Source organism: Lepidochelys olivacea (genome assembly GCF_965140295.1).
Source record: "Lepidochelys olivacea isolate rLepOli2 genome assembly, chromosome: 4".
NCBI lineage: Eukaryota > Metazoa > Chordata > Testudines > Cheloniidae > Lepidochelys > Lepidochelys olivacea.
In genome coordinates this window covers 69768747-70345462 of record NC_140414.1, presented here as the reverse complement: position 1 = coordinate 70345462, position 576716 = coordinate 69768747, and the positions used below count along the sequence as shown (strand labels likewise).

The window sequence follows — 576716 nt, the reverse complement described above, 5'->3', positions numbered from 1 at the left end:
CCATCAACCCAACAGAGTTTAAGAATCCTTATGTGACATGGTCAGGTAACAATGAATAAAGACATCAACAGATTTTACTATTATTTTGCTATCCATATCAATCTGTGTTTGTTTACTTTTTGGCTGCAAACTACAAGGAAATCCATTTTTATCCAGTTAGTGTCAGATAAAGCGTAAACTTTCAGTAGACCTGAAGAAGGAAGAAAAGATGGTCAGATGCTAAGGCAATGACTTGGGCCTCAGAAGATTTAGGTTCAGTTCCTGGCTTCCTCTGTGACTTTGTATATGGTCAGTTCCCTCATCAGAAAAATAAGAGTAATGTTACAGCCATGCCTCATGGAGGTTGTCAAGGCTAACTCCCTACTCTGGCACTTTGAGCCACCAGCCAATAAAACAACATATGCACAAACCTCTTAGGACACCAAAAATCCAATCCTGTTCTTAAAAAAATGTAAATTTTATTAAAAACACAAAGAAAGAAAATACATCTGGAACTTAGACTTTTGCTAGATTTTAAAAGAGCAATTCCAAAAATTAAGCACCCAAAATAGCTTTCTTGGGGATTCAGCTTAAAGGTTGCAAGCAAACAAAAGCATCTGGGGTTAACACAGACGAGTCTATTTAGCCATAAGAAATAAACAGAAATAAACCTAATTGCGTCTTTCCAAACAATCCTGATCTACTTACACATTTGAGTTCCAAATAAGTAGTTCTAGATATGATCTGATGATTTATGATCATACCTGGCTTAAAGCTTCTCATAGCATAATTGCTCCCTGTTTCCCCTCTTTCCCAGAAAGAACACAACAGAACAAAGGGAAAGGTTTTTTCCCCCATTTTAAAAAATTCTAGCCTTCCTATTGGCTCTTTTGGCCAGTGCCCACTCCCTTTCCTTCACCTCGGGGACTTTTTTTTACCCTTTACAGGTAATGCAAGCAGAGAACAGCCACCAAGAGGGACTTTATAGCTGGCTGGCTGGGTGTCCAAAAAAGGGAGCTATCCCTTCCCCCTTCATTTATCACAGAGGTGTTGGTAGATTAATGTTTGTGAGGTAGTCAGATATGGGTGCCACATAAGTGCCTAAATGGACAGAACCTTTTCACAGTGTATCCTAACAATACTATCAAATTCCCTGTTGTCACAAGTGATTATGTGGAAAAGTGAAATATTGAATCAGGGAAACCTCAAATAAGATATCCGGAAACTAATTCCAAATAACATGTTTTAATACACTGTAACTATTGGAAGAGAACCAAAACCAGATTACCTTTGATTTTTAATATTAGTCAATACTGTTTGTCTGAGGGAAATAAAGACATCGTATTTTCACAGGTGAGTTATTACTTTGCTCTTGTAATCTGGCAGCTTTAATTACTCAGAGCTGCTGTTGGTGAGAAAGAGCTTGGACACATACTTAAATAAGACTTACCTTTCATTTCTTTCTGCTTTCAAACTAAGGACATAATGAACTTAGAATTTAAGAGAAATTAGAAATACCCCCACTCAATCTGGGGAAAAAGTTAAGAATTTGTACACAATACATAGAAGATACTTCCCTTCTGTTAAATACTGTGAAAGTGCATCTAAGAGGATGGTAACTATTTCTGGGAGCAGGGAAAGTAAAGCAAGAAAGAGAGAAAATAAACAAGTAAAACTATTAATCAAATTCCAGTGCAATCTGAAGAACTAACTAACTTTCTACAGAGGTGACAATTTGGGACTCAGTCCAACTCTTCTATGCCTGACCCATATATGGAGAAAAGATCTGATGGTGCATTTTGATCAAAGATGAAGTAGTTACTGAGAAATGGATCCACTTCTATGCACCCAATACATCCTGGTAGCTTGGACTCACTAGCTGGAAGTACCTTCTTAATTTCTTTCTATCACCTGAATGCGTGGAGATCAAAAAATATGTATCAATAAAACCACCAACAAACAAGCCATAAAGAAGAAATCTGATATCAAGAATATACACTATAACTTAATGTATAAAATATGAAGAATAAAAAAAGGTCAGTAATCCATGATCACGCAGAAGTAAACACGGAGAACACACCAAATTAACTGTCTCTTTTGAATAATCGTGCCCTGCCTTTCCACTCTCTCTAGGGAAGGGAGTAAGGATGTCTTGCTTCGAAATGGCCCATCTAATGTCCCTCCACAAATGAAGCCGCCATGCTCAGGAGGGCACAAGATCTGCTAATGTGTTGCTTTCTCCCATACTCTAGAAGTGGGCCAAAAAGTGGATTTGGAGTGGTGAAAAATATGGAAAGAGCCATAGCTCTACCTCCACCCTCATCTCCCTCCAAGTGGTCATCCCCGGAATTGGCAAAAAACAGATAATTTCGCCCCAGCTGTTCAGAGAGACGTATGATAAAGGGAAAAAGTGAGTTCCACTCCAAGTGCAAGTAAGGATTTCTAGGAAGCATTGCACCACCTGAAGTGCAAACTGCCTCCTTGTGCTTCCCCTGTACATCTTACTTTGGCTTTGGCATGAGCCAGTCCATGATAACGAGGAGGTGGCAGACTGACATGGTTTAAAAAAGGGGAGGCCAAAACCTCAAATATTGTCACTTTACCAGAGCTATACGTAATATCTCTCTCTCGCTCACTCTCTCTCTCTCACACACACACAAATTAAAATAATATTTTTAAGCACTCAAAAGTTATGCCAGTTTTAAGGTTTGTCCTTTAAGCCGGATGGGATCATTATGATCACCTTGACTGTTATATTTCATATTTTCTTCTAGCAAGTTTTTGGATAACTAACAGTGAGCAAACTTTTTTGTATCAATAACGCAAAGTTGACACAATTAACTTTCCAGTTCTAGGGTTTAAAGTGTTTTACAATTATTAATTATTATAAAATCCTTCATAATGTTACGTATGCTGAAGAATCAAGTCCTAGGCATCTCAAATTGATCTTTCAAAATGAATCTCTTTGTGTCTCTGCTCCCTGGCTACAAAATGGAGATAATACAACCCCCTCACCTCACAAGGATGGTATAAAGATTAATTAATTAATCTGTGATGCTCTCAGGCACTATAGTGAGGAGTACGGTAGAATAGCCCATGCAGAAATTACTAATTCTGTCTTCAGAGAAGTGTTTGAATGGTGTGCCTAGGGTCACACACTGAACATGAAGGGGAAAACCAGCTATTGAATAGCCCCAGGTGAAGTGAGCACCGTTCATCATATACAACAAATGTATCAGGGGTCCTGTGAACAAAGTAGAATATAAGCATGTAGTTTAAAACTATCATAACCCATACCTACAAGGGGGAAACCTTAATTCTGGCAGTTTTGTAATATCTGAAGGTTTGGCTTTGCAACCTTAATGTTCTTTTAACATAGGTTGTTGGTTTTTTTCTGTGTAATATACATGTATGGCAAGACTACCCCTGTATTGGCTATTTTGACGGACAAAGACTTGCCACAACCATTGCTTTCTATATTTCCAGCTGCATGAGACTGGACACAGGAGAATCCAATCATCCCAAAAGAAAACAGTAAAAAAATTCCTATCAGAATTGTTGTATATTGAACAAGACCATGATCGCGATCTTAACTTATTGAGACTAGAGGAAAAATTTTGCATGTGGCAAGGTCAGAGAAAAGTCACCCATGTCCTGGAAATAAAAATACTCCCTGTTGCTGATTTATGCAAATTGCTCAGAGGACAAACAAATTTATAGTGTTCAAGAACGGAAGAATGCCACTGAAAGCCCTCAGCCTCCCGAACTGTTAACTACCCATATGTCTGTACATGTTGGGACTTATTATATTAGTTAATCATTTACTGGAACAAAATAAAGCTAAGAAAATATATAGTCCTGCATCTGAAAATGAAGACTCCTTTTGCAGATTTGTGAGCTAATGAATAAATGTTCAACTATATATAAAGTGACACCAAAAATTTCAACTTTGGCTGCCTAAGTTTAGCATCTAGATAAATTTTCAAGTAGCCACACAGATGTGACCTGATTTTTTAGAGGTGGTTAACAAAGATGACTCTCACAAGGTTATTTACAATAATTTTCTTGCATTACATGTATTGAGATTCATAGATTTTAAGGCCAGAAGGGACCACTATGATTATCTAAGCTCTTATACTTTGTATTGTCTTCAAGACAGTTTTCGAGTAATCACCATTAAGCAAAGTTCTTTTTGTAACAGAATTATGAGGTTGACCCAATCAGCTTTCTAATCCTGAGATTTAAAGTGTTTAAAATTATTATTTATTATTATTAATTATTTCTATTCTGGTAGAACCTAAGTGCCCCTAGTTGGGGCCCTATTCTGCTAGCCATTTTACACATGCAGAACAGAGGACAGTACGGCTCCTCAATGCATGCACTCTAAAAGACAAGACAGAAAATCACAGAAAAAAATATTGCAATTCCCCAGAAATATACATCTTGTAATTGACAGCACACTTATTGATTGCTGAGACAAATTATGTCACCAAAATACAATGGGATTTAATTTCATGATTGTGTATTATACTCATATCTCTAAAAGATCCTAATGCTGTTCGTGTTTTACCCAGAGTTTATAAAGATACTTTCAGGACTACACATTAGTTGAATCAGGGTGCCAAATGATATCCTGGCCCCATTGAAATTAATGGGAAGTTTGATATCATCTTCAATAAGGCTAAGATTTCATCCCGTTTTAAGTATATTTTGACACTCACGTGCAGGGAGCACATAACTGTGCCTTTTGTTTTCTGTTTGTCATTAATTTTTTATGAATATTTGCAGCTCCTATGTTCTACTCTGTATCACATCTGCTAAAATGCTTACATCCTGCAAAATGTCAGTTAGCAAAACATTACAAAAATAAAGTGGAGCAGGAGGAACTAAAGTATTTTCTCCTCATTCCCACTGCTCTTTCTTCTTGCTGATATTGATAGGTGTAAATTGGATCATATGCTGTATGTGGCAGCAGTTCTTCTACACAATGCATCTACTCCATGGACATGTAGGCCAGGTGAGCAATTACTTCTTATTTCCAGGGAATCAAATTATTTTCTACCCATTCTGCTGTCTCTAATTTTCATTGCAGTTGGAAACCTTCCATTCCCACAAAACTACTACTCCTTTGACTCCCACACAAACATGGTTTGAAGCGCCAGAACTCACAAACTAAGAGATCTGATACTTCACTTTTCTAACTTTCATTTCTCTTTCTTAATTTACTTCTTAATATTTTTCACTTGCATGCATGGATGTCAAAAATAAGGATCAATAAAACCTGCAACAAACAAGCTATAAAGAAGCAATCTGCCCTATTTACTGGCCCAGTCTTACAGTAATTCAGAATACGAACTCAATGTTAAAAATGTTAAATTGTCTGTAACAGAACAAATTGAATTACTAATGGTCTCATTTATTCTGTCTAGAAAATTGAAAACGATACATGTAGGCATGTGAATATATATATATATATATATATATATATATATATATATATATATATATATATATATAGTTTCTACTTTAGAGAAGGTTTTCCGGGTTTCTTTTCTTTAATATGTTCTTTAGAATATTATGTACAATTCTGGCCACCCCCTCTCAAAAAAGCTGTATTAGAACTGGAAAAAGTACAAAGAAGGACAACAAAAATGATTAGGGGTGAGGAACAGCTTTCATTTGAGGTGAGATTAAAAAGACTGGGACTGTTCATTTTCGAAAAGAAACAACTGAGGGGAGATATTGTAGAGGTCTATAAAATCAGGAATGATGTGAAAAAACTAAGTAAAGAAGTATTATTTACCCTTTACATAACAAACGAATCAGGGGGGTCACCCAGTGAAATTAATAGGAAGCAGGTTTAAAACAAACAAAAGGAAGTAGTTCTTACAATGCAGAGTCAACCTATGCAACTTATTGCCAAGAGATGTTGTGAAGGTCAAAAGTATAACTGGGTTCAAAAAAGAATTAGGTGAGTTCATAGAGGCTAGGTCCATCAGTGGCTATTAGCCAAGATGGGCAGGAATGCCAACCCCATGCTCTGGATGTCCCCTAAACCTCTTCCTGGTAAAAGCTAGGACAGGATGACAGGGGATGGATCACTCGATAAATTACCCCGTTCTATTAATTCCTTCTGAAGCATCTGGCACTGGCCACTGTTAGAAGACAGGACACTGGGCTTAGCTGAACTATTGGTCTGACCCCATATGGCCATTCTTATGTTTTTTAAGGATTAATGTTTTTTAATTAAAAATTGGAAAAGAAAAAGTTCTGTGTTTCATTCTTTCTCTCTTATTTTTTATATGTTGACTACTTAGGCTCTCATCCTGCAGAGATTTCTGCATGTGTTTAACTTTAGGCACTGTGTGTATTTCCACTGAAGTCAACTGGATTGGTCGCAGAGGACAGAGTTAAACATATGCATAAATCTTTGCAGGATTGGGACCTTAGATTATAGACTCTTGTAGGCAAGGACCTATCTTCTTATATATTTGTTAAAAAATTAGAACACTTGAGTATTCTGTAAATAATAGTAAGAAATAGAAAGTCTTTCTATTGGATCTATATAGGAAACTCCCATAGTGTGTGTCAGTAAAGGTCTTTATTGGCTAATCTGTATTCAGGATGTCTACCATTAATCTGTTTTGTTAAGAACAGTTTTGTTAACACTTTTGTCTCACTCATGAGTTACCTCCTCCTTCACACATCAACATCAGAGGTGCCAGTTATTGCAATAGTTAACAGTTAGTCTTCTGTTTGCCTGAACTAAACATAGCCAGGGAGAAGTATTACTGCCCTGCCCTGGGACCTATTAGGAAATAGACTTCGGTGTAGGATTTAGGTACTTTGTTATTGACTTCCTCTATTTCCTAATTTAAAAAAAACCTAAAGAGATGGAGAACTCATAGGATTAATGCAAGGGCACCCTGATACAGTGTACAACAAACCAAGCTGCTAATACCAGACGCGCAACAGGCTGACAGCCAGCCAGTAATGTACTACAACAGAGTTCTAACCAGGGACTGTGCTACCAAATCCTTCCTTCTCAGCAGGTGCAGCTACCCACCAGAGAGAAAAGGGAACTAGACATCGCATAGAGGAATATATATATTCTCTGTCATTTGATGTATTAGTCATGGTGTCCTCCAGTCATTACGCAGTCCTTACTCCAGTCCTTTTTGTAGCTTCTGGTCTTCAAAAGAGTTCCACATAGAGTCCACCATGGAGGTGACAAAGGCATGGATGACTGTAGATCCATTTCACAGTTCTCTCCAGAGAATCCAAGTCCTCTGTACACAAAAAAATAAAGTGCAATTCCACCAAGTAGCTGATGGTTCTGTGTCCTGCCGCTGTGCTCTACACATTCTGGGATTTTTCTCATGGTGCATTATTAGGTACGTACCAGAAGCCACTGGAATTCTGGGACTTGGAGTAATAATAGCAAATTCCCATGCCACCTCTCCTCGTGCTGCATGAGTCATCTGTCTTTTGCAAGCCCACACCATTTTCAAACTGTTCTCCGCTAGCATGGAGGGAACATTGCTGCACACTACAGTTTTCATTAATACACAGATGCTGCCTCATATATATTTCCAGTCACACATCTGGATTGCTTTGGCAGCCAGCTGCCATGCTGCTGATTTTTGGTAGAGCAGGGGGAGTAGGAAAATGAGCAACTACTGATGCACCTTTTCTAGAGCACCTTTTCATGACACTGAACACTGTTTATGGGCTCTGGCAACCAGCAGGGACTGGCAAGAAAGGACAGTGATGTGGCTGGTCCTGGGATGAACAGGTAAGGTGGCAGAATTTCAGGATGACAAAGGATGTTTTCCTAGAGATCTGTGTGGAGCTCATCCTAGAGCTGCACCAGCATTACATCACATAAGAGTGCTCCTCAGCACAAAGAACTGTGTGGCCATTGCTGTCTGGAAGTTTACCACCCTCAATTGCTACCAGTGCGTAGCTAACAAATTTGGCATTGGTAGATCACCTATCAGGGTTGTTGTTATGGAGGATGTGCACTGCTACAAAAAAGATGCTGATGGCATGGGTCAGAAAGCTTGGCAATGCACAGGCAGTTACTGATGGATTTGCACAGTTGGGGTCCCTGAATGGTACGGGGACCATTGATGGGACCCAGGTGATTATTCTTTTCTGAGCTACACACACACACAAACACACCAGACATCAGAATTCATAAACAGAAAGAGGTACTTCTCCATGGTGCCCCATGGCCTGGCTGATCACATTGACAGGTTCACCAATATTGTAAATATGGTAATAACTAAGAAAACAGGTCACAGATACAGAGCAATCTAGATTGCTTGGTAAACGGGGAACAAGCAAACAATATACATTTCAATATGGTTAAATGTAAACGTATACGCATACATCTATGAACAAAGAATGTAGGCCATACTTACATGATGGGGAACTCTATCATGGGAAGCAGTGACTCTGAAAAAAGACTTGTGAGTCATGGTGGATAATCAGCTGAACATGTGCTTCCAGCTTGACACTGTGGCCAAAAGCTTGCATAAATAGGGAGTCCTTGCACTCCTTGGATGCATAAATAGGGAGATCTCTAGTAGGAATAAAGAAATTCCTTTACCTCTGAATTTGGCACTAATGTGACAGCTGCTGTAATACTGTGTCCAGTTATGGTTTGCACAATTTAAGAAAGATGTCGATAAATTGGAGAGGGTTCAGAGAAGAGTCACAAGAATCATTAAAGGATTTTAAAAAACATGACATTATGATAGACTTAAGGAGCTCAGTTGATTTAGCTTAACAAACAGAAGGTTAAGGAGTGACTTGATTATAGTGTACAAATACCTGTGTGGGGAACAAATATTTAATAATGGGCTTTTCAATCTAGCAAAGAAAGGTGTAAAGCAATATAATGGCTGGAAGATGAAACTAGACAAATTCAGACTGGAAAGAAGATGTAAATGTTTAACAGGGAGAGTAATTAACCATTGGAACAACTTACCACATGACATGGTGGATTCTCCTTCATTGACTATTGTTAAATCAAGATTGGATGTTTTTTTCTAAAATATCTGCTCTATAAATTATTTTGGGGAAATTCTATGGCCTGTATTATACAGGTGGTCAGACTGGATGATCACAATTCTCCCTTCTGGACTAGGAATCTATAAATCTGTTAATGTTGGTAGTCTGGAAAGGTCGATAATGCTAGTATCTTTCAAAATACTTGCCTGTTTTCTTGATCCCAGGAGCAGTATGGACATGAATGGTATCAAGGTTCCTTCCCCACTCTGAACTCTAGGGTACAGATGTGGGGACCTGCACGAAAACCTCCTACGCTTACTTTTACCAGCTTAGGCTAAAACTTCCCCAAGGTACAAACTATTTTACCCTTTGCCCTTGGACTTCCACTACCACCACCAAACATTTATCTGGGTTTATTTTTATTAGGAAAGCGTTGTTTGGAAACATCTTTCCCCCCAAAATCCTCTCAACCCTTGCACCCCACTTCCTGGGGAAGGTTTGGTAAAAATCCTCACCAATTTGCATAGGTGACCACAGACCCAAACCCTTGGATCTTAAGAACAATGAAAAAACATTCAGTTTCTGAAAAGAAGGATTTTAATAGAAGTAAAAAGAATCACCTCTGTAAAATCAGGATGGTAAATACCTTACAGGATAAGTAGATTCAAAACATAGAGAATCCCTCTAGGCAAAACCTTAAGTTACAAAAAGGCAAACAGACAGGAATATCCATTCTATTCAGCACAACTTAATTTCTCAGCCATTTAAAGAAATCATAATCAAACCCATATCTAGCTAGATTACTTACTAAATTCTAAGACTCCATTCCTGTTCTGTCCCCGGTAAAAGCATAACACAGACAGCCCCTTTGTTTTTCCCTCCCCCCAGCTTTTGAAAGTATCTTGTCTCCTCATTGGTCATTTTGGTCAGGTGCCAGCAAGGTTATCCTAGCTTCTTAACCCTTTACAGGTGAGAGGATTTTTCCTCTGGCCAGGAGGGATTTTAAAGGGGTTTACCCTTCCCTTTATATTTATGACAAATGGTATTTGCAATGTTGTTGCTGTGTTGTTCCTAGAATCTAAGAGAAACAAGGTAAGTGAAGTAATATATTTTATTGGACCAACTTTTGTTGGTGGGAGGGACAAGCTTTCGAGCTTCACAGAGCTCTTCCTCAGGTCTGGGGAAGGTGGTTTGATTCCCCCTGTCATTTTGGAAGGCCCACGAAGCAGCAGCTACAAGGCTTGAAGTTTGAAGAATTGTGTCATGTGTCCACAGACCATTTTAATTTGAAAAAAATGACAGTTAGTGCAAATAAACCCCTGGCTAGAGAAGCCCTTAGTTGTATATGCAGACAAGAGAGCCTGTGCAAAAAATGATTTGAATGTGTCCAGACAGATACATTTTTATTATGATTATTATTTTTTCAAGAGTTGACATTGCCCCGAATTTTTTTTTTTTTGGCATTCTCAAAGTACTTTCTCAAGTAATGAAATTTAAATGGCTTCTTGACATTTTTGAGGATAATTTTATTTTATTTTTTTGGTGAAAAGTAGCAAAACCTTTCTTTTTGTAAGCAGCATCAAGAATTTTCATTCACCATAAAACATATCAAACTAACGGATAGCATTTCCAGTAAAGAAACTTAATTTAAACAAATCAGGTTGAACTGCATACCTTTCTGCAGAGAAACTTTTGTAGACATTCAGCTTATTTATTGCCCGCAAGGACAACCATAGTAGGCACTGTTTGGGGATATTTTTTTTTCATTTATTCCTTTGAAAGGAAGCAAACTTCTAATGCTAGATCTGAGAAGTTCTGCTTTTCTGTATCTGCATTCAAAATAATTCTCATTTGATTTTCAGCCGGCCTACTGGTACCAGTCAATTATTTTTAATCAGTACAACTCTCTTTATACATCTATGTAATATGTCATCTCTGGTGCATGCTGTATTTGGGAACATGAATATATATAGGACTGTCCATGTATTTATTAAATTTATTTATTGCCAAAATTCTTCAGTAAGTAATACATTGTGGTGGCATGAATTCTTTCTGTCTTGCATGTACAGAGCACAAATAAAGATGGAGTGAGGAAATGCTAGTACCTTTCTGTTTCTATAAATTTGGTTTATTTTTCTGACTCTTCCTTACTGCATGAAGCACCAATAAAACACAGTATTAAAAATCTACTCCTATTCTGAGATTCTGCACTACATCTCCCTATAGTAATAGAAATTCAAACAACAACAAAACTCATCCAAGTTAACTCATTTAGTCCCTGACAGTAGCAATTTTATGTATTAAAGCTGAAGATTTTATTGAGCTCAAAGCCATCAGACAGATCTCCACCTTACATTATAAAACTGAAACATCTCAATTTTTCATTGACTGAATTTTTTTCTCTAATCAAATACAAACATAATTAATACCCTTCAGCCATTGAGTAATCTCATCCCCAAACTAATGATCTCTTGGCCATCACACCTGTATTCTAGTTTTTCAAAAGCCTCCAACTAACATCACAGGATTAGAAACAACATTTAATTCTATTATTTAAATTAAGCTCAGATTTAGATTGTATAAGCTTCAACGCAGAGACCTGGGTATTCATTTGTCTTTTAAAGTCTCATGAGCTGTCATAATTGCAAATACATAATAATGTATTAAGTATTATATTTGATTAATTTTGGATGGCCTCCAACATCATATACAGCAAATACTGACCTGGGCATCTAAAAGAGGGTCCACATTGAATCTGTACTTATGTGCCTGACTAATACTTTTATCTATGCTTGACCCATTACTTGTCACAATGCCTTACAGAGCTACTTTAAATAAAGCACATACATTACCTCTGTCCAAGTCATGATTTCATTAATTTTGGCTCCATTTATGCTGTACTTTTTGCAGCTCTAGAGTAACTTATATAACCTTGATATGAATTTTACTGAGACAATGAGAGAGAGGAAACGTCACAATGTCATGTAAACTGAAAAATAGAATTGTTCCTTCTAGCTTTCTGCAGCATGTAATAAATGTCCTATATGAATCAAAATAAGTTACTACTCAACATTACAAATTTAGTTGACTGCTACCCAAAAGACATTTGGAATTAATGGGCTCAATTCTGAAGTTATGAGAGAGGGTATGCAAGGACTTACAAGAGGCAAAGAAGGGTAGCAGTACAATGATAAAATCCTTTGCACCAGCTACTTAACAGGTAGTAATTCTGCAATAGTGTATAGAGCATCTAAATGCAGCTGACCACAGATAGCCAAATTATGGGGCTCTATTCCCTGTCTACAGGATATCAGTAACTCCCATTGAAGCTGATGGAAGTTACATTCATCCCCGATTTAAGAAACTCTCACATCCACAGAGAAAGAAGACGCTTTCTCCTAGTCTTCCTCTGCCATGACAGTATGGCTCCTGAAGATGTCATTCTGCTATTGGTTGGGTCAGCCAGTGGCTACTTAGTGGCAGCCGTGGAAAGGACCTACAGATATTTGGTACAATGAGGTCAGACTTTGGCTAGTGAATGTGAGTTTGAGGGAGCAAAAGTTAAAATGGGTGAGACAAAGCCACAGGGGTGCCTGTTCTATTCAGAATTGAGCCCACAATGATATGTTGTGGCTGGGTATACTAAGAAAAAGTAGCCCTTTCTAAGATAAGTCAGCCTCTAAACTAGTCTGAAATGGGTGCAGCAGTGCTCTGAACAAGTTACTATTTCAGGATTGTTGTGAGTTTGTTTTATGTGCTACAGGGTGCTGACATACCTGTGTTCTGCCTTCTATATTTCCCTATTTGTTTTCATCTTGGAATCCCCACTTTGTTTTTCTTGGAGACAAAGTAACTAACTTCCTGCCTTTTGGGGATACTGGTTTCCTTCCACTCAGTGATCAATATTTCCTGTGGATGGTTCATATACGTTAGGACAATTGAGATCACATATGATTTTATGGTTGACTGGAGTCTCTACATGGCAGCTTACGTGGTATATGCTTCCATTAGTAGCCTAAAGCCTATGCGAGTGTTTGAGTATTTGGATGCCCAGCTCAGCCACATAAGCTGACATGTGAGTGACATACATACGGAGGTCCTTTGTGTGTTTCTTTCATTCCCCACACTGGTGGCTAATGATCAACAGTTCAGATACAAAAGCATGTATCTCTTGCTACAGCAGCAAAAAGCATGCCCCTGGCACCTTTCATTTCAGTGATGTGTCAGTCACTGATCTGTATGCCATGCAGGTCACTGCACACCTTCCCTACATTCCCCGCTTGTAATAAGTACCAAATTCTGGTACTGCTTTACTTTCATCTGACTGAACTGACTTTGCGCTGAAGTAGCACTACTGGCTTCAATGTTTTGATATGAATTTTGAAATCACTCAATCTCCTTTCATTACATCCTCTCTGAAATCTCTTGAAAGAACACCACAATAGCCATAACATTCTTTGACTTCAGAGCGCTGTTCTGACTCCACAAACAGGAAGTAGATCCTTTTTTGTCATCTATATAAGTAAATATAACTGATTATGGTAAAACAAGGAAAGGGGGGGGCAGATTAGCTTCTCCCCAGAAAAATTGAGTGAGACGGAGCCGCCTGGGGAGAAAAATTCTGCAAGATGAAACTGGTGGAGACAGTCCTTTACAAATAATTTCCTCGAAAGGGTGTATGTGAAGGGACATCATGTGGGAGAAGAAGAGGAAAGGACTTCCAGAGCCACATCCTCTTCTGCTTCCTCTCTCACTTCATAGCACACTCCTTCTGGAACAGTGCTGCCATTGGATGGGGTCCCTAGTAGAAATCCAGAAGGTTTGCAAGAGATGGTGCCAAAAGCATGCAGAGCCAAAAGCATGCAGAGCACATTCTGTGCAAAGCCACAGCAGAGGGGACTTCCACAAGAATCAAGGGAACGGAGGCTGTGTACACCACTCAGTCACAGAGAGCCTCATATAAGGGCCCTCTCCTCACATGGATCCCGGGGGAGTGACCAGGGGCATTGAATTAGTTCTGTTATTGGCATGTGATTTAAGCAGAAAAGATCAGCCTGGTTTTAAGGAGGTCTTGATTATATCTGCCTTTCCAGGTTAGAGTGGCCAGCCTCTCCCACAGTTTGTGCAGTAACTTGTAAGAGATAGTCATTAATAAGACTTTAATTAGCAATGCTTAGCATACAGCTTACCATAAAAGCTGTCTCAACCTCTCCCAGCGACCTTTAACGGAAATTAATAGATCTTCTTCTCCAGAGACTTGGGGACTGTGGCCAAATTCACTCTGGTTAGTGCAGGAAGATGTCAATTACATGTACCAGCCTGGGCCTCTGGACCCAAGGGAGGGGGGAGAAATTCACCCCTTGAAAATCCGATGGTAGTCAGTAATGGCACTTGTGTAGGAAGCAGCTACAGGAGTAGGAGCGCTGCCAGTTTCGGCTGCTGATGGGGATCCAGTGGAGCAGGGTATCACAAGCTGCCCTTGTCGTGTCACCTATTTAGCAAAGCTTCCTATTTTTCAGGGTTCTCTGGTCTCCTGCAAGTCTTCTGACAGAACTGCCAGGGCTCAAATACAACATCCAAAGTCATAGACTTTCCGCCTGCCTGGGTCTTTGCCAAGGTCTACGCCATCTTCAGCCATTGCAACTTCTGATCTGATTCCAGTCCATGTACTGGTGCATGACAAGGTGACAGGGTAATCTTGCAGCTATCTTCCTTGAACAATAAATATGCCACACATACCTATTGTTAAAGAATGAGTTTTTAACTTATGTTAAATATGGTGCAAGAAATAACAATGAATAAATACTATCTTTATCTAAGGTAATTCAATGAGCTAGATATAGATACATCTTAATGATAATTAAAGGTTTGATCACACTCTAATAAACTCTCACTGAATCCAGTGGGAGCAGGATCAAACCTTATCTTTTCGCTGATTGAAAAGCAGGCTGGTGTAGAGGAGAACAAATCTAAACCACCAATTAAAATAAGGTTCAAGTCCCCTTAGTAACAACTTCAGAGGAAGGACTACCAACATAGGAGAAATTACTATTGGCAAAATAAAGGGGCATGACAATGTGAAGTGTAAGCATTTAAGCAGAGGAATGGTACAGCACTTGAAATCATTTATCTGTGCAGGACTACATGTTGTAATGAGACATGAATTATTTATTTTTCTAACTCCAGCAGGTAACCAGGTTTTCTCTGCCAGGTTATGATTCAGAACTCGGATGCTATTGTTTGCATTGAAAGCAATACTAGCAGCTGGAAAGTGTTATATTTTCTCGTGTTCCAAGAACACAGCTACAGAAAGTTTTATGGGAGTCTAATGAATGTCACAATTGTTTCTGCTTGTGTTTTCCTTGTTGCTGAAAGCTACATGGGAAGACAAGTGCTTTTTCCTCCATTGGATGGTGAAGAGGAGGAAATTTTTGACTCATCTGGGTCTCTCAGTTGGGCATTCATGCGTATTTTCTGAAAAAAATATAATAGCATAGGTTTAAAATCTCTTTATATTGTACAAGCACTAAGGTACTGGAGTGATATAATACAGCCCAAATCTTTACTGAGCACCTTTTGGATCAAAGGCATTTTGAATTATTTTTCATCGAGTCAGATATTTTCTTTTATCTCTTGTTAAGCGTGTATGGGAAGACAGATCTACCAGTATGGCTCCTGACCCATTGCTGCTCCACTGCATCATTTTCTCTTGTAAAGGAAATTTAAGAGGCCAAAAACATGCCAAAACCAAGAACAGCCCGGTCATCTCCATGGATGTAACCTAGCTCGAAGGCATTGCTGTAAGTTACTCCATCACCTATATGCATACACAGCTCATAATACAGAAAAGCCATAGTGGTGCAGTTACTGCAATGTCTGGCACCAGCAACTTACAATGCTATAACAATGGTAAACCCTAACAGAGTTCAAGAGAAACGTGCGGCATAGAAGAACTGACTAGTACCTCTGGACATGCATTCCTAATTCATGCAGTGCAGGGCTCCCTTTCCACAGCTCTCATTCCATAGCTATTTGGCTTTTATAGTATGGGAAAATATTGCATAGCTGTCTCTCTCTTTTATGCAGTCATCCCCTGACACTTCTATAAAACATTGGCCCTTTCAGCTCCCTTCTGCTCAGAGCGTATGGGAGTATATGGAGCATGGTGAAAATCCTTAAGAGCTATTTTTCCAGTTAAAATGTGTAGTTAAAAATAAAAAACTTTCAGAAACACTGACAATATTTTTACTCTTGGGGGAATAAATGATCAAACACATGTCAATAGTTTTGATCTATGCAGTTCAGGTAAAATGACACATTTTGGAAGTACTATACTTTTTAGAAAAGTGTCTAAATCTGGGCTTAGTTCCATCAGTGCTTCCTATTTTGTCTTTCAATTTGTCACACAAATCTGATGGCACAATAGGTTCTATCAAGTACCCATCCCTCAAAGTCTTTGAAAAATTATCTGTTGTCTGCAGCATTTGCAAGGGTGTTGACTTTGTTTGCTCTGTAACTTTTATCTTCATACATACTGTATATGTGATTGCAATATGACCTCATGCTGGCATCTAATCCTGGGAGATCAACAGTCATCTAATTCTAATGCGGATCTGCAGAATGTTTCATCTTTCAGCATGTACTGATATACAACTTTCCCCTCTGTATCTCTCTAACTTTTTCACTTCTGTGGATTACAGTTTTGAGTCTATTTGGTACTGCTTGGAATTCCTTAATTATAGGCTGCCAGACGGCAAACCTCAAGGATTTTATTTTGCACAAAATCACAGTAATATAAAAAATATCCTTGACTTAAAGAGTTCCTTTAAGCAGATGTAGAGTTGTAATGGTTCATCACAGATCATGCAGGTTAGCATAGTACTGCAGGATGTAAGAGAAGCCCCAAAAGACAAAAAACATGGCGCCAAATTATTAAGTTAATATTTTATTGTCATAATAGGTCAAATTATCATCTAAGGCCATGTTTACACTACAAAGTTACGTCGACTTAATGTAAGTCGACATTGGAGCCTCCGATTTAAGCAAGTCGATCTTGCGTGTCCACACTAAGCTTACTGTGTCGGCAGAGTGCATCCTCATTAGCAGGGCTTGCATCGACGCACAGAGCACTGTACTGTGAGTAGTGCATATAGCCGAGTGGAATTTTGGGTTTGGCTTGCAATGCCTTATGGGACCTTGACGTTGACCTCCCATGCTGCACTTACCTCCCTCCCTGAAATCAACAGCAAACAAACCAAGCCTTTTTTCATAATCCTGGGTTACCAGCATGGACACCATAGCACGATAAGCATGGACCCCGCTCAGCTGTACACTGTTGTGAGCATTACAAACACCTTGCACCTTATCCTGCAGTATTTACACAGCCGATACAGGAGCCACCACATGAAACAATGTGATGCCACACAAGCAGCCCTGCTGGAAGACATAGAGAGGAGCAATTCGCAGTTGCTGACAACAGTCACGCATCACCTTGACATGGTTGAGCACATTTCTGGGCCTGGGAAACAAGCACGGACTTGTGGGACCACATTATTATGCAGCTATGGAATGATGAGCAGTGGCTGCAGAACTTTCAAATGCGTAAGGCCACTTTCCAGGAACTGTGTGAAGAGCTTTCCCCAAGCCTACATGGAGCCTTACTAAAATGAGAACTTCTCTGACAGTGGAGAAGCAAGTGGAAGCTTGCAATGCAGACTGCTATAGGTCAGTGGGGCATCAATCTGGAGTGGGTAAATCTACCGTGGGATCTGTTGTGATCCAAGTTTGCAGGGCCATCAACAGACTTCTGCTAAGAAAGGGAGTGACTCTGGACAACATGCAGGACATAGTGGATTTTTTTGCCATGATGGGGTTCACTAATTGCATTGGGGCGATAGACGGAATGCATATCCCTATCTTGGCACCAGATTCCCTTGCCAAAGAGTACATAAACTGAAAGGGGTACTTCTCAATGGTGTTGCAAGCGTTGGTGGATCACAGAGGCCGTTTCACTGACATCAGCGTGGAATGTTTGGGAAAGGTGCATGACGCGTGCATCTTTAGGAACACAGGTCTGTTCAGAAAGCTGCAAGAAGAGACTTTCTTTCCAGACTGCAAAATAACCGTCAGTAATAATGAAATGCCAATCACGATCCTGGGAGACCTAGCCTACCCCTTGCTCCCATGGCTCATGAAGCCGTACACAGGCAGCTGGGACAGCAGTAAGGACCAGTTCAGCGATAGGCTGAGCAACTGCAGAATGGTGGTGGAATGTGCCTTTGGACGTTAAAAGGTTGCTGGCATTGTTTGCTTACTAGGTTAGACCTCAGTGAAAGCAATATCCCCATTGTTATTGCTGCCTGCTGTGTGCTCCCTAATGTCTGTGAAACAAAGGGAGAAAAGTTTTCTCTGGGGTGGGGGGATTACGCAGTTTGCCTGGCAGCCAGTTTTGAGCAGCCAGACACCAGGGCAAGAAGAAGAGCACAGTGAAGGGCTGTACGTCTCCGTGAGGCTTTGAAAACCAGTTTCAGCAATGAGCTAGAGTAACATGACTCTTATCTGTGCTGTTCCTTACCAAGCTGTTCCCTCCATTGTATGTTCTCCCCTGTAAACTCCACCGCCACCAACCACCCTATGCTGAAAGAATAAAGAACCTTTTTTCCTCAATCTGTTAAATTTTATTATGCACACAAACACACAGAGATAGCAAAGAAAAGTAAGATAACCTGGGGCAAAAGGGCTGATAACACTGTGGGGGGAGAAACAAGGAAAGCTTGCTTACAGATGCACTGCAATAACAATCAAAGGTGTGGGAATGGGTGCCTTCTGGTCCTTGTATCCTCCCCTGGTGTTGAGTGCAAGGAACACTGAATTTACCCCCGCTTCCCACCACCTCATAGGATATTTGGGGGTGGAGGATGTAGACCTGGGCGATGATAGCAGTAGGTTCAGCATAGGCTGCAGAGGGATTCTAGCATTCAGCTGCCTCTCTTTAATCTCAACCAGATGCCTCAACATATCTGATTGCTCCTTCATAATCGACAGCATCTCTTCCTGCATTCTCTCGTGTCCTCCCTGTCCACGTCCAGGTTCTCAGACAGTGTAGTCCTCCATGCTCTGAGCTCTGTCTTGTCACTCTCAGAGGCACATTAGCTCACTGAACATGTCCTCCCAAGTCTTCTTTTTCCACCTTCTAATCTGAGAAAGTCTCTATCCCAGTGTGGAGGATACACCGACGGACAAGGTTTCAGCTGCAAGGAATGCAAAGCACAAGGATGGATTGACAGTGCATACATTGTTTCTGGTGAAAGGTTGTTTTTTTTAATAAAAAAACACCCCTCAATACACTTCACTGCAAGCCACAATGTAATCACAACCGCTGGCTATTGTAAGAGTCGGTTTGCTGCTCCAACCATGGTAAATAAGGCCACGAGGCATGGGTGAGAGGTTGTCTACTGCTATTTTTATGAAGACATCCCTGGGGTCACAGGTTGGAACTTGAGAAAAGCCCCCTTTCCCCTAGCAACCTGGATGGTCCTTGAGGAGAGGCACTGGTGTAAAGCCCCCTAAATAGTTTCTTTTTTTACAAAAGTGACACTGGGTGGGAGCAGGGGAAGGGAGACAAACAAGAAGCCATCCCCTCCTTTTTTTCCCAGTGCTGCTTGCAATACATGGGGATCCCTTCCAACCACAGTATGTTTGGGAGGGCGTGGTTGTGTGACCCAGATTTCACCAAACAGAGGGAGGATTACTTGTTGAATTGTTTGAGGTTTTTGGGCCAGTATTGAAAACTTCCCCCATTTCCCCTAGGTGACCCTATGCAATACCACTCTCCTGAGGGTATCAGAGGTGGCAAGGAAGCAGATGCTGCAAGCGTCTGGGTACCTATGCTGCAATGCTGTGTGCCACAATGATGCCGCCGTAGTGGCGCAGGACAGTGTCCTACCATGGTGGATGAAATAAGGCAGCCCTTCCCAGAAACCTTCTTCAAAGGATTGCTGAGTAGCTCCATGAATAGAGCCCTGCCTGGATACAAATGTAAATCCATGGATGCAGATATAAATGGGTATCCGCGGAACTGCAGGGCTCTCTCAGGAACCACAGCAGTGAAAGGAGCAGAACATGGGGCCGCCGTTCCCAGGAGCCAGCGCCCTACGCGGGTAGCTCCTCCGGCGTGACTGTACTGCTCCCATCCCCGCACCCCCCATGCAGCCATCTGCATCCTCTGTTTGGGGTCTGTATAGCCACACTAGAGGACAGGGCTGGGGACAGAGCTGGGGCTGTAGAGCTGCACTGGAGGAGCAGCCAGCATGGGATGCTGGCTCGGTGGCCCCAAGTTCTGTTCCTTTCCCCGCTGCAGTTCCCAGGAGAGCCCTGTGGTTCAGCGGATACCGATCTCTAGCCACGGATATAAATTTGTATATATGAAAGCTCTATACATGAAAGCTTCCTAGAGATCTCACTGGAGGATTCCTGGGCCATCCCAGTGCACATAAACAGTCTTTTTCAGAGAGGACCTCTGCATAGCTGGAGTGGCCACCGATACCCACTACACCAACCTTTTTGTTCAAATTAAACATAAAAAATAATAGCATGTAACCCCTGCAGTTTGATTGGAAATGTATACTTGCCAGGGGTGCCTTCTCCGGCATCTTGCTCCACCGCCAACTGGTCCTGTCAAGAGATGGGCTCCCGGGTTAAAAAACAGTTCTTCGCTGTCAGGGAGAATGGATCCTTGTCTTGCCTGCCTCACATTCTCCTCTTCCTCATCAACAATGTCCTCTTCGTTGTTGCTCAAAGTCGCCCGGGACTCTTGGGAGTTATCCATGGAGGTTTTGGGGTAGTGGTGGCATCACCGCCAAGAATCGCATGCAGCTCGTCATAAAGGCAGCATGTCTGTGGTGCCAATGACTGGTCACCTCCCTTGTCTTCTGGTACACTTGCCAAAACTCCTTTATTTTCATGCAGCACTGCTGCATGTCCCGGGTGTAGGCCTTCTCCCCCATGTCCCGCGCAATCTTGGCCTAGATATGAGCATTTCTTCTGCTGAATTGGAGTTCTGCCTGCACAGACTTTTCTCCCTACACAGCAGTAAGATCCACCTGTGTACTCCATGCTGGAGTGCATTTGCAGTCTTGAGTCTCCATGTGCTGGCGAGCTCGCCATGATGATCAAACAGGAAATGAAAATTCAAAAGTCTCCGGGGCTTTAACAGGGGAGTGACTTTATTCCTGTGCACCTGGCTGACATGCAGTGCAGTTGAAAGTGCTCTCCAGAGCAGTCACAGTGGAGCACTGTGGGACACCCCCTGGACCCAATTCATTCAACTTCCACAATGCAGTGTCTAAACTATCCCCATGTCAACCCATGGATGTCGAATCAAGCACTATGCCTCTTGCAGAGGTGGAGTACAGAAGTCGACTTTACAGGCCACTTAGGACGGAAGGGACTCAGTAGTGTAGACACATACATTAGATCAACTTAACGCTGTTTATATCGACCTAAGTTTGTAGTGTAGACCAGGCCTAAGTTGTATCAAAACACTCAGTAGAGACTGCCTCAGGTTACGTAGGAAGAAAATTGGTCTTAATTATTCCAAAGCTGGCCTTTTAGTTGACTGATCATGTTTAAATGAAAAGGAGTACTTGTGGCACCTTAGAGACTAACCAATTTATTTGAGCATAAGCTTTCGTGAGCTACAGCTCACTTCATCGGATGCATACTGTGGAAAGTATAGAAGATCTTTTTATATACACACAAAGCATGAAAAAATACCTCCTCCCACCCCACTCTCCTGCTGGTAATAGCTTATCTAAAATGATCACATTGTCTCACTCGCCGTCTCACAGCGCGTCTTCTCCACTTGTTGCTCTGACAATGTCAGTCTGCCCCTCGAAACCTCAGTTAACACTTCTCTTAAATGATGTTCCTTTTACAGGGCTGGTGGACACTGGAGCTGACGTTACGGTGATTCGTGATCTGGAGTGGCTGGTTAGTTGGCCTACGGTTCCTTCTAGAGAATTGTGGGGGATCGGGGGTAGTAAACCCGGGCGCCAAAGTTTGTCTTGGGTCACGGTCTCTAAACCGGGAGGCCGTGCCCTTGCTACTATCCGCCCTTTTGTGCTCCCTGTCCACCTCAATATTTGGGGCCGTGATTTACTTACAAAGTTAGACACCACCCTCGATATTAACATCTGATGGCCCAAAACCCTCCCTCACCCACCGTGCCCTCCGCATTACCCTTGGTATGGCAATCCTTAGAGCCCGTATGGATTGACCAGTGGCCCCTCCCTCTAAAAAAGCTAAAAGCACTTCATTCACTTGTGCAGCAGCATTTGCAAGCACAGCGACTGGAGAGCTCCACTAGTCCCTGGAACACCCCGGTGTTTGTTATTAAGAAAAAATCGGGTGCTTGGCGGCTGTTACATGATTTAAGGGAAATAAATAAACGCATCCAACCTATGGGCCCCTTGCAATTTGGCTTACCAAATCCAAATTTAATTCCTCAAACCGATCAACTTTGTGTGTTAGATTTAAAAGATTGTTTTTTTACCATCCCCCTTTGCCCTCAGAATTAGCTGCTGTTATTTTGGCCTTTCAACCTTTTGCTCATTGTCCCTTTGATTTAATTGTGGATACCCATTATGTTTATTAGGTAATTGATCATTTACCCCTTGCCCTCATTACCCCTCAGGTTGATGCAGACCTCCTTCGCCTGTTTTTGTTTTTGCAGCACCTTTTTGCCACTTGTCATTTCCCTTACTTTGTTGCTTATATTCGCAGTCATACCCCTCTGCCTGGGCCACTCACTGAGGGCACTGCACGCGCCGATCGCGCGTTGCGTGGTCAGGTAAATTCCCTTTTTTCTGACCCCATTGAAAGCATCAGTCTGCCTCTGTTTTGGCCCGGCAGTTTCACATTCCTGCTGATCATGCACGTTTCATTGTTCGTTCCTGCTCCCACTGTGCTGCTGCTGCTCCTACTTTTTCTTATGCCGTTAACCCCCGAGGTACCGCAGCAAATCAGCTGTGGCAGATGGATGTTACTCATGTGCCACAATTCCGCCCCTATTTGTTTTTACATGTTTCCGTTGATACTTATTCAGGCTTTCTTTTGGGCTTCCCCACAACATGGGGAAGCCACTAACAAAGTTATTCACCATTTGCTGGCCTGCTTTTTTGTTATGGGTTGCCCCTGCCAAATTAAAACAGATAATGCCCCAGCCTACTGCTCTGCAGCCCTCTCCACCTTTTGTGCCCGCTGGGACGTCCATCTTAAACACGGAATCCCTTATAATTCCACGGGCCAAGCCATTGTTGAATGTGCCAATCGCACACTCAAAACCTTGCTAAATAAACAATTAAAACAAGGGGAGCTGCGTCTCCGAACCTTAGGAGACATTCAACAACAAATGCATATCCTCTTGTTTACTTTAAATAATTTAACACTGAATGCAGATCAGCAGACCCCTGCGGATCGGCATTTTCACAAATCTGAGGTACTGGAAAGACCGCGTGTCTTTTACCGTCAGCTGCCCGATCCACAGTGGCTGGGCCCAGTACCTCTAATCACTTGGGGTCGGGGATATGCTGCTGTGTCTCTCCCTGCAGGACCGTTGTGGGTTCCAGCTCGGTGTGTGCGACCGGCACTTAAACAACATGGCATGGCACCAGGGGCTGTCGAATCCCATACCAGAGTTTCAGCTGACCTTGGAGGAGACCGCGTTGCCCCCCGGGTCGACAACAGTGGGACGGAGACGGAGGAGGCGTAGCGTCCCAAGCCAGCCCGTGACATGGGGAGCAGTAAAAGCATTGGTCGCCGCGGCCCAACGAAGACTGGCAGCAAACCAACAGCCAGAGACTTCTGAGACTTTGTTTGTGGCAATTCTCGCCCAAATCACTGCTAATTCTGTGATGATTGTGTGCCTTTTGTGCCTGCTATTTCCTGTAGGGGTTGGCTCGGAAGCGCTTCCCCTGTTACAAGCCCGAATGACATATAACATATGGGAAAGATTGGCTTTAATAGCAAATGTTACTAATTCTGTAGCAGCCGGAGATTTGTTAGGTACATGCCCTATTCCAGGATGTCATCACCCTGAGGAGATGGAGAATAAGACACTGTTCTCTGCTTATGCGAATCTTTCCTCCCAGTACTCTAGCATGGCTAATTGAGGCCCAGCCAACTATACTCTGCCTCGCACGGCTATATTCCTCCACACACCGTACCCGGCCGGGGCTCACAATGTCACCTGTGCGCGTGTAGTTAACTGCACTAGTACAAAGGTGCCCTTGGGCTGTCGAAAAATTTCTCAACCCCTTTAAAATTGTTCCCATGCTGTTAATGTTTCATATAATTATGGCCATATCATCCTACCATCAGGATGGGTTTTTACTTGCGGTTCACGCACCTTTAATTATATTCCTGCAAATTTAAGTGATGGCACCCTTTGCTGTCTTAGTAGAATGACACTTATATTGCCTTTTGCTGGTCACAATTGTAGTAAAAGAAGTGTACCCCTTTTAGATGATTATATTGCAGATGTTGAGCTTTTGGTTATTCTGTGTTTGTAATCATTGGGCTTATTTTTTTGCTGCTGCTGTGTACAATGTATTCCTTCCTTGTTAAGACTTTGTAAAATTTTGCCCTGGAAAGCTCCCCAGGTTATGTCCTTGTCTGTCTGGGAGTTAAATAGCATGACAAAACAAATTGACGGCTACCATGAGATGGCCAAATATCAATAAATAAAAAACGGGGAGATGAAGGGTTCATGTTTAGCTATTCCACCTGGAAGCAGGCAGGGCACACCCTGACTGTTTTGTAGAAGCAATGCACACATTGCTCTATCCAAGGACAAGGGCTAGATATGAACCCTGAGAACTTGATTGTTTGGACAGCAACTGTGGGAGGCTTTCTTAGCCTGGGCTCAAGGCCTGAGAACCAGGATTGTAGTAGATAAAGGATGGTAACTAAGTATATGAATCAACGTCATACATTCCTTTGGGTAGCAGTGTGTAATGCTTAGGGGGAGAAATATAATAAAAGGAGAAGGTGGAAGGCGGGGGGGCAGAACAGCCCATCTCCGCTGACCAGCCTGCTTGCTTGGATAAAGCTGTGTTCTGTCTCATCACTGAACCGCCACACTAGAAAGCTAGAATTTTTCTGCATTTGCAATAGATTACTACAACTACACTCTTAAACTTTCTATCCTCTCTTTTTGTGTAAAGGTGTTAATGACATCCCCAAAATCTATGGCCTTTTGTTTATCCATGCTGCAAATTCACTCTGGATTGTAGCAATGTAAACTTCCCTACACTGCTCTGCCAAAGTACCTCAAAACCGCTCAGGAGAGTCCAATTTTCCATGAGCAGGGAATGAATTCTTCTCACCTATTCAGTATTTGAGTTCCCTGCTAGCACTGTACACAAAACTGTAATGTTTTAGACTGACCATCTTATCATATTTCACCCACTTTAACAACGACTAAGACTGGAGGTGACACCACGAGAATGGAATTGCTGAACTTTAACTGCAGCTCCTTTCAAAGAGGTTGCTTCACTTCAATCATCAGTGATGTAATACCTACATGCCTATTGCATGTAGTTAGAAAGTTTTTCAAGCTGTTTGGGATCCTTCAGGACTAAGGATACTGTATAAATATTAATAAGGGCTGCCATTGTGCCCAGACCTTGCATTGGTATCAGGTGAGTGGGATGTAGCCATTATTTTAAATTGAATGAATTGCCAAATTACAGTGAGTCAGGCTCTTGTTTAAAGGATGGAGATTTGGAGGCTCTAGGATCACACAAAGAACGAGGACAGTAACCCCAAACACAATTACAAGTAAAAAAGCTTGTTTGTATTATAAGCTAAAAGTTTACACTCTCGTACCCAATTATACATCCTGAGATAATACATGCACTGGCCAAGGCCATATCCATACGCAAATACCCAAAGATTTCATAGAGTCGGATGGATCTCTCAACAGGTGGCCATCAAGAGAGGGGTGGTTCCTGCTGGAGTGGTCCCAATGAGGTCTTTCATGGGCATTCCTCCCTTGGGATCTTCCCACTTTTACCCAACCATGGAACCTCTTTTATATTGTTGCTCTGCCCACACCTAACACCTTATGCATATGCATGAAGATTTCTACCCTCTTTTCCTTATCTGTACTTCCATATCCCATGAACATTGAGGTTCCCCATTTTTATAGGTTGGTTTCTTACTTCCCCTTATTCTCATTAGCAGCTATGCACAACATGTGTCCATGGTAACCTGTGCTCAAAGCAGGACATTGCATGACGTTACAATCAGGTGTTTTGTGGTTTTGGACAGTACTTTGAGGTCTATTACAGTCTATTTTTTCATAACATCACCTGTTGGCACATCTTTTACAGTAATCTGCTAACCTTACTGGTACGGGGTTATTCCTAGGTCACCCACTCATGTCAAGCGTTCTAAAGCCTACAGCCTAGCATGGCTAAAATAAAACTTACAGGCCTCAGCCTGTAGTCCTTACATTACAGCCAGGCTTTACGTATATACCGAATACACACTCATCACTCCTAAATACCTGTCAGGTTTATACATCTATAATCCTACAACTTAAATCTATTTAGCATACATATGCTATTTCATATATAATCAATGAGCTGACCATAACACTAAATAACACAACAATAAATGGATGATAGGGCCAAATACAATAAAGCACTTAGTAAGTTATTATCTTTGGAGCCATTATATGCTCTTTGGTTTCTATTTTAAAAGTATAAGGATGTAAATGCAGAATTATACTACCAAAATTACTTTTTCTCTGGAGACTCATTCAGCAATAATTCATTTAAATGGGAAATGCTACCACATCAAACCTTTTTAAAATAAATGTTATGTTTAACTTCTCTATTAATTGAGATGCCACTGCCCAGATTTCCCCATGTTTTTAAGGAGTGAAGACGTGCACATACTTGCTAAATCTTGAGTTAAGAAAACAGCTTTGGATCTCCAAGAAGTCTCTAAAATTGCCAGTTCTCACTATACAGCTAAGCCAAGCCATTAAACATTGACTGCTGTTGTGGCTACTTGAGAGTGAAAGTTGAATGAATTCATAATAAAAGTAATTTTATGTGGAGAAAATGGAAATTATTAAGTGAAGAGTAATGAACACTTTGCCATCTGAAGATGGATGATAAGGAACAGTAGTCAATACCCCATTAGCAAGTCCATTATAACCTTGGAATAGAAACATACTTTATTTTAGAAACCTAAAACAATTGTAAGCAAATGTTAACAGCTGAATAAATGTATGTGCTAATCTATGGTTACAGAAGTTAAATAAATTAGTCATACCACCATTTCTATTGGGGAAAAAAAAAGTTAGTGACTCATTATCAGAACCACTATCAAACCTGTCATTCCAACTCTACAAACTGTTATGGTTAATGTTGCATCAGCATTTCCATTACAAAGTCCTGGTTTAAGGGGTTTCAAATTCAGTCATAAGGCTGAAACTTTGCACTGGAACCTGCAGATCTACAGCACATTTTTAATAGCAGTTTTTGAAAAATGTTAAATAGCTCTTGTAAAAAATTATAGTAGTGCAAAAATAATAGTAATTAATGAATAATGTCTTCTAGGTCAGGCATTTCCTGGCAATTGAGAGCACTCAGGGCCTTAACCTGATCACTCATTAACTTCCAGGAAATGCCCAACCCATACATCATTCTATTGCTATTGCAGAGTGTGAAATTATAAGAATATAAAGAGATTGTGAAAAACTGCCCTTTTTTGTATAGAAAATTTAAATGTTTTCAATGCAATTGCCATGGATATGGTGTTCTATACAGAATGCTGATATGTATCTTGCAGTTAAAGTTCAATGCATTAACCAACAAGAAAGCTGGACTACATTCTTGTCGGTCCACTAGATTTACAGTGCCTGATTCAGATCTCACATACACCACCCTAATTCCACTGATTTAGACTGAGTTACTTCCAATTTCTAATGGTGTAATTGATCTGAAGCATGCCCATGGTAATCTTTATCATCATCTAGGCTCAAAGTCCCCTGGGCATATTAACAAAATGTAAATAAAACACTTCACAGAAATAGAACAAAATATTTTAGTTTATCCCAAGAACAGGACCAGAGAAAATGTAATGATCAACAGCACCATCCTGCCATCCATCACCATCCCCAGTTATTATACAATAATTTGCAGTAAGCGTTATATCCACCCCATCCACACACAGTTTATGTATTCTGACAGGAGGAATATGAAGCTACTGAGGAGATAAAATCTACTTCCTAGCCTGAAGTAAAGACGGTGCAGGATTGCTGTGTGGCCCTTCTTCCTGCTACTCTTGCCTTTGGGCTGGATTAGCAGCTGTAGTGCCTCTGTACCAGTTGCATTTAGGATCACTGCGTTCACATTAATGTGGATCCCATAGCCCTTTTCCCTGGCCTATGCCAATCACAGCCTTCTGTACTACTCTATATGGGCCCAGTGCAGAGACACTTTCTACAGTATGCTAAGAGTAACGACTCACCCTTCCACAGCCTTTTTGCTTGTAGTCCCCCTACATGGCCCTTGTCTGGGACGTAAATGGTGCAGAGGGGGTTATGCTAATTTGGAGGCAAATTCTATGCTCATTCCACAAGGGGAAAACAATACACCCCCAATGGGCTGATCAAGAAAGACCCCTATGATAGGATCCTCATGAAGAGGTCTTCTTTGGAGCTTCCTCCTGAGGGTTTTACCGTGTGACGGGGGAGCTGGCCAGTCGTTTCATAAGCCAAAATAGATAGCCAAATTCTGCATCCTCCCAAATACCCACAAAAGTGAGCTGGGAAGTGGATAACCTATGCAGAGCGACTTCATGAGTGCCCTTGCCTTGTTCAGGAAGGTACATACTAAGTGCGGCAGAGCATACACTCACATGTAATGCGTGCACACAAGAGGATGGAGTTAAAACTATGCATTCAGCTTTAACTTTGGCTTTTCCTAATTTAGCTTAACTGTGCAAACTGTAATATGCTTAACAAAGTGTTTCGGTGAAATACTGAGTGTCATATGGAAGCACCAGCTCCAGTTCAGTTCAGGTTAAGCAGCACTTTCTATTTAAAGGGCAATTTATCTAAGTGTTCTAAAATTCTCCTGCTTGCTGAGATTGTCTTGAAATTTGCTGTGCTCCATGAGGCTGCTGGATAGTTTTAGTGGTCCAAATCTGGAGTCATTTCATGAAGATACAGGCCCCTGGGGGGGAAAAGAGACAGCATTTTACAAAATCTCTAGGTCTTTATATCTTGATCTAATCATTCCCCACATGCTCTCAGTCTTTCAACATTTTTCTTAGGTAGTGCATAGCACTCTCTGCCCCTTTGGAGAAGCAACATTGGCTTGTGAGTATTTGGCATGTGCTTTTCTAGAGAACTTCCTTATCTAACATTGCCAATGAGATGGGTATGCTCATGTGCAGCAAGACAAGGATTTGAAGGCAGCCCTTTGTCCAATTACTTAGATTACTCTCCTCTTGAAGCTGTTCCACTGTGTATAAATAATTAAATAGTCACTGGATTAAGGACTTGATGTCCAACATCCTAGGTGAGTGCCTTAATTACCAGGCTAGAGATTCATCCTCTCTCATGTTCATCTGTTTGAGTTTTGCTAAAACAACATTCTGGAAGGGCATGAGATGATCATTAACAAAGATTTTTTTTCAGTGAATATTTATACAGAAAGAGAACTAGAGCTATAACTCTGAGCTGCAAAAAAGGTAGCTTACATATTATTTCCTCTTCTTTCCTATAGCAAATTTCCAGACTTTATTTTTTCAAATAGTTAAAAATAGTCTTAACTAGTCCTGAATTTTGTGTGTCAGCTTTTCTCCAGGAGTAAGTAAGTTCTGATAGTCAAATTATCAATCAGTAAAAAGAGAGAGGACCCTAATGGAAATTTTTACAGATGCTTATGTGAATAGCAAAATGAATGGTGCTGAAGTGTATCACTTAGATATACTGTATAAACTTTTTTGAAATTTATGGCTAGCATTGTCAGAGGGAAATGGGTGAATGAATGGAGTAACATTTTATCACAGCCACAGAGAAGCAATAATTAACGCTTCCTAATGTAAATAAAAATGAGAGATTATTTCCTGACTTGGAAATATATTAAGAACATTATTTATTATAGAACTTTTTGCAAAAACTTATTTACATTCACTCTAGGAAAAAGGTCAAGGTTAACTACCACACCCCCAAATTAAGCTTGACTCACCTTTGTAATGTAGACAAATTCTTGATGGTTCAAATGCTGTAGACAGAAGTGGCAGCAATCTAGGATCTTTTATTTGTTTAAAATGGCAAGAAGGGTTGGGAGCCGCAGGAGGCAAAAATGAAGAAATGCCAGCTCCCCAGGCAATTCTCACAAAGCCTCAAAAAAAAAAACATAAAAGATCTGCATTAGCGATCAGACAAATTTCCTGGCCATGAAAGATGAGGTCAGTGTATTAAATGTTCTCATTTGTATTTGTCTCATCTGAATGGCTTGTGGGTGTACTACAGAGATTACAGCATAGGTTTAAGTGATTCTGCTTTATTTCCACATTTAAGAATTATCTACCATTCTTAGAAATGGTCTAGGTTTTGAGAGCGAGAATTGATGTTACTATCATTAGTTAGGTATCTTCCCGACTATCTAGAGATCATCCTGTTCAGTCAGAGTTGTGATTAGATTCTACTTGCTACTCAACAACAGAAGCAAGAATATATCAAGTGACAGACCAAAGGGTAGTCTGCCCTGCACCATATTAGAATTTCCCAACATACTCAGAGCCATTGATGCACTGATCTGCATATACTTTGTAAAAGATCTTGCAGCATCAGTAAAATTGGCCACAAAAAGGAGATTTTTTTTCAGTTTAGTGAAAGAATCCATTTTTTGCACTAATTTTTACATGTTAGGTTGCTGTAGTTTAAGAACAGTTTTCACCAGTTTAGCCACACACACAGTTATTTGCAATTTTTAAAAAATCCCTCCTGCTACCAAGGTGACATGAAGAAGAGTGAGGTTATTAGATAGAGCTTCTTCTTAACTACTCCAACTGGTCTACTACAGCTGGTGCAGCTGCCCTGGAAATACCAGTGTTAGAAATTCTGACATAGACAAAGAGCCAGCATTTTTACTATCATGTCTTTTAACGCTGCTCATAACCAGTCCATATGCCATGATGATAAAAATGCCAGCAGCCACCATTGCCCTTTCTGCACTAGAGGTTCCACCAGGGGAGCTACATGAGTGGGAAATTTCAAGAAAAAAAATGAGTGTGTTAAATGAGTAAGTGATTAGATGAGTAAAAACCTCAATGCAATCCAAGGCTAAGCACCTGTCAGTTACTGGAATATTTTAGTAATTCATAACTGCTTGCCAAGCTGAGGTCTCTCATGCCTTGAAACTTTCTTGCTTTAAATCTGCTCAAAGTTTCTTAAGGTATTAAAATATTTAGTAGAATATTTTATTGGGAAAAAAAATCATTCAATCTTCAACTATGGAAGCTAATTTTGATTCTATCAAATACAATAATAATTTCATTGTTTGCTTTTCTTATTTTGCTTTTATTCAGTTTACAGCTTCTGACATCACTGTGGAGATAATTAATGTCTAAACAGTCATCTTGAGTATACATTTGTCAAACTCCATAATCAGGAAAACAGCTCTTACATAACAGAAACAATAAGCACAAAAAACAAGAGTAAACCCAGAGCCTTTTCTCCACCCAATTCACACAGGAAGAAAACCAAAATAAATAGATCTGTCATAACACAAAGATGTAACCATATTCTATAGCGTATAATATGAGAATTTGCATTCCTTAGCATTCTGAGTCATGCAGGCAATGATACAAATAAGCATGTCTTCTCACAGGGAGAAGTTAGTTAGTAAAGGACAAGATCCTCAACAGGTAAAAATTGGCACAGCTTCATAGGAGATAAGCAGATTTGGATCAAATGAGGATCTGGCACAAAGCCTTTTGTGGATGAAAGGAAGGAATACAGTGCTATACATACATACTAGTGATTATATATATATTTGATAGATATCTTTACCCACACTATATCAAATGAATCAATTTAGGTGCATGTTCTACTGGAGAATTAAACAGTATACATGAGAAAAAACTGCTGTCTTTCTGTGTTTCAGATTGTATACAACTCTGCTTTTCAGCACTAGGAAATCTTCAGGGGGCGGGTCAAGATCAATGCCATTACCTAGAAGGCATTACTGAAATAGATTTTAAAACCTTTGATGTAATTGCTTGCTGAGTTTGCCATTCGAGCAGCTCCAGTCTTTTTGACTCATTGAGGGCCATTCGTTGCTCAAGTTTTACTAAGTCTGCCAAGTTATCCATAGTATCTGAAGATAGACAGATGCTCTCTGTTTCATTTAACTAATATAGCGCATTCAGAATCAAACAAACATTAAAACATAATGCTAGCAGGAAGGTGAGAGGGAAGCAACACAGTTAATCTATTTGCGTTAGTGCTTGGCCTTATTTTCACTGGAGTCATCAATGTGAACTCACACTAGAGAGCCTAGAGACAGTTTAGTTTGGCTCTCTTGAGGAGAAAACATTCCCCAGTTCCTCCATTCCCCAAGCCAAAGTCTACTTCAAGAGACTCTCTGATGAGAAAAAGACAAGTTCCTCTCCCTTCTTTGGAAGAGGACAATACGCTATCTTTCCAAGCATCTGCTGTCTTTTTATGGCTTCCCCTGTTTAGGCAGCACAGATCTTAGCTCTATCTCCCAACCACCTAATAAGCCACAGCTGCCATCTCTTCTCTACAAGTAAGACAGCAGAGGTGGTCTCTAAGAACTGCTTTCTGCAGGATGAAAGGCTTTTTTTTCCTTCCTGCCTCATGGGGACATACTCCTTGTAGTACCAATACAAATTAAAAATCACCGCTCCATAGGGAATAATGACAGTTGCCATACTAGCAGCATCCACAGGAACCATTAATATAACAAACCAAGTTCTCAACAATGGATGGAATGTCCATAAAAAATTCCATTGAAAAACTGAAGAGATCAAGACATGGGTCAAGTAATCTGAAAGAAGATGAAGAAGGTAGAGAAAACTTAGAACAGGAGTAAAATAAATGAATGGATTTGAAGCATCAAGGCTTGTATTGCATACCCAGAGAGCATATGAAGACATTATGCAACAATATTTCATTTGATGTAATAATAAAAAAGTAAGACATGTTTTCCTTTTAAAGAGAGCCTTTCAACCAAGGACCAAAAAATATTCTAATAATGTTCATTAGGAGCCCAATCTATCTCTCTTGTGCGGGGGTTGCATCAGCTCCTGCTTGAGGTTCACAGCTATGCAATACTTAGAGAACTTGCCTTGGAAAAGAAAAATCAGGCAGCCAGGAAAGTGAAAGAGAAATAAAAGAGCAATTATAGGCACAAAAAGCTATTTATGAGTACTAATTATGGTGAAGAATGGCCTATCATAGATTCTCAAGCTTCAGTACCAAGATGGCAATTCACCTTGAAACTTTTTAGATTCCAGACTCCATAAGTTACAGATCATGGGCTAAATTCTATAACTTACACTGCTGTGAATCCAGAATATGTAGTGACTTGAACGTGATTTAACCGAGAGCAGAATTTAGCCCGAAGTCTTTAACTGTATCTTGTACATATCCAAGTACACCATCAGCACATAAATAAAATGAATCAATGTTTAATTACATGTATGAAGCATATGGGTAATTTGTTATACTGTGGAACTTGTTATTGACTTTGTGGTTTTAATTACTGTAAAAGCACCCAAGGCAACTTGGATGGGCTATTAATATTGTTCACAGTAGTATGGAGCACCTAGATGACCCAATCAAGATGAGGGACCTGTTTTGCTTGGCACAGTAAAAATTAAATTAAAAATAAAATGTTAAAATAAAAATAAATGTATTCTATTTCAGATATTAGCTGAAGAAATCTTGGAGCCACTGGCAATAATATTTACAAACTCATGGATGACAGGAGGGGTCCCAGAAGACTGGAGAAGGGCTAATGTAGTGCCCATCTTTAAAATGTGGGGAAAGGAGGAGCCTGACTTCAATACCCAGGAAGCTACTAGAGCAATGTATAAAGCATTCAATTTGCAAATACCTGGAGGATGAACGGCTAGTCACGAGTGCCAGCATGGCTTTACCAAGAACAAATCACGCCAAACCAGCTTGATTTCCTTCTTTGACAGGGTAACTGATTTGGTAGATAGGGGGAATGCGGTGGACATAATATACCTGGACTTCAGCAAGACATACTGATAAATAAGCTAGAGAAATGTAGGCTCAACAGAACTACCATTAAGTGAATACATAATTGGTTAAACAACCACAAACAAAGACTATTAATAGAATGATGGAGGTCTCACGTGGGGTTCCCCTAGGATCTTCTCTGGCTCCAGTGTTGTTTAACATCTTTATTAGTGACCTAAATGTAGGTATAGAGAGCATACTGATCAAGTTTGCAGTTGATGTAAGGCAAGGGGTGGGAGGTGCCAATACTTTGGAGGGTAGAGCTAAAATTCAGAGGTATCTTGATAAACTGGAGAACTGGGCTATAGACAACAAAATGAAACTCAACAAACGTAAGGTGCTGCACTTACGGAAGGAAAAAACAAATGCACAAACACAGAATGGGGGAAAACTGGCTTGATAACAGCATTGCTGAGAAGGATCTGGGAGTTGTGGTGGATCACAAGTCAGCAGTGTGTTACGGTTGCAAAAAAAAGCAAATGCAATTTTAGGTTGCATTAACAGAGGCACAGCATGCAAGTCACAGGAAGTGACAGTACCTCTCTACTCAGTGCTGGTTAGGCCTCAGCTGAAGTACTGTGTCCAGTTTTGCTCACCAATGTATAGAAAGGATGTAGAGAAACTGGAAAGGATCCAGAGGCGAATGACAAAGCTGATCAAAGAGATGAAACACAAGCCATATGAGCAAAGGCTGAAGGAACTGGGTATGTTTAGTTTGGAAAAGAGGAGATTAAAGGGGGATGCGATAGCTGTCTTCAAATACTTGAAAGGCTGCCATAAAAAAGATGGAGAAAAGGTGTTCTCTTTTGCCACAGAGGGCAGGACAAGAGGCAATGGATTCAAACTACAGCATAGCAGATTTAGTTTAAATCTCAGGAAAAATTTCCTAACTGTAAGAACAGTAGGACAATAGAACAGACTGCCCAGGGAGGTTATGGAATCTTCTTCAAATGGAGGCTGGATAACCATCTGTCTTGAATGGTTTAGACACAACAAATTCTGCGTGGGGTTAGACTAGAAGATTCTTATGGTCCCTTCTAACCCTATGATCTCTGCTTCAGCTCAAAACTAGATAATTCTGAAAAAAAAATGAGTAAATTCCATATGCCATTAGATAAAATTTATGGATTGACCTAATCAGGTACTACAGATGCAATTAAGGTCTGATCGTATGACCACTGAAATCAATGACAACATTCACATTAATTTGAATGGTTGTAGAACTGAGGGATAGAAATTTGGCCTTTTCAAATTTAAGGAAGTAAGGAGGCAAAAAAAAAGGCAAATTAAAGAAAAAATATGCTATTTAACATACTACTAGCTTTTTATTATGGGCCAAATTCTCCCCATCAATGTACACATGCAACTCTTAGCGTCTATTTTTGAAGTACTTATTTATATTTCAAATGATACGGGGGCTAAAGGAAGTCCTGTATTATGGAGTTAACTAGTCTAAGAATGATCAACTCCTTTAAACTTGGCATTCAAAGCATTAAGAGAAAGTTTGCCATTACTGATGGAAGTGAATAAACTGCCTTTGTGTAATCCAAATCCATGTAGGAATCCCAAATCTCAAAAATGTATATAAACAAAAATATCTGTACCCCAGATGTGTTAGCTGAGCTAAGAGCCATCTTTTGGTCATCTGCATAATTTACATTCATTTAAATTTAAAACATTTGAAAACTAAATGACATTTAATTAATAAGACAGGAGTGAAAAAATCCCATTAAGAGCCCAAAATCGACAAAGACAGGTTTCAGAGTAGCAGCCGTGTTAGTTTGTATCCGCAAAAAGAAAACGAGTACTTGTGGCACCTTAGAGACTAACCCATTTATTTGAGCATAAGCTTTCATGAGCTACGGCTCACTTCATCGGATGCAATGAAGTGAGCTGTAGCTCACGAAAGCCTATGCTCAGATAAATTGGTTAGTCTCTAAGGTGCCACAAGTACTCCTTCTTTTTTTTTTTTTTTTTTTTGCAAAATCTATAAAGTGCTGAGTTCCTCTGGAAGACACTGAATTGAGAACCTCAATTCTCACTGAACTCCGTGACAATTGAAAGTGCTCAGCACCTGTATGATAAGCCCTAAATTTTGTATTGTAAGGACAACTATTGCACACTGTTTCTGTCAATTGCTAGCTTCCTCTACTGGTCCTAGTTTCTATCCACCTTCATGTGCCTGCTCTCAAAGACAGGAGAGAGCCCCAGATAGTCACAGTAATTTCACAGCTAATTAAAGCTGCAAACAGATTTTCACCTCAAAAGAACAACTTTGGCTTATATGCAAAATTTAGTATTCTCAATTTAACATCAGAGTTTTCTTAAAGGATGACATGATAAATGCTGTTCAGTTTTTCAAAAATCCCTTCATTATTTTATGTTAAAAGTCTGAAACCAATCCCAAACTAATTTAGCTAATAGTGAAAGCACAGGGGAACTATGATGCAATTTTTAATATAATTCTGGTTATAAATTTCCCTGTTGTTTTAACATTAATAAATAGTTTGTTAATAAATACTATCCAATCATTTCCCCCTTTTTCGACTAGTTTACAAAGGTTTCCATTTTATTTCCCAATACTGAGCAAAGGTGTTGACTTGCACAGCTCAAAAAAGTAATAATTCTATTTATTTACTTATTTCTATTGCTAAAGATATTAAGACAGGATATCTTAGTCTAATTCTGTTTTCACACCAGTTTTGCCTCATGCGGCTGTGGCCTGCAACAGAGTTACTCCTGATTTACTGCTGAAAGAGACAAATCAGGCCCAATTTCCTTGGGAACATGTCTGCTCCTACTCTTTATTCTTCATGGATGACATAGCCTATGCTGTGATGTTACAGTTGCATCCCTAGCAGCTAATTTCCCTCACAATCAGTCTGGTTTTATATAATATTTTCTGTATTTTTCTCTCATCCTTTATTACTAAGAATTACTTTTAAACAGATTGTTCTTCTCAGTTTTCCAGAAAGAAAATTAGTTCTAACAAAAAGAAAACAAAAAATTTAGCAACACACAGTAAACAACAATGATCCTAGGACATCATTAACAACAGTCAAAATATTAAATAGCAATGTTTCTGTTCATTAGTAACAAATGGTCGTGTTAACTGACCTGACTTTTAAATAACATTGGCAGAAAGGTGGTGATAAAAAATTCAAAAATGATATGACTTACAAGACTAGCCTACATAAAATCTAATACTTAATAAAGTCATTGAACTCCAAAGACTGAATAATTCAACGAGGTCAAGAGTGGACTTGTGATCAACAGGGATATGTATCCAAGAGGAGAAATATTTTCTCCAGTGGATTCTTATTTATCTCTGTCAATGACCATCAGAAAAGGACTCCTTGCTTCTGTGAAATGACTAAAGACTCAGGGTGAAAGTTTGCCATTGACTTCAATGGACTTAATACTTAAATCTCGCGCCTCCCTTCATTTTAAACTATCAGGATTTTTATTACTGCTTTTTTTTTTATTATTTTTAACCTTTGTTTTCTTTGATCTCAAGCCAGAGCACCAAATTGTTCTCACTAGCACCAGGCATAAATCCATTGAATTCAAGTGCTTTTTCTGGATTTACACCAAAGTAACAGAGCAGAACTTGGTCCCTGGCATTCTATGGGAACATAAAGGTTTGAAGTTATTTCCAAGCACAGATTAACTTGATGGTATTGTACCTTTCAGATGTGCTTCAGTGTAAATCGTGCTTTCATGAATTTCAAACCGTTACACATCCAGAAATTCTGAACTCTTTCTGGTAAATGCCAATTGACAAGACACTCCTGACTTCATTGTGGTTTCCCTGTCCTGGAAACTTAACAAGTCCGTTCTGCAAACTGTCTCTTATACTGAGATTTCTGTTCCTTTCCCTTACCCTCTTTTGTTCTTCCTTCTTCTTTCACAGGAGACGTACCTTCCACATGTTCACTTTAAACATGGCTCTGCTTTTACCATTGTGTTCCCCACAACAATTTATTGTCATTCTAGAAACGTGGCCAAGTATGGATTTTCCTTTTCTTTCATAAGTTTCTCTTTTTCAGATCTCAGATCAGTTTAAACTACTCAGAAGATACTTTGTTTTTGTTATGAAAGAGAGTCTCAAGACCACAACTGAAAACTCAAATTCAGCAGGACATATGAATGGTCAATCAGTTAAAAAAAAAAACTAACTCAAGGACAAATACTGTGGGTTTAGTGCTAGATTGTGGCTTTGCCAGAAGCTCTGTATCAGGCAGCAGGTAGATGCACCACCCCAGGAGCACTGCAGGGAGGGAACTGCACATTGAAGATGCTCAGTTTCCTAAATGCTTCCCTCCTTGCTCTGTGGGGAAAGGTTTATATCAGCAGGAAATTAGGACACCTCCCATGTTAGCTCAGTTTTACTAGTCAGTAGGTTGTAGAGTGGCAGGCTCCAGCCACACCCCACCTACTCCTCTCTCACCTAGTCAAGATTTGGTTAGCACATATAGGAGCATGGGGGGCAAGGGATAATCTAGCCTTATCAATTAATGTTTATGAAGCTTTTGACAATCCTGAATTCAGGATGTAGCATTATATTTAATATACCAACAACAATAATCTACTAATGTTATTATCTATTAAGGTTGTCTAACATTATAACATAGGTCCTGGTTTTGTCACCTTAACTCATGTTAAGTTGTTACTTGTTAACTCCACAAGTAGCCCTACTGACATCAAAAGGACTATTCATAAAGTAAAGCTCTACTCACTGGGAGGCCATGTCTACACTAGAGACAGCTGTAAGATCTCCTGTGTAGCTAGCTGCTCTATGTTGTCAGGAGAGATCTTTGACTTCGGCATAATTAAACCACCCACAATGAGCAGTGGGGATAACGAACCAGAGGGGAGAAGTCCGAGTGTCTAGCAGTTAAGAATTTTGGATCAAGGGATTTGGGGAGACTCGGGACTGGAAGGGCTCTTGGTGTCACACTCCAAAAAGTAACTAGGCTAGTGGAAGCTACGATGAGATGTTAGGCTGTGGACAGGCTACTGGCATCAGGGCTCTGAGCCACAGCACCACAGTGTTAAGGCACCCAAAGTTACAAGGCACTCCTTACTGGTCATATTCCCCCAAAAAGAAATCCCACCTCCAACTGCCTGAGCTCCCCCCTCCCATGCTCAGACAAGAATTGGATTTGTAGCATGTTTTGCAGATCAGCAGATTTGGACTATTTGTACCAGAATGCTGGGAAGGAAGAGGGAGGCACACAGTGCTCTATCACCTAGTTGCTAAATAATAGGAACATGACATGAGTTGTTAAAGATTTGGTTCAAGATGAAAAACTGTTGTAGGGAAAATGAACAAGCTCTACCCTATGAAGGTTTTCAGTTGGCCTACATTATCATCATCATCATCAAATGCACATATTCTATGAAAGATTGTTGCGCCAGCCAGAGTGACTATGCTTAATGACATTGCATCAAGCATCTTAGAGTGAAGTTCCCAGATGTGGCTCAATCCTGCAGATACATAAATCTCCGTGGTGGCACTGTGGATGACACCAGCTAGGGTCAAGGCACCCTTTTGTGCGTTGTGATGGAGACTTTGAGAGCACAGTGTGCGTTACCTAGGGAGGTGGTAGAATCTCCTTCCTTAGAGGTTTTTAAGGTCAGGCTTGACAAAGCCCGGGCTGGGATGATTTAACTGGGAATTGGTCCTGCTTCGAGCAGGGGGTTGGACTAGATGACCTTCTGGGGTCCCTTCCAACCCTGATATTCTATGATTCTATGTGTGCTGGGATGTTTTTTTCCTTCATGCAACATGGCCAAAGAGAACATAACAATGCTGTTGAATGTAATGAGTGCTTGGAGGAAGGCCAGATCTCTGTGAGATTATGACATTTTGCACAAAGTCAAAGCATCTTATTCTCAGGATTTGGCATTGACAGCACATAGAGGGTCCAGACTTCAGACCTATAAAACAATACAGGTATTACAGAGATTTGATAGATCCTGAACTTTGTTTCTACACAGAGATGTTTTTGCATCCATAAGCAAGACATGGGCTTCATGCAGGAGGCAGCAAGATCCATTCATCAGAGGACATTGGGTTTGCTGTGACCATTTGAACTCTGCTTTGAGCCTAGGTATATAAATTCATCAACACTCTCCATGGTGTTCAACTCCATCTGCAACAGAGATTCTGGTGGCCCATGTCTGAAATTTTGGACCTTGGTCTTCTGCCATGGGACATTCAACCCCATTGTGTGGGCAGCATCATGGAAACCTTGAAGGATCAGGCTGAAATTCTCTGGATTCCCCACAAGCAAGGCAGTGTTGTCAGAATAGTTGTGGGTGGTAAACACTTCTTGACCAACCCCGATTGTGATGTCTGGAATGGCAAGTCCTAATATCCAGCTGATAACTCAACAAAACTGTGGCCTACCCTGGGATTATACGGTTGAAACTCAAGTGGAAAAAAACAGCTGAGAAATTATTTTGGTTGCATATACTTATTTTATCAAGAGGTAACATCTGAACCAAAAAAAAAAACTCCTTGAAATTGGCACCCCACATAAGGCAGCATAAAAGGAAGTGAAGCTGTAGACTGACTCATGCACTAAAGTGTGTCTCATAGGAGGGCTCCTGGAATACTGAGCAGCACTATTTGAGCTCAGCTGTTGTAAAAGTGTCTAGAACTAAAGTCTGTACAAGATCAGCCTGTCAAAAAAGAAAAAAAAAGTCCGATAAAAAGTTTTACTGCAACAAGAACAGCTTACCAACCATGACAAAAACCAAATCAAAATGTCAAACTGACCCAAAGAGTAACAGCATGTCAAAACTTGGGTGTGTCAGAAGCTCAGCACTACTCTATGAGTTTACAGTAGTGCTGATAGATCATATATGTATGCTTCACAGAACTTCCCTCCCTGTGTTTATAACATGACAATATGTAGTGTACATGGTCCTATAGCTTCAGTCCTGGGTTCTATGTAGAGCCAGCTGGGAATTTTTTGACAGAAAATTTCAGCTTCTACATAACTTTTGTCAGAAGTATTTCTTAGGTCTAGGATGAAATGTCTGGCAAGAGAGAGCCCATACCAGAATAATCTGGTGGTTAGGGCACCTGAGATGTGGGAGATCCAGTTTCAAGTCCTTGCTCTGCTGATGAGGAATAAAAACAAATTTCAAAAAAATTATTTTTTGCACAAAACAGAATTCTTGTTTTCCACCTCTCAGTGTGGGTTTTTCCAAGGATAAATAACAAAAGCATGCATATTTTTACTTTAGATCCTCTAATAGAATGAAATAAAAATCTATCACAGATTATTAGAGAGACAAGGTGGGTGAGGTAATACCTTTTTTGGACCATCTTCTGTTGGTGAGAGAGACAAATGCTCTTCTTCCAAAGTCCCATGATGTGGCAATGCAGGCACCCTGTCTTGGTTCCCCTCTTGGTTCTCAAATCAGTTCACACATCCACAGGAGATTTAGTATTAGTATAATTAGTAAATTAGTATTAGTAATTAGTAAAAATTAGTATAATGTTTCCCCACTTGCAGGTAAGTTAGTTAGCCCTTAGAGAGCAATCAGAGTTCCTTTGGCCCTTTCAGACTCAAACCTTGAAGAAGAGCTCTGTGTAAGCTCAAAAGCTTGTCTCCTCACCAACAGAAATTGGTCCAATAAACTATATTACCTCATCCACCTTGTCTCTCTAATATCCTGGGACCTACATGACTACAGCAACATTACATATCACAATTTGTGTCCTATTTGGAAAATAGCCACTGGGTACTGGACACAAAGATTTACTGCACAGATTCTGGGCTAGATCCTCAGTTTATGTAAATCAGCATAGTTCTATTGACCTCTGATTGACATCAAAAGAGCTATTTTACTCCAGCTGAGGATCTGGCCCTCTGTTCATTGACTGAAGGCGGGGTTCTGAGCAAGGGAGCAAAAAAAAAAAACCAACTGTTAATCAAAAATCAGTAGAACAAGAGAGGCATTATAACAAGTAAATAAATAATTTCCCTTAAGCTTCATGTTGAATAGGTGGGGTATTTTCCTCATTTCAGAATCAGTCTGTATTAAATCAGATAATTTGTAGGATGTCCCTGATGTACAGTACAGTAACAGAAGATCAGATATCAATGAAAAGGTATTTGGTTGACGCAGATTCTCAACTTCTTCCAATAAGCATCATCCTAAGGCCAGATCTACACTACAGACGTATACATCACTCAGTGGTGTGAAAAACCCACACCCAGAGCAACATACATTATACCAACCTAGCTCCCCCACCCCACGTGTAGAGCGCTATGTCTCTCATTAACATAGCTGCTGCCTCTCAGGGAGGTGCATTAATTACGCTGACCAAAGAAGTTCTCCCATCAGCATAGCAGCATCTTCACTAAAGGACTACAGGGGCACAGCTGCATTTGTGCAGCTGCATCGCAGTAGCACTGTACTTAAAGACAAGCCCTTATTCATAATTAAAGTAGATTTAATGTGATTTAGTGTCCACACAGGGGTTTAATGGCAGTTTAGCTAATCCACTTTAAAGGTTAATTCAGATTAGTTTTCCTGAGTGTTCCCATGTAGACAAGCCCTAAGTGTATGTCTACACTAAAAAGTTACAGCAGCACAGCTGCAGCTGTGCCACCCTCGAGTAGATACTTACAATACCGATGGAAGGGGTTCTTCCATTGTTGTACTAAATCCACCTCTCTGAGAGGCAGTAGCTAGGTTGATGGAAAACATCTTCCATCGACCTAGCAGCATCTACCCGGGAGCTTAGGTTGGCTTAATTACATTGCATAGAGCATGACAATTTTCACAGCCCTGAGAGATGTAGTTAAGTCAAGCAAACTTTGTAGAGAAGACCAGCCCTAAGTAACAAGCAGTGAGTACATTCTGTCAAACTGGAAACTGATATAATCTCTACGACTTCTGGTTGACTCCTCAACCATACTAACATTGCATTAGTCTTGTTTGGATTGAGCCTCAGACAGCTATCCCTGACCCAAGTCCCAACATCATTAGAACATTGAATAAACTGTTGAACTTCACTAGCTGTTTCAGTAGCAATAGATCTGGATGTCATCCGTACAGCTGGGTGATTTTTTTTTTTGCAGAAAAATGCAGTTTTGGTTGATCCAAAACTATTTGTGTCCAACTCGCCAAATACTTTTCACATTACTAAACCACTCTGATTTTTCAGTTTTGTCAAAACAAACCATTCATGTCAACATTATGGCTCACCTTATACCGTTGAGTCTAGTAATTAGGCTTTCATCTGGGATATGAAAGTCAGATTCAATTCCCCCTCTTTGTTTGATGTGGAGAAGGGATTTGAATTTGGGTGTCCCCTGTGGCAGGAGGGTGCCTAGCCACTGGGCTATGAATATTCGGGTGAGGGTCTTTCTCAATCTCTCCAGTTGAAGCTGTTCCACTCTGTGGAAATAAATAAACAGTCATTGGAACAGGACCTGAACTTGGGTCTCCCACATGCTAGGCAAGGGTCCAGACCACCAGGCTATACAGCATCATTCTCCCAGTCTTTCCCTGGACCAAGGACTATTCATTCCCATTCATTTTGGCAATCCATAGCCATTCACAATAGCTAGTTCAAATCCCTTCTCCACATCAGGGAGAAGGGAGACTGAAATGAGGTCTCCCACATCGTAGGTAAGTGCCCTAACCATTGGGCTAAAAGTCATAAGGAGGGTGACATCACTACCACCACCACCACCTCCTCCTTCCTCTTTCCTATAGTTAAAATGCCTGAAATCCAAAGAAAATATTTTGAGTAGAGTCAAACTAAACACTTTACTCAACACAACTTTAAATGTTTTCTGACTTTTTGATTTGCTGAAAATTTTGAAAAACCAATTGTTTTCAATTCAACCCAGAAAACCCTCTCTTTTTTTTTAAATTGCCAACAAACCCAAAAAAGCCATGGTTTGCCTATCTCTAGTCATCAGTATGCTGAAGGCACTGTAATCCATACATCCTGACTTAGCAGCTTCAGAATGCAATGAGCACAAGGGAGAATAGTTGTACCCTACAAGAGAGAGGCCCCCCTCTGCTATCTGGGATTTCTCCAACATAAAGCAGTAGAGCCACTCAAGAACTACTACCTGCAGACATGTCACCAAAACCTCATGCAACCTCAAAACCCTTGCAGTTTATGTACACACACAAAGAAATACCCTTTGAGACTACAAAGAAGTGTAACAGTGAGGCAGGACTCCCTTTAGGACAAAATCTTCTACCTGGCATCCAGGCTAAGTAAAATGGCGAAGTACTGGGGAACTCAATAGTTAAAGGGGGTAGAGGAATCCTCCATTCATACAGGCCCCAGAGCAGGAGCAGGTCTACTCCAGTTTAGTAATTAGAATACCATCTGGTCTGCAGTCTTAGTAATGTCCCCAATGGGAGGGAAGTGTCGGAAAGGGATGAAGGCCCTATATTAGAAGCCAACTATACACAGAGAATTGAAGGGTCTTAGATATTGTTTGAGGCCAAGTTAAGAACTGTAGCATTGCTGTAGGAAAGGGATACGTTTCTCCAGGTATCACTAAGATGGTTCTGGCTTCCTGAATCTCAGGGCCAGCCTCAGCCCGGACATGAATTAGAGCAGTTTCCAGGCAGCTCTAACTTTTGTCACTGATGCAGGGCTGTTAATGGGCTCCATGCCAGTGAAGGATTGCCACAGCTAAATAGCCCCTCTCCCATTCACCTCCTTCTGTCTGCAGCATGCTTCCTATATCAGGAAAGTAAGTGACAGAAATGCAGTGCCTGGATGTTAATTTGATACCGTATACTAGGGAAATTCTCTGTTGGGGGTGGGCATTTGCAACTAGATTATGCTACCTGTTCCAGCCATTCCTTGGGCTCTGCTTGGAAACCAACACTTGAAGCTGATGATTTTACTAATTCATGATTTGTATCTCATCTACACTTTCTGGAGATGTTGATTGACAAGGCTGTAGCTCTGTCAGTTTCTTGAGGCCTCAGATATCTGTGACCCAGAACATACACATGCCTGAATGTGGAGGGGGAAAGACACTGGTTGCATTAGTTGATATCTCCTCCTGGCAATGGATAAGGATAAAGTAACCATGCTGATTCTACAAGAACTCTCAACAGCTGTTGATACCATGGACCACAAGTCTTTGCTGAGGTGTCCATTAAACATAGAAGAAGTGGCTCTTGAGTGGCTCTGTTCTGATCTTACTGAGAGAACCCTAAGAATAGTGGTGAACAATTGCCCATCTGCTCAAGACTCTCTCTCGTCTGAGGTACTAATGGGGTCTCTTTTGTCACCACTCTTTACTGTGTATGTGAGGCTGTTAGGAAGGCTGTAATGTGTTAAATATGCTAATGAAACCTAGCTCTGCATCACCATTATGTCTGACTCAATTTTTAGAATGAGAATAATAATAATAATAATATTCTCTTGTAACCATCCTTCATCTGTTTTGTTGGTTTTAAATTATAAACACTTTTGAGCACGGACATTCTATTATTAGGTGTATGTACAGCACTTAGTACAACAGGGTCCTGAGCTTGGTTGGGGCCTATAAATATTACTGTAAAACAAATCATAAATAATAATGATAATGAATTCACAACCTCCACATCATGTAGACCCACTGTGATTCCCCTTTCTCCTGCCACAGCTTACCCCTTCTGCCCACCCCCAACAACCTGAAAACAGAACTGAGCTGGCCTTTATGTCCCAGTGAAATTTTGTCCAGTCGAATCTGAGTGCACCTAATCATAATCTCTCCAAGTGACAACTGGCCTTAAAGATGTAATGTGCTTCAGATTTCAATACTGACAATTCAAAACAATCAAGTTTTGCTGTGGTTCCTTTTGTTTAGTTTTTAAACAGTCAAGGAAGTTGCAATGTGCAGCACAATCAAGAGAAAATATAAATTCAGCAACAATCCTATCATGCTATCAACAAGACCTTTCCTGCACACTCCAAATTAAAACAACCTTGAGATTTAAATATGTTCTCTTGTGCTGGTTATCATCAGCTTCCTTTGACATTCGATGAAAAGAACCATAGTGCAATTATTACCCCAGGATCAGAAACAGGCAAAATGAAACAAAGCTGTTTTAAAGAAAGAATAAGTGTTAGTATCACAATAGCCAACCAAGCTCAGCTTTCCATCTGTTAACCATTGCTGTACAATTAAACAAAACCTGCTGAGTTCATCAAAGAGAGAAGTACTTCACTGCTACATCGACCTCGGGATCACTGTGAATCTAATCACAACAGGGAAACGAAAGAATGATTTAATGAATTAGTAGGAAAAGAGACAGCTGTTTGCTCATTTTTTCTCTCTCTAGTGGCATGTAAATCTGAATAAAATACAATAGAATCTTGGTGTTAGTCTAAGAATTGGAAGTAGTGTGTGTACACACAGCCCACAGAGTCAGATTTAATTGTTAATGGTGTAGATAATTACATACAAAATAAGCAGCAGAAAATATGACTACATTATCAAGTATATGTCACGATTGGCATGCTACTCTAGATATAGAATAATCTAATTTACTGTAACTATAAAATTGGATTATATTCATGAGAGTTCCCCTGTCGGGCTGTATAGTATGACGTTTACTATTTTTTCCTTGTTAGTTCCAAAATATAGCTCTCTCCTTTATACAGAGAGTCTGGTTTATTCATCTTTTGAAAAAACATTGGTGGGGGGAATATCTATTTCTGGAAAGTTTCAGAAAAAGTTTTAACCTCTGACAAATCGCTGTTAACATTGCATGAGGTTTCATAGTCCCATCTAGTGGTCAGAAAATAACACCACTGCATGGAAAAGACATATACAGTACATCAGCAATAGTCCCAAAAGAATGGCAGATTTATTATCTATTTAAACACAACGGTCATATCATTTTTTCCAATGCTAGCTCAAGGCCCACTAGGATCTTGGCAAACATCAACCTAAATATTCTATGTTAAGCATCAGTCATATGCTGGGGATGCCTGTTCCCAATAGTAACTCTATAGACACTGATGCATTCCTTCTCAACACTGGACTCAGCTACGGAACACTATTATTGATTTTATTTTGTAGCTGACTTTGCATCTTGAGAATATTTTCTTGTAGTAAATACCATTCTGTAATGGTATTCTGTAAAGTGCCAGGTGAAAGTAGCAGCATAAACAGAACTTTACAGATATTGTGGGACATATTAAGATTGATATAGTCTTAAAACCAAACAAGATAATTCTATTTTCCTCTCCTAAAGCAACATCTGTCTCTGACTCCACCGCATAGAGTTCTGAGACAGGTTGATTCCTGCTGTTAGAATGAGTATGTCCTTTTATTGCCAAGATAAATAGTACTTAAAATTATTTAAGATATTCAATGTTTCGACATTCAAAATTTGCTAAAAAATAACCAGGAAAATGTTAACACATTATTAATGTGGAAAAATAATTCTCAGAAACTCCATTTCAATAAGCTAATGTTACATATTACTTCCTAACAGCATGTACACACAGTGATTGGCTGCCATGCCATAGCATGGCTTCGCCAAGGGAAACAAGAACATTCATTTTAATCATTTTAGGCTAGATTTTTACTTTCCGCAGAGCACTAAAGCCGGGGATGGTGCATAAACTGCATCACCTCAGAAGTAAGACTACTAGGTGGCTGTGATTCAGCAACACACTTCTGAGTCACAGTTACTCAGTTACCTATACTAGCAGCAAATTACAATATGCCCTGCACCAGCTCAACTGCATTGGCCAGTAAATAGAGAGTAAAACTTAGGCTGCACCAGTTCCCTGCCTATTCATGGTCCTTTTCTGCTCGCCTCTTCTGAGGACAGAATGCTCACTCACTCCTGCATGACCAAACCTGAGGTCCTCGTAATCCACTTCTGCTTACTCACTTTGTGTGGGTGTATGGTCCAAGTCACAATCTAACCAGTTGTTAAAAGTCTAATTCAATTATTTTTGTAATGTAACTGTTTCCTTCACGCCTTTCAGCAAAAGGTGTGTTTTGAACCATGATAATGCAGCATGAATGATGTTCAGTTCTTTTGAAAATTATATTTATTTCATATTACACTATGGATTTGCTCAGTGAGTAAAAGATCAGGGAAACGTGGAATGTATAACATATACTGCAAAATAAAAAAGAGTGGTATATTCTACCTCAGAGACCTCTACCACCTTCCTAAGTGCCAGCTCATCTTGATCTCACACTCAAGGCATCTGGCTTGAAGGTTCTGCCCAGGAGACAAGCCTGTTCTCTATTTCAGTCAAAATTGAATGCAAATATTTCATGCACTGACAACATGCAGAGGCTCTTTAACATAAGAACGGGCAAATGGAGTCAGACCAATGGTCCAATATCCTGTCTTCTGACAGTGGCCAGTGCCCGATGCTTCAGAGAGAATGACCAGAACAAGGCAACCATCAAGTCATCCATCCCATATTGTCCAGTCCCAGTTTCTGGGAGTCAGAGGTTTAGGGACACCCAGAACATGTGTTGCATCCCTGACCATCTTGGCTAAAAGCCACTGATGGACCTATCCTCCATGAACTTATCTAATTCTTTCTTCAACCCAGTTATGTTTCTGGCCTTCACAACATCCCCTATGCAATGCCTCTGTATCCGGTTACAGTAAGTCCTAAATGGAATAAAAGACCCACAGTACAGTCGCAACCGGCACAAGTCAGCCGACTTGGGCTTGCAGGGCTCAGGCTGTGGGGCTAAAAATTGCTGTGTAGACATTTGGGCTCGGGCTGGAGCCTTGAGTCTGGGACCCTCCCCATTCATTGCGTCCCAGAGCTGAGACCAAACATCTACAAAGCAATTTTACAACTCCACAGCCTGAGCCCCACAAGCCCAAGTCAGCTGACCCAGGCCAGCCAAGGGTGTTTAACTGCTGCATAGACATACCCTTACATACTGGAATACTTAGGTTTTGGAAATACATTACTCATTAGGAAATAACTTAAAATGCTGTCTCTCATTTAGATATTCAGCATCAAAACTTAATTGAAAAATTAAAGTTGTAGAAGATATGAATAAAAGCTGCAGAATGCACATTAAGCTTTAATACACTCTAGGTTCATCAAAGACTTAGAACTGACATGCATATCTGAAATTACATTTAGGTCAGGGAGATTACTGTATTATTATATTGGCTAGTCAAATTGTATCGAGTCAGAGAGAGACTAGTGTCTGAAGTTACATTACACAAGAAGCAAAAATTTATTCTACAACCCTCTCATTTATTTAGCTTCCTCTGACATATCAAGCAAACTTGATTGAAATTTTTATTCAGCTGTATTCAGAATACAAATGTAATTTTTTAAAAAGAACGATAATCTGCCTAGGAAAAATACTCTGGTGCATTGCGCAGAATAAAGAAACCCAGAATGTCTGCTGGTAAAAAGATACTGGTAAAAAGATACTGATATTGAAACCTATATTAGTTGCAGACAAATGCTGGAATGTATATTACAGAACATTAAAAGCTGACATACATGTCAAGAGTTGAGTCAAGGACTCTTTATCTGTATTGAACCCAACTAGTGATCATAGTTTCACTATAAGATGGACATATTAACGAGATGTATTTAGCTGATTAAGGCTTTTGGGGTTACATGTTGGAGTAGGATGTATTTTTCACCTTCTTGTGAATAAATCATGTCTGTAAAGTAGCAGTATGGCTTCTTTGGAAGTGTGGTTTAACATCTCTGATGCTGGATGCATTATATTTAAAGGCCACTGCTTTACCTTCCCTGTGCCTTGACAATTAATATAGTGATTGAATAGACAATTAATATAGTGATTCAATCAGTAGGTGTACTCCTGGATTCTTCTCTTCTTTTTTCCGGAAAGATATGTTATCAGTGACACATGCACCAACAATAGTAGATTGGTCTATTGCTATTGTTGATAGAACCAGCACCTTGGCTCTGCAAAGCCCATGACCACAGATTTTCCCAAACACACACTCCTTGTGGTCTTAACTGAACGGCTCATGCAAGAGCACTCGATAGCTGTGTTTACACTATGGAATTCTACCAAAAATATTTCCAGCAGCACTAACACTGGATGAATATTAACCAATCTTAGCACTGGTAAGACCCATTGTGTACACATCGCACTGATGGCTTCCAGCATTTTTACCAGCTTGTTAGTTATACCTACTGGAAAACAGGCTTGATTGACATGGTGGTAAACATAGCTCTGTCCACAGGAGCCTTGGGTACATTCCTTTTGCACCCCAGATTGAAAACTGGTTGGAATTTTTCTATAAAATTCCTTGGAGTAGTCAAGAACAGTTTTGCAGAAACAGTTCTCATTGAGAAAAATACTGTCATGAGTTCTATGTGACCAAGAAAGTTATGATTCCAGTAATCCTTGCTGGGAGTGAAAGTGAGTGAATACACACATGGGATAATTATTCTTCTTCTGCTTTTATTTACAGTTTGTACAAGGAATATAATCTTGAACAGGAATATCAAATAAAAACTGTAAAGCATGGTTTACAGCCCTCTGAGTTTTAGAGCGCAGCTGTGTCTCATTATCAAGTCAGATTTTTTTTCTGTACTATTTTAGCACAACATTGTTTTTATCCCATCCACTGGAAAATCCTGTATGTTATCACCATATGTGAATCAAAGTTAGTTACAGGTGTCAATGAAAACCACCCTGTAAGCTGATAATATCGTCTTGCCTTCAGTCTGCCAACATCATGCAGCTCAAAAAAAGTACTCATTCTAAGCCTCAGTTAACATGGCTAGGTTTTTCAGAACCAAGCCATCTAACCTTGCTGGAAAAAATCTAATTGTCACTGATGCCGACAACAGTGTCAGCAGCCAGAACCCCATTTATGTTCGGATTCCTAAGTTTGCTATCTGCTCAACCAGTGTCATTAACAATGGGAACGTGTTCAAAAGCTTTTCTGGTATAGACAGGGATTGTGTTTTATCACCCATATGCTCAGTAAATAGTAGCAATTCCTTAGGATTTGAAGGAAATTCTACCCTTGAGACAAAATGTGATGAAAGCGTTCCATCAGATGAATCAACAGCATTGATTGCCCAAATCCCTCACTTCAGCACTCTCTACTGGGCTGGAATGGTCTGTAGTGGATGTTAACCCTTTCAAATGGATTTTTTCTGACCACTTCCAATGGAAGTTTTTTATAAAACTGTCTGTTTCATCCTATATCTCAGCCACAGTGTTAATTTATGACCCATGAACCTCCACGGTTAACCTGACTATTTCAGTTTTGGTCCTCTTTAACCTGGAGGTGGGCTGATTTAGCTGAATCAACGCTAACCCCTCAAAGGTAAACATATCCCCTGTGTGTCTATTATACTAATCCTCCCTACTATATTTCTTTGATTCTCCTCTTCTCTACCTCCCCGTACATCTCCCATGCCGTTTTCTGTGTTTTCTACCACCAGTGTCATTCTCTCTCCCTACTTATTTGTCCCAGGCCCTTCCTATTCTTAATCCACTAAATCTTCCCTATTTTTCCAATTCACTTACTAGTTTGTGTCTCCCTTCCCTGCTGCCATTTTCCACCCAAACTTCAACTGCTCTGGTAGCTCTGTGGTAAAGAGGGAAAAAAACCTTACAAGATTCTTGCTCTCTAAAAAAAATGTTGACATCCTCACATAGCTAACAGAGAGGTGGATGAAATGATAGAGGGGAAAAAAAGGCACCTGCATCATACTGTTTCATGTACATGCAGCCCAGTTCTAATTAAGGTATAATTTACCTGATAACCAAAAACAGCTCCTTTGGAGTAATTGTGGTTCCTTGAGTAACTACATCTTCAATTTGCATACTAATCTTGAGAATTCATAGTAATTACCCAATAGACTTTAATGGCTCCTTCCCAGCTGTTACGTTCTATCATACACTGTAAATCTGTCTTTTGGCAGTTTTTAAATATGAATTTTTGACCTAAAAGACAATGAGGATTCTTGAGCAGTTGTTTATAAGCTACTATGTAAATCATTCTAAGTGCACATGTTTTTGAACTCAGTGTAATAGCTCCATCAAAATCACTGTGGTCTGTAGTGCTAATCAGTCTATTGGGTTTAACACACACATTCTGTGCACTACAAATTGTTATTTATGATCTCAGAAATCAAAATAAAGTAGCCTTTATAAATAAAATTATTTTTGGAGCTAAACCCTCATATGCTTTGTTCTTTTGGAACTAGTTTTTTATTGTTCTTTTTTACCAAGTTGTAAACCATGGATAACTGGGATTGATACTGTAACTATCAAGCAAAGAGAGACAGACTTGTGATTAAGGCCTTGTATGAGGACTCTAGCATTGCGGGATCCATTCTTGGTTCTGCTATAAACATCTTGTGTGACCTTGGACAAGTCACTTGGGGAAATGAGATGCAGAGGGACTATCTGTAAAATGGGAATACTAATACTTCCTTTCTTGTGCCATGCCTGTCTTATTTATTTAGATTGTAAGCTCTTGAGGCAAGGACAATCTCTTACTACATATATACACAAGGGGAATCTGATCTTGTCTAGGGGCTCTTAGTACTACTATAATACAAATAAAGAATAATAATATAAATGCTGACGCATCTATCCTGTTGTTCAATTTGTCCATTTAAATTGCTAAACTTTTTCTAAAGTGGCAGTTTATATAGGAAAAGTTAAGCCCATATGCTATATAAAAATAACTGATAAAACAATAAAACCATCAGTTCTCTAAGGCTCTAATCCTTTTATTTAATTCAATTGTAATTGAAACTGTTAACATAACTAGGATTAAATGAATACCAGGATTAAATAAATAAAAAATTATTCATTTATTGATGTTCTTTGAAATCACACACACACACACCAGCAAGCTCCCCCATCCTGAGTATAAATTTGGCAGTTGTGTAATGAGCAGCAAATGTCTCCAGAAATCATTAAGGTTCTGAAGAGTTCACATTCTAGCAATCTAATTCTGATCTCACACCAGTGTAAATCAGAAGTAACTCCACTGAAGTAAATGGAATTAGCACCAGTATAAAAGGTCAGAATTGGGCCACTGGGTTCCAATCCTTGCTTTGGTAGCTCACGCACAATGACCTGAGCTCTGGGATCTGTCAAACCCTGCTATTTGTAGGTGGAAAAATTGAAATAGATGCACATACCTAAGTATGGTAGTAAATACCTTGAGACAGAATGTCCCTGGCCCTAGTATGGGTTTCAGAGTGCAAGGAGACTCCCCTTTTGAGTATCCTGCAGAATGGCTAGGCAAATCACTGTTACAGTGCTCAGGGAAGGGGAGGGACTTCTGTGCATTGCCAGGGGCTCATCATCATCATAAAGGGGTGGACATAAGGCTGGGCCATGCCACCCTCTTACTGCACCAGCCTGGAGAGTGAGCCTTTCAGACTCACTCTCTAAATGATTGATGAAGGCAGCAAAGTTCATGGTGTATCAGTGAGTTGGGAAGGGATTGTCTCTAAGGCACATTCCTTCCCTGAGTTCCCACGGAAACAGTGCAATTCCAATGCAGGACTGTAGTAAAGGTCACAATCTAGACCTTTGTTTGCAGCCATTTTCCCACTATATCATATGACTATATAGATGAAGTGTTCTATCTCTAGCCTGGCCTTTTGTACATGTGAAACATCTGAGACTGGACTCAGTTATCTAACCAAAATGATTGACGCATATCCTGTATAAGCAAGGGTCATTGCAGTGTTGCCAGGTCTCATGATTTCATTGCAAATTTCATGAGGTTTGATATTTATCTCAAGGCCCTAGCTCCTGGAGTTATCTAATTACCTGAAGATCTGAGCTTTTATTTAAAAACAAAATAAGTTTCTAGATCTCATGGTTGTGCAGAAAAGCTTGAAAATGGGATCCAAGTAAATCCTAAGGACTCAAACAGAAGACAAATAAGAACACCACCACGTTTATAATTTATTTTAAATATCAGGGTTTTTAAGCCAATCTCATGATTTCTGAGCTGTTGGGGTTGGCAAAGCTGTCGTTGTTTTGCGTTGTCCTGTACACAGCATACTCCCCAGTGCCAGTGCTGGAGCCAGCCTTCTTCTCCCTCACAGCGTGGTGGAGCAATGTACTCTAGCTGCCCATCCTGCCGCAGTGTTCCTTCACAACATTTTTCAAATTTTCTTTTTAATACTTTTGCCCATCTGCCACTCATCCATGGCTTTCACCATCTCTCTCTTCTGCATCACAGCAGCTGTCCTCTTCCTCCCCACTCCCTGCCACTCGATGGCTCCATTTCACTATCCTTGTTGCCCTCACCCCTCTTCAGCACCACCTGCTTCTCTCGGCACTCCATTCTGAGCTCCCCACTTTGCACCCCACTGAAACTGCTCTCACCAAAGTCTTTAATCATAGAGTCAAAGAACTGTAGGTCTGGAATTGCTTACTGCCAGTCTTCTTGCAGCTTTCTTTGAAGCATCTGGTAGTAATCACTGCTGAAGACAAAATACTGGGTTAAGTGGAACATTTGTCTTATCCAGTATTGCAATTCCTATGTTTCTTTCTCCAACCCAGGTATAGTCCTGCTTCCCCCCACAGTTACAAGTTTTCAGCCTTTCTTAAATAGATTATGGAGGACCTCTCTCTTGCCTAAGCTTTTTCACCTGGTATTTTTCTTTAAAGTTATTTGCAGCCTAGTTTAGCAGCATTCTTGACCACTGCTGTTTACTTCACCTCACAACCTCACTCACACATTCCACTTCCCTCTTCTGACTTTCTTTTTCCATCTGATAGAGTCCAGCGTTATTTCTGGATTGCTTTCTATGAACCTCTTTGCAAGACTTTCTTTTTTCTGAACAAGAATAGTTGATACATACAAATAGAAGAATATTTTAGCCAATATAACAATACATAAATGATAAGGATTCTTACAGGAGTCTTCTTTTGCCTTCAAAGGAGTTTTCTGCTCAGAATACTCTCATTCTTGTATGAACAGTCTCTCTTTACCCCCTAACAAGTCCAGGGACAAATTAATTTTAGCTAACAGTTAAAGCCACATTAATCCTTATTTCACCAGCTTTAAGCATACGATTCCACAAAGGAAAAAAAGTATAATCAAGTTCAAGAGACTCCTAGAGTTATTTCTCAATAGGGTGACATGACACTCACCTCTCATTAGTGCCTCCTGTTATCTGGGTGTGGTGCTGCAATCTTCATTTTCACTCCTGGCACTCCCTCTAGGTTGTCAGTCTCTTTAGGTGGGTCTTCAGTGGCTCAGATCTCCTGCCAAGTCGCACAGTCAGTATGAACAAACACCTTCCGAGGTAACAAAAGTTCAAACACACAGTCTGCCCTTAATAGGATCTTCAGCAACCATCCCGATCTCTGGGCCCTTTAAATCTAGCCCCTTTCTCAAGCCTCCAGTAAAGAGTCAAACTGCAACTGTTGGTCTGTGTGACGGGGTTCGACTCACCACCACTGGCACCTCCTGCTGGTCACTCTGGGAATTAGCTCTCGACACGTGGTGTCAGGCGCATCATTTGCTTTGCTGTCCTGGGACCTGCGTTGCTCCCTGTTTGGCGGCGTCCTCTTCAGGACAGTCCTCGTCTGCTTCAGAACACAGCCTTCCACTTCAGTCTCACCCCCTTCCAGGGAGTGTTGTTAACAGCAGTCCTTCTGTCTGCACCTGCCTCGGTGGCCAATCACAACCCTGTAGTCTAGCCCCTCATCTCAGGTGCTAGTTGTGGTCTGTCTCGGCCCCTCTCCTCAATGGCCAGGTGCAGTGCAAAGGGAGAAAGGGGGGGGACCCTGGCCCACCCGCTACTCTGGGCCCTGACCCAGGGATCCTCTAGCTGCAACCTCTCTCTGCCCTTCTTCCTTCCCCTCTTGCCTGCTCAGTTTCCCTGGGCCACTTCCCCTTTCGCCCTTTCACCTTCCTGGCCCTTTGCAGCAGGGCCGTAGCCTGGCAGATAATGGGCTGGAGCCCCTATCTGCTCCCCCAAGCCTGCCCAGCACTGCTCTGTCCAAGGAGCTGCTCCTTTCACCAGGAGCCAGTCCTTCTCCCTAGCTGGGCAGCCTTTATATAGGACCTAGTCCGGTCCTGATTGGCTGCCCTTTCTCCTGCCCTGATTGGCTCTCCCCAGGCCTTCACTGATTGGCTGCTGGTCCGCGCAGCCTCTCTGGCCTGATTCAGCCCTTCTTCTCAGCGGGTGGGGCTCTGCCCCACCACAGTCTACCCTCACCACGGTCTTCAACCCTGCCCTTTAAGTCCTGCCCTTCACTTGGACTTCCCAACAGAGCAAGTTGATCATAAAATAAAATTGACAAGGTGTTGTGGGTGATGAAAGATGATCAAAAATGGAAAACAATAGAATTGGGAGCCTGTTTAGAGGAACCTGAAATTGGATATGAATGTAACAGGCTGTATGTTTGGAAATAACTGAAGGAAAATGCCATTATGCTATTAACCCATTTGTCAGTAATAACTCTGTGCTTGTGTATCCAGGAAACCACTGTGTATGTCTTAGAAGTTGCTGTCCTATGGTTCTTGTTAATTTTGTACATAAAGTAAATCATAATCCTTTTGAGAAAAAATGTTTCTGTCATACTGTAGCAATCGGGGCTGTGATTTTGAATTTCATGTACCCGAATTTAAACATAGTCAGTGAAATGTGTCCTATACTTTGTATTCTATTGTAAAACCGGTACCCCTTGGAATGAATTTAACTGCTTTACAAACATTGGTTGTACACCCTGATCTACAGAACCAGCTGCAAAACAGGAAGGGCGCAGAGTCATGGTTACTGTGCCTCATAATGCCAATGAAATTAAACAGGTATTTGCAAGGAATAGCCAGGACCTGTCATACCACTGGTGGGAATTGTTATTGGGATGGTCCCCCACTGGCACAGGCATCCTGAATTTGGCCATACAACCCATCATAGGTGCCAAGTAGTAGTGGTTTTTGTTACAATGTGTATGGTAACACCCATTGTTTCATGTTCTCTGTGTATATAAAATCCCCATACTGTATTTTCCACTGCATGCATCCAATGAAGTGAGCTGTAACTCACGAAAGCTTATGCTCAAATAAATTTGTTAGTCTCTAAGGTGCCACAAGTACTCCTTTTTTCTTTTTTTTTTTTTGCGGATACAGACTAACACGGCTGCTACTCTGAAACCAGCTAATAGTCTGTGTACCTTCAAGGAACTTGGTCTAATGGTTCCTTTTACAGAAAACACAAATACTTTTGTGTAAATCTACTTTTCAAGCCAAGAGTCTGAATGGTTGAGCAATTTACTGTATGTTGCCCTTCTACAGTTCAGTGCTGGGGAAATTAATTTAATCTTGTCCAGTCTTGAAGCAAGTGTTTGACTAAATGCAATTAGTTTCTTGATACATGAACAAAGCCAGGACAAGATTTAATTACATTTGTAGAAACCTGATCTAATGCATAAGGCTGATTTTCTTCCAGTATCTAACGGACCTTGCCAGAATCATTATAGGTAAATCACCCAATATACTAGAGTAATTACTCTTACATTTCTTTTCAAAGATAAAAAAAAGTTTTCTAGAGTGTTTTCAAATTTAGCTGCTGGATAACTATGAAAATTTGTGTGGAATACTTTTTGTGAAAAAGTTTCGATATAATATGACTATCAGCATAGCATTTACCAGACTGATCAGATCAATAGTTCTAGTTAATCTTATCTCTGACAGTGGACAGTACTAGATGCTTCAAATTAAGATGAAAAAGATACTATAACAGATAATTATGAAATATCCTGTTTATACAGAATATTTCTACCCCCATCATTTAGGATTTTATTTATTAAACTGAAACAAGAGGGATTATATCCTTTCTAATTATCTATCTAATGTAACTGTAGATGTCTTCTTTATTCATATAAATGTCTAATCCTTTTTGAACCCCACTGAGCTCATGGCTTCAATTATATTCTGTGGCAGTAAGTTCCACAGGTTAATTATGTGTTGTGGGGAAAAAAATCTATCTCTGAGTTTTACATTTATTGCCTTTCAATTTATTTGAATTCATTCTTTTAATATGAGAAAGGGCAAAGAGGAGTCCCAAATTGATCTTCTCTGTATCATTATTATATATAACTATCATGTCCCCTTTTATTTGTTTCTTGTCTAAACAGTCCAAATCATTCCTTGTTAGTTTAGTCTCTCTCCATGCTTCTAACCATTTTTATTCCACTTCTATGCCTGTCATAGTTTATGCTTCTTTAAATTAAGGGTTAGTCTTACACTAGAAGCGCTACATCTGGTGAAGATGCTCTATGCCAACGGGAGAACTCTCTCCTATCGGCATAATTCTCCATCTCTGTGAGAGGCAGAAGCTTTGTCAACGGGAGAGCATTTCCTGCCGACATAGTGCTGGTGTGGACAGTCTTAGGTTGCTGTAACTTGCATCACTCAGGGGAGTGGCTTTTTCACACCCCTGAATGATGTAAGTGATATCAATTTAAGCAGTAGTGTAGACCTGCCCCTAGTTTCACTAGTTTTGGATTTCCATTTACTGAAGGATAACATTTTGACTCAAATAACCTTTTGAACTTTGTCATATATAATTATATTTATTTTATCATTAGAATTTCTGAACCCCTCTCTGCCCTGTTTCACAGTCTCACTTAAGCAGAACGCAAAACAAATCGCATACAAGTAAAACTATCTAATCCACAATAATTTAGTAATTTGAAAATTAGCTACATAGTAATATTATATAAATCCAGTTCAAAGATGGTACTGACAACATGGAAGAGGATAGAATGGCAAAATGTAGTCAAGTACCCGGGACTAAGGATTTCAAGATTAGAACTAGAAAGGGAGTATGTAAATAGTGAGAGATTCCTCTAATGTAGATTGCAATGTTGATGCTTTAATAACTATAATCTAAATACAATGGGTCAAAATAAACCCTTTAACTCCATTGACTTCAAGTGGAGGGTGGGGTGCATTTTTCCACCAGCCCTACTCTAGATTGTCTGTCATAGAGTTTTTCCTATTATCCCTCAACGAAGGACATAAGGCATAAAGAAAACAACCTTATTCTTTACAGCAAGAATTCGTATCCTAGGAAAATAAACATGCTCTCTCTCTGACTATTTTTGGCCTGATCTTCTCCCACTGAAATCAATTGGAGCATGAGCAGGACCCTTGTGCCATTTATATAACAGTAATTGGTCATAACATACCATAGTAGGTAACAGGAATACTATGTTTTCATTATTGCACAGTTTGGCTTTCTCTCAGAGACAGCCTGCCTATAATGTCATATTGATTATGTACCCAGCCAATTAATCTATTGAGCTTCCCCTTCCTAAGAGTATCTTGATAAACAGCAATTCTCTGTATATATTAAAATTTTAAAAAAATCAAGCATCATCCATCCTTCCCAAATGATTTAGTCTCTCAAAATATTGAGTCTTTCCCATTCTGTGCCAGAAAAGCAGCGGACAAAAATTCCAAAGTCAGTCTGCATTCTTTCTTTCCCTTAAATTATTTTAGTGCAGCTTTGTATTCTAGACAGAGTTTTGTTCTCCAACCATTCATGAGCAATGAAGGCCAAGATGTCACTCTTTCAAAAGATTTATGAGTTGAATGAACAGAAGCTGACTGAATGGAGGAAATGGATAGGCCATTCTGGCAGATATGTCTTGGAAGAAAATCAAAGCAAAAAATAAAATAAAGCAATATTTTGGAAATTAAGAACCAATATTTTGAGACACTAAATTGTTTGGGAAGCAGAGATGACACTTGATTTTTAGAAAGAGAGGGGCTTACACAGAAAATTGATTGGCTAGGTGAGGTGTTGCATGTACAAGCTCATCTTTGCCACACTCACCTGTCATTTGCATTTTGTCAGATTTCTCAAAATCAATAATATTATTGCACTTTGCACTTAATGTAACACTTACTTAAGACTCTTAAACAGATTTAATAAAGATGGTCATGTATAATTACCTGACATTTATATAGGAGAAAAATAAGGATAAAGTCTGTGATTAGAGCACAGTGGACAGATTCTCAGCTGGTGTGAATTCTCATAGCACCATATTATTTTTCAATTAAAAAGAGTTTTGAACAAAAAAAATTGATTAGCTTTATTTAGAATAAATCTGAGGACATACCACAAAGGCAGCCTTTTATCACTGAGAATTCAATTCCTGCTGGCTGTGTCTGAATACTAAAATCTGGAAAGCATTGGTGCATCTATGGAGCTATGAGAATTTCCACCAGCTAAGCATCTGCCCCGGTGTCTAGGTCCCCTGCTCTAACTACAAGGCAGAAAAAGAACCCGATGTAGATAAATGAGTAGATGCACTGAGACAATACTGGGAGGCAGATCATCAACTGGTGTAAATTCCCATAGCTCCATGAAAACGCCAATATTTTTTTGTGCTCAGACACAGCAAAAAAAAAAATGAATTTCATTCTTTGATGAAATTATAACTTTGATTGATAAAGGTAACTACACAGATATAATATACTTAGACTTTTGTAAAGCATTTGACTTAGTAGTACACAACATTCTGATTTAAAAAATTGGCACTAAACAATATCAATAAAACACATGCCAAATGAATTAAGAGCTGGCTTACTGACAGATCTCAAAGTCGTTTCAATAGGGAATCCTCATCAATGACAGGTGATTCCAGTGGGGTTCTGCAGGGATCAGTGTTAGGCTCAACATTATCCAACATTTTCATAAGTGACCTGGAAGAAAATATAAAACTACTGCTGATAAAATTTGCAAATGTCACAAGGACTGGCAGACTGATAAACAGTGAGGAGGACAGGACAGTCAAACAGAGCAATCTGGATCACTTGGTAACCTGGTCCCACTGAAACAAAACATGTTTTAATAAAACCAAATGCCAAGTTATACATCTAGGAACAAGGAACTCAGACCATCCCTACAAAATTGTATCCTGGAAAGCAGTGACTCTGAAAAGGATTTAGAGGTCAGGGCAGACAAGCAACTCAACATGAGCTCCTAGTGTGATTCTGGGGTGAAAAAAGCTATTGCAATCCTTGGGTCCATAAACAGGGGAGGAATGAGCAGGACTAAGGAGGTGATTTTACCTACATATCCAGCACTGGTGACATGAATAGTAGAATGCTGTCACAGTTCAGGGCCAAGTTCCACCTTGGATTTCTCATCCAATATCCCATGGGTACCCTCTCCAAGTGACAGGCCTCTACCTGGACTTCACCGTCATTTAGACTGGATCACCAGGCTACAAAATTCCCTGTTTCACCAATCATTCTATCATAATTACAGGGAAGCTGTACCCTAGGCCCCTTTGCAGTTCCTAATGGGACCACCCCTCGGGTGGAACCCTGCAGTTCTATCAGTCTTTGACTGGATGCCAGGGTGGCAGCCCCAATTTTCAATTAACATGGCAGGCCCAACTGAATTTGGCATCTACGAGAAACTTCTCGCCAGAAGCCTGTGATCTGCAGCTGATTAAAGTGACTCAAAACAGCTCCTTCCAAACATATTCTCTATTCACCCAAGAGCATTTAACAAGCAGAGGAAAGGCTTAAAGCCACAAAAGATCTGCACACCTGGGTCTTAGCTACAGCTTATATTTCTCTCAAAGTTTGGGCAAGCCTAGCTACCACAGACCCATTCCATCAGGCCCCATCTCTGCTTGACCACCAGGAGGTATTGTTTCATATTCTCTGTGTGTATATAAAGTCTGCTGCAGTTTCCACGGTATGCATCCGATGAAGTGAGCTGTAGCTCACGAAAGCTCATGCTCAAATAAATTGGTTAGTCTCTAAGGTGCCACAAGTACCCCTTTTCTTCCATGAACAGCGTCTGACAACTGAACACCCTTTCCTCTCTTTTAAAAAATAAAAGTTTTTAAACCTGTGAGTGCCCTTTTGATCTCAGGCCCCCAATCTTTGCAAACCAGGTGTGCAACTTTGCCTGGAAGTAACATCTTCCCTCGTAGTGGCCAGTTATTGTTCCCTCAAATGCCATGAAACTGTTTTTGCACAGATGTTTTTGACCATTCTTTTGTTTCCTGCTTGCTTTTCTTAACATCCCCTTTAGGTAGTAAGACAGAACAATATCAATATGGTAAACTGAGGCACAGATAATAGTCATAAAAAATAATTCAGATTGTGACACTACACCTCATATTCATCAGAGTAATATTATTATGATATGATTATGGCATAATTATGATGCATTTTGTACAAGATGGGTCATGTGAGGTGTCATTGGAAAAGTTAGGATAATCATATTCAGCAAATCATATTTGTATGCATGTATCATTATTGTATCTGAAGTTATAAATATTGACTATGGATCTGTATTTCAAATGGGCTTATTCTGGAAAACACCCACAACTAGCTTTCAGGTATAACAAGGAAGAAGCCAGACAGTGGCTAATGGCTCATCAACAAAGACAATGGGCTGTTTAATAGCTTAGCCTTCCTGTAAACGTTTCAGCCAGCCTGTAAGTAATGGCTGCTATGAGTCTGCAAGGGCATGTGACCAGACCACATGACTCTGAACTCCAGTTTGGGTACCTGTATTTTTCCACAAACTGGTCTGGGAACTAAGTTAGAAACAAAGCATTCCCGCCATATGGAAAAGCTATATAAGGCAGGGAGTGACCTCATCTGTTGTTCTTCACTCCCCCACAACTCAACACCTGAGAGAAGCTCTGAAATAAATGGACTTGGAACGGGAGTAGGGAACCAGGCTGCAAAGCAAATGCAGCTTGTGCCTTGAGAATTCGCAAGCCTGCTTGTATCACCAGTCAGGGTGAGAATTGCTAATTCATATTTAATCTTTTCTAATATTTTAGACTTAGTTTTCAGTTTTGTTTATTTACCAGGTAATCTGCTTTGATCTGTTTGTATCACTTATAATCACTTAAAAGCTATCTTTCTGTAGTTAATAAACTTGTTTTTGCTTTATCTAAACCAGTGTACCTTTGAGTGAAGTATCTGGGGGAAAAAAATCTCAGCTTGGTTAACATAAGTGTGTTGTGCATATCCTTCCCACATCGATGGGAGGGCAAACTTTATGAGCTTCCATTGTACAGGTCCTTGTGCGGTACAAGACATTACAATTTTGGGTATATACTCCAGTAAGGGTGCAGCGTGGAGGAACAAGGAAATTGGCAGTTGTCTCCTGCCTGTCTTTGAGTAAAGCACTCAGGTAGCTCAGCCTGACTGTGTGGCGCCACTTGCTGTCATGTTGGGTGACCACAGGGCCTTTTCTTTTTAAGGACTCCCAATTTTTAATCAAAAAAATAAAAACTGAAATAACTAAAAATGTTTGAATTTTCAAAACTTTTTTGGGTTTTTTTTTTTGTTTTTTACTTATTGGATTTCTCCCCTCTCTTGCTTTTTTCCCCATTTCCCGTCCCCCTTTGCATAAAAATGGAAAACGTTTTTTAAAAGTAGGGGATGGAGAGGGAGAAAAACAAAAACTAAAATTAAAGTTTTTTGTGGTTTTCAAAAACTAAAAAAAGTTGGGGGTTTGGTTTTTATATCTGAAACAAATTCAGTTTTCAATTACTTTGGTCAGAAAATCATAAAATTTTGAAATTCAATATTTTCACAAAACATATTTTCCATATTTTAGTCAACTCTTCTCTGACATTACCTCCTTGCATTTAAACACAAATTATTTCTTCAGAGATTATTAAGAAATACCTAGATATAATCAAATCCAAGTCCATCTCCAAAGATCCAGTGGTTACAACAAGGGTCCTAATACCATATTACAACCCACCACCTACACAAACAGGTTAGGTGTGGGCCATGACACTTTATTCTATCCTCTACAAGATCTCGCATATTTCTGAGCATTTAAAAATTATAAATAATCTACATTTAAGAAGAAAAGGAGTACTAGTGGCACCTTAGAGACTAATCAATTTATTTGAGCATAAGCTTTCGTGAACTACAACGAAAGCTTATGCTCAAATAAATTGATTAGTCTCTAAGGTGCCACTAGTACTCCTTTTCTTTTTGCGAATACAGACTAACACAGCTGCTACTCTGAAACCTACATTTAAGAGTGTGTATTAGGGCTGGTCTCAAATTTTTTAACAGTGTTTCAACAGAAACTGTTGATTCATAGCAAATTGAAACTTTTCTCATAAACATATTAATATTGATTAAACTTTTCTTGGGAGAGGTTTCTCAGGTCCCGGATGGCATTTCTAGTCAATACCAAAGATATCTCAGATCCCAGGTAAATGATCTACATGTGAGGCTATTGGCGGGCTGGGGGGTGGGACTGACGAGGGCTGGATGGCTCTCTCATTTTTCACAGAAATTTTCAAAAAGTCTTGATTTCATCCCAATAGGAAAAAGGAAAAAAAATGAAATCTCAAAATGTTTCACACCTTGGAAAACTATGTCTTGCACATCTCGGTGCTTTACTTCATTAGTATTTATTATTGGATTGTTACAATAATTGATTGCTGCATTTTCTCCCTTTTCCTTAATGCTACCTGTGTTTCTCTTAAGCTAGTGAAAAAAATATGCAAGCTGGTGCACTCATCCTTTTCTTCTGGAGGAAAAAAAGGAGGGGATCAGTTAATTTTTATTAAAAAAATAAAGGTTTTAGCATGGTAAGACACTAAAAGAATGGTGCTTTGTTCTAATAAAGCTCTATTATGAAACTCTTATAACTGTTTTCAGTATAAATACTATGCTTCAATCTTCAAAAAAAATTAACTAAGCTTCTAAAAATCATGATGACTAGGTCTTTAACTGCCCTTTCCTACTAAAGATGTAAGGCCTGATTCTGAACTCACTTACACAAGTGTAAATCAAGAGTAACTTCACTGGTCAACCTAGAATAAATCATTATCTGCCCTACATTGTCTCAGTACTCCTTTTAACACAGAGAAATAAAACACTTAAATTAACTCATATTGACATTCAAATTAATTGATATTTGGAAGAGATTACATACCCTTGGAACTGATTTTAGATTTTATTCCCTCAGGCACTCTTCATACTCCAGACTTGCTTTTTCTTTAAACTGATATTTCTCAGACTGAAAATGAAAGTAATTGTGATAAATGCTACATAGCAGTACTATATTTGACTATGGTGATATCTCAGATGTAACTTATCCCATGCTCCAATTAGTTTTCATTGAAATTGATAATTAAATTGTACTGAGTTTGAGGAGTTATTTAGCATCCAGTTCTTCAACACTGACCCATATTAAATAGCAGTTACTCATGTGGGTGGCCTCATTCAAGTCCATGGAAATACTTGTGTGAGAAAGTGTTAATCATTATATGAGTAAAGAATGAAGAATCATTTAATGCATATATGCTCTAAATGTTACACATGTCATCTTGACAATATAGGAAATAATTAAATAGTTCTCAGATGAAACCAGATTTTCAGCTCTGGGAGGACAAAACAACAGAAAAGCACTAAAAATGACCTAACTAGGCCCTGGTCTACACTAGGACTTTAGGTCGAATTTAGCAGCGTTAAATCAATGTAAACCTGCACCCGTCCACATGATGAAGCCCTTTTTTTCGACTTAAAGGGCTCTTAAAATCGATTTCCTTACTCCACCGCTGACAAGGGGATCAGCGCTTAAATCGGCCTTGCCGGGTCGAATTTGGGGTACTGTGGACAAAATTAGACGGTATTGGCCTCCAGGAGCTATCCTAGAGTGCTCCATTGTGACCGCTCTGGACAGCACTCTCAACTCAGATGCACTGGCCAGGTAGACAGGAAAAGAACAGTGAACTTTTGAATCTCATTTCCTGTTTGGCCAGCATGGCAAGCTGCAGGTGACCATGCAGAGCTCATCAGCAGAGGTGACCAGGCAGAGCTCATCAGCAGAGGGAACGGGGGCCCGACGATATGTACCCAGAACCACCCGCGACAATGTTTTAGCCCCATCAGGCATTGGGATCTCAACCCAGAATTCCAATGGGCAGCAGAGACTGCGGGAACTGTGGGATAGCTACCCACAGTGCAACGCTCCGGAAGTTGATGCTTGCCTCGGTACTGTGGAAGCACTCTGCCGAGTTAATGCACTTAGAGCATTTTCTGTGGGGACACACACACTCGAATATATAAAACCGATTTCTAAAAAACCAACTTCTATAAATTCGACCTAATTTCGTAGTGTAGCCATGCCCTAGGATATAGTATAGACTTCTATTGAACAACAATAAACTCTGACCCTTCCATACAACTAGCTTAACTAAGTTATTTTTCTCTTGTTGAAATTTAACACATTCAACATAATTAAATGTATTAGTTTACAAGAAAATCAAGAAGAGCTCTGTGTAAGCTCAGAAGCTTTTCTCTCCCACCAACAGAAGTTGGTCCAATAAAAGATATTATCTCACCCACCTTGTCTCCCTAATATCCTGGGGCCAGCACAGCTACAGTATACATAATATAATCAATATGATTTTAGCTTTTATCTTACAAAATTAAGGAGCATGATAGAATTAATTACTGAACTTAAATAGAGAAATAAGCTGCAAATTCATCCTTCATATTTTAGGACTGCTTTCTTAGAATTTTATTCACAGTTATATTCTGTGAATTCCACACCTGCTCAATTAACTTTTGAGGACTATTTACAGACAATTTAGGTTCGGATTTTCCACTGAATTTCTATAAGATTTATGTGCCTAATTCCCTTAGAATTTGGAAAATCCCAGCTGGAATTACATATCATGGGCCAACCTGAGTAACACAACTGACTTCAACTGGAATTTCACCAGAATTTAAATTGTCCCTATAACTTGACCCAAGTAGAATCAGCTCATACTACCATCACTCAGATCCTAAGCAGCTGCCTCCAAATAAAAGTACCCAGACAAATGGGGCCAGGAACAATACCATAACACATCATCTCTTACACTACTAATTAGCTGGACCAGATGTCTCTCTCAATCATTAATTGTCTCCATCCCAGTAGGATATAGCTACAGGTATAGCTCTCAAAACTCTGCATACCAGCAGAGATGCTTGGATCTTATTATCCAATATACTTTTTAAAGCACAGCTTTTTATTTTCAGATATGACAAAGTTTGGCTTTGGTGCCTAAAATACAGAGAACAAAGGGCCTTCTGACCCTGGACCATAGAAGTCAATGGGAGTTTTGCTTGGCTGTAGGATCAGAAGCTGAAAAACAATATCCACTAGACCATAAACAAGGTACATTCATTGACAGTTTGTCTTTTTATATTAGAGATATGACAAGTTTGTTCTCTTGCTTTTTGCAATGGTTATTGAACCTATAGCAGTGCGTATAACACAGTAACTGAGAATAAAGAGTGATGGGATTATTGACGGCACCAAAGAATTGCTGTATATATACCAATGAAATATTATTTCTCTTATCTCCCAGCTCCTGTATTCCCTCCATTAATTAATTCTCCAGACAGATTTGGATAATTCTATGGTTATAAAATTAATTACAGCAAATCTGAAGCTATGCTATTAGCATTCCCCAAACAACTAAAAGACAAAATTTCTGTTTTTCATTTTGATGAAACCTTTTGGGATACAAATACTTGGAAAATTCTAACATATCATATCTCTTCACACAAAACTTTCCCTGGATCCTTGTAAAAAGTTTAAGCACTGACACAGATGTTCTTCACAATGGTAGGCCATATTAACACAATTGACAAAGCCCTGGCTGGGATGATTTAATTGGGGATCGGTCCTGCTTTGAGCCGGGGGTTGGACTAGATGACCTCCTGAGGTCCCTTCCAACCCTGATATTCTATGATTCTAATTAAAATTAGCTAACCCTCCCCAGACTACATAACCTATTTTTATGCTATCCATAATTATTTCCGTTTTTTAAATGCTACATTATTTATTTTCTGTGTGTTTGGAAAGCAAATTCGGGAATATGCTTTAAATACTCTTGATTTGAGATTCCTTAACTTTTAGTTGCATTATCAAGCTACCCAGCCTCATGCCTTAGTTTATGAGATGACAAATCCCAAATCCATTGACTCAGGGTATTACAGGGGGGCCATCTACGTGCATTTAGTCCACAAATGTGTCCCCCAAAAGAACTCCCTTTAAAGTCAATGGAAAGACTTCTGTTTTCTTCATGATGTAGCCTCACAGCTTCAGAAATTATTCTATAAAGTGCAGACACAATTAAGTTAAAAAGTACTCTGAGGATTTGGAGATCTGTCCAGTTCATAGCTGGTATTAAAGATAAAATAATCTCATTTACCCCTCTGTAGGATATCAGTTTTACAGTACAGCGGATAAAAATTTGGTCCACAAGTTAAAAATGAATGATTCATTATTCTTTTCTCAGTTTATCTAATTCGTACATAAGAACAGCCATACTGGGTCAGACCAAAGGTCCATCTAGCCCAATATCCTGTCTTCCAACAGTGGCCAATGCCAGGCGCCGCAGAAGGAATGAACAGAACAGGTAATAATCAAGTGATCCATTCCCTGTTGCCCATTCCCACCTTCTGGCAAACAGATGCTAGGAGACCATGCCTGCCCATCCTGGCTAATGGCCATTGATCGGACCTATCCTCCATGAACTTATCTAATTCTTTTTTGAACTCTGGTATAGTCTTGGCCTTCACAACCTCCTCTGGCAAGGAGTTCCACAGGTTGACTGTGCGTTGTGTGAAAAAATACTTCCTTTTGTTTGTTTTAAACCTGCTGCCTATTAATTTCATTTCGTGATCCCTAGTTCTTGTGTTATGAGGAGTAAATAACACTTCCTTATGTACTTTCTCCATACCTGTCATGATTTTATAGACCTCTATCATATCCCCCCTTAGTCATCTCTTTTCCAAGCTGAAAAGTCCCATTCTTATTAATTTCTCCTCAGATGATAGCTGTTCCATACCCCTAATAATTTTTGTTGCCCTTTCTGAACCTTTTCCAATTCCAAATGATCTTTTTTGAGGTGGGGCGACCACATCTGCATGTGTTTTCAAGATGTGGTCATACTATGGATTTATATAGAGGCAATATGATATTTTCTATCTTATCAATCACTTTCTTAATGATTCCCAACATTCTGTTCACTGTTTTGACTGCTATTGCACAGTGAGTGGATGTTTTCAGAGAACTATCCAAAAGACTCCAACATCTCTTTCTTGAGTGGTAACAACTAATTTAGATCCCATAATTTTATATGTATAGTTGGGATTATGTTTTCCAATGTGTATTACTTTGCATTTATCAACATTGAATTTCATCTGCCATTTTGTTGCCCAGTCACCCAGTTTTGTGAGATCCTTTTGTGCTCTTTGCAGTCTGCCTGGGACTTAATATCTTGAGTAGTTTTGTATAATCTTCAACTGTTGCCATCTCACTGTTTACCCCTTTTTCCAGATCATTTATGAATATATTGAAAAGGACTGGTCCCAGTGCAGACTCCTAGGGTACACCACTATTTATCTCTCTCTATTCTGAAAACTCCCCATTTATTCCTTTGTTTCCTGTCTTTTAACCAATTACCTGTCCATGAGAGGACCTTCCCTCTTATCCCAGGACTGCTTACTTTGCTTAAAAGCCTTTGGTGTGGGAGCTTGTTAAAGGTTTCTGAAAATCTAAGTACACTATAGCTACTGGATCCCCCTTGTCCACATCCTTGTTGACCCCCTCAAAGAATTGTAGTAGATTGATGAGGCATGATTTCTCTTTACAAAAATCATGTTGACTCTTCCCCAACAAATTACGTTCATCTATGTGTCTGACAATTTTGTTCTTTATTATAGTTTCAATCAGTTTGCCCAGTATTGACGTCAGGCTTACTGGCCTTTAATTGCCAGGATCACCTCTGGAGCCCTTTTTAAAAATTGGCATCACGTTAGCTACCCTCCAGTCATTTGGTACAAAAGCTGATTTAAATGATACTTTACAAACTTCAATTTCACATTTGAGTTCATTCAGAACTCCTGGGTAAATACCATCTGGTCCTGGTGACTTATTACTGTTTAATTTATCAATTTGTTCCAAAACCTCCTCTAATGACACCTGAATCTGGGACAGTTCCTCAGATTTATCACCTAAAAAGAATGGCTCAGGTTTGGGAATCTCCCTCACATCTTCTTTCATTACATTTGAATTTTTCAAGAGGAAATGTTTCATTCCTGAAATAGCACTTTACATATCTACACATAAAGAACTATGTTATATAGAAGAGGAAAACTAATCTGAATGCTAGTAAAGGAAATTCTTCCCAATCAAAATATCCTTGCTTGATTGAAATGTGTTTAAAAATGTATCTGGAAAAAAGTACAAAGCATTACTGAGTATATTACCAAGCAACCACTCTTTATGGCAAATGAGAAAATAATATTGGCTATCCAATTAATGATGCTATGTAACAAAAATCTTACTGATATACAAAAATGTGCATTTCTTGTAATCTCATAAGAGATCCAATACAAAATCCAATTTCAACTGCACCTAACAGCAGATAAAACTGAAAAATTCACACCAAATGGATGGGGTATTTTTGGGAGAATTGTGAACACCGAGGTGCTTTTCTGAAGTCTTGAATTTGAGCAACTCTAACTCTTTCCTGAGAGGAGATAAAGTTATGCATCAGAGGTATTACTGAGTTTACAATAACTATATAATACAAGAGACATGCATCCTTGAATCCTCACTAGTATAATCTACAGTAATTTCCTTAAATGATTGTACAATGAATCTAACTCCCATGGTTAAATGAACAATGGTGCTGTAAAAATGGACCAATAAAGGCTCAAAATATAGCTAAAGAATATAATGTCTATACTGGAAATGGAAAAAATTACTGCTTTGTGAATGATTAAATGAAAAAGTTGAATGATATTTGGAAATCGGCTAGGAAGGAACATAGTATATGGTAAGGAACATAGCATAAGAATTAAGAAACATAACAGGTCAATAAAATGAGCTTCCCAAGGGTTATCCTGGAGATGTAGGTGAAATCCTGACCCCACTGAAGCCAATGGCAAAACTCAGAGACTTCAATGAAACCAGGCTTTCACTGATAAAGGATATCCATACCAGGGATTGCTATCTTTGGACCATAAAGAACAAAATATTGATGCTATAGTGTAGTGGTTAGGACACTCACCTACCATGTGAGAGACCAAATTCAACTATAATGACTATTTAAGTGTTTATACAAAGGGAAACAGCTTCAACAGGAGCGATTAAGAGAGACCAACCCTCATAGCCCATGGTTAGATCACTCACGTGGGAGATCTGGGTTCAAGTCCCTGCTTCGGATCAGGCTGACTGGAGATTTGAACCTCAGCCTCCTATATCCTCTGTGAATATAAGGGGAGATACCAGAACCAACCATTCCAACTGTGTTGTGCATGTGGCCCAATCCAGAAGACATGCTCTAAAATGGCCTCTGAGCATGTGTACACTTTGGGCCCTGCAGGCAAGATAAGCAAGAAAACACCTAGTGGTGAATCATCCTGAAGCTTGCTCAGGTGCCGAGCTGCTTGCTGGTGTCAGAATGAGGCAGCTTTGTGCATGCCCACCAGCAGAAATTTAGGCACCCAAGGAACTTTAGCAGTGGAAATTTAGTCGCCTAGGGAATTTAAGGCAGCAGCTAAGCAGGGGTTTGGAGGATCTAATTTTGGACTTTGACACCTAAAGTGGAAAATAAACACCTGAGTCCCCCTTGTGAATCCCACACAAAGAGAGGCGACAGTGGCTGTCTAAGCACCTTCAGGCCTGGTGGACACACATAATTGTACCAATGTAAGCTATTTCGGTTAGATTTGGGGAGGGGATTACCAAAATAGTTATACCTGTACAAAGCTTCACAGTGTCACCAGTTTTCTTGAGGTATCTCTCTGCCCTTTATCACTAATCAACAAATTGCACTGTTTGGAGGAAGTCTTTTCCATCTCATTAACAAATTCTTTTTAAAGCAGAAAATATTTTCTTTTCTAAGCCTGAGCGCCTAATTTTTAACATCATGCTCGTGAGATTTCTTTGGAAAAATTCTAAAGCTTCTCTCATTTACTTTCGAAATTGGAAAAAAAGAAAATCTAAACTTGACGACCATACTTAAGAATTTTCCTAAATAAACCAAACTACGTTTTGGTAGTTGAGAGGAGATGAGGATGGCCTTTTCCAAACAAGTGAAAAGGAACATTTTTTGCCCCAAATCTCCTTGTAAAAAGCACTCTGTAGGATCTTTTATCACTTAAATCTGCTGCATGCCTTGATCTGCAATGAGTCATTAGAAGTCAAACCTAATTCTTACATTCTAAGTGTGAAAAAGTTCAAGAACCCCTAATACAAACAAAAAATTAGAGGCAGCTGAAACATCTATTGAAAGAAACGGGGAAGGTGTGAGAAAACAAAATCAGGTTGTCAAAAGTGTCCCAAGATCATTTATGAGTTAAGACGGCAGTGCTGGGAGAGTGGAAAAACAGTACTGAGAAGCACTCGCATCCAATCACATAGTTCAGATACTGAAGCAAAGATACAAAGCAGGCCGGCTTGTATTGGGACAGTTATATTTAGTGCAAGAAAAAGTGGGAGATCTATCACAGGACCATACCACACCACACGGTAATGCTGGTGCTTTCCACTAGAAGTAATAATTAATTATAATAGTGATATAAAATACTATTCTCAGTTACCATAAAGACAGGCATTGTAGTCCAGCAGACAGGGCATTAGATGGAGACTCAGGGTACCTGGGTTCTTTTCCTGCTCTACTACTGACCTTCTATGTGACCTGGGGTGACTCACTTCATCTCTCCAAGCTTCCAGTTCCTCTGCCACTTTATCAGTTTTGTCTATTTAAATGGTTAGTCCTTCAGAGCAGGGACTGTCTTGTTCAATATGAGCAAACACTGCCCAGCACAATGGGGCTCTGCTCTCATTTGGGGCTTCTGTGTGATACTTTAATAAAAGTTAATAGTAATAGCCTAACATTGGACCAAATCCTCAACCCTTCTTCCTAAACTAAACCAAAACTATTTAAATGATTCAAAGTCTCCACTTGTCCATCTTGGATTTACTGTTACATTCTTAGTTGATTTGTTAGACTTTTCTGGGCTTGTACTATTCAAATCTTGAGAGTTCCTGAGCTTCCCCAGCTCGGAGGCATGCAATGAATGGTGGGGCTTCCACGAGCCCAGGAAGCCAGAGATCATGCAAGATGGTATTAAAGCAAATGATTCAGACCTGACAGCCATGCAGCCCTGCTGCTGAAAGCCTGGCTTTCATCTTGACCCCATTGGAAATAATGATGCTGGGGTCAGGGACAGAACATTGCAGGAGGAAAAGACAATGAGAAGAAGACAACGACTGGACTGGACTAAGAGGAAAATGATGATGTCAGAACTGATAAAGAATGGCTTTCAAGGAAGAGAGACAGATTTGTTTGACAGAGAAGAAGAAAGCAAGCAGCATATGTCACAAAGGAGAGGAAAGGAGAAAGAATTCAAAAAGTTCAGCTAAGAAGGAATAATCCTCAGGTCAGCATCCAAGTAGCTTCTTTGACCTGCTGAACAATTTGAGGTGTGAAGCCTCCACTACTCAGATCAGCAGCAATACTGTGAAGGCTTTCTCTGCACCCACAGCCCTGGCTGGCTAAGCACAGGCAAAGAGGAAATGCTACCCTCTCCACTTCCCAGAGCCCTGAGAGTGGGCAGAAAATCTCAACCCTATTTTCTGCTGCCAGCTCTCTACCGTTACGAGGAGAGGGTATGTGCTGCTGCAGAGATACAGCCAGCCCAAACAGAGCCTGAGTTCAGGGCTGGGACCTACCTAAGGAGCAGCCCAAGCTTGTGTGGTGCCTCTGACCCTGCATTGAAGAATTGGCAGTACCCAAAGGAAAGGAATTGCCTTAGTTAGGGGGGAAAGGAGCCATGGCTGAAGGGTCAGATGAGACTGTAACTGATGGTGGAAGAGTTCCTTTTAGGCATCATTTAGGCATTAATGTCATATCACCACTGACGTTTTGCTGTTTTCCCCCAATGACATTGGGGTTTGCCTGTACTAATAAAGGAATTGCGATAAATCTGAGTGATTCTTGGGTCAATTCCTGACTCCCCAAAGGTTGTAAGATTTTCAAACAACCTACCAAGGCAGGAGCTCCCACTACAGACTTCTACTCTCCAATACAGCAGACGGACATTACATCTGTATGCTAAAGCTGGCCTATAGCATTTTGAAATGTATGCTTGACAATATCAGGGATGGTTTTACAATGTCAAAGGTCCCACCTGTGTCTCAGAGATTCCCCCCATCCTGTTTTGTCTCTGGCCCTACCACCAAGAAACCATTCCTCATTCAAGACAAGAAAGAGGCTGTATGTTTTGTTAAATGGTAGAATCATCTTGATATACATGTATTACTGATTAGCTTCACATTTTGAAGTCTTGCTCCTGCATAGTTTTATTTATTTATTTATTTCCTGGCCCCTGTCCCATGACACAGGTCAAGTTACAAAAGTTTAATAATACCCCTGTCCCATGGCAGAGGTCAGAATCCATTGATTTAAGTGGCTGCTGTTACAGACAAGACAAGACAAGAAAAGGCTGCCTCAGACCGAAAGAGAAGCAGAGAAGACGAATTGGTGCTATTTCAGATTTTGGTGCTGGGGGGCAACTTTAACCGTAATTCCAGGGGCTACTTTGGCATTTGAAAACTCTAGGGGTTTTGGTTTTTTTCAGATAACAACTTAGAAATTAGCTGAGAGGAGTACTGTATCTAATTCCTATATAAAGAAAGAAAATTAAATAAATATTAGTCCCACTCAGCTCTAATACTAACATGCTCTGACATCTTGTGTCAAGTCACTTAAGGGACACTGGTTAAGTTTAAAATTGTAATGTATATTCCTACTTTGTTACTAACTCTTGAATACAACAATTAAAACAATTGTAGAAAAATCTTAGATTATTTTCTATCCTTTTTTTTAAGCTCACCAAGCCAGGAATAGCTCATTTAACTTTTGGAAACATCCTACTAGGGCAAGGCCCCATGAGTTTATACTGCACCTGCCTGGGGCTCTATGGGTTTTACCCCACTACATATAATAGACTAGAAACTGACTTTAAACAGGAAGGAAAGTGACACTTAGGTCACTTTCAGAGTATTGCCAACCCCAAATGTTCAAAAATCATGAATCAGGCTCACAAAAAATCATGGGGCTGGCTTTAAAATCATGAGATTATGTAAAAATAATATATTTTATGTTCTTTTTATTTGCCGTCTGCTTTTTGAGCCTTCAGGGTGCACTGGGGTCACATTTTGAAGCTTTCTCCACAGCCACGAGGGCTAGAAACTTCATTTTTCTTTAAGAAAGAAGGTTGAAATCATCACATATCCACTTGACTCCAGGAGCTGGGGCTTTAAAGAAAACAATTATCATGAGACTCATGACAAAATATAAGAGCTGGCAACACTGCTTTCACTTCCGTTTAACAGCTAGTTACTTTACAGAGGTAAACACAAAAGTCTTAAACACAACACTACAGTGATTCAGATGTAGTTCTCAAGGGAGAATATTTAAAACCAAACACCAAGAAAATTCAAAATTTTAAAGTTGAAAACAAAATTGACACTTTGTGGCATATCAGGGCCACTGCAGGCAGGAAAGGAAAACAAACAGGCACAAGAGCTCTGGGGATCTCTTCCTCTTAAAAAAAAATTGGAGGGTCAAATATTCTAGTCCTTAATCCAGTAAAACTTCTATTACCATCACCACCTCCACTCATAGATATTAACATGTTCCATAACTATATATTTCATACTTACTAATCTGAGCCAGGCTATGCATTTTATATTCATTGTCTCAGGACTACATCTTCTGGTATATTCTGAACAGTGCTGAGCACACAGATGGTGCCCAGTGAATACTACAAATCATGACAATAATCGTCGACTTTACAGATGCAATTTCTGTTCTCTGTTCTGAAATTGGCCTGAATACAGCTGAAACCCTAAGAATTGAGGTATAAACACATCTGATATTCATATGACACTTTCTCTTTCCTTCCTTTTCTCAAACTCAGAATTAAAAAAATGACAAAACAAAATGGTTTTCAGTTAAAACGTAAAATTTCACAGCAGCCATTGCTTTGCATCCCAGCCTGGGGCAGAACCTGACACCCCTTGGGAGTTAAGTGATCTCCTCTCATCTGACTCTCATTCTTTCTTTCTTTCTTCTGCTCTTGCATCAGCAGTCTTTGTCACCCAATTGCGTCACAACTCACTACCTTGTAGCGTGATTATTGTGCAGCAGAGGGATTTGAGTTCCTGCAAAAATGGCACACACTCACTTCTGGGGAGTAGGACATTCAGGTAACTATGATTAAATACTATTTGTATTAACCCTTTCAGTATTGGGATCCAGCCCATTGTCTTCAATGGAAGTTTTACTTGAATAAGGACTTCATAACTTGGCCTATTGAAATTAACCATGAGAATCAACCAACTGTATGTAGATATTTCAATTATACTAATTCCCAATATATTTTAGACCACGGTTCATTTTTTTCTGGTTATTGGTTGATTTCTTATCCAAAAACCTGCTGACCCTGCATTGTGAATATTTGGTATGGAGTACAAATAGGGTGAACTTTTACATATTTATAACACAAACTCGGAATACAGATTCATAATTCAATATGTTGCATGATATAAAAATAAGTAACAAGCTTAGACTGAGTGCCTTCAAGAGGGCTATGCCATGAAAAGTTATAGAATGTGGTTACTAACCTAATTAATTTATTTCCATATAGTAGTCAGATGATCTAGGATACTGTAGCCAAATTATCTAAGGTATTTGCTTCTAGTAATTGAATCTGCATTTTGTTTTTCCATTTCTCTTTCAGTTTCTTTTGTTTATTTTCTTCTTCTATCATCTGTTTGCATTTCCCTTCAGGCATTACCAGTTTTCCTTCATCTGTCTCTCTAGTTCAAAGTTTTATAAGCATATAGCAAGTTGTTAGTCATCAACTGTAATTAGAAATAGCAGCAGACAGCCAAATTCACTCACATTTAATGAGGCACAGAACACTCCTGTTAGGGAAAGGACTGGATTTTACAGCATGACCTACTTTCTCCTTCACCATTATTCAGGTGCACTTCTCTTTACCATTTACACAGATTATTTCCAGCTAAATAATCACTCTCCTTCAGTTCTTAAAAAGATACTTAATAGCTTCTTATCATGAAAGAACGTTTTAAGCTAGACGATAAATCTTCTTGCAATCTACATTAATAGTTTCTAATGCATCTTTTGAGGGGTTATTTAAAAGATGTTCTGATGAAATAAAGAAATCTACTCATTTGATTTAACAATTAGAATAGTCAGATGTGCTTTCGGCAAAAAATGTTTTGGGGAAAAGCTTTTAATGCCCGTAATTTTTATTCATCCTCAAGAAAAACTAAACCTCACTCTTGCAAATCCTGGTGAGCTAGATGATTGAAAAATCTATATCTAACTCACTCCAAATCCCCCAAAGGTGCCAATATGGCCTGCCAAAATTCCCTCACCCAAAATATTGGTAACCTAAAGCCTTGCAAAAAATATATAAGTGTGTTGCAATACTGCCACTCAGTGGTGAAGGTGGATGAAAGAAATGACAAGAAGATAGAGGACAGGTATCTGGGTCCTTTTGATATTCATACTCACATTTGGGAGGCTGATATTCAAATATATCCAAGTACGTGTTTTTAAATTCCATAACGTCCAATGTATCTAATAAAGAAAGAGGATGGTAATGCAGTGAGAGAGTTTAAATAGAGCTTATTACAGGATATATGAAGTGACCATTTCTCTACATCAAATATGAGCCTATTTTTATAATATTAAGGCCACTTAATAGAGTTGCTGGGCAACATCTGACAAAAAGTTAGAAAGCAGTAAGAAAATGGGGGAAAGTAGGTTTTTCCACACTTCCTTTGTTTTCAAATTTTCCTGAGAGAAAATCATCATTTGCTGACTGGACAACTTTGAATCAGGATTTTTCCTATGAAAATTCCCATGGGAAAAATTCCAATTTTCCAGCCTGCCATAATCAAAGAAAAATCATAAAATCAATCTGAAAACCTGCATAGATAACAGAACACAGATTTAATTTGAACACAAAAAGAAATCACTTCGACCAAATTCTGCACCAGCTGCAGTTTCCAGATGATTTATGATGATTTAATGTACAGTACATTGCATAGTCTAGTCTTGAGTTGACAAAGGCACAGATGATAGCTGCAAGGTCTAAGAGAAAGTGGTAGCAGCCTCCTAGCTATCCCCAGATGGGAAAAAAAGCTGACTTGGTTGTAACTGGTACCTACTCCTCTAACAGCATGTAAGAGTCTCACCAGTTGCAAACCTGAACAAAAGGCAGACGCATACACCCTCAGTCAAGGGGGAAGAAATTGCTTCCACCATCTCTTCTGACTACTTCTCTTAGCCAACCACCACCACCTCATTTTTACATGGACTTTAACTCATCCGTGCCCCAATTTCTCCCAGCTACTGAGTAATGCAATCAGTGACTACAGGCGGGTCAGTAGAGATAGAGATTTAAATCTGAATGCTGTAACCCATGTCTCATCACACAAACATGAGCTCAGCCACAATGAAACGTAACAGATTCCTCATTTTCAAAGGAAAAATGTGTGGCCGATTCCATCCTCTCCTAATTAATTTGGGCAAAGTAAAGAATAAACCAAATCATATTTATATGTTATTTGTGTGTGTGTTTACATCCACACATAAAATCAGGAAAATACTCTCTTTTAACTACAATGCTTCTATAAGGCTGTATTAGGAAGACATTTACTGAAGGACTAAAATTTGAAATCCCACATGCACAAATGGAAGGAATACACATAATTTCTATGTGGACCTTTTGATAGATGACCTTTTCCCCTGAGGCTTCTGTCACACAGGCACTGTCATGTACATTGTAAGCCTTAGGGCCTTAATTCCTCTCTTGTACTATATACCTACCCATCCTCTGAGCCATTAAATAGCTCCAGGGCTATGCCTCCAGGGTACTTATCTTATTGCTAACTTTTCTTCCTCTTCAATATTCTAAAAGCCAGATGGTGAGGGTAACATTCACTTTCTTGGATTTAATCTTCTTGGATAGGAATAACCTTCAGTCTGGATGATTTTTAACAGTAAATAATGAATTTATTCAGCGCTACAGACAAATTGGACTGACTTCTAGACAGAGTCAACAACTATTTCAAAACCTGCCCATAGTTACAAAGCATTTGCAATTCAGCCTGGCAGCAATGAACAGCTATAAAATGCCGAACTGTCATTTAAAATGCAGGTACACCTCTGATGCTCCTGACAATGCAAATGAAGGCATTTTTACCTCTAATATTATTACTAATATTTCTTTTAGGGCCCTCCCGGTCTTAAGACCCATATCCACTCAAGACAAAGGATCATGTCAATTCCCAATGTGACTGCAAATTTAGCTCCACTGTCTGGACAGCCACCAGACCAACAGGATACACTAGATGGAGAATCCAAATAATGAGCTAAGTAAAACATCTTGGGTTTATCTCAAATGATGTATTGTTTACCAGAAGAGAGAGCTTCACAGGAGACTAATTTAGATTTTGGAAAGATGACAATCCAAACATCAAATGGAAAGCTACAGACAAAGCCAAATGTTGCATTGCAACAGACCTGCAGAACTGCAATTGTCATAATTGAAAAAGTCACTCACATTGCAAACGGAAACATGGCACAGCATGGAACCTGGCTAAGAGTCGTTACCTGAGCCAGGAGCTTGTTGCAGCACCTACAATGGAGAATGAATGTTACTAGGCAGCTGATCTATTAAGCAATATACTTAAAGGTCAGGATTCTAGTAAGCTTGTATAAATGAGCTTGTATAACTTCCCATTTTGCTGTATATGTTTTGGCCAGGGAGCTGCTTTTCTCTTGTTGTTTAGTAAGTCTACTTCTGTATCAAGCCAACCTGACCTCCAAATAGATCAGTCTGCTATGACTTTCAGGGTACTCAGACAATATATTTGCTTTCAAGTAAATAAAACAAACAACTGAACACAAAGAAAACAACTGAACAACAAAATGTGTGAAGTTTTGAGCACACACGTGGCCACCCAACTCACAGGTGCAGTTGCAAAAGTTTCACACAATGTTAGTGTCATGGGGTGCTCATTTACTGCAGGTGGCAACTCCTCCCGGCTGTTCTGGAGATTAGCTCTTTTCCAGGTCTAACCCTTCCCCTTGCAAATTCTCCACCTGTTGTTCTCCACCTGTTGTCCTCCATTTCAGTCTGCTGCCCCTCTCTCACTTCAGGAGCTGTAACTTCTTCTTCCCAACTCGACCTCTGACCAGGTCACTATGTGGTGTCCCCTTCTGGGATATAGAGTGTCACTTGACTTGCTATGCCATTCGGTCAGTGGCTGATGGAGGATCCCAGGCCTGCCGACATCTCTGGATTCCAGCCCAGGGACCCTACAACATGCAGCCAAGGCCTGTTCAGTCCCCAGCCTTGCTTCCTATTAGCCTCTCACAGGCTCTCTACTCCACCCTTCTCTCTTCAGGGTACAGATTTCCCTCAGGGCCAGGCTCTCACTCTTTCCCTGAGTTCCCCTCATTCCTCTCTAATGCACAGAAGGTGGCTGCAGACTTCCTCACAGCCCATTTCTGTTACCAACTTCCTGGCTTTATACTAGCCTAACCCACACCTGCTTTAGCTGAGCTTCATCTTCCAATCAGGGCTGCTTCTCTAGCCTAAGCTGCTCATGCATGGCCCATTACACTACTTGGCCCTGTCTGAGCTTCCTTACTCTCTCAGGGCTGCTGTGGGGTGAAGACCCCACCACAATTAGGTACCATGATTTCACACAACTCATACCTAGCATCTTTGTAAATCTACCCAATACTACTTACTTAAAAAATGCAAAAGAATATCTGGGCAAAATTCTGATCTCATTTGCTCTGTGGTTTCACTGCATTCACTGGCTGGCATGCAGAGAAGTCAAGCAGGGAGACTCCTGTACAATGCATTAAGGGGGATTGTAGCATTGTGGTCCACGAACGCAGACCAGTCACAAAAATATCTTTCAGTCACAAAACAGTTTTATCTTAGGTGGTGTCTAACTATTTCCATGACCAGATCAATATTTTACTTAACAGGATGGCATGGATATGCCCAAGGAATCAGGATACATGACCTGGATTTTATAGATTGACCCTAACCTGAAAAGGTTTGAATTGAAGGAGAGAAATTTGCAGGCAGTGAATATAAAATGACTGCTAGATTGTGTGTTGAATTCTGTATATTCCATCTTTGCCATTTAAGATTAATCCTCTCAAAAATGGAGGAGTGGAGAATTGGATTACAAGCACCTAGACTCGCTATAGCCAGAAGTTGAGAATAAGGCTGGATCAGTGCCTCCTTTCAAGACAGATAAATTGGGTACCACAGAGTATATTGTGCAGCTGAGATTTTGTCTGCTGAACATAAACTTTTATGATCCTAGAGCATTTTTCTTAAGAGAAAGAGTTTGCCCCAACGTTCGCTCAATACACTATAGTGCCCTTTGTTGTGCACGTGTCACTCTACACTCCAGAAAAGGCTGAATTTTACTGGGACCCAAATATTTATAGTTTGCAAAGTGGGTGAAAGGCAATTCTAAATATAAATAATATATCATGATATACACTGTAGTATGTTTTCAAATTTTCCTTTACAGAGCAAACAAAATTGAAATATGAATAATATTGACTTTAATTGTTTTTACAACCTTATATGGGAGTTTATAATCCCATCAAGATTTTTCTCCCACCTCTTTGATTTAGTGTAAATAACGTTCTAACGGCACAGCTAAGCTTTAGAAGAAGAATGAGATAAGAAAGTTCTAAAAAATATTCTTTCCCTTTCCCCGAGAGATTTATCAGAATTACAATCACAACTACTTGCTGGAAGCATTTAAAAAAACCCATCACATGTGTATTACAAGACACAGGCTTGCCATTTTCTTGAGATATTATAGATTATATAGAATCATATTCAGGACTCCTGGAATATATGACTTCTAGAATAGTTTACAAAACAATCAGTTTCCGATATTATCAAACTTTATGCCAAGTTAGAATTTTCCCTTACATAGCATGATACCTATTATGAAAGTTCCAGGAAAAACAGATCTTATCTTCACATCCTACAATCTTCATGTAGCTTGCCAGAAGACACTGCAGCAGAGCATGATGATTTTGGTCTTGAATCCCAGCCCTAAAAGGAGACAGACACACAATATCAATTAAACCTGACTGAATAGGCTTTATCAGAATTTATCTGTTTTAAAAAGTAAGCATAATTGTCAAATGTAGGCCAGCAAAATCACGATGAAATCTGTATAATGCCCACAAATAATACAGTGTATTATTCTCTCTCATACACATACCTGTATTCCTTAGATTTATAGTGTTTTTCATTTCTATAAATTATGCAACCCATCCTCACATGTAAAATACATTTCATACCCCAACATATGTAGTTTTTAAAACAAACCGATAGGAAAACCACTCTATTTCACCTAGAAAAGTGAACCAAGCTATTGTTTACATATTCTTTTGATTGCATATTATCACTGTGCCTATGTTCCCTCTATTCACTAAGTCCATGAACACTCATAGATAGCATGGTGACCATATTTTTCTTGCCTCTAGTCACAAAAAATGTTGTCTAAGAATACTGTAAAGAATTCCGTGTTTCCAGTTTTCTGTGGAAACTATTTCTCCTATTAGCAGAAATGAAGCAGATACAATTGGAAATCTAGGAGATATTTGTCTGAGTAAGAATGACATTTGAAAGGTATATAATGTAGCACTTAACATACATTAGTGGCAAGATTAAGTCTACATAATGTAATTATCAAATCTAAAAGAATATATTCAGTAGCTGCCATTTTTCCCCCAATGAGAATAATGGCTCAAGATACCCTCAATTTCTGTTCATTCAAAGAAGAATTTTCAGAAGTGTCTAAATAACTTAGGATCATAGAATCATAGAATATCAGGGTTGGAAGGAACCTCAGGAGGTCATCTAGTCCAACCCCCTAGTCAAAGCAGGACCAATCACCAACTAAATCATCTCAGCCAGGGCTTTGTCAAGCCTGACCTTAAAAACCTCAAAGGAAGGAGATTCCACCACCTCCCTAGGTAACCCATTCCAGTGCTCCACCACCCTCCTAGTGAAAAAGTTTTTCCTAACATCCAACCTAAACCTCCCCCACTGCAATTTAAGACCATTAGAGATCCTGAGTCCCATTTTCAAAATTGATTTATGTATTGGAGATAGGCTTCTAATATGTTTAGGCACATTTTGAAAATCCTATTAGGTGCTAGGTTTTTACAGATATGAAGGCACCTAACTCCCACTGATTTGAATGTGAGTTAGACACCTAAATACATTAAAAATCTATCCCTTACGAGCCTAATCTCATTGAAAGTAAATGGGACTTAAGCTCCAACTCACTTTTGAAAGTGGGACTTAGGTGCTTTTGAAAATTTTACCCTAGATTTCATGACAAAACTTCCTCACGTCACAACAGCAGAATTTAGTGAGCATGTAATTCACTCCTCTAAATGTAACTGATTTTACCTGGGCAATTCATGAGAACAGTAGACAAGTCAATGATTACTTAGAAGCAAGTTACATCACCATAATAAAACAATAAATTACAGTTAGAAACAATAACACTTCATCCAGGTGTTTCATTCCAAAATATCAGTCATTCTTTTTGATCTCATTATAATACCGAGCCAAATTTATCGCTGATGCTATGCCATTATAGTCGTAGTGTTATAGTATATTAGAGATGAATTTGGCTCATTGGGTCTGATATTAAGAAGCGGCTTCTGTCTTTACAGGTGCAATTATGGGCAAGTGTGAGTCATAGCACTTGCATATCTAACTAATTTGCCGACACAATCAGGCAGATGTATACTGCTCTTAGTTAGGCCTGCAGAAATTATTAATATTGTGTATTATTTGTATTGCAACAACACCCGAAGGCCTCAATCTGGATCAGCCCCAATGGTGCTAGGCACAAAAAGACCTGGTTTCTGTCCAAAGAGCTTACAAACTATAAAGAATAAGCTGAGATGACTCTTTTGAAAAGCAAAACCCCCTGTGTATTCGGGCTGTGGTGGCAAATATGATCAGAGTTGGGCGTGGGTGGGTGTCCTGGACCTCTGCCTAGTAGGTTAAAAACTAGGAGCTAGTGTTGGTAGTTATACTGAGTATTTGTTCCCAGTTGTTTCTTTCTGGAAGGCTACAATTTTGGTCTTGAGTGGGGTGCAGTATAAATACTAGGTGACCCTGCAGATTACTAGTACATAACAAAATAATAAACAAATAATTCTAACACAGACTACCCTAGCCTCAAGATACTTGTCCAGGAATACCACAATTAGAATGATGATGGTTTAGCCATTATCTGTATAATCAGTTTGGATAATTTGCTCCTCTATTAAGATGACACTGTCTGGTCAGTTTTATCCCTAAATTTATGTTTTTCTAAAACAAGATAGAAGTGTTTTCATGGGGTTTTTTTTATTCCAATGAAAATAGTCTTTTATTGAATGTAAACATTCTCCTGCATTGTTCGCACTCCAGGCACTGCAGCCTTGGACTAGTTTGAGACTCAGAAAGTGACACAGACTAGAAGATTATTAGAAGCAAAGTGAAATTGGCTGGAGAGTTATTCATTGTCCACGATAAATGTAGTGTAAAAAATGGGGGGGAAAAATAAACAGCACTGGTGGAGATGAGCAAATTTAATGTTTCAGTTTGACTACTCTGAGGAGTGATTAAGAACACAGGTAAGGAAATGGACATTGCAAAATATAACAGTGTCATAAAGTTGTACATATGCTTTCCTAAAATTCTTTCACAGTCCCTCCCAACCAACAGGAAAAGACAGAGAAAATGCTAGTTGAGACTGCTAGCAGATCAACAAATATAAAAAGTAGTTCAAAGTCATGCTATGTGACCATCTTCTCATGAAGTATTTGCTTCAATCAGCAACAGTAAAGTTCAAGATTGTTGTTTTTCAACAAAATGTCATAGATTTCACATGATTGCCTCATAATTTCAATGGTTGGTGCTGCAGTTGGGCAAATATAGAAAGTGGGATACAGGAGGAAAGAGAGAATGGCCTGGTTCTGGAAGCAAAAGAGGCTTAACAGTAATTACCCACGGTATTTTTATAGTTAGCAATTAGAGATTTAACACCTTTATTTGGAATAATACTTTGGGCAGAATGTGTGACTGAACAGAATGTGGGAAGACAAACAGTTACGGGTCTAGGAACTAGGACTCAGGAGACCTAGGTTAAATTCCCAGCTCTGGAACAGAATTCCCATGTGACCTTGAGCTAATCACTTAGGTCTGGTCCAAAGCCTATTGAGGTCAATGGGAAGATTCCAATTGACTTTAATGGGCATTGGATCAGGCCCTTGCTTTGGAAATGGTGGGATAATACTTCCTTATCTCAAAGGGTGCTATAGCGATAAAATGCTTGTGAGGTTGCTCAGATACTGTAGCACAGTGATAAGGGGCCATACAATTACCTAGTTAGACAGATAGATAAGGTATACAAGAGAGCGGTGCCAGCTGGGATAAATCCAGCATAGATTCTACTGGCTAATCTAGAAAGAGACTCTTCTTAAAACTCATTTGATAAACTGCTTCCTGCAATTTCTGAAGGCCACTGATTACATCTCAGTTCTATTAATGCATTGGACACTCATGGTGACTCAATAATTTGTGCTAAGATGCACTCTGTCCAGCTACCAGCTACAGAAGAAAAGTCTGGTAATTGACCAACAGACTCTACTGCACAGCCACCTGTTTGTGGACATAATAAACTGGGGTTCATCATCTGCACCCAACTTCTCAAAAAGGAGAAAATGTAAGTAAGCAAGATAATAACCTCCGCTGTACAGATGTTATAAATTTACCACAACTAGGAAAACAGAAAGATTACAGAGTGACTTGTTAACATGATGAATTTGTGGAACTATAATTTGGGCAGTAATTGACTCACTGAAGCAGATACATAGTATGCCAGAGTATGACTTCAGAATGAGACACACTCACCTGCAGTATTCATCCAGAAAGTCTCTTTTGGAAACTGCTAAATGCAGACAGACCCCTGAGCCTGCTCAGAACCCCACTGGGATCAATGGGGCTCGACATGGAGAGAGGATTCTACCTGTCTGGAGCAACTTGCGGAAGTGGAATCTTAGTTTGCAACTCAAAAGGTATTTAAAGGCTCCTCTTCTCTTCCAGTCATTTACAATAATAAAAGAATTTTAAACATTCCACTAATCAACAAAAATACCTACAAAGAAAACTTTATTTACCATACATCTCTAATTAACATGTATCACTTCAAGCAAGGCTGAACAAAATTTTTACTTAAAAAAAATCAGAATTCAAATACACACAGACATATGCTATTCCTGTCTGGGGAGGTCCGTTAAATGCCAAAAGTGTGACTAAAAGCTGAGCACATATTATTTAGCATTTAATATTTATACCCTGTAAGCTGACATATATTATATCTAACTGATGTACTTCATAACCACCACAGAAAGAGAATTAATAAAATATTTACTAAACAACCATGGTACATCAGTTATAACTAGTTTTTTTAAAAACCGCTTACAGAAATAGCATGAATTGGAACTAGGTTCCTCTTATTTAAGCATGTTTTGATGTGAATGAATAAAGCATCAGCAGATAAAATACCTACTAAAGTTCTGGGATACACATTGAAGCTTGACAGAATATTACCATATGAATGAATTAGAAAAAAATACTGTACATTTAAAAGATTTTTGTTATCTTTGTCTAGTAATGTCTGATACTACATGAGTTGAGTTCAGAATAGTACATGAGTTCCTTTGAGATCTACTTCATAAAAATAAAATTAAAAAAAAATAAAATGTTTTGAAAGCTTTGGTGTAGCTTCTGGCAGATAGACTGTAAACTCAACAAAGTTCATCACAAGCCACCTGCTGTTTGCTGAATAGTGGCTAATAATAAAGTAAGTATATGAAAGACAGTGTCTCTAGTGCTTTTCTACTTGAAAATCCCCTGGTGAATCATAAAAAGTGTGTTTTTATAGGCACAAATCCTTCTTTACAGTATATATACACACCATGCAGAGCATTCTACTTACTACAAAAGAGCCGGACTCTCATATCCTCCTCACTCACAGTGAATAACACCTTATTTCTCAAGTAATAAACGGCAAAGAGTCCTGTGGCACTCTAACTAACAGATATATTGGAGCATAAGCGTTTGTGGGTGAATACCCACTTCTTCAGATGCATGTAGTGGAAATTTCCAGAGGCAGGTCTAAATATGCAAGCAAGAATCAGGCTAGGGATAACGAGGTTAGTTCAATCAGGGAGGATAAGGCCCTCTTCTAGCAGTTGAGGTGTGAACACCAAGGGAGGAGAAATTGCTTTTGTAGTTGGCTAGCCATTCACAGTCTTTGTTTAATCCTGAGCGGATGGTGTCAAATTTGCAAATGAACTGAAGCTCAGCAGTTTCTCTTTGAAGTCTGGTCCTGAAGTTTTTTTGCTGCAGGATGGCTACCTTTAAATCTGCTATTGTGCGTCCAAGGAGATTGAAGTATTCTCCTACAGGTTTTTGTATATTGCCATTCCTAATATCTGATTTGTGTCCATTTATCCTTTTACGTAGGGACTGTCCAGTTTGGCCGATGTACATAGCAGAGAGGCATTGCTGGCAAATGATGGCGTATATTACATTGGTGGACGTGCAGGTGAATGAACCAGTGATGGCATGGCTGATCTGGTTAGTCCTGTGATGGTGTCACTGGTGTAGATATGTGGCAGAATTGGCATGGAGGTTTGTTTCATGGATTGGTTCCTGAGTTAGAGTTACTATGGTGTGGTGTGTCGTTGCTGGTGAGAATATGCTTCAGGTTGGCAGGTTGTCTGTGGGCGAAGACTGGCCTGCCTCCCAAGGCCTGTGAAAGTGAGGGATCCTTGTCCAGGGTAGGTTGTAAATCACTGATGATGCATTGAAAAGGTTTTAGCTGAGGACCTTATGTGATGGCCAGTGGAGTTCTGTTGGTTTCTTTCTTGGGCTTGTCTTGCAGCAGGAGGCTTCTGGGTACACGTCTGGCTCTGTTGATCTGTCTCCTTATTTCCTCGTGTGGGTATCGCAGTTTGAGAATGCTTGGTGAAGATCTTGTAGGTGTTGGTCTCTGTCTGAGGGGTTGGAGCAAATGCGGTTGTACCTCAGCGCTTGGCTGTAGACAATTGCAAAGTTTTAGTTCAGGCTTGTTTCAGGCTTGATTGGTTTAAATCAGCAGTAATCCCATCAAGTCTCTGGAGTTCAAACATCCCAGCTTGGATGGGTAGTTCAGTCCTTTGTTCAGAGCTTCAGTTTCAAGCACAGTTCCTCCGGAGGTCAGAAGCAGGATTGGAGACAAAATTGAGGGGTTTCCAGTGCCTTTTATCTCCTCTGCCATGTGGAAGGACCCCTTTGTTCTTACCATGGAAAATCACAGCAGCAAGATGGAGTTTGGAGTCACATGGGCAAGTCACATGTCCATGCATGACTCAGTTTGCAGGTGGCAGCCATTGCTCACATGTTACCTTGAAGGTTCCCAGGAAGTCTCCTCATATGTGGATTGGAGTCTCCCAAGGCCCCATTGTCAGTTAAGTGTTTCTTGATTGGTCACCTACTCAGAATAGTCCTTTCTCAAGAAGCTGGCCAAATGCTTCGCTGATGCTACTTAGAATCAAACACATTGAGATACAAGTACATAGCCAATATTCATAACTTCAAATACAAAAACGATACACACATACAGACAGCATAATCATAACCAGCAAATTATAACCTTTTCAGAGACACCTCACTTGACTACCTTTGTACAAGATTTGGTGCAACTACAGGACCTTGGTTGCAACAATGATCTATACGGTCAAGTTCATGTCAATAACGTCACGGGGGGGTCAAGCACCATGGGGTTCTGTAGCAAGGCAATGACTCACCAGAGCGGTGCCTCCTGCTGGTCGTCTCGGGAATTAGCTCTTTTCCAGCATACAGCGTAGAATCATAGAATCATAGAATATCAGGGTTGGAAGGGACCTCAGGAGGTCATCTAGTCCAACCCCCTGCTCAAAGCAGGACCAATCCCCAATTAAATCATCCCAGCCAGGGCTTTGTCAAGCCTGACCTTAAAAACTTCTAAGGAAGGAGATTCTACCACCTCCCTAGGTAATGCATTCCAGTGTTTCACCACCCTCCTAGTGAAGAAGTTTTTTCCTAATATCCAACCTAAACCTCCCCCACTGCAACTTGAACAACGTGCCCTCTGCTGGCCAACATCTCACTTGCCACTGGCCCTCGTGTACCTTCTGGATCCCAGTGCCCTTTACCTTGGGCAGAACTGCACCAGGCTCTGGGTCTCCCCTCCCAGGGGAACCCCCAACCCTCTAAGCCAGAGGTGGGCAAACTATGGCCCGCAGGACCCTCCTGCCCAGCCCCTGAGCTACTGGCTCGGGAGGCTCGCCCCCGGCCCCTTCCCTGCTGTTCCCCCTCCCTCGCAGCCTCAGCTCACTGTGCCGCCAGCACCATGCTCTGGGCGGTGGGGCTGTGAGGTCCTAGGGCAGCGCAGCTGCAGAGCCTGGCCTGACCCGGTGCTCTGTGCTACGTAGCAGCACGGCTGTAGCGCTGCAAGCCACTGGTGCTCCAAGCAGTGTGATAAGGGGGCGGGGGGGTTGGATAGAGGGCAGGGGAGTTCGAGGAGGTGGTCAGGGGCAGGGGTTTGGATAGGGGTTGGGGCGGTCAGAGGGCAGAAAACAGGGGGGTTGAAGGGGGGCAGGAGTCCCGGGAGGGCAGTCAGGAAGGAGGGGGGGGGTTGGATGGGGTGGCAGGGGGCAGTCGGGGCAGGGGTTCCGGGGCAGTCAGGGGACAGGGAGAAGGGATGGTTGGATGGGGCAGGGGTCCCAGGGGGGCAGTCAGGGGTTGAGAAGCTGCGGGGGTCGGATAGGGGTTGGGCCAAGCCTGGCTGTTTGGGGAGGTACAGCCTCCCCAAACAGGCCCTCCATACAATTTTGGGAACCCGATCTGGCCCTCTGGCCAAAAAGTTAGCCCGCCCCTGCTCTAAACCCACCTTGCCTCAGTGGCTACTGCCAGTCATCATCTAGCCCCCACTCCTTGGGGCAGACTGTAGTCTGTAATGGCCACCCATCACTGGCAAGGGGCTAGGACCTGTTGCCTTTGCCTATCCTCGGGCTGCCCCTCTGCAGCCCCAGTACCTTTTGTCGGCCTTCAACAGGACCTGCAGCCTGGGGGTTTACTAGGCTGGAGCTCCCCAGCTCCCTTTGCCCTTCCCCAGCACTGCTCCACTTCAGGTACCTTCAGGTACTCCAGGGCTAGAGTGAGACTCCTCCAGCTTCTGACCCACAGCCCTCTTACCAGGGCCAGCTGGGCCCTAACTGAGCTGGCCACAGCTTTGGCTGCTTCCCCAAACAGCCTAGCTTGGTTGCTTTTAATCCATGTTATCCAGGAGTGGGGCAGTCGCCCCACTACAGGTCCTCAGGATCACTGGCGAGGGGTAAGCTTGGCAGCTCCTCTGAGTAACTGGTGAGGGGCAGGCTTGACAGCTCCTCCGGGCTCTGGTCAGCGTCAGGCGTTGGTCGGGTGGGCCAGTCTTCGGGTCCGCCTCCGGTTGCTGGGGTCTTGGGAGCTAGGCTGGAGGCATCTGGCCTCTCCAGCCGCTGTGCACTGAGTGAGGTCTGGGCCCAGGCTTTTCTACTTCCTGTCCTGCTCCTGACCCTCTGGGGGGCGGGCTCAGAGCTCTCTGTCCCGCCCACTCCAGTGTCCAGAGGGACTCGTCCTTCTCGCCCAGAGGGGGGCGACATGGGACCACACCACCTCGTTACACCCACACACTAGTATGTCAAATATAGGTCTACCTATTAACACATGCATACCTTTAAGAGATATGCACAGCCAAGACATACTCACATCACATACTCTTGTATCCCCTTGCCCTCTCCTTCCTCCATTTGATATCTTCCTTGTTTTGTTTATTTTTAGGACTAGAACGTTGCTTATATGTTACAGTTCTGGGAAGGTGGCAGTTCAGAGCCACACACTTCTTGGAGGAGTACTGAAGAGGCTGTGGGGTTAGGCAGGTGCTGCTCCATGAGTATATGGGGTGCATACTCTGCACAAGTTGTAAGAATGGCATAGAGTGCTCTTCATAGTTCACCATCCCATCTCAGGTAAGTTTTTCTCTGTGGACTTGGGGCCAGCTGGGGTTTCCTCTTATGGGGAAAAAAAAACCACCTAGAAAGCTGGGTATTGAAGCAGCTAAAGCCAGTGGCAAGACTCTGGGAGAAGCATAGCTCAGCAAATGGATTCAGAATACTGGCTTGCTCATGCATGTCTTACACTTCAGAATGAATCATTTTATATTACACATTTAAGAAGAGAATTTCATGCACCCTCCATGCCATACAATCGTGATCATGCTTAATGGACTGAATTACATTGTAATCCTGCACACCACTGAAATTCAAATGTTTAAATCACGTGCAAAATTTGGTAGGTGCTTTCAGCCATGAGCTTCTGAAATATCATTGACATTTTTTCTGCTTCTCTGACCCTCACAATAAAGGAAACTTGTGTAGGTTTTGGGCTCAATGAAGCCTTCATGTCTTGTTTGTTTTTAAAATGGCTGCGTTGCTATAAGAATTCTTGCTGTCAGAATAAGTTTAAATATAAGATATAATAAAAATAATTATTTCAGTATTGTATGGTGGCAAATAATTAAGCCCGTAGTCACTTGGTTGGTGGCATAGGAGCCACCAAACTGGGGGACCAGCTTGATTATATTCTAAACACAACAAACGCAAACATAAGACCTTTGAAGATGAACACTTGCATATTGGTGGATTTCCTGGCTTTATCTATCTGTAAAATCAATAATTACTTAGATTAGACTTACTGGGCCAGAACCTGACCTGCAGCCAAGGAGCAATCAGCACAGATCAAGAGAAGAATTGCAAAAGTTGACTTGAAAGGCCACCTTTACATTCCCCTGATCTCAGAGTCACTCTACACTGGCCAGGCTCTGGTGTACAGAGGCTAAAGGCTGCTCTAATGTACACAGTTGCCATCAGCTCAAAGAGGCCATTTCAGCAACTAGAAATAAGTTGGGCATAAAGGAGTTCCCTGGCTTTTTCCCCAGCCATGCCCCCTATACCACTAACCAGGAGGGGGTGGCATAGAAGCTACTGAAGTGGCTTTTTTGCCACCTCTACAGTAGGAAAAGTCTCCAATGACCAACTCAGTTAGCTCCACGGCAGCTTTGCTCTGCCGGCTTTAGACTTGCAAAGCTGTCCCAAGGCATACAAAAATCAGGCCCATTTATTTTGCCTTATAAAACTCCATATAAGAGATGAGCCAAACAGGAGTCCACATCATTTTACTGAGGACTTGCCACTGCTCAACATTTTATAGGTGACATCTGGCCAAGTTACATCTCACTGCATGACTCTGATAGCATAACATTTAATTTCCATTGTTATATGTAACTAGGGTTAACATTTATAGCTTCTGTCTCCTGAAACCACATGTAGTAATGAGGATCTAATATCCCTTATATAAACACAATGACAAAATGTCACCAATGAGACATCGCTGGCAAAACTTTGTAGTACACGTTAGAGTACACTTGTTTGACAAGATGCAACCTATGCAACCATAGCACATCAATGAATTGTTGTGTGAATTAGAGTAACTTCCAATTTATCAGATACATAGGACCATATTTTCAAACATGCTCAAGTTAGATATTTGCACACATTCGTTGGCCATGCAGAAATATTCAAGTAATCTTAATTTTGAAAATCTGGCTCTTTAAGATCTTTAAAAATCCTCTCAAATTTTCGTTGAAATTTGCTGACACACAGTGATAGCAGTCCTGCCAAACATCACAGAAGTGTGACTTTCTGCATTTGTGTACTACAAATTACAATTGGTCCAAGTACAGAAAACAAAGACTTTGTGCATTTGGTTATTCATACAGTCAAACAATGAAAATATGCTTCTTGGGATGATGAAGTGGTTTCTTAAGCAGATTTTTGGGGGGAAGACGATTAGGTATCTTACTCTGGGAGAAGCTATAAATGAGAAAAGAAAAACGCTTCCAAAAATTTGTGCAATTCAACATTTTGACAAATATCTTAAAAATGACAAACTGGTTCAATGCATGTAAATCATTAGGCTTGTCTACACAAATAAGAGAATCTGTATGCCAAGATAAGAGCGTTATCAAAGTAGTCTATTAGTTAACATAACTCCAAGAGAGTCTGGGATAGATATTCGCAAAAGTCATGGATGTAATACTACAGTAAGTGCCTAATATGTGATATGCACAAATATACATATAGTTGTGTTGAGACCAAAAAAAAGAAGATACATTTTTAAAAGCCCCATTTTGTGATGCTTGACATTATCCAGTACATATTTGCATGACAGGAATGACTGTTTTATAACAGAGTATTTCTCAAGATAGTAGTTCCCATATAAAAGTTATTTGTATGTCTCTAATTCAGATTGCTCCTGTATGGAGAAAGCAAGGGAACATCTGAAGACTCTTAGAAAGCAGCATGCCCCAATCAGCATAACAGCTGGAAATGAAGAGGTTGACAAAGCGAGGAAAGAATCACAATATTAGATTTCCTTCAGCAAGAAATTTCTTTAGGATTAAGCAACTGAAAGTACAAGTCTCAGCAGTAAGTAGAGTTTTAGGAATAGATCAATAGCAGCAGTTTATCAGCTCAGCCAAAGTCAGTGGGAGCACTTGAAAAATCAATGCCAGCTTGAGAGATATTACCAGATATTGTAGTATCCCCCTTCTAAGTATAGGGAATCTCTCTGAAACCTGAATCTCTCTAAAACTGGGATTTTAAGTGTACTCATTGTACTATAAAACTTTCCTGAGTTCACTAACATCAACTATCAGTTGATCAGCAAATATACAGATTAGAACTTAACTGGGCTTTTTATACTCATATCACATTCATGCAGCTCTTTATCAGTATCCCTCTTCTGTAGCACCCATGGTACCAGGTGCTAGTATCCACATGCTCCTCTAACTCACTCTGAGGCCCACCTTAGGTCCCAAGGGTTCTTTGTGTTCTTTGTGTTGATGGTAGATCTCAGCCCTTAGCTTGCTGGCCTTCTAGAGCTGCACCAGGTTTTAAATGTACAGTGCCCCCCATACATGAGTATATAGCATCTATATCCTCTAGAACATTAACAGCTTCTATACTTAAAAGGAAGCAAGGACAAACCAGTCACAAGAAAGAACAAACACTTTACTAGGGGAAAAGAATAAGCTTAATTTGTAAGTACAGGTGAGAGTGGGAACCAGGTAAAGGAAAAGGCAGCAGAATCAAGGGAAATAGCTGTATAAATGAATAAATTAACACCACAACAATAATCAGATGCTCTTTACCTCAGATAATCACACCACTCTGACAGCTAATTATAAATAGAACACCACAAATAAAAGCAAAACAGATGCCCCTCCTCAGTCACCCTGTAGGTCTCAGGTGGCCAGTATGTGTATACTGCTCTTTGTGATGGAGCTGTACCAGGCTTATACAGAAGAAAAGTATGTTTACAATAAAAAGTCAAATAAACGTTGGTTGTCAATGTCTGGCTATCAGTTGCACGCAGTCGCAATGCTCATGCCACTTTCAGCTCTCTGCTTTCACACTGACCAAGTCTTATTCACCTCAAAGCCCTTTCCCAGCTACCAAATATACATAGCACTTACTGTTGAGGTGTTGTTGCACAGCAAGGCAGGAGATTATTTTCTGGAATAGAACTGGTCCTTGGATAGCTTCTCATGCAATGGAAGCCTAATGAGTGTGTCAAGGCTGATTCCCCACTCTGGCACTTCGAGTGCAGAAGGTGGGGGCCCGCAAGGATTTTAAAAATTAATACTTGCCAGCTATTCCAGGCTTGTATTAAACTCCCAAGGTTTCAGCTTTTCTCTAACCTTGGCTTAGTAAACGCTGCCACCATCCAAATGCAAAAAAACACCTTGAACCCAGGAAGGAGCACTTGGGAATTCTTCCCCATGGGGTACCCTCAAGCCCTTTCACCCCCCCTCTGGGGAAGAGCTGAGAAAGAAGCAAAGGAAATTAGCTGTTGCCACCAGTTAATTAAACAACATATGCACAAACCTCTTAGGACACCAAAAATCCAATCCTGTACTTAAAAAAGGTAAATTTGATTAAAAATAAAAAGGAAGAAAATACATCTGGAATTTAGGCTTTTGCTAGATTTTAAAAGAGCAATTTCAAAAATTAAGCACCCAAACTAGCTTTCTTGGGGGTTCAGCTTAAAGGTTACAAGCAAACAAAAACATCTGGGATTAGCACAGAGGAGATCCACAAGCCAAAATAAAGAAATAAACCTGATCGCATCTATCTAAACATTCCCTGTCCCAATGATTCCTTCTAGGTATGGAAGATAATTTTTCATACCTGGTTCAAACCTTACACAGCATTCCTGCTTATAGCTTTACTGCTCCGTGTCCCTGCAGCCCAGAGGAGAACAACAGACAAAGGGAAAGTTTCTTTCCCAATTTTAAAAAGTTCCCATTGGCTCTTTTGGTCAGGTGTCTACTTCTTTTTCTTTACCTGGGGGACTTTTAACCCTTTACAGGTAAAGCAAGCAGCGAACAGCTACCAAGAGGGATTTTACAGCTAGCTGACTGGTTAGGTGTCCATAAAAGGGAGCTTTTTATCACAGATTGAGTTTGGCAATCATCCCTGTCCTGGATCATAGAGTCTGAGACTCCTTCTCTCCTTTCCCCTTTGTTTAGACCTGGACAGGCTAGCTCACCTCTCTCCTTACAGAGGACTTATAATTGTTCAGCTGCAAGATAAAACTAAATGCTTGCTGGGAAGCAAAATGGTGCATGTCTCTTTCATCTCCGCTGCAGAGTTATTGCATCTCCTGCTGTTGCTGGAAGCTGACTGCCTTACTTTCCCTCAGACAATGCACTTGGTGCTGAATGCAGATTTTGGGGAGGACCTATAAGCAGGCTATTCTGGGCATGGGTTTGGTTGTCCAGGCACGTCAGTCAGGTGCCTTGTTCAATCATATGTCTTCTTCTCTGCCTCAACCACCACTGGTTGTTCCATTTGTGAGGAACTGAATCTTTAAGAGGCTTATGTTGGGTAATGCAGAGACTCATGTTATGTAACTCAGAGGCAGCTGGAACAGAGATGCTAAATGAAGCAGATCTCTATCAAGCATCTTGCCTCTGAGGGATTACTGAACCCTATACTAGTCTCAAGCACACGTACAGGCAGCTTTTCCATTTAATTTTTCTAGCTGCTGCCTCTATGCTGCTCCATCTGTGGGAATAGCTGGGAGTGGTTTTCTTGAGGCCCCTAAAATGTCAAGGATTTAGAATTATTATTACTGTATTACAATAGCATCTACAAACCCCAACTGAAATTGGTGGCCTGACTCTACTAAAATAGCCTTCTTGTGGCAATTACTTTTTCAAAAAGATTATCTTTACTGAGAACACAGTTGACAGAAGATTAGTACTGCGCCTTTCAGGATATTAAGTTTCAGTTCACAACATAATTTTGGTGTTTATACTATTTTACAAAGTAGTAACTAGAAGGATATCTAGCCATTTTGCAAATCCTTTCTTCTGATGGTGCAGGTAAAGATGGGTGAAATATTTGGCTTGAACATTTTTACTAATAAATTTATAGAGCTGAGCAAAGAATTCAAAAGGAATAATTTGACAAATTTAGGTTCCTTTTCTGCTTCCAGAATATCAGATCACAGATCACCAGTTCTTCACATTTATTCAACAGTCTTTTTCTACAAGTATTTTTTTGCAGGATTGGTCCTGAACATTTTACTGTGAATAGTCCATATTCAAAATTCAATGGTCAGATAAGTGACATGGCATTGTTTCTCTTTGTCTGACTGCATTAATGTACTCCAATATAAGGAGGTCAGCTTAAAGAAAATATCACAGCATGGAGTTCTTCTATTATGAGGATTTGAAGACTGCTGTAAGAGAGTTAAACTGATCCAAGTATGCCTATGGCAACTTATGTTCAAGCTCAATTGAATTTAAATATGCAAGCCTTATCTGGACCTCTGTTGCCCAATTCCACAGCCAATGGGGCTATTAGTGTGCCAGAGCCCTCCATTCATGAAAAAATCACACCACTAAACCACACTGCATTGTCTTTTTCTTATATAACTTATGTCCCACATTATGAGGTTGGTGAATCCAAGTACACCTATATGAATGCTCTTAGTTGTATGGGGTCCTTTCCTACTGCATTATTATTATTATTTCATTATTATATTTGTACTGCAATAGCAGCTAGAAGGAGAAAGCCGGGACCGTGACACTACTGTGCTAGGCCCTGTAGACAAGTATAAGAAAATAAAGACAGTGCCTGCCCCAAAGAATATGCGGCCTCAACTTTGCCAAGACTTATGCACACATGTGCTTAATTTCGAGCAGATGAGTATTATCAGTGACTACAAAATAAAGTATTTTAAGTAAATATTCTTAAATTTTTCATTTTTTTTTTGTATATATGACATTTGGAATGATGTAAGGAAATTACTTGACATAGCTTTCTGGGCTTCCTGCCCCCCAAACCTAACTACCCTAACATGGTGTCTAAAGTAGCAAGTTCTTTCCCATTCACTGACTGATGTTATTTGGGGGAATAAATGGAAAGGCTACAACTTGAATCAGGCTGCATTCTGAAAATCCTCTTTGAGGATCGCAGCACCTAGATACGACAGGAGCTCTGTGAGAATCTGAGACAATGATAGTAATGATAGGGAGCAGGCAGTTCACTTCCCCTTTTCCCCCCAAGAGGACTAGCAAGAAGGGATTGTTTCCATCCATGCCATCACAGACTACTATTTCTATAATTGTGATGATTAGCAGATAGGGCAGTGATACTATAAGGTGTGTGGCTGGCAAGAGGTGTTGAAGGCTAGATAGTGATGAGCTGGCAACCTCACAGAAGCAGGGTTCAGGAAATTGGGGTGAAATCCTGACTGCTCTGAAGTCCATGGAGGTTTTACGATGGACTTCAGTGGAGCCAGGATTCCACCCTTGGTGAAAAGAGAGGATTGAAGAGGCCTCTGTGACATTAGAATCTCCGGTAACCTTTATGGAATTGTGTGTAGAGTTGCTTAGTTTCACTAGTCTTTCAGTTTTCCAGATGTGGAATACCAGATGGTATTTGTGTTTCTACCATGTACAGAGAAAATGTAGATGTTAAAGAGAGCTATTTTTCCTTCTTTTTAAAGGAGCAAATCCAAAATGAACATGTGATAAATAAAACTGTCATGCAGACTCCACAGTCTGGAGTATCGTTTGCTAAAGGATGCCTATAAATCTAGTTTCAGAGACCTAAATGAATTATGTGATAATGAAGATACACAAGCCTTCACCATGAGATGAGTTAAACATCTAAAGATGATAAGAATTTCTAAAATGTACAATTAGAAATTAAGGCTATCTGTACATCTTCATGCTTTCTACTGTAGACGACACAAGGTGTCAAAACCACAACACTGTGATTGTGATAGCATCAGCAGAAGTAATCACTAAATCATAAACCATTTAGGGCAGGGTATGTCTTCTTTATTACTTGTACAGTGCTTTCCTTCTTTATTGGGATTCATAGGAACTACCATAATAGAAATACAAAATAATGAGTAATTAACCCATAAGTGATTAGCTATCTGTCCAATTCTACAAACAATAGCATCTTCTTCAACCAAAAGGGGTTCAGTTAAGGCTGGATTAATTTGGTGATACTTATAATTAGGCTACAAATCTTGCTAATTGTTTCATTTGATTTCTCCACCACAGTTATTTAAGTTTTTAGCAAAATTTCGAGAGCTTTATTTTTTTATTTTTTGTAGTGAAGGATGCAAAGTCCCCAAAAGCACCTTCTGTCCAAGCTTTTGAAGAAAAGGAGGTGCTCCTGCTGTCTTCTTTCCCCCAACTTCCTGAAAGGATCACATGGTCTAACTGAATTAACATAGACTGGGAGATGAAGCAAAGTCCTGAGTTCTGCTCTCACCTCTGCCAACTTCTAATAATAGTTGGCATTGATCTATATCAAAATTCACTTGGTTTTTGACATATTCATATTTAGTTATGAAAAGTTGCTTTGAAAAAGTGCAGCTTTTTGTGCACATAATTTTTATCACAATAAGGGAAATTAAAAAAATATTAATTGCCTCAATCGCTTTAAAAATAGAGGGTTTTAGAGAATAAATATGAATAATTAGACTTTAAATAAACTTCCAGAGAATCTCATGTCTTCATAATGTTCCTCTGATTTTTACTTGAATTCTTTTCCTCTTATATGAGTATTTTGCCAGGTAGCCTTTTCTTTTTTCTTTTCCTTTTAAAGGAATGAATCAACTAGAATAATGTATCTCTGCATAGAAACAAGAAATAATAATGCTGCTGGGTTACTCTTTTTTTTTTCCAGTCTATGTTTTACTGTAGAGTTTGTGTTTATGATTTACTGCAAACTGCTCCCCTCCAAATTGGTATTAAGTTGTAACTTGTGTTAAAATTAATTTTGTATTTTTGAAACAATAACAGCTTCTGGTGTAGATATTTCTTTAGTTTTATAGAATTTTAATGAGACAGTTCTACTCAGGGTATGTCTACACTATGAAATTAGGTCGATGTTATAGAAGTTGATTTTTAAAAATCGATTGTATACAGTTGATTGCATATGTCCACACTAAGCACATTAAGCGGTGGAGTGCATCCTCACTACCATGGCTAGCATCGACTTATGGAGCGGTGCACTGTGGGTAGCTATCTGAGAGTTCCCACAGTCTCCGCCGCCCATTGGAATTCTGGGTTAAGCTCCCAAAGTCTGATGGGGCGAAAACATTGTTGTGGATGGTTTTAGGTACATGTCGTCAGTCACCCCTCCCTCCGTGAAAGCAACGACGGACAATTGTTTCGCGCAGATGCCATACTTCTTTCAGCAGACGGTGCAGTAGGACTGGTAACCGTCATCATCCACCACTTCCGCTGCAACTCTACTCTGCTGCTATTGTCTCAATAGTGAATTTCTCCATGTTGTCTGTCATGGGCTCCCGGCTACATGTGTTCCTCCTCAGGAAACATGCGCAGTGCTAACTGTCATCATCCACTGCTTCTGCTGTGACTCTGCTCTCCTGGTCTCATGAATCCACCTCGCAGGTCCTCTCGTCGTTCTCGATAAATATCTATTCTCGTGGCATCCGTCGTCAGCCACCGCTTCCGCTGCAACTCTGCTCTCCTGCAGATGCCATACCATGGCAAGCATGGAGCCCGCTCAGCTCACCGCGGCAGTTATGAGCATTGTAAACACCTCGCACATTATCCTGCAGTATGTGCAGAACTAGAACCTCCAAAAGCAGGCGAGGAGGTGACGGCAGCATGGTGACGAGAGTGATGAAGACACGGACACAGACTTCTCTCAAAGCCCGGGTGTAGGGGCAAGGTTGGGGAAGATTGGTGAGGAGCTATGTGGTGGACTGAGTATGTGACTGGATGTAAGCAGAGGATACAGGCAGTTTCAATTAACTTTGTCCGACAGACCCTGCCAAAAGATATTGTAGCATAGCTCAGCATATTTTTGCCTGTAAACAAGTTAGTTTATGTAATAAGCATAAATCATACATATAAGAATGTAACCAGCTGTTGACCCCATGTAACCCCGAGATAAGCACGGAGAATATAGCGCCGCAGAGGACTCCCTGCCAGTGGAGTCCTGCCTGGTCAGCTGTCCAGAACGGCCAGAGTCCCCTGCAGCCCCTCCGTGTGTCCTAGGGACTCGCCGCACAGATTGGAGCGTAAGTTCTTCCTTCCTTCCTTCAATAAAGCGTAGTTTACTATTCTTAGGCCTGAGTGTCCTCCTTTTGCTGGTATCTCCCCCTCCCACCTTTGCGGGCACAATTGGCATCATGAACAGGATACCAGCGGAGGGATGCCTCTCTGGGGAAGGAAGGATAAGGGGGAGGGAGAGAGCCGCATCCCCGGGTGGCCCTCCACAGGACGGTGGGCACCGGTGGCTCTCAAGCTGGTGGGGTTGGTTGCCCCCGCTGCATGGCCGGAGCTCGAGCAGGAGCCGGGGGTTACCCCAGTTAGGCTGGAGGAACTGATATCCAAGCTCCGGCTGGACAAAGTAGGACCCACGGAGTGAAAAGCAGCAGGGGACCTGGGATGGGTCTTCCTGACCGCTCTCTGCGCAGTGGACAAAACACTGCTGGTTCAGTGCTGGAGGATAGGAAGATTAGAGGCTGATTTACAGCAAGCAAACGAGACCCGTTCACTAATCCAAGAAGTCATCACTAGTACTGACGAATGGGCCAAGCAGTTAGAGCACTGATGCTCGGTTGTGGCAGCTTGCATTGCGAACTGCTGGCAACAAAAGGAAGGACGGCAAGACGTGCGTCCCCTTGCTGTACGTGCAAAAATGTGCAAAAGCGACATTTGGGGGACAAGCAAGGATGAGTCTCCCCGGGAGGGGGACAGCGGGAAGGTGGGGCTGTACCCACAACTGTGGCCCATTGTCGAGACATGATACGAGGGACTGCACTGGGAGAATGATCAAATGGTAGGAAGGGATTTTATCCGGAAATATAAATCCTCTGAGATACAGGATTTCATGCAGCGTTTCAAGCAGCATCCCAAGGAAACTCTGCTGGCCTGGCTGCTACGGTTGTGGGACGATGGAGCAGATGCAATTAACCTTACCCCCGCTGAGCTAGGCAGGATGGGCTCATTCACCACAGACCCCTCCTTCGTAGGAGACTCAAGATAGGGGCCAACTCGGAGGCGAATTATCCATATCCCTCCCTCATGGCATGGTTGACCGTGGCTGTCAAAACCATCTGCAGCTCGCCCGCAGACATGGATGACAGGTTGGAACAGTGGGCCTCCATCCCAGAGGGGTTAGCCAGCTCTGGCAGTTGGGCATGCTCACCGGCATATTTGCCAAGCATTTTGAAGGACCTGATGTCGTAGAGCTGACCCGTACCATCCGCACCCAGCTTCTGCAGAACACCCCTCCCACCCCCGATGAAGGCGATGATCCTGCCAACGGCTGGGGAGGCCGTAGGGTTGGTGGGAGATGCGGCACAGCTCATGATGCAATTAACGGAAATTGACGGTATGAAGAAAACCACAAAGCCGCGGCTGGTGAATGTGAAGCAAAAGGAGAGAGTTAGCTGCAATACTACGTTCAAAGACCTACTGAAAGAAGGGATTCCCCTGGCAGAGATGGATGGGAAAACCAATGCTGAGTTGTTAAAACACTGGTTACAGCTTAAGCCGGAACAGCGTACCAAGGAGAAGGTGGGGGCTCCAACGAAAGGGGGGCCCCAAAACAAGGTAGATGGCACCCCCCAGCGGCCCCAACCATCTACCCCGCTGGCAGACTATATTGAATGGAAGCTGTGTTATACCAATAAAATAAAAACCAGCAGGATCTTATTAAAGGGGAAAAGGCAAAATACCACATTTATTGTGAATACAGAAAGAATCATAGTAAGCAGTTAGTTATAGCTATAACATTCCATTCGATTTCATATTTATTCACACATTCATTCATACACACACACACAGGTTCTGCAAGGTTATCATCAGTTACCAGCCTTCGAGTTGCTCATGTCAAGCCACTGGCCAGGTGGCCTGGACATGAGGAGGAAGCAGGGCCTTGTCAGATGCTCATCTGATGCTCCTGGAAGTTGGTTTGCAGAATCAGATGCCCGAAGTTCTCACTTTCTAGAGTCCATTTTTATAGGAATTTCTTCCTATGCCAGTCTATGTGAATTGCTTCATCATGCTGTTGCTGAATCAATAGCAGATGACACATTCCTGAAGGCTCCGTGCTGCCAGATGCTATCTTGTTCTTTGGTTCTCCCATTCTTGAAGCTGCTGGGTGGATTCCAGTCTGCCCTCCGGGGGTCCTCTGGTTATTTCCACTTGATGCCTTCTTCGGCCGATGGACACTGGATTCTTAGGCCGGCACCTCCCTGATCATTCATTTATTATCCACACCAAGCATCCATCCACATACATCCTCTAGCTCTATTTTAATCACAATTGTTAAAGCGAGATAAATACAACAAAAGGGCTGGGAGTCTCTGGGTGCTGTTTCTGTTGTTACAGAGTACTGCTTTGAGTCTCTCTCTGTGAGTAGTTGGTGTTACAAAGAATTGCTTTGAGAACAGACTGTGTCTTAGAATGTACTAACACAATTAGCAGCTTAACTGCTAAAAGGGGAAGATGCCCCAATTTATGTGCCCTCCAAGTGTCTTTCTTCCAGGCAACCATAACCGCCACACTGCTGTCTGGGTGGGTCTATGGAGTGTCCTGGTTGCGCCACCCGAAGGCTGACACCTGCGACGGCCCTACAGCAAGTTCTCTACGGAATAATCCTCGAACTGATTTTAGCTGCAATAGGTGCCCAAGCCACATGGCACCACAACTCGGCCATCCAGTGGATGCAATCGGTGGCACTATCAGGTAAAAATCAGACTGTTGGTACTGCGCACATGCCCCCCATTTGGCAAGCGCTGGCATTCCATGGGCCGCAGTGCTCAGCGGCCTTCAGCGACGGACACCACTCGTCCCATCGGAAAACTTCCCCTTTCCTCATGCACAGTGATAGCAGAATACCTGCCAGACACAAGGCAATTTAACGTTACTACTGGCCCACTGGAAATGCGCAGTGAGTGGATGGCCGGAGAGGCGAGAGTCTCGAGTGACAATTGCTCCGGTTCCTCCTAAACCAATTTGACTTATACCAATGGCACCACACTCTGCCATCGGTGGTGGTGTTGGGGCGAGTGGGGATTACATACCCGTGGTTTTCTGTATTCCTGCAATGCCAGTGTCCCCATATGAAGAACGCCCCTCAGCACAATTAGGCGCGAGCAAACCCCGCGTGCACATTACTAGCTCCAATAGTTGGTGTTGCAATGCCTCAGATAGCACATGGCTCCCCACAGCAGGAGTGCTGGGGCTTTGGGCCGTTGGGTATATAAAACCCTACCCAACCAATGGTGTGGACGGTGCACACTGGGACGGGCTCCTCCCCATATGTATGGAAAGCAAACCATGCATACTCATGCAGTGCATAATTACATATTGGTGGCACGTCCACGACGGAGCCCAAACCCCATTGTGCAGAGACCCACGGGCTTCCATCAGTTTGTCCGCGCTTTCCTCCCCTGTCTGGGGATGGCTCAACTGGAGCGGGCTATTGTAAATATTTCAGCCACATTAGAGGTTATAGAGAATAATACCCGTAGATGCAATCCAAGCCCTGCAATTAGAAGTAGCTTCTTTGTCGCAAGATGTATTACTGAATCGTATGGCGTTGGACTAGTTATTAGCCGCTCAAGGCGGCATTTGTTTGGCCTTGATTAATGAAAGTTGTTGTTTTTATTCAAATCAGGATAAGCACATCGAGACTGATGTTCATAATATGATGGACGACTTGAAGGTGTTACATGACGTGGGCTCTGAGACTTCTGTATGGGATGACCCTTGGCGGTGGCTAACCTCCTGGCTTCCAGATCTCGGTGCCTGGGGGAGACGCATTGGGCTCCTGCTATTGATTGGACTACTGGGCTTTGTATGTGTGTTTGTCATTCTTCAATGCTGCGTGAATTGCTCCTACACCCTCGTGGCCCGACAAGCAACCCCCAAACCAGTGCACACCTTGTGGGCACAACGGGACCCAGCAATTTGGACATCCTGGTGGCAATGGGGCAGGCTCATGCCCATGCCATGGAATGCCAATTCTGGGCCCGGGAAACAAGCACAGACTGGTGGGACCACATAGTGTTGCAGGTCTGGGATGATTCCCAGTAGCTATGAAACTTTAGCATGCGTAAGGGCACTTTCATGGAACTTTGTGACTTGCTTTCCCCTTCCCTGAAGCACAATACCAAGAAGAGAGCAGCCCTTACAGTTCACAAGTGAGTGGCAATAGGCCCTCTGGAGGTTTGAAACACCAGACAGCTACCGGTCAGTCAGGAATCAATTTGGAGTGGGTAAATCTACTGTGGGGGCTGCTATGATCCAAGTAGCCAATGCAGTCACTGAGCTGCTGCTATCAAGGGTAGTGACTCTGGGAAATGTGCAGGTCATACTGGATGGCTTTACTGCAATGGGATTCCCTAACTGTGGTGGGACGATAGACGGAACCCATATCCCTATCTTGGGACCGGATCACCTTGGCAGCCAGTATGTAAACTGCAAGGGGTACTTTTCAACGGTGCTGCAAGCACTGGTGGATCACAAGGGACGTTTCACCAACATCAACATGGGATGGCCGGGAAAGGTACATGACGCTCACATCTTCAGGAACTCTGTTGGGGATGTTGAAATGCCTATACTTATCCTGGGGGACGCAGCCTACCCCTTAATGCCATGGCTCATGAAGCCATACACAGCCACCCTGGACAGTAGTCAGGAGCTGTTCAACTACAGGCTGAGCAAGTGCAGAATGGTGGTAGAATGTGCATTTGGACGTTTAAAAGCACGCTGGAGCAGTTTACTGACTTGGTTAGCCCTCAGCAATATTCCCATTGTTATTGCTGCTTGCTGTGTGCTCCACAATATCTGTGAGAGTAAGGGGGAGACATTTATGGAGGGGTGGGAGGTTGAGACAAATCGCCTGGCCGCTGATTATTCGCAGCCGGACACCAGGGAGATTAGAAGAGCACAGCAGGGAGCGCTGCGCATCAGAGAAGCTTTGAAAACCAGTTTCATGACTGGCCAGGCTATGGTGTGACAGTTCTGTTGGTTTCTCCTTGATGAAAACCCGCCCCCTTGGTTCACTCTACTTCCCTGTAAGCCAACCGCCCTCCCACCTTCAATCACCACTTGCAGAGGCAATAAAGTCATTGTTGTTTCAAAATCATGCATTCTTTATTAATTCATCACACAAATAGGGGAAAAAGAAAAGGAGTACGTGTGGCACCTTAGAGACTAACCAATTTATTTGAGCATAAGCTTTCGTGAGCTACAGCTCACTTCATCGGATGCATACTGTGGAAACTGCAGAAGACATTATATATACAGAGACCATGAAACAATGTCTCTGTGTATATAATGTCTTCTGCAGTTTCCACAGTATGCATCCAATGAAGTGAGCTGTAGCTCACGAAAGCTTATGCTCAAATAAATTGTTTAGTCTCTAAGGTGCCACAAGTACTCCTTTTCTTTTTGCGAATACAGACTAACACGGCTGTTACTCTGAAACAAATAGGGGAATAATTGCCAAGGTAGCCCGGGAGGGGTGGTGGATGAGAGGAGGAGGGAAGGACAAGGCCACACTGCACTTCAAAAGTTATTGAATGCCAGCCTTCTGTTGCTTGGGCAGTCCTCTGGGGTGGAGAGGTTGGGTGCCTGGAGCACGCTCCCCCACCCTCACCCCCACATTCCTGGGCATCTGGGTGAGCAGGTTATCCAACTTGGGGAGGAGGACAGGCAGTTACACAGGGGCTGCATCAGCAGTCTGTGCTCCTGCTGTTCCACCAGATGCCAGAGCATATCAGTTTGATCCCCCAGTAGCCTCAGCATTGCATCCTGCCTCCTCTCATCATGCTACCACCACCTCTCCTCTTCTCCCGCAACCTCTCATCTTGCTCATCCCTCCTGTCCTTGCGTTCATTTTCTGCTTTCCTGGACTCTACCATTGTTTGCCTCCACACATTCTGCTGAGCTCTTTCACTGTGGGAGGACTGCATGAGCTCAGAGAACATGCACTCGTGATGAAATTTTTTTCGCCTTCTTATCTGCACTAGCCTCTGGAATGGAGATGATAGGGGGAGCGTTGAAACATTTGCAGCTGCAGGAGGAAAAAAAGAGAGAGTAGTATTTAAAGAGACATTTTAGAGAACAAAGGGTAGACTGTTTCACAGTGAACCAAGCTGTTAACATTAAATAGTACATGTGCTTTCAGTACAAGGTCGCATTTTGACTCTTATATCGAGGGTCTGCTGGTTTGGTGTGAGAGATCACACACGCAGGACCAGGCAACAGAATTCAGCTTTCAGGCAGCCATGGTAAGCCGCAGTCTTTCGGCTTCTTCAACCTTCATAACATATGGGAATGGTTTCAAACAGCAGTGCCCTCCTTTCCCATACCAAGCACCCACTGGGTTGGCCATTTAAAAGGAGGGGCTGCGGTTTTCGGGTTAACGTGCAGGAGAAACCCAACTAACCCTCCCCCACCCCATTCTCTGGGATGATCGCTTCACCCCTCCGCCCACCGTGTGACTAGTATCAGGGAAGATCTCTGCCAGCCAAATGCGAACAGCTCAGCGTGAACAGGCCTGCTCCCCCCCACCACGTGGCTAAAAGTGGAAATGATTTCTTTTCGGCCAAAGGCAAACAGCCCAGCAGGAACGGCCACCTCTGACTGTCCCCTTAATAATGTCCCTGGAGGATTTCCGGTCCATCCCCAGACACGCTAACAGACTTTTCCAGTAGCTGTACTGGCCGTGAATGCATCCCAAGTCTTCAGGGCAAATTAATCATTAAATACGCTTTCTTTTAAACCATGTATTATATTTACAAAGGTATACTCACCAGAGGTGCCTTCTCCAGCTTTATGGTCTGGGAGCCCACCTTGGGAGGGTTGGGAGGGTATTGGCTCCAGGGTGATAAACAGTTCCTGGCTGTCAGGGAGAACAGTTTCTCCACTTGCCTGTTGTGTGCTATCCTCCTCCTCCTCCTCCTCATCGTTCTTGTCCCCAAAATCCTCATCCCTGTTGCGTGAGACTTCCCCCCTTGCACGTGTCCATGGACAGGGGTGGGGTAGTGGTAGGGGCACCCCCTAGAATTGCATGCAGCTCATCATAGAAGCAGCAAGTCTGGGGCTCTGACCTGGAGCAGCCATTTGCCTCTTTGGTTTTTTGGTAGGCTTGCCTGAGCTCCTTAATTTTCATGCAGCACTGCTGTGCGTCCCTGTTTTTGCCTCTGTCCTTCATGCCCTTGGAGATTTTTTCAAATATTTTGGCATTTCGTCTTTTGGAACAGAGTTCTGATAACACGGATACAACGATCAGGTCCAGTACCTCCCGTTCGGTCCATGCTGGAGCTCTTTTGCGATTCTGGGACTCCATGGTCACCTCTACTGATGAGCTCGCCATGCTGGCCAAACAGGAAATGAAATTCAAAAGTTCCCATGCTTTTCCTATGTACCTGACTAGTGCATCTGAGTTGAAAGTGCTGTCCAAAGCGGTCACAATGGATCACTCTGGGATAGCTCCCGGAGGACAATACCATCGAATTGCATCCACAGTACCCCAAATTCGACCCGGCGTTGTTGATTTCAGCACTAATCCCCTTGTCGGGGAGGAGTACTGAAATCAATTTTAAGAGCCCTTTAAGTTGACAAAAATGGCTTTGCCGTGTGGACAGGTGCAGGGTTAAATCGATCTAACGCTAATTTCGACCTAAACTCGTAGTGTAGACCAGGGCTCAGAGTGCACTTTATTTTTTCACTAATAGACTGTTTTCTAGGATTCCAAAATAAACACACACAAACATTTTCCGTTTTAACTACCATCATTGTTCATAGAATCACAGAATATCAGGGTTGGAAGGGACCTCAGGAGGTCATCTAGTCCAACCCCCTGCTCAAAGCAGGACCAATCCCCAACTAAATCATCCCAGCCAGGGCTTTGTCAAGCCTGACCTTAAAAATACCTAAGGAAGGAGATTCCACCACCTCCCTAGATAATGCATTCCAGTGTTTCACCACCCTCTTAGTGAAAAAGTTTTTCCTAATATCCAACCTAAACCTCCCCCACTGCAACTTGAGACCATTACTCCTTGTTCTGTCATCAGCTATCACTGAGAACAGTCTAGATCCATCCTCTTTGGAACCCCCTTTCAGATAGTTGAAAGCAGCTATCAAATCCCCCCTCATTCTTCTCTTCCGCATACTAAACAATCCCAGTTCCCTCAACCTCTCCTCATAACTCATGTGTTCCAGTACCCTAATCATTTTTGTTGCCCTCCGCTGGACTCTTTCCAATTTTTCCACATCCTTCTTGTAGTGTAGGGCCCAAAACTGGACACAGTACTCCAGATGAGGCCTCACCAATGTCAAATAGAGGGGAATGATCACGTCCCTCGATATGCTGGCAATGCCCCTACTTATACATCCCAAAATGCCATTGGCCTTCTTGGCAACAAGGACACACTGTTGACTCATATCCAGCTTCTCGTCCACTGTAACTCCTAGGTCCTTTTCTGCAGAACTGCTGCCTAGCCATTCAGTCCCTAGTCTGTAGCAGTGCATGGGATTCTTCCGTCCTAAGTGCAGGACTCTGAACTTGCCCTTGTTGAACCTCATCAGATTTCTTTTGGCCCAATCCTCTAATTTGTCTAGGGCCCTCTGTATCCTATGCCTACCCTCCAGCGTATCTACCTCTCCTCCCAGTTTAGTGTCATCTGCAAACTTGCTGAGGGTGCAATCCACACCATCCTCCAGTCATTTATGAAGATATTGAACAAAATCAGCCCGAGGACTGACCCTTGGGGCACTCCACTTGAAACCGGCTGACAACTAGACATGGAGCCATTGATCACTACCCGATGAGCCAGACAATCTAGCCAACTTTCTATCCACCTTATAGTCCATTCATCCAGCCCATACTTCTTTAATTTGCTGGCAAGAATACTGTGGGAGACAGTGTCAAAAGCTTTGCTAAAGTCAAGGAACAACATATCCACCACTTTCCCCTCATCCACAGAGCCAGTTATGTTGTCATAGAAGGCAATTAGATTAGTCAGGCATGACTTGCCCTTGGTGAATCCATGCTGACTGTTCCTGATCACTTTCCTCTCCTCTAAGTGCTTCATTGTTCCTTGGTGCTTTTATTTTGGTCCAAGAAAGGGTGCTCCCTACCCCTTTTTTCTCTGCTATATTGATTATCTTCAGTATTTCTTTTCTAACGTAGTGTCATGGCCTCTGTTTTACAATGGTGTATTTCAAAAGAAGACTGACCTCTTATGACCATCAGGAGCATAGATATAGCTGGATTGTATGAGAAGAGCCGATTTCTATTAAAATGAATACAAAGAAAGTCAATTCAAAGGCAGGAAAAAATATTAGTTATTTAAACACTCAGTCTTTCCACTCCCCAATGCAGAGCTCTCACAAGTGGGTTTAAGCCCCCAGAAGGGAATCAGTTAGGGCAGAGGTAGCCTCCTGATTCAATGGGAGCACTATTCAGTCATCAGGGGAAGCACTGACCACCTGCATCAGTATCCTTCGCCCTGGCACTGCAACCCCAATTCTGGCCCAGTGCAGAGGGGAAGCACTACAGAGCGAACCTGCCCCACATTCACCCCATAGCAGCAGCTCCTATCCCACATGGCTGGGCCTAGCTCCCCACTCCAGAAGTTGTCACCTGGTGCACAAGGTCACAGCACCACTCAGGCTTGGCCATCATGACAGAGGGACGGTCAGGCCAAATTTTAGTGAGGGTCACTGTGCCACTCAGGTTTGGCACCCCTGGTTTCATGATTTCTGTTGCTGAAATTGAACCTATGAACCCAAACTAAAGCCATCACTGCAGTTAGGTGACTCTTAAATTGTTCCTTGTTTGGGATGACCACTTTTATTCCGCAAAACCTCCTGCCTCTTCCCTGTCACTGTCCAATGGGTCTACTAGTGTCTCCTCTCCTATTAACCTTCCAAAATAATCTTGCCAATTCATTCCTTGAGCCCCACCACCACCACGGTCCCGCCCATCCCCAACCTTGCAAGCAACATGGAAGTCTCTCTGCTTGGTCCCAACTACTTAAATCCATATCTCACATGCCTTGGGACATGGGGTGCCCTCTTGTATATACAGGCGCAGAATGGATGGAATCTGAGTTCCCTGGCAGCAAAAGCTATCAGAAACACTCAGGTTACCAAAGGAACTGTGCACTTGCGGGTTTCATTGATTTCAATGCTCAGGATCTCTGAAAAATCAGACCACTTCTTTTTGGTGTGAATATGGATTTAGGTGCCAGATCTTAGGTACCAAAAACAAGTCTAAAAATGTTGACCTCTATTTTAATTACTTTAAAAATAAGAAAAAAAGGAGAAGGGGGAGCTTATTTAGAAATGTGTTAAACGGTAAATGCATTATTTACTACAGTGTATTTCTTTGTATAACCATTTCAGACCTCATGTATGGCTGAAGTAGGTCCAGAGAATCACTAGCTAAATGGCTGCATGGCTTCTCCTTGCATGGTTTACTGTTGTTTTAAATTTACCATGCTGTACTACAGGAACTGGCCTCTGACTGAACTGGCATGTCACATCATTCTATTGATTATAACGTTCCATGGGGGGGGGGAGGCAGGAAATGTTCTTTATTCATTGGCAAATGTTTAATTTAAAGATAATGCTCTTTGTCACTGAGGTTGTGTTGTATCTTGTGATTTTGCGGTAACTATTCATTTTTGTACTGAATAAAAGTGTGTTATACATCTGTGCAACTTGGTGGCACATAAATTAAGACCGCCTCCAGGAACTAGCATGCCAGAGTTCAGAGTTTTCCCACTTAGTTTTAAATTGACACTTTCATTCTTGATGAAGAAAGTGCCTGTCTCAGAAAAAATAGATTTGTCCCAACTAGGTAGAAAAGGTCATTCAGTTCACTGCACAAAACACAGGTGCTTATGGCTACAGCAACCAAGGACTAAGTCAGTGAGGCTGAGAAAAGAAAATATCAGAATTACCTTTTAAAAAATGATGGCAGTAATACCAGCCCCCTCCCCCACAAAAAAAAATAGGGAAGGGGGGAGTTTAGAGGTGAAACCAGAGATGAAACTTACCTGCCTTCTAAAGAGAACAATTCTACTCCTAGTAATGAGAACACATTTTGACAGCTGAGGTGTAGATTGTTGTTTGTAGAATAATTGAAACTACCTACAGAAAACCCCTTATCAGTGCCATCCTCTGGTCAATGCAGCCATATTCCTTGTGGTACATTTTCTAGTGCCTAGTCCAGTCCAGAATAAAATCTCAAGAGATGGAGCTTTCATGACTTCCTTTGAGAAACTATGTTTGAGGTGTAGTTTTAGCCATATTGCTCCCAGGAAATTAGAGAGACAAGATGGGTGAGTTAATACCTTTTATTGAACTTCTGTTGATGAAAGAGACAAGCTTTCGAACTACGCAGAGCACTTCTTATTCCACAGTTTAAAGTATCAATTGTCAGCTTTTCCCCCAAGGTTCAGATTAACTTTTCCCTTTCTCAATTTCATTCTATTATTCCAACTTTTATTAGTTTTCAAAAAGGGACAGAATTTCATTCGAGGTCCAATTTTGCAAAACTTTACAATTTTCCTTTTGCCTTTTTCTCTTATGCATATGTCACCTGACTGCATTTTCAGTAAGTATTTATTTCAAATATATCCAAACTATCTGGGCCTGATTCTGATGTGCTGTACCGGTGCAATTCCATTGATGTCAGTGGACTTACACGATCTATACAAGTGTGAATGAAAGGAGAGAAAGGCTTATGTCTAACTGATATAATAATACATGTAAATACATCTCAATTTCTTTTTTTATTTCACAAATGCTTATGAACATAGGAATTGCCAAATTATCAGAATTTCTAAAATCCAAACTACAGCTCGTCTCTAAATTTTACCCTTTTGCACGACCTGAAATAATTCTTTTTTTCTTCGTGGGTTGCAACTTGTGTATAAGTATTAGCAGCATTGGGACCTTGCAGGTTTATCCCTTCAACCTCTGAAAGGCACTATCATGTACTTTCCCGCCTTCAGTCATGTCCTATCCAAGATACTCATGTTTAGCCCTACTGATATTTCTTCATATTTCCTCCTAACCCTATGATTCTGATTCTACTACATATGCATATCAGCAACTCCTATTAACTTCAGAGGCAGTTGCTTTCATATAGAGATTGCATAACTGACCCCTTTCAGCTTTATTAACAGTACTTTTCAAAATAATGCCTGAATAAACATGAATGTTTTGGTTTACCTTTCTCCTGATTTACCATATTAGTTGTATTGGATGGCCCCCAACTCTCTCTTTTTTTTTTTTAAACAGTACAAACCATTTTGGTCTGTTGAACAAATTATTTCTGCAGAATAGCTCTGAATACCTCTGACAGAAATAGTAACAGTATTATTCACTCTTATTAGCCATTGTGTGATAGGGACCATACAGCCTCACATATATCAGAGAAATGTTTCAACAGACCAATTTTGCTTCTTTATATCTCCGAGTTTTAGATTCTGACATAATTGGTCAGTGTTGGTGCATTAGTAATAGGCCACAGAAAGGTGAATACCCCTCAAGAGATTTATAGGAAGACAAGTGATGAATTAAAGCCAGTTTTGATAGAGCTGCCAATTCATGCACTGTGCTCTCAGGGAGCATTCTGGTTTTAGCAGGTTTGTTGCAGAGTCAGATCACCGCTTCAGTGGTTCTATTAAATTAGGCAAAGGTTAGAGGAGATAATGCCAGATCAAAGCAATATTCGCTGCTCTGATTCACAATAAGATGCCAAAACTGGGAAGATTTTACTGTCAAAATTCCAGGTGATGCTGGAGCCAAGACCTTTCCCTTCAGTATGCCTAGGGTGACAAAGAATGATGAAGAATCTGATGAAAATGTCCCACTCTCAGGAATTCATCACAAGAGGAAAAATAGGTGCAAGAGACTGAAGGATGGAGAGAGAGAATCATAGAATCATAGAATATCAGGGTTGGAAGGGACCCCAGAAGGTCATCTAGTCCAACCCCCTGCTCAAAGCAGGACCAATTCCCAGTTAAATCCTCCCAGCCAGGGCTTTGTCAAGCCTGACCTTAAAAACCTCTAAGGAAGGAGATTCTACCACCTCCCTAGGTAACGCATTCCAGTGTTTCACCACCCTCTTAGTGAAAAAGTTTTTCCTAATATCCAATCTAAACCTCCCCCACTGCAACTTGAGACCATTACTCCTCATTCTGTCATCTCCTACCATTGAGAACAGTCTAGAGCCATCCTCTTTGGAACCCCCTTTCAGGTAGTTGAAAACAGCTATCAAATCCCTCCTCATTCTTCTCTTCTGCAGGCTAAACAATCCCAGCTCCCTCAGCCTCTCCTCATAACTCATGTGTTCCAGTCCCCTAATCATTTTTGTTGCCCTTCGCTGGACTCTCTCCAATTTATCCACATCCTTCTTGAAGTGTGGGGCCCAAAACTGGACACAGTACTCCAGATGAGGCCTCACCAATGTCAAATAGAGGGGAACGATCACGTCCCTCGATCTGCTCGCTATGCCCCTACTTATACATCCCAAAATGCCATTGGCCTTCTTGGCAACAAGGGCACACTGCTGACTCATATCCAGCTTATCGTCCACTGTCACCCCTAGGTCCTTTTCCGCAGAACTGCTGCCTAGCCATTCGGTCCCTAGTCTGTAGCTGTGCATTGGGTTCTTCCGTCCTAAGTGCAGGACCCTGCACTTATCCTTATTGAACCTCATCAGATTTCTTTTGGCCCAATCCTCCAATTTGTCTAGGTCCTTCTGTATCCTATCCCTCCCCTCCAGCGTATCTACCACTCCTCCCAGTTTAGTATCATCCGCAAATTTGCTGAGAGTGCAATCCACACCATCCTCCAGATCATTTATGAAGATATTGAACAAAACCGGCCCCAGGACCGACCCTTGGGGCACTCCACTTGATACCGGCTGCCAACTAGACATGGAGCCATTGATCACTACCCATTGAGCCCGACAATCTAGCCAGCTTTCTACCCACCTTGTAGTGCATTCATCCAGCCCATACTTCCTTAACTTGCTGACAAGAATACTGTGGGAGACCGTGTCAAAAGCTTTGCTAAAGTCAAGAAACAATACATCCACTGCTTTCCCTTCATCCACAGAACCAGTAATCTCATCATAAAAGGCGATTAGATTAGTCAGGCATGACCTTCCCTTGGTGAATCCATGCTGGCTGTTCCTGATCACTTTCCTCTCATGCAAGTGCTTCAGGATTGATTCTTTGAGGACCTGCTCCATGATTTTTCCAGGGACTGAGGTGAGGCTGACTGGCCTGTAGTTCCCAGGATCCTCCTTCTTCCCTTTTTTAAAGATTGGCACTACATTAGCCTTTTTCCAGTCATCCGGGACTTCCCCGGTTCGCCACGAGTTTTCAAAGATAATGGCCAGTGGCTCTGCAATCACAGCCGCCAATTCCTTCAGCACTCTCGGATGCAACTCGTCCGGCCCCATGGACTTGTGCACGTCCAGCTTTTCTAAATAGTCCCTAACCACCTCTATCTCCACAGAGGGCTGGCCATCTCTTCCCCATTTTGTGATGCCCAGCGCAGCAGTCTGGGAGCTGACCTTGTTAGTGAAAACAGAGGCAAAAAAAGCATTGAGTACATTAGCTTTTTCCACATCCTCTGTCACTAGGTTGCCTCCCTCATTCAGTAAGGGGCCCACACATTCCTTGGCTTTCTTCTTGTTGCCAACATACCTGAAGAAACCCTTCTTGTTACTCTTGACATCTCTGGCTAGAGAGCAGGAAGTATAGAAAAGCATAGAGAGAATATAAAATCATAGTATAAAAGGGAGGATTTAACTTATGTCCCCCATCTCCCTACCTGTCAAAATATTCCCATTCACTCTGATACCTCTTCATAACCATACACTATAACGTGCCCTTTTTCTTCCATTCATGGCACAAGCATCCTGGTTTTTCAATCTAGTATCCTATGCGCAAGGCTGGTGAGAAAGGGTGCAGGGAACCTAACTTTGTCTCCTTGCTGCTTTGTGTCTGTGCAGGGGCTGGCCACAAACCTACTAGTCTGAACAAGGACTACATGAACTGCCAGACTCCCACATGGGACAGATTAAAAAGGAAGAGTAGGACCTTTCGAAGCACAGGAAGTAGCACAGACATCCTGCACCCCAGAAACAGGTGGCAGAGGTCCCATTCCAGCATATACTCACCTAGATTTGACCAGAATGCCTTTGGAGATTCATGCTGCTGCATGACCCATCGACAGTTTCTACCAATCTATTTTGTGGCTTTCTGATGGCAGTCATCACCACAGTGTCTGAGCACAGTGCAGGCTGTGGCGGAAAAGCTATATTAAAGCGCTTCATGTCAATTGTTACCTTAATGTATCGGGGAAAACCAGCTACAGTTTTAAGGTTTGCAAGTGGTATTTATGCAACTGGTGGAGGGACAGTAATGTTCCATGCAGCCCAGTATGTTTTGACATTTGGAGAAGCAATGTGAACAATAAGATACAGCACCAATAAGAGGAGGAGGAAGGCACAATCCAAAGCACTGAGGAGTCAGGTAAGGAAAGTCCGATTAATACCTGGACTAATGATCCGTCAGGGGAGGTGTCATTGGGAGAAAGCATACAGGAGGGATGGGAAAGAAGCATTTAGGCATTCCAGACATCTTTGAGAGGACTAAAACTGTCAGCATATACATAGACATAGATTAGACACTCTATTTATTTTTCTAATTGTATCCATTAGGAGTTTGGATTTACATATTCTAAACAATACATTTGCTTCTGACTGTCAATTTCTCGCATGAATGCAATTTAACATGACAGGAAATAAATATCTGGAATACTCCCGGACTTTTGGGGGTACTCTGATCTGAATGCACATGTAAAACTCCCATTAACACTAGCAAACATAAGGAGAAACAGTGAGAAAGGAATAGAGCCCTTTATATTTTACATTTACTGTTTCTGGCACCCCACATTGTCACTTAGAATTTGAGGGGGGGAAATTAAGCTAAACCACAGTTTAAACAAAAAAACAAAAACCCAAACAACAGGATCTATGGACTCATGTCTATGCAAAAACTATCTGTGATCCATGGCATCAATACTTGATCCAATCAGCCATTTTATTATGCTGAATGCGTATATAGGTCAGGTATAGGAATGTTTGCCTTGTATTTTTTTGAGAGGTAAAACTCTAACTGAATTTTACACTTAATCATCCCCAAATCCCAGGCTATATCTGCTGATCTCCGCTTTGATTTAAAATAAAATTCATTTTCTGGTTTGCTGTATGACATTTATTTCAGACTTCATTTAGAGACTTATGACAGGGATATAGGTTTTCTTGCTGACCACTGCAGCAATTTTGGTCCCTGTGGCGATTTCCACAGTGCTGCAAGTGGGAAGAAATACTCCTATAAAATGATATGACATGCCTACTTCAGAAGCCAAAACATTTTTAAGACAGATGTCTGAGTTCAGAATCAGGAATGAGAGAAACCCAGGAGGTTCTGACCCTTACAATAGTCTGAGGAACCAACACCATGCTTCAATTCAGTGGTACTTAATTTTGGAACAGAGAGTATTTGGTGACACAACAAAGAATTGATCACCACCACTAAGGAATCAGGCAGAGCAGCTGGGTAATTCATCAAGTTTACAGCTTCACTTGTAGAGACTAAATTTGACATCTGACTTCAACCACAAGTAAAAATTATTTCCTCTGGTGAAAATTGGTACACACACCATTGCATTGCACTAGAACTGCATCAAGTATTCAAGGTGTGGGCATATCATGGATTTATATCATGGTATTCTATTTTCTCTCTTATTATTTATCCCTTTCCTTAGGGTTCCTAACCTTCTGTTAGCTTTTTTGACTGCCACTGCAGCACCTTGAGTAAATGTTTTCAGAGAACTATCCATGCTGACTCCAAGCTCACTTTCTTGAGTGGTAACAACTAATTTAGACCCCATCATTTTGTATGTGTAGTTGGGATTTTGTTTTCTAATGTACATTACTTTGCATTTATCAACATTGAATTTCATCTGCCATTTTCTTGCCCCATCACCCAGTTTAGTGAGTTTCCTTTGTAACTCTTTGCAGTCTGCTTTGGACTTAACTTAACTTGAGGAATTTTGTATCATCTGCAATTATACAGTTGTTTCATGTTCTATATCTCACATGAAAATGAAATGGAGCCTTAATCACTTATTCATTAACGAATATAGAACTCTCATATTTTAACGGGTCAGTGGAAAAATTTACCTTCTTTAGCAGTTTTGCTTTGGAAAGCACTTCCCAAGTAATTAACTTCAAACAACTTATTTTATTCTAATAGTGTGGTTCTGACTACCTAATGCTGTTTCCACACTCAATTTCCAGAATATTTCACATAGAAGTGAGCTGAACAGCAGTGCAAGACATGCTCACCTGCTGAACTGTTTGGCACTTCTTTAATCACAAAGCAAAATCACAGTGCCAGAAACTTTTATTTATTTCATGTTTCACATTATGTGAAAGAATCCTAATTCACTCTCTCACCCATACAAAAATAATAATAATGTAATAGAAAGTAGCCTTTACATAATGTTGTACATCTTCAAATACTTTACAAAACATTAATCTGCAACATTCTGTTAAGGTAGGAAAGTATGTATTACGATGCACTTTTTAGATGTATCTATTTTAGATGGTAACTTATATGGCCTCCATTACCTCAACACTTCACAATCTTTAATGCACTTACCCTTACTAAACCTCTGTGAGGTAGGGAAGTACTATTATCCTCATTGTACAGGTAGAGAACTAAAACACAGAAACTAAATGACTTGCTGTCTTGGGGTTCTCTACTCACCACTGGGATGCTCCCTCATGGCTGCATCAGGGGACACAAGTGCTCCTCTGGTCTGTTGCCACCTTACACCATTCGCTCATCCCATAGTCTTCCTGTCTCTCTGCAACATGGGGTGCTCTCTCGCTTCATGACTCAGTCACTATATAGTTCCCTTCCAGGGTTACCAAAATCCCTCTGGACCAGCTGTCTGGTTGGCATCTCCTACAATCCTGTGCCACTTCCCAGTGGCTGGTAAGAGAACCCCTGCCTACCCACTACTTTGGGTTCAGCAACCAAAATCTGCACAATCTCTAACCTCACTGCTCCTTCCCCAAGCTGCTTCCTATTCTGCCTCCCATGGGCTTTCTCCTCCACCATTCTGGGTAAAGCCTTCCCTCAGAGGCAGGATCCCAGGGCTTCTCTCTTTCCCTCAGTTTCCTCCTCCTCCTTTTGTAAGCTCGAAGAGTGACTAGTGGCTTCCACACTGCACCCCTTTCCTACTGCAGACTTCCTGGCTTTATACCTTAGCCAGCTTCTCCCCCAGCTGGGCTTTAGCTGCCATTAGTCATTTTCAGTCAAGCCAGACTCTTGACCAGGTGCAGTTTATTAGGCTAATTGGCCCTATCCACATCCCCTTAACCCCTTCAGGGCTAGCATGAGGTGAACACTCAATCACACTTTCCCAAGGACACACAAAAATAAATTCAATGGCAAAAAAAGTTAACTCAGAGAGAAGGTTGGTGGTACATCATCCCCTTGCAAAACGCTGAGTTGAGCAAAACTCAAATGTTTCAAAAGCAGGAAATGGACAGTTAAGGTTGCCTGAGCAATCTTAACTCTACCTTCTTTCAGCAGGGCCCCAATATGTCCAGTTAATAAACATACCTTTACTCTGCCAACCCTACAGTTGCTGAAATGTCTTCTCTTCACCTCCTTTTATAGCCCATGCATTCTCACCCACCGTATCTGATCTAACACTATCAAAGGACAAAAAGGAACAAAAGATTGCTCATTCCACCTTGCCTCTGGTCTCTTGAAGCTGGCAATAGCCAATGGGAATTATCCACATAGACATCAGGTACAGTCATTCTGTTAATTGTACCTACCCGAAATGGTGGAGGCGGTAGTTGGGCATGCTTCGTAAAGGTGTATTTGTGATATGAGAACATGTGTGGACTACTTGGAAGTGTGTGACAGACCTGTGATTATGATAGGAGGAGATCTGGGATAGGCACCCTCTGATTTGTGAGAGCAAAGGGAAGAGCTGCATGTGCACTTCAGGATCCAGTATGCATCATACCAATGCAGGATTATATAGGTGTGTTTGTAGTGGGGTCCTACTCGGGTTAGTTCTTGACCATATGCTATGTAACATTTTTATTAATGACCTGGAAGAAAACATAAAATCATTACTGATAATATTTGCAGATAACACAAAAATTGAGGGAATGGTATATAATGAAGAGAACAGGTCACTGACACAGAACTATCTGAATCACTTGGTAAATCTCTGTGGAAGCAAACAATATGTATTTTAATGTGGCTGAATGTAAATGTATATTTGATTGAAAAAGATTCGGAGGTCATGGTGGATAATCAGCTGACTATGAGCTACCAGTGTGACACTAAGGCCAAAAAAGGCTAATGTGATCCTTGGATGCATAAACAGCGGACTCTCAAGTAGGAATAGAGAAGTTATTTTGCTTCTATATTTGGCACTGATGCATCCACAAAGCACAGGAAATTCTAAGTTTAAGTCTCCCTGGAAGTACTCCATGTCTACTCTTTTTTTCCCCACAAATACTTAGATTATATTCCCCAAAAAATATTATTGCCACCCATGAATTACTAATTGTAGAAACCTCTAGCCTCAGTCCAAAATTTCTTTTTCTTAGGTGGAGACTTGTGATTAATTTATTCTTAATTCCCTTAATTGAAAGAGTCATTCACAGTCGTCAATCTCAATGAAGTCTCGGATTCATCCAGTCATTAATACCTCTCAATTTAACAATCTAAGGCAGCAGAAGAAAATGTTTTAGTTGGGAGGTGCAGTTTTAACTTGGGAAACCCCCTGTGATATGACTAACTGCTCCATGAGGCAGCAGAAGAAAATGCTTTAGTTGGGAGGTGCAGTTTTAACTTGGGAAACCCTCTGTGATATGACTAACTGCTCCATGAGGCACAGCAAATTTCAAAGCAATCCAATTAACCATTTGGATTTTGGAACACTTATAAGAGTGTAGCTTTAAAGCATATAGAATGGCAGAAATGGAAACCCTCTAGCCAATTTTCTGTATTGGCACATGTGCATTATAAAAAAAATTACATGTTCTTAAATACCATCATCAGTTTGGGTTCCCCAAAGTTTTAGTGGATGCCATGCACTACCTTTGGTAAAACTCAGCAGATTGAGACAATTTTGACTCACATCACATCAGTAGTTTGATCTCTAGCTCTGCACAAAAAACTCGGGTAGAATTTTTTTGAAAATGGTTATTTTTTTTCAGCGCTTATATTTCCACAACCCCAAGCTCAAATGACCTGAAATTTGGATTCCTAACCCTACCCAGCACCTGGCTGAGGCACACCAAATTTCAAAGTAATTGGACTAAGCAAGTCAATTTTAGGGGACTTAAAATACTTAGACTTTAAACAGAAGCCATGACACGACCTTAACTAGGGTGGCGCTGTTGCCCCACTACAATAATGGTCAAATCATATTAAAAATCTCTTCACACATGAGATGCTTTGTGAAGACTTACAGTTCTTAATTTTTTTTTAATATGGAAAAATAGCAATAGTAATTAAAACCTTTATTCATCTCCCGGAGAAATAAATATCTTAATCCTGGAGTCATTTGCTGTTATTTTATAGTAGCTCAAAAAAATTTAAAATATACCATAGGCCATGTCATTGTACAGCAGGATATACAATGGAATATGTAAACTGCTCAGAAAGAGGAATACAAATATCTAGTAGTTTATCATGAAAATATCTGTTGTTAAGAACAAAATCAGGGCAAGCTGTTCAGTACAGAAAATAAGTAGTGTGAATCTCAAGGGAGGGGACAAAAGAGGACCAGATACTGGTCTCACTCCAGATTTACATCAATGTAAATAACTCCACTGACTTCAGTGAAATTACTCCAACTTGTACTAGTTTAACTGAGATCAGTGTCCAAACTTACATGATTTGACATTCAGTTTGTGCTGTATTCCAAGGCAGCATAATCAAAATTTGGTTTTGGCTTAGTCCAATTATATACGAAAAGACTTACAACACACCTATATGTTGCACAAACCTACATTAAATCCAAGGGGCAGACAAGTTGAAAAAATTGAAATGAAATGTGAAATGCTAAAATTATACCAGGAAAAATAAAATAATAAAAAGTGTTGTAATAAGTGATCAAAACCCAGACTGGCTCCTAGACGTTTGTATCATTCTACTGTATAGTTCTTTTTCCTGGTAGGAGCTGATCAGAGGAGAAGCAAAGGAAGACATTGGTAATTCTGACCCTTAGTTTGCAGCCCCTAGCAAAGTTTAACTGAGAGAAACAGAATTGAAGATGAATTTTAAAAAGCTCATCACCAAAAGCACTATATAAACAAATGCACACAGAAAACCCCACAGCAGCTGTGGTTCCTTTCTAATGCCTCAATTTCAGAAGTAGTGTCATTATTTCTGTCACATCCAGCACAATCTATTGAGCATTAATATCAAAGATGCTTGTGTCAAAAGCTTTGTTCTTTTTCCTTTAAGAAAAAACAAAACTGTTCATCTAAAGACTTTGACTCGGTAACTTGTTTCATATATAGCACACAGTATGTATATTCTAAAAAGTCTAACATAGAAAGAGCCTTAAAAAAAAAAAAAGACAGATCCTACTACCACTGGAACTTCAGTTCCAGATCAGAACTTCCCACTTGGCACTCAGACAGTAAGCAGGGGAGCACAAAATACTGTTTGGTTACATTCTGTACTATATGGCAAAATTTTATTCCACAAACAATGGCTAATTACATGCATTCATAGAAATAGTTCATTCCTTAACTCTTGGACATTATCAGCAAAGACAGGTAAAAAGACATACAGACAGAGATTTTCAGAACCCTGCCAACACAAGCCTAATGTACTTGCACACCATTCTTATTCAAAGATGGTCTCTTCATTGTTTTAGGCACTGTACAAACATAGTAAGTCCAAACCTCATTTGTGCTACTCAACACAGTAACTAAAAATAATGGCCACGCAACTCGCTTCCACCAGGCCATGACTACACATGTTTGTTTATATTAATGATCTTTTTCTGTGAGTATTCCAAACTGAAAGTTTAATGTTCTACTTCAGAGCATCCCACCAAAAATTGCCTGTTTCAAGATGGCTGCCATCTTTTTTTACTCAGAGGGGCTCAGGCCACAGGCTGCGCTTAGCTAAGATAGCCACTCCTTTTGTTTTCCGTTTCCTCTCTGCATCCTGGCATCATAGTGTGCCATCTCCTTTCCTGAGAGCAGTTTGACTACACTCCCATTGAGAGTAATATGAGATTGATATGGAATTCTGTAAGAAGGCAATTCATGATTTTCTTGTACTGAGAAGATTTTATGCTTCAGTTTCTACTGACAGATAATCTTTCAGTCAGGAAGAATGGCAAAAAATATCATTAATCAAATATTTATTTTCAAAAACTATTATTTGTACCAGATCTACTCAACTGAGAGGTGGAAACGGGGTGTATATGTGTGCAGGGGAATGTAGGAAGGAATACAAGAGGGAAGGGGAAACTAGAGTATATGCTCGGACTGCTTTGTATGTTCTGACGATGCAAAGAAAGAATAAATCCAGCTTGACTGGGCAATACATTCTGGCTGCTTTGGACCACTACAGAATGGCATAAAGCAGCCACAGCATTCCAGTTAATCAGGCAATAACAATATTAAAAATATTTAAGAGATATTTCTTATCTGCAGATAATTAGAAATATTACATGGTAGCATTCTGCTTGGATTTCTTGTTTAATATTTCTATAAGAAATTCTTAATTTAAAAAATAAAAAAACAAGAAAACTCCCTATGGGAGGTATGGGGGGGAGGGAAATCTAATGTGCTTTTAATAGTCAACGTAATCTAATCTGTGAATACAAATGCTAAAATGAATGAATCAAAATCATGTGGTTATTGCATGGTATCACTATATGCCAGAGCTAAGGTTGTTTGGGGTTCCCAAACTGTTCATTTCCATACCCTAACATGTTTGGATTTCTTTTGCATTTAATCTTAATTCTCAGTTCCCTCGGTTCATAATGCTCATTCATGAGACAATTTCAAAATATCTGTACTATATTTTACCCTAATATATTTACTCTCAACTTCAACTCCATCTTAGCACAGGTTTTCGTCTCAGAATTAATAAAGTGGGTTATTTATTTATTTAGCTCCAACAATGTCCTCAGTGCTGTACAATACACAACAACAAACACCACCCCTACCACAATGAGCTTTCATTCTGAAGGATAGACACACAGAAGACAGTACACACTGGTAAATCCCATACCATGAAAAACAGTATTTGGTTTGGTTGGTGGGCATATAACTCCAACAACAAATAATGAAGAATTGATCATAAAAATCCCAGATGCCTCCTTCCACACTTTCTTTGTCACTGGAAACCCCTTTCATTTCTGTAACAGTCTCTCACTACCCCCGCCTTAGTATTTCCAAGTAAACACACATAAGATGACTTCAATCTAGATACCTGCTTGCGATTTATAGGCCCTGAAATAGCACAGTTTGCACATACCACTGAATCTCTGGGGTGCTACTTGTCCTGTTGACTGATCCATACAGTTTGCATTAGTCAACATTTCTCCAGCTACATTACTGGCACCAATTAATACTAAAAGAGATGTGGGAGCTATTCTAGAATGCAGGGAAGCTCTAACAGCTGGGGCACAATCTGGGATTCACATATGAGGCCCTTGTCCATGCCAGGCTACTGGTTTCAAATGCTCCTTGCTGACATGCTAACTATCCATGCACCAATAGTAAAGGTGGAATTTCCTTCAGTGACAGTCAGAAACAAGCGAAGAAAAGAAAAAAGAAAAACATTTCATTTTAAAACACTTTCATCATATAAATGGTAGCTTCTAATTAAAGTATATCTTCTTTTAGGGAAAATATTAAATGCATTAAAACAATAGATCATGATCAGAAATAATTAGATAAAGGAAAGCTACACACTGGATTTCCCTTGAATATTTAGGCACCTCTCTCTCATCTCATTTAGATCCCACACATCTGGTCAGTTAATTGCCGTTAAATGAGAGAGCCCTGTCAAAGAGATCTCCCATTTAACTTACAAATCTTGAGCTGCATTCAAGTTACACACCGGAGAAGGAAGGAGAACCACCCAGCTAAGTGGGAAGGGATCCTGTTTAAAAAAAACCCCATAAACCAGTTAAATTTATTCTCCAGAGAGTTTAAGAAGTGAAATGTATTATCTAAAGTACTGAGCACAAGATGCAAACTGTGCCTCCTTTAAGTCTGCAAAACAAAAATAGTAAATGTACTGAGAATCAACTCAATACATATTTAAGAGCCTGAAGCTCAAAAGGAGAATCAATATCTTTATAAACATTTTTAGACATTATTCTCCATAGAGTGAAATGATGCAATGAGAACATCAAGTCATTCATCATCATACTCTTCTCCATAGAAGGCCTGACTCTGCCACCCTTACTCTCACAAGTAGGGGACTACCTGTCTCTGTGAGTAACCCCAATGAAATCAGTGGTGGCCTAACCTGGCTCTAAATGATCTGACCGTGGAATGCCAGAATTGTGTGGCACTCAAAAGTGTGAATAATCTTTCTCCTACAGACTAGTGTAAAAGAAAATGCTCTCATTCCCCATGCTGAATTTTTTGATTGAAAGCCATAAAATGTTGCCTTAGGCAAGCTCGAGTCAGTTTAAGTCTTTCACAGGAACCTTCAAATCCTCAAAATATAGCACTAGACTGAGGCATCTTACTACTGAATTTAAATATAAAGATTTTTTTAAAATCAGGTTGTTTATTTTAACAAGTCTATTGAGATGTGGGTTCAGAACTATTATATTGATCCAGGCTTTAGCAGTTCATAACAGTAATAAATTAATAGTTTTATTACAGAAGCAGACTTGTACCTTAACACACAAATGTGCTGGGGGTGGGGGGGTGCTGTGGAATGTAAATTAAGAACACTGGCTATCTCAAAAGTAGAAAAACGTACAATGCAGAAAACATGTCTCTTTCCCGGTTTCTTAATATTTGTAGAAGGAAGTCTTTTCTTTTCCTAATATAAGTTGAAAAAATAAATAGAACAGCTGACTAGTAGACTGGCACTTTTCTCTTATTAGATTTAATACTTACCAAAGAAATTATTACACAGCCACTCAAAAGATAAGACAGAAAACATATCACTTGGTCTCAACTTCCACATGAGGCTCCTCTTCAGAATATGCATTTGGTTTTAGTTTTTCTTCAGTGACCTTTTCAGGAGTCTCTCAGCAGACGTTACATCGCCGAACAGGAAAATTTAATCTTCATGAATTCACCTCGATAAAATTGAGATAATAGAATTTCTCCCTTTTGGTAAGTGTTTGAGATCTAGAGATTAAAAAATAAACATTATAAGGGCATGAACTTTCAAGATGCTGAGTGACTCCTGGAGATACTGAATATCTTCCGAGTAGCAGCCATGTTAGTTTGTATTCGCAAAAAGAAAAGGAGTACACCTGTGGCACCTTAGAGACTAACAAATTTATTGCACCTTAGAGACTAACACATTTATTTGAGCATAAGCTTTCGTGAGCTACAGCTCACTTCATCAGATGCATCCGATGAAGTGAGCTGTAGCTCACAAAAGCTTATGCTCAAATAAATGTGTTAGTCTCTAAGGTGCCACAAATACTCCTTTTCTTTTTGTGAATATCTTCTGTGAATCTGGGAGAAGTTGAATGTACTCAGTGCTTTCGGTAGCTGCTCGGCACTTTGCAAGATTGAGCCCCAATTGTTAATTATGTTTAACTTTTTATTTTATCATTATTAACATGAACTTTCCATAAAAGTAGTAACAAATCTTATTCAGAAATTTTAACTTTATAACACTCATTTGTGTTTGATCAATCTATTATTATCTATTGATTTTGTTCAAATTCCAAATGTTTTTTAATCTTATTCTACCATGAATCTCTAACAATGCAGTGTACTGTCCTACGATAGATACTATACTGAGACACAAGATTTTTCCAAATTTTAAAAATACATTGGCCATACTGAACAAAGCTATAACTATTGAACTATCTCACTCTGCCTCCCTCTCTGCCTTTTGGCATAAGGCAAAACCACAAAAAATGATGACAGGGATGGAATAGCAATAGAGCACACCATGCTATCATGATGATGATTTTTTTAAAAAGGATTAAAACTTCAAGGAAGGCTGAGAATTTGTAGTGCTGAGACTGCTTCCTATTCACTTGGAAAATCAGCAAGCTAACCTCATAGAAGTAGATGTGCACAACTTGTGTGTGTTTACTAGTCAGGAATTGCCTGAGTTCCAGTTCTTTCAAAAGGAATAATCCAAAAGCACATTATGGCCGATTTTCTACCATGCAGCAGAAAAGTAAAGGGGGAAAAAAAGCCAGTGAGATATGAGTTTGATACTTGTGGTACCAGGAAGTGAAAATGATAGCATAAAAGATAACAGCTTATACCAAAGAACTGGATTCGGGAAAAGCTAATCCATATTTTTTTTTACCCAAATGACAAGAAAACATTATAGTGAAAGACTCTGAAGAGGGAAAACATAGTCTGATTGAAAAATAAGTATTTCAGAATATTCCAATCAACAAAAAATTATAAAAATTTGTACATTAGTAAAGGGCATCTTTACCCATAGTCACTTTTATTTGCTCAAATTTCATAAGATGATACAAAAATACAGTGAGTCAGTAGTACAGCTTTTAGCAGAACTAAAAAAGATGGCTCAGTATTGCTACTTTAGACAATTTCTAGAGGATGCTGTGTGGGATAGGTGCATAGGGGTTAAATTAGATGAAACAGAAAGGAAGTTACCATACTAGGACAAGCAGACCTCACACGTAAAGGCTATGGACACAGCTGTCAGCTATGAGACTGCAGAGAAACATAGAATTGTCAGCCAGAGACTGCAGAGAATTGTTTATTTTGTTCAATAAACCATTTTATAAGCTCAGTAACACACTACAGGGTATGCATTCATCAGTCAACATACTCACAGCAACCCATTTAAAGGGACACTGCCAACTTGAAATAATGAATCTTTTTAAAAAAATTAGTTTAAATAAATAGTTTCAGGTGGTATTCCTTCCCCCTGTTATTTTTTCTGATTTTATAATCACATTTTTTAAAACAGTTTCTCTCTCCTGTTGCTGCATGAAAGATCCACTGACTATGAAACTATTTTGTGCCATCAATAGCACAAACTAGAAAAAAATCGGAATTTTTTCTTTCAGTTGCAAGAATCTTAGGTGTTATCTGTGGCAACAATAGGTAAAGAAAAAGAACAGAAAAAAGTGGTCTGGGTGTTTTTTTTTTGTTTGTAACTAGACAGCATCCCTTTAAGAAACTTTATTGGTAGGTGAGCATATATTGTCCAATGAGCACGTGCCCTGCTGTGCTATATAAAAATCATTAAAACATCAATAATACTATTCCTTTGGTGCCTTTATTAGTCTAACAAGTGCCTAGCAAAACTGAAGCATAAGTACAAACTGAAGCTAAATGTTTTGGTGTATGATATGCAAAATATTATTTGCTGATAATCTGATGGGGCCAACAATCTCAAATTCCAGCAGCTGCTAAAGGAAGTGGAATGAGAAGCCTAAACATGAGGCAGGGGAGAGGGGAGCAATGAACAAAGCCACATTAATGTTATGAATGTTGCACCTCCCACAGGACCCCCAGGCAGGACAAGCCCTAATTCTCCTGGTTATTTCAAAGGAACTCACTCTCTGCCTTTGGGAGAGGCCCTTTGAGACATACCCTTACCAACCCAGCTCTCCAAGAGCAGGAATCACAGAGCCCATCTCAAAGCCTGGCTCTGCTATAATTTGTAAGTTCCTCTTTTCTCCATTCGAAAAGCTTTCCCGAAGTCCCACCCCTGCACACCAAGATCAGGAGGTGTTATGACTCCCATACGTACTCAGTGTTGCCAGTTCTCATAGTGTTATTGGGAATCTCACAATATTTGATGTTTTTTTTAAAGCCCCAGCTTCTGGAATTTGTAATTACATGAGATTCTCAACTTTCATTTTTAAAATTATTTCTAGCCCTCCTTGTCACAAGAAAAGCTGGTAAATGTGAACCTTTGGGGCTTGACAACCAGAAGTCCCAGATACCTCTCACCTGGGTCTCCCCACTGGCATTCTTTCCAATGACCCCTGCACCATCCTTTATGAAGACCCAGCACCTCCCCAGCTGTGTTTGATCACCAGTTATGCCTAACACTCCTCCAGGTGCCAGTGGCCTAGTTCACTCAGGCTCCTGTTAACTCTTTCACTGCCTGTGTGGGGTACATCCCACATCACATCATCTTTGTGGAACCGAGATGGCAAGCGGCTTCACTGAGGCTGTGTGATCCCTGACTGCCTTGCAGGATGATCATGGCAGCCGGCACCTGGACGCTTAGTCCAAGCGATCCTCCACAAGACAGAAAGGTACACAGCAGCAGCACAGTCTACGCCATTGAACTTGTTGATTCCCACTCTGTTCGGGTAGGGGTCTTTGGATCCAGCTTCTGGAATCAGACGTCTCAGGTAATTATTATTTTTGTGCTTTAACCGGTTTGAGGACTGTCTTGTCTTTGTGTCTATCCGTCTTCCCCGTGGTGTGTGTGTGAATCTGGGAGCCATCTCTGTCTGGAGACTGGCTGACCAAGGGGTCCCCGTCCCCACGGTCTGAATAAGTGGAATCTGCACAGCTGCAGCCGCAGCACACCTTGGGTATAATCCCTGGTGTGAAAGCAAGGGCAGTTGAGGCAGTAGCCTGTGGGCTCCTTTCTGTGTGTTGCACCGGGTACCGCTCTGCTGAGCCCGAATTTCCTTCTTGTGTGAGTGCTGTGTGAAGTCCTCCTGGATGGGTAATCAGAAGTCTAAGGTAGAACAGTTCCCTAAGGGAACTCCAGCTTATTTTATGTATTTTAGGAGGGGTCCAGACTCTTGTAGGTTTCTTGAAAAATGGTCCAAATTAGCTCTAGAGAACCCCAAATTACAGTGGCCACTGTTAGGTTCTTGGGACAAGGATTGAGTGGACGCTTTAAAAAGCAAACTCGTCCTCCCAAAAACCAAATTGGAGAGAGGAGAAGTAGACTGCTTCATGCAGTGGTGGGAAGAGGCAAATCGTAGATGGACTGAGTCAAAACTCACCTCTCTTAAAAATTCTATCAAAAAACTAACAGTTCAGTTGGATGCAGCCTCTCCCACCACTAGTCTGAGCGCTCCCCTTTGCCCAGTCCTGTGCAATGATCCGGATCAAACCCGACCCCCACCATACTCCTGCGCAAATAAGAAATCAGAAAAGGAAAAATCTTCAGTGACTACAGATAATGAAAGTGAAGAAGATACCCTCATTGGCCTCACAGCTCTGCAAAATATTAAGAAGAAATCCAAAGCAGACTGCAAAGATTCTCTTGACATCTCTTCTTGGAAAAGAGAACCTGATGGGAGGTTAATGAGAGACTCTGATCAAACTGTTGTGGCACCCTTACGAGTCCTTAAGATGGGAGAAAGTGAGTCCATATGGGATTATAAGCCCTGGACTTGTACGGAACTTTTATCTATAGTTAAAAGTTTTCCCAAACCACAGGAAAACTCTGTCAAATTTGCTGAGGAGTTTCTGTTAATCTGTGAAACCTATGAACCCTCTGAGACAGATCTCCTCCAACTGTGTAAATTGTTAGCTCCTGCCAGTTATTATGAAAAATGGTTGGCTGCCACAGACTGGCCAGCTGAGGCACGCCACTCAATCATAAAAAGTACTGGCCCAGATTCGGCATACAGAGACCGGTGTATGGCTTTTTGGAAGCGCCTGCATCAAGCCATTCCCAAAGTGTGGTTTCCTAAAACAAACTGGACAGCAATATGTTGCTGTAAGCAAGGACAAGGAGAAAGCCCAGGCGACTATAGGTCCCGGCTAACTGATATTTTCCTACAACTTTCAGGAATACAAGAGCCCGATGTAAATGGGCAGGGGGCCTTGGCACATGCATTTGTTGATGGTCTTCTCCCTGCCACAGGCAGCATGTTAAAATGAATAAGTGTGGGATGGGAGACTGAAACCATGGACAAATTGCTGGCAGTAGCAGAGCATTGCCACCGCACTTTAAAAGGAAAGGAGGAACAGTCCTCCCAAAAGTTAATGGCTCTGCAGATACAGCATTATTCAGGACTAAGCAGACCACACCGGGGACAGGGACGGGGTTGCGGAAGGGGGTCGGGGGCTGGATTAACTGGGGTTTGTAACTACTGTAAACAGCCTGGACACTGGAAAAAAGAGTGTCCAAGACGACCTAATAATTGTATGGGAAATCAAGTGAACCCCCCACTGGTTCCTCCAGCTGATCCCCACCCCTATTTTTCACCCCAACAATGACGGGATGCTGGGGAACCTCACGAAGTTTTAGCTCCCTTATTACCTCTGTCCCCTACTGGAGAATGTGTCCTGACTGTAAATGATCTCTCTCTCCCTTTCCTTGTTGATACTGGAGCTTCTCTTTCTACAATCCGCACCACTGACTTGCCGGAGGTTCCCCGATCTGGAAAATCTGTGTCTGCTGTTGGCATTACAGGGATCCCTACCTCTTTTCCCCTCTCAAAACCTTTGTCTGTTCAGGTCGGTCCCCTCTCTGAGGAACATGCATTCATCCTCTCTGATTCCACCCCTGCAAACTATCTGGGACAGGACTTGCTATGCAAACTTGGCTGTTCTATTTACTGCTCCCCAGATGGTGTCTATCTGCAAATTCCTCAGTCTTCCTTATGTGATTCTGTAGCCTCCCTGCTGTCTGAAACGTCCCTTTCCACTCCAGTCCCTTGCTGTCCCTTAACTCCGTCCCTAGAGCACCTAATCTCTCAGGTTCCTTCCTCCCTATGGCCATCTCACCCATCTGAAGTGGGCCGATTAAATACTGACCCAGTTCGGATTACTGTAGACAATTCCAAACCTCTGCCTCGCCTGTCTCAGTATCCTTTGAATCCTGAGGCAGAGGCTGGGATTGCTCCAGTTATATCTGCATTAAAAGAACAAGGAATTATTGTCCCTTGGTCCAGCCCCTGTAACACCCCTATCCTCCCAGTTCAAAAGGCTGATGGCAAATTGTGGCGATTTGTTCAAGACCTTCGAGCTATTAACCGTATTGTCATACGTTCTTTTCCAGTGGTGCCTAACCCTGCTACAATACTAGCGTCTATTCCTCCAAATGCAACCCACTTTACTGTTGTAGATTTGTGCTCTGCTTTCTTCTCTGTCCCAGTTCACTCTGAATCCCAGTATCTCTTTGCCTTCTACTACAAGGGTCAGCAATATACATGGACTACCCTCCCCCAGGGGTATACAGAGAGTCCATCCTATTTTTCTCAAGCCCTAGCCAGGGATCTCGCTGATCTGGTTTTCCCATCAGGATCCACACTGATACAATATGTGGACGACTTACTCCTGTGCTCCCCCTCTCTGTCTGCCTCAGAAACTGATTCACTAACACTTCTCACAGCTTTAGCGAACAAGGGTCATAAGGCTTCTCGCACAAAATTGCAGCTCTGCCAAACCTCTGTCACATACCTAGGCTTCCTTCTCTCCCAGGGCTCCCGTACACTCTATCCAGCCCGGGTACAAGCCATCCTTAGCTTTCCCCAGCCTTGCTCTCCACGCCAGGTCAGAAAATTCTTAGGCATGACAGGGTTCTGTAGGCAATGGATTCCCCAATATGTTTCTCTGGCTAAACCACTCCAAGAACTCACTCGATCCTCTGTACCTAACCCCATGCCATGGCCACTTGAAGCAAATGCTGCTTTCATCTCCCTTAAGCAGAATTTAGCCTCTGCCCCTGCCTTAGGGTTACCTAACTATGACAAGCCTTTTACCCTTTTCTGTCACGAACAATCTGCTTGTGCCCTCAGGGTTCTTACTCAGGAGCACGGTGACAGAAATCACCCGGTGGCTTATTTTTCTGCAACCTTGGACCCTGTAGCCCCTTGCCTATGCGCTGTAGCTGCCTGGTCGAGATGTCTGAGTCCCTTGTCTTCCGCTCTCCTCTCACTCTCATTGTTCCCCATTCTGTGGAAACTCTCCTCTGCAACGCAACACTGCTCACCTCTCCTCTGCTCGCCTCACTAGGTATGAACTTTTGCTGCTTTCAGACTCACATATCACTATTAAGCGCTGCTCCCGGTTAAACCCTGCTACCCTCCTTCCTTTACCTAGTGATGGTGAACCCCATGACTGCCTTGCAACTGTCTCCGCTATCACTGTCCCGCGCCCCGACCTTTCAGATGTACCTCTCCCTAACTCTGACCTGGTATTATTCACTGATGGGTCCTGTTATAGAAATGACCAAGGCCACCTTCTTGCAGGGTACGCTGTGGTCTCTCTCTCTGAGACCATAGAAGCTGCGCCCTTACCCTCTGTGACCTCTGCCCAGGTGGCTGAACTGATTGCTCTAACCCGTGCCTGCTTTCTAGCCGAGGGGCTCTCTGCCACTATTTTTACTGATTCTCGGTATGCCTTTGGGGTTGTGCATGACTTTGGCACCCTCTGGCAGGCTCGAGGTTTTCTTACCTCTACTGGTACCCCTATCAAGAATGGCCCCTACATTGCCGCCCTCCTGTATGCAGTTTTACTACCGTCTGCCTTGGCAATTGTTAAGTGTACTGGCCACTCAGCGGCAGACACCGAGGCGGCAAAAGGTAATACACTTGCTGATGCTGCTGCAAAACATGCCACCACTATAAAACCTTCACCAGAAGCGTTTCTTGGTCCCCTCTCTGTCTCTGTAACGCCACCATCCCTGTCTCATCTCGCTCAGCTCCAGGATTCTGCCCCAGAAACAGAGAAAGACTCCTGGAGTGCTTTGGGTTGCTCTTTGCATTCTGATTCCCTTTGGCGATCACCCACCGGTACCTTTGTAACCCCCCCCCTCACTCTACTCGTCTCTAGCCGCCCTGCTACATGGTGTTTCGCATGTCGGCAAGGAGGGGATGGTCTCTGCTACGAGTAAGGTGGGGTGGTGGGCTCCCCATTTCAGCTCTTTTGCAACCCACCACTGTGCTGCTTGTGTTACTTGTCAAAGCCACAATGTAGGCAAATCTGTAAAAGTAACACAAGGGTTCCAGGGTTTACCTCAAGCACCTTTCCTATACTGGCAACTTGATTTTGTACAAATGCCAAAGTGTCAGAAATATGAATTCATTTTAGTTATGTCTGTTTTCGGGTTGGATTGAAGCCTTTCCCTGTCGCAAAGCTGATTCATTGTCAGTTGCAAAATGTCTATTAAACCACATTATCCCTACCAAGGGAATTCCTGCCACTTTGTCTAGTGACAGGGAACACATTTTACTGGAAAAATTGTTCAACATCTAAACCAGGTATTACATGTCACCCACCTGTTGCACTGCCCTTACCATCCACAGAGTGCAGGGGCAGTTGAAAGGCGAAATGGTGTGCTTAAAAATAAGCTGGCAAAAATCTGTAGTTCCACAGGGTTAAACTGGCCAGCTGCTTTACCACTGGCCCTTATGGAAATTCGGTCATCCCCATCCCAGAGACACAAATTGAGTCCATTTGAAATCATCATGGGACGCCCTATGCAAACAATGGCTACTATTACCCCAGCCCCAGACCTAAACCTAACTCACAGCACGCTCCTCCAGTACAGCAAAGGGTTAATGCAAGCTGTGAGCTTCTTCCACTCGCAGATGCGAGTAGCTTGGCCGATGGAACCCACCTCTGCTGCCTGTCACACTCTTGAGCCTGGTGATTGGGTCTACCTGCGGCACCACCTTTGGAAGCACGCCTTGGAACCCCGGTGGAAGCGTCCATACCAGGTACTGCTCACCACCCAGACAGCAGTGAAATTAGCCGGCATCGCTGCATGGATCCACGCCTCACAGTGTAAGCCAGCGCCACCTCAAGGGGACCAAGCACCTCTGGAAGACCACACAGAACCAGCTTCAACCCCAGAAGACAAAGAGGAACAGCCTGCAATACCTTACAATCTGCTCTCTCGTAAGGGTTGCCAGAAGCAGAGGGTAAGCAGACAGCAGGACCCAACAAACAAGAAGCAGTAGTGAGCCTAGCGCCTGCTGCCTGGTGGACGTAAAACCGTGACTGCGGTTCCCTCGAAAGGGGTTGTCGGAACCAGAAAGGGTCCTGCTTCCAACATGTGTCCTTTGAGAAGCTTAATCCTCAGCTACTGTGTCCTGAGGGTCTGGGGAATCCAGAGTGACAGTGACAATTCTTTCATCCAACAACAGGTGCAGATAGCCCAGATCCTGAATATTTCTAATTACTGGGTCTGCAGCCACATCCCAGCTCACTCACAAGCTAGTATCCCCACCATGGCAATCCCTTTGAATTCCTCAGAGCTTGCTGGAGAACCCTATCCATTTAAAAGGACATGGAAGAAAAATGACACTTGGGGACTGGGAAAAACATATGTTCCTAAACTTATAAGTGTGGTGAAAGGAAAGGGCCACTGGTGCTGGGTGTGTAATGGGACAGGGCTGAATCTAGGGAGGAGCAGCTGTCTCCAATACATCGTGTCCCATGGTGTATGGGACTATTCAAACAAGGTTGGAGAATGGCGAACCGGGTATGGAAAGATAAACTTCCTCTCAACCTGGGATCAAACCAAAGAGTCAATCTCTTGCTCCCCCTACAGCCTCCCTGAGAAAAACAGCACCATCTACAAATGTCATGTGAATGCTACCACTTCTCCCAGTGAAAATCATCCTGTGCCCTTTGGGGGATACTATTCCTCCTTCGTAAATTCTTACATGTCAAAGGGTTGCAGTCAACCCTTCCCAGCTTTAATGGGACATCATTGGGTTTGTGGGGAAAATGCTTACACTGTGTTACCAGCAAATTGGTCAGGTATCTGTTATCCTGCTCAGCTTTTCCCACAATTCCGGGTGCTTCAATCCCTCCCACGAAATCGCCTCCGTAATTTCAGGCGAAAAAGGAGGGACTTGCCAGATGCTAAATGGTATGTGGATAATATAAGCCCCCTAACTTGGGAAGAAGCTGTTGGCATTTCTTTAGTCCCAGTAGGAGGGGTAATCCACCGTGCAAAAAGGCTTTTAAGGTTACAAGCGGTGGTTGAGATCATGGCCAATGAAACAGGAGAGAGCTTAAAAGCTCTAGCCAAAGAAGCAGGAGCGGTCCGACAAGTGGCCCTCCAAAACCGTCGGGCGTTAGATATAATACTGGCAGCCAAAGGAGGGACCTGTGCTCTAATTGGAACAGAATGCTGTGTATACATACCTGATAATACTAATGAGGTAATAAATCGTGCTAGCCATCTGGAGCAAATTGCATACCTTCCCCACGAAGAACCAAGTTCCTTGTGGAAATGGATAAGTAACCTATTCAATTTCTCTAGTCTGGGAAACTGGTTGTTTCAAGGAATCCTGACTATCCTATTTGGAATTCTAATAATCTTTGTGTGTTTTCAATTGATTTCTTGTTGTATCCAAAACTGCACAAGACACACCATCCATCAGGTTACCCCTAACCAGAGTGCTAATCTAATGTTGTTAAATGTCACCAGTGAAAGTAATGAAAAAGAACGATTGATGTATGGAATCCAGTAAGTCATTGGTCATGGGCGTAGCCTTGACCAAAAGGGGGGATTGTGGAAGTATAACATTGTATAAGGGGACATGCTGGATACATTGTATATGAGAGGGCATGCCAAAACATGTTACAAAGTATCTGAGTGAGCACACGTAGGGACAGTTAGCTTTTGAATGGAGAAGCAATTTAAGATAGAGCCAGCACGTCTAAGAAGCAGTCATCAGAATGGAAGGTGTGAAGGGCAATTAGTTAAGTTAACTGGAAGCTGTTAAAGGAGATTGTTAAGGGCGGCAGGTAATTGAAGATACGTGACTGGTCTCAGGGATCTCGAAGGGTGGTGACTAAAATCTTTTTCTTCTTTTGTCTGTAACTTCTCTGTAACTTGTTCTCCAAAAAACTGTATAAATTAAAAGACACAAGCCCCACTCGGGGGGCTCAATTCTGAATGTATTAGCAGAGCAGCTTCGCTAATAAAACAGAGTGGTCTGATAAATTGTGAGTCTGAGTCAAACTTTGACATCCTGGAGCAGAAATTGCTGCTGGCTTTGCTGTTGTGTCTGCTGTTACTGTTGCTCTCCCAGACTTTTCAATTGCACATTTAGGTCCATTTCTATGTTTCAGGCTGTGGCACCTGCATGCATTCTGCACCACACACATGCTGGTGGGCTCCCTCACCAGCCCAAGAAAGAATCAGTGCCATGACAGAGTCTGCTTCAGGCCCTTTGCTCAGGGCAGTTTATTACTCAAAACACACAAAAACTCATGAAATTACACAAAACAAAGCAGTTCACCTAGCCCAAAAGCCCCTTGCACCTCTCTCAGCCCTGGTAAGATGATAGAACCTGGCCCACATACAAGAAAGCACAATAATAATACTAAAAATCAGACATAGCAAGTAATTACATTAACAGAATTAGATACACACATTCACAGAAATCCAGTTATCTATCAGAGATTCTTTCAATTAATGTAGGTTTCTTCTTGGCAATATCCAGCAGTGAAATTAGGACAGTATGCAGGGCACCACAGGATTTTCATTTTTATTCAGTTAGTCTACCATTGGCTATAGGCCAAATAAATTTCTTAGGTTACAGTAGAACATTTTATTTCTTTAGAGCAAATTAAAAGATATCTGGAGTATGCTAATACTCCAATATTTCAATTAAAACCATGTGTGGAACAGGACATTATGATTTTTGCTAAAATTCCTTTTAAATTTGAATGATGCTTTTAATAATCTCTGTTATTCTCTTGGTTTTAATCTTTCTTTTATGGGCCATCTTTTATTGTAGTCCACAAAACCCAGGTCATCCCAGGATAATATTGCTCACCTGGCTAGGTTGAAACTTCCCATATAATTCACTGGCTCTCATGAACTATCTGTACATTATCATCCAAGCTTTTCCACTGACTACATCCTGAACAGGATGCTTCATGAACCATCTCCGCTCTCACTCTAAATTCTGCAGACCAACTTTCCCTTCCATAGAAATCACATGACAGTCTGTGGCAACTATATCAATTGCTAAGATGGAAAACTTTTAGGAAATTATGTATATTTAAGTTGCCTATTAATGCAATTTAGCGGGTAGAAATAAGTAGGAAAGCCAGCACCAGGTGACCCGCCAGTACTCCACAGACTACCAGCGATGGAAATGAGGTTACTCTGGATTTAACCTGGAGTACAATTTTAACCCAGCATGTGCAACTTCAAACAAATACAGCGTTATAGTTTCCTCCAAGGGGTTGACTGCAAACCTAATGAAGTAATATTGGAAAAAATACCTCCAGTAAATAAATATAAAGATGGTCAAACAAAATTTTGATTCCACAGCCTCAAAACCAGTCATCCTTCAGAAATGCCAGATCTCCATATGCTAGTTCACCTTAGAGAATAACTATATGATCTTTTTGTTTCTAACCTCACCTAAAATATAAGTCACATTGCAGAAGAGGTCTGAGCATGTATTTCACAGACCTCTTTAAGGTCTTTGAAAATGAAATTATGGATTAAAACATGCATCTTTATGTTCATCTTGGTTTACTGACAAAACTGCAATTTAAAAGCATATCTTATTCTCTGCTTAATACAATAACTATAACAGGAAAAATATATTTGGTTAAATTTATCAAAACATGTTTAAAATAATAGAAAACTTGAGCTTATAGTTAACAAATATTTGGAGTAATGGAACAGTGACTAGTAATAACAGATACCTTTCCATTTACCAGGTTGTTTTCAAATCTGTCTTCCTAACATTACTTGTCATCACTCAATCAGAAAACCACAGTGCACCAATCTCTCACATTTAATGGCTAAAAGGATTCCTTATTGTTTTACACTGCATAATCATTTCATAAATGTCTTCTCGGTAGAAGTAAAGAGAGGGGAATTCATGTTCAGGAGTTATTTATGGGTTGCACCAAGTAACTGTAACCTCTAAATTCTTCATGTATCCCATTAGGATAAAAATGAAACTCTTGCTTGAACAAAGACATCTTCAGTCTCTGATTATGGTAGTCAAGTCCATGAGTTAATCATAGGTGATGTGATATAGTAACAGCAGTTACTGATTTACCTTATGCACCATCTGCTCTTTCCCTTCCCCAGAGTTTCTTTACTCATCTTTTCTCATTTTCCTCAGAAGCTTCCCAACTGTACCTTTCCTAAAACAGCCATCATCCCCCTGTTGCCAGAGGGAACAGAGACATTGGTTGCACCAATCAGTCTTATCTCTACTCAGCAGAAAATATTATTCAACGAAGGCCGGTGTGGAATTTTATGTGTGCTCTTCTATTGCTTGCTTTCTGATAAATTTCTTCTTTGCTGGGCTTTTGTCAGATATTCTGTATTTATAGGCCTTAGGGTCATCAATCCTAACCTAGTTCTTAAGGTAAATTTAGGAGCAAGCTTACTCCTGACATTTAGTTATACATACTACTAATGTTTATGCCAGCTCATTACTGTGTCCTATTTAGAAAATTGTTCACTATATCAACATTACAAAATGTAGACAGCTTGGAGTTCTCATAATTTAATTTCCTCTATGTGTTCTTTCCCTGAAGTGTTGTCATCAGTGGTATCATCTCCACTTGCATTCTGTAAAACAGTATAATTTATACCCTGGTGGAAAGTACTAAAATCTGCAGATAAACTATTGCCTGTCTTTTGATTTGTGAAAACAATACATCATTTTTAAGGTATATTATATCATCACTGTGTTATTTGCACAACGGCTGTATTATCATTATTCTATCCAGATCTATTTTACAAGCAAATCTTAATTAATCTGACTTAATTGCCAAAATACAGAAATATATTAATAAAAATGACCTGGGTACTATGACATAATTCATAGAAATCCAAATCTTTCCTGAAATCTAGATTTACAGTTACTTGTTTGAGTGGAGAATGAAAGGTGGGTGGAGCATTTTAACTATTTCTCACTCTGTTCACATTATACAGAGCCAGACGCCAACATCCTTACACTCAGCACCGTTTAACTCCTTGAGGAGTCCCATTGACTTGGCCCAGGCTATTTGTTGAGTAAAATACATTACTGAGAAAACGTATCAAAATCAAACTGGGAATTTCAAAGGAGCCTAAGGAAGTAGGGTGGACAGCTTCCATTGAAATTGGGCCCATAACTTGCACAGGCTCGTTTGAAAATCCCAGCTTCATTGAACAGTGGGAATGCTACAAATTTATGCAGATACCTTAAATTTCTATCCATACTGTACTGTCATTCCCCCTCTGCTCCCCCAGCCCTCTCTCCCTCTTCATTTTTTTAGTAAAAGTCATGGACTGGTCACAGCTCCCATGAATTTTTGTTTATTGCTCCTGTCTGTGATTTTTACTAAAAATAACCATGACAAAATCTTAACCTTAATTATAAGAGATAAAATAGAAACCATATGCAATGCAAGAAAAACTAAATGTGTCAAAACCTCGATTTAACATATTTTTTTGTCACGCATGAAATGTTATATGTTTCAGATTCAGGGAGTTAAGATAAAGTGGCTAATGGGAATTTCAAACATTATTCTGAGAGCATATCTGCACTGGTCAGAATCCTAGAGCTCTGCTACCACACGCCAGTGTCCAATGAAAAGTATAGTGTGGGGGAAATCTTTAACCTAGCTACTGATTTCTTTTGTTTGATTTTCAAGTCATTACGGGTATAAAACATTGCAACCTTTAAGCCAGTCTCCTAAACTCTTCAGCTGGTTGTTGTACATCCACATTTTTTTTGTACATCAACTGCCGCCATTATAACTATGAGAGAAAAGTATCTCATATTAACCTATCTTATTCCCTCATATTAAAATGTTAAAAATACACAGATTTTAAAATATAAACATAATGTAAATATTAAAGGGGAATATAAGGATTTTTTGTTTTTGCCAGGATCTCCTGTCAAATCATCAAAAGCCTTCAGCTGCATCACTTCTTGCCTGTGGTAAATTCAGTGAATCTATCAGGGTACCGCAGCAAGAATATTCCTTGATGGAAAACCAGATATGGCTATTCACTATTTTTTCCAAATTATCTGTAACATTGGAAAGGCCCATTGTAGGCATTCTCACTGCAGTGAAGCTATAGGATAGCCGAATGCACAGGACTTCAGTTAAGAAGTTAACAAAGAGTGAGAGTTTTGAGTGAAAATCTCTAAACAGTTCAAATGCAAATTAAAGTGCATCCTTCAGCTGAGACAATCTTCACAGAGCTTCTGCTTTCATAACCAATGGAAGACTCTTTTTTGCCTTAACTGGTAAAGCCATTTCCTTCCACAAGCCAGGAGGGACCCATTTGTGTTGCAGCTGTAATACAATGCAGGATGCATACACAGCAAAGATGGTCACCAGATGGAAGACTGCTAATTGGTTATGTCTGTACCAGTGTCTGGCCACCAGTTGTCAGACATAGCACAGATCCAAGATAGTACAAATAATTTTGGAATGTTAGCATAATTTGTTTAACATTTAGTAAGTATTATTTATTTCTCTCAGTACTGGTAAAGAAAGAGAGCGAAAGAGAATAAAATGATAGTTGACAAAAAATACTACAATGTTAATTCATTAGTAGTACAGTCAGTTTAATATGCAATACCCAGTGATGGACTGAAAAGATAATGTTTGGATCAAGATGTGATTTAGGTTAGACTTTACATTTTGGGTTTGAGGCTAAATTAGAAGCCTAATCCTAATGGTGCTAAAATCTTGCGAGTTCCACTCATAAGATTTCTACCATCTTGGTCTGAAGGCTTGCAAGAACAGTCATGCCTTTCAGTCACACCTTAACTGAACATTGAATGGGGGCTGTTTCAAATTTTAGATTGGAAAGAAAATCATAGAAGCAGGTTATGGTCAAAGGATTCTAATGCTAACATACCTACATTCACCCTGAAATGCAAAGGGATTTTCTTTTGATCTAGTCTTGAGCCATCTCTATCAGTAACAAAATTTGTGACAACTTGCTATTTGCATTTGGTATCCTTGGAAATGCTAGAGAGAAAAGACAAGCCAAGTCCAGGTAGTTACTTCAGTTCATGCACAAAAGAACATAGATTCATAGATTCATAGATATTTAGGCCAGAAGGGACCATTATGATCATCTAGTCTGACCTCCTGCACAATGCAGGCCACAGAATTTCACCCACCACTCCTAAAAAAGACCTCACACCTATATCTGTGCTATTGAAGTCCTCAAATTGTAGTTTGAAGACCTCAAGGAGCAGAGAATCCTCCAGCAAGTGACCCGTGCCCCATGCTACAGAGGAAGGCGAAAAACCTCCAGGGCCTTCCAATCTGCCCTGGAGGAAAATTCCTTCCCGACCCCAAATATGGCGATCAGCTAAACCCTGAGCATATGGGCAAGATTCATCAGCCAGATACTACAGAAAATTCTTTCCCGGGTAACTTGGATCTTACCCCATCTAAAAACCCATCACAGGCCATTGGGCCTATTTACCATGAATATTTAATTACCAAAACCATGTTATCCCATCATACCATCTCCTCCATAAACTTATCGAGTTTAATCTTAAAGCAAGATAGATCTTTTGCCCCCACTACTTCCCTCGGAAGGCTATTCCAAAACTTCACTCCTCTGATGGTTAGAAACCTTCGTCTAATTTCTAATCTAAATTTCCTAGTGGCCAGTTTATATCCATTTGTTCTTGTGTCCACATTGGTACTGAGTTTAAATAATTCCTCTCCCTCTCTGGTATTTATCCCTCTGATATATTTATAGAGAGCAATCATATCTCCCCTCAACCTTCTTTTAGTTAGGCTAAACAAGCCAAGCTCCCTGAGTCTCCTTTCATAAGACAAGTTTTCCATTCCTCAGATCATCCTAGTAGCCCTTCTCTGTACCTGTTCCAGTTTGAATTCATCCTTCTTAAACATGGGAGACCAGAACTGCACACAGTATTCCAGGTGAGGTCTCACCAGTGCCTTATATAACGGTACTAAAACCTCCTTATCCCTACTGGAAATACCTCTCCTGATGCATCCCAAGACGACATTAGCTTTTTTCACAGCCATATCACATTGGCAGCTCATAGTCATCCTATGATCAACCAATACTCCAAGGTCCTTTTCCTCCTCCGTTACTTCTAGTTGATGAGTCCCTAGCTTATAACTAAAATTCTTGTTATTAATCCCTAAATGCATGACCTTACACTTCTCACTATTAAATTTCATCCTATTCCTATTACTCCAGTTTACAAGGTCATCCAGATCCTCCTGTAGGGTATCCCTGTCCTTCTCTAAATTAGCAATACCTCCCAGCTTTGTATCATCTGCAAACTTTATTAGCACACTCCCACTTTTTGTGCCCAGGTCAGTAATAAAAAGATTAAATAAGATTGGTCCCAAAACTGATCCTTGAGGAACTCCACTGGTAACCTCCCTCCAACTTGACAGTTCACCTTTCAGTAGGACCCGTTGTAGTCTCCCCTTTAACCAATTCCCTATCCACCTATCAATTTTCCTATTGATGCCCATCTTATCCAATTTAACTAATAATTCCCCATGTGGCACAGTATCAAACGCCTTACTAAAATCTAAGTAAATTAGATCCACTGCGTTTCCTTTATCTAAAAAATTTGTTACTCTCTCAAAGAAGGAGATCAGGTTGGTTTGGCACGATCTACCTTTTGTAAAACCATGTTGTATTTTGTCCCATTTACCATTGACTTCAATGTCCTTAACTACCTTCTCCTTCAAAACTTTTTCCAAGACCTTGCATACTACAGATGTCAAACTAACAGGCCTATAATTACTTGGATCACTTTTTTCCCTTTCTTAAAAATAGGAACTATGTTAGCAACTCTCCAATCATACCCACAGTGGATGTGTTTCTCATGTAAAAGAGAAAAGAAAACAACAAAGCAGCTACCCCACAGATAAATATAAGAATAGCAAAAGAGTTTAAGCTGAATCAGTCACCCCTTACCAACTGTTGCTGATATCTCAGCTGAGAGGAGAAGAAAACAATGGCCTACTTATTATATACTGCGTCAATAAGAATGTCAGAATGCATAATCCTGTCATGTTTTAAAGTGATATCTATAGCTGGCTGGAGGATAATTCCATTTTGGAACAATTTTAAAGGTTTCAGCATTTGTTCTCATTCTGTGTTGAAATGAAAACTAAACCTCTGGATCTTTTCATAAAATAGAACTGTGTCAAAACATGCATGTCATGTTGAAAAGCCAGGTTTTCAGTTTGGCTGTCTCTCTCTGGTCAGATGTGAACAGAGAGCCCTGGACCTCAGAAACTTTCCCATCGAACACTTTGTTGAAAATCGACACGGTTCCGCAAAGGGTTTGGGGTTCAATAAAACAGCGTATTTCAACTAAAATGCATTTAGCTAAAAGTGTTCCTATCAATGAGGTCTTAATTTTTCACTAGGTACCACTTGTATGACAAGGAAAGAACAAAAAAATGAAAGAAACTAGTGACTTCCTAAATTAAAGCAGCATCCGACAGCACTTTTTTTGTGGGTCCAGTGACAAATTCCATCATAAACCTGTTTCTGAAAGGCATGTCATTTTCACTTACAGCTTAACATATCTCAACTTAAATGTGCTGGGTTCTTTTGTTTTTGTTTTTTAATTTCACATAAATCAGTTTGGCTTTATTTTAAAAATAGAAAAGCAAATCATAGTATTTGGTGGCATCAGATTCTTTTCATTTGCATTCCTCTAAATAAACCAATAACTTTGGCCAAAATTGTCCTCCTGAGATCCATGTACTAGATCAGGGGTGGACAAACTTTTTGGCCCGAGGGCCACATCAGGGTGCGAAACTGTATGGAGGACCAGGTAAGGAAGGCTGTGCCGCCCAGACAGCCTGTCCCCTGTCCCCTATCTGACCCCTCCCACTTCCCACCCCCTGATTGCCTCCCTTAGAACCCCCCACCCATCCAACTCCCCTGCTCCTTGTCCCCTGACCACCCCCTCCCAGGACCCCACCCCCATCCAACCCCCCAGTTCCCTGTCCCCTAACTGCCCCGACCCCTATCCACACCCCCGACCCCAACAGGCCCCCTGGGATCCAACCCCCATCCAATCCCCCCTGTACCCCGGCCCCTGCCCCCCCCGAACCTCTGCCCTATCCAACTGCCCCCTGCTCCCTGTCCCCTGACTGCCCCCCGGGACCCCCTGCCTCATATCCAACCCCCTGGCCCCCTTACCATGCCGCTCAGAGCAGCATGTCTGGAGCCTCGCCACCCAGACGGAGCCAGATGAGCTGCCCTGCATGAGCGCGCAGCCCCGCTGCTCAGAGCACTGCCTGTGTGGCAGCGTGGCTGCGGGGGAGGGAGGACAGCAGGGGAGGGGCTGGGGGCTAGCCTCCCCAGCCAGGAAGGATGGTCCCATGGGCCGGATGTGGCCCTTGGGCCGTAGTTTGCCCACCTCTGTACTAGATTCTCTAAGCATGGATCTTATTCACTCCACATGGCAGATCGCCCAGCCAGCTATGCACCACTTACGTGACTCCTCCTATAGACTCCCTGACGAGCACTCCTGTCTCCATATCCCTGCTGGGGAGATGGGGTGGGGTTGGATATGAGGGTTGAGGAGGGGGAAATCAAAATCTCCTCTCCAGCTCCTTGGAAAAATAATATAGCCTAGGGTTACATTGTTATCTGCAGAGCTCCCCTTCAGAAGTCCAGGAATAATGATAGTCAGGTGGAGTCCCTACTAGTGTGATTCAATAGGCCTGTGCTGCCAGGGAGCCAGCACAGATGGCCCTGGCCTTCTCTTGGGTCTTTAAAGTTTGGGCTGTGCCTCACAGCCTTTTCCTCAAAACGAAAAATGCCACCTTATCAGTGGGGCAATGTGGGGATATCTCTGTGGACTGATCCTGACAGAGATTTCCTTCCTCAGAACACTCTCTCCATGGCTAAACCTGCAGAATGGGGATACTCTGGCCCATAACTTTTGAGAGAGAAGTTTAGCCCTGACAGAAAAACAGTAGAGAATTTAATAGTGATGAGACCTAGAGTTATATAGAAAGATAATAGTGTTCTATGGAAATTTTTCTAAGAACCTATAGAATTGAATACAAAATTGTATCCCACATTATAGAATTCTATGGGATGGCTTTTAAAATCATATCTGTGACTTTTTAAGCACAGAGGATTTATAGCAGGACCTGATTGCAGCCTTAACCATCCAGATACCAATCTTCTCTCCCTAAATACCACCATGATTGTCTACAATCACCCTGTAAAAGTGGCAGAGTCCTGTGGCACCTTATAGACTAATAGACATATTGGAGCATAAGCTTTCGTGGGTGAATAGCCACTTTGTTGGATGCATGTAGTGGAAATTTCCAGAGGAAGGTATAAATATGCAAGCAAGAATCAGGCTAGGGATAACGAGGTTAGTTCAATCAGGGAGGATAAGGCCCGCTTCTAGCAGTTGAGGTGTGAACACCAAGGGAGGAGACACTGCTTTTGTAGTTGGCTAGCCATTCACAGTCTTTGTTTAATCCTGAGCGGATGGTGTCAAATTTGCACATGAACTGAAACTCAGCAGTTTCTCTTTGAAGTCTGGTCCTGAAGTTTTTTTGCTGCAGGATGGCTACCTTTAAATCTGCTATTGTGCGTCCAAGGAGATTGAAGTATTCTCCTACTGGTTTTTGTATATTGCCATTCCTAATATCTGATTTGTGTCCATTTATCCTTTTACGTAGGGACTGTCCAGTTTGGCCGATGTACGTAGCAGAGGGGCATTACTGGCATATATTACATTGGTGGACATGCAGGTGAATGAACCGGTGATGGTGTGGCTGATCTGGTTAGGTCCTGTGATGGTGTCACTGGTGTAGATATGTGGCAGAGTTGGCATCGAGGTTTGTTGAATGGATTGGTCCTGAGTTAGAGTTACTATGATGCCGTGTGTCGTTGCTGGTGAGAATATGCTTCGGTTGGCGGGTTGTCTGTGGGCGAGGACTGGCCTGCCTCCCAAGGCCTGTGAAAGTGAGGGATTGTTGTCCAGGATGGGTTGTAGATCACTGATGATGCGTTGGAGAGGTTTTAGCTGAGGACTTATGTGATGGCCAGCGGAGTTCTGTTGGTTTATTTCTTGGGCTTCTCTTGCAGTAGGACACTTCTGGGTACACGTTTGGCTCTGTTGATCTGTTTCCTTATTTCCTCATGCGGGTATCGTAGTTTTGAGAATGCTTGGTGAAGATCTTGTAGGTGTTGGTCTCTGTCTGAGGGGTTGGAGCAAATGCAGTTATACCTCAGCGCTTGGCTGTAGAAAATGGATCATGTGTTGTGTCCAAGATGGAAGCTGGAGGCATGAAGGTAGGCGTAGCAGTCGGTGGGTTTTCAGTATAGGGCGGTGTTAACGTGCCAGTCACTGATTTGCACCGTGGTATCTAGGAAGTAAACCTCCCATGTGGATTGGTCCAGGCTGAGGCTGATGGTGGAGTGGAAGCTGCTGAAATTGTGGTGGAATTCTTCCAGGGTTTCTTTCCCATGGGTCCAGATGATGAAGATATCATCAATGTAGCATAGGTAGAGAAGGGGCGTGAGTGGAAGAGAGGTGAGGAAGCGTTGTTCCAGGTCAGCCATAAAAATGTTGGCATATTGTGGGGCTGTGCGGGTGCCCATAGCGGTGCCACTGGTCTGGAAGTATATATTGTCACCAAATTTGAAATAATTGTGTGTGAGGATAAAGTCACAGAGCTCAGCAACCAGCTGTGCTGTGGCATCATCAGGGCTACTGTTCCTGACAGCTTGTATTCCATCTGTGTGTGGGATGTTTGTGTAGAGAGCCTCTACATCCATGGTGGCTAGGATGATGTTTTCTGTAAGATCACCAATGCATTGTAGTTTTCTCAGGAAATCAGTGGTGTCACACAGATAGCTGGGAGTGCTGGTGGCATAGGGTCTCAGAGTCCACATATCAGGACAGTCCTTCAGTGAGAGTGTCAATGCCCGAGATGATGGGGCATCCAGGGTTTCTGGATCTTGGGTAGTAGATAGAATAACCCCAGTCGGGACTCTAAGGGTATGTTGATTTGTTCCTGTGTTAGTGTAGGAGTGTCCTGAGTAGATGGTGCAGTTTCTTAGTGTATTCCTCAGTGGGATCTGAGAAAAGTGGCCTGTAGAATTTGGTATTGTAGAGTTGTCTGGCAGCCTCCTTTTGGTAGTCAGACCTGTTCATGATGACAACAGCACCTCCTTTATCAGCCTCTTTGATTATAATGATTACAATCACACAGTGCATGTTGCTGTCAGATAATTCTATAATGTATAGGGCTTAGTTTATATACTTGGCAATATTTTAAGGTGGCATTTTGGGTGTCTCTCAAAAACTATTAACTCAGCTTTACGGAAAAGTCAACCCTTAAAAAATTTGAATGAGACACCACTTAGAGGTGAATTGAAAAATCAACAGTATAATGACCACTTTAACTATGAAGAAAATAATATTTTTTAATAAAAAAGTTTTCCTGTGAAAATGACAGAGAATGTTTTCTCTGTCAAAGAGGGCTCAGACATAATATTTTACACACCAGTTTTGGTGACAAATATTTATATCGGTTGTATTTTTTTTCCACTGATGTCTTCAAGAGAATCATGATAGCTTTCTAATAATGGCAATTAAAATCATTTGACAATTTCTACCTTTGAAAACTGCTTCTTGTACGAGCCAACATCAAAATCTACCAATGTTTCAAATTTCGAAATATAATGGAATATCACGAGAGAGTGGGAGACAAAAGAAATATTAGACAATATGCATTTGTTCCCAATGTCTACTTTGAAAAGTATGGTTGTATGATTTGTATCGATGATAATCTCACTTTCATTAATGCAACAGCTCCAGTTCTGGTACATCAATTTATGAGACATATGCGTTCACATCCTTCAGGCTTAATAAATCTTTCATCACAATAGTGTTTTCTAAGAGATGTACTCAGAGTAATTTTAATCTTTAATGCAAATATATTGTACAGGAAACTTCCACTGACTACACCACTTTTCTGTCTGTCAGCTGAACAGTTATTACTCATACAAAACTTTAATACATGGTTAAGACACCTTGATTGATATACCCAGTCCTTGGTCCATTTGGTCCTACTGTGATCACAATGGGCTCATTCCTTATGAGGAGTTATTGGGGACATTTGTGGATTCCTGTTCACGTACACAGACAATTTAAAAGTTTCCCATACTTTAAAATCTCTTTTCTTTTTTTAAATACCAAATGGAAAACCGTATTTGAACTACCCTTTTTTTTTTTTTTTAAGTAGATCAAAGAGTTGGAGTGCTTTGCTACATTAGGATGAATTTAAGCACATGCTTAAACTTGTGTGCTTACGTGCTTTGCTATCAAGGCCTATATTCAAAATGCAGGGCCAACTTCTGCCCCCCGACAGCAACACCTATGCAACCCCACTGAAAGCAATTAGTTACGACTGTACAACCACATTAGAACAAGACCGTGTAACAGAAATAATTTGAGGACAGTGGTTATTGTAGCAGGGGAAGACCTAATTTGAACCCTCAGAATCTATTTTATTGATGTTAATGATGTTGATGTGTCTGAACATATAAAGTGCTACACAATGCCAAGTATTCTGAAAAAGTAGGCCCTGCGGTATCTCATTTGGGCACCAAAATGAGCTGACACTTTTTGCCTTAATCTCATGCCTCAGTTGCCATGTGTAAAATGGGAGAATACCATCACCCCACCTCCGCAGATTGTTGGAAGACCAACTCATTAATGTTTGTAAAACAGTAATATACTAGTATGGGAGCCCCATAGAAAAGCCCATAAGGAAATTAATAATGCTGAACTCAGTGCAAGGTCTGAATGATATGTAGTAAATACTGAATGGGGCCACACATTTAATGAGGAGGATAAAAAGGCATATTTAATAGTTACCCATTTAGGGAGCAACACCCATTGCATATACTAAATGAGGCAGGAGTCCTTTGGCAAAAAAATTGAATGTGATCATGCAGTTAAGATTATTATAATCCATACATACAAGGGGACTGAATTAAGGCTGTATGGACAACCTTAATTCTGGCATTTTCTGTGCTTAACTTTTATAAACTTAATATTCTTTGCAACCTCAATATTCTTGTAACAATTTTTGTGGTTTTTTGTATATTTATTACATAAAACAAAACAAAGCAAAACAAAAAAGCGATAGAAGAGCTAAATGACATCATTAACCTGGGAATTGGGCAACCACACTACCTCATTAAAGCTGCTGGATATGACAGCTGCCTTCCACTCTGGCTAAATGAGGGAACAATGAAATGCTCCTATGTTTAGGGATAGCTGAAACAATGAAACACCACCACCAAAGGACTAGACCACATGTAAGCTTGGGCAGTGGTTGGGCCATGCAGTCCAAAGGGTTTCCCAAGGGTCTCATAACACACACACAGAGGCAGGGGATTGATTTGATTGTAGGTTTATACGTTCAGAACAGATTTTCCCTTGACCTCAGCTGCAGTTGTGAGTTGCATGTCTGTGTAAGTGGGAGAAAAGCAGCAAAAATACCAGTGAAGGCAGCAAGGAAGCCAAGGCATCCAAAGAAACACCAGTGTGACCCTGACAAAAGCTAAGAGACAGCTTTTGGGTAAAGTGCTGGCTGAAAAAAGGCTTGGAACTGTGAGCAAAGAAACTGTCTCCTGCTACTCGAGTCCTACTATATTCAGGGGAACAGGCCTTTGTGTACATTCTTTGTACGTAAATAGGGTTGCAACAGAAATACCCAACTCCATCATCGATTTCTCCTCCTAATCAAAACAACCCACAAGACCCAAAAAATAGGCTTATTGCTTAGATCACAAGGAGTAATGCTAATACACAGACAACTTGACAATTTTACAGTGATGATGCATCGCAGCTGTAGCAATACCTAGCTATAAATGCATATTAATACTAGTTACAATTACAGCACACTTTCTGCTAGGAATCACCCAATATCTCCTTTTAACGATGTAGCTAAACGTATGCCATCTTGTGACAGGGTATACAAACCTCACACTAGTAAGGGATGGGGTTAGGCAGCTGCTCTACTCACAGGCAGCCCCACCTGCAAACCATGCATGGCTTGAAGGAGGAGCTCAAAAGAGGAGCAGGCCAGGTCAGTGAGGCAGCAGCCAGTGAAGATGAGCTGACCTACAGTCTGAGTGCCTGATGCCTTCCAGCAGTGTGGCCAAACCCAAAGGGAAGAGACTTGGGATTTGTAGGAGGTCTGAGACTTTACCTTTGATTTCCAGTTATTTGATGTCTTGTCTTTACCTACTGAGAAAGAGGGGACTGGTAGGAAGTGATCCAGGGAGGCAGCAATGTAGTACTTTGGTGGCACAGGATGTAACTTCTTACACTGGACCCAGGGGAAAGGGGGAGCCTGAGTTCCCCTCCCAATCCTTAAGTGGTACCCAAGGCAGAAGCAGACCGCTGATACACGGATTCTAGGAGAGAGAAGGCCCTGAAGAGTAAGACCCCCCCCCTTGACTCTGGAAAGTCCCACAATTAAACCAGAGGGTTACCCTTTGGACTCTTTTTAGAGGGGCAGACTTGAAACACGTGACCTGGCCAGAAGTCTGAGTTATGGAAGGGCTGAATCTCTGCAAGACCAGAGTGGCTGTCAACAGGAGCTCCCGGAGAGAAGAGGACCTGCCGAGCCCTTCCAAACCACTGGGTGGTGCCTGCAGTGAGTGAACCCCTTCACACGCCTCTGTATATAATATTTATTTTTAAAGGAGATTGAATTCAGCTGAAATTGCCTCTCCTCTACTCCCAAACTAGAACAAGACCATTTCAGGTTCAACCAAAGAAAAGCATTTGAATGCTTCAAGTCCCAATCCAACAAAATACTTCAGGACTACACGTGTCTAAAGCCAAGCATGTACTTAAATGCTTTGCTGGATCAAGACTCTAGAGTCTACTGCTTATAGAAGTTCCCATGATTCCTCTCCCTCACAATGGCCTTCCCTGATCCAACAGCCAGGATAACTGTATATTCTCAACTCATCCTTGCAGCTCTGACTATCCAGTGAAGTTATCTGATGTGGCAGTTTAACCAACATTTCTGGCATGCACGTGGAAAATGTGATATTTCATAGAGCAATATCTCCTACAGGACCCGATACACTGCAGGACAACAGAAAGATAACATGAATTCAATTTGATCATTCATATTGACCTAATTTCTAAGGCTCTTGAAAAATCACTCCAGCTAACCTTGACCTATAGCTTATGACACTACCCCGTCAAGCAAAAACTACCTGGGACATTTTACAGAGGTGAATGCTATTTAACTTGACCACAGTGCTAGCTCCAAAGACCCACTGTCTCAAACAGCTATCAAAACATGTAGCTCCCATACAGCATTTGAGTGAATGTAAACTAAAGCTGACATTAAAATGTGACTGGTACTCATTGAAGCATGCTTTTCACCATACCCCTGTAAAACTTATCTTCAAAATATGCCTGATCCTGCATTCCTTGCTCAGACAAATCTCCTGTTTGCTTCAATGGGAGTTTTTGTCCAAAAAAAGAAATGCAAGATCAGGCACCATAATAGCTTTGTAAAGAAAAATAAACTTCTCCAAGGCAGTTGTTTGGTGGAATTGAGGAAATAATGCCCATCCTGTTTAAACTGAGGTACAAATATAACTAGTCATTTGACAGTAACATATTATTGAGATAATCTGTCATTTTCTTTGTAGGATTTCCTCTGTGACAAGGCAGATCTGTCAAAGCTTCAACAGAACTTGGCTTGTTTGGCACAGAACCCAATCACAATCTGCAGTTTGTTGAATCCTTTCCGACTAGTTGCTGCAACGGGAGTAGACATACTGGAGGAGCTCTGACCGACCCAGGAAGCAAGGAGCTCTCAGAGTTGCAAAAGTTATTCTGAGGCTGTCAAATGCTCCATTAGAATCCCACAGCGAATTAAAGAAATGCTGCTTCAGGGGTTTCACAAAGCCTTCTGTGGAGCTCCTCTGAAGCCTCCAAAATACATGGCAAGAACTGGAAAACAGGGATATGATACCTTCAAAGCAATGATTCTCTGGGATCCACTGACAACTGCACTGGTCTCACAAACACATGCTTCTGGACAGATTCAGAGGACTGCTAGATCAGAATGGCAGGCTACTTTGTGAGGAATTTAAATTCTGGAAACTCTGGGCACCACTATATGTTGTAACTGGAGCTAAGCGAATAATTCACAAGGAATAGTTTATTCCAATTTATTGATTTAGCATCTTTGTGTCCATGGCATAACAGCAAGCAGATCACAATTCCATTAAATTCATTAAATTATTATTCAATAATTTTTTTTAAAATGTTGTATTTCTATTGTTTAATATATTCAAAATTCAAGTTATTTTTAGTTGTGATTGGTCAGATAAATCACAGGATGTTTTTCCTCTTCTCTGACTTAGATGAGCCCATAAGCATTTCCAGCTTGAATATTTGAGTGTCTGAATTTAAAATTCCAATTCCTCTAATACTCTCACATGCAGCCTTGAATTTTGCTTTCTGTGACCATTTCTGATCATTGAAATGTTGAACAAACAAACAAGCAAGGTACAAACCTGTTTGAAGCAAAATCATTTCATAATTCAAAACATATTTGTCCAGTTTTAACTATAACTGACGCCAAAAGCTCAAAACTCAAAAAGACATTGTTATTGTACACAAGTGAATAGAAAAGATTACATCTCTGTTGTAACATGCTATGGTCAAAGATTTCAGAGTGATGTATGTTTTGAGAGAGTAAGGTGTTGTTAAAAGTGAAAATTAGAGCTGGTGAAAGGTGCCAGATGGGCAACTATTTTTTCCCATAAAACAAATACAAGGAAAATGCAAGCTTCCCCACTAATGTGTCTAAATCTTGATCTAAAAATCACCTTAAGGGGCAAGATTGGAGTTCACATTCCACATCCATGCAGTGCCTCTGCTGAGACTACAAACCAAATTGCTATAATGGTTTGAAGATAGCTCCATTAAGAAGTGGAACAAAGAACCATCTCATTTAACCCAGGCTGCCAGCACATCATCAAAGATTTACAACCTACCCTGAAAAATGATCCCTCACTCTCACAGATCTTGGGAGACAGACCAGTCCTCGCTTACAGACAGCCCCCCAACCTGAAGCAAATACTCTCCAGCAACCACACACCACACAACAAAAACACTAACCCAAGAACCTATCCTTGGAACAAAGCCCGATGCCAACTCTGTCCACATATTTATTCAAGTGACACCATCATAGGACCTAATCACATTAGCCATGCCATCAGGGGCTCGTTCACCTGCACATCTACCAGTGTGATATATGCCATCATGTGCCAGCAATGCCCCTCTGCCATGTACATTGGCCAAACCAGACAGTCTCTACGCAAAAGAATAAATGGACACAAACCTGACATCAGCAATCATAACATTCAAAAACAGGTAGGTGAACACTTTAACCTCTCTGGCCACTCAGTAAAAGATTTCAGGGTGGCAATTTTGCAACAGAAAAGCTTCAAAAACAGACTCCAACGAGAAACTGCTGAGCTTGAATTAATATGCAATCTAGATACCATTAACTTGGGTTTGAATAGAGACTGGGAGTGGCTGGGTCATTACACATATTGAATCTATTTCCCTAAAGTTAAGAATCCTCACGCCTTCTTGTCAACTGTCTAAATGGGCCATCTTGATTATCACTACAAAAGTTTTTTTCTCCTGCTGATAATAGCTCATCTTAACTAATTAGCCTCTCACAGTTTGTATGGCAACTTCCAACTTATCTGTATGTACATATATTTCTTCTTACTATATGTTCCATTCTATGCATCCGAAGAAGTTGGCTGTAGCCCACGTAAGCTTATGCTCTAATAAATTTGTTAGTCTCTAAGGTGCCACAAGTACTCCTGTTCTTTTTGTGGATACAGACTAACACGGCTGCTACTCTGAAACCTATCAAATTATAATAATTTTGGTCACTATTGGTGCTAGATTTAAACATTTATAAGATTGCCAGATTTAAAAAATGTGGTTCCTTTAGATTAGAAGAAAGACTATTGAGCTGTATCTGTGATCACACAGAGAAGTTACTTTTGCTTTGAGCTACAGTATTTGGTGCATGACTTTGGATGTCACAGTGAATACCTCACTACCTCAAGCAAAGATCTTATTATCATGAGCTCTCTTCCTCCTCTACATTAAACCAAGCTATATCTGTGAATCTGGAAAGCAAAATGGCAGCTTCAAGTGAGCCAGCCTGCCCATCTGTGAAATTAAGTAACCTGCCACAGAGCCAAGATCCAAGTCTTTCCCTCACGCAAAAAACTGCAAGTATTTTCTGATTAATTATATCTATGGTGTGCAGGATCACCACTGGTTTAAGGTCCCCTTTTATAGAAGAACATTTCAGCTACCCAGTCACGGCAGGTGGGATTTTCTAAAAGTGCTAAAGTAATTTAAGAGCTCAGGTCCCTTTGCTCCAGAACTAATTTCTCTTTTAATGGGACTTGAGCTCCTAAATCACTTAGGAACTTTTGAAAATCCCACTCAATGGATTTAAACTTTGAATCTCCTGGCTTCTATTGGTTAAACCAAATGTTTTGTCATTATTTTAAAATAGTCTTTTGGGTGTGGACTTTTCCTCTTAGAGTCAAGTCTTGACATTATTCATAAGGGACTTGTGAATCATTTTGTCACATCACAAATCTACCACGAGATTTTACATGAATGACAACCCTTGTTGCCAGTCACAGATCGAGAAGCATGCTCTCTTCAGGTAACACTTGAGTCAGGTGATCCAGATTCTAATCTTAGCTCTAAAATGAACTTCCTGTTTGACCTTCAGCAAGTAATTTGGTGTCTCAGTACTTCAGTTTCCCCAACAATAAATGAGGCATGATACTACTCTGCCTCACAGAGGTGTTGTAAACCAAATTTCATTAATCTCTTTAAAGCTTTGACATTCTTGAATGGAAAGGTCTATATAAAATGCAAAGTGAAATTACTGTGTATTAGCATCTCTGCTCAGTGAGGCCCAAGACTGAAGTTGCAAGGAGTATTTTGGGGTAGAACTAAGATCTGTGGGGAAGATATGTGGAGTAGCTTACTTGGGTGCTACCTAGTGTCATGAATCCCTTGCTTCCATGAGCAAACCTTCTCACAAAATGCACTTTATAAAACAGTCTTAAATATTTCCTAAGGCCTAAATAAAGTGCAGATCCCAGACATTTAGGTAAAATAAATTAAGTAGCAAATTATAATCTATCAAGCAAATTTGAAAAGGAAATTTCACCTTATATTTGGATTATACAACAGATAGTAATTACTAATCGTAAAGAGTTGGTCTAAGGCCTTAAACCTGAAAAAACACATGTGCTTAATTTTAAGCATACAAGTGTACTATTGAAATCAATCACTTGATTGGGGCATAACTTTCTAAACATATTTAAAACAACAGAATTTGTCAAGGCACTAGAGATTTGATGAAAATGCATACTTAGTTCCTGAAGAATTTTGAATTTCTTACTTTTTTTTTCAACAGATATTAGTCAGACCATTTGTGTGCCTAGGAATCTATACATGTTTTGTGCCTGTCAGGAAGTAAGACTGCCTTTTCCACCCGATTCCAATCACACTTTTGTTTTGGCATGTGATGAGGAGTTGTTGTTATGGATGGGATTCTCATGTACATTGGATACAACACAGAAACTTTTTGTGAACAGGAGTAAAGGTGCTTTATAGCGCTGAACTAACAAATCACATGCAAAGAAAATAACCAGTGTAGTAGGCAGATCTGTCTGCTCAGCTATTTATACTTGGATGCTGGCAATAATTGCTGACCGTTACACTGAGATTTATTTCAGTGCTGGTTGATGGTCCAGCAGCAATGTACTCCTGATAATCCTAACACAGTAAAGTGAATGAAATTTTCTGTCTTGCTTCTGGGGAAGAGCAGAGAGATTTATTCTAAATCCAGACCCTTTGTTAATAGTTTTTTTTTTTTTAAAAGTTTGCACCAATTAGTTTTGGCTGCTTGAATGGGTTTTTTTTAATAATAATATACTAATCTCCACTAACTTTGTTATTGTTTTCTGAACTCTGAAAGTACAGCTGTCACAGAGATGACTTGAAAAGTTGAAATAGTTTTTGAGTTCTTGCTTTTTTCTCCAAAAACAACCCTATGAAAGAAACATTCAGTGTCAGTTCATTTCTTAGTCTTTAAATAATGAAGATCCTATATATTGGAAAGATACAAAGAGTAACTCCAAATGAAAATGTTGCGCGAGATATAGTTAGGAAACCGTTTTTCCCCCCACCACAGAAAACGTAGATGAAAGCATAGTTTTGTTTTCATTTCTATCAAAAAGTTTTAGGGTTTTGTGGGACAAAAAACTCAAACCACAAAATGTTCAATTTTAACCACATTTTTTCAGTTTTAGGTTGCTGAAAAACAGATGATGAGATATGTAGGCAGGAGGATGAGGTAGAAGGGGGTTGTTTGTTTTAATAAAAATCTGAAAAAAATAATTGAAAACTAACATTCCCAGGGAAATTTTTGTTTCAGCAAAAAAATATTTTTCAGTGGAAAATGGCTAACAGAAAATGCTCAATCCACTTTAGTCAACACAGCATCTAGTGGCACAGTATAAGGCAAATTTCTTTTTAGTTCACCTGGATACTACTTACAAAGTATGAGGTTTCTGGTTCTAATCCCAACTTCAGTAATATTATGTCTGCTCTGGAGCTGGAAGGTGTAAATTCCAGCTCGAGTAGATTTACCCATGGTACCTTTGATCAAGCTAGCACACTAAAAATAGAAGTGTTGCTGTCAGAGCCCAAGCAGCGGGACAGAGTAGTCACCCCAAGTGCATACCTAGAGTTTCAGACAGGATTGTACTCTGAGCTAGTCCCTCCTGCTGCCCACACCATTTCTAATTTTAGTGGATAGCTTGATCAGAGCTAGAGTGAGTAGACCTACCCAACCTCAAAATTATACCATTCAGCTCCAGTGCAGACATATTCTAAAATGCTCGTACAGCAACCGCAGGTTATGTCTGGCCAGTAGCTGAAAGAGAACGTAGAGCTCAAGAGAAAATGTTTTAAATTCCAGGGATGATTCTCTCAGTCCTGTTCCATCCCCTTCATCCCAAATAAAAGGGCTGAAGCAGTCTGAAGAGGCTCAAGAAGACCCTGTTGTAAAATTGGGAGAATATTCGCCTGTCGCAGGCATGGAGCAGGACAGCCCCCTCATAAGTCCTGGTGTAAGGGATGGACTGCGAGTGGGAGAGGCGTTCTGAAGTGGGGTTGTGAAGATTCTGGGAAGCACTTCTACCCACTGGCCAGTGGGGAGACAGTTGTAACTTAGATAACCTTGAGAAGTGTTTAGGGGCTGCTTCCGCCCCAGAGCAGCCCAGGATCAGAAAGTCACAAAGTTGGCTTAAACATAGCTTAGCCCCAACTCCCCTGGGCTGCAAGTTCTGGGAGTCTTAGAGGTGCAGCACTGGATTATACCTTTTATTTTTAAACAGAAATAACACTCCAATTACCTTTTCCAGACCTGAAGAAGAGCTCCATGGAGCTTGAAAGCTTGTCTCCCCAGCAGAAGTTGATCCAAGAGAAGATATTACCCACCCATCTTGCCTCATATCCTGGGACTAATACGGCTACAACAACACTGTAAACAACAAAGATAAAGCCACCTTTTTAAAAGCTTTCAAATCAAGCTGAAGATATCATGAGTCAGCAAGTTTAATCTAGTTACATCCAACTTCTGTTTTGTTTTATTATAAAGGGAAAGCATTTTGAATAGTGGAAATCAAATAAGGTAGCAGGAAGGACTCAGGTTTTGTAACTGATGAACAATCACACAGTGATCCTGTAATCCAAAGCTAGCAGCAATGTGAGGAGTGAAGGGGAAGATAGGGGGTAAGAATACCACCAGTGATGATTCATCCTGATTTATTCTTCTCTTTTGTCTGGTGCTTGGAGTGTACCTTGATGGATCTGGTAAGAAACCTATATATAGTAGAATAGAATGACTGCTCCAAAATGAATTATCTCAGGGGAGGGAAGATGTAGCACTCATAGTTTAAGGCATCTCTTAAGGATGGAGGTAATTTGCAATAAATTTGAAAATTGCATACGTACTATAATCGAGGATTTTTTTATTTTTCTTTAATAATTTCTATAACCATTTAGTCATAATTAAAATTGACATTTTCACACACTAACCTTAATTTTAGCTGCAAAAGAAAATAGTACCACTTCATACACCAACATGATTGCAAACTAAAGGAAGACAATAGAGTAATTTTAAATGCTATACAAACAACAGTGCCACCTCCTGGGCATTTGAATTATTTACAAATTCTATCACATCTACAAGTCAAAACCTGTCTTGTTTATTTCCACCAGTGCTTCAAGGAAGGGCTACAGAAAAACACAGACAGATATTGAGATAGCATCATTATGTGTTTCACTATTTCATGCTGTAGTATGCAGAGTTATTTTACAAAATACTCAGGATTAGATTTCCCCAATCCTTCCCACACACTCCCTGCCCGCCTACCTGAGCAGAAGGTACAGGTTTCTTGGAGGTTGCTTTTTCCCCTGCAGTGTCCTGGGAGTACAGAGGGGAAGCAACAATCTTGCCCTTAAATGGTAAATACTCAGATAAGTGTATTTATCTGTATTTTTAGCATCATAAATGTGCATTGCACTTAACAAACAAAAGTTCCTGCTCTGAAAATCTTGCAATTACAGGACCCAATCCCACAAACACTACTGCCCACAGAGTTTACTACTCTGAGAAATTCTATTGACTTAATTGGGACTACTCACTGTAATAAAGGACTGTGTCTGGTGGTAAGAATTTTCAGGATTGAGCCATACGTCATGACTTCATAAGGGATTGTAATAAACCCAACAAGGAGTCATAAGGCAAAGAAATGCCACAGTAACATGAACACGTGTGTGCTTCACTGGCTAAAGAAACCACATCTTTTTCTTATTACTGTCAAGCCAACAAGCACTGGAAACAGTTTGTTGCTATGGCTTTGTCCGATGGCACTTTTGGATGATGTGTGATGCCCACCATTGTTTGTTACGGTGCCTATGATTGGATAGTAAAGACAACCAGAGAAAATACATCTAAACTTAACTATTATCTCTTCATTGTCAGTTAAGTGATTTCCAAAAGACTAAATATTAATATTCATTAATCAGTGCCTTTTGTCAAAGTTTGCAGGACCCTTGCAATATTGTCACTATTCACCAAATACTGTATTTGATATACTGTATGTCAGAGAATCTTTCATATAGTTCTACCAACTTCCCTTTCATGCATATGAAATCACTCAAAATAGCTAAAATGTATCTGGTCTGAAATAGCACAGTCACTGCAGATCATAATTCAAGTGCACTAGGAACTTGTACAGCATTTCAGGAGCCTGCACACATTACTCTTGTGCCCTTCCTAATGTTTTAGACCCTAGGAATTCTGAATTAACCCACAGAGCTTTAAAGGGGAAAAATCAGTCTTTTGTAAAAGCATCTTTGCCAAATTATTTTAAGTTTTGAGGGTTAAGTACCTTACTTGGGAAGTTTTGTTAGCATCTCCTTTGAATTTGATTGAACATTGAAATTCATTAGTTATAAATGCTTGTTAAGGAAGGAATGATTTGAATACTTTGCTGGATTCCTAAATAACTGTAGCTATATAAGAAAAGACCTGGTTGTCATTGACAACAGCTCAATTAAAACCTCTGCTCCATGAAGGGTGGTGTCAAAAAAGCAAACAAGATGTTAGATTGTATCAAGCGTGGGATACAAAAGAAAGCTGAAAAATATAACAATGCCATTATGTAAATTGAATATGCCCTTCACATTGAATTTTTTCAGTTCTGGTCATCCCGCCTCAAAAAAGATATAGCAGAAATAGGAGGCAGCCAAAGATGGGGGACAAAAATTATTAGACATGTTGAAAAATTCTTCAATAGCTGTCCATTATGAGGCTCGCCTTTCCCTAAAGCATCTAGTACTGGTTATTACGGTCAGACACAGGACAGCAGTCTGGGTGGATTATTGGAGAAATACATCAAGACTTCGTAGAAGTTCCCATCATCTGAGAGATGGGGGAAAATTGAAATGTGCGCTGCCATTTGTCATGTGTATTCACAGTGACATATACGTCGCGTTGTGCAACTGTTTTCCCTATCTTTAACCTTTAATTTAGTAATGGAAAATTACCTCTTTGGGAACCCATGTGATGCAACTTTTGCTTCTCTTACTAGTACTTCTGCTGCTGTTCTTGCTGCTTATATTGATACATGAGAACATATAACTCACAAAGTCTCAATAAAAAGATACATTTTTAAAATGGTGCAATGGACTAATAAAAACACAATGTGAAATTCATTCTGTCTTTATTTAGTATATGTACTTTCACACACACCCCCCCACACGCACAAATGTTCAGTGTCCAACAGTAATTTGCTTAAACTATCAGAAAAATATGTGACAGATATACAAGATCTTCCTAAATGTATACTCTCTCATAATTGGGACTCTGTTTATAATTCAAATATTGCAGTATAGTTACCTTTTTCCAAAGATACTGAATAAATCTTTTTACACCACATAAATCCCCACTTTCCTGCCATCTTCTACATTCTCAACTTGTCCTTCTGTCATTTTGCCTTTACATGCCTGGCATCCCCATTTGGAAGAAATTCAGTAGGATTCATTTAATGAGAATCAATCACTGTCTATCTTTCTTTCCCAAGACATTTTAGCCTCTTCTGCTTCTCATGTTCCCGCTCCCTGGCTCACCATGTTGGCCCAAAAGACTCCCCTTCCACTGGAGTTCAACCAGAATGTGACTCCTTTACTACAAAAGAACTACATATGCATGATCTATATTTACTCTTTGTGGTACATTTTTAATACTATTCAAGTGAAATTTAAGGTTCTTAAATTATTCTGTTTTGCTGCATAATTCCCACTTTTCCATATATTTTACTTCAGCTATGTAGGATACCTTGGGATCTGTGTGAATAATTTAACATCTAAAATGCCACATAGTACATGAAGGCTTGGATATAAGGCATAAGTATTTCTGACATAGATGCTTTGATGGGACAATTCTTGAAAGAAGTGTTTTAACAAATGCTATCTACATTTACCAGATGGTCAATTAAATGTTATCTCGGTTCCTTGCCAGAATACTACATGATGCTCAATATCAATCATTATGAGAAAACAGGGCGTCTTTTGATTAAAGTGACTAAGATGACAAAGAAGAAAGCAATTTTTCCTAAAGAAATAGCCCTTGTACTTTATTTGATTAAGGTGAATCTTATCTTTGAATGAGAGATAAGCCAGCTACCGATCTGCAGACTATATCTACAGACTCTAAGCAGGGAAACATGCAGGGTGGTGACTCATAGTATCTTTAAAATTGCAGTTAGGCTGTCAAATTGTTACCTTTGGATAATAAAAATACTTCCTCTTCTTTAAGTAAAAGTCCAGTGACGAAGAAGAAAAAAATAAGAATATCTTGAGTTTTCTTTAAACTAAACTGAAACAAACGTGAAGTCAGAAGATTTTAGCAATACATTTAAAGCAACACAAGTCTTTTGATCCCCGTTTGAAATTAAATTCAAATTTTCATAGCCTAGGAGGAAATGTTCTGTAGATCCTAAAATTGCTTCTTCATAGTGACAATTGGTTACTGAAAAAATAAAAATCTGTTTATGTAGGACCTATACTATATTGTGCAAATTAAGAAATTAACTTTATTCCAGAGCTCTGCTGACATCACCAATGATTTTGGTGTTCACTAAGAAACTCAGGGTGGAAAACCAGTTCTTAATGGAAGAGGACAAAATCATTCACGAACTATATGTCCCCAATTGTCCTTTTCTTCTCTCTGGAAGACAGGAATGAAATCTAGCTGATTTTAGGATTACCTCTTCTGTTTGTGTCCTTATGGCTCCCATCACCATAGTATCTGATCACCTAAGACACTTTACTGACTTTATTCTCAACAATCCTTAGGGAGAATTATTTCCATTTTATAGATGGGGAACTAGTGCTTACAGAGGTGAAGTGACTTGCCTAAAACCAATAAATCCCTCGGAGTGCCAGGACAAGAACCACTAGTCCAGGTAAAACATTCACTTTCCAATCATGGGGTGGACAATTATTATTTTATTTTTCCCCCACTATCACTGATTCATGCAAATAATAAAATTTGCACCCAAAACTCATTTTCACATGAGGACAAATGGGTTCTACTAATGTTACTTCTGTTGTTTGCCAGCAAGTGACAGTGTGCAAAGTTGCATGCATACAAACAGAGATCAACCTAAAAATTTGTTGAAAACAGGACTGTAAAGGGATATTAGGGAGTCTGCTTAAATGAGCAGAAGCTCGAGGTGTTGTTCAGAACACTTCCATATTAATTTCTACAACCATTACAAGACATTCTCGAAGGCTCTCCCATTTTTGACTGCCTTCAGAAACTTAGAAAAAAAAGATAAAATGAGAAAGGTATTGCATTAAAGCAACATAAAATGTTACTAATGTCTAAGATAATACCTATTCTATACCCAACCTTCCAATTTTCTAAACTCAGTCTTCAGACAAAGCTAGTTGCTATCTCAGAATCACTAATATTTCTGTATAGAATTTTATTTGTTCATCTGAGTTTGTAAACCAGAATATTTCAATGACATTTTATTCTGAGCATGCACAGTACTGTGAGGGGACTTGATCCTACAAATCCCCTACTCAGTTGAGAAGTTCCAGTGAAATCACCACAACTACTTGCATGAATAAGAACTTTAGTATGAGTAAGGATTTGGAGAATTGGGCCCCAAGATAAAATTGCAGACCATTATCTTGGATAATTATTTCAAATCATTAAAGTACAAGTTTGACAGTTGATGCAAACAAAAACCAAGTGTTGAGTCAACAGTGTAACGCTGTTGCAAAAAAAGCAAACATCATTCTGGTATGTATTAGCAGGAGTGTTGTAAGCAAGACATGAGAATGAATTCTTCTGCTCTACTCCGTGCCGATTAGGCCTCAACTGGAGTATTGTGTCCAGTTCTGGGCACCACATTTCAGGAAAAATGTGGACAAATTGGAGGAAGTTCAGAGAAGAGCAACAAAAATGATTAAAGGTCTAGAAAATATGACCTAGGAGGGAAGATTGAAAAAAATGGGTTTGTTTAGTCTGTAGAAGAGAAAACAGAGGGGACATAGCAAGCTTCAAGTACATAAAAGGTTATTATTACAAGAAGGAGGGAGAAAAATTGTTCCTCTTAACCTCTGAGGATAGAATAAGAAGCAATGGGCTTAAACTGCAGCAAGGGAGGTTTAGGTTGGACATGAGGAAAAACTTCCTAACTGTCAGAATGGTTAAGCACTGGAATAAATTGCCTAGGGAGGTTGTGGAATCTCCATCATTGGGGCTTTTTAAGAGCAGGTTGGACAAACACCTGTCAGGAATGGTCTAGATCATACTTAGTCCTGCCTTGAGTGCAGGGGACTGGACTAGATGATCTCTCGAGGTCCCTTCCAGTTCTATGATTTTATGATTAATTGCCTTTATTGGCTCCTGAGAGATAAAGTGGGCATGGTATTACCTTTTATTGGAGCAACTTGTGTGGGTGAGAGAGACAAGCTGTTGAGCTACACAGACCTCTTCTTCAGGTTCTTATTCAGATCTTCTTTTTATTGTTTTCAGCACAGATAGAAAAATAATTCAAGATGCACATTGTTTGGAAACAATAACTGCATTTAATCTGCATTTTAAATAATAAAAAAATAATTCATTAGAAAGAAACAATATTTACTTGACCAAGTTTATTTAACACTTAAATTGCATCAGAAATACACACTGAAAATTGCAGAATTTATTAAGGTGAAGTATGCATTGTGTTTACATTAGGAAAGACAATTGTTGACTCTCTTCATGTTTCACTCTCTTCGACCCTTGATTCTCTTGCCCCTGTGTCCCATCGCAAAACCCACCCTGCCAACCCCCATCCCGGGGCTCACCCCCAACATTTGCTTCCTCTGCTCCTGTTCTCATGCTGCAGAGCATGTCTGGCAGAAATCCCATGACCAGGATGACTTCCTCTACTACAAATGCATTCTCTCCTCCTTCAGTTCTGCCATCTTCCTAGTTAAACTTCTCCAACTCAATTGAGCCTCACACCTGCAATACAACTAGTGATGCTGGAACTAGGGATGCTGGGGGTACTGCTGCACCCCCTGGCTTGAAATAGTAATAACGAACACCAAATACATGGTTTCTATCATCAGTACCCCCACTATAAAAAATGTTCCAGCATCCCTGATGCAACTGTCAAAAGCAATGAAAAGGCACACTCCCACACTCCTCAAACCCTCTCCTCCTGTCTCCACTACTCTCTGTACAGAATCTTGCTAATTTCTTCCAAGAGAAATTGACAAAATACTGTTACCTTCCACTTCCCCTCCACTCACCTTCCTTACCCCTTTCCCCTCCTATAACTCTTTTTTCCTTCCCCCCGTCACAAACAAGTTTCTCATCTGCTCTCCTTCACAAATCCTTCCACTTGCCTCAGTGACCCCATTCCATCTCCTCTGCTGATCTCCTTCACGTTCACTCTCATTCTCTCCATTCTTCTTAACCTCTCACTCTCCTCTGGCTCTCTCCCCTCACAATACAAGCATGCTTTAGTCTCTTCCATCTCAAAAAACAAAAATACACCCTTGACTCCACTTCCTCTCCAAGTGCAACCCCATCTTTCTTCTCCCTTTTATCTCTAAACTCATTGAAGGCACTGTTCATAATCTCTGTCTGGAGTTCCTCTCCTCCAGTTTCATCCTACACCCTCTCCAATCCAGCTTCCACCCCTTGAATTCTATGGAAATACTTGTCAAAGTCTCTAATGACCTCTTCTTAGCTCAGCCTCGGAACCAATACTCCTTCCTTTTCATCCTTAACCTGTGAGTGCCTTCAATAGCATCAACCATGCTCTTCTCCTTGAACACTTGTCCTCTCTTGGCTTCTGTAACTCTGTTCTCCCCTGGTTCTATCTTGTCCTTTGGAGGATTCTCCTGATCCTCCCTTTAACTTTCTGTGGGGTCTTCACAGGGATCTGTCCCTGTTTCCTTCTTGTCTCCCTCTACACCTTATATATGAGTAATCTCCTCCATAAACACAAATTCACCTACCATCTCTATGCTAACGAGTCTCAGACCTACCTCGCTACTCCACACCTGTCTCCTTTTTCTCAAACTAAAATCTCAATCTGTGTCTCTTTTTGTGGATGTTTAACTATCAGCTCAAGATCAGTATGAATAAAATAGAGCTCTATCTCATTCCTGCTACCTCGTTTGATTATTGTGGACAACAGCACCATCCTGCTTCTCATTCAGGCCACATAACCTGAGTGTCAGATTCACCTCAGACTTCTGTCTAGGTCCTCACATGCAGGGCTATGCGTAAATCTTACAAATTCTTTCTCCATGACATCTCTGAGATATGGCCTTTCCTACCCACCCTTACAGCTAAAAATCTTATCCAGGCTCTTATCTCATATCTCAGTTACTGCAACATCCTTTTCCCCAGCCTTAACAAGTGCAAACTTGTCCAATTCATATCCATTCAGACTGTTGCTGCAAAGATCATTTTCTAGCCTGATGCTTTGACCAAGTCACCTTTCTCTTCCCATCTCTTCTCCTGGTCCCCTTTTTCCGTTGCATCAAACAAGGCTACTTGTCTTCACTTTCAAAGCCCTTCACAAACTATCATCTCTCATTTACTATCAAGATGTTGCCCCCCACCACCGATGCCCAGGAGGACAGCCTCCATCACCCACTTGTTAAATTTTCAAACAAGCTTCTTTGTGTTTTTCCCCATTTTCCCTGCCCCTCACACCCTCTCTCCTCATAAAGATCACAAAGCTACCTCATTATCCTCCTTCAAAATTCCCCTTTTCCAAGTTGACTACAGAAAAACATGACAACAGTTAGGCCATTGGTGTATCAAGACCACTGCCTAACATGCTGACTAATACTGTCTGATGGAGTAGTACAAGGAAACAATCAATCACCTGCATTAATTTGGTCTTAGGTCAGCTCTTCGGGGCAGGGGCTGGTTTTTTTGTTCTGGGTGTGTACAGCATCTAGCATAAAAGGGTCTGGGGCCATGAATAGGATGCAAAGAGACTACAGGAATGTATTTTTTTCCTGTAAAATAATTATATCAGACACAATAACTCATTCCATTTTGATTATAGAATCATTGATAATGGACTGGAAAAGATAATTAATTAAATCCATCTCCTTGCATACAGAATTAATTTCCTTCATAGTATTACTCTTCGTAGTATCTTTCTGTGCAGATAGTGCCACTGACTATTGATGCTGGTCAATTAGAGTCAGTAAACTGGCTTTTCTTTATTTGTTCTACATTGAATTGTCCATTTCACTTTTTTCTCTATACCATTTAGATATATATTTAGATATATATACTTTGGATTGTTGGAGTATGAGGAAAGCCAACAAAAGAAAGATATAGACTGCAGAAATGACCGGGCTGAGGGGAATACTGAGGGTTTCAGGACTGCAGAAAATAAAAAAAATGAAGTGATAAGAAAACAGCTAGGACAAGAAATAACTCTGTTACACAGGATTCAAGAAATTTGACTGCAGTGGCTTGGACATATGTCAAGAATGAACACAGAAAGTATGCGATACATACCAGAATGCAAAGGAACCAGACATAGAAGAAGATTGAGAATGACCATTGGATAGACATCATGAAGAATGATGTAGAACAAAAAAGTTAAAAACTGAACCAAGTAGTGAAGGTACAAGACAGAAAGTAGAGTGAAGACTTCATTTGGCCGAATTGTTCCTGCTGAGCTGATAGATGGGAATTGAAGAATATACCTACTAATTAGCTAGTTGCTTGGTATATTTGTAAGGTACAGAAGTGTTCCTCATTACTCACCCATACTGACATGCTTTCAACTACTTCAAAATATTACTGGTAAGTGAGCCACAAAAGATTCAGAGGTTTGGGTCACTTAAATTTCAAAAGGCATAAGTGCTTATCCAAATATATAAAAATCTTTGGAAGTTTTACTTCCTAATTTATGCCACACCTTCCAGACTTTTTTCCCCTACAAAATAAATAGACCATACTCCTGTCTCTTAACCCTGTCCTTCCATTTTCCTTTTCTATGACTTTCCTTCCAACACATCTCTGACACCCTATCTCCCGTTCCCAAGCCTTAAACAGATCATGCCCCAGCCACAGTGCCTTCTTCCTGTTCCACCAACTCATTCACCTTCTCTCTGTAATCGCTTGAAGACAAAAGAGGTTCAGATTAATTTTAGCTGAGTCTCCTTTTGTGCAGATTTTGGGGAATTCTTTTCCCCAAAGGGTGTACCGAATGGAAATCTTTTAAATATGTAGCATTCACATTTTTAGTTAATCTAAATTATACTATATTTTATAGAACTATATAATTTACACTATATCACTTATATCTTACAACAAACATACCAATGATTAACAATCATTGAACATGTTATTTTTCTCCTTTGTGGAGAACAATAGAAAATCCAATGAAGAATTACATTTCCATCACTGCATATCTGATTTTTAAAATAAGTAAGAGGTTTTCAGGTTGTGAGCATAAATGAGAGCAGAATTAGGCCCTATATTTGAAATACCATTTAAAATTCAAGGGATGTGCTGCTTGATAATGACATATTGGTCATCTGTCTTCAGAAATGGTGATCAGAAAGAGCTATGTACAAGGCTGAAGAAAGCTCTATAATTCCTGCCTACTCTTCTCTAAGGCCCTGATTCAGCAACACACAAATACATGCTTGAATCCCGTTGAGGTCAATGAGACTTAAGCACATGTTTAAAGCTGAGCACATTTTAAGCATTTTGCTGAATCAAGCCCTACATTTTCCAGTCCAGAATGTGTAAACTGATTGGTGGTGGAATGCTTTGTGCTCCAATGTCAGTCTACTTGGGGTGTCAATGCTTAACTGATTACGTGCCAGCATGCCAAACTTGATATACTGGAAGGGAGTAATGCCAAGGGATCTAGCTTGTACCATTGCCCAGCAGCATCAGCAGGAGGATTAGGCTGAAGGCAGAATTTATGTTTGTGAAAAATGCATTCCAACATGAGAAACTCACTTGAAGAGGAAGACTCCATAGGAATGACTTATACTGACAACCTCTTCTGAATTTATATTCTGCACTTGTGGAATGTACAAAGGAATCCATAACTGATGTGTGTTTCATGTTGAAAATGACACTTTGACCTTGTGGGCATCTGTAAGATCAAAATATATGAAGTTTCTGTATGTGTTTTGCTCGTGCACCTTCACCATTCAGACTATCGATGAGTTTCATCAGAATCTTTGACTCATCCTGCGAGAGATTTTGCCTTAAATAACTCTGAAATACCTTACAGCACCTTAAATGAAGGTTTGCAGAAAAACCTCAGCAGGGATTTAAAATTGGCATAAAATTCACTTCCCCCAATTGAAACTGCAGGTGAATTATTATAATGACATTATCTGTAGGGTGACCAGATGTCCCGATTTTAAAGGGACAATCCCGATTTTGTGGGCTTTTTCTTATATAGGCACTTATTACCCGCCACCCCGGTCCCGATTTTTTACACTTGCTATCTGGCCACCCTAATTACCTGTAACTACCAGTATATTAAGGACATGCCTCACATTAACAACTGCTTTGACTGCACAGAACTTTTCGTCTTCCCGTATTCACCTAGCAGCATTAACATTGACATATTCTGTGTTAGGGACTTGCACACCAGTCAGGGCAGGAAGAAAAGAAAGAAATTGAACAACCTGCTCAAATCCCAGAGAATCAAAATTCAGAAAACCCTTCTCCCTATTCCTACTGGGCCACTCAGATGCTGCATGAACAGACTGTAATCATAACAAGAACAATTGCTATTGTCATGTTGCAGATCATGCATGACACTACAACATTTCTGATTATAAACTCTCTGTTGGTCCCTATTTAGCTGGGAAATCATTTCCTGTAAATCTCTTTCAGCTCTGCAGAACTGATCTGTAAAAGCAGAAACATCTCTCAATGACAGTTCTAGCTAAGCTATCGGCAGAGTATTCCCTAGAAGTCTGATCATAAACTCAGCTGATTTATGACTGCCTTTCTGAGTATCTTTGGCAGTATTCCAACAAATTAAGATTTCCTCATTCCCATCCTGATTTCATTTTTCCACGTAATCCATCAGGTAAAAAACCTGTAATCTAATTGAGATTTCCAACTGTAGTAAATATTTCACTGTAATAACATAGGTCACAATTCATTAGCTTCATATCATTAGTAATATAATTTAATATCTGTGCATTTCATTTTTCATTTTAAAAATTGATCACTATTCTTAACCTCTGAAACACGAAGTGTAGCTGTGACCTCCAAATACACAGAAAAAGACTAAAATTCCCAGTCATTTTATGTCTTAAGGCATTCTATATTTAGGGTATCAGAGTAGCAGCCATGTTAGTCTGTATTCGCAAAAAGAAAAGGAGTACTTGTGGCACCTTACAGACTAACAAATTTATTTGAGCATAAACTTTCGTGAGCTACAGCTCACTTCATCGGATGCATTCAGTGGAAAATACAGTGGGGAGATTTATATACATAGAGAACATGAAACAATGGGTGTTACCATACACACTGTAACCAGAGTGATCACTTAAGGTGAGCTATTACCAGCAGGAAAGCGGGGGGTAGGGGGGGTACTATCATTTTGTAGTGATAATCAAGGTGGGCCATTTCCAGCAGTTGACAAGAACGTCTGAGGAACAGTGGGTGGGGGGGGGAGGAGATGATAAACATAGGGTATATGTCTATATGGAGAAAATCTGATACCTCAGAGACATACATATGTTATTATGTAGTAGTCTGAATAAGCACTACTGTAATCAAGCTTGCAAGACCTTTTCCATTCTAATTCCTTCCATTTTGTTTTCATTTGCTTCATTTTCTAAAAAAAGAATTTATTGGTCTGAAATTTTCCATTCTTGTCCTCAAGACAAAACTTTGGAAAGTTTAAGAAAAGACATCTAGCTATCTATGGGGTGTGGAAAGAGTCAGCCTCCAAGCATACTCACTTTTCCCAGTGTAAAATATTCTACGCAGACTTATTTTGGTGAACTCCAGAGGATGAAATTTAAAATGTGAAAATCTGTCACATCAGTTAGAGAGGAACGAAATCTGCATAACTGTGATTAAAATTGGTTCTCTTTATTTTAATCTTTTGAGCATTTTGGAAACTGAGTAAGTTTGATAGAAAATGGTGTCAAGCTGAAAAAAGTAGACATCAGAAGATGTATATCCTATCATAGAGCACGGTTCATCAGAGGATCTCAAAGGGCTTTAACTAAAGAAGGCAAGTATAACTAGCCCTATTTTACAGAGGGGGAATTAGAAGCACGGCAAGGTTATTATAGGTGGCAGCCCACCTGCTGCCTTCTCACCTCAATCTGGCTACTGCCTTTCTAGCCCTCTCTGGCAATTCAGGTTACTCCATACCCTGAAAGATTAAATCCCTGCTGGATGTAACTGCATTGTGTAATAAATAAGATTTGTGTATACATTTGAAGCCAGTAGCAATCTCAAGGCCAATGGTCGGTAGAGCTGGTGTACTAGCAGCAAGCAATAATAATTGAGCAAATTATTCAGTGCCCTATTCTGCCTTCCTTAGTCTCAGCTCACATTCTTTGATTTCTATGAATGTGAAAGAGTAAGGTACTACACAACGTCAATAAGGGTGACAATCTGACTTTCAGTGCCATCTTTGGTAGAATAAATCAGCAAGCAACATTAGAGATCGGCTATAAGCCCGCACAAATACAACAAAAATATTCACTGAATAAATTATCTGATGAATAATGGTAATCAATTGAATAATGTATTTAACAACAGATGCTATTTAACCAACTAGAATGATTATTTGTGAAAAGGAAAGGGGGAGAAAAAGATTTTTTAAAAGGATGTATCTGATATAGATAAACCTTGACTCTATCCTTGCTGATATGTAGAGCACCCGAGAACATGGCATCATTTGAGATGTCACCAGGAGAACAGGACAAAAAAAAAATCTCTGCATTGTAATAACTGTTAAACAATAAATGGCATGGCACAGCACAGTCCGTGCCTGGTGCAACTTGAAGCTCCATTCATCTCAATTCTCCTCCTATGGCCTATGATGGAGACTGGGACTTGCCCATTCAGGCTAAGTCTCTTAACTGGCTGTAAGAAGATGGAGGGATAGTTGAGTCCCACATCCCCTTTTCCACATTGAGGACATTGTTTCCAGATGAAAACTGGCACTGGGATGGTTGTGGGGCACTGTTCACTCCATAACATAAACTACTGTTTATGTTAAATAAATTTCCAGCATCTGCATTTAGCTACTCTGCAGCATCCAATGAAGTGAGCTGTAGCTCATGAAAGCTTGTGCTCAAGTAAATTTGTTAGTCTCTAAGATGCCACAAGTCCTCCTTTTCTTTTTGCGGATACAGACTAACACGGCTGCTACTCTGAAATCTGCAGCATATGTGCATCATTCCTTCTATGTCCTGATCATTTTTCAGTATGTCCTTAACTTCCAAAACCTTACTCTTGTCCTCTCTAAACTAACTTTTCTTGTTCAGGCTAAAGAATCCTAGTCTCTGCACTCTCTCCTCATATGGCTTACATCTAATGATTGTTCAATCTTGTTTAGGCCTTTCCCATTTCCCTTTGATCATTCTATAGGTGAGACAATCCATTCAGTATTGGGCACAGAACTACCGAGCATGTGGCATTGTCTCATAGAATAACATTTTCCATAGTTCTATATTATTTTTACTATTTCCAAGAATTGTATTTCCTTTAATTGCTGTTTCACACTGTGCAGACCTCATTACTGAACTCCAGGATGGAATCCATGCTTACCTCTACATTTTTCCCCCCCTCACAGAATCCTTAAAGTCAAAATCCCTTCAGGCCAGAGGCAAGTTTCAATTATTTTTGCCAAGGTGCACTGGAGTGGGTGCAATTTAAAATATTTCTTTTTGCATCTTGGTGCAATGTTATCAGTTTGAGTGGGTATTCCCTCTGAATATAACAGGGTATTCACTAGAACCAGTAACATCTTACATACAAGTTAAAAGGTAAAAGAAAAGATTTAATTGTGCCCATTTTCCCAGGTTTAAATATGTTAACCTGCTATTCATTCCCTCATAGTTTTTTAATAACCAAAATAATTTTGAGTCATCAGCAAGATTCACCAATTTTCGCTTCCTCCTCCAAATCATTAGCAAATGTATTTTTATTGAAATCCTTACCTCTTAGTTACCCACATACAATCCTTATCCACAAAGGAAAGCACAGTCTTGCATGCACTTCCCTAGATACTGCTAGGTGTGTCTTTTACACTTTTCCTCTGATGGAATTAGAGCAGGCTGTGGCCAACAGGATATCAGAATATCAGAATGAAGCAGAAGAATGATTGATTGCTCATAGATGTTTGGATATCTGGAACCAGACTTCAACATAGGTGTGGCTGTTGTGTTCTTTACACTGCCAGGATTAGCAAAAGGCACTTGACCTTGTGTGTCAATGTCTGAATCCCCTAGGACAGGTTGTAGTTTGTTAAACTTCTCCAGTACAGCTCTCTTAATACCCAAGTTGATGTGGCCCTGTCAGAGTTAATATGCTTTTTTGTCAGAATGTCATTTACAAGTATGATCAAATTATTTTTTAGGGTTGAATCAATCCCAAAAGTAGATATATTTTCCTCTAGAGGGATTGGAAAATAAACTAATTTACACTTCAGTGCTCTGATAAGTTCTTTTAAAGAAACACTGCCTGTTTTAGTGTTCAGCTGAACAAGAGTGTGAAGAAGCTTCATGGTCTGGATAACAATTTTCTCAAACAAATTTGGATCCTAATTCCTTTTGAAATTGGATTAATCAACATGCCAATATTGACTCAGCTGGAGAGCCATTTGTTTTAATTCAGTTTTATTAAGCAAAAATGACACAATATCAATTTGTTCTCAAACTGCATTTCATATCTAAGCATTAAACAAACAAATAAAATGAGTCCAAATTGAATTCACTTTGATTTTTGAAATGCTGTCCACTAGTTTTGCTACGTTCTTATGAAAGTCATTCACACAAGTGGTAAACATGCTCACATTTCACATGCAGTCTTTAGCTGTGCTTTTCCAGGACATCTTGCTCAGACACACAACTAACAAAGTACTGTATCCATAGTGAGTGAAATCCTGGCCCCATTAATGTCAAGAGGAGTTTTGCCATTGACTTCAGTGAGATCAGGATTTCACCTAGTATGTTCAAGCTGATCATCAAGTTCTCAGCTGTGCCCAGAGTAATAGGTGCAGCTGACGAGAGGGCCTCGAGGCTGCTCTAAACTATACTGTTGTCATTATCTCCAAAGAACTTTTCCAAGATTGCCTCGTCCTAGAGACATGCTGACCATGCCTCCTTTCCCCCAAACACAGCTCCTTACATTGGAAGACTGTATCGCAAGAGCTACAACAATAACTGATTTCAGGGGCATTCTCTAATGGCTGACTTACTTCCTCAATGTTAGGGAAGCTTGCTGTGAAACTGGGCCCCAAAAATCTGTAACAGTCTTAATGTTTCCTGTTGGGAGGAAAAAATCTGCTATTTGGATCCCCCCGTCCTTCCTCCATGACATATTACAGCCCTGAAGGCTTCTGCAGCCTCAGAATTGCATAACCGTCTCCATAGCAGCTCCATAGCTTTCTGGGAGGATTCAGCAATGGTACCCAGGATTGTGGGTAAACAATTTAAGTGGGACAGAGGGACCTTGCAATGAGGTGAATTACACAACAGTTTAAGCCTAGAAGTGAAGAACAGCAGTTAGCCAATCAAACCTGCAGAAAGATTTTTTTAAATGGTTTGGTAAAAAAGAAATTAATACCTTCAAAGAAAAATCTTTAAAATGCTTGTTTTCTGCCCTTTTGTGGATGAACCATCAGAGGAAACAAGACCTAAACCAGTCAGACATCTCATGGGAAAGATATGAATTCTCAAGAAGTAATAAATTCACAAACAAATATCCTTAAGATTGCAGCTGTGTTTCAGAGGAGTCCTACTCACACCCAAAAACAATATTACACTTCCTTTACAAAAATGTACACCTCTGAAAAAAATCTCAAATGATAGAAAGTATGGAAATGAACATCTTTGGAACCAGCCAGTTCCAGGTAGACTTTCATCCAACTTAAACCATACCTACAACATATCTTTGCGTCTTTGTTTTGTTGTATGATCAAAATATGCTGTTGAATATGTGTTGTAAGTTTTATATGTTGCTTATGTGTAGTAAAGATTTTGTAAGGATTATAATCCCAAAGTAGGTTAATTTCTGTCAGTTATTTAAATTTTCTTCAAAAGTGATTTGTTGGTGGAGAAGAATATTGCTTCCGTTAAAATGATGGCAGAACTCCCATAGATTTCAGTGGGAGTGGGATTTGGCTCTTCCCTTATGCAGGCTGGCAGTGACCTTTGTAAAACTTCCCAAGAAAAACTGTAAAAATCCCAAAGACAAAAGTCTGCTTTTCTGTTCCTATTACATAAAATTTTACTGCATAATACATTGCAGGAAATATAGCTTAAAATCTAAAGGTTTCCTTTAATTCCCACCAGAATCCACTGAGCTAACATAGGTATCGTCTCAGTCTGTGCTCAGAGAAAAATCGAACACAGAGCTTTCTTAAACTGTTTTCAGTCTCACTTTTATAGCCATGATTCTTGTTGTTGCTCAGAGATAACATCCACACAGAGATAACAGATGTTTGCAGAATTGGACTGCTTATCAGAGGAGTACTCAAACTGAGCTCACATAATTTTGGAATGGATTTATTTACTTGCAGATCTTGTAAATATGAATCAGCTTGCAAACCTATTTTTGTTTGGATGAAGCTTGCATAGGTTATAAAGTATATCATGCATTTGGTTAAAGAGGTGAATCTTTGAACTACAATCTCCCCAGTAAATTTAAAATATTTTTGGATGGAAAGACACTGAGGACTATATTCAGCCAGAGTTTGAGTAGTAACTAACCTTGCAAGTTGTCCCATGAAAATCAGTGGGGCTACTCCTGGAGGAAGGTATTTACTCGAGTGGCAAAATCCGGCCCTTAAGGAATATACACATATATATGAATCTGGAAGTGAGCTCCTCCAGCTTTTTCATATAGTCTCATAATTAAAGATTAAACTCATATGTCTTACAATTGTATTTATGAGCAGAAGGTTTTTTGAAATCTGAATTGATTACGCTGATTATTGTGATTTTTGTTTTAGTGAATCTGGCATCAGTTTTATGCAGTGGCTCTGGCAAATTTCTCATCCCAGCTGTATCATGCTGTGCCAATGGAGATAAAATATATTTGAACAGATAGGAATTTTAGTCAAAATATGCACCATTCAGCTAGATCTGGCACTTGCTACATTCTGGGATGGCCCATGGAGTTGACCCTATCTTACTATAATTGTAAAGTTTAAAAAGTTAGCCCTGCATATAGTTTACAATTTATTGTAAAGTATATGTACCAGCTCTGTAGCAAAGTCAGAGTGGGCAAATTCAGTCCTGGAGTAAAGCAGGTGCAACTCAATTTATTGCTGTATCTAATTTCTATAACTGAAAACGATGTTCAGCTGTATCATACTCTGCAAAACTTCAATACCATTCAATGCTTGTTTTTGTTTAAGATGTCACAGACAAACTATTGGATGTGAATGAAATCTGATCTAGAGGAAGGAGGGATAGAAGCCAGTTTATACCCTTTTCATCTGTCAGTAATGTTTGCAGTTAAGGCAGTTTTGTCTTGTTAAAGTTAAATTAGTTTTATTCATCTGAGTGAATGCAAGTGCCTAGATACTGATCTATTTTGCCAGCCTGCAATATAAAAGGTAGCTATTCGAGTCCCAACATAAGTTTATCAGGAAGTGGCTCTGAATACATAATTTCAAGGTTGCATGCATCTTGCAAGCAGATTTGTAAATCAGCAACAAAAGTTAATTTCTATGGAAATCAGAAGACCCTGAAGTGGTCTTCTGCCCCATTCCCAAACAAACATCAACAGAATTTTGTAGCATTGGCTCAGTAGTCATCTTAGTGTTATAAAATGTTGCCTGTGGCCTTCTGTATAAATATGCAGGCAAAGAGTATATTGCATTTTGTATTCCTTTAATTACAAAATAAAGCAAAAAAAAACCTGATGTATTTAAAGTGCCTTTCACCAGTGAAAAGCTTTGTACAGTTTCCCCTGGCTGTAGCAAATGAAGTATATTTTCTTGTGTATCTGCCTCTGTTAGCACTTTTAAGTAGATAGAGAGAGAAACTATTTTTGATGTAAGAACTGGATGAAATGTCAGAGCTGTGATTTCCAGCCCCCTCTTACTTTAAGAGTTGGCACTGTGCTGAAGTGGTCAGAGGAACACAGCTCTGGTGAGTAGGGAATGGTTACAGCAGGGTTTGTTGCTCCTAGAAGACTCTTCAGTACCTTGTACAATGTCATTAATACTTATCTTCCTACTGTATTTTCCACTGCATGCATCCGATGAAGTGGGTTTTAGCCCATGAAAGCTTATGCTCAAATAAATTTGTTAGTCTCTAAGGTGCCACAAGTACTCCTTGTTCTTTTTATAAATACATCTGAATCCCTACTGGAAATACCTCACCTAGGATCCTCATCCTAGGATCACATTTGCCTTTTTTTCCACAACCAGATGGCACTTGGGGCTCATAGTATTCCTCTGATCAATCCAAACACTTAGGTCTCTCTCCTCCTCTGTTGCTTCCAACTGATGAGCCCCTAAGTTTGTAGCAGAATTTCTTATTAGATTTTTTGTGCATGATCTTGCACTCTGTACTATTGAACTTCATCCCTTTTCTATCACTTCAGGATTCAAGGTCATCATTCTAGAGCTTCCTATAGAATATACAGATCCTCTTGTGTGTTGATGATGCCTCTCAACTTCATATCATCAGCAAATTTCATTAGCACTCTCCTAAGATTGGTCCCAGAATAGATGCTCGAAGAGCTCCACTAGAAACCTCTCTCCAATCCAATAATTCTCCTTTCAGCACAACCCATTGCTTTTCCACTTTAGCCAGTTCCTTATCCACTTTACAATATGATCTCCTCGTATTCCCTAATTTAACTAATAATTTCCCATGAGGTACCATGTCGTATGCTTTATCAAAGTCCCAGTATATTACATCTATGGCACTTCCCTTATCTAAAAAAAACAGTTATTCTCAAAGAAGGAAATCAGGTTAGTCTAACATATCTACCCTTGGTAAACGTTGGCCTACCAGATTTCCCCATGTGGAAAATGGATGATTTCTTTGTTTCTTGGTAAGTGTATAGAAACTTTTATTATTTTTATATGTTTTCTTTGTAATGCTTTTGTACTAAGAATAAACATGCTTACTTTGGGAGAACTGGGTTGTTACTGGTAAAAACACTGTTACTGTCCTCAGAGAGAAAGCAAAGTACAGACTCTGGTTGTTAAGTGGACTAGCTTGCTGGTGATCTCATAGTATATGGCAGGAGGCTGTGCAGTCCTTAAACCCCAGTCAGAAGGAAGTGGGACAAGGGTCCCACCCCGAGACAGGTGATGACCAGAGACCTGCCTGGGCACTCCTGGAGTGTACCATGGGGAACACAGAGGCGGAGTGATGATGTGGCCCCGAATTGCCGCCGGCAATCAAAGAGTTGCATCCTCACCACCGAATTGCCACCGAGCGCGAAACACACTGTGACAGAGTGGCCGCCGAATTCCTGCCGCCACCAAGGGCAGATTGCCACCCCAGAGCCCGATGTCCTGCCACCCCTTTACATTTGCCGCCCCAGGCACCTGCTTGGTTCGCTGGTGCCTGGAACTGACCCTGTGTACAAGTCCATGTGGCCGGATGCAATGCATATGAGGGTGCTGAGGGAGTTGGCTGATGTGATTGCGGAGCCATTGATGGTTTTCTTTGAAAACAACTAGTGATGATCAGGGGAGGTCCCGGACAATTGGAAAAAAGGCAAACAGAGTGCCCATGTTTTAAAAAGGGAAGAAGGAGAATCCGGGGAACAACAGCCTCACCTCTGTCCCTGAAAAATCATGGAGTAGGTCCTCAAGGAAACCATTTTGAAGCACTTGGAAGAGAGGAAGGTGATCAGGAACAGTCAACATGGATTCACCAAGGGCAAGTCATGCCTGACCAACCTGACTGCCTTCTATGATGAGATAACTGGCTCCATGGATATGGGGAAAACTGTAGACATAATATACCCTGACTTCAGCAAAGCTTTTGATACAGTCTCCCACAGTATTCTTGCCAGAAAGTTAAAGAAGTAGGGATTGGTTGGATGGACTATAAGGTGGATAGAAAGCTGGCTAGATCGTCAGGCTCAATGGGTAGTGATCAATGGCTCGATGTCTAGTTGGCAGCCGGTATCAAGCAGAGTGCCACAGGGGTCAGTCCTGGGGCCGGTTTTCTTCAACATCTTCATTATGATCTGGACGATGGGATGAATTGCACCCTCAGCAAGTTTGCAGATGACACTAAGATGCGGGGAGAGGTAGATACACTGGAAGGTAGGGATATGGTCCAGAGTGACCTAGACAAATTGGAGGATTGGGCCAAAAGAAATCTGAGGAGGCTCAACAAGGACAAGTGCAGAGTCCTGCACTTAAGACAGAAGAATCCCATGCACCACTACAGGCTGGGGACAGACTGGCTAAGCGGCAGTTCTGCAGAAAAGGACCTGGGGATTACAGTGGATGAAAAGCTGGATATGAGTAAGCAGTGTGCCCTTGTTGCCAAGAAGATTAACAGCATATTGGGCTGTAGGAACATTGTAGGAGCCAGCAGATCGAGGGAAGTGATTAATCCCCTCTATCTAGCACTGGTGAGGCCACATCTGGAATAGTGTGTCCAGTTTTGGGCCCCCCACTACAAGAAGGATGTGGACAAATTGGAGACAGTCCAACAGAGGGCAACAAAAGTGATTAGGGGGCTGCGGCACGTGACTTATGAGGAGAGGTTGAGGAACTAGACTTAGTTAGTCTGCAGAAGAGAAGAGTGAGGGGGGATTTGATAGCAGCCTTCAACTACCTGAAGGTGGGTTCCAAAGAGGATGGAGCTTGGCTATTCTCAGTGGTGGCAGATGACAGAATAAGGAGCAATGGTCTCAAGTTGCAGTCAGGGAATTCTAGGTTGGATACTAGGAAAAACAACATCACTAGGAGGGTGGTGAAGCACTGGAATAGGTTACCTAGGGAGGTTGTGGAATCTCTATCCGTAGAGGTTTTTAAGGTCCAGCTTGACAAAGCCCTGGTTGGGATGATTTAGTTGGGGTTGGCCCTGCATTGAGCAGGGGGTTGGACTAGATGACCTCCTGAGGTTTCTTCCAACTCTAATCTACTATATTTCTATGATCTTTACTAAAGGCTCTGCCCACATTAACTAACCACAGCTAAGTTTATACACAAAAGTTACTGTCAGGGTACTGTCAGGGTTCTCTCACGGTTTCACTAAACAGTACAAACAGGAATTTTTTTTCCTACAAACCATGCTATGATCTACCTAGCTCTGAACTCCCTGCAGCATTCTATAACATAGTTGTACAATACAACACAGTCCACTAACCACAGTGTTTAGGGAGACTATACTAGAACCGTGTAGACCGCAGCTGTGTCATGATTTCAAACATTGTGTTGACAGGGCCTTAAAAAAAGATATTTTTTTTCAAATTTCCAAACCTCAAACATGGGAAATGCTTTGAGTTTAAGACCTTTTATTAATTTAAGCACTGTGAGATCAATTCATGGTTGAAAAGGAGAGAAACAGCAGCTAAGTGAATAGACTGTAAAGGACAAAGTTTCAAATTCAATGTAATGGTTTAAATAGTTCTCTGTAATTCAGCACCCAACTCCTGCATTAGGGAAATAAAACAAAACTCCATGCAAAATGCAAGACAATCTCCCTCTAATAGTACAAAATTTTCTCTACAACATGAATTTGAGCAACAATATTTGCTTTCTATGGAGATAAAGAGGGAGAAGTTAGACCAGTCTTGAAGGAGAATGTAAATCCAGTGTTAAAGTCTGAAAAGAAAAGCTCTGTCTGTGCTGGCTCATTAAAAATTGCTGTATTTTATCCTGATTTCACTGAACAGCAGAGGTGACTTGGGAAGCCTTTTTATTCAATATTGGGGATAATTAAGGAAAAGAAACATAGCCTGGGTGACTGCGGGCTGCTTATTACTGCGTGCTGAGCAGGAGGAGGGTGCATATTTTAAATTTTAAGAACAGATTATTTATTCGTTTAACTTTGAATTTCAAGGGCACAGATGGAACCATAACTAGATTAATGGACAAAATATTTTCTGTACACAGCCAGTTTCCATATTTTAACAGCTCCATGTCTGATGACAGCATTGTATGGGGTACAGTTTTTACTGAAAAACAAAATGATTTGGGTATAAAAGGATTTCACAGGTAATACTCCTTCAAAATGTTTCCCAATGTCTTCTGATTTATTAATTATACACAATTTTAAGGGGGTTCTGCTGCTCATATATCAGTGGCAGTGTTAATTTTTTTTAAAACAAATTAGCCTTCCCTGGGTAGGAGTGGAAGTTATTACTTACCCATACAATTGTATCATACATTTTCTTTGAATACACACGCGGCTTTGAAATTCACCTTTCTATGAACAGTTACGCCAGTAAAAGATAGTCACATGAATGAGCCTAGAAAGTAAACACAAAAAGAACACAAGCACAGCCAAATAACATTTTAAAATGGGAATGAACAGTCACCCAGCTCTGCTGCTTACCAAAAACCTTAACCCAAAATTAAGATTCTTATACAAAACTAGGCAAATTTTCTGAAGTTATTCACTGTTCTTAGAAATTGTACTGTGTCCTTAGTTAAAACTATTCATACTTCTCTTCCACCAGATTTAATGCCTTTACCAGAAATGGCATCTTAACTCTAATACTCAAATACATAAAATGTTTGTTTTATTTGAGATTTGAACTGTCCTTGTGATAAAATGTAAATTACTTGTTCACACCTTTCTACCCCCACCCAGCCAGAGAATGGCCACTTAAGCAGGTGATAGTCCATTAACATCTGGCTGTGGTGGCATATGTATATGTCTCTGCCACTGCTTTGGGCCTACTTTTCTAACTTGGAATACATGACAGCAATGTTATACAGTAAAATCCAACAACTTTACATACAAAGTCGGTACACACATTTTACCAGGGAAATAATGTTCAGCAGATTATGAATTTTCAAATGATACCTCACAAGACATACTTTGTTCAAAATTTGTCATAATTCTGTAAAAGTGATGAACATCATGGTATAAACTGTCACAGAGTTATTAATGATTTACACTGGTGTAAGTTAGAGGAGAATCAGGCCAAATATATTTCCGCAAAGATGGACTTTGAAGGAATCTGCTTGTCTACCTTAGGAGCTTGCGTAAGCAGGCAGATCATTCAAATAAACCCTGGTGTTTGATCTTGGAGACGTTTGAAGCCAGCATCAGAGGCATTCTATGTTTCTAGTGTTCTGTATGAGTCTGGTACATATCTCTCAAAGTAGCAACATGAGAATATTTTTTGATACCATAAAGAGTAATATGGGGCCCACATGACCAAGTTTAGCTCCATATCACAACTTTTCCAATGTACGGGGTTGTTAAAACAGATTTTGCTATGGACCTCATTCTAAGAACGAATTATAATGTGGTCTTTTAGCAATACGTTTTCCCATTACTGGTAGAGCAGTTTCCATATAACCTATTACTTTTATCTTTGACATCTCTAGTTTTCTTCCTGTGAGTGCCAGAGCTTGTTCAGATATAATATTTGCCTGAAGTCAAGTTGAAATGAGAACATTTCTCATTCAGTCGTAGACAGGCTTTTCAATAGTTATTCTATTTTCTATTATATTGGCATGGAGTTCTTCACATGCACTTCCTTTAGTTGCTTCTAGTGTACCTTACTTCACTGAATCTTTGACCTGCACAACTTTGAAGATATAGTTAAACTAATATTCTTGCAAAATTTATTGAAAGCAGGACCATTTTTAGGTCATTGGTGTCATACATCTATTCTGCCTGATGAATTTATGTGACTTGCATGACAGATTCTGCATAATATAACCTTTCATTTAGAAAACGTTTAAAGCTCACAGAAGCAAAAATAACATTTCAAATGTAAGCTGGATGTAAACCATTGCAGGGTTGTTGTTGTTTTGTTTTTTTTTTTTGGGGGGGGGGGGTGGATTTGAAAAGAAAGCCTGAAAAAACAGCTCAGTGATGTGATCTTTCCCACACCCTATTATTCTTATTGAATTATTAACTCTAAAACCTAATGATTACACATTTACATTTTGTCACTATTTCATTGCTGATCTTTTTAGCAGATGGAATGGAACAGGGCTGGAAACAAAGTCATTTGGGATGGGAACCAGGAGTTACTTCAGAGAAGGAAATGTAGAGGGAAGACCCAAATAAAAGGAACTGGTAAAGAAAGGAAGAGAAACAAAGGGCAAAAACGGTCCTGGTCCTAAAGGTGAACATATTTGTCATCTGAGTGTGGCTCATTGTGACAATAAGATTCTGATCAAACAACAACAATGGTCAATCAAGGCCATATCCTACCTTGACCTATGCACAAACATCCCACTGATATTCATGAGAAATCCATTCTAGACTGAAAACAACAACATGTGGACCTGAAAGGCCCATAGACCATAATTAACAATAGAATGTAGTCCTTTATACAGAATGAGTGACCACTCTAGCTTTAGGTCCATGCTACATTCCACAGCAGCCACATATCCTGGTTAATTTTTTATTCCTTTGCACTTACTTTTATTTTTGTGCTTTAACAACTTTCCACTCCTTATTAAGCATGAGAATGTTTACCTTTTCATCTGTCTCTGGTTCTTTCATTTGCATTTGAATAATTTATGCTGACAGGTAGGATTTATCTGGTATCAGATGGTATCCATCCCACCACCAACCTCAGCCTGGACCAGTCCACACAAGAGATCCACTTCCTGGACACTACAGTGCTAATAAACAATGGTCACATAAACACCACCCTATACCGGAAACCTACTGACCGCTATTCCTACCTGCATGCCTCCAGCTTTCACCCTGACCACACCACATGATCCATCGTCTACAGCCAAGCTCTGCGATACAACCTCATTTGCTCCAACCTCTCAGACAGAGACAAACACCTACAAGATCTCTGTCAAGCTTTCTTACAACTACAATACCCACCTGCAGAAGTAAAGAAACAGATTGATAGAGCCAGAAGAGTTCCCAGAAGTTACCTACTACAGGACAGGCCTAACAAATTAAATAACAGAACGCCACTAGCCGTCACCTTCAGCCCCCAACTAAAACCCCTCCAACGCATTATTAAGGATCTACAACCTATCCTAAAGGATGACCCAGCACTCTCACAAATCTTGGGAGACAGGCCAGTCCTTGCCTACAGACAGCCCCGCAACCTGAAGCAAATACTCACCAACAACCACATACCACACAACAGAACCACTAACCCAGGAACTTATCCTTGCAACAAAGCCCGTTGCCAACTGTGCCCACATATCTATTCAGGGGACACCATCACAGGGCCTAATAACATCAGCCACACTATCAGAGGCTCGTTCACCTGCACATCCACCAATGTGATATATGCCATCATGTGCCAGCAATGCCCCTCTGCCATGTACATTGGTCAAACTGGACAGTCTCTACGTAAAAGAATAAATGGACACAAATCAGACATCAAGAATTATAACATTCAAAAACCAGTCGAAGAACACTTCAATCTCTCTGGTCACGCGATTACAGACATGAAAGTTGCGATATTACAACAAAAAAACTTCAAATCCAGACTCCAGCGAGAAACTGCTGAATTGGAATTCATTTGCAAATTGGATACTATTAATTTAGGCTTAAATAGAGACTGGGAGTGGCTAAGTCATTATGCAAGGTAGCCTGTTTCCTCTTGTTTTTTCCTACCCCCCCCCCCCCAAGACGTTCTGGTTTAACTTGGATTTAAACTTGGAGAGTGGTCAGTTTGGATGAGCTATTACCAGCAGGAGAGTGAGTTTGTGTGTGTAGGGGGGTGGGGGGGATGTGAGAAAACCTGGATTTGTGCAGGAAATAGCCCAACTTGTTTATCATGCACATTGTGTAAAGAGTTGTCACTTTGGATGGGCTATCACCAGCAGGAGAGTGAATTTGTGTGGGGGGGTGGAGGGTGAGAAAACCTGGATTTGTGCTGGAAATGGCCCACCTGATGATCACTTTAGATAAGCTATTACCAGCAGGACAGTGGGGTGGGAAGAGGTATTGTTTCATATTCTCTGTGTATATATAAAGTCTGCTGCAGTTTCCACGATATGCATCTGAGGAAGTGAGCTGTAGCTCACGAAAGCTCATGCTCAAATAAATTGGTTAGTCTCTAAGGTGCCACAAGTACTCCTTTTCTTTTTGCGAATACAGACTAACTCTGAAACAGACAGAAATAGTTATTCTATTCTGCACAATTCTTTTCTTCAGCCATTTAAATAAATCATAATCTAACACATACCTAGCTAGATTACTTACTAAAAGTTCTAAGACTCCATTCCTGGTCTATCCCTGGCAGAAACAGCATATAGACAGAGACCCTTTGTTTCTCTCCCTCCTCCCAGCTTTTGAAAGTATCTTGTCTCCTCATTTGTCATTTTGGTCAGGTGCCAGCGAGGTTACCTTTAGCTTCTTAACCCTTTACAGGTGAGAGGAGCTTTCCCCTGGCCAGGAGGGATTTCAAAGGGGTTTACCCTTCCCTTTATATTTATGACACGCCCCCCAAATCTCAGCTAGGGAGAAACACTGGCTGGGATTTCTTCCTGGAGCTCTAGGAAAAACAGAGTTAATAAGACACATGCATCTCTAAATATACTACCAAGTACATAAAGACTAACAATATTTTCTACATCTCAAGGATGATTTTAACCAGTTGATTCTGGGAAACTTTCACGGGAGAGTGTATCAGCCACTTTGTTAGAAGCTCCTGAGATGTGTTGGATGTCGAAATCAAAATCTTGGAGAGCTAAACTGCACCCACGAAGATTTTTGTTAGTTTCTTTGATGGTGTGAAGCCACTTCAGTGCAGCATGGTCGGTTTGCAGGTGGAAACACCGTCCCCAAACATTTGGGCGGAGCTTTTCCAGAGCGTAGACAATGGCGTAACATTCTTTTTCAGTGACTGACCAGTTGCTTTCCCCCTCAGACAGTTTTTTGCTGAGAAACACTACAGGGTGGAATTCTTGATCAGGTCCTTTCTGCATTAAAACTGCTCCCACGCCACGCTCGGATGCATCTGTGGTTACTAGGAACGGTTTGTCAAAGTCTGGGGCCCTTAGTACAGGGTCAGACATGAGTGTCGTTTTAAGCTTGTTAAAGGCCTTCTGACACTTTTCGGTCCACTGAACAGCATTTGGCTGTTTCTGTTTGGTTAGGTCTGTCAGTGGGGCAGCGATTTGGCTGTATTGCGGTACAAATCATCTGTAATAACCGGCCAAGCCTAAGAAGGATTGAACCTGTTTCTTTGACTTTGGGACAGGCCACTTTTGGATAGCATCCACTTTGGCCTGTAGGGGGCTGATAGTTCCTTGACCCACCTGGTGTCCAAGGTAAGTCACTCTGTTTAGGCCTATTTGACACTTCTTAGCCTTAACAGTTAGTCCTGCCTCCCTTATGCACTCAAGGACTTTTTGTAGATGTTCCAGGTGGTCTGCCCAGGAATCCGAAAATATGGCCACATTGTCAAGGTAGGCGACTGCATATTCTCCCAATCCTGCTAGGAGACCATCTACAAGTCTTTGGAAGGTGGTGGGTGCATTTCGCAGCCCGAAAGGGAGTACATTAAATTCATACAGCCCGAGATGTGTGGTGAAGGCTGACCTTTCCTTGGCAGATTCATCTAGCGGTACCTGCCAGTACCCCTTGGTTAAGTCCAAAGTAGAGATGAACTGGGCCCGTCCCAGTTTCTCTAATAGTTCATCTGTGCGTGGCATTGGATAGTTGTCTGGGCGAGTTAGAGCATTTAGCTTACGGTAGTCCATGCAAAAACGTATTTTCCCATCTGGTTTGGGAACTAAAACCACTGGAAATGCCCATGCACTTCCAGAAGGGCGGACTACACCCATCTGTAACATATCCTGGATCTCCCGTTCTATAGCAGTTTTAGCTTGAGGAGACACCCGGTAAGGTTGGACTCTAATTGGGTGAGCATTACCTGTGTCAATGGAGTGGTATGCCCGTTCAGTCAGTCCTCTCCATGCAGTGACAGCAGATCAGGGAGCTGTGCACTAGCTACGCGCCAACGTTCTCAGCTCCCTGATCTGCTGTCACTGCATACGCCCAAGGGTCATGGAGAGGTTCACCTCTTCCACACAACCAGCACTTTTCCCTTCGTAGTAGACACCTTCAGGCCACTCAGCGTCGTCTCCTCCCTGGGCTGTAAACTGACAAACCTTTAATTCTCTGGAATAAAAGGGCTTTAGAGAATTAATATGGTACAACTTAGGCTTTCGGTTGGAGGTGGGGAATGCTATGAGATAATTAACAGCTCCCAGGCGCTCCTGGACCGTGAATGGCCCTTCCCACAATGCTTCCATTTTATGGGCCTGGAGCACCTTTAAGACCATGACCTGGTCTCCTACTTTGAAGGAATGCTCTCTGGCATGTTTATCATACCAGGCTTTTTGCTCTTTTTGAGCATCCTGTAAGTTTTCTCTAGCAAGGGCTAAAGAGGTTCGGAGGGTGTTTTGTAGGTTGGTAACAAAGTCCAGAATGTTAGTTCCTGGAGAAAGTGTAAATACCTCCCATTGCCGCTTCACCAACTGTAATGGCCCCTTAACCTCACGGCCATATACAAGTTCAAATGGGGAAAACCCTAAGCTGGGGTGTGGTACAGCTCTGTAGGCAAAGAGCAAGTGCTGCAACACTAGGTCCCAATCATTGGAGTGTTCATTTATGAATTTACGTATCATGGCCCCCAAAGTCCCATTAAACTTCTCCACCATGCCATTCGTTTGATGGTGGTAAGGAGTGGCAACCAAGTGATTTACCCCATGAGCTTCCCAAAGGTTTTCCATAGTTCCTGCCAGGAAATTAGTCCCTGCATCTGTGAGGATGTTGGAGGGCCAACCTACCCTGGCAAAAATGTCTGCTAGTGCCTGGCACACACTTTTAGCCCTGGTGTTGCTTAGAGCTACTGCTTCCGGCCATCGGTGGGCAAAATCCATGAAAGTCAGTATGTACTGCTTTCCTCTGGGTGTCTTTTTCGGAAAAGGACCCAGAATATCCACAGCTACTCGCTGAAATGGAACTTCAATGATGGGGAGTGGCTGGAGAGGGGTTTTGACCTGGTCTTGGGGTTTTCCCACTCTTTGGCACACCTCACAAGACTGGACATAGGTAGAAACATCCTTGCCCATTCCCTCCCAGTGGAATGACCCCCCGAAACGGTCTTAGGTCCTGTTCACCCCAGCATGGCCACTAGGGTGATCGTGGGCTAAGCTCAAGAGCTTGGCCCAGTATTTAGTTGGAACTACCAACTGTCTCTGAGGATGCCAGTCTTTCTGGTGTCCACCAGAAAGAGTTTCCTTGTATAAAAGTCCTCTTTCTTCAACAAACCTGGATCGATTAGAAGAGCTGAGAGGTGGTGGGTTGCTCCGTGCCACCGTCCAAGCTCTCTGGAGGCTTTCATCTGCTTCCTGTTCGGTCTGGAACTGTTTCCTTGATGCTGGAGACATCAGTTCCTCATTGGATTGTGGACTTAGTCTTGGTCCCTCTGGAAGCGATATGGGGATGGAGCTGTTTCTGTTGACTGTGAACCGCTTTCCGCTGGTGCACTATGTTGGGATTCAGGCTCCAGCTGAGCCTCTTGTGTAGGGTTATGGGCTGCTGCCGGTTCAGGTTCGGTGAGGCCCTCTGGTGTTGAGGTTGCAAGTACCGGATTCAGTGCTGGCAAATGGTCTGGTGCTGGTTGTTCCGCTGGTTCCAGTTCTGGGACTGGTTCTGTCTGGGTCTCTGGGACTGGATCCACTACTGCTGTTGCAGACATTGGCCTGGGGTCCGGGTCCATCACCTCTGACTGGGTCCTGATAGAAGTTTCCGGATCAGAGCTAGGCCTCACGGCTCGTTTAGCCTGGCTGCGGGTGACCATTCCCACCCTCTTGGCCTGCTTCACGTAATTGGCCAAGTCTTCCCCTAACAGCATGGGTATGGAATAATCATCATAGACTGCAAAAGTCCACATTCCTGACCAGTCCTTGTACTAGACAGGCAACTTGGCTGTAGGCAAATCGAAAGAGTTGGACTTGAAGGGTTGAATCGTTACTTGGATCTCTCGGTTGATTAAATTGGGGTCCACTAAGGAAGCATGGATAGCTGACACTTGTGCTCCAGTGTCCCTCCACGCGGTGACCTTCTTCCCGCCCACACTCACAGTTTCCCTCCGCTCCAAGGGTATCTGGGAGGTATCTGGGCCTGCGGACCTCTGGTGTGATTCCAGTGCAATGAACTGTAATCTTTTGGGGTTCTTGGGGCAGTTGGCCTTTATATGCCCAGCTCGTTGCATTTAAAACATCGTCCAGCTGACGGGTCACTGGGGCGAAGAGGGTTGCTGGAGAATAGGGTGGTGGGACGATAAGGGGTCTGGAGGGTTCTTTGGGAGGTAGGTGGGGCCTTGGGCGGCCCCCGGTAATAGGGTGTGGTCTGGGGTTGTCCCTTCTGGTCTCCGCTCCAATTGCGACCAGTTTTCTTCTTCTCTGCCACCTCCACCCATCTGGCTCCAATTTCTCCTGCCTCGATTACAGTTTTGGGCTTCCCATCTAGGATGTATCTTTCTATTTCCTCAGGAACACCCTCTAAGAATTGTTCCATTTGCATTAGGAAGGGCAAATTTACTGGAGACTCACCACTTGCTCCTGATATCCAGGCATCCCAATGTTTCACAATGTGGTAGGCATGTCGGGTAAATTACACGTCTGGTTTCCACCTTAGGGCTCTGAACCTCCGACGAGAATGCTCGGGTGTTATCCCCATTCTGACTCTCGCCTTGGATTTAAACAGTTCATACTTGTTCATGTGTTCTTTAGACATTTCAGCTGCCACCTCAGCTAAGGGTCCACTGAGCTGTGGCCTCAGCTCTACCATGTATTGGTCAGTAGAGATGCTGTACCCAAGGCAGGCCCTTTCGAAGTTTTCTAAGAAGGCCTCAGTATCATCACCTGCCTTGTAGGTGGGGAACTTTCTGGGATGGGAAGTGGTACTTGGAGAAGGATTGCTAGGGTTTGTTGGGATATTCCGCTGAGCCTTTATCTTCTCCATCTCCTCCACATGCTTCCTCTCTTTTTCCTTTTCCTCCAGTTCTTTGTCCCTTGCTTCCATAGCTCTCCTGTGAGCAGCCGCTTGGTGTTGTTCTGCCTCTTTCCCTGCCTCCCTTTCTTTCTCCTTTGCCTCCATTGCTCTTCTGTGAGCAGCTTCTAGAGCTTTTTCGGTTGCTTTCATTGTCTCCAGTTTGGCTAACTCCAATTTGTGTAGCACCTTGGTGCCTGACATCTTTACCTCTCTGTTTTTAACTAACTTTACACGCGAGGTTTAGAAATAAACAAACAAAACTTGGCTGTAAAATTTTGCTGTGCTGGAATAGAATACCTATTCTCTGATAGTGATTGTCAGCCTACAGAAAAAGACAATTCCCTTGTCTCTGCTCTGGGCCCAAATAAAAGCAAAAAACCTCCAACTACTTGGAAACCTGCTTACCAGCAGCCCAAAGGGGAAAAAAATTCCTTTTTAAACTTGTGCTCCTTGTAAAAAATCAAAATCCAAAAAAAAACCCCCTGCCTTTTTTGTCTCCAGGCAAATGGGTAGAACACCCCTCCCCTATTTACTTTTAGGGAAAAAAAAAAACTCTGGATTGGAAGACTGAATTTCCCTGCAGGAGTTAAGTACCCTGCCTCCTGGCAAAGAAAACCTGCAATTCACAAAGATAATCCCCTTTTGTCTCAGCTTAGCAACAAAGCAGAGAAAAAACAAGCTGCTTTCAGTTTCAGCTGCTTTCTGGACTTCCTTTCCAAAGGAAAAAAAATTTCCTTTTTAAAATCTGTATTTCTAGTTCAAAAAAATCTCAACTGGATCTCAAAATGATTTCAGGTTAATCCCACCGCTATGCCACCATGTCAAGGTTCCTCCCCCACTCTGAACTCTAGGGTACAGATGTGGGGACCTGCATGAAAAACCTCCTAAGCTTCTCTTTACCAGCTTAGGTCAAAACTTCCCAAGGTACAAAATATTCCACCCTTTGTCCTTGGATTGGCCGCTACCACCACCAAACAAATACTGGTTACTGGGGAAGAGCTGTTTGGACACGTCTTTCCCCCCAAAATCCTCCCAACCCTTGCACCCCACTTCCTGGGGAAGGTTTGGTAAAAAGCCTCACCAGTTTGCATAGGTGACCACAGACCCAAACCCTTGGATCTGAGAACAATGAAAAAGCATTCAGTTTTCTTACAAGAAGACTTTTAATAGAAGTAAAGAAATCACCTCTGTAAAATCAGGATGGTAGATACCTTACAGGGTAATTAGATTCAAAACATAGAGAACCCCTTTAGGCAAAACCTTAAGTTACAAAAAAGATACACAGACAGAAATAGTTATTCTATTCTGAACAATTCTTTTCTCAGCCATTTAAAGAAATCATAATCTAACACATACCTAGCTAGATTACTTACTAAAAGTTCTAAGACTCCATTCCTGGTCTATCCCCGGCAGAAACAGCATATAGACAGAGACCCTTTGTTTCTCTCCCTCCTCCCAGCTTTTGAAAGTATCTTGTCTCCTCATTGGTCATTTTGGTCAGGTGCCAGCGAGGTTATCTTTAGCTTCTTAACCCTTTACAGGTGAGAGGAGCTTTCCCCTGGCCAGGAGGGATTTTAAAGGGGTTTACCCTTTCCTTTATATTTATGACAGGGCTCCAGATGGAAAATTCTAATCTAGAATAATCCAAGTTTGAGGGTCTTCAAATCTGGGACTCTCGTTTGTGCAGTTGAAAAGATAGTAAGCCATTTGCTAAATTCTAATTCAGATTTGCATCTTGGATTTCAAACATCCCCAAATCCTGAGAGCATTTTGATCTGTGACCCCCTCTTGGTGGTTTCTCAGGCCCTTTATTCAGTTTTTCAGTCCTCCAGCTGAGTCACAGACACTGTCTGCATGTGAAACAGAACAAACCCCTTCTACTCATCTCTGGGATGGGGTGTGGCAGGACCCTGAGGCCTCCAGCAGGGAGCCTCTGGGCCTAGTCCACCCCATCACATTCCTTCTTACTCCAAGCTTCTGATACCCTGTGATGATTAGTTCTTTAATACTCAAATAGTGAATAAGAAAAAAACAACTTCTTTTAAGTCCAGCAAAAATATACTGTGTAATTATAAACTAGTAAGAAATTTTCTTCAAAACTCCATTAATAACTTTCAAAGAAGAAGTCCAAATTCTCACCCTCATGTGAAACACACTGTATCCTCTACAAACTCTTGTGCTTAGCATCATATTGCTGGAAATCCCAGAGATTTTTTCATTTTCTCTCTTATGTAAAACAGCTGTCTGTTCTTAGGCTCACCATTTTCCCACAAATGTCTTCTTTTCTTCCAGCTTCTCTGTCTTCAGACCATCTTCCTCTGTTCTAAGCTCTTCCCTTTCCTCCAGGTCTCTGCTCTTCTGCTACTTCGGCTTATTGTGCTATTTCTGAACTACTTATGATAAATTGCAGAATACCTGCTAATATTCCTCATACTACTGTTGCTTGCCTCTTATTTCACCACCTTCTTCAAAACCTTCAACCTAATGGCTACAACAGATGGGTTGACTAAGAGATCCAGGAGTAAAAGGGCAGCATTAAACCAAGTCCAGTGATCTATCCACTAAGCCACACTGCCTCCAAGTTGCATTTGTCATCACTAATATATTTATAGGTTAATTTATTTCAAGTTTGTTAATATGCAGCTTTTGCTAGCAGAAGGTGTACATCAAAATATTGACACTAAGTAAGTAACTATAGGCTCAGTAGAATATTTTCATTATGATCTGATGGTGGCAGTAGCCACTATACAAATATTTTTACTTACCTCTTGGTCATAGGATGATTGACTTTGGAACTGCCTGAAGATATTTTTATCCTGGCTGAACACACCATTGTTAATGGGAAAAAAATCTTGTTTTCCATCAGGGGAAGTCATCTGGATTATTCTAGCTCCTTTCCTCTTGCCCTCTATTTGTTTTGGGCTCAGACTCTTCAGACCGTCAACAATTGCTAAATGTATATAGTTGTTAAAAGTGTACAGAAGACATGCTGTATAAAGGCTGTTCAACTTACTGGTAGGAAGGCCAGGAGCCTTCACCAGTTCCTCACCAGTTCCTCTTGCTGCTCCGATTTCAGATTCCTCTGCCCAACTTCCCCAAGCAATAAGAGGTAGGGAAAGGGAAGCTGTGCTTCACCAAGCCAAAGGAAGGGTGGAGACTGGGAGCTACGCTCTACCGTAACTCCCTCTTACTTTAACTGTCACTTGATGTTACACTTACCTTCTTCTCCAATCTCTCTGTATTATGTCACCGCCATCTACTTACCACAGGTCTGCATTTAGTTTACGAACTCCTTGGGTTTTCAGTGTTGTGGTAGCCATGTTGGTCCCAGGATATCAGAGAGACAAAAATGGGGGAGGTAATATCTTTTACTGGACCAACTTCTGCTGGTAAAACAGAAGCTTTCATGCTATACAGAGCCAGATCCGAAGAAGAGCTCTGTGTAGCTCAAAAGCTAGTCTCTTTCACCAACAGAAAATGGTCTAATAAAAGATATTACCTCACCCACCTTGTCTCTCTAAACTTCTTGGGGACAGTACTGTCTAACTGTGTTGTGAGGCACCTGTTACACTCTGGATGTTTTAACATTAGTAATAATAAATGTATATACCATAGGAGACATGTAATTGCGTTTGCATGTTGCAGAAAATTAGTTGTGTGGATATCATCTGTTCTCACAAATGGCAAAGAATATTTGCTATACTTCCTGACTACTAAACTCAGATAAATTTATTCTTCAATCCTTTGTCAAGTTCATCCAAAGTCCAGATCGCTGAAGTCTGCACTTTTAGAGCATTCACTATTACTGTTGACATTCACTGCGATTAAGTGAACAGCCTTCCCTAAAAGATGGCATTTCAAAAATTATTTTCTAAACTAAATGGAACAGCACATGAAGAGCCAGATTCATCTCTTTTTAGAAAACTAATTTGAAGTCCTCGATACCTCACATTAATCTTAATGGGCACATTTGTGCTGCAGCCTCTCTCAGAAGTCCTAATCTGAAATGATGAGCTATATTAGAAATACAAGGAAAACTCTATTACAGATATAAATAATACTCTGAAAGTATCCATTTCTTCCAGTCTACACCAACTTCCCAATTTTTTCTTCTGGATATCTGGCATATTACACATAACCTATTTATAATGGGTCCCTTCAAATAAGTGTTGATATTGGAAATAACCACACAGTTTCACTCTCACACCTATACACACACACTCCACCAGTTTTACATGCAAGTTCATTAGTTATTCCTTTGTATTGTTGATGAGTCCAAAGATCACTTTTCAAAGTCCTTCATTATCATGTAGATAGGAGTATGACCTTTACATAAGCCTAGCTCAGGAGAGAAAAATATTTTAAGAAGCATAAAGACAGAATACTCTTTATGGAAAAGTGCTCAACAGAATAGAGTTTAACAGAAAATAACCTTTAAAAGACTTTTTTTAAATCCTATAAAATTTAGTAGAGAATGATAGACCTGCTATGGAGTTCAATTAAATGGTTTTAAAGAACCTATAGTGAGGATATCACACGCAGTTCAATTCTATAGGAATTGAGTAATTTCTAAAGGACCTCATTATATTTCTATAGAACTGTTAACAAGGTGGCTGGCTTCTTCAGTTGGCTCAAACCATTAATAGTTGTTGGGACGTTACAGGGAGATGCTGGCAGATTCCTGCTGATGCAGTGTGGCTCATTAACCCCACCATGGATGTAAGGAAGATAGGGCATGGCTGTTTGTGCAGAGGTAACAGGGTCTAGGACATAGAAATCTCTGTATGGAAACCCTAGAAAACAGCCTTTGCCGGGAGTGGGGAGGGAGGGAAGAAGAGAGAGAACTGAGGCCGGAGTTAACTTTTATTTCATTTCAGTTACCAAAGTCCAGGAAACAGTTAAGTTTGGAGTAAATATAGTGTGAATATTCTCTTCAGAACAAGGCGAGAAATCCACCTGCTTACAAGAACTCTGTTGGTGACAAAAGGGGACAAATATCAATACATTTGCAGTAGGTGAACATTACCCCAAATACTTAGGGCAGAGTCTCTCTGTTATACTTTAAAAGCAAAAGCTAGTAACTAATCTTTTTAACATAAGATCTAGAAAACCTGTTTCAAAGTATTCAGGATTTTTTTTTAATTGTACATCTAAATGCTTTGGACCAGATTGAGAGAAACCTTTGCTTAGCCATGAAGCAGCAGAATGGTGCAGAAGAGCCTCTCCCCACCTTGTGTGGTCATGAAATGACCCCTCACAAAAGCAGAAATGACCAATGCTTGTGCTTCCAGGAACAGAACACCAAAAAAAGAGAGGGGAGGGCTAAAGTCATAACCCCATCCCACCCACTCCATACCAACCCACAGTATGAAAAGACCGGTGGATGCTAAACTTCTTGAACTGTTTAACTCATTTTAAATCAAACTAATTAATAGATTTGCTTGTACATTTGCAGAAAATTAGTTCTATACTCAAAGAGTAAATGCTGTAAGTTTGAGGAGGATGCACTGTATTCTTCATACATAAGAAGGAGAATCCCTGTTTTAAAGTGCAAAACAGAACTCAGCCTTTGCTATGGAACTACAACCAACACTTCCATAATATACCCAAAATATATAGGTTGTAGGCAGTATCTTGTCTAGCCATATCTGCTTTGCATGACAAAGGATCCTCACATGTGACTATCATGCATTTTAATGAGGCATCCTTTGCAAATTCTGTAAGTCTAATAAGCATGAATGCTAAAAGCAGCCACATTGTCAAGGTGCAATAAATGAACTGTACTAAACACTGTTTACTGGAATTGCTGTACTTATTATTCAATGTAATAAATATCACTATCACAGGGAACTCTGACTTGCATTATCTTTATGTGGTTATAATTCCTCGTTTATGCTAAAAATGACTAAAGTGTGGCCAAAATGATTATATTTTTCACCTTGACGGTCTACTGCTAGATAACAATGAATGTTTCTATTTAACAAAACAGATGTCGAGCATCCCAGGCTGCATTGTCTGTAGTGATATTCAGAAAAGTGGAGGAAAACGAAGGGTCAGGTTAAATGTACATTTTTCCCCGCAACAGAGTTCCTCTCCCTGCCCCCCCCTTTTTTTTTAATGACCCCAAGGCTTTGGGTCAATCAATAGACATTTTGCTGTGAAGGAAACAAGACAAACATGGGTGCTCTGAAAGTTGCTTAGAGAATACTGAATACTTTTTGCTCTGATGCAACATAAGGCAATAACCTCAAAGGAGAGCCTCACAGTTGTACTTCCCAGCATAAGAGGAAGGAAATGGGTTAGTAGTGGTCATTCTTTTCATTCATAGATTCATAGATATTAAGGTCAGAAGGGACCATTATGATCATCTAGTCTGACCTCCTGCACAATGCAGGCCGCAGAATCTCACCCACCCACTCCTGCGATAAACCTTCTTCTTTAAGTTTCTCTCTAGTTCCTCTCCCCAATGAGCTAGTTCCTCTCCCCAGTGAATATTAGGGTTACTCATAGAGATTATGGGTTTTCTTCTCCCACATCATCATTTTTCCAAATAATGGCAAATACCAACAAATATTTAGTTTAATTCAAAGATGGGACCAAGTCACCATGTGAAGTTCAGAACCCAAAATTCCCCCTAATTCAGGATTGCTTAAAATCTGGCTTTTTGCTTTGGGCCTATTTATATTTTAAATGTCTAATTTAAAATATGTTTCAAATAGAAATGGTTTTCTTTCCTCTCCAAATAAACCAATCCTTACACTGCTGACTTGGTGACAAGTACTCAGAACTCTCACTAACATATTCACTGAGAGAATCCTACGTCAAACAATCCGTAATAACGCCCTCATTGACACATCTGCATTAACCTTTGGGATGCTATTACAGCATTGTGAAAACCCTTCTGTGTTAAATAGGAGCAGCAGTGCTCGGGTTAAACACATTGCTTCAACTTTTCCGCCTCAGAACATGATTTGTTTTATTTAGCAAGTTTCTCCACTTCCCACTGTTTAACAAGCACCCACCGCTACACAACTCTCATCTCCTTCTCCATTCCTGCTGTGTAAACTAAAGCAAAATACTGGGGAGTGGGGCAGGTTGGTCTAAAGTGTGAACGGTGTTTGTTAAGTTTTGTTAAAATTAAGATCAGCTGATACACAGAGTCAGACGTAACCAGGGGTAGGATTTTGAAGACGTGAATTTTACAAAAAGCCATAGTGGTAGTGGAGGGGGTTATTAAAAGTGAAATGGGTAACAACCTGGATAGTACCATACAAGTTGATGCACTAACCTACATCAGTGCAATATTATGACTGAGAATTTAAATCCACTTTAACATTTAAAAGTCAGGAAATACTAAAAGTTATGGTTCCCACAGCCATCATAACTCACGCTCCTTGCACACACCAATCATTTTGTATTACGTTCTGTTAAATTTATGTGCCATGTGGGTAAGTTACAGTGTTCTGGAAATAATTATTTTGAACTTCTTGACTAGGGCACATTAAGTCACATAACAGAGGGCCAGTAATGTGATACTTAACTACAAGCTTTACTGAGCAAGTCTGCACTGTGCGCGTCTACACAAAGTACTCTCTAAATTCAAAGTGTGGTCCTAACATGCACTGGGCTCAGTGAAAAACCTGAATGGCTTCTGTGGGCTTGTCTAACTAGGAAATGATATTGTGCTATTGTAACATGTTAACTAATATGACAGTAAATGTGTTAGCAGTCTGTTTAGACAAGAACTGTTGTGTTTCACATTGTGTCTCTAGCCTTGATTAACCCGGGGAGGGTGGGGAGAGGGGGAAGCAAAGCCTCCAATCTTCCCTCCTCAAACCCAGAGTACCACCTGGACTTGCACCAGTGGGGAAAAGAATATCCAGTAACTGGTAATACTGTACCATTCTTGACTTCCTCTATCTTCACCTGTGAATTGGTCTGTAGATGGCCTTCATTTATAACAACATCCTTGCCAAGTCATTGATTTCAACAGTTTCTTTACAAGTGCATTTGTTATCTCTCAAGTGCCAGCACTCATTAGTTTAGAAAAACTGCCCAGGGCAGACCAACCTTGCACAACGAGATTATGTTGTTTTTACAATGCTTTTATAAGCAAGCTGTGATATGGCTAGTACATGCAACAAAAGAATAATGTGCAGCTTCATGTGAAAGCAGTTACAGTAGTTCACTGCTACACCATGGAATACACCCTAATGCTGTGGTACTATATTCTATACAAAAAAATACGTTTAGATAATAAGAGATACACATTTTCTAGTTGCTCCTTTTTGCTAAACTATTATTTCAAGAAATGCCTTTTGGGAGAGGAAGAATTTCTTCATCCGTCAGTCATTCTGTTACAACATCTGGTGATGCCCTCACGGTTAATGTGCATTATAACTACCCACTGTTTACATGACTTGGCAGATAATTAGTGCAGTGTCATGGGAATATCTTCAGATTCCTATCCAGAATACTGACACAACCAAAAAGGAGATTTTCCTCAAAAAGTTTATCTATACTTGGATATGACATTGACAGTGTTGCCAAGACTCTCAATATTTGGTGGTTTTTTTAGTTTGATTCCAGCTGCTGGGGCTTTGTTACTTTAGAATCTCAGCTTTCTATAAAAAATATTTCTAGCCCCCTGTTGGTGTAGAGAAAAGCTTGAAAACATGCTAATACTTCAACAACAGAAGGGAAATAAAAAAGAACCCAACATTTATTTCTGTTTATATCTCATGATATTTAAGGCCCAAAGTATGATTTCTGAACTCTCAGGCTGGCAATACTTCATTGTGTTATACCCATGTTGATCAATATTTAACACATTAGCACTCCACGTGGAGAAGGACTTGTTTAAAATAATGTCAGCTGTTTCTAGCTCCTGAGAAAGAGAGGGAGGCCAGATGTGTTCCCCAGACTCCAAATTAAGGAACTAGAAGCTTCCACATCAACAGTTTTATTATAGGCCCATATAAACCCACTTCTGATAGAGCTGGGTGGAATTTTTTGACCAAAACGTCTTTGGCGAAAAATACAAATTCAATACCACCACCACATTTGGTCAGTATGTGTTAATTCCACCAAATTCTTTCCACTGAAAAAAATCTTTAAAAAAATACCAAAAAATCAAAACTGTTGGTGACATTTGCTAAACAAAATACTGAGAGCATGCTACAGAAATTAGTCCTCTTAATATGCAAGGTACAGTACTAAGACAGTAGTGATAGAGAATCAGACTGCATATGGAACACAAATGGCAGTAACACACAAAAATCTGAAGAAACGTTCAGCAAAGTGCACCAATTCTCAGAAAACAATATATATGATAATATAAAACTGAGGGAAATCAATTAAGTTATATCACATGGTCAGTGCACATCAGTCTAGGACAGACGTGGGCAAACTACGGCCCGCGGGACTGTCCTGCCTGGCCCTTGAGCTCCCAGACCAGGAGGCGAGCCCCCGGCCCCTCCCGCACAGCCTCAGCTCGACCATGCCATCGCGCTCTGGGCAGCAGGGCTGCGAGCTCCTGCCAGGCAGCGCGGCATGCTCTGGCCAGACCGTGTGGGCAGGGATGAAAGTAACTTAAAAGACTTACCAGTACTCCAGAGCCTGAGCAGGGGGGCACGGCCTCGACTGGAAGAGGTGGGGCCTTTAACTACCCGGGCCCTTTAAATCAAGATTTAAAGGCTCCAGGGCTCCGGCTGCAGCTGGGAGTCCCTGGGCCTTTAAATCACCCCTGGAGCTGGCAGCTGGGATCCCCAGAGCTCAGGGGCGATTTAAAGGGCCCCAGGCTCTGGCCATCGCTACCACAGCAGAGTTCCAGGCCCTTTAAATCACCCTCTGGAACCCTGCCACGGCTACCCCAGGGGCTCCAGCAGCGGGGCTCAGGTGGTGCTTTAAAGGGCCCAGGGCTCCAGCCACTGCTGGGAGCCTGGAGCCCTTTAAAGGGCCAGCCTGGGGAAGCCAGTCCGGTCTGGCACAGTGTACTGGCTCTTGAAGGTACACTGGACCGGATCGGCTTACTTTTACCTCCACGTGTGGGTGCCAGTCCTGCTGCTCTGAGCAGCATGGTAAGGGGGCGGGGAGTGGGGCATTGGATATGGGGCAGGAGGTCTCAGGGGGCAGTCAGGGGACAGGGAGGAGGGGGCAGTTGCATAGGGTGCAGGTTCTGGGGGAGAGGTCACGGGACACAATCAGGGGACAGGGAGCAGGGGGGGTTGGATGGGGGTGGGGTCCCGGGAGGGGCAGTAAGGATCAGGGGTCCTTGGAGGGGGCGGTAGGGGACAAGGAACAAGGAGGGTTGGATGGGTTGGGAGTTGTGAGGGGGGTAGTCAGGGGATGGGAAGTGGGAGGGGGCAGATAGGGGGCAGTGACCAGGCTGTTTGGGGAGGCGCAGCCTTCCCTACCTGGCCCTCCATACAATTTCAGAACCCCAGTGTGGCCCTCAGGCCAAAATGTTTGCCCACCCCGTCTAGGAGTTCAAAGTTGTATACATAAAGTTAAGCATCTCAATTCATATTTAAATACCTAGCATGACCTGATTTTCAGAGCAGGAGTGCTGGAACAATTTAATGGTGGGGGTGGTGAAAGCCATTGAACCAAACTGTAAACCCCGAATCTGATGGAAACCACTTCAAGTCAGGGGGTGCAGCAGCACCCCTAGTTCCAGCACCTATATTTCAGGTGCACCTATATTGCATCCACCGCATATACTTGAAGTCAGTGGAAGCTGAGTATTCAGCACCTCTGAAAATCAGATCACTCACTTATATTCAGACATCTGAATACAAGTGCTTAACTTTCAGCATCCAAGTTTAAAAAAAATTCAGCCATAATGCATGACACATTACTTCACGATGTCTCAGTGAGTGAGTGGCAGACTTTGGAACAGACCCCAAGAGTCAGCCTTCAAAGTCTCCTGCTGTAACCATTAGACAACACTTCTCAAGGGAGCTAATCAGTACTAAAGGAGCAGGATCAGAGTAGATCTGGAAAAAAAACAAAGCTAATGAGTGATTTATACAGTTTAATACAAACACATGTGATGTAATTAGCTGATTAAAAATGGCAAAATGGTGTTTTAATTGAGCTGGACATGAACAGGTAAAGGGACAAAGACATCAATTTAAGGATATTTTTAATCACAGCAAGAAAATGCACAGCAATATTCTGCTTACATAAGGATACAAAGGAAAAAAGGATGGATGATTCCAGAAAATCATTTCCATTGGAGAATGGGAAGGAAATGTTAGAGAGGCCTCTCAGAGACATTACAGAGAATCCTAATGATTTCAATGGGTTTTGTATCAGGCCCCGAATGCCCAAGAGCCAGCTTGAATGTACAGGAGAAAAGTTTTGATCAGAGAAGGGCAAGGTCTTGAGATATTAAAAGTGGTAAACAGCCTTAGTGAAGGGTTTCTTTTCTATTTTCATTACCCCTCTTTGAATGGGTTTAATATGACACACAATACAAGATGAAGGATGATCTTATGGTTAAGACTCCGGAGTAGGACTCAGGAGACAAAGACTCATTACCTGATCACCACAAGTTTTCTAGCTGACCTTGACCAAGTGACAGGGTGAAATCCTACTCTCATCGACTTCAGAAGGGATAGAATTTCATCTCTGTGTGCCTCAATTGCCATCCACAAAATGGGGATAATACTTGTCTGCTTTGTCTATTTAGATTGTAAACTCTCTTACTGTGTGCACGTACAGTGCCTAGTACAAAGAAGCCCTGATGAGGTTCATGCCCCAAAGTACAACACAAATCAGCAGGGTGCTAATGTGCTAGTATAGAATTTGTCACAGTTCAGAGCAGCTGCACCTATATTTCCCCACTGGTGGCCCACCAAGGGCACCCACTCTCAGGCTTCCAGCTCCTCAACCGTCACCTGTTGTGAGAGGTACATTTGCATAACTTCCCTTTACAGATTTCCTGAGAAACCCACCTAACGTTGTCCCAAAAGGTCACACTTGTCTGGCATGTTGTTTAAAATAGTCCTTTTGTGAGTTGGTAAGTCATCCCTGAACTAGAGCCTGATTAAGCCACACACTGTGAATAGTCATTCTTGTGCTAGGCTCTAGCCAATCCACAAGCTGAGAGCTGGTCTGGTGACCCTCAGGACAGGTATATAAGCCTCACAGGAGCGACAGCAGTGCAGTTTGCTCAGTGTCACTTCACTGCTGCCTGACAGTGGTGAGAGACTCCACAGGCATTAGCTTGCTCCAGTCCTGCTCCTACTCCAGCCTTGTTCCCAGTCCTGCTCCAGCCCTGCCCTTGCTCCTGTCTAGCTCCCAACCCCAACTCTTGATTCCTGACTCTGGCTCCAACCTGTGGCTCTGGTTCCTGGCTAGGCTGCCATAGCACTGATCATTAGAGCCAACTGCCACTGCTCCAACCCTTAGGCCCAACCCTCCACCTCTTGGTTTCTGACACCTTCAAAGCTCATATCCCTTCCCAGGATTTACACTGGCCATATCTCCCCCCCTGCCCTCCCAAGAAGTTACATACAATCCCACAATATACAAACTTTGAATTTTTAATACAATGGACTCTAAAGCTATTTAAACTTAATTCAATAAGATCTCTAAAAGATATTGCAGGAAATTGCCATCATCTGTCACAGGGTTGCCTAAATTAACATTCTCTGAGAGAACGGTGCTTCATCATATGTGTGCTGTGTACATTTGTGATTCTAAGAAAGATATATTAGGATTTGTTTAATGGCAAAAGGGATTGAGCACTAACTGGTCCCATACTGCAACATACTAAATGTCAAGGAAAAAGATTTGAAGGCAACAGTGGATCAGGAAAAAAAAAATCAAAGCCATGGCAGCTTTGAGAGGGCAAACAGAATACCTGGATGGATCAACAGAGGAATTACACAGATAATAATTGATGTGTGTAAATTGCTATGGTACAGACAGCAACAGAAGCTGCATCCACTAAGGTATTCAAAACAGAGTTAGACAAGCACTTGCAGGAAAAGATATTAGTATAAATACCAGCTAGCAATGTGGATGGACCTAAATGACACCCATGTCCTCCCACTTTGACAAAAATTCTTGCTATTACTGTGCAAAATATTGTACAAAGCAGCATCAAAAATATGTACTGTGGACTAGATCCAATATCATTAACTTTTAAGGTTAAACACCTTACCACTAATGTAATGTAAATTACATTAAACATTTAAAACAACCTTTCCAGGTTACTGCATTCATGAAGGTTAAACAACTGGAATTCAATATAAATTTTTAAACCCTGGAGAAGGGGGGTGGTTGGGAGACTTAAAAATGTCAGAGAGAGGAGCTGAAATCCTACAAACGTAAAAGTTTAGGACATTCAGACAGAATCTCAACTTCCACCAGTGTTCCTAAGCTCCTGCTTAATGAAGCAAAGAGATCCAGAATGTTATTGGTTAACGTGGTGTTGCAGCATTGGATTGCCACACCTTGTGGAATTGGGACATAATTACACAAGTGCTTTTTAAAGTAAGGGAAAGCCTTCAGACTTCACCAATAAACATTAGAGTAACATTGCAAGAATTTAGTTATGACAAATTCGCTTACTTCCATAGAATCACACAACCACCCACCCCTCCCCCACCACACCCCCACCCCTACCCACACATCATGCTCCTCTTTAAGAATGTAACTGAAATAAGGAAAACCCCTATGTAGGATTCAAATGTGTAAGCATCACCCTGTAGTGTGGGACAGAATATAAATTTGAAGCACAAATGACTTTCTGTGGGCCTGTCTCTAATTCTTAGTATATTACGTGAATGGTTGGTAAGAATTAATTTTGATTTACTTTGTATAGTTGAGGCAGAGAGATAGTCTCTGTGTTAATTGTAATACTTAATAAATTAAAAGATTATGATAATTATATTCAGTGAGGTAGAATGTTTTTCTTTTCAAAGCACAGGCAAGCATATTAAGATCCTAATGATTGTTTGAATGATACTTTGTGGTTATTATCCCCCTAAAAATGCTGCTAAAATGATTTCATTAATTTTTAATCTAAAAACACTTAATTCAGGATGTGAAAGGTTAGTTTTGAAATAAGGTCTGATACAAAGGGGATGGGAGGCACCCCGAGGAGCAGCAGATTGGCTCTGATCTTTCACAATCCAAGTGAGATGATGATGTTCTGCTATGGATGAAAGGGCTCATTATCTCAAAGATAATTGCCCAGATGCCACACCAGTGAGGTCACACTAAATAGGGTTGTGGTTTCCGAACCAGTGCTGGAGCTAATTAACACTTAACGCTATAGGCAGCCATTTTGTACAGACCTCCATGAAGATGAATAGGTTTTCCACCACGTCAGCTTTAACCATTTGCTCACCTTGCTTTTGCTGCTTAGTGAAAATATAGCTTGTACTTTAAAAAAAAGAAAATCCTTTAGTCCTATTGTTACAAAGTTAAAATCTTTGTCGTTCAATCATACTGCCCCACTATCCTCCATTTTAGTTCCAAAGTTGCCTACATTTCACACTGATTTGGTCTCTCTCCTCCCTTTTACTGCTGAAAACTATTTACATCAGAAATGAAGAATCATAAAACTAAGGTTCTAGAAAGTTGTTTACACTAAAGGAAGGAATACCACAGCATTTTAAGTAAAGCTGAGGAAAAAATGTTCAGATTAAACTTTCTTGCTAAAAAATGCAGATTCAGATTGACCAAAGAATTTCACAAATTTGTGTCAAGTGTGCTGAATTATTTTGGGGGGAACAATTGAAAAAATGGAAATGTTTCGCTTTGATGTGAAACGTTTCAACTTTTTATTCAAAATTATTTTCATTTTGAATTTTACCTCAATTTCATTTTTAAAAAAACACTCAAATGAAACATTTCATTCTACCAAAAACAAGGGTATGTTGCTTTTTTTACTTTTTTGGTTTGCTAAATAAATTGAAAAAATTTCGTTTCAGGTTGACCCAAAAGTGATGATTATTTTATTTTGTTTTTATTTTTTCTGTATGGCCAGCAAACTGACAAATCAGTTATTAGCACAGCTCTAATTTTAAGTTTCATGCCTGAATACATTTTCTTGCCTCTCTCATTTTGGATTGTGTCACACACAATGTCTCACATTTGGACCTTGGCAATTGAGAGATCAGAATTCAATAGTCTACCACCATCGTGGTTGTAGACAGTGGTCACTATTTTGCCACCATTAAAACCACAATGGTATCTTAGTCCCTAATGCAGACCCCCACTGACTTAACTGGGGGCTCCCTGTGGGTGTATGTATCTGTTCATGTGCAGATCATTGCAGGATGAGCATATGTAAGATATATATATATATATATATATATATAGATATAGATATAGATATAGATATAGATATATATATATATATCATCATCAACTTAATTGAAACACCATTTTGTGATAGGGTGACAAGATGTCCCGATTTTATAGGGACAGTCCCGACATTTGGGGCTGTGTCTTATATAGGCTCCTATTACTTACACACACACACACACTGAGTTTTCACACTTGCTGTCTGGTCACCCTATTTTGTGAATACTCAGCAAGGGGAAACCTCAGAAAATTTCAGTTTTCCACCTCCTCCTGTAAAAATAATTAGCACCTGACGCATACAAAGCTCTGCAAAAACACTGACCAATTAAGCTTCACCCTAAGGTAGGTAGGTGAATATAAAATATGGACAATATTTTAATTTGAGGAAGCAAGGCAGAGAGATGATGTAGTGTGCTCATGTTCACAGCATGTACACACCTGAGCAAACCTGCCACCTGAGGAGTGCACTCGTGAGCGCCTCAAAGGGGTCAAAAGTGCAGCTCTCCCTATAACCGACACTAGGGGTCTGCCAGGTTTGTTTGACCACTTATAGATGTCACCAGCCTTCACTGGATGGAAAAAGTCCAGGCGAAGGCAGTAAAAATGGGTAGTTATGACAGATCCAAAATAAAAATTTCAGGAATGATTGTAGGTACCAAGGGACCCCTCACTGAAGGCCTTCCATTGGGTAGAGTTTGCAATGCTGGCAAGGGAGTAAAGGCAACTATAACAGTGTTGGCAATAGAATTCTGCACATTAGTCCAGCCCTAGAGAGACTGCCAAGAATGAAATCATTTATCCCTGAAGAGAGAGTGTTCAGATGGGAGCCTTTTTGTGGTATATAACATTTGGAATGATATAGTGACCACTGTCAACCTTAACAATGGAATTCTAACTCGCGTGTCCTTCATACACATATACATAGAGCTAAATGTGTATTTGCCATTCCCATTTCTATCAGAGAATCCCAAGGTACTTTACAAATACTAATTAATTCTCACATCACTCCTGTGAGGCAGATAAAAGTGAATGTCATCCTCATTTAGAGATGGAGAAATTGAGGCATGGAGAACATAAGAAGCTTGCCCAAGGTTACAGAAGAAGTCCCAAAATCACAGACCCAGAAATCATCCAATCACAGTCCTTACCCACTGTCATAAATATAAAGGGAAGGGTAAACCCCTTTGAAATCCCTCCTGGCCAGGGGAAAGCTCCTCTCACCTGTAAAGGGTTAAGAAGCTAAAGGTAACCTCGTTGGCACCTGAACAAAATGACCAATGAGGAGACAAGATACTTTCAAAAGCTGGGAGGAGGGAGAGAAACAAAGGGTCTGTGGGTCAGTCTATAGTCTGTCTTTGTCGGGGATAGACCAGGAATGGAGTCTTAGAACTTTTAGTAAGTAATCTAGCTAGGTATGTGTTAGATTATGATTTCTTTAAATGGCTGAGAAAAGAATTGTGCTGAATAGAATAACTATTTCTGTCTGTGTATCTTTTTTGTAACTTAAGGTTTTGCCTAGAGGGGTTCTCTATGTTTTTTAATCTAATTACCCTGCAAGATATCTACCATCCTGATTTTACAGGGGGGATTTCTTTATTTCTATTTACTTCTATTTTTATTAAAAGTCTTCTTGTAAGAAAACTGAATCCTTTTTCATTGTTCTCAGATCCAAGGGTTTGGGTCTGTGGTCACCTATGCAAATTGGTGAGGCTTTTTATCCAACATTTCCCAGGAAAGGGGGGGTGCAAGTGTTGGGAGGATTGTTCATTGTTCTTAAGATCCAAGGGTCTGGGTCTGTAGTCACCTAGGCAAATTGGTGAGGCTTTTTACCAAACCTTGTCCAGGAAGTGGTGTGCAGGGTTTTGGGAAGTATTTTGGGGGGAAAGACGCGTCCAAACAGCTCTTCCCCAGTAACCAGTATTAGTTTGGTGGTGGTAGCGGCCAGTCCAAGGACAACGGGTGGAATATTTTGTATCTTGGGGAAGTTTTGACCTAAGCTGGTAAAGATAAGCTTAGGAGGTTTTTCATGCAGGTCCCCACATCTGTACCCTAGAGTTCAGAGTGGGGGAGGAACCTTGACACCCACTACATCAATTTTTATGTTAAAAACACATTCTGTATAGTTGGGTTTCAGTACTTCTTGGGATGGGTGACCTGAAGACATCACATATGGGGCCTGAGGTAGACCTAAGAGGGTAAATTCTTAACTTACCTAAGGGCTGCTGAATTGCCTCCAGATCCAAGTGGTATTTGCCAATTCAATTTGTCAACCTATCTCTAATGAGAAGTTCAGTTCATTGGCAGAGTGGATTGCTTGCTTCTTAAATGTTAGAGAGAGTTTTTAAAAGCCTACTTTTAACAATTATATTTGCATTTTTACTGTAATATTCAAAATGTTTTAAAGATTCACACAGCCTCCTTTTGAATAGAAATTAAGCCTGGGTTTTTAAAATGAGGGTATGTTATCGAAGCGAGGCAAGCGCCAAGCTTTCCATGTTTTAATGGTGTTATATCTGACATTACACCACTATAATCTAATATACTGTTATGGTGTGTCACAACAACACAAAAATCAGAGCAATCTGATTACAGATCAGCAGGGACACAAGCTCTGACAAGATCTGCTGTATACAAACAGGGGTAATGTATACTAGGAACTGAAAATGTCTGCAAGTCTATGCCGTTTGCTTGAAAATGGGAATGAAAGGCACAAATATATGTCTTTGTACAAGGTATTGAATAGAGCTCCACATATAAACACACACATACACACACACAGAGGAAATTGGTATATTAGAGGTTTATTATTAATGGATTGCTAGTGAGAGGTAGTAAGGCTGGACTCTCAGCAACAGGATGGATTTGAGACCAAATATTTGTAATGGAAACAATAGAATGATCGTATTTGTTACTCTATTTTTTACATGATTATGGAGATGAGCGCCACATTACTGCAATGTTTGGAAACAACAAACAAATCTTAGCAATAAATGCATGCAAAAATCATTGCATGCAAACTAGAGCATAGTTACCTTCAGAAACCATTAGGTGTTAATTTCAAGAATGTGTGTAAAAAGGGTTGTCTAGAGGTTAGAGAGGGCATTTGGGATCCAGGAGTCTTAAATTGTAATCCTGGTTCTGCAATGCCTAACTGTAACACCTTGGACAATTCATTTAAATCACTCTCTGCTCTCATTTACATATGCATAATATGGATTTAAAAATATTTTTACCACACAGGTCTGTTATGAGGCTTGATTAAGCCTCCCTTAGATTGTGAGCATGGACTATCCTTTTGGATAACACGTAGCAGATACATGGTGCTACCGTGAATAAATATTGATTTTTAAATGCTTTGCAATTGTTCAACAAAAGGTTCTATGTAGGTGATGTGCACCTTGACAAAATTTCTTACGAGATTGGTGGTGAATTTGTACACCACTGGCCTCATCTTGCCTTCTGTGGCCTATCTCCTGTTACTAACACAAAAACACCCCTTTCCCTCTCTGTACATCCACCAGGGGTGAAAGTAACTTAAGGGACTTAGTGGTACGCATGGCCAGGGTCCTGAGCAAGGGGGGCGGGGCCTCAGGCAGAAGGGGCGGAGCCTTTAATTCCCCAGGTCCTTTAAATTGCTGCCAGAGCCCCAGGGTAGCAGCAGTGATGTAAAGGGCCCAGTGCTCCAGCAGCGGCAGCCAGGAGCCCCAGGCCCTTTTAAATCGCCGCTGGAGCCCCATGGTAGTGATAGCTATAGCAGGAGACAGGAGTCCTGGGGCTCCAGCGGCGATTTAAAGGGCCAGGGGCTCTGACTGCTGCTGGGAGCCCAGGGCCCTTTTAAATTGCTGGCCTGGGGAAGCTGCTGGTACAGTACGGTACCAGCTTACTTTCACCTCTGTCACCCACCCACTTTGGTGTGATGTCACTACTTGTTTGCTACCTGTTTAACTGATATTCCTTGAAGCAGGAACCTTGTTTCCTCACATATACATATAAAGTGGCCACGCTCACTTATGATTGAGATATTATAACAACTTTTGCTTCACAGGGGACATTGAGAAGGAGGTGTAGGTTTAGCTGTTTTGTTTAGTTGATACATCCTGTTAACACACATGGGGGAGCCTTAGAGTTTTCCGATCAGTGTCTCTTTTTGAATATTTATACACTGAAATACATAAAAACAAATACAATTAATAATAGCAGTAATAGTGCACTAGCTGACTTTCTGAGATGCATGACTTTCAGAGATCAGGAGTTGGATCAATCCTACTGGCCAGACAGAATATCCTATTTTATATTATTTAAAATGTGAAGAATAAAACAAAATTAGATGAGCCTGATCCACACTTAGATGTAGCCTTTTTAAAAAGACATTTTTTGTGGTGGATTTTACCCTTCATGAAAGCGAGAGATGATGTACAACACTAACTTGGCACCAGGTACATTGTATGCAGGTGTTAGGTAAGTTTTCCACTCAGGTCTGCCTTGTGCCCCTCAGTCTGATGTGTCACCACCTGGTCCCTTGCTATTACACCACTGGGCCTATCTGCAATAGACACTGTCATGCATGCTGGAAAAATAGGATTGGAACCTCTTTCAGTGAGTTTTGGATCAATTTAATCAGGCTAACCTCCTGGGTCATTTCAACTCTCTTTCCAAACCTGTAATAATTACAGCTTTTGAATCAATCATTTCCAACCAGCTGCACTGGACTTGGCTCATAATTAATTCTAATTGAAATAATTGTAGTTTTTGAGTCAGTAACACTAGGATCAGATGAACTAAAGGACCCGCTACAAAAACCCAATCATTAGTACAAAACATTTGATGAATCTTTGTTTCCTCCTTGCTCAGAACAAATAAGAAGGGATCATATAAAGTTGCCCGTGGCAAAGAACATTTATTCACAGACCTACGTGCTCTGAACCATTTCATATTATGGATCTAACACCATAGTGAATGCTGCTTCTAAAACAGAAAATAGCATTTGGAAATTTAATCTACATCGAGTCAAGTAGCATTTATATTTCTTACAGGATCTATCATATCAAGAAAGCCAGACACTTAAGCCATAGCCTCAGGCACGCCAAAGGGAATGGCACACTAGAGGTTAATAAAATAATTCATAGCCACTGGAACTCTCCAGGCTTGTGCAAAGATTTAAGGAAATCCTCTGGCTTGCAGTGCCACTTTACCAGCCTCTCTCTTCATGGCAACCCCTAAGAAAACTAGTGAATCACAACACTTTAGCCTGAAAAAAGACCGTCTTTACAGCACTCCCCTGGAAAATAAATCACTGGGGAAAGGAGGCTGTGTATGTATCTTAACTAATTCTGCCTCCCCAAAAGAAGCTGATTCTTGCCAACTATTCCCAAAGGGCAGATTTAGGAGCAAGCCCCTTCCCATCTCCTTGTCCCTAAATCTCTCTCTCTCCTCCCTAAGCAGTCGCCATCATCACATACTCATCCACACAGACAAGAGGCCCTCAAGCTCCTGTTTTGTAGGATGGCCAAGCAGAAGCTGAACAAAAAGAGCTCTGTGCTGCATCCAGCTGGCCTTGCACCAGAGAACATGAGCTTTCCAGCTGCTGGAAGCAAGGGGTATTGGCCACAGCAACTCTAAACTGTCTCCACAAAATTCATTTTAATAGCAAAAACAACCTGCGCGTACTTTGTCTAGCCCTGAAAACAAGTCGATTTTTCACCCTGGCACTATTCACGCTAATAGGCTGCAATGATTTCAGTTCACACTAATGCAGTGTTATGTGATCTATTTATGATCAGTGTTTACCACAGCATTTGGTGTGCTGATGGAAGAAACAATTGCTTGGTTTAGTATCAGTGAGCGCTCTCTGCTGACCAGCAGTAGGTACTACAGTCTCTTCTCATTTTTGGCAACACAATGAAGTCAGATTTAATTTCAGTTATTTAAAAAATAAAAAAAGAATCCTGTAAAGGAAAATTATTTCAGTATCCATGTGAGCCTCTATATTTACATCTATTATGCTCTAAATATCATGTGAGCTTAAACCAGCTCACTTTCTAGAAAATCACTTATCATGGTCATGAAATTCAGGAATTTCTTGAGAATTTATCATTTCATTCAGATATCCTAAGGAGAGGGGGGAAAGGGTGGGAGATCAACCCTGACCTCTGTATCCCCTTGCAAAGAAGTAAAGTCAAAACCAAATACTTAAACCACAGCATTCTAAAGCAAAGGCAGCAGCACTGAATAGCACGGGCATAAATCCACAGCCTACAGCACCTCTTTGCTGAAGATACATTGCCACCTCTCAAAGGCATAATGTAATCTACAGCACAGACACTGACAGCAAAGGCTTTAAAACATCCTGACACTCTGAAGAATAACAGGTCATTACTTCTGTGCTATTCTGACTATAAAAGCTGTGGGTAAAGAGACATGAAAAAAGGTGAGGAGGAGGAGGAAAAGGAGAGGTGAACACAGACATCAAAAGAAATATGGGCAGCACTGCACATTTTTCTGAAGTTTAAATGTATTGTTTGTATCTGTCTCTCTCATAGTTTCAGAGTTGTTTCCAGTTGTTTCATGGAAAAGCCTTTCCCCTATTGGAAGCTGGCTGACTGCCAGTCCAAGTGGTGGTGGCGACCAGTGGCTGTTTGGTGGCCTATATCAGATGCTTTACCAGTACAACTGGTATCCTTCATGGCAGTCCCAGAAGAGATACGAAAGACATGAAAATTAGAGTAAATGTTCACACTTCTGGGTTCTGCAGCTTCCTGACAGGCCAGGGTGGTGCTGCCCTGTTCTGTGCATACCATCCGGATGTCATTAAAAGACTCAACATTACCCACCTGAAATATCTGCAATAACTACATTAATCCTGCAGTTCAGCACCCAGGAAGTTAACATATGCTTTGAGTATTGCCTGGGACCATCTCTGCCTGATCTGTGGCTGCTTTATGCTGCTGCCATGGCACACGTGGGCTGGGGCAGAACAGAATATCAGACTCACCTTAGTTATACTTTCTGTTTCTCATGTGCCAGAAACCTCATGATTATACACTGGTCTAGAAACCCATGGGCACTATTTTCTGGAAAAGCAAGGATAGGGAATAATACAATTTTCATTCTCCTACTTCAATTTCCATATTTTTTAGTTTTTTTAACGTCCTGCTTCTTAAGTCAAAAGATATGGAACAACAGGTAACAACATCTTATATTTTAAGTATCTTTCATCCTAAATGATTGGGGCATTGGGTGCTACTGGGGGGGAAAAAAAGCAACAGCATCCCAGTTATTTACAAACGTATTGTATATTGCTACGTACCTGGATCACTTCAGTGGCCACTCAAATGTAGCCAATTATGGGGTGAAATTTGGCAATTATTTAACTGCACATCCACATCACTTAACTGTTTGGAACTGGATATAGGAATATTTTATCTGAAAACTATAAGAGAGAGAGAGAGAGAGACCGGAACTGCCAGAATTGGAATTAGATAAGGACACCAGAGTTTACCATCCTCATTCTTACTAAAGGTGCTGAAGGATGGATCTTTAATTACCATATTTGGCCAAGAGTTTGTTTTCACATCTCATATAAGAGATGGCATCACTAGCAGCAGAGTGCCCTCTAAGACCAACCTGTGACATTTGTTCAATACTGACTCAGGACAGAATGTTATCCTCTGAATCAGGACCACCACCTCAGACAGATTTCAGTGTTAACTGGAGGGTGCTGAGGGAGTTGTTTGATGTGATTGCAGAGCCATTGGCTATTATCTTTGAAAACTCGTGGCAATCTGGGAAGGTCCCGGATGATTGGAAAAAGGCAAATATAGTGCCCATCTTTTAAAAAAGGGAAGAAGGGGAATCTGGAGAACTACAGACTGGTCAGCCTCACCTCAGTCCCTGGAAAAATCATGGAGCAGGTCCTCAAGGAAACCATTTTGAAGCACTTGGAGGAGAAGGTGGTGATCAGGAACAGTCAACATGGATTCACCAAAGGCAAGTCCTGCCTGACCAACCTGATTGCCTTCTATGATGAGATAACTGGCTCCGTGGATATGGGGAAAGCAGTGGATGTGATATATCTTGATTTTAGCAAAGCTTTTGAAATGGTTTCCCACAGTATTCTTGCCAGCAAGTTAAAGTATGGATTGGATGAATGGACTAGTAGGTGGATAGAAAGCTGGCTAGATCGTCAGGCTCAATGGGTAGTGATCAACTGCTTGATGTTTAGTTGACAGCCAGTGTCAAGCAGAGTGCCCCAGAGACTGGTCCTGGAGCTGGTTTTGTTCAACATCTTTATTAATTATCTGGATGATGGGATGGATTGCACCCTCAGCAAGTTTGCGGATGACACTAAGCTGGGGGGAGAGGTAAATACACTGGAAGGTAGGGATAGGGTCCAGAGTGTCCTAGACAAATTGGAGGATTGGGTCAAAAGAAATCTGAGGAGGTTCAACAAGGACAAGTGCAGAGTCCTGCATTTAGGATGGAAGAATCCCATGCACTGCTACAGGCTGGGGACCAACTGGCTAAGCAGCAGTTCTGCAGAAAAGGACCTGGGGATTACAGTGGATGAGAAGCTGGATATGAGTCAACAGCCTGCCCTTGTTGCCAAAAAGGCTAATGGCATATTTGGCTGCATTAGTAGGAGCACTACCAGCAAATCGAAGAAAGTGATTATTCCCCTCTATTCGGCACTGGTGAGGACACATCTAGAATATTGCATCCAGTTTTGGGCCCCCCACTACAAGAAGGATGTGGACAAATTGGAGAGAGTCCAGCGGAGGACAACAAAAATGATTAGGGGGCTGAGGCACATGACTTATGAGGAGAGGCTGAGGGAACTGAGCTTATTTAGTCTGCAGAAGAGAAGAGTGAGGGGGATTTGATAGCTGCTTTCAACTACCTGAAGGGGGGCTCCAAAGAGGATGGAGCTTGGCTGGTCTCAGTGGTGGCAGATGACAGAACAATAAGCAATGGTCTCAAGTTGCAGTGGGGGAGGTCTAGGTTGGATATTAGAAAAAAAACTATTTCACTAGGAGGTTGGTGAAGCACTGGAATGGGTTACCTAGGGAGGTGGTGGAATCTCCATCTGTCATAAATATAAAGAGAAGGATAAGCCCCTTTAAAATCCCTCCTGGCCAGAGGAAAAATCCTCTCACCTGTAAAGGGTTAAGAAGCTAAAGGTAACCTCGCTGGCACCTGACCAAAATGACCAATGAGGAGACAAGATACTTTCAAAAGCTGGGAGGAGGGAGAGAAACAAAGGGTCTCTGTCTGTCTGTGTGCTGCTTTTGCCGGAGATAGAACAGGAATGGAGTCTTAGAACTTTAGGAAGTAATCTAGCTAGGTATGTGTTAGATTATGATTTCTTTAAATGGCTGAGAAAAGAACTGTGCTGAATAGAATGACTATTCCTGTCTGTGTGTCCTTTTTGTAACTTAAGGTTTTGCCTAGAGGGATTCTCTATGTTCTGAATCTAATTACCCTGTAAGGTATCTACCATCCTGATTTTACAGAGGTGATTTCTTTACTTCTGTAACCCTTCTGCCCATCAGAGTTGGCAGCAACAAGGGCCGGGTTCAATATCTAGGGGTTCCAGTCCAATAACACAATGCAAACCGGCTCGAGCCCCCACCCAGTGACCTGGGACAAATATATACCACCCCCGCTGGGCGCCTCCAAGAGGCAATACTTCCCCTCTCGCAAGCACATAGTCTGAGTGTAGCAAAAGTCTTTTAATAACAGAGAGAAACAATGTGGCATTATGTTGGGGAAACACCACCAACAGGATTCATAACACAACCCATGAGCAAAAAAACCCACCCCAGGCAAATTGGGGCATGCCCTTTTCCCTTTGGTTCTTGAGTCCAGCAACCCCAAATCACCCAAAGTCCCAAAAGTCCAATGCCCCAAAAGTCTCTGTCCCTGGTCAGGGCAGCCCCAGAGTTCGAAAGTTTATCTGCGGAGCTTTACCTCCCAACCTGGGTGGAAATGGGACGGGGGTAAGAGGCACCTTACGTGATCTGAAGCTGACCGCCCCATAGCTCCATAGCGGCGCTACACTCCGCCAGCCGCCCCACAAACTCCTTCGCTCAGCTGCGCTCCGCTCCGCCAGCCACCCCACGAACTCCTTCGCTCAGCTGCGCTCCGCTCCGCCAGCCGCCCCACGAACTCCTTCGCTCAGCTGCGCTCCGCTACGCCAGCCGCCCCACGAACTCCTTCGCTCAGCTGCGCTCCGCTACGCCAGCCGCCCCACGAACTCCTTCACTCAGCTCCATGGCCCACAAGCAGCTCCTGCCATCCACACACTGCGCCACGTCGAATTGCTTCATCAGCCGTCCCGCAAACTGCTCCACAATATATCTTCAGGCTCCCCCACTACTTAACACAACACTCAGTGATTTCAGCTCTTAGGTGAATTCAGCTTATAATAGGGGAGCCCCAGTGCTGGTGCACTGTCAGCCCAAAGTGAGCTCAGCAGCCTATAACTAGACTTCTAATGAAATCAAAATTAGCTCTGATATTCCACAGTGGAGAGAGGAGGAAGTGCAATTAGCATGTAAGGCCCTCACCAAGGGGCCCATGCCACCAAGTATTAATACTTGTCCCCAGCCTCTCTCCATTCACACAGTTTTGGAACCCATGACCCTTGCCTAGCGAGTGCTACTTAGTTGATGGTGAATCCCTCCATCATAACAAAAGGCCACGTACAGTTCCAAGCACAGTTCCCATAATCAGGGTAATAACAATTTATTCTTCCTGCCCCAATAACAGAGACACTGGGGATCCCACAGCAGCCAAAGTGACCATTTGGGCAGCTATGGTCTCATTCTAGGCGTGGTGGGTGTGGCTATGCAAATGAGATCGGCCCCTGAAGTTCTTTTCCACAACTTGCCACACCTCACCACCAGATGTCAGGGTGGAGCTCATCCTGACACTGCTTACACTTCTATTAAAAGTCTTCTTGTAAGAAAACTGAATGCTTTTTCATTGTTCTCAGATCCAATGGTTTGGGTCTGTGGTCACCTATGCAAATTGGTGAGGATTTTTACCAAACCTTCCCCAGGAAGTGGGGTGCAAGGGTTGGGAGGATTTTGGGGGGAAAGACGTGTCCAAACTACATTTCCCAATAAACCCAGTTAGAGTTTGGTGGTGGCAGTGGAGATCCAGGGACAAAGGATAAAATTAATTTGTACCTTGGGGAAGTTTTAACCTAAGCTGGTGAAAGTAAGCTTAGGAGGTTAACATGCAGGTTCCCACATCTGTACCCTAGAGTTCAGAGTGGGGGAGGAACCTTGACATGGTGGCAGAGTAGTGAGATTAACCTAAAATCATTTTGAGATCAATTTGAGATTTTTTGAACTAGAAATACAGATTTTAAAAAGGAAATTTTTTTTTTCCTTTGGGGCTGCTGGAAAGGAGGTCCAACTGAAAGCAGCTAGTTTTTTCTCTGCTTTGGGGCCAGAGCAGAGACAAAGGGGGATTATCTTTGTGAATTGCAGGTTTTCTTTGCCTGGAGGCAGGGTACTTAACTCCTGCAGGGAAATTCACAGTCTTCCAAACCAGAGGGTTTTTTTCCCCCTAAAAGTAAACGGGGGCGGGGCGGGGGTGTTCTACCCATTTGCCTAGAAACAAAAGTGGCAAGAGTTTTTTTTAGGATTTTGATTTTTTTTTTGTTTTACAAGGAGCACAGGTTTGAAAAGGAATTTTTTTCCTTTGGGCTGCTGGTAAGCAGGTTTCCAAGTAGTTGGAGGTTTTTTGCTTTGATTTGGGGCCAGAACAGAGACAAAGTGAATTGTCTTTTTCTGTAGGCTGATAATCACTATCAGAGAATAGGTATCCTATTCCAGCACAGCAAAATTTTACAGCCAAGTTTTGTTTGTTTATTTCTAAACCTCGGGTGTAAAGTTAGTTAAAAACAGAGAGGTTAGGATGGCAAAATCCACGGCTCAACAAAAGCTGGAATTAGCCGGATTTCAGGCTGAGGAAAAACAAAAGGAACATGAAAGACAGATAGAACTCATGCAGCTGGAGAAGGAGGTACAGGAGGTTGCCCACAGGAGGGAAATGGAGGCAAGGAAGCATGCACTGGAGATAGAGAAGGAAAAAGAGAGGAAGCATGCACTGGAGATGGAGAAGGTAAAGGCTCAGCAGAATATACCAACAAACCCTAACAATCCTTCTCCAGGTACCACTCCCCATCCCAAAAAGTTCACCACCTACAAGGCAGGCGATGATACTGAGGCCTTCTTAGAAAACTTTGAAAGGGCCTGCCTTGGATACAGCATCTCTACCGACCAATACATGGTAGAGCTGAGGCCGCAGCTCAGTGGAACCTTAGCTGAGGTGGCGGCTGATATGCCTAAAGAACACATGAACAAGTATGAACTGTTTAAATCCAAGGCAAGAGTCAGAATGGGGATAACACCCGAGCATTCTTTTTGGAGGTTCAGAGCCCTAAGGTGGAAACCAGATGTGTCATTTACCCGACATGCCTACCACGTTGTGAAACATTGGGATGCCTGGATATCAGGAGCAAGTGTTGAATCTCCAGTAAATTTGCCCTTCCTAATGCAAATGGAACAATTCTTAGAGGGTGTTCCTGAGGAAATAGAAAGATACATCCTAGATGGGAAGCCCAAAACTGTAATTGAGGCAGGAGAGATTGGAGCCAGATGGGTGGAGGTGGCAGAGAAGAAGAAAACTGGTCACAGTTGGAGCGGAGACCAGAAGGGACAACCCCAGACCACACCCTATTACCGGGGGCCGCCCAAGGCCCCACCTACCTCCCAAAGAAACCTCCAGACACCTTATCATCCCACCACCCCGTTCTCCAGCAACCCACCTCGCCCCAGTGACCCGTCAGCTGGACGATGTTTTAAATGTAACGAGCTGGCCAACTGCCCCAAGAACCCCAACAGATTACAGTTCATTGCACCGGAATCACACCAGAGGTCTGCAGGCCCAGATACCTCCCAGATACCCTTGGAGCAGAGGGAAACTGTGAGTGTGGGCGGGAAGAAGGTCACTGCATGGAGGGACACCGGAGCACAAGTGTCAGCTATCCATGCTTCCTTAGTGGACCCCAATTTAATCAACCCAGAGATCCAAGTGACGATTCAACCCTTCAAGTCCAACTCTTTCAATTTGCCTACAGCCAAGTTGCCTGTCCAGTACCAGGGCTGGTCAGGAACGTGGACTTTTGCAGTCTATGATGATTATCCCATACCCATGCTGTTGAGGGAAGACTTGGCCAATCATGTGAAGCGGGCCAAGAGGGTGGGAATGGTCACCCGCAGCCAGGCTAAACAAGCCATGAGGCCTAGCTCTGTTCTGGAAACTTCTATCAGGACCCAGTCAGAGGTGATGGACCCAGACTCCAGGCCAATGTCTGCAACAGCAGTAGTGGATCCAGTCCCAGAGACCCAGATGGAACCAATCCCAGAACCGGAACCAGCCAAACAACCAACACCAGACCCACTGCCAGCACTGAATCCAGTACTTGCAACCTCAACACCAGAGGGCCCCACCGAACCTGAACCAGCAGCAGCCCATAACCCTACACAAGAGGCTCAGCCAGAGCTTGAACCACAACAGTGTGTCCCAGCGGAAAGCGGTTCACAGTCAACGGAAACAGCCCCATCCCCTACATCGCTTCCAGAGGGACCAAGCCTAGGTCCACAATCCAATGAGGAACTGATGTCTCCAGCATCAAGGGAACAGTTCCAGACCGAACAGGAAGCAGATGAAAGCCTCCAGAGAGCTTGGACGGCGGCACGGAGCAACCCACCGCCTCTCAGCTCTTCTAATCGATCCAGGTTTCTTGAAGAAAGAGGACTTTTATACAAGGAAACTCTTTCTGGTGGACACCAGGAAGACTGGCATCCTCAGAGACAGTTGGTAGTTCCAACTAAATACCGGGCCAAGCTCTTGAGCTTAGCCCACGATCACCCTAGTGGCCATGCTGGGGTGAACAGGACCTAAGACCGTTTGAGGGGGTCATTCCACTGGGCGGGAATGGGCAAGGATGTTTCTACCTATGTCCGGTCTTGTGAAGTATGCCAAAGAGTGGGAAAACCCCAAGACCAGGTCAAAGCCCCTCTCCAGCCATTCCCCATCATTGAAGTTCCATTTCAGCGAATAGCTGTGGATATTCTGGGTCCTTTTCCGAAAAAGACACCCAGAGGAAAGCAGTACATACTGACTTTCATGGATTTTGCCACCCAATGGCCGGAAGCAGTAGCTCTAAGCAACACCAGGGCTAAAAGTGTGTGCCAGGCACTAGCAGACATTTTTGCCAGGGTAGGTTGGCCCTCCTACATCCTCACAGATGCAGGGACCAATTTCCTGGCAGGAACTATGAAAAACTTTTGGGAAGCTCATGGGGTAAATCACTTGGTTGCCACTCCTCACCACCATCAAACAAATGGCACGGTGGAGAAGTTTAATGGAACTTTGGGGGCCATGATACGTAAATTCGTAAATGAGCACTCCAATGATTGGGACCTAGTGTTGCAGCAGTTGCTCTTTGCCTACAGAGCTGTACCACACCCCAGTTTAGGGTTTTCCCCATTTGAACTTGTATATGACCGTGAGGTTAAGGGGCCATTACAGTTGGTGAAGCGGCAATGGGAGGGATTTACACTTTCTCCAGGAACTAACATTCTGGACTTTGTAACCAACCTACAAAACACCCTCCGAACCTCTTTAGCCCTTGCTAAAGAAAACTTACAGGATGCTCAAAAAGAGCAAAAAGCCTGGTATGATAAACACGCCAGAGAGCGTTCCTTCAAAGTAGGGGACCAGGTCATGGTCTTAAAGGTGCTCCAGGCCCATAAAATGGAAGCATCGTGGGAAGGGCCATTCACGGTCCAGGAGCGCCTGGGAGCTGTTAATTATCTCATAGCATTTCCCATCTCCAACCGAAAGCCTAAGGTGTACCGGGCCTCTACCGGAAGAGGCGGACCTTTACATCCCCAAGCCCTTTAAATTAGGGGGCTGGGACTGCTGTAGCAGCAGCTGGAAGCCCCGGGCCCTTTAAATCGCCACCAGAGCCCCACTGCCGGAGCCCTGGGGTAACAGTTGCAGCCGGGAGCTCTGGCAGCGATTTAAAGGGCCAGGGACTCCCAGCTGCCGCTACCACAGCAGAGCCCCGGGCCCTTTAAATTGCCGCTGCGACCCCCGGGGCTCCAGCAGCTGGGTTCGGGCAGCCATTTAAAGGGTCCAGGGCTCCAGTTGCCACTACTGTCCCGTGTCCTTTAAATCCTCCCTGGAGCCTGCCGGAGCCCTGGAGTAGCAGCGGTGGGACTCTGACAGCTATTTAAAGGGCCTAGGGTGGTAAGGGCGGCCGAAGTCCCGGGCCCTTTAAATCATCCCCGGAGCCCTGCTGCCGGAGCCCTGGGGAGGCGGCGGCAGGGCTCCGGCAGCTATTTAAAGGTCCCGGGTCGGTAGCTGCGGCAGGAGCCCCGGGCCCTTTAAATCGCTGCCCGAGCCCCACCGCCACTTTCCCAGGGCTCTGACGGTAATTTAAAGGGCCCGGGGCTCCAGCCACTGCTGGGAGCCCCAGGCCCTTTAAATTGCTGCCTGAGGAAGCCAATCCGCCCCATATGGCGCACGGGCTCTTGCCGGTATGCCATCCTGGGGCGTACCAGCTTCCTTTCACCTCTGGTTTTACAGCTTCATTTCATTGTGCTCCACATTTTTCTGAGTTTAAAATATCTCAGTTAAGTAACTTGTTTTTTATAATTAGCCATAAGTATCTTTTTAAGGCAAAATGAATTGGAGACCATGAAATCTTACTCTGAAACCTGTCTTTTTTGTTAGTTACTGTTCTAATAAATCAATGTTTTAAAATATTTGACCATTTTTGACATTTGACTGGTCAGTTGACCAATTATTTTTGGACCAGTCAAATGTCCAACCCTATGAGATATTTCATGATTAAACTACTTTTAATTGGCGGCTTGTATCAATAATTTCTGTAATTTGAACTTTCTGTGGTAAGGGATCTATTATGTAGCTCACACAAGTTACAAAGTAAATTACACTAAAACTGTGTGTTTTGGTCACTGTTACTTCATTCATTCTTATTTCGTTCAGGGTACCAGCTTAAGTGCCTCTGCCTGCAGATCAGCCAGTCTGCAAGCCACCACTTTGTGGTGACTGTTACCTGTCAGCAAGAGGCAGAAAAGCAGCTGTTATTAGAAGAGCAACTGGCAACTAGAAGGGAAAATTAATAAAGCCTCACAGAAGCCAAAGCAAATATAAACTCTCTCTCATTACTGTCACATTACTAAACCACTTTTCATTATGTTTCAAATTCTGAAAGCAGGCAGGACAGCCAAAAGAAAGTCTTTTAAAGAGGCAATAAATGGGCAAGGACTGTCACCGAGTAATTGTTTTCAGACTTGAATCCTGGCTGCTGAGTTTGCACCATGCTTCATACTCCAGAGAACGTGCTACCCCTATATTAACAGTTACACTTTCTGACCTTAAAAAAGGTTGCTTCTTAAATATCACTGTTAATTGTATTATTATTGCTATTGATTTCTAGTACAGTAGCACGTAGGAATCCTAGAACAGGAGCGCAATCCAATTTTGCCCCAATCCTGGCTTATGGTCAGTACCCCTGTCAAGGTTCCTTCCCCACTCTAAACTCTAGGGTACAGATGTTGGGACCTGCACGAAAACCTCCTAAGCTTACTTTTACCAGCTTAAGTTAAAACTTCCCCAAGGTACAAATTAATTTTACCCTTTGCCCTTGGAATTTCCACTGCCACCACCAAACTTTAACTGGGTTTACTGGGAAACGTAGTTTGGACACGTCTTTCCCCCCAAAATCCTCCCAACCCTTGCACCCCACTTCCTGGGGAAGGTTTGGTAAAAATCCTCACCAATTTGCATAGGTGACCACAGACCCAAACCCTTGGATCTTAGAACAATGAAAAAGCATTCAGTTTTCTTACAAGAAGACTTTTAATAGAAGTAAAGGAAACACCTCTGTAAAATCAGGATGGTAGATACCTTACAGGGTAATTAGATTCAAAACATGGAGAATCCCTCTAGGCAAAACCTTAAGCTACAAAAAAAGACACACAGACAGGAATAGTTATTCTATTCAGCACAGTTCTTTTCTCAGCCATTTAAAGAAATCATAATCTAACACATACCTAGCTAGATTACTTACGAAAAGTTCTAAGACTCCATTCCTGGTCTATCCCCCGCAAAAGCAGCACACAGACAGACAGAGACCCTTTGTTTCTCTCCCTCCTCCCAGCTTTTGAAAGTATCTTGTCTCCTCATTGGTCATTTTGGTCAGGTGCCAGCGAAGTTACTTTTAGCTTCTTAACCCTTCACAGGTGAGAGGATTTTTCCTCTGGCCAGGAGGGATTTTAAAGGGGTTTACCCTTTCCTTTATGCCATATTTATGACAACCCCTCCTTCTTGTGGCTATGCCTCTCACCCACTGGACCAGCAGTCTGTTTTCTCCACACCATGCAGGGTGATGGGGCAGCTGGATCTGCCCTGACAGTGCACCCACAATAGGTTTGCCAACTGTCTAATCGCAAAAATCCAAACAGCCATGCCCCACCCCCTCCCCGCCCATTCCCTGAGGCAGTGTCCCTATCCTACCCCTTTCTCACTCCAGTCCCCCTCCCTCTGTCGCTCGCTCTCCCCCACCTCACTCACTTTCACTGGGCTGGGGCAGGGGATTGGGGTGCAGGAAGGGGTGTGGGATCTGGGAGAGAATTTGGGTGCCGGAGGGGCTCAGGGGTTGGACGAACGGAGGGGGTGAGGGGTGTGGGTGGGGGCTCAGGGCTGGGGGTGGGGGCTCCGGTCAGGCAGTACTTACCTCAGGCAGCTCCTGGAAGCAAGCAGCATGTCCCTGCGGCTCCTAGGCTCAGGGGCAGCCAGGCAGTTCTGAGTGCTGCCTCTGCCTGCAGGCACTGTCCCCACAGCTTCCACTGGCCAAGGTTCCTGACCAATGGGAGCTGTGGAGCCAGTGCTCGAGGCGGGTGTAGTGCGTGGAGCCTCCCTGATTGCCCTTGCACCTAGGGGCCACAGGGACATGCCGGTCGCTTCCGTGAGCTGCATAGAGCCAGAAAAGGGAGGGAGCCTGCCTTAGCCTTGCTGCACCACCAACCAAACTTTGGTCTATTAAAATCTCCCGGATTCCTTTTGGTACCAACCGGGAGATTGAGGCCAATTCCGGGAGCCTCCTAGACAATCTGGGAGGGTTGGCAACCCTAACCCACAACATTGCTCTGCATATTAGCCTGTTCTGCACCAGCAGAGTCAGTCTCTCTCTCGCTCTCACACACACACACACACGAAATCAGGAACTAAAGCTACCTGGACAGCTGCTCCACCTGTAACTTTCAACACATGGTTTAAGAGGTACACAGAGATATTGTATAGACCCTACACCCCAAGGTGAACATCACCATAAATTATTGAAATATTTGGGGTTTTGGAAATGAACAGTCTAGTTTGCTTTGATCACTATATTATACAACTTGCTTATACAGTGTTAAAGTACCAGATCAATCTTCCAAAACAGACTACACAGATTGTAAGAATCACTGGGCTTTTTTCAGCTCCCTTTGAAGTTCTCAATAAATATTAATGAGATTAAAATCCTTTTGAGGCAGGTACTGTGTCTTGATATGTTTGTACAGCGCCAAGCACAACAGTGTCCTGACTGGGATCTTCTGGGCTCTACCACAGATGTATTTTGAATAATGGAGATGTTTGAATGCCAACTTCCTGCTTACATACTGCTGAATGTGCACTAAAGATGGCCTTTTGGAGCCAGTCATGTTGCCCTTTGTTCACAAATCCCTGCTCCCTCAGACGACAGTGTCCCATAATGTTAACTGAAGGTACTTCCTTATTCCTGGTGATATTCTGCCTTACGGACTAAAACTGAGAGCAGTGCTACTTTGTATGGGTTTTTATGGTGGTCTATGCTCCTTTGCCTCCTTGAAACCCAGGATTTTGCTCTATATTTTATATGGGTGAAACTAACTATTATGGAACTAGAGGGCTGAAAGAAAAAATGAAGAATTGAAACTAAAAATGGAAAAACAAGCTTCAGAGTTACTAATCTGTACACTTTAACATCAGTAAAACATGGGGGAAATGAGATTGAAACAAATCCCCTCATCTAAAACAAAGCTTGATAATAATAAATGCATGGGTAGATTGACTTAGACAAAGCTTTTGCAGTTAAAGCATTGCGGATCACGAAAGAGTAAAAATATATCCTAATCAGATTTAAGTCCCTGGGGGGAAAAAAGAGTGCGAAAGAAAAAAGAAAAGGCTAAATAAACCACACCCGTTATGCATAATCCTATTTTAAACAGATTAAGAAAGTCATTTATTTACATTAACCATGTCCTCTTCCCTTCAAATTGTCACATAGATGGCACTGGTAATTCCTGTCTGTCAAAGGGAAGTAGAACTATTTGACTCCATGTCAGCATCATCTGCAGTGTTACTTTTACTTACTGTTTCATGAATTTTCTATTAATGTTCACCAAGAAACAAACGAAAAGATAAAACAATTTACAGGTCATACATTACCAAATACCACACATTTCACAGGATAGCCAATAAAATTATGCACACTTTAACTTACTTTAAAAGTGTATAGATGGATGGATGGAATCTCAAGTCCAGTGAGGTTTTTGTATTTAACAATTACCTTTTTCACTACAACCCACCATTTCAACACACACCCCAAATATATTTCACCATATACACACACACAAAACATACAATTACATTTTCATTAATTTTATGTAAAATGAAGCATTGAAGAAACAGATTTGGGTGATGTGTTGTATCTCCCTTTGTTTTAAATGTGTCTGCAGAGAGAAAGTAAAGAACATCCTCTGTTTGACCTCCTGATGAACTGCCAACTTCCACCAGTAGGCCTAGTAGGGACCTGCTTGTATGGTCACATTATCTACGGAAATGACTGTTAACAAATGGGTTTTCTTGTGCTGCAGTATGCACAAGGTAAAACTTTTTAGAACAGGTGTCCATAAAATATTCTCAAGCCAAAATTTTTCTTTTTAAATGGCAGATTCTATAATGTAGACAAGATCTATATATTCTGAGCCCCTCAAATTCTGGCTACTGTATGCACTGACTAGCTTGGTTCTTCAATGACTTGCAACCCTTCCTCATGCCATTTAGCGCTAGCAGCCTCTGATCTAAAATACATGGGCTTGTCTGCATAGAAACCTAGTGCATGGCAAGCTGGGGTGTGAATGTTGACTGCTAAGTGCGTGGAAAGCTATGTGGACCCTGCTATGATATACTATAAGTGCTGTCGGGCACTTAGACACACTGATCTTTCAAATTAGTGAACTGTAGATTTACACCTTGGTTTGCCATGCACTAAGGGTTTGTCTGTGCCGCAGCTGGGAAGTGCAATTGCCAGCGCAGGTATACTTACCCGCAAAACCTCACGCTGAGCTGGAGCGCTAAAAATACCGGTGTGGATGTTGCTGTGCTCGTGGAAGCTCAGTCTAGTAACCCAAGCTCAGGCCTCGGGGGTCAAGCGGGCTTGGACTCAGGCAGTAAACCAGTGTCACAACATCCACGTGGCTAATTATTAGTGGGCTACTTCAAACTGAGATAACACGACTGTCTACCCTTGCTGGGAATTCACCTCCCTGCTGCAGTGTAGACATACCCTACGTCTCCGTGTGGACAAGCCCATAAGGGAAGGGAGCACAAAGCAGAAAACTGCACTAGCAGATGATCAGGTGATATGTGATCAGTTTCACATAGCGTCAGGAAACAACCCAGCATGTGAGAGATGACAACAGATGTTGGATAGAGAAGGAATTGTGTAGAGATGAGAGAGAAGAGGAAGGGATAAAACAAAAACATAGGAATAGAGCACAATGAAAAAGAAGAGGAAGTGACTAGAAAGTCAAAGTCTGTGAAGAAGAAGGATCTGAACAGCTGTCTGATTCAGTTTTTGTCTAGAATTCTAGAAAAAATGATTTAGTTAACAGAACATAAAATCTAAATAATTAAGACTCAACCCAAGACAATGCAGTACAAAAAAGGCTTATTGAAGACTTAATAAAGCCATAATGCAAACACTTATGATTGGAGGAAATAAGGATAGTCCTAAAGAAAGAAATGTAGAATGTTTTAATCAGAATTTTTTTTTAAAGTATTTCTGTGTTCAGGGGTCGAATTTTTGGTGGCACATTAGAAAAAATCCATTAATTGTCCTGACACTGGTAAGTGATGAATCTGCTGTTAAGTGCGTTGTCAAGGGATTTTCATGTTGTTTAGAGGTAGAAGGGAAGTCAGTTTTTTTAGTTGAGTTTGAGAATAAATCTGCTTTTTTGTAAATACTCTGAAAATAAAGCCACAGCAAATGTTTAAAAGGACTTGTGTGTGCGTACAAATTGAAGATTTGGCCATGCAAACATCCCCAAGCTGCACGTGTGCATCAGATGCTGCAAGCATGAAATGGTACAGAAGTTTTACTGCAGACACTTGAAAATTTGAGCCACACACAGTTACATGAAAAACTTTCACCCAGCCAACTGTCCTTACAGAATTCGTCGTCAGTCCAAAACCTAAAGAGCCTAATACATTAAATTAAAGTCAGTAATTTAGTGTTAAATAATACTAATCCCAGCAAAAACTGGGGTGACACTAATTTGCTTAGTGTTGTATTTCATTTAGTCTTTTAGAAAGTTATTACCCCAATAAAATAGTTCAGTTATGTATTATTCTTGCTTTAAAACAAGAGTCTTTTGATATTTTTCAATAGTCACCATATACCGGTACATGAAGCTTTTGACTCTATATAATGAATCTGTTATGCTAAAAGGAGCAAGCTGGCTACCTCCCCAACAGCAATAAAGATGTGTACAGTGTGATGATAATATAACAGATTGTAAAACAGAAGAGCTGGATTCACTTGTACACAGGTCTTGTAATAGGCCCCCTTCTCTAATGCAGGAAATTTTCTCAATTTTTCTGAAAACGTTGCCTACAAACAGTTTTAGGTGCCTGATTATACACACAAAATTAGTCAAGATACAATTTGCCAATATTGCATACTTTCAGCAAGCAAGACTGCATGTGTGTATACACAGATAAAAAAATCGTATGCAGAAGAAGTTGGCAGGCAGGTATGCAAAACGCTATTCAGCATGCAAGGAAACAACTAATCCGCCGATATCACTCAGCTATGGGCTTAAATGTAATAACTTTCAGTTGTTCCACAGGGATAGCCTGTGTGTTTAAATCCCAAAGGTACTGAATGGCTTTATTTTCTAGAAGGTGTTGAAGAATTGTAGCCATTCTGCTGAACAGTGTTACACCTGAATTTATGATCTGTAAAGCTGCTGTTCTCAGTTTTCTGGACAGAATGCAATGCCACTCTTTAGCCACAGCTGTCAATATTTGTCAGAGGTTCACTGATGTATTTCTTAGTTTGTATTTACTGACGTTAATAATGTTCATCAGCTCACTGTTCATATGTGCCTTCCACGACTGAGAAACCTTAAACTTGTAAATTTGGTTTGCTTCCACAAGAAGTGACTAACAGAGTGGATACCAGCTTGGGAACAAAGCCACTGAGAGCACATTCCAATTTGTCAAACGTCTGCATGTCAGTCCTCCTCCACTCTGGCCTGACGACCGCCAGGAAGAGCCCTGCAGAGCACTTGTTGCTGGCAGAGCAATTTGAAAACCACCACCACCTATTGCCTCTATTAACAGCTCATAATTTTATCCTGCGTCTCGTCATGATACTTTGTGTTTTTCCCAAAGCCCCAGCTCCTGGAAATGTAGTTAGCAGAGAATCTCAGCTTTCTTTTTTAATGTAACCCTTCTGCCAGGTATTGTCAGCTGCAACAAGGGCCAGGTTCAAATGCCTAAGGTTCAAACACCTTTATAACAACCACCACCCGCCTTCCCTAAGGACCTTAACCAGCATATTTTCCTAACTCAGAACACCGTTTGTGTATAAAACAACAAAGTAAACTTTTTTAAGGGGAAAAGGAGCCCAGCATTAATTTGGTAAAACACAACAGCAATAAATCAACGATACATTTATAGGGATAGCAAGTAAAACACCATCCCTCACTGAAACTTTGGTCATAGTCCTTTGCCTCCATTTCCGATGTGAATATCCTATGGATAAACATCCCTTTGACACTTCACTCCCCATCTTTTCCCCTCTGATATGCCCACTCACTGCTTGTCATCAGTAATTAGTGAGGTCCCAGAGCCTGGGAATGCACTTGAACAGGTCCATCTCCATTTCTTAAAGGGAAGGGCCACTGTCTCTAGCCATGGGGTCATTTCTACCCAGTCATCTCTCACTGCGTCACTGCCACTAGCTACAGTGCTGTCTCTTCACCATCTTGGCAGCATGGCAAGAGCTGAGAACGATTAGGGGTTTTTGTTTTTTTAACACTAAAACTGCAGTACCTGTGAATAAGCACACGAGGTCTCCTATCACACACAAGTTGGCTGTTTACCTCCAGTAATATCCACACTCCCTTCAGGCTGTAATAAAAGTAACACTGCATTGAGAGATTAAGGATCTCTCAACTGTTCTCTCAAGATCTCGACTTGCGTAAGTAACATATCAAACCCTCCAGTCATGAGTTTGGCAGGAAAGAAGTACAAAGCTGCCAATACATTGTTGTTTTTTAAAAATATGCAAAGTATGACTCCCTCCAGGTCAGGGTGGAGGCATGTGAGCCGGGCGGAGTGGAAAAGTTTGCACTGCTACCTTGAGCTTTTTCCCTCCCTGCCACACCTTTCCCTCAGACTGGGTTTCTGCTCTGGAATTTACTCATGTATTGCCCATTTATGATGAATTACATGCTTAGTTTACTTTGGTTTAGGTGGCTACAGGTGCTCAGGCACAGACAGGTGGCCGGAAATTTAAGAAAATGGTCTTTATTCACAACCCTGCAGGTTGCATTGTTGCTCCCTCTCTCTCACTGCGATTCCAGTTCTCCCTGGGGAGAAATTTAAATTGCTGTTGAGATTCCACAAGAATGTTGTGAGCCCTGAGTTATGCCAGATTAAATCATTGTAACACATGGTTGCATCTAGCAGTATTAATGAAGAATTCCACTGTATTTTAAATATATCATATCCGTATATGTTCTACACCACGTATTGCATGTCCCACCACAGAGAAAAATCAACTTTGCCTCTCTGGTTCTGGGTCTTTTAAAGTAAGATGATCTTGTTTTTGTGGCATAATCCTGTGAACAAACATTACAAGGAGACGGTTCTGAAAATTGGTCGTCGTCATACCCTAGATGATGATATTCCACCCTATCCTGCTCTATGAGAAAAAAAAGCCTTTAAATTAACACAGTAAAATAGATACAACTTCTAAGAACAGAATTTTCTGAGTTTGTTAGAGATCACCAGCAATCATTTAAAAGTGACTTAGCAAATTATTATAAAATTAACCTTCACTGACAAGCGAATCAACAAAATCAGGAAATAGGGTTTCTCATAGATTTACTGACCTAGGGCATGATCCTGACTCTGGCCAGACTCCCACTGAAGTATCTGAGGCTTGGTCTGAGTACGTGGTTTGCCATAGACTTCTACTGGGACAAGAACAGGCCCTTAGACGATGCAGAGATGCATATAGAGAATTTCTATATTTCTATTCCTTTGGATCCCACAATATCCGCGTCCAACTTCCTGAATCTTGCTAGTGTGCAACTCTTTGCCCTTTTCTGAATCAACCACCACCAACACACACTACTATCCAGTCTTTTTTCTCCAGTTAGTCCATCTATCCAAAAAGTTATACACATAATTCTTTGAAATGGGTAAGAATCTGATCTTTTAATACCTTTGTCAATGAAGATTAAGATCGGAGGAGGACATGTTACACATTCAAATTGTACTGTACTTTCCTCAAGCTCAGTTTGTTCCATGAACTTATTTATCTCTAAACGAACTGTAGGTGGAGATATTTCATTACCTACTACCCGTCCGATCAAAGGGAGTCCTTTAATGAGATCAAAGATCACATGGCAGAACCTGCCTCTCCTAACTTGATTTATAATCAAAGCATAATTTCAGTGCTACATTTGTTAATGAATATAGACTTCTTTACAGTAAAAGCACAGAATTACAAAACTATTGCCCTTAGTAGTTACTGCTTCTGACACCGAGCACTTTTTAAAAAGGTGGCATGGGGAAGAAATATCCAAGTTTCTCTCTCAACATGGTGGTAGTCTTTCCAATTTTCTTGGTTTTGGTTGTTCTTTTACACTGGTTTGTAACAATGAGGTTAATTATTCTATCTTTTATTTGTGGTAATAAAGAAGTAATGGAAATGGGATCTCTAATTTCAGAGGTCTGATCTCAAATTACTAAAAGTTTCTAATGCATATGACTGAAGACCAAGAACAAAGAGGAATGAATTGCGGATACGAAATTTCATGTTCCTTCTGGAGGATAGTTTTGCTTCAAGATTATTACATTTTATGTTCATCACTGCATACGTTCACGTGTTGGTGGGAAGGACTGGCTTGCATGCACCTATATGGAATGTCAGATTTGTTGAAGTAATATATAACCATTTTGCATACTACCTTAACTACCATAATTTAGTTCAATGAGTTGAGGCAAACGTTTTTGTAGTGTAAGGTTGTGAGCTTTAACATCAGTGTCACAGATAGCATATAAGATTGGTTGATATTAGTATTATCTGTATGTATGCCATATCTTCAGATCATTACAGTAACATGGTGCCTCATCAGTTCATTATTATCTAAGGGATATTTTTCCTAAATAGAGACAGATAAAGAACACAGTTAACTAATGTCAATAATTTTAACTGAATCCATATCTGTGTAAGGTTTAGAACAAACCACATGGCATTAGAAAAAGAGCTACACAGGTAACAAGCAATTCTGTATTAAGCACATCCTTCTGAGAGATTTGTGAGGCATATTGATTGGGTGCATCTGGCCAACTCCATGTTTTTAAAATCCCAGCACATTTCATTTGTAAAGTCATTTTTCAGCGGAAAGCAAGTGACCTTCACCAAGCAAACAATATTTTTTAATACCCATTTGAGCATGCATCCATCCATAATAAGAAAATCTATGGGGAAAGGGCATGTTTTAACCTTGACTATGCAAAATACGTTTTCAGAAAGCAAAAAAAAATAAGTATGTTTTAATCATTTACTCATTGAGTAAAAGTTATTCATGCTTATTAATATTTTTAAAGACATGGTCCCTGTCTCAAACAGCTTGCAATACAAATTAAGCATTGTACATGATGGAACAGATAAAGGTAATCAATAGGAATGGAATGGAGTGAAAGTCACATGGTGCTGAAACGGAATACAAAGCTTGTACAGAATACAAATAGTTGTATAAGTTAAATATACAAAGATACTGAGAGATTCAGGTCTGACAGGAGAAGGGAGCGAAAAATAAAGCAAAATATAAACCCGTCAACCAAAGGGGGGAAAAAACAGCAGCAGCAATTTCTTTGACAATCCCAGATGACTAATAAGAAAACAACACTGATTACTTGCCTTAGTCAGCCTTTATACGTCCTCGTCTTAAGAACAGAGCAGACAGGGATTCATAACATACTAAAAATGGCACAGCCCAGGAGAGAGCCGGCACCCAATCAAACCACAAGGACAGGATACAATTGTCAAGCATGCTCACTCAGTGTGAAAGGGAGACATGATCACATGCAGCCGTGCACACACTTAAATATGGAATTGACGTAAGCAAGCACTCCAAGAAAGGAAAATTTGGCAAAAATATTTTGTTGAAATACATTTTTTTTTAAAAGTGTGACCCCTTTAGCAATCTGGCTGAAAAACAAATATTTTTCACAAGCGTTATTACGAAGACAGTCAATTTTTTCTCCCTGTTCTAGTGGGAGCTCAGTGTAAGCAAGAAATCCAAGAGTACTCCTAAACCATTGACTGACTTGATCAATTGTAGATAGTTATCAGAGAAAACTGCTCTGATGCTGCAAACTCCTTCCTATGCCAAAGTATGCCTTTTGTCTTATTCAAGTTTAGTCTCTTCAACCAACTGTTCTTCATCCATGAGTTTATCTCAAGTAGCTTGGTCACAGTGGTGTTATTGTATGCTGTGAAGGATAGATGATCCTAAACTTTGCTGCGGGCAGCCCAGGAAATGAAGGATATTTCAGGCTGAAAGGAGCAGAGACAGAGGCACTTCACAGGGTCCCTCTTGTAGCAAATCTCTGAACTGCAGGAATCAGAGTCCCTTTGTGGAGAAGACGGGTGAAAAGACAGACTTCCAGTTAGGAAAAGAGGCCACTTCAATGTGGGGGAGGAGTGCCTGCTGCTGTTCTGGGTAGAGGGAAGTCCCTGCCCTGCACAGCTCCTGATTAGCTAGATCCTAGTGGGAAAGGGGCAGGAGAAAGAGAGAGGGATGGCCTGACAGGATATGGGGAGGGGTGAGGGTACTCAATAGAGAGAGCTATCACCAGGGGGTCTTAAGATCAACAAACACTCAGAGTCAGGATCAGCAATAGAAAACAGTAGAAAAAATATACTGCCCCATCCCAGCTGACATGTGTTAGGGATGTGAGCAGAGAGCCTAGAGTCAAGGAACCCTGTGCCTGACCATGGCCAAAGAGGCATCTAGCTACCCAAGTTCTTTCTGAGGGCTGGGCTCAGTGACAGGACCTCCATTTTTCTGTGTAGAGGAGTTTGTTGTTGACATTGCGAGAAAAAAATGCTACTTATCTGTACATTAGCTATTGTTCTTTGAGATGTGTTGTGCACACGTACATTCCACTGTGAGCATGTGTGTGACCACTGCACTCAAGGAAGAGACTTTTGCCAGCAGTATCACTAGGTGGCGCATGTGCCCCTGGTCTCCACATACTCTCAGGTGTTGCCCTAGTAAATGATGGCACTGCATAATTTATAGTAAAGAATAAAATTGTCAAACATAGATAAACATTGTTTTTGTAAAGGGAAATCATGCCTCACCAATCTACTACAATTCTTTGAGGGGGTCAACAAGGATGTGGACAAGGGGGATCCAGTAGCTATAGTGTACTTAGATTTTCAGAAACCTTTAACAAGCTCCCACACCAAAGGCTTTTAAGCAAAGTAAGCAGTCCTGGGATAAGAGGGAAGGTCCTCTCATGGACTGGTAACTGGTTAAAAGATAGGAAACAAAGGGTAGGAATAAATGATCAGTTTTTAGAATGGAGAGAGGTAAATAGTGGTGTGCTCCAGGGGTTTGTACTGGCACAAGTCCTATTAAACATAATCATAAATGATCTGGAAAAAGGGGTAAGCAGCAAGGTGGCAAAATTTGCAGATAAAACAAAGCTACTCAAGATAGTTAATTCCCAAGAAGACTGCAAAGAGCTACAAAAGGATCTCACAAAACTGGGTGATTGGGCAACAAAATGGCAGATGAAATTCAGTGTTGATAAATGCAAAGTAATGCACACGGGAAAACATAATCCCAACTATATATAAAATGATGGGGTCTAAATTAGCTGTTACCACTCAAGAAAGAGATCTTGGAGTCATTGTGGATAGTTCTCTGAAAACATCCATTCGATGTGCAGCGGCAGTCAAGAAAGTAAACACAATATTGGGAATCATTAAGAACGGGATAGATAATAAGATAGAAAATATCATATTGCCTCTATATAAATCCATGGTATGCTCACATCTTGAATATTGAGTCCAGATGTGGTTGCCCCATCTCGAAAAAGATATATTGGAATTGAAAACGGCTCAGCAAAGAGCAACAAAAATGATTAGGGGTACGGAACAGGTTTCATTTGAGGAGAGATTAATAAAACTGAGACTTTTCAGCTTGGAATAGAGACGACTAAGGGGGGATATGATAGAGGTCTATAAAATCATGACTGATGTGGAGAAAGTAAATAAGGAAGTGTTATTTACTCCCTCTCATAATACAAGAACTAGGGGTCACCAAATGAAATTAATAGGCAGCAGGTTTAAAACAAATAAAAGGAAATATTTTTCTTCAGACAATGCATGGTCAACCTGTGGAGCTCCTTGCCAGAGGATGTTGTGAAGGCCAAGACCATAACAGGGTTCAAAAAATAACTAGATACGTTCATGGAGGATAGGTCTATCAATGGCTATAAGCCAGGATGGACAGGGATGGTGTCCCTAGCCTCTGTTTGCCAGAAGCTGGGAATTAGCGACAGGGGATGGATCACTTGATGATTACCTGTTTTGTTCATTCCCTCTGGGGCACCTGGCATTGGCCACTGTTGGAAGACAGGATACTGGGCTTGATGGACCTTTGGTCTGACCCAGTATGGCCATTCTTATGTTCTTATTTCACGCAAATGCCATTTTGTTGATGATCACACTTATAGTAACATTAAGACACACATTCTTTTTCCAAAGCAGGTTACACAGAACTCCTCTCTTTCTATATGGATTGAAGTGACTGCTGATAAAACTGTAGATTCAATTATAACGATACAAAGAAGCCAAATAATTAGACTACTGATAAATACCAAGCATCTTAGGCCCATCCAATTATCAACCCATGTGGCCAAAAAGGTGAGCTATTAAGTGCATTTCATACTTAGAGTCTAACAGATAAGAAAAAAACAAGCATGAAGAATCAGTCAGTGGAACACTTTAAAAGGCCACAGATCCAGCTGACATCAGTTCTGGAGCCAAGAAAACCTGAGAAACAGAGACTGGGTGTGGTGTTTTACACCGTACTTCATCGGTAGTCAACAGGCAGGCTGTGGGTCAAATCCAGACCAGCAGACACTTTTGAACGGACACTGAAATCTTTTTATTTACTTATTATTATAGTTTTTTATTATTATTATTTTCTTCTTCTTCTCTGGAGTCTGGACTTTGACTATAACTTGATCAAGAAATTTGGACCCTGACAAAAAAAACTGACTACCCCTGCCCTACGTTATGTAGATGTCCAGATGTATATCCATATTTATCCTGTAGTACACCAATTACTACAAGATTAACATCTGCTCCCTATCCATCTGTGGAATTCTGGGATCTATAATTAACTTTAAGCATTAATATTCATAATTTGTGTCAATCATTTCTTCATTGTTTCTTAATAATTCCTATGCATCAATGTGCATTAATGCCTAAATAGGGCCTAGCAGCCTAATTGTTAAAGATCGCCAGAACTCCCCTTCTTGCGGAATCTTGTGGTGTACTGTCCCCTTTGTGGTAACTTCTTTATCTCTCAGAATGAACGTGCAAAATCCTTCACCCAGAGTTATCTCCTTAACTTACTGCACTATAGTCAAACCTTTGCCCCTAGCATAACTACCACAAAAGCCCTCAGATTAATACAAAATGTCCTTACTTATAGCAAGCTTCATAACCAGCTTAGGTACGGTCACCTATTTGACCCCATGCATATTTCAAACTAATAAGCAAAACACAGCTGTTAATTATATACCCTGACAGTTTCATTGCACTTACAGCAAATACAATAGAAACAGGGTAAAGGTCATAGGTCAACAGTCACCCCATTGCTGGGGCAAGAGGTACAGTTATTACCCCTGTACCGTATTAAGTACTAGAAGATGGTACTTCCCCAGGAAATCCTTGTCTAGAGGCAAAGTTATCAGAGGTCAGACAGATAGCTCATGGTCAGTGAACCAATACTGTCTTGGCCACACAGGTGCAATTGGGATTAACGTTTGTCTCTTTTCAATTTCCTGAGTATTCTCAGGATGAGAGGAAGTGGAGGGAGATGATTAGACCTTGGAAGAAGAAAGGCATCTCTGATGGAACCTGGCCTGTGGCTTGCCCTGGAGCAAAATCTTGTGCATTTGTTGTTCAGGATACTGGGTACTGCTAGCAGTGGAAAAACTGGAGAATATGACAATCAGGATCCAGATAGCCAAGGGGAGAACAGAAGGTTTAAACCTCAAAAATGAGCAGCTGAATCAACTGATTGAATACTGGATTATTATATTATACAGGTGTGTTGAATGTGTTTTTTATGAAAGCTTGCAATCACAGAATCATAGATTATCAGGGTTGGAAGTGACCTGAGGAGGTCATCTCGTCCAACCCCCTGCTCAAAGCAGGGCCAATCCCCAACTAAATCATCCCAGCCAGGGCTTTGTCAAGCCTGACCTTAAAAACCTCAAAGGAAGGAGATTCCATCACCTCCCTAAGTAACGCATTCCAGTGCTTCACCACCCTCATAATGAAAAAGTTTTTCCTAATATCCAAGCTAAACCTCCCCCACTGCAACTGGAGACCATTACTCCTCGTTCTGTCATCTGCTACCACTGAGAACAGTCTAGAGCCATCCTCTCTGGAACCCCCTTTCAGGTAGTTGAAAGCAGCTATCAAATCCCCCCCTTACTCTTCTGCAGACTAAACAATCCCAGTTCCCTCAGCCTCTCCTCATAAGTCATGTGTTCCAGTCCCCGAATCATTTTTGTTTCCCTCCGTTGGATGCTTTCCAATTTTTTCACATCCTTCTTGTAGTGTGGGGCCCAAAACTGGACACAGTACTCCAGATGAAGCCTCACCAATGTCAAATAGAGGGGAATGATCACGTCCCTTGATCTGCTGGCAATGCCCCTACTTATACAGCCCAAAATGCTGTTAGCCTTCTTGGCAACAAGGGCACACTGTTGATTCATATCCAGCTTCTCATCCACTGTGACCCCTAGGTCCTTTTCTGCAGAACTGCTGCCTGGCCATCCTCTAATTTGTCTAGGTCCCCCTGTATCCTATCCCTACCCTCCAGCGTATCTACCACTCCTCCCAGTTTAGTGTCATCTGCAAACTTGCTGAGGGTGCAGTCCATGCCATCCTCCAGATCATTAATGAAGATATTGACCAAAACTGGCTCCAGGACCGACCCTTGGGGCACTCCGCTTGATACCGGCTGCCAACTAGACATGGAGCCATTGATCACTACCCGTTGAGCCCGACAATCTAGCCAGCAGGAGTGTTGTAAGCAAGACACAAGAAGTAATTCTTCCGCTCTACTCCACGCTGATTAGGCCTCAACTGGAGCATTGTGTTCAGTGCTGGGAAAGATATGGACAAATTCGAGAAAGTCCAGAAAAGAGCAACAAAACTGACTAAAGGACTTGAAAACATAACCTATGAGGGAAGAGTGAAAAAATTGGGTTTGTTTAGTCTGAAGAAGAAAAGACTGATGGGGGTCATGATCAGTATTCCCTCTAATTTTTCTCATCCACGTGTGGAATGAATTTTGTTATGTGCACCATATCAAGGTAATGTGCAGATGTGTGCCACCAGTAGATACCAAAAACCGAGATATAATATATATTTTTAAAAAGTTACCACAGGGATAGTTACTCCAGCCGGGACAGGTTAGGCATTTTAGAACTCATTACTCATAGAATTAAATTTAAGCGTAAGAGAAATAAAAATTATGAAATGCATAGACCAGTCAAAAACTAAAACAACACACTTTGAAAGAAGTATTAACAACAATAACACCACAACTATGTGTTAGGAGGTGAGTGTGAAAGACAGTGTGTGCGTGACAGACACATATCGTGTGTGTGAGACAGACACACATCATGCATGTGTGTGTGAGACATTCGTTGCCCCTTTAAGTACGTTGACCCCACTTTAAGTGCGCTTCCCTTTTAAGTACATCAGCAAGTTCAAACACAACAGCAGCTGCCAGCAAGCTCGCTCCATCCTGAGCCCTGTCATGTCCTCCTTCCCCCCGACCCCCAGCTCTATGGAGATGGGATACAGGGGCGGGGTTCTCCCTGACATCAGCCCCTTCCCCCTTACATTCTGCACAGCAAGCAGGAGGCTCCCGGGAGCAGCTCTGAGGCAGAGGGCAGTAGCAGCACAGGGAAGCATGGGGAGGGACACCGGAACTACCTGGCACTTGACAGCCTCCTGGGCGGCCGCCCAGCCACACAGCTTTCAGCAAATTTAGGTCATGAGAACAGTTTTCAAGTACATAAAAGGCTGTTACAAAGAGGAAGGAGAAAAATTGTTCACTTTTACCTTTGAAGATGGGACAAGAAGCAGTGGGCTTACATTGCACCAAAGGTGGTCCAACATGAACTTTAGAAAAAACTTCCTGTCAGGGTAGTTAAGCACTGGAATAAATTGCCTAGAGAGACTGTGGAATCTCCATCACTGGAGATTTTTAAGAGGTTAGACAAACACCTGTCAGGGATTGTCTAGATAATAGTTAGTCCTGCCGTGAATGCAGGGGATTGGACTAGATGACTTCTAAAAGTCCCGTCCAGTTCTACACTTCTATGTCCCGTCCAGTTCTACACTTCTATGATTCTACAAGTAGCACAGTATCCTGAGAACGGTTCCTGAAGAGAGACAGGGAAGATGGGTTGGGAAAATGGAGGGTGGTAAATTTGATAATATATCCTCCTTTACTGTACTGAACACTTCTCTTGTCTGACATGATGCTTTCCCAAGCACAGTGAAAAAGGAACAGGTGTGATCCGAAAGGAAGAGATATAGTTGGTGTGCTGTCCTCAACCAATAAGTCAAAATGATTACTTGAAGGATGCAGCTGTCTGGTGTGAAGGGCCTCCCACTGATGAAGACTGCTGGCAATGGCATGGAGGTCTTGACCTTCTTTTAGATACATACTGTGACCTCGGGTGGAAAGACTGTCTGCGGTCAGACTGCAGCTTAAATTGTTTTCTCTTTGTAACTGGAGTACAGACTCCTAACAAATGAAGCGTAGCATGAAATTCCTTGAGTATGAACATACAGTTGTCAGTTTCAGAGATAACAATTTATACCTTCAAAAGGTAAATCCTCTATTGTGTTGTGCAGCTCCCCTGGAATACTAGAAACCTGTAGCCAGAAAGAACACAGCATGGAGATTGCAGTAGTTATGCAAAACAAGGCCACATCAGAGTGTTTATTGCTGCCTGAAGGGATGTATGAGCTGTAAGAGGAACCATGAAAACCAAAGCTAAAAATAGTTCCTTATATTCCTCTGGCAACTTGTTAGCAAATTTAGAAATTGCAGAGAAATTAATAAAACTATATTTTGAACAGAGCCTGACAATTAGTGACACATTTGAACAGTGGCACTGGACAAAACATTTTGGCCATATAAATCCAGCCTTTTAAATTCTTATCCTTGGGAGTGGCCATAGCAAGGGATCAACAGGACTGCTCATTAGCAGCTGTGACCAGCAAAGAATCAGGAACTGGATGGGTAAAAAATAGTAAAATACTTGCTCAGATACTTGGTACCATCATTTGGCCATAGGAGGTATAGAGGGGTTGAAGTCTGCCAGAGTATTTTTGTTGGCTCCCGTAAGCCTTCTTTGATGGGACTCACAACTCTTCCTGGCGCAGGTGCATGTAAAATATCTCAGATTGTGTGGATTCTATTGTAAAAGTTCTGCTTTCACCCCTAGAGAAGTGGCCATGCTCCTCATGAGGTCCTGAAAAACTTCAAAGTGCTTTGAAGGGAGATGAGGGAAGACGAGGACTCTGGAGTGACAGGGTCATCTGGTGAAGATGAAGGAATGTGTGTGTCGCCAGGAGCCCTGGTTCCCTCTCACTAATTTTCCCTCCTCCATTGGGCCCAACTCACTGGGTTGAGGGATGGTAACAAGACACTAAGTAGAGGTGTCCTGAAGTCGGGAAATAGGAGACTTTCTCCTAGAGTGTGACCATGATGGAGGTCTAGTGTCTCTTAAAGCAGTTCAAGACTGTTAAGGCCATGGAGGGTACTGCATAAGCTGAGCCAGCCACAGTGGAGGACAGCATGCTGGGACTTCTCTGTAGGAAGACCAGTCCTGACCTTTAGGTCTCGTAGCAGTCAAAGACTTGTGAGATGACCTAAATGATCATGTAGGTGAGACAGGTTCCTCCATCTCAGAGTCGGAAGAAGAAAATAAAGCCCTCTCAGAATAGGGATGAGCAGTTTCCATTGGGGTTCTAGGTGGCCTAGTTAGAGGGGATATATTAGGTTCCAAAGAAAGCAAGGGCTCGGGTAGATGGAAAGTCGATCAAGTGATCAGTTCAGGTGGTGCTGGCATAACTGGTTGGAGAGATGACTAAGAGATTAAACCAATGGTGCCAGGTGTGTTGACAATGCCAAGAACTCGATCATTTAGTGCAACAAAGGAAAGGCCAGTCCAGTGGGGGCGGGGGGAGAGATCCCTTGAGGACAAGAAAGCCTGTGGGATGGAGGGCAACTCAAGTAAATGTGCTGCCAATGCTGGTAAAGCTGAGGCAGACAGAATGGAGGAAGATAGGGCCGGCAGAGTGAAAACACTGATATCAGCCCTGAAAGAGCCAGAGTCAACAGCGCCATCTCTGACAGGACTGAGTGTTTGGGTTTGTGAAGCCTCAAACTGGTACTGGAGGACTTACCAGAAGATTTTTGGGGCTAAATGTTAGGCTGCATGCTTTAGTCATCATTGGAATGCCTGGTAGGCTTCAATGAGGCTGACAGACCAGACGAAGCATGACATCCATCACCAGACTTATGCATTATATCAGAAGTTGCTGAAGAGGCACCGCCAGTTAATTCTGAGTGCCCTGCCTGAGGGTGGGTTCTTGACTCAGATGCAGGATGCATTACCTCTTTCACAAGGGGAACTTAAGATGAAAGTTCCTCTGTTTTTCAGTCCTGGTGGGAAAGAAGGTACAAATAGAACATTTGTCCCTCACTTGGCCCTCACCCAGGCAAATCAAGCAGCTCTTGGGACTGTCTGTACCAGGGATAACAGCCCTGCATGTAGCACATGGCTTAAAACTTGGGGAATTTTTTGATAATAAATCCTCCAGGAACTAGTAAACTAAACTATACCTACTAACATTCTGAAAGCTGGGTAACTGAAGAAAATGTTACAGGGAGCTCCAACTCTTGCCGTACATGGTGAGAAGACACTGAGAAGGAGGCAGTGGCTACATCTTTTATATAGCCTCTCCTGAGAGCACATTGAAAGCATTAGGGATACTGCTGCCAAAAGTCTGACTCAAGTACACTGAACACGCAAAGGCCTGCAGTGGATCATGGATTTGCACAATCACTTCAAGGAGAACTTGATATTTTTTGTTCAATTGTGTTTTTGAAGATCAAGTATCTGACAGCAGATGCATTGTATATGTAGAGATCAAGCAATAACTAGCATCTGGACAAAAACTGCAAAAGAATTGAACATGTTTCCATTGTTTTCTTTTTCAGTTTCAATACAAAAATATTTGAAAATTAACCCTTAAGATACTGGATAATACTAAGACATTAATGAGTTAAGGACTGGCCAGTTCCTTAGAGTTGGATTGCAGCATCTTTGCAAGTACAGAAGGCATGAGACATACCATAAAAATACACGACATCGTCTTGTTTTGTTTTAATTTAAACTGATCATTCCCTTTCAGCACTGTTTCCAGCTCCTATCTTGGAACATCCAGAAGGGACATGCTCCAATCTCCTTCCTCCTCTACCCAGCCCATAAGGTTGGTGGCCTCCCTGCGTTCCTCCAAGATTAATCAAATCCTCTCTGCATACACACAATTCCAAACACAGGGGAAGTGTTTGAATTTGGATGTGGGCCTAAACAAGATGGAATTTTTCTAGCAATGTCAATGTTGTTGGTGAACTTTTTGTTCATTTATTTTGCTGTAAGACATGACCGTTTGTCTTCCATACATTTGGTCTGTGGTGTTCAGTGATTACTCACTCCTTCAGGTTCTTGTAAGAGATCTACTTTACTCTGGTTCCAAGTGGCTGTTCATAAGAACAGCTTCACAGAGTCCCAACACAGAATCTGTGTGAAGCTCAGTCCTTAAAGACCTAGGCCCCCAATACCACATCTTCCCTTCCAAGCCAAAGCTTAACACTCAAAAGCCAACATCAATATAACACACAACTACAAACACCCATGGACTAAGGGTGTTTGTAGTTGTGTGTTATATTGTGTCTCTATTTCAGCCTGCTAACACTCAAGTTTTGGTTTGCGCCTATGATGCACAAGCCACTGGTCTCCAGTTTTGACTATATTGTTGTAAAAGGATTGCACCAATACCCTTGTTGGAAGCATCTGTGGGCAATTTCATTTTGAATTTACTGTCATAGTACATGAGATCAAGGTCCTTTATAATTAACTCCTTCAGTTTCTCCAACCCTTTATTAAGACTTGCATCCCATGTCCACTGGGCATCTTTGCACAATAGAACTCTCAGGTTGCTGGTTCAGGCAGCAAGATTAGTGACCAATACAGGGAAATTTGTGCCTATTGCAAAGGAATATTTGTACCTCTTCCTTGTCTATTGCGGTGGACATGTTGGTGATAGCCTCAACCTTACAGTGCTTTATCTATATACCCTTCTGCATTAAACTTCTCTCAGGTACGTTATTTCCATTACACAGAACTTGTTTGTTTAGCTTTGTTCAGCAGCTCTGGCTCTTTCCAATACTGCTCAGAGCCTCCGGTCATGCTTTTCTACTGTTTTTCCCCAGATCGAAACCATCATCTATGTAAACCTTAGTATCTCTGTGCCATCAAAAATGTGTTGTATTTTCCTGTGACATTCCTCAGGTGATGAATACAACCGAAATGAGAGTTTATGGAAACAGTCTCTTCTAAAGATGGCATTGAATGCGCACATGCATGTGCTCTGTTTCATTAAGGGCACTGCTAGAACACTACTAATGCATCGAATATAGAAAAAATACTTGTCATCAAGTGTCATCAGCCACCTCTCCCAGAATTTCTCCTCTTCCAAGTAATGGAGAATGTTCCCTTTTTACATATTTATTGACCCCCAGGAGAACCCAATACCTAAGTGAAGGTTCCATTTTCCTTTTCTATAGTGACCAACAAGTGTACCCACTTTAGTAGTTGTTCTACTCACTGTGACTCCAGAGTAGTGAGACTATGCAGCTACTCTTTTTGCCTCTGCTTTAGTGCGAGGGGAACTTTTCTGTGATCATGAATTGTTGGACAGCTGGGCTCTTTTAGCTCTATTCTGGTGAGAGCTTCCCTACTCCCTGGAAGATGTCTTTAATCTCTTCCTCCATTTTTTTGGTCGCCAGTCCCTCCAAATGAAGAGCTTGACATATTTTTAACTGAACAGGTACTCTTTTCCCTGCTATAACTACAAATTGTATAGTTTCCAATTTATCTACCCATACATTTAGTTCACATCCTCCCTTAGTGGGGATAAGCTCTTCCCGAGTTTTACCTATTTAACCTTCTACTGGCTCTGGCTTTTCTTTCACTGCCAGTTTCAGTTTCTGACACCAAATTGGCTTGTGTACCTATATCCTTAAAAATCAATAAACATGCCATTTGCTTTCAGGTTGATAATCCATTCATCCTGTGCTGCAAATACTGTCCATTACTCCTCTGAAGAATGCATCAGAGTTAGTTGTGCTGCCATCGCATCTTTGTCCATGCTGTGCACACGCTGTTGAAGTTCAAACAGCAGTTCTTGCTTAAAGGGGGCAAAAAATCCAACCCTGATCCAGTTGTATGAATTTTGAAACTTTTGAACAGATTGTTCATGGCATGGATGAGAAGGGTCACGAAAGGGACACACAGCAGTGCCGTGCTAAGATCAAGGAGCAGAGGCAGGCGAACCAGAAGGCAAGAGAGGCCAACCATCACTCTGGTACAGCACCGAAAACACACCGCTTCTACAAGGAGTGGCCCACCATCCTCAGGGGCGAACCCACCTCCACTGCCAAGAGCCCCGTGGATACCTTGGGGGGACTGGAGGCAGCGGCCAGTGAAGTCAAGCCCAAGGACCAAATGGTGGACAAGGCAGTTGAGTTGGAGGAGGATGTGGAACAGGAGGCAGGCTCGTCCAGGGACATGGTGAGCCAGGACCTCTTTTTGACTCTGGAGAGGTCTAGCCAGTCCCAGCAGTCCAGGTCTGGCATGCCGGAAGCAGGAGAGGGGAGCTCTGGTAAATACTCATTTTGCTTTGATACCGCACAGTTACATGAGGCAGAGGTGTCCTTTATTTTGTTACATGGTACATGTAGAAGAGATTGAAATGAATACTGCTGGGTACTCTTTGCATCTGCTTCTCATTCCCCTGTGCAGCCATGCAGTGGGAACCCTGTGGAAAAGTTTGTTAATGCACACTGAGATCTCCCAGGAATCCTCCATTGAGATCTCTAGGAAACTTTCCTGCTGATACACTGCAATCTGCTGCCAAAGGTTCTTTGGTAGAGTGGCTTTGTTTCTTCCCCCGTTGTAGGAAACTTTGCTGCGCCAATTGGCAATTACTTCTGCAGGAACCAAAGCAGCACACAGACAAGCAGCATATGGACCCAGTCTGAAGCCGCACGGATGCAGGAGATGCACCCTTGCATCTTCAGTTACCCTCAGTAGTGCGATTTCAGCTTCAAGCACCCCAACCTCTGGAAAATGGAGCCAGTATTTAGAATAGTGTCCCTAGGCACTTGTACTGATCCCCCCTGAAACCATCCAGACCCTTTGTCCCATATTGCACCTCCTCCCTACTCTTTGGCCAAACTCACCATGTTTAGTGCTCTGGCCATACTGCATGCTTGCCAAGAAAAGTGAGAAGGAGGTGTATGTAACTTATGATTCAAGACCGTGAGTGCACACACAATACTGACTCTGTGTATTGCTTCTGCAGATGTTCCCTTGAGGGCCTGCTCCTACACACTGGCAGAGTACCTCCATCCGATAAAGAAGTGAACGAGGAGGTGGAAGGAGGATGTTTTGCAAAGTGCTGCAATCAGATCAGGCCATGAATGTGGAGAGAAACAAACAAAAAACTAGAAATGGACAGCCAGGAGAGGAGACAGGTTCAGGAGCACAGAGTCATGGAACAGATAATAAAGCTCAAGGAGGACCAATCAGAAATCCTTTGGTCCCTGATTGCACTGCAGTCGGAACACATGTATGCTCCTCTCCCTCTGCAGCCCATACAGAACTGCTTTCCATGCCCTCCCCAAACTCCCCCCAACACATTCCTTGAATTTTCCCATCACTTAGCAGCACCCCTTGCACTCCACCACAAGGGACATTTTCCATAATGTCAGCTGGACTTACACACAGCTGTGAGATTCTCACTTCAGTGAGTGCTGCTTACTGTCATGTCCCTTGTAAGAGAAGTAAATTTGTGTATTGCTGTTTAATAAAAAAATTAGTCTTACAAAGACAGCGATTCTTTATTTGTGACCTACACAGGTTGGTTGCAGCACAAATTCATACACAGTAGCGATCAGCACATTTGCAGTCTACAATTAATGCTCAGGCAGGACTCATTACAGGGGTCATTCAAGGTGGCAAGTAAACAATGCCTGGCTGAATGCATTACAGAAAGACAGATTTCAAAATGCTGCTTTAAAGCCTCCCTGATTCAAATAGGCCACCTGTTGCGCCCCTCTAACAGCCCTGGTGTCTGGCTGCTCAAAATCAGCCACCATGCGATCCACCTCAACACTCCACCCCGGGGAAACCTTCCCCCCTTGGCTTCACAAATGTTATGAAGAGCACACAGGCTGCCATGACCATGGGAATATTTTCCTCATGGAGGTCAAACCTGCCATAAAGCCAGTGCCAGTGACCCTTTAATCTGCCAAACGCACATTCTACCATCATTCTGCACCTGCTGAGCCTGTTGTTGAAGTGCTCCTTGCTGCTGTCAAGATTTCCAGTCTATGGCTTCATGAGCCATGGGAGTAAGAGGTAGCTTGGGTCTCCCAGGATCACTATGGGAATTTCCACATCCCCTATTGGAATCTTCTGGTCTGGAATGAAAGTCCCTGCTTGCAGCTTTCTATACACACCAGTGTTCTTGAAGACGCATGCATCATGCACCTTCTCTGACCACTCTGCCTTGATGTCAGTGAAACGACCCCAGTGATCTACCGGCGCCTGCAATATGATAGAGAAGTAGCCCTTTCTGTTGATTTACTCTGTCGCAGGATGGTCTGGGGCCAAAATTGGGATATGCGCGCCATCTATCACCCCGCCGCAGTTAGAGAATCGCATTGCCACAAAGCCACGCACTATTTCCCACACATTGCCCAGCATCATAGTCCTTTATAGCAGGAAGTGATTCATGTCCCTACACACGTGTATCACCACAACCCCCAACTCCAAACTGATTCGCGATTGGCTGGTAGCAGTGGCTGGAGTTGCCAGCTTCCACACAGCAATCGCCACATGCTTTTCCACCATTAGGGCAGCTCTCATTTTGGTGTCCTTGCGCTGCAGGGCTGGGGCGAGCTCCACACACAGTTCCAGGACAGTTCACACACAGTTGCAAGACATTGCAAGTGCTACTGGATAAGGAAAGCAGCCACCTCACCCACCACATTTTGGACATCACCAGGTAGATACAGATGGTTGAGAATGTCGTTGGGGATCCAACCTGCAGTAAAAGAATAATCAAGCAATAAACAGATGCTACACCTAAAGATATTAAATCAGTTCAGAGACTATTAGGATTTGTGAACTATTTAAGAAAATGTCTCCCAAGGCTCTCAGATCAACGCGAACGCCGAAGGTGATTACTGAACAAAGATACCGCATGACACTGGTTACCTCAACATGATGCACCCATCTTACATATCAAAGAGCTGGTAACCAGCTATTCTATCCTGAAATATGATGTAAATGAAGGGACAACAATATAAGCTGATGTCAATGAGATGGGACTTGGAGCATCACTCCTACAAAAGGGACTGCTGGCAGCTTTCCCATTAAAATCACTACCACCAATGGGAGAGAGATATGCCCAAACTGAACAGGAATGTCTCCCAATAGTATTCTCGTGAAAAATTCCAAGCGTACATTCAAGATGGAAGACCATTCAAGTGGGAAGTAATCATAAAATACAGAAAACATTTTTGGTTTTATGAAATACCTTCAGCACGTGCTTCTGAAACTGCAACACAACAGCTTAAACATACACTACAAGAAAAGGACTGAGATGTACATAGCTGACTTCTTATTCAGAACTGCCTTGCAGCATGAAAATATGGCGACTGAACAAAAATATTAGACCCTCAATGTGATAGAAATACAAACAACACAGGAAGACATAAAAAGCAGGAGCCAAGTCAATTAGGTTCCAGTTTCAAGGTAGAGGATGTCCATCATTTTGCCAGGATGGCCAAAACACCAGCGGAGAAGCCCCTCTTGCCTTCCACGAATATTGGAACTATCGGGATGAGCTGAGTATTCAAGATAGCATCAATATATACAGGCAAGTTGAATCACAATACCTAGATCACTGAGAATAGAAATTCTCTCAAGAATACATCAGAGCCATTATGGAACGGAAGCATGCCTCCAGAAAGCCAGAGATGCCACATACTGGCCAGGGATATCTGAGACCTCGTGAGCAGCTGTGATACGTCAGGAAATGCAGGCCAAGCAGCAAGAAGAGACAATGAAAATGCATAGCATCTCCAACAGATCTTGCAGTAAAGTAGAAATGGTTCTTTCTGCAGCAAACCATGCAAAACAACCTCATTATTGTAGACCATTATTCAGACTTCTAGGAACTAAATGAACTGTCAGATGCTACCACAGTGACCATCATAGACAAAGCAATGTAGCATTTCAGCCAAAAGATCTGTTCTTGTATCTACTCTCATGCAAAGCCCTGGAACACAATTCTTTGGGCTTGGCAGTTCTAGCTCCTCTTCCAACCTCATGCTCAGAGGGGCGCTTCTCCATAAGGTGCTTCCTCAACTAAATCTCACAAGCATCATATGTTTGCAGGGGAAATGAGTGGCAAATGCTGCACTTTGCTGATCAGTGTGTCCCACGCAGACCCAGACAGTCGGGGATCATCGCTCACGGTGAAGGAGCAAGGGCAAGAAAGACAACTCTTGAATGCCAGGGCTCTGGGACTCCCAGCTGGGGAAAAAACTAAGCTATACTACATAAAACTAACTATGCTAAATTTTAAAAACTATTTACAGGCTGGTAAGAAAGAAGCTGGACCCAGAAGATTCTAACTCAGACCATGTGGCGGCAAGAAGGAACTGGAGAGGTGTCAGCCTGTCACCCTGATCTGGAGCACGAGGACAGCATGAGAAGGGCAACTGTACATGGGAGAGGCCAGTGGATGTTGCTTGCTAAGCATCTCCACACTCAGGAACTTGCATATCCACATGTGGAATACACACAGGGACCAACACTCAAAGAAGACGAATATTTATTATTTGTATTGCAGTAGCCCTTGGGGGTCCCAAATCAAAATTGGGGCCCCACTGTGCTAGGCACTGTACAAACATATAACAAATATTCCCTGCCTCAAAGAGTTTACAATCTAACATTTTTTCTCTCTAGTGAAATATGATTTATCTTGCCACTTCAATCCATGCTCTGTGCAAACAAACATACCACAGAGTACATTCAGCTTATTATTAGCTCGTCTTTATAAAAACTCACTGTACATCAGAGCTTCTGATTCTGTTGGAGCTAATTGATTTCTTGATTGCTATAACCAAAAGCCATCCGTAAAGAACTCAGCAATAGTTGTGGGTCAAATTTACATACCTATTACTCTTTTGTGATGGTTTCTTCCGAACGGTTGTTCTAGAGCCACCGAATAGAAGAAAGGGAAGGCATAAATTAGAGAGCAGTGGATCGGTGTAATACTGCAGTCTGACAAACATGGAGCAAAATGACTTACTTGCAAGTGAATCACACACATCACCACACCGACTGGGGGAAAATCACTGTCAATCAAAAAAATCTGTCATGATTAGTATACCCTAAGAACCAATGTTTGTAGGAGAAATATTTATAAAGTATTGAATGTAAAACAAATTTTTATTCCCTTTATGTTAATATCATAAGAAAAGTTATTACTGTGATAGCCCTGATCTGGCTTGTTGAAATTTACCCAGCGGCATGAGCCACAGATTAAGATGGATTAGTTACTGAAAAAACAACACACCACCTCCCCCTAAAAATCCAATCCTAGTTAAAATTTACCGGGCGTTAAGGGGCACATATTCCAGAGATGAAAAGTAACTGCAATGATCACTTGACTCTTCCATGTCCAGTGTTCTTTTATGAAAACTGGTACTACACACATTATTTGAGCTTGAGAGGGGTGTTTTAGGGTCACCTTATGAAGGGTTATAGTGAAAATCCAAACAAACCATTTTTTGCTCTTCTCTCCAAAGCAGTAACTTGCATTTGGAAATAATACTTGACTTTTTTTTTTTTAAATACAAGCCAAATATAACCAATGGATAGGCTAAGAAAAAATGTTTTAAACCAGTCTCTTGTACCCAATTACAAGTAGCTTAGAGTTCACAACATCCACAAAAGAACAAACACTTGGGACATTATATAGATTACAGCATCTGGCTTTTGTTAAAAGGGACACTCTCAGGTACTTTTCATTACATGCAATAGTTTCACGTTTCTAAGAAGGTAACATGTCTTTCCATCTTCTCCCCACCCCAAATTTTGTAAATATGGATTCACTGCCCCATGAGTCTCATGGAGTCCCAAACCAACATGGCCCTCCTTATTTACCTTGCTTGTCTGTGTATCAACAGCAATGATGTCAGCAAAATCCTTGCCACTCTAATGCCTCTGCTGGCCATTTTGGTTTAGTAATGGATATACTAATTTATTGGCAACACTACAGTGGGTTTAAAAAAATCTCCACTTCAATTTTGTGCCTGTTACTTGACAGTATTCCTTAAATATTCATGTACAGTGAATTATTTTCAAAATTGAATTTGCTCAAATATGATGAACATGTAAAATGTGTAAGAATCAATATGGACTGCATTAATGGACTGTTATATTTATTTATTTTTCAGCTTCATACAAATCGGATGTAGAAGCATAAACATAGTACATTTCTACCATTTTCAACAAAAATATAACCAATATGTACAATTATTGTATTAAAAATACAAAAGGGATACAGACTCCACCAATGTCTTTCTAAAAGACATACAGGTACAAGTAGTATCAAAAGTATGAGGAAATCACCAGTTAATTGTACATTCTGCACTTGACATCACAGAGTGAACTGAGATTAGCAGTCCTATGGTCTACAATTACTTAATGCTTATATAATATTTGTGCAACTTGTGATAGAGCTAGGTTTCTGTCTTTCTATATGCACATGAGGTCCATAGCCTATATAATAAAACTGGCAAATAATGCATATTACATGTAAAATTACAAATTCATAATTGACAATGAGATATATAAGCAAATAGACAAAAGCCATGATTACAGGAGAGAGAATAATTAAATAAAGCACTGACATTGTTTGATACAGTGAAAAAACACTGCAATTTGATCTTTAAAGTTGAAGCTATTTACGTTCACCTACTGATCAATATGATCAGCTGAGTTCAATGGAAAAAAAAATCCAAGACCAGCAGTTCCTCACATTTGAGTACTACTCGGATTGGCAGCCTTCACTTTTCCGGAGTCTGTGCAAAAACAACACAAAAATAGAAGGGAAGGATCATTTCAGTCATTATAGGGTTAATAGCAGCTGTGAGCAGGTGGTTGCTACACATTGGCCTTCTCTACACATGCAGTGTTCCATAAAGCCATTAACAGTTGTGACTATTTCTGCATTGCAAAGGCTGGCGTGTCTAAATGTGTTTTTTTCATAATTTAAAGGCTCGTTTATTCCCTACTGCCAAGTCAATAGAGAGAGATTATTAGATCAGTAATAACAGCTGACATTAGCTGTGACATCCCAAATTGCCTTCACTGCAATGTTATCCAGTTAATTTTTCTCTTAAAGTAACTAACCTTCTAACCATAGTAAGACAAAAATATAATTTAAAGGTGGGGTTTACCATCTGTCTCTTTTTTTTTTTTTTAAACTCTGCCATCCTGTATTCCACAAGGCACAGGTATACAAATTGTATGGTACAAACTATACAAGTTGTCCTGTTTTCCTCCATCAGATAGTTGCAAGTATTTACTTCTGCATTGATGCTAGACCCATTTCAAAATACTATCTTATGATTTACAAACTTCCTAAGACTCCAGGGTGGGGCACTTTAAGAGTGGAGCTAAGTGGTCAACGAAAGGCTGTATCCTATAACCCGTTCTGCCCTGCTCAGCCATATCAGTTTTGTTTTTTTTGGGAGCCCAGGCTGGCAACCCTACTAAAAAGTATGAAATAATACTGTAATTATTATGCAGGTGTAACATTTGCTCTCTGAACACAACAACATACAGCACTGTAACAAAGGCATTGTAAACAAGCAAACAAGCATTGTATACTTGAAGGATTTCAATGCATTTTTCTCTTTGTACGTTAAAGGCTCAATGTCGTTCGACAACTAGCGTATCTCATTATCCCAATGAGATGAAGTGCTAGGATTGTGATTAAAATCTAAAAGGAAGATTTCAAAACCCTTCCAGGCATTGGGAAATGCAGCCAGAGTTAATCATCTTGATGTGATGATCTTGGAATTTGGAATGATACTGTGTGATGTGGCAGACAGCGACAGTGGTAGTTTGGAGATTGCTGCACTGTGCATTTCAAGCAACACAGTTTGAAAAGTGCCAGGGCGATTTCTTCACAGTATTTCACATGCAAGGGGAAAGGAGGGAGGAACGGGGGAGAAGAAGCCCCATGCTGCTTTAAGGCAGGGAAGGAGGCAAACAGGTCTACCATCCTTTAATTATAGTTCCAAGGCTCCTATACTAGGGACGTCTTCTTGTGCTCTCCTTTAAGGTGGCTCACTCTGGATCCAGAAAAGCCCCAATTCTTAGACGGCAGAGACTTGTTCATCTTCTGCAAACAATAGGATGGGGGGAAAATAAATTTTAATCAGTTTAAAACTAGATTGCTATTGAATGAAATAAATTTGCTGTGTTCACACATATTCCATTCTTCTGTAAAAATTAAGCATATATTTATTTACTACAGGTAATTATTTTTCCCTCCCTTTTCCCTTAAGGTAAAAATCTCAAAATCATAAATTCAGAGCATGCTTTGTTATTTTAAATGAAGCAAGCCAGCTTTAACTATAGAATCATCAAGAGTGTATTTCTTTGGAAATGTATTTCCAAAGAAAATAAGACATAGAAGCACCATATCTGGGTGGGCTTGGCTTTCCCTCCTCCTGGAAAACACAACATTCAGCCAGAGACTACTAAATCTCTAATAGCTTAGTGAGGTATCTTGTGGTTGGCCCTGGTTGTAGTTGTCCACAAACCACTTCATTTTCAAATGCTTTTATTTAAATTAAAACTTCTGAGGCCGCAATTGCTTATAACAGTGTTCACTCGTGGAAATGTCAGAACATCTGTGGGCGAATTCATAAATTCTCTCAGTCACATGAAAATTTGGGGAAAAAAAATTAATGAAGCTTGAAATATTTCCTTGGTATGCTCAGCTGCAGAGGTCAATTGAATAAAGACTGCACAAAACTTCTAACTCAACATTTTTTAAATAACTGTCTTATGCCAGAGTCTAATTTAAGTTAGAAACAAAAGGTAAAAAAAAAAAAAAAACCCTAAAAAATCCATAGGTGGAAAAACAATTACATTTAGGGCCAGAATTTCCAATGCATGTTAAAGTGCTCATGGACTGTTTAAATCTAGCCCTTAATTAATGTTTTGAAAACATTAGAAATTTACCATCCTCCTCTGTGGAAAAACCTTGAGACTGATAGTGAGCAAGACGTGGGTCTGACTCGTTTGGTTTGTGCCACTGAGGTTTGTTCACAGGCCTGCTAGCTGAGTGACCGTGTGATTGCTGCTGCAAAGTTGAAGTCCCCTGGGTCTCACATGTCCGTGCTAACATCCTAGACCTCTGAAGTGCTACGTTGTAATCCGGAGGTTTTCTAGTTGGATGGGAAACTCCTTCCGCAAAGTCTGCAATAGGTATTCCTACATAACCAGGGGGAGTTGGAGGTGGTTCTCGATATCGACCTTCTTTTCGTGCTGCAGAAAAATAATACACTACTATAAGAGACAGTAACTAGGGACAATATGTTCAAAACCGAATTTGAGCAATGAGAAAAAGAAATATATCGACGAAATCGAGACAAACAGGATAAGATTTAAATATTATACACATATCAACATTATATATCACCTTAAAACAGAGATCATGTAAGAAATACTTTTGGTAAAACACAGTATATACAGCATGACTGTGCTTCCATCATGCAGGCAATGGTTATACTTGGCTAAGCCTCTAACTTTTAGTACAGGACAAAAATATCTTACTGTCCATTAAACTGTACATGCAATAGAATTATGCAAATTAAGTGTCGCCTCCACTAAAACCCTGAATCTGCAAGAACTTATACAAGTCAATATAATTACCCATTGAAGTCAATGGGACTGCTCACAGCACATGAAATAAAGCACATAGGTCTCCACGGGTCCATACCTGATATACTATACTCTGGAGCTTTTAAATACTACCCATCAAGAAAAAAAGGGAGCACTCACAAATTCAAACAACTCAAGTCCCATCATCTCATTTAAAAAAATATGTAGACTGCCCAGATAAAGGAGCAATGGCACACATTCAGTTGTGAACAAAAGTCCTTGAGTTTGGAAAAATTCCCTCTGCTTATTCAGTTTTATGCTAGCTTCTTATTAAGATGTCTTTCAGGCTGCAGAAGTTGCTATGCCTGCCCCACAGGTGTTAGAAACACAAATCAGATAATGAGACAAGTAGTTTAAGAACTGTGAAATTAAGCAATTGAAAAAATTTTCAGAGGTTAAAAAACCCACAGACATGAAAACTTTAGTCAGGGAGTCTAAATCTCTTTAGAGTAACTGTTTTCGTTAGGTGCATATTAATTAAGATCTCAAGAAAATCCTTTCTAAAATCAGTCATGACATGGGACAAGACAAATCAACAATGGGAAAAATCTGCATTTCCCCATTTAGGGTCTTCCACTGGTTTTGTGTCATTTACGGAATTAATTCTGTCCTTCAAATTCCTCCCTAAAACACACTTCTACTGTACCATTAAACTTTTAAAAAATGATGACTAATTATTGTTTGCAGTGCTGTTGTTTCAGTCTTGGTCCCAGGATAGCATTGGTCAATTTCCTAATGTTTGTAGATAGCTTAACTCCTTAAGGAAAGGACAGCATATGTTTGTACAGGAGTGGTTAAACTGTCAACACAGAGGATAAACAAAATGCACATATACTGAAAAAGAACTTTTAGACCTCTGGTAGAGAAGACCAACGGTAGAGTATGAACGACTGCAGTATGGTGTTTTTGAGTCTATATTTAGAAAGACTTCACAAGGGCACCAAGGTGGTCACTTTGACTCTTAATTATGAGCTTTTAAATTACAGTGTTGACACTAAACATAGAAATATTAATAAACATGTAGCCAGTGCATTCATCTAGTGTGACAGAACAGATCTGTTAAACCTTTCTATTTACAGTATTTGAAAGGATGATGCATAAAGGCTGTTTCTTTCTTTCTTGTAGTTCAGAGCATGGTGAATCTCATGGAAAAAGCTCCCTCAGAATTATTTAATGTGAAATTCACCATGTTAAAATAATAGGCACTAATCTCTAACATAAGGCCAATGGTATTGAATAACTGTTTGAATAGTGGCTCTTTTCCAAATGCAATTTAGGTGGAGGGAGCGTGGAAGAAATTTTAAAGAGGTTTTAAGAGTTTCTGAAACAGATTGGTATCTTAAAATCTCAAATATAACTTTCTCTCCACCAACATCAAACTATTCACTATTCTTTCCTCTGGCTTCTGTTACAAATTTTCTGTGCCTTCTCCTACCTTCACTTTCATGTGTTTGTCTCTTCCCTTCCCTCCTACTCTTCTTTTTTCTCACTCTTGAAAACATAAACCATCTTGTTTTCTCTTAACCTCTTTCCTCACTTGCCTGTTAGTGCCCAAAATCAACTCTGATGTGCTGCAACTAAACTAGCAGGTTGGTCTCACTTCACCCTACCCCCATTTGTTTCCTTGTTTTCTTTCACTTTGACCCCACTCACATCTTGTCCCCAGAATTATATGAGTGCTCCTGTTCCTGATCACAGTACTTCATCAGCTGCATAGGACCAATATAGAGTTAAACTGATATGACCATGGGAAGATTAATTATGCTGCTTCTGTGGGGAAGAGCTGTGCAAGGATAATAATAATGAAGCAGCAAGTTTCTACTGATGCTGAATTGGATGGAACTGAAATGGCTGGAATTTTCAGGCTTCTCTTATATTTCTGAAATCTTTATAAACTAGATTATTTTAGAAACAGACCTCTGAGTGGCATGGTGGGATGTTTGCTAACTTGCTCAAGAGCAGAGCCTGGAAGCACATTTATGAAGCCTGTCATTCCACATGCTAAAGGAAACTACATGACATGAGTAGTATTAGAGATAGGCCTCAACCAAAACATCTGTTCTCTTTCATCCTTCAAGGAAATTCAAATCTGCAGATCAAACTTTGGGGGCTGGGTCCATTGCTAAGTAATATATTTTGTCTCTGAATGGAAAGATGTTTTTCATTATGCCCTAACTACATTGTCACGCTGGCAGACCAGATAGTTCTTACGCAATGCCGTATGTTCCTTCAGGATGAGGGTAGACTGAAATGGGGGAGAGATTTGAGGGAATAAAATGGTTACAGAAACCAGCGGCCTCAGATTGGCCAAATCTATCTTGCGTAGGTAAAGAGGGTAATACCTGGACAAAAATTCAACACAACAAAAAAATATTTTAAAAAGTAACCTCACTTCCTTTAGCAAAAGGTCTGTCCTAGTGTTCCAGGTCCTTGATTTCCTAGGCACCAAGGCAAACATCTTCAAACGAGGGTATCTGAAGTTTTTTTTTTCATAGATACTAAGGTCAGAAGGGACCATTATGATCATCTAGTCTGACCTCCTGCACAACGCATTTATTTAGGGACTAAGAGTGACCCAATTTTCAGAGGTGATGAACATCCACAACTACCACTGAAGTCACAGGGACTTGTAGAGTAGAACACTGAAAGTCAGGTCACATTTAATGAGATCCCTGCTTACAGGCTTCGGTGCCTTACTCCAGTCACCCAAGCTTGAAAATGGTGATGTAAATACACTAGCATCTCAAAAAACTACCAACAGTTTAGTTGAGTTCTTAATTTTATGGCACTTGGGAAGGAAGTACAAGAGGCCACATAACTCAGGAATGAGTATCTGCGTTACAAAGTGATGCTTTTCTCAGCAGCAAACACAGAATTGAAGGGCAAAATTTGAGAGAAACTACAAATTGACTGTGCTTTTTGCTTTAAAAACAAATCAGATTAAAGCAAAATACTTATATAGTAAATTCACATCTATATGTAAATGAACAGGATACTTCGTGGTAAACAAAATATAACTTACCAATAAGCCCCTTTGCACTACTTGATGATACAGTTATATGAGAGGACATGGGAGCTGGCTTTGACTCCTCTGCTGTTACAGATGTTATGCTACTTGTTTCAGCTTCAATTGAAACATCCTTCCCACCCCGCCGCTTTATGGTACCTGTATCACCTTCTGAGTCCTCTCCCCAGTAGCCTGTTGAGGATGCCCAGCTTGCTCTGGACTGTGCTTGATCAAGGCCCTCCCTACCTTGACTCTGCCTGCCATATTTTGTGCCATGATCGGGGAACATCATCTGGTCCATATGACTGCCTGAGGCCCATAATCCTGCCCCATCGCCTGAACTATCGAAATGAACATGTCCAAAAGGAAGAGTCTCCCAGCTTCTCTGGTGTTGTATTGTCTGTATGTTGTCATGAGAACCGCTTGAGCAAGAAGTCCAGCTGCCGCGGCCACTGTCTGCAGCATCAAGTGAAGCGCGATCCCCCTGATCCTGTGATAGCTCTTCTGTACTGGGAGAAGAAAGCACAGTTGCTCCAGCATACAGGCCTCTATTCTCTGACAATGGTGCATATGAACTAGATGTAAAAGACAGAAAGAAAGGAATAGAAATTTTACAATGATATCATAAGTGATAATCAGCAAATCAGAACAGTGAAACTTTCATTGCTTTACAAGCCAAGAGAATTTGATAGCTAATGAAAAACACAGTCGATACAAGCATCATCTACAGCATAGATTTCCTATATCCAAAGTTTAATGTAATCAGAACTAACTAATGACTTGGTCAATTTTGAGAACAGGGCATTCTTTTTGTAAGGCTATTCTTGACAACAAAGCACGTCAGCAGTTACTAAAAAAGGTATCGATGAAAATGTGGCATACTTTGGGATTCAGTTGAAAGGTTTCCATCTGTAAAATAAGGATAATACTGTACTTAAGACACTTCTTGTCACAACACTAGCCTGCCACAGGGGTGAGGATCAGCTGTAGCATTTATAAATGCTCTAAAGGTGAAGAGCAGGTGCATGTAGTTACTGGCGCTGCTGTAGACATTAGAACAATGTGGAATTGGGTATATTTTCTCATCTGAATGTAAAGCATTATAAAAACAGGGGTAATATAGAAGTGGTGACCTAGAAGGAGAGAGGGGAATTTTTCTCTCACAGAAGGGAGGAAATTTCTACAACAGATGCAGAAGAGAGTTTTTTAAAAAACGTAAATATATACAATTCCTACCCTAAGCTGTATTGATCTGGTTCAATCATGGCTCTTCTATCAATTCTCCCCACACCAAGATTAGTCTCCACAATACTGACAGAATGCCTCTGTCTCCTCTCATCATGCAGTGAGACTGGCATGGAGTCAAATGAAGAATTGCTGACAATACTAGATCTCGAAGAAATTTCACTGTGACCAGAATCTGAAAAGTTATCCACCGTGCCACTAGGAGCCAAAGTATAACCTGCATAAGGACCAGAATAACATTAAATAGACATTCTAAATTTACAACCAAAAGACTTAAACATAAGTTCAAGCATTAGCATAGATATTCAATAACAGTGCTATTGGAGCAAATATAATTATGGACACACTTCATCAAGAAGAGCAGTACTGTATGCAACAAAAATATGCAAGAAGACCATCATTCAAATGCAGCTGTTTTATTTCTGAATGTAGGTTTAAAGATCAGTGGCAACATGAAATATTTGTATTTAGAAGTCTTTACAAAACTACTGCCAAATTTATCACTTCCTGTCATTTTTGGATCTCTAGAATTATATTAAAATATTTCCCTTTGTAGGACTTAATACCCAGTCTTGCAATACTGTTTATGTCTATGTATGTTAACACAGACTATGGGGGGCTTGGAACATAGGAACTGCCATGCTGGATGAGGCCAGTAGCCCATGTAGTCCAGAATCCTGTTTTCAACAGTGGGCCACTCAGGGAAAGGTGCAAAATACCTTACAGTGTTACCCTCTGTCCCTAGAGAAAGTTTCCTTCTAACTGCCAATAGTTAAAGTTTGCCTTCAGTCCTGAAGTATGAGTAATTATAGTCCTTCCAAACCTTTAAGTATTTGCTATAACAACACTGGAAATACATGTTATCTGTATAAATATCTTACCTTTTTTGAATTCTGCTATGCTTTTGGCCTCAGTTCTACCTGTAACACATTCCACAAGCTAGTTGTGAAAAATGATTTCTTTTTACCAGTTTTGAATTTACCAGCTTTCAAGTTCATATTATGAAACAAGGTGAACAGAAGATCCTAATCTACCCTCTCTTATAAAAGTTATTTTTTATCCTACCCCTTTTAATTCATCTCCTTTGTCAGGTAACCAATCCTAATCTTTCGATCTCTCTTCATAGGAGAGTTTTTGCATTCTCTTAATCATTCCCCTCACCCTCGGCTAAACCCCCTTCCATAATTTTTTCATAACCCTTTCGGAGGTGGGGTGACCAGAACTGAACACACTATTTTAGATGAGGATTTTCCACTGAATTAGATAATGTAATCAAAGTATTTTCCTTATTCTCCATCCCATCTCTTGGTCCCATTCTAACATTTGGTTTACTTTCTTCATCACTGCCTGTATTTCCTTTGGACAAAAGAAGTCAAAACAAAGCAAGTGTTTTGGAAACACCACCATTTAAAAATGTTATTGGGGATTTCTGTTGTTTGACGACAGAAGGTAAACAATTGTTGAGCATCTAATTCTGCTGTTTGAAATTATTTCCAATGTATATGTGTACAGTATAGAGAAGGCAAACTAACAACTTCTGCTCTCTGTCTCATATCACAATGAAATTAAGCATTTGACAACATTTAGAAAAATTCAACAGTGGCAAATTCAAAACTGATAATCCGAAATACTTTTTCACACAGTGTGGAACTCACGTGTGGAGCTCATTGCCACAGGAAGTAACCGAGGCCAAGAAAGTAGCAAGAATTAAAAAGGGATTTGACATTTCTTGTATAACCGAATATCCAACAGCATAACAGAATTACAATAATTAATGATAACAGAAATTTTGGATGGGATATTAAAGTCTCATACTTCAGGGTTTAAACCAATCTCTAACAGAGATCACGATGAGATCTATGTGGCGAAGCAGATTATTTCATATGTATGTACTGCTGCTTTCTTAAAGGTTCCTCTGATGCTTCTGGTAATGGCCACTGACAGAGACAGAATACTGGATCACATGGACCTTAGGTCTGATAGTATGGCAATTCCTACATTCCTATGTACCATTCATCTGACCTTCACTATCTATCTTATCCAAACAAGTTTCCAATGTTTGCTCCACTTATGTGAGGTGCTACAAGAGTCATTCCCTCCAAGACAAAGTCATTTACTTTAGCATGCTCCCTCATTTTGTATCCACATTTTGAGCAACAGAGTCAAGAATACTTTGAATGTAGACGATTGATCACCTCGCAGTTATGGGCTTTGATTATAGCACTGCATGTGAGATTTGTCAGCTAAACCCATCTAACCCTTTGTTTTCAGGCAGTTAACACTTCCTAGGCCATGGCTACACTAGACACCTTACAGCGGTGCAGCTGTACCGATGCAAGCTCTCTAGCCCAGATGCTCTGATGGGAGAGAGCTCTCCCATGGACTTAATTAATCCACCCCCAACAAGAGGCTGTCGTTATGTTGGCGGGAGAAGCTCTCCCACTGACATAGTGCTGTCCACACCAGTGCTTAGGTCAATGTAACTTATGTTGCTCAAAAGGGTGGCTTACTCACATCCCTGAGGGACTTAAGTTATGCCAACATGAGTGGTAGTGTACACATAGCCTTAGAAAGCTTATCCGAAAAGCAGTTCTTTAGGAAGGTAAATTATTAAAATGTAATTTTGTGATGAATGCACTATCAGCTATTATTTTTATTATAAAATATTTGTATTATTGTAGTGACCAGGAACCCTAGTCATTGTGCAAGGTGCTGTACAAAAAGAATTTAAAAGGTAGGTTAGAGGCCATTCAACAACATACTTTTGTATGTAAGCATGCAATTTTTATTTTTAGTTTGAAAATCACCATTAAGCTTCAAAGAGATTTCAGTGGAGCTACACAGTTCATACTAGCCGAGGATCTGTCCCTAACACCGTCAAATCTGATTAAAGTTAAGAAAGAAAACACATTAGTTCATGGTGCCACTAAATCTTGGAAATGCTTTGAGGTTTAGAACCATTTTCATGGATTGCTTTACCAAATATACAGTACTACACTTCCCCTCCATTCATCTGATCCCGATTCCTTTTTCAATAAATGCACTGGCCTTGATAGAATGTGATCAAATTCATATAATTTCACACCTGGCTAAAGTCTATGAGATAAATTATGCTGAGATCTTACAAAGACTCGAGCTGATCATCAAAGGATTTCTGCATAAGAACCTCCTCTATCTCACCCTTAGAAAAGCTCACTTCAGCAGTGCTTTTGGATATGTATTTGTACTTTTGAAGGACAGACCCCTCATCCCTTTTCAAAATACTCATTAGCCAATTGTGCTTGTGATCTTTTTCCTTTTGATTTTGTAAACCCCACCTATCCTATAGGTCCGTGGTGCATTGTTATTCTTGTTACTGTTCTCACTTCCAAGAGAAGAGGAGGAACTGGTTAGATCCGACTGTCTGGAGCCATAATATCTCAGTTGATTGCCACTGCCACCTAACAACAGGATGAGAAAAGAGTTTAGATATCCATTTGACAGAGACAGGAGAGAGAGATACCCAGATGAAATGCACACAAGTTTCAATTTCTCAGCATCACAGTGCAATTCGGTGGGAGTTATTACTACAGTGAAATCTAGAGCTGTCCAAGCTCTATCACAAGACTGAGCTCTTACTCTGTGGGGCTCAACTCTGACACAGATTTTTTAATACAACTTTCTCTCAGGCAGCCATTAAAATTGATTTCTATGTTATTCTGAAAAGGATAGCAGGAGAAAATGACCTCGAGGTTACCTGCGATAGGAATATGCTGTATAGTGACAATCTTTATTTATTTATTTTTTTAAAAAATACAAGAAAGGCAAGTGCCTGCACTTGATCTTTTTTCTCTTAATTAACAACCAGAGCCAGTACAATGAAAAAGGAAACAGGACAGAAATTCATCAGGAGTCTTAGATCATCTTGTTTAAACTCATTTGCAGTTTTGGCCAGTCACACTGGACAGTAATCTCTACCAGTATATTTTAAGACAGTTTCTATGAAATTATTTAAAATTAACTCAGCAAAGAAAGCTTCATCGTGCAAAGCCATGTGTCAAACTTCCACCTTGATTCTTGGGATGACTAAGGTGTTCGCATAAAGGAAATGTAATGCTTTAGTGATCTGAGCCTTGAACACTCTAGGGAAAACCTTGCTGTCTTGCATGGATCCCTCTCCATCCAGCACAATTGCACAGCAGGGAGGAATGATTTTAACCTAGTAATTCCTTTAGAAATCAGCAGAGGGCTTGGTTATTATACCCAATGATGCTCCAAGGTGCCACTATGAGCTCTGAACTACTGCCCATGTATACTGCCTTTGGTAGAAGGCAACTGAAGGAGACATGTTCGTCTGAAGTAGCAGTAAGGAGAGTTGCTTAGTGTGATGGCTCCAGGACACTCTAAACCCATCCTCCTGCGCTTTGCTAACAGGATGGCTCCTGAGCATCCACCTGGGCACTACTACTCCACTCCCCTGCCAATCCTCATGTGGCAGCATAAGTAGGAAAAGATTTCACCCTTAGGGCTTATCTCGACACACAGGTAGCGTGCGGCAAACTGTGATGTAAATCTACAGTGCGCTAGTCTGCTGTACACTAAATGTCGGTCTGGACCATGCTACCACACACTGAAAGGGCACTTTGACTTACTCTGCTTTGAGATGCAAGTAGATCCGTGTGCACTAGTGAACTTTTAGTTTGGTAGCAGAGTCCACATGAACAGTCAGTGTGCTGTAGATTTACACCCCAGCTTGCTGTGCACTAATTGTTCATCTAGACAAGCAATTTGTCTCCAAGATCCCCTCATAGTTATTTCTAAAGCCTGCAGGTTTCAGGAAAAGGAATGGATAGTGTTGCACATCTTATACCTTTCCTTGGAGAGGTCTGTGGTGATGTGGGAGGAGAAGACAACTGTGAAGATGCATTTGATATTGTGTCTTCAGCTTGTTTCTTGTGACGGTCCAAACTTCCTTCTTCAGACAATGAAAGAATTTTCTTTAAAGCTTGTGGGGAATTAATGCCTTTAAGGAAGAATGAATTAATTTATGTATTTATTAAGCCATAAATATATACATCTGTTAATTTTACAGTGCGTTATAGGGACACTGTAAAGATAAAATATTTATCTTCCTTGAGTTACTAATACCACTTTTACCAAAGCAATCACTTCTATATCTGACCTATCAGTTCTCATCCTCACAGGAAACCTGCACAATACTTTCAAAAGATGAGCCTGGGAGCTTAAATTCATAACTTCACTAGACACTAAAAATCATGGACTGAAAAGAGACACTGGATTTATGGCTTATTACAACTATCTACAACTCACTAACAACCCTTCCAGCTGCTCCCCTTTAGCCCCTCCCCGGTTCCTTTCCTCCCTGTCACTTGAAGGGAGTTAACAGGCCACTTCACCTCGAATGTTCCCTTGAAACATGTGTTAACGACTTATGCTAAACGATCTGTTCCATCTTGTATTCAGCTGTGACACACTGATTATGGCTATGTCTACTCTAGCACTTTTATTGGTAAAACTTACATCACTCAGGGTTGTGCAAAAACAAACCCTTGACCAACGTAAGTTACAATGACAGACGCACCAGTGTGGACAGCACTATGTTGGTGGGAGACAGTCTCCCGCTGACATAGCTACCGCCGCTTGTTGGGAGTGGCTTTATTATGCTGATGGGAGAGCTCTCTCCCACTGACATAGAGTGGATACATAGAAAACCACACAGCAGTACAACTGTGCTGCTGTAAGGTCTCTAGTGTAGATATAGCCTAAGTTTCCCAGAACTGAAGAATAGCTCTGTGTAACTCAAAAGCTTGTCTCTCTCACCAACAGAAGTTGGTTCAATAAAAAAAAAATTACCTCTCCCACCTCATCTCTCTAATACCACTTTTAATAAAATCTAAAATAAAAAAATTAATTTACTCCTCTCTATTTACACTATGTTGTTTATTTCTGTATTTTACTCAGCTTGGACAATGAAATTGGACCACTCTGTTTCAGATTCCAATTCACATTTACTAGCAAAATATTGCTGTGTCTGGGTTTCCACCCGTTCACTGAAAAGATTCTTGTAACTCATGTTCCAGAATATCTTCTGTGCAGATCTACCACCTGGGAGAGGAGTATGATGAGTTCTGAGAGATCAAAACTAGCAAATGGTGGAGCTGTACAAAATCCCTCAGAGACTCCAATGTTTATTGAAAGGTTACATAACAGGACCTCAGCTGCTCTTCAGTTGCTTCGGCTATTCAAAATAGCTTAGAGTATCACCAAAGAAAGTGATGCGGGAGGTTGGGCAAGTGAACACCTGGTGGGGCAATATATTCCTAGAGTAGGCTTTCTTCCTTTCTCCTTTGAGAACTGTCTCTGCACAAACTCTAGACTTTGGGAGACTAGCAGTAACAGCTCCTAGGAAAGACCTAGAGGGCAAAGACTGAAGAACTGCTCTCTTGAAACAAACATCAAGTTTGCCGATTAAAAGTGCAGATTGATCTACATGTGACAGCTTTGCAAATTTCAGGGGTGGAGTTATTTTTTCAAGCATTCTACAGAATTTGCATTTGATCTAGAGGACTGCAGTGTTGCAATCAATAATCCAGAATTATTTGATTAACACAAAAAGAAAAGGAGTACTTGTGGCACCTTAGAGACTAACCAATTTATTAGAGCATAAGCTTTCGTGAGCTACAGCTCACTTCATCAGATGCATATCGTGGAAACTGCAGCAGACTTTATATATACACAGAGAATATGAAACAATACCTCCTCCCACCCCACTGTCCTGCTGGTAATAGCTTATCTAAAGTGATCATCAGGTGGGCCATTTCCAGCACAAATCCAGGTTTTCTCACCCTCCACCCCCCCACACAAATTCACTCTCCTGCTGGTGATAGCCCATCCAAAGTGACAACTCTTTACACAATGTGCATGACAATCAAGTTGGGCTATTTCCTGCACAAATCCAGGTTCTCTCACATCCCCCCCCACCCCCATACACACACAAACTCACTCTCCTGCTGGTAATAGCTCATCCAAACTGACCACTCTTCAAGTTTAAATCCAAGTTAAACCAGAACATCTGGGGGGGGGGGGGAGAGGAAAAAACAAGAGGAAACAGGCTACCTTGCATAATGACTTAGCCACTCCCAGTCTCTATTTAAGCCTAAATTAATAGTATCCAATTTGCAAATGAATTCCAATTCAGCAGTTTCTCGCTGGAGTCTGGATTTGAAGTTTTTTTGTTTTAAGATAGCGACCTTCATGTCTGTGATTGCGTGACCAGAGAGATTGAAGTGTTCTCCGACTGGTTTATGAATGTTATAATTCTTGACATCTGATTTGTGGAAAAGCAGCATCACTTGCCCCATAACCTCAGCCATGCGGAACGCAATGCCATCCACAGCCTCAGAAACAACTCTGACATCATAATCAAAAAGGCTGACAAAGGAGGTGCTGTTGTCATCATGAATAGGTCGGAATATGAACAAGAGGCTGCTCGGCAGCTCTCCAACACGAGTTTCTACAAGCCATTACCCTCTGATCCCACTGAGAGTTACCAAAAGCAACTACAGCATTTGCTCAAGAAACTTCCTGAAAAAGCACAAGATCAAATCCGCACAGACACACCCCTGGAACCCCGACCTGGGATATTCTATCTACTACCCAAGATCCATAAACCTGGAAATCCTGGGCGCCCCAACTTCTCAGGCATTGGCACCCTGACAGCAGGATTGTCTGGCTATGTAGACTCCCTCCTCAGGCCCTACGCTACCAGCACTCCCAGCTACCTTCGAGACACCACTGACTTCCTGAGGAAACTTCAATCCATCGGTGATCTTCCTGATAACACCATCCTGGCCACTATGGATGTAGAAGCCCTCTACACCAACATTCCACACAAAGATGGACTACAAGCCGTCAAGAACACTATCCCCGATAATGTCACGGCTAACCTGGTAGCTGAACTTTGTGACTTTGTCCTCACCCATAACTACTTCACATTTGGGGACAATGTATACCTTCAGATCAGCGGCACTGCTATGGGTACCCGCATGGCCCCACAGTATGCCAACATTTTTATGGCTGATTTAGAACAACGCTTCCTCAGCTCTCGTCCCCTAAAGCCCCTACTCTACTTGCGCTATATTGATGACATCTTCATCATCTGGACCCATGGAAAAGAAGCCCTTGAGGAATTCCACCATGATTTCAACAATTTCCATCCCACCACCAACCTCAGCCTGGTCCAGTCCACACAAGAGATCCACTTCCTGGACACTACAGTGCTAATAAACAATGGTCACATAAACACCACCCTGTACCGGAAACCTACTGACCGCTATTCCTACCTGCATGCCTCCAGCTTTCACCCTGACCACACCACACGATCCATCGTCTACAGCCAAGCTCTGCGATACAACCGCATTTGCTCCAACCCCTCAGACAGAGACAAACACCTACAAGATCTCTGTCAAGCTTTCTTACAACTACAATACCCACCTGCAGAAGTAAAGAAACAGATTGATAGAGCCAGAAGAGTTCCCAGAAGTTACCTACTACAGGACAGGCCTAACAAAGAAAATAACAGAATGCCACTAGCCGTCACCTTCAGCCCCCAACTAAAACCCCTCCAACGCATTATTAAGGATCTACAACCTATCCTAAAGGATGACCCAACACTCTCACAAATCTTGGGAGACAGGCCAGTCCTTGCCTACAGACAGCCCCACAAGCTGAAGCAAATACTCACCAACAACTACATACCACACAACAGAACCACTAACCCAGGAACTTATCCTTGCAACAAAGCCCGTTGCTAATTGTGCCCACATATCTATTCAGGGGACACCATCACAGGGCCTAATAACATCAGCCACACTATCAGAGGCTCGTTCACCTGCACATCCACCAATGTGATATATGCCATCATGTGCCAGCAATGCCCCTCTGCCATGTACATTGGTCAAACTGGACAGTCTCTACGTAAAAGAATAAATGGACACAAATCAGATGTCAAGAATTATAACATTCATAAACCAGTCAGAGAACACTTCAATCTCTCTGGTCACGCAATCACAGACATGAAGGTCGCTATCTTAAAACAAAAAAACTTCAAATCCAGACTCCAGCGAGAAACTGCTGAATTGGAATTCATTTGCAAATTGGATACTATTAATTTAGGCTTAAATAGAGACTGGGAGTGGCTAAGTCATTATGCAAGGTAGCTTGTTTCCTCTTGTTTTTTCCTACCCCCCCCCCAGATGTTCTGGTTTAACTTGGATTTAAACTTGAAGAGTGGTCAGTTTGGATGAGCTATCACTAGCAGGAGAGTGAGTTTATGTGTGTATGGGGGTGGGGGGGATGTGAGAAAACCTGGATTTGTGCAGGAAATAGCCCAACTTGATTGTCATGCACATTGTGTAAAGAGTTGTCACTTTGGATGGGCTATCACCAGCAGGAGAGTGAATTTGTGTGGGGGGGTGGAGGGTGAGAAAACCTGGATTTGTGCTGGAAATGGCCCACCTGATGATCACTTTAGATAAGCTATTACCAGCAGGACAGTGGGGTGGGAGGAGGTATTGTTTCATATTCTCTGTGTATATATAAAGTCTGCTGCAGTTTCCACGATATGCATCTGATGAAGTGAGCTGTAGCTCACGAAAGCTTATGCTCTAATAAATTGGTTAGTCTCTAAGGTGCCACAAGTACTCCTTTTCTTTTTGCGAATACAGACTAACACGGCTGTTACTCTGAAACCTTGATTAACACAGTTTATTTGATCCTCTAGACAGCAGAATCTATAGAACTAGCCTAATACTACATTATTTCTTGTTCACTTGGTTTTTCTAAATCCCTCTTTTGTAGCTTAAACAATAGGTGTGAGAGACCCTAACAGCAGGCGGAGACAGAATAGAGCAACGTTTGTGGAAAATCACTCCCTGTATAAAGAGGATAGCTATCCTGCTTAGAAACAAACCTGAGAATATGTTTTTAATTCAAATTAAATAAGGAAAATTTCAGACGACTTCATAACACTGCAACAGGATGCCCTCTTTAGCTGCCAGAGAGAGATTTGGAGAAATCAAATTATTTATAAGAAACTACCATTCTCCTGTTTCAATCTGTAGCATCCCAAACAGTGCAACTTTAGCACTGCAACAGAAAAAGATTTGGGGGAACGTGGTGGTGAAGGGCAATTGTCAAATGAAAAAGTTAAAAACTACAGCCCACATTTTCAAAGTGATTAGTGACTGGGGGTACTCAACTTGACATACCTTGGACAGGCCTGATTTTTTGGAGGGCAGATGCTCAAGACACTTTTGAAAATCAGGCCCCTTTATGGTATCTCAGATTGATCACTCAGAAATGGAGGCAAGCAAAATCATTAGTGACTTTTGAAAACTTAAGCCCAAGGCTCCAGTGCACCAGCCAGAAGAGCAATTATCACCAGGTGGAAACAAATCTACAACTGAAAAGGATAAGCCAACCAGACCCTTTACTAGGAGAAGTTTTCTCCTGTTTATCTGCTATTAGGAGGATTTATATATGCTGTCTAAACTGACAGAGGGATAACTGAGAGCACTAACTTGAACTAAACGTTACAATATTTCACCAGTTCAAAAGTACGCCTGCTTGAACTATACAAAGAAACATCTAAACATTTTTAACGAAACCCACCCACCCCCTCATTTCACTTACCAAATGGTGGGAGGTCTTTGACTGGTACTTTCTTGCGAGAGGGATAGAGGGACACAGCAGGGACCTGCAATGCTTGGTTTATTTTATGCTGCTGCTGCATCTTCTGCTGAATTCCTGCCCTAGGTGCCACTGGTGACGTTTCCTGTTTCCCAGACCGTTTGTCCCCTGGATTCTTCGGTACTTTGCAATAAATGGAAGAAACAAGGAATTAACTATTTCAGCAGTCTAAGTGGAAGGTTCAAAACTTCTGATTTTAATTAAAAGGAGCTCAGATACAACAATTAGGAGTGCATATTTATTTAGAGAGGCAAAGGAAGGGAGAGAGCTTTAATTCCTTTAAAACACATATTGTTTTTAATTATAAAATCTTTGCTGACCTTTACGCATAACAGAGCTCAGAAAACAGACATATAAGTGACAGGAAGATATAGCCCAGAAGTTAAGTTACATGCAGATATAAGCAGCTATTTATAATGCTTATTTAATGAAAAAGCTCACATGTGTTGGTGGCTGGCTCACACTGCAGAGACAGTGTCTGGAGGCTCTCTTCATCCATTTCCAGGTCCAAGTTAGAGAGGTACTGCTTCACTTTTCGTGCCATCTGAGCATCTTCATACAGTTTTTTGGCATTGAGAAAGGAGCTGCGACGTACCCGCTTCTTGTGTCCCCCTGTTTGTGCAACATCTAGCACTGCTGCATTTGTACTGCCCTGGCTGAGAGACCTGGAGTGAAGTGGGAAAGAGGAGGAAAGAGAGACTTAGTCCAGCAAAGTATCACTTCATGAACTGGAAACATGCAAAAGGTTGCATGAATGTCAGTCTACGGTCAAAGCTTACATGCCTCATTCCAGTAAGTCAAACAAACAGCTATAATAGACAGAAGATGAGGATCAAGAAATCTCTTCACTTGGTTAAAAATAATAATTTATGTATAATTAAAATAAAATAAGTTCCTGGAACCTATTCTACTCCAACTAGGCAATCTCTCTTCTCACATCTAGAAAAGCATTCAAGATAGCTCCCTCACATAAGTCAGCTACTGAGGAAGTTGGAGCATTAAGAAAAGCTCATGCAGCAAGACAACGCTGACAGACAACTGTAGCTGAGCCTCCAATTTAAATACAAATTATCTAGAAACTGTCTTCAACACAGTGTTAATCTGGGTTTATAAAAACCTCAATTTCAATAGTAATGAAGAAAAAAAATCTTTTTCTGTTCCCTAACTTGAGTATGATGAGCTTTTTGTTAAATGAATGATCAATTAGTTAATGAGGAAATAAACGTCATGCATTTCAATTTGTGTATGTATATATGGAAGCTATTTGTGGCTTCTGATTTGTTAAGAGTAAAAAATGGAGGCTGGATTTAGAGTGAAAATATAGTTAGTTGAGCTGTAAAAATCATGGTACTTCAATTTTTAATATCAGTGGATTTCATCTTCACTCATTTATCAGGCATATGTAAATTTTAGTTGTACAGCTATCCCCATACTATTTTGGAATTTCCTTTCTATTACAAGCCAGACTGGTTATATTAAAGTCAATTTTACTGTTGTGTTAAATAAACAACCCTTCCCCAAATCACACTCAGAAATATCTGTAAATAGTTTCACAGCTCTTGTGTTTTTGACCTCAAAAGCAAAAGCACCATTGGATTAAACTTATTGTAAGTACAAAAGGGTTAAAAGAAAAATGTCAAAGCATCAGAAAATTAAAGATAGCAAGTAGAAAAACAATGCAAATGGTCAGAAAAGAATGTTTGTCCGTGTGCGTTGTCTCCAACCACTTACCCCAAACTCCTCCATTTCTTCTTCCTGCAAGTGAGAGCCATGAAGAGTGAAGCATGGGTTTAGGAAGAGATAGAGAAAGATCACAAGCTCAGAAAGAAAAGACCAGACCTCAGGACAAGCAGTACTAGAAGCCCACAAACACTAAAACAGACTTTTCTCAGGCGCACAGTTGGATATTAAAAACTCTTCTAGTTCAGATTAAGCGAGAGTGCATTATGCTGTCTCTACACAAAACCAAACAGCAATCACTCCACATTCTCCTGCACCATTGATTTATGCTGACGTTCAAATATTCCTATTTGTAGTAAACTGTGAGCAATTTAGATTGTCCTGTGCATCAACATTTCATACAATAAACTTTCCTCTACTACAGTATATAGTGAAATCGAATATCTTCATTCAGACTACGAATTGGTGGGATCTCATCACGGAATCAGGCAAATTGGCTATCAGTGGGAGAACATAAAACACTGTTCCCGCCATGGTAAGATCTAGAATTACTTTCCTTTTTAAAGCTGGTTTTAAAATGTGGATACAGTACATAACTGTGATTACCCAAAAGTGGTACAATGAATAGTAGTGAATGAGACATCGTACATCTAAAATGCTGCAATACAACCAGTGATACAGAAGTTATACAGTCCAATCTTGCAACTGAAAACTCCCATTGACTTCTATGAGTGTTCCAGGCATGGAAAGAACAAAGAGGCCCCACAGGTGGGAAGATAAAGTCTCATCTTTCATTATTTCATTTGCAGTGTTTCTTTTGTTAAGGACTGTGGAGGGGCACTAGAGAATTATTTATTTTATTGTTGATACTCAATTTTTTGTCTCAATCAATTGAAGCTCTGTTGAAGACAAACCTACCTAGTCCTGAACATTACAGCAGGATCCATGTTAACAGAAGCCATTCGACCAACATGACGAATTTCTTTTGCAATCATTCTCAGTTTCTCAAAATTGACCAAGCCTTCCACTTTTGAGTCATTTCCTATATTTAGTAAAAGGAAGACAAGTAAATAGTAATGGTATCATCTACGAGGCTGCAAAATCTATTTTCTGTGGAGATAAATAAACATGCTATTTTGCATTTACCTTCATGAAGGAAAGTAAGGTCCTTTTTGATAACAGGGAAGAGAGGAATAATGGGAGGCTGTAGGTTTTGGCTGTTCAGGACATTACGATATTTTGCCATGTTCCTAGATGGATCAAACAGGTCTTGAAGATCTTGAAACAGCTTCTCATATTTGCTTGGAAGTTTTTCCCAAGTAGTGCGGAGCCTTGCAACCGGTGCCAAATTCAGGCCACTGAAAACAGTTCATTAGGGTTTTGTTTTGTTTGTTCAATTAAATACAGACTATGCAAACTTAATAGAAAGAAAACTGCAACACCCAAATATAAAACACTATACAATTTTGTGTAGCAGAAATATCATCTCCCATATCAGGCAAGTGTTGTCATACAGCAATATACCAATCAAGCGCAAATATTGATAAGTAAATATTGCATTTTGAAAATGTGCATTATAAAATCTATACAATACATGTTATGAAAATATATATCTTAAAGCTATGAATTTTATATTAACTATAATGACTGATGGAATCTATACAATGCAATATACCCAGATAAAACAGGTAATGCCTGTGAATTGAGGGAAGCAATTAGGGACTATGGCTGAATTGGTATTTGCCTCCACTACTGAGGAGTTGTCTGCCCTTTACCATGGAAGTTTACAATCTATAGGTATATCTGGACTCACGGTCTCTCCTGGATTCCCAGACTGTGTCAGTGACCAGGGATGCTTTTCTCCAAATCTATACCTGGTGAAAGTACTAAGACCATTTCCTTTGCCACAATCCATGTGCCATGATACCTCCAGATGGATTTGCTGAAATAGACTCTATACCAGGGATCGGCAACCTTTGGCACGTCGCTCATCAGAGAAATCCGCTGGCAGGCCGGGATGGTTTGTTTACCTGCAGCGTCCGCAGGTTCAGCTGATCGCAGCTCCCACTGGCCAATGGGGGCTGCGGGAAGCAGCATGGGCTGAGGGATGTACTGGCTGCCGCTTCCCGCAGCCCCCATTGGCCAGAAACGGCAAACCGCAGGGAGCTGCGATCAGCCGAACCTGCAGGTAAACAACAGTGCCAGCCCGCCAGCGGATTTCCCTGATGGGCCGTGTGCCAAAGGTTGCCGATCCCTGCTCTATACTTAAGGATATACAGAAGCTGCAGCTGGCTGAAAAAAACCTGTGGTCCACTCCCTTACTGCTGTTGGTAAAGGGAGTACTTTACACCAGTGGTACTGACTAACTATTCACTTCTGGCTGCAAAGGAGGTATTGATATTAATTGATAATGTCAGCTTTTGTTCAAATTCTAGCTAACTGACAGGCTGCCTCTCACCCCATACTCTGAAGCAGGACTTAAGCTGAGATGAAGTGGCTGAACTAAGTCCCTAGATTTAAATGCTTCAGGGGCGCTGACAGATTCCTAACCTCTGGGGGTCTCTGATTTTGGAGAATTTTCTTCCCCTTCTGGTCTGATGGGGTACAAATCCACTGACCTTCAGGACAAGTGGCAGAGCTGATTTTTTTTTTTTAACAGACTTTTGCATGAAAGGGTGATAACAATGTATGCCAATAGCCTTTTTTGTAGCCTGTGATATTTACATTTCTATTACTGTGGTGTTATATATTTTTATTTCTGGAACCTGAAGTATTCTGAAGGGTGCAAGAGTGTTTAAGTATGTCTTTAATACAGGTACTAAACATTTTCTACTTTTACATTCTGTAATTTAAAATTAGATTACTGTAGGGATTTTTTTAAAATTAAAATACCTTAATCTGAGGAATATTATATCACATTTCCCCCAGCTGGATTTTCTGCACATGAAATACAAACCCCTGAGAACAGACAACAGTAATACAGTAACCCGAATTCGAAGAACTGCATTCTTATTGCTTCTATTACTTTCTTCAGCTCCACATAACGTTGATAATAGTACACCCTCCCACTGGGAACAATTTTTCTTTTGTCAACAGCCTAAACAGCTGATAGTACAAAACTACAATCAATAATATACCAAGACTCAATAAATGCAGGGTACTGAGCACCTTCTATGAGGTAATGCACATCTTAACTCCCCAAAGAAAACAGGGGGTGAGGTCAAATAGCACTTCATGAGATGAACTCGGTATCTTGTAAGGATCAAGCACTAAGACAAAAAATACCACAAGCCACCTGCTTTCTTATAACTGCAAATTCTTTTTACTATTCACCCTCCCCTATTACCTTTCCCACAGGCATAACCACAAGAGTAGAACAAGGGGATACGCAATCCTTTTGATATCCTTCCTCCATGCAATTGCTGGACTTATTCTCACTCCTGGAGCCTCTTACATTTTTTATTTTTTTCTTAAGTTTGACTATCTCTGACTGCCATCCTTCTCAAAAATCTCTTTCCTCCCATGCCACACAAATTCTTTATTCCCTAATTCCTCTAGTTTCAGTTTTTATAAAGGTGGCAGAGTTCCAAGGATTATTTCAAAAAACATTTTAATATCAGGATATAAGATTATTTGGGGGAAAAAATCTTTTCCTATCTTTATAGGAGTGTCTGAAGCTGGTGGTAATAGTATTAGTCAGCTCCCTTTCTGTTTAATGCAAATTTCTATTCATTTTGACGTATTACCCCTGAGTAACCTGAACTGAATTCACTGTTAAAAAAAACAAAAACAAAAACAAAAAACCCACACAAACCTTCCCCTATTTACCTGATAATTGCAAACATGGAGTTGAAGTTCTTGCATTCCCTGCAGTGCAGTGCTATCTTAATGAAATGTTTAATGATCTTCATTCTTTTTAGCTGGTTGGTTTCTCTTAGAATCTCAGATGCTACCCAAAATGTTTCTTGGTTTATCACTTCTTCAAACTTTTTCAAGTTAGTACAACTGATTTTAGATTTGAGTTTAAACAGGTCGTCTATGTATTCTGTGGGTTCAATGTTACGAAACAGCTCAAAGTTTCGCATGGAGAGCTGAGCAGCCATCTCAACAGTACTGAGCTGCAGTAGGGAAATTTGACTTTCCCGCAGTAACTCCTGAGCATCTTCATCTGAACACAGTGTTTCTGTCTCCATGTTGTTTTTCAGATAATACCTATAAAAATAAAATACCAGAAGAAAATTGATAGCTAAGATTATCATATACCAGAGAAAAGTTGCAGATTGAAATAAGTGTATATGCTCTAACTAGCTTAGAATAGTAACCTTGAAGTTGAAATATTTTGGGGAGAAAACAGACTGTCACAAGATACCCATATGCATCAGAATTCTTATTAAACTTACATAATATAAACCATAGTCTCACCTGCCACTTAGCTGTATCCTATCAGCAAGCTTGGATAGCTGATCTGGAAGCCTCCTTTGCTTGATTACGCCCTCTGGAGTGACAGACACTTCACACAAAGAATATGCATCGGGAGTAGCAGTTACAGCAAACTCTCTAATTGCCTGAATGACCACTTCCTTTGCTGTTGTGTCCTTACTAATCATAATATAACGACTTTGCTGGTCTGCCTTGAAAACCCTCAGAACTTGGTCTGGTAAGTCTGAAGAAGAAAAAAACCCACAAATGCAGGTCAAAGAACAATGACATGACGACACCACAGGAGTATATCTGCACAATTACTTCTGACATCAGGGTCGCTGTATTTTCATTCTTCTCCCCTTTCCTCCCCTGAAATTGTTTTACAGGACATACCTCCCAACTGATATGCATCTGGTGGGTCTAACCTGAATTTAGACCCAGAAACTTCATCTACAAGAGACCATCTCAAACCTACTAATATGGTAGAAAGTCCCAGGCTTAAGGACTCACATATAGAACCTTTAAGGTATTAGATGAGTGAGACCTGCATAAGATTTTGTGGATGTAGTAGATTAATTTGGATCCACTACAGAGGGCAAGTCATGCAGCTTGGAAGTCTGGGTTTCTCTGATAGATTAAATGGAACTGCTCCGAGTCTGGATTATATGCCGCTTTTAAATAGACTCTGCATCAAGACAGCAAAAACAACTCCCCATCCCAAGTCCTTGACTCGTATACTGAGAGCCCAAAGAGTGTGTTTGTTTTGTTGCCTTAGAAAGTTTGGGATTTCTGCAAAAAGTGAACATGTTAGTGCTGAGTTTTCCTCCTCATTACACCAAAAATGGAACCTTTTACAGGTCAGCAGAGCAGCACCTGCAAGGGGGTGTGATTCAAATAGCTTCTTAGGAAACTGGTTCTGGAACAAACTGGGCAAGAGACTCTCAACCCACATTTCAGTCTCTCTGGTTTGGGATCTTTGCATTATGATGCTGCAAGGACAAATACTTGGGTGAACATTTCCAAATGCGGGAACCTAAAATAAGGAACCTAAATTCACATTTAGACACCTGAAAAGGTGTATCCATGAATTCCACTCAAGTCAAAGTGAGCTGAAGGTGCGCTGCACATATGAAAATCGAGCAATTTTTTCAGGTGTCTAAATATGGATTTAGCTGACGAAGTTCAGGCAGTCAAGTTTGAAAATATTGGCCTTTCTGAGAATGATTTTCAGACAGTTAATTGTAGAACTGTATATACAACTGTGCACTTAACTTGTGTGTTCAATCACAATTCCTGGTACAAACTGAAGATCCAGGTGTATACAAATGGCCAGCAAGATGGATAGGTAAGGAAATGTTACTCACCTTATGCAGAAACTGGAGTTTGAGATGTGTGTTCCTATGGGACTCCAGTTCAGATGTGCTTTGACCGGAGATTTTTGATAATACTACCCATCCGGCCTGCACATGCACTCTACACATCCTCATGCTCTGCACTAAGTATATATAGGCCTGCACTGGTAGACTGCCCTCAGTTCCTTTTCCATTGCTATGTCCCATAGAAGACACTTGGAAGCAGAGGGGAAGGAGGATGGTAGAGGAACACCCATAGGTACACACCTCGAAGAACTCAAATTACTGCACAAGATGAATAATCTCTTTCTTCTTCGAGTAGTGTTCCTTTGGGTGCTCCACTTCACAACAAAAGGAGAAAGCTTCAGAGTCAAGTTCAATACTGAAGACAAGACTGCTTTCCCAAGGACAACAGCTAGAAGAATAAACCTTTGTGTGGTGCATGGAAAATATATGTATTGAAGACAAAGTTGCAGCTTTGCAGATCTCAAGAATGGAAATGTTTTTGAGTAATACCACAATGATGGAGAGAGAGACTGTGGAATGCTAATACACCCTAAGATAACAAGGAAGAATACATCCAGAAATCCATCTGAAGAGTCTTGGGTGGAGATTCTGGACCCTTCGGACCTCTCACCAATTGATACGACAGTCTTGGAAATTTTCTAAATGGTCTGCTTCTGTCCAAATAAAAGGTCCTCATCCTCCTTATGTCCAGGGTATAGAAGGCAGCATCCTTTGTCAAGGTGTTTCTGATCCTTATCGTAAGGTGTGAACTTTTTGTGCTACTTGTTCATTCACTGCTTCCACAGCCAGAGAGTTAGGCTCAGGATGTGAAAATAAAAATAATTTTGCTAGGGTCTAATAGGCACTTAATTTGCAAGCTAACATTAGCTGAAAGTGACCATTAAAGAATATCTAGGAGCTTGACTGTGACACTCTGACATCCTCTAAGGGGACTGGTAAAGAGTCTGCAATACATTTCATTCATTGTTTGAAATAATCAGCCAGAGAAAGTGGAGGCAGCATAACTGCCTCGTCTGAAAGACGTTCATTTGCAGAGAATCATCCTTATCTGCTCCGGCCTCCTGCTCTTCAAGGGATTCCTGTACCTGAGGTAATCGAACAGGGATAGATAAAGTAGGAGAATGTCTCTTTCTGTGGTCCCACACGAAAGACTAGGGACTCATGAGAATTGCTGTTGACTTGCAGCCCAAGAATCTCAGTATCGCCACTGAGGGGGTCAATAAAGTATGGTAGGTGACATCCAATGGTGCCAGAACCAGTGCAAAGGGGTGTGGGTTCATCCTGAATGTAACTCTTCTCTCTCCCCAAAACAGTCAGGAGGGAAGTCCCTTTGGTAAGTAGAGGAATCATGTAGTGAGATTTGGGCAGCTGAAGAGAACTCCCCCTCATGTAAAGGAGGAGCTCTGCCACTCTGAAGGTACTGGACAATTGAATCTGGATATGGAGATGATCCCACATTTTATCATTCTGGCAATTTATAGTAGAAATAGAATATAAAAAGCAAAGCTATAGACTATCTTGCAGTTCTTTGCCACTGGACTTACAAAAGGGCACAATAATCCTGCCCCCGTGGTATTTTTCATGATAAAGGTAAGCACTTCCACTCTAATCTTTTAACTGACCGGGGAAGTTAATATATTTTTCAGAGGTAAATAAGCTTTGATATTTGTGTGCGTGTCATGGATCTAAATTCCTGCTCTGTTTTTCATCAAAGTAAGAGGAGGTGCAATTTGTATTTTTATTCTAAAGGACATAAAGGTCGTATGAACAACATGAAAACAGAAAGCAAAAGAGAAGTCTCCTGGATCTAGTGCCAAGACTAATACTTAAATAGACTGATACTGATAAACCAACTGCTAGACAAAAACATTTCCTTTGAAGAAAAGGAATCTTATTTGGCAGCAATTCACAGAAAAGGGAATTTACTATTAGACCTGAATGTGCACTACATGTATATTTTGTTTTTAAAAAAAAAAACCCTACAAAAACACATGTATTCATCAACAGAAGTGTCGAGATAAAAACAAATATTACAGAATGTTTTCCCATTATTACATGATGTAACCAAACTAGTAAATTTAGGGAACATGAGACTTCATCTCTCTCATACATTGCTTATTTTATATAGTGATATATACCGTGATCACTACTGGGACATCCACATTTATTCACTGTTTTGCAACTTGAAGAACAGAATGAAAAAAATATTAAAACTGACTGATTACCTCATACTTTACATATTCATTAAGCTAAACTTAGGCCAATTCAGTAATTTCCTTGAATTTCATATCCCAACTACAATGATTCAGTAATGCCTTTATGTAACCATATTTCTAAGCCTATTTTAAAAATTATTAATGTATGATAATCAAAACAGAGCACTTTGTTGCTATGCCAAATATTCAGGTATCCTAGAGCTAGACAAATTGCAAACTCACTCTGCCTTTCCCTGGAGAGTGAGGGTGCAATATGCTTTGCACATTACTAATACAGCTCTTCCTTCTGTGGACAGAGGTTCCTTCAGAAGAAGGCTTTCAGGGACAGAGCGTGTTTCTGTAATTTCTCGGTTGCTCTGCCATCTTGGGAGGAGAAGCAGTCAAACCCTGAAGGTTTGAGATTAAGCACTGTGTCCCAAATAATGCCCTACCCATTAAGAAAGAAAAACAGGTAGGAAAAGGAAAAGGAAAAAGAGCTCAATACACTACTTTGGAAAAAAAACATAAAATAAACATTAAACACAAAATGGAAGTTCTCAACTATTTTACTGTGTGCCACTGCAAACTCAACTCCTAGTGAGAGCCCACTGATTGCATAAACAGCCTCATCTTTCTCAAGAGGAAGGTAACCTGTTCTTTACGATTACAAGAGTCAGTATGAAGAACAAATACCTGATCAGTGAAAAATTAAGGTCCGCTCCGGTCCTATGATTCTAAGACGCAGCTAAAATACTTGTGCAGGCTTTTTTCACCTTGTGACTAGATTACTGCAACACCCTTTTCTCTGGCCTTGACAAATGCCATCATGCCCCACTCATATCCATTCTGAACGTTGCTGCAAAGATCATTTCCCCAGCCTATCATTTTGACCATGTCAATCTTCTCTTTGCCGCCACTTCATTATCACATGGAACAAGCTGCTTGTCTTCATTTTCAAGGCCTTTCGTGGCCTATCCCCACCCTTCTGTCATCTCTCATTTACTACCAAGACGTCAACTCCCACCTCTAATTGCCCATGATGCCAGCCTCCGTTGCCAGCTTGTTAAGATCTGCAAGCAAGCAGACTTTTTTATATTTTTTCCCATGCTGCCACTGGCACTTGGAGAAGTTCCCCATAAACATCAGCAAAGCTACCTCCTCCTCCTCCTCCAAATCTCTCCTCCACCATGATGCCTAAAAAAAATCTTCATAATGATTAGGCCGTTGGCGAACTGAGACCACTACATGTCTCAGTTCGCAAACTACATGTCTTTGGGGGAGGGATAGCTCAGTGGTTTGAGCATTGGCCTGCTAAACCCGGGGTTGTGAGTTCAATCCTTGAGGGGGCCATTGAGGAATCTGGGGCAAAAATTGGGGATTGGTCCTGCTTTGAGCAGGGGGTTGGACTAGATGACCTCCTGAGGTCCCTTCCAACCCAAATATTCTATGATTCTATGTCACGATGACCAATACTGTCTCAATGTTTCCTTGTATTCTCCTGTCTATCTTCTGTCTCTTGTTTAATACTTAGACTGTACACTCTTTGGGGCAGGGATTGCTTTTATTCTATCTTTGTACAATACCTAGCACAATAGTTCATGACTTGGGTTCCTAGGTTCTATGATATTATCACCACCACCACGGCTTACTCTTACCACAATTTTTCATGTCCAATACAGGTCTGAACATCTTCTAAGTAGTATCATACCCTATATAAAAAGCATACAGGATTTTTAAATTAAAAATGCAATCTAGAGCTGATCTTGATCCGAAGCCTCAGATCCAAACAATCCCAAACTTCGAGGCAGTTCAGATTCAGAACTCAACAATGCAGATAACAATTATCTCGTGATGGAACAAATCAATGCCTCAGATCTTACCATCCCCTAACTTTGGCAAAAACAGATCCAAACTGCGTGGCTTGAGCCAAGCCTATCCCTAGTTAACACCACATTGAAAACTAAAATAACTGTAAATCTTTCCATACATTGACTATTCCCCTAAAATGTAGTTTTAGATTAATGTTAGGGACAGGGAGAGTGTCTCTGGAAAACTGTGCTCAAGATCTGTCCGATTGCTTTGTCATAAGTGAAAAATGACATTCCAGTTTCCTTTCCTCCATTCACTCATAGGAGGGTTGCATGTGCGTAAAGTCAATGGACTAGCATTCGTGGTCACAAGGGGCACAGTCGCATTCAGATAATGAGATGTTTCATAAGGTATTGTTGTTTTTATAAATTAAGCATGACAACTTAATTTTACTACTTGACAGCTTGTACAATTTTTTTCATCTTCCCAGAAAGAAACTGGAGTGGAGTACTAGGAAAAGCCTTGCCTTGTAGATAAGAATCTAGTCTACTTGGAGTTTCTATCTGAAGGTAAAGGGGAAATTAAAGGTGATGAACACTCAGTTAAAAATCATAGTATACTCATGAATCCCAATCGAATACAGCCATGAGAGCAAAAGTGTTATGGAGTATTTGAACATTTAAAAATAAACTGCTATTTAAAAACAAAAACCCTACACAAAGCAGTATATAAAACAGATGGTTGCTGGCTTCAAGCTTCTAGAATGGGTGTTTTATTTCCTTGAAGACTACTCTTCCAAAATGTTGATTTTCAAAGCTTATTTGAGCAATTAGTTTTATGTCCCATCCTGAAGCATAGTCCCTAAGGCCTTAAAGGATGGCAACTCCAAGAGGCTTTCCCTTTCTACTTCAATGCATTCAATTTTCTGAAAACTGCCCATGTCCCCATCTTTTATTTAGTCCCAGGTAACATCCAAATTAAAAACTGTAAGCTTTAAAGTTTTTTCAAGTCTTCAGGTACACTGAAAACATTCAATGGCTTGTGTCTATATCCCAAATATTCCTAAAACCCTTAACATATCTGATCTAGTAGGAGGGGTTTTATTTTTTGTTTGTAGGGTTTTTTGTTTTGTTTTTTTGGTTGGTTAGGAAAAAAGCCAAGAATTTTTTAAAAACTATTTGGAGCATATTTGGACAAGTTTTATTATAATACAATAAATTACAAAGTAGCAGCCTGTGATGCTGTATGATTGGAACATGACCATTTATATCATTAATATTGACGCTGTCAGACAATTGCAACAAATCTTGAACAAAGTATATCATGTACGGTATCAATGGAAAAGTTATGACTTGCTGAGTATGATTACCCTGTTTATATGCATATATAATTTTTGTATCTGAAGTTAAGAATATTGGCTACATAGACCTATATTTCAAACGTGTTTGCTCCTGGGATAACACCCACAGGGTAATTTATACGCAGTCTGGCCAGCACATTGTGAATAAACTATTCAAGTTGATGGCCCTTTAAAGAACACTTAAATCTCATAATGGGCCATAGAAGAAGACTGTCCCCACCTAGTTGGCTTCCTGTGGATGCTTTAGCCAAAATATGAGTAATGGCTGCTCCTATGAGTCATCAAAGCATACAAGGGCATGTGACTTGCTCATGTGACCCTGGATGCCATCTTGTGCCTGTATTTTTTCACAAACTAAGACTGAGAGCATCCTCTCCACCTGGGAGAAGGTATAAAGGACCCTGGAAGCATCTCCATTTTGCTTCTTTCCTGTTCTGATCTCTGGACTATGGACTTACATGAACAGGAGCAAATTGACTATGAATTGAGGGCCTTCCAACCTTTTGGAAGTTACCTAAGACTTTACAAGCCAGCAGTCTGTAACATCACTCCTAAAAATCAGATCCAAGAAATTTTCAATGAATGTGTATATTTATATATGACTTCCTTAACCATTTTAACTCTCTCCTCTTTCTTTTCTCTATAAATAAACCTTTAAATAGTAGATACTAAAGGATTGGCAACAGCATGATTATTAGGTAAGATCTGAGTTATATATTGACCTGGCTATGTGGCTGATCTCTTGGGATTAGAAGGACCCTTTATTTGATTAAATTGGTTTTAAATAACCACTCATCATAAAATCTAGTGTCTGGGTGGTGAAATTAGTACTGGAATGCCAAAAGAGACTGCATTTCTGACTTCTTGTTAAGTCAGAGACAGAAGTTTACTTTTGTACTGGATTGGTATATCTAATGGAAGAATAAGCATCACTTTGGGGTGAATCTGTCCTATTTTTCAGCAGTTTGCACTGAATCTCGTATCCTCAACTGTGACCCACTGAGGCATGGTGACACTTTTTTGTTTTCCTAAAAGTCACTGAGGTGCTGCTATAATGCTAAAGCTAAAGCATTATTCCACTGTTCAACTCACATTTATCATATCTAAGATAAAAGCCTATGAATACTTACTTTCTTTTTTAAACTTTCCTTAGCTCTTCTGACGCAGTTTAAGAATTGTGCTAGCTTCCATTTCAAGGCATGAAATTTGTTTGATGTCTGTGAGCCACATACTATTACTACTATGACTATAGTGATGCCTATAGGCCGGGAGATGAAAGATTCATTGTGCTAGGTGCTACACATACACACGGTAAGACAGAGACCGTGACCCAGAGAGTTTATAATCTGAAGAGACAAGGCAGAGCGAGACTGGGAGATTGTCCCCAATTTAAAGATGAGGAGGTGAGGCAGAGAGATACGAAATGACTTGCCCAAGAAAGTCTGTGGCAGAAACAGGAATTGAACCCTAAATCTCTGCAGTCCCAGTGCTAACTTCAAGACCATCTTTCCCCTTTAATGAATGTATTATAGTCTACTTTAGTATACGGTTTGTGTGTGATATTGTAGATTACTGCAGGCTTGTACAAATTACTGCCTACCAGCGATGTCTGTGTAGCTAGAAGACAAATTAGAATATACCACGTACCTGAAGTTTACACTGGTTTTATATTATATATATTTATTTATTTTATATGTAATTCAGGGTATTATATATAAATAAAAAAATTTGCATTGTATACAAATAAATAAATAAATTTATATTGTATATAAAAATAAAAATATACTGAATTACAGATAATACATTCTGCATACAACAAAAATATATACATATTTGCCTGGAGTTGAAATAAACTGGAGCAATGACACAAAAAAGAACTGTATATTAATACAATACGTGATCAGTCTATAGGTTAAAACATATGTTAATACAAATTGAGGGTAGATCCAGAACAAGGAGTACCTAAAAGTAAAGTGTGACTAGAGGAAAATTAGAGGTAAGAGTAAAAAAAATTGATGATCACCTGGAGTACTATTGAAGTCTAAGATGCGGTGATGTGACTGCAATAAATCTGGATTACTGGATGACAGGGTTCCACTGACAGGTAAAGCAGGAGGAATGTGTTTGGTCTGCCTCAATCCTACAATGCTGTCATCCTGCGACTGGCCAATTCCAATGTCACTGTGCCAAGGGGTAATGAGAAAATAAGAAATTTCAGAACTTAAATCTTCAAAGCTTTAGTTATGGCTACAGTATTTGCTATTTAAATGTTAATGGTCCTCAGAAAGCAGTAGCTATCTCATAGTTTCTTTACGGCGCATTTAGCCACAGTATCCAAGTGCTACGTAACAATAAAATTAGATCTGCTTACCAATAACCATTGAGGATTCTGCTCTTTGCCCTTCCTACTTCTGGAAAAATGACTAGTTTTGTTATCTCAGCACTTTATTCAGGGTGGGGAAGATTTATTAAAAAGGGGTAACATGCAGTGCACTTTAAAACTAATCAGACTTTGGCTCAGTCTAATCGCCTCTTGTAACTCATTCCAAAAAAGATCCCCTCATCCCAGAATATTATTTCTCCAGCTCTCAGGCACTTTATTTTTGGTGAATTGCATTATTTCAGAGGAACAAAACAGTATTAGCAGGTCATAAATGGAGAGATGTCATCTAATGATGGGTACTATTGATGGCTTTGAGTGCAGGAAGAAAATCTTAATTAGCAATGGAAACAAATTGGAAGCAGTGGAGGGTGTTGAAGCCAGAGTAATGTGCTCTTGATGAGGAGCCAAACTGTTGATTTTACATACATGGATGTATCTGAGAATGTCAAATACAACATTTTGGTGGGCAAAGTTTAAATGTTTAATGATAACCATTGTAGCAGAGGGAAATATTTTTAAAATTTAACAACCAAACACCAAGGTTTTCAACAGTGAATGCCTAACAGACTCCTAAATCAATATTAGGTTGCTAAATAAATAAGTCAGAACTGCTGGATGCCCAACACACCTTTGAAAATTAGGCCACTAAATTAAAGTACCTGAGGCACTCATTTTTTAAAATCGTGGCAAATTCGTAAACAAACAGAAAATCTACATGGATTCCATAGGAAGCATTTGACTCTTATCTATTACTTACATTTTCATTTAGAGTTGCCATTGCACATTTAGCCATGCCATTTTGTGCTTAAGTACAAGTGTTTTGCCCAGTGCACATAAGCCCCACTTTTTTATGGCCAAATCAGTATTTTGATGAGATACCGCCACACAAAACCTAGAGTGCTATGAAAAGTGGTGATAGCAATTCAGTAGATAACACTCTTTCCTCTAAGCTACCACTCAACAATATTTGGTAGGTTGTTGCCACACATCTATGTTGCTGGATGTGTTGTCTTTCAAGTGCAAAACCCAAGAACGCAATCACTTCTGGTGATAACTTACCACAGTATTCTTCATAAGAGTCAAGGCGTTAACAACGTTTTGGCTACATTCACGCTGAGGTAATAACACTTTGCCTAACTAAAAGCCTCTTGCAGTTTCAATGAGATACTGCATTCATTTTTACTTCCTGTCAAACTGTTTAGTTTTACTGTATATTTTTAAACAGATGCTGTATTCCATACCAGATATGGCTTCACTTTGGTGGCTGTTCTTAACTATGGTCTTGTCAGGAGTAAACAGGTAATATTTCTAAAGTGCTTTAAGAGTCTCATATGAAAGGTTATACATGAGCAAAAGTATTCACTTTCTCTCTTACAAAGAGCCTAACCTAATTTTTGTTTTTAACTACATCAAACTTCTATGAGATTTGAACTGTTGTAAACAATAAGTAAAAACCAGGAAAATCGAACTTTAAAATGGCAGTATTGCAAGATCCTGGGTGCCACAACAACATACCTATGTCAGTGGGTTTGGGAACATACATTGTTATACATAACACAGGGATTAAGGCTAGCAAGGAAAGGATTTTAGATCAACTGTATTTTTTTCTGACTCTTACCCAAACAGTCCCCTACACAGGAATTAGCAAAGTGCAAGGAGGAAGAAAAAAATGGAGAAAGAAAAAATAAGTGACAAACTAAGTGAAATGAATTTGATGCGACCAGTAAGATTAATAGAGAACAGTACAAACTCCAGCGAATGATGTGTCCAGTTCATCAGAGAACTAAGAGGAACAAATATGCAAGAATGGTTATATAAAGAATGAGAAATAGTTAAGAGTCAGATAATATTAAATAAGGCTCTTTTTATAAGGATTTACACATTCCACTTCATCCACAGGAATCAGATATGCTAATTTCTACTGTAAATCTTATTTTAACACAGGGACTGGAAGGGTGAACACAATAAAAAAGACCATGAACTAAATCATTACAAAAGATTAAAACCATGCATTACTTCAACACACATTGCTTTATAAATTTCTGAAACCTTAATTTCAGTGGCCTACCTCCATTTTCAAGACAAATTCATTTTAAAATTATACACTATTTGCATTTTATAATTTATGTTCAATTTACCATTTATAAAGCAAGAAATGTTCTTTCTTCCCTTGCTGCCAATAGCATCTTCACTACCGTGTTTGTTAGTTTTTAATACCTAAACATTAATTGAAGCAGTTCTGTTCTCAGTTATTACTACTGAAGTAAAAAAATCTGAGCACCAATTATCCTCTCCATTACTGCGGGCAGAGAGACGCCTTCCTATGGGATACAGAAGAGAAAAGTGATGCTGCAATAGGAAGTATTGGTTCCATTGGATCATCTATCTACTCATCTGGGACCCCACAAAAGCTCCTTGGCTGGAGATGTGGAGGGTTGGTGTTTCATTGTTTTCATCTTCCTACTCCCTTACTTCAAGGATCACCATTAGGCTCCCCAGACTTCTACCGAGAAAGACTGCAAGAGACGCCCATAAAACAATGTCCAACTCATTCCTCAATTGGTCGGGGACACAGTTGTTTACCACCACAACACATTCCTTCTATCTAGAGTCTTAACACACCATTTCTAAAAGGCCCCATGCCAGTGTAGGGCAAGAGAGACTGGGGGACCAAATTTAGTCTTTGTGTAATCGTGTCCAACTCCACTGAAGTACCTGGGTTGAAAATTTGGTTTTGGGATGGTAATTTGGTCTCCCACATGCTAATGTGCAGATCACATTAGGCCAATGGACTGGAGAAATCCACAACTTTTACAGCTGCTACGGTCAATTGCAAACACAATTTGTTTGCCCACCTATTCTCTCTAAAAACAAATTTAGCTCCATAAGATACTGCCTTGCTAATATTCAACTTAGCAAAAAATTCTAACTGATGTAAAACTATTTTTCAAACCAGCAGTGCAGTGATGAGAACAGAAACCTGCACATGCTGGCATCAGGAATGGTGATGTTAACAGCTGTGAATACTGGTACGAGAATTGCACCTTCTCAACCCTGGTTGGCCCACAATTGTGAAACTCCATTCCACCAGACCTCAGACCAAATCTGCTACGTTACAAGCAAGATGTTTGCCACATTTTTGCAACTGCTTTTCATAGAATCATAGAATATCAGGGTTGGAAGGGACCTCAGGAGGTCATCTAGTCCAACCCCCTGCTCAAAGCAAGACCGATCCCCAATTAAATCATACTCTTTTTCTCAGAGTAACTCCAGGAGTAACTGAATGTGGCTGGGAGATAGAAGAAAAGGAGTACATAGAAGAAAGACACACAGAAGAAATATCAAGCACACCCCACAACTGTGTTTAGGAGGAGGGAATGGAGAACAGTCAGAAAAGCATGTATGCTTATATAGTTTATTAGCGCACTGATACCTAAGGTGATGGAAACATACACAAAGTGGGCAGGCACATTTCCAAAAGGAAGAGTGACCAACCCAAATATCTTAGTTAACGAGTCATAGGTCATAGAGAAAAGAACCACCTACATTTTTGCAAATTTAACATTTTTGTCTTAACAGATCTGTATCCTTCTATATAAAAGTTCCAGCAATTCAACAGTTTTAAAACAAAACATTTTAGAGGAGATTAAGAAATGCTTACTTGTATGGTTTCTGAGGCAGGATACTGATTCGAGTTTTGTCAAGTATCTTCTTTAGTTTGTTTCTCCCTCCAACAGTATTGGCTTTACTTTTCTTATTTACTTTTTCTAGTCCTATCACCTGCTCCACATCAACAGCAAGGTCTGGGATGGAGTAACGACTGGCCTTTTTAATATCACCTATTTTAGGTAGATGGGGAGCACCATTTCTTTTTTCCTCTGACAATCTTGTTAGAAGTTCTTTAAAAACTGCATAGGAAGAAAAAGGATAAACAGCGTATTTTAAAAGAAAACTGAGTATGAAGAAAGTATAAAGCACCATGCCAATCTACTGTTAACATTATAGAAAAGTCTGCTCAGCAAATTCTACCAATCATTTAAAAAACAACCTTAATTTTTATGTAAAAATGTTTACATGCTCATTTTAAAAATCTGAAAAGAATATCCATCCTCTGTCATAATAAAATAGAAGCATACAAGTAAAGGAGCCTGATCCTACAAGGGCTTACTTCTGGGCATAGTGCTGAGTCCCAAGGATAGTCCTATTGAAATCAACGCACTCAGTCTTAAGGATCAGACTCTAAATTATTAATTTCCGATGGAAGTGAGAGATGATGTCTATGTACCACTAGACATTAGATGTTTGCGACTGGGATTTGCAAGTGGGGGAAATGAGTGAGTTACAGTTAATTTTTTCCACAGGTAGGTTCATATGGCTTCACGGCATTTACTCTGGGTGAGGACTGAAAGAATGTGAGCCAGGCCAAATACAAAAAGAGAAGGCAAAGACAAGTGAAATGAAGACAGATCATCTAAGTTCCAAGAGAAGTCTGTATCCAGAGGAATGTTTGTGCATATACACATGTTAGCAGGTCAGACGAGACAATTATAGGGGTTATACAGTGGTTCCTATTGGTCTTAAAATCTCAGAAAGTGAGAGTATAACCTCTTCATATGTGAGATAATTTGCATTTTTTACAACTGTAATGTAAATTAATTAAAAAATTAGTTGTGTTTTCTCTCAGCAATTTCCACTAAAGATAATTTTAAAAAATAAAAAGTGTTATAAAATGCTTTGGGAACCTAAAATTCTTTTTGTGGTCTTCCCATCCCTAACTCAAATGCTTTAATTACTAATTTTTCTTTCTGCATTAGAAATTATTTTCCCACATTATGCGTACATAACACACAAACAAAACTAAAGGCTTAATCTGAAAGATTGAATATAGGATTACTAGAGTAAGACAAAAAGTAAAAGGTGCACTCAAACCTACCAAATAAGTTGGTTTTCACAGTGATAGATAAATGAGTATTATTTCTAAGAATTTCCATGGCTTTTGACAGCTGAATGTTTTCAAAGTTTTGACCATTCACCTCCAGTATCTAAAAAATGTAAAGATGACAATTTACTATTTTTATTTAATGACACACAGAAACGTGAGAATCTCTGTCTCAATGTACAAAGATGTATGCAACAAGTTACACTGTAGATCTATATGACATATAACAGCACTCATGGGGGAAAAAAGGAATAAAATAGCTCAACTAAAGACACTGAAATTTCAAGGATACACTTGATAAAACTTTAAAATTATGTACCTGGTCACCACGTTTCAAGCCTGCTTCTGTGGCTTTGCTACCTAAATCCACACTGTCAACAAAGATTCCAAATCCCTTTTCTGACCCTCCCAGCAAGATAAAAGGCAAAGGGGCTTCTCGAGATGGCTTTGTTAACGTTATCAATCTTCGTTTAGCTTTAGCAGCACATGCAATATTTAATAGCCTCAGATGTCCACCCATTTTCTGCAGGGGGAAAAAAAGTAGCATGATGATGACACACCTTATACCCAGTAGCCTGAATACTCCTCCTCCCAAATTTTTCTTCTTACAAAACCCCATTATTCTTACCTCTCTTTCCAAATTGTTCTCAAATTCCTCTAGAAATCGAGTCATAGCAGGATCTCCTTCAAAATCATTGAAGTGATTGTTCACCCACAACAATACTACCCGTGTAACCTGTAGGTCAATTAATAATATAAAACTTTATCCTGGTACACACTCAGAGAACAGTTCTATTTCTAAAGATTTAAACAGGTTATTTTCCAGTTTCCATGTACTTTAGTTGTGAAAACTGAAAAATTTTGCTGAAGGCCAACTCCACTGACATGCAACAACATTTTACCAGCAGGTCACCAAGGAGACACAAAATGAGCAAAGATCTAAAACTGTGCTTGGAAAGTTCACAGTTGTTCAAAATGGTAGCATTGGTTACATCAAACTTGTCAGAGAGCAGAAAATTAAGCCTGCATTTACATAGTTCACTACAATTCCTGACATATAATCAACAAGAATTGGTGCTAAAACCTTTCTATGCATGTGTTGTTGTGGTAGTTGCTTATCAATGCACTATAAATTTCTTGCATTTTAAGAAAATGGCAACTTCCATAAGGAGGCAGGATTTACTCTACTCTATTTTAAATCCTTCAGTATTTTATTCTCTAGCCTTTAGACAAAAAAGCCATTAACTTCATAAGGAGTGTGCCTCTGTAAGAGTGTGTAAAATTGGTCTTTACAAAAGGCAGAAGAGATAAAATAGCTCTATTAGTGAATGAATTTATTCTTGTCATCTTTACAACTCGGACTGCGTTGCTTTCTTACATTATCCTTCTGACACCCATTTTGATCAGCAGTTTAGGAAAGATCCTTTTGTTCCTTCCCATATTTTAAAACTACAATATAAGACTATACTACAGCAAAGACTCCCTTATGGCAGCACCACTATAGCTAAACATCTGTCAGCTTTTGAAGCACAATACAGCTACCTATAAGTTTCAGTCATCAGCATTTCCCCCCCACTGATTTAAAACCAGACTTGGTTCAATCAACATATTTTATGTTCTTAAAATGCAAAATAGTAACCCAAAATGATGATTGTATTACTTCTGCTATGTTGGCAAAGTGAGTTACTGAGGAAAAAAAAACACTAAGCATTACCAATAGCTGCTTTTCATTAATAAAAACTTGTGCAGATTTTAATCATATGAAGACAATACAACTGCCACCTGCATGCACTTACACAATACCAAAGCCACTTTTGTGTCAATGATCTGAGATTAAAGCATCCATAAATAGACCTTGACATGATTTGGAGCTGTATGGTTGTCTACTGTGTTAAGGATTCTCAGAGTCTTCAAGTAGATTCCTACTTATCTACAAAAGCAAGCAAATTTAGTGTAATTGTTCAAATTGATAACACTGAAGACTAATTAACTATTTTAGGTTTTCTAACTATTTTAGGGGTTCCTAACAATGAGATAATTGCACACGTGTGCTGCAGTTCCTAAGCAAATGATGTGGGATAAGGTCAGGATAGTAGCTTTATCAATCCACAGCCATGCTTTTCAGATTTATTTTTAAAACAAGTCACACTTACATGTGGGTTAAATCTTTTTGAAATTTTATGGATATATATCATTCATTGTTTTAACCGAACAAAACTTGGCATTTCTATGTTGTAAATACAAGTAGCCACAGAATCTAAGGTTTATGTTTTTATTTGAAAACTATTGTACAAAAGCAAACAAGAAACTGCTTTACAAAATCTTTTAAAACACTAAACTGGATTTTAGTGGTTGTATTTATTTTTTATTGGGTGTGGCAGGGCTGGAGAGAGGAGGAGGACAGAATTTCACCGCTTTCCTTTCTGACAATGAAGTATAATCAGCGCCTGTGGTGCTCCATGATTTCATGGAATTATTTTCCTATCCTAGGGTCACTGCTGAATGGGCCATTTAAACAAAATTCCTGGTTCTATTCTAAGGCTTGGAATTAATTTTTTTTTTAAATATTCCCCACCTCCCTGTTCAAAATTTGAGCTACTCTTACTGCAATGTCAGCCATTGTTGAATCTCACATTTGAAGAGATTAATATGGCATCTCCAGGTCATCATAAACTTCATGTTTTAATTTATATTTTCTTTAATTTATTTTGGGAGGGGAGAAGAGTTATACTCTACTTATTTCATTAAATGTATTTTACATTTTAAATGGTTATTTAAAGGGTTTTTTTGATCTGTGTTGAATGAGGTTAGATGGGGAGAAATTGTATATTGCTTTCATAATATTAAACAGTAGTGTGCTAAACTATTAGACAAGAATGGACAAGTTTTCTGTATCAAAGTTGATTTTTTTATGAAAAGGTTATTAGACATCACAGTAGATGTCGTAAGTTACTAACAAAATAGACATTGCACTCAAAAGAGGTGTCTACTGATGGACAGAAGGGGCATATACATATATTACACATTAAAAAATCCCTATGTTCGAAGAACATAACATAAGAATGGCCATACTGGGTCAGACCAAAGGTCCATCTAGCCCAGTATCCTATCTTCCTATAGTGGCCAATGGGAATGAACAGAACAGGAAATCATCAAGCGATCCATCCCCTGTCGCCCATTCCCAGCTTCTGGCAAACAGAGACAAGGGACACCATCCCTGTCCACCCTGGCTAATAGCCATTGATGGACCTATGCTCCATGGATTTATCTAGCTCTTTTTTTAACGCTGATGGAGTCAAAGAACGTTAAGGTTGCAAAGTCAAGCATCCAAAAGTTAGCAAAGATCGTTTTGTGCAACCTTAATTCAGCCCCCTTGTACCTCTCTGACCCAACTGGCTCCCAGTTCCAGTCTCTTTGGCCCAATTCCCAGTTCTATTTTCCATCTCCTCTCTTCATGTGTCCAGGCTCAGTCTGCCCTAACTCCCAGGTATCCCTGTTCTAATCTATTTGCCGTTGCTCCTCTCTCTCCAGGTCTGACTCTTGCCCCCTCTGCATTTGAATAGAGGACCTTCCTCCTCCACACTGTCTGGGTTTCAGTAGGTGGTGATTACTGAGCACCCAGAGGACACGGATTCATTGTTTTCAATTCTGGTGCCAACATCTGCTCAGCCCTGGTCTGAAGCTCACTCAGTGCAGAGGGAATCTTCTGGGAATGTGGCACTGGAGCTGAAGCAAATACATACTAAAAATCTGGGGTGGATTTTCATGGGACAGCAAAAGCCACATCCCTAGGGTTACCAGATAGCAACTGTGAAAAAACGGGACAGGGGGTGGGTGGTAGGTACCTATATAAGAAAAAGTCCCCAAAAACGGGACTGTCCTTTTAAAAACAGGACATCTGGTCACCCTACACATCCCTCACATGAAGGCCGAACAAATTTCATGGCAAATTTCAAGTCCCTGATCTGAAGTGTGGTGGACACTAGACCTTCTTAAGGAAAAGATCATCCTAATTTTTTAACATGGGCAAACACCGTATTTTCTCTAACCTTGTTTACAGAAACAACTGAACTGTTTTAGTTGAAATTCTTCCTCCCCGACTTACCCCTGCAACTTCCCCTAAAAAAAAAGAAAAACCAGTCTGAGGTAAATATCTGGCATATGCAATTTTCACCCAAACAGTTAAAGTTTGGCAAAACCATAAGTATAAAGTTTGGCAAAAATATAAGTAACTGAAAACAGGATTTTATAAAGTGAAGTGCTGGGCAAATTTAACTGTAGGTAGTGTTACCTGCCCCATATATAATTGGATATGGTGGACCTGATTCTCCTCTTACTCCAATTTTATACTCTTGATTTCAATGGAGCTACCCCAATTTTCACCATGTGAAGTGAAGGAAGAATCAAGCCTGGTGTCCTTCTGCTTTTATTTATATTTAAGAAAATTGTTAGGAGAAAGTGTTTTCCAAATTGCATTAAACCATTATTGTGCACAGAAAACAACGAAATATTTTCGGCCATAAATTTAGGCCCTAAGTTACCACAGAACTATATTGGACTGCCTCAGGGGTCAGTCCTAGGGCTGGTTTTGTTCAACATCTTTCTTAATGGTCTGGACAATGGGATAGATTGCACCCTCAGCAATTTCACGGATAACACTAAGCTGGGGGGAGAGGTAGCTATGCTGGAGGGTAGGGATAGGGCCAGAGTGACCTAGACAAATTGGAGGATTGGGCCAAAAGAAAACTGAGGAGGCTCAACAAGGACAAGTGCAGAGTCCTGTACTTAGGACAGAAGAATCCCATACACCGTTATAGGCTGGGGACCGATTGGTTAAGCGGCAGTTCTACAGAAAAGGATCTGGGGATTACAGTGGATGAGAAGCTGGATATGAGTCCAGCAGTGTGCCCTGTTGCCAAGAAGGCTAATGGCATATTTGGCTCCATTAGTAAGAGCATTGCCAGCAGATCGAGGGAAGTGATTATTCCCCTCTATTTGGCACTGGTGAGGCCACATCTGGAGTACTGAGTCCAGTTTTGGGGCCCCCACTACAGAAAGATGTGGACAAATCGGAGAGAATCCAGCAGAGGGCAACGAAAGCGATTAGGGGGCTGCAGCACACGACTTATGAGAAGAGGCTGAGGGAACTGGGCTTCTTTCATCTGCAGAAGAGAAGAGTGAGGGGGGGATTTGATAGCAGCCTTCTACTACCTGAAGGTGGGTTCTAAAGAGGATGGAGCTTGGCTGTTCTCAGAGGTGGCAGATGATAGAAAAAGGAACAATGGTCTCAAGTTGCAGTGGGGGAGGTCTAGGCTGGATATTAGGAAACACTATTTCACTAGGAGGGTGGTGAAGCACTGGAATGGGTTACCTAGGTAGGTGGGGGAATCTCTATCCTTAGAGGTTTTTAAAGGCCTGGCTTGACAAAGCCCTGGCTGGATGATTTAGTTGGTGTTGGTCCTGCTTTGAGCAGGGGGTTGGACTAGATGACCTCCTGAGGTCTCTTCCAACCCTAATCTTCTATGATTCTATGACTATAGTCTACTGAAATGCTGCAGCAATGCCCCTCTGCCATGTACATTGGCCAAACTGAACAGTCTCTACGTAAAAGAATAAATGGACACAAATCAGACATCAAGAATTATAACGTTCAAAAACCAGTCAGAGAACACTTCAATCTCTTTGGTCACTTGATTACAGAGCTAAAAGTGGCAATTCTTCAACAAAAAATCTTCAAAAACAGACTCCAAAGAGAGACTGCTGAATTGGAATTAATTTGCAAACTGGATACAATTAACTTAGGCTTGAATAAAGACTGGGAGTGGATGGGTCATTACACAAAGTAAAACTATTTCCCCATGTTTATCTCCCCCCTCTCTCCCCCCACAGCTGTTCCTCAGACATTCTTGTCAACTGCTGGAAATGGCCCACCTTGACTGTCACTACAAAAGGTTTTTTGCCCCCCAGCTCTCATGCTGGTAATAGCTCACCTTACCTGATCACTCTCGTTACAGTGTGTATGGTAACACCCATTGTTTCATATTCTCTGTGTATATAAATCTCCCCCCACTGTATTTTCCACTGAATGCATCCGATGAAGTGAGCTGTAGCTCAGGAAAGCTTATGCTCAATAAATTTGTTAGTCTCTAAGGTGCCACACGTCCTCCTTTTCTTTTTTCTTGAAATGCTGATGACTTTTTAAAAGGATGATTGATACCTCTTCAACCAATTATTTAATATACAGAGTTGACAAGCATGGATACATGAGTGATGAAATACCTCCCCTGCTCCCCCTTTAGTGTTTAAAGGTAGTGCCTTACACTTTTTTAAATAACTATTCGCCTGATTTAACATACATTTTCTACAAGCAACATTTCCTCATATACTATTAGCTGGTTGTTCAACCAAATCTAGTTATACTGGTTTAAAGATAAAAATATTTTTGTAATTTTTATTTAGATCGTAATACTTTATATTTAAATACATGTGAGTTCACAATCGTAGTTTTAAGTAGTCATTTTTTCAACCTTATCCCTGAGGCTAGGGTCATTGAACCACTCCAACAATTTCTTGCCCACTTCCATTGGGCTGGAAAGGAAGGTCCTGTAGGTCAAAAGGAAATCCTCAATAAACGTTGGATCCACCACTGAGTGCTCTTCCACCAAATGCATTGTTAATCTTTCTGATGTTCCCTATAACAAATAAAAGCTTAATTATTAACTAAAACATGAATGCTTTTTTATTTTCAGCTAACATCTTGATGGTACACTAAACATAACAGTATCATTAAGCCTGTTTAGTCACCAATGTGCTAAACAATAAAAAAATAGCCTGACTATTGTAATAAAGAGATTGATAAGCTTTACTAAATTAAAACAAATCAAAAAACCTTCAAACAGCAGCATTTTTTTGTGTTTAATTTTGAATAGTTTTTTAGCTCTTATTTCAGAATCTTTGGAAAGCTTATATTTCAAATATATGACTGAACTAATTCAGGACTTTGCTCACCAAGGAAGATCTCATACAAGTCTACAAAGAATCTGTTTTTTTGGTTTTTTTTACCTTGATGACAATGTGACCCTTTCTTGTTCCAGTGCGATCAAGCTCCCTGTGCTCCTTCACCATAACAATCTCCCCCTCCTCTTCTACCTTCTGCATGTTTTTTTCCACTTGATTGAGGATGCGGCAGTAATCTTGTTGGGCTATGCAGACAAACTGGAAAGAATCATCAAACATAAATATTAAAAGGCACAGAGTTCTGAGACCTCAGAAAAACTGTCTGGACTTAAAATACAAGTATTCTATGATTACTGAAGATAAAGTAACTTCTCAGGCCATGGATGGCCAAAATTGTCTTTCCATGAGCTCTGCTATAGTAAACAGCTGAATAAGTAAGTGTGATAAATTCCACAATAATTTTTGCCTCAGGAGAGTGCAAGATTCGTTGATTCAAGATGATTTAATATCTCCGTAGAATATTCATATAATTGCATTTTCTCCACCAATAAAAGTAAATCCCACTTGCAAAGTTTTCCTCAAGGAAACCTCTTCCTCCTCCTCTTCAGGGCCATTTAAAAAGGGAACAACGATAGGAAAGCCCTATCAATAATTATGGTGCCACTATTTCTACGGGTGAGCAAACTTTCACTTTCGTTCTTTGAGTAATCACAAATATATTAAGCCAGCCATTAAAAGAACTCTACCATTTTAATTTATGAGTAGCATAGATACACAGAAAACAATTAATTTTAGATGAAAACATTTACATTCCAACATGGACCATTCCCCTTCAACATAAGATATGCATTTGCAGCATTTTAAGGGAAACTGCCACTTATAAAAGAAATCAAAAGAATCTCAATTTATATTTAAGCCAGCAACAGAAGTGCTATCTAAATACGATTACTAGTGGTGTTAATGTACTTGGATAATTTAGATATTTACAATACACTTTACATTACACTAGTCAAAATATCAGACTGTGTCCACTGGACAATTGGCATTTCTCCAGAAATTCACTACAAGTAAAATAATTTGACAAATGGTCCAAACGGAACCATAAATCCTTTTCCTTTTAGACCCAGATATTTTTCTCTTGGGCTTTTGGCCACATAAATCCATTCATGCAGTAGCTGTGCATTTCATTTTATTACCTGGGGATGTCAATCTCCAATTTGAACTGGAATCATTTTTTTATGAACAATTACCAAAAACTGAACTGACATTTCATTTGCAATCATATTAACCAAACATGAGGGCAGTGATAAATTATGCTGCTTTTTCTTGATGGGTCCTCTGACCTTGTGTATTTGAGACTTCCGATTGATTGCTTCGATAAACTCATGTGTTACCTTTATATTTTGCCCCAATATGGTTCAACATGAATTTAGGTTTTTTTTCAGGTCATTTCGTAACTAATATCAAATTTCCAGCACACAGTACTAAACAGAATACTTTACTTCACCTTTGTCAATGAACCTATTAGAAAAGTGCTTAAAGACCTCGCCCCAACTAAGTACAAAGCCATTCCTGCATTTGAAATAAAAGGAAAGAAGGAAACTGATTTTTGAATAAAAATTTATTGGAGAGAAAATATCCCTGTTAAAATTACTCTATTGAACAATTCCAAGGCCTGTGTCTGCACCCTACCAGGTAAACTTAACATGAACTCTGCCACAAACTTTTTTTAAAATGCAGGTCCACTTGTAAGGACAGTACTATATAATTTATAATTGTGTTTTGCAAATATATATATGGAGTAAAATACTCTACCTGGCAGTCATCCACTTTGGTTCTCATCACTCCTTTCATGTATTCCTTGTCCATAGTAGGGGAAACACCAAAACTGTTTCCCATACACAGTATCTCTGTTCTTCCATCAGGATATGTCACTTCCACAGAACCATTCAATATAACTGACCAGGAGTCCAGCTAGAAATTGAACAGTGCAGGATAGGTGAAAAGAACAATCACCTACTCACTTAGCATTTTAGCATGGTACTGTACAAACACTATTCCCAGAATTGCTTATAAATTTTTAAAAAGTTTGTTTATTTTTAGCAACTATTTATGAAAACAAGAAAGGAGGAGGATGAACTAGTTTACCTGAAAAATTATTATAATTCCTTCCATCTCCTTAAGGAATCTAATATTTAGCCTTTAATTAAATCTTGGAATTATAAAACCTATACAATTCATAAAACCCATGACAGTATTTAAATCATACTGAAAGATCAAAATAAAAAGCATTTGAAATCAGCTCTGATCATTAACAATACATGTGCTTGTATAGCCTTTATTGAGAACATTTTCCTAAGGTCTACTGCACGTATCTTGTAAATTGATTTGGGTGTTTAAACTGAAAAACCATTTGCAAACTGAACTGAATAAAACCATAATCAACAAAACACAAAACAAGCATACAAACAATTTACTTCCTAGTGCTACTTTCCAGCAACTAGAAATGAATTTCCAAACTTCAAAAAAAAAGTTTCCACATTTTTTGATGTCTGCACAAAAGACGATTCAAAGCAAATTCTACTGACCTCTTCCCCATCATTTAGTACTATGGTTCCTGCCCTCTCCACAACTGCAAATACCATCACAGCACAAAGTTCTCTCCTCACTGACATTGTCATGTTGGCAAAAGCAGGCAACTGATGCATGAATTCCAATAGTTGTTCTGAAAGAGAAAAAAAGCCCACTGAGTCATACACATCAAAACAACAAAGCTAAGTAAAAGCAGCTCTTCAGAAAAATGCTTTAGGGTTCTTTAAGTTAAACTACTGTACAATGCTGTCTGTATACTGATAAATAATGTACAGAGAGCTGTTATAATTACTTGGGGTTTTTTGGAGACAGATTAGCTTATTATAATATCAATGAAAGATCTATAAAGTAAATGCCAGTATAATGAAAATATTGTAATATAACCATGTGCCTTGAATACATCCAATGAAATCACAATGACTCCACAGAGTCATTGTAATAGTTCTATTAAAACCATGATAGGTCCTTTTAATCTGAAGAAATTAAGTTTTACAAAGTATTTTTGTGGCAGTATCATACCCTTAAGCTGTCTACAGGACATTTGGATCCAAACAACAAAAAAGTATACTATATAACTAATATAAACCCATACAAATAAGGACATTTAAAGACATATTGACGCAGGGGTGGGTAAACTTTCTGGCCCAAGGACCACATCTGGGTATGGAAATTGTATGGCAGGCCATGAATGCTCACAAAATTGGAGGTTAGGGTGCGGGGCGGGGGGGAACGGGAGGGGGATTGAGGGCTCTGGGGTGGGGCCGGGGATGCAGTAGGGTGCTCCAGGTTGGGACCAAGGGGTTAGGAGGGAGGGAGTGAGATCAGGACTGGGGCAGGAGGTTGGGGCGCGGGAGGGGGTCAGGGTGCAGGTTCCAGGCAGTGCTTACCTCAAGCAGCTCCCAGAAGCAGTGGCATGTCTCCCCTCCAGCTCCTGTGCAGAGAGGTGGCCAGGCGTCTCTGTACACTGCCTGTGCGGCCAACGGGAGCTGCAGGGGCGGCACTTGGGACAGGGGCAGCGTGCGGAGCCCCATGGCTGCCCCTATGCATAGGAGCCAGAGGGGGGACATGCCGCTGCTTCCAGGAGTCGCGCGGAGCGAGGCAAGCCCCAGACCCTGCTCCCTGGCGGGAGCTCAAGAGCTGAATTAAAGCACCTGGGGGGCCAGATGCAGCCCCCGGGCTGTAGTTTGCCCACTTTCGTATTAAGGTAATAAGATGAGAGAAAAGGAGTACTTATGGCACCTTAGAGACTAACCAATTTATTTGAGCATAAGCTTTCGTGAGCTACAGCTCACTTCATCGGATGCATACTGTGGAAAGTGTAGAAGATCTTTTTATACACACAAAGCATGTTTTATAAACACAAACACGGCTGTTACTCTGAAACCTAAGATGAGAGACAATTTCATAAAAACAGGCAAATTCATATTCCTAACTCTAGCCAGCCCTTTCGGGTTTAGGTTTTACAATGATGTGCTGTACAATATCACACAATATATAAACACAACCCTGTTCAGAAGGACCAGTTAAAAGCATGGTTACAGTAATATGAAGTGACTCTTTCAATGTCTTATACTTCATGTGTAATCAAGTTCTATCTGATCCCTTTATTAACAAAAGTAAGCCTGTACTCTTTTCTACCCCTGTTAGCAGGGCAGAATCAACACAGACATGAGAGAGAGTTGGAATCTGTCTGATCTCAGCTAACAATTCTGCTGAGGATTCACAAATGTAGCACAAAAGTCTAGTTTTAGCCACACCTGAGCAACCCCAATAAAGAGAACATTTGAAGGAAATAGTCTTGCACAGGTATAACTAAGGGTAAATAATCTGGTCTGAAATACTTATGATAACACATGGGCGCTCCCAGTAGCACAGGGAAGATCGGACCCAACTCCACAAGTCTCCACCAACTGCAGGAACCTCTAGAGCTACTGCCCAATCCCAGAGCATCCTGCAGCAGGGGGAGGCACCCGGAGATGGGTCTAGTCTTCCTCTCCTTCCCTCCAGTGGCTGTGAAGGGATTGGACAAGTCCTGTTCCTCCCCAGCCCAGCCAGAGCTAGTAGGCCCCTTTGCTGGGGCACTCCTATGAACAAGGGGACATTGGATTTCACAGGGAAGGGCTTAATTTCACGGTCCATGACCTGTTTTTCATGGCTGTGAAATTGGTAGGGCCCTAACTGTGATCAACAGGAATTAATTTCCATTGACTTGATATGCAATTAGTATTTCCATTATTGTGACAATTTTTGTTAATTTCAAAATTCTCTAGAACTCTGTGAAAGCCTTTTCAGTCACCAGAGATTCTTACAAGACACACAAGTCTCTGGTGTCAAATTACAATCTGCAGTCTCTCAGTTCTAGCAGACTCCAAGCATTAATATACATCAATAGCACATTCATTTCCCGTTTTTTCCTCATACCCACCCACTTTTTTTCTTAAACAAGCATCTGTAATATACTAAACTCGTAGGGTTGCCAGGTGTCCGGTTTTAGACCAGACTGTCTGGTCGAAAAGGGACCTGTACAGTGTCTGGTCAGAAATACTGATCAGACACCAACAGTCCGGTTACCATGGGGATTGGGAGAGGCACTGGGTCATCAAGCCGTGCCAGCCCCTGCTCAGCTGGGGCCACCTCCTATCTGCATCTCATGGGTGGGCAGGCTCCATCTCAGGCTGCAGCTCCTATCCTAGCCCAGGAGCAGAGGGAACCCATTTCGGTGGGGGTGGGGAAGGAGGAGAGCAGTGAGCAATGGGGGAATGGGGAGAGAGGAGAAAGCAGGGGTGGGGCCTTGGGGGAAGAGGCAGAGTGGGGTATGTCTCTCCAGTTTTCAGACATTAGAAAGTTGGCAACCCTATACTTGGGAATCAATAGCTTAAAAAAAAATTTAACAAATAATTCAAGAAGTCCATTTGTACTGTGGAAGAAGAGGAGTATCTTAAATCATATCTTGCTATTTTCATAAACTTGTGCTGTAACTGAATATTTTCTTCTCTTTTAGGTTAATAGTATGTTTTTGTGACATTAATTTGCAACCTAAAATCTGCATCATATCAGTGAAGTATCTAGTTTAAAATTAAATTGAGTTGCTTCATTAATTTTGTTTTCAGCTTAACATCTGTTATTGTTAACAGAATTATTTATTCGAGTTATCCACATGTAACCTGTAAAATCAATCATTTGGCATTTTAAACAATTATTTCACATGAAGTTAGATATTTGCTACACAGATTCACTCTACTAAGTTTGGGACCGAGAAACAAGTTAGAAAATGTTAAATACTATTAAAGTGTCCTGAGGCTCAATTTCCCACTTCCTCCAGCTAGTTTTCATGCCAACTTACCAATGTCATCATCTGTCCTGTCTATTGGGTCTTTCTCCAGGCAGTCTCTAACAATATCCCTGCTCATCAGAGGGTCTGACGCCCTCTCAATGTCTTCTTCATCATCATCATCCTCAGAATCCACTGCAGTCTCTGGTAATCCACTCAGATCCATATCACCAGCCTCACTTTCTGTGGCCTAAATACACACACAGATAAATCAAATTAAAACATTTAGATGCGTCCTCAAAAGCCATTCTTTTCCACTTGAAATATGTAAATGAAGTGAATTTTACTCTGCTTTGTGGAAGATCAACAAGTCAATTTGACATACCACTTTTTGTTCTGATTTTTTCCTTCACTATATTTCTAAAAAAAAGGAAGTCAGTAATTTTTTTGAAACAGAATGTCTTTGGCAAGATTTAAGACTGGTGTGAATAAAGTAGACATTTATATAAGCATGTTATGTGCCTTTTTAGGAAGCATGTCTAAGGAGAAGAAGAGGGCAATTTAAATTCACTAGGCCAGTTCTTTTACAAAATGACTAAAAAATTAAGCTGTTAAATAAAACTTTAATATTCGAGATCTCCAAAAATTAGTTTTTGCAGGAACCTATCAATGTAGTATATGTAATACGGTCATTAGTTCACAGAGAATATTGGTATCAACCAGTACTATCAAAATACCACTGAAGACTACAATAGCTACTGTCTGTCTATATAGAAACCGCATAAAAAAGCTCAGCTATGAAGTGGTGAAGCTAAGATTTTTATTTATTTATAAGTATAAAGGCATAAGAATTTACAGATGCGGAAAACATGTGAAGTCAGTGCTGGAGCACCACAGAGGGAATACACAGAATATCTACCAAACTTAATCTGCTTTAGAGCCTATGAAAATGAACAAAAATCCAGCCAACACACAGCTAGAGGTCATTAGTATAGTACCCAGAGGTAAATCATAGAATATCAGGGTTGGAAGGGACCTCAGGAGGTCATCTAGTCCAACCCCCTGTTCAAAGCAGGACCAATCCCCAACTAAATCATCCCAGGCAGGGCTTTGTCAAGCCTGACCTTAAAAATATCTAAGGAAGGAGATTCCACCATCCTCCCTAGGTAATGCATTCCAGTGTTTCACCACCCTCCTAGTGAAAAAGTTTGTCCTAATATCCAACCTAAACCTCCCCCACTGCAACTTGAGACCATTACTCCTCGTTCTGTCATCTGCTACCACTGAGAACACTCTAGAGCTATCCTCTTTGGAACCCCCTTTCAGGTAGTAGAAAGCAGCTATCAAATCCCCCCTCATTCTTCTCTTCTGCAGACTAAACAATCCCAGTTCCCTCAGCCTCTCCTCATAAGTCATGTGTTCCAGTCCCCGAATCATTTTTGTTGCCCTCCGCTGGACTCTTTCCAATTTTTCCACATCCTTCTTGTAGTGTAGGGCCCAAAACTGGACACAGTACTCCAGATGAGGCCTCACCAATGTCAAATAGAGGGGAATGATCACATCCCTCGATCTGCTGGCAATGCCCTTGCTTATAAATCCCAAAATGCCATTGGCCTTCTTGGCAACAACGGCACACTGTTGACTCATATCCAGCTTCTCGTCCACTGTAACCCCTAGGTCCTTTTCTGCAGAACTGCTGCCGAGCCATTTGGTCCCTAGTCTGTAGCAGTGCATGGGATTCTTCCGTCCTAAGTGCAGGAGTCTGCACTTGTCCTTGTTGAACCTCATCAGATTTCTTTTGGCCCAATCCTCTGATTTGTCTAGGTCCCTCTATATCCTATTCTTACCCTCCAGTGTATCTACCTCTCCTCCCAGTTTAGTGTCATCTGCAAACTTGCTGAGGGTGCAATCCACACCATCCTCCAGATCACTAATGAAGATATTGAACAAAACCAGCCCAAGGACCAACCTTTGGGGCACTCCACTTGATACCGGCTGCCAACTAGACATGGAGCCATTGATCATTACCCATTGAGCCCAACAATCTAGCCAGCTTTCTATCAACCTTATAGATCCCTAAATGTAAAAATATATTTTAATTATTCAATTTTAAGACCAAACATTTAATAAATCCCATAAACATATTTGCCTGTCATTTCAGATTGAGCTGCTTTTTTCTCAGAACCTGATTTAATGCCACAGCAGCTGCTAAGCCTCTCTTACTGTGATTTTTTTTTTTTTAAGAAACATAAGCTGCTAATGAGAATATTCTAAGCCACTGCTTCCCAAATCAGCACTCTCCGCCCCAAAGGAGGGTCAATTTCAGAGATTCTGGAGGTCAACAACACAGCCAAATGCATTTAAAAAAAAAAAAAAAGAATCTGGACATAGTAGACTTTATAGGTGTGATTCTCAAAAACCATCCCTTGTGCGAACAATGGGCTTTAAGTTGAAAAGATCTGAAGCCGTTCTCCAAAAACAGCAAAAGGGGAGACAGCACTTGCCTGCCAAAGACATAAGCTTATATTTGTCTTCTATAGCATCGTCTTTCTCACCTTTACGTCTATGTGTTTTTTGTTTTTGTTTTGTTTTTTTCACTATTTAATACAAACAGTATCTTCTTTGATAAAATATAAAGTAAAATAAAATAATTTTTACTTTATTTCCTTCTATTCTGATTTAAAAAATCAGTCTTGGTTTAGTGAGATTGCTGAGTATAAACCAATGGTACATTTTAAAATGGCAGCCAGGTGGCTCAACAGCTTGTTACACAACTTTGGAAGAACCTCCGATTCTGAAAGCGTCAATTCAGGTTACTGAGCCACAAACTAATTAATTGGTCTGATTTGCAAATATTGATCTTGCTAGCAATTGTCATTCCTACTGATCAGGACAAGGTTAAGTTTTTCAAAAAGCATCATGGTTGACATGGATGCTAACTTTCAGTTAACCCCATTATACTAAAACCGAGAAACAGGAACTATTTTGTTACAAATTGATTATTTAAAACCCCTAATATCACTGTAATAATAAAAAAGCAACTGATTTTTGAGGGATCACATGGTGCTCCACCAAGGGAACAGTGAATTATAGGGGACTGTGTCTTTTATTATTTAATTATTTTGCTGTCTTAAGATTGCATTTTTTTTAAAAAAAAATGCAGTTTTTCCTGCTTTTTTCTTAGCTAAAACTATTGTGATGGACATAAATCTCTCAGGCCACGAGATCCCCTTTTTCCTGGAGAACTCTGTCATCCTTTGGAGGATTGCGACTATAACACTGTTTGCGGCTGACAGCCTATTGGGGAGGGATAGGATGATCAAATTCAATTTTTAAGACTCAGTAACACTGTGCTCAATTAGCAGCTGGAAGATTTGCAACTCAGATTTCAGCTATGTCACAATCCCACCCCTCAAATAGAGGGTAATAAGTATTTGGTATTTCTAACATAAAAACAAGTAGGAATGTGAGGCCATCATTTTTATAAACCACAAAGGAGCTGTAAAATGGTTATTTAAAACTATATTTCTTCTCTTAGTAATTCTACTGATATTTGTCTTAGGTTAGACAACAGGCTTGATTCTGTTCTCCGAAAAGCAGATGTTTACTGAATATTACCATTTAGCAGAAGTGAAGAAGTTAGATAACAGGAATGGTCTTTTAAGAAAAAAGAAAAAAAAAAGTGTCATCAGTACATGGAATAAATCGCAGCAATCATTAAGGAACTGAAAGCTATTATAATATAGGAAGACACTGGAAAACTGGATTTTTAGCTTTCCAAAGAGGCATAATGGATTCATTTCCAACCCTGGTGGTCAAGAGGCATGAGGCCTACAAGGAAAGTAATTGTAATACCACCTTGAATACCCCCTTTGAAGGAAAGTTACTCACCTTATTATAACTGGAGTTCTTCAAGATGTGTAGTCCCTGTGGGGGTACACAGGAACTCTAAGCGCTTGAGACAGAGAAGTTATAGCAAGCTGTTTCTGCTGACCACACCTGTGCACTCGTTATCCTTGTGCTCCACATCGACAGTATCAGGGATAGGGCTGACTAAAAGCCTCTCCAGTTCCTTCTCTGCCACAAATCTCGTCATGATCCAAAGCAGAGGGAAGAAGGTCAGGCAGCTGAATGCAGACAGGAACCATACATCTGGAAGAACTCCAGCTACAATAAGGCCAGTAACTTCCCTTTCTTCCGTGAGTACTGCTTCCCATGTACAGTCCACTAGGGGTGACTCACAACAAGCACTCAGGGGAGAGGGGCATGATAATGAAGTTTATAGAGCTGCTTTAGAACTACTGCCCAAAGGATGCGTCAGCCAAGTAGTCTTGGGCCAAGGCATAATGTCTCATGAGTGTGTGGCTCATACTCCACATAGCTGCCCTGTAACTATCAAGCAGGGACAACTCTTGAAGTGAGGCTAAATGAGACTGCATGTACCCTTCTAGAGTGAGCCCTTACCCCAAGAGGAGGAGGAAATTGTGCCAACTAATAGAGTAAGAATTAGAGATTCTTTGAGAGGATATAGCTTATCCTCACACTCATTCTGCTTTGGCCACCAATAGTCTAGGAGATTTCCTGATCTGTTTCGTTCTCTGCAGGTAAAATGCCAATTCTTATCTCATGTTGATGGAATGAAATCTCTAGTTGCTAGAGGCATGGGGTTTCAGGAAAAACACAGATATGTGAATTAACTGATTTTTGTGAAATTCCTAAACTATTTTAGGAGTGAATTTCGGGTTTAGGCGTACCAAGACTTTGTCCTTGTGGAATATTGTGTATGGTGGATTGGCCATTAGGTCCTCATGTTCACCTACCCTTCTGGGCAAGGTTATGTCAGTGATGAACACGACCTTCACTGACAAGTGAGACACAGAACACATACCTAATGGTTCAAAGGGTGGCCTACTGAATGCTGAAAGCACCAAGTTAAGATCTCCATGAGGGTTGTCCCCCGCCCCCAGCAGCAAGGTTTTGATCAGACCCCTCAAAAACCTGGCTGTTCCTGGATGACTAAAGATCAAGTAACCATCTGTTAGCAGGTGACAAACACTGATTGGCCAGATGTGAATCCACAGCAGGCTTTGGGAAAGGCCTGTCACCTTGAGTGCAAGGAGATAATCCAAAATAGCAGACTTATCCACTATTTTTGGTGACCAAGTTTTGCTGGATCCAGACAGAGAAATATATCCCTTTGGCTAACTAACATTTCCTGGTGAAGTCCTTTCTGCTATTAAGAACGGCTTGCACAGCATGAACGTTTTCAGTGTGATGCCCATCCAAATACCAAGCCATGAGATGAAGAGACTCCGGGTTGGGATCCTGGCCTTGTCATTCTCCTTGGTCAGAGATTCAGGAGGAATGAATACTGATGGTCAGATGGGTTGACATTTGTCAGGGACTTGGGAAAGCAGAACTATCTAGGCCATTTGGAGGTGATGAAGATAACTCATACTCTGTCCTGTCCAATCCTCCATAGAACCAGAGATAGTTGTAGGATGGGAGGAAAGGCATAGGTCAAGGAGAACATCCCCTCTGGAATACTGTCATTGAACTCCTCTTGAGCAGTATATGCTGCACTACTGTTTGCTTAGCAGGCAACAGGTCCCAAGCGGGGATTCCCCGCTGAGTGAAGATGCTATCCACTACTGAACTATGTAATTCCCACTTGTGGCAAAATGCCTGCTGAGGCTGTCTGCCAGCGAGTTTTGGGCACCCAGAAGTTAGACAACAGACAGAGTGATGTGCTTCTGGATACACCAGTTCCATAAATAGACCACTTCTATACACAGTGGAGGGATCTCACCCCTCCCTGCTTGTTTATATAGAAAATGATTGTTATGTTGTCCAACATTATCAGGACATGCTGGTAGTGTATGAGTGGTAGGAAAACTTTGAAGGTTTCTCAAACTGCTCTCAGTACCAGAAGAGCTATGTGCTTTCTGACTTTGTGAGGCGTTAGAGTACCTTGCACTTTATGATCATCTACATGGGCTCCCCAGCCTATCAGAGTGAATCTAATCATCTTGTCGAGCACAGGGGAAAGAAATGGAACTCCTGCATACACAAGTCCAGGCCCCTCCACCACGTCAGTAAGGCCCTGACCTTGAGGGGCTTGTTCCTATGGTGTTCATGCTGTGCTTGCTCTGTGTATATACTGTTTGGATCCAAGCCTGCAGGCAACGAATGTAGAGTCTGGTGAATGGTGTCATATAAGTACATCACACCATATGTCCCAAAAGAGACATTTTGTAACTAGACATATCCAACTGAGATTGGAGGGCTGTGTGTAACTAGATCTATCAGAGTGCCCTTGGTGTGAAATCTGTCCTTGTGGAGATAGGCCGTCATCCTGATCAAATCTAAGGTTGTTCGTATAAATCTATGGTCTGAGTAGCAGTCAAGTTAGACGTCTCTATGTTTATCCAGGGGACTAAACTCTATGTTTATCCTAGGGACGTTAGATGGTGGAGCAGCAGCAACAAGACTGATGCTAAGACTTCCAGGCACGACCTGCCAGTCAAAAGCCAGTCATCCAAGAATGGGAAGATGGGGGAGCTGCCTCATCTGAGCTGAACAAGACCTCTGCTCTCTTTACCAGGACAAAGTACTACTTTTCTTCCCTCTTGGGAGTAGGGGCATAAGTAGCCAGTGTGAGCCATACTGCCATTGACAGTTCTAATATGGTTTCATTTACTGAGCGTACAACCTGACTGGATCCCTCTGGCTGTAGGATATCCAGGACCTCCTCTAAGGAGATTTGGAACTATTCTACCACTCTCCATAACAGCTCCTGAAATTGTCTACAATCATCTAGGGGAGATGGTGAGGCTGGAGCAACTGCCTCATCAAATGAGGAGGATGATACCCTGGTTGGTACTGGAGGATTCAGCTCATTTTCCTCTTCTTCCATGAGCTCACGAGGCAATCCTGGGTTGACGCTTTGGAGGAGAGCAGCGGTAGGACTCCTTGCTGGATCACACAGATTCCAGACAGCATGCATAAGTGTTGCAAGGGACCCAATAAGGCCAGTATGATAGATCAAAAGTAGGTTCTGGTGGTCCCCAAAGCATTGGGTACAATCAATCCTGAGGAGGAGGTCTCTGCTGGTGTTGCAGAGGCTGGTTCCTGGAGACCCATGGTCTCCTGTCTGGGCTAATCTCTCCAGGTGGAGGTGAAGCTGGTTCCGCTGGTAAGTCCAATTCTCCTGACAACTGAAAGGTTGGATCAAGTTCCATTAGCAGTGCTGTTGGTCCCCATGAGGGGAAACTGTGGCTAGTGGCCAGAAAGGAACACAGAATTCTTCCGGAGTACTTGATTTCCCCTGGTGTTAGTATCTCCTTGGTGAGTATTGTTCCCAATAACAAGAGGAGGATGAAGATATCCTCTGGAGTGGTGTAACTGGCCCTTTTGGACATTGTGTCTTATCACTCCATACTGACAGGTAGATTTAGATGTCGGTTCCTTATGGAGCCGTGACAGTACCATCAGTGAACGAGTCTCCAACCTGGTGTTCTGTGACAGCACCAGCAGTTTCCAGTTTTTCAGGAACCAGTGTTTAATTTTAGTTAGCACTACAATTGGTGTTGAAGGTGATGCTAAGACTAGTGCCAAAGAAACCTTGCTTCTAGATGCCTTCTGATCATGCCCGTGAGGATTTGGAGGACCTCCTAAGTCCTCCTCTCTTGGGTGTGAAGGCTCACGTAGCTTGGACAAGATTGGGGACAGATCTCTCGTCTTAGAAGGTCTCGGAAGGGATCTGCTTTTTCGTTTGTGAGAATGCCCCTTACTCTCATGAGTGGACTCATATGAAAGTTTTTTTCCTTCTGCTAGCTTTCTGCGTTGGAGTCAAACACAGTACTAGGGGGCACATGATTTAATTCTTCTGGCTGAGGTACAGGGGCAGCCTCCCCAGTCTGGGTCTGACTGACAGCTAACTGTGTGCTCACTAAGGTGCTTCTGAAGCCAAAGTTATTTCACCTGCCACATTTAGCAGGAAAAACAGCAGCAGATTTTGCACTTTAGCTGAGATATGAGCTTCTGTGAGGCAACAAAGCAGTGGTGCCCAAACTTTTTACCTTGTGCCTCCCCCCTTGAGCCCTGTCCACACCCACTGCCCTGAGCTGGGTCTGGGAGTGGGTCTGTGGCTTCAGAAGGTGTGGGGACACAGACAGGGGTAAGGGACCAAGACTGGGGCCACAGCAGATACTGGGATCGGCTGCTGGGGGCCTGGGTCAGCCGCTGGGGCCAGCAGCCAAGTCTGGGGCCAGGAACGGAGCTGGGTGGCACTCCCTTCCTGCCACGCAGGGGGCTGGCCTGGGCCCCAGCCACCCCCACCCTGAAAATGTTCCTCTGCGCCCCCTTAAGAAGGCGCACCCCACAGTTTGGGGACCTCTGCACTGGGGCACTGTTGGTGGTCATCACTGACTGAAAAGGAGAAGGAGACAGTTTTTGAAGCCTGTATCCTAAGTGTAATTTAAATACCATGCTGGGAGACAGGCAGGGTTCCCACGGTATGGATTCTAACACTGACTAACTGGGGAGCTATCAAAACACTAACAAAAAACCCCTAAGAATATAAAACTGAATATTTACAAGAGAAAGGATCAGCTCTGGATACTGGAGAATTCCAACTCAGGACATGTAGCGGTCAGAAGGACCTAGAGAGGAAGCTAGTTCACGCTGCCTCCTACACCTTCTGTGTGGAGCATGAGGAGAGCAGGGGCACTCGCACGGACCAACCGACACTGCTTGCAAGAATTCCCCGGTCTCAGGAACATGGACCACATGCATATCCCCATAGCGGAATACATATAGGAACCAGCACTCTAAGAAGAAACACACACACCAATTCTGACATTTTAGCTCTCATGAAATCAACTAGAAGTAGAAAACGCTCATTCATACCATCTGATAATACAGCATCTTTATAAGATAAAAATCATTAATCTCTAACATTAGCAGTTCATGAGATTCCACTCAATTTCATGTCACACTAAAGGAATCAAAAACAAGAGCAATCAGATCTTTAAAATAATCATTTTACCCATCAGGGATAGAAATATTTTTGCTGACCACTGCAAACACTTTGAGAAATAGTAATTTCCCCCAGCCCACCTCTAATGCAAGAATCCTACTCTAATGATCAAAAAGAAAAAACTCAAGATCAACCATTTATTTTTATTTTTTTTAAGTCTCTACAAAAGTATCTAAAATTAACTGCTCCAAATAGGGAGCTTCAAAGACAGTTTCAGACATCTTTTTATCTGAAAATAGATGTTTGACAGAAAAGTAAATATTTACTCATCTTAAGCAGTCCAAGACATTACCAGGTTGGCCACATCCAAACGCTTGCTTTTGCAGAGGTATACTAATTAAAACTAAAGAATTGCCTAAGGAATTTTTCACACAACTGACTTTAAATGTAACTTCACAACATACCTCGTTAGTGCGTGCTTCTAGAGATCAAAGAATCTGCAACCAGATGCAACATAAAATATATCTGTGAAAGCAGGTTTTACAAAGTTAATTAATCTCTTCTACAGCTGAAATCAGGGGTGGATGAATGTACAATATCCCCATAAGGAACAGAGCAGCAGGCCTTAATTTATTAGCTGCGATCACCATAAATTAGAAACTTGACACTGATTTTTAGAATCAGTGCAGCTCTAATTTATTTTAAAAAGTAAACATGTAATATGTAGGGTAAGTATTGTCACCTGTTTTCTGTACTGGAAACTGCTGAATGCCCTTGTAAACTGATATTACTAACCTGATCTCTCACCTGTGTATAACAGAAGTAGATCCACCTGAGTCAATGGATAGAATCAGGCCCAGTAGCTTAGTACAGTAAGATCTAAATAAAAAAAATCTATAATTTATTTATTTAACTCAATTCTGAAATCTCTGGAGTGTTTATTTTCAGCTATGGCATACTATATGTGAATCCTACAAAAGGGGCTGCACTTATAAGCAAGGTCAGATTACTGTTCAATATTCTTTATGTAAAATAAGCTTCTCATGCAACATCACTGCTAAAATGTCCATCTTCTAACCCACTGTAAATTAGAAAACAAACAAAATTAGACTAAGAACCTCATAATAGTCTTCAGACATGGTAAGGGGCTGGTAATAAAGAGGATGATGATCAATTGTTATCTATGTCCATTGCAGGAAGGACAAGCAGTAATGGGTTTAATCTGTAGCAACGGAGATTCAGGTTTGAGATTAGGAAAAACGTTCTAACTAGGATATGTTTCAGAGTAGCAGCCGTGTTAGTCTGTATTCACAAAAAGAAAAGGAGTACTTGTGGCACCTTAGAGACTAACCAATTTATACGAGCACAAGCTTTCGTGAGCTACAGCTCACTTCATCGAATGCATTCAGTGGAAAATACAGTGAGGAGATTTATATACATAGAGAACATGAAACAATGGGTGTTACCATACACACTGCAACCAGAGTGATCACTTAGGTCAGCTATTACCAGCAGGAGAGCGGGGGGGAGGACCTTTTGTAGTGATAATCAAGGTGGGCAATTTCCAGCAGTTGACAAGAAGGTCTGAGGAACAGTGGGGGGTAGGGGTGGGGGGAGATAAACATGGGGAAATAGTTTTACTTTGTGTAATGACCCATCCACTCCCAGTCTCTATTCAAGCCTAAATTAATTGTATCCAGTTTGCAAATTAATTCCAATTCAGCAGTCTCTCACTGGAGTCAACTAGGGGAGTTACACTCTGGAATAGGTTTCCAAGGGTGCTGGTGTAATCCCCACCATTGGAGGTTTATAAGAACAGGCTGGATAAACACCTCTCAGGGATGGTCTAGACTTACTTGGTCCTGCCACAACACGGGGCTGGAATTGATGAACTTTCAAGGTCCCTTCCAGCTCTACATTTCTATGATTCTAAGCTGTTTAGACCAGGGATTGTCTTCTACTGTGTGCGTGACAGTATAATAATGATCCTGATTTCATGACTCAGACACAGTGACAACTGTGGTCTAGCTAAGAACAAAGGGGAATTCACAAATGCAAATTTAACAAATTATATTTCGTAGAAGTAGTAAAATGTGCTATTTTATACTAGAATGTAAATATCTTTATCAGATTTTTTTAAATAATGAAAAATGCTAAAAGTAACTGATTAAGTGTAAATAATTTCTCCAAAAATGGTAAAAAGTCATAAAAATATAATGAGTAATTAAAATAATTCCACACAAACAATAAGCACTCAAAGTGAAAGGAATTTTAGTTTCCCCTCAGACCACACCTAACAAGTTTGCACATGCCAACACATATATTAATTTACTGTCAAAATACACAGTTGTGTATTTTGGTTTCCTACTTACTAGAGCCACTCCAGAATTTCTTCAAAACTACATTGCAGACACTGTAAAGTCCTTCAAACTTAATGGATTCAGTTTAACATTACAAGTTTGCAGGATCCTCTTTCAGGCATATTCAAATATTTCAATCGATCTGTTTCCAGATTTATGTCTGCATGAATGTGTTATGAGGTGAGGGGAGTACCTGTATGCGGACATGAAGATGTGAAGTGGTAGTAGCATGTTTTCCCATGTGTTGTAGGGGAAATAGTTGGACTGGTCCCTTTGAGTATGTCTATACAGCAAAGAAAAACCCACAGCTGGCCTATGCCAGCCAACTTGGACTCTCAGGGCTCGGGCTGCAGGACTGTTTCATTGCTGTGTAGACTTCTGGGCTCAGGCTGGTGCCCGAGGCCTGGGACCCTTCCATCCTGCAGGGTCCCAGAGCCTGGGCTCCAGCCTGAGCCCGGAAGTCTACACAGCAATGAAACAGCCCTGCAGCCCGAGCCCAGGTCAGCTGGCACAGGCCAGCCGCAGGTTTTTCTTTGCTGTGTAGACACACCCAGCAGTTCCTTTCTAAAATCTACTGGTTTCTGTCAGGGCCTAGAAAATCCAGAAGGCCCCATGAAGATATCATATAATATATGCTAGACTTCCAAGATGTTCATGATCAAACTCCACAGAAGCAAATGCATTCTCTAAGCATGTTGTCCTCTCTGACTAAAGACCTGGGAAATTTGAAAAATAAATTAGCTTTCTAAATACATTAAAAGCAGGCTACAATTTGTTTCAAAACTGAAATCTGGTTACAACCTAAACTGCGAAGTGAACAGTGCTTCTCCATAATCTGAGGTTTCTAGACCAAGCCATTTTAAAGATATGTCTTTCCAGAGACAAGTAGAAGACTTTTCCAAAAGTGAAAAGTCCTTCCCCATCCACCACAAAACAGTTCCATATCTCAGGAAGCTCTGCCAAATGAATCTTAAATAAAAAAAGAAAAATGTCAGCTCTGATGCAATAATTCATGACAAATTTTAGAAACAGAGGAAATATGGGGTCTGGAGGACCTCCCAGATAAGTGGGAAGCAAGGACGACATATAGGTAAACTCTCCTGTCCAGGGAACTAAGAAGCCATCCTAAACCCAAGCATTTAGGTTGGGGTACCTCCTGCAATAGCTCTGGAGAATGTGATTGGACTGTGATGTAAGCAGGCCCAAAAGGGGAAAGTCGATGCAGGAAACAAGACTGAAATGATGAAAGACTTTCCCACTGAATAACTATTCCCCTGGATAAAGAATGGATTTGCTCAACAGTCAGCCTGGGGTACAGAAAGCTTTCACAAATGAGATGTTCTTCTTGGACCCTTGGAAAAGAAGAGCTGATTCCAGCAACAGGACTTTGACCTCTGTTTAGTCTTGTTTGTTGAGACAGACAACCATCACTGGGTTTTCTGCTCTCATAAAAGTGATGTGGCCTTTTAAGAACTTCTCAAGGAATAGAAGGGTTAGCAGGATTGCCTGCAGCTCCAAGATAGCTTTGTACATCCTTGGTTCAAAGGAAGACCCTTGTCCCAAGACAGTCCTGCTTCAGATGTGCCCCCATCCCAGGAGATTGGCAATAGTTAGATGAAAATCAAAAAGATTTGAAGGGATGACCTTTCAGGTGTGTGCTTTTTGACCACTACCAAGAGTTTCTCCTCTGGATCCCCTGGTTGGAAAACTACAATATCTAATGCATTACTATGAAGTTCATTCCACATCTAAACAATACATGTATGTCATATGTGGATTATGCAGTGTTGTAACTGTGTTGGTCCCAGGATATTACAGGGACAGCGCGGGGGAGGTAATATTTCTTATTGGACCAACTTCTGTTGGTGAGACAGAGAAGTTTTTGAGCTTACACGGAGCTTCTTCAGAGAAGATCTCTGTGTAAACTTGAATAAAAGATATTACCTCACCCACCTTCTCTTTCTAGTATGTGAATTACGGCTATCAAATAATTTTTTCTCCATGAATAGCTGAGGATAATGTGAATGACGATGCAACCATGAAGCTGACAGAAATCTAAATTTTTAGTCCACTCAAGTCATACTGACACAATTATGTAATCATTTAAGCAACTAATATCCGTTATAGGAGTGAATTTGTTTTCAGCTGTATTCTCACTTCAGAATCTAAAAGAACATGCTCCAGGAAGACTAGTCTTACCTCCAGCTATCTAACAATTTGCTTTTTTTGAGGTAGCATAACATACTATTCACTAACACCAGATGCATGTCACACTACAACTCTGACTGCCAAAGGCTGATCTGTTTTATTAAGATCTCAAAGTGAGTGTGTGTTTTGTACTTGTATAATACAGAAGCAGGGTTTGCAAAGAGATGGGTTAAGACTTTTGGTCCTTTTTTTGAAGAGCATTTTTTCGGGGTGGAGTGCATTTCTTTTTTTCCTCTAATAGTCATAATAGTGAGAAACAAGCTCACGTCTTGAAAACTACCAAGGGATACGTGTATCCTGGGAGGGTCACAAAAAGGATGTTAGCAGTTTCCTTTGCTGTTCCAGACAATTTGGAGCAGACGCAAGAGGGCATGTCAGGCTAACAGGAAGCTGTACAATTTGACTGCAGGATAAGGGAAAGAAATGCTGCCAAGAGAAAGAATTAATAATTTTATTAAGATACTGTTAAAATAAAAAAAAATGGTACAGAGTTTAAGCGTAGAAGTTTCTGGTCATCAGGGAATAAGGTACAGATTATCAAGGGGTGCAAGGTTCGATCTAAAAACAGTTTCCACCTTTTCAAAACAGGGGGAGGGAAGAAAACAAAACAACACAGGACCCTCATAGGCTCAAGTTTCTTGATTGCCAAACTTGGCTTGTCAGCTGGCAGCATAAACCACAGGTGTCCATAAAGGAAGCAGTTACTGCATGTGGAAAGCAGTAGTGAAAGGTAGTTTTCCAAAGTCAGCACAAGACAGAAGTGGGTATTATGGTATGTATAGGCTCATGTGTGCGCCAAGAACAATCTCTTAACATCCAGTCTCCTCTCCCTCCTCAAAAAGCAAATTTAAATAGTATGGCACTTTATAAATCTGCTTCCTGAACTAAGGTATAAAACAACATTAAGAAGCCTTATTCAAAGCACCCCAATGATCTCTATCTCAGAAGAGGCAGGAGAAAAGATTACATATATCATCCTGGCAAGTAATACTTGTCCTAAATGAATTTATCTTTCATGTGCAGCACTTGACATTTAAATTTAGTTATGACATTAATATTGAAACAGGACTATTCTAAGATCAATGCTGAAAGCATCTGATGATTCAGCTTCATGATTTATTCAAATTTAAAAAGATCTACGAATCTATTTTCATTACAAACAGCAGCTCTTGAGGTTTCACCACCACCACCTCTGTATTTGCCAAGAAGCAAATACAGAGCTACAGTTAACTGAGAAAATGTGTGACACCATACACTCAGATTTGCAGTGAAGGGTTAGTTAATAATACACTTCACAATTAAACAAAAGGGAAACATTTTATTGATTTGTATTAATCATTTGAATCAGCAGGCCTCTTTAAGCCAACAATCTTGCTAAGCACCTCTTTTCAGCATTATCTATTCTAGAAAACGTATAGATGTCCATTTTAAAGAAAACACCATGATATCAGATCAAACCAAAGCAAACAATGCTGATTATCTAATGCCCAGTATATGATCAAAACCAAGATACAGTAACAAAGTTTATGTAAATATAAGTTTTAGTTTACAATATTTTGTTTTTAAATAAAAATGAGAGAGAGGATAAAAATGAAGGTAATAGTCCGTACTTATGAGAGACTAATTGTACTAGTGTCTCAGTTCTAACCAGGATTTTTCATGGATTATTGAGTCTTTGACTTGATTCAAATGAATTGCAGCTGCAAAAAAAACCCAGTAGTCTTCTAACCTATGTGTCCACTGCAGCAAGATGCCACGCTCATTTCCTTTATAGACTAAACCAGAGGTCAGAGATTAATGATTTACCTTCACCTCTGAACAGTCATAAAACATACCCTTTTTCTACCCTGTAGAAAATAAATGAAGTATGTAAATGTTGTAAAACGGTGGTTTTCAACCTGTGGTCCACGGACCCTTGGAGGTCCGCAGACTATGCCTACGATTTCCAAAGGGGGTCCGCCCCTCCATCTGAAAATGCTATGGGTCCATACATGAAAAAGATTGAAAAACACTGCTATACAATATCTATCTTGAAGATCTATGCATAAGAATGCACATCACTGTATCTGAGTGCATACACAGTTTTTTATTTGGAAAAAGCACAGCTTGAAGAGTATTCGCACAAAAATAAAAAATCATGGAGTAATATTCAATTTTATATTTTCAAGTTATCTGAATCCTTTATTATATAGTGATTATTAAAATAACAGTTTTGAAAAGTTATCTTATTACACAGTAGACTGAACGAATTTGGACACTTTTTAAAAATGCATAATTTTAAGTCTCTCTTAAGAACAGGCACACATGAATAATTGCAGCTTTCAGGTTAAACAACAGGCAATATATTCCTTAAAACATAATGAATAATAATGTACCTGGAACTAGCAGATTAAAAGATTAATTTAAGAAAATTTGTATTTGAAAAAAAATCTATGGATTTATAGGTATAAAATCATTTGGAACATAAAAACCATCAGCAAAGAGTTAGAAATTGCTGAAAAAGGGTAATTACAAGAGAAGTGCTGACCCAGCCCTAACTATAGCAATTTCCCACATCATCATTTCAAAACTCAGAATCCCAAAAATGAATGATATTTTTGGCTATTCACAGATTGAAATTCTCCCCTGCACAGAAGGCCTGGCACTTCACTTAAAAGCAAACTTCAATGGGGCTTAAGCCTTACATAGGTCCCTCTGCACCACGGTAAATTTCATTTCCTACTGCATGAGCTTTAATTTTTCTTTCCCGGTGAAAAGTATTTGACACACATGAATTTGTTAGGAAGAGATACATTATTTGTAACAAGTGTCCACAAAATCAAAATGGCTTTAATGTCAGTGACTACTTTCATAAATTACAACTTATTTAAGCGCAGGCTATGGACCACCCTTAGCATAACTAAACTAGCCTCTTAAGTGAGGCCTTTTAACAACTTCATTTACACAGAGTGGCATGTGCAGGATTCAGAATAATATTAAGTTTGTATGTGAAGGACTTTTAGATGGAGTTTTTTCATGTTCTAGAATCTAAATAAAAAAAAAAACAGCCTCATTTACAACAGAGCATTTAAAAAGTCCTGGCTCCGATTTTCAAAGGAGCCTAAAGAAATTAGTTGCCAAAAGGCCATCCCTAACTCCCTAAGGTTCATTTGAAACCCAAGCCATATGCTACATAAAGGTAATTCCATTACTGCAACTTACCTTTAGCAGATAAGTTCCACGCACTGGAAAATAAAATACAGTAAATGCTCTGTTATCCGGCACTCAATTAAGCAGAAAGCTCAATTAACTGGCATTTCTGATATCTCCCAATACAAATCTTCAATCTAGTAACCAGGACTAGTATACTGCCCAGCACGTTATGTAATTGCATATTCTGCACTCTACTTTTATGCAAAAGGGGCAGAAGACAAGTAAACAAGCTGAAGTCAGGGGGGAAAAAAAAAACCGCTTCCAGGGTGTGTAACAGGGTCATTACAGATTCAGCCCAATCTCTTACACCTTCTACATCAATGATAACTGATGTTGATAAGATGACCCTGAGGCACTGCAAGATCCTGAAGTGCCTTCTGAATCATCAAAGAAAGATTAAATTATGTTCAGTATAGTTTTAATGTTAAGTGTATTTTTAGTGATCTGGGTGTACGCCATGTGCTGCCCATACTGATACGTAGGGTCATAAGATAACCTACTACATAGAAAACTTTACCCGTATACACCTAAGTGCTTCAAGAAACCAACCACTCTGCAGTGCAGTACTAATACTGGATTGGTGAGTACCTGTATACCATTTTATACTTTATTCATTTTATTGTGTTCTAATTCTTTGAAAATTGGTATTCCATTGGTAAAGTTTAACCAGAATATTCGATTAACCAGCACCCCCTATTCCCCCAACATGACGGATAACAGAGCTTTTACTGTAACTATTCCTTTGTAGCTTCTATGAACATGGGATTTTGAATTCCGTGAAGCTGACTGTAGGAAAGATCTTTTGGATAAAACTTAAAAATCCAAAGGTCTTGTCTCCTCTTCATGACCATTAGAGAGCCATTGATATGGGTTTGCTTAACACTCTGCCAAAATTTCGCTGCCATTGTTCAGTGCAGTACTTATGTCCTTGTTGTATACCCAAATTCAACCCGTAACTAGCTTCCAGAGACAGATGCATTTTGTTGCTATTATGTGAATAGAATTTGTAAGACACTTTGGAATCTTTAGAATAAAAGCACACTTAAACAGTGAGACAATGAATTAATTCCTCAGTTCCACTCAGTATAACCCCAAATCCTGACCCAGAGGCACCATTCTCTTAGAGAGGCAAAAATTCTGATTTTTGAAGGTAAATTCACTGTACTTGTCATGCATTCCTAACTGTACAGTTACTTTAGAAATTTTGTTAAAATAAGTCCCTATGATACTGTGATTACTGTCTAAACTGAGCTGAGACCAAGACTTTAGCCAGTCTTCAATTACAAAGAAGATTCCAGGTTTAACCACCAAATCAGACTATTGCTAAAATCTAAAGTAATTATATGTAACAATTGTTCAAGTTCAAAATTGCCTATTAAAGGCAGCCAATAACAACAACATGCATCCTGGAGAACACAATATCAAATACCAAGGCAACTAAAAATCTATGCTTCTGCATATATAGGTTTTCTCCCTTAATCTAAATTACGAATTTTTTCTAATCTGCCCACAACTACTTTCTTACCTATGTAAACTTCTGATCATTTTGTAAGTGACTTGATTGCTCCTATAGTAGGCAGAAAGCGGTTTTTGAAAAACTAAAGTGTGAGCAGCACTCCAAAATACTTTTAAGAGATAACTCCAATTAAAGTTAATTAATTTGTTTCAAATCCACTCATGTTTCCCTACGTACACACTTAAAACTGTACATTTTCCTATTTATGGGTATAAATTCTTTTCTCCAATACTTGCCTGCAATTCCTTGATTTCATTGGGAGTTGCATCATGTGTGCATCAGACAGAATTTAGGAATATGACTTATTTGTGTTTTTATTTCAAATATTTTTGTTATTTAGATTTATAAAACAAGCATTTACCAAACACTTTGAAAGCCTTTAGAAAATTTTCACAATAAATTGTTGACTATTCAAGTCACTCCAAAGATATACAAATATATCCCACCAAATTTATGACAAAAAGCCCTTCACAAGAGGCATAACAACAATTTTAAAAATCCCTCCAACTCTTAGCCTGCCACCTCCCCAAATACCTAGAAGAACAGATGAGCTATGCAAAGTCTTAAAATCAAGTTCTGATAGACTAGGAAGACTGAGAGCAAAGTTAAAGACCCTCAAAGTGCACACTGTTGGCAACTCCCTCTTTACACTAAGTGTGTTCCAGCTCAAGAAAACCAACTAATCTCAACTGTGGCAGTCTGGCATCAGGAGAGAGGCAGTCTCTCACATACTAGGTCATAAACCTTAAATTCTAAAATTTCAGAACTTCCAATCTAACATTGGATGAAAACATTTATCTCCAAAACTATAAATTACCAATAGAGTCAATCAAAGTTCATACAGAACACGTTGGCTTGTATTATGGTCATTTCTCTAGATGCTGCCAAGTGGCTCTGATAGTTACAAGTAAACATTGAAGCTAAGTCTATGCTACAAAGTTTTATCAGCACAGCTATGTGGGATAGGCGTGTAGGGGGAAAACAAAAACACCACTCCTAAACTATGTCTACCACCTCACCACCCAATACAGAGACAATTATACCAGCAAAAGGACTCATTTTGCCAGTATATGCTGTATTTCCACTAAAGGGCTTTGCTGGTATAGCTATACTTTGTAGTGAAGACTAGACCTATGTATTACCTTCAAATAAATAGGAGAATGTATATCAGATTCATCAGGTAATCAACCATGAGTTACCTTTAAATGTTAGACTAGTATATGGATCAAAATCTCAAATTGCTCCATTTTCAAAAGGAAACGTACTTTCTTATAAATAATTTGGTTTTTCTTTTGTTTCACTAGATGAATAGTGACAAATAGCAATGAAATGTACATTCAACATTAGGTGCATCAAAATACCTACATTGCAGTTCATGTAATCACTTCTAGGTTGACATTTTGGAATTAAAATATTTATCTTAAGAAAATTGTTTGAGAACTATGAAATACTGTCTTACCTGGTAGATATCAGAAAGGCTGCTGCTTCCAGAATCACTAGTGATGCTACATCCTGAGTGACTAGAGGTAACGTGGGTCACCTGTGGGTGGAGACTGTCAGTAAGATGCAGTTTTGTGAAATCTGCAGGAAGCTACAGATGGGGTAGAAAAAGCAGCATTACAATATGGATCAGGTATGCACTCCAAAACACATTTAAATTGTTCATGCCACACTTTACTCCCGGCCGGGACCAAAAGCTGTACAAACCGTATTAAGGCGGCCCTTGGGGTTTGAGGATACAACTTGCAACTTTAAGATTTATGGTTGTTAAATTTGCTAACAGTTCAACAAAGTATCACAGGAGTAAAAAAAAGAAAAAAAATTTCTTCAAATTTAACAAGAGACACAAAGACCATATCTAAAAACAAACACAGATGAACAAAATGCATTTCAATTCCAATGATGTGTTTCGATATAACTAAATTCCGTGAGAGAGCCTTTTGTCAGTTTAAACAGTAAGGGTTTCTTGAAGGATGGGATTAGGAATGACCAATGTTATACAGTAATTCCTCACTCAATGTTGTAGTTACGTTCCTGAAAAATGCGACTTTAAGCGAAACAATGTTAAGCAAATCCAATTTCCCCATGAGAATTAACGTAAACGGGGGGGAAGGGGGGTGGGTTAGGTTCCAGGGGAAAATGTTTTGCCAGACAAAAGACATTATATGCTGATTGATTCACAGCTGTAACTAGGGTAAGTGAATATCCTCTGGCCCCAGGGTGAGGGTATGGGCCAACAACACCCTCCCGCAGGCCAGCAGAGCCCTCCCCTTGCAAACTCTGCAGGTTTGGGCTCGATACAGGAGCCAGGAAGAGCAGGCAAGCAACAGCACATAGGAAGGGACACTGTGCTGCGTCCTTCCCCGGCACCCGAGGGGGATGTCTCTGCTGGCCTCTGAGCAGCAGATCACACAAATGTCTGCTCTAGATAAGTCACTGAATGCCCGCCCACTGAGAAGACCAGTCCTCTCCTAAGGGAACCAATCTGCCAGGTTTCATGGTATGCTCACTCGGAACACACAACGCAGAGGCACTGGGCCTCTAGATCTCTGCAGAGCTAGAGACAGCCATAGACTTCTGGCAGACCTTCCTGTCAGAGCGGCAGCTAATCACATGAGAGGAGCAGGTGGAGGGAGCAGCAGCATCGATCTCACAAGAAAAGAGAGCAGCCCGGAGGCAGCCGCTCAGCTGGGGCAGGCTACCCTTGGGTGCTGCAGCCCGGGAGCCGGTCAGAGGAAAGAGCCATGAGCGATGGGGTCCCAGGACAGCTTGGTGCTAGTGCAGGGGGTGTGTCTAGGCGCAGGAAGTCTGACATCAGATCAGCAGCTCTCTCTCAGCTACCAGGTGAGTAAAGCTGTCCTAGGCAGCAGGGGAGAGAGCCTGTAATCCACAGGCACTGACTTTGTAAACTGACGCGGGGGTGCTCGACCCCCAGCTCTGCCCCAAGCCCCACCCCCACTCGACTCCTTCCCCCAAGACCTCACCCTGTCTCTTCCCGGCCCCACCCCACCTGTTCCCACTCAGTTCGGCCCTCTACCCCCAGAATGCTATGTCCTCACACCTCCCCCGTCCCTCCGAGTCTCCCTACATGCAGCGAAACAGCTGACTGCGGTGGGCAGGAAGTGGGGGGGAGGGCACTGATCCGCGGGGGTGGGGATGGAGGACATTAGAACATTGTGCAACTTTAAACTAGCATGTTCTCTAATAGAAGAGCGATGCAGCAACGAAAGAACTTTAACTGGGATGATTTTAAGTGAGGAGTTACTGTACACTTTTCAGTAGTAAAGCACTTTGAATATGGATTTTCTATACTTCTGTGTCACTGAAATCAATGATTATAGCACAAGTAAAACCTACTTGAGTCAACTATCCGTCACTCTTTAAACCATAAACTCAGAAACACATAGGAAATAAAGAAAAACTAATAATTTTTAGAGCTACAAAAATTATTCAGCAACCAATGTAAGTGAACAATTTAAGCGACTGCAGAATCTATTTGGTCACATTCCAATAAAGGAATATACACTGCTGTAATCACTTCAACACCACCACCAAACTGATTAAAACCCTAGCAACTTAAACTGTTTATACACCAAACAAGCCCTTACTCAACCCGAGCTACCCTCCATTCCCTAAGTTTAAGGTCTGTATTTTAATGTGGTTCCACATGTGTAGCTCCCATGGAAATCAATGTAAATTGTGTATAAAAACTGATAGTTGACTAAAGACCTTCACAAAGGGAAACAACAGCCAACCTAATAAAAGTACAATCTGAAGAAATGTTTGAATGGTTGGTCAATCATATTACTGAAGATCTAATATCCCAATGCTACCTACCCAAAACCATAAAAGTCTATTCCTCATTTACACCATACTACATATTGCAGGCAGGCAAGTTAAATATTACACTTTTTGTAAATATATACAGCCAGTAAATATTATAATGATATTGGATATTTAAACCATTTTGTGTGTCCAGCAAATTCTATTACAGTGGTTTTCAAACTTTTTTTCTGGGGACCCAGTTGAAGAAAATTGTTGACCCAACGGATCTGGGGATGAAAGGTTTGGGGTGTTGGAAGGGCTCAGGGCTGGGGCAGAGGGTTAGGGTGCAAGGGTGAGGGCTGCAAGGTAGAGCCAGGAATGGGGGGTTCAGGCTGGGGCAGGGGTTCTGGGCTGTGGGAGCGGGTCAGGGCGCTGGGCTGGGGGTGAGGGGTTTGGAGAGCAGGAAGGGCTCAGCTGGGGCAAAGGGTTGGGCTGCAGGAGGGGGTCAGAGCTCTGGGCTGGGGTGTTTGGGGTGTAGGAAGGGGTTCCAGGTTTGGGGGGGCTCAGGGCTGGGGCAGCAAATTGGGGTATAGGTGGAGACTTACCTCTGGCAGCTCCTGGTCAACGGCGCAGCTGGGGTGCACCGCAGACCGCACCGCACCGTACCCTGGAAGCTGCCTAGGAGCCAGACCTGCTGCTGGCTGAGGCTCACAAGTGGCTCTGCGCAACTCTCACCCACAGGTAGTTCCCCCCCCCCCCCCAGTTCCTATTGGCCAGAGGTGGTGCTCGGGGGGGTGGGGGGGAGCACCGTGCGTGGAGCCCCGTGGCCCCCTTGCCTGGAAGCCAGATTGCTTCTGGCTGCTTCCGGGGCACAGTGCAGTGTTGGAAAAGGTAGACACGAGCCTGCCTAAGCCAGGCAGCATCACTAACAGGACTTTTAACGTCCCGGTCGGCGGTGCTGACCAGAGCAAGATGAACCAGGACCTTATATGCCATGACCCAGTACTGAGTCGCGACCCATGGATTGAAAAACACTGCTCTATTACATATTCCAAATTAGCACCAATGTTATTATGGGGGCATTGATATGAACTCTGAAGTTGAAGTTGCACTGAGATTTTCACTTAAACACAGGACTAAACTTCTGCTTCACAACTCAGTGTTTGATTTAAATCTCCAAATTTGGCACATTAACTCTTCAGAAGGCAACTAATTTACAATAATTCTTTTAAATAATATTTACTCATTTCTGCCAAAAAAATTAAAAAACCAAAAATGATCCATATTCAAATTTGCTTTGTATTGCTCATAATTCTTTGGGACCCTCTAGCTAACCAATCACAGTCTGCACGAACTCAGAACGTCTCACACGGTATCCTGATTGGAGCTGTGTAAGAAACTGATTTTTCAGTTTGCTGGCTGAAATGAAAATTCCGGAAAAAGTTTCAGATGACAAAATTAAAACAAAACCAAAAATGGTTTTGGGTTATATACAACATTCTGTTTGATCTGAAATGAAGTGTTTCATTTGAGGCATTTATAACTTTCTTTCTATTATTACCGGCAATTACAGACCAGTAAGTCTAAGGTCAGTACTGGGCAAATTAGTTGAAACAATAGTAAAGAATAAAATTGCCAGACACACAGAAGAACATAAATTGTTGGGCAAAAGTCAACATGGTTTCTGTAAAGGAAATCTTACTAATCTATTAGAGTTCTCTGGAGGGGTCAACAAACATGCGGACAAGAGGGATCCAGTGGACATAGTGTACTTAGATTTCCAGAAAGCCTTCAACAAGGTCCCTCACCAAAGGCTCTCACATAAATTAAGTTGTCATGGGGTAAGAGGGAAGATCCTTTCATGGATTGGGAACTGGTTAAAAGACAGGGAACAAAGGGTAGAAATAAATGGTAAATATTCAGAATGGAGAGGGGTAACTAGTGGTGCTCCCCAAGGGTCAGTCCTAGGACCAATCCTATTCAACTTATTCATAAATGATCCAGAGAAAGGGATAAACAGTGAGGTGGCAAAGTTTGCAGATGACACTAAACTGCTCAAGATAGTTAAGACCAAAGCAGACTGTGAAGAACTTCAAAAAGATGTCACAAAACTAAGTGATTGGGCAACAAAATGGCAAATGAAATTTAATGTGGATAAATGTAAAGTAATGCACATTGGAAAAAATAACCCCAACTATACATACAATATGATGGGGGCTAATTTAGCTACAACTAATCAGGAAAGAGATCTTGAAGTCATCGTGGATAGTTCTATAAAGAGGTCCACGCAGTGTGCAGCGGCAGTCAAAAAAGCCAACAGGATGTTAGGAATCATTTAAAAAGGGATAGAGACTAAGACGGAGAATATCTTATTGCCCTTCTATAAATTCATGGTACGCCCACATCTTGAATACTGCATACAGATGTGGTCTCCTCATCTCAAAAAAAGATATACTGGTATTAGAAAAGGGCAACTAAAATGATTAGGGGTTTGGAACGGGTCCCATATGAGGACAGATTAAAGAGGCTAGGACTTTTTAGCTTGGAAAAGAGGAGACTAAGAGGGGATATGATAGAGGTATATAAAATCATGAGTGGTGTGGAGAACCTGAACAAGGAAAAGTTATTTACTTGTTCCCATAATATAAGAACTAGGGGCCACCAAATGAAATTAATAGGCAGCAGGTTTAAAACAAATAAAAGGAAGTCCTTCTTCACACAGCACACAGTCAACCTGTGGAACTCCTTGCCTGAGGAGGTTGTGAAAGCTAGGACTATAACAGGGTTTAAAAGAGAACTGGATAAATTCATGGAGGTTAAGTCCATTAATGGCTATTAGCCAGGATGGGCAAGGAATGGTGTCCCTAGCCGCTGTTTGTCAGAGAGTGGAGATGGATGGCAGGAGAGAGATCACTTGATAATTACGTGTTAGGTTCACGCCCTCTGGGGCACCTGGCATTTGCCACTGTCAGCAGACAGGATACTGGGCTGGATGGACCTTTGGTCTGACCCAGTATGGCTATTCTTATGTTCTGTTAAAAGTAAGGCTGTTAATTAATTGCAATTAACTCATACAATTAACTAAAAAAATTTATCACGATTAAAAAAATTAATCGCGATGAATTGAAGTTTTAATCACACTCTTAAACAATAGAATACCAATTAAAATTGATAAAGTATTTTGGATGTTTTTCTATATTTTCAAATATATTGATTTCAATTATAACAGAATACAAAGTGTACAGTGCTCACTTTACATATTTTTATTACAAATAATTGTACTGTAAAAATGATAAATAAAAAATAGTATTTTTCAATTCCTCATACAAGTACTGTAGTGCAATCTCTCTATTGTGAAAGTACAACTTACAAAAGCAGGATTTTTTTTGTTACATAACTGCACTCAAAAACAAAACAATGTAAAACTTTAGCGCCAACAAGTCCACTTGGTCCTACTTTTGATCAGCCAATCGCAAAGACAAACAAGCTTATTTACATTTACCAGACATAATGCTGGTAAAGTATTATTTACCATGTCACCTCAAAGTGAGAACAGGCATTCGCATAGCACTTTTGTAGCCAGCATTGAAAAGTATTTACATGCCAGATATGCTAAACATTCGTATGCCCCTTCATGCTTCAGCCACCATTCCAGAGGACATGCTTCCATGCTGATGACGTTTGTTAAAAAAATAATGCACTAATTATATTTGTGACTCAACTCCATGCGAAATAATTATATGTCTCCTGCTCTGTTTTACCTGCATTCTGCCATATATTTTGTGTCACAGCAGTCTCAGATGATGACCCAGGGCGTGTTCGTTTTAAGAACACTTTCACTGCAGATTTGACAAAACGCAATAAAGGTACCAGTGTCAGATTTCTAAAGATAACTACAGCACTCGACCCAAGATTTAAGAATCTGAAATGTCTTCCAACATCTGAGAGGGATGAGGTGTGGTGCATGCTTTCCAAAGTCTTAAAAGAGCAACACACCAATGTGGAAACCTCAAAACCTGGACCACCAAAAAAAACAAAACATTCTGCTGGTGGCATATGACTCAGATGATGAAAATGAACATGTGTCGGTCTGCTCTGCCTTGAATCGTTATCGAGCAGAACCCAACATCAGCATGGATGCATGTCCTTTGGAATGGTGGTTGAAGCATGAAGGTACACATGAATTTTTAGCCGATATAGCACATAAATATCTTGCAACACCGGCTACAAAAGTGCCATGCAAATGCCTGTTCTCACTTTCAGGTGACATTGTAAACAAGAAACGGGAAGAATTATCTCCTGTAAATGTAAGCAAAGTTGTTTGTTTGGACGATTAGCTGAACACGAAGTAGGACTGAGTGGGCTTGTATGCGCTATAAAGTTTTACAGTGTTTTATTTTTGAGTGCAGTTATTTTTTGTACATAATTCTACTTTTGTAAGTTCAACTTTCATGATAATGACTGCACCACAACTAAAGGGGTGACAGAATTTGTCTGGGCTTACCCAAAGAAGGGCAGCTCTGCTTTCTGTGGGGGGAGGGGAGAAGGAGGGGAAGAAGGTCAGAAACTGCACTACGGTATTTGTATTGATGAATTGAAAAATACTATTTCTTTTGTTTTTTACAGTGCAAATATAAAGTGAGCACTGTACACTCTGTATTCTGTGTAGTAATTGAAATCAACATATTTGAAAACATCCAAAATATTTAAATAAATGGCATTCTATTAGTGTTCATCAGCATGATTAATTGTGATTAATTTTTTTAATCATGCAATTAATTATTATTAGTTTTTAATTGTGTGATTGCAATTTTTAAAATGGCTTGACAGCCCTAATTTAAGGTAAAATACATTTGAAAATGTCATTCACAACACCCTTAGAGGAGGAGGTGGTGCTGCATCCCTCACACCTTATAGCCATGTGTCTAGATTTCTTTGACGTGAAGGAAAACACAGAGCACTCACATGTCCAATACAAGCTCTCAAAAATCTTAAGTAATACACCTTTGCGAGAGTTTACGTATTTTTTTAAAGTAGTAACAGCTTATGCAACAATTGCTAATATATCCAAAATCCAGTAGATAATGCAAACCAGCACAGTATGAACCTGAGTAAGCCAATCACCACCTTTTTTCATAATGCCTTTTAGATAGCTTTGCTTCTAGCTACAGAATTCCTTTCATCAGCATTCGTACAATTCTCCTCAAGTCATAACCCTAACGAATGCAACCCTCTAAGGACTAATTCCAAAAACTGACCAAAAATTAATAAATAATATTCAATTCTGGAAGATACAGTAGTTAAATCTCGAAATATTTTACGCAAACAGCAAGTATTTAGTTTTTAAGAGATTCAAAAAAGATAGGCACAGTGTCTAACTGATAAAATATGGTGTAAATAAAAACAGACCTCCTGAATTCCCAATACTTTACTAATGTAGGCTACTATTTATGCCGATACTCCAGCATGTAGTCAGTTCTAAAGGAGCATATAAGAAAGTTCTCCACACAATTAAAGTAAGTTTCTGTCATTTCCCTAAGGAGGGTATTAGTATTACGGGATTAGAATATTTCCAAATAGAAAGTCAATCTGAACTAATGAATATCATACCTCTTCATTCTAACTTTTCAAGAGCATTCAAATAAAATTCTGTTTATTACTAAAATATCCATTCTACAAAATTAGTCTATGTAGAAAAAATAGTGCACTGATTAAAGTAAAATTCACTCAGTGCTTTTTTTTGCAGTTCAACACAACATGCTTATACATTAGGACCTTTCTTATTCCTTATTTTCTTTAGACTAAATGTGTATTTTCCAAGATCTAAAATAATTTAAACTAAGAGGACTGCAACTTTTACATGCATTCTATGTGCTTTTGAATATAAAGTTACAATGTAGTCCCAGGGCAAAGGTTGGTGAGTCAGTTTCAGTGAAAAAAACATTGTTTTTTTTAAACTCAGCCATCTATCAAAATAGTCCTAATTTGTCCCATGTTTACACAAGAAGCACGTTACTGTATCTGGAAAAAAAATATTTTCTGTGCTGTAATCTAAGAAAACACCAGCAAAGGCAATTTCTTATGTACTACTGCTACTTTGGGGAAGAGGCTTCTCACATCTTTTTTCCCCTTGAATGTTCAGAGATATTAGGGGATGTGAAAGAATATATGGCTGACAGAATTGCACAAGAGGCAATTTAGGAAAATCATTATAGTATCCATTCTTACACATATCTAACTAACTCTGACATATCTTTATTACACATGCACTAAATTCAGTTATTAATTTTTATAGAGTTGTTGACAAGTTATCCAATTTCACACCAAATCTACCTGTCAGAGAACCACACTGGTTACCTAGATAGATTTTAAAAAATTAAGATTATGACAAAGTGCAGGGGAAAGTCTAAGGCCTATAAGATACTTGAGAAAAATGGATTCCTACTGACTAAAGGAAAAATGAGCCCATGAAAATAAGTATTAATTTTCTACTAGAGATTACTAGAAGTCAAAATATCATTTCGCATGCACAGACACTGTTCTTTCAAATAAAACAACCACCCAGCAAATGGAGCATACATCCCATTTTGGAGAACTCCTTAAGAGAATCAACACATTTCCTTTTTAAAACTGTAAAATGAAACAGTATTTTTTTCCATTTTCTTTACCAACAATTGTGTGAAATTATTGTCCTTGGGACAAAAACTATCTCAGACATGAAATAAAAAGTGTTATACCTTTAAACATATAATCACAACATCAATAATCTTCCTACCCTTAAAGCAATGTTTTACCACCATCACTCTCAAAGTGAGTTACTTCTTATGTGAGTGCAAAACCAACTATTACTTCTCTCTATCGATGTTCCTCCTAGTTTAAGGAGAGCATGATCTTTCACATCCTCTAGAACACGCCTTGTCTATGCAACAAAAGACAGGACTTGATATATCCTGTATTCTAGATCATAATGGGCTTCACCCTGGGTTTCTTATTCATTAACCTCAGTGTCACCTTTGGCCAAGTAAGGAGCTCAGGATTGGACTCTTGCTGAATATTTCTTCATATTTTTTTAATACTATGCTTTCAAAAATGTAACAAACACAATGTAGAATATCAGATAAATCTGAAGATTTACAGTCAGTGGAACAGGAAAATATGCATTTGCAGTGTGTATGGTAAGAGAAAAGGCCAATGCAATTTTCTACTACATAAACAGTCCTCTAAATGTCTTTGATAAAAACCCACATATAATGTTGCATTCAGTTCTAAGAACTAGATTACCAAATAAATACAACAACAGGGACAAACAGGAAAGAAGTTCAGTGAAGAACAAAATATCTGTAGCTCACGAAAGCTTATGCTCTAATAAATTGGTTAGTCTCTAAGGTGCCACAAGTCCTCCTTTTCTTTTTGCGAATACAGACTAACACGGCTGCTACTCTGAAACCTGTCAAAATATACCAAGAAACTTGAGGAATTAGCTTATAAGAAAAAAAGAGTTAAATCCATATAAATTGACTCATATACAACTAAGGGGTGGGGGAGTGCTAGAGACATGTTATTAGCCTAATGAGTATCAAGAAAAATGTCCAATTACAAAGTGGAATACACTCCTTAGAGAAATGACAGAAATTCCCATTCCTTGAGATATCAGTCTCATGGTATTTGGTGCTTTTCTTCAAGTTCCAGTTCCTGGAATCAAGTGATTTTGTGAAAATCTCAGCTTTTGTTTAAAAGAAAGACAGGAGGAGGAAAAAAGGCTCAAAATCCAACAAAGAAAAAACTCATTTTTTTTTAAAGTCTCATGATTTTTTTAAGGCAATATCATGATTATTTGGGACTTGATTCATGATTTTGAGCATTTGGTGTTGTAACAGATATCCTACACTAAACTAGACAAAATATTAGAAATGTACAAAACAATGCTGCATGATTGGGGACGGAGAGAGAAACATGACAAGAAAGGATTTTTTTTTTAATCTTTAACTTTTATGACCATGACAGCATATTTCAGTGGTGGCCAAACCGCAGCTCTTGAGCCACATGCGGCTCTTTTGCAGTTAACGTGCGGCTACCCCCATTCCTCCTCCATTCTCCACCTACCAGACTGGCAGTGGGGAGCTCGGGACTTCTGCCCTGCGGCAGGGAGTGGGGCTAGGGGCTTCTGCCAGTGACGACTGATGCCTACTGGGGGGGAGGGCACAATTTAAAGGTTTGCCCTTCCCAATAGCTTGAGTCATGCCCCATCCCTCCTCCCCCTCCCCCCAGGCATGCCCCCAGCTTACCCTCAGCAGCCCTTCCCTGCAGGTTCCAGGTGTTAGCTCTGCCTGGAGAGGCCATGACAAACAGGTGGAAGCTGCAGGGAGGGGCTGCTGTTTTAACTGCTTGGGAGAGGCAGCAGCGACCCCCAACAGTTCCCTGCTGTTTGCCACTGCCTACCCCCACGGCCGCAGCTCCCAGCTTGTTGGCTCCACCAGTTGCTGTGTAGAGAGGGGATCTGGTTGCACCATGTGATCAAGTGGGGCCAGCAAACACTGGCAAAAGTCTGAGGGGACCTTCTGGCTTCTGCTCAGTGGGGAGGAGGGTCTCAGAGCTTCAGCTCCGTGGAGCGCACCTGCCAGAGCTTGGGGCTTCAGCAGGAGCAGGGCTGAAGCCTCATACCCAAGCAGGCACCTTCCAAAGGGCTAAAGCACCAAGACCCCCTTCCCTGCAGGGCTGAAGCCCCTAACCCCACCACCCCACAGTGAGGCTGAAGCCCTGAGTCCCGGCAGGCGCGCCCCGGTTCTTGAACTTCTGAAGATTGTCCTATGTGGCTTGGAGGGTCAGTAAGTTTCACCACCCCTGGCATATTCTATGTGTGTGTGTATAGATATAGATATACACATACACACACACACACTCCATCACTGTGGTATTAGACTATTGTGCTCAAAGAAAAAAAATTTCCTAGGATTTCCAACATAATCAATGATGCACTTTGCTTCACCATTGAGCCCTCCCTCAGAACTTAATGAAGACAATCCCTTCTCAGTAAGCTCTGGAAAAAAAATCCTAGTTGCCCTTAAACTTTTGAAATTATGTATTACTGGTTGCTAGTCAACTGAAAATTTCCCCTCTCATATAATGTATTCTAAAAGAATGTATCTCACTTTTCAGAAAGAATGAGCTCTTTTACTTAGAGAAATAACACAAGGCAGTATATTTATGTAACCTTCCTTCAGCCTACACACAGCAAACAACTCCTTTCTACTTGTAATCAACCTATCCTACAAGGATATCACAGTGAGTTGATGCTTCTAAAGATGTATTAATTTATTGATATAGCACTGAAAATGTTCTGTTTTAACGTGAAACAAGTGGGTTACCCTTTGTTATAACTGTACTATATATAACACTGTGTGAAGTACAATAAACAAAAGATACTCCACTTTTTTACATTAAAACTGAAACCTTCAGTGCTATATTTATATAAAATTCGCACAGATTTTTTTCATGTCAAAATTTGTATTTAGTTAACACACACAGGACAGGGTGCAAGTTGTAGTTCAATATCCCATTCCCAGGAACTACAATAATACAAAATAATATAAAATGAGTTTGTATGAATTGCAGTCCTTTGCATTTTTCAATTGATAATTACTGTAGTAAGTGAAAACAGTGAATACTAGAGATAAAAAAATCTAAAATACATTTTTCAGATGATCAGAAAAGTAAAAACTAGAGAGATCTTATACATCATTCACTTTTAGATTCACAAATGGCAATAGTTCATAAACATGGTCTTCAGTTTAAGGCTCATCAGCATTTCACCAAGACAAACAGTTAAAAACTTTCAAAGCAATTTAAGTACATTACTGGTCTTGAGAAGGTATGAAAGCAAATACAAAATATTCTCTTATTCATCACTGCTGAATAGCCCTATGGCATAGTTTAATAGCACATGTGCATCATGGTTTCATGAGAAGATAAACCAAGCTTTCATCTTTTTATGGACTACTATTTCAGTTTTCAGAGTAGCAGCCGTGTTAGTCTGTATTCGCAAAAAGAAAAGGAGTACTTGTGGCACCTTAGAGACTAACCAATTTATTTGAGCATGAGCTTTCGTGAGCTACAGCTCTGAGCTCTGAGCTGTAGCTCACGAAAGCTCATGCTCAAATAAATTGGTTAGTCTCTAAGGTGCCACAAGTACTCCTTTTCTTATTTCAGTTTTGATATTCCAATGTATTAAGCAAAGAAGGTACCATCCCCTTCAGTACTGATTCTTCAGCCCCAAATATATTTGTAGATTAAAGTTTATTCAGTACTGTACCTTTAATTTGTACAAAGAACATTTAGTTAATAGTGAATGCATCCAAAACCTATTTAAATGCTGCAAAAAGAATATAAAGTACCACCACAGATACTGTTTATAAATTATTCCTTTGGTCCATCCTAGTTATCTACTTCACACATTAAGATTATATCAGAAAGATATTTAGCCTCTGGCTACATGTTTCTTGTGGACGACCAACCCTAAAGTAACTGAAATGCAACAAAGTCATCTCAGTTTTCTGTCTCACTGAAGAACAAATTTTTTCCTACAAGATGACATTGGTCAAATAGGGAGGGTATTAATGGTTATTCCATATTCCTTTCTCATTGCTACTAAAGGAGAAAGAGGAGGAGGAGGAGCTGCAGCGTATGATTATTTTTATGATTTGTATTGAGATAGCAGTGTGACTCCAATCAAAATGAGGGTCACCTAGGCATTGTATGAAGACGGTAACATAAAACATTTCATTCTTTGATTCTTCCACAATGCTAATACATTTGCTTGTCACTTATAAGAAAACGTTTATAAATATTTGGTTTGTTACATTAACCAGCAGAAGTGAAATGAACAATACCCAGACTGCTGGAATAAGTGACTGTAATAAAGATGATGGGTATTCATCTCATCGGCTACTTCAATATAATTCTTTCACTAACCAAGGGAGACATCAAGGGAAACATTAGTTCTATGGTTCAGTGATTTTAAAGGCAGCAGTCAACATAAGTAATTACAGAATAATAAACTAATTTCTATTGATTTTTGTCTACAGACATGATGCAGACTGACATGTGCAGTGCAGTGTTAAATTTAAAATAAATATCTAAGTTATACAAGGTGTCCAACAAGGATGTTACTCCCTAGTGAGTCTTTACTCATTACACAGCTATATTGTGCATAGAATTTGTTATCCTCCAAAAATGGAACACTCAAAATTAAGATCAACACACTGCATGATTATTTTTAAGCAAGTTTTTCATCTCTCTCCTGCACTGGTAAACATCTATATTATAAGCACACTCTAAAAAAGGAATACAGATGTTGAAATTAAACCAATGGCTTATGGCCATCTGATCTAGAAGATATGCAAACAGTATGAGGAAAGCTTGAGCTTTTTCCATCCCAGGTTGTTCAGGGCTGAGGACTGCTACATGCTATGCACCTCGTAGTGCTCTGCAGTAACCCGTACATGAAGTTAAGCACTGAGTACAATTTTCCCCAGCTATTTTCCCATAGTTCCTTTCAGAATACACAAAATATCAATCAATGGATGGAGAGCACTTTATAAATGGGTTAAACCCTCCCCATGTTTTCTCACACAAGCAATTAAACTGAATGTGAAGAGATGACACAAATAATGCATCAAACCTGAGATTGTGGGGCGGGGGGGGAGGAAACTAGTTGAAAGAGTGCAATTACCTCAAATTACGGTTAAAGTGATAACATTGAGATCTTTTAAAACTAAAAAACAGCTTTCTATTGTACTTGTATTGAATGGCTACAATTAAATGACAAAACCATTTAATGTTGGTTTTTATGCAGCTGTTAGTCTTGTTTCCACCCCCCCGAAGTTATAGGATCACATTTGTCCTCAATACATGGGTACAACTCCCAGTCACTTAAGTGAAAATTACACTCATGCTCCAACAGAAAAATTGGGCCAACCTTCACAGCATTTTCTGGGACATGTAATAATCAGATTGGAGTCATGATTCTTTCATGCAATGTTATTTACTACTACACCATAAATAAATGAATTAGTCTCCCATGAGTGCACATGTAAGCCACTTTCTGTCTCCACCGACATTTATATGGCAAGGGAAAGCAAAAGTAGAAGTTTTAACCATATGTATTGGCAGCAAGCGCAACCAGGCAGTTGGATAGGTGCCTTTTTATTACTGTATCAAATATAATAAAACAATAGATAATTTCTTGTTCTTATTTATATTTTTCATTTCTGTTTTTCCAATGGTGTACATAAGCACAATTTTGTATTTGGAATAGTACATAAGGTGGAACCAGTGAAGAGAAGTTTGCATATTTTTTCACAATTAAGGTATAATGCAGAAGAATATTGTAAAAAGTGTTGCATCAGAAAACGCTTAAATTAAAGGGGAGAGGGTTGGATTAAACCTCTGGAAATGTTCTTAATGCTGATTGCAAAGAGGTTAAAGAAATCATTGTAAAAATGGTTTTTAAGAATCATTTTAAACAAATATCACATTTTAACTCACATTTAAAATTACCTGATTGGGTTCTTCTCTGATATGACCACAATGAACAATTTAGCATTTGTACATGAGAATTTAAAGTTTCAAAGCGGCAACAACTCTCGTCATCACATTAAAAATCCCAGACGATTTTCTGTTTTCCAACCATTTTGATTTTAGGTGGCATTTAACAATAATGTATCAATTGCATGACACCCTCAATTTAGGTGGGGGACCACATCCTCCCCTCATCCACATTCTCTCCAGCATTTCTCAACAAGCTTTAGAGTCTTACAAAGCAGTGCCAGTTGGTGCCATACATGCACCCCACTGTGGCAAACATTCAGAGCTGAGGCTACAAAAGGACTGTGCTGTGTGCAGCCCAGATTGTCTCACTAACCTGTCCAACAACTTCATACAAATGTTGGATAATATGGGGAAAAAACTGAGCCTTGTGGAACTCCACAGGTGAGGGCTGTGAAGGTAGAGGAACAGATATTCATAACAAGCCACTGGGTTTAGTCTGAAAGGAAAGACCGTTTCAAGGAGCTGACATTCACTCCTGCAGCTTCTTGAAGAAAGTACAGAGCACAGGTATTTATTTTACTTATGAGTTTCCTAGTCATTTCTACCCTTGGCTGGTAACTTTCTTCCTGTTGTGATTGAGGAATACACAGTCCCCATGGGAAGTTATTGTCAATACTACTCTGTAAAGAAGGTAGAAATATCTCATTGGAGAATACATGGCTGCAAATCAGGTGTAAAAAAATCTAAACTGCAATGAAATAAGTATGCCCTATTCCTTTTTTTTTTTAAAAAAAGCTATCAAATTAATTTATGTTTTAAATAACTGTCCTGAACATTTATTGCGAAAAACAAAGCCAGACTAAAAGAAAAGGAGTACTTGTGGCACCTTAGAGACTAACCAATTTATTAGAGCATAAGCTTTCGTGAGCTACAGCTGACGAAATGCATCTGATTTACAGATGCATCTGAGGAAGTGAGCTGTAGCTCACGAAAGCTTATGCTCAAATAAATTGGTTAGTCTCTAAGGTGCCACAAGTACTCCTTTTCTTTTTGCGAATACAGACTAACACGGCTGTTACTCTGAAAGCCAGACTAATTAGTGGCCTCACAACAGTGCACTGACCGGTCATATGGGAGATCCAGATTTGATGCCCACTTCCTCACTTGTGAGCAGGGATTCAGAGTGCTGTAGAATCAGCTTGCTAACTCTCAGGAGGGAGAGGAAGTTCCTGGCATAGCAATTGCTCTGATCAGTTAAAGAGCAGAGATGATAGACTCCAGAGGGAATCCCATGTAGCTGTTCTCAGAGGTCTAAAAAAAAAAATTACTGCAACAATACAGTTACAATGATAAGGGTGGAAAAGCGAGGAAAAGGAAAGAGCACAAGAACGCTGGTCCCTTCTTGTGAGCACACGCTCTGTTCAGCCATTTTGGAACAAGATGTTTTAAATATACCACTTAGTTTTGCACTCAAGATAAAATATGCTTAAAACACATGATTTTCTTATGTACCTGCACATAAATGTATCTCTAAGCATCAACAGGCTAAAACTGTACATTTTCACTTTTGGCATGGATCAAAACATTAATCAAATTCTACACACCATAAAATGGAGGTTTACTCTGAAATCATATAAATAATATTACAGTAATGCAAATAGTGCTGCTAAAATAAGATCTACACAATAGAAAATTCTGCTATTGTACTATTAAGATTGTCTCCACTCATTTGCCCTCCTCCCTGAACAACCTTTCTAGACCAAACTAATACAACTCAAATGTATTATAATTGAATAAAAGACATCTCTGCTTTGGGTTGGCAGGCAAACAACAGATTGTGTTTAGCTTCAGTAGCACTAATACACCAAACCCCTCCCTACCCACTTACAGAAGAAATTTAGAGTTCCTGTGACAAAATCTGCTGCAATTTATGCGGCATGATTAACCAGATCCCAGCTGAGTATCACCCCTGAGTGGCTACACGGATTAGCATAGACTACAAGACACTGAATCATCATACTCAGCCTCTGACCTCAAGTTAAGGGTGCATCTATCAAGCATTCTTACAACTACAATACCCACCTGCGGAAGTGAAGAAACAGATTGATAGAGCCAGAAGAGTTCCCAGAAGTCACCTACTACAGGACAAGCCTAACAAAGAAAATAACAGAACGCCACTAGCCGTCACCTTCAGCCCCCAACTAAAACCCCTCCAACGCATTATTAAGGATCTACAACCTATCCTGAAGGATGACACAACACTCTCACAAATCTTGGGAGACAGGCCAGTCCTTGCCTACAGACAGCCCCCAACCTGAAGCAAATACTCACCAATAACCACATACCACACAACAGAACCATTAGCCCAGGAACCTATCCTTGCAACAAAGCCCGTTGCCAACTGTGCCCGCATATCTATTCAGGGGACACCATCACAGGGCCTAATAACATCAGCCACACTATCAGAGGCTCGTTCACCTGCACATCCACCAATGTGATATATGCCATCATGTGCCAGCAATGCCCCTCTGCCATTTACATTGGTCAAACTGGACAGTCTCTACGTAAAAGAATAAATGGACACAAATCAGATGTCAAGAATTATAACATTCATAAACCAGTCGGAGAACACTTCAATCTCTCTGGTCACACGATCACCGACATGAAGGTCACTATCTTACAACAAAAAAACTTCAAATCCAGACTCCAGCGAGAAACTGCTGAATTGGAATTCATTTGCAAATTGGATACTATTAATTTAGGCTTAAATAGAGACTGGGAGTGGCTAAGTCATTATGCAAGGTAGCCTATTTCCCCTTCCTTTTTCCTACCTCCCCCCCCCCCCCAGACGTTCTGGTTAAACTTGGATTTAAACTTGCAGAGTGGTCAGTTTGGATGAGCTATTGCCAGCAGGAGAGTGAGTTTGTGTGTGTGTGTGTGTGTGTGTCTCCGGAGGGGGGGAGAAAGCTTGGATCTGTGCTGGAAATGACCCACCTTGATTACCATGCACATTGTAGGGAGAGTGGTCACTTTGGATGAGCTATTACCAGCAGGAGAGTGAGTTTGTGTGTGTATGGGGGTGGGGGGGTGAGAAAACCTGGATTTATGCTGGAAATGGCCCACCTTGATTATCATGCACATTGTAGGGAGAGTGGTCACTTTGGATAAGCTATTACCAGCAGGAGAGTGAGTTTGTGTGTGGGGGAGCAGAGGGTGAGAAAACCTGGATTTGTGCTGGAAATGGCCCAACTTAATGATCACTTTAGATAAGCTATTACCAGCAGGAGAGTGAGTTTGTGTGTGTATGGGGGTGGGGGGGTGAGAAAACCTGGATTTATGCTGGAAATGGCCCAACTTAATGATCACTTTAGATAAGCTATTACCAGCAGGAGAGTGAGTTTGTGTGTGTATGGGGGTGGGGGGGTGAGAAAACCTGGATTTATGCTGGAAATGGCCCACCTTGATTATCATGCACATTGTAGGGAGAGTGGTCACTTTTGATAAGCTATTACCAGCAGGAGAGTGAGTTTGTGTGTGTGGTTTTTGTAGGGGGGTGAGGGAGTGAGAGAACCTGGATTTGTGCTGGAAATGACCCACCTTGATTATCATACACATTGTGAAGAGAGTGGTCACTTTGGATGGGCTATTACCAGCAGGAGAGTGAGTTTGTGTGTGTGTGGGGGGGGGGGGGAGGGTGAGAAAACCTGGATTTGTGCTGGAAATGGCCCAACTTGATGATCACTTTAGATAAGCTATTACCAGCAGGACAGTGGGGTGGGACGGGGTATTGTTTCATGGTCTCTGTGTGTATATAATGTCTACTGCAGTTTCCACGGTATGCATCCGATGAAGTGAGCTGTAGCTCACGAAAGCTCATGCTCAAATAAATTGGTTAGTCTCTAAGGTGCCACAAGTACTCCTTTTCTTTTTGCAAAGACAGACTAACACGGCTGTTACTCTGAAACCTGTCAGATATGGTAGAAAGGCTCGGTGTCTATACAACTACTGACCGTTCTACAGAAAGAGTTTCACATTTTAGATATGAAATTAACTTGCATATTGAAATTTAGTCAGTTAAAAAGTTAAATTTGTGTAGTTATTATACATTATGAACTTTATATTGCCCTTTTTGAATTGCCTGAAATTCAAGTAGAATGGCAGATGTGCAGTCATTTAACATGTGATGGTTTGGTGTGTGAATCCCTCTTAACACAACTTAGCACAATCATTTTGTTTAACTCGTATATCAAATATCATCTAGTTTCAGAAAAAAGGAACTTTGCTTCTGAATATAAACAATTTTTTCTTTATAAACAAAGTTGCATGGGTTATATGTTGGGCAGCAGGGGACGACATTCAGGGATTCAGTTCAGTGGGAAAACTATAGACATAAAATTTGTCATTTTTTAAGGTTTTCCTACATATGACACTTCAACTGTTCAGCCTTATTATTTTATCACTTATAATGCATCATAAATATGTATATTTTCCTCTTACCTTTAAAAGCATGTCTCAGTTTATGACACTTTATTAATCACTGGGACATATGTGATCATTAATACATCAACCTAGTTTACCAAATTCCCTGGGAAAGTTTTATGCTCATAATTAAGCCCAGGCAATGAAAATATATCTGGCTATATATTTACACATCAGTCCCTCATAATAAATGCAGACAGAAGGAAAGAAGACACCAGCTTTCCTCTTTTTTCGGAAAATAACTAGTTTTTGGACAGACAACATACCGTCAGCAGATAAGGAAACACTAAGTTTCATCTCTTTATTCAAGTGGTATTTCAGACAGTATTTCATTAAAAACATCACTACTAACATTACCCACCTTTTGAGGATTTTTTTCCTCTGCACTCATCCCACTGTTTCAGAACAGCTGTATATGTGAGCAGGCTAGTACTTTGTACAAGAATGTGGTTTTTAAACACACATCTAGGCAAAACTGGGGGAAGAGAATTTTCCTGCAAAGGGTATTATAGCAAGACCATAGCAACAGCTATGCCCGTGCATGTCATTAGTTTGCTGAAATAAGCCTTTATTTTCCTGTATTTTACAATCAATCCTCTAAATGTTTCAGCTACTAAGATCATTTCTTGAGGCATCTCAAACAGCAAGAGGTAGGTCTGATACCAGTCACTGATTTATTTATTTTTTACATGTAATGAAGGGCCTACTCCTTTCTCCTGAAGAACGTCATGTTGGCAATTCCCTGTTACACCAAGTAGGCACCAAACCAGGTGCCTTTGCTCACTACTGAGGACAAAAGCATTGTCTTAAATAGGCAGCCCCAAAGCATTTAAGGCCTTATAGGAAACACCAACATGTGAAATTCTACCCAGAAATCAGTAGATAGCCAATGTAGATCACAGACTACTGGTGTTGTATGCTCCTGGAAAAATACACTGTAATCGGTGCCAGCTTCATTAAGTGCGTAAGCATTTAATTTGTTCAAGGCCTAACACTTCATATTAGGCACAGAAGGAGACTCGTTATCTCATTCAACTAGGGTATTTATACTAGGAAGGCACAGTGTAATCATGCAAATAATATCAGGTGGAATGAACTGCACTAGGGGCCTTGAAAAGACAGTTACCTTTCCCGTAATTGGTGTTCTTCGAGATGTGCTGCTCATGTCCATTCTATATTAGGTGTGCGTGCTCGCCACATGCACCAGTTGGTGTTGGAAGTTTTTCCCTTAGCAGTATCCTTAGGGGACCGGCTCTCGCACCCTTTGGAGCGGCGCCAGCTCCCCACACCCTCAGTTTCTTCTTGCCAGAAACTCCGACAGTGGGGAAGTAGGGTGGGTTGTGGAATGGACATGAGCAACACATCTCAAAGAACACCAGTTATGGAAAAGGTAACGGTCTTTTCTTCTTCAAGTGCTTGCTCATGTCCATTCCATATTAGGTGACTCCAGTACCCCTGGAGGTGGGCAGGAGTTCATGGGATGTGTAGATTACAACACAGCTTTGCCAAACCCAGCGTTGTACCTGGCCTGCTGAGTGATGGCATAATGATCGGTAAATGTGTGGACAGAGGACCACGTTGCAGCTCTACGGATGTCCTGGACAGAGATGTGCACATAGAAGGCTGCCGAAGATGCCTATGCTCTCATGGAGTAGGTTCTGACAATCGGCGGCGGCAGAACCCCCGCCAGGTCATAGCAGGTCCTTATGCATGAGGTGATCCAATTGGAAATCCTCTGCAAGGACACCGAATGACCCTTCATCCTATCCGCTGTAGTGATGAAGAGTTGAGTCGATTTACGGAAAGGCTTGGTATGATATAAGTAAAAAGCCCAGGCCCTCCGGACATCCAGGGTGTGAAGACGCCTCTCCTCACTGGTCTTGTGCAGTTTGGGACAGAATACTGGAAGGAAGATGTCCTGGTTCATATCAAAGGTGGAGACCACCTTTGGCAGGAAGGCTGGGTAGGGCCGCAACAGAACCATATCTTTGTAGAAGACCGTGTACGGCAGTTCTGAGGTCAAGGCTTTAATTTCCGAGACCCATCTCGCCAACACCACCACCACCAGGAACGCAACCTTCCGTGACAGATGGGAAAGGGAGCAGGAACCTAGAGGTTCAGAGGGCAGGCCAGTGAGCCTAGAGAGAACCAAGTTAAGATCCCATTGCAGGACAGGAGCCCACACCTGTGGAAAGTCTGTCTCCAGCCCTCTCAAGAATTTGACCGTCATGTCATGGGAGAACATTGTCTGTCCTAGGTCCTCCTGGACCTGTGGGGTCTGACCCCCTGAAGCCTCGAGCACAGGAAGGGGGCGGGATACCGAGGCTCCTGACACCAATCAGGCAGCCTGGGAAGGTTGGGTGAACCCCCAGAGGTTCCATGAGTACCATGGTGAAGGACATTGCGCTTGAGGCCATGAGGCAAGTTTCAGTGCTGATAATGTAGTTGGCACCACTGGTACTGGGGCTTGTCCCGCAGGCAAGGAACCTCACGCCAAGATGGAGCTACCAGCAGAGCGGTCGGTACCAGGTGACCAGGATCAGGCTGAGCGGTGAGGCTCTTGTCTGACCAGGGCCTATTGCTGCGTCCCGAAGCTGACCTGTCCAAGCGAGATTGTTTTGGTCGGGCTCTTGGGCACCGATGGCATACAGCGGATATGCGTCGGATACCTGGCGATCCACACCTCACACTACTCGACCGGTACCGGGACGTTGAATGGGACCGGGAGCTACTACAGGCTGGTTGCTAGGAGGATCGTCCTGAGTAGGGCAATCTCCTTCTTGGAGATGGGCGACGACAGCCCTGCAATCGGCGGTCTCTGGTGTCAGATCGATCCCGGGATTGGTACTGGGCCCTTGGAGACTGTTGGGGCCAGTCCCAGAGTTCTTTCCATGTGGCGTGTGCCCCAGAGGATCTATGCCAATCCACGGGCGAGGTATGCCTCAAGTCCTTCAATCACTGCCCCAGGTGTGGGGACCGAAGAGGGCTCAGCTGAACCTGCCTCTCTAGCCCTGAGGCATGATGGCTTCGGGCAGGCAAGCGATGATGGGATGTCCCTCTCAATGGGGAATGATGCCGCTGAGGTGGGGACACACTTATAGGTCCCAGAGTGGGTTTTCTCTAAGACTGGGGTACCGCTGGAGCCAGTGTGGGTGGCTCCGGGAGGATTAAGATCTCCTGAGTCACTTGAAGGGCTTCAGGTGTCGACGGCACCTGAAGCTGGCCTGGGTCCACACCGCTATCCAGGGTCACAGGCAAAGTATGAGATGGGCTGCACCGTTCGACCTGAGCTAGGGCCCAAGTTCCCAATGGGGGCATTGAGCTGCCTGGCACAGGTCATGGTTCGCCTCCAGCCCACTCTGTTCCCTTACGGCAGGTAGTAGATCTTCCCCTCACAGTCTTTTTTGGCTTCTTCACTGGAGCTGTCACTATTTGAATAGTGACAAATTTATTCTTGTCAAATTTCCAGTCACTATAGTGGGACGAGCTGGGACACCTCAATTCTGAATTGCAATGGTTTATGCTTTCATAAACTAATTGGACTAATATATATTTCAGAATGCACTTGTATATTTTCAATTCATTTTGATTTATTTTACTATTAGCTTTAATTTCATATGCTAATGTAAAGACAAAAAGCCAAAACGTGGCTGCCAATGAAGCAGCGTTCACCGTGAGTAAAACTTTTAAAAGTGCTGTATTACAGTAAGATGATCTCAAAGTCCTCTCTTTCCTTTGAGCGTAAAATGGCAAAATGTATTTTGAAGTCAACGAACATTCATGTGAACAGGAAAGAGGCTGTCTTCCCTCAAAGTTAAGTCATTCATATGAGAAAGGTCTCATGATGCAACTTGTTTCCTTACCAGTGACTGTGTAGAAACCTACAGGGTGTGACTAGACGGCATCTCAGAGCGAGAATCCCAGCCCAGGTCAGAAGACTCAGCTAAGCAGGGCTGACGCAAGCACTTTAAAAATAGTGGCACAGCCAGTGCTCTGAAGTTGCGTCATGGGCTAAAACTCGAGCTCTGAAGCCATCCGCTCCCTAGGCTTTGGAGCCAGAGCATCAGGCTGAGCCACAACTTCAAAGCACTGTGTCTACACGGCTATTTTCACAGGGCTAGACGAACCCACGAGCCCAAGTCTTTTGACCCAGGCTGGGAAGCTCGCTCCAAAATGCTGTGCGGACATACCCAGTGAAGCCCAAAGAATAAGAAACAATAGCCAACAAAATGTTCATTTTAGGTTTTATTACTAAGATAGATGATCTCTTAATATACAAACTACATATTTCTTTTATATTTCTAAGAGGAATGATTAAAAAAATTAGGACGTTTCCTGTGCAGTAAAAAAAGTTTGAGGTTTTAATTTGAATAACGAGACTTTAATTCCCCCCCTAAAAAAAAACACCCTAAAATATATTAGTTTCAAATTTAAATGGAGACATGAGATAACCAATTAAGGACAGCTCCACAATAACAATGTTTTTTAAGTCTGTTTAAATTCCAGTAAGTCTGCAATCACAATGAATGTCATCATCAAAGAATCAGTTCCAATGTCATAATCTTAGCTTTATCATAGCAGGGCATCATTAAGCCATTTGGAATATTTTACTCAATAGGAAAGAAAAACAATCCACTGATTTTAGGAACCCGAATTTCCCATTTCCTTTATTAATGCCTGTACCATCCCAATTTATATTCCATGTACTTATGCTTTGGTGAGATTTACTACACTGTGCCTCCACGTTAAATCACTATTTGGTTCTCTAAAGACAGTCTCTAGCTGAAGAGCAGGCACATACCAAGTCTGCAGTCACCCACGTATTCACTTTGGTCCACCAGTTTAATCTACATTCTTATACCACCCCTACATAACCCTTGCTAATGCATAAATTTGTGTTAGAATTGTTAGAATATTCAGCCTTACCAAGTGAAAGTGTACGGGGGGAGGTTTAGGTTGGATATTAGGACAAACTTTTTTACTAGGAGGGTGGTGAAGCATTGGAATGTGTTACCTAGGGAGGTGGTGGAATCTCCTTCCTTAGAGGTTTTTAAGGTCAGGCTTGACAAAGCCCTTGCTGGGATGATTTAGTTGGGGATTGGTCTTGCTTTGAGCAGGGGGTTGGACGATATGACCTCTTGCAGTCCCTTCCAACCCTGATATTCTATGAGTCTATGATTCTACAGAATTAAACTACAAGATTTACACAGTCATACACAAAAGTAGATAACAAAACATCCATGAAAATCTATTTTAAAAATGCTCCAAAAATAGCACAATCTAAAATAAAGCAAAAATGCAGCTGCTGCACAATCACCATATTGAATCACCAAGTGCAACTTAACAGGGGAGGGCAGTAGTGAGTACTGAATCCCTAAATGCATAATACTGGCATTTCAAAATAAAGATGATGGACACAACATTCTTGTGTTTATATAAATTATGTTACATTTTGAGGGCTAAAAGGGGAAATGGGCAGATAACCTATCCTCCCCTCCCCTACCTTTTAAACATGATTAAATAACCTGGCCTTAGAAAGAATGATACTTTTCATTATAAAGTCCACAGGAAAAAACACATGTATATAAAAATAGCATGCAAAAGCTGAAAGCAACGATTTGTATTCATATAAGAAACTAGCATGTCCTGTAAAAATGTCAGATTGCTGTTCAGTTAAATGATCTAAATATACCAACCAGGAAACATAGTTCAAACACATTTTTAAAAGATAAAGCAGCTTCCTTTATACATCACGAATATATAATCAGAATAAATATTACCTTGTTTACGCATTCACCCTGGCTAATTTTTTAGGTTTGACTTCACAAAATTAAAAAGCTTACAAAATGTTGTAGCTATTTAAAGAGTAATAGCACTGTTTCTATGAGGAATAGAATGGAAGTTTTATTGTAGGACCAGAGGATTATTCGCTTGTTTTGGGTTTTTGTCCCAGTACAGCAGCGAAAGAAAATTCATGAAACCATCTAACCTTCATTTTGCAACAAATTCTTTAAAAATATGCATGGTAACAGGCATCCCTACTACCTACAATAGCTGTCCTATTCCTTAAGCCAGCCTCACAAGACTGCAGTGAACATCTACCAGTCTAGACAAAATCCACTTCCCAATCCTTACCATGATTATAGAAATAATTAATGAGAATTAACCCAATCTTTAAAACATGTATATGCTCTTCAGGTGAGTGAGCAAGTAGAATTTTCCAAGGCTAGAAAGCTCTTCTCCAAATGGCACAGCAGCAGGCATCAAACAGGATTTTTAAAACTGCTTTGTACTGAGTGGTATAGGTTAAGTTTTCAGTTCTTTATTCTTAGTCTATAATTTATTTTTTTCCAATTTAGAAAATTAAGAAGCACTCACACTTAGACACAAGTGCCCTGCCAATTATTAAAAATAAATAAATCACAAAATCAAAAAACAAATTTCAATCACCCCTTCTACCAACCAGCAGCTCTAAACAAACACACCCAACATGTAGGTCAGTACTTCACTCTCCCTCAAGTCTCCCCAAAATACCAGCCAAAACAAATAGTGCTTGTAGTGTGCCCTGAAAATCAATAAACAAACCCAGCTATTTGAGACCAGAAGCAGGAAGGCATACCAGAGGCCTACGGCCCTTTGGAGAAAATCTTGCCAGGATCCCCATGAGGTGAAACACAGAGCGAACCACCATCAGTGTCACGGCTGACCGCACCAGTAGCAGTGCATCATGGAGATAGAAAGGTAGACCTTCAAGCAGATTTGTGACTGGTCTTTTAGGGCATTATAGGTCCAAACAAACATCTTAAAATCTACCTGGAATCTCACAAGTAACCAGTGTAAATCCTTCAGCACAGGTGTCTTGTGTTCTTTACAAGACACTGATTACCAAGTGGACAGTCAACTCATGCAACAGATCCAGTTTCCAAATCAATGCAAGATTTAACTACATGTATGATCCGCATCCAAAAGATAAGGCTGAACTTCTTTCTAGCTAGGCGTAGATGGTGAAACACCTTCTTAACCCTGCTAATATCCAATTCTCTAAACCAGCATTTCCAAAACTGTGGGTCATGACCCAGAAGGTAACAAGAGGGTTGCAAGACTCTTGTGGTTCCCATCCCACAGGTTTGGCAAGGCTTGGCTCCCCACTCTACTGCGTTGTAACCTGGTTCCTGGCACGTGGGGTTGCAACACCATTCACTCAAATTTGGCCCAGCCTCCCCCATCAAGGAGGCCAGGACAAATCTGAGCAGTACTGTGACATGAATCCATATGCTGGTACCAGGTTGCAATACCCAGAGCAGAGCCAGCCCTGGGGGACAGGAGCCACCACTATGGGGTCAGTGCAGGGCAGGCTCACTCTACAACTCCTGCATGGCCTCCTATGCCTTGGGGTTGCATCTCACCCTCCCAGGCCTCTCCACCTGGGGGCAAGACCCAACCTTCTTTTGCCACTTAAAATGTTTACACACCTCTCAAACACCTCAGGGTTCCATTAACAGAGGTGAGCCTGAAAGGTGTCACAGCATGAAAAAGTTTGGGAACTATTACTTTGAACACAGCACTTGGTCTAGCCAGAACCTTAAGAACCTAAGTTATAAACTCTGATTGTCATCAACCTTAGGGGCAGTAACTTCTGTTTTTTTCTGCTAAACTCAGTTTTATTTTTACTTCTTCCACCCCCCACCCCCCATCCCAACTCCTGTTGGTCTTTGATCTACCTGTTGAGTCCTATCTGAAATACAGATGAGCTCTCTGGGGCAGGGACTGTCATCTCTGTTTCTTGTCCACATAGTACCTAGCACAACTGGATCCTTGATTGGGATTCTTAGATATTTCTGTAACACAAATAATGATATAACGGGAGGACTCATCAGATGGCACTGTTATAAATAGTCTTCCAAGTTCTTTTTCTTAGCATGTGAATGAATATTCAGTCCTTGAAAAATACATGTATTTTAGTTTGCTAATGCAAGAGTCCTATGTAGAGGAAGTTGTTGAAAGCAGCAAGAAAACTGGCTTTCTGCTAGGATCAGCTCTTGGTGCAAAGTTGCTTCCTGGAAACCTGTCATTGGTGTGTTGGCTGAGATTTCTGGAAGAAGGGATTGTATACATGCCATTTGCAAACGTCTCTCTTCCAAGACTCGTGTACCATGTGAAAATAAAGCACATAAAATAAAGCTTAGAATATAGCCATGTCACCGATTTCCCCTCCACGGGGAGCCAATCTGTGAGGCCCTGTAATTGTGGTACTGCTCAGCAGAGGGGCAACACTAGTGTCAAACAGGAGGCACTGGTGTTGGAAAATGAGGCAATAATAATGAGATATGATCTCCACCAACCTACCACCAGAACAGTCCTTTTTTTATTAAGTTCCAGCTACCTCACTTTAGAGAAATCAGTAGCTCTGAGACTCAGTAAAAAGTTAACTTTAAAAGCTAATAAATCAAGCAATTGTGTTATGATTGCTTTAAAAATGAAAAATCAGTGGCCATCTCTGTGCTTAGGCAATTTCTACCACTTCAGAACTCATCAGAGCTTCTCTTCAGAAAGTCCACTGTATAGTATTTATTAAGAAAAGGAGTACTCGTGACACCTTAGAGACTAACAAATTTATTAGAGCAGAGCTATTAGAGCAAGGTGTCACAAGTACTCCTTTTCTTTTTATGGATACAGACTAACCCAGCTGCTACTCTGAAACCAGTATTTATTAAAGGTTTCAAACTGGATGAGAACAAGGGAAGTGTTGATTCCGCTTCAATTTTATTTCTCTGTCTAAATCTGGAGGCTGGTCAAGCAATTGTCTCTCTCCAGTCATAACTTAAGTATTGAAACACAAATGTATCTTGTCCGTGTTATCAACACTTTGGGTTACAGTAGAACCTCAGAGTTATGAACACCTCGGGAATGGAGGTTGTTCATAACTCTGAACAAAACGTTATGGTGGTTTTTCAAAAGTTTTCAACTGAACATTGACTTAATACAGCTTTGAAACTTTACTATACAGAAGAAAAATGCTGCTTTTAACCATCCTAATTTAAATGAAATAAGCACAGAAAATTTCCTTTCCTTGTCAAATTTTTTTAAACTTCCCTTTTTTTTTTGTAGTTTATACTTAACACAGCACTGTACTGTATTTGCTTTTTTATTTTATCTCTACTGCTGCCTGATTGCATACTTCCAGTTCCAAATGAAGTGTGTGGTTGACTGCTCACTTTGTAATTCTGGTGTTCGTAATTCTGAGATTCTACTGTATTTGGAATTGACAGTTAAAATTCCAAAACACCTCTCACTATTTAAGATGGGTCTGGATTTTTGTTTGTTTTGTTTTCTTTATTAATTTTCTGCCGTTGATTTGTATCTTAATTTCATTGAAGACAATGAAAATCAGTGACACACAAGTTTTCACAGTTATAAAAGCTGGACTGCAAACACTATTGGGGAATATTAAAAACACCAAAAACAAACCCTATAAATTTCTACAGTTATATTTTGTAACTTTTTAAAAAACAAAACCTAAAGTTTGAACCAAATTTGAGGTGATGGTGTCTCTCAGTATTCTTTCCAAGACCAATGAAGTAATTGAGAATCTTGTCTTTACATTGAATACACTGGATCTTGGATCAGATCTCTAAAAGGTAGAGATAATTAAGGTATGTCTATATGGCAATGTAAGCCCAGGGTTAGTAAAACTCAAGTTAGCAGGTTTGTTTACTGAAGGCTTGAGCATCTACACTAATTTGTAACCCCAGATTTGGAACTGTTGAACTCTGGGTTCCAACCTGGGGCTCCAGCATCTACACTATTATGCTAGCCTAAGTCCAACCATCCGTATCACAGACTTCCTAGTGCCCTCCCGAAATGAGGCTGTTTTAGCCCATTGTTCATGATGCAGTGTGGGAAAACTTGACCATCCACCAAACTTGACTATCCAGAGGACAAAGAAAGTCATGGGATTGTAGAATCCTTTTGGTGGACTCCTAGAGCACAATTCCAGTGATGCTGTATCTACACTGCAAAGCAATAGGGCTTGAACCTAGGGTCCCAGCTTGACTCAGGCTCAGACCCTCCACTTCTGTGAGGTCCTGGGATAACACAATTTGTGTGTTGAGCCTGAGTTCAAACCCTGGGCTTGCATTGCAGTGTCAACATTGCATTTTTATGTCTAAGGTAACATGACCCTTCGGAGGTATGGCATCCAGAATATTTTCAACATTCTGAGTCAGTCCCCATTTTCCTTCCTTAAGTGAAAGGTCTAAAAAAAATCCATACAGCAATCTACACACCCAGCTCAGTGAGGGAGGCTTGAAGCTGCTATCATGAAATACTTCTTGGGCCCCTGATCCATTGGGGGTGAGGGGTGGGGAAGGGGAGAAAGGCTTTGACCTCAGAGATTCCCAATTCACAGGAACAAAAAGATACACAAATCAGCCTGGAAAGATTGGGATTGCTTGTGGTCTCAGCAGTTTGGATCCCATTTCACATATGACATAGATGAAAGAAAAAACTTCAGTTATCTAAGACAAGCTACACAGACCAGGAAATGTACGTATGTCAGCTATTTCAGCAGGTCACCTTCCAATTGCCGGACAATTTATGACTCAAATCCTAATTACTGATTTATAACAGGGTTAAAATGGCCATTCCAGGATACTCCATGCTGCGAAAGATTAACAAGGTCATTTGTGTTTTCAGATTCTGGAAGGGCAGCACAACTCTGTCATCTGCTATATTAGCCACGTCAGTTCTTGCAAATACACATGCTTTCTAGACAGAAATGTCAGTTATAGTCTAAAACCACTATTTAAGAAACCATATTTAGGAACCTCAGGAATCCCCTTGCTAACTGAAATAATCACAGCCCTTTGCTGTGATGTGCAAGAGGGAGCTTCATATCTCCACGCTCATGGTGGTAGCAAACAATAGGAAAGTAGGAGAAAACAGCCCAGCTACTAAGCAACTAGTTCTTTGGCAGCTCTGGGTGAAACAGAAAAGCACAGAAGCCCCTAGAATCAGTCACCAGGAACTACATGTGGACGAGCAATCTCCTGAAGAGTCTTGCTGCTATGATTCTGTGTGCACCTCTTGGTAAAGCAAAGTGAACCTGTCATGGAATGTCAGGAGGAAAACTGAAGGTCTCAGGGGGTAGAGTACTGCCTCTTACACACCACAATTCCTGCTGTCCATAAAGGTTTCTAGTGCTGCTCCCTTACCCTGTCCCCACTGTGCTGAACAGCTTCACTTTTTAATAGTTGGGGTCTCTTCCCCTATTGCTACCATGAAAGAGCCTGTGATCTGGACTTATTCCTATGTAGGCAGGGTTACCCACAAAGGTTCCTAAAAACATCCCCAATTTTTTAAACGGATATATATTGGGCTATTACTGGGCCCCAACTTCTCTTTTTAAAGTGAGAGTAAAAAATAAAAATGGAGATAACCATCCTTAACTGTCATTTAAGAAGATTTCAAATGTAAGACTTACAAAATTCCATGACAGTAATTTCTAAAAGAAACTATACAGCATCATAAGAAGAATCAAAATGTAGTTATTTTTCTATTCCTCTTCTGACCAGAAACCTGAACGTTATTCTCAGAAGGTATAAAAATAGGACCAAAAAAAAAAAAATCTTAAAGGCAGACCAAAAAAAACCCCTACTTAAATTTCTTTTGTCCGGCCCCACTTCCTTTAGCAAATGAGCTCAGATGGACTGTGCAACAGGCAGGGATAGACACGCATGTTTGGGACACATCATAATAAGAGCTGTGGCAAAAAACGGTGTTGACTGAACAGTCTGGAATGAAAGAGTTAAAATTTGCCAACTTGTGATTTTTTGAAAAAAGTTCCATCTAGTTATCTGTAGAAATTTGAGCCCCGCCCTGGTCCGAGGATAACCAGAAGCAGAGTAGCACACCTTATGGGTGTTGAAATACTTTTGGCTGCTTACTTGAGAAAAAGATGAAGGACTCAAGAGCACAGTTGATACAGGTGGGTGAGGAGGAAAAGTGTCAGAGAAGGGTTCCCAGTGCGGGGGAGGCCAGCCCTTGAAAATCTGGGAACTGAAATTTAAAGACCAAATTCCACTCTAACAGTGCTTCTGAACACAGCACTGTGGGTTTTCATGTTTATTGTATTTCAATAATTAATTTACCAATCAAACGTGCTCAGTTTACAAATACAATTTTTTTTCTAACTGCCAGCCCCTACATTCTGAATGTAGGATCAGTCTCCCCAACTGTGCTCTCTTTCTCAAGTGTCATCTCCTGTAATAAATGTTCTGCATGTCAAATTAGGCTATATTGACACCTGTGTAACTCCCAGAGCATTCAACAGGTTTGCAGAAATGTGACAGATTGGAATTTAGTAAGCAATTCTATTCATGGTGTAGAAAGATTCCAGCTCGCACACTTGGTTCTGTAGGGCTCAAAGAAGCAAAAAGCAATAAACTATTTTTAACTCTAAAGCAAGCAGACGTGACTGCATACACAAAAGGACCAGACCTGCAAAACAGTATGATGTAATTTATATATCCTCAACTTTTCAGAATTGAAATACGCTTTCAACTGTTCTTCCCTACTGTAGAGTCACAATATTAGCGTCGACCTTAAACTAGTAAATCCAACTCAGTTGTGTGTCCAAGTGGCTTATGCAGTGCCCACAGAGACTGGAGCTTGGAAAAGAGCAAGCTGGGTGAGACTTCAGACATGAAACTGAGGATATAGATTGAGTGCAAGAAATGTCAGAGATTATATCCAAATCTTTGACTGAGTATGTCTGCTGTTTATTATCCGTTACCAGAAGGATAGTCTACAAGTGCTGAAAGTGCACTTTCTGTAATTAGACTGACAAGAGTCAAGGAGATCAACTTGGTACTTCAGAATAATTTCCTCTGTGATCTTAACCAAACACAAACATGTGATACTGGCAGATAGTTACTTGTATTGTTAATATCAAGCATTGGTTTCTTGAGCCAGACACAAAACAGCTTCCTCAAGAGAAGCCAGCCCTCCTTAATGAAGGCACTGAATCTCCACCAGACGTGGACCCAGTCCCCTTCTCTACTGGTTCTCTCTAGTCAAGGACATGAATCCAAAGAGGAGGTGACAGGACGAAGTGCTTCTACCATCTCTGATAACTTATTGAACGTCAGTGGTCTAAACTCAGTTAAAAAAACCCTGACATTTGTCCTCTCAAATGTTTTCTCCGCAACCAAAGCAGTGCAGCCCAAATCTACACAATTATATACTGTTGGACACAATGAGCAGCACAATAAAGGTTACAACTGGTCACTGAGTACTAATACAGTCTGGTGTTGTAGGTCATTTAATACTTTTGTTGCAAGAAAGAAAACATTGATGGTTTACAAAAAGATGCTTTAGTTTCAAGATAGGGTCAAGACGATGCATTACCAGGTTCATATGCTGGAGATCATCTGTGTAGATCTTTGTAATACAAAATGTATCATCACACTAGTGACCAATATTTTTTCATTAATTCTACAAAGTGAAATGTGTCAGGTGCAAGATATTTTCATCACGGCTAAATCCTGAAATATTCATGTTTCCCAATTTTCTCTTCTAAAACACTTAACGTTGACTCTGTTCAACACAAAGTATCTTAGACTTGTCATCAAATACTTGTAGATAATGAATTCTGGCAACAATTTGTGTTTCAGCACACTTAAATGCATTATAAGCTTCTAAGCTGCACAAAATCCAGAAAAACTGTGTAACATTACTCCCACTAACTGCAACATCTCCAAACTGAAAAACAGATTCCTGAGAAATTCACAGAAAGGCTTCATTTATTATGTTTTACAGAGTAAGCATTTTACCTATACCTTATTTTCTACAGCACTACCTGGGGAATCAAAAACTTAAAATCCTCATAGGCTTTATTAAAGAATTCTGATATCCTGAGAAACTTAGTTATAGGAGTCTGATATAACCAGCCTATTAAATGCTTATTATGAGAAGCTAGGTTCCAGCACCTTCAGTAAAATTAGTGAAAAAGCTGACAATGAACATTCCTTATACTAAGGGGTTCGTGTTACAATTTATTGCCTTATAATGTTCTAGTTAAGAAAATATTTATTGCAGAACACATACTGATTTCTTTCCTGATAATCACTTCTCTTTGACGAACATTAACAAATTTGGATTTAAGAATTTCCAATGTATAATCCAGGAATGACAGAGATGAGGTTAATATAGTATAGATATTTAACCAATCCAAGTTTATAACTCATAAATATGGTTCCTCAATGGATAATTTGTCAAATTATGAGCTATACTACATTTTGATATACTGCAGTTCATCACGTCACTGATTCTGAAACCAATTCACATGCCCAGTAAGATCAGAGTTATGATTTTTCAGATGTAACAATGATGCAACATGATATACAGTATACGAAGAGTACAAACCTTTTGACATGTGGGAAAATGAATAATTAGAAACTGAGACACAAGACTTCAGCTGACTAGTGGCTGCTCTCATCTCTAACAGACATTCTGCTGCTTCAAGTACATAGTCTTTAACTGCCAGTTTTATTTGCTGGTACTTATTTATCCTGTACTTTTTTTTTTTAAAAGCACAAAACTTCATTTATTTTTTGCACTTGGGCTTGTGATCTGCTTTTGTCCTTATTAACCTGTGCAACAGAAGCAAATTAAGATAGGCAATTACATAGGCAATTTTCAGAGGGGATGAGCACCTGCAGCTCAGATCAACTTCACCTGTATTTGCAAGAATAGTAGAACCTCAGAGTTATGAACACCTCAGGAATGGCAGTTGTTCATGACTCCGAATAAAACGCTATGGCTGTTTTCAAAAGTTTACAACTGAACATTGACTTAATACAGCTTTGAAACTTGACTATGCAGAAGAAAACTGCTGCTTTTAATCATCTTAATTTATATGAAACAAGCCCAGAAATTTTCCTTATCTTGTCAAAAAAAATTTTTTTTTTAATTTTCCCTTGATTTTTTTTTAGTAGTTTACATTTAATACAGTACTGTACTGTATTGGCTCCCCCATCTCTGTGGCTGCCTGATCACATACTTCCAGTTCCAAATGAGATGTGTGGTTGGCCAGTCCGTTCGTAACTCTGATATTCGTATCTCTGAGGTTCTACTGTAAACTTAGGCCCGATGTTTCTACAACTTATTAACCATCCAGAGTCAGCCTCTAAGACAGTATACTAGACTAGGTGGACTTCCCATGTAGTCCCATTTCTACATTCTGAATACTGAAATATATATGTACACTAGTCACTGTGTGGGAAAGATGTGAAAATATCTAATCCACTGTGCAGTCTTATAAACCTGACTGCTTAGGAGCACTTACCACCACTGGATTGGCCATCTATGATATTATAAGACTGGCTGGAAGCACCGCTTATTATTAAGGTAGCCCAACACTTCCCATTATAAGACTGTTTTTAGTTGCTTATATCTTTGCCAAACTTTTAACCATTTTGCCTGAAATGCGACATCTGTCTCAGACTGAATTTTTTTGGAAATTCAGTCAAAAAAGTTCAGCCATTTCCAAGAAAGAGGCTAGGGAAAAATACATTGTTTTGCCCATGTTAAAAAATTCTGATGACTTTGTACTTAGAAAGCTCTTACATCTCCAATGCTCTGAATCAGGAATGTGAAACTTGGCAAGGGATGGCCTTTATGTCAGAGATGTGCCCATTGTTGTCCTTGTAAAAACCCACCCGCATTTAGCCAAGTTATAAACCTTTGTAAAATCACGTCATAAGCTTTTCAAAAAAAATTGCAGTTTGCATATGTTCAGTAGAGACCTGGATTTTCGCAACTAAAATTCCAAGATTCCATCCTCACTGAGAATGCTTCAGACTCCCACAGCTCCTAATGTTGACCAGACTGCACATGTGCCACCATGACAGAGCACATGAGCATGCTCCAGCCCAGGGCTACAGGGGCAAAGCCAAACCTTCCCTGTTAATTGCTGCACCAGGCCAGGGTTAGAGCTAGACACCAGAACTGAGTGCAAGGAGACAATCTACCATGGGCTTTCAATAACCCCCTGCTGTCTCCCAGGAATGTAGAGGAGGAAACCAATCACTAGCTAAATCCAAGACTTATTTCATTGGCCTTAAGAGAGAGACTATTTCAAAGTGAATATAAGAGATGGATAAGAATAAGTGGATGGGACCATCCAATCTGGATGCATTGTTCAGTTTTTGGTGGTAAATAAGAGATGTTAAATACACAAAAATATCCACAGCAAGCCCCAATGCATATTTCATTGAGATGAGCAAATATCAACCAACAGCGATAGCTACACTGTGCAGCAGAAAACAACAGTGGACTTTCCTGAACTTTTTTAATGTTCAGGTAATAGCTAATCCATGTGATCACATGATTATACTGCAATTCTTGTCCTCTCCTCTCCATCTCATACATCACTCATGTATTACATACATCTTGTTTCCAGAAAAGTGAATGTATGAATAGCCATTTCTCCTCTAGCATTAAAAAGAAAGGTTTTCATTTCCTCTGCACAGTTTTGTGTTTAAATCTGATTAATATATGTGCTAATCAATAGTCTTAAAAGAATGTACAAAATTAGAATAGGAAATAAAAATTCTCAATTGACACAACGCTGACGAAAAGACTCTTTTCATCTCCTGACTCAATAGCTCACTCTCATTCCTGTAAAAATAACCCATAATACCCCATATTAGGATTATCAAATCCACGCTCCGGTGGACCAAAAGAATGAGGTGAGTCAGATGCAGAGCTGAGGACCTCACAACACTCTGCCAGTAGCCCCACCAGTTTATACCATGCACCTCATATGACTGCAATGGCTACACAATCACACAAGGAGAAAACAATTGAGCTAATCTGCCAGTGAAACATGCCCTTCATTACAACATTGTATTTCAAAGCAATAACTTTTATCCACTATTGTGCACACAACTCCAGTGTATCCTGCAATTCATGAGTTAGTCATCATGCATGAACAATAGTGTATAAATATAATGGTTATTTCATACCCCAGTTTTCAGAGGAAGATAGGAATGGGCTTTTTGAACTTAGTTAATAAAGTGTTAACATTCCATAGTTAAACAAAAAACAAGACAGGGAAAAGATAAGGTTCTCAAAGTGACATTTAAATCACTCACATTGTACATGCTGTATATATTTACATAAACTATGTTTAACAGTAGATGTGTAACTAATTTCCAAAATACAATATGGAGGCAGCATGGATAAATGAGCATTATATGAGAACCTTAACATTTGCATCCCTTGACTTTTTGTTTAAATACATAATCTTAACACTGAATTATTATTATTGTATTATTATTAATATTGGTTTGCATTTCCTTGACTTTTAAAAAGAAAACAAGACACATAAAAGGCCCATGGATTCTAGAATTTAAGTGACCTGAACCAGACTTTGTAGTACACACCTAATTTTGATTAGTTCTAGGGATTAATTTTCATAACTCACTGATGTATCCAGTGTAGTTGTAGCAGTGTGAGCCCCAGAATATTAAAGAGACCCAATTTCTGTTGGTGAAAGAGAGAGAACAACGTTTTGAGCCACACAGCGCTCTTCTTCAGAAATGTAAAACCTGCACAACACTTTCAAAAGGTGAGCCTGCAAGATGGAATTCATAACTCTGATAGACACTAAAAATCATGGACTGAATAGACACACTGAATTTATGACTTATTGCCACATTCTGTAACCTGCTACCCCCCTTGTTTTTTGTTCTATGACTGCAGAGGTGCTACTGGGCCACCCTACCTGCAATGGTCCCTTAGAGTATGTGCTAACTACTTATGCTGAACAATCTGTTCCACCTTGCATTTAACTGTAACACTTGGCGTATAGCTACACTGCAAAGAAAAACTGCAGTTGGCCCGTGACAGCTGACTCGGGCTCCTGGGTCTTAGACTGTGGGGCTATTTCACTGCAGTATACAACTACCGGGCTCAGGCTGCAGCCAGAGCTTTGCGACTGTCCCCACCTCACAGGTCCTAGAGCCAGGGCTCCAGCCTAAACCCAGAAGTCTACACTGCAATTAAAAGGCCCCTTAGCCAGAGTCAGCTGGCATACTGCAGGTGTCTAATTGCTGTGTAGACATCCAAACTTGAAGAAGAGCTCTGTGTAGCTCAAAAGCTTGTCTCTCTCACCAACAGAAGTTGGTCCAATAAAAAATATTACATCACCCTCTCTAATAACTCACTGTGGCAGAAGTGATAAATTTGAAGCTTTGTGTTTTCTATTAATTTCGGTATTAAGACATTTTTCTGCAGCAGTGGGCTAACAGAGCAACAATACATCTGGAAAAGAAGTAACTATAATGGTAGGAACTAAGGGTATATATCTACACTGTTTTAAAACCAGCAGCAGCAAGTTGGAGCCCAAGTCCAAATGTCTACAGTTACCTTTAGCACCATAGCGTGAGCCTGAGGCTGTAGATCTGGACTCTGAGACTTGCTGCCTCGGCTTTTAAAATGCAGTACAGACATACCCTAATTTAAATTCTTACACACAGAGCTAAATCCTGTGAATCGATGAGACACTTGCACTCTGCCACTTGCAAATTGTTTGTGCAGGTCAAGCTGGGAAAGAGTACCCTAGGATGTCACAAAGGGGATAGGGCTTCTTTAATATGACATAAAATTTTGGCATATGCTAACAGGGCCTGCTCAGCAGTGATTTTTCAAATCAGAACATTTTCATATTTATTTTACTCTCAGATCCTGTCGCCTACCAATAAAAATTATGTGCATTTTTTTTATAATACCAAGAAAAAAATGTGTATCTTGAAACTTTGAAGTTCTTCCCCCCACCAATAGCTCATTAACCAGTTTTGAGATTTTCCCTCCTGTTTTCCAGTGAAATCACCTCTGAGCTGAGAACAATCATGGAAAGTTTCAACCCAAAGAAGAAATGTTCATGTTATGAACATGTGACAAAGACTTAAGCTTACATCAAGGCTTTCATTTTAACTAATGCTTTTGTTAATACAAAATATATATATAACCTTGCACTAGGATTATCTCACGATATATGATTCTTCTAATTTTACATGCATATTGTGATCTTGTTAGAATCTGATTTATCAAGGTATCATTTGAGGGTTTAATTTCTCACTCCTATTTTCAATTTTAAAAATTATCTAGAATATATTCCTTACAGTGAAATTCTTAATCCATGTGATTACATTAATTTGAAATAACAATATTAGATTATGAGAGGCACAATTTATAAAAATTTTGATCTGTAGAATAACAAGTTCATGCTTTTTTTCCCCGCCACCCACAAGTAATGACTGCATTTTCTTTAGACTCTTACTCTATTTCTACAGCATATTTAGAGCCTTGAAAGAACATTCTTAGAGGGAGAAGTGGGAGGAACAAGGAGACTAATGAAGATGAAAACTGAGTGAACACCAGCACCAAACACAACGTTATCATTTTCAATTCAATTTGTAATCTTACAAACATCCTCAATCAGGCCTGGTAGAACTTATTTAAGAGGGAGAAGTAGCTTAGTCTCCATGATATTTCAATCTTTTCATTAGTATCAAACTCTTTAGCGCACCATGAACAGCCAAGAGTTTGGTAATGTGAACTCCTTTATAAGGAGAATGAAACAAGACCATTAAATTAATTACACTCAAGCTTAACAGCATGAACCAATATAGTTTTCAATAGGAGGTTCCACACTATGTCTGCTACATACTTTACGGAAGTCTATACAACTTTTTGTGAGGCATTTCTAGATGAAATGCTTAGAAAAGCAGAAATTAAAAGTCACTGCATCTTACCTACATTGAATGTATGAATAAAATATTTCCATATAAAGTTCCTCCCATCACATCTTTCCAGGACTTTTCATCTCTAAATGGGTCTCATACACAGTACACCACTTCTGTGTACTGTATATTCTACTATATTACATACACATGTATGTCTATACACGTTCACACTATCTGTAAAAACCTTTCTAAATTACTGAAGAGACTGAAAATTGTACTGCATAAACTGATAAAGCTGTGTGTATTAAGTAACAGCATTAACTGTTAGAAAATGAATTAAAGTTTCCAAGGTTTTTCTTTTATAAGAACAGTCTACCAACTCACATTTTTTGACACCCGAGACTCAGACTCGTAAGAGTTGCTGTTCTCACAAACAACAAAGAGTGGTTGCCGATGGGATTACAGCATGGCAAAAGTGTAGCTGACTCATGGGATCAATTATAAAGCACCAGTACTTATAGCTTTTGTTCACTCTAAATTATTCTGAATTTTCACCAATGGTTTTACATTTTTAAGCAATTAGTGGGATGACCATATTAGACATATAACCAAACTAGTTACTAACGCATCCTCTCATGCTAGAAAGCTATCACATTCTAGCACCACACACTACCGATCAAGCTTACCCCCACAATCTCCTAAAATATAGGTCACTCAGTATACACCTGATGTATGCTTTTGAAAAGTTATGAAATACACAAGTGAAAAGTTGAAATAGAATGCTTATAAGCCGCAACCAAGACAACTGTCTTAACATTTTTTCATTTAAAATAAAAAACAATTTAAAAGAATCAAGTGATTTATGTCTTTTCTAAAAAGTATGACATACAACCATTTAATAAAAATTTTAATATTGTCACAGGTGCAACTTTTTTTCCCCCTGAATACCACCATTAAAACTACCATCATTAAAGCAGATCAGCAATAAAAGAAGCAGCTCCAATTTAAAAGCAGTTAACTGTGACAGGTTATTGATAGAACAAACAGAATTTGCGATACTTACTGAATGTTTCTCCTGCTGGCCCATAACTCCATGGTTAGCTGGGATCGCTAGTGGTTTCATAATGAAGAAACATATGCTGAACTGAATTTACACATCATGTACCAATTTTTCATGGATGGAAAGTCACCCTCTATAGCATTAAATTACAAAAAGAAGGGGGAGAGGAACCAAGCTGGAGCTTAAAGTGTCACTACCACTAAGCTCAAAAAACCTCTCACACTTGTAATACAGAAAAGCAATCCAAACAACAGCGTTCGTCTCCATTTTTGTAACACTGAAAGTCTAAGCATGTCAGGATGTAGGGAGTCTGATGAAGCCCTAAACATCCAGCATTCTTCCAAGTGAACAAGATCATTCCCTGAGACTGAAGAATGGGAGGAAAAGAAAAAGGAGGAAAAAAAAAAAAGCTAAAATGGCTGACTGCACAGAGACTCCCTCAAAAAGGCTTAATACAGTATTATATTAGTCAGGTTGTTAGAACCAGCCTCCAGCATTCAGTCAAGCATGGTTAATAAACCTGTTTCATTTACAATCACACACACACCCCTACACAGCACACCCCCAAAAATCAGGACAGAGCATGTGCATAGGGACCTCCTCCCTGGCTGCTAATGAAGCTGACAGAGTGGTGACCAGTGATCTCTGTTCCACTCAACTAACCAAGTTTGCACAATTAATCTTAGCAGCATGACATTGATGGACATTTAATTTCATGATGTCTGACCCTCAGACTCAAGGCAAGCATGTCTACTACCGAGAGTCAGTAACAGAAATACAACACAGTTACACACACAAAAACCTAGAGAATCACGAGTCTGAATGTAATATGCCAATATAATTACGTTATTGTGCTTACTTTGGAAGACCATGGCTGCAGGCAGTTGGCATAGCAACGCACAAGGAAAGCCATTTCCTGGGTAGAAAGAATGCTTCCTTTTCTAAATAAAAAATTCCTCTTAGGATACAAACGGCATTGCTGCTTCCTCCAGAAAGCAAAGACACTGTAGTCTGTCTCTTAACCTGCACAGACAGGCACTCTCAATGCAGTTCCAGTGATGTAAGTCGATTTCTCTCTCTCTCTCCCTCCCTTTCCCTCTATACACGGAAATTTCGACTCAAATGGAAGACACATTCCTTGCGGCTCACCCCCTCAAATACTTAAACCATTTCACTCATTAAGGTAGAAATGGACAAGTCAGATAAAGTAACAAGCTCTTGCCTGTATTATATCAGCTTCTGTAGGTCAAGCAAGTCCCAGAGGGAAGGAATCCACTGAGTGCTCGCTCCAAAAGAGTGTAACTGAAGACAGGGAGGGAATAAGGAGCAAGACTTACTTCAACACAAGCTCTAGACTAAATAGGATTTTTCACCCAGGTGAAGATAAAGAAATGTGTTAGACAACACCTTCTCCTTCACTCACCCAAACGTAAAATTGCTGCAAAGCTGTAAAACATCTCTGTCAAGTATTTATAAACAGCACACTTGACAAGCATTCATGGATTTTGAACCGTTTAAACACTACTCCAACTCCAAATGTCTTTGGACTGGTATAGGTAAGATTCTGAATTTTCACAAATACCAACAACCATATTTTTGAAAACAGATTATACTTCTATATGGAGATTGAGTAATTTCCATTAAAACAATGGAGTGAACAATCCAGGAGATATAAAAAGACTAACTTTGACAGTTTCAGTCATGTACATGGTGCATGAAAATTACATTTTAAAATGGAGCAATTTACCCAGACACTCCCATAGAAAACACATTACTTCCAGTTTTATATCTGCAGCATCATGCTACAGACAAGCTATAATGCAACAGGGAAAATACTCAAGCAATAAAATAAATGTCATCTGTGTACAACACAAATTTTTGGAGGGTCACAAACTGATGACAGTGGAGACCGAGCCATTGCCAACAAACAGAACCTGCTACTCGGCCATTAAGCTGTCATGTTGCTAGAATTTGATCTATGCTACATATTTACAGTAGATTCCTTAAATCAGAGACCACCATTGAGGAACTAAACAAGAACTTTTTTGCTGCTGCTATTGTAAAAAATATATATAAATATGCAGTCTATGAAGCTAAAAGCTATTAAACATGCATAAACACACATGAAAGATGAATCCTGAAAAATATTAACATGTACTCTACAGCTGTCTCCACCAAAATAACTCACCCTATGTTAATTCGTCTAACTTGCTACATAGTGATAATTTTCTGTACTGACGCTGATTGTTGGCAAATTAGGCTAGACATTTAGTAAAAATTAAGTTTAATAGAGAAGGATTCTGAGGCAACTAAGAGCCACAGTCTATTTTTAGAACATTATTTTAGGGAAAAATTTATTTAATATCAGGCCGTTTTTAAAGGGAATATATTTACCTTTATGGGCCCATTTAATACAGCACACATCTCCTTGATTTTCTAATACATGCTAAAAGCAATTCTTTTAAAGCTGAATTATGTAAGTTCTTCTTGATACAACTCTATTTTATAAACAAATTTCTGCAAAGGGAAAAAGTGTGGGTATTTATAGTAATTTGTAAATGACCTTAACATTCTTCAATAATTGACTAAGAATTTTAAAATGTTAAATTTAAGTTTCATTCTTGCAAATGCCGAGCACGGGCAGTTGTAAATGAAGTTCTGCCCACTGATACTGTAAATTATCCAATTCATGAAACTTATAAAAAGTAAAACAAGATTATGAAGTAAAGCAAAAATATTACTTCTCGTCAAAGTAATTAAAAAATGCTTTTAGTTTGGCTTGGTGGCCTTGTGGTTAGTGCCAAGCACTAACGTGAGTTTGGTGTTTCAACTCCTGGCTAGTAGGTGATGGGAGTTCTGCCAAGGCAAAACATTTCATGCCTAGGTGAGGAAACAGTGCACCAATCACCGCAGCTTGTTATATATTAAACTGTACACATACATGGTACTTTATTATTTGACTCAGCAGCAAAACTGATGGTCCTCAAAGGGAGTCCAGCCTAGCCATCTGTGGTAAAACCCTTGAGAGAAACAGGAAAATATGAACGGAACAAAAAAGTTAGAAGGGTGGGAGAAAGGCAGGGAATTCTCAGACAACCATACCACCCCCCTCCATCTTAATTACTGAAAATTACCTGGTTACCAACAGCAAATCTCCTCTCTCACATGAGAAAATAAAGCACTGACTTTATAGAAGGATGGGAAACATAACAACCTAGCCAAACTGACACTTAGTTGCTGAAGCAGTTTCAGTAGCTAACACTTTTATGAATCGCAAACCCAATAAGACTGTCTCTTAAATTTGACAAAGCCTGTGCCACCGCCCTTGCTGTAACTTAAACTAATAAAACAGTTGTTTACTGTTTCATGTGCAGGGCTTTTAACTATCTTTGGCAGTTACTTTGTTGCTTAACATGTATAAAAACATAAGATATCAAGCCTCTTGTTTCTTTCTCTCCCTCCCCCAACCCCATCTCCTGAATATCAAAGCATCTTCATATGGAGTAATTTTATCTACAATTGTTTTTAACAAAGTAATTAAAATCCCGTTACACTTTACATAAAATGAGTAAGGCAGAAATCTGACCAACATTTTATAAGTTTTAAATCCTATTTCAAATATAATTGGAATTCATTTAAGGACCTCTAAAAAGTTCAGATACCCTGGAAAGTATCCTATCTTAGATAATTATGAACAGTTAAGTAAAATGCAACTTTGCTTTAATAACAATATTCAAATTATGGCTAAAGATGAAAGGGAGCGAAAAGCAATATTCAAGCCAAGTTTAGCTCTTAGCGTTTTAGTTGGTCATAAGGTAGTTATGAGTCTTAGTCATCCAACCCAAGTTTTCCATAAGGAGGACTAGAGTTTTACAGTCCTCCTAGAAAAATTGTGTTTTGCAGAGAAATTTGAAAGAGATGAGTGAAAAGAATGGCAAACGAGGCCAGGGACAATATGCAATGAGGGTATGGGTGGAAAGAAAAGGAGACTTGTTAGCTAGGAGCATACATTAGCAACACACTAAATTTTCTGAATCTAGAAACAGAATAACCCTTTAACAAGATACCAGGTTTTATCCTTTTCACCCATTCTGAAAACCTGCAGAACACCAGAAGCAACAGCAGTACATCATCTTAAATGAATGCATGGGAACATTTCCTCTTTAATACAGTGAAAGGCAAAGGACAAGTCTAAAAACTAATGTTTTAAAAAACTCAGTGTTGTTGGACACAAATTTCCTCGTGCACACAGGAATGTCAAACTACTTCTATATCATTTTTCTCTCTCCCTCCTAGCCCTCCCCAATAATTTGTCTCCTGGGATATGGCTGATAGGTGTAAAAAGAGCGGGGGGGGGGGAGAAATTTGCTCTGAATGCTGCAATAAGGAATAAGTTTAAAGGCCTCATATACCACACAAGTAGAGCCCTGCAAATCTGCAGCTATCCGCTTTATAGCTGCAGATATTCATATCCATGGACCATGTTTGCAGATTGTGGAGGGATGTGGATCCAAATTTTATATCTAGGAGCCCTGCAAATCAGCAGCTATTCGCTTTATATCTGCGGACCATATTTGCAGATCACAGATAGGCTGTGGATACACATTTTGTATCCTTGTAGGGCTCTACACACAGCGCCTTTTCCTCTAACATGCTGCAGTGGATTTAGAATTCACAAACACCTGTGGGACTACTTCAAATTTACCCACAACTTTTCTCTAAACACTCAGAAAACTTCACTGAAAAAACAGTTACCTACCTTTTGTAACTGTTGTTCTTTAAGATGTGTTACTCATGTCCAATCCCAGTAGGTGTGTGTGCACTGCATGCACAGTGGCCAGAAGGTTTTTCCCCTAGTGGTACCCGTCAGGTCAGCTGGGGAGCCCCCTGGAGTCACGCCTTCATGGTGGTGTATATATGTCCCTGCTTATCTTCTGTCTCTTCTGCTCCTTCTTAGCAGATACTCCAACAGAAGGGAGGCAGGTGGGTCTTGGAATGGACATGAGCAACGCACCTCAAAGAACCTCAGTTATGAAAGGTAGGTTACCTTCTGAGATCCTCTATGATGGCACCCATGGCGAGGAAGCGAAATTCCAGGAGGAATTCCCTGGCCTGACTGGAGTCTAGGAGAGCTCCGGGGAACTTTATTCTTTGAGTGGGAGTTGTGGTTGACACTGTCAAGTTCCAAATAAGGCTGAGCCTGTGGAACATTGTCCGCACCAGGCTCATGTGGGCCTCCACTTGGGCCTGGGAGCGGCCCTTGATTAGCCAGTCATCTAGGTATGGAAATACTTGCCTTTGCTGCTTCCGCAGGAAGGCTGCCACAACTGCCATGCACTTAGTGAACACCCGAGGGGCTGCCGAGAGGCCTAAGGGGAGGACAGTAAACTGATAGTGGGTGTTGTTGACCACGAAACCTAGGAACCATCCGTGGGATGGGATTATGGACACATGAAAGTACGTGTCTGTCAAGTCGAGGGTGGCGTACCAGTCCCCCGGATCCAGGGAAGGAATAATGGAAGCCAGGGAGACCATGCGGAACTTCAACTTCTTTGCGAGTCTGTTTAGGTTTCGCCGGTATAAAATAGGCCTGAGCCCACCCTTGGCCTTTGAGATTAGGAAATACTGGGAGAAGAACTCCAGAGGGACCACCTCTACTGCCCTGAGTTATCGGAGCGTTTGCTCCTCCTGAACTAGAAGCTGTTCATGAGAAGGGTCCCTGAAGAGGGAAAAGAAGGGTGGGTGGGAAGGCAGGAGGAAATAGAATTGAAGAGAATACCACAATTCTACCATGCTCAAGACACACTGGTCTGAAGTATTTGAGCCCAGGCATGGTAGAAATGGGATAGATGATTCACAAAGGGAGGGGAAGGATCCAGGAACTGAACTGGTGCATCGCCCCAGGTGCATGTTCAAAAGTTTGGTTTGGAGGCTGAGGGCTGCTTTGCTGTGCCTTGGTCCTGATTAGAGAAGGACAGAGGGCCTCCGCCTATTACTCCAGCACTGCTTCCTGCTGTAGTCCTGCCTAGGAGGAGCTGAGTAGAAGTGAGCGGTGGGTTGTGGCTTAAAAGGCTCTCTTTGGGGGGGCTGGCATATGAAGCCCCAGGGGACTTCAGGGTTGCCTGCAAGTCTTTCAGGCTGTGGAGCCTAGTGTCTGTTTGCTCCGAGAAAAGCCCTGAACAGTCAAAAGGCAAGTCCTGGATAGTGTGTTGGACTTTGAGTGGGAGTCCCAACACTTAAAGCCTTTAGCTCCATCTCTGGAGCTATCACAGTTGCCATCATCCAGATTGCTGAGTCCACCGAGTCCAGGGAGACACATAAGGAGATCCTCACAATGACTCTGCCCTCCTCCAGGACAGCCGCAAAGTCCAAGCAGGAGTCCGCCAGAAGTTCCTGAAACTTGGACAGCATGTTCAAGCAATTATAGCTATAGCTGCTAAGGACTGCCTGCTGGTTAGCAACATTAAGCCGGAGTCCCCTGGTAAAATACACCTTCCTACCAAAGAGATCCAGCTTCTTCGCCTTTTTGGATGTAGGAATCGGACCCAGTTGTCCCTCCCTTTCTTTCTAGTTGACCGCCTCCACTACCAGAGTACCCAGCTGAGGATGAGTAAGCAGGTGCTTGTACCCCTTATAGGGCACAGAGTATTTCCTCTCTACCTCTTTAGCCATGGGGTGGGAAGAGAGAAGGGTGTTTGCCACAACACCTTAGGGGTGTTATGGATAGTCTTCATGAGGGGCAAAGCCACCCTCAAAGGACCTTCAGGGACCAGAGTGTCATATCGGTCTCCTCTGAGACTTCCTCCACCTGCATGCTTAAGTTTTGAGCCACCCTCCTGAGCAACTCTTGGTGTGCCCTATTGTCCATGGAAGTGCCCACCACTACTTTATCCAGGGAAGATGTGGAAGATGCCCCCAGAGGCACCAGGTCTTCCTGCCACTGGTTCTCAGGGATCCCCTTATGCTGAGCGGTCCTGGTTCCTGGGCCTATCTCGGTACCGGCCCCGGGTCCCACAGCAGACTCCCTGCCGACCAGCGTACCCATCTCCTGCCCTAGCAGAGGATCCCGGGCTACCGATGTTGATGATGGAGGGATCCATGCCTCCGAAACCCCCAACAAGGATCTGGACCCTGGCCCTTGGGCATGGTGGTATGCCCACGGGGTTCAGAAGGGCCATTGAGCTGGTGCCTGCCACTGTGGAGGCCAGGACATCATGGGTAGTGGCTGCCCTTCCTCCTGCCTCGGGCGGTGCCAGGAGCAGTGCCAGCTTCACCCAGAGGCGTACGACTCCACCACAGAGTCCGACAAGGCCTACCAGTCCAACCTCAGCAACCAAAGCGGTGTGTAGCGAAACGGTGCTGAGGAGCGGTGCCAAGGTGAGGGCGAGCAGTGTCTCATCATCGTCAGCTTGCCCCTAGAGGGCATGGTGCCTCTTTGCAGTGCTGGTGCCATTGCAGGTGCGGGGGACTGCACAGTCACTGCTATGAGGTCCCTAGCCTCCTTAAAGGCATCCAGTACAGGTGGAAGATTTATGTCCTCCTCCCGACGCTCCCACACCAGGGAGTCCACTAGAACCGGACTCGACGGACCTCCCGGTGAGGCCGGAGTCAACGGTGCCAGCTGAGTCAGAACAGGGGAAAAGTCCACTAGGGGATCGTTTGCTGTTAGCAAGAGAGCGCTGTTCCAACAACAGTCACTGGCGATAAGAAGGAACTGAAGAGGCAGCGGGTAGACAAGAACCTAAATGCACCGCCATGAAGGTGCCATGAGGGGCTCCACAGCTGACCTGACGGATATCGCTAGGGGAGAAACCTTCCGGCAACTGTGCATGCGGCGCACACACTCCTACTTGGAATCGACATGAGCAATCACTCAAAGAAGAACAAACAGAATCACAGAACTGGAAGGAACCTCTTGAGGTCATCTACAGTCCCCTACACTCAAGGCAGGACTAATTATCTATTATTCCTGACAGGTGTTTGTCTAACCCGCTCTTAAACAAATTACTTATCAAATTCACCACATAGAGTTTTTCTTGTTAAAATGTTATTACTTCAGCCAAAACGTAAAGGATTAAACATGATAAATATCACCAGTTCACCTTTTAAAACAAACAGACAGGCAGTGGCATTGTTAAATTAATGAAGCTCATTGCAACCAATTAATATCCTGGCAACACCAAAGCTACAGTTACTGCATTGTAATGTCTGCTATTTTGATAACCCATTTACTAATGTTACAGAACATTTGAACAAATGCCCTTCTGTTGAGCTATTACTGCAGATGAATCTATAATCCGGAACTTTAATATAAATGACAAGGCCAGAGTACAGTCAGACTGGTGCCTCAGCTGGGCTTGATGCATTGTGGTCTGCCAATCTTCCCTTTGATTACAGACCGATTTGTCACCTTGTGTACTCAGCTCTCAGTTTTTAGTAAAGAAAACATTCTTACCTTTGTATGTCATATGCCTCAAAACATCAGCACGGTGCCAAACGTACGAAAAGTATTCTACAACCATCATCAAGTCTTCATTTCTGACAGCTGACAATTGCTTTGGAACAGAAATATGAGGCAACTGTGGAACTTCTTGTGGCACTCTTGTAATGAGTGTGTCCCCCCCATTTTCAGGATTTATAATTTAGCTGGAAAAACCTACTTTAGATAAAACCTTGCCACAAAGACTCAGCATGCAAAAACACTTGTACTTTATTTTTAATTATGCTTTATTCAAAATGTGTTTTTGCACTAGTGACATTTTTTCCATTCACTGTTTTGCACTCCTGTAACTCATATATCATGGTTCCACTGTCTAAATTTTTATTTTAAAAGATTATCTAAAACATATGCCATTAATATTTGATATATAGTCGATGCCATTCAGTCATTTATTTAAAAATTTCATCTATTCTGATTTTAATTTTACAGTCGGCTTCCATAAAAGTAAAATTTTACCATCTACATAAATCTAGATGGAGTTTAATGCATATTAACAACATTATTCGTTTAAAAGGAAATATAGAACTGTTTTTATGATTACTGTTAAACACTAAAAAAATTAATAATAATTTTAGATTTATGTATCTGGCCATAAAGACACGATTAGAGTTTTAAAAATAATTTTCTCTTCAATCATTACCTTATAATAACCCCTCTGAAAAAGAAACTGTTTCTTCGCAATATTTTTTCTTCCACCATACAAGCAGATTGCTTCTCTATACTAGCACTTTTTTTTTTTTTTTAAAATATCAGTAGTCCTTTAGCCCTAGGGTTAGTCCATCTTAAGGGAATTCTAATATAATGGCTAACTTTAGAGGAGCAGGCTCTGGGCACCTATTACGAAATCTGTCCTTGGCTAGTTCATTCTGAAGTGGAGGGCTATTTTCTGGATGTCAGTAATTACTGTGCAGGAAGAGCTTTGTTGCTTTAACTGTCTCCTTTCCATATCCAAACAGATAATTGGAGTCTCATTGAGTCTGGATGGCTATGAGGTCACCCCATTATTTAGCAGGTTCTCTCAGCTTGGTAGGTGGAAAGTAGCTACAAGAGTGTATCAATCAGATTGGAAAACAAGGATCTCAATGACAAAATAAAAACACTAGAATTACTGTGCCTTCTCCTGCTTTCTAACTGCGAAAAAAGTACAGGGTGTGGAGGGGGGAGGGGAGGGAAGGCATACGTGACCCTCTGAGGCCAAGATTAATAGAGGACATTATAAATTCGTGTGTCTTGAAAAGAATGTGGCATTCCTCTTTGGGCAGAAGGATAAGTGAGAAGGCTCAGTAATAGAGACCCAAATCTCCATGTTGTTAGCTTGAAAGAGGATGGGATAGAACACCCACTCCACTGGGTCCTCATCTGGTCTTCTGTCTACCTGCTATGGAACTGAGTTCTCCAGAGATGTGGAAGTGCCCAAATGAATTTTAGCTTCTTCTCTACCCCATGCATAAGAATTGTCTTGTTGAGAGTGGATGGCTGTGTACCTCCTTGCTTGTTCATGTACACCACAGCTGTTCTGTTGACTGTTGTCACGAGGATACAGTGGTAGGATATTTTTGAGGACCAGGTGGATTGCCCTGAACTCTAGCCAATTTATGCTCTTCACTGCTCCCTTAGACCAGAGTATGTGTGTTAATCACTGGGCACCCTAGGCTCATCACCCAGACAAGGTGGCTTCCTTTATTACTGTGAGCCTGATGGTTCTGAGAAAGTTCAGACTTGAACCTTTCCATTTGAGACTACAAAGACAGAGAGGAAATGACCTTGTGGGCTACCAAAACCTTCTTTCAGAATTAGATGGAAAAAGGAGAGAGAGTTGTTCTCTCTGGTCTTCCTTCCTTCTCTCTTACCCTAAATTTTAGTAAATGGGACATTGTTTCTAACATTTGAGTATGCCTTGTTGGATTTTGGATAAGAAGAGACGTCTGTAACTGAAACTCTTATTACATACCCCAAATAACTCAGTGCTGTGTTTAAATGGAAGGGAGTAGTTACCCCACTTAAGTTAATACCAAGCTGTAATGCACTTTTGTGTCTTTAGAGGAACAAATTAATCTTATGATTTCCCTGAACTATCCAAGAGAGGGCTGGACATTGCAAAGCACACGGTTTTGGTACAATTCAGGACTGAGTGTGCGTTGGAATCACCTTGCTGGTCGTAGCCAAGTCTGATGGAAGCAAGAGTGGGGCTATAGACAGGCTGCTAGGGTGAGAGCTGCTGAAGCAGGGCTGTCCAGCACACGGACACTTCAGGGTGTGACCTAGATGCTCACAGACTGGTTATGAGCGTACCAGGCAGGGAGCTTCAGCAGCAAAACATTATAAAGGTACCCAGGGTTGCAGGGCAAATGGTGACAACCTTTCACTGGATTGCCCCCTCCAGTAACAAGGTCAATGGGTTCAAACATCAGTAACAAAATATAGTTACGTTACATTAACCATTTTAACTTATTTAAAAGAATACTAAAACACTTTGCAAAATCTATAATCTATCCATGAAAAAAAAATCAAGTAAAATCTTAGTCCTACCAAATATAGAAATTGTTACAGTCTAGTTTTAATGCTACGCCATTTTGTTTTCTGTTATTTATTGTCAGGTATGCTAACTTTAAGTATCTTTCATCTACTGTCATGGATATTTCCAGATCTTTCAAGACTCACTAGGTAACTTGGGGGAGGTGAAAAAACTAGTGAGATACAATAAAAATTAAAAATATAAATTGGCATTTTATCAAATTTTTAGCCAGTATACTCTAGTTTTCATATCTCAACTATGTTCATTGATATAGACAGCAAAATTGGTTGTGCTGGTTTTGTGCCAAGCAGCACTAAAATTGTACTGAATCTATCTGAAAGTTTAGACAGAAAAAAGACAATTTCTAGATGAATAAAAAAAAATTCTATGAATGTAAGTTCCTCAAATATACTACTACAATTAGTTACTATTGACAACTAAAATCCATATTTTATTCATTTTATGTGGTCATCTTAACCCTCTTCAGTGATATGGATTAAAATGAGTTTCAACAAATTCATGACAATTATTTTTAATTTTGTGGTAGTACAAGATACATATAGCCTTTTTAAAAGTTAGAAGTTATTAGTGCTCTGATACACATGGGTGAAGTTTACAAACTTCATACATGTCATACACTTGATCCACACTGATAACAAGTGCCTGCAATATATTTGTAGAAGTTTGATTTACAAATAAAGTTTTAAGCAATTGAATATGTGCTGACCATGCATATTGCAGTACTACATTTTCATCTTTGTTTTCAATCTCAGCATTTCTGTTTGTAACCATTTCTTTACACTACGGCAATTTCTTCATTGAAAGCTATATGTGGATTGAAGATTTTTTTCCCTCCTAAAGGGGACATTAAGTAAATTTTTTGAAAATACCTAAATCTTATTTACAAAACAGTCTTAGGCACTCAAAAATTTTACTTTACATCTTTATTCATGGATAAATAACTCAGATAGTTCAACTGATTTTTGTTCAGCACTTACACTAAATATGCACTTGTGGACGTGAATTTCTGCCCAAAATTTTACCAAGTTAAGACTGTTTGGAAACAAAGGTTTATAACGGAATGTGTATCCATGTTTAAAAGTAGATGTGATGTCACTCAACCAGAGGAAGCAACTCTCTGAGTTGCAGACATCCTAAGGATTTTAAAATTTGGTTAAAATACAATGCTAATTACATGTTTAAGCAGCTGTATTTCCTCTTTTGGAATCTTACAAACAAGTGTTTTTGAACACCTGTGATTCACCCTTAAATACCACTTTTAATCAAACACAGCTTCTAAATAAAAGAGATGCAACTATATCCCACTAAAATTAATCTGATTCCTATTCATGTTCTGTAACGACTCTCACTGTGCAATAGTACATCACAAATGATAAACTATCCTGCTATCAACAACCTTAAGGATCCATCCTGAATAAACCTTAGGCAACTTCTTTTATATTACTTCAAGTCAGACATGCTCTGGACGACCGACACCAAAGCAGCTGATTGTAAGGATTTCCTTATGTTTAATTTTTTATAAACTTTTAAAATAATTCCTTCAGAATAACAACAAGAAAGCCTGAAAAATACAAGGGAGCACATGAAATACAGGGCATATTTAGCCCAAATACATGGAATATCCTTGTGACCGTGCACTGTATTGGACAGGGCATTAGATTGGGAGCTGGAGTTCTAGGTTTTGATCCTGGCTCAGACACTAATCTATTACCTGACCTTGGGTTAGTCACACCACCTCTCTGTGCTTCTGTTTCACCTTCTACCTTGTGTGTGTCTTACCTGTTCAGACTGTGATTTCTTCAGGAACCATCTCACTATGTGTTTGCACAGCACCTAACAAAACAGGACCCCAATCATCGTTGCGCCCTTTAGGTATTGCCATTTAGGGCTAATACTAAGTAGGCAAAACAGAGTTAGAGAATACTGATTTTCCTCTGAAGTATTTGACAGTTGCAAGAACTGCAAAGTGCCACTGTTCTCAACCACTGTTAAAACTTTGAAACTTGGGAAGAGAAGTATCATATGCTGAGCTTGAGCCAAGATCTACACTTAAAGCTTAGGGCTGGGTCTTCACTATGGGGAGATCATTGCTGTTGCAATCGATGCAGCAGGGATTTGATTTAGCACGTCTAGTGAAGAGCCGCTAAATTGACAGCAGAGCACTCTACAGTCGACCCCAGTACTCCAGCTCTCCAAGAAGAGTAAGAGAAATTGACCAGAGAGCATCTCCCATCAATGCAGTGAAGACACCGAGGGTAAGTTGACCTAAGCTATGTCGACTTACCCAGGTAGCGAACACAAGCCCTTAGACACACAAAGACAGACATAGCTATGTCAGTCAGGGAGGGGTGTGGAAATAGGTAGGTTGACAAAATAATTCTTCCATTAACTTAGCCCTGGTCTACACTGGGTGGGTGGGGGGGAGGGAATCGATCTCAGTTATGCAACTTCAGCTATGTGAATAACGTAGCTGAAGTCGGCGTACTTATATCGACTTACCATGGTGTCTTCACCACGGTGAGTCAACTGCTGCCACTCCCCTGTTGACTCCACCTGAGCCTCTTGCGGTGCTGGAGTACAGGAGTCAATGGGAGAGCACTTGGGGGGGTCGATTTATCGCGCCTAGACTAGACGCGATAAATAGATCCCCGCCGGATCGATCGCTGCCTGCCGATCCGGCGGGTAGTGAAGACATACCCTTAGCTATTGTTGCTTGGGGAGTTGGATTAACTACAGCAATGGAAAACCGCTATGTCATGGCATGACAGCAACATAGCTGCAGCAATGCCCTCCCGCAGTGTGGATAATGTCCTAAATCTTGGTAGTAGGTGAAGGAGGAATAGGTTCTCTAATACACTGTTCTGAAATGTGATGGCTTGTGCATTTTTAATTGTATATTTTGTTAGTGATGCTCAGTTTAAATGCTTAATTAAAACAAATATTTTATAAGAGCTTTGAACTTTTCCGTTTTAAGTAAATTCTTTCTGTAAAATGGTAAGTTAAGAAGATTCAAAATAACTCAAAAGGATTGGCACCCTTGTTAAAAGTTTTTAAAGAGAGAGCAAGTATTAAAGGACCAGACATTTATTACCTTTCTATTTATCTAAATGGTGTTGACATCCTAACAAAGTCTGCAAATTTTAAAGAGCTGTGCAAGCAATATAAAAAAACCCAAGTCTATCCACACATAGACCACCCCCACATACCAACAGATATGTAAGGTATTAATTGCAAGGTATTAATTGTTTGATACTGTATAACCTTAACCTGAAGGTAGACATTCTATACTAACTGTTTAAAAACAACAAAAGAAAACATCGCAATTAAAACATTTTAATATTCCTTGCACCTAAAGATAAATAGCAGAAATTCTAGCTATTTTTTCATTGGGAATGATCAGCTTAGGAAACCAGAGTTATGCATGAGAACTTGATTTTTCTGTTGAAAAAGTGAGCATACATTTTAGTTTTAAAGATAAAGCTAGCATTTAATGCTACATCAATATCCCTATGTCAGCTAGACAAAATTATACATTGCAATAGTAAAAAAAAAAAATCCACCTCATAAGATGATGATAAAAACTCATCCTTATTGTGGTAAATCTACATTTTTCTTGAGAAAGTTTTTACATGTTTACAAACAGAGCATTGTCAATATTCACAAATTGAAAACAGAACCCAAACTGGCAGTATTATTACTGACACCTAAATTGCCTGAAACACTGTATGACATGATACACAGCACTCTACTTTGAATTTCCAAATGCAACCAAAAGATGCGTCCAATTATGACATCAGTACAAGCTCTCTTTCCAAGGGGAATGAAAGAACGGCAAATCCCAATGGATACACAAGTTCTGCAGCAGAGATGATGTAATATATAAAAATAGACATCCTCAGACAGAAGCTGAAACTTGGATAAACAGCACACTGCATACAATTCTGAACTGCTTTGCATTAATTTGCAATTGCATACTATTAACAGGAAGAAAGAACAATCTCTGTTCTAACACACACTCATTTCTGATTTACATTACCTGTTTAATTCATCACCTGCATATTCTATGGAATAAAATGATAATTTTTTACATCCTGATTAAAAAAGAGAAATACCTTAATATAGTAAAAAGACAGAAGTACATCCTGTTAACCAATTCTGAGGCTAACAGGCCATGATTTCCTGGAAACTGCAGCACACATGGAACGGTACTGTATGTATATATATATTCACCTATTGTTCCTTGGCATCTCCACAGAGGACCATTGTATTGCAATTTCTAGACAAAGCAGGTTAAAGCTGCTGTACTAGCCTCAGAAATCCTTTGCTTTCTGGGAGAATGGCAGCGCAATCCAGAATTTCCTCGTTTTTGTGAGTTTATGTCTCACTCTTAAAGATACACACTCACTTATACAGTACATACATACACTTCAGAAATGAGTACTTTTAATATTATCTATACACATTTAGCATTTGATTATTTATGTTAGAGTAAGTTGAATATATTTTATCTTGACAATCTCTGCAAATTTGGGGTGACATCACCATGAAATGTCATTAAAAAAGTTAGGAAAAAACAGAAGAATGTTTTAAAATTAGATTCTTTTTTTTTAAAAGAAATAAAATTACTCGGCATAAATATTCTTCCTGCTAGGTTCTACCGCATTATGGACCCACCCTCACTCCTTTGCCAATAGATTTAACCTTCAAATAAATTTAAATTTTTATGTTTCAGATGTTATATAGACATTTACACAAATATGTATTCATGTACAAAAGTGTGGGCATTACACCCCCTGAGAACAGTGTTAAAATTGTAAGCTATCACTTTTCCCCAGTGATTTTCCTGGTCCTGCTTGCATGCTAGGAGGCTCTGCACAGCCCTGGCAACTTATTTACTCATCTTCTGCAAATAAACTCAGTGAGAATGGAAGAACCACATATGAAATCAGCATTTTGGAATGAACACTCACCTGGTGTAAGGATTTTTAGTAAAAGAATCTATATTAAAATAAATAAATAAAATGCATTAGAAATTTGTTAAGATTGTGAGGAATATGAAATTGAAGCTGCTGAGGTCTGGGAGACTGACAGTGATTTTTTCATACTAAACTCATTTCTTGTGATTGATATAAAGTGCATGTGGGCTGACAAATCACGTTCTTAGATTCACTTTGATACAAACTATAATGGCTGAAGTATTACATTAAAAATCAAATTGGAAAGTCAGCTTTAAGTATATGACTATATTGGCATCAATTTACTGTACAGAATAAGGAGCACTGAAATTAGCAGACAGAACATTTGAGTTTACAAGCAAGGTAATTGCATTAGTGAGGCATATTACAGTGCCATAAAGTCTGCATTGTTGAGGAATATGCTTTGCATTCTTGCCTATTAGAAGTGAATGCATTAATTTCTTTAAGTTTGCTTTCTTTGTAATTGGGCTTAGTGTTTCTTTATAATATCCTTTTTCTAATCCCTCTGTTCTTTTATTCTGATCCTTTATTCTTTTTGTGTGTGGTGATGGTGGCATTTCCCTGGGATCTGAACAGGACCTTTCCCTCATCCCATATCGTCCTAGCTAAAATGTAAGAAAAGGCCCTTGACTCTTCAAGACAGGAATCAGGGCTATCTAACCAGGCATCACCTCCCTTAACTCTTCCGAAACTCAATGTGTTAGAGGGTGCTGATGAATGTCACAGGAACTCCATCCATCCTAAGACTGGTAGCAATACATCTATAACCCCCATTCCCTATATCTATCTAATCCGTTGATATCCACACCTCTATTTTAAACATTTTTTTCTATATAATTATATAACAAAATCTTTTTCTCCTGTTTAAACTTTACTTGCATGTGCTATTCCAAAAGCTTGAGAGCTAAGTAAACATTAGCAACTATCACAAGCATTTGGACTGTTCAATTTTTTTAAAAGCTTGAGATATTCGCAGTGTAGTTGGATCAGCCAGTCATGTAACTCTTATTCTTTTAATATTAAAATGTCTTGCCTAATATCCTATAGGAAGCCTATGACAGAGTCTGGAATAGAACACAGCTCTCCTGGGTTCTATTCCAGTTTATTAAATACAAGAGAACATCCTTGGTCCTGAGCATCATTCATAGTCTATCCTGTGTGCTGAATGAAGCAGGAATCCTGCAGAACAAATAGTATATGATCATGTAATTAAAGGCTATTATAACGTATACACATAAGGCAGATAAATTAAGGTTGCCCGGGCAACCTTAAACCTGGTGTTCCTAATCACTGGATGCTTGAATTTGCAACCCTTAACATTTTTAAATGTAGTTTTCTGTATTTGATTTTCTAGGCTTTATAAAAAGAAAAAAACCCAAATTCCATCATATAGACTCCTACGGACACCACAGGGGTCATTAACAAGTGCTTGAACCCAGGACCTTTAGAGCCAAAGCAAACCTCTAGGCTGTTATCTTCTATGTGGAACAACAAACAGAGCTAGATACAACATACATTTTGACAGTGGTTTACACCGGTAGTTCTTAACCAGGGTGTCATAAATATAAAGGGAAGGGTAAACCCCTTTGAAATCCCTCCTGGCCAGGGGAAAGCTCCTCTCACCTGTAAAGGGTTAAGAAGCTAAAGGTAACCTCGCTGGCACCTGACCAAAATGACCAATGAGGAGACAAGATACTTTCAAAAGCTGGGAGGAGGGAGAGAAACAAAGGGTCTGTGTCTGTCTGTATGCTGCGCTTGCCAGGGACAGAACAGGAATGGAGTCTTAGAACTTTTAGTAAGTAATCTAGCTAGGTATGTGGTAGATTATGATTTCTTTAAATGGCTGAGAAAAGAATTGTGCTGAATAGAATAACTATTTCTGTCTGTGTATCTTTTTTGTAACTTAAGGTTTTGCCTAGAGGGGTTCTCTATGTTTTTGAATCTAATTACCCTGTAAGATATATACCATCCTGATTTTACAGGGGGAATTTCTTTATTTCTATTTACTTCTATTTTTTATTAAAAGTCTTCTTGTAAAACACTGAATGCTTTTTCATTGTTCTCAGATCCAAGGGTTTGGGTTTGTGGTCACCTATGCAAATTGGTGAGGCTTTTTATCCAACATTTCCCAGGAAAGGGGGGGTGCAAGTGTTGGGAGGATTGTTCATTGTTCTTAAGATCCAAGGGTCTGGGTCTGTAGTCACCTAGACAAATTGGTGAGGCTTTTTACCAAACCTTGTCCAGGAAGTGGGGTGCAAGGTTTTGGGAAGTATTTTGGGGGGAAGGACGCGTCCAAACAGCTCTTCCCCAGTAACCAGTATTAGTTTGGTGGTGGTAGCGGCCTGTCCAAGGTGTAATATTTTGTACCTTGGGGAAGTTTTGACCTAAGCTGGTAAAGATAAGCTTAGGAGGTTTTTCATGCAGGTCCCCACATCTGTACCCTAGAGTTCAGAGTGGGGGAGGAACCTTGACACAGGGGTACACCGAGGTCTTCCAGGGTACATCCACTCATCTAGATATTTGCCTAGTTTTACAAGAGGCTACAACAAAAGCACTAGCAAAGTCGAAATAAACTGAACTTTCATACAGACAAATGATTTGTTTCCATTACTATCTATAGTATACACTAAAATGTAAGTACAATATTTATATTCCAGTAGATTTATTTTATAATTATATGGTAAAAATAACAAAGAAAGCAATTTTTCAGTATTAGTGTGCTGTGACACTTTTGTATTCTTATGTCTGATTTTGTAAGCAAGTAGTTTTTAAGTGAGATGAAACTTGGGGCTACGCAAGACAAAGACTCCTGAAAGGGGTACAGTAGTTTGGAAAGGTTGAGAGCCAACGGTTTACAAAACCATTTGCTAAACTAACAGTTGAATGTCAGGATTCCTGGGCTCTATTTCTGGCTTTGGAGGGGAGTGGTTCTGGTTATAGAGTACAGCTAAGTACACAGATTTGATTTATTTATTCTGAAAGTGTTGCTGAGGATGAGACTTGGATCTGCCATGTTAGAAACTATGCTCTGTTTCCAGCTCTGCTCAAAGTGACCTTGTGTGAACTCTCATTTGAAAAACTGAGGGAGAGAGAATGATATTTGTCTGCTGCCTAAGAGGTAGGAGGGCTGGCTCACTAATGAGGACTGTGAAGTTTATAGAAATATTAAATACCTTTAAGTGAAAGAGCAAAGACTAGAATTTATGACTCCCTGCCCACCACTCCTTCTCATAGGCCAATGGATTGGCAACTGCAGACATCGCATCTGGAGCTCAAGCTGGGTGGGTTGAGGAGCATGCTCAGTGCACTAGGAATTCTTCCAAAGATTGTCAACAGCTAGCTACTAAAAGCTCTATTGATCACGTTCAAATGGCAATTTTCAGTCTTATAACTTGTTCCAATCTGAACAGATTTTCATGGGGACAGCAAAAGATATCTGACTGACCCAAGCACTACCCCCCTGCTTACGTTTGTGCTCCAAATCATAAATGCACTATACCAGGGGTAGGCAACCTATGGCACACGTGCCAAAGGCAGCACATGAGCTGATTTTCAGTGGCACTCACACTGCCCGGGTCCTGGCCACCAGTCCGGGGGGCTCTGCATTTTCATTTAATTTTAAATGAAGCTTCTCAAACATTTTAAAAACCTTATTTACTTTACATACAACAATAGTTTAATTATATATTATAGATTTATACAAAGAGACCGTCTAAAAATGTTTAAATGTATAACTGCCACGCGAAACTTTAAATTAGAGTTAATAAATAAAGACTCGGCACACCACTTCTGAAAGGTTGCCGACCCCTGCACAAGACTCTCATGGTTACTGGCCCAGATGCACTTCTGTCCCTTTCTGCTCTCTGAGTGCGACCCCTTCAGGTGTCAGGCCTCATGCCTTTACCTATTCGGGTTATAATTCTGCAATTCTCCCACTCTTAGATCAAACCCTAGGCTACAGCGCCCTGTGCACCAGGTGTTTTAACCTGCACCTGCGGTTTGGCACTTAACATTCTTCATTTCAAGACACTGAAACCATACTTTACAGAACAATCTTCTAAAACCAAAGTACTGTTTATTTTAGCAGTGGGAACAAAACATGTAGAAAAAAAGATTTAAGAACAAAAGCAGTCTATATGCGTATCTACCTTACCTAAAGGCTTACCATTCCATGATGGTAACCTAGGAACACCCAACTTTTTCAGACACCACAGCAGGTACCTTTGTCAGCTCAATTCCCCCTCTCAGAGAGTCCCTTTTTAAAGGCTGCTACAATTCTCTTTCCTCTCGCATATTCACATGTCCTTTCCTGTCCAGGCATTGTCTCCTAAGAATCCTCAAGTGTTTGTGAACAAGTGGCTTATCTTGAGACACTCTTTTTCCTGCCTGCTTGTGTTTTCTTACAGACCCCATTAATCTAAACCAACATATTCAGACATTAAGCAAACACCAACAGAGTTTTCATAAATTGTTACAAAGCAGCCCCAATTCTGGCACAGGGGAACTAGAACACCTAAAAAAAATGATCAGACAGAAATTTAGCTTTGGAAAACCTATCTATTTTTCCCTAATCTTATTAATGGAAATGGCTGTTTTTGCGGAAGTTTTTTAAAAAAATCTCAAGCAAATACAAAAGCATGAAAAATTTCAGCCCAAATGGTTAAAGTTTGGCAAAGTTATAAGCCACCAAAAATAAAGGCTTATAAAGGAAAAATGCTTTGTTGAGCATCCCTAACTTTAGGCAACCAGCTCTGACTACAATGTATACAAAGACACCAAAATCCACATTTTAAGATCAACCTTAAGCATTCCACTGGTTAGTTAAGTATGCAAGAGTTAATATTAATCTATCTGAAGCTATTCCTAGAATCCTTCTCCGACACTGTTCTTTTCCGATCCTCTTACAAAAAAAAACTGTCTAGAAAACTACATCTATTTTTAAGGGCCATACTCAAGATCAGAATCCTGATTTATTTCATATGATCATTCATATTCATGTTTAAGGCTATTAAACCAACATATTGATGAAGTATACCCCCTTACATTCTAGTAAGAATTTGAACTACCATAGTTAACACTGGAATGAATTTCCCTACTATTACTGTGCATTTAGGGCTCAATTTTTACCCCACCTAAGTCAGGGGGAGTTTTTACCATTGATTTCAAAGAGATGAGGACTGGGCTCCTAGAAAGATAAAAATATATCTTGATTGTTACAAAAAGATGGTATTTCAGCACAACAGGCTATGTCACAACTCACAGCTTTGTAAGAAACAGCACTGAAGCCCTTTTTTCAAAAGAACAAGAAACCTTGAAACACACAAATGAATTGAGTGCCAGTACAATAGTTCATTAGTAGTGTTAGCTAAAAAACAGTAATCAGATTTTCTGCTATAAGATCAGCAGGATAAAACAAAATAAAAAGAATATTTTGCTCCAAGTGAGGATCTTAAAGAAACTTGTTCTTTTAATTTTTCAACCAAGCTCTAAGTACCAAAGGAATTTCTTTATGTTTTACATTACTAACTCTGTAGCACAAAATATACCAAATAAATTCCTATAAAGCATCACATATAGTATATGCATAAGTGTTTTTTTTTTCATTTGCATCAATGTAATTAAAAATAAAATTTAAAATCATAAAGCAGGGCATATAGGTCTTCAAAGTAGGTTGGTATTTAAGAGCTGATCTGAGACAGAAATCCTACAATCTTAATTTTTGTTCAAGTGAGACTGGCTCCAATCTAGAACTTTGCTTATTCACTCAGACATGACTTCCCCAAAAGCGATTCTTCAACATGTTCTGGTAAGCTCATTCAAGCTCCTTTCTCATTTCTATCAAGAGCAACTGAAGAGTGTTGTAATAAAGTCTAATCTCACTGTCTCAGGCTGAATCAAACAGCAACAAAAAGGCAAAAGCAAAACCTAAAAATTTTCAGTTAACGAAATTTTCACTGCCTACTTTTTCATTTCTCCAACTTATTTTCCTGACCTTACAAAGTGCAAGTGCAGAACAGCTACAAATGGACCTTATTTTTGGAACCAATACAAAAGTCTAAAAAGTCGTCTATACTGAGAAAATACATAAACACATTCTGTTAAATATACTATGTATTTTCCTAATTTCTGTGCTTTGCGCGTCATCTTCCAGTTATATCACCTCAATCTTGTGATGTCATGAAGGAAAGGAAGAAGATAAATTACAGTAGATCCTCAAAGATACGAACACCAGAGTTACAGACTGACTGGTCAACCAGACACCATTTGAAACTGGAAGTAACCAATCAGGCAGCAGTGGAGACCCCACCCCCCCAAAAAAGCAAATACTGTACTATGCCTGTATTGCATCTTAAAGGCAGGCACATCTGGGCTGCCTGTCCCCACCCCCACCAACTTACAGCTAGGAGCTGAAGAGACAGATTCACAAGCAAAGCTGTGAGCCCCCATTGCCAGCTCAAGATAGCAGGAGCAAGAGCAGCACCGGGGTCTGCGCTGCTTTCCTGTAAGCCATGGGTGCGATTTTCACCATCTCCATCCCATGGCTGGGAGAGGGGTTGCTGCTTTCACAACCCCCTCTCCCCGCCGGGAAGGAGATGCACCGTTTTCACCACCACCACACCCCTCTCACCCCACTGTAGCCGGGGGACAAGCTTGTCCTGGCGAGAAAGAAGCTGCCTAGCTACCTATGGAACCTGGCCCAGAGTGTGAACTGCTGGAGCCGGAGCTGCATTTTGTTCAGTTACGGAACATTTCAGTTATGGACAACCTCCATTCCCGAGGTGTCTGTAACTCTGAGGTTCTACTGTAATCACATTAAGGAGACTGTCACCATATCCCACATTTATTTGAAGCACTCTCACTATAGAAGAAATATATAAAACATCAATATAGAAAACACAGATAGCACACAAATTTTGCCACAACGCTGCATTGGTATTATGATACAGTTAGTCACACTGCAAACTTACAAGTAAAATTGTTAGTGGACGATACATATAAATTACAATACCTGAGGTTTAGTGCATTCCTGTGAGCCAAAATGAAATGAATGCCATATAGGAGGAAAGGAAAAGATGAACATAATCAGACATGCTATAGTACATACCACCCTGAGATAATGTTAAAATTATTTTAAGGCGAGTCCTGTTCCCTGATAAATTGGCTGAATGTGTAAATGTTCTGTAATCCATGCAACAATTAAACATAATGCATTTAGCTTTATTTACAATTTTTGCAAAGCATTGTCATGCATTTTCCATTTTAGAACTATCTTTATATAATTTCATCTACATTTTCACTATAGCCAACTTCCTTCAGAGATGCTATTTAGCATGTCATTTTTTGACTATTTTGAACACCGGCTTTCTAAGTACACAATCAATTGGGCCAATGTGAAATAAAATATTGATACTCTTTCAGCAAACATTTCAGTGATATGGTAAGTAAGGAGCTTGTATAAAATAAAATTCAAGAACCTAGTTTACTCTAAAGCTATGCAGTCTATTGTCTGGATGAAGTTATTTTATTTTATTTATTTTTTTATTATTGATCTTAATGTATTTAACACGCAAATCAAAACATACCCACAATTAGAGCATGCAACTGAAGACTAATCCAATATACTTGACCATTCATTTCATATGCGGTTTTTCAAACTTTTTTTTTTAAATGTGTTAGTTTATTCATACCAACTTCTAAATTTTAGATAACTGAAGGCCTGATCCTGAGAGATGCTACTAATGGGAATTGTGAATGTTCAGAACCCCTCAGGAGATGTACTAAAATAATGCACTTTGCATTCCTATCAGTTTCAGAGAATACATTTCAGTACCATTTTAAAGACACATTTAGATTTTCAAACAATTTTGATTTTAAAACAAACAAAAAAAACCTTTTGGGTGGCCAAAAGGCAGGACAGTGAGGAAGAGACAACCTTCACAGATGTGAGTGACTGGAAAATGCATATTTTTAAATATACAGAATATAAACAATATCAATGTGATAGGAATGTAAACAATGAAGATTACCAAGCACTATAAAAATAAAAAGTCTTCAATTTCCGTAATTTCAATTTGAACTTGCTGGGTTTAATATTTTCCGTAAAAAAGGGATCTCAAGTAATTAAATAATAATTTAAATTATACGTTGATTTAAAAAAATATTTTAATTGTCAGTAATTATTTCAGCTTCTACTGACAAGTCTACCTGGTACTCATAATGTATTTCCCAATAGACTTGTACAATCATTATGAACTTAAACAAAATGATTAATGATGAGCTTTTGCTCTTCATACTGGATTTAAATCTACACCAACCCATTAGGTATTCTTAAAAAGTAATTTATACAACAGGTGTGGCCCTCCTATAGCAAATGACATTGTCAAGTCTAGTTACCATTTTTCAAACAGTAGATTAGATGTATAAGTTACATCTAAATAAAATCCATCAACAATTCCTTCCTTCACTTGTAGCATGACTGACCCAAACATGTATGCCACATAAAGGTGGTTTGACACAAACCAGTATAATCTCTTATCTTAAAACTCCAAAAGGGTTTCACGAATAAGCCAAAGAAAATGACTCAACTAAGAAATTCATAATAAATTTGGAGAAAATCAAATTGAGCAGAACATTAAACCATTAAAAGGAGCCTGTTGTATAAACAAAATACGTAAAAAGTGTTGATGTAAGATATATTTATTTAACTCAGGAAGAAAAACCTCCAACAGTGGATGTAATCAAACAGCTATACATTTATAGTCATGCAATGGATTACAACAGGAAATTGGCAACAAGTAAAGGAATATGGATGGGTAGGGAAAAAATGAGGGGAAAAAAAACCTCTACTTCACATCAGAGACAACATTTTTAAAACAAAGCCCTGATTCTGCAAACACTTATGTGCTTGAGTTACTTTATACTCAATATGACCAATCACATTCATAAAGTTATCTATTTGTGTACTAGTATATTTTTGCAGGTTCAGGGCCACAAAAAAACAGCTGAGTACAGGATTTGAAGGCCACTTACTTTTCAGAGTATTTTGTATGCTGTTGAAGTTAACAGCAAATCTAATTACTCTTACCCTAGCAGACCCTTGCTCAACAGAAAAATAAAATAAACAGATTATTTTGTAGAACATGTTTAAAATATTAATAATTATGATCTTTCCTCTTTTATGAAGGAAGTCTATAACTTTCAATCTGTAAAATTACACAAAAACTATTTTGAAGAAAACTCTGATGATGCTTTGTCTGATGATAAAGGACAGACTGCAGTATTTCACTCTGGGCAAAAATATCATGATTCAGACCAAAATTTCTGGTCTCGTATTAGTCAGCAATAAAAGTTAGTTTAATATTTCAAGATCTGGGTCTTGCATAGAGAAATGACAAGCCAAAATCATGGACTATTTCTACCACAATGCAATACAGGTTTTTTGAGAAAACAATTGCTACACATAAAAATGAATTCTTTACTGATTAGCCACAGGAACACTGTACACCAAATATTTCTATTACATTTTCAATTATTGACAGGAAATTGGAATCACATGTATTAGGTAACTGATTTGTTTCAAAGTTGCCAAAAATAACTGGAATAGCAAGGAAAGATATGTGCTGTCCTCTTGCCAGCATTGTTTAACAATAAATGTGCAACAAATTAAGTATTCTCAACTCTCAATCTGAGTTATCAAGCAAATTACATGGGCACACGTGTGCACACACTTTGGGCCAAATTCACTGATACCCTAAGGAGAAACTCCCACACAGAATTCCACCTGCTTAGGCAAGCAGTGAATTTGACCTTTCAGGTGATTATTTTTGTAAAAATATTTTTCCCTTGTCTTGTATTTAAAACATATGTAGGTAACTTACCGTATGATAACCTCTAGGTAAAGGTGGCTTCCCCACAGGATAAGGATCCACAGTATCAATAATGGTTTGTCTTTCTCCTTTTTGATTGATTTTCCTAAATCTCCTTCTGGATTGTCTATGGGAAGCTTGACGCTGGAAATATTCTTCATTTTCATCCATATAGTCCACCTACAATAAAATAAACGCAATGAAGGGTCATTTCCCTACAAATGAAAGTTACCGCATATTCTGCAATAAAACAGAAGCCTATCTTTTCTTCTGCTCTTAGCGACGTGGAAGCTTTTATTTTAGACAATCCTTAACTATAAGTGTCATTGCTACTGAACAAGCCCAATTCAGTTTAAGATTTAGTTTATGAAAGGGCACTTTGAACTCCATTTCAGAAAATGTGGTTGGTTATGAATATCCTGCATTTTTAACAGTGAAAAGCATGAACTCAGTGCCAAGAAATCAAATGTCCGCAGGGCTGAGAAAGAACAAGTATCACTATGAAAAGAGTATTGAGCAGACACTTTCACATATTTTATAAGTGCCTTACTCTATTTAAAAAAAAAGTTAACATCCTTTTCCTCAATTTTTATTCTTACACATAGTGATGTTTTTGTCTATGCAATACACTGGCAAATGAAGCTCTCCCATGGGAAGGAACTTATAGCTTTCCTACAGATTTCAACGGGTCACTCTTGGGACCTTCCAATCCCATCCTGCCTCTCTTCAATGGGCAACACTGTTTTAATTACATATTTTAAATATTTTGAGACTTTTAAAGAGGAATTTTCACATCAGAGAAATTTGAAAAAGATTAAATTTACATAAAAAGCAATTTACTTTGTAATAGCAGCAAAGGAAAAAACCCCAGACATTTCTAGTAGATGAGTGACTGAATAAGGAATTTCCCGCTCAGCAATATCAATATCCTCTCTCTGTTCTGGAGGCTGCAGCAAAGTCACAGGCATGTTACTACACAATAATGTATTCCTATGAAAATGTTTTTACAATTCAGAATTCTGACTTTCATGCAAGATAACAAAGTTGTAGTAATTTGCCTTTCTGTATCTCTCTCCCCTGTGCCTATCTTACTACTAAAAAGCCATCATTTCATGCTAGAATTACGCCACATCTACAAGGAAGCAGAAAGTGGCGAAAACTGTCCAGTATTGTCCTTAGGTGCAGATTAAATCCATTCACATTCCTCAGTCTGTATCCCAAGGCCAAAAAGATTGTTCCCCAAAAGAAACAGGACGTAAGCAGTGATAGGTGGGTTAAGAAAAGATGATTATGACAAACTACCACCATGCAGGTGATTTTTTCCTTCTCATGTTTCTTTTCACCATCTATACAAATGAAACACCATTACATTCTGCTGACATGACAAGAAGTTTTAATAAGAACTAGTCCTACCCGAACCAGTTGTATGAAGTATGAGTAGCATGACTATTAAGGGTATGTCTACACCACAATTAGACACCTGTGGATAGTCCATGCCAGTGACTCAGGCTCACGGGGCTCGGGCTAAGGGGCTGTTAATTGCAGTGTGGACGTTAAGGTTTGGGCTGCAGCCCAAGCTCTGGGACCCTCCCACCGCACAGGATCCTAGAGCTCAGACTCCAGCCCAAGCCCAAAAGGTCTGCACCGTAATTAAACAGCTTTGCCCGAGCCCGACTCAGCTGGCATGGGCCAGCCACAGGTGTACTGCAGTGCAGACATACCCATAAACACTTATGGTATGCAACAAATGTGTGGTAACGACTTGGTAGCTGCTCCACGTGCTGTCCTCTGAATCTTGAGTTCTTTCCACTCAAAGTGCAGTCAGTCCTCTGAAAGGTTGGGCCAAAGTATACTTCAAAGGTTTAACTCAGAGGTTCCAAAGCTCTTCGTATTCATGACCTACTTTGGATGGATTGCCAGCTAAGTGCCCTCATTCAGCACCCACCACAGGCCCCGCTCATCATGTCTTGGCCCAGCTGTAACCTTTTTTGTTTCTGGTCTCTTTTCCCTATCACCCTGCTAGGCCCCTTATTTTCTCTGTCCTCGCCCCCCTCCCCCCACCCGCATTTTGTGTCCCTCACTTTCCTCCCACCCACCAAAGAGCTGTGTACCAAGGACATCCATTGGTACCACCCAAAGCTAAAGATGGGTATCATAGCAGCAGGAATTCGGGATAGCAAGCTGCTCCCAGAGCCTGCATCATACACAAGGTACAGTGGGAACAGGGAGCCAAAGTGGGTGGATTCACACCTTGAAAAGAGCTGACTGCCACTTTCCCCACAGCAGAATTATGGCATTTGAATTGGAGGGCGGGGCGAGGAATGGGCATTTCTCATTTCTACTTCCCTCAATGCTGTGAAGTCATTAAAACAGAATGCATCAGAGTTTTATTAGCAGGACGGGGACAGAGGAGGAGACAGATGACAAGGTAAACTGCTATTACACAACCAACGTTGTATTCATTTAGAGTGAAAGTGGCAAAGAATTTTTAAAAACCTGAAGATTAATGGGTATAAATTTTAAATAAGTTAGGAAGTTACACTTTGTGTGAAAGCTATTCTTTAATGCTTCTAGAAGTCAGGACATTTGGATCTCCATCCTTGGAGGTTTTTAAGAGCAGGTTAGAAAATAACCTGTCAAGAATGCTCTAATATTTAGTCCTGCCTTGAGTGCAGGGAACTGGACTAGAAGACCTCTCGAGGTCCTTTCCAGTCCTATGATTCAATGATATACTGCAGGCATGAATAACTTATGTCTTCTACAATACTGCCTAATTAACTAATCCTGATTTCTAAAACATCTCCAGTAAATATAGATGGCATTAATTTTCAGCAATTGAATATGATTTGCCCTGCATTTGGATAATATGGTATATGGATAATATAGTGTTTGTATAATTTTGTGTTTGGTTATATGGTGATTATACCTGTGTTATGGTCTGAATACCACATCCTTCAGAAAGAGAGCAAAAGTATTTAATCTCTCCTGTCATGGAGGTATATCTGTTTGGATGATGTGCCCAATGACACTGATGGAAGTGTTGAATTTGAGAACTTTCTGGGGAATAAAGCTTTTCTGCACTGGACCACAGCAGGTGTTCTAAATGACAAATATGCCTTTATACTAGTAATGCTGAAATTTTTAAAATTATAATAGTAAAAAAATCCCTAAACTGCATTCTCAAGCCTTACATGTCTCAAATAAAACAGAATTTAATCAACTGTTAACAACTCTTAAAATAAACTCAGTTAATCAATTTTAAGCAAAGATGCTTAATTACATATCATAAATACTCGTGGATAATCATAGTTGCCATCTCTATTTTAAATATGATTGTCTTATCCTTACAGGCATTTTTTAACTTGCAGTTTAACTTTATTGAAAGGTTTATTTCATTCATTTAATTAAATGGCATTTCCAGCTTTTGTGCTATGTATAATGATTGCAAACTAGGGCATTAAATTAAAAAAAAAATCACACACTAAATTTAGTACCATCTTAAACTGAATATAGTGTAGACAATTCAAAGTAATTTCAAACATTACTGAATTTTGTCTATGCTTAATGACAACTTGAAAGTGTAATTTAATTTGAAAAAAATATTGTTTGAAAGAAATTGGCACCACAGTCTTACCACAATCATTTCAGATGGCTCTAAAACAATGCATTCACAGCCACGCCTGAAGCTTCCTGCAGAACGCTTGCCAAAACTGAGGAAGAAAAACACCTAATCAGAACAATATCAAAACTGTAATACAAATCAAGAAAGTATTTAAAAACTCTCCCCAGACACTTAAAAAGACATAAAAAATACACACATGTCGAGAGCAAAATTGTCGTGCAGATTCCCCCCCTTTGATTAACTGATAAAAAGAATGCCAATGCCAATACACTTTTGATTTGTAGAATTTAGGGAGAATTGTTTATACAGCATCTAATACAATGAGGGCTCCTAGGTGCTATGATAGCTATAGCAGTAGCAATAATTATAGATGTTAAACAGTTACATTGATATATATGCAAGTAACCAAGTCACAATGCATAAAAATTACACTGATATCAAAGAGGCTTTCTAACACCTATATCTCCTTTATAGTTAAATATAACATGCTACATTAAAGATTCTTCTTATAGCTGAATGAATGGGGTTAGAAAGCTTGAAAAAAAAATTGTACTTCTCTCATCAAAACAGTTTTATCCAACAAACCTCAAAATTTTCAATAAACATTCTCCTTGTCAGAAGAGGATCATAAATTTGAGTGGGAAAATGGGGATTAAAGACATTTTGGGAAAAGGGTGTCAAAAATCAAGCTTACTGTCCCGACCTTAAAAACAGAGTGACTAATGTAAGTCCAGCCTTTGAGACTGCACCTATTTATCTATTACACAATGATGCTGCTATGCATCATTTACTGTTTTATTTAAAAAAAAATGTATGCCAAGTAATGCTTTCTTAATTTTTCTCAATTTCATAATGAGGCCAACTAGGAACTTAATGTCATTCTTAATGGTATTTCTAGTGAATCTACTACTACCCTCCTGCCCTGCAGCGTGATTAGCAAAGAATGAAAAAATTCACTTGCTGCCCAAATGGTGATTCCTGCACAAGAGCATTTCAATAGCTTGCCAAGAAGGCAGTCAAATACTGAAAAGCAATGCCAGCTGTGCTCCTTCACCATAACCATGTACATATTTAATAGTACATGACGCTTTTACAATAGACAATGATTTTACAAAATACTGAGCCTTTTTAAAGATTCAATAATAAAAAACCCTAAAATCTGCTCAATAAGATGCACACATTTCCAGAGGCAAAGATGAGCATTCTTCTATTACCTAATACTAAAAGAATGTGTCCCGCCTTACTCATCAACACATTCTTGAATTTTATTCAAATTGCAGCTACCTTTAAAGGTAGAAGGGAAAATTAAACCATTACTTCATTAATGTTTTGAAAAATGGCTTTAGAATCTAAACTACTTGATTTTTTGTCATCACCCACACCAATAACCAAAATAGCTACATAAAAAAATCTCAGGAAAAAAAATCACCTAATCAATTTATTGTAAACAAGACAGACATTGTGGTGGCAAGAATGTAACTTTATATCCTAACTGGAAAAATAAATCAAGATAAGATCTCTGTGTTTCCCTATCATACCCCCAAAAGACTGATTTCTAACAGTACAGTTTTTACTCTAGGTTAGAAATCTGTTCCTGTCACTAGGTTTTTAAATATAACCTCGAAGTAACATTTTTGAATACCCCAGAAAGTGAAACAAATACTTGCCTTTCCACTCCACTCTCGCCCCTCTTCTTCTGGAGATTTTTTGCCGTCTCTTATGGACAGGAGCTTTTAGTTCTCAACCACTAAATTTGGCCTGACATCACCCTCTTACCTAATTTTTTAAGTTTTAAGAAACCAAATACAGGAAGACAACACATTCCAAAACTCACTCCTGCTTGCTTACTTACTACATGTCTGAATTACCTGAAAGAGCTTTAACAAACAGCACAAGGGAGAAAACAGTCAATACATTAAGGCAGAAAGGATGCACTGAATCAACACTTGTGAAAAAAAAGTCCAGTTTCTAACAATAGGATCGGATGTTAGGAACTGACCACCAGTATATTTGCCAAAGTTTCGCTGTTGCACTTAGGAATTATCAGTAATATGTATACAGTCAAAACATACTGAATTACTCACGTTCAACAGGGGATATACCATAGGCATGTAAATATAATCGAATTAGGGCTGTCCATTAATCGCAGTTAACTCACGTGATTAACTCAAAAAAATCAATGGTGATTAAAAAAATTAATCGCACTTAATCGCACTGTTAAACAATTGAATGCCAATTGAAATTTATTAAATATTTTGAATGTTTTTCTACGTTTTCAAATATATTGATTTCTATTACAACACAGAATACAAAGAGTACAGAGCTCACTTTATATTATTTTTGTTACAAATATTTGTACTGTAAAAATGATAAATAAAAAATATTTTTCAATTCACCTCATATAAGTACTATAGTGCAACCTCTATCATGAAAGTGTAACTTACAAATGTAGATTTTTTTGTTTGTTTCATAGCTGCACTCAAAACCAAAAACAATGTAAAACTTTAGAGGCTACAAGTCCACTCAGTCCTACTTCTTGTTCAGCCAATTGCTAAGACAAACAAGTTTGTTTACATTTATGGGAGATAATGCTGCCTGCTTCTTATTTACAAGATCACCTGAAAGTGAGAACAGGCATTCGCATGGCACTTTTGCAAGGCATTTACATGCCATATATGCTAAACATTCGTATGCCCCTTCATGCTTCAGCCACCATTCCAGAGGACATGCTTCCATGCTGATGATGCTTCTTAAAAAAAAATGCGTTAATTAGATTTGTGACTGAACTCCTTGGGGAAGAACTGTATGTCTCCTGTTCTGTTTTACCCACATCTGCCATATATTTTATGTTATAGCAGTCTCGGATGATGACCGAGCACATGTTCATTTTAAAAATACTTTCACTGCAGATTTGACAAAATGAAAAGAAGATACCAATTTGAGATTTCTAAAAATAGCTGCAGCTCTCGACCCAAGGTTTAAGAATCTGAAGTGTCTTCCAAAATCTGAGAGGGATGAGATGTGGAGCATGCTTTCAGAAGGCTTAAAAGAGCAACACTCCAATGATGAAACTACAGAACCCAAACCATCAAAAAAGAAAATCAACCTTCTGCTGGTGGCATCTGTCTCAGATGATGAAAATGAACCTGCCTCGGTCTGCTCTGCTTTTGATTGTTATCGAGCAGAACCCATAATCAGCATGGATGCATGTCCTATGGAATGGTGGCTGAAGAGGAATGGACATATGAATCATTAGCACATCTGGCATATAAATATATTGCGACTCAGGCTACAACAGTGCCATGAGAACACCTGTTCTCACTTTCAGGTGACACTGTAAACAAGAAATGGGCAGTATTTTCTCCTACAAATTGTAACCAAACTTGTTTGTCTGAGCAATTGGCTGAAGTAGGACTGAGTGGACTTGTAGGCTCTAAAGTTTTACACTGTTTTATTTTTGAATGCAGTTATTTTTTGTTCATAATTCTACATTTGTAAATTGAACTTTCATGATAAAGAGAGAGCACTATAGTACGTGTAGTGAATTGAAAAATACTATTTCTTTTTCTGCAAATATTTCTATTTCTGCAAATATTCATAATAAAAATAAATATAAATATAAAGGGAGCACTGTACACTTTGTATTCTGTGTTGTAACTGAAATCAATATATTTGAAAATGTAGATAACTTCCAAAAATATTTAAATAATTGGTATTCTACTATTGTTTAACAGCACGATTAATATTTTTAGTCGCTTGACAGCCCTACATAGAATCATAGAAGATTAGGGCTGGAAAAGTTCTCAGGAGGGCATTTAGTCCAACCCCCTACTCAAAGCAGGACCAACACCAACTAAATCATTCCAGCCGGGCTTTGACAAGCTGGGCCTTAAAAACCTTTAAGGATGGAGATTCCACCACCTCCCTAGGTAATGCATTCCAGTGCTTCACCACCCTCCTAGTGAAACAGTTTTTCCTAACATCCAACCTCGACCTCCACCACTGCAACTTGAGACCATTGCTCCTTGTTCTGTCATCTGCCACCATTGAGAACAGCCAAGCTCCATCCTCTTTGGAATCCACCTTCAGGTAGTTGAAGGCTGCTATCAAATCCCCCCCACTCTTCTCTTCTGCAGACTAACTAAGCCCAGTCCCTCAGCCTCTCCTCATAAGTCATGTGCTCCAGCCCCCTAATCATTTTTGTTGCCCTCTCTCCAATTTGTCCACATTCTTTCTGTAGTGGGGGGCCCAAGACTGGATGAAATACTCCAGATGTGGCCTCACCAGTGCCAAATAGAGGTGAGTAATCACTTCCCTCAATCTGCTGGCAATGCAGACCAATATGCCGTTAGCCTTCTCAGCAACAAGGGCACACTGTTGACTCATATCCAGCTTCTCATCCACTGTAATCCCCATGTCCTTTTCTGCAGAACTGCCACTTAGGAAGTTGGTCCCCAGCTTGTAGAAATACATGGAATTCTTCCATCCTAAATGCAGGACTCTGCACTTGTTCCTGTTGAACCTCATCAGATTTCTTTTGGCCCAATCCTCCAATTTGTTTAGGTCACTCTGGACCCTAACCCCATCCTCCAGCATATATACCTCTCCCCCCATCTTAGTGTAATCTGCGAACTTGCTGAGGGTGCAATCCATCCCATCATTCAGATCATTAATGAAAACATTGAAGAAAATTGGACCCAGGACCGATCCCCAACTAGACATCAAGCCGTTGATCACTACCCATTGAGCCTGATGATCTAGATAGCTTTTTATCCATCTTACAGTCCACTCATCCAATCCATACTTTTTTAATTTGCTGGCAAGAATACTGTGGGAGACCGTATCAAAAGCTTTGCTAAACTCAAGGTACATCACATGCACTGCTTTCCCCATACCCACAGAGCCAGTTATCTCATCATAGAAGGCAATTAGATTAGTCAGGCATGACTTGCCCTTGGTGAATCCATGTTGACAGTTCCTGATCACCTTCCTCTCCTCCAAGTGCTTCAAAATGGATTCCTTGAGGACCTACTCCATGATTTTTCCAGGGACTGAGGTGAGGCTGACCGGTCTGTAGTTCTCCAGATTCTCCTTCTTCCCTTTTTTAAAGATGGGCACTATATTTGCCTTTTTCCAGTCGTCTGGGACCTCCCACAATCACCACAAGTTTTCAAAGACAATGGCCAATGGCTCTGCAATCACATCAGCCAACTCCCTCAGCACCCTCAGATGTATTGCATCTGGCCCCAGTGCATGTCCAGCTTTTCTAAACAGTCCTTACCTATTCTTTCACCGCTGAGGGCTGCTCACCTCCTCCCCATACTGTGCTGCCCTGTGCAGCAGTCTTGGGGCTGACCTTGTCTGTGAAGACCAAGGCAAAAAAAAGCATTGAGTACTTCAGCTTTTTCCACGTCATCTGTCACTACATTGTCTCCTCCATTCAGTAAGGGTCCCACACTTTCCCTGATCACCTTCTTGTTGCTAACATACCTGTAGAAACCCTTCTTGTCACCCTTGACATCCCTCACTAGCTGCAACTCCAGTTGTGCTTTGGCCTTCCTGATTACACCCCTGCATGCTCAAGCAATATATTTATACTCCTCTCTAGTCATCTGTCCAAATTTCCACTTCTTGTAAGCTTCCTTTTTGTGATTAAGCTCACTGAAGATTTCTCTGTTGATAGCAAATATGGCAGGCAACCAGCTTGGCTTTTTTCTGCACATCGGGATGGTTTGTTCGTGCGCCCACAATAAGGCTTCTTTAAAATACAGCCAGCTCTCTTTGACTCCTTTCCCCCTCATATTAGCCTCCAAAGAGATCCTGCCCATCAGTTCCCAAAGGGAGTCAAAGTCTGCTTTTCTGAAATACAGGGTCCGTATTCTGCTGCTCTCCTTTCTTCCTTTTGTCAGGATCCTGAACTTGACCATCTCATGGTCACTGCTGCCCAGGTTGCCACCCACTTCTACTTCCCCTACCAATTCTTCCCTGTTTGTGAGCAGCAGGTCAAGAGGTGCATGGCCCCTAGTTGGTTCCTCCAGCACTTGTACCAGGAAGTTGTCCCCAACACCCTCCAAAAACTTCCTGGATTGTCTGTGCACTGCTTTATTGTTCTCCCAGCAGATGTCAGTGTGACTGAAGTTCCCCATGAGAACCAGGACCCATGATCTGGAAACTTCTGTTAGATGTCTGAAGAAAGCCTCGTCTACCTCATCCTCCTGGTCTGGTGGTCTATAGTAAACGCCCACCACGACATCACCCTTGTTGCTCTTGCCTCTAAACTTAACCCAAAGACTCTCAACAGGCTTTTCTCCAGTTTCATACTGGACCTCTGAGCAATCATAATCTTTCATCCAAAGACCTCAAAGTACTTCTTAAGCCCAAAACATGCTTCACATCGTCTCCATGAAGTACTGTATGCAAGAGATGAGGAAATGATGGCAAAAAGAAGATTAAGTGTCTTGACTATAACCACTGATTTGCTGTGACATTGACAAGAACAGAACTCAAATCTCCTGACTCCCATCCCCTGATCCGGCAGTCTCCAATAAGGAGTAACACACAGAGGAGGGAATGGTGGAAGACAGATATATTGCACCTTGGAAAATTAATCACAATCAAAGAAATTGGAAAAGACCTAAACAAGCTTGTCTTAATTGAACATTAGTGAATAGGATTTTAAAAATTCAGCCTAAAAGATACAGTTATTCATATACTGTATCAAGCAATACAGGCAACTCTCATAATTGGCACTCCATTGAGCAGATTATAATACCTAACGAAGCCTTATGTAAAACGCTAGGAAAAAACGCTCTACAAGAGACCCTAATAACCAGGAAGGTCTAATTTCAACAGAATACAGGTATCCAGCAGGTTAAACCCTTTACCAGAGGGTCTATCACTAGATACCTGTCTTCTGCAGTCCTTTGGTTTGCTGGTTAGCTGGAGAAAATTAAGGGGAAAATTAGATATTAGCTCTTACAGACTAGAGATGCAACATTAATTTATTCCCTCCCTCCTCCAAACATGGAATGATAAGGCTGGTAGTAGATGGAGTTTTATCCTCTGCTGTTGCTAGGGAGCCAGAGACCCGAACAGCAGTCTTTTGTTTCAAACTGAAACACACAGTTCTTTCAATTCCTGCTGTAGAGACTTTTGCATACTACTACTTTGCATTTGGTTATACTGTATCATTCACGCACATGTGACAACACATAACACGGACTGAAGTGATTAAAAGCTAAAAAGCATCTCTTCCTACCTACGACGTATAAAAACTTTTCGTTCCTAAAATAACTCATTTTCAAGTATGCTCAATATAGAACAGACTCATGGCCTAAGGAAAGGTAAGTCTAAGACAGTATTAAGCCACCTTTACGTTCTCCCAATCCTGAGCTGCCCCAGAGACTGAAGAAATCCTCATCTTAATTGCTGTGGGGGCCTAAATTACAGCAACCATAGTGCAGACCCACCTATAACATCTAGTGCACTGCATGCTACATGTCGCTGATGAACACAGTGATACTGCCAACAGAAGGGCTTGTAGATGCTTTGGGGAGGAGGGGAAGCCTTACAGCTGTCTTCCTCTAGGTCAGTGGTCCCCAAACTGTGCAGCACGCCTCCCTAGGGGGCGTTGTGGGGCCCAGACCAGCCCCCGGGGGGGTGAGGAGGGAGCACCACTCAGCTCCGCTCTGCCTCAGCCCCACTCCCACCCATGGCCCTGTTCCTGGCTGTGGCTCCCAACCATGGCTCCCAGGAGGAGGGGGTCAGATTCCATTAAGGGTAAAGGGGGAGCATGACAGAAAAAGTTTGGGGACCACTGCTCTATGCTGGGGGAACTCCTCCTGACAGCCTCTTTATACTGCTCAAGCTCTTTTACCCAGCATGAAGAGGCTACAGTGGGTGTGAGAATTTCACCCCAGTTATTTAAATATTTGTTACAGTTTTAGAAACCAAAAAGGCCCATATCAGCAAAACCCTGTATTAGTTACACGCACCTACTTTACAATCAAATACCAGTTAAATATTGTGATGTGTAAAGTGGATAAAAAACAAATTAAAATATTAATTGCTCTCTGAACAAGTTTTGGCCATGCTATTTCCAAAGTTGTGTGTTTAAAATGAAAGCAAACTTTCTGTACGCATAAACTTTTTCTAAATAAGTCTTTAGGAAATATTATGGAACTTCAGTCAAACCTCCATGATAAATTTATTATAACAATAAATATTAATGCAAGTACATGAAATATTAGCTATTAAAATCTTCCAACCAAACACTGGAAATGGAGGACAAAATTATAGTTTTCTACAAAATTTTATATTTCTGTCTCCTCAAGACTATGTGATCCCACAAAAAGAATTTCATACATCTTTCCTAGTTAACCAGAAGATCTGTAATTATCAGACACAACTAACTAAATTTTTTAGAAAACTCAGATGTCCAGACAGTCAAAAACTTGTAGCAACGAAGGTGAGCTGTCCTGTCTGCCCATGCTATTTATAAGCTTCATGAATGTGGCAGGACAAAGCAGGTTTCTTCAAATGCAGTCTCTGTCCATTTAGTCAAATTCTGAGAGATGTTGGTACGTACACTTTTTAGGGTTGTCAGGAAAGAAGATAGTGGCTGATCACAGAAGTCTCTCCTATATTCAATACTGTTCCCTTGCCAGGGGCCTCCACATTCTATTTTTCACATCAGACTAACTTCCCAAAGGAACATTATTTCTCAGCACTGGAATGTAAACGTATTCATCACAAGCAACACAAACTTGAAAAAAGCTCCACTACCTAGAAATACTAAAAACATTCTACTAACATTATTCCAATAGATACACATTATAAAAAATAGGGTTAACTCCTTAAATTGTTCCAAAAAGCCCACTTTTACTTTACTGATAACTATAGAAAGATGAATATATCACCAAACACTTACAGGGTTTTTTCCCCTAAACATATCTGTTTTTAATTTTTTATCTTTCATTCCAATGGCAATGAATGGTTCATAAACAGAACAAACAGCAACATAGCATCAACAGGTGCATAAACAGCATTCTCAAGAATATTTGTAAGTAGGGTTTAAAAAACATTGTAAACGCACCTTATTACACCTATTATTCAGAGTGAAAAGACACTAACTTTAAAAAGATGTAGTGAAGAAAAATATACGTCTTTTTAACTGATTTTATTTATAGTCATTCCATGTATACTTTTGTTGTAGATGTTTATTAAAAATTGTCCTAAAATATCAAACTAAAAATGTAATAAAAACAGATATTTGTAATTATTCCAATTAACTATTAACCAGAATCCAGTAATTTGATGTACAAAAGCTTAACTACCATTCTCTGAAGCCCTAACACTGGATTTTCACAAGAAGTGTGTACTTGAAAATTAGTTCTGTGAAACTAAGTATTTTTAACACTTGCTGATCAAAACATGAAATCTACCATACACACTTCCAAGAGCTGTGTGTACCAAAATACAACACTGGGGATTAAGATAACTAGATTCTCCCCCTCTTCCCCCCCCGTTACATTTTTTTATTATTATTCTGCATTTTGAAGTATTCTAAGAATAAGTTAGTATCTTTCTTGCTTAGCTTTCTCAGGCCATTCACGTATTCATAATAAAAAATAAGCCAAAAAAAGATTAAAGTAAAGTATATATTGAGCATTTCATGCTCACCACTTCATATCCAAAAGAGCTAGATAATTATCTACAAACCTTTTTTCCTGAATGTTATATGGCTCCTTACTGCTCCTTATTACACTGCTGTAGCAGACAGTAACTTCTGAGTCTCTCTCAGTAGAATATTAACAAGAAAATTTACAGATATCCCTTGTTTATGACTTTTAGAAATTAAAGTGGTCTAACCTGTACTGGTGGTCTTTAGCTTTCAAGAAGCAGCCATGCTGCTGCTATTGCTATCTACACAAACCCATTCTCTTCCCATTTTCCCTGTGTTTTTTTTTTCTTTCTAAACCTGAATGCACAGAGGAACAACATTCTTTTTGATGGTTAATTTCCTGCTTGGGTGACCCAACCACCCCTTCTGCCGGTAGATATGTGCTGCATGTGTCATATAGGCAGTGCTTCCACATACCAGCTTCATGACCTCAACCACTCCCAGACAAATGCTTTTGATAAATTTCTATTAATTTATTATTCTTTGATAATGACGTAGTAAATATGGGGATTTGGAGTGTCTGATCTCTTCAGAATCCCAAGGTCAAATCCTGGCATATGATCAACAACAAATTTACTTATGCCATGCTATAACCAGAGACCACTAGAGCAAGATAGACGTAAATTCCAAAACAAAGCATTCTGATTTCTGCCATGCTAACTTCCAAAATAACCTTAAATTTTTAGGCCAGCAATTTAAGTGACCTCTGGGAGAAACCAGGGTCTCTGTTGCTAACCTGCCATTCAGGTTCTATTCATGGGTGGAATGGATTCAGTGCAGCTTTCCCTTTCCCCACTGTTTTATTTGACTGATGCCATATCTTCACTGCTTTAAAAAAAAAAAAAAAAAAAGGTACCAGTACTTTTTTTAACTGACGAATGACACACACAACACATCTTTTTATTCTAGGTTAGACCTATCCTGCTCTTCACTGCTAAAAAAGGTGTGTTTTTAAACAGGGGGTAACTAAGGCTACATCTACACTGTGCACCTTACAGCAGCACAGCATAGCCACTCTTTGTTGGCAGGAGAGCTCTCTTCTGCCAACAAAATAAAACCACCCGCAATGAGGAGCGCTAGCTTTTTTGGCGGGAGAGCATTTTCCACTGACAAAGCGCTGTCCACACCAGTGCTTTTCATTGGTAAAACTTTTGTCAGTCAAGGGTGTGGTATTTTTACACCCCTGAGCAACAAAAAATTTACCGAAGAAAGTGCAGCGTTGGCATAGCCTAATGCACAAGCACTATCCAGAGTGAAAAAACAAAGACCAGTACCGTGAAGTACACCCACCAAAGCCAACCCCAGATGCAGATGCAGGACAGACCTTGATGAGTTTACCTCACAGTAAATCTAAAGTGCCTGGTCTTCAATGTGTTTTTACCTTGGGGCAGCTCATGCGCATTAGTTACACTTCCTTTTTAGCAGGGAATACAAAGCCTGAGAGAAGAACACTTTTCACTTTGGATAGGTCTAAATTAGAATAAAAGATGTGTTTTTAAAACTTGTTAACTAACAGATTTTAATTAACAATTAAAACCCCTACTGTAGGCAGAAATTGTGTTTTAATGTATTAGCTGGTTGAGGTGAACCTGGAAGAAGAAAACTGCAGTTTAACAGGGAGATAGCCCTCAATGAAGAGCACCAGAGTGTTCTGTAGATAAATGGATTTGGTATTGTTAGCTTATGCCCCTTGTGAAAAATAACCACACTTATAAATCTAGCAGGGAGAGTATTAGACTTGTAACTGAGCAGCTAAGGAAGCTGGCACTGGGCTTGCATATAGCCAATAGAGCTGCATACTGGAAAAAAATATAGCAAAAGTATACATTCAGAGATTATAAGGCCATAAATAGGGCCCTACGAAATTTACGGCCCCGAAAAATGCATCACGGACCATGAAATCTGGTCTTGTGTGTGCTTTTACCCTATACTATACAGATTTCACTGGGGGGGGAGGGGTGGAGACCAGCGTTTCTCACATAGGGGGCCCTGACGTAAAAGGGAGTTGCAGGGATGGTCACAAGGTTATTTTAGGGGGTCACGGTATTGCCACCCTTACTTCTGTGCTGCCTTCAGAGCTGGGTGGCCAGAGAGTGGTGGCTGCTGAGTGAGGGCCCAGCTCTGCAGGAAGCAGCGCGGAACTAAGGGTGGCAATACCATACCATGTCATCCTTACTTCTGCACTGCTGCCCTCAGAGCTGGGTGGCCGGAGAGTGACAGCTGCTGACTGAGGGCCCAGTTTTGCAGGCAGCAGCTCTGCCTTCAGAGCTGGGCTCCCAGCCAGCAGCCGCCGCTCTCCAACTGCCCAGCTCTGAAGGCAGCACTGCCGCCAGCAGCAGCACAGAAGTAAGCATAGCCGTACCGCAATCCCTCCTACAATAGCATTGTGACTCCCCCCCGCCACAAGTCCTTTGGGTCAGAACTCCTACAACTACACCACCGTGAAATTTCAGATTTAAACAGCTAAAATCATGAAATTTAAGATTTTTAAAATCCTATGACCATGAATTTGGTAGGGCCTTAGCCATAAGGGATCATTATGATCATTTAGCTAGATACCCTGCATAACACAGTCCACAGAACTTCCCCAAAGTAAAAACTGTTTTAACTCTACATATCTTCAAGAAAAGCAGTTAAGCACGCAATGAGTAATGCAGGACTAGTAAAAGAGCGGAGAAAAAAGCCCTATGCAGTCAGCACCAAAGTGGACATCAGTTCTATGGTTAAGTCCCTGGAATAGAGTTGCCAAATTTCTACTTGCACAAAAACGAACACCCTTGCCCAGCCCCCTGCTCCACCTCTGAGGCCCCGCCCATGCCCTGCCCCTTCTCCAAGGGCCAGCCCCCTGTTCACTCCATTTCCCCTTCCCCCATCACTTGCTGTCCCCACCCTCACTCACTTGATCATTTTCACCAGGCTGGCTCAGGGGCCTAGGGTGCAGGAGGTGGTGAGGGCTCTGGCTGGGGGTGCGTGCTATGGGGTGGAGCCAGAAATGAGAAGTTTGGAATGTGGGAGGGGACTCCAGGCTGAGGTAGTGGGTTTGGATACAAGAGAGGCTGAGAGCTCCAGCTGGGGGTGCAGGCTCTGGAGTGGGGCCAGGGATGATGGGTTTGGGGTGCAGGAGAGGCCTGGGGGGTGAAGCTGAGGGGTTCAGAACATGGGAGGAGGCTCTAGGGCTGAGGCAGAGGCTTGGGGTGTGGGAGGAGGTACAGGCTCTGATGTGGGGCTGGGGATGAGGGATTTGAAATGTAGGAGAGTGCTCCGGAGGGTGGGAGGAGGATCAGGTCTGGGTCGGGGGGTTGGAGGGCGAGAGGGGGCTCTGGGGTGGGGCTGGGGATGAGGGGTTTGGGGTGTAGGAGGGTGCTCTGGGCTGGGACTTAGGGCAGGAGGGGGATCAGGGCTGGGGTTGGGGGGAGGTCAGGGATGCAGGCTCCGGGCAGCGCTTACCTCAGGCAGCTCCCAGAAGCAGCCTGCATGTCCCCCCTCCAGCTCCCACATGGAGGCACAGACAGGCAACTCTGCGCACTGGCGCACCACTGTCCTGTCCGCAAGCGCCACCCCAACAGCTCCCATTGGCCACAGTTCCCAGCCAATGGCAGCTGCGGGGCAGTGGTTGGGGCCGGGGCAGCGTGCGGAGCCCCCTGACTCCCCCTACACATAGAAGCCGGAGGGTGGGACATGCAGGCTGCTTCCCAGGAGCCGCATAATGCGGAGGCTACAGGCTGCGCAGCGCTGCCAGACAGTCAATGGTACTCACTGGAGTGGCCAGGATCCCTTTTCGAACAGGCGTTATGGTTGAAAACTGGACACCAGGTCACCCTACCCTGGAATCTTAAGTGTAGAAGACATAATTTCATTCAGTGATAACTTCATTGAATTAAAAATTGGGATTTATAACGAATTAAATGTGAAAATGGATAGTAAGAGTGGTACAATAACCACTTATGTATTTTTACATAAATTTTGAAATTTTAAAATCAACCATATTTTCAGCATTTGATATGCCACAGGTTTCTGGACTGACAACATACCTGCATTGTAGAAATTGTTGACGGAAGGGGAGGAGAATTTCAGCAACTGGGTCTGAGACATTTGGGGCCTTGATCCTCTGAAGAGGCATGTAAAGCAATTTAGGATTACAGGATAAAATGATCAACAGTGGAATAGTGTTGAAATTTAAGTTTTCATCTTCAAAGTTCAGTTAACACCCCATTAAGATGAAAAGGGCAGTTCACACCACTCCGCTATTATTTCAGGCCCTACAGACCCAGGAAGACACCACTGCATCCATTTACACATTCCAATAACCTTTAAAACATGACTGAATTGCCAGATCATATCAGACCAGCGGACACCGAGTCTGGTAGATTTCTGACAGTGGCCAGCACTTTTCAAGGGAAGCTCTTAGAAAAACAAAGTGGACAATTTGAAATTAGAAAAGGAGTACTTGTGGCACCTTAGAGACTAACCAATTCGGCGTATCCGACTCAAGGAATATTTCCAACATTTTAAATTGGTTAGTCTCTAAGGTGCCACAAGTACTCCTTTTCTTTTTGTGAATACAGACTAACACAGCTGTTACTCTGAAATTTGAAATTAGGGATTCTTCATAATCCATGTCCTTTATTGTATATCCACCCATGCTAGTTTGAATCCAGCTAGCATGAGTAACAACAGCAGTGAAAAGAGCACAGAAGGGGTTTCAGCATATACGGTACAAGCTCAGCATGGACCCTGGGTAAGTATTCTGCTCATTAGCCCGTGCTGCACTGTCTTCACTGCTATGGTTACTCGCACTAGCTGGATTCAAAATAGCTCGAGTGGGCTTGCACTGCTTTGCTGTGTAGATGTACTCAAAAAACTGACTGATGCTCTGAAACATATGAATATACTTTTCTTTTAAAAAGTCCTATCTAATGAAAATGCCTATTTTTATCCAAACAATGTTTAATCCCTTTTTGAATCCTACTAAGCTATTGGCTTTAATATAGTGTGGAAGTAAGTTCCCCAGGTTAATTCTACATTGTGTTTAAAAAAAAAAAAAATTTGTGTGTGTCAATTTTATACAAGCTGCCTTTCATTTTCATTCATCATTGAATGTCTTTTGGTTTTGCAATTACTACAGTAGTTAATCTGAAACATTGCAAAACTCTGAAATCTACAGATGAAGTGCTATAAAAGCCTATGTATTTGTTTTTGCAAATCTACTGCAGATGATGGTCATCTGTCTACAGACTTCAAAACCAGCAGGTGACCTTGGAAACTATTCAAGCTGCAATCGCAAAACAGGGTTCTTTTTATGGCTGTTTCAAATATTCTAATAAGAGACTTATTTTATGGCAATCTTCAGTGAATTTTTAAAAAATGCATTAATCAGCTATACAAACATCTGGAAAGTAGTAGTTATAGCAACCACAACAAAATTCCCAACTTGATCAAGTAACTAAAGACTGCAGCTGAGAGTACAGCATACTAGAAGTCAGCGACACTCATCAGAATAAGGTTGAGAAAGAAAGCTCTTAAGCTGCACTAAATAATTTAAGTTTGATAAAAGGGGGAAATTTTACACTACCGCAAACATGGAAGACATTTATAGAAAAAAAATTGACCAGTATTATTGGAGATATTTCTATTTTGATAAAGACATTGATTCAAACAACCCAGCTTCTGCCTGATCTTGCAGAGAAGTCATGTGCTTATTTCATGACATCAGTGTTACCATGGAAATAATGTGATGTCACAAAATAAGCATTATGAGCTTACTGAAGGACAAATAGTAGTAGGAAAAATATTATCTGAGAAGCAAGACCTTGTCTGAACACACAGTTAAACTAATTAATATACAGTAAATCCTTCTCTCCCCCCCTGCATTGTGATATGCATATGAAAGTTCTCAGCCGCATGAAAATTTTTAATTCAAAGTTGAATATTCACTTATTTTTAAAATCCTTTCTTCAGCCTACAAGTCCCAATTCAGAAGATAGAAATAAAAATTGATCAAATGTTTTTCAAAAGCTAGAAACTGAGTAAGATTAAGAATGACAACTCAGCCAAGATTTTGCTAGTAAAACAGAATTAGGACATTCCAAAGAGAAGACGAAAGTGCACATGCTGACCACATTAGTGACAATTCTAATTCATTTAGATTAAAAATCATACATATTAAAATCACAAATCTCAAATAGCCCCAGACTCTGCATTTCACACAGAGTCTGTAGTTCTCTAGATTTCTACTCTGTATTTGGATATACATGCACTCAAATAAATCCAACTGCACACTGAAATAAATGTTCTATATTCAATTAACACGGGAGTACTAAGAAGTCTGAGAGATCAGCAGTTGTATCAAGTGTAAACTAAATTCCTTTCTGAAGGTAAAATCAGAGGGGTTGAGCAATGGTGGCTGTCCTGCTCTGCCTCCTAATTACTGCAGCATTTTGTAGTGAGAGCTTAATCTTGGCTCTCAATTCCTACCAACTGTAGGGAAACATTAGCTCCAAAATTACAACGTATTTGTTGGTCTGAAAAGCTTCTCTTTTCAACAGATGGACTGACTTCTGCCACTTGCAGATGCAATGAAGACCACTTATGGGACTCTCTCTTAGATGTCATCGTTGGGGACAGCGTTTACCCCTTATAATACAGGGGGGACCCCTAAATTACCATGCTTCCCGTTTTCAAGAAGCTATCGCCATAATGGTCTAGTCCGAGTGAGAGTTGTAGGTGCTTAATGGGTTATTGTAGTTTCCTTCTCTCCTATTCACCTTGTTTTGGCACTTTTTCCACTACCACCATTTGGATTGTGTGTGTTTATGTTCCTGAGGCCCTTATTGCGGCCATTTTCCCTCATTGACACCCCCTTCTCATCTGTATTTCAGTTACCCAGTACCAGTCAGCGTGTCTGTGTTTATACAGCATAAGTAATCTCTGCCCCAAGGAGATTACAGTCAGTTTTACAGACAATGAAGTTTAGCCAATACACCAGATGACTAAATAAAGGTAAATCTCTAAACAGTGACAATGCACCTTTTTAAACATCTCTTTATTGGATTATTGTTAAGAGCTTCCTGGGAAGAAGTTTCAGAGTAACAGCCGTGTTAGTCTGTATAAGCAAAAAGAAAAGAAGTACTTGTGGCACCTTAGAGACTAACCAATTTATTTGAGCATGAGCTTTCGTGAGCTACAGCTCACTTCATCGGATGCATCCGATGAAGTGAGCTGTAGCTCATGAAAGCTTATGCTCAAATAAATTGGTTAGTCCGATGAAGTGAGCTGTAGCTCACGAAAGCTTATGCTCAAATAAATTGGTTAGTCTCTAAGGTGCCACAAGTACTCCTTTTCTTTCTGGGAAGAAGTGTGTTTCATAAAAGAAGTGAAATGGAGCAGAATTTCAAGGGGCAAAACAGAGGTAGTCTTATTCCAAGCATAAGAGGCAGTTTCTAATTTACTGCTTGATATTCCACTTCATTTTATTTTTAAAGGAGAATGGAGAGGTTGGTGGGGCTTTGTTTTCAGGATCCCTGCTGTCTTTCCCTAGCCACCCCAAAAGCACAACATGAGGATTAATCTCCCACAACGTGAGGGTCAGAAGTGGCTTTTGGTTGCTAGCTGATGTTGCATCTCCAGACAGAAGTCATTAATAGGTTGACATAGAAAACACTCTTCTGCAGTGGTGTGAAGGTACAACTTACTATGACCTTGTTAGACACTATGGTTGGACCATCTATATGGCACAGCTCTCCCATTCCCTCATTTAGTCAACATCTTCCCTCCATGTGTGGATTTCCCTTCTACCTACATTTTTCTTCTGTATACCTTCCCTTCTGTTTCTCTCCCTTCCCAAAGCAATATACAGATGCTATTTCTTTTTTTTTTTTTTTTTTTTTAAACCACAGAGTTCACTTTGTTCCTTTCGGGGAAATGCTGACTAGTAGCGTGTCAGTTTCACTCTGATTCTGATCTTATCAGGGACCCCAGGAAAGTACAATATGTATGATAAGTAATACAGTTGAACTCCTCCCTTCAGTACTGAGCAAGTAATCTCTCAATGCTGGATGCTGCAAGTAAACTTTAATTTTTACAATCCCAAACTAAAATTTAAAATCCTTATATTTAAATCTAACCTATACTTTACCAACGTCTTTGGTAATTCATTTCATTAGCTAGCTACACTCCCTTTCTGTAATATCAATTTATCCTAATGGAGGTAACATCTACATCTAGGAACAATATCCAGTACAAACTACTGCATGCCTAGGTATGAAAAGTTGACTGAAGCATAACAAGTTTTTACTTTAACTTTTAAATTGTTAAACCTCGTACTTAAAAAAAGAAAATGAAAGAAAAAGCTATCCCACTTTGTCATCTCTAAACATATTTGAACATATTTAAGTGTCTTAATATTTCATGATACATTTTTATTCAAATATAGCACCGATGTTTTTTATTTTACGAAAGCAACAATGACAAAAGTGTGTGACTTGCTGTGATTAAAGAGTTATCCACATAATCTATGAAGTGCCTGAAAATAATAAAAGTGAGTGTCCTGGACAGAGTTATACAATATTTCTGAAACTGATAGAGGTTATTCAGAATAATTTTCCTCACCTTAAATAGTGATATTTCCTCTGCCAATAAAGCTGTGCTATTAGCATTCTAATTTTAGGTTCCCTTCAAAAACATCTTCAGAACAACTGCCGACACGACGATTCTAGGTAAGAATCTACATATCTCTAGCAAAGATAAGAGATCCATGCACTACTTCAAATGTTTTTATTTGAAAATTATAAATAGGATAGATAAGGAGTGACTTTTTAAATTAAAATACATCCAAGGCTTTTGTGACCCAAACTCCTACAGATTTGGTGTATACTTCTGATCAAACTATTTAACAGCAAAGTCAGCTTACTAAAATATTTGTTTAGTTTGGTTGTTGCTTCATTGGAAATTCCAATTTGTGTCTGATTCATTTGGCCCAAAATCTTAGCCCTGTGCAACCAGAAGCAATTTGAAAGGGTCAAATATTAGAAAATTCACTTTCTGCAATTGTTGATCATCTATCTGGTGTGCATTTTTTACCAGCCAAATACAATGTTCATAGTTTTATTTTGTTTTTAATATTTTTTCACTCCAACTATTATTGGGGGGAAGAGGCAGAGTGGGGCCTCATGGCAGAGTGCAGGTAGAGCCATGGTCCAGGTGCCGGTAGCTCTCCCACTTCTCAGGAGTTTCCAGCAGCAGCACTCCAAAGGCAGCAGTGGACCTCCAAAGGGAGGTCCACTGCATCTGGCATTTCTTGCCCCGTTTGGGGAGGATTAGCCTCCCCAAGCCTTTTACCTACTGCCCATGTGTGGAATGTGTTCTGATTGAGGTAGTCTATCATGGAGTTTGTAAGATAAATCTATATACTCTGAAATTCACTTAGAGAGGTGTTGTTTTGACATGGCAGTGCCTCTGGATCTTTCGTGGTGGAGAGGAATAATTGTGGTGATTTCTGGAAGAGTGTATAGTCCTGTCCAAGTAAAAGGCTAATGCTGGCCTCACATGTAGGGTGTGGAGAGCTGCTTCCTGTTGGTTACTGTGAGGCTTTGTGAAGAAGCACAAAAGGTGTATTGGTTGATTGAGATGAAAAGACATGGGGATCTTCGGTAAAAAATCTTGGGTGTGGGAGTACGTGACTTTGTCTTTATAAAACAATGTGTATGGTGGACAGGCCATAAGGGACACAATTTTGCCAACCCATCGAGCAGAGGTGATGGTGACAAGGAAGGACATTTTCATGGATAGGTGTACACAAGAGCAGGTTGCCATTAGTTCGAACGGGGGCCTAGTTAGAGAATGTAGGACTAAGCTGGGATCCCAAGCAGGGGTTCCGGAGATGGTCAGGGAACAGGGGAGAGCGGGGGGGTTGAATGCGGGCAGGGATCCCAGGGGGCCAGTCAGGACGGAGAAGTCGGGTTGGATGGGGTGGTGGGGGACAGTCAGGGGCAAGGGCTCCGGGGGCGGTCAGGGGACAGGGAGGGGTAGATGGTGCAGGGATCCCAGGGGGGCCGTCAGGGGGCGAGAAGCAGGGTGATTGGACAGGGGGCGGGGGCTGGGCCATGCCCGGCTGTTTGGGGAGGCCCGCCATACAATTTTGGAAACCTGATGTGGCCTTCAGGCCAAAAAGTTTGCCTGCTCCTGGTCTAGAAGATACCATCAGAGATGCTTAGTTTTGCAGTTCTCAAACTGTGGATTTGTGCCTCCACAGATAACATGCTTGTTAACAGCAAAAATGTTTTAAAAAAAAATACAGATGTGAGAAATAACAGACCTTGACCCTATTGTCCCTCTGCAAATTTGTGTACACAGAGTCAATCCCTTACCTCTCTCTAAAAGTGCAAAGTCTCAAAAAGTTCAATGAATAGAAGATTGTGGGAGGCAGAAGAGATCTGGACAAGGAGAAGAAGTCTGGAGATGAATGTGAGAAGGGAGGAACAGGCAGTAGAAACAAAAGTGAAACTGGTTGAACAGCATATTCCAGACGTCTTAAGGTCTTTCTTAGTGTAGCCTTCGTTGATGTGAGATCTACCGTACCATTCTCTCACTAGAAGGGAAAACCATAATGGCAGCAGGCCGTAAAAGAGACCCAGTTTGCAAATATTTTAATGAAGTTCCTCTACCTGTGGGTAAGACAGGCATGCGGGCAAAATGCAAACAGTGCAACAAAGAAATGCAAAGCCTGGTTGCCCAAATAGCACAAGATTATGAGAAGTGTTCCTTCTCAGGAGGAAGCTGCATTGAAGATGATGAAAGGAACATGCAGGATCTTCAGGTTAGTAAACTTTTTTATTTCATACTTCTTTCTTAAGGACTGCCTTGTCTGCCTTATTCTTAATTCTCATGTTTGAGCAAAAAATATGGTTGTTACTCTATGGTACTATCATTTTAGATGCAGTTGTGATAAAAAATAAGTAGCTGAAATAGGCAGATCTTCCTTTTACAATTTCACCTTTAAAGTAGTACTGAGTGTTAGTGAATGCAATGAGTAATACTAAATCAGCAGTATGTTAATAATAATTAAATAACTGCATTGACTTATTTTGTTTAGAAGAATCCATCCTCAACATACAGGATTCTGAAGACTATCCACCTTCAAGATCACCATCATTTTCTATAGTTTCAGAGCTATCCGCCAATGATAATGTTTCAGTAACATCATGTATGTCACATAGTCACAGTATATCACCTGTGGCAAAAAGAAAAATAAAATCTCCGTCATCCAGAAACAACCATAGATAAGTTTGTGATAAGAACCAGCAAATTACAAAAAGAGGCAACTGATGAAAAAGTTGCCTAGTTTGTTTAAGCAACAAACTCTCCTTTCTGTATGATTAAGAACCTACACTTCATTAACATGGATCAGCCTTTAAGACCAGGATACAATCCACCCAACAGAGCAGATGTCACAGGCAAATTGCTGGATAAAGTGTATGAAAGAGAAATTGAGCAGTGTGCAAAAGGTCTAGAAGGTGAAATTGTTAACCTGAGTCTTGATGGGTGGACCAATGTCCACAATGATCCTGTTGTATGTGCTTGTCTGACAACAGAAGAAGGGAATGTGTTCCTTACAGAAACAATTGATAAATCAGGAAATGCACACACAGCAGAATACTTACAAGCGGGAGCAGTAAAAGCTATAACAAATGGTGAAAAAAAATTCAAATGTCTAGTACACAGCTTGGTCACGGACAATGCTGCAAATGTATCCAAGATGAGAAGAAATTTAGAAGAGAGTCCCAAGCTAACAACATATGGTTGCAGTGCTCATTTGATGCACCTCCTAGCCAAAGACTTCAGTGTTCCAGAAATAAAGGCTAATGTTGCTGAAATTGCAAAATACTGCCCTAACAACCGCTTTGCAGCAGCTGCTCTGAAAAAAGTGGGAGGAACCAAGCTAACTCTCCCACAAGACGTGCGATGGAACTCAGCAGTGGACTGTTTTGAGCACTATATCAAGGACTGGCCTTATCTGATGACAGTTTGTGAACAAAATCATGAAAAAATAGATGGCACTGCCACAGCCAAAGTTCTCAACATTGGGCCTATGAGAAATGTTGAACACATGCTGAGTGCCTGAAGCCTATTTCTGCAGCCTGGAACAAAATGCAGGGAAATAGCTGTTTTATTGCTGACACTGTTGAAATCTGGAAGGCACTGAGTGAGATCTTAAAAAGAGAAATATGCAACGACAGAGTTAAATTACAAGCATTAAAAAAACGAATGGGACAAGCACTATCACCAGCTCATTTTCTTGCAAATATTTTCAATACTCAGTACCAGGGTCAAACCTTAACTGCTGAAGAAGAGGAGTTGGCTATGACATGGACATCCAGCAATCATCCCTCCATAATGCCAGCTATAATAAACTTTAGAGCTAAGGGTGAACCATTCAAGAAATATATGTTTGCCGATGATTTTTTAAAGAAAGTCACACCAGTGAACTGGTGGAAGGCACTTAAGCACTTGGATTCAGAGACTGTTAAAGTGATAATCTCACTTTTAACAGCCGTAGCTTCTTCTGCCAGTATAGAAAGAATATTTTTTTCCTTTGGACTAATTCATTCCAAATTGAGAAATCGTTCGGGACCCGAAAAAGCAGGAAAGCTTGTTTTTCTTTTCCAGATTATGAATAAACAGGAAAATGAAGGGGAAGACGACTGAGTTAGCAGCAGAAGCCAATATTTTAAGTTTCTCATGTTGATCTGGCTGACATAGTGGATTTAATTTTTATTGGTGTTTTTTAAATATTTCATTTAACCAGTTTAGTTAAAAACAATTTTACTGAAAACAAACCTGATTTAAAAAACCTTAAATGTTTAGCTAAATTCAAAAATTCATATGCTTGTTTTGTTAAATATTATATGTTTGCTGTTGAAGAAAAAAATCCAGAATACATAACGTTGTTGTTTTAGTTAAATAAAACAATTTACATGTCTGTCTGGTGATGTTTTCCTCCTAATCCAGCATGGAAAGAATATCCTCCGAATATTAATGATTAACCTGTTGAATTAGAGATAGTTCACCTCCTACTATCTCTACATGACTACATAAATGACTACATAAATATCTGCTTCAATTATCTTTGGTAAATGAAATAACCAAACAATCATTCATTTTCTGATATAGCTGTAAAACTAATCTGAAAAGTTTTCAAAATAAATCACTTTAAAAATGTATAGTGTGTACCGTCTACAAATGAAACCTACATCTATCTCTGAGTTGTGAAGAATATATAGAAATCCATGATTAAATCGAGTCTTCCTGACTAGTGATTTAAATCAATTTAATTTAAATCAAACCCACCTGGATTTGAAATGAATGCAATTAATTTAGTTAAGAGTGACTCAAAGTACAGTTGGTTTGGGTGCTGATAACATGAAGTTTACTGCAGTTAAAACCTTTCCCAAAGCTATTTAAAGTGAGGAAAAGGAAGAGGAGGAGCAGGGAAACCATTGTATGTAACCAAACACTGCCAAGCCATCACCTGAAACAAAGATTTGGTTGATGAAAATGTAGAGTAACAGGTTTCAGTCGTGACCCACCACACCAGAAACTAATCTCTGAGCATTTAAGATTAAGGAGTCTTTAGGAAGGGGAAACAAATCTGAAACCACAAAAATATGTTTAAGTAACTTGAAGAATCTGCCAAACCCATAAAACCAAGTTAGAGGATGAAAGTCTGACCTTAGCTCACCTAGCAACAATTTAGGAAATTTGCAAGGTCCTGATATCAATACTGTGCCAGCATGTGCTGCAGCATCAAACTGAAATACAGCAAGTTAACCCAGATTGTCAGTCTACATTTCCAGCATTCAGTGAAGGGTCTTTGCATTTAAGAGCTGCTATTAATTTTAAATAAATTGCTCTTTCGGGGGGTAAGAGAAATAGTAATAACTTTAGGATATACTAAATTACTCCCAAATTATGTGTTTACCTGATAGGTTCTTGAAGGAGCTGTTATCCACTTCTCTGGATGCAAGGTCGATGATAACTAGACAGACACACACTTTTTGCCTAATTTTGAGCCCAATTCCCTTTGAGATTTGTGTCCTAATGGGAACTTGCAAAACCCTACCATTTTGTATTTGCAGTCAGAGAGCAACAGCAAGAACACACACTGTTTGTTAAGGAGGGAACTCCTCCCCATTGCAGAGAAAATAAACACTAAAAATCACTCCCTCCTGCTTCATAACTTGTCCTGCTTTGGGTTTCACGACACCATTCTCTCTTTGCTCTATCTCTGGCTGTTCCTTCAGTCTCTTCCAGAAGGTCCTTACCATTTCTGCTACACTTATTGTGGGTTATTACAGGGCTCTGTCCTAGCCCACTCCTCTTCTCTCTCTCTGGATGATCTAATCATTCATGTTGCTTTAATTATGATCTCTACACTGATGACTCTTAAATCTTCTTCTCCTAACCAATGGCCATCTAGCCAATCTCATATCTCCTTGTTAGTCTCTCACTGTTAACTGAAAGTGAATTCATTTTTCCTCCATTCTCTACCACTGTTCACAACTACCCTCTATCAGGCACATAACCTAGGTATCATCTTTGACTCCTCCCTCTCCCTTGTCAGAGTCAGTCCATTTCCAAATCTTGCTATTTCTTCATACACAAGTTATGAAAGTCCTGACTTTCTCTTTTTTCCTTACACCTGAGACTCTTGTTGAAGCTCTTATCTACCACCTTGATTACTCTCTCTCCTTTCTGTGTACTCTGACACCAACAAAACATCCTCTACCTATCATCATCTTGCCTGTCATTTTGGACTGTTCTTCTTATCCCAACCACATCAAGTGTAAGTTTAACCTTGCCTTTCAGGGCCTGTTACTCCACCCCTTACTACTTATGGAACTTTGCTGCCCGCCCCCAGGGATGCCAACTTTTGCAATCCATCTATATATTTTCTTCCACACCATACCTTAGGCTTTGAATACTGTTCGAGAGCTGGGTGAAAGCCACATTACATTCATACATCACATACCTCTCCTGACAAACCAAAACTATGACAACTACAAGAAATTAGTCAAGTAATATTAGTAAGATAGAAGGGCAATGGAGAGAGTTTATATTTCTAATGCAAAACAAACTGCACTACTAAAAACGTCATATCATCAAAACATGTTAATCAAAACCGTAACCACTACATTTTTGCTGTACCCATTCTCCTATTTTTGACTCTCAGGCCATAAACTCTTAGTGATAGGGACTGTGATTTTCCTTCTGTTTGGCACAGTGCATAGTTGACTACGATGCTACCAGAAATAATAAATACAGATTTCAGCGATGTATCATTGACTCAAAATGTTTCTAAGTCTGTTACTTAAATAGACAAAAAATGTTTAATAAGTGTAAATTCAATCTAAAACAATGTTACACATCCTTTCTATGCCACTTTTCTTGTTAGACTATAACCTCTTCAAGGCAAGGACTGCATCTTTGTATCTGTTCGACATATGCCTAGAACAACAGGTCTCCCAATTCCAGTTGTGTCCTTTGAGTACACCACTACAAAACATATTTTTTCTGTTTTCCAACTTGTTTATTTCTGTGCATTTAACAGCACCTTGATGTCTAGTCAATATCTCCCTCTGTGTGGGTCTTTCACTCAAACAGAAGAGAGATATTTAGAAAAATGAGAAAATAGGATTGTAAAACTGCAAAAAATGACAAGAAATACTAAAGGTATAACCTGAGTACTTTTTAAAAAACTGACTAGAATTCCATTTCATGGTCTTCTTTTAAAATATACAGATATTTAAATAGATATACCTGCTCCTTGGAAGAAACATAGACTCTTTGATGAACACTGAACCAGACAGCAGGATATACCAACAAGTGCCAATATCATCAGGGCTGGAATAAAGAAGAGAAAATGATGAGAAAAATAATTTAGATACTCGGTAGACATTGCAAAAATATGTTAGAAAGAGCATCACAAAACCATGAGCCAAAAATGCATAACAAAATATGAAGGAAAGCTCGTGTTTAATCATTTGCATCAAAATTCCTTAAACAATTCTAATTTCCCCGTAAAAACACATACATCACCAGAACACCTTGAATTACTTAATAGATTTTTAAAATTACAATAGTTGGTAGCAGTAGCCCACAGCACACAATCACAGCAGCCCAATAAAATAAAACTGCACCTGATTATAAAAGATCAAAAACAAAGTCAAGCCAAGTAATATTGGTTTGTATTCTGCAGAATCTCTTACCCTCTGATGGAGGACAGAGCCCCTAGCCTTCAACATGAGCTCCTTCCCCATTTCTGGATGGTCCCTCCTTCCCATCCCCTCGTCCAAAAAAATATTTACTCACTTCATGGCTCTGTCTTGCCAACCACAGTGCAGACAGAGGGCTCACATTCCAAGAGCACCTCCACTCATTTGTCAGCCCGCCCACACCAAACAATTCTGGGCTGCCAGTGTGTCTGGTGCTACTTTGTGCTGCTGTTCCATGCTTCTTCCTAGCATAATGCTGCAGCAAGGAAAAGCAGCTCCCCCCCCCCCTTTTTTTTTGGGCGGGGGGGAGATCAGGACAAGTGATAGTGATTAGTTACTAGCAGGAAAGGAGGAACAAGTTGCAGTTTGCTTCTCTCAGTGATCCTGACCCAGCTTATATCTCAGCTGGCCTTCCCGCCTGTACAACACAACCACCCCTTCATTGCCCTCAGAACCTCCAAGAAACATGTCTGTAGGTGACACCTAGACGGGGGATTAAACTAGTTTATAAAGTTTTACAGGGAATAACCACATTAGAACAGCAAGTAGTTTGTGCCATCTTAATTGGTGTAGGCTAGGCTGTGACCATTCATTCTTTGCTTCTTCAGTTTTCACCACTCCTACAGCTTGTTGCCCAGATGCTTGAATCCAGTCAATAAATGTACATAACATTTTCATCAAAAATCAAAATTACTGAGGTTCACTCTTAAGGATGTAGAATTAATCATTCTATAGCACTTCCTACTTAATTCTTTAAATTACAAGCTTCAAGTTTTTAGCAACAATTAGCTTGTTCAACCTTCAAGCAAGCCTAGCCCACGTATCTTTTAACAAAAGGTGACAGCATAGTTATTAAAATACAATATTTAAGCTAAGTAAGCTATTTAAGCCAGCTGCACATTTCTCATTTTAAAAAGCAAAGCTGAAAGTACATACATGACTATGTCCTCAAAAAAGAGTACCGAGATACCACAGTGATGAGCGCTGTAGAAATGCATCTAGTAATTTTTAAAGAGAGAGGATGATGTGAGACAGAAAAAAAGCAACAATCAGAAAAATGGCTATAAATTACTAAAAAAGCATATAAACGACAGAGTATTAACATTCATAGTTAGGAAGTTAATTCTCTTTCAGTTCTTCCCTGAACATATAGCCATGACAGAAATAAGTCACTCTTGCGGACTTAATAATGAAACTGTTTGCCATGAAGAGACATCAGATACCTGGATGATAAACAAATAGATCACAATCTCATTTCCCTCAATGACCAAGTACAGAACAATTGACTGAGATGGCCATGTGGCCAAAAATAGTTCTTTCTTATTCTCACCAAATGGGCAACACTATCGTGATATGGGAAACTACACGCTACAAGAACTTATCCTGGAAGACAAATTCCAATGGGGGCAAATTAGAGCATCATCACAGGACATAAGAACAAAAAATAAGATGTGTGTCAATGGCAACATGTCGTGCTTACTGTTCCTTGCATACCAGGAACAAACTGGTGTTTTCTTCCCAGGCATGTTGTCAAGGATATCTATTCTCTTTTTTTACTGATACTAATAGGCACTGAGAAATGGTGACAACAAAAGTTTAAATAAAACTGAAAACAAATTAGGAAAAATAAATAAAGCTTTAATCTGACTGAAAAGCTGAGTTAGAGACAGACTGTAGAGGATATAGAAACATGAGCATGAACTGAGGGAAAGAAACATGAGCATGAACTGAGGGAAGCTGGCACGGTGCAGTAGAGGAAGTTTGCAAGTACACAAATTGATCTGTGAAGGCAGACAGCAAAATATGAAAATAGGACTTGGAATTACTGTTTTAAGATTAATTTCAGAGTAGCAGCCGTGTTAGTCTGTATTCGCAAAAAGAAAAGGAGTACTTGTGGCACCTTAGAGACTAAGCCTTTGAGCATAAGGTTTCGTGAGCTACATAAACCTTTGAGCATAAGCTTTTGTGAGCTACAGCTCACTTCATCGGATGCATTCAGTGTTATTTTCCACTGAATGCATCCGATGAAGTGAGCTGTAGCTCACGAAAGGTTATGCTCAAATAAACTGGTTAGTCTCTAAGGTGCCACAAGCATTCCTTTTCTTTTTGTTTTAAGATTAAGACCTTCTCAAAAATGGAAGCAGTTGAAGGAAGAGTTCACATTGCACATTGAAATGACAGTTTCTGAAAAGGAAAAGCTGAAAGTCAAACTTAATTATTTGATTGTAAATCAGGATAGGGATACTTCAAATATCTTGGGCCCTGAACTCTCCAGAAGGAACACAAATTAAAATCTCTGTATATATCTTCACTGCAGAGTACTAACAAGCTCTCTTATGGTGATCTCCAGGTAGAAGAAAAACTATCTTTACAGTTACCAGTATGCACAAGGTTGGGCTGTTTTTCATCTTGTACCAGCATAAGGCTGTAAGAATGCACAATCCAAGGGGTATTTTGATACACACATACACATATATATATATATATATTTGAATTTTAAGGCAAGTCTTTCATGTCACTCTTTCTGTGACCACCAACCTCACTTCCTATAATAAATGTTACGTAGCCAATGAGTAAAGAACCTGTTATTAGTGACTTGTGCAATCTGCACCCTAAACTTATCTAAAGCTGGAATACACTGGACTTGATTCTATTTCACAGCTATATTTTTGGTACTGCTCAAGATTATCTTCTTTGTGATGGTTTGTGGCATCAATTAAGAATATTGAATTATCAAGCAAAAGAAAGCCATAAAGGAACTGATGCATAAATAGATCAAAGTTTCAGGAACAATCACTCTGAGACATGGCAAATTTTGACATATAATCAACATTTGGACATCTGATTTTCTCTCTGCTTCCTCTCCTCCCCACCCATTTCCCCTACACCCATCACTCCTTCTTCCAACATTGCCTCTATGAGGTTTAACAGAATCTAAACTGATTTTTTCTTTAATTATAATTGCTGATTTTGGATGTGGGTGAGACATTATGGCAGAAGTAAGTGGCAGGTAGGGATGCTGGGTAAGGAAGCTGCTGGTAAGAGTTATGGAGGGAATTTCTTGGCTGTTAGGTGGGATAGGATTGCCAGTGGGGTGTCTGCCCTTCACCCCAAACCCCCACCAGCATAGTACTGTGTTCCTAGTAGCCCTGGTTCAAGAGGCTACAGAGCCAGCTCTACAGCCTTTTGAAATGGTGCTTCCCTTGGATGATAGCACTGTGTAGGTGAGAAGCTGCACTTGAATTGTGGTGGTGAAGTGATGGGGTCTGGACAGCCAGAAAGCAGCAGAAGGGGGGGAAGGGCAGGGAAAGGAGCAGAGCATCTCCATCCCTCCTTTACTCTCGCTCCCTTCTTGGTTTTAACATGAATCATTTCTCAACGTGTGGGGTGCAAACAAGTGGGCAGCCTTCTCATTACCGACTTCTGGAGTCACGTTCCAGAGTTTGGATGTTCTGCTCTCTAGACAATGTATACTCTAGGAACTCTGCAATCACAGTCCCCCTTCTCCCCACTCCACACTTGCCCTCCTACCCGCCACTCCACACATGCCTTAGGAAATTCACATCCACAAATTGTGGGCTTCCTAGAATAATAATTTAACAAAAACAACTTAGGAATTATGCATGGTGCAACAGCTCCTCTGAATTTCTTATGACACGCATGGCAGTTATGCATGATGCAAGAAGCTCACATCTGGCTACAGTAGACTTAATTGCACCCTATGAATCTATGAAAATAGATAATTGCACCCTGTGAATCTATGAAAATAGCCAAAGGAAGACAAACCATTTAAAACAGATCTGGAGTATTTAGACTAAGGCATTTTTGAGCTATGACCAGACAACAGATTAACAACAAAATTTTGCCTACCATCTGTCCCAAAGATACCTTCTAATCTCCAGGAAAAAAAAAAATCTAACCTGGCATAAAATCTTATTTGTAAAATCTCTTGTAGACTGGTTTCTTTTTGAAAAAAAGGAGTGCATGGGAGAAGAGTATCAAAACCAGTCCTATAGCATGTGGAGAACATGCATCTCTCCCTTAAAAGCTATTGCTGCACTATTATAAGTTACACAACAAGTATATTCAGTAATATTACAAGGAAAGTTTTCCAGGCATTTAGGGAACAATAAGCTTTTGAGAATATGAAAAACTATTGTTTATAGTTAGATACAGTCTTTGAAATAACAGATCATTATTGCAGAAACTCTAATATTACAGTATTATGTTCTAGATAGAAGTACAGCATTGTGCAAACACAGGTTTGGAAGCAGCACTAAAATGGGCACAACAAGACAATGCATTTGTAAATTAAGCTCTCTGACACAGAGGTTTGTGCATTAATAGCCCACTCCTGCAATATACTGAGCACCCACAACTGACCTGACAGGAGGTGCTCAGCACCTTGCAGGATCAGGCCCAAAGAGAGGAAAAAGCTTTTAACAATGCTGTTTGGAAACGAAGCTTTTCAGTAATTCACCTGTCGCTGAAAAAAGTAGCTTATTCAGACCACAAACCAGTGAAGAATCCTCTAGTTTCCCAAACCAATTCTCATCAGATGTTACTCAGATTACACAAGTAGGTGATATAACAAGGTCCAGGTGAAAACAAAATATTTATTTTTATTTTTTTAAAAAAAACACATACTAAACCAGGCATTCTTTCTTGTGGACAGTCTAATTCCTATCTCATTCACACTAGTTTTACACTGACTTTAGCTGAGGTATTTGAGTTACACACCTGAAGTACAGTAATAAGGCACAGAACAATGAGCAAATGCTGAAACAGACAATACGTACCAGTAGTTGTTCTTTGCATTAAAAGATTGATTAGACTAAGTCATCTAGATAAGGACGACCATGAGAATCTGCAATTACTAAAAGAAATCATTCTGCAAATACTATTATCCTCTAATGCAGGTGCACAATCAAGGCCCCATGTATTTTGTATTAAGCTTGATCCTACTTCTGCGGCAAAACACCTTGCATTCTGCAGCACTTTTGTGTATAAGACTGGAGATTCTGCAGCAGCTTCAGGTAAATTTTAAAAATTAGGTTAATGAATATGAAAATGAATATGATACTAAATCCAGTTTATTTTACGCTACTATTTCCTTTTTAATTTTCAACATAATATAGAATTTTGTAGTGTAAAAGTTTATTTGCATTTTGGAAGTTATTAGCAGGAAGCTGGAGATTTTGGCAGTTGGGTAAGACATGTCGAGCTTCTGGTGACCCAATAGGCAGTTTGTGTTTGTAGAATAAACACATTAGCTAATGGTTAAATTATCAGCACTGAAATAGTCAACAATGTCACTGATACCTGCATCACTAAATTAGCACCTCACTGAGATGAATAGGAAAGTTCAGACCTCTAAGAGCTATTGTTCCATGACGCATGCAGACTCAGGCAGATAGTACTCCACCAGTTTACACTGTTCATATTTGGTAGGTTCTCTTTGCAACCAGAATGGCTACATTTTTTAAAAAATCGGGAGCTTAGAAGTGGATGTAAAATTCTGGAGCGTGGGTAGCTTCAGTGGAAAATTCCACAGCCACAGGTTGAGTATAAGGGTGTTAAGTGTAGTGCTTGCCCAGTCAGTCCACAGTTAGGGGAGCCATTACAGTTTCTGCCAAAAAAAACACTCTGGCCAGTTGATCAGAGCAAATTACAAGGCAGAACATTCACAGGCCCTTTTTGCCTGGGTCTCTGTGAGCACCCATTAATCTGGAGTTAGCTGAGGCAGAAGGCACACTGGTGGCCTTTCCAAAAGTATCCACTACAAGGAGCTTCTTGAGATAAATTATATGGAGTCCAGTAATAAGTTAACCTTTCAGTCAATTTGATGTTAGAAAATCCATTGACCTAAATTCTTGTATGGGAACAAGGAGATATAGTCCTTCAGATTGTGACATTGCTTGAAGACAAAAGATGAGACTAATATGACAGAAAGGAACAAGTGTTTGACATATGCTGGTCTTTGTTTTTCTAAACACACACTTCTCACTTGCTCTATGTTACATGAATGCCAAGTGGTGGAATTGTTTGATACATCACCAGATGGAAATGGCAACTGCATGTCTGTTTTAAGAAGAAGGTTCCAGATTCTTCTGTATTTGTGGAACTTCCAACAGCTACCACAGTGGACAGTTTTTATCAATAAGGGTAATCGAATGTCCACAGAGGCATTCTGCTGGTGGAACAGTATCAATAAAGGGGGTCTGTCATTCTGTGAGGAGGTTTAATTTGACCAACTTGAAGTCAGAGTTTTATTGATACATGTCAAAATCAAATGTGGATGCAGGCAAGGATGTGCCAAAATATGGCAAGTTTTGCCAACAAAATTTTGGCACATAGAGCAGCCCTTACAGTTGGAGAAGAATGGGTATGGACCTGGGAAGCAAACTGCCCCCAAACTCAGAAATATCCAGCTAATGTGCTTATCCCATGATTGCAAAATGCCTCCCATATACTCACATGCAAAAGGTGCAAGCTGCCAAAAGCACCAGCTTCCCGTTACAACTTCTACAACGCAGACTACATATTGATAAAAATCTGCAGCATTCTGAATGCAGTGTTGGAACAATGTAAAATTGAGTACAACATAAAAACACAAAACTGCTATTATGTTGATTTAATTCATGCTTTATATTCAATAAAGTAAGATTTTATTTTAAATTAAGCAATTGTGGAATTTCGATTCTATTGTAACACAACACTGCAGACACCAGGGGACTTGCTGAAAAATTTAGATTCACCTTGCCTCAGTGTATGCAAATCCTTGATTTACAGGAATTATGGACTTGTAAAAGGAACTCCAGAGTCAGGGTTCTAACCTGCTTTCCATTAGATGCACGACGATGGTTCCCTCTCCAACTTTCTCAAAGAAGTCCTTTTTACTTGAATATGAGGTCAGTAGCTAGAGGGAAGTTGTTGGGTTTTTTTTTTTGTTTTTTTTGCACCTGCAAAACTTGAGATAAATCAGACAAGTGATTTCTGAAACGTGGAACTTTGAAACATGACTTTGTGAAGTTGTCACACAAATAACTGTTTGAAAACTAAGGTTTTTTTTTATTGAACAGTCCCTGATGACATCAAAAGCACACTTCTAACTGCTGATAACATCAGATGCTTTTTTGGGGACTTCTTCACAATACATTTCTAATATATGAATGCTCTCCCACATACAGAGATATTCATAAATTTCAAAGGTCTGGTAGAGTTTATAAAGCTCTGCCATCATATGGCTACACTGGCTGAGTTCCTAAGCTCCACTTATCACATTGCTGTGATTCAAGGAGGTTGTAGACTCTCCCATTGAGCCTGTAGTATTCAGACAGCCAAATTGATCAAGCTGAAGGAGATTAAAAATTCTGCTGTGAGAGTATCTGATTTTAATATTATACTGTCCTATGTTTAATTGAAAAATACGTATTTTCTTTACATCATGAGTTGCTTGCCCAAGTGATGCAATAGCTACAACTTCCATCTTACCCCCACAATCTTTGGAACAGATACGGTACCTGAAACTACTTTAAACATTTTTCAATTGACTTGGTTCAACATAACTGTTAAGGTTTGAGGTCAGTTTCTATTTAGCAGAGTACATCATAATTCCAGGTTTCTGAAAGAGAACCCATACAACGTTTTAACTTTTATTAAACCCAATCAATGCACACAGCACTCATGCATGTTTTCCTTGGGCATGCTCACATTAAGGCCAGGGACTGCAGACAATGGCTCACATAAAATAGTTTTAGCACCATCTGTTAAATTATTTGGATTTGTTATTTGGATATTCATTCCTTCAGTAAAAATAGTCGCCTCACCTGGGTGATAGCAAGGAGGCTAAATGCTATAGTTTCTGAACCAGAGTGATTCAAAATTATAACCAACCCTTGACCTTCAAGGTTCTGGACTGTACAAACTCCTGAATACCCTCAATATTTGGGAAGTCACTTGAAATTAAGGTACTGTTCAGTACCTTGCAGGACCCAACAAATTACTTGTGTCATCTCTAGCAAGACTTCCCTGAACATGGCCTAAAATTTCTTTTTCTCTGTTAAAATAGTGCCATAGATTTAAATGGCCCACTTAAATATCTGATTCTCCACTCCTGCCACAAATGGCATCAGTATAAATACAATCTTTGCAACAATGGATTATGGGTTAGGTCAGTACTGTAGTAGAACTGGAGATAAGATATTTAGGACCCAATCTTGCAAACACTTAAGCACATGCTTAACTTTATGCATGAGAGTTTTCCCATTGGTTTAACTAGGATAATGTCTGTGTACAGTTAAGCACATTTATGAATGCCTGCAGGATCAGGGACTTAGTCTGATGGAAATCAAACCAGAAGAGGGCTTTCATGTATTCATGCCCTGGATTATAAACTTGAGAATCTCTACCCTGAAGGGGATGGAGGAGGCTTAAAGAGATTTATTTTCCCTTCAAGTTTTGTAACCCGGGCTCCATAAGGACCACCAACTAAATAGCATACCTATAACTTCCAGAAGACACTGAGAGAATCAGTCCAAATTTTAAGAGGTGGTCTTGTATTTCCTAACCCATTTCCGACTTGCAAAGATTACAAGATCGGCAAGAGCCTAGAGAAACATATCTTCCTTGACTCTGGCAAGAAAAGTGGAACCCTCAGGAAATCACTATGGTTCCTACAATCTAAAGGTTTGCCCATACACCAAAACTGTACCTCTTAACCACAGAGTTATAGTTAAAGTTGTACAACTCCACTAGTCTGTGACTGCTGTTATCCCAGTGCTTTTCATTGGGAGGTTTATTGATTTAAACCCTCCACACACCCACCCACCCCAAATAGTGATACCAATAAATATGTTGTGCATAAACCAGGTCTCAGAACCTGAGCACAGGTTCAAGGCAACAACTGAAGTTGCCCCTCAGTTATATGGACTTGGATATGTATACCCAGATTCCTCTTTCTTGAAAGATGTTTGGAAAATGAGAGAAGACTACTTGTGTTCCAACATCTATTTTGAATAAGCAGAAAAGATGGGAGAGAATTAGTCCAAGCCATAGGAGAAAAGCGGACATATTGGAAATGAGAAACACCTTTCCAGTGTCAAGTATTAGACGTTACATGATGGAATTAAAAGAGAGCTTATCTATAAACCCATACTCCAAGGGTGTTAGTTTCTTCAGATTCATCTCTCATGTTTTGAGTTGAGTTTTCCTCACACATACGCAGTTCTGAAGATAACAGCTTTTTCCTTGCCCATCTCATTATAGTCAACATGTGTGTGTAGACAGCTGTTTTCGGGCCCTCCTTTGTTTATGTAAGCAACTACTATAGTATTAGACATTTCCCTTGAAGTGATTGGTGATGTTGCATTGCAAAAAAAACATCCACATTTTTCAATATTTTCCCAAGTAGTCAGCTACCATCTTACCTGAGTTGTTTGATCACTGGCACATTATCTGCAATCAGGTGGTGAGTTGTTCACATTTTTAACTGGTCTGTCAACTAACTGATAAATAATAATTGGCCATCAGATACCTGCTACATCACCACGCTTGAGCTCCTGATGCTATATGTAAGCAGGGTTTAAAGAATAAGATACATCCCAAACAAAGAAATATGACAGAGTATGTACTGAAGGTACAACTGATGGTCTATGTGTCAGCTACAACCCTACCTGCCCTCCCCCACCGCCAAATACCTGAACATTTTAACTTGATGTATATTAACCAAATAATTATATTGCTACTGTATATTTCTCCTTATCCGTCAACCTCATCCCAAATTTAACAAAATAGAAAGATCACAAATATCAGAAGGGCAACAAAAAACGGTGTTCCTAGCTATCACTAAACTTGTGATTTTAAGTGGCACTTGTGTTTAAACTGATGTCCACAATTGTGACTCGCTGATGAAATGAGATGAAAGTTGGCAAAATTTGGCTCTTGGTATCTAAAAATGTAAACACAGGACATACAAAACACTAGGCCAACACTTCAGGAAATAATTTATTTGTAGATTTCTGCACACATAACCAATGCATCTTTCTCAACAATATTCTTCTATCTTTTTCTACACACCAAAAATAGCACCAGTTACTCTAAGAACAGCATAAAAGAGATTTTGTACTACAAAAAGTAAGCCTCTACAGAGACAGGTGTTTGTAAAAAACAGCTTCCATAAGTCTGTTTTTAACAATTAGTGAACAAGCTTTTTCATACCTGTCTATAGACAATGATCAGCCACGTTTCCCTGCATAAATAACCTAACACTGCATAAGATTGATATTAAAATTTTCAGCAATTATATAGCACTTGAGATTACGGATAGAAATTCAAGAAGAAAAAGCAGTAGACTCTTTTCTTAACAAAATTCCATTCTAATTTACTGGTAAAACTGTGATGGAAGTGGTATATGATTACATAATCCTACATACAGATTGTGTGGACACAGTCTACTACTTAGTAATCCTATGCCCTGGCATTATTTCTCTAAACTACCTCTTACTCCCAGCACTGCTGCAACAATAAAAATATGACTGTCTTTAGTCAAACATTTATTGTAAAAAAAAGAGGGTGCAACCTATAATTCTTGTAAAAGCCTTAATTTCAAATTGACAAAAGGCTCACAAAGCATGTCGAAAACAATAATGTAAAAAATCTAGAAGAACTCATTGTACTACAATGAATTGTCTATACTATTAAGTCTTTATTCAATAACATTATCTATGCAGAATCAACTATCAAGTCCTTGAATGTATTTGTCCTAACGGCAGATGTTGGCTAAGAAGCTCCCCATGGCAAATGCCCTCCCAATAAAATATATAAACAAGAAATCCTGATTTACTGCAGTGCAGAGCTGGCAGGATCCCAGTACCACTTTGCCAACTGTCTGGCTATCAGAAGGTATAATACACCTTCAGGAGAGCGAAAAAGCAATAGACCGGCCGTTCAGCAATGACTCTCTGCATTATTAAATATCCTGTTGGATGACTTTCACAGGAACCTATGGAAGTACAAGGAGAATGAATATATATTGCCTGAAGAGGTCTATCTAAAAATCAGTATGCTGATCCAGACAAAAGTTTCAGAACAGACTTAATCCTGAGTATGATGTTTATTTAGAGGGGTTTTAATCAAACAGATGCAAAATGTCTTCTGTGCCCTTGGAAATACAGGGGTTAAGAGGAAATCTGTTACTAACTCTGAAATCAAGGATCTTCACTGAGCATTAAGAACAGTAAATTCTGAAATATTTCCAAAGCCTCCATGAAGAAACACACAATGTTCAGAAAAAATAAGTTTAGAGTAAGAGTACAGCAAAGTGTCAAAGAAAACAAGAGGAAATAATTATACTGGGAACCTAAAATATCAAGCATGAAAATTTTGACTTCTCTCAACATCCCAGACCTTTCACCAGTATGTAAATGGTGCACAGTATAAGTCTGGACCATTAAATGTTAATTAACAAAGCATTAAATTTAAAAGTAATTGAAAAAGAGCTATGTCTATTTAGAGTACGCTGTCCAGGCTAAGAGTCACCACAAACACTAAGGGCCACATTATGCCTTGCATGCATCCACCTCCCACTCTATAGCTATGTAAGACTATGCACACTTGCAGGACCTCCTTCATTAGCCCCCCTCTCTTGCATATGCTGCCTCTGTGCTATTGACCAATCCTGAAGACACAGGCTGGCAAGGAGGGGCTATGAAGGAGCTACTGGCTGCTTTACTGTAGGAGCCAAAGAATCACTCTGGGAAGCACATACAAATAAGTTCCCCACGCTCATCCTCAAGAACCCTCTAAATCTGTGTCTTGCCTCTCATTGCATAGCACTCATGGATATTACACAGATCTACAGCTACAATGAAATAGCTAGAGTGTTGGGTTTTGTTTTTAAGAACATCTGCTACGAGTCCTTAGCTACTTTTCAAAATGTTTTAATACACAAGTTCCAAAATATATTAAACTATATTAATTTTGATTCTATGTAAAATCTTTATTTCAATTAGATTTTGCTTATGAGAACTGGAGAGGACAGCAGTTAGGGAGCAAGATCTGTGAATAGGTCTTTAAGCATGCCTCCCTCTCCTAAACACCATCCTTCTCCAGGGGTTGCTGGGGTCCGCATGCAGATATGAAACATCCAATGATCACTTCTCTTACTGTTTGTCAACAGCTACATTTTGGGGCTGTCAGCTAGTAGCACTCCATGGGCCTTTTAAATTACTTCATACCTTCTTCTCTGCCATCCCTCTCTCCAGCTAATTAGGGTCTACACATATGCAGGGCATCCACAATTTCATTTCAGTGGACCCAGAGACTGCATGCAGAAGGAAAAGGGAAGATTTTGGCAGTTGCAAAGACACTATGCCACATAATGCAAAAGGGCTAGGGATCTGGCCTTACTTACTTACTGTCCTGTAAAGATCCAGTAGCAGGATTCACTGAGTTGCAGCACCCCAGATGATGTCATTCTGTGATATCACAGCTACAGAACGAGAGCATTTGGATCTAATCTTAGAACACAGAGCTGCTCAATGGGAGCAGAGGTAAAAATCCTTTTCTCCCCATATATATTATATTGCTTTCAACGTATTAAAAATTAAAACTACATTCACCACAGAAATATAATTTACCAACAGCTACCAACCATACTGGTATATTAGCAATTCCATAGTTATTTCTTACTCCAAATAACACTATACTTTTTTTTTTTTAAGAAGTTGTAGGAGGGGGGAAATGAAAGATGGGAGACTGAGGTATAGTTTTGCAGCTAAACATTTCAATAAGAGATACAGTGTACCTTAATCAGAAATTCAGCCAACAAATTGTAAGTTCTCTTTTGAGAACCTGAAACTGTGGACCTTCAAAAAGAACAGGAGTACTTGTGGCACCTTAGAGACTAACAAATTTATCTGAGCTTAAGCTTTCGTGAGCTACAGCTCACTTCATTGGCTGCATACTGTGGATCTTCAGTTTAGCAAAACAACTGATTCGACTCCACCTATCATTTAGAAGTCTTCTCAAGTCATCATTTGTGTAGTAGTGTATGTATTTAATTTTTTAGTTAAATGATGTCCATCACTGAAGACAGATTAAGGGTTTTTTACATTAAACATGCACTTGGTAACAGAACTAATGGAGTATTGTATTAGAAAAAAATAGGAAAAATTCCAAATTATTATATTAAAAATTAGGGAATTTTAGGAAGTGTTGATGGAAGAAGATGATTCTTCTTTAAAATTAGTTCAAAACATTTAAAAGGTGGAGAACACTCATCTAAGGCATTTCAGTTTTAGGAGGCAACCCTATTGAAACCACTAATCTATAACTAACAATCAAACTCTGAAATATTTTCTCATTGGCAAGAATTTAAGAAGTATTTATCAAAGAGATCAGTCTTGGAAATTTTGTATTGGATACACATTCTCAGAAAAGAAGCTGGAGAAGGAAGGAGGAACTAACAATCATGCAGTGGCTAAGAGGATCCTCTTATCAAAGGTCACAAAGTATCAGAGCAACCTGCTTTTTTTTTTATCAATCATAAAAACTTAATGCAATAAATTCATCTATAGTTTAACTCCACTGAAGTCAAACACTAGAGATCAATTTGGCCCGAAGTACCGAAGTCATTGTCACCTCCCCAGCATATTTCAGCCACATGTGAACATTGTCGATTTTAATCTCTTTAGATGACAACCTGCCATCAAAATTGAAAAGTTTTCTGTCAGCATAATTTATTCCGTAATGTACTCAAAGGGGATAAGAGAAGCATGCAAGTTATTTAAGTTATTTGAATACACACACATTGGTTCCATATAGTTTTCTTATAAGACTAAAAACTGCTTCCTAGTAAAACAGAACCTTATTATTAAAACTTTATATTTTAAAGACTCGGCTTTTCAATCTAATCAAAATTAAAATTGTAGGAATAGATCCCCAAAATCATTTTTGGTACACCAATGGGACATGGCTCACTCCCTTCCTCATAACCAAAATCATATATACAAATGTCGAACTGCATAGCCATATACCACTTATCAACCATGTTCACTGAAAAAAAAATATTTAAAGTTGGGGGTCTTTTGTATTTGTATTTTTTAATTCAGAGAAGTTTAAAAAGTCAGAAAGATCCCTCATTTGCCAAAAGTTTTTATAGTCACAAAGATCTTTCATTTGCCAAATATGGCTGAGCTGATTTAATCTAACTTGATCATAAAAAAGAAATTGTATTTTGGCTGCCAAGGTTAAGCCTGACAAATTAAATGGCAACTTATACAACTATTAAAAATTAGGTTTATAAATAAAAGTGCTGACCAAATCTCATCTATGGCAGTGCCAAGTGTCAATATGATGTAGAGGTGAAGAACAAGAATCTTTTTAACAAGTACTTTGACAGAATGTAGTAAGCAGCAAAAAAAAAAAAAATTTTTAAATCAGACTTTGGGGTAGGAGTGTCTTGTCAAACAGGTAAGAAAATCAGGAGTGTGAGTAAGTGGAAAAACCTCAAACCTGAATTTTTGCCTCAAAGGCTATTTTAGCCCTTCTATCATTAACTTCACATCAAGTGAAACTAGTAGAGAGGTCTGGCAAATGAAGAATAACTGGAGCTGAACTGCCACTTTTAATAACCTAGTTCCCATGTTAAACAAAGAGATAGCCCTAGGGTTTGAGAATTTGTTGCAGACACATACACCCGCTGATAGTAAAGTAAATGCAGATGAGCTAAGTCAATTTTAACAACATGCTCTGTTTTTCCTTTTTAGCCATTTAAAAAAAATTAAAGATTTATATAGATATTATGAATTCTTACAACTTATTTGTTTTAGGACAAAGATAAAAATGGATAGCATGGTTTTTGATGAACATGGATAATTTTGTGTGTTACATTTTTAAATGTGTACCTCATAACTTTAGATGAGAAAATTGGTGCCTCTCCCCTCAACCCCCCACCCATGTAGTGCTCTCTCCCGCCCTACGTGAGAAAACAAGGGTTCAGTCCTTTATTTAGAAACATGATATTTACAGTGAATATATGTTGCTTCTGTGAGTAGTTTGTTCCACCTGACAGCAAGTATATTGGTTTTCATCTTCACATGAAGAGAAATAAAGATTTAGCTTCCCAATATCGATACATTAAGTTGTGCCTGGGGGAGGTCATTCATATATACATGGGGAAAAAAAAAAAGAGGTCAATCAATCATTTATAGCTCAGTCATAGTTGCAGCTACTTCCATAGAGACTTTTTTTTAAGTGTATTTTAGAACTTGTGACAAACTGTCACATTGACAGCACTGAAATCATTGTAGCACTGTACTGAACAGGTAGGAGTTCAATCTCCATGCCTACTTAAATCCTTGGCCTTTGAGACTACAAAATAAGGGCTACCAGTTGTGAAGTTTTTCAAAGTCCACTAGAAAACTGGATTGATGCCCATCTCATTTCATGTAGGTCAAAAATAACCTTTTTGGTCACTACTGACCTAGAAATAAGAGTGTCTCTATCCCATTACCTAACCCTTGAAACACATAGATACAAGGGCTAGTGAATGCATCTTTTACATTTTAATTTTACAACCCTCAATAATACACACATGTGTCTTGACATGCGTATGCCAAGCTTAGAAAGGACACAAATGAAGAACAAGTTCCCCCCCCATGAGGTTTACCATGCCAAAAGAAGATGGAAATTAACTAAACGTACAAGTGTACTGAAAACACCAGAATTTCAGAGCCACTCTCAAGTAGGGATGTAGTGAACATATGTAGTCAAGGAGAATTTCTTGGATTTCCTTATGGACTCATCTTTGATCTCACAACAGGGGGGAGGGATAGCTCAGTGATTTGAGCATTGGCCTGCTAAACTGAGGATTGTGAGTTCAATCCTTGAGGGGGCCATTTAGGGACCTGGGGCAAAAATTGGGGATTGGTCCTGCTTTGAGCAGGGGATTGGATTAGATGACCTCCTGAGGTCCTTTCCAACCCAGATATTCTATGAACATATCAAAATGCTAAACTACAACCTAGACAGACAAATTTGTGTGTGTCTGACTTGACAAAATTCCAACAATTTAAAAAAAATATCCCAGTACTACATAGGTTTTCATGGAGTCCAAGTGTGCACAGATTGATCATGCTAAAACCAAAAACATTTTGCACTTGTGTGTATAGGAAGAAATTGCCAATTAGACGAACTGAATAGAGTGCAAAAAAAGGGTCAGAAAGTAAGTAGAAAGGACAGGCAGAAGATCAAAGTGAAGATAAAGTCACATGAAAGATCTGACAAAGGGAATCAATGCAAAGGAATGGGAAAGGCACTTCAAATTAACCCAGACTTCAGGATTTTCCACTTGCATGTTACATTTTCTCAGAATATACACCCTGAATCCTAATTTAAGGATAAATTCTGTGAATAGCAGCATTTATTTTGTTCACAAAAAAACAAATATGGGGTGTCTATGATACCCATTCTTTGTTTAAACTAATGATCAGGTAAAACTCCTATTCCTGAGATTTAGAGTCTAGATGATCGTTATTAAACATAAGTACACACAAAGAAGGAATGCAGTCAAACCAAAATGTAACAAAAACTGCCACCATAAGTTTCCCTGATAAAATAGTTATGGTACAATCAATCATTTGAGATTACGCCAGCTAGATACTGATATTAGAGTATGTTCGTTTCCACCGATCTTTATTTTCCAGATACCTTTCTTTAGATACAATTGTTTAGTTTTCCCAGTTTCAGACATTATACCTACCTTGCAATCTTGAAAATTTAGCACATAAGTATGTTCACCATTCTTTGTCATGATCAATAATAAAAATACAAAAAAATTATTTGCCTGTGCAAAAACAAAATTACAGGCTCTGGGCCAGTGGATTAGAGGAATTTGCAAGGCTGCATTATTCATACACTTTTCAACTCATCCACTGATGAACACTATACTGCATTGCAGGTTACCTGCTTTACATTAGAAATCTGAAAAAAAATTAACCCATTAGGGGGAGGAGGGGGAATTAATGGCACACTTAAGGATGCGTGCTGTTAAGAGATCTCCACTGTATCTGAAATGACATCAATTCACATCCCTGCTAATTATCACCCATGCTAGATTTGTTGATCTGCCACCTATGGCAGGAAAAGCTGGTCACTACTGCTTTATCTTGATTGATATAAATCCAGATGACAGCTTAATCTGAGGAGATGACATTCCACATCCACTAATTCTCTGGCCTTTCACTGACTACTAAGTTACAACAATGCACATCAGCTCTATCACTAACACCAGTTTGAACCTGTACATTTCTATGCTACGTGATGAAGTTAAGGTGTCTCATTTGTGTTTACAGAACACACTTTTAAACAGCAAGTTGGAATAAACACACCCTTTAACACTTTCGGAAAGATTTGGTTCACTGAACTGCACATAGAAGAAAAGAGGAAACACTTACTAGTACAGAACTTCGTTTGCTTCATGCCTTTCATATCTCACAGTCTCACACATCAGTCTGTAAGAGAAAAAAATAGGACATTTTTTTTTCCCCTTTACCACCTTTATAGTTTATCATTCAAAGGAGGCCTCAATGTCCGGAAAAAGTTTTATTAAAATATTTAATGAATATTTTCACATTTATTCTCAGCCCTTAATGAAAATAATATATGTTTAAGTTGTTTACAGACGTATTTCAACTGGTGAGCTTACAGTACTGAAGTTGCCAGTTTACCTAGCTCACCTCAACTGATCATTCTTATAATGGCTCACCTTAATTGATTACTCTCCTTATAGTGTGTATGGCAACACCCATTTTTTCATGTTCTATATATATCTTCCTACTGTATTTTCCACTGCATGCATCTGATGAAGTGGGTTTTAGCCCATGAAAGCTTATGTTCAAATAAATGTGTTCGTCTCTACGGTGCCACAAATAACTCCTCATTCAGTTTACCTAACGTGACTATTAGTGGGATGTAACCTCTCCCATGAAATGCTTAGTCTCTGTAAAATGGGGATAATGATATTGAGCTCCTTTATAACATGCTTTGAGATCTGCTGATGAAAAGCACTGTAGAGGAGTTAAGTATTATTTCACATTTCAGTGTAAGATAGTTCAGAATATAAGGCACATTTTAAGAAAAATAAAGCAATATGCAATACTGATCAGACGTCTTTTGTGAGATTTCCAGTACCTGCTTTTTCAGGTCAAGCCAAATATACCTCAAAAAAGTACCTCATGTTGACAGTTCTGCCCTTGGCTGAAATTTTGAAGCTTTAGCATTAAAATCCCTTGCTCGTTTCCAATTCCAAAAGGGCAGTAAGTTACAAAAGGTGAAGAGATTTTCCTGCAGGAAAATCCTCTCTCCAGACTTCAGGAAAATCCTTAATGCCCCTTTCACATCCAATACATGCCACTTTTCCTTCAGGTGCACTTATTTCAGACAAAACAATTGTAAGGGAATTTCCTAAGTCCTGAGAATGGTAACCTTCCTCTTCGTGATGAAATCAGTGATGATTCTTAGAACCACTTTATATTCATGAAACACACAGCATTGTGGCTCAGTGTCTTACACCATTTCCCCCCCCCCCGCCTCCCCCCAGTACATATTCTATATTTACAGAACAAACTGCTAATAGAAAGGCTACTTGATGGACAAGTATAAGGAGATTTGCTTAAGAAGCTAACGTGAATATTTTATTAAACCAGTAGGAACTATATTTGAATTCCAGGCAGAAATTCTCAGTCCCTAGGGGTGTGATCACTTCTGTTGCAATGAGATATCTTGCTATGTGAAGATGACCCACTAGCTTCTGATGACATATCAAGATAAAGTTTCCCAGCACTATAACCCTCACTCCACCAGGGTGGCTAAAAATTGATTTAAAAAAAAACGGATTTTAATTTAAGTTATAAGCTTTTTCGCTTTAAAAACAGACATTTTAAATGAAATATGAATTTAATTCAAAATATGTTAAGGCCTAAATTTATTATAATCTCTTAGAGTATTTAAATAAATATGCTGAATTGAGGAGCCTCTATCAAAAGCTGAGTTAAAGTTTGTTTTTCTATGTAAAGACAGGATCCGGGGGAAAACATCCAACTTTTGAGGTCAAAATTTATAACTATCACAACAGTTCAGCCTAAGTAATTTAGGAGACTGTCTCATTTTCAAGAGACAGAGATGAGACTAAGAATTTAATCTGCAGACACTTGTATTTAGGCATATTTGAAATTTTTTTCTAGGCTAACCTGAAATAATCAATTTAATTCACTGACTACAGTTAATCCCTCTGGTTAATTTAGATGAAAAATGTGAAACATATTTTGACAAGAGAAGTTTATGTATCCTAAACACTGAGGTTGTTTTGCTTGATAAAAATAAACTGTATATGTTGTTGTGTGTGTTCAGTTAAAATTCCAGTTGCCATGCTAATGAAGCTTGAGACAAACTCATGAGCAAAAAGTGAATTACCTAATAAATAAGCAATATATCATTCACCATTTTCTAACACTCAAAATTCACCATTAATAAGAATTTGAAAATATTAAGTTAGATAATTTCTTAATTAAATGTATACAATTATAGTATACCCTTGTAGTAGCAAAAAGATGTACCCAATCTAGTGTACAGGCTCCATTTACTTAAAATGTTTTAATGATTTTTAAAGGTGCAATGAGAATGCACCTTTCTTTAGAAAATAAATGAAGTACAAATAAAGTTGATTAAAATTGATTATTTAAATTGAGGCGTCCCACTTGGTAATTCAAATCATGATTCAAATCAATCCACCCAGCACCCCAGGCAAGTGGGGAAAAGTCTGACACTCCCAAGAAGTGGAGGGAGAAACTGGTTTGGGCCCCTGGATCAGTTAGATTTTTCTGTAAAATGTGACAAGGTTTCCCCACGGCCATTGCTATTCCCTCCTAGCTCCAAGGCCTCAATAGCCAATTTGGTTCTACTAAAATTACCCCTATATCCACTCTCTCACCATAGATTGTTAACAACCTTGGCTAGTGAGGGGAAACAAGGGAGTTTTTCCTGTTGATGGACAGGGCCTGAATTTTTCTCTGAATTCTTTATGAACAGAGGGGGCTGTGACCATTCCTTCCCCTGGCAATAGACTATCCGCTCCTGTATCAAACAGTCCACTTTGATGTTGAGAACCTCTCTGATCTGCATCTCCTACATCAAGAAAAAGTTTCTACTCACTGGAAGGGCACTTTTGCTTCCTTGTGCAATGAGAAGCTTATTGGGCCTCACTACTTATTAATACATCCTACTGCTGAAATATTGTCCACTGTATCACATGGCTTTCCATGAGAAGATCCTGCAACCTTAAAAAAGCCAGATGCCTGCCCTTAGTTCTAGGATCTCAATCTTCAGTTATTGAGCCTCTTGGTCTTACTTGTCATAAATCAATCTGCAGAATAGAGAAACCAAGAGAAGGTACAGAATAGGAAAATCACTACTTCTGGAGCTAAGGTTTAAAAAACGTGAAATATTAATAAAGGAAACTGATAAGTTCTTCTCTAGCCTCTGCTCTGCTAGCAGAGTTCTGTGTGATGCGCAGGCTGGGATTAAGGAATTATAGGAGACTCTGGTTTCTCAGTGACAGTGCAATTTTACTAGCACGTAAATTCAACTTTGATTTGAGTGTGGGGCAAAGGTTGAAATCCATTCCTCCTTTAGTCAGACAAATTCACCCTTCCGTAGTAGCTGTATGGCTGAATTTTCAGTAGATAAACAAGTAACACAATCCTCTTGCAAAAGCCGGCACAGTGTTTCCAGTAACAAATGTATGTGTTTTGTTATAATATAATTAAAGCTCTTTCATAATAGGCAGTTGATTACTTCCTTCCTATATATGAAGTTTCTGACCAGTACTGTGGGTGTGCTGATATTTATTTGAATGTTACATCTATCTCCTACATCACAACATAATTTAGTCAACCAAGTTCAGAACCAAAACCAACCTCAAAAAACCCAAAACTTTAAGATAGTATTTTTCAGTAGTGAACAAAGCTATTTTAGAAGAAAAGTTTGCTGTTTAAAAAAATCCACAAAAACAATTCATCTCCAAAAATGGTTTACAAACTAACAGGCACAAAAAGAGTGTTACTATCCTGGAAAATGCTATAAACCTGAATCTGGATGAAGTCAGCCTTTTCTATGTATGGTATTGTAAACAGAAGCTCTCTACTAGGAATTCTCTGTGTTAATAAAGTTAACAGGACAAGTTCCACACATTCCTTAGAAAGAATCTCTTGACTTAATTCCAATTTACAAGCCAAAGCCATGCATCAATGTATCAGGCCACGATGATCTTTGTTTACAAGTTAGAAGGTCAATTTAAGCCTAGTATTCTCAAACATGAATAAGTGCGCTAAAAATGTTACATACAATTTCATAATAATTAATACTGCAACAGTTTGAGAGTGATCAAAGCTCACCTTCCAACAAAGTGAAGTGAATTCTGTACCTACATACAAGTTGCAAAATATATTCTGACTGCTCTTGGAGAAAAAAAAAAATCAATACTTGGATAAAACTGCATAAAATGACATGTGAAGGACAAAGTAACAGTCTATAGACTAAAGCATCCAGACCATAGATCTGATTTGTGTCAAAGTTAATTCAATGCATTAAAAAAGGTAACAAAAGTAATTTGGCTTGCCCCTCTATGCTAGTTTTTGCACTGTAACATAGTAATTATTCTCTATTAAAAATCTAATGTTTTTACAAAATTGAAATATTAATTTAAGGAAATTGAATGTCAAATAAACCAACCACATAAACTTTACTTGATAGTACCACTGCTGCATTAATACTGAAACATAAAAGCTCCCCCTCCCCAGCCACCCCACTCCTAGAGCCCGGCTCTCTCTCCAACATCCTGCTCCAGTCGCCCCCTCCCCCATCCCTAGAGCCCTGCTCAGCTGGCAGAGGGAGAGTAATAGAGAGAACAGCCAGGTACGGGGTGGGGAGAGAAGAGGAGTGGGAGCAGGGCCTCAAGGGAAAGAAGTGGAACAAGGGATGGGGCCTCAGGGGAAGAGGCGGAGCAGGTACCAGCGCTCAGTGTCTGGTTTTCATAAATGAGAAAGTTGGCCACCCCTACTTCTCTCTAAAGTTCATAAGACTATCAGAACCAGAACAGCATCACCTACTGCAGTGATTGTGATGGTATAGGACTAATTAAGATTGTGCACTAATTTTACTCAGGACCACGTACAGTAACTCCTCACTTAAAGTTGTCCCGGTTAACGTTTCATTGCTGATCAATTAGAGAACATGAAATGTTTAAAGTTGCACAATGCTCCCTTATAACATTGTTTGGCAGCTGCCTGCTTTGTCCACTGCTTGCAAGAAGAGCAGCCCGTTCGAGCTAGCTGGTGGGGGCTTGGAACCAGGGTGGGCCGCCAGCCCCCTATCAGCTCCCCACTCCCCTAAGTTCCCTGTGTGGCAGCGCGCAGCAGGCTATCAATTGCCAGGCAGTTCAGCTGTTCCTCCCGCCACTGCCGTGTGCTGCTCCTGCCCTCTGCCTTGGAGCTGCTCCCCAAGCCTCCTGCTTGCTGTGCAGAGGTGGGGAGGAAAGGAGTGCTAATGTCAGGGTGTCCCCTGCCCCCCGCTCCTGTACCTTATCTCCAAAGAGCAGGAGGGGTGACACAACAGGGCTCAGGATGGAGGGAGCTTGCTGACAGCAGCTGCTGTCTCATCTTGCTGATCTACTTTAAAAGGCAGTGTACTTAGAATGGGGTCAGAGTACTTAAAGAGGCAAGGTGTGTGTGTGTCTGTCTCGCACTCTCACACACAAACACAGGCGTCTCTGTCTCTCTCTGCCATGCTGTGTCTCCTTCCTCCATTCATTCTTCCTTGTAGAGTGTGAGGCTACATTAACAAAAATGTGTTAACCCTTGAGGGCTCAGCTGAGTGCTAGTTCATCATTTAGCAGTAAGGCATTCCCTAGGAAATATCCCACCCTCTGACTCCACCATCTTAACCAAGCTTCACAATAATCATTGCTGTGTACAGTATTAAATTGTTTGTTTAAAACTTATACTCTGTGTGTGTGTTTGTTTTGTCTGGCGGAAAAAATTCCCCCCATCCCCACCACCACCACATTTACATTAATTCTTATGAGGAAATTGGATTTGCTTAACATCGTTTCGCTTAAAGTAGCATTTTTCAGGAACATAACTACCACGTTAAGTGAGGAGTTACTGTAACAGTGAAAGACACTTAAATGCATAACACTTTCAATTCTGTAGCAACCAGTCCAAATGTTTAAAATGTGGGCAAAAAGCACTCCCAGCAAGAGTGGGAGAAAGCAATAGGAGATACACATAGAACATGAGCCACTAGTATACTATATTATAAATTATTTTACGAAAAAATAAATAAAATGTGGCCTCTTTTATACAATTAGTAAAAAAGTGGGAAGATCTGAGGTTACATGCATGTAACTGACCTGATTTAAATAAATCCTTGAATATTTTTTCCTAGTTGGCATTATATTCTATGGACACATCAGGAAATATTTTAAAAATTTAGAAGTGTTTAACCGATTTCTAGATTGCCACTAACTTAACCCTTCACAATATGGTACCGCTATATCCTCGAACACCTCTTCACCCAGGGCAGGATTTACACTTTACATACCCCTAGGCACAGCATCTTCAGCGCCCCTCTTCCCCCCTCCGCCTATAGCTGACCTTCATAGTTTTCCATAAAAAATTAAACAAGAAATATAAAAAATAATTTAAATACTTTTTAACTTTTAGGCACCCCTAGAACACCAGCACCTCTAGTCTCGTGCCTAACTGGAAATCCAGCCTTGTCTTCACCTATAACTTATGTTAACGTAAATTATTTTTATTAAAACATTTATTTTCAGAAGTGCTCAATTCTCTTGACACTTTTTTTCAATTAAAACTAAAGATGATGTATTGCACTTGCAAATGAACAGGTATTTAAATATGATGGAAAGTGGTATTATAACTGCTCCTATAGTGGCCAAGGACTCCTAGCTTTGCTTCAGGCCGCCCTTTGCTAACACTACTCAAACCATGTGATTTTTACAGAATAGCAGTAGTAACACTACTCATGTCAAACTGTACACATCAGTTATAAGAAATCATGTCGCCAGCAATTCAGTTTTAATTAAGTTTAGAATCTAGTGCTGCAACATCCAAACAGCTATTTTTAGCACACAGACTTGAAGAGTCCTCCAAAAGGCAGTGCAGATATACCCTTAGGGCTTGTCTACACTTACATTTTATAGTGCTCTAACTTGTTGGCTCAGGGGTGTGAAAAATCACCCCCCTGAGTGCCACAAGTCTGAGCGTTTTAAAGTGCTAGTGTGGACAGGCTAATCCCCTCGTGGAGGTGGATTACCAGGAGCGCTGGGAGACCTCTCTCCCAGCGCTCGCGCGCAACCACACTCGCACTTCAAAGCGTTGACACAGGAGCACTCCCACAGCAGCACTTCGAAGTTTCCGGTGTAGCCATGCCCTTAGTGACCGCCTACAAAAAGTTTGGTTTAAGTGACTTGCTCACACAGGAGCTTTGTGGCACAAGTAGGGATAAAATCATTCTCCAACGCAGTATTCAACTGCCTTAGCCACGAGATCATCTCACCCTTTTCTCCCATGCATGCTCCTGCATCACTCACCACACACTTCGCAACTTCAGAAACAAATGAGGCAGGACAATATAGACAATAACCTCGCTGACTACACAACTGATTCATTCCCAGCACACAGTCCATTGCGGGAACTGAATGAGGCAGGGGTCCTATAGAAAAACAGTTTGTGATCATGTAATTAAAGACTGTATCATAATACATACAGAGCAGGGGGCCAAATTAATGTTGCAAGGGCAAATACAGCTGTAGCATTTTCTAACTTCTGAATATGATAGAATATACCTGTGTTCACACCCTATACACTGTTATAATGTTTGTACGAAGTATGCCTTGTAAAGTATCATTTGAAAACTCAATTTGCTGATCAATGATATCATGGCAAAATGCACGCAGCAGCGTTATATATGAAGTTATAAACGAGCTGAAATCGTAACTAAAAGTACAGTAGAACCTCAGAGTTACAAACACCTCAGGAATGCAGGCTGTAACTCTGAGATGTTTAACTCTGAACAAAATGTTATGGTTGTTCTTTCAGAAGTTTACAACTGAATATTGAGTTAATACAGCTTTCAAACTTCACTTTGACGAAGGAAAACGTTGCTTTCCCTTTTTTTAGTAGTTTACATTTAGCATAGTACTGTACAGTATTTGCTTCTTTTTTTTTTCCATCTCTGCTGCAGCCTGATTGCTTAGTTCCAGTTCCAAATGCGGCATGTGGTTGACTGGTAAATTCATAACTCTGGTGTTCGTAACCCTGAGGTTCTACTGTATGTTTCTCAGATAAACCTGGGGAGTGGCCAAACCAGTTCCTCAGAGACAAAGGGCAAGCTGATGCCTCAGCCAGGTGTCACCTAGGCCAATGGAGCATTACCTGCTTAATGGCCATTCTTTGGCAGGAAAGGGGTCAAGGGCAAAATTCTACATTTTGGCAAAGAACCAGTTTCCTTCTGCACAGATTGCTTGTCACCTTGCTCCCAGCTGGAAATGCTTCTCAAAGTGGGACAGGACTATAAAAAGAAGGGGCAGACACCACAAAACACTCCTCTCTCCGCCCCCCCTTGCCCATCTTATTCACTGCACCTGAAGAGACAAAGGAAGTAGCTGTTGGGGAGGGGTCCTGACCTGAGAGTTTGGTCAGCTGCTAAAGCTTGTGATGAGAAAGTTTTCGTTGCTTAAGTAGATACTAGTAATCTTTATTTTTCTTGTAAACATTTCTGACTTTCATGTCTGATTACTTGTACTCACTTGTACAATCTGTTTTATTATTTTATCTAACCCAGTGTGTTCAAGTTCAAGTGTGGGGGTAACTCCATTTGGGGAAACAAGATATGTGCATATTATTGCCTTTAAGGAACAACAGACTTAACATATTTGTATTGACCAGGTGAGGGAAGACCTGTATAGGACATACATTTCTGGGAAAAATCTGGGACTGGGAGTGTGTTGGAGTCACTTTGTGGTAAGAGCCAAGGTGTGGCTGGCTTGCTTGCAGCACACACAGATATAGCTGACAGCGACTTACATGCTGCAGGACAGGAACTGGGTTGTCATAGGGGTTTCCTTAACTCTCTACTCCTTGGGGTATTTTTGTGTGTGTCTGTATTGTTACAGACATACTTGCTGACAGGCATTTTGAAATAAATTACCAAAATAATTGAAACTGGCCTGATTATGGAGTGTTATTTTGACAACTAAAATTTGCAGAATTTTAAAATATTTTGCACTGAATTTTTTTTTTGGCATAGAATTGCCCCAGAAGTAAAGAGGTCCTCTGCAGCCAGAACCAACTGCATGAAAAGCTCTGTCCAGACACAAGTTGGAGCTCATGCAGCGTGGTTAACACAGAGCTCTGTTCAGGTGGAGCATACTCAGAGGAGACAATGTTCACAGAACTTTGCTGACATTTTCTAACAAATCAGTCCTCATCACATACAAACAATTATTTTCAGAGACTTAAGTTAGCCAAATTTGGGTAGATTTTAATGAGGATAGCAAATTGTACCTCTCTAAAAACAAGGCAACCCTCATGGAATTTCAAGTCCCTTCTCAAAAACATGGAGGTGCTTACAGGTTCCTAAAATAGCTGTAGGAGTGTAACATTAAGAAAAAGCTTATTTGTTTCCTCAACTTTATTCTCAGAAGCCGTCCATAAAAATTCAACCTGAGACAGATAGCATGGAAAATTTCATCCGAAACAGTTTAAAGTTTGGCAAAGTTACAGCCAACTGAGAACAGGGTCTTAAAATAGAAAGCATTAGACAACCTTAGCTATAGTTGGCACTGCCAGCTCTGCCTCTAATACAAGTTAAAATTTCTGGAAGTATTTAATCTAAAATTATTCACTGAAATATTTCATATAAACTGAATTTATTTAACTAAAATACATGAGTGGTGAAAAAAATCTAGCAACCAATCTTCTACAGAAGTTTATTACTCTGGTTTTAAAAACTCTACATTTACAGCTGATTGTGCTGATAACGCAGATTTTTAATTTACTAAATATTACTGCCAAGTTTATAAGATAAAAGAAATCAAGTATTATTACAAGTATGAAGATATTTATCACCATGATATCTGGGTAAAAAATATTTTCTAAATCACAACTAACAGATGCCTCTTTAGCACATAAATAGCATAATATTAGCGTTAAAATACCATACCTGAGTTGGTGTTCCCTCAGATTAGACAAGGCTTCCATTCCATGTAAATAGGAATACACTATCTCCAAATCCTGCAAACAGATAGAAAACATTTATTATGCTTCTTGTATCGGTGTAAGGTATTAAAATTGTTACCATCTTCACAGAGCTCCCAACAGTCTTCTACTGAGTTTGCTCGAAATATTACTAATACATGTTCCAAATAGTCAATGTTTACATTAGGCAGAGCGTGAGAGTTTTGTTAGTGTTCTGCATTTACATACCAGAAACTTCTAATGGAATGTTATACACAAGTATGCTTTCAACGTCACTAAAAGTATAAACAAAAAGAAAATCCTTATGTTTTTGCTGTGGTTCTTCTTGTGTTTGATTTGACTATAAAGACAGAAGTCTGGCCCATGATTTTAGTTGGCTGTTTTATTTAACAATTCAATTAACATCACAATTCCTCCGCTTCCTTCTATTAAGGTATTTTAGGACCTTCATTTCTTTTGTGAAAGCAAGCTCAGGGAAACTCAGTATCTACAACGGAGGGTATGTCTACACGTACAAAACTGCAGCGCAGCTCCAGATATCTGGTGAAGACACTCTATGCCGATAGGAGAGAGCTCTCCTGTCAGCATAATAAAATCACCTCCATGAACAGCAGAAGCTATGTCAACAGGAGAAGCTGCCCACACTGCCGCTTATGTCACTGTAACTTATGTCCCTCACAGGGGTGGTTTATTCACACCCCAAGCAACATAATTTCTGCTGGCGTAAGCTGTAGTGTAGACATATCCTGAGTGTTTTTACTGAGGGGAAAAAATCAACACTTAAAAAAAAAAAAATGTTAACCTCATGCCCGATAATCTTCTTTCCATCCCAACCCACTTCTCAGTGTTTCTAAAAATAAACACTACTATATGAGAAAGCACAGTTACAATCCTAATTACATGAGAAAGCTTGAAAGCCAGGGCAATGAGACGATCAACCAAATGAATTACCATAGCCCTCAGATATCCAATTCACTAAAATAGTAATGTTTAAGAAGATAAAAAGCTACTAAACGTGCCAAGATTTAATTACGGGAATACCAGCCTGAAGTTACAGAATTTGGATCATATCCTAATCGTCATCCTCTAAAAAACAGTACACCAAGGACACTTCATTCAGGCTCATTCCATGCCACAGCTGGCACTATTTCACTATGGTGGAGGGTTTGATATTGTTGTAACTGTCCACTTTTTAAATGGAACTTAGTCATAGGGGACAATCACTTGTCTACTCTTCTTAAGAAAACCACAACAGAAGCTTGCTACCTCAGGTTGTGGCAGACATGACTTCAACTATAGAAAGGAAATGCAAAAGTAAGATTTCTTTTCTAAAGTAGACAGTTGAGAATCAGTCAACATCAAAACCACATACCCAGCTAGCCCATTGCAAAAGACTATGTTAAACAGGTGATAAGCCATCAATATGTAATGTGGGGACATTTTTGTTCTTGTTGGTTTGGTTTTGGGTTTCTTTCTTAAAAAAAATTGATATACATCCTGCTATATATTTTTGAGAATGCAAGGTTGAAGAAATATGCCTTGCACCTGGAGTAGAAAATGCAAGGTTTTTGATGGTCCTTAGTTCCTGTGGGAGCTTGTTCCTTAGGTCTTAGACTGCCCTGGGAAAAGTCTGCCTCCTGCAAAAGACTAGCTTTTGCCCTTATGGCAACCAGTTCCATTGTGCCTAAGGAGAAGAGCTGTTTACCAGAGTCTTCATCCCAGAGTTTTAGGTCATCTTTTAGATATGCTGTGCCCAGGTCACTGAACAATTTTAAGATAAAACGCTGGGACCTTAAACTTGATTCAATATTCTACAGAAAGCCACTGCAGAGACAGAACAGGATTGATGTGCTCACAGTAGCCCATGTTGCTGAGGAGATGAGCTGTAGCATTCTGTAGCAGCTGGAGTTTTCTACAGACTGATGGCTTCATGGCTAGGTGTACTGCATTGCTACAATCCAGATGGGAGTTGATGAAAGTGTATAACTGAGGCCAGGTCATCATCCACCAGGATGGGATAGATTCTCAGGTCAACCAGAGGACTTTCTTCTGCCCCCAGCATAATCTCTGCCTTGCTTGGGTTGAGCTTCCACCAGCTGCTCTCCATCTATGAGCTGGATCTCATCTAAGCTATGGACCATCTTTGTGGTAGCAGTATGATCGTATATGCTGAAAGATAAGTAGAGCTGTCTCTCATCTATATCCTGCTGGCACTTGAGTCCATGTCGTCAGTTCACCTAGTGGCTGCATGCAGATGCTGAATAGGACTAAAGAGCTACTGAACCTTGAAGTGATGAAGTGAGCTGTAGCTCACGAAAGCTTATGCTCAGATAAATTGGTTAGTCTCTAAGGTGCCACAAGTACTCCTTTTCTTTTTGCGTATACAAACTAACACGGCTGCTACTCTGAAACCTGAACTTTGTGAAACTCCACAAGTGAAGAATCTAGTGCTACATGTCCAGTTTCCATTTACTGCCCTTTGGGTGGGACTCAGAGCAGTTTGGCACATTCATTTGGACCACTGCCACCTTTCTCAATTGGGATCACCAGTACCTCATGGTCAAATGCTTCTGAGAGGTCCATGAGAATGGATGTTTGGCCACCAACTTCATCTTCTCTCCCAACCCCAACAAGCTCCTAGCAGAAACTAACATTAAAATGATGTGCTGACAAGATGTGTCATAATAAATTAAGATGAAACAGAAATCTCTTCACACAATTCAGAGATATTCCAAGAATCATATTTTAACTAAAGGTCAAAGTCAAGACCTGTATTAAAGCCATCACAATAGATTAAAATTAAGATTTTTTTTAAAAGGTGGATGACTTTTTAAAAGCAGAATTTTACTTAGGTATTCACCAAATCAAAATCAGAATTGTTAATACTTACTGAATGGTAGTTCCTTTCCAAAAAAGGAAAAAAGACAACTGGAGTGAGATAGAGATTTTAAAGGGTAAATTTATATTTAGAGCACCTATGCCTACCACATTCTGAAGGTACTTTGTGCATAGTAAGAGATTAAACAGATTTACACAAAAACAACAAGGGTCCAAAGAGGCTATAAAGGTCAGCATTGCATAGCCGAAGAAGGGCTGATAGATTGTTGAAAGAATAAACTGAAAAACACTGACGTTTAAGTGCGAACCTAAACTTGAGGAATATATAGCATGAAGGGGAAGTTCCAAATATTTGTCTCTGCAATTTCAATAGTAAATTTGCTCACTTTACAAGTAAAGGAATGGATTTAGTGCTCAATCCTTCTAATTTCTCATTTATTTGTGGGCTTGGGGGGGGGGGTGGATTTCTGCTTCACAAATTTGTACTTGATGGTGCAGAAGCCATATTTACATGGCACCACGATGGCTGCTGCCTGGGGCAAAAAGGCGAGAAAAATATGGAGACAGCCCACAATCAGGGGTCTGAAAATTGTCTATATTTTGGCATGTGAAAAACAAGCAGGAATGAAATAGCCAGTACATCCAAGCAGCAGAATCCTATGAAAACAAAACAAACTATTGAACACGAATTTCAGCTGATGCTTGATTTAACACCATTGCATGACCAATTCCTTGCAACACTGCTGTAACCTATTTTACAAGCAGTGTCTTTCAAGAGAACGAAGCTGCTAATAGGAAAGAGCTCCCCCTGGCATTCACAAAGAAAATAAAGTAAAAAAAGCAAAATCTTTTCACAATATTCTCCCTTAACTTGTCAAGCTCTGTTAAACCCATAGAATGCTACAATTTATGGAATGATGCAGCAGAGCCAGACATGAGGCTGAATTCATTTATATCTGTTACCAATATATACTGTCAAGCTTCAGAGGGATAGCAGTGTTAGTCTGGATCTGTAAAAGCAGCAAAGAGTCCTGTAGCACCTTAGAGACTAACCAATTTATTTGAGCATAAGCTTTTGTGAGCTACAGCTCACTTCATCGGATGCATACTGTGGCGTTATGAAATGAGCTATAGCTCACGAAAGCTTATGCTCAAATAAATTGGTTAGTCTCTAAGGTGCCACAAGTACTCCTTTTCTTTTTGCGAATACAGACTAACATGGCTGTTACTCTGAAAAGAGTCCTGTGGCACCGTATAGATGAACAAACGTTCCAACGAAGTGGGCATTCACCCATGAAAGCTCATGCTCGTCTGTTCGTCTATAAGGTGCCACAGGAGTCTTTGCTGCTTTTACAATATATACTGTGTACACTTGTGTGTGGTTTGGAACACTGCAGTGCTAACAGGAGAAAAACTCAGTTATAACTTTAAAAATTCAGGAAAAAGTTAACTGTAAAATCCTCATTGAACATTATATCCACCACAATCTCTCACCAACAAGAGGATAACTATACAGTCCCTGAAATTCAATCACCAGACAGCAATCAAATCAGCAGACAGAGGGAGTGTCATTGCAGTCCTTAAGCGTGATGACTGTGTCATGAAGGCTAGCAGACAACACCCTGACTCCATGGGTTCTTACCCATGAAAGCTTATGCCCAAATAAATCTGTTAGTCTTCAAGGTGCCACCGGACTCCTCATTTTTGCACCTACTATAAAGAACTAAAACCAATAGTAAAAGTTCTATAGTCATATAAATGAGAAGAAAACAAAGAAAGAATAAGTGGGACCGCTAAACACTGAGGATGGAGTGGAGGTCGAGGATAATCTAGGCATGGCCCAATATCTAAACAAATACTTTGCCTCAGTCTTTAATAAGACTAAAGAGAATCATAGGGATAATGGTAGCATGACAAAGGGGAATGAGGATATGAGGATATGGAGGTAGACATCACCATATTTGAGGTAGAAGCGAAACAACAGCTTAATGGGACTAAATCGGGGGGGCCCAGATAATCTTCATCCAAGAATATTAAAGGAATTGGCACAAGAAATTGCAAGCCCTTTAGCAAGAATTTTTAATGAATCTGTAAACTCAGGGGTTGTACCGTATGATTGGAGAATTGCTAACATAGTTCCTATTTTTAAGAAAGGGAAAAAAGGTGATCCGGGTAATTATAGGCCTGTTAGTTTGACATCTGTAGTATGCAAGGTCTTGGAAAAAATTTTGAAGGAGAAGGTAGTTAAGGACATTGAAGTCAATGGTAAATGGCACAAAATACAACATGGTTTTACAAAAGGTAGATCGTGCCAAACCAACCTAATCTCCTTCTTTGAGAAAGTAACAGATTTTTTAGGCAAAGAAAACTCAGTGGATCTACTTTACCTAGATTTTAGTAAGGCATTTGATACCGTGCCACATGGGGAATTATTAGTTAAATTGGATAAGATGGGGATCAATAGGAAAATTGAAAGGTGGATAAGGAATTGGTTAAAGGGGAGACTACAACGGGTCCTACTGAAAGGTGAACTGTCAGGCTGGAGGGAGGTTACCAGTGGAGTTCCTCAAGGATCGGTTTTGGGACCAATCTTATTTAATCTTTTTATTACTGACCTTGGCACAAAAAGTGGGAGTGTGCTAATAAAGTTGCGGATGATACAAAGCTGGGAGGTATTGCCAATTTAGAGAAAGACAGGGATACCCTACAGGAGGTTCTGGATGACCTTGTAAACTGAAGTAATAGTAATAGGATGAAATTTAATAGTTAGAAGTGTAAGGTCATGCATTTAGGGATTAATAACAAGAATTTTAGTTATAAGCTAGGGACGCATCAATTAGAAGTAACGGAGGAGGAAAAGGACCTTGGAGTATTGGTTGATCATAGGATGACTATGAGCCGCCAATGTGATATGGCTGTGAAAAAAGCTAATGCGGTCTTGGGATGCATCAGGAGAGGTATTTCCAGTAGGGATAAGGAGGTTTCAGTACCGTTATACAAGGCACTAGTGAGACCTCACCTGGAATACTGTGTGCAGTTCTGGTCTCCCATGTTTAAGAAGGATGAATTCAAACTGGAACAGGTACAGAGAAGGGCTACTAGGATGATCCAAGGAATGGAAAACTTGTCTTATGAAAGGAGACTCAAGGAGCTTGGCTTGTTTAGCCTAACTAAAAGAAGGTTGAGGGGAGATATGATTGCTCTCTATAAATATATCAAAGGGATTAATAACAGAGAGGGAGAGGAATTATTTAAGCTCAGTACCAACGTGGACACAAGAACAAATGGATATAAACTGGCCACTAGGAAATTTAGACTAGAAATTAGATGAAGGTTTTTAACCATCAGAGGAGTGAAGTTTTGGAATAGCCTTCCAAGGGAAGCAGTGGGGGCAAAAGATCTATCTGGCTTTAAGATTAAACTAGATAAGTTTATGGAGGAGATGGTATGATAGGATAACATGGTTTTGGTAATTAAATATTCATGGTAAATAGGCCTAATGGCCTGTGATGGGCTATCAGATGGGGTGAGATCCGAGTTACCCAGGAAAGAATTTTCTGTAGTATCTGGCTGATGAATCTTGCCCATATGCTCAGGGTTTAGCTGATCGCCATATTTGGGGTCAGGAAGGAATTTTCCTCCAGGGCAGATTGGAAGAGGCCCTGGAGGTTTTTCACCTTCCTCTGTAGCATGGGGCACGGGTCACTTGCTGGAGGATTCTCTGCTCCTTGAAGTCTTTAAACTACGATCTGAGGACTTCAATAGCACAGATATAGGTGTGAGGGGTTTTTTTGTAGGAGTGGTGGGTGAAATTCTGTGGCCTGCGTTGTGCAGGAGATCAGACTAGATGATCATAATGGTCCCTTCTGACCTAAATATCTATGAATCTATGAACTCAAAGATAACCCCACACCACAGTTCACCCAGGAATTTAAGGATACCATCAAATCCTTCCCCAAACTCTTCCCAGAAAAACACTACAACCTCATCCCCCACAACTTCTATATGCTCCCCAAGATACCCAAACAAGGAAACCCAGGCAGACCCATCATGCACTCTTACTGAAGGAATACCAAAGCTCAGAAGCCATCCTCAAACCACTCACCACACAAAAGGCCAGCTTCCTCCAAGACTCTACCAACTTCATCTAGAAACTCTGCAACAACAGCCTCCCCCAAAACATCATGCTTGCCACCATGGAGATGATCTCCCTACACACCAGCATTCCTCACTATTACTGCATCACTGCCTGCCTCAAAAAAATCTACAAGATAACGTACAACACTCAGAAATTGACCCTAACCATATCACCCACTTATCCATTTCATCCTCACCTGCAACAACTTTACATTTAACAAACAAACACTTTGTCCAACTTGTGTGTAACTCAGACACTCTGGTTCCCAGACTTGAAGGACAACTCTGAAGCTTAAAAGTTGGTCCCTTCCACCAACAGAAGCTGATCCAAGAAAAAGCTATTAGCTCACCCAACTGGTCTCTCAGAAATTCAGTCAATTTTCTCGTTTCACCAGGAGGCAACAGGCTCAGAGCATTCAGAGAGCCAGCTGCTATCTCAGAAAGTTTTCCACTTAGCTCAGAAAAAGCTAGAGCTCCAATTTCTGTGGTCCAGAGGATAGAGGGAAGTACAAACTTTAAATACTTTCACATAAGTGTCCATTAACTCATCTTTTTATCCATGAGATATTTGTTTAAAAATTCCTTTTCAAATATTTGTATAGCAGCCTTTTTAACATTATGTATTCACAAAAGGCACAGGAGCGCCACAAACTCTGAATTATACTGAAGTTACAGAAGTCATTTTATAAAACAACAGTGTAAACAATTACTATAAAAACCTATTAATTTTGATATTCCATACATAACTGCCAAAATATTAAGGACTATAACTCTCAGTAAAACTGCTTTATTTTGTCCTTCAAAAATATATTATGCAAATACATCCTACATTTATGAACATTTGACCAGAACAGTTGGGCAAAATCCCTATCTTACTGATGTTAAGCAGCTACTGAACTCAGCTACATTGAGCTTTATACAACTGTTCCCAATGAACAAGTCATTTCTGAAAATTGTTCTACAAATCAATCCACAGCCTATACAAAAAAAGTGTGCAGTTAACAGTCGGTTTGCTCTATTAGTTTCCATAATGTAAACACAACTCAAATTACCACAAGGTGGCAGACTGAGCCATCTATATCCTTCAAGAAGTTCAGAGATAAATACACCTCCCCCACCTTTTAGACACACGGTTCTCCATCAGTTTTCCGATTAGAACTACATGTACATATCAAGAAGAGTGAGCTTTGCTTCTGTTCCCAGTGGGAATAAAATCACAGTTTACATAGCTATGTAAATATTCTGCCAGAACTGTCACTTACTACACAAAGGTTTCAGAGTAGCAGCCGTGTTAGTCTGTGTCCGCAAAAAGGAAAGGAGTACTTGTGGCACCTTAGAGACTAACCAATTTATTTGAGCATAAGCTTTCGTGAGCTACAGCTCACTTTGTTGGGTGCATTCAGTGGAAAATACAGTGTGGAGATTTATATACATAGAGAACATGAAACAATGGGCGTTACCATACACACTGTAATGAGAGTGATCAGGTAAGGTGAGCTATTACCAGCAGGATAGTGGGGGGACCTTTTGTAGTGATAATCAAGGTGGGCCATTTCCAGCAGTTGACAAGAATGTCTGAGGAACAGCGGGGGGAGGAATAAACATGGAGAAATAGTTTTACTTTGTGGAATGACCCATCCACTCCCAGTCCTTATTCAAGCCTAAGTTAATTGTATCCAGTTTGTAAATTAAGTCCAATTCAGCAGTCTCTCGTTGAAGTCTGTTTTTGAATTTTTTTTGTTGAAGAATTGCAACTTTTAGGTCTGTAATCGAGTTACCAAAGAGATGGAAGTGTTCTCCGACTGCCTTTTGAATGTTAAATTCTTGACGTCTGATTTGTGTCCATTTATTCTTTTACGTAGAAACTGTCCAGTTTGGCCAACGAACATGGCAGAGAGGCATTGCTGTCACATATATCATATTGGTAGATGTGCAGGTGAACGAGCCTCTGATAGTGTGGCTGATGTGATTAGGCCCTATGATGGTGTCCCCTAAATACATATGTGGACACAGTTGGCAATGGGCTTTGTTGCAAGGATAGGTTCCTGGGTTAGTGGTTCTGTTGTGTGGTTGCTGGAGAGTATTTGCTTCAGGTTGGGGGCTGTCTGTAATCAAGGACTGGCCTGTCTCCCAAGATCTGTGAGAGTGATAGGTCGTCCTTCAGAATAGGTTGTAGATCCTTGATGATGCGTTGGAGAGGTTTTAGTTGGGGGCTGAAGGTGACGGCTAGTGGCGTTCTGTTGTTTTCTTTGTTGGGCCTGTCCTATAGTAGGTGACTTCTGGGTACTCTTCTGGCTCTGTCAATCTGTTTCTTCACTTCCGCAGGTGGGTATTGTAGTTGTAAGAATGCTTGATAGAGATCTTGTAGGTGTTTGTCTCTGTCTGAGGGGTTGGAGCAAATGCGGTTGTATCGTAGAGCTTGGCTGTAGAAAATGGATCGTGCGGTGTGGCCTGGATGAAAGCTGGAGGCATGTTGGTAGGAATAGCGGTCAGTAGGTTTCCGGTATAGGGTGGTGTTTATGCGACTATTGCTTATTAGCACCGTAGTGTCCAGGAAGTGAATCTCTTGTGTGCACTGGTCCAGGCTGAGGTTGATGGTGGGATGGAAATCGTTGAAATCATGGTGGAATTCCTCAAGGGCTTCTTTTCCATGGATCCAGATGACGAAGATGTCATCAATGTAGCCCAAGTAGAGTAGGGGCATTAGGGGATGAAACTTTGTGAAACTTCACTTGAGTTGACTATAATGATTCAAGTCCTAACCCCAACCCCAACCCCTACCCGCAGGTTTTGGCAACAGTTAAAATAATTTCCATCGAGACCCCAGAAACAAAAGTAATTTTGAATTTAAAACATTTAATTGTTTATATACTACTTTAGATCAAGTAATAGGCAGGAGAGATTGAGGACTGGTCTACACACAAAGTTGTACTGATATAACTAAAGGTATGATTTTACACCCATTCAGTTATATCAGTTTAAGTGTGTGTGTCGATATTCTTGTATCAGTTTAAGGCTAGCTCTATACTACAAAATTTTGCTAGCACAGCTATCTCAGCTAGGAGTGTAAGAAAACAGACCATGTAATCAATACTTATGACAGCAAAACCCCGGTGTAGATGCAACTATACCTACAGAAGAGTGTTTATGTCACCTTAGCTAATGTCATTTGGGGAGGTGACACAGCTGTGTCAGCATCAGAATTCTGTCAGCTTATGTTGTGTCTACTCTGGGGGGTCTGCAGGCACAGATATACTGGCAAAGGCCTATATCTGGCTTCTACCAGCTTAGCGGTGCACATTAAACAAAAAAAACCCTCAGGCTTAAACCAATATAGAAGTGTCCACAGAGAAACATGCACCAGTTTAACTAAACTGTGTTAAAGAGTCCTGACAGAAGAGAGTGCATAAGGGGCAGGAGTTGCCATCCTACAAAACTGGGCAAAGATATACTGTAAATATACTATTATTGGGCTGAAGTGTGCCCCCCACCTCAACAGCTCACACCAAAGAAAAACCTACCCTCTCTACTGTACATGCAAAAATTGCAAAGCAATACTGGTTTCCATTCCTGTCTGTGGCAGGATGTGAAACTGCTGTCCTAGCTGAACATTTTGTCCTTGCTACGGTAAATCAAAATGCTTCCTTCTAAGAAATTCAGTGCTCTATTGCTAAGACAAAACATACTCCTTTCTTTGCAAGGGTAATGTCAACTATCCATAAAGGAGCAAGAATGAAGCTTCCCAAAATGATAGTTATTCTTTTTATTTCAATTTAAGGCACAAAAATGGAGTACAAGCTTATTTTCTTTTCCATCAATATCTGGAGAAGGTAAGGAACCACTAACTCCAAACCACCTTATGTTGCACTAAATGATTTATTTCTAAACTAGGGATATAGTTTCTATTTTTCAACCTAGTTAACTGATTGCCCATTACCTTGAGTTAACTAATACCTTTGTAAGTGCTAATCCTTACTTTGTCTTCACAAGGAAAAAAATAATTTTAACCTATATTTAGATGACATGTTAAAATCCGAGTGAAAACAAGGCTGTTGAAGTTTAGGTTAAAACTTCAACAGCTTTGTTTTCACTCGGATTTTAACATGTGGTAGCTTAATATGGGTTTAAAATACACTTCTTTCTTCTGCTGAAGACAGCTTGTGTGTCTTGGAACAAATGTCTATGCAGTATCTAGATTAGCATTTGCAAAGGTGTAGGTTAACTCACTCGATTTAATATGCAATCAACTCAAGTTACAACAGGTGAAAAAATAGCCTAGAGGGAATCAACTATGATTACTAGAACCCACTCATCCCTACATACGCACACTGGAAGTAGAAGAGTGCCTACTCTCAATTTTCCAGCGAACAAAACTTTTACACCTAAACTGGCCTAGTCATGTGCATAACACCTTCTCAGTATGCTGCAAATGTCACCTTAGGATGACAACTATGGTACACACACACAGCTGGTACTCAAACACTATTAACAGTTCTTAAATAATGAGCCATAACAAAATATAAGGTTGGGGGGGGGGGGGAGAGAAGAGCAGGACTAAGAGTTTGTCAAGTATGTTTTGGTTTTTTACGTGTTATGGTTCAATCCTAGATTCTCCTAACTCTTTCTGCCAAGGTTGAGATCTACGGAGTTCAATAAAGTACTGGGTTTTTCAGACAAGTCATTAAAATCTTCCACAGTAGCTTTTTGTTCATGTTGGGGGTTCTTGGAGAAAAGAAGTGCCTCCCCCCTACTGTTGTACTCCACTCCATACGTGGCTGTCTTGAAGTGTTACTCTAAACTGGTTGAATGTATTGACTTTATGTAGGAGTGACACTATAGCCCACAGACACACAGAGGACCAACTGCTGGCAATTAAGGGTTATGGTCTGTTTTTGGAGCTGAATTCCCAGGGTTCTAGGTCACTCCAGTATATACATGTGCACAATTTAGTCAATTGTTTGCAGCATGTGGATTCTTTACAGCTCACATGGACCAACAAACTGTGTTAAAAGATGTTTTATAAATGCATTTTATTGTTGAATTGTAGTTTCCTTTTCCTCCAAATCCTGGTTATAAGTCTCTCCAAACATAACATTTTAATTAACTGGGACACTAATTTGTAAAAAATTTGCAGCTGGTTGTTTAAATATTTGTGTGGGAGGAAGACTGTGAGGGAGGCAGTAGAAAAAGATACAATGTGAAGTTCCCACATACTTGACAGATCAGCACATTTTAGATTTTGTATACTAGTAAATATAGACAGCAGATTAAAGCATGGATCAGATGTAGTACTCTTATTAACTCTAAGATGTTTGAACAAGTTTAAAAATTATCAGTAAGTACTAGAAATATTAACTATTACAAATTTTATTTAGAGAAACATTGTATAGTGATACATTCATCAAATGTTTCTGTTTGGCAGGAGATTACATCACTGACATCAAAATTTAGAGCAGGGCCTACTAAGACTTTACATATCTTGAAAAATGAGAGAGGCAGGGTGGGTGAGGTAATATCTTTTATTGAACCAACTTCTGTTGGTGAAAGAGAAAAGCTGTGCCACCTGAAATAGTAACTTCCCTCACCCACCTATCTCTCTAATATCCTAGGATCAACATGGCTGAAACAACACTACAAATATCTTGCAAAACTCATCTGGAAAGGCATCACATTACAGAATTAAACTTCTTTACACTTCCCTGGGCATGTTTCTGTGATTTGTCTTAAACTGAATGGCAGTTCTGTCTTCAATCATATTTATGAACCCAGGTAAGTCTCAAACATTTTAATATTAAAAAAATCATGTGTGATGGATTTTGTGACCAAATGCTCTGAGTATTGCATAGTAACAACGTATTTGTCATATGCCACATACATTTGAGGCATTGGATGTTTCCATAACAATAACTTCCTACCCTTCACCCCCCCCAATTCTCACGTCAAGTGTGACCATTTCTGCTAGGGCACAATCCATTTGAGGAACTAAGAGGCAGATGGACAAAACAAAACAAAAAATTCCACTCAATCCTATTAAAAGCCTATCCTACATCAAAGGTAACAAGAAAAATGGATTCTCTTTTGATAAGGTGATGTGAATTATTTTAAGAACGCCTGGACTTTTCATGTCTTTACTGAACGATAGTTTGATCCAGACGTAGATAGAATGGCAGAATGGACTGCAAACAGGTGGCTAATATTTTTGCTAGGAACAGTAGATTAGGACTCACCAATAACATACACCTGTAATGTCCACAAGAGGCAATATTTTTTCCCTAACCTCAGGGATAAATACAACAGTAGTCTTCATAAACTACGCAAATTCCTGCCCCACAGAAGAGCATTAGAGGTATCAGTGAAATAGCCTGCTAAGAACTCCTTAAATATCTTTCACAGTTCAGTTGGAAAGGCATCAGGCCTCCCTGGAGTTCTGCCATTCTTCACATTTGCTATTGCCTCTAGAATCTCCCTCATTCTTCATCTAAAGTACCTTTACCAATCTTATATGTCTGGCAAGCCTATACTTCCATATATTTTTCAATTACCTCAAGAGCTTGGAGTTTCTGAAGTGTACGGATCACTACAGAATATTTCATTAGGATATGTTATCATTGTTCTTGACTACCTTTAAACTTTCAAGACAAATAATTGTGTGTTTTTTATAAAAATCCTTTTTTGGGAGCACTTGTTATCAGCATATTCATTTTCCCCAGTATTATCCAACTGATTTTTTTTGAGCCTGCAGTTTTATGAGTTTGTTTTGAATCCTTGAGCTCATGTCTAATTTTAATTTTCAGCTGACTCCTTCATATTGCTTTACACCTCCCACAGATACCTCTTTATATGGTTTATCATTTTTTCTAATGTAATTGATAATTTAAAGTTCCTGCCGCCAAATATTTATCCCAAAGAAGCAAACAATTCATTCTTCAAAAAGATTATCTTTGAGTCCCAAAGCCAACTACTGAATATTACTTCCAAATGGGCACGATCTGACCATGTAATACTGCCAATTTCTACAGATCTTGCCCACTTCATTAAGGATTTAGAAATTAAGATTAAATATGTTCTAGTATATCAATGATATGGTGTAAATATATAGCCTCATCCTCCTATGCAATTTTCTCCAACACTCAGAGATTAAACTGTTGGGATAAAGAGGTTAATGCAGTTGTTTCCCTATCTATTTTCTCTTTTAAATTCAGATCTGTGCTAAAGACATAGAACTTTTACATATTTAAATTTTACAGGACATTTAAACATAGGGATTGGGTGACGTAAACAGGCAATTTATCACACCATGTCCTTTAAACAGCATGGTGTACGTCTACACTAGATTTTTTTTTTAATTAATCAATTGCCCATAAAGTCAGCTAACACCTTCATAAAGGCTAATCTGAACACTCCCTAAATATTTGTTCCAAGCAACAATCATTTATAGAGAGAAAAGGAGTACTTGTGGCACCTTAGAGACTAACCAATTTATTTGAGCATAAGCTGTAGCTCACGAAAGCTTATGCTCAAATAAACTGGTTAGTCTCTAAGGTGCCACAAGTACTCCTTTTCTTTTTGCGAATACAGACTAACGCGGCTGTTACTCTGAAATCAATCATTTATAGTTTACCCTAGGCTGACACCAAGGATAAGCCAGAAAGTGGTTTATGTCTGATCTAGACAAACCCAGAGTAGTAACAGCAATACGAGTGCAATGTACTCCGAAATGCCCTTCTGCACAGATAGCCCAGAGAAAGGAGGACTGACTAACCCAGTTACAGGGGCATAAAGTGGGGGAGGGGCACTCATTTGCACAACAAAACAGTGCTTCAGCCTGTTTATAGGGACAACCATCTGTTAGTATTTCACCCCTGCCAACAGGCTATTAGCTGCCATTGTCAGCAACAGAATATTAGTCATGTCTGAGCCAGCCATGTCTTAACTTGTCACATTCTATTAACATGTTAATACAGTCAATACCTGAGGAGTTCAAGCTTTCATTTAAGACCAGACACTACACAAATTCAGAATATTTTATTAATTTCTTTACAGCCAAATTCTGCATTAATTCACACTGCCTGCAATCCAAATGGCTTCAACGCATTGCAGAAGTTGTAAGTCATCCTGGAAATCTGGCTCTTAAAATTTGAGAGAAAAAATACTTGCCAAATATACCAAAACTTTTTTTAAAAATTTAATGTTTTAAAATTAACCACTTGGAAATAGTCATGTAAAATCAAACTCTTCAGAGCAAGAGTTGTTCTTATTCTTAGTTAGTTGCAGGCTATGTAAATACAAAGAGCTATGAAAACATGTAAAAGTAATAAAACGAAATATATTTGCAGTAGGTACAAAAAATCAAATTGCTAAAATTGTGAACAGTCATCTACGATAAAATCTAAATTAGGAAGTATACAAGTACAAGTAAAAACATTTTGGCTAAGCTGTGCAATAAAGTATTCAAACATTTTAGTACAAGTCAAATATAAACAAAACAGAGGCCAAAATGGTCACGTGTATGAAAATGTGCCAAATATTCTGCACAGCTAGTATTTTGCAAATACAGTTTCTTAAATCAAATAATAAAAGATGTTGAGTATACATTTTTTTCGAGAGATTTATTTCAAAATAAGTTATAATCAAACTTGAAATAAAATATATACAATAATTACAATCTACTGGTAGAGAAACAAAATTCCACATGTAAACTGGAACTGTTAATTGTTCATACTGGATTTAACTCAGTCGTAGGATGTAAACCTTATTGTATCACTTCTGTGTAGTAGCATTCATCCAACACTTCTCGTGTAAGTTTGACGCTTACAATGCTGGGGCCCAATGCCATAAAATGTACATACTACCGGAACCACATGATACTACGTTGAATGTGAGTTATTCCTGTCTTTGTTGACTGCAAGGCCATGGTCAACATCATGCTAGGTCACTGGTTCTCAAACTGGAAGTCACAACCCCTCAGGGGGTTACGACATGCTTATGTAGGGGTTGCGAGCTGTGAGCTCTGACCCCGGCCAAAGGCACGGGGCTGCAAGCCTCCCTGCTTCCTCCCTGTGTAGGAGCATGGTGGGTGGGAGCAAGTGATGACACAGATACTGCTCGCTCCCCTAGAGGGCTGTGAGGGAGGAAGTGAGGAACAACGCCAGAGCTCCCTGCATCCAAGTCACTTTCCCCACCTGGGCTGTGCTGTGAGGCAAGCATCAGGAGCACAGTTGCCAACTTTGACGCAGTAAATAAGCACCCCGACTTTCACAGTAAGCAAAAAATCAAGCTAATCCCATTTCAAAACAAGGCCAAAACAAGCCAATCCCTAAGAACCCCAACACTATTGACCTGATCCCCACAGTGTGCAGTCTGGGACTGTGATGGGCCCACTGTGCACCCCTGACTCTCTCCCCACCTTGCCCCTGCTTGCTGGGAGCTGATCAAAAAAAGCTACAAGCCAAACACTAGACAACAAGCAACTCACAAGCCAATTAAGCCAAAAACAAGCCCAATTTCTGCGCTTTCTTTGCATGGCTGATCAGGAGCTGCCTCTCTCTGCCCTCCCCTTACACAGCCCAGGTGGGGAAAGGGACCTGGATGCAAGGAACCCTGATATTGCACTCTCTCCTTACACAGGCCACATGGGGGGAGCGAGAAGCAATACCAGCGCCGCAGTGCATGCAGGTCCGTTTCCCCACATGGGCATGGGGACGGGGGGGGTGGGAGGGCACAGGGTTTAGGAGCAAAGAAGGAGCGGGGAGCGTATGGTAGCCACGGGGTGAAGGGGGCACCCACATTTATTTATAAACATATGCTTTTAATTTCTAATGGGGGGGTCACACTCAGAGGCTTGCTATGTGAAAGGGGTCACCAATATAAAAAGTTTGAGAACCACTGAATTAGGTAATGCAACTTTGAGGAGCTATGTTCTAACTCAATGTAGTCTTCTAGTAAAGATAACTATTTGATGACAACTGTGTTCAGAACTGATAACGTTTCATAGCGTTTTGTCTGACTAGGGTAAAATGGGGGGTTTCATTTTTTAAACATATTTTAAGCCAACACAATTAGGATATATATCTACAATGCCAAAAAACCCCAAGACCTGCAGTAATGAGTCTCAGAGCCTTGGTTAACTGACTCAGACTTAAAACTGGGCTCATACTGAGGGGCTAAAAATAGCAGCACTGGTATTGGGGCTCAGGTTGGAGCCCAGGCTCTGAAAACCTGGTGAGCGGAAGGGTCTTGGAGCCTGTTCCCTTCCTTTAAGACTCACTGCCACAGAGGAGTCCTTTGCCGCATAGACATACCCTAACTGCAGTTAGAAGTGCTTAAGAACAACTTTCCTGTCTATAAGTGGAGGTTACTTACCTATAACTGACATGTCTGGTCCCCAGCTGTTTTTCTCTGAGGGAGTTATGCCTAAGCACCATGCATCCAGAGCTGGAGAATTTTAAACCAGTAGTGTCCGTTGGTACGCACATACACCCTGACTCACCTCATGGTTTCATATGAAGCGATAAAGGACGGGACAAACCTAATGCATCTCCAGTTCCTTCTCCATCATAAAGGGGAAGGAGGACGGGAAGTGGAAAAGAGATATGGCTCACACATCTCAAAGAACCTCCAATTACAAGTAACCTCCTTTTCTTTGAGTGATGGTCCCTACTGTATTCCACTGAAGGTGATAAGCAAGTAGTACCTAATTCGGAGAAGTGTGCAAGGATGAAGATGGGAGGGCAGAGCAGAGGACAGCAGCACCAAAGGAGGCAACCACCGCTTAAGCTTGCACCAAGACAATGCGTATCAAAGGTGTGTTCTGAACTCCATGTGACCACTCTACATATGTCCTGGATAAGCATCCTGCAGGGAGGCCATGGTTGAAGCTTGGATTCTCGTGGAATGAGCTCTCTCATCAGAGGCTACAGGCAGGCCAGATAATTGATACAGTGTAATGGTACCCCAAAATCGACATGGAGATTCTCTGTGTGGAATTGCCTAACCCTTTACTCTTTTAGTTATTGCCAGAAACAGCTTGGGGGATTTCCTGATTGGTCTCATTCTCTGCAGATAGAAGGCCAAGGCTCGATGGACAGCGCAGGAGTGGAGTTGGTCCTCTTCTCAGGTGTGCGGCTTGGGGAAGTGAATGGGTTGATTAACATAGGCTCTCATGACCCCACGCTCACCTACCTTTTTTGCTGAAGCGATAGCAACAAGGAAGGCGACTTTCATGGAAAAGAGGGCATAACACACGATGCCAGACGTTCAAATGGTGGTTTTGTAAGTACAGATAGAACTAGGTTGAAGTCCTACTGTGGAGCGATGGGTTGTATGGGTGTGAAGGTACTGGTGAGGCCTTTCCAAAACCTAGCAGTCAACAGATGAGTAAAGACAGAATGTTCTTCCATAATGGGGGGGGGCGGGACCATACTAATTGCCACTACTGGACCTTGAAGGAATTGAGAGCAAGATCCGATGCCTTCAAGGACAGGAGGTAGTCCAGCATAAGGGGAATCCCCACCACTTCTGGGGAACATCCCTTTTCGTTGTACCCAGGAAGCAAAGCATTTCCACAGCCCCTAGTGGATTTCCTCCTGCTGCTGGAAAGGATATTTGCACTTCTGCAAACACTCCTGTTCTACAGAAGATGCCCATCCAAATACCACGCTCTGAGGTGAAAGACTTGTGGATTGGGATGTCTTATCTTGCTGTTGTGTTGCATCAGCAGATTGGAGAAGGTGGAAATAGCAATTGGGAGACGGGTGGACATACACAGGACTTTGGGAAACCAGAACTGTCTGGGACAGAAGGGGTGATCAGGATGACGGTCGCTCTGTCACATCTGATCTTATGGAGTACTCGTTGTAGGAGTGGAAGAGGCAGGAAAGCATAGTTGATCTGATCAGGGGAGTATGAGGGCATTTCCCTGAGAGTGATCACTCCTAGTTTGACCATACAAAAATTGTACTTCCAAATGAATTGATTGAGAAGACAGATCTAGAATTGGCCTTCACCCACCCTTCTTTTTCAGTATCAGAAAGTAAGCTGAGTAGAACCCCATCCCTTGGTATTCCAGAGGGACCTGCTCTATCACTCCTCTTTGTAGTACGAAGTTCACCTCTGGGGTGACAATGCTGTTGTGAGAGTGGTCCCTGAGGAGGGATATGGGAAAGCGGGGAGTGGTTGCGGATCAGGTAGCGTGATGAACTCGATTGTATAGCCATGGTGGATGATGTTTAGCACCCATTTGTTCATTGTTATTGCACCCAAGCTGGTAGAAAAAGTGCTAGACGACCTCCAAAGGGAGTGGGGCGGCTGTATGGCAGTAGGCAACGTGGTTGATGGCTCTCTCTGTTTTCTCAGAAATATCTTTTCTGTGCAGGTTGCATGTGAGAGGAGGAAGGCTGTGAAGGCAGACCCAGAGGGCAAGATCTTTGGGAATGTTGGTGCTTGCATGGTGGTTGTTAAGGCCTCTGATGGAAAAACTAGGAAGTCCTATAACGTTGTGTGGCTGGCAGGCAGTAGAATTTACACTTTGGCACAGATGTGTAAATACCCAAGGAACAAAGTGTAGCTCTTGAATCCTTGAGGATGTGGCGGGAATAATCAGTTTTTGGATTTAAAAGATAGGTCTTCAATTGCATTTTGTACTTCCCTGGGGAAGGCGCAGGCCGGAAGTGCAGATTTTAAAGTCAGGGGTTTTCAACATAGTCCAGTAACGGTAAGGGGAGAGGGGGGAAGGAGTGGGATGGGAAATAAAGACCCCAAAGTCCTAGTTCTACTCTAAATTCTACCAAAATGACTAAAAACTACCTAAAGCAGTAAAAACAGCAAAAATACTATAAAAACTAACTATATATAATTATACTCTTTTAAAGGCGTGTCACATTCAAGAGGACACTAATAGTTCTGACCCAGACCACGCAGTGGTGAGAAGGAACTGGAGACAGGGTTGGTCCGCCCCTTCTGTCACCTCGGATGAAACCCTGAGGCGAGTCAGGGTGCACACACAGACCAACAGACATTACTACCTTCAAATTTTCTGGCAGCAGATGCATGGTGCACATGCGTAAACCCCTCAGTGGAATACAATAGGGACCATCACTCAAAGAACAGAGAGTTTTAGAATATGTTAACCAATATGTTCATTTTACCCTGATCAAGACAAACCTATAATGTGGACCTTTGAATGAAGTTTCTTAAAGTTTATGATGAAATTTGACTCCACTATAAGCAGGCTTCACAGTGCTAATCCACTTGGAAATCAGAATTTATCACCCAGCAGATAGGTTACAGTGCTGCATTCCAAGATGATTATTCACCTCCTCTGCTTCAGTTAAGCAAACTAGAAGGGAAATAGGAAAGTTGCAATTACCCTTTTAGAGATGTTGCATCAAACAATCCTTGGTTCTTTGTTTTGCTGCAGCTGTTCCCAACAGAAAATGAAAATGGTGCCTTCCAGAGACCCTAACTTTGCACAAATACCAGTGCCTTTAGCATCAGAGAGACACATCCTTGGATGCAGTTATAGAAGACTTGGGGATGGACAGGAAGAAAGGCAATCTTTCATCAAATAAACCTTCTTGTGCTATAATTAAACTCTGTTCACAGTTAGCTTTTTTGACAAAAATAAAGTAGATACCACTGTATGTTTATTTTATTACATTTACTCAATGTTTTTCTAATGCAAACCAGAGGAAAAAACATCTACTTCTGTTTTGTGTTAAGTCTCACTGGGTAACGTACAAGCATTAAGAATTAGCATAGATTACTACAGGTTTCAGAGTAGCAGCCGTGTTAGTCTGTATCCGCAAAAACAAAAAGGAGTACTTGTGGCACCTTAGAGACTAACAAATTTATTTGAGCATAAGCTTCCGTGAGCTACAGCTCACTTCATCGTATTTTCCACTGCATGCATCTGATGAAGTGAGCTGTAACTCACGAAAGCTTATGCTCAAATAAATTTGTTAGTCTCTAAGGTGCCACAAGTCCTCCTTTTCTTTTTGCAGACATTACTAGTTTCTCAAAACCATTTTTCAATCTCACCAGCACAACCCATTCAAATATATGAGTGTGCTACTGGAAGGTTTAATGATCCACCCACACAAGCAGATTTTAAACATTCAAATCAACACAATTTATTCACTATATCATGCTGCTGCTGAAGCTTTTAACAGAATAAAGACGAAATTAAGACATTCATGATTATAATGATCCCATAAGATGGGGGATAAATGTGAAAAGGCTAGATGGGAAATTAAAGCCTGCCACCTCTTAAATTCAACAAAAAACTAACGAACAAAGAAAATTATAGGGTGCAGTTGTGCATTTCTTGTCTGCTCTGGAGACTCTCAAAAGTCAGACAAATGACTTAACAAAAAGGCTCAAATTCAGGAGTTAGAGATCCGTTCTTAGATATTGTGTCCACCTATAGGCAAAATGGTTTACCACAAAAGATGTCTCCTACTGACTGCACATAGTCCATAATTATGAAGAGCTCTCATGAGTTATTCACAAATTTAAAATATTGTATGCCTCTCTTCCCTTAAATATCTTAATAACCGTTCCCTGAAAATGTTTTACCTATTTTTCCATCCACTGCATATTCATGCTGGTATATTATTTTAGGGTTGCACTGACTTCTAGGTTCTGACTATGTGGGAAAAACAAAACTGTCAAGCTCAGCAGGCCAAATATTTGCTCCCTTTTAGTTTAATATCTGTTCAATGTCCCTATATCATTTATAAAGCTAGCTGTCTGCCCATTATTCAAGGGAACAAAATTCAAATATACTGACTGTGGAGGTCAAATCAGTGATAACAACCAACCAATATTCAAAATCAGATGTTCTAGAACTACTAACCACCATTTGTTTTTTAAATGAAAATTATTTATGATGGCAGAGATCTGAGCTTTCTACAAAAGTAAGTATGTAAATAGATATAAATTTATGTAATACATAGTTACGTATTCTGAGCTGAAATTAGAATATTTTAAAGGTATATTTCACGCTACTATATCTCCATTCTAACTAAGGAACATTTGGCTACAAAGTCATCTTTGCCCAACAAGAGACATCTGAAAGTATTTGAGTAAAACTGCATTATTCACATTAGCAGAGCTAAATTCACTATTAATTTTACCAGTGCACTGAATTCAAATGCAATGTTGCTACATAGTCAACTTAAGTAAATTAATAGCTTAAGCATTATCTAACTTCTTCTCTAAGATATGAAAGCATCCACTCTACAACTTTAAAGATAAAACATTCTGAAAACGGATTCAACAGGATCCTTTCGGCAATTCCTAGAACTGCTGTGGGTCACTGCCTCTTTTTCAGTACTGTCCTGAGTGCTGAAACTCAAACAGGCAACTTAACTACCTGTCGTTTCTACATTTTTCTTATGTGGATTAAGGGAAACACTTTAATCAGCGTCTAGAAAAATCAATCGTCCCTAGGAGTAGCATGGACTTATTACTTCAGGTGTTTTCATACTTCAAGTGTGTTAGTGACCAGGCAGTGCAAGAAACATTTTTTTCTTTTCTTTTTTAAAGGAGTAGTACTTGTGGCACCTTAGAGACTAACAAATTTATTTGAGCATAAGCTTTCGTGAGCTACAGTTCACTTCATTAGTCTCTAAGGTGCCACAAGTACTCCTTTTCTTTTTGCGAATACAGACTAACACGGCTGCTACTCTGAAACCCATTTTTTTCTTTATAAGCTGAAGTTCAGCACAAGACACCCAAAAGGAAGAGAAACATTTCTATAAATTATTTGTTAAGAAGCAGCAGCTGAGGTCACTGTACTGATGAGTTTAATGGCCTGTGAGCACTTGCTGCTAAAATAGTAAGCAGGCTGATTTGCTGCCATGACAACTCTCTGAAACAAAAGAAATTAACATCTATGGTAAATATCAGTCACCCACCAGAGTTGCCACAAAAACACCATTGTGGTGGTTTAATTACTACCAAGGATGGAAGGCCAGATTTTAATGAGGCACCTAGTGGAATTTTCAAAAGCACCTCGTCACCTAATTCCCATTGACTTCTGAAAATCCCACTAGGCACTTAGTACGGCGCTAAGACACCTAGATATCTTTAAAAATATGACCTATAATACATGATGATTTTATACTGCTAGACTACAACAACAGTCAAAAGTTTCACCCTTCCAGCTCCTGACATGCAGGTCAGTACACAAATGTAAGTAGTAAAAGATGTCAGTTTTTTGTTCTGTAAAATTAACAGGAACTCAACTTAGCTCTCTATTACATTTAATGAAGAAACCCCCAAAAATCCAAATATTGCAAAACACAGAAGTAGTATGGTTGGTCCACTACAATTAATTGTGCCATCATTTTTTTGTTCCCAGTCATTACCTTAGTTAACATGGCATAAAGCACACTTAAATAGATGTTATTTCAGGCTATGAAACTTGTTCACATTTGAACATGCACCTTTTCATAGCTTACTTATATGCTATCAGCCAGTTACACTTTTCATTTTTAAACATCAAGGAGCCATTTGACATGAGATTTTCTTATATTTAAATTTATTATAGCAACATAATATTTTGAGGTATTTCTTTCCAAAGGACACTAATCTTACTGTGGGCACACTGTGGCACAAGTCACATGAAAGCAATTCCCGACCTATCAGATATGCTGTTCTGTCGACAGGTATGTAGTTTGCCAACTCCTCTCATGCCAAATCCATTCTCAACCAAGAACACAATTGTGGTTGTTTGCTTGCCCCTATCTAACTGAGAAAAACATGAGAAAAAAGGTAAGGGGTAAAAATTAGACCTAGAAGTTGTCAAAGAGAACATGCAATACAAAATTCATGTAGCCATAAATTGCATATTCCAGAAAATTACTTCATCTGTGTGGGTTAAGTATAAACAGAGAATTAGCATTAGCTTAAGTTTGGTTAAGAAAAATACTATATTTGCTTTATAGTTTGTGGCTAGTAGAAAGAAGGCCTCAATCAGCAAGTAAAAGAAGATTGTGAGAATAAAAACTATTACTTGCAGTGTGGGAAGAATGTATGGTTCCAAAAGTAACTAATAAAATAAAGAGCTGCAGTAATAAAACAAAGAAAAACGGTCTTAAAAGAAACAAGCCCGAACCTTCCTTCCCACTGTTCTGCTGGTAAGCAAGGATTGCAGGAGAACAGTGTTGCTGGAACTAGGGGTGCTAGAGGTGCTCCCGCACCCCCAGCTTGAAGTAGTAGTGATACCAAATGCATGGTTTCCCTCCATCAGCACCCCCACTATAAAAATCTCTGGGGGAGATAAGAAAGGCAAGGCCTTGGGAAGAAAGGAGGCTGTAAATTTTATTTGGATTAAAACGGGAAATAAGGGTGAACTGGCGCAAATTGGTTCTTAGCTGAAGTCACTAATTGGCAATGATATCACCTGTTTGTTAAAGGGTTCGCTGCTAATACCTGCCTGACCATTTGAAGCTCACCAATAAGGATCTAAGCACCCCTTGGGTTAGCCCATTTGTAAGTATCTTGACAATTGGTTATAAATATTTTGTTACTGTTTGGATGTAGTAAATTGTTTATTATTTAGGCATGTTTAGAGCAACTGTATAAATACCATTTGGCCTTTGGATTTAATAAAGGAATTTCTGGTTAAATTAGTGTTTGGTGGTTTCCTATATCAATATTCATATAATCAAATATTAATAATTCCAACAACCTCTTTAGGTACTGCATCAGCCTAGCCAATAGAATCAACACTGCAGTAGCAAGAAGTGCCTATACATGACAGAAAGTTGTCTTTACTTTATGCCTTAAATGTTCAACTATGCAGTGGATAGGTTCCAGAGTGGTAGCCATGTTAGTCTGTATCAGCAAAAACAACGAGGAGTCCTTGTGGCACCTTAGAGACTAACAAATTTATTTGGGCATAAGCTTTCGGGGGCTAAAACCCACTACATCAGATGCATGGAGTGGAAAATACAACAGCAGGTATATATACACATAGTACATGAAAAGCTGGGGCGGCTTGCTGCACTTCCTGCCACCGGTGAGTGCAGGCCCAGCCCTGCTGCAGTCCTCAGGGAAGTTGGGGCGGGGCAGGGCTGAGGCAGAGCAGGGACGGGAAGGGGCAGGCTGGAGGCTTTGGGGAAGGCATGGAATGGGGGCAGGGCTGGTGCGGAGCAGGGCTGGGACCACGGGGAAGAGGCGGGGCAGGGGCTGGAGCAACACACAGCTACATAGGGCACCAGGGAATTTGGTGCCCCAAATTTCCTGGTGCCCTACACAGCTGCGTACTTTGCGTATGGGTAGAGACGGCCCTGCCTCCCGCCCGCTCCCCCTCCCCGCCAAGCCCTAACCACCTTCATCTTGATTCCCTGCAGTTTCATTACCTCTGCACCTAGAACCCCCCAACAAGCCCCTGTGCATCCAGATCTCCCACTGAGCCCACCGCACCCAGACTGCCCCACACAGAAACCTCTCACCCCACACCTGGATCCCCCACACTAAGCCGCTCCACACTTGGATCCTGCTGGGCTGAACCTGCCCACCCACACCTGGCGCAGAGGGGCAGGGCCCCAAGGTGTTTCTGTGGCAGACCCAGCCCTTGCACTGTATTATGGTCGGGTGCAGCCCCACTGCTGAGTTCCTCTCACAGTGGAAGTGGGAGCCTCAGGGTGATGTTCCACCTCATTGCAGCCAGTGGCCTGTGCTCCCCACTGCAATGCTGGAGCCACATTTATTTACTGACAAATAAAATTTGCAGAATTTTAAAATATTGTGGTCATAATTTTTAATTTTTTTTGGCGCAGAATTCCCTCAGGATGTGGTTCTCTGTTGCAATTTAGAGCAGCCCACAGAACACTGTACCTATTCTATAGAGGTTCTTAAACCGCACTTATCACCAGAGTAACCAAGTGCCTTCTAGTAGTGCATTAAGCAATGTGACTAACATTCGTTGCTTCAATCTTCAGGGTCATCAAAATAACACGTTTCATGAACAATAGAGTGGAGATTTTCAAGGATGTACATGGGAACTAAGCGTTATCTACATGAGAAAGTTGCATCTGTTTAAACTTAAATTGTTTGCTAAATCAATTTATTTAAACCAGCATAAACTGCAGCAGGAAGCATACTTCAGTTTAAGAGTAATTTATCTGATTAGCATAAATGGATTTCTCACTGATTTGAGCTAAACTAAAAAAAGCCTGGCTTGAACCAAAATAAGAATATCTACTCAGGTTTTTTCATTGGTTTAATTACATTGATTTTAAATCACACCAATACACCTTTCTCATGTAGATAAGGCCTTAGTTCCTCACCTCTCATTGACTTCCAATGGGATCACAGCTTAGCTATACCCTAAATTCATTAAAAACATTAGAAAAAGAACAGTCATTGACATGCAATACTGCGAGTTTATTGTTCATATACAATAATTTACCCTGGATTTTCATTTTGGCAGATCTCTTGAATCAAACATTGTATTTCAGATGAATTGGAAACTTTAAGGTTTCTTCCTCGAAACAAAGCCAAGATATTTTTGGAATGGCTCATGACAGAGCTCTTAACTACAGATTAAATGCAAGAATGCTCATTGAAATTATTAACTTGGACTCTAAACCAACAGTTGTTTACCAAGCTGTTTTGATCTATAAACAGTTAACTATTTACTAGTTTATGCTGAACATTTACATTGTGTGCAATTCAAATGTATTAGCCACTGAAGTACACAACAGCCCCAACTATACTTCAGTGAAACAGCTGGAAATAAATATTTGATAATTACAGACAGATGTATGCATCCTATTAATATAATAAGTGTGTTCCATAGATTGCTCTTTAAAAAGCTATTGATAACACTTTACTTTGGAGCTGGACACCTTGTCCTTTATCCTAATGCTTATTTGACAGTTGAGAAGAAAGTTTTTCCTATGTCATACACATTTTAGGTGTGAATTTAGTTAGATTTACTGCTTATGAAAGTGATGGTCTGGTTTGAAATTTAACGTAGGCAGCCACCATTAAAGCCTTTTCACACAATACTGTTAACGCAACTCATTGCTAACTTACAACACACTGAGTCGTAGGCAAAAATTGCCCACTGTAATGAACTGCAACAAACTATACTATATGGCCTTTTGGTTTTAAGATTTCAAGGTATGGAATGTATCTTGCTACGTAGTTGCTTCAACATGCCTGTGCATGGCGCTGTTCAAAATATTAAAGGACGCGTGGTGCCTGCCCAAAGGATCACAAATGCAAATTCAGACAAAGACTTTCTTTCAGTAACAAAATGCACTCTGACAAATTGATGGTGTAAACTCAGAGCATGGCAGAATTTTTTTTTTAACAGTTAAACACTGTCTTTTTGGATGGGTTTAACCCTGAAAGGTCACATGAAAAAAATGTGTTAAGGAGAGACTTCAATTATGGTACATTCCACCAGTAGAAAAAGGGACTTCAGAACTAAGGAATAGAAAAGCAGGCTTGAAAACAAGTGGTAGGAGGATGAACGAGGATCAATATTTCATTAGCAACTGGAGAGGAACATAGGTTATGAGAGGGAAAAAGAGGATGAAACAAGAGCAAAGACATAGGCAGAACAGAAATGTGGGCCTTAAAAAAAAAAATCAGGAAAAGAATTCTAAACTTGATACAGATAGCAACAGGAAGACAGAGGAGGAATTAGAAAAGGACAGTAACAAATCAAGTAACAAGTGGGGTGTATCTTCAGAACTGCATTTCTCGTAAACTGCTGGAGGGATCTATCCCTTCCTATTCGTTACAAAACTTGAAAAAAATATTAATACTTTATACCAAAACAGATGACTTTGAACAAAAATGACTAAGCTCTGCATTTTCATACTTCCCAAATTTAGTTGCATTTTTTCAGTGGAATATTAACTCCTAACATTCAGGTTGCGTCTTCCAAAGCTTTCCTGCTTAAATTAGTTATATGATTTACATTAGCTCCAGTTGAAAGGTAGCAAATATTTTTTAAAGGGTGGATTTTTTTAATTTTATAAATATGAGGAATGTCTTACCTAGTTTTAATGGAGAATTTCCTAGATGTGCACTGTGTGCCCTCAGATGATATTTGAAAGGACACGTTTGTTGAATCTTTGATAGAAATCCTTTCCTACAAAAGGAATCTCTCAGATTTCACTCTCACGGCTCTTGTGATCAAAGGGAAAAATATTCTGATAATATGGCAATAGGCAACTAAAATGTCAATATTTGGTTGTCTGAGAAAAAAAATTCCTGGCTGTGATCCCATTCTCAGGTAAAATGAAATACTGTTGCTGCCTTTACTGTTAAAAGGCATTCCATTCATTTGTACAGCCTCCAGATGGACACTGTCACACTGAGTGCTCATGAATAAGTGGTTTCTGGTCTCCATTCAACCCAACAAAGGAAAGCTTAACAGACCTGGAAAGCACTTATACTCGGGCTGTTCACATTATCTGCACCAACTCCTAGAGCGTGCTTTGCTTTTTAAGTGTGCACATGATTCTTTTGAAAAAGATAATTTTTTTAAAAATGTAAGTGTCAAAAAAGTCAATGTGGTGAGCAAAGCGCTTTACATTAAGGCTAGCAAATAAGTTGTTCTTGCGGTCAACAACAAAAAAAAAGAATCAAGACAGCACACTTCAGTAAGAAATGAACTTTCATATGTATCCTTTTGTACATCGTTTTTAATTTGTTTCACTCTGTAGCCCTCTTCTGATTACTTAAATGTAAGTATATTTACTTACAAAAGTGTTACATTACCATCTGAACCCATATGATAATTTAGAAGACAAAGCTTTGACTCAGACTTTGTCTATACTTGAAAGATTTGCCAGTACAGATATATCATAGCTATACCTGCCAATTCCCCTAATAGAGACAGCTTATAATGGCTAAAAAGTCCTTTTGGCAGTATAGCCTTCCCCATTCCCAGAATGGAATAAGCTATACTACCAAAAGGACCATTTTAGTCAGTATCACCATCGACACTAGGGATTTTGCCAACACAGCTATGTCAGTTAAAGGTATGATTTTTTTCACATTTCTACCCAGCTCAGTGATACTAATAAAACTTTCTAGTGTAAACCAGGCCTCAGACAGAGGCTATGTCTACAGTGCCACTTTCAGAGCTAAAACTTTTGTCGTTCAGGGGTGTGAAAAAACATCCCCGAGCGACAAAAGCTTTAGTGCTGAAAAGCGCCAGTACAGACAGCACTTCACCACTGGGATAAAGCTACCACGGCTCGTTCGGGTAGTATTTTGTTTTAAATTGCTGGGAGAGCTCTCCCCCGGTGATAAAGCGTGTCTACACTGCCCATGTCACAGTGGTGTAACGTGGGCAGTGTAGACATACCCAGAGTGTTGTGTTTAAGAAAGGCCAAGAAGAGCAAGTTTAATAACCTTTCTTGTAATATTTTTGAAGTGACCACAAATATAATGCAACCATAAATATTTTGCATCTGACAAGAGACAGTAAACATAAGAAAGCAATAGTTCATAATAGTCCTCCACTGGATGTACCTTCAAAAAGCCAGATAACAGATATAGCACAGACAAAATACACACTTATTTTGAAAATAAAAAATAAGTTGCTTGCATTTTATATATACACCAACTATTACTGTTCAAGAGCACAACTACTCTAATCTTAGAAGGCTCTATACTGCAGACCAGCAGTCTTCTACAATAGCCAATAGTTTGTTTATAGAGCTTTTTACACCCATTTACACAGGTGAAATAAATGCTGCCAAAGGGCTAGCCCCCACTCATTCACAGGACATCTGGTTGGCTCCACTGTTTCCTACTCTGCCCTCTGAATTCTGAGAAAAAACAGTAATCCTTTCAAGAACAAGCACAAAAATGTCCTAATTATTAGCCAATCCTACATAAGGCCAAAGAACAGAGCAAGTTTAATACAATCACAAGACCCAGAGGGTAATCTCTATTTACTAAAGAATCTGTGAAACAAACCAGTTTAACACCAAGATTACTGAACTGAAACTAGATTTCTAGCAAGATAAACATCAAACACGATAAATGAGGGGAAGAGAACAGGATGATGCAAAAATCTCAGATAAGGAGGGCTTCTAGTAATAATAAAATATCTTTTGCTTCATTCTAGCCATTTATAATTTAAAAAGCAGCTCAAAAAAATATACAGCATACCTATTTGAATGAAAGGATAAAAGCACTGTAGACACATTCTGTAGGCGAAATGACAACAGCACACTGCTTAGTACAAGTTTAAAACTGTTCAGTTTGTGATCAGATCCAAGACACAAGAATAAATGTTATACAATTAATGCCAGTTTAAACCTGGGCATTACTCATAACAGTGTCCACAAACTCAGAGCAGCAGAAGCAACAGCTCTATCCCAAGACAATTTTCAAACACCATAAAAATGGCAACAAAAAAAACTAAACAAAAACAAAATTATGATTGAAATCAACTGTAGAGAAGAAATCCCAGAGTTTTGAGAAAAAATTATTTCTGCCACATTTCAAATATACTATTAAAGAATGTTTTATGCCCATTTTCCAGAAAGGAAAAAACAATGATTTGAGAACTAGAAAAAATGCTTTGTAGTGAGAAATTAAAGAAGCTCTGTCTATTTAGTTTATCCAAGTGAAAGTTAAGAAGTGATTTAGTCACCATTTACAAGTACGTACTTGGAGACAGGGTGGATTGATGTAAATCAAGGTGATTTAAATCAGTAATTGAAATCACCACATAACCTATATTTAAATCATGAATTTTGATCAAGTTTTCCATTTGTACTTCAGTTATTTTCTAAAGAAAGGTGCATTCTCACTGGTTGCTATAACCATTAAAGCATGTTAATTTACAGCTAAATAGAGTCTTTACACTAGATTTGGTCATCTTTTTGCTACCTAGAAGGTACACTATAACTATACACATTCATTTAAGCAATTATATAGCTCAATATTTTCAGATTCTTATTAACTGTACATTTTAAGTAGGTTAGAAAATGGTGACTGATATATTGCTTATTTACTAGGTAGTTAATTTTTTGCTCGTGATTTGCGTCAAGCTGCATTAGGGTGGTAACCGGAATTTAATTAAACACAGAAAACAGCATATATATTTTATTTTTATTAAATAATCTTCAAATGTATTAGATACATATACCCTTATCAAAAACATGTTTCACATTAACAACGAAATTTTGGCCTTAATGTATTTTGTATTAAATTCAGATTTCATTTTAACTTATTTAAAGAAAAAATAATTTAAACATCAAAATAAAAAATACCTATTTGAATAAAAAATATCATTGATTTTTATCCACTCTGCTTTGGAGAAAGATTTCTGATAGTAAAGGTTTTTAATGTAGCATAAAACATAACAAGATCCAAAGACTGGAAGCTGGAGCTGGACAAATTCAGACTAGAAATGAAGGTTTGTTTTTTGGTTGTTGCTTTTTTAAAAACTGAGTGCAAACAGTCACTAAAATAACTTGCTAAGGAATGTGGTGGATTCTCCATCACTTTAAGTCTTTAAATCAGATATCTTTTTAAAAGATATGCCCAAATGGAATTACTAGGTGAGGTTCTGTGGCCTGTGTTATGCAGGCAGTCAGATCAGATCATCTGAATGGTCCCTTCTGGCTTTAATCTATGAAAAGTAGACATCTAAGGCCAAAGTTTGAGGTTTTGATCACCTATCATATCCACCACTTCTGCAAAATCAGGCCTAAAATTTGAGGCATCCAAATAAACAATACATATTAATATAGCTTTACTTTAATGACTCAGTTGGACTGGTGTGAAGAAGGAAGAAAGTCAGGTCTGTTTGTGATGCAGGTTAGTGGGTGGAATTTGAGAAAGGGAGTGCTGGAAGGCTGGCACACCTATGAGGGCAGAGTTAAAACTGTGTATTGATATTAAGATATTGCTTTTTACTCAGTATCCTTTTTACAGCACTTTGTATCATGTGAAACTTATAAATTGCAACTATCGATCACTTCTTCAATTTAAAATTTGCAGCATTTGGGGTGTTTGTTTTCAAGAAGGTGTTTACTCTTTTAAAGTTCCTCTCCCACAGTATTTTAAATATAGTAAATTCTTACTCTTCTCAAAGTGTATAGCATGAATGTTGAAGAGGGATATCCAACTTGTTGTTCCCAAGATAAAATGTAGTAAGAAAAAATGTGTTTAATTATGAATTAAAACTCTGTTCCCTGAGCCATGCACTGATTTTTAAACTGAAGTTACTGAATCCCAGTCATCACAGGGAAGAGTTATAAGGGTTTACTAATGGGCTGTCAGAGCCCCAGACAGAATAGTATGGAAGCTCAGATAGCTCTCCCTGCAAAAGACAGCTTCCCTCTCCCACAGCATCACCCAGGGCAGACGAGTAGAGGAAAAACAAGGGCAACCCAAGGACCACCAACAAATTACAGCTCCCTAATTCTCTGACCCTGTTCTACCTTGGGCCAGCTAGCTATAGCGCCCAACAGATCATATGCATGTTGAGATAACTGGAGCACCACACAACTCCAGCCACACCACCTCCATCAACCCAAACATGTTCCCTGCACCAGTAGATGTAGTGGGAAGGCACAGGAAACAGGCTGAGCTGTTGTTAAGGCTATGCTGGCTGTATGCCTGCTAGGGACTCCCCTATACCACCGGAATTCCAGATAATGGACTTATAGGCGGTTTCTATTCTCTTGTTCTACCTGACTGGTGCAAAGGGAGAGCAACAGGGCAATGAATCTCCCCTAAAGTATTGATCACAGCTCCCCTTATTTATTTGTAATATATTTATTCTGAGGACTAAGACGACCGGACATCAATGACATGGAGCATTTCTTCAGAAGATGATATGCTCAAGCAGCCCCAAGAGTGATGCAACACACAAAAGCAATTGTGAAGAACATACTTCACTAATAAACCTAATACCGTATTTTATCATAATGCAAGTTCAGTAGCACAGATAGCCTAAAAGTTACACAATATTTTTGACACTCAATTTTAAGAGCACAATCAAAAAGATTCCCCACCCTCCCCTTCCCTTTTGTGTGTTAAAAAAATTGTTTAATAATACCTCTAATAGTCCTACATTTTCCCACAGCAACACTAACCTGATGATTTGAGAACAACAGGATTTCTTGCATGTAGAGGCAAAGGATGCAGCTGTTTCCACCTATAAATAGGATGTTGTTATATAAGATGTGATTGCTATTGTTTCTACAGTCCATCTTCCAATCTTCTCATGTAAAGGTCAAGGTGCATTTTTAAAAAATAAAAATTGAGTGCTTTTTTTTTTTTTTTTTTTAAAGGCAATAGGACTAAAGTAGAAAATATGGATTCAATAATTTTATGGAAATTTCCAAGCATCCAGCAAAGCTTACTACATAAGACTGACCTGACCCTACAACAACAAAAATGCAACATCTTTCAGAAGATTATGTACACAAACCTAAGGCCTGGTCTACACTGGGGTGGGGGGGGAAAGAGGGGGGAAATCGACTAAGATACTCAACTTCAGCTACAAGAATAGCGTAGCTGAAGTCGACGTATCTTAGATCGATTTAGAAACACTTACTTCGCGTCCTCGCAGCGCGGGATCGATGGCCACTGCTCCCCTGTCGACTCCGCTTCCGCCTCTTGCCGTGGTGGAGTTCTGGAGTCGATGGCAGAGCGATTGGGGATCGATTTATCATGTCTACACTAGACGCGATAAATTGATCCCCGAGAGATGGATCACTACCCGCCGATCCGGTGAATAGTGTAGACATGGCTTAAGTTACATTAGTCGCACTGGTTCAATGTGTACAACAGCATTTTAAAGACACCAGATGCATCAATTCCAAACAATCCCACTTTTTAATATGAATCAGGACCTTTCGTAAGTGGGCCCCATATCAATTATGAATAAGTACAACATACAGAAACTATATTCACGTTTTACACTTGACCAAAGGTTTTAATAAGGAAACGGAAGGATAAAGTAAAGTAATACAGTATAAGGTCTAATATTATTGAACAATGGACACTGAGACAAAGTTAGGGAGCATCTTGAGGACTACTGAACTTGCACCCCATACCAGATAAATCAGGAGAGACCTGATATTTTATTGAGTTGACCTTTGAAGTCCTCAAAATTAGAAGCCTGGGGTGCTCACCCCATTGTGAAAGAATCTGAAACGGAAAATCTCAGCTATTTAAAGCCAAAAAGTAATATTTTAACCCTTTGCTAGTATAAACTGCTTTGATTTATATTCAAGACCAAACTGTTGGAGTTGAAAACCTATCAAACAAGTTTCTGTGCACCAGTAAAAGTCCACTGGTGGCAACACTAACAGGCACAGACATTTCAATACTGCAGATTTGAAAAGGTCTTATACATGCCTATGCCCAGTTTACACTAGCACTATCATCTGTGAAGCTACACTAGAAATAATTACCTTTTCAGCAAAAGGCATCCTCAGTTTACAACAATGGAACACACAGTCTTTTTACAGAGAACTATTTAGATTTTAGCATTGCTGTGTGTCACCCAGAGGCTCCAATCAAGGTTTGGCCCCTCTATGCTAGGTGCTGTATGAATCCTGAAGAAAATGTCCCTGTTCCAGAAAGCTCACAATCCAATTTAAGGCAACAAACTAGTTCAACAAACAATGGCAGTCAAAGGAAAGGGAACACACAGGCAACACTAATAAATTTACAATCACATAGGGTAGTGTAGCTATGTGCACAATTTAAAGGTTTTTCCACAAAAGAAACATCCTCAGATTAGGGTTGCCAACTTTATAATATATAAAAACAGGACACTCCAGCAGAAGTGCCAGAACCTCCCCTGCCCCCCCTCCTCCCCCAAGGTCCCATTCTCCCTCCTCCCCCTACCACACCCCCCACAGTCGCTCACTGCTCTTCCCCTCTCCCCCCCTCCCTGCCCTGGTCGGAGGGACTCGCCTGCAGAACCAGGGCTGGGAGCTGCAGCCACCCAATGCAGGTAGGAGGCGGCCCTGGCTGAGTAGGGGCTGGCGGGGGTGATGACTCGGCATCTCCCAGCCTGCAGTAACCGGAATTTGGGTGTCCTGTAAGTAGATCTGACCAGACACTGTGAGGTCCCCTTTTTGACTGGATTTTCCAGTTTAAAAAAAAAAAAAAAAGACACCTGGCCACCCTACCTCAGATCTTTCGGAGGCTCTAAGCAGAGCACGGAATAGAACTATGAAATAAAATGATATATATTTTATAAAACATCTTCAATTTGTTATTAAAAGTTAGCAGGTGGAAATGAGGTAGCATTTCTGATTACATACTTTTCCAAGAACAACATAGAAGATTGTGAAAAAACAGATTTTTTTTTTAAATTATGGAAGTTATGATGATTCAAATCTGCCCCACTGGGGATGAAAGCTGCTTTTGTGGTTAATAAAAGGGAGGTTTGAGTTCTATTCCTAATTCTGCTGAGGACTTCCTAAATCAGCCATTGTACCACTCTGAATTTCTTCAATGCTGAGACTAAACTCAATATTTATTGAGTGTTTTGCAATATTCTTTGACTGGCTACTTTTCACATTTTTCACAAAAGAGGGCCAGGAAGAGTATGTACTTTTAAGGAACAAGTATGTTGTTTCCACAACACTCCCACCCTCTGCCAACGATCTGAATGAGGGACCAGACTCACATTCCAAACCTAGTTCCCTGTATCATCAATTCATTCCAGACAGTGTCAAATCATATCAATTAGCTCATCAGGCCAGCCTGAATAATTCCTTTTTAACTGTAGCCATACCACTTTGGAACTCACTATGTTTCACATAGAAGTAAGTTTATAAACACACACAGAAATGTAATAAGACTTCCAATATGCAGCAGGTAAAATGCTGGTTAATGCATATATGGTTTGGCTTAGAGTAGGCCACAATCAAGACAAATGTATGCACATACTGCACATGAAGTGATTCATGTTTTCATGTCATCTCTTCAGAGAAAGACTAGACTTTTTGTTTTTAAAGTTTATTTTAATGACGTGAACACATACAATACTAATCTGTATAGACAGACAGAGCTTCCACCAAGTACTCAATTCATTTAAATGATTTCCAGCCATGTTAAAAATCAATCTTTGTGTACAGTGGTTAATTTTAGAGCTAAAGCTCAGATAAATGCTCTAGTGTAATACAGAGCCAAATATCTGTTTTACTACTATACCCAGTTGTCAAAGAATTTTCACCCCGTTTCATGTAACAGACCAGTATTTTATTACATAGGCCATTATAGGCCATACTTGTCATGTTATGCAAGTTACCTACCTCCTGTACACATCTGTATTTTGTCCGTTGAAAAAAAATCTGCTTACTATTAGAATCTGACACATTACAAACACAATAGAAACTACTGATAGTTTTGCAACTTCTCGGTTACTTTCTTTACATAGTTTTCTTTTGGAAAGAGCTGCTCTCTATACTAAGAGAATAACTGCCAAATCTTAATGTCTGCCTTCAATATTTTTTAAAAGTGATTGATCAGTTTGTTCAGGCTAGGGTCCTGATTAAAAAAAACAACAACAAAATTCTATCACCTGCTCTTCAGAACAGCAGGCAACGGTCTTTTCACTACTTTCCAGAAAATTTTATCTGAACAACAAAAAAGGTTAAAGAAATTACATGTTTTCAAAACAATGAGAAAAACAGAGTAATTACAATTTATAGTCATTTAAAATTAGAAATTAGAAATCTGATAAGCAACATTAGAGGCAATTACGGTAATTCTGGTAGTATTCTTCATCACTTGATTGAACAGAATATGTAGACTTCTTTCTGGACTTTTTGTTCATATATTCATTTTTATATGTTAATTATACTAGAACAACATATCAATTTTGTATTTTCAGCTGTCAAATGTATTTTGACCTCTCAAATGCTGGTTATATCAATCTGATTCTTAAGCAGAGGTTTGCAGTCCTACTATTTCTGCAGATGCAGTATTAAATAATTTATCACAATGCCAAAAAATAATGCTAAACTCACTGGTAAAAGTGAACCATGATTTTTCACTACTTTCATTAGTAGTGCAAATGTCTCCTCCCCAGTTTTAGTTAACATTTGCATGCAAGATAATAGAGATACTAAGAGGAATAAATGTGTGAATAATGTTTAGTTGCCTTCTAAGAATACAAGTTGTAAACATGAAGGTCCTATTCCCTTCAAGCTAAATGCTTCACCTTGCTTTGTAATTTGAGACATATTTTGCACATTAGCTGTCAGGAAAATTCCCCTCTCCCTCCCAGATTTTCACCTTCACAAAAAAAAAAAAAGTGATATGTGTTGCGCATTTTCAAAGGGAATCAGGCTCTTAAGAACAGTTTAAAAATGAAGGCATGAAAAGTTCCAGATGAAATACAAATTTGATCCCATCCATAAAAAAATAACTGATCTTGGAACACAACAGCTTCATACTGTAATCAAATCTAAAATCCAGGAAAACCTGTTCACGCCCTTTTTCATACATATCTTATAAAACCGAGCAGAATTGAGTGACTCCACTAATACAGAACAGCACAGATCTCCTGCATATGATGAAAGTAGAAAACCCTACAAGTTATTTATAGAAACAAGACAGAATGCTGATATCAAAATGGAGTCTTCCCCTTTGACAATCATTTTATAGAAAAAGGCAACAAGAGTTTACCAACAAACACCCACCTGTTCACAGAAATGACAACTAAACTAAGCAGATGCATAATCTCAACTTGATTATCACTCAAAATGTTGAAGTAAAGGAAGTTAAGAAATAGGAGTGATCATTTATCCTGCTGCAACTAAAGGCATATCTATTACAGTTACACATCTTACAGGACAATTTGTAGAGGCTATTCTTAAAACATCTGCCTAACAGTTGTTAGAATCAGGCAGGACATAACTTAGCAATTTTACTAAAAAGATTTTAAAACTGTGTTGGGCAACTTTTTCCATCTCATTTTGTTGATAGGGACTTCTACAAAAGTCTCTATCTAGTATCAAAAACAGATTTAAAATTGTTGCAACAACAGCCAGCGCCACCAATCTACACCTACGAATGTAAACATGAGGATTTGGGCAACATCAAATAGAGCACCCAAGAAAGGGAAGACAGCAGGGGGACTCACTTCCCCCACTATACAATGAAATGTCCCCAAGGGGATTTGGGCGAGCATGGACTATGGCAGCCATTCTGCCAAGGGGAACAGAGCATCAGAAATTAACATGGTGGCTCGATCTCCGTACAGTAACCCCAAGCTCCGATTCACATATCTCTCACGGCCAGCAAATTAGGAGAGTCTAGGTAATACTTAGTCCTACCATGAGCGCAGGGGACTGGACTAGATGACCTTTCAAGGTCCCTTCTAATCCTATGATGCCCCCCTGCCTGTTCCAGAGGGGTCAAACCCCATCCACAAAAATTAGAAGGCAAAGTCTGCATGGTGAATCTCAAGTTTCCTGGCTGTTTGTAGGGTTTTTTCCACTGAACAAGGCACAATATGCAGTAGTCAGGTTTAGTTACAGAATCAAAGTTTGTGCTTTTGTTCTGGATATGGATGACTCAACAATGTACAAGAGTGTGCACAAACATTATTGCCATGCTTCATTTGTATCTGTGGTAGAAATGACCACACCTTAAGTGTGGGGGCTGTTATCTGGCTTACTGAGATAAAGGGATTACCTCTTTAAGAGACAGAGAAGCATGGACACTGCTGCCTCCCGCAGAGCGAGAGCGGGTCAGCATGGGGACACTGACTCATCCGCCCAGGTGGCCTGACCAGAAGGGAGGGGAAAGTATATAGGTGTAATCCAGGCAGGAAAAGCCTTCTCTCATCCAGACCAAGCAGAGCAGCACCCACTCCCATCTACTCCCATTCTTGTAAATAGAGAAATACCAGATTTGGTCAGGATCTGCTGTGAGCATTACACTAGCCGCTCCTTTCTCGGGCGGCTGGGAATTAATTTTTCCTTCACCGCTAGATTGGCCAAAGCAGAGTGGGGTGTTTTTGACTTCATCATGGTGGTTTTAGGGGGTGTAGTTGAGACAAGCATAGAACGGGAGTTAGGCTATGATGTCACAACTCATTATGTGAGTGTGTGGCAGATGTCCAGTGCAGGTACTCCACAGGAAAGGGATACAGTGTTCAGATAAATGGATTGGTAAAGATGTAACGGAAATGTTTGTTAAAGGATCAGAAATGGGGGGGAAGGGGTTGGGGATCCCATGACTGGCACAGCAGGGAGCCAACCCCACCCCCTTATAGCTCATCTTAACCCTCATTCAAGGGACGGATGGTAAGGTTCCAACACTGGGTTGGCTGGGGACCAGGATCTGACAGAAGCCCCCAGGTAATATTGAAATTATCATGGATTTACTTGCACTGTACACTAATCTGCCCAGTACTCCCAGATAGTTTAAGCTGCGGCCTAATTAAACCAAAACCAGTGTCTCCTGTCCTCCTTCTGGTATAGCACACAAAGGGGGATGCATCACAAATGTTTGCAAATTCCACCTAAGTTGTTTGAATAAATTAATTATTTTCTAAAAAAAAAAAACAACACCACTATACTAATTTTTCAATCTTTAAATAAAACCAGAACTAAATATATTTACTCCAATAGTTAGAGCTGAGGTTGTAATTCTGTTTGTAACATCTATTGCTTCTCTTGAAATAAAATTCCTTTTCAAAAAGAAAAGGAGTACTCGTGGCACCTTAGAGACTAACAAATTTATTTGAGCATACGCTTTGGTGAGCTACAGCTCACTTCAACAGATGCTCACGAAAGCTTATGCTCAAATAAATTTGTTAGTCTCTAAGGTGCCACTCCTTTTCTTTTTGTGAATACAGACTAACATGGCTGCTACTCTGAAACCATTCCTATTCAAAGGATTTCACATCTAGTTACAACATACAGAAACAGGTGTCTTCTGAATGGTTTTTGTTCACCTGTGGGACATCACTCTTCCTCTTCACCTCTTCTGCAATGTGGATTGCAGATGATGAGACATTCTATGAAGTATACATCATATAACAGGAATCTTTTTTCTTTTAAATTAAGAGCAAGTGCCTTACCCCTACATGGAAAGGCTACAGAATCTGGATTCCCTTTCAATTCATGCCACCCCGCTCTTCCTGCCCAAGTAACTGAAAATTTAGTTTCAGGTTTAGTACTATGAAGTCATAGAATCATAGAATATCAGGGTTGGAAGGGACCTCAGAAGGTCATCTAGTCCAACCCCCTGCTCCAAGCAGGACCACTTCCCAGTTAAATCATCCCAGCCAGGGCTTTGTCAAGCCTGACCTTAAAAACCTCTAAGGAAGGAGATTCTACCACCTCCCTAGGTAACGCATTCCAGTGTTTCACCACCCTCTTAGTGAAAAAGTTTTTCATCACTAAGTAAGTCCCGGATTTATTACAAAACATTTCATTATGTTCTCCTCTTTTAACATAAGCCTTGCATCATTCTCCTCACCACCTCTGAGGTAAAAAATTTTTCTTGACATGCAAGTCATGTATTGTTCTCTTCAATATCATGGTGGGAAGGTCAGGAGAATACATTTTATGGCTAAGCGGATAAACTTTTACAAATTATTTTTTTGTTTTATGTTGCACAAGTAACACCAAGTGCCAATAAGGCTAGCCTACTTAGAAACAGATCACCTGGATCACCAATGGCCACTCTGCAACATTTTCCCCCCTTCTAGAAACACTGGACCATTATTTTTTTCTTCTCTACAAGAATGTAGGTACGTACTAACAGTGCTCCTTAAAAGGATCACCCACTAGATCTTCTTTTCTAAAGAAAAGAAACACTTCATCTTTTTTTCTCCACTTGTCAAAAAAATAAAGAATAAAAACTATTGGAGGATTTATTTTACTGTTCCTAATGAAAAAAGATCACGGTGTAGCAGGCCAGCCACCACGAGAAGTTTAGTGAACATAAGTACGTACACACTCTATAGAAAGTATAATATTTACTTTCATATTGTGAAACATTTTTGTAGTGCTTAATAAGTTTTAAATAATAAAATTAGCAGAGTCTGTGCACATAAGTCAGCACTGCTAACAAAACAGGTGTGGTACTCTTGAAATACACAATTGGGGGATATGGTTCTAAAGAGAATGTGCAAAAATATGTATTTTAGAGAACTAAAATGCACTATATGTTACAGTTCACTAGGATTTCCCTATTATCCAAAACACTTTTCTTAAGTTTCATGGTCAATCTGCTTGGTATGTTGAAAGTCAACTCTTTTGTTGCTAACCACCTCCAGCATACTCTATACTGCTAATCTAAATGGTTGTTTTACCAAAAATCGGAGCCAGTGGTAGGCAGAAGCAGAATAAGTGATTGCTTAGGGCCCCAAGCAGCTCTAGTGGTCCCCTCTATTAATTATTAGTATATGTTGTATGTGTGGGAAGGCCCGCAACAATATTCCTGCTTAGGGCCCCCAATGGAGTAACACCAACACTGACCAAAATCGTCAGATAAGATGAGCCAGATGTGTTTTCTCCCGAGCTCCAGGAACATCACATATTATCTGAACAGACAAGTAGTAAAATGGTTAATGCTTCCAAATTCTGACATGACACAGCAAGAAGTCAAAACATCTTCACAAAACTTAGTTAGGATTCAAGGGGTCTATTTCTATAATTGCTGTCAATATCCTAATTTTTTCCTCTCTTCTACCATCTAATCTTGAAAGCAAACACTTAGAATTTTTTTTTAAAAAATTTCTAAATAAAACTTTCTTCCAAGTTTTATTTTGACACATTGACCATTCTTCCAAGTGGTGCAAATAAAATTCAAGCATTTTAGAATAAATCCAGGTGCAGCCTACATGTTTTTCGACCTGCATAAAAAGAACTGTTAATTAAAAACTCTCTTCCTTTCTAGAAAAGGTATGTAAGTGACCAATATTTTTTCTTGAACTAAACATTAAGAGTATGCCTTACAAGACAGGTGATAATTAATTGTTGGCAATCTAAAGAGGCATTCCTTTTATAAATTGCTATGGCAATGAATGCAAAAGCCAATGGAAATCTACATATGTGGATTTTTCATTGACTGGAAGAAAAATTATACCAAACTTGCATCATATGAAAGCCATTAAATACCCCAGAATACAAACGTTTTATATCCTAAGGCAGATGAACAATGTACTCCTCACTGTAGGCAACATTGTTCTAAATTATATTATGTTAAACAAGTAAAAACTTACGGTTTCAGCCTACACATTATAAAACCTCAATTACTTTCAAGAACTTTCAGCTACAATATTAGAAACTTTAAACAATATCTAGTATAATGAAGGGCATTTCCTTGGAATCAGAGATCAGCGAGGAGTGACTGGCTGAGGGCCATTAGTTTTCCTGGAAGTGCAATGTGTTAATATCATTAATGCTCTAATACAGTCTAAATTTAAATGACAAATATGCCCTATCCCCATTCCTCTTCTATTTCAGTACAAAATTTGATGTGTGATATTGGCACCCACAGCTTGTCTACATGACATGTGACACAATTATCCTACACTACGGAAACTTTTTTTTAAAAAGCTGAGAAACAATTTTTCTCTTTAGTTGACTGTTAATGCAAACTGATTGAACTGATCAGTCTTAGTATATGTTAATTTATATCTTCCCTCTATAAGTCCAAGTGAACTATTTCATTGCTGGCAGGTTGCCATATGATGTTATGCTTAAGCCACACATGCTCAGATATGAGGAGCCTCTTGGGGCTCAAGAGCCTCAAGTTGATGTCACTAATCTAAATACCAAAAACAAATTTAGAGTGGTGGGGTTTGTTTTCTACCTTCAGCACATTCACAACAATTGTTATCAGCTTCTCCCCCTCCCCGCCCATTAAACCTTGAAAGAAATCCAGCTTTATAATCTGTGAGATACTTACAATAAACATGAAAACCTCTTGGAAAATAAAAGCAGACAAAAACATTAAAATATGGAGTTTATGATGAAGACTAGCAGCCAGCATGGATTTACGAAGAACACATCCTGCCAAACCAGCCTCAGCTCCTTCTTTGACAGGGTAACTGATTTGGTGGTTAGGGGGAATGTGGTAGGCATAAATATACCTGGAATTCAGCAAGGCTTTTGACACAGTCCCAACATGACATTCTGATAAGTAAATGGGAGAAATACGGGTCTGACAGAACCACCATTACGTGAATACATAATTGGTTAAACAACCACGAAGAAAGAAAAGGAGGACTTGTGGCACCTTAGAGACTAACCAATTTATTAGAGCATAAGCTTTCGTGAGCTACAGCTCACTTCCTCAGATGCATATCGTGGAAACTGCAGCAGGCTTTATATATACACAGAGAATATGAAACAATACCTATTCCCACCCCACTGTCCTGCTGGTAATAGCTTATCTAAAGTGATTTCCAGCACAAATCCAGGTTTTCTCACCCTCCACCCCCCCACACAAATTCACTCTCCTGCTGGTGATAGCCCATCCAAAGTGACAACTCTTTACACAATGTGCATGACAATCAAGCTGGGCTATTTCCTGCATAAATCCAGGTTCTCACATCCCCCCACCCCCATACACACAGAAACTCACTCTCCTGCTGGTAATAGCTCATCCAAACTGACCACTCTTCAAGTTAAAATCCAAGTTAAACCAGAACATCTGGGGGGGGGGGGGGGTAGGAAAAAACAAGAGGAAACAGGCTACCTTGCATAATGACTTAGCCACTCCAAGTCTCTATTTAAGCCTAAATTAATAGTATCCAATTTGCAAATGAATTCCAATTCAGCAGTTTCTCGCTGGAGTCTGGATTTGAAGTTTTTTTGTTTTAAGATAGCGACCTTCATGTCTGTGATCGCGTGACCAGAGAGATTGAAGTGTTCTCCGACTGGTTTATGAATGTTACAATTCTTGACATCTGATTTGTGTCCATTTATTCTTTTACGTAGAGACTGTCCAGTTTGACCAATGTACATGGCAGAGGGGCATTGCTGGCACATGATGGCATATATCACATTGGTGGATGTGCAGGTGAACGAGCCTCTGATAGTGTGGCTGATGTTATTAGGCCCTGTGATGGTGTCCCCTGAATAGATATGTGGGCACAGTTGGCAACGGGCTTTGTTGCAAGGATAAGTTCCTGGGTTAGTGGTTCTGTTGTGTGGTATGTGGTTGTTGGTGAGTATTTGCTTCAGGTTGCGGGGCTGTCTGTAGGCAAGGACTGGCCTGTCTCCCAAGATTTGTGAGAGTGTTGGGTCATCCTTTAGGATAGGTTGTAGATCCTTAATAATGCGTTGGAGGGGTTTTAGTTGGGGGCTGAAGGTGACGGCTAGTGGCGTTCTGTTATTTTCTTTGTTAGGCCTGTCCTGTAGTAGGTAACTTCTGGGAACTCTTCTGGCTCTATCAATCTGTTTCTTTACTTCTGCAGGTGGGTATTGTAGTTGTAAGAAAGCTTGACAGAGATCTTGTAGGTGTTTGTCTCTGTCTGAGGGGTTGGAGCAAATGCGGTTGTATCGCAGAGCTTGGCTGTAGACGATGGATCGTGTGGTGTGGTCAGGGTGAAAGCTGGAGGCATGTAGGTAGGAATAGCGGTCAGTAGGTTTCCGGTATAGGGTGGTGTTTATGTGACCATTGTTTATTAGCACTGTAGTGTCCAGGAAGTGGATCTCTTGTGTGGACTGGACCAGGCTGAGGTTGGTGGTGGGATGGAAATTGTTGAAATCATGGTGGAATTCCTCAAGGGCTTCTTTTCCATGGGTCCAGATGATGAAGATGTCATCAATATAGCGCAAGTAGAGTAGGGGCTTTAGGGGACGAGAGCTGAGGAAGCGTTGTTCTAAATCAGCCATAAAAATGTTGGCATACTGTGGGGCCATGCGGGTACCCATAGCAGTGCCGCTGATCTGAAGGTATACATTGTCCCCAAATGTGAAGTAGTTATGGGTAAGGACAAAGTCACAAAGTTCAGCCACCAGGTTAGCCGTGACATTATCGGGGATAGTGTTCTTGACGGCTTGTAGTCCATCTTTGTGTGGAATGTTGTAACCTGGTGGCTGAACTTTGTGACTTTGTCCTTACCCATAACTACTTCACATTTGGGGACAATGTATACCTTCAGATCAGCGGCACTGCTATGGGTACCCGCATGGCCCCACAGTATGCCAACATTTTTATGGCTGATTTAGAACAACGCTTCCTCAGCTCTCGTCCCCTAAAGCCCCTACTCTACTTGCGCTATATTGATGACATCTTCATCATCTGGACCCATGGAAAAGAAGCCCTTGAGGAATTCCACCATGATTTCAACAATTTCCATCCCACCACCAACCTCAGCCTGGTCCAGTCCACACAAGAGATCCACTTCCTGGACACTACAGTGCTAATAAACAATGGTCACATAAACACCACCCTATACCGGAAACCTACTGACCGCTATTCCTACCTGCATGCCTCCAGCTTTCACCCTGACCACACCACACGATCCATCGTCTACAGCCAAGCTCTGCGATACAACCGCATTTGCTCCAACCCCTCAGACAGAGACAAACACCTACAAGATCTCTGTCAAGCTTTCTTACAACTACAATACCCACCTGCAGAAGTAAAGAAACAGATTGATAGAGCCAGAAGAGTTCCCAGAAGTTACCTACTACAGGACAGGCCTAACAAAGAAAATAACAGAACGCCACTAGCCGTCACCTTCAGCCCCCAACTAAAACCCCTCCAACGCATTATTAAGGATCTACAACCTATCCTAAAGGATGACCCAACACTCTCACAAATCTTGGGAGACAGGCCAGTCCTTGCCTACAGACAGCCCCGCAACCTGAAGCAAATACTCACCAACAACCACATACCACACAACAGAACCACTAACCCAGGAACTTATCCTTGCAACAAAGCCCGTTGCCAACTGTGCCCTCATATCTATTCAGGGGACACCATCACAGGGCCTAATAACATCAGCCACACTATCAGAGGCTCGTTCACCTGCACATCCACCAATGTGATATATGCCATCATGTGCCAGCAATGCCCCTCTGCCATGTACATTGGTCAAACTGGACAGTCTCTACGTAAAAGAATAAATGGACACAAATCAGATGTCAAGAATTGTAACATTCATAAACCAGTCGGAGAACACTTCAATCTCTCTGGTCACGCGATCACAGACATGAAGGTCGCTATCTTAAAACAAAAAAACTTCAAATCCAGACTCCAGCGAGAAACTGCTGAATTGGAATTCATTTGCAAATTGGATACTATTAATTTAGGCTTAAATAGAGACTTGGAGTGGCTAAGTCATTATGCAAGGTAGCCTGTTTCCTCTTGTTTTTTCCTACCCCCCCCCCCCAGATGTTCTGGTTTAACTTGGATTTTAACTTGAAGAGTGGTCAGTTTGGATGAGCTATTACCAGCAGGAGAGTGAGTTTCTGTGTGTATGGGGGTGGGGGGATGTGAGAACCTGGATTTATGCAGGAAATAGCCCAGCTTGATTGTCATGCACATTGTGTAAAGAGTTGTCACTTTGGATGGGCTATCACCAGCAGGAGAGTGAATTTGTGTGGGGGGGTGGAGGGTGAGAAAACCTGGATTTGTGCTGGAAATCACTTTAGATAAGCTATTACCAGCAGGACAGTGGGGTGGGAATAGGTATTGTTTCATATTCTCTGTGTATATATAAAGCCTGCTGCAGTTTCCACGATATGCATCTGAGGAAGTGAGCTGTAGCTCACGAAAGCTTATGCTCTAATAAATTGGTTAGTCTCTAAGGTGCCACAAGTCCTCCTTTTCTTTTTGCGAATACAGACTAACACGGCTGCTACTCTGAAACCTGTCACGAAGAAAGAGTAACTATTAATAGAATGTCGTCAGATTGGAGGGAGATCTCAAGTGGGATTCCACAGAAATCTTTTCTGGGTTTGGTGTTGTTTAACATTTTTATTAACAACCTGAATTGTAGATACAGAGAGCATACTGATCAAGTTTGCAGATGACAGAAAGCTAAAGGGGGTTGCCAACACTTTGGAGGATAGAGCTAAAATTCAGTACGATATTGATGAACTGGAGAACTGGGCTATAGACAAAAAAGTGAAATTCAACGAAGACAAATGTAAGGTGCTATGCTTAGGGAAGAAAAATCAAATGCACAAATAAAGAATGGGGGAAATCTGGCTTGGCAGCAGCACTGCTGAGAAGAATCTGGGAGTTGTGGTGGATCACAACCTCAACATGAGTCAGCAATGTGATGCTGTTGCAAAAAAAAAAAAAAGCAAATGCAATTTTAGGTTGCATTAACAGAGACATAGAATGCGAGTCACAGGAGGTGACAGTGCTTCTCTACTTGGCACTGGCTGGGGCTCAGCTGGAGCACTGTGTCCAGTTTTGGTTATCAACATATAGAAAGGATGTAGAGAAACTGTAAAGGATCTGGACACAAGTGACAAAGATGATCAAAGGGATGGAATGCAAGCCATATGAGCAAAGGTTGACGGAACCAGGTATGTTTAGTTTGGAAAAAAGGCAATGGGGGATGTGGGGGGATGAGAGTAGTCTTTAGATACTTGAAAGGTTGCCGTAAAAAATATGGAGAAAAGTTGTTCTGCCACAGAGGGCAGGACAAGAAGCAATGGGTTCAAACTACAGGATAGCAGATTTGGATTAAATCTCAGGAAAAGCTTCCTCCCTCTAAGAACAGTAGGACAATGGAACAGACTGCCTATGGAGGTTGTGAAAGCTTCTTCACTGGAGGTTTTCCAAAGGAGGCTGGATATTCATCTATCGTGGATCGTTAGACACAACAAAAAGTGCATATTGGCAGGGGTTAGACCAGATAACTCTGGTGGTCCCTTCTTACCCTATGATTCTTAGGCATGTTCAAATATTTTTGGAAGTTTTATTATTCGTTATTATTATTAATATTATTATTTTGAAGGTACCATCACTTTCAGATAAGAGGATTCTCCAGTTTCTCCTTCTTTTATAGTTACCCTTTAGGTTATGTGAGCTGAAATTCAAGTGATGAAATTCTTCTGGGCTGAAATTCAAGGAATTTTCTTCCCAGGCGCTGACTTCATTCAATACAACCAATCTATCCACTAGTAGACCACAAAGAAAAGAGAAACTCATCTCCCCTGTGACAATACAAAGCACCACCCTCCAGCCACCAAGCTGCCCAGTAATAAACTATTAACGAAAATACAGTAAGTACATCAGATTCAAAGCACATCTAAACAAGCTATAAAAGGCTTGGCAATGAAGGTTTCATTATAACCAATGTTCTAGGTTGTAGGTACATCACTTGTCTGAAATTGCTTTCTTGCTAATGATACCTTTGTCAAATAAAAACTGAGAGAACTTCAATATCCCATTATAAACAACTATAAAACAAAATGCAGGGTTTTTTGTAAATTTACTTTTAAAGCCATGTTTTCCAGAAAATGAATATCCACCAATTTATTATCTAAAAATAAAAATGTTCTCTACTCTCATGTTCAAATATTCACATATCCAATTTAGGGTGCTTTTTTTTTCTTTTGCAACTTTCTCTCTAGCCATATCTTCTCACTTGAGACACATCAAAGAAAGTCAGCATTGCCATTTTCATGCCACACACCACCATTTAGTGGCAGCAGCAGCAGGATCCTTGCTGCATGGAAATTCTTCACTTCTCTATTCTACTAGGTTTCACTGCAGAAAGCACTATTATACTATCATGCATCATTTCCACTCCAGCACAGAATAGTAATGTACATCAAAACAGGAGAAACCCAGAGAGAACGCTTGGACTGGAAAAGTGGGAACACAGTTTTGAGCGAAGAGGAATGAGGGCAAACTGCCACAATCTGGTACCGTTAAGGCTAAGAATGGTCTGTGGACTAGAAGAGGAGACAGAGAAAAAAAGTGTACCAGAAAATAATATGCAACAAAATATTATGGGCCATAATTCAGGCAGCAGAAGGGAGTGTTATTTTTTTCCCAACAGTATAATAATGTTTATTATAGCTTAGTCTGAAGCATTTAGAACTGGCTCCATTTCTGCTATGATCTTGTTTTGCAGCCTGAAACAAACTAACAATGTCATGCACTTGCCTGCTGCTGGAGGCATTCTGGTATAAAAAGGAAAAATAAGGTTAGAGACTGAGTTTCCATGGCAACAGGGGAGTACTTGGGGGAGGGGGTAAGGGAGCAATGGTAGGAGTCAGAGGTTCAGACTGAATTCAGTTCCAAGTCTATACCAATCACTCAAGCTCACTAATGGGGTCTGTAACACTACTGATGTTTTCTGAAGGATGTTGGGGGAGAGGGAATACAGGAAAACTACACAACAAAGTTTTAAAATATAAACTTTGTTCATCAGACTTCAGCTCAAACTTTATCTAGTTTCAGTTGCCTGCAGAAATGCTAAAGATAGCTACATTATAATTTGATCTGATAGCAACAAGACCCCTGGCATTCTAATTGGTCATGAGCCGGAATGTGATTGCTTCATAATATCTTTGCGGTGAAGTTCAATGTGCAATCTACCCACAATGACCAGCAGGAAAGCAGAATTCTCTTAATGTTTTTTAAAGTGCTAAACAATTAAGCAACTTACTTTCTGCATGACATTCATCTGATTTTTATATTTTGTTCCAACGACTCTCCTCCATCACTGTTTACAATTTTTAAGCCATTCACTGTAGACTTCTGCTGGCATTTCAGGGGTGGCCAAACATACTGACCCTCCGAGCTGCATACAATAATCTTTAGAAGTCCGAGAGCCAGGCGCATCCACCAGGGCTCAGGGCTTTTGCCCTGTAGCGGGTGGTGGGGCTTGGGGCTGAAACCCCTAATCCCCTCTCCCTGCTGGGCAGAAGCACCTAGCCCCACCACCTGCCATAAGGGCAGAAGCCCCAAGTGCCCTCTGCCACCCCCCCCCCCGAGTCTGGTAGGTAGAGAATGGGGAGGGGGGTATGGGGAGCTCCGCGAGCCATACTTTAACTGTAAAAGAGCCACATGTTGCTCACGAGCTGAGGTTTGGCCACCCAGATACAGATTTTATACCTACACCCAGGTTTAGTTATCCTCCCTCACCCCTCAACTCCCCCCAGAAGCTTCCTTTTTCTGGAACAGTAAATCAAAGCTGAAAAAATGACCTGACTGTAGAAAAGCTAAATTACATTTTAAGAATTATACTTTTATAAAGTCATACAGCTACAAAAAGAGAGAGGAAAACACAAGCTGTGTTCATGTGCAGAACCTCTCAATATCAGTTTCCCCTGGAAAAAGGAAAAAGATTCAGGGCCAAGTTCACTACAGCAAGGAGTTTTAAATGGCAGTGCATTGCAAATATCATTCCCCTAACAAATTTCTGAAGTAGGAAGACGCTTGTGATTTTGCCTATTTTTTTTTTAACACTGTAGAACTATTTTATTGGCATAAGACTAAATGAAAGGAGAAACCTATTGGCAGTACGGGATCTATCAGGAGATTCTGATACAGCACCCTGCTGAACAACTCAGGGAAATAAAAGTTTAGAAACATGAAGTGGTTCCACTCATGCTCAAAAGAATGATCCCTCATCAGCAACATTGGGAAGGTCTCTAAAAATACACTGGAATAATTTGTGATCATCTATTTTGACTCGCATATGTCTCAGTCTATCTTTGATACTTTGAGAGGTTTTTATTGTGCATTTGGGGAGATGTGGGATTTAAGCCACTGTTACTATGCAGACAACAAAATATTTTCTTTCCCCTAATTTTACAGTGCATTTAAGAACTGTACCATCAAGATTCAAAATTGGTCAGTTTGAAACTGCCTGCAGTTAAAACACTCCAAAATTGAAATGGTAGTAGTTGGCTTTATCAGGAAGCACTGGCATTTGAGGGGGGGGAAAGGAAATAGTAAATTTCAGTTTTCCTATGCCCATTGTACACACAGTACTGCCACGTTTGATTATTTCATTCTTTTGAAAGAATGTTGAATAAGAATAAGACTAGTTAATATTTAAGTAGATGACTTTCAACAGAGATTATTCAGTTACTTGATATACTTGTCATTGTCCTTAGTATTTAAGGTAAAAGTAATTAGATTGAAACTTTTTGGACAGGACTGCCATTTAGTTGTGTACAGTGCCTAGACTAATGGGGTCTCCAGGGCTTAGAGGTGTTAGCAAAACATGTACACATAAACATTGTTTACACTGCCATCAGCAAAAGAAAGTACTAGAGTTCCACAGTGTGAACTGTAAGACTTTTCTACAGCTAACTTGTTCTTTAAAGTAAAATGTTCTACGAATCTACCACACAAATCTTCTCTACCTTCAATCAGGGTAACAGCCATCCTTCTGTAAGCAACCCCTCCCTAGATCTCTCTAGGCACTGCAGTTTACAGTGTGAAATGGACAACATAGCAGGACTAACACCAACCAAATCAAGAAGATGCAGTCATCATTTTCTAGCACTTTCACTAAACAGTAACTGAGGGTATGTCTTCACTGCAGAGTTAGTGCAGGCTCTTACCCAAGTGTCACTGCAATCCCACTCCCATCCATACACAAAAAGCCTCTGAGCTCAGTTTAGCGGTATTTTCAAACCAGGTTAGTTGGCCCAGCTGGAGATATTGGTTATTGTCCAGATTCTGCTTTCATACTAGCTCGGGGTAGTCAATAGGAAGACCGTGGGCCAAACCTGGACTGCCAGATGCTTTTGAACAGATCCAGAAGTCTCTTTATTTACGTATTTAGTATCTATTAGTATCACTATTGTTATTTTTTACTATTATTTTCTCTGGAGTCTGGACCTTTACTATACCTTGAGCAAGAAAATTGGACCTTGACAAAAAATAATTGACTACCCCTGCTCTAGCTGGAAACCAGTCCACTTTACAGTGAGGACACAAGTTAAATTACTTGAGTACTGATAGTCCTCCAATCCCTTCCCAAAATTCCTCTTTTCTCCACACCAGAGTGGGAAGAGGAGGAATTGTGGGAAGGGACTGGAGGACAGACAAGTTCTCTCAAAATTCACTGAGAAAGAAACAGAGCAATTCAACTTATAGCAATGCAAAGAACCACAGGTTATGCCCTCCGAAGTCCTAGCAACACACACAAGTGAATGCAGCACCAGTGAGAACTGGTAACTCATTTATGGCTCACACCTGGGCTCGTCTAACTCAAGTGCTCAGACCCATGCACCAATCACCAGAGTTAATCCTGCAGTGAAGACATACCCTGAGTGAATCACTTGTAATGAATAATTTACTTGACCAAGCTCTGAACAATTCCCTACTACCAAATCTTTTATTCTAATTTATTTGATTTTTGGTGGGAAGGGTGGCTCAATTACTCTTCGAAGTGAAAGCCAAGAGTTCACCGCACATTATCTGATATCCCATCTTTAAGGCCCTACTTCACTTGAAATATTGAGGAAATTGCAGATCTCTCTATTAGACTTCCACCACAATTCTCAAAAAGAAAAGGAGTACTTGTGGCACCTTAGAGACCAACCAATTTATTTGAGCACAAGCTTTCGTGAGCTACAGCTCACTTTATTGGATGCATGAAAGCTCACGAAAGCTTATGCTCAAATAAATTGGTTAGTCTCTAAGGTGCCACAAGTACTCCTTTTCTTTTTGCGAATACAGACTAACACGGCTGTTACTCTGACACCACAATTCTGATTTTAGTTACAGTATACCTTCACTAAAACGAACATGTTGGGATCCAAGCCATTTGTTCATTATAAGTAGGGGTTCATTATAGAAAAAAAGCCCCACCAAGGGCAGGGAGGGGAAGGGAACAACTCCTCCAGCCCCACAGCTGTGGCAGGGGCTGACAGCTCCTCCAGCCCTGACACTGACAGATGCGCAGGGCTCACAGTTGGAGCCCCCACGACCCCACCCCAGCCCCAGAGGTGACAGCCAGAGCCTGAGACAAAATGTGAAACAGCAGCAGCCATGAAACTGACAAGAATGTCAATTTCACCGCTGGTAGGCTCCCTGCTGTGAAACTGAGCCCCAGGCTGGGCTCACAGCTGAAGCTGTCAGTCTCAGGGGTGAGCAGGGTGCTCCGGGTGGTCCAATTGTAACACAGCTGCAGCAAAATGTCTGGTTATCAAAAAAATTAGTAGGCATAACATAATACTTGAGTGTTTATGTTGTTCCTGCAAATATTTCTTAAACAAATAGGTCTACTCTGGCTTTTCCAAATTACTGCAATCACTTTTCCGCGATTTCCCATGTGTTTGTCTGCAACTCAGCCGCAATTATTTCACAATCATCGCACAATTCAAGTAGGGCCTTACCTATATTTGAAAAGCATCAGTCAGTTGTGACTGATTGTAAAGCTCACTTGATATAGTTTTGTCCCCTGACTGAACAATTGTAGTTTATCACAGTGAGAGTTTAAAGAAAGCAAAAAAGATTTGAATCTCTCAGAAAAAGGCAGATGTTTAGGGAGGCAGTATAAGGTACGTAAAATTTTTTTAAAATGTTTATTTTTCCTTCTGGGCCAAACCAGCCTTGGTTAGACGCAGACTTTAATTTTTGTCTTCTCACATTCACACAAAGTAATTGCACAAGCATGCATGATCTAGGTGTGAAGTGTGGTCGCATTCTTGTCTGGTTTAATTGCTTGTCTCTGCTGCTTCAGGTAGCATCCAGTCACATATAAAATATCATTTAGAGTAAATATTTGAACATGTGACTGTAAGATTCACTTCCACAGAGTATTTAAAAATACAAATAAAAAAATTATATTGCTCAACTTCCCACGAAAAGCCAAACAGGAGCATGAACCAAGAAAACTAATTATTCTTAAATTAGAATTAATAACTGCAGAATTTTTATTTTTTTGCAATATTCATCCAACTCTAGCTGTTATTGATTATTCCCAGGCATCAATTACGAAGTGCACAAAGTAGTAAGACACTGGCAAGTTTTGTGCCTGTTGAACTACAAACTGTTCCCTTTGAAGGAAAAAAAATGGAAACACTATACTTATATACAAGAGAGCAGGCATACAAAACATCTTTAGAAGGGAACTATCATACCCCATGAAATGATATTTTTAAACCATCTATTTGTTACCCAAATAATAAGGTTCAAATGAGTATTGAGTCATCTCATATTATAGTGAATGAATTCTGAACTCAATAGCTCCTGTCCCCTCCAAGTAGTATCTTTGTGTTTGTTTTCAACTTTCTACTTCCCTCTGTTTGGCAATACAGTTGTTCAAAAGTCGGCAAGAAAGTATATATTGATGATAAGAGAACTGCTAGCTACCTCTATTCTAGTTCTCTCCCTGTTAATCTGCTCTGGTAGGTTTTTTTTCTTTCTTCTCAACATAAATCATAGTAACTCTAGAGCTTTAAGGGGGACAGAGGAGATGCTGATCCCCATCCACCTAGTGAGCCACCGGAAGATTGCTTCCAAAACTGTTAAGTTGTACCTAATGTCATTTTAATACTGACCTAGTGAGTCATTAACTACATATGCACACCACTTGTTAAAGCTCTAGAATTAAATGAGAAAACATTTGTATCAATTAATGTTTCCACTGGGTAGGATGGCTTAGTGGAAAGATTTCCAGAAGAAAATAAATTAGCAAGAGTATAAGTTTTCCATTCTCTAATATAGCTCTCCAGTAATCTCAATTAAATGGGGAAGTATGAAACAGTGAAGATACAAGGGAGGCAAAGACAAGACCAGATAGAGAATTATTTCTGAATCTTATGGAATACCCAGCCAAAGCATCTCTATGGATGCTTGCTGATCTTGTTTATAATACATGGTGAATATGGGGATCGAAGAATAGATTACTGTTTACATATATCTTCCACTCCAACAGTTGCCGTCACAGTCCAGGAATTACAGCTTTCGGAAACAATCTTTGATCCCCTGGGGAACTATGTTCCCTAAGGACTTACATACATCTTCTATAAAACATCTCACTCACCTTACTTAGAAAAGCTTTAAATGATTTCTTCCTTGTACATTGAGGGTGGAGTGATCAGAATAGAGGCAATGCTTTTATTATTATTTGTATTGAAGTGGCACCTACAAGCCCCAGTCTTGGAACACGACTGGGGTTTGTACACAGGCACTGTACGGACATAGCAACAAGATGGTCCCTGTCACAAATTACTCACAATGTAAATCAGTTAGTTATTTGAAGTTCTGTTCATTGCATGCACCCTTCACCATCTAATTTTGCCATTCTTTGGGTTTGGGATTGGATGCCTTTTGACAAAACTAAGGCAGAACACTATGTTGCAAAATATGGAATAGAGTGTTTACTTTAAGGGAAAAAAGCCAGGAGCTAGTTTAAAAGTAACCTATCCTCACATACAGTATAGATCTTCCATTGATGTGATCTCACACACTGCCTTTTGACACTAAGAACCAATAGCGATTGACAGCAAATATGGATCCCAAATGAGGGGTTCACCTGGAGCCTAAAAGGGAAATAAGGACAACACAAGGAATTACAGACCAGTCAGCTTAACTTCAGTACCCGGAAAGAGAATGGAATAAATAATTAAGCAATCAGTTTTAAAACACTTAGAGATAATAAGGTGATAAGTAATAGTCAGCATGGATTTGTCAAGAACAAATCATGTCAAACCAACCTAATACCTTCCTTTCACAGGGTAACAAGCCTTGTGGAAGAGGTAGATGTGGTAAATATTGACTTTGGTAAGGCTTCTGATATGGTCTCGCATGATCTTCTCATAAACAAAAGGGGAATATAACCTAGATGGAGCTACTATAAGGTGGGCGCATAACTGGTTGGAAAACCATTCCCAGAGAGTAGTTATCAGTGGATCACAGTCATGCTGGAAGGGCGTAACGAGTGGGGTCCTGCAGGGATCAGTTCTGGGTCCAGCTCTGTTCAATATCTTCATCAATGATTTAGATAATGGCATAGAGAGCACTTAAAGTTTGCAGACGATGCCAAGCTGGGAGGGGTTGCAAGTGCTTTGGAGGACAGGATTAAAATTCAAACTGATCTGGAAAAACTGGAGAAACAATCTGAAGAAAATAGGATGAAATTCAATAAGGACAAATACAAAGTACTCCATTTAAGAAGGAACAATGAGTTGCACACATACCAAATGGGAAATGACTGCCTAGGAAGGAGTACTGCAGAATGGGATTTCGGGGGTCATAGTGGATCACAAACTAAATATGAGTCAACAGTGTAACACAGTTGCAAAAAAAAAACAAAAAAAAACCCCATCATTCTGGGAGGTATTAGCAGAAGTGTTATAAGCAAGACACAAGAAGTAATTCTTCTGCTCTACTCCACACTGATTAGGCCTCAACTGGAGTATTCTGTCCAATGTTTCTGTCTCTTCCTCTATTCCAGTGGTTTACATATACGTGTAGTAGATTCTTTTCTGGAAGATGCAATAGAATTTGGATAACTTACTGTCAGTAGTACTGCTCTGATTAAAAATCATGCACACAAAAGGAGAAAACAGATATGAGAGCAGAAAGGTAATGGACGCTAGCAAGCATGTTACAAAAAGAAAATCAAAATAGTAAGCAGGAGAGCTAGAGCTGCTATGACCATTTCTAACAACAGAGACAAGACTTCTTGTACTTTGCCAGGCAGGCTGGGAGAAGTGTGCCCTGTTCTCAACTACAACTTTGTCTTCCTTTCCCACCGACACCTAACAATATATCCTTTTTTCTAACTCGTGTCTATAGTGAACCTGCCTTCAAAAATATTGCCATTAAGCATTAGACGTGCCCCCACTCCGACAATACAAGGTAAACCCATCACTAAGAATTAGTAGAGCAATTACACTATTTCCCCAACTCTCATGGCTCTTGTGATAAATGAACGGGGGGAACTCCCTTTCATGGACACCGAGCCAGCCACTTAGCTATAAAATCCCTGTTAATAGCTGTTCTCTACTTGCTTTACCTGTAAAGGGTTAAAAAGTCCATAGGTAAAAGGAAGGGAGTAGGCACCTGACCAAAAGAGCCAATGGGAAGCCTAGAACTTTTTAAAATTGGGAAAAAACTTCCCATCTGTGTTGTTCTCCCGGAGAGCAGGGACAGGGCTGAAGCTATGCTGTAAAAGCTTGAGCCAGGTATGAAAATTATCAGATCATACCTAGAAACTACTAATCTGAAACCCCAGATATGTAAATAGATCAGGAAATGTCTAGGAAGACACGATTAGGTTTCTCTCTTATTTCTTTATGGCTTGTGGACTCCTCTGTGCTAACCCAAGGTGCTTTTGTTTTGCTTGTAACTTTTAAGCTGGACCTCAAGAAGCTATCTTGATGTTTAATCCTTGTACTTGTTTTTTTTTAAACACAGCAAAAAGCCTCAGTTCCAAGTGTATTTTCTTTCTTTTTGTTTTCAATAAAATTTACCTTTTTTAAGAACAGGATTGGATTTGTGTGTCCCTAAGAGGTTTGTGCATATGTTGTTTAATTAGCTGGTGACAACAACTAATTTCCTTTGTTTTCTTTCTCAGCTCTTCCCCAGAGGGGGAGTGAAAGGGCTTGAGGGAACCCCACAGGAAGAAATTCCCAAGAGTGCCTTTCTGATTCTCAAAGGGGTTTTTGCACTCGGGTGGTGGCAGCATCTACCCATCCAAGATCAGGGAAAAGCTGTAACCTTGGGAGTTTAATACAAGCCTGGAGTGGCCAGTATTAATTTTTAAAATACACTGTAGGTCAGAGATCAGACTTGGGAAAACTAAAGCATGGAAGGCAACAGTTTCAGGGGAAAAAATGCAAGGACAAAGGTCTCAGGACCAAAATACTGAGGCAAATTTTCATCAATCTATCAAAGTCACCAGCCCTTTGGACTTCAGCAGGATGTATGAATTTAATGTACTCCCTTTCGGGCTGCGAAATGCACCCGCCACTTTCCAAAGACTTGTAGATGGTCTCCTAGTGGGATTAGGAGAATATGCAGTCGCCTACCTTGACGATGTGGCCATATTTTCGGATTCCTGGGCAGACCACCTGGAACATCTACAAGAAGTCCTTGAGCGCATAAGGGAGGCAGGACTAACTGTTAAGGCTAAGAAGTGTCAAATAGGCCTAAACAGAGTGACTTACCTTGGACACCAGGTGGGTCAAGGAACTATCAGCCCCCTACAGGCCAAAGTGGATGCTATCCAAAAGTGGCCTGTCCCAAAGTCAAAGAAACAGGTTCAATCCTTCTTAGGCTTGGCCGGTTATTACAGACGATTTGTACCGCACTACAGCCAAATTGCTGCCCCACTGACAGAACTAACCAAACAGAAACAGCCAAATGCTGTTCAGTGGACCGGAAAGTGTCAGAAGGCCTTTAACAAGCTTAAAGCGACACTCATGTCTGACCCTGTACTAAGGGCCCCAGACTTTGACAAACCGTTCCTAGTAACCACAGATGCGTCCGAGCGTGGCGTGGGAGCAGTTTTAATGCAGAAAGGACCTGATCAAGAATTCCACCCTGTAGTGTTTCTCAGCAAAAAACTGTCTGAGAGGGAAAGCAACTGGTCAGTCACTGAAAAAGAATGTTACGCCATTGTCTACGCTCTGGAAAAGCTACGCCCATATGTTTGGGGACGGCGTTTCCACCTGCAAACCGACCATGCTGCACTGAAGTGGCTTCGCACCATCAAGGAAACTAACAAAAAACTTCTTCAGTGGAGTTTAGCTCTCCAAGATTTTGATTTCGACATCCAACACATCTCAGGAGCTTCTAACAAAGTGGCTGATGCACTCTCCCGTGAAAGTTTCCCAGAATCAACTGGTTAAAATCGTCCTTGAGATGTGGAAAATATTGTTAGTCTTTATGTACTTGGTAGTATATTTAGAGATGCATGTGTCTTATTAACTCTGTTTTTCCTAGAGCTCCAGGAAGAAATCCCGCCAGTGTTTCACCCTAGCTGAGATTTGGGGGGCGTGTCATAAATATAAAGGGAAGGGTAAACCCCTTTGAAATCCCTCCTGGCCAGGGGAAAGCTCCTCTCACCTGTAAAGGGTTAAGAAGCTAAAGGTAACCTCGCTGGCACCTGACCAAAATGACCAATGAGGAGACAAGATACTTTCAAAAGCTGGGAGGAGGGAGAGAAACAAAGGGTCTATAGTCTGTCTGTATGCTGGTTTCTGCAGGGGATAGAACAGGAATGGAGTCTTAGAACTTTTAGTAAGTAATCTAGCTAGGTATGTGTTAGATTATGATTTCTTTAAATGGCTGAGAAAAGAATTGTGCTGAATAGAATAACTATTTCTGTCTGTGTATCTTTTTTGTAACTTAAGGTTTTGCCTAGAGGGGTTCTCTATGTTTTTGAATCTAATTACCCTGTAAGATATCTACCATCCTGATTTTACAGGGGGGATTTCTTTATTTCTATTTACTTCTATTTTTTATTAAAAGTCTTCTTGTAAAACACTGAATGCTTTTTCATTGTTCTCAGATCCAAGGGTTTGGGTCTGTGGTCACCTATGCAAATTGGTGAGGCTTTTTATCCAACATTTCCCAGGAAAGGGGGGGTGCAAGTGTTGGGAGGATTGTTCATTGTTCTTAAGATCCAAGGGTCTGGGTCTGTAGTCACCTAGGCAAATTGGTGAGGCTTTTTACCAAACCTTGTCCAGGAAGTGGGGTGCAAGGTTTTGGGAAGTATTTTGGGGGGAAGGACGCGTCCAAACAGCTCTTCCCCAGTAACCAGTATTAGTTTGGTGGTGGTAGCGGCCAGTCCAAGTAGAACATAAAACTGTCGAATTTAGCATTTAGGATGAATTTTCTGCTCAATGGGGCCGTTCCTCAGCTTGGTCACACTGTCACCACTCTTTTGACTCCCTAGCTTTTGCTTGATTTAGAGTACACAAGTGTTTTCATTCAAGGTCAGTGCCTGGAGGGAATTGTTCTGAAGGAACCAGGTTCTCCAAGATCAGCATTTAGTTACTCTGTAGCCTTCCACAGTGGAATTTTGAGGTAAGGGATTTTCAAGGGCAAAGATTTTTCTGGCCTTTAAGCTCCTAGGTAGTGGATTGTGTCCAGACAGTGGGTATCTTCGATCATGCACACCTGTTTTTCATCTCTCCTTTTTTACTAAAGGTATCCCGCCCAGGGAGTCAACCAGAATTTATTTTGATTCAGTTCAGGTTTGGGTTCAGTTTAAGCCACCAGAAAAAGTTTTGATTTGAACGAGTTCAAACTGATGTTTCAGTTGTAGTGAAGTAAATTCAAAAAAGAAAGTTGAAATTTAAAACAAACTATTTTTTTTATTTAAAATTTATTTATTTATTAACTTTCAACTCTCCATGAGTTTTCCTAGTGTTTTTGTGTTGTCAAATAAACAATTTGTTTGAGCTAACTGAAATAATATCTTTTGTCATTTTGGACCTCTGTGGTGAAAGGATAAATTTATGTTTGGGACAAGTGGTGGGAGGAGCTGCCCCAGGGGTAGGAGAGGGTCAAAGGAGGCCTGAGGATGAGAAGAATTGGGGAGCCATTACTTTTTCCCTTGGGTTTGAAGAGTTATTTAATTCTGGGACTAGGGAGCATTCCACCTCTTTTCTCCCCAGGTCTCAGATGGTTCGTCTATCTTTGAGAGCCCCTGTTGTCTAATGTGGTGCCCTAAGCTTCCCTTTTCCCTCCCTACTCCTGTGGGTTGGCCTCCTTCTATTCTCATTGTCGTCTCATTGTACTGGGGCAGGCCTTTCTGGTATCAATCACATGCCTACTTTTTATTTTATCTTGTTCAATAATGAAAATAAGATCAGTTTTTTAAAAATATCGCATTCTAAAAAATGCTGAACCTTCATTTTAACCGGCAACCTTATTTATTTAAGTTCAGTTATTGTTCTGGTTCAGTAGGTATGACAAAATTAGGGTTCAGTTCCAGTTCAAGTAAAAACATCAGTTCAAATCAGTTCTCCAGTTCAACTCCATGATCTTACTGCCTCACTTTGGCGCAATCCCCATGAGGCAGTATTGCAATATAATGCAAGTGTCTTTCAAAATCATTGTGATGATCCTTCAAGATTGAGTTCAATACCAGCTCTGCATGGCTCAAGTGTAACCATTGTAGGGCAGAGTACTCCACAACTGAGTGTAACAGAGCGAGACTGGCTGCTCAGAGTGTTTTGGAGTCAGCTCCCCATTTTAGCCAGTACCTGGAGTATACAATTTCTGGAGTTCACTTTCCTTTTCAGCTTCTTGATGTGCTCTTTCAATATCAGCATTCGGTCTAATATGACCCCCTAGTTACACTGCATGTTTTCATAGTGTTCAAGGATTGTAGAATTCCACACTTTGTGGAGTTTTTCTTAGTATTTCATGTGAAATGCACACACGTGATGACTGCACATGTGTTATGCATTTCTATTCCACGCTGCTGCAGGACATGAAGACGACTTTGGGGGTGTGACAGACACATTCATGTTGTGACCCCTGTTAATCTCCCACAGCAATTAACCACAGGAGAGACCAAATCTGACAATACGCACCAAGACAGTAATCACAGAAACTGAGAGACAGAAGAACTTCTATGGCATCTGAACCATCCTCCTTTCAATATACATGTAGGATTTTCCTCTTCTGTATATTATCAACTTATTTGCACAGTCAAGCATTACATGACTCATGCAATGTGGTTTCTACCACTTCCCTCAGAAAACCATTTCTAAGTGTAAGATTGCATTATTAGGAAAATGTTCCCCCAATATTCAAAATTAAATTTTCCTTTCATTTCCATTCCTGCTACTATTTCCTTCGTGACTCCTTTGTGCCATCCCCAAATTCCTCTTTCCCATTGATATTAATAGCCTTCAAAAACTTGCAAACTGTTATAACCACCTTCTCCCATCAAATGTTTTTCCAAGCTATATGTATTTATTATTTGATCTTCCCAAAAATTAATCCCTCAAGTTTAGGATTTATAGGAACAGTTTTAGGGGCAGCATATGAGGCGAATCAACTGAGTGCTGATAGCTGGGAGGAGTTGCTGGGCCACATGGGGATTCAATAGGAGAGAAGAAGCAGGAAGTTAAGTGCACAGATATATGGTGGGCAGAGTGACAGAAAAATGAAATAAGAATAGCAAGGTGAATCAGAGGGATGAGAGCTATTGACAGATTTCAGAAAGCCACCTTTCAATAGCGTGTTACAGCACAGCAAGAAAAATTAAATCCTCTGAAGCAGCACTCTATTCCAATGGCCACTAAAATGACTCAACAGGTTTCAGGGACAGATAGTTTTTGTTTTTCTACATGCAATTCACTTCAATTTGTCGGCACTATTGTTTAAAAAGTTAACTGTTTAAATGATTAAAATGATATCGGTTAACTGGTTAACCAATTAAAGGGAGCGGGGCTGGGGCCACTCTGGATGGCCCAGGGCCGGGGGTTAACAGTTTGACTAATACTTACTGGTTAACCCGTTAATAATTTAAATATTTTACATCCCTAGTTTGCACCATTATGACAGAATGCCACAATCATATCCAGTGTACTAGCTGTAGTTTTACCAGTGAAGTTTAGTGGGGGAATATTTCTCTCTAGTCTGCACACCGAGCCCAAAAGCACACTACTATTTTGGCCACTCTTGCACACGGAAATTCAAGTTTGCGGTCCACTAAGTTTTTGTAGCATTACTTAAATTCAAGTTTCTCTTCTTATTCTTCTTCAAGACTTAGCCAGACAGACAGTCGGCCACAGTGATCATTCACTATTTGGTCTGCTCTTGCACAACCGCAAAGGCTTGACTGCCTGAGAGTCCAACATTGGAACAGACTTGATGAACCCATGGAATAGGGGGTCTGCCTCTGGGCTGCCTCCAGCCCTCAGTTGGTGAAATGTTATCTCAGATTTTATAAGCCACCCAAAGAACGGCATTCACTGGAACATCTTGTGGCATCCATGTCCGAAAAGCGAAAGGCGCCGCCTGCAGACAATGGCCCCGAACGACCATGAACATCTGCATTACAGATGAAGTCATTCCACCTTATGCCCAATATACGACATTGACATTTTGTGTGAAAAGCCTCCAGCTCTGTCCAGTCTGAGCAGCGTAGTGTCCATGTTTTGCAGCCATACAACAGTATGGGAAGGATACAGCTTGAATAAATCCTGAACTTGGTTGTCATACTAAGATGATGTTGATTCTATATCCATTGTAAATGGCCCATGGCAGATGCTGCGATGCCAATTCAATGAAGAACCTCCGTGTGAGAATTGGAGGAACTGAGAAGTATAGAACCCAGATAGCAAAAGCTGGAAACTGATTTGGCGGTCTCATTGTTCAAAGAGATTGGAGTTGCAGGTGAACCTGGTCGTAGATTTTGCGTTTTTGTCTTTGACCGTGAAACACGGATACAAATCTTAGCTGACTCCTCCATAAGCTGGAGTGCCTCTCAAAACCTGTGGGGGCTCTGTACTAAACAAACATCAAGCATAGTCAAGGTCTGTAAGCAAGAGATCACTGATCTCAGTGCCTGTGGACCTGACAGAATGCTGCATTATGAAATCCACTGCCTGACAAAAGAGTGTAGGGGCCAGAACACAACCCTGCCCAACACTAGATACGTTTTTAAAAGGTTGACATCTGGTTCCCCAGACAAACACAGGCAGTGGTTCCATTATGCAGCTCTCTACTCAAGTCCAGCAGAGTGGTAGGGACACCTACACCCTAAGGCCTTCCATAACATGACACAGTCTATTGGATCAAATGCAGCCTTAAGATCAACACACACACTACATGCAGGGGCTTCCTGAACTTGCAATATATCTCTGACAACACACGAGCCAAGATGGCATCTAATGTGGACATGTTCCTTGTAAAGCCTGACTGCTGGGGATGACGCTGCTGATGTAGCAAAGGCTTCAGGCGTGCCAGCAAAATATGTGTGAACACCTTCCCTGGAACAGAGAGCAAGCCTGTAGCTCTTACATTCACTGCGCGGTCCCTTGCCTTTATAGAGTTGAGATCACAATACCGTCCTTCCAGGTGGTTGGCAGGGTTCCAGTTCTCCACACCAGATAAAAGATGGCCAGAAGTGATTCTGCTGCAGGATCAATAGCACATTTTAGCAGTTCTGAAGGGTTGCCTCAGCACTGGCTGTGTGTTCATTTTTCAGTTTAGAGATGGCACACTTCACTTCATCCAATGTTGGTGCACTAGTACAAATGTCTGGATCCGGAACCACAGAGACTGCCAGATCATCCAGCTCTGAACAAGCATCAGCTGGAGGATGGTTCAGGACACTCTGATAACGTTCCACCCAGCATGAGAGAATATGATCATTCAATTTACACGGATGGCCTTGGCTGTCATTCAGGATGCCGTTTGTAGTGACTACCTCTTGACTGCTGAGATTATGAATGGCACAGAATGCTGGCTTCAAGTCACCCCTGGCTAAGCCAAATTTGACATCATCCGCCACTTGGTTATAATATGCTTCGCAATCGCGGAGTGCCAGGGTGTTAAATTTTCACTTCAGTTGATTACGAGTGTGCTTATCATCACTTTCGTGCATTCCATGTGCCAGGTTTAGCCAACAGCTTTTGTACTGATGTCAGCAATAGATTCTCAGCTCTAGATAATCTGCCAGATGACGTGGCGGTTGCCCGGTCCCCGTTCACTTCTACCTTCAATCAATCTGCTGAGCAGACTACCGGCTATAGGCATCCAGCACGCCAACCATGGTTCTCTCTCTCATACTGAATATCCATGTTTTGGATTACTTTTCTAAATTCAATTCTGTTTTGACCGTGTTTTTACCTTTCAGTTTCTTTGCATTAATTCTGTCCTCAGTGGTACTGACAAAGTCCCCCTATATTGCAGTATATTATATTACAGTATATTAAGCCAGCCCTTGCACCAACCTCTATAGTACCCCTGTAGATGCTTTTATCAATATGAAATGCTTCTGTTTCTTTGTATATTTTATTTATATAATATTATATATTATATTATATTTATAGTTATATTTTTTTCTTTCTTTTAACTTAAGAGTCCCTCTAAATGCTGTCCAACAGTGGAAAGACTAAAAGTTTGCTTGAAACAGTTGCAGCATTAGTGGGGTTACTACCAGAAACACTGACGAGCCTTTTCGTATAAGGGGGAAATAGATATACCTCATTTCGTGGCTGTGTATGCAGCCAAGTTACCTGTTTCAGCTTTATAGGCAACTGGTACCATAACCTTCATTCTCATGGTCCATACCAGACTCTCCACTACTCTGTAGCAGACACCACCTTCAGTAACTATTTCTCTCTCTTGCATGTGGTTGTGCCTTCTTTCATCCTGCTCCATATGCTTCGAGTACTGTTCCAAGTCTACATTTCATGTTTCTACCCTGCACTCATTGGAATGACTAAAAACCACTTCCAGAAATTCACATACAAAAAGTGAGTAGATTTGCACTTCAACTTCGAAAACAAAAAGCACTTTCGTACCATCAGGATACATGTATCCCTGAAGTGACTAGCCATGCAGTCATCCAATATCCATGTCCTCCTCTACTCTTCGCTGATGTATATCACAAAATAACTTGTCTGTCAAGTCAATTATTTGGATTGCTAAATTCTTTAGTGTAGTAATCCATCTTTTGATCTTTGTGAAATTTGTACTTACCCAACACACAACAATTACATGATGCATGCACACTTTTCTCCATGAACCTTATTTTTAATATCAGGCCCTTAGAAAAAAAACATCACAGAACTGATGCACCTAAAAGTAGGGCTGTCACGCGATTAAAAAAATTCATTGTGATTAATTACACTGTTAATAATAGAGTACCGTTTATTTAAATATTTCGGATGTTTTCTACATTTTCAAATAGATTGATTTCAATTACAACACAGAATACGAAGTGTACAGTGCTCACTTAATATTTATTTTTGATTACAAGTATTTGCACTGTAAAAAACAAAAATACTATTTTTCAATTCACCTAATTCACCTAGTACTGAAATCTCTTTATCATGAAAAGTTGAACTTACAAATTTACAATTATGCATTCAAAAATAAAACAATGTAAAATTTTAGAGCCTGCAGGTCCCCTCACAGCCCAATTTCTTGTTCAGCCAATCACTCAGTTAAGCAAGTTTGTTTACATTTGCAGGAGATAATGCTGCTCACTTCTTGTTTACAATGTCACCTGAAAGTGAGAAAAAGGTGTTCTCATGGCACTGTTGTAGCCGGCATCACAAGATGTTTATGTGCCAGACGTGCTAAAGATTCATATGTCCCTTCATGTTTCAACCACCCTTCCAAGGGACATGTATCCATGCTGATGATGGGTTCTATTCGATAACAATCCAAAGCAGTGTGGACCAACGCATCTATAGTGCCCGTCTTTTAAAAAGGGAAGAAGGAGAATCTGGAGAACTACAGACTGCTCAGACTCACCTCAGTCCCTGGAAAACTCATGGAGCAGATCCTCAAGGAATCCATTTTGAAGCACTTGGAGGAGAGGAAGGTGATCAGGGACAGTCAAAATGGATTCATCAAAGGCAAGTCATGCCTGACCAACCTGATTGCCTTCTATGATGAGATAACTGGCTCTGTGGATATGGAGAAAGCATTGGACGTACTATATCTTGACTTTAGCAAAGCTTTTATACGGTTTCCCACAATATTCTTGCCAGCAAGTTAAAAAAGTATGGATTGGATGAATGGACGATAAGGTGGATAAAAAGCTGGCTAGATCGTCGGGCTCTATGGGTAGTGATCAACGGCTCAGTGTCTAGTTGGCAACCGGTATCAAGAGGAGGGCCACAGGGGTCAGTTTTGTTCAACATCTTCATAAATTATCTGGATGATGGGATGAATTACACCCTCAGGAAGTTTGCGGAAGACAATAAGCTGGGAGAAGAGGTAGATACCCTGGAGGGTAGGGATAGGATCCAGAGTGACCGAGACAAATTGGAAGATTGGGCCAAAAGAAATCTGATAAGGTTCAACAAGGACAAGTGCAGAGTCCTGCTCTTAGGACGGAAGAATCCCATGCACTGCTACAGGCTGGGGACCGACTGGCTAAGCGGCAGTTCTGCAGAAAAGGACCTGGGGATTACAATGGACAAGATCATGGATATGAGTCAACAGTGTGCCCTTGTTGCCAAGAAGGCTAATGGCATATTGGGCTGCATTATTAGGAGCACTGCCAGCAGATCGAGGGACTATAAGGTGGGTAGAAAGCTGGCTAGATTGTCGGGCTCAACGGGTAGTGATCAATGGCTCCATGTCTAGTTGGCAGCCGGTATCAAGTGGAGTGCCCCAAGGGTCGGTCCTGGGGCCGGTTTTGTTCAATATCTTCATTAATGATCTGGAGGATGGTGTGGATTGCACTCTCAGCAAATTTGCAGATGATACTAAACTGGGAGGAGTGGTAGATACGCTGGAGGGGAGGGATAGGATACAGAAGGACCTAGACCAATTGGAAGATTGGGCCAAAAGGAACCTGATGAGGTTCAATAAGGATAAGTGCAGGGTCCTGCACTTAGGACGGAAGAACCCAATGCACAGCTACAGACTAGGGACCGAATGGCTAGGCAGCAGTTCTGCGGAAAAGGACCTAGGGGTGACAGTGGACGAGAAGCTGGATATGAGTCAGCAGTGTGCCCTTGTTGCCAAGAAGGCCAATGGCATTTTGGGATGTATAAGTAGGGGCATAGCCAGCAGATCGAGGGACGTGATCGTTCCCCTCTATTCGACATTGGTGAGGCCTCATCTGGAGTACTGTGTCCAGTTTTGGGCCCCACACTACAGGAAGGATGTGGATAGATTGGAGAGAGTCCAGCGAAGGGCAACAAAAATGATTAGGGGTCTGGAACACATGACTTATGAGGAGAGGCTGAAGGAGCTGGGATTGTTTAGCCTGCAGAAGAGAAGAATGAGGGGGGATTTGATAGCTGCTTTCAACTACCTGAAAGGGGGTGCCAAAGAGGATGGCTCTAGACTGTTCTCAATGGTAGCAGATGACAGAACGAGAAGTAATGGTCTCAAGTTGCAGTGGGAGAGGTTTAGATTGGATATTAGGAAAAACTTTTTCACTAAGAGGGTGGTGAAACACTGGAATGCGTTACCTAGGGAGGTGGTAGAATCTCCTTCCTTAGAGGTTTTTAAGGTCAGGCTTGACAAAGCCCTGGCTGGGATGATTTAACTGGGAATTGGTCCTGCTTCGAGCAGGGGGTTGGACTAGGATGACCTTCTGGGGTCCATTCCAACCCTGATATTCTATGATTCTAAGTGATTATTCCCCTCTATTCAGCACTGGTGAGGCCACATCTGGAGCATTGCATCCAGTTTCAGGCCCCCCACTACAGAAAGGATGTGGACAAATTAGAGAGAATCCGGCGGAGGGCAACTAAAATGATTAGGGGGTTGGCACACATGACTTACGAGGAGAAGCTGAGGGAATTGGGCTTATTTAGTCTGCAGAAGAGAAGAGTGAGGGGGGGATTTCATAGCAGCCTTCAACTACCCAAAGAGGATGGAGCTAGGCTGTTCTCAGTGGTGGCAGATGACAGAACAAGCAGCAATGGTCTCAAATTGCAGTGGGGGAGGTCTAGGCTGGATATTAGGAAAAACTATTTCCCTAGGAGGGTGCTGAAGCATTGGAATGGGTTACCTAGGGAGGTAGTGGAATCTCCATCCTGAGAGGTTTTTAAGGCCCAGCTTGACAAAAGCCCTGGCTGGGATGACTTAGTTGGGGTTGGTGCTGCATTGAGCAGGGGGTTGGACAAAGTGACCTCCTGAGGTCTCTTGCAACCCTAATCTTCTATGATTCTATGCAATTTTTCATTATTTGAGTCACATGCCACCAGCAGAAGGTTGATTTTTCTTTTTATGTGCTTCAGGTTCTGTAGTTTCCGCATCGGAGTGTTGCTCTTTTAAGACTTCTGAAAGCATGCTCCACGTTTCATCCCTCTCAGATTTTGGAAGGCACTCCAGATTCTTAAACCTTGGGTTAAGTGCTCTAGCTATCTTTAGAAATCTCACACTGGTACCTTCTTTGCTTTTTGTGAAATCTACAATTAAAGTGTTCTTAAAATGAACATGTTCTGGGTCATCATCCAAGACTGCTATAACATGAAATATATGGCAGAATATCGGTAAAACAAAGCAGGAGACATTGAACTCCTTGGGGGAGAATTGCATCACGAATTTAATTAATGCAGGTTTTTTTTAACTAGCGTCATCAGCATAGAAGCATATCCTCTGGAATGGTGGCCAAACCATGAAGGGACATACAAATGTTTAGCATATCTGGCACGTAAATACCTTGCAATGCCAGCTACAAAAGTGTCATGCAAATGCCTGTTCTCACTTTCTGGTGACATTGTAAATAAGAAGAGGGCAGCATTATCGCCTGTAAATGTAAACAAACTTGTTTGTCTTAGCGATTGGCTGAACAAGAAGTAGGACTGAGTGGACTTGGAGCCTCTAAAGTTTTACATTGTTTTGGTTTTGAGTGCAGTTATGTCACAAAAAAAAATCTACATTTGTAAATTGCACTTTCACGACAAAGATTACACTACAGTACTTGCATGAGGTGAACTGAAAAATACTATTTCTTTTGTTTATCATTTTTACAATGGAAATATTTTTCATAAAAAATAATATACGCTGAGTTCAATTACAACACAGAATACAATATATATGAAAATGTAGAAAAACCATCTAAAATATTTAATAAATTTCAATTGGTATTCTATTGTTTAACAGTAAGATTATAACTGCGATTAATCACAATTCATTTTTTTTGAGTTAATCACATGAGTTAACTGTGATTAATCGACACCCCTACCTAAAAGCTTTAATTTGTTATATAATAGGAGAAATTTACAAAATATTAAAGGGTTGCAGAGTTACATGAAAATAAATATACATCTTCACTGAAACGCAAAGTGGAGCACAGTAAATATATCCTAAAGTCAGTCTCAGCTTCCAATACATTTGCACTACAGCAATGAACTATATTTAGCATGAACACAATTGAAACTTGATCCTGAAAGATGCTGAGCACCTACAACTCCCATTTGTTTTCAGCAAAAAGTACCTCAAAACAACTTGCTTCCAATATTAGAGCTCTAAATTTGGTTGTATTAAGAACATACATTCTTACATTAACTGTATATAAATAACAGAGTACATGTTAATTTTTTTCCTCCTCCTTTGAGGATGGGACACAGGTCCTCATTTCCCTATCAAGATCATGGACTTCCTTTCTATGTCGTCTCTCTTCCTGTTCAACAACCCTCACCTCTGGTCCCACACAAAACAACAAGCAGCATTTATTTTAGGAGATAGCCACTGGGTAATTTTACATAATCAGAGGATGTATTGTTTAGAATCACACAAAATCTAGGGCTATGGTTACTACATTCTTGGCAGTATTCACAAAAAGACAGGTAAATATTTTCTTGATACAGCCATTTTATCTCTATATTTAAAAGTAAAGCTATCAGTACTGTTCAACATGTTACATACTTAATTAGTGAACACCAAATTACAAGAGCAATACTAGAGAAAAGACACTAGATTTGCACATTTGAACTCAAGAAAAGTTGCTTACTTTATCATTTTAGTGACTCCATTCCTACAGTCTACACATTTTTGTTTGTATAAAATAAGGCCATGGAAGCTGCTTTTGAGTTTTCTAAACTTTATCCAGTTCTCTGCAGCATCAGACCATTAACTGTAGGCTGCAGGTACCTGACAGTAAATCTTCACAACATTCATAGCCAGGCACACCATCCAACTGAAACACAAATGATTGCTTAACTGTCTCTTCAAGAGCAAATGTTTTGCCAATTTTATTGGAGCAAGGCACTCATATGCCATGGTGATGGGTAACAGATGGATGCCAGCCAAGGACTGGTAAGTTGAATATTACCCAAAGCTCCATCTTCTTCTATTAGAAAGGGAAACCCCTTCCCTCTTCACCAAAAACAACATATTGGCATTATATGCATCTGAACAATAACACTTAGTATTGCCAACCCTCAAAAGACATGAGTTAGGCCCCCAAAATCATGAGGTTTTTTTAAATCTCATAATTGGAGCATTTGTTCCTTTTTATTTCCTTTTTGGTTTAATTTTTTAGGATGAACTTGAATCACATTTTCAAGCTTCTCTCTGCAACCATGAGGACAAGAAACTTTTTAATTAAGTGAAAACAGATTAAAATTGTGAGACTTGGCAGTTTGGGCCGAAAACTATACATATAAACAATAACAACAACTCAGGTGGCAGAGGTGACAAGCATTTGTGGCTATTAAATTGGCAGTAATGCAACAGATGCCCAGGAAACCAACCAACCAAACCAGATAGCAAAAAATAAGATTCTTCACTGAGCATGTGGGCAATCTCACAGCGACAATGCACCCTTTACATATGCACCCATGGAAAAAAAATAGCACTCTGCCAATTATGCCTATTTGACTAATTTTTTTTAATTTGAATCTGAAATATTTCACTAGGGCAAAAAAAGATTTTTAAAAGGTACATGTTTCCTCTGCAGGAGTTCCCTTACTTTTCCTAGTCCTCACTGATGTGAGATGTGTAAGCCAGCCCTTTTTCTTACATCACAGTCAGGCAATATACCGGCGGTGGGGGGGAGTGTTGTCATCACAATACAGAGATAAAAAATTCCTATTAGTCACTTCACAGGCATTTGCAAGAAAGTCTTTGCATGTCCTTTTAAAAAGCTGTCCACTGCAGTAGCTTAACAATATGTCTACACTGCAAAAAAAAAAAAAAAAAAAACACCTGTGGCCTCAAGTCTGAGAGCCCAGGTCAACCGACTCAGGCTTGCGGGGCTCTGGCTGGAAGGGTAAAAAATCACAGCATATACGTTCAGGCTCAGGCTGGAGCCCAGGCTCTGAAACCTACCTCCCTCCTGCCTGAGACTGAATATCTACACAGCAAAAATTTAGCCTCACAAAGCCCAAAAATTTAGCCTCACAGCCACCGTTGTGCCACATGTCTTTACTGTGGTGTAGACATACCCCTAGAGTCTACTCCTTAAAGCTCTCTCTCTGGTAAATCAATTTCATTCATTTTGGGATGATTAATTAAGTTCTTTGTATATGTGCAAACATATTCACTTAACTTATTTGTTGAGCGTCAACAGTGCACTTAATAACATACAGCAGTGGTTCTCAACCAGGGGTCTGGGGCCCCCTAGGGGGCCACAAGCAGGTTCAGGGGGGCCGCCAAGTAGGGCCAGTGTTAGACTTGCTGGGGCCCAGGGCAGAAAGCTGAAACCTCACCACACGGGGCAGAATTCCAGGGCCTTGAGCCCCATGACCCAAGGCTGAAGCTCAACTTAACTTCGTGGGGGGCTCCAGGCAATTGCCCTTAACGCTGGCTCTGGCTTTTATATGTAGAAAAAGAGTTGTTGTGGCACAAGTGGGCCGTGGAGTTTTTATAACATGTTGGGGAGTCCTCAGAAAGAAAAAGGTTGAGAACCCCTGCCATACAGGACCTGGAGACCTGTGGCAACAGCCTCATCTTTGCTCCAGCCTCTTTATGCTAGATGAAGAGCGAAAAAGGAATAAAGGGATCCTAAAAGTCCCAGTTCTGGCTGGAGGAGGATTCCCCTGGCAGACACACTACAGACAACAGCCATAATGGTGCCTTCTGACTCATTCTGAGAACCCCTCGCAAAAGCCGTGCCACAGAGGCATATCTGGGAGCAGAGGGCACCCCACGCTGTGGAGATTCTGGATAGCCCTGCAGTCCATACAGTAGCCTTCTGGGGCTACCCTAACTTAGGAAAGCTGTCATAACTTACATGGGCCTTGCTCATCAGGTGTTCCATCAGCCAAAATTCATATTAAAAGGGGTGGCATAAGCTCCTTGACCTTATCAGCAAAGTAATTTATTTATCTTCTGATAAGGATGCCTGGGTTAGCATATGAAGAATTCAAGTCAAATTCTAATCAATATCAAGCTTAAGGGACGGACTTTTGGTGCAACTGGGAGAGAAAAATAAAGTTAGTCAACTGTTAGAAATTAGTGCCGTTATTCCCCAACTTCTACATGAACTGGGCCAAAACAAGAAGCAGAAATGTGGGATAGATATCCTTTCTCGGGGAGAGATTGACTTGCATGGTTTATTTTGATACCTATAAGCACTGATATATAAAATGTTATAGCAAAGTAGTAAGCCCAAAACACACAAATGCATGTGTGTTTTTATTTTAAAATACTTTACTTATTTTCCTATTTTGCAGCAGGATGGTCATTTAATGGTCATTATCTCTTATAATTAAACACTATTTCAAATAGGATTGGCATAATCTGCATCTATCTTACTCAACAATGCAGTCATGCCTTCTTTAGAACTCAGAAGACTGTAATTTTCACTAATTCACTGATCTGACATTCAGAAGTCCTAGCCTCGGGGTATGTCTACACTATGGAAACTATACTGGCATAGCTATGTCAGCACAGCCCCATAGTATAGATACAGCCTACACCGACACTATGGGTTTTTCTATTGGTGCAGAAACATCGATAACTTCATTCAGGGAAGTTATGTAAATAGGATCACACCCTGGCGTATATGCAGCTGTCTTGGCATAACTATTTGGGTCGGGTGTGTCCATTTTCACACCTCGACTGACACAGTTACGCCAATATAACTTTTCAGTGTAGACCAGGCCTAAAACCAGAATGGCTGGATACAGTTGCTGTCTGAGTCATCCATTTTGAAAAGGAAAAAAAAAAGGCAGTGTGGAAAACAGAGATCAGAATGACAAAGTGTTTGTGACATCCCTTTTTGCATACTTCGATTAGATTATAATCTAAACTTCTTTGCCATGAAGCTACCCTGGTGGCCATCACTCCAGCAAAACAATAGGGAATTATGTAACTTTCTGTTGGTGCTTTTCCTTACCTAGTTTTTCCCAACAGATGGTAGTACTCTAGTCTAGTTCAAGCTTCCACTTCCAGAAGTGGTTTTCACTCTCTAAATTAGCTAAGAGATTTCACTTCCTAGATTCTGACCTCAGTCCATATTAGAGAAATTCTGTAGCACTTAGATATATATTAAACACTTAATTTTTTTAAACCCATTTACTTACAACCAAAGATTTTATGGCATGGGAAGGCCTGTTTTTCTCTAACTGGGATTCCAAGATGTAATATAGCTAAAACAAACTTACCGAAACTAGATAATTCTCTATGTATTTATCTGAGAGGCTTTATAGAATTGCATGTCCTAGTCACATGAAACACAATGGTACCCACCTGAATTAAGAAAGAGTAGTATCACTGGAGCAAAGCATGGCCTTTAGCATTTACAAAACACACACTGGAGAGTCAGCAATCAATGCTGGTTATTAACGTCATATCTGTCACCTTGAAAGAAAACTGTTCTTCTCCCCCACACCTGCCAGCGAGAATGGAAGTTTCATTCAGAAGCTGCCTAACAGTGAACCACAATAATCTACTCAAACCTGTGTCTAGCAAGAGAGGCATGGCAATTATGATAGTGCTCAGTCATACAAAGTTTGTAGAGGGAAATAATGGAAAGACATCCACATGGGAAGAGGAAAAACAGCTAAACTGAAAAGGAAAACACAGACATAAATAGCCATTTAACATCTCAAAGTAAAAATCTTATTATTGTCACGGCATTACAAAACGGAAATCACGTCTGTGGATTCAGTGCTGATGAAGTACTTAACATAAGTTTTGTGAAATACCAAAGAGACTACAAATACTTCACTGAATACCATGAAAATGAAGGAGACTGCTTCTGAATTCTCTCAGGAGAGCTATGTAAATAAATACATGCACACATATTATCAAAGACACTAAAGCCTCATTTAACACTAGAGACAGCGTGCTGGAATAGCTATACCAGCAAACTCCTTAGTGGAGACATCTTATAATGGCAAAAATTCCTTTAGTTTACAGCGTTGTCCACATTACAGAATGTTATGGCAAAAGTCACCTCCACTGCTAAACACAGCTTAAGTACCAGGTGGCAGTCTTAGCACAGAAAAAGATCCATAACTCAAAAGAGTTCAAAGAGTACTGCGGGGAATTAAGACAAATGCTGGGTCTTCACCGCAAATAGTGTTTTTTACAAGGAAACACCTGTCTCCGTGTAAAATTCCAGTGGAGATGAGACACTGCAGATTTTACATTGATGTAACTAATCAAGGTAAACCCCAGGTGGGAGGATAGGATATGGGACTAATTAACTTCAACTAACTACAAGGTCAAAGCTACCTGCACCTTGTCTCCCCTTGGCTTTTACATTCAGCTAGCAATCGTGATGTAACACAAATATTTTTCCCAGTGATGACATAGCCAAAGTAGCCACATCAGATTCTCTTCCTAAAATAAAAGGTTGCCATTGTGAAGGCAATCCAGAACAATTAAAATTTCGCTCATCATTATAGCTCTGCTCCCTTTTCTGTTGCTGCTAACTTTGCTCACTGAATTCCATTAATTCATATACCACTCCTCACAACTAATTCAGAAAGAAAATAACTTTCAACTGTTAATGAAACTACAATAAACCATCTTCTGTTTATAGCTTTGTATAATGTAAATTGGTCACCAAGTTTCTTCTGTGCACCTACAGAAATACTCTAAAGTAACTGTAATCTGACCCCTCCATATAAACAGAAAATTAAACTGTTCCATGTGAGAAAAAAAAATTGTCACCTCTTCATGCAATTTCAAAAGCTGAGAAGGTTTATATTGGAGTTAATTTTTCACTTTCCTTGAAAAGGGCAAGAAAAAGTCAAAACGTACATTTTAATTTAGAACAAAATTTAAAATACAATAGTTGTTTTGAAAGGCTATGAAACAAGTTGCAAAATACTCAAGAAAACCTTTACTGAAAATTCATTCTGAATTCTTAAGCGTCTGAAAAGATAAGTTTGAATGTCAGGCTGGTAAGGGAAACAGACAAGCCTTAAGAGATGGCTGCATCCTACATACAAACAGGCACTGTCCTTCAAATGTCTGCCTATTAGTAATTATAGGACATCTAGTTTTAATGCACAAACACTAACAGGTTTATTCTCCCCTCCAGTATGCACACACTGCTCCAGCTGATGCCTATAGGAATTGGATTTACGAAAGACATCCCCAAAGGGTCAACTTTGAAAGTCTCACAGACTCAGAAAACAAACAAACACTGTTTAACAGGTCCACTACTCTGCTCTTCTAACTCGATCAATCTGAAGGCTGTTTCTCAACACAAGGCAGCTTTTGTCGACAAAACAGTGAACACGTAAACACTGCAATGTGACTTTTGGCAGCAAAAGTGCCCTGTTTTGGGGACAAAATAAAACCCCGATCAGAGACTTAAGACTTTTTGTCAACAAAGTGCCAGTGTAGACACCACACTTGATTTTATCACTTTAATTGGCCTAAAGGAGTGTCCCACAATGCCCATCCTGACCGCTCTGGTCAGCAGTTTGAACTCCACTGCCCTGCAGCCAGGTAAACAACCATATGCCCCTCCCCCTTAGAAGCCCCAGGAATTTTTGAAATTCCATTTCCCGTTGGCTCCGCATGGAGAGGTCTCATTGTATCTTCCCAGGTGACCGTGGTGGCTTATCGCAGCAAATGCTCTCCCGCTTGGACCACTGCGGAGATGCTGGATCTGCTCAGTATATGGGGAGGCTGTGCAGTCCCAGGTGCACTTGAGCCACAGGAATTTTGATACCTACTAGCAGATTTCTCGAGGCTTGTGCAAAAAGGGCTATGATCAGGACACACTGCAGTGTACAGCAAAGATAAAGAAGCTGAGGCAGGCATACCATAAGGCAAGGGAGGCAAACCATCGTTCCAGTGCTGCACTTAAGACCTGCTGGTTCTATAAGGAGCTGGATGCTATCCTAAGTGGCGACCCCACTTCAACCGCCAAGAGCCTCGTCGATACTTCAGCGGTCCTGGAGGTGGTGGAAAGAAGACCTAACCCAGAGGTTGAAGTATTGATGAAGAGGTGGAGTTAGATGACGATGTAGCATGCCCGGAGGGGTCACCCTGTGGGGCAGGCAGCCAGGAACTATTCAACATTCTGGAGGTGTTTAGCCAGTCTGAGCAGTTACTCTCTGGCAAGCAAGAAGCAGGAGAGGAGACACCTGATAAGTGACTGTGGTTTGTATAGTGTGGAGGTGGGTTCAGGGTATAGAAATGCAATGGCTAGCTGTGTTTCTGTGTGCCGGACATTCCCCTCCGCAGCTCATCGGTTCAGTGGAACAGACTGTTGATGCATGCCAAGATCTCAAGGGAATCCTCCAGAGAGATCTCTAGGAAAGTTTGATATGGAGATTCTTGGCAATCCTCTGCCAAAGGTTCCTTGGTAGAGCTCCTTTGTTCTTTCCTCCGTTGTAGGAAATTTTCCCACACCATTTGGCAATCACTTGTGCAAGGACCAAAGCGGCACAGGTGAACAGCCTAGGGATCAGAGCGGAAGCCACAAGCGTGGAGTAGATGTACCTCGTTTCCCTGCTTACCTTCAACAGTGAGATATCTGCTCAGTGACCCCCGCCTGTGGAAAAGTGTGGGAGAATTTTAGAATTTTCCCCCTAGTCAGCTGCACTGCAAACCTTGCTGAGTGCTCTTTTCCCCATGTAGAGCACCTCCCCACCCACGCCACATTCACCATGCTTTGGGTGTTTGCCAAGGTATGTGCTTGCCAAAGGTCAGTGAGAAAGCGATTGTTATGTTACCAGAGGTATATTTTACTGAAATGTTTCAATACTATGCGTGAACTTAATCATGCTTCTTTGCATTGTTCCTTGTGCTTCGGTAGATGTGACCTGGAGGAACACCCCACACATACTGGCCGTGCAGTCTCTGCCAGATAAGAAAGTGCCCAAGATGGAGCAAAGAAGACATGTTCTGGGAGGTACTGCATTTCTCCAATGCAGAGAAAAAGGAATACAAGGAGTGGAGGGAAGCGGAAAGTCAGGGCAGAAAAGAAAATTAGGAGTTTGTTAAGGACGCTACTGAACAGATGATTAAAGTTATGGAGAAGTAAACGCAGATGCTGAAGTCCTTAATAATGCTGTGCCCCCTCCACTCCACCCACACAGTCCTTTCTACTTTCCAGGAATTCTCTGCTTCCCCTTCACTCCACTCCCTCGGACAACTTTCAAAATGATAGCTGGACCTACACACAGCTCTGAAAGTCTGCCCTTCCCTGTACCTCCTTTCCTACCAACCGTGTGGGTGTGTGTTTCTTGTGCAATAAAAGCAAAGTTTTTGAACGGTAACTCATCTTTGTTTGTTTCCTACAAATTGAGATAGCAGGCACTACCAATACATACACAGGCAGTTTAATCATTTGCTTACTGGAATATAAGGCCCAACATTTCACTTCCTAGGAAAACTATATGTAATGTAACATTGCAGCACCAATCACAGAGATATACATTACTGATTCTCATTTTCAAAGTTTTGCCTCAAAACCTCCCTGATTCCAATTCCCCCCTCTGATAGCCCTGGTATCCGGCTGCTCAAAATCAGCAGCCAAGCAGTCTGCCTCAACACTCCACCCCTGAGCAAACCTTTCTCCCTTAGCTTAACAAAGATTATGCAATATACAACACACGGCTATGCCCATGGGAATATTATCCGCATTGAGGTCTAACCTGCCATAAAGACATCACCAGCATGCCTTTAATCTGCCACAGGCACATTCCACCGTCATCCTGCACCTACTCAGCCTGATGTTGAATCACTCGTTATTGCTGTCCAAGTTCCCTGTGCAAGTTTTTATGAGCCATAGCTGTAAGGGGCATGCTGGGTCTCCCAGGATCACTATGGGAATTTCAACTTCCCCCACTGTAACCTGCTGGTCTGGAAAGAAAGTCCCTGCTTGTAGCTTTCTGTATAGGCTGGTGTTCCCGAAGATGCATGCATCATGCACCTTCCTGGACCACCCCATGTTGATGTCAGTGAAACATTCACGGTGATCCACAAGCACATGTAACACCATGGAGAAGTACCCCTTCCTATTCTGTTCTCCATTGCAAGGTGGTCTGGCCAAAACTGGAATATGAGTGCCATCTATCGCCCCTCCACACTTAGGGAAACCCATTTCTGCAAAGCCGTCCACTATTTCACACACATTTCCCAGAGTCACGGACCTTCATAGCAGGATGCAATTAATTGCCATGCACCTTGAATTAACACAGCCTCAGCAGTCAACTTCCTGACTCCAAATTGATTCACAACCAACCAGTAGCAGCCTGGAGTCACCAGCTGCCACACAGAGATTGCCACGCACTTGTCTACTGATAGAGCAGCTCTCATTCTGGTGTCCTTGTGCCGTAGTGCTGGGGTGAGCTCCACACACAGTTCCAGGAAGGTGGCTTTCTGCCTCCAAAAGTTCTGTAACCACTGTTCGTCATCCCAGACCTGCATGATGATACAATCCCACCATTTAGTGCTTGTTTCCCGAGCCCAAAAGCGACCATCCACCCTCTGTGGCTGTTCTGTGAATGCCAAAAGAAATCTAAAGTTGCTCCTATCCATATCATACAGCATGTCAGGCAACTGGGAGTCTTCTTCAGTTAGGAACTTCATGATTAACTGCACTGCCATCTTTGATGTCTTAATCACAGTTATCAGAGCATAGGAGAACGGGGGGATACATCCCTTCTCAAAGATGCCAAGGTGCATAGAAAACAAGGGCCATTGAAAAATGCTATGAAAGAAAGTTGGAAGCCCATGGAATCCTGGGACTGAAAGCAATGCATAATGGTACATTGAGCCCTGTCCCAAGATGCATCATAATCCGCTCCACCTTCCCACAAGACCTAGCAACAGAAGGTGTCGAGCTGGATTGTGGGATAGGTACACACAGTGCATTGCTCACACTGTCGATGAGAGTGCCCCGAGGACACATTTTGCCGACAGAGGGAGTGATGCATGCAATACTGATTTTTATTAGTGTCAACATAACTTTTGTCGACAAAACTCTGTAGTGTAGACAATGCCTCAATCAACTGCATTAATTCATAAATATTCATAGATGCTTTCTATTAAAGCAAAAATAAAGATCGCTACCTGATTTTGCTCAATAGCTAGCCCATAATTCTGTTAACCATTGCATATTATGCAATTTCTAAATATGTTTATCAGAAAACTTGGTTCAAAATCCAAGATTAAACAGCTAAACAAAGCTCTGCTCCTGCAGAAATTTAGATAATGGGGTCTAATTTTAGGTGTAGTAAGTACAATTTAGAAATCTGGGTAAATGTTTGACTATTGAAAAGTGTGGTATTTTGCTTCCCAACTGAATCACTGTAAATATGTAACTAAACTGTCCTCTTTAAAAAAAAAGGCAGCAAAAGCAACCGCTTTCCCTTCCCCATGCTATTAACTTCAAATATGAGCTACCAATTAGGAAAATATGTCCTACTTATTACAAATATAGTGGAACGCCACACAATTATAGAATTTCACACTCCTAATAGGCTACATTCTTATAAACAAAAAGTGCTTTATTCATCTAAACTGTGGATGATTATACTACCAGTTTCTAATACATTTGAACATAGTGTTTTAGTTACAAGTTACATTATATACCCTTCTGGTTTACTACCTGTTTTTGATCTTACGCTTCAATATTTTTAAAATTCTTGTTTTTCCATTTTCCTCAAGTTCCAACTATAAGAATATTTCTAAATGTAGGCAAACTAAAACAGTTTGCTAGAAGTAACATATTAATGTTATTTTAAAAATATCCTGATTTTCACAGTGGAATAAGTATATTTATGGATAGTTATGCCCACAAAATAAACAGGCTATATTTGAGTAAGAAAAAATGTCAGTTTATAGGCAAGGGTTAAATTTTATAACTAGAAGCTGAAAACTACTTACAATGCATGTGACAAGAAAATAGAGGATGCCTTATATTTTAAGTACAGGGAGTAAGTGAACAACACAGACAAGAGCACAGTGTAGTTAAGTCCACTACAAATAATTTAAAGTAGAATCATTTGACAATACAGACCTCAATTACAAAGAAGAGTCATCTGAGATGAAAATATGAACAACATTTTAATGGACTAGAAACACCACATATTTCACACGGATGCTTCCTTGGTTCTGAACAAACTATTCTTTGTTCTTTGTGAAGATAGATAATATTGCTGTTAACTGGCAGATGTTTTGCCAACTGAATTTGCTCTTTAATAAAAGATTATGTTGACATAATAGCAATAACAGAAGACCAAAAAAAAGGATTACTAGCTATGTAAGTTTAAAAATGCACATCTGTAGAACCAATACCTTGTCTTCCAAAATATTTTTGTCACCACACATTAACAAAAAATTCTACTTGAAATTTCTACTCAATTGTCTACACGAACTTACACCTGGTGACTGTGGAGGACTAAATGGCCATTTTGTTGTAAAGTTCGGTTTCTTGCCTTTATTACTTTTTTTCTGTCTTTACAATAATTTGGGACTTCTTGTGTTCCCCGTATTCAGCATTGGAAGAGAGACAAAAATAAAGTGCATCTGCACTGAGAAGCCTGAAATCTAAAAAACTTCTCTACAACTAGATTTTTTTGCCAAATGATTCCCTTTACTGCTGCCAACACTTCAGCTACATTGGTAGTATTACTTCCTCAGCATTTACAATTCATCAAGGAACAATGCTTTGTGGATGTTTTTCTAGCCCATCATTGAATGTCATAATAACTCAAATAAGCCAACCAGAACTTCATAACAAAAATTAATCTTTATACGCAGGTTAATTAAGAATTTAATTTTACAACTATTTACATTCACTAAAACTATCACAAAATGTTACTAAATTCAAGAAGAAGAACTATAATCAAAAGTGTCCAGTGACCTCACTCTGGCAGATACCACACACCACCTTCCCTTTTCCCGCCAGCCGGGTGGTGGTAGGAAGGCTAGACTTTTCACCACGGTAAATATACACAATGCATTTGCTGCTTCTGTCATTTTAACCCAGGAGTTCTAAACTGGGGGGTCGGGACCCCTCAAGGGGTCACAAGGTTATTACTGTCAGCCTCCACCCCAAAACCCCACTTTGCCTCCAGCATTTATAACTGTGTTAAATATATTTTAAAGTGTTTTTAATGTGTGGGGGGGGGGTCGCACTCAGAGGCTTGGTATGTGAAAGGGGGCACCAGTACAAAAGTCTGAGAACCCCTGTTTTAACCATTGCATCCCATAGGCATCCTCCAACTAAGGCTAGAGAAGACGGTGCTTAAATTGCCAACAGCCAGCTGGAGCCCTTCCTACACTAGTGCTCCCACCCTTGCTATCACTGGACTCAAGATTCATTTGTAAATGTTGATGGCTTGTCGTGACCCAGTAAATAGTCGGGGAGTAGAGGCCCTGGGATGATTTTGGTCAGATCCTGCCCGGCACTCACTTCACAGTGGCAGCTCCTGCGCTGTGTGGCCGGCTAGACTTGGCTCAGCTCTCTGCTCCGGGTGTCGCAACCTCTGTGGTTCCAGTGGTGCTCAAGTTTGTCCCCACTCCCATGACTGGACCAAATTTGTGACAGTGGAGTTACCTGGCTCATGGGGTTGTAATGTCATTCACTCAAATTTGGCCTACTCGGACTCCTGTCGTCATGATGGCTGGGTTAAACCTGAGTGGCGTTGGGACCCCAGAGGTTGCAGTGCCTGGAACAGGGAGGCGAGCCCAGCCAGCTCCATGGGACTGAAGCCACAGGAGCTGCCATGCAACCCTATGAAACATTCTGAAGACCCTACTGTGGGTCCCGATCCACGGATTGAAAAACCCTGCCCTAGACAGAAAAGCCAAAACACACTGAGATATCCCAGGGATGGAGCTGCCTTAGAGGAGGAATTAGTTATTAACTCCCTTCCTATGACCATCACAGAAAAGAAAGTTTTCAGGAGGGAAACAAAGTGAATGGTGTAAAGTGGTAAAGCACTGTTTTGAGTTCAGACAAATAGTTTCTTTGCCCCTGCTATTGCACCCAAACAAATAGCAGCAGAGTGAAACTAACAAGAGCCTGACGGCTTTCAATTGTTACAATTGATAACTTTCTGGGCAGCAGTAAAACTGAAGAATCATGTCTTCCACACAATGCATGAGGTTACGAAGTCATTCAAAATTCGAGCACCTAAAGCTATATTGCTGCAGAAGGGGTGGAATCATGCATCAGCCTGTTCTCTCTACTCCAGAACCTCCTGGCTGCTGTGAAGAAACCAGTAAATCCTTCTTTCTTGCAACAGGTAGACAGAGCTTTCCTCTGTAGCATGGGCCACAGGTCACTTGCTGGTGGACTCTCTGCTCCTTGAAGTCTTTAAACCACGATCTGAGGACTTCAATAGCTCAGACATAGGTGAAAGGTTTTTCGCGGGAGTGGGTCGGTGAGATTCCGTGGCCTGCGTTGTGCAGGAGGTCAGACTAGATGATCATAATGGTACCTTCTGACCTTAATATGTATGAATCTATTAATCTATGTATAAAACACCTACTAACCACAGGCTGATAGAAAAAATAGTCCCTGGACGCTTCTTTGGGGCTTTACACCCTGCTGGGTACCCCCAGCACCTTCCCTCTTCCCACCAGCCAGGTGATGGGAAGACTATAGACTTCTCACTTGGGTTATTGTCCTTATCTCTCATTGGAACCCTCTTTATTCCCCCATCTTTTGTATTTACTGGTGGCTAACAGGTTTAATCCTCTAGTTACCACGTCTGGTACAGTTTTTTCTTCTTTTGGTGGGAGAATTGTTTGTTTTGTTTTTTAAACAGTCCTACCTTATAGTTAAAGAAAGTGATATATCATGAATTTTCTTAGCCAGCTAAAGTAAAAATAAGATTAAGTAACCTGAAAAAGCAAGTAAACAATTCCCATAAAACACATTCATTTCATTCTCTTGCTTTGAGAACATAACATTTCATGAATGAATGGAGTCTGCATCTATTTGAAATGCTACTGTATGTAAATGGCTATTCATTAACAATAGGCTGTCCATTAACAAAACTTTTTTACAACTCATTACTGCGGCATCTTAAGTCTTGCAAATGTAAAATATCGAGGCTATTGACATTTTTTCCCCAAACCCTATAAAATTCAAGCCAACTTCAATACAGATACCTTATGTCAATACTGCCATCACAACTGAATGCCTGCTCATTCAAATTCCTCAATATTGATGATTCATCAGTGAACATTCTTTTGTTGGTATTTTTATGGTCCATTACTGGATGCAGTAATATCTGAAATAAGACAACTACATTTTCATACCAAAATAAATAGTTATATACGCTTAGCTAAGGTTTGCTTTTACATTACATTATTTACATTCACTAAAGCTAACAGAAAATGCTACAATTTTCAATGTGAGTGATTACAATCAAATGCTTTCTCTAAAATAAAGTGGTTCTTTAAAACTGAACAGTATAATCTATCAGTATAATAACAGTAAAATTTTCCCATTTCATTCATAGCATTACCTTCTCTTCTCCTCCTCCCCCGACTCCCTCCCCCCGCAGTATAACTTCTGTTCATTCCTTAGAACACAGTCTCAATGAAGAAGTTTCCTAACATGGTCTGCTCTAAAACTACTCACCCACAAACATAAATATTGATTTGCCAGATAAGGCTTGGAAAGTTTACCAAAAATCTACTAGCATTACCTAGAAAACCAAATGTATTAGCCATATGTCATTACCAAAGAGGAAAGCCCTTAAAAGGGGTTCACAGAGGAAGCACCCAGAAGGATAGCCCTGTCTCTCTCATTTTCTGGATGTCAGGAGAAAGTCAGTGTTGTGTTTCCCACTAGCAAGGTTGTTCCCAGACCTTGCTGGCCCACCTACAAAGCAATCTTTTCCACAGCCATTAAGTCTTCAAAAAATTGCTTGCAATTTTAGTGGTAGTATCACCATTTAAATTTCACAATATATTTAATTACATAAAAAAATACATTAAGGTTGCACAGGCAAGCTCTCAAAAGTTAGGAAATGCCAGACTTAAGGTTGGCTGTGCAACCTTATTTTGCTCCCTTGTGCAGATGCATGATAGTTTTCAATTACATGGTCATGTACTATTTTTTCCACAGGAAGCCTTCTTCATTCAGTGAATCAGCAGTTACTCAATATTTCTTTTTTTCCTCCACATTCAATGTGTGGGCCCAGGTCATAGTTAATTTATCATCCTAACACTCCTGGGAGATTAGGTGGTATTATCTCCATTTTACAGCCATGAAATAGAAGCACAGAGATTAAGGCCAAAACTGTCAGTAGCGTCCTCTAATTTTGGATGTTCAATTTAGAGACATATAGGGTCTGATTTTCCAGACTATTTATTTTTATAGCATTTATATGTTCAAAGTACTGCTTTAATTAACTTTAATTGCAACTGAGAGTGCTTACCACCTCTGCAAATCTGGCACCATGTGTCCAGAAAACATGGAATACACTATTGTGGCCAATTGTGAAAATTTTGATTTGCCAGCATCACATAGGAACTCTGTGGCAGAGGCAAGGATAGAATCCAGTTCTTCAGTGACATTCAACTGTCTTTACCATGAGAAAAATCGTTTCTCCTCCTGTAATTGCATTTCATTCACTACACACCTTCCAATTTCTGTAACAAATGAAGCAGAGGTCATACAGACAACAGCCTCCCTCACTACACAACTCTTGTTCATACCCAAAGCTCAGTCCGTCCTATGCAAAGAATAAGGCAGGAGTCCCATGAAATAAAATAGTATGATCATATAATTAAAGACTGTATCATAATGCATATGCACGGGGGGCGGGATTAAGGTAGTAGAGTGCAGAATTTATCTTACCAGTGGTGGTGAACGATGCAGAAAGAAAATAGCTTGACTTTCAGACCTCAGGTGGAGTTCACAGAACTAGCAGTTAGGAAACTTTTTTTTTTTTTTTAAGACAATTCAGGTCTTTTCTGCACAGGATGACTGAGATTGTTTATGCTACAAAATTAAATCATTACTGTGTGTTGTTGTGAGCTACTGGTTGGCTGTACAAGCAATGTGGACAGGTAAACTGAAAGCTTAAATAAGAACAACCCATGTTTAGTCAAAACACTGCTTCAGTTTAAAATGCCATAGTTATTGAAGCAGTATTGATCACTGTTGAATGGTGCCTAACATTGTACTTGAAACATGTTCAGCACTAGCTCATCTGTACCTATAAGCAATGGATAGATTTTCTAACACAAACAAGCATAGTCATAACTGGAGAACTAGTGGAAGTGTGGCATCAAGAGAGGAGGAGGAAAATTTTAGTCCAACTGTTTAACATCTTTTACATTTGTTTTTGTTAACATCTATTTAAATTTCAATGACTTCCAAAAACATCTTTATTAAAGATGCTATCCTATTCAAAGTGAGAGGGCTCAAGCACCTTCTCCCTTAGACCTCAAACTTTGCACCCTGAGATCAAGACTTCACTATTCCCCTGACAGATAAAAACAGCACCCTCCAAGAGCCTATTTTACTCTTACAGAAGGACTGATGTGCTGATGGGCCACTAGAAAGTAGAATCAAACTATGGCAATGGTTCCCGCACTTTTTACTATGGAAACCCACTGTCTTTTCCAGCAACATAGCCAGGGTCCAAACTCATGGAGGGCACAAATCATAGGTCAGAATCCTTCTCCTCCTCCACCACCACCACTGCCTTCTTTACCCCACCCAGGGAGCACCAACCACCCACAAAGCATTCGCCGCCCTGGGACTGCAACCCCTAGTCCCAGCCCTGTGAGGGAAGCCTCCGTTTATACTAAGCAGAGGTTCCAGTCTCCCACACAATAAATCAGAATACTCTGAAACCAAAGGGCTACTCAGTGCAATCCCTGCCAACTAGAGAAGGCAAAATACACAAACAAGAGATCAGCCTTTACACTGAGAGCTACAGAAACAGAAAAAAAGAAAAAAACTTTACTTAAAGTTTCCTCAACAGTAATCTAACCTTGACAGCGGAAAATATTAAACAGGGGAGGGGAAGGGCAAGGTGCCAAAGAAAATGTTAAAAAACAAGGAGTCTACTCTCCTCCTGCAGTTGATACAGGAAAAAAATGAACAGGATCAGCCAGCCAGCCTCCTATCATAAGGAGAATGATGTCAAAAGAGATTCTCTCTTTCCTGTTCCTTCTCCTGCTAGAAAGTTTATACCCACTGTCAGGGTTGCAGAGAGAAACCTTAGAAAATGTAGTCTTCAGGAAACAACAATGAACAAAACAGCCATCATTTCTAACTCTAATGAATATTATACTACCACTTGGACTAAAGTTAAAAAAAAATTGACTATGCTTGCCAACTTAATAGCTAAGAAAATTTTCAATTATATGTTCCAACAGGGATCGATGAGCATCTCTTACACAACTCTGCAAATTCAAATATGCATTAGAAAATAAACTAAACTATCAATTAATTTTCCTGAAAACAGCTAAATACACAGATTGCACTCATTTGGATTTTATCATACTTAGGCAACTTTCCACAGTAGAAAATACAAACAAAGTTCAGTTCTAAACAATATATATGGCAGCAAATTATTTCAAATTTAAAATAAAGACATTTATTTTGAATTTTGCTGATGTTTCATCCTGCTGTAGGTTTTGAACTAATTTATCAATAATGAATTGCAATAGGAGAAAAAGTAAGATATCCAATCTCACTTGTGTACTCCAGAGGGTTAAATGAAGTACTCACCAACTTTTTAAAAATCACAGGTCAATGATACAATTTTAAAGTAGTTAGCTTTCATTCACGTTATCTTTGGGCCCAAGTACATCAGAAAGGCCAGGTTCTCTTTAAGGGTTTTTTGTGGAATATAATCTTTAAAAGTTTAAATTAGATTAGAAAATAGAAAGAGGCTTGTGGTATTTATATGGGAATGACCATTATATTCCATGTTATGAGCTCTTCAAAGCATGGACCTTCCTTAAGTGTTTGGAAAGCTCCAAGCACACCGTGGGTGGTAGCACAAAAATAACAACTTCAGCTATACAACATAATGAGACTGCACAATCTTAGATGACAATGGTGGGATTGGTTTGTTTGTTTTTTGGGGGGTGCATATCAATAATTTAATAAAAAAAGAACACTCAATTCTCCCTGCTCACTGGGGTTTTCATTGGGCCAAAGGCAGCCATATCACTCACACAATGTGGTTGTCTTCAGATAGACATGCTATATCTCCAAAATGCCAGGGGCTCAACCAATTGTCTTTTGAGGACCTGAAAGGGATTTTTTCCTGCAGGTAGTATTCGCAATGAGCTCTATGGGTATTTTCACCTTTTTAATTTTGGCATCCAGGTCTGGTTTCAAGTCTAGAACTAAATTGTTGCACTCATTCTCCTATTTCTTATATGGAGGGAGATGGGAGAAAGGCAGGGTTGTGGCATCCAGACTAAAATACATTGAAGCCACTGTCGCCAGCTGAAAATCTGGACTGAAATAGCCCTGGGAGGTAGGGGTAGGTTGTTTTGGGGGACATGTGGAGGTTCAAGAGAGCACACTCTTCAATCAGTTAAATTACAGTTTAAGTTAAAATAAAATTGTGGCCTCTGCATTTAACCAGACAGCTGTCTTATTGTCTCCATGTCAACATCAAAGTTAGGATTGCAAAACTAGAGGAAAAACCAGCCATGTCTTTTGTACACCATTTTCACTTCCCAGGTCAGCTATTGTGCAGTTGAAGGTTTGGGCTTCCACACGAGAAGATTTCTAGATGGACAGGCCCTTGTGACAAACTTAAGTACCATTTCTGGAGGAGGCAATTTCCTGATCCCAGTTGTCAGGTATGTCCTACATCCAAGACATTTATAACTAGAACGAGTTAGGGAAGGAAAACAACTGCTCACAAACAAAGGGATGAAATGTGAGGACCAGAAATCAATCTACTATAAATCTTGGAGGCTGTTTAAGGCAAAACTTGCAATGTTATCTTTATTCTGTTTGAGTTATATTGCAGAGATGCACAAGGGGGAAAAAAGTATGAGTTTTGCAGCCAAAACACTGTTGCACAATATGGTCACTATTTTCTCAATATAGGCTGAACTGTTCAGGAGCCACTTGGTTTAGACATATGTTTCAGTACTGGTGACTAACAATATCCCGATCCCTCTGGGTCCCATCGCATGCATAGGAAACTTACAGCAGCCTCCTATAAGTCACGCATACGCATTTTACCATATTAATTCAATTCGATGTACTGTAACTATTTGAGTTAACAATTAAATGAACACTGCATTAATCTATATTTCTACCTATTTGTACACTTTACGAAGACTGAATAGTTCCGTCTGTGCATTTCCCAACAGCCTAAAACTCTCCTTGATGCATCAGGCTTAATTATGCACAATTCAGGCAAGTCAACTCTGGACTGCATTATAACAACTGAAGAACTTTGACTAGCCAATACTTGGCTGACAAATACTGAGGTACCAGACCTAAAAATAAACTAATGTTCTAATGTAAACATCATGAAGCTGCTGTTAGCAAGATTTTTTTAAGATAAGAATCTATCCCAAAACACAGATTATTTTATTAAATTATATAATCACTTAAATGAAAACATACATCACTTTGCAGTTTTAACAGAAATGGGTACTTAACATAAAAACAGTTCTTTACCTTAGGGACATCATTAGAGTAGACCTATTTTAAACAAACTAATCTCTGTTCAGGATTTATTAACAGTAACTATTACTCTTTACAGTGTGAGCATATATGCCTGCGTACTCACTGTGCCTAACCTGCACTGCCAAATCTCTTAAGAGCAGACAGTCCTCGTAGATTTTTCAACTCACTTACTAACAAAGGTACACCATATCATATCTTGCAGAAAGCAAAATATATACCTGTAATTGTTCAATTATTACAGCACACTGGGACTTTGAGACTCAAAAAACATCTTATTATGTTTTGTTTCTACCAGACTTTAGTCTTAATTTTAATACAGAAAAATACATCTGCATTATAATCACATCTCTTCATATGACATAATATTGAAGAACATTTGTTAAAATACAACAGTATGCCAATAAAAATCTATACACAAAAGTCACATTATAGTAGTTTCTCACGCAAAATTGTTAAATTCCCTTAACAGAATACTGACGCTAGTTTATCTACCATACTACTTTAATGCCATAAAAGAGAACTTAAAATACACAAAAACAGTTCACGGCATATTGTGGACTTTTTTTGTTGTTGTTTAAAGAAAAAATTGTAAATACTTTATGAAAAATGTACTATGAAAGAATTTGTGAAAAAATAAAAGATTTATTTTCAGCACAGACATTAAACATTTTCATGTATATGTATTATGTACAAAAGTAAACAGTCAGCCAACAAGACTTTCCTACTTTTCTTTCTAGACCCTCTTCCAAATCACCAATTTATCAGTTTTCATCTATTGCACTCAAAAACAAAAAAGGTATAAATTAAACAGGATAAAACAATATTAAAGCCAGAAAATCATAATGGGGAGATTATTTAAAAGGAGGAGGAGGAGCTCAAAGAGGCCACACTAATAGAACAGAGAGGCTAGATGCAAGAGTGAGGAAAAAACAATGAGAAAAAGTTCTGTTACATATTCAATTTACAGATTCAGGTGGTATGTCTGGCATGCTTAGTTCTCTCAGTACTTTTGAGGGGGAACTGTTAAATAGTGGGAATTCAATCCACACAAAATTCCCTTAGCTCACCAAATGAAGATTCCTTGGAACCATTATACCATCTCAGAACAATTTTGATATCGTTCCCCAAAATACTTAGTGGTCTGGTGATTTTTCTTGAGTACAGAACAGAGATGCTGCATATTCTGGTTTTGTGTAACCGTCTTTAAAATAAAAACAATGAGGAATCTTTGTGGCACCTTAGAGACTAACAAATTTATTTGGGCATAAGTTTTCGTGGGCTAATACCCACCTCATAAAATGCGTGGAGTAGAAAATACAGTAGCAGCTAGGGTGACCAGACAGCAAATGTGAAAAATCGGGACAGGTTTCAGGGGTAATAGAAGCCTACATAAGAAAAAGACCCAAAAATTGGGACATCTGGTCACCCTAGTAGCAGGTATATATACACAGTACATGAAAAAATGGGAGTTGCCTTACCAAGTGGGGGGGGGGGTCAGTGCTAACGAGACAATTCAATTAAAGTGACTCCCACAAGGACTCCTTGTTGTTTTTTCCGGTACAGACTAACACGGCTATTGTTAGGGGGCTTATTCCTTCACCCACTTACTTCCCTGGTCCTTCTCGCATGAACAGAGAGCAACAATACCCGAAGTTCAAAGGTGCAAACAATTCGATGTTTATTGGGGTGAACTTCCAGCAAGCATGATTCCAGTTTCCTTCCTTAGTATCCCCCTTCCCAGCTCTGACACCACAGAGCCTTACACCTGTGCCCCTGTTCCCATTCCTGCCCTTAGCAAACATGATTCCAATTTCCCCACCCCCATTCCCTGTTCCCATTTCCCCCACACACACACCCACCCACCCACTTCCTGACTGACTGCAGACTATATAGTAAAACTTGATTTCTGCTTAGCTATACCTTAACCAATCATTTTCCTGAAATTTAACTAACCAATCCTAACATATTGTAACATGATTATGTAACCAATTATATCCCACCACCTTAATTAGTTTACACCCTGCAAAATTAATTATAGAGCAGACAGAAACAATCACAGAACCAGACAGAGATTATACAGACAAACAATAGCAAAGTAACAGGTTTCAGCAATAGCAAAGTGGGAACTATAATGACAAAACAATACAGAAGTAAGGATTTCACATCCCAGCTATTGGTAAGTGAGTTCTTGCCAGACAGGATGCTATCAAACTAAGTTTCCTTTTACATCTTCTAGGCACTTCCCTTTCTCTGGAGGTGACAAGCATTATCAGGACAGGAGTGTATAGTAGCAGGTATATATACACAGTATATGAAAAAATGGGAGTTGCCTTACCAAGTGGGGGGTCAGTGCTAACGAGACAATTCAATTAAAGTGACTCCCACAAGGATTCCTCGTTGTTTTTTCCAGTACAGACTAACACGGCTACCACTTTGAAACCTTCTTTAAAATAGTTACACAATCCTACTTCAATGGTATTTTGAGGAGTTGGGAGGAAGTAAGGGTATGTCTACACTGCAATTAAAAACCCCTGGCTGGCCCATGCCAGCTCATGGGGCTCATGCTAAGGGACTATTTAACTGCAGTGTAGATGCTTCGGCTCAGGATGGTACCCGAGCGTCTCACCTCATAGGGTCCTAGATCCAGGATCTCGCCTGAGCCTGAACGTCTACACCAGCCAAACAGCCCCTTAGCCTGCACCCCTTAGCCCAGGTCAGCTAGCACAGGCCAGCCACAGGTGTCTAACTGCAGAGTAGACATACCCTAGGATACTGACTACTCCATAGTTACCCATTCCAAAAAAACAAAAAAGACAGCAGTGATCAAGTGACCTACCTTAATAAAAGTGCAGGGAACAGAACAGTCTCCATAATTAGTTAGGTCAAATCCACCCAACACAGTAGTAACTAAAATTTATTGCCACATGATGGCTATTCAGTGGCCTATGTCCAATGACTTTATTTTCTCAGCCTAATTCTTAAATGAACACACACAAAAACAAAGCACCAGTACTAACAGGCCCACTGCAGGAAATTTCTGCAGAGAAGCCAAGAAATGAGGATGTAAACTTAGCTACCCTCTCATTCCAGAAAGCAATCCCTCCAAATCAGGTTTGTAGGGCAGCGTGGAGAAACCAGTGCCAATTCCAATTCATAGGGTCATAGAGTTTAAGGCCAAAAGAGGAAACTCAACCATCTAATCTGATCTCCTGTGTGTCACAGGCCATCAACACCACCTACCACCCACACACGAAACCAAATAACTGAAATTAGACCAAAGTATTACATCACAAAGGAGACTAGACATATGTGTCATAAGCAGATAACAGGAGGGACCAAGGAGCACCAATGCCTGAGACCCTTGCAATGGCAGAGAAATAAGTAAGATATACTCAGAAATCCAGGCAAGTGACCCTCACCCACACACAGCAGAGGAAGACAAAAAAAATAAGGTCACTGCCAATCTAACCCCAATCCCACATATGGTCATCAGTTAGACTCTGAGCATGTGAGCAAGAACCAGTCAGCCAAGTACCTGAGAGAGAATACTTGGTGTCATGTCAGACCACTGGCCCACCCCATCCAGTGCCCCATATCCAGCTGTGATCGTATCTGATGCTTCAGAAGAACAAGACCCAAAAAAAAAGATTTTTTTTTGTTAATCTCTTTCTAACCTGCAGGTAGCTAGCTGAAGCCTTAAGCATGAGCTATCCCGTAGGAATTTCACACATACTGATGTTGTCTATAAAATAAAATATTTCGATCTTCAGGACAGTCAGCCCAGCACATTTCACACACATTGAATTTGCCGACATCTGTACTGTGTTTATTAAAAACAGAGCTCCTGTAAGTAACAGGTTATCCAGAAGCACGTATACAATAGCTCTAAATACAATGTCAAATGTCTCTCATTCTGAGATCTTCGTATAACAGGTTTACTCTCTTCCTAATTTAGAGTAAGTTTAGGCTAGTTTGTTCATTCGTACTGTGCAATGAATGTTCATTTCCTCCTTAGCAGGAAGTATGTTCAGTAAACTGCTTAGCATCTCAAACAGTAAAGAGGGATTTAGTCAGAGTACATCAGACAACCTGACCAATATCCCTAGCAAGTCTCCACAGAAAACTCATGTTTCTGGCTTCTACATAATTCCCTCATGTAATAACTTCAACTTCTTTGCTTGTGTTCTTATTGGCATAACCAATACGCTGTTTTTTAAAAATTTCTTTGTGAAAGTGCTGGATCGACAGCTCTGGAGACTAGAGGTTTGTGTTTTCCCACAGTTGGGCAGCAACAGTGCCAGTTTCTTCACAGTATTCCAACCGCGACTTGTGGGGGGGACCACACATCTCCATACCCATTCAGTCTTTGCTGTCTCCAAAGAGATGGCAAACAACGATGACAGTTTGTGGTTTGTGTAATACATATACCTGCCAATTAGGAAATAAACAAAGGTCAATTTATTTCACATAGGCAGGGTCCTGTGTATTACACACCTGTGGAATTTGCCACTGATATCATTCCCTGCTCCAAAACAGTGCTCCAGAGTCTCAATTTTCATTTTTTTTAAATGTTTCTACCCCGGTGGTTGTGCAGACAACCCTGAAAAGAGGAACAGAACGTAAACTGATGCAGTGGTGTTTTCAGAGTGTGCAAGCAACCTGAAACAGCCATGAGAAATTTGAGCTGTCTCATTTGTTTAGGTTAACTCTGAAACCTAAAGATGATAACCTTCAACATACTGAAAGTGTGGCTGGTGTAAAATAAACTGAATATCAAAACAGGTGCTACTGAACTAATTGTATTATTCATGTCAATAAATCAATCCTATATATTAAGTTTACCTGAAGATATCACAGAATTGAGATTTTTGCTACACACTCATACAATGTACATTGCTGCAAGATCTACATCCCTTACTTGCTATGAAGTACATTGTGCCTTGTTTCAGAGTAACAGCCGTGTTAGTCTGTATTCGTACATTGTGCCTTGTGTACAGGCAACATGAAATGCAAAGACTGTCATATATTTTTCTGTACCTGCTTACTTTTAAAGACTAATATCTGCCTTTCAGATCAATTAACATTCAGTCCTGATTATTCTGATGTGTTTCTTTCATCCAGTATTTCTTCACTATATTCTGAACTGAAACCCCTTTCACAAAGGTAGCCAAAACCTACCCAGCAGTTCAAGCTGGTGTTTGTTACTCGTACATTGTCGAGGTATTGTTAATCCTCATTTTAGTAAGGTTATTGTTTGGAAGAGGGAATTCTGGCCTTAAGAGAGAGTATTCTCTAAGCAAGATTTTAGCAGCAGTGTCTTGTAATAGTCTTCAAAGTTAGACACAACATGGTATAGGATGTATTTTCTAGACTTAAAGGATACTGATCTGATTTCCCTTAATCAACATGTGTGGTTATTTGTACGTTAATTCTGTTTGCATGCCAGTAAAAATCAAATTACACTCCAAGTCGGTCTCCCTCAAGATGCTCTCCAGAATGCCTCCAACTTACTACTACTACTTTTCTATTTTTAAAAATACCTGTAAACACTAAAATGAACAAGGAACTTGGCTATCAGATATACACAACTCTAGTATGCCATATCCTACACGTTACATATTTTAATCCATGTCAATACAGGTCTATCATAGATCTTCTAACACAGCATAGATTATACTATATTCAAATCATATAGAATTCCTACAAGTACTTATTAGATGCCCATCATTACTGCACATGGGTGCCTTCTGACTGAAAAATATATTGCAAACCAAGTTTCCTTGCTTTCCACCCCTGATGACAGTTGGTTCAAACACTGATGGACTAGATGATTCTTGAGAAAAACATAAGTTTATCCTCCTGAAAATACAAAAATGAACTTGCTTCAAGTGCACTCCTCTCTAATGATTTGTCCAATGAAAAAGTGAAATTAAAGAGAGATTGTTCATCATTACTACTGCTGTTCAGAGGCTTGGGGCAGCAGTGAAATTGCCATGCATCAAGTCACTTTCACTCTGCTTAGGGTATGTTTGGGAACAGCACCTTCAGACTATATTGACCACTGTTTATATTTTCTGTGAAGAGATGGTAAAAAATATATATTTTAACCTCACTCTAAAAAACACCACAATTGCATTACCACCTAGTCATCTGATCCTTCACTTCTTTTGTGAGGAAGTTTACTGTAAAGTCAACTGGAATTTTGCCTGGGCAGGAACAGCTGAATCAGGCTAAGACATTATGCAAATGAGGCATCCATCACCCATCCAAAGTAAAGGGCATAACCAGAATTCCATTATAATGACAAGAATACACACACCCAACTTCTTAGATGCAACTATTGACCTGAATTTGTATAGTAAATTTTTATCATATTTCTAAAGGTCTAGGTTCAGAATTTTATTTACATGTTAGAGACGAAGAATCCCCAAATTTCATATTGAAAAAAGTTGCCAATAATTTGTCATTTACTGTACATCTGAACATTGATTTATTGTAAACTTTTTGAAGATTCATGAACATGAATGCATTTTCATTTTTACACATGTAAGTTTCCCAAAATTCTGAAATGAGAAAGTATTAGAATTATATTTTTCAGTTATGCCGTTATACAACTGGCATTTTTGACAAGAGCATATGACATGACAACACACACAGATTCTGCAGAATACAAGCTTTTATTTTTTAAAGCAAATTTCCATCACTTATGGTTGAGAAGGTAGCATTAAATCAGTTCACATTCAGGATGTCTGAAACAGTATGAAATATAGATAGACAAAATGGGTAGGGGATAATAACTTTTGACCTCTAGCCCTGCAAATGACAAATGGTCCTCCACTTCCCATTTCAATGTTATTAGAATGCAATATTATAAATACTTTTTAAAAACCTAGAACATTAAAACAAAAAAATTAAATTACATTAAAAATTCATGGTCATTATACAAACTAAACAATACATATGGTTTGCATACTCAACTTCCTTTTCCAAAGACCATTTCTACTCCCCTGCCATGAATTAACATCTAGTTCTAGATAATTAAAAATCATTAACAGAACTTTTCCTCGGCTAGTAAGATACCAAAATGGGGATGTCTTCTATAGGAAAGGGTTCCCAAGTGCAACCAAGTAAAAATTACTTTCACGTTTGCAATAATTTTCTCTCAGGAGCAAGATACTATATATGATTACAGAAAATGATTTATTAAAAGTCATTTTAAGTTCTTACAATGACTGTTCAGTGTACGTATGATGGTTTTAAGAGCTATCAACTGAACAGAGTTGCACTTTTACCCTAAAAAAGTGAGTTATGAAAACCTAAATTATAGTGACAAAGCCATTTGTAAAATGAGCAGAGATCACTTACCAATAATTCACCTGAGCAAACAGCTTTTAAGAGTTCTGGAAGTTGAGAACAGTAGTTGTTACAACCAATTCATCCACTGGATTTTATAATAGGCTTAGAAGACTACCTTTTCTGAAAAAGGATTTAAAGCTATTCTCAGCCAATGAATAAATGTACTTGCTAGGTAACGTTTGCTAAAGAAGCCTACATACACTTTTTAAAAAAAAATCATAAGAAATATCAAGAGCTGATGTTTGTCATTGGAGAAAAAAATCACACAGAACTGTGCTACAGTAAGCATTATGCCATTTACATGTATCAGGCTTCAATTTTATTCCCACAGTGAGCAAAAAAAATGTTAAACCGATTATGATTTTTCCCCACTGCTAGTTCTATCTGCAGACAGGAATGAAAACTGGTAATTTCTTCTGCCCATAACTGATTTTTCCACTACTACTACAAATTTATCATTCCCGCATGAGTCTTGAGATTGAGATTCCAACTGGTATCCCAGTAATACAATGGTAATACAACAACCTTTTTGTGCTGCAGTTCTCTCTTCTCCTGTCCCATTACCACTCCGGTCTTGTTTTCTCTCCCTTTTCATTCAGGTTTCCCTTTTACTGGTTGTTCACTTACTCCCCTTGCTCACCAGAAGGTTTGATGCTGTTTGGAGGGAAGCAGGTATTCATTGCCACTTCTGTGGGCAGGGACACATGCTCCCAAATCTGAGATGCAAGTTGAGACAGCAAACATAAAAAGCTTGGGCTGATGAGCTGCTTCCTGAGCTTGTACCCTGGTAAATACAAACTGCTCGCTCCTGAGTCCACCTAAGTGCAAGAGCAGGAAGGGAAGCTGGGTTTCAAAAGTTCCTTACTACGAACTGTAGATATGTCAGTCTGCAGACAGCTCCTCTGTCATGCTGCTGATGCCACTAGCTTTAACAAGAAGAAGAAAAGTAAAGTTCACTGCTGCTACTGAGGGCCCTATGGGCAGCACTGAAACTGTCAAGAATCGTGTTCATTTCATATTGCTGCAGCTTGGGGGAAACTTGAGGAAGGAACTGGACCACTACTCATAGTGGAGGACCACGCCAAAAGACAAATTGGCAGAATAACAATCCCAACCTCCTCACAGCAGCCAGGAAGCTCTGAAGGACAGATGAGGCAAAAGAAGAGCTCTTTCTCCCTTCTAGAAGCTAGGAAGGCATAGAGTTTCAAGTTTATAAGACACCTAATAGCGGCTAATGCTGGAGATAAAACCCCCAAGCAGTGTCCAGGGACTGCACTCACCAACTAGGAACAACATGCCAGTAAGGAATTAGACTTTTCAGCAGACTGCTGCCTCAAGATCCCACTACTGAGGTATTTTAATATTTGTTCTAGTTCATCCCCCCCAAAAAGGCTACTTCTTTCCCATTCCAATTCCACCCTCCAACTCTGAACAAATCCCTCCAACTCCGCTCTCCTCCCTTCACACATACTCCTATCCCATCCAAGCATTTTCCTATCAGATTTTCCACACGTGCATCTCATGCCTCTCCAGTCTCCACCCCTTTCATAGCTATGACTTTTGCCACTCTGGACCATCTCTTCCATACTTTCTCTTTTCTTATGCTCTGTTGACTCAATTGCTGATTCCTCCTGCTCCACAATCTCCATCACCCTGGACCTCTTCAAAAATCTATCCTACCCCCCACGCTTCTCTTCCTCCCCTCCAACTCCCTTTCACATGCCAGTGAAACCCCCTGGAAAAAGTACTACTACCATGTTCTGCTACAAGTTCATTCTCTCTTTCACTTCCATCAACTTCCTAGTCAACCAGCACTAACTTCCCCTCTTCACTAAGTCATACCCACAATCCCAACCCCCGATAGGCCACTTCTCGCTCCCTCCTCCTCTATGCAAGACCCTGTTGATATTTTGAGTAGTCTTGTCAATCCATCATCTGAGTTGAGGCCCCATCATAGAGCATTTGTGCAGCATCCCATATCTTTTTGAGCACTTCCCCCAGGCGCCTAATACCAGCCTCAGTTCATGGTTCCTATAAAAACCTTCCCATGTTCTTCCATGTGGACTATTATGCATTGAACTAGTCTAATGAAGTATTTGATGTAGAGGAGTGATTTTAAGACAAACTTTCTCCTATGATTCTTACAGGAAATGATCAAGTGAAATAAAGGGCCAGTGAGAGTCATTATAGGCAGAGTAGACATTTATAATTAAAGTTGTTCTAACATTTTCCATGAAAACTTGGTTTTCACTTACCTCTAGTTTTGACAAACTAACCATTCAGAAAAAAAAAAGTTTTGCATGCTTGGTCTCTGTCTCAGGTTGATTTGGGGGGGGGGGGGATGCTTTGAGCAAGAGTGCTTTAGCCATTTCCAAGAGCAATGGTAGTGAAAAATAGGTAGTTTTGACAATTTTTATTTTAAAACAACACTTTTGGTCTCCTGAGAGGTTTCCTGGGGTGTTCAGTGATTTAGCAGCCAACTTTTAACTTGCTCTGAACATTTGCAACTGGTGATTTTCACGGATCACAAGCAGCACTAACCACTTCTCCTATCCCAGGAACACCCTCTTGCCAAACTTCAAATATCTGTCACACACCCTTGAGATGCTCGGACTTTTCAAAGAAACTTGGTGGGGGGAACATTACATTGACAAGAGCTGCCTATTTTTCCCCAACACAATTTTCTGAGCAGTTAACATGTAAGCCTCTGTTTTCCGTTGCTTTTAATGGAAAGTAGAAGACAATCTTAACTACAGGCATTGCTACCAGCTCTGCCTATAAGAAACGTCTTGGAATCATCAAGTTATGCACATAGCTAACCTATGTAACCTTATCACTGTTCTCCTTATCCTCCCCTTCCTTGTATTTATTACACCCACTTATTAGGTGTAAGTAATTTAATTCTAAGCACTTCAGGACAAGGACTGCATCTTCCCATGAATTTGAATACCAGTTAGCTCAACAGGGCCAGTTCCTGTTCCTCTGGGCTCCGATAAAATACAATAAAAATGGCCACCTTTGGCTAGGAGGTTTAGTCCTTCAGCAAGCAAGCGCATGACCAGTTTTTCAAGCCTTGCCAACCAAGCCCAAATATCAAAGAGCTAACAATCACACAAATTTTATAGTTACAACCACCACTATTACTAAAAGTTGACAAAAGCCATTTATTGAAAGAATATTTTATTTGATCCATATTAACTTTTTACTAGTTTCAGACTGGCATGAAGTATAAGCCCAGAAATCTTTATAAACAAGCTTTTTTTGCTTTACTTTTATTGTATCCAGTTCAGAGATTTTGAAGTATATATCATGTAAGTGAAACCACTACATTTCTCATTCTGCCACTGGACAAGATTGAAGTTTGCAAGTGCAACAGGCCAGACTGAATAACAATGGAATCACTGTTTCACTGCTAAAGGACTAAACATACTCATGTTATAAATATTTATGTAAATTATAGTTTACCTTTATTTTTTTCCTTTTTACAAATTACTCTGCATTTTTATTCTGAAAGAGAAGTGCTACACTTAATGTCTTAGATTAGGGGTTCCCAAATTGCAAACGTTACATTGCTGCTCATTGTGCTGGCTCTCTTCATTTCCAACTGCCCAAGTGCATTAAAAGATGGTTAAAAATACATTATATATTTTAATGTAAACATTCTCCTGAGAAAAAACGAACAGGAGTACTTGTGGCACCTTAGAGACTAATAAATTTATTTATACGTGGACAGTTTATTTATTCAAGTGACACCATCATAGGACCTAATCACATTAGCCACGCCATCAGGGGCTTGCTCACCTGCACATCTACCAATGTGATATATGCCATCATGTGCCAGCAATGCCCCTCTGCCAGGTACATTGGCCAAACCGGACAGTCTCTACACAAAAGAATAAATGGACACAAATCTGATATCAAGAATCATAACATTCAAAAACCGGTAGGAGAACACTTCAACCTCTCTGGCCACTCAGTAAAAGATTTAAGGGTGGCAATTTTACAACAGAAAAGCTTCAAAAACAGACTCCAACGAGAAACTGCTGAGCTTGAATTAATATGCAAACTAGATACCATTAACTTGGGTTTGAAGAGAGACTGTAAATGGGCCATCTTGATCATCACTACAAAAGTTGTTTTCTCCTGCTGATAATAGTTCATGTTAACTAATTAGCCTGCAACTTCCAGCTTTTATATTTATATATATATACATACACACACAAACACATATATATCTTCTTACTATATGTTCCATTCTGTGCATTCGATGAAGGGGGCTATAGCCCACGAAAGCTTATGCTCTAATAAATTTGTTAGTCTCTAAAGTGCCACAAGTACTCCTGTTCCTTTTGCGGATACAGACTAACATGGCTGCTACTCTGAAACCTGTCATTCTCCTGAGGTATTTGCAACCCAACCCTCACAGCATGTTGCTAGTGCAGAAGAACCTGAAAGCAAAATTAACTAAACAATAGTTGTACTTGCATATTGTTGTTGTCCAAGCTAAGACAAATGCAAAAAGTAGACAGCAAAATAAAAAATGCTTTTTTAAAAATTAGTTTTAATCTTCAAATGCATTTGTAAGATGGATAGGAGATCTGCATTTTAAAAATATATCTGACCTTGGTCCTTTTAACCAAGCACCACATATAGTACCATTTGAAAGCACTTGTTTTCTATGACCACGTCGCACCACAAACAGCTTTACACTCATTCGGAATGATTCAGCAACAATGCTAGATCAAGAAGTGAATGTTCATGTCTGTCCTCTATTAATGAGTTCTCACACAATTAAACTCTTTCATCAGTTACCAGATAAAAGAATGCTGTATTCCATAGACAATGCTACTGGAGAACAAGCTGAAAATTTAATTGGAACAAATATAGGTACCTCCTATAGTTAAACCATTGTTTCTCTCAAATATTTGGCAACAGAATTATCTCCCAGACAGAGGCATCCTGTCTTGAGGTACTCTGACATTAACAGATGTCATTGGTATTGAGCTATGGGTAACTAGATAGCCCTCCCCTTCCAACATAAAACATATTGCTAATGCCACTCCTCTGCTATTAATTATTCTAGTACTGAATTTGTTGAATTTACCAGACTGCCGAATTCCAGAAGAGTGCTTTAGCAACTTGTCAATGGGTCTAGGAACTATTTGTATCAAGTTCTTCCCACAGCTCTAATCTTACTGTAGGTGATTTAAGTAAAATGATGCAAAAATTAACAATTTACATACATCTGACCACTCTACTCATTAGTTCATGTATCATATAGAAACGGTAATGTAAAAAGCAAGTAGTTTAGGTTTTAAGTTCTTTTTAAAGAGGACTTTTATTTTTCACAGTTAGCTGCAAATAGCATAATATTTCACTCAACTATTTTTACTTAACTATTAAACCATTAAGAAATTGTTTTCAAAAGGCTTGAAGCCACAAATATAAAAAGGGTTTTGAAAAAAAAATCACTTCGTTACTATAAAGCTTGGGGGCAAATATCTGTTTGCAATTAATTAACATGTAGAGGTTTAACTAACTTGTTTGGTGACCAAATTTTCTATTTAAGCCTTCAAAGAAAACAACATGAATAGCTTAATAAAGCAATTACATAAGAGAAGAGTTCTGTTATGCAACAGACACAATGAATAATGCACATGTAAAACAACTGGTCATATGCATTTGGGGTTTTATTACTTTCTGAAGGCTTGGCTACACTTGCGAGTTAGATCGCATTAGCTCACTACCCGTCCACACTGGCAAAGCACGTAGAGCGCTCTGACTCCGCGGCTAGAACACAGCTGGTACTCCACCTCGGCGAGTAGAATAACGTTCTGTGCACCCCCACTGGAGTGCCGCAGTGCCAGTGTGGACGCCCTGGTCTGTTAATGCGCTCTGATCAGCCTCCAGAAGTGTCCCCCTAATGCCTGTTCTAGTCACTCTAGTCATCACTTTGAACTCTACTGCCCTGCCCTCAAGTGACCAACCATCAGACCCGCCCTTTAAATTCTCTGGGAATTTTGAAAATCCCCTTCCTATTTGCTCAGCCAGGCGTGGCGTGCTCTCAGCGAATCTTTCCAGGTGACCATGCGCCAGGCGATCCCCAGTATGGAGCAATGGCAAGGTGTTGGACCTCATCAGTGTTGAGGGGAGGAAGCTGTCCAGTCCCAGCTGCGCTCCAGCCGTAGGAATTACGATACCTTCGGACAGATATCAAGGGACATAATGGAAAGGGGCCATGACCGGGACGCACTGCAGTGCAGGGTTAAAGTGAATGAGCTGCAGAATGTCTACCGCAAAGCCCACAAGGCAAACAGCCGCTCCAGTGCTGCCCCTGCAACCTGCCTTTTTTACAAAGAGCTGGATGCGATACTTGGGGGCGACCCCACCTCCACTCTGAGTACCACCATGGACACTTCAGAGCCCAGTTCAACAAGGCAGGAGGAGGACCAGCAAAGCAGGAGTGAGGGTGCTGAGGTGGAGGAAGACACCCCGGAATCCCTAGATGCATGCAGCCAGGAGCTGTTCTCAAGCCAGGAGGAAGGTAGCCAGTCGCAGCAGCTGGTGCTTGGGGAAGGACAAAACACCAGAGGAGGTTCCCAGTAAGCAGCTTTTTATTTTGGGAAGGAAGTTATTCGGTGCACGTTCTTGGGGCGAGGAGAGTTAGGGCTGCATACATGCCTAGATGCGGAATAAGGCGTTGATGTGCTCCCTCACATCACGGTAATTGGCCTCAGTGATCTCTTCAAAGGTCCCATCCAGAACTTGGGCAATGCACTTGCGCAGGTTTCTCGGGAGAGCCACTGTCGTCCTTGTCCCAGTAAGGCTAACTTGTCCATGTCACTGTGCCATGAGGGGCGGAGGGACCATTGGTGCATACAGGCAAGCTGCATATGGGCCAGGGCAGAAGCCGCATTGCAGTAGAAGACCCTCCCTTGCTTCCCAAATCACCCTCAGTAGCGAGATACCTTCCAGGACGAACTCCTGTGGAAAATGTGGGGACAGTGTTCAGTGTAGGGACCCCCTGCTGCTGTTGGCTCTCCCCAAGGCACAGAAACCCAGAGGACAATACAGCCCGTGAAACAATCAGTCACACTTGACCCTGTGCCTACTCACCATTTTGGAGCTCCCGTGGGTTATGTGAACTCGCTTGGGGATGGGCAAATTATGCTATTGTGTAGACTGTGCTTGCCCTTAAGTACAGGAGAATCATTGCTCTCTCTGGTGTGAACAATGCTGCCTCTGTTAAGTGTTGCATTTTGCCTTTACAGATGCAACCTTGAGATCTCAGACATCCGTGTTATCACCGGCTGAAAGACTCCAAAGAATCAGAAAGAAGCCACATAAAAGCAAGGAAGACGTTGCATGAAGTAATGCAGCATTCAAGTAATGAAAACCAAAAAGCGAAGCAGTGGCAGGACAGTGAAAGGAGGATCCACCAGCAGAATGAGGAGCGCCGGCACAAAAGCGTGGTGCTCCAGCAGAAAAGCACGGATTGGCTGATAAGCATAATGGACCGCCAAGCGGACTCTATCCAGGTGCTCGTAGCCATGCAGGCGGAGCACTACCGTCCCCGCCCGCCGCAGCCCTTGTCCCACAATTCTTTCCCTTGTGCCCTCATGTCACCTCCAACCCATTTTCCCCAACATCCAGGTTCCTAACCGCCACTAGCTGCCTCCAACACCTGTAGCTTCACCACCCAGCCCTGAAACCTACGACCCTTACCCACTGCACTCAACCCTCATCACCATGGAATATAGCTATCCTGAAGCGCAGCACTCATTGCACAGCACTCCAGACAAGAAGGCTGAGTATGGTAACAGGACATACGCAAATCTGTGATTGTACCATTCCCCACCCCATCCCCTTGCCCTTTCTGTTTCCCAAGCAGTTGTGTTTCTTTGCAATAAATGGGTTTTCTTTGCAATAAATGGTTTTTTGGGTTTGAAAACACTATTATTGCATAAAGTTATTATTGCACTATAAGGTGGGTAGAAAGCTGGCTAAATTGTCGGGCTCAACGGGTAGTGATCAATGGCTCCATGTCTAGTTGGCAGCCGGTATCAAGTGGAGTGCCCCAAGGGTCGGTCCTGGGGCCGGTTTTATTCAATATCTTCATAAATGATCTGGAGGATGGTGTGGATTGCACTCTCAGCAAATTTGCGGATGATACTAAACTGGGAGGAGTGGTAGATACGCTGGAGGGGAGGGATAGGATACAGAAGGACCTAGACCAATTGGAAGATTGGGCCAAAAGGAATCTGATGAGGTTCAATAAGGATAAGTGCAGGGTCCTGCACTTAGGACGGAAGAACCCAATGCACAGCTACAGACTAGGGACCGAATGGCTAGGCAGCAGTTCTGCAGAAAAGGACCTAGGGGTGACAGTGGACGAGAAGCTGGATATGAGTCAGCAGTGTGCCCTTGTTGCCAAGAAGGCCAATGGCATTTTGGGATGTATAAGTAGGGGCATAGCGAGCAGATCGAGGGACGTGATCGTTCCCCTCTATTCGACATTGGTGAGGCCTCATCTGGAGTACTGTGTCCAGTTTTGGGCCCCACACTTCAAGAAGGATGTGGATAAATTGGAGAGAGTCCAGCGAAGGGCAACAAAAATGATTAGGGGACTGGAACACATGAGTTATGAGGAGAGGCTGAGGGAGCTGGGATTGTTTAGCCTGCAGAAGAGAAGAATGAGGGGGGATTTGATAGCTGCTTTCAACTACCTGAAAGGGGGTTCCAAAGAGGATGGCTCTAGACTGTTCTCAATGGTAGCAGATGACAGAACGAGGAGTAATGGTCTCAAGTTGCAGTGGGGGAGGTTTAGATTGGATATTAGGAAAAACTTTTTCACTAAGAGGGTGGTGAAACACTGGAATGCGTTACCTAGGGAGGTGGTAGAATCTCCTTCCTTAGAGGTTTTTAAGGTCAGGCTTGACAAAGCCCTGGCTGGGATGATTTAACTGGGAATTGGTCCTGCTTTGAGCAGGGGGTTGGACTAGATGACCTTCTGGGGTCCCTTCCAACCCTGATATTCTATGATTCTATGATTCTAAGTAAAAGATACCTTAGCCCAGGAAAGAAACAGGCACTGCAAGTCAGCGTAGCAGTCGCAGATTCCTACTAACATTGGAACCACTGCACTTCACTCCCGTGCAGGGCACCAGACATTACTGGTGGCTTTCAGCCTCAAATTGCTCCCTCAAGGCATCCCTAATCCTTGCAGCCCCATGCTGGGCCCCTCTAATAGCCCTGCTCTCTGGCTGTTCAAATTCAGCCTCTAGGTGTTGAACCACCGAGTTCCATGGCTAAGTGAATCATTCACCCTTCCCTTCACAAATGTTATGGAGGGTACAGCATGCGGATGATAACCGCTGGGATGCTGTCATCAGCCAGGTCCAGCTTCCCATACAGAGAGCGCCAGTGGCCCTTTAAACAGCCAAAAGCACACTCCACAGTCATTCTGCACCAGCTCAGCCTGCTGTTGAACTGCTCCTTGCTGCTGTCAGGGCTCCCTGTGTAGGGTTTCATGAGCCCCGGCATTAAAGGGTAAGCGGGGTCTCCAAGGATCACAATGGCCATTTCGACTTCCCCTATGGTGATCTTCTGGTCTGGGAAAAAAGTCCTGGCTTGCAGCTTCCTGAACAGGCCAGTGGTCCGAAAGATGCGTGCATCATGCACCTTTCTAAGCCAGCCTGCATTAATGTCAAAGAAATGCCCACAGTGATCCACAAGTGCCTGGAGAACCATAGAGAAATACCCCTTCCAATTAACGTACTCTGAGGCTAGGTGGGCTGGTGCCAGAATTGGAATGTGTGCACCATCTATCGCCCCTCCGCAGGTAGGGAAACCCATTTGTGAAAAGCCATCCACAATGTCATGAATGTTACCCAGAGTCACGGTTCTTCTGAACAGGATGTGATTAATGGTCCTGCAAACTTGCATCAACACAATTCCAGCGGTCAACTTTCCCACTCCAAACCGGTTAGCGACCAATCAGTAGCTGTCTGGAGTTACCAGCTTCCAGACTGCAATATAGCCACCCACTTCTCCACCATCAGGGCAGCTCTCAATCTCGTGTCCTTGCGCCGCAGGCTGGGGGCAAGCTCCTCACACAGCCACTTTCATGGGACTTTTCTCATCCGCAAGTTCTGCGGCCGCTGCTCATCATCCCAGACTTGCATGATGATGTGATCCTACCATTCAGTGCTTGTTTTCCAAGCCCAAAAGCGGTGTTCCACGGTGGTGAGCATGTTCATGAATGCCACAAGCAAACTCGTGTCATATGCGTTACTCAAGTCAATATCATCGTCGGAGCCCTCACTGTCACTTTGTATCATAAGGAATAACTCAACTACCAAACGTGACGTGCTGGCAAGACTCGTCAGCATACTCCTCAGCAGTTCGGGCTCCATTCCCGCAGACCGAAAGGGAAGACAGAGTGTGCAGTATAAAAAACATTGAAAAATGGCGCCAAATGTGGACAGAAGCACAGGGATTGCTGGGATGCAAACCGATGCATCACGGGGCATTGGGAAAGGACACAGAATGCCATGCCCCGCCCCTCCTCCCCCTTCCCACAAGCCACAGCGCCATAATGGAAAGAGGTGCTGCCCATAATGCACTGCTCCCAATGCTGCTGCAAGTGCTGCAAATGTGGCCACGCCAGTGCGCTTGCAGCTGTCAGGGTGGATAGACTGCAGCGCTTTTCCTACTGCGTTCTCCGAAGGCAGGTTTAACTCAAAGTGCTCTACATCTGCAAGTGTAGCCATGCCCTAAAATTCTTTGTGAACTAGGATACAGCACTCCATTGACTAGAATAATTTAGATAGGCTTTGAATACCCACTGTGTAAACAAGGACACTCCCGCACAACATAAGTCAAAGATTTTTCTGCAATAACCTCTGGAGCAATGCTCCGAGAGGACCTTTTAAAATCTGTCCAAATTAGAAAAGGACTTCTGCACTGAGAAAAGGTTCTAAGATTTCACTGACTCCCCCCCCTTCATAATTTAATCATATTTAATAGTTCTCAAAGCTGTGTGTTCAAACAAGGGCAGTCTTCTGTTCTCATTTCAACTCACAATGAAGTCATAACAGTAAATTTACATCACCATAATTGAAGGCAAAACACTAATGTCAAATACAGAATTACAGATGTCACAGAATAAGGAGGAGAAGTTGGTCATATAGAGAAAGTGCTTGTTAAAACACAAATATATTCAATAAGCAGTGACGGGAACAAAGAAATATGACCAATAGATGCTTCCTTGACTATGCACATTCTCTTCCATGCACATTTCTGTCAATATGAAAGAGTATACATTCTCCTCCCAACCCTTTTTCATTACAGTCAGAATCATACCACTTAAGGATATCTGAACAGTCCTCAAAACAAAATGAAATGACTACCTTTCTGGAAAAATCTGGGTTATTATTTAGGGAAGACAAAAAGCGGAAGACCAAGGCCTTTATGGCTTGGTAAAAACACTGCTTTTTAAAGTTTTGCTTTTTAACTGCAAAGTACAGAATTCAAGAAAGAAGCTTACTCATCGCCACATAGTCTGCCCTAAGATTAAACTGAAGTAAATCCTTCCCAGAAAGGAAAAAAGAAAAATTTAAATTTTAAAAAAAAAAACCCTCAATCCACTCAATTCAGAAAAACACAGATGAAAATGAAGGTGTATATTTTCAAAATACAAGTCTTTGACTCACAACTACTGTTAAAGATAATAAGTTTAAATATCTAAATCTCAAAAAAAAATACATTAAACATTCTAAAAAGTATAAAGGAATTTTCCTCTTTTGAGCCTTCTCCCCAGAAGCAATAAGCAGCACATTTGATCACCAGCCTCAAAGACTTCCAGCACTGCCAACACAGCATGTTTCCCATAGATCTGATCTTATTTGTTGACTCTTTTGGCCAGTCAGAGCCTAATGGATTTAGGGTTTCTTTCTGTGTAGACTGGTACAGCAGGCTTTTGGTGTACTGATACTTGAAGTTTTGCAGTGTTAATACAATCATGGTGTTCTGGATTTAGCTTTCTACACAGTGTTCTTCACACTGGCTCTACCCCCTGCATTCATGCTAGTGTCTTCACTGAGTCATTTCTTCCCCCTCCCCCCACCCCTTTTCTTTTTTTAAACAGATTGGCAGGGACACAGGAAAGTTTAACAGTTCACTTTATTTGGCACAGATATACAACTGTCACAGTGGAAGTTTTGTCTCTCACAGGCTGGTTTGAAGGCCCACTACCTGACTGATTTCTGAGCAACTGCCAATATCCCTGCGGCTGACCAACTGACAGTCTTTTTATAATCTTCTCCCAAGATCTCTGACATCCCTGTCTGACTCCCATTACTGGAATTTAAGCTTCTTACAGAACAAGGGATCTTGCTACGTTAACAAATAGTATCCTTCTGAAATAGCACTCTGTCTCCAAATCTAACTTTTCAGTAACTGTGCTACTCTGATACCTAGAGGCTTTCATACTGGTGCCAACATTTAAGACAAGTACTGTAACAGACATTTGGAAAGGTCAAGCAAGGACACAGGAACACAACTTTAGTTTCATCATAATAAAAGGACTTTGCTCTAGAATGAAATAGAGAAGATTATGTTTTTTCATATAATCAGGACCACCTTTTCTAACTATGATATACATACATATGCGCAAAATCATAAGTAACCATGGTAATTAAAAATAAAGCCCCTCACTAAGATCAGGACACACAGAGTTCTTAGAGAAACAGGACAAATCTTTAGAAAACAGGACAGATGGCACTGCAACTAATGAGCAAAGTAACTCCTTGAATCATTAGCTACTGAACTACAGCTTGACATAGGGATCAGAATAAAGCTTATTTGTGTTTAGATGGTTGGCAGCAAAAACATCCAATCACCACTCCAAAGCAAAAAGAACTCACTCACCTTAACGTGACTCAAAAAAAACAACTAACAGTCAAAACATTTTTACACATTTTCTTCCCCTTCTGTCTCTAATGTTTATAAAGCTCTGTGTGCTTTCAATCCTGCAGGAGCAAATGACCGCATCAATTTTTATTTATCCCACACATACACACACACATAACTGCATCCCCAAGTAAAGCCTGATTCAAGTATTTCAAAAATCTTTCTCCCATACTACTGTGCAAGAATTTCACCCTATTTTTGGGAGGCAGAGATTTGCCAAAAATACCACACTCACCTCTCTTATAAATGTATGGGCCAGTAATGCTGTAATGAGCTATAGATGTACAAAGTTAATTCAATTCCAGCATTCAACTACTGTACTTATGTTGTATTGGGAACAGATATATAACCTCAGTTAATTAATGGCCAACAATATAAAAGGCCACTCAGTTGTGCAATATAAAAATGTATTCAAAACATTTTCTTCTCTTTCCATGAGCTAGCAATCCTATACATCTATATTTTGGCTGAGTAAAGTTTGTATAACAGTAAATATGTTGTATCATGCACTCCTATGCACACTATGGTATTCAAAGTTTCTGTTAACACAATAGTGTTTTCTTTTAAAACGAATACTTTTCAAACGGAAAAGAGGAAAACATAGCAGCAGTTACTAAATCTGAGTGTTTCCCACAGAGTCAGCTTTCAGGATTTATGAAACTCACAGCCAAAGAGGTGCCCTCCCCCTTCTCCTCTGCTGCTGTCTGACCACACAGATGGGTTCTCTGCCCAATTTTAGGCAAAGATAGAGGTGGTGGGAATGGAAGGACAGATTAAGGGGATGTGAGACCCCAACAAATAACAACACTACTGGGGGGGGGGGGAGAGAAGAGAAGGAGAGAAATCCTAAGACTAGTGCTGGTTGTGAATGAATAAGACTGTTCCTCCATCCCGTGAGTGGGAAAGGGGGTTAGAGATGTCTGAAAACAGATTAGTTAGTGTGTGTATGTACAGATAGAGAAACGAGTACTAGAAACAGATGAGATGTGCGTGCGGTGTGAGAGAGACAAACAAGAAGTAGCTATGGGAAATGTTGGCGAACGGAGGATTCGTTATCTGGGGGCTCTGGTCGGGGTGAGCGGAGGGTGAGTAAGGAAAACCGCATACCTGGAAGCACGTATAGGGAAATAGGTACCTGTTGCCCCTGTGTGCAGTACCTAGGGGGCACAGGTCAGGTCGTACCTGCCTGTACCTCGGGGCTCCTATCCGGGGGGGGGGGAAATGGGGGTAGGTTCCGGAGATTAGGCTCCTCTTGAAAGGGGAGAGGATAAACAAAGGATGTAGGGGCTCTTCTCCGCGGCAGCGGTGAGTAGATACCTGGGGGCTCCCCTCTGGGGCAGTACGCGGGAGAGCGAGAGCAGGGGCGGACTGGGGATACCGGGGGCTCCTCTCCGGGCCGCTGGGAGGGAGGAACAAGGGGGTGGGAGCAGCAAGGGGTACCTGGGGGCTCCTCTCCGCCGGGTTCTTCATCACCGCCTGGCGGAAGCTGTTATCCACGTACGACGCCATCTCGCCCCTTCTCTGCCCCGGACTGCAGCGCCCCGGCCCCGCCGCCTCCTGTCTGGGCTCCGGCCGCGGCTCCCGCTGGGTGAGGAGCGGGCTCGGAAGCTGCGCCGAGCCCCGGCCCCGTAAGGCGCGCGGCGGTGGGAAGCCGGGCTCGGTCCCGGCGGGGTCCCGGCTCCTGTCGCTGCGCGGCGGGCGCGGCCTCTCGCTGCTCCGGCCCGGCTCGCGGCCGCTGGGGGTGAAACGCCGGGACTCAGCAGCGCCGCCGCCCGGCCAAGCCCGGCCGGCAGCGGGGAGAGCGGCCCGGGGGCTCCCACTGTCCTGGCGCCTGGCGGCGGCTCCCGGCTCCTGCTCTACTGGGCTCCGCCGTCCCGCTCCGTGGCTGCTGCATCCCCGCCGGCGCCTCCCATCCGGGCTGCGGGGCTGCGCTCCCGGCTGGGCGCGGGGAGGTGGCTGGCTCGGCGCGGGCGGGGCCGGGCTCTCAGGGGGGGAGCGGCCTCCTGCGCTGGCGGCTTTGTGCTGCTGCAACCATGGTGAGGAGCGAGCCACACCGGCGGGGAGCGGCCAGCGGCGGCAGCAGCAGCAGCAGCAGCGCTCGGGGAGGGGCCGCGCCCAGCTCCCGCCCCCCCGGCCCGGCCCGGCTGGGCTCAGCGCTCGGCCGACACCTCCCTGCCGGGCGCCGCCCGCTATTGTTAGGGGGTCTCGGGGCCCGGGTCACCATACAGCTGTCCAGCCCCCCCGCACCCGAGTACCCCCGACTCCCGTACTGGGCCCACCCAGCTCAGCCCCCTCGCTCTTGGGCACTGCTGTCAACCGAGCCCTGACCCGTCACACCTGGACACCACCTCCCTCCCACAGGACACACGCACCGGCAGGGAAGCCGTGCGTGCGGCCACTCCGGGCAACGAGATGCGAAGCACGCTTCAAAGCCTAGTGCCCCTACTAGGAGCCACCAGTCTCCCCATGAGGATCCCCCTGGGGCGAGAGGCCATCTCTGGCAAAGGCAGGACTAAGGGTTTGTCCAGCAAAATCACCCCCTTAACTTGGTAAACCAACAGGTGAAAGGTGCAGATACCTATTCAGGAGATTGTAATGTGGCATAACCAGCTATAGAAGCATATTGTCAGACTCTGCACCATATTCATTTCATGGATGGATTTAAGTTGTGGCCAAATGTGGAGGACATTGCAATAATCCATTTTAGCCATGGCAAAACTATAGATTGTCAAGGCTGGGAGGGACTATTATGATCATCTAGTTTGTTTTACATTTAACAGGATTTAGAATTTAATTCAGAAATATCTGCATCAAGCCATAATTTCTGATGATAGCATATTGTTTAGAAAGTCATGATTTAAAGACTTCAACTGATAGAGAATGCACCACATTTCTCAGTAAAGTATCCTAATGATTAAAAGCTTAAAGGCCAAAGAATGTTGATTACTTATTCAAGAGAACTGCCAGGGATTTCAATCTGTGACTATTCACACACCAGTGCATGAACCCTTCCAGTATACCACAGAACTATTGTATAAGATTAGCTCCATGGATTATAGAAGGCAGGTCACAGAGGAACCGTTGGACTTTCTAATAGGAGCCAGAGGTACATGCTGCTGCTGTCATCATCTAAAAGCAGCTAGGAATCTAACAAGACCCCCAAATTGCAAACTTTGCTAACAAATGGACAAATATCTTCAGCAGGGGCCCACTATTATCTAAACCAAATCCTCATGGTTTTTCCCAATTCACCACAATTACCTCAGCCCACAACCTCAGTGGTATTGAGGTGTTGCTCCACCTGACACCAAGTGGAATCCTCAGCCCCAGATTAGAAGCCTAGGCTCCCCATACAATGTGTGGGAAGAGTTGGTCACAAGAAAGGTTTCAGAGTAGCAGCCGTGTTAGTCTGTATTCGCAAAAAGAAAAGGAGTACTTGTGGCACCTTAGAGACTAACCAATTTATTTGAGCGTAAGCTCTGGTGAGCTTTCATGCATCCGATGAAGTGAGCTGTAGATCACGAAAGCTTATGCTCAAATAAATTGGTTAGTCTCTAAGGTGCCACAAGTACTCCTTTTCTTTTTGGTCACAAGAAAGGGATCTTCAGAAGCTAGTACGTTGACTAGGGAGTTGCATAAACTAGGCAGGAGTGAAATGCCAGGGAGAGGGATTTAGGTGTTTAAGCAGCTGGCCTGGTGCACCTGGCTGACAGGCCAGAGGTAGGCACCTCTCTCTGCTTGGAATCTTCATCTATAGACCTTCTCCTAAACCAGGTCTGCCACTTAAGTAGCCTATGCTCTAGTAGCCGAATCGGTCTTGTGCTCATGGTTGAGATCTCTCTTACACTTGCACTACACTTTCCTGAGCTATTGGCGGCTGTTTGGGTTGGTGGTGTGCTACGTTTGTGGCCTGTATCCAGGCTGCTTGCTTTAGGGTCTGACCAGTTTTAGGCATGGATTTTGCCCTGTTAACAAGATAGGCATTCCCCTGCCCAGTTTGAGAATCCTGCTTCTGGGCCTCCAAAGTTTCAGCTTGAACAAGAACACTGAGCTGCTTGGTAGCTGGGGATGGTGGCATCAGGACTTCAGGCAGCTTTGTGAATGCTGACCAGCAGAAACTTAGGCTCACAGGGGACTGTTAAGCGCCTGACTCCTATTGATTTCAATGGGAGTTTGATGCCTAAATACTTTTTAAGTTTTGGTTGAAATTTCTTTGGCAAGGCCACTCTAGTCACTCGTCTCTATGGTAATCAGCATCAGCCAAATGTCCTCTTTACATCCCCATTATGTAAGAGAAGAACAGAGAAAGAAAAACAGTGTAATGTTTTAATTTTCTTTGGGTCCCCTAATGAATTTTGTCTTATAGGAGCCTGACTTTTAAACTATGAGGTCCTTACAGCAAGGACTGATGTTATTTGTGTTTACCATAACATTGAGCATACCACAGATGCTTAACAAATAATACTTGTTAATTATACATAATAATTTCAGCAATGTAGAACCATTCAATGGATTTGCTTTCCAAATGCAATTTATATTCTTCACTACTGTGTTATGTGATGTAAACACTGTTATTATAAATATTTAAAAATTTTAAAGTTGCAGATTTTCAAACACTAACACAAGTTTGCACCTTTTAAGTTGCAAACACTATAGAGTAATGTTTATTTCTAATTTTTTGAAAATTAAGCAAATGAAAATTTATTTAAAAGCTTATTTTTTTACAAAACCTAATTTTGGGGCCTAAAGTGAACTAACACCGTTCTTGTAATTTACAAGCTAGTTTAGGTAGAACTGACTGCTTAAGAAGTCTGTGGCTTCACAGGGAAAATTTACTAAACCTAGTCAGTTTCTACATACAGGTCTTTACAATAGAAGGAGCTGTAAAAGTAAACAAATTAGGGTCTTGAGGCCTGATTCCATATACTCCCAGTTTAATGAAATGCTTTTGTGGCCAATGTAAAGGATTCTGTTTAGAGTGTTGGAGCAACTGGAGGTAGCTCCAAATCTCAGCTTCTCCTTGGTTTTCAGTGCACGTGGATTTAGTCCTTAAAAAGACAGGATGTTGTTTAAACTGACAAGACGAAAATGTAATTTCCTACTCCCTAAAAATATTAGTTTTAAATATGCCTCAGACCCCGCCCCCAACAGAAAAAATATATTGTTCCTTCAAATTAATGAGGTAGGCTGCAACTATGTGAAAGTGCCAGTTTCTCTTCTGAGCAACCTACCATCAAGCCAGAGTGCTGAAATTCTCTTTGTGAAGTTCACACATAGTGGAAGTGCCACAAGAGCATATGAAACACTCCCTGGCGCTGTTCTTGAAGCATGTGAGAGTGCACTGATTCTTGTATGTTACAAGCAGAATAGCTTGACATGCAGGTAGAATGATATGCAAATCAAAACAAAGCTACCCACTCTATTTTAACATACAACTGTCATTAGTAAGCTTAAAATTAATAGCTTTAACAGAGTCGCTAAATATTTTACTTTGGTGATTAATCTGTTTTATAGTGTCTATTACCATAGTATTTGAGAGTCATAACAGTATTGGGTTTCAATGAGACAATTTTTTTCAACACTCGTTATTTAAACTGTATAGCGAACATTTTATAGGCGTATAGCAAAATTCCATCATCCCACAAATAAACAATTAGGCATGGGAATTGCTGGGACTACTGGAGAAGCATATCTAAATATATTTCACTACTTTTCTGAGTACACAACAATAAATGTATCTAATTAAAATGTGATAACTTACTCAATGTCTACAGGTGACGTATTTAGAATTTAATGCAGATGCTTCAAAATGTTTTCATCCACCTCAGGACCAGAGAGGCCCGTGTCAGGCTCACTTTGAGCATTTCTCTTGCTGCTAGTCTGCAAAACAGTTCTCCTCAGAGATCACAACAGAACTTAACAGCTAGCAATAGCCCAGCTGTAAAAGAATAATTATAATAAAATCAATAGCCATGTAAAAGAAAACATATGGACATTTATTACAAGTTGATATTTCTTGATGAGTAGCTGCTGTTACTCCAGAAAAATTATTAGTAGAATAAAATCTATAGTCTCAAACCATTTTCTTTTTTACAGCCTTATACATTCTTGTACTTCCTGTTTTCACCACTTGCCAGCATTTCAGAGTAACAGCCGTGTTAGTCTGTATTCGCAAAAAGAAAAGGAGTACTTGTGGCACCTTAGAGACTAACCAATTTATTTGAGCATGAGCTTTCGTGAGCTACAGCTCACTTCATCGGATGCATACCGTGGAAACTGCAGAAGAGATATGTGTGTATATAATGTCTTCTGCAGTTTCCACGGTATGCATCTGATGAAGTGAGCTGTAGCTCACGAAAGCTCATGCTCAAATAAATTGGTTAGTCTCTAAGGTGCCACAAGTACTCCTTTTCCACTTGCCAGCAGTTCCTACTAACCTAATACAAACTTATCTGCAAGTCAGGGCCCTGTGCTGCTCTCACTGGAGAGTAAAAGTCCTTTAAAAATCATTCCCTTCTCAATTTCCTCCCCAAATGCTCATAGGTTTCTATTTCAATCAGTCTGAATGCTGGCAGGACAGTTCCTGATTGGTTGACATCCAATAGAATTCATAATTTAGGTATCAGACTAAATGGATGCTGGAATTAGAATATAACAATCTGCTATAAAACACCAGCTCCATTTTATGTAGAATCCAGTAAAGTTCCCACCCTCATTTCCACAGTCCACAGAAGATTCTGTGACAGGCTGTTAATTCTACAGCTAATTTTTCAACTGAAGAATCACAGAAATTTTATGGTTCTACATTTTGACTACACAAGATGAACAGGGATACAATGAGAGACATAAGGCCACACTTCTTCAGAGGAGTCAACTGGATCATGGATCCAGGCAGGTCAAGAGAGAAGAGGGCAGTCTGCCAATTCTTGATTTGGATTGGTTAGGTAAAAATAAATGGGGCCTAATGCAAATGGATGTTATCTTTTGCACATATGCTGGCATAGAATCCGTTCCCTTCCCCTTAAGGTTTTTCACTTGTCATAAAGCTTAAAGGCAGGTATTTAAAGCAATGGATGCTATTTGAGTATTTGAGACTCACATGACCTTGGTAGTATTTGAGACTTACATGACTTAACAATGCTCATTGGGAAAATAGGTACAAAATACTTAAAACTGCAAATAGTTTGCCCCCTCCCCCCCCCCGCTTTTTTTTTTAAGCCAGTCCAGCATGGAACTCAGACGCAATTTTAAGAATAGGTTGTCATTGTAGAACTCCATTTACATGTATTTTGTATGCAATTAAACACACAAGTAATTGCATACAAATTGTGTAAACAACTATGTAAGCTACAAAATAAGTTTATTTTCAAAGATGTACAACATGTCTGTATATTTGAAGACAAGATACAAAAAGGCATCTCATGAATTACCCTGGGTGTACTTTTATTTACTAAATTAAGTACTGTACTCTAGTTTTTATTACTGCTTTATATACATTTTGATCCACTTTATTACTGTATATAATAGATACAACACTGAAATGTTTAACAATGTCAGTAAAGTCCACCTCAGAATGCAGACAATTCCCTCTTTTTTGGGCAGTTATAATTATGCACTATTTGTTGTGACTTGTAGATGTCTCAGCAATGTAAAGTTTGTTCCTTTCTGCATATTTTCATTTCTTTTAAGATCAGAAATTGTAAGGGCCAAGGTCAGACAGGTATTAAAACTTCAGGGGAAGAAACTGAATAATTCTAATGGTATTAAAACAAACTTTAATTTATTGCTAAACTTTGTTCAATATTTTGAAAGACATTTATACTTTCAATGGCTTGTATTGGATTTAACCACACAGCTTTCATTTATGACACCAATTGTTGACCACCAACAGCTGAAACAGAGCTATTCTTAGTGTACAGGGCACTGGTCACAAGAAAGGTCAGCCTGCTGCAAAGACAGGGCCAAAAAAAAAAAAAAAAAAACCCATTTATGTCTTCCAGAAAGTTTCATGGCAGATCAGAAGAAACTGAGCTCATAACATGAGGTCCTAACATTCCAGAGCTCACTGTCTTCCAACAGTCCCTCCCTGCACTTTCCGATATTCCACAGCCAACAGAAATAATGCTTGGTCATAGCCCGCAGAAGGAGGAGAAGATAGGTTCATTAAAAGTTTTTATATGGTGGGTGTGGTTACCCCTAGTGTTGGAGAGGTTTTAGGATATCTCCCCGTTATCACTCTTGTGATTATCACTCCCAGGGCACCAGAATTCAGGTGCTCTTACTCATGCTTTCTTGCATAATTTGGGGGAATGGGAAAGTAGTGGGAAATTGAGGCTTTAGACTAATGAATCTGGGCCTGGATGAGCTGGCATTCCCCTGTTATAGTAACTGGACCAAGCAAATTCTGACTTTACCCTAGGAAGAGGCAGCCATAGGTGGTTTTGGAGTACTGTACCTAAGTCAGTATTAAAAGGCTACTATCAAAAGGAAAATATCCCCTTAGAATAGGGATTAACCTCCACAGCTAAGTAGATAGAGTGGTCTGCAGAGTTCCCATCAACACTGCCTCCCATCTTTCTGAGTTTATAAAATGAGACTGTCAGCAGTTCTATTCTCCTGCATTATTTAAGACTGTGAGTAGCAATGTCCCTTGTATATCCTCCGAACACATGGGACTAGATTCTCACTTGCACCCAATATACATTTCATGAAACTAGAGGAGAGAAGGCACAAAGGAGTGCTTTGTGGCTCCACAATCCTGGTGCTGACCTATCCCTGTACGGGGCTCCAGTGCAGTTTACCACAGCCGTGGGATCATCTATATTATACTGACTGTCTGCAGCCACAAATGGTCATTGTGCCAGACGGAGATTGTCAAAGACCAGCAACATTCCCCTTTCGCACCCATATCCGCTATGCTGGAGGTTGGGGGTGGGAAGATAGCACTGAGCTGGCACAACCCCTCCTAAGGGACTCGTCAGCTCAATAAGCCACTAGTTTTATGGCCCTTTTGCACCAGCTGACCAGCACAAAAATCAATCCAGCATAACAGAAGCTAGCCTGTAATGTAGAGCAGAAGTTCTTTTTACAAAGAAAAGTGACAACAGAAGAATCCTTGATTGTTATGATTTATTTCATGTATTTACTTTGTGCATGCTGTAACTAGCACAGATATGTTATCTCTCAATTGTGGAAGCACTGAGATGGAAAGATCTTCCAAATATAAGATTAACTATAGACATCAAATCTGGTAAAACCAACCACATTTAATCATCCTTAGGTGGGATAGGAAGGAAAGGCCTTAAGCACATGCCAGTTAGTAAGTACCGTGCTTTATAATTAGGATACACCCCATGAAAATTGGCCAGTCAGGGGTGAGTGTGTATTTGTTAAATTTCAACCACTGTGTGATGACAAAGATACCAGAGGCAGATTAAGGGTGGATTTCACATTATGATGGATCTACATTTATAAACTGAAATCTTTATTAATTTCCAGGTATCCTGTTAGGGCTGTGGCTGGTTTGGATATATTATACCAGCATCAGTGGTTTCTGGAACTAGGTCAGCTAGTGATACAAGCCACCCAGCTCCAATCTATGTGTGCCCAGCCTGACCAATCCCATCATTCACAGAGTTTGCAGTCCCCTACTGTTTTGCTTTTAAATCTAGAGGTCTGCAAACACAGTTACCACCCCCAAGTGGTGACTTTTATTTAATATATCAATGCTCTTCTCTGATTTTTAGAGAGCAGCAACTGTGGACCTCTTATATCTCTGTGAACATTATACCTCACATCATCACTTTTTCCCTTTAAATCGGACACAGTTAATACAGTATACCTTTTAAAACATTACATTTTTCTACATCATAACCAAAACCAGGAAAATGATATTTGAAACTAACATTCTCTCCTGAAAGAGATCTTGCTGGACAAATTTGGCCCCAAATGTATATGGTTCTAAAACTACCCAGGCTTTTACCAATCCAGTATAAGTGTTTCTTTCCATTTTTTAAAAAAAAGTTAAGTTCTATATGAATTGTTACAAAACATTCTCTTGCCACTTTTGCAATCCAAACAATGCACAAATGTCCTGATGCATGAAAAAACAAAAAAGGAAATTGACTGGAAGTTAATTTACATAGATGATTATTTATTTGTACTGCAGTAGTGCCTACAGGCTTCAATCAGACATTAGGGCCCATTGTAATAGGCACTGTACAAACAGAGAAAAAAAGATGGTCCCTGCCCCAAATCTGAGTATAAGATGACAGACAGGGAAATACAACAGAAATAATTAGAGTATAGTGGTCAGGGAGATATGCAGCAATCGCAGCATATCAGCTGACTAGTAGTCTATTTTCATTGTCCAAGCTAAGAGAACTGCAAATAATCCAACAAACAAATATCTTAAGGCTATTTAGTAGAAAGTAAATTACATTTCTGGATTTTTTTTTCGGTTTTAATAATCGAAGGTGGTGTTCATAATATAGGTAAAACAATTTGTGAAGTTTGTTTTTAAACCTGGCTTTGTCATTTAAGAACTAGGAATTATAGTCAATTGTAATATTTTTTCTTGTTTGATACTGCTGTAGTAAAACACTAAAAGATTCATAAACTTACCTAACCCAAAGCAGAACACTGAAATGTTTGTAATCAAACTGGAAGAGACAGGGAATCAAAATTCCACTCCTGCAAAGAGGAGTGGAATATTTATAAATAAATAATGCATGTGGCATCCTTTGCCATAAATGCCCCTGCACTATAAGAATACCGTTTCCATTTTGAGGATGCTAGCAACAGCTTAATTTTCAGACTCTTCAACCAGAACCCCTTAATTAAATCACTACCTTATTATATGCAATTAAGATGACTCCATAGACTATGAGAGTTAAAAAATTTTGACTTCAGTCCATACTATATTTAAAATTTTTAATGGATTTATAACCTTTATTTTTACTCTAAGACATAGCCTGTAAATTAAGTTTACAGCTGGTAACTTTTTTCTATAAAGAATTATCGATTGTTTATTCCAAAGCCAGGTTTAAAAACAAAGAATCCATTGTTTATTGTATTGCTTGTAATATAACTATTTCTTGTAACCAATCCCTTAATTCTGCATACATACTTTGTTTTAACTGTCTGCTCTCATAATTGTGTGTTTTATAGGACTCCCCATCATTGTTCTCTACTGCAGATTTTAGAAGAATAGTATATTACACCATGAATTGTTTCATTATAGTACTACCAGCAGTAATTAGACAAGCATTTGGCAGTATTACTTTCTAAAAGCATTCATAAGTCATCTTGTTACTTTAAAATTACTGATCAGTGTATAGAATATTTATGTGGTTCATGCTTCTTCATCATGTAGTTATTGCTCAAAGCTGCTCCTAGCATATGGGTGTGGGGGGGTCTGAGCATGAGTGTGTGTCTCTGTATGCTATACAGTATATGTGCATGTACTTACAGTACACTCACACCTACATAATAGCATGACAAGTACTACGTGGTATTAATCTCAATGGAGAGAGAATCAGATTCAAAATTCAGTAAATGCTGTAAACAAACCAACCACATCATTTATAAACCATTGGATACTATGGTTCACCAACTTCCCCCCATTGATTTTTCTAAGCAGCATATATCTCTCCGCATCTAAATAGTTCCAGGGATCAGCCAGCATTAAAACTAATCGCCACTTCATCCCAGAAAAGTTTATTCCACATAGGTCAAAGCTGAGGTGAACTATTAAGGCAATCTAAGCTTGTCATGGAATTGTCCAGACTACTTCTGACAAGTTAATGGTATTATACCTACACTTGTGTATGTGGAAAGTTTGACACTGCATCTGTAATACAAAAGCAATATTAGAAAGATTACAGAGGTAAACTGTACGGAATTTCAGGAATGTGTGTTGATTGTTTGCTTTCTGAAGTGTCTAAACAATCCCAGGGAACTGGGATTGTTTAGTCTGCAGAAGAGAAGAATGAGGGGGGATTTGATAGCTGCTTTCAACTACCTGAGAGGGGGTTCCAGAGAGGATGGTTCTAGACTATTCTCAGTGGTAGAAGAGGACAGGACAAGGAGTAATGGTCTCAAGTTGCAGTGGGGGAGGTTTAGGTTGGATATTAGGAAAAACTTTTTCACTAGGAGGGTGGTGAAACACTGGAATGCGCTACCTAGGGAGGTGGTAGAATCTCCTTCCTTAGAAGTTTTGAAGGTCAGGCTTGACAAAGCCCTGGCTGGGATGATTTAATTGGGGATTGGTCCTGCTTTGAGCAGGGGGTTGGACTAGATGACCTCCTGAGGTCCCTTCCAACCCTGATATTCTATGATCCACTGATAAGTCCAGTGTAAGTTAAGACTGTCTCTGACTGTGTGCACATGTACAACACCTAGTACAACGGGACTCTTATCTCATTTGGGGCCATCAGGCACTACTGAAACACAAATTAACAATAATACATCTGTTCCTTAAAAGTAAAATGGAGCACCAAGTCTTTGATCAATATGAAAAAGATACAGTGAAATCTCTTGGGTAATGACTCAAAATAAGTTGCCTAACACAGGTGAGCTGCTAATAAAGGCATAATATAATTTTACACTATACATTTGTGGATACTTGGGTTTGTTTTTAAGACAGGAGGTTACCTAATAAAGCTCTCATTGTCAATGAAAACAATTGTGGCTCTCAAGACTGTCTGAAGTTCTTCTTATAAATAAAATATTTAAATGAAGTTATCCCTCAATATTCTGTGCAAGTTTCACCATTCTCTTCATTCATTAATTAGTCAGGCATTTACAATAACAGGCCTGTAGTGGCAGGCTGCAACAAGCATTATCTCCTCTGCAGCCTTTTGTGCTGATTGATTGATTCTGTGCTATCCCAAAAACATGTACCATCATCTTGAGCTTTGTTGAAAGAAGCTGGCAACCTGCCCTCAGGTTATTTCTTCTTTTCACAGACAAATGCTTTCAAAATCTACATAGTTTCCAAAGATTAAAAAACTTGCTTCTCTCATAGTAGTGGTTCCTAACCCAACAATTAGCACCAAGCAGGAATTAGACAGCAGTCTCTGAGCCATCAAACCCACCTTGCAAATTCAATATTTAATTAAAGAAGAGAACGTGAAACATAAGAAGCAATTGTATAGATAGTTTTCTAGTAAACTGTAATCCTATTTAGCTCTAAGCAAGTAATATGTGACAGGAAATACATTTTAAAAGAAGAACTCTCAAAAACAGTGCAATAAGGGAAGAACTTCTCAGACTCTTTCTACACTCTTGACAACTTAATAGAGATTGCTTTGTAGATCAAATCCCCTCCCATTTACACTTATATGGACCATTTCTACTCCTGTTCATGATCACATAATATCCCAATGAAAGTTACTTACATGGAAAGGTATCAGTAAAGTATTCACTGTATTTTGCCTGACATCAAATGTGATTTGATGTGCCAGAAAAAAGGAAGATGTACCATTTGACCAGCGAGCCAGCACAGACCACCAGCCTGGATTATAGTTTGAGAACTGCTGATATTTGCTGATCTCTGAAAACAAGTCACAAGCAGTTTGGCATGGTGGTCAGTACACTACAGTGCCAACAGGAAGGAGACCTGAGTTCCATTATGAGTCTCTGCTTTTTGAGCACCTGGCCAGCTGGGATGGGAGGAAGCTACAGAGGCAACACTCAGTCCTTGGGGTAAGGATTGTCTTGAACTGCTCCATAACATCTCCTCCAAGTTAGATGAAGGAGTGGAGGGGGGCAGGTCACAACTATACAGTTGTTTTTGTGACAACAATCAATTAGTACTGAGAAAGCTAGATTCTCAAGCTATGTAAGGAATGAAGAACACCACTTCCTAAACTTTTGAATATCTTAACACCCCAGGGTATATCATCATTTACACTAACCAAAGATCTGGTTCTCTGTCTGGGATCTGAGCACCACTGGAATAATTGGGAGTTTTTCCAAACATTTCAAAAGGCATAGGATTGTACCTCTATTGCTCTTTGATCTTAAATAAGATGATCTCTTTTAAACAGTCAGTAAAGAGTCCAATATAGCTGTGATGTGGGACATTCACCTCTCGTGAGTGCCTTCTGTTGGCTGGGTGTGATACTGCAATCATTCCTGGGTCCCTGCACTCCTGTAGGTTGTTGACCTTCCTTCAGTGGCTCAGCCCTCCAGCCAAGTCACAGAGTCTGAAATGGATGAACTAACCCCTTCCAGGGTATTCAAGTCTAAAACAAATACAAACAAAAGTCTTCCAGTCCCTGGCTCAAGCTGGATTCAGACCCTCCGTCCTGAGGGTGCCTTCTCTCTTCAGCCCCTCTTGGGCTTCTTTAAATCCAACCCTCTGTTCAGGTGTCTGAAGGAAATCTATCCCCTTCTCAGGGCTTAGTAAAGAGTCCTGCCAGAACTGTCAGTCTACTCACACCAGGGCCTTCAGCCCTATCCCTGGGGGCCCTTTTAAATCTAGCCCTTTGTCTTGGGTTTTTAAACTAGCCATGTCCCCTTTCTGGAACTTAGGCCATTGCAGCACTGCAGCCTGTCCACCACTTCAGATCTCAACCCAGGGACCCTATAAACAGCAGCCACATGCTGCTCCCTTTACTTGGTTGCTGCTACATTCCCTGGGCCTCTTCCTACCCGGCCTCTTTACCTCTGTCCATTACCTTAGTGCTAGAGCTCTCAGGTCCTCTTGCTCCCAGGTTTAGCTAATGCTGCCCATTGAGCGCCCTTTATCCGGAACAGAACACCCTTCCTTGCCTATCTGACTCCAGCTGGGAACTGAGCTGCTCAGCCCCTGAAGCTCCTTTTGTCTGAGCCTGCTGAGCTCTGAGTGGCTGTTTCTAAGCAAGCCTAGAGGCTCCTTTCCTGGGGTGGGGTGTGGTAGGACCATGGTGCTCCAGCAGGGGGCTTGAAAGGCCAGGTACACCCCCTCACAATAATATATGCTCATATGCACCTTGGAGTTCCTCTGGGCCACATCTGCTGGTTCCCTGTTTTCCTTTGAGGAGCAGTGGTTACTGTCTGGGCTTCTCTGCTTGGTGTCCCCTTCCAGTTCCCTGCTTATGGTCCTATGATTTCACTCCTGTCCCCGTTTTCTTATTAGTTGTCCCCAAAAATCATTTGGGCCCTGGGTTTAGTTGCTCCTCCTCTTAGGCTAGGGGAGACGCCTTCAGATGTGGGTGAGCTTGTGCACACCCACCTCCTGGAACTCAATAGGTGCACCTTGGAATGAATACATAATGAATGAAAAAATTGTCTTGCTCCTGTTCATGTGATGAATACGTCTGTGACTTGTTAACAGTGCACAGAATTCCAGAATAAAAGACCAGAAGGTTGAAAGTTAGCTGCATAACTTCATTCAATTTATGGGAATAGTTTAGAATTTAGCCTCCACCCTTTACATTGCTATGGGATGCAGCCAGGAGATAGAGAGGAAGAGAAAACGAGATCTGGAGTGAGCTTCATCCATGCTTCAGCCCTTATGGACCAGAGAAAAGGGCAGGAGCAGCAAAAAAGGACCTTATGGCTGTGTTCCACAGTTCCTGCACCTGGGGAATCCTCCTCCAGATACCAAGGTTTCAAGACACCTTTTTGCCATTCTGGCCCTTTCATGTGATTCTGAGGGGACACAGCTGGTGTGAGGATCTAATCCTTTATTCTTTCGTCTGAGTCCCTCTCCTATATTATAAAGCAGGGATCAGCAACCTTTGGCACGTGGCCCATCAGGGAAATCCACTGGCGGGCCAGGACAGTTTGTTTACCTGCAGCGTTTGCAGGTTCAGCCAATCACAGCTCCACTGGCTGCGGTTCGCCGTTCCAGGCCAATGCGGGCTGTGGGAAGCGGCGGCCAGCACATCCCTCAGCCCATGCCACTTTCTGCAGTCTGCATTGGCCTGGAATGGCGAACCGCGGCCAGTGGGAGTTGTGATCGGCCGCACCTGCGGATGCTGCAGGTAAATAAACCGTCCCAGCCTGCCAGCGGCTTTCTCTGACGGGCTGTGTGCCAAAGGTTGCCAATCCCTGTTATAAAGGTACATATTCCACATTTGCTCCTTAGCAAGCAGAGACCTATGGTTGATCTTGCCTATGGTAGGGGGGTGGCGGGAAGGGGGTTTCAAGATATTGACACTTAGGTAACCTGTTAGTCCAGACTTCTTTAAGCCTTTGTTGACTGTTTATTATCATATATGCATACAAATTGTTTTAGCACACAAATGCCTGTTAGCTGATATTACTACTTTTCCCTGAATTTACCATTTCTAGGGGGTAAATCTGGGAATTTGTTTATACTTTGTATACAAAGTATATAAAGGTGTCTTTCAAAAGAAAAAAAGAAATTCTAAAATTAAATAATTTGAATTAGCTTGCATTAATATTTTACTATTTACATTGCTTTTCTGAAGTTGTATTTGAAACTTCTATATATTTAATTAATTTTTAACACATCATCAGCATTAATACATATTTAAAAAAATACTTAGATGGAAGAACATTCCCCATATCTGGAAAGTCCAGGATCTATCTATCTTAGGAACTTACAGGGTCCCTATCACTGTAATATATAAGCACTTCACCATCTTATCCTCACAACATCCCTGTGAGGTAGGGAAGTGCTAATCACCCCATTTTACAGGGTGGGGCACAGAGAGGCTAAGTGACTTGCCCAAGGTCACATAGAAAGCCTGTAGCAGAGCAGACACTTGGGCCTAGGTCTGCCAAGTCCTAAACTAGTGCTCTAAGCCCCGCACCTTCCTCTCCAAAGGCCTCACTGATGTGAGAATCAGTCAGAAATAATGGGTAAGGTAAAGGCAATTAATTAAAAACATACATCACCACATGTATCACGTGTTAAGTTATAAAAGATGTCTTACAAGCACGTGTTCGATGCATTTTTAAAAACCAACAATAGAAAACCAGAATCCTCAGCTTGTGTAAATTGGTGGTCCTGCACTAAAGCTAGTATTGGGAGCACAGTTTCTTCCTGTGCTTTCCCAGAATTCACATAGAAGGTGGTGGAACTGTGGGGCTTCAGAGTGGAATTCCAGCTCATTTTTGGAAGTTGCACACTTGCCCCATCTGAGAATGATTTGGAGAAAACTCTTTGAGTAGATTAATATATGGAGCATCAATGGTGCCTCAGAAAGACCAGTCCAAATAGTTCCCTGACTTTTACCTCATTTCTAAGTGCTTGCAAAGATTTATCATCATGTCTCATATTTTAAAGAGTAGCACAACTGCTGAACAGAAGTTGGCTGAAACACCTCCTGGCTTTGCAGTGAACATACAAGTAACTTTGTCATTCAATCCTTAGGTAGTTTTGTGGCCCTGGTTAGAACCCAGGAATGTTAGAGCATCTTTGTCCTCACCAATCAGAGATGTTTATTCTTAAATCTTCCAAGAAAATAAAAAATGTTTTCCAGCTCCATTAGGCTTTTGCATTTTTTTTGAAAGGACAAAACAACAAAAAACGCCTAATTGGTCCAGATGCACTTACTTATACTATTGTAAAGTAAAATAGGATAGTTGATGTTGAACACTGTGGACATGGAATCCATAGAAATGTGATAATTTATTCCAGCTGTAATTTCCCATTCAATGATTTTTATGAACTTCCCTGCCTATCATTTCCATGACTTCATCTGCAATTGTGGATAATGAAAAGAAAAAACACAAAAACAAACAAAAAAAACCCCTGACACTTCCCTTTTCTCCAACTTGATCATTGGAGGGAAGATTCCCTCTCCCATCCAGCACAAAGGAGGTAAAATCTGGAGGTGACTGGCCAACTGCGAATTCCACTGGTGGGTGAGTGGAGTACCCTCAATTGGGGCGAGGCCATTATAACTGGCTCCTGTGCCGCTCCCAACATAGAATATGGAGCGTGTCAAGATGGGCCCCTTGGCCAAGACAGAAGAGAGTGTATGTTCCAGAAATTGTTTAAGTTCTCTTGTTTTGGGGGATGTCTGTGTGCAACTACCTACACAACAGTAATTCTAACAAAAACAAGATTGAATAAAAGCGGGGGAAATTAAAGTAAAATAAATGTTTTGCTTAACATACCTCATAAAATGAACTACATAAGACATTCTCATCTTAGTTACACAGAGAACAGAATGAACTTTATGTCTGAAAAGCAAGTTCCTGTTCTGCTATTCTCTTGTCAGAGTCAGCTCCTGCTGCTGTGTCCAGAGAGAGATGAGTTGACTGTTCCCTCTAAGCTGTGCGCGTGTGCGTGTGCACACAGATCCTAAACCCTGCACACATGGCAAAACACCACGCACACAAAAATTTGCACAGAAGCACAACAGTTTGCACAGAAGAAATTTTTTGTGCACATGGCCTATCAAAAATTTGCACAGAAGAAATTTTTTGCGCACACAGCCTGTCAAAAATTAGAGGGAACATTGGATGAGTGACTCCCTCTCTCACTCAACCAGCTTATTCAGTGCCCTTAGAGCCAGTGTCACTACCTCTGCTTTCCAAATCCGTTTTCTCAAGTTACCTATGCACACACTAGGGTTTGGACTCCCTATTTTCTCTAAGGGTGTGTCTACACTTAAAATGCTACCGTGAACCAGCTGGACTGCTGCAGCACTTCAGTGTAGACTCTACCTATGCTGATGGGAGGGGTTCTTGTGTCAGCATAGGTAATCCACCACTCCAAGAGGCAGTAGTCTGGTTGACGGAAGAATTCTCCAATTGACCTAGCACTGTCTACACCAGGGGTTAGGTCAGTATAGCTACATTTCTCAGGGGTATACCCAGTGATGTAAGTTCCTAGAGTAGACCAAGCTTAAGAGATGGCCCATTGAGGATTCAAACACCTTTCATGATGATAAGCCTGTCAACTGGTGTCTATCATAATTAAGCGTCTTTGAATCCTCAATGGTCCATCTCTTAGGCCTGGTCTTCACTTAAAAATTAGATCAATACAACTAACTCGCTCAGTGTTGTGAAAAATTTCACACCCTGAGGACCATAGTTAAGTCGACCTAACCCCCTTTGTAGACGTGGCTATGTCAATAGAAAAATTCTTCTGTCAGCCTACCTACTGCCTCTAATAGAGGTGGGTGGATTAACTACGTTGATGGAAAAACCCCTTCTGTCGATGCAGCAAGTGTCTATACTACAGCCCTACCAAGTTCACGGCCAAGAAAAATGCATCATGGACTGTGAGATCTGGTCTCCTCCCATGAAATCGGGTTTTTTGTGTGCTTTTACCCCATACTATACAGATTTCATGGGGAAGACCAGTGTTTTTCAAATTGAGGGTTCTGACTCAAAAGAGACTTGCAGGGGGGTCGCAAGACTCTTTTGGGGGGGTCACCCTTACTTCTGTGCTGCCTTCACAGCTGGGTGACCAGAGAGGAGCAGCTGTTGGCCAGGTGCCTAGCTCTGAAGTCATCCCCACCCCCACACCTCCAGCAGCGCAGAAGTAAGGGTGGCAATACCATACCCTGCCTTCAGAGCTGGGCAACCGGAGAGTGGCAGCTGCTGATGGAGGGCCCAGCTCCGCAGGCAGCAGCGCAGAAGTAAGGGTGGCAATACCATACGATACCCTGCCATCCTTACTTCTGCGCTGCTGCTGGCGGTGGCTCTGCCGCCTTCAGAGCTGGGCTCCCGGCCAGCAGCCGCCACTCCCCAGCTGCCCAGCTCTGAAGGCAGCACCACCAGCAGCAGCAGTGCAGAAGTAATGGTAGCAGTACCGCAACCCTCGCATTACAATAGCTTTGTGACAGGGCCCCCTCCCAACTCCTTTTTGGGTCAGGATCCCTACAATTAAAACACTGTGACATTTCAGATTTAAATAGCTGAAACCATGAGATTTACAATTTTTAAAATCCTATGACCGAGAAATTGACCAAAATGGACCGTGAATTTGACTGGGCCCTACCTATAGCACTACAGCGGCACAGATGCAGCACCGAAGCTGTGTCATTGTAGTGGGTATAGCGAATACATAGCCTTAGAAAGACTTAGAAACCGCACCTCACAGCTCAGTCTTTTCCCCAGTCAGATTTTCTAGGCTGGTCTATGCTTAGGCCTGGTGTACCCAAGGAAAATAGGTTGGTATATCTACATCGCTCAGGGGTGTGAAAAATCTACACTTGTGAGCAAGCCAGTTAAACCAACCTAATCCCGCAGTGTAGACAGTGCTAGGTCAATAGGAGAATTATCTTATCGACCTAGCTACTGCCTCTCGGGGAGGTGGAGTACCTCCACCAATGAGAGAAGCCCTCCTGTTGGCATAGGTAGCATCTTCATTGAAGTGCTACAGCGGCACTCTGTAGCATTTTAAGTGTAGACTAGCCCTTAGAAGCTTTATTGGTGTAACTATGTCAGTTAAGGGTAGATTTTTGCTGACGTAGCTATACTGGTAAATATCCTAGTTTAGACAGTTATTCTGATATAAAGGTGTCATATACCAGTATATCTTATTTAAATTCCCGAACCAGAATACAGCTAGGTCTACATGACAGACTTGTGCTAGCACAGTTTTGTCAGTCAGGGGTGTGATCCCCAACCAACAAGTGTCAGGGCACCGGATCATAGGTGGTCAGGCCTAGTAGTAGGAGTGGGAATCAGGCCTAGTGGTCATAGTCCGAATGCCAGAGCCAAGGGTCAAGACAGAGTCGGAGTCATGAATCTGAGCCAAGGGTCAGAACTGGATTACCAGGAGTCAGGGAAGGCAGGAGCAGGGCTGGTTCTGAGGCAGAAGCAAGGCTGGGAGAGGTTGGAAACAAGACTGAGTGAAAGGCAGGATCTGGGCTGCAGCTATGGAGGAACAAAGCAGGAGCAGGGATTGGCAAGAGATGAGCACAAGGAGGCAGAGAATCTGTGGGCATGTGCATTGAACAGCCAGTGAGCTACTGCTGCTGCTGGGCTTAAGAACCAGCCTGCTGGCTTCCTGAGCCAATCTGGCAGAAGGTCCATCAGGCAGCCTAGCTGGCTCGGTAGGGCATCAGAAGTACTGAGCAGGTGCAGCTGCAGGGCCTTACTCCTGACACACAGTTAGCACAAGTCCCCAGTTCAGATGCAGCGAAACCGGCAAAGCTGCGGTTCTGCAGGTATAGCTTATTTTATTCATGGGGGGTGGTTCTGCTATACCAGTACAAACTGCAGCTTTGCTAGTATAGCTAAGTCTGCACTAGGAGCGGTATATTATACTACTATTTCCTCTAGCATAGGCATGGCCTTGCCTAACCAAAATAAGCTATGCCAGTATAGGCACTTTTATACCAGTATAAATATGTCCACACTAGGGTGCCACTTTAACTGTATCAGTATAGTTAATGCAGCAAAACTTTTAAGGCCCTGTATTGTTCTTTCAAATAGGCAGATTGGGGTGGAGTGAGGACAATGCCAAAGTAATTTTCCATTGTTATGAACTATGGATTAGGAACAGAGATCCAGACCCTCTATTACAGCAAGGGCTCTCTGATAGTCCTCTGGCCCCAATCTCCTTCACTACACTGGATCTTAGTGTAAGAGAGAATTT

At 40.6% G+C, this 576716-nt stretch overlaps 1 protein-coding gene across 12 annotated transcripts; it reads right to left on the bottom strand.

Annotated features, from left to right (window-relative positions):
- Positions 1-252204: 252204 nt before the first annotated feature.
- Positions 252205-557234, bottom strand: RAPGEF2 (Rap guanine nucleotide exchange factor 2). 12 transcript variants are annotated; one of them, XM_084626384.1, is made up of 31 exons: positions 556637-557234; positions 445295-445365; positions 435448-435504; positions 417537-417620; positions 392054-392129; positions 388432-388599; positions 385563-385580; positions 322400-322531; positions 302757-302934; positions 299410-299546; positions 298637-298795; positions 296927-297079; positions 296392-296556; positions 290493-290600; positions 290184-290387; positions 289859-289967; positions 288587-288833; positions 284566-284723; positions 275800-276040; positions 275206-275589; positions 272524-272735; positions 272296-272419; positions 271429-271452; positions 270139-270362; positions 269641-269820; positions 263798-263950; positions 262266-262388; positions 258940-259165; positions 257950-258278; positions 253995-254300; positions 252205-253146 (listed from the first exon to the last, which is right to left on the bottom strand). In XM_084626384.1, exons 1-31 carry the CDS (start codon positions 556703-556705, stop codon positions 253121-253123), a joined length of 4845 nt encoding a protein of 1614 aa, XP_084482510.1. In that variant the 5' UTR covers positions 556706-557234; the 3' UTR covers positions 252205-253120. The 12 variants fall into 12 exon arrangements, with proteins under 12 accessions (XP_084482510.1, XP_084482501.1, XP_084482507.1 ...); XM_084626375.1 differs by having other exon boundaries at positions 257719-258278; positions 556637-557233; XM_084626381.1 differs by having other exon boundaries at positions 257719-258278; positions 262314-262388; positions 556637-557233.
- Between the last annotated feature and the right edge of the window lie 19482 nt (positions 557235-576716).

Coding starts and splice junctions, on each gene's coding strand:
- RAPGEF2 (XM_084626375.1), bottom strand. CDS start 556,705: ATGGCGTCGTACGTGGATAACAGCTTCCGCCAGGCGGTGATGAAGAAC. Junction 298,796..299,409: donor TACTAAATGATGGGGAAGAG/GTCAGTAGAATT, acceptor TTCAATTTCTAG/CTGGACTCCTGGTCAGTTAT. Junction 276,041..284,565: donor AGACTTCAATAGTACTCCAG/GTGATCATCAAT, acceptor TTTCTTCTTCAG/ACTTACCAGACCAAGTTCTG.